The 576,716-nt window shown below is 41.3% G+C and overlaps 8 protein-coding genes and 3 long non-coding RNA genes across 24 annotated transcripts; 7 read left to right on the top strand and 4 right to left on the bottom strand.

Moving 5' to 3' along the window:
• Nucleotides 1-119,705: 119,705 nt before the first annotated feature.
• On the bottom strand, nt 119,706-183,499 carry CD109 (CD109 molecule). Of its 2 annotated transcripts, none has more exons than XM_053381276.1 (33): nt 183,172-183,499; nt 182,092-182,252; nt 167,995-168,023; nt 165,943-166,173; nt 165,416-165,541; nt 163,728-163,767; nt 162,818-162,902; nt 162,006-162,096; nt 161,142-161,271; nt 160,719-160,828; nt 160,192-160,419; nt 158,535-158,636; nt 158,363-158,425; nt 157,624-157,800; nt 156,486-156,638; nt 155,272-155,346; nt 154,882-154,942; nt 154,226-154,355; nt 153,364-153,478; nt 149,580-149,693; nt 148,415-148,633; nt 146,941-147,082; nt 145,677-145,853; nt 142,160-142,241; nt 140,279-140,507; nt 139,230-139,395; nt 138,131-138,321; nt 136,586-136,741; nt 136,428-136,493; nt 128,713-128,855; nt 125,008-125,164; nt 123,646-123,748; nt 119,706-122,784 (listed from the first exon to the last, which is right to left on the bottom strand). In XM_053381276.1, exons 1-33 carry the CDS (start codon nt 183,282-183,284, stop codon nt 122,612-122,614), a joined length of 4,338 nt encoding a protein of 1,445 aa, XP_053237251.1. In that variant the 5' UTR covers nt 183,285-183,499; the 3' UTR covers nt 119,706-122,611. The 2 variants fall into 2 exon arrangements, with proteins under 2 accessions (XP_053237251.1, XP_053237252.1); XM_053381277.1 differs by having other exon boundaries at nt 138,131-138,318.
• Nucleotides 171,235-179,240, top strand: LOC128410261 (uncharacterized). 2 transcript variants are annotated; one of them, XR_008329436.1, is made up of 3 exons: nt 171,235-171,344; nt 173,579-173,671; nt 179,051-179,240. It is a non-coding gene; the product is annotated as an uncharacterized LOC128410261 (long non-coding RNA). The 2 variants fall into 2 exon arrangements; XR_008329437.1 differs by lacking the exon at nt 171,235-171,344 and adding an exon at nt 171,734-171,822.
• Nucleotides 183,500-191,596: 8,097 nt separating the features above from the next.
• On the top strand, nt 191,597-217,824 carry SLC17A5 (solute carrier family 17 member 5). 8 transcript variants are annotated; one of them, XM_053381269.1, is made up of 12 exons: nt 191,597-191,855; nt 199,252-199,448; nt 201,163-201,396; nt 203,006-203,093; nt 203,463-203,549; nt 205,133-205,251; nt 205,905-206,063; nt 208,425-208,557; nt 208,752-208,883; nt 211,819-211,966; nt 213,669-213,759; nt 215,681-217,824. In XM_053381269.1, exons 1-12 carry the CDS (start codon nt 191,612-191,614, stop codon nt 215,816-215,818), a joined length of 1,770 nt encoding a protein of 589 aa, XP_053237244.1. In that variant the 5' UTR covers nt 191,597-191,611; the 3' UTR covers nt 215,819-217,824. The 8 variants fall into 8 exon arrangements, with proteins under 8 accessions (XP_053237244.1, XP_053237243.1, XP_053237247.1 ...); XM_053381268.1 differs by having other exon boundaries at nt 191,597-191,906; XM_053381274.1 differs by lacking the exon at nt 191,597-191,855 and adding an exon at nt 196,814-197,402.
• Nucleotides 217,825-231,123: 13,299 nt separating this feature from the next.
• Nucleotides 231,124-235,631, top strand: EEF1A1 (eukaryotic translation elongation factor 1 alpha 1). The gene is made up of 8 exons (XM_053381267.1): nt 231,124-231,246; nt 232,469-232,657; nt 233,165-233,344; nt 233,442-233,738; nt 234,067-234,217; nt 234,476-234,732; nt 234,844-235,078; nt 235,228-235,631. The coding sequence occupies exons 2-8, from the start codon at nt 232,514-232,516 to the stop codon at nt 235,350-235,352; spliced, it is 1,389 nt and encodes a 462-aa protein (XP_053237242.1). The 5' UTR covers nt 231,124-231,246; nt 232,469-232,513; the 3' UTR covers nt 235,353-235,631.
• A 3,422-nt stretch (nt 235,632-239,053) lies between these two features.
• MTO1 (mitochondrial tRNA translation optimization 1) lies at nt 239,054-254,767 on the bottom strand. 2 transcript variants are annotated; one of them, XM_053381264.1, is made up of 12 exons: nt 254,350-254,767; nt 251,527-251,726; nt 249,798-249,915; nt 247,501-247,790; nt 245,607-245,719; nt 245,028-245,218; nt 244,589-244,719; nt 243,850-244,054; nt 243,591-243,762; nt 241,459-241,577; nt 240,698-240,855; nt 239,054-239,343 (listed from the first exon to the last, which is right to left on the bottom strand). In XM_053381264.1, the coding sequence occupies exons 1-12, from the start codon at nt 254,750-254,752 to the stop codon at nt 239,167-239,169; spliced, it is 2,277 nt and encodes a 758-aa protein (XP_053237239.1). In that variant the 5' UTR covers nt 254,753-254,767; the 3' UTR covers nt 239,054-239,166. The 2 variants fall into 2 exon arrangements, with proteins under 2 accessions (XP_053237239.1, XP_053237240.1); XM_053381265.1 differs by lacking the exon at nt 254,350-254,767 and adding an exon at nt 252,770-252,943.
• A 4,622-nt stretch (nt 254,768-259,389) lies between these two features.
• Nucleotides 259,390-268,390, top strand: CGAS (cyclic GMP-AMP synthase). The gene is made up of 5 exons (XM_053381263.1): nt 259,390-260,571; nt 261,206-261,437; nt 262,421-262,675; nt 263,290-263,392; nt 268,019-268,390. Exons 1-5 carry the CDS (start codon nt 259,477-259,479, stop codon nt 268,359-268,361), a joined length of 2,028 nt encoding a protein of 675 aa, XP_053237238.1. The 5' UTR covers nt 259,390-259,476; the 3' UTR covers nt 268,362-268,390.
• A 2,434-nt stretch (nt 268,391-270,824) lies between these two features.
• DDX43 (DEAD-box helicase 43) lies at nt 270,825-295,537 on the bottom strand. The gene is made up of 17 exons (XM_053381262.1): nt 295,099-295,537; nt 293,381-293,436; nt 291,318-291,450; nt 290,824-290,973; nt 289,638-289,719; nt 288,727-288,883; nt 288,520-288,638; nt 287,064-287,174; nt 285,743-285,884; nt 283,694-283,794; nt 282,680-282,767; nt 277,797-277,924; nt 275,349-275,458; nt 274,566-274,704; nt 273,989-274,076; nt 272,325-272,454; nt 270,825-271,620 (listed from the first exon to the last, which is right to left on the bottom strand). The coding sequence occupies exons 1-16, from the start codon at nt 295,409-295,411 to the stop codon at nt 272,341-272,343; spliced, it is 2,031 nt and encodes a 676-aa protein (XP_053237237.1). The 5' UTR covers nt 295,412-295,537; the 3' UTR covers nt 270,825-271,620; nt 272,325-272,340.
• A 105-nt stretch (nt 295,538-295,642) lies between these two features.
• LOC128410251 (uncharacterized) lies at nt 295,643-336,749 on the top strand. 2 transcript variants are annotated; one of them, XR_008329434.1, is made up of 8 exons: nt 295,643-295,831; nt 305,005-305,150; nt 305,564-305,662; nt 307,982-308,120; nt 310,273-310,352; nt 323,184-323,414; nt 333,733-333,859; nt 336,221-336,749. It is a non-coding gene; the product is annotated as an uncharacterized LOC128410251 (long non-coding RNA). The 2 variants fall into 2 exon arrangements; XR_008329433.1 differs by lacking the exon at nt 336,221-336,749 and having other exon boundaries at nt 295,643-295,864; nt 305,053-305,150; nt 333,733-333,995.
• On the bottom strand, nt 308,560-568,694 carry KCNQ5 (potassium voltage-gated channel subfamily Q member 5). 3 transcript variants are annotated; one of them, XM_053381260.1, is made up of 15 exons: nt 423,251-423,313; nt 407,137-407,192; nt 390,741-390,831; nt 365,348-365,474; nt 345,532-345,707; nt 343,335-343,460; nt 337,290-337,400; nt 334,309-334,404; nt 330,874-330,968; nt 328,270-328,296; nt 316,931-317,151; nt 312,979-313,087; nt 311,075-311,206; nt 310,181-310,307; nt 308,560-309,628 (listed from the first exon to the last, which is right to left on the bottom strand). In XM_053381260.1, exons 4-15 carry the CDS (start codon nt 365,463-365,465, stop codon nt 308,678-308,680), a joined length of 2,289 nt encoding a protein of 762 aa, XP_053237235.1. In that variant the 5' UTR covers nt 365,466-365,474; nt 390,741-390,831; nt 407,137-407,192; nt 423,251-423,313; the 3' UTR covers nt 308,560-308,677. The 3 variants fall into 3 exon arrangements, with proteins under 3 accessions (XP_053237235.1, XP_053237233.1, XP_053237234.1); XM_053381258.1 differs by lacking the exons at nt 407,137-407,192; nt 423,251-423,313 and adding an exon at nt 567,948-568,694; XM_053381259.1 differs by lacking the exon at nt 407,137-407,192 and having other exon boundaries at nt 423,251-423,339.
• LOC128410252 (uncharacterized) lies at nt 343,439-347,817 on the top strand. Its single transcript, XR_008329435.1, has 2 exons — nt 343,439-343,974; nt 345,572-347,817. It is a non-coding gene; the product is annotated as an uncharacterized LOC128410252 (long non-coding RNA).
• On the top strand, nt 355,134-356,031 carry LOC128410250 (mpv17-like protein 2). The gene has a single exon (XM_053381261.1). It carries the CDS (start codon nt 355,359-355,361, stop codon nt 355,923-355,925), a length of 567 nt encoding a protein of 188 aa, XP_053237236.1. The 5' UTR covers nt 355,134-355,358; the 3' UTR covers nt 355,926-356,031.
• Nucleotides 568,695-576,716: the final 8,022 nt, after the last annotated feature.

Genomic DNA, 576,716 nt, shown 5'->3' with positions numbered 1-576,716 from the left:
ACTCCCCAACAGCGTTACAGCAGCTACTTTTTAATAAGTTCATTTCATGGTGCTGCTGCAAAGATTAAAGGCCTGGCATCACATAGATCAAGTAAGCTGCACAGGTTCCTTTCAGCCAGTCAGGATCAAAGGTTAGGTTCAAATTGTGAGGGTTTGCATGATAGCATCATTGTCCTCGGCCTTTAACATCACAGCTGCCATGGGATGAACCCACAGCTTTATGCTGCTAGTGCTGCAACTTCTAAAGAGCCCCTCTGTTACTCAGAAGTGTAACACAGTAATTTTTATGGCATCTTGGTACTTTACTGCCAAAGGGACAATTCACTTTTAAAATGTACCACTGGCTTTTCTCTTCAGGAGTGCCAATTGCTGTACTACAAACAAGTACTGTAATGCAGTTCTGTCTGCATATAGTGGTAACTAGGGGTTACAGACGCTTCAGGTTACAGACACTTCAGGTTACAGACTCTGCTAACCCAGAAATAATACCTCGGGTTAAGAACTTTGCTTCAGGAGGAGAACAGAAATTGCGTGGCAGTGGGAGGCCCCATTAGCTAAAGTGGTGCTTCAGGTTAAGAACAGTTTCAGGTTAAGAATGGACCTCCAGAACGAATTAAGTTCTTAACCCGAGGTGCCACTGTATTTGGTTCTCCACAACACGGGCTTATCATTCCTTTGGATCCATCCCACAGGAAGAAATGACTGTCGGGTCAAGTAAATGTGTTTCAACTTGCTACTTCATAAATTTTTTTGTAACGATTACAACACCCAATGTGTTAAAAGTTCCAAATGCAAATTATAATCTGTGTGGTTTTCCTCCAATGTCCTATCACAGAATGCTTATAAAGGCATTACAATACGGTGAAAGCATATAACTATATTATTTTGATGCTGCTAACAAGAGGGATTTCTTAAGAAGAATAGCATGACAGAAATATAATACAACTAAAATGAACTTGGAAAGGAGCATTACTGTTGCCTAACGAGAGAAAGGGGTTTTCCATTGTTGGTGCCATAGCTATGGAATGTACTGATCGCTGAAGTTTGTCTGGTGTCCACATATGTTGTCCTTCATGCACCAGGTAAAAACATTTCTAGTCTTTCAGGCATTTTAAATGAAAATTCTTTTTAGATCAAATGGACAATGTAATTGAGCCATCCATTCTGCTCACCAAATTGGTTTTGTGGTGAAGTTGTGGTAACTTTGGAAAGTACTTGTGTGTTATCTGCAGGGGTGGGGCAATATTTTTAAGGAAGGCATCCCCCGATCCTCTGAAGCAGATTTTTGGGTTACATTTTGGGTTGCAGGGAAAGGAGGTAGCCATTCTTCCCAGCATTGTCTGTTTCCAAATAAACTGTCTGCTTCGAAACCTTCTGGTAATGAGGTATGAATTTTCATGTGTGTGCGATTGTATTAAACAAAACAATAAATGAAAATATTTTGATTGATATTTAACTTATGAGTTCAATACTATGCTGATCAGAAGGGTTCAAATAAGCATATTGTTGAGTAAGGACAAAGAGAGCTTTTGAAGTGGACAGAAATCTTCCCAAGAATGGCTATGTACAAAAAATACCCCAGGCAAACTCAATATGAGCCCAAACTATAGAAGGCAGCCATCTATTTGTTCTAGAGGATTGCAAAATTATTCTCTTGATTCTGAAATGATATATATTCACCTTGGGCTGAGTGCCCACATGCTACTGAAGCTGCATTCAAAGCTTTTCCCCATTCATTCGCAGACCAAATTATCAGCTGGTGTGAATGGCCATCACTCCACTGACAACTACTCCAAAGCCTGAACTGGAGAACATTTTCTGAGAAATTACATCTCACCTCTATATAACACTTTTCTCTGAGAAGCAGGTTGTGTACCGCCTACACCAGGCATAGGCAAACTCAGCCCTCCAGATGTTTTGGAACTACAACTCCCTTCATCCCTAGCTAACAGGACCAGTGGTCAGAGATGATGGGAATTGTAGTCCCAAAATATCTGGAGGGCCGAGTTTGCGTATTCCTGGCTTGGACAGACATTGATCTTTTACTTTTGTGTAAGGTGTGTAATGAAGGTGCTAAGTTTGAGAAAAATGACTTGGGATACAGGGAGAAATAGATTTTTATTTTTAAATAATAGTTTTATGAAGCATCGGGGGGGGTTAAATAATTTTTTTAAAAAGTATCATGATCCATTCCCTGAAGCCTAGACATAGGATTCCATGGGGTGGGGGGCGATGGACCTGCAGAATGAGAAGACCCTGCATAATACATGGAGAAGCAGATGGTTTGTAAAGAGTGGAGGAAAGGGTGTCTCCTGCTGAGTTGAACACTTTGCCATTGATTATAGCACGTGTACTTGCATTATGTTGACATTTCCTAAAATGTTCTGAACATATTTCAAAAAAACAATAAAGGTAAGTGTGGAGTTAAATGTCTATTTGGGTCACTTGGTGGAACCAGTAAAGATGTTTATTTGTGTTGGGTGTTCTCTTGAAAATGTGAAAAATGAGCAGTCAATTTAAGAGCTCCTAACTGATTAATGGGCTCCAGCTGTGCCACTCTGAGTGCTCTACCAAAGGGAGAAATAGTTTTTTACATTTTCTGCTCATCAGACTTGGGCAAGTCCAAACGTCAGTGAGCCAAAGTAGCCAACAGAACGCATAACCTTAGGAAATTTCCTAAGCGTATGTGGGGATAGGAGCTAAGATGTACTGATTTAGCACATACTGTCCACAAAGCCGTCTCTTCTGGTCTCTGGTCCACATGGCAAGGAGGACAGGAGAGCTAGGATGGGTGTCACAGCTAATATGAGGCACAAACACCACAAAATTTTGCATTCTATTTTGTATAGTCTTCCATGTCCCACAAAGTGAAACAGTGAAACCAGTATTCGTTGGGACCAAAGTACTCTAGTCTGTATTTGTTAGCCATTCAAAGTCTGCCACTCTGGTGGTAAACTCAGACAGAAGGTCCCTAAAACCCCTCTTAAGATAATTTATTGCGGTTTGGGTTATTGATTCCTTCTTTTGATTCTAGCATCCTATGGTCCTGGAGGTTCAGAAAGAGGTTGCACATCTCCAAGTCTTCCATTTTACAGTTTAACGTTCAACATAAGTTCAGCAAAGACACCCATGGCTAGCTCGTTCTAGTGTCATCCTGCATTGATGACATCACCAGCACTGTTACCCCTGTACTCTTAACGATTCTTAAATGCTGGAATATTATCTCTCAGGATCAAATAAGTATGATATTATAGCAAACATAGTTACAACAACAGGAACAAAAGAAAAAATAGCTACCACATATTTTGTTTCCTCCCTCCTTCCTCAGAGCATCTAGTAGATCATATTTCATCTTGTGACATCATCATGTTTCCATATATCTCTGCCTACTGCCCACCCATTGCAACATCAGCAGCCAATGACATGGAGTGAGATAGGAAACAGGATGTTGCGACATCACAACATAAGGCACGTTCAAGTAGATATTATAGAGAAGTAGCGGGAAATTAGATGCAGCTGTTTTCAACAACAGCAGCTGCATAATTACTTTAGCTTCCAATCTAGGCCTAAGGCTTCTTACATTATTTAGATAAAGTAAGTTTCCTCAGAATTGCAAAACCAATCCTTACTCAAAGCATACTTTCTGATTAAGAGGTCCTCTTCCTAGAAAATAAATACATTATACTGTACTGAAAGTATCTGACACTTGACTGCAAGTTTGTATAAACAAGCTAGATGTTTTTGCTTTTTACTTGGAATTCATGTGTTAAAAATGAACTTATTTTCCACTTGCATAAACTAAATGGATTTTGCATTCCTGTGGGCATAATAAACTGTTCTGGAATCAACTATGGTTGGAGTTTCCTTTTACATTTAACCATGTCAGTCTAGCAACTGCTCTCAATATTCAGGAAAAGAGAATATTTTTTTCTGGGTTTGCTTTGGGGAGTGTGTGCATGGGAGCATGGGCAGAACTGGCAAGTGCATGAATATATATTAACTAGCTGCTGTAGCTGGATCTTGAACAGCTGCTTGACGTATAGAGAGATATACAGGAAATGCTTATTAGCAGGTGAAAATGGCCACTTACCAGGTCCCAGGGTGGCCTGTGGTTTGGTCTTTCATGGCTAGCCCCTCTCACCCCCTGAGGAGCGAAAAGGCTGCTTGTGGCGGTCAACCATTGGGACATCCCCTGGCCAGCTGCTATGGGTGGTGGGATAACCTGCCATTCACAAATTTGATTTCCCTATCAGGAGCAAGATGGGGTGTGGACTGGAGTGGAGAAGTATTCACTCTGGCCTGCCACCTGGAAATGTTTATTAGCAGGTGAAAATATGCTGATTTTTCAACATCAAACTACTGTTACGGACACAAGAACAGGCCATGTCATGTTTCCTTACCAATCAGCTGGCAATGCTACATATAAAAAAGTAATGTGTAAGTGAATGTAAGATCAGAATGATATCAGATATCCTACAGTCACATGACCAGAAGGACCCTCATTTTTCTTTCTTTTGTTAAGAAAGTGATGAATATGCTACTAGAAAGAATCAGGTTAAGAACAGACCTCTGGAACGAATTAATTACTTAATCCGAGGTACCACTGTATTTGCAATGTATAAATTCACTGCATCTGACAAGTAAGTTTACGGGTTGCAACTGCAAATTGGGAAAGTAATTTCTACTACACATGAGGAGGACAGGTGGGGGAGAATTGCAGGAGTGTAAGCCCAGCATCTCAGATGTGTTGCTTGCCTGGATGCCCTCTCCCATTACTAGCTAGGCCTATCTGTGTCAGCACAGCCTGAGGCATGAGCACAGCAGATTGCAAGGAAGACTGCAGCTCTTTGAGACTGCCTATGACCTATAAATTGAGTTGGCACAGTTAAGGGTCCTCAACTTTCTCTTCCGTCCCTTACTTTTTGTTATTCTCATTAAATATATTGGCATTACTGTATCTAAAGTCCATTTCCATCTTTTGCTTGAGTCCCACAAGACCCCAGGGCTAGAGTAGTCAGCATGGTGTCCTCCAGATGTTGCTGGACTTTCTCCCTCCACCTCCTGCCATCATCCCTGACCTAAGCCTCCAACCTAGACCAGCTGTCTGGTCCTGATGCAAGTTGTAGCCCAACATCTGGTAGGCACTACATTAGCTACCTCGCCCTAGGCCAAATCCCAGTTCTCTTTAGATACACAAACAACACCAGACAATGTCATTGTAATGACATTAAAATGTTTTTAAATGAATCTTAAAAATTAATTTTGATTTGAATAAGAGATCACTGTTGTTGCTTTTGGAGTCTGGAGGCCTTTCAAATTCTTCTAAAGAAGAAGTGGATTGAAGGGAGTACTGTGCGTGTGTTCATCTGTCCACTTGATTGAGTTACCACCAACCTCCATGGAAAATGTTACCTCCTCAAATTCCAGAGTCTAGCTTTAATCTGATGGAACTAAGAAAGACACACTGAACTAAAGCAAGCATGATTTACAGCTAGTTTGTGTGTTTTTTTGCCTGGAAAATAGACATGCAGACTATTTAAAACAGTAGCTGTTTTCCTCGTTCATCTGTTTTGGATCAAGCTAATCCTATATTTGGATGAAAGGTAACACAAAATTAATGTTTATGATGTTCCCAAAGTATTTACTAGTTATTTCACAATGACATTGGCTTTCGGCTCTTCCTTTTTTTTTCTGTGGTGTCACAGGAGCACAAAAAACCCCTCGCTCACTTAGATGAGCGATAATGAGCACATTCATTCTACAGCAGTAAATCACTAACATATATCCCTAGTCCCTTGATGCATCAAGTACTTGTCTCGTGAAATTCAGAAAAATCAGAGAAAATTGAAAGCATTTTCAAAACACTGGACACCACCACGATACAAAAAGGATTTGCATAGCTCAGTTGGTTAGAGTGTGATGCTGATAATGCCAAGCTTGCAGGTTCGATCCCCTTTTGGGACAATACATATCCCTTCATTGCAGGGGCTTGGAGAAGTTGATCCTCGGGGTCCCTTCCAACTCTACAATTCTAAGAATCTATGGTGTCTGCAGTATTATCTTAGAATCTACCAGGAATGGGAAGCAGATAAAGAACTTTTGGAAAGTTGCACTTTCCCCAGAATCAGGGGCACAAAGAATATCTGCAAGGGAGTGTGGAAAACTACTATTGAAGGACCAAACTCTGCATTGCACAGGAAAGAAGATGCTAGCACTATACTGGCCTTCTACCTGCTCATCTTGATAGTCCACAGTACAGAGAATACATACAACCAGCTTTATTGTTTCAAAGCAGGGGGGCAGGAATATCTTCTTGCTTCAGTTGTCCTTTCCCATGCTTTTTGTGTAGTTTCCTATTGCTAAACAGATAGGCCTGGAAAGCTACATTGCAAGAGGAAAAAATGAGACTGCACAATACATATTGGTTTGACTGTAAGATTATTGGACTTGGCCTCCCATTTCATATTTGCTTCATAATTAATTGTTACCATCATCATATAATTGCATGTTCTCCTTTAAACCTGCATTACCATGGAAGTGGGCTTTTGTTGTACTTTGTTTTTATTTGCTTTTTGCAGTATCTAACAATCTTGAATAGAAACAAATGACCTGATTTTCATTATTTTTCCTATTTTGTTTTACTGAACCATACTGGTTTTATTCTGTTGTTGGTTTTATATTTTCTTTTTATGCTGCATCTTTGTTTAATTTTCTTTTTCCACCTGTAAGCTGCCCAGACAACTTTTGTTATGGGGTTGGTATATAAATACTGAAAGAATTAGTGATGTATGTAATATATGAATAATATGTAAAATATTCCAGTTTGGTTCGTTTACTTATTTCTTTTTATAGATGTAAAAATAATCATTACTACTCACTATTAGTCAAAAACAAAAAGCTTAAAATGGGAATTCTCATAAATGAAATTATGCACCCAAATAACAATATCACTCCACTGCAAGCAGGAAATTCATTTGTCTGAATGCGCTCATTCTAGATCTTGTGAAAGGTGTTGCTTCGGTGATCAGCTACTCTGATCAAGAACAAAAGTGGTAGAATAACCAAACAGAATAACCAAATTTCTGATTAAAATCATCTAAAGAGCTCTCCAAGAGTCAAGGCCAAGCTAGCAACGTGGCAGCACTAGAGGCAGCCGTCCTCTTCGGATGAGGAAGAAATGGCTTTGGAGGACCTAGGGAGATTGTCCCCCTTTCCATCTGCCTTTATGCAGTGCTTTTTTCTGGGGGGACGCATACAGCTAAACATTTTGTGAATCTAAGTTTGGCCTCATTGAGGGGCAGTAGTTCAATATGAGTAGGAAAATGAGAGTACCTCTAAACATTTTTTCTTAGAAAAAAGCACTGCCTTTATGGGATGCTTGCCCTTTCCTTGGTGCCAGACAGAGACTCTCTTCTTCCCCTTTATTTTTATTTGCTATTTCTTTTTAAAATTTACATTTTGTAGTATGATGGACATCCCTCAACTCAACTCGGCAGACCCAGTCCTTTGCTGTCATGCTGCTTCATTATCTCCATACCTTCGCCTTATGTGGGACTGGGCCCCACCTTGGAAAGGAAAGCACACATGCATGGGGGGTGATTTTTGTGACAGCTGCTAGAGCTGCACTGCTGGTAATGGTGTACAATTGGGAGCTATACACTGCAGCTAAGCTCCAACAATGATGTAATTGCTTTATAGCACAAACAGGGCTGTTTAGACTGGCGAGCCTTGAGCATACAGTGGTACCTCAGGTTAAGTACTTAATTCGTTCTGGAGGTTTGTACTTAACCTGAAACTGTTCTTAACCTGAAGCACCACTTTAGCTAATGGGGCCTCCTGCTGCCGCCGCGCCACCAGAGCACGATTTCTGTTCTCATCCTGAAGCAAAGTTCTTCACCTGAAGCACTATTTCTGGGTTAGAGGAGTCTGTAACCTGAAGCGCATGTAACCCGAGGTACCACTGTACTACCTCAAACACATTGACTCTGCGAGACCAGTGGCCCTCAACCTCATTCCTGGGCTGCCTTCATCTCCCGACCTGATCCGCCTTCTGTTTTGGCCTGTAAATAGCCCATTTAAGATCCACTACCCCCAGGCAGCATCAGATGCAGCATGCATCTGTCCATTGATGTCCCATCTCCAACTGATGCTGGATGCAACCTTGAACCCAAGGAGCAGATTTCCCACACCGCTGGGTTAAGTCATACTCAAACCAATTGAAATTGATAGACTTGAGTTAGTTATGTTCATTAATTTCAGTTTATCTGCTCTGAGTATGACTCAGTTGAATAAATCCATTGTATGTTTGCATGAGAGAGAGTAGAAGTGCTAATCATAATCACTGAAAATGTATTAACATGCAATGATCTAAAACTGTCCTTTGAAAATCGTCTTCCATATGTACAATCACCATATCTAATGTATCTTGATCTCTATTTTCTGGAATTAACTATACTCTTGGGGTCTCCATATCCCTGAATGACATCAGCTATAATCTGCCCCAAATGCAATTCCTTGATGCCTGTCTGAAAAAAGATCTATTTTTGCCTTGACTGAGCTACTTCAGTTTTGTTCATGCTCATGAAATGCATCACTTATAACCTAAGGTGGAATGACAAGAGGGATATTAACTGCTAAGCTGGACATCCACAAGTAGTAAATCTAGTCCATAAAAGCCAGAGATGGAAATAATGAGGTTATTTAGTTGGTTACCCTGCCAATATGAGAGGACTCCATTTTGTACATGTGATTGCATCTGATCCTTGTAAGCTTATATGTGCCAAAATGACAATGTTTCCTCTGCTTTCTGTGAGAGATTAATCTTACAGGCTAAGAATAAATCTTATACTATGTAAGGTTATACTAAGTTGTTCGTTTAAAATTTCAATTTTGCTGTTCCCAGTTATTCCCCTTTGATTCCACCGTATTAATTTTACCTCTTCTTGATTCTTGGCATACTTATCCTATTTATGTATCTATAATATTGTTATGTACTGAGTTGAATAGGATCCAAACTGCAGCAGTCTGATTGGTCCTAGAACAATAGGATCCAAAATGCAGCAGTCTGATTGGTCCTAGAACAATAGGATTCAGAATGCAGCAGTCTGATTGGTCCTAGAACAATGCAGCAGTATGATTGGTTGGCAGGAACCACCCAATCATGCTCCAGATAGAAGTGAATCCACAACCTGATTGGCTTACAGTAGTATTCCAGAATTAGCCAATCATGTGCAGCCCATTGTGTAAATAATGTATATAAAGCAGATACTTTGAGGGGACTTTCATTCATTCCTCCTCACCACTATGAGCTGAATAAAGAGCATGAAATCACTTTGCGACTCTGAGTATATTTCAAATATATATGTTTGCACAACAATTTTTGCATTTGCGGTGAGATATGTACCACTTATTAGCAGCAGAACCCATGTTTTACCTGTGTGGAAACAGAAGTTAAGAAAAGGGAGGAGGAGGAGGAGGAGGAGGAGGAGACAAAAGGGATGAAGGTGAAAACAGTGGTTCAAAGTTGGTTGCAAAAAAGGAAGAGGAGGAGGCATGGGAATGGGTGGGGTGTATGATGAAATGGGGGTACAAAACGGGCTGCAGAATAGGAAAGGATGGTGGCTTCATAATTGGGTGAAAGCTAAAAAGAGTGCTTAGTAGTTTCAATTGTGGGGGAGAAGATACAAGAGGTTAACATGGAGCTGGTCTGTGTGCAAGGGAGGAGGGTTACATAAAAGGAAAATGCAGGGGAGGCATGGACATGGGGGTGAAAGTAAAAATGGATGCCAACTGGGCCTGCAGAATAGGAAAAATAGGGTTGGGAAGGTGAAATCAGGGCTTAAATGTTTGCATGATATGGGAAGGGGAAGCTCCGGCAGGTTAATTGTGGGGGGAGGGGTTGCAGAGTAGGGGGCAGTGTCCCTCTAGTAAACAAAAAAAAATTCACCTAGGCAAACTTAAATTGAATTAGTTCATTTTGTACAAATTTGAACTAGTTCCTTTTAAAAATGCACTGTTTCCGTGCAGTCTAATTCCAGCTCCAATGAAAGCATGCTGCTTTCTGCTGCCCTTGTCAATTGGCACATGCACAGTCTTCGGTCCCTCCAGTTTGGAAGATACTGGGTATATGGCTTAAGAAAAATAGAACTTCTGAAGTCTCATGTGTATTTTGGGATGGGGGGGTCTCATCCATCGGTCATCCCTTTCCTATCACTTCTGTCTATTCATCACTGAGTATGTATGCATACAAGACACCCAATTTTAAAATAAAGAAGTGGTTTTATTAGTAGCGATAAATCATACTAGCAGTATTTATTAGAACATTCTTATGACCATTTAGTCACAGCTAGCCTTTGCAACCCCTTACATTCTTGTACCTTTCGGTTCTCGATTTATCCCACAATTGCTTGTTTATATTGGCTTGGAAAGCACAAATATGTCACGAACTCCAAACAAGTATGCTGAACACTGAAACTGTCTACTGGCAGCAACAAAAATGAAGGAACAACTTCAAGGTCATTATTTTCCTCTGCTAATCATTCCTTCCAACCTCTGATGCGATAGTATGAAAAGTGGTAGCAGGTTAATTATTAGTATTATTTATTTCCCTTCCTTCCTTCCAAAGAATCCAGACAAGTAACAAGCAACAAAACAACAAATACTTAATTAAAACATCTTACAAAACATATTTCATATGCACTACAAATCTTCCAAATTGGGGGGAGGGTGTCTGTGCAATAACAGCCATACAGTTTTATGGATATAGGAAGAAAAATAAAATTGGATTCAAGCACCAATGCGTTTTCCCATCCAGGCACTGACCAGACCCAGAGTTGGTTCTCTCTCTTTCTCATTTTTCCAATCTTAAATGCAATTCTCCCCATACACACACACACACACACACTTGCTACCCTGCCATGTAATTTTATGAAGATTTGCTCCACTCGCTTTAAATACCTAAGGAGTGCAATGAAGAATTTAAGCTGATAACCAAAGACAAGTCCAATGTTTTGTACCATACCTAGTACAAGATAGGATTTCTCCCCCCCCCCAACAGTGCCTACCAGCATCCATCCCAGTTACATAGCCACACACATTTGAAATGTCACTCAAAAATAGCTTGGGAGATTCTTATAGGAGTCCAGAGCTTTTTCAGGACTACAGTACATTGAATCCTGGTCTTCGATCCCAGATCTAATTTCCCTTCAAGTCAATTGGACTTAGTACCCTCTGCCTGGCTAGCCATCTGGTTAGACATCCCTAAATCTATTCTTGCTCTCCATCTGTTTTGCACTAAAATCCAGCTGATATGTGCTAATCTTTAAGAATGTTTACATATAAATAGAGACTCTATAGCTAGTCTCTTTGCATGCAAACATTCATAATACAGTCTTGTAAAAAAATCCATAGATTGCATTCTTTTTATGGATGACTGGTCGCCTACAAACAATTTTGAAAAATAAATGTCATTTTCTAAAATAAAGTTTTCTTGCTCCATAAAGATACCAAGTGCCAGACTCATTCTGATTGCCATTGGTGGCACACATGGTGGAGGAGAGCAAGCTATTGACTCTGCTGTTTAACCTGGATGGGGCACCAGGGAGGTTAAGGCCACACAGACTCACCAACAGAAGCACCAAATTGCACCAGCCTCAAGTCTGCCCCACCCATCTAAGCAAGCAGCAGCAATGCCGGTGTCAAGAGGGCAGTTCTGTGGCTCTTCTCCACCATACAGGCCACTACTGGCACTTGTGAGCACAGAAGGGCATAGAAGACATTAAATCTGAAATGGGTGATTGCTTGAGGATCCATGATGGAAGAAAGGCAGGGTAGAAGAAAACGAAAATGAATTAAACAAATAAGCAATCTTATACACTCTAATCATGGAGTAAGTCTCACTGGACTCAAAATGATTTACTTCATTTTGTTCTGGGTAGATTAGGTATATGATTTTGCTGAAAGCCTCACTTCACCTTATCTAAATATTGTACTACGCTGAATGCCAAAGGGGTACTAATTCATTTTTTCTTTGTTTTTAAGCAGGGAAAGCTGATCATAACAGCATCCCTTCTGTTGGCGTTATACTGGTTGTTTTATTCGCCTAGTTATTTTCTTTGTCATTTTTTCTGTATTCCTTTTTTTTTTTTTTAATGATCCATGAATGAAAAATAAAGCAGTGAGTGAGGAGGAAGAACTTTTTAAACTCATAAAATGTAAGTTTAAAAAAGCACTGCAGTTCTGGAGTTATTTTTAAATCAGAATAGCATACTGAGTTAAACAAAGTTATTGTATGCAGATGCCCCCAAAATTATGCTTATATTTTAAAGACTTTAACAAGAACATAAGAAAGAACATTTTATTGCAAGGGACAGTGCAATTCTTTTTAATAGTTTATTTGTCTGACATCTGCTTAATAAGTGGGTGTGTAGCTTCCAAAACTGAAGTAATGTTGCTGCCAAACCAAGATCTGAAATTCCTCCCCATTTTCAACAGCTAATTTAAACCATTTTTGATGCATTTTTCTCCACTCTTTCAGCAGCAGCCCAAGAAGATCTGAAGACTTTAAAAGTGATACACTGGCAGAATAAGACAAGTTAGAAAATCAGATCCTTGTGCTGTAGTCTGCCAAGTTCTCTGCTTGAAGTAATAAGGGCAGCCCTAATTTATACCATCAGGATATCTTGGTTTCTAGTGTATAAATTCTTGGGCAAATGTGAATTGAGTGCTACTGGAGCACTTGTGCCAAGTGGTCGCATGCCATTTGGTACATCCCTATAACCCTAATCCCTTTTACCATCAACAAATGCTATTGAATTTACTTCAAGATACATTGGAAGGAGCAGCAGCAAGGGGCCTCTAATCTGCAGTGTTCAATGTTTAAAGCTAATTTTTGTTATCTTGGGTCTCCTAGGTAAATAAATGTGTCTAATTTTTAGAAAGCCTATTGTAAATCTAAACAGATCAGGGAGAATCATACAGCAACTTTCTCACGAAGAAAATAAATATCAGAAATATTCCACAAAACAACATCAGATTAAAATGCAGTGAACTAGCACTCTTCACCCAACAACCAACAGTGGATTCTGGAAATGCTTTGCCAAAGGATGCTGTGATTGCTATGAGTATAGCTGACTTCATCTTCATCCAGGCAAGCAAGAGACATTAGCATCTCTCGAGGGCAAATTCTAGCCAGAGAAAAGCAGTCAAGGAGCGTGTGGAATAGGGCTGGCGATGGATTTGGCTTGGAAAGATAGTGTGTGATCTGGGGAGGAGACATGGCCTGTGGAGAGTCTTGGTGGCTGGACAGAGAGTCTTGGAGGGCTGCATTGGGCCCCTTTGCCTGAAGCTCCCCATCCCTAGTTTAAACCATAATGTGCATGAGCTGTGAGCTGGTGCATGCAGCTCAAGAGTTCCTGTTTCACTCCCGACTCTGTCCATCCAGGAGCAACAAACCACAGTGCTCCTGTTTCTCTCCTGCTCCCAAACAAACTGTGGTGAGGAAGCCAAGAGCAAACCTTTGGGTTCCCAATTGTGGTTTGCTTGGAGAGAAACAAACTACAAGCACTGGCTCAGACTATAAGCATCTTGCTTAATCAGGTTGGTCAATCCTAGCTAGATAAAGAGAGGAATTAAATGTGGAGTGCTCGATTTCCATACGCTAGCAAACAGCTTGTGCATATTATGGTTTAAGCAAGTCACACGCCTTGGCTTAGTGTTATGTCTGAACAAACAACAGCTTCTCATTTCCATCCTACCCGAATTTTCATTTGCTGGAGGCATCAGGCAGGCAGCAGCTAGGTTAGATGGACTTTTCTTGTGACCAATCTTATGTTCTTATATTGAGGAATATACAACACATTCCTCAATATCAGCAATGCAGGACAAGATTCCTAATACATGTAAAAAGCATCAGGCAGCATTTGACATGGCTGGCATACACCAGCTAATACAAATACATACATTTATATCTATATCATCTATATCTAATCTATATCTATATCTGACTACTGAATCAACTAATTTCTCCTAAATTCCAAAAATGCAAGTCATTCTCCTCACTGTTAAACCTAATAATCAAACAACTATTTTCTGCCATTTATTGGAGAACACTAGAACTGGATCTCTGCACAGCACACATGCAAATCAAGTGTATCTGAGATACACTTTGTCCGTTTCCTGAGGCTTTACACAACCTCTCCTTTAAAATCTATATGACCTAAAAATGCAGCCAACTCTGTACAGCAGCCAAAAGAAAGGAAATGTACCAATATAGTTTCATTTGGGGAACACTATGTCTCTCTCCAGCAAGAAAAGAATGTTGGTTCAGCTATACTAATGTTGGAAATGTGGTCTGGTAGTTAATAGGTGTGAAAGCCCTTATGTATCTTATTAGCAAGAGTAATCAGCATAAAAAGAAATGTAGTATTTGTGGCTCATTTTCAATGCTTACGAAAGTGTACATTTCAGGCAAAATTTTTGATCATGAGATGAAACCCTCTGGTGCTGAAAATATCAGTATGGCTAGAGAGTGTGAAAACAACCATAATCTGCAATAATGTAAATGTTTCAAACTTTTCCACAACTCCCTCACCCAATTCAAAATTTAAAAAAGTGTTGTTGTTGTTTTTTCTGGGGGTACTCAAGGGTACACAGTACCAGCACCATTTTTTCTAGAAAAAAATAGCACTGGTATGTGATACAGAGATAGATACATTCTGCTTTTGTCACTGCTTTGTATACTATTTGATGCAAATCACATTGGAGATATTTCTTTGATTAAGTAGTATATAAATCTTGCTAAATAAAAACATATCAATAACTTATGTATATGTATGTAAACAATATGCAGATGTGACTGTGAAAACATCACTCTCATTGATTCAATAGATTCTGCTCCCCGCCGTAAAAAATTAGGTCTTTGTACCCTAGTTTTTCATCCTTGTTCTGTTCATAGTATCCTCTTTTGTTCCCAGTTTTCCCCTTAATTTTAACTACTCTTGAATATCTAACAGCTGGCAATAATTTTTTCACATTTCATAAGATCTGTTCCTTAATTTCTATTAGGTATAGGGTGAAGCTGATCTTTTCTTTCCTCATTTCACTGTTTCTGTGAATATGGAAAGGCAAACCTTGGCAAAAATCACATCTTGTGCTGGCACAGAATTCTGGTACTTCTGCAGATCTGCTTCGAATCTGGGGAAGGAGAGTTCCATTTCCGTTGAACCTTTCATGGCCAAAGTACACATTGGGCTTAATGTGTAGCTCAGAGGGTAGCAAATATGGTGCTCTCCAGATGTTGCAGGCCACACTTCCTATCATTCCTGGCCATTGACTATACTGACTGCATCTGATGGGAGCGGTAGTCTAAAACATCTGGAGGGAACCACCTAGGCTACCTCTGATGTAGCATCTCAGGTACCTCTCCTTTTTTTCTTTTTATTAATTAAAAGTTGGGGTGCGTTCCTTAGAAGAAATGCAGTGCATGGGGAGGGCAAGCTACCCCTTCCTTCCACTGTGCAATCAGACCTAAAGCTGTCTCCTCCCAACTTGGGAGGAATACTTAGGAAAAATATTCCCATTGATGACAACAGTTCCCTACCACAAGTGTCTAGCCATGCCCAGTGATAGGGGGTGGGAGTCTTAGTTTTGATCATACTGCAGAGAAAAGAGATAAGACTCCCCTTCTTGCATGTTGCATCCCCAGTAAGAACTCCCCCCTCCATGAACCTGTAATTTATAAAAGTAAAAAGGTATGGCTTGCTGTGTGATATGCATTAAGCATAAAATGTGGTTTGGTCCTTATCTGCCTCCTAGCAGTTTGCCAGTGTCAGCTGCAAAAAAAAGGAAGCAAAATACATTCTTGCAGGACCTGGGATGGCATGTCCCATAGGAGCCCATTTTAATAATAATAAAAGAGGGTGATGCGCAAATCAGTTTGAAATGTAAGGGGCATCAACATCATTATTTGCATCTAAGGGTCATTTCCAAGTGTTTCCCCCACCATGAGATGAATCACCCTATATCTACTATTTCAAATAATGTGAAGTCTAAAATCTATGTGCAGGAGAGAATAAATACGATACCTCTTTGTTATTGGCGAGGAACCCTATTCCTTTTAAAAGAATCCTAGCAACATCTGTATCCACTAAAGTCAGGTTTAGAAAATAATAAACTCAACGGCTACAATATCAGAAACACAATCCTCCCAGATCATAAAACTACGCAGTTACTGCTTTCTTACTCTGATTTCCAAAGGAGGCCTAAATCCAGCGTAGCTGTGGTGCTTTGATTTTTCTCTTTTTAGTAAAGACGAAATCTGAAGCGTGGCAATGTACTTCCTGTGTATAAACACACTCTGAAAGAAACCCAAATCCAGTTGAATTTGGATTTGCTCTGCCCATGCGGTGTGTCTATTAAGCTACTAATGTATGCTCCTGAAATAGTCCCACACGCAATGGATTTTGATCTCCGCCAGACTCATCACTTAAAGTAGTTCAATCAATCAAATGATGCTGGCAGGCCAATATAGTTAGCCACTAGAAAACCAAACATTTCAGGGATTAAAATGTATTCTTCGCTTTAAAACAATATAACAGCTGCCAATAATGCTTAGAAAAAATGGAGTCCTGCTGACAGAATTATGAGGAGATTCATACAGAACTGACGAACAAGGAAACTCTATTCATAGGACTATTCCTTCCCCTCCTTAAAAAACCTTGAATCTTAGAACAGTATTGTAAATTTCACGCTTCTAAGACTAGGCTGATTCTTCCCTACCACACCCTGCCATCATTTCCTGTTTGAGTAGTAAACTAGTTTTATACAAGTGATCAATAGATCTTAAACCAGGATCCAAATTATAGTTTGATCATGATTTAGGATCCTTAAGAGAAAACAATGGTTTGTTCAAACCACAGTTTGTCACAACCACATTTAGTCAAAATGGCAAATTATCACATTGAGAGCAGAAGCTCGTCTTCTCTCCCACATGCAAGGGTAAAAGAGAGAAGGATGAACTTGAGCCCAAGGATTGCCAATGCCATTATCTGAAAGATGGTTAGAATAGAAATTGTGAGCCTTTTGCCTTCCAGAAGTTGCAAGCTACAGCTCCCATCATCCTTAACCATTGGCTATGTTGGCAGTGGCAGAATTTCATGCTCTGGCACCGGGGGGCGAGAGCAGGCGGGGGCGGGGCTGGGGTGCGTCCTGGGGGCGGGGCTCGCTACCCGCAGGGGTGGGGCGCGCCACCTGCAGGGGCATGCCGCCCAGCGCGGGGGGGGCAGCCACAATGGCACCCTGCCAGGATTGTGCTGCCGGGGGCGGTGTGCTCCCCCCACACTCCTCTTCCTCCACCAGTGTATGTTGGCAGGGGCTGATGGGTGATGGCAGCCCAAGAGCAGCTGAAGGGCATCCCCATCCCTGGGCAATAACAATATGGCAATTGTTGCCTTGTGACGAACCATTCATGGGTGGCAAATCAGGCAATTTTCTCCATGACACCACAAACCAAAGTGCATATAACCATTTAAAGCAACCACTACGTTGTAAGCATGCTGTTTATAATTTTGGTTTACATTTTAGTCATTGGTCTTCTTTTATTTTACAACATCTGCTCGTTTTATTGATTAAGTAGTGCTTTAATTTTGGACCATAACCAACCCCAAGTGCTGAGTAACTGAGAGAAGGGGTACCAAACGTTTTAAATTAAGTAAGTAATATCCATAACGTACAAGCCACTCCTGAGAAGATTCCTTAACATTCCCCTTCATGCTCTGGGAAACGTTCTCAATCTTAGCCTGCTGGTATTACATAAAGATTCTTCCCTCTCTCTTTCCCTCAAATATTCCGTGAAAACAGGGCAATTTTTTATTTTAAAAAAAGTTCTTAATTTCCTTTTTTAAAAAACCATTCTAGTTTCTAGTCTTCTACACAGGATTGGTTCTCTCACACATTCTGTGGCTTCCAGAAGGTCACAGAATATTTATATATTATTTGAAAATCATGCTTCAAGGCTTTAAATTAAAAACACTGATCTCTGGCTTCTATGAACTAATACAGTCAGAAGTGTTAACTCTACAGCCACTCTTTAAGGATGCAAACAAAATTGACTCCCAACATTGTAATGCTCTAAGATACTTGCTCAAAACATTTAATGAACATGAATTATATTTACAAGCTGTTCTCATTTCCATAGTCCTCTCTGAGTTTTCATTCCTGACCACTTCCTTCTCTTTGGTTTATTCAGTTAGGTTTTCTGCTGATTTTGCATCCCAGTGGATTTGTTCTTTTCCATTCTTACTTTATCCAGAGCTTGCAAAATACATATATCTAAAGGCAGCATCTACATTTCTCTCTCTGAATGCTCTTTTGTTAGGCAAAGGCTACATCCGTTTGGCTTAACCAATTATCTCAAATGAGGAAAAAGCCAAGAATGTCTGCATTTCATATGATAGATTTTAATCGTCCAAGCAGATGTTAGCAAGTTTTTTTTTTGTTTTGTTTTATGGTTTGCAAGCAAAACCTTGTGATTACAATTTTTCCTTTCACCCTTAAATAATGTGCACTTTTAACCAGTTTGGTAATTCTGTTCAGGTAAATGAGGTAAATAAGGTTGATGAAATAGCACTGTTTGTATCAGTTGCCTCTGCCAAATATCTATTTTAGGGAATATATTTGGTCTTTAGTGTAGAATAAAGTTGTAGGAAATGGCCTTAGCCCACCCTGATTCCTGATTAGATGTGAGTAGGCGTGTCTAAATTTGTACTGCTAAGATTCTTGCTTCAGTTGATTTGTAAACTCAATGCTGTATATACACTGGCAAGAATGTTGATTCCTTCTACTTATTTTTCTCATTGACTAGGAAAAATTACAAAGGGAAGCGGGACATGTAGAATAAAAAGAAATTTAAGTTTCACATATCAAAACAAATTAAACAGCCTCTATCTAGGGACACCAGGAGAATATCACAAATACAGTGGTACCTCAGGTTACATACGCTTCAGGTTACATACGCTTCAGGTCACAGACTCTGCTAACCCAGAAATAGTACCTCAGGTTAAGAACTTTGCTTCAGGATGAGAACAGAAATTGTGCAGCAGCGGCGTGGAAGCAGCAGGAGGCCCCATTAGCTAAAGTAGTGCTTCAGGTTAAGAACAGTTTCGGGTTAAGAATGGACCTCCGGAACGAATTAAGTATGTAACCAGAGGTACCACTGTACTATATACGTGAAGCCTGTGTTCCACCACTGAGCTGTGGTTTCAGCCCCCCGGATTATTGCAACTGCAATTCCCAGTCTTTGTCTGAAATATCTGACTCACAGCCTTATTATAAATGAAAATCTTCCAGAGGAATGATGCAGAAACAGATAAAACGGAGGAACAATGCACAGAATAAAATCTTCAAGGGTAACCAAGTTGGTTACACTAGGTAAAATGACAAGTGGAAAATATTTCTTCAGGATGGGAAATCTATATTGATTCAAAAGAAAGATCCATGAGCAGGAACCACTAATGCTCTGCAAACTCCCTGTGGATCTCCCATTCTGACTGCACACTTTTCATGCATATATCATTTATGGGAAACATTGCAAAGCACTTCTGTGAAACAAACATGAGTCAGAGAATCGTAGAGCTGGAAGGACCATTAGTCCAGCCCCCTGCAATGCAGGAATCTGTTGCCCAACATGGAGCTCAAACTCACAACCCTGAGATTAAGAGCCTCAAGCTCTACTGACTGAGCTACTACTTGGAGGATCAGGCGACACATCTTTCAGCAGGCTTCTGAGAAGCAAGTGAACCTCCTCTACACATTATAATCAAATCAAATCAATACATCCGTACTCCTGCCAAGGTCATAGGGCTTCCTTGCCGTGCCTCCTGACACCCATGCATTTAATACAGATGTCTGCAGTGGGAAAACTATGGTGTAAACTTCTACATGCATATACTTTAATGGAAGCTGGAACCTTATATGATCAGCTTTTCCCCTAGAGATGTATAAAAGTGGGGTGCATTTATATTCACAACAATTCACATAAATGTAGATTTTTTTATGAAAATGGATATGCCCTTAGTTACTTTATCCAGCCTATGTTGGGCTTTTGCATAGGGAAACCATTTAAAGGAATAGTCCTTTTCTTATTTATTCCTATTCAGCATGATCGATAGGAGTGCAGCACTCATATTTGGTGTGCAATGGGTGCAGCACTTATGTGCAAAGACATCTCCATAAAAGACAACAGGACACTGCTTTCCATCCTCCCCCTTTTGGGCACATGCACAAGCACTCAGTATGCCAGGTCATCATACTCTTCACAACCACATGATGTGATGGCCACTTGAGACGAGGATTTGATGTTTTTTAGACATTTAGTCATGTCTGACTCTTCGTGACCCCATGGACCAGAGCACGCCAGGCACTCCTGTCTCCCACTACCTCCCGCAATCTGGTCAAACTCATGTTAGTAGCTTCGAGAACTCTGTCCAACCATCTCGTCCTCTGTCGTCCCTTTCTCCTTGTGCCCTCAATCTTTCCCAACATCAGGGACTTTTCCGGGGAGGGTCTTCTCATGAGGTGGCTAATCCTCTCATGAGGATTAGATTAATTCAATTAATGGGGGAGAAGGCCATCAAGCCTAGGAGCAGATCAAGCATGCCTCTGAATACCACTCACTGGAAAACAACAGTGCTCTGGTTGCTAACCACAAAATGGGATGGTTAGCTAGATTGGCTTTGGTCTGATCCAGCAAGGCCCTTCTTGGATATGTGGTTCTGTTCTCCCTCTACATGTAGGCACTGTATTGTGTGTGCAGAATTCTATTTCTTAATATCCAAGAGAAAAAGTAAATACACATGCATGTACAAGACCCATGAGCTATTCATATCATCAAAACATTGATTCCTACACCAATCCCTGCAAATCCAGGTAGATCGTCTTTCTGACTAAACATGCTGAGAAAGGCATGTAATTCAAGACTAATCTGGGTTAATTTTGTAAAACGTTCTGTAGTAACTGTCAGTATCAGTGTTTTTGCTTCCTTCTTCGACATCTTCCTTATCATAATTTCATTGGCTAAAGTAGTTGCAGTAGCTATGTGCAATCTGCTACGACTGTGACCTCCTGTTGCTTCATTTGAACTCAGATCTCAGCACTCTTTGTATTACCCCAGAAATGAAGTCCAATTTTGCTTCTGCAAATAAAACAGCAAGATTTACATTTGTCATCCATTATGAGACAAAGTATCTAGACATAATGCAGTGTTCTGGGCTTCTGTTGGTGGCATGTTAAGAAACAATGAACAAGATATCCTTGGCTGTTCCTCCATCTCCTGCAGAAAAACCCGGCTTGATTTAAGAGCTAAGCCAGAAAGGAATGGAACATCTTCTGATACATTCTGAAGGTGTTCGGATCCATTCCTATCAGTGCTACGAAGAATCAAATTCATTTGGGAATTCAAAGAGAATGGGGAGGATGTTTTAAATTCTGTACAGTAAATAGACTAGAATAAGTAACTCTGTTGTAGAAGAAAGATGGAAGTCCAAGCTCTTCTCTGGTGCTCTTCATATGATTATGTTATGTCCCCCCCCCCAATTGTCACAATCATACGCCTGTGGTTTAACATTGCACAAAGTGAATGACTGTAGAATCATTCTCCGCATAAGTTGGCCAAATGCACTTATAATAAATTGCATTCCTCCACACTGGCCTGCTCGCTCTTCCAAAGAATCTGTAAGACTTCAGCTTAACCAAAAAATGTGCCTTAAAATAAATGGATAGACCAGGGTAATTCTGCAAAAGCAATTCAGACCGAGTTGAAAATATGTACCACAAGCATGTGACAAAATGTTTCTACCCCAAGTCTTTGGGCCACAAATTTTCCTTCCTGACACAGCACAGCCTTGTTTCCTCTGTCTCATTCTTTACTCTTCTTTGGCTCCATTAAAGTGTGTGTGTTTCTGGAGGATGAGAGGACATTTGAGTTCCATAAACTTGTGTTCAAACCACAAATGTAATTCTGTCAGGGACTGGTTCCTCAGGGTCTCAGGGCAGAATTGGTTTTTATTTTGTCTTTTCTGTTCTGGCTATATATATTTTTTTCCATGAAGAGTATCTGGGCTCCTAAAGTGGGAAGCGCTTTAGTTCTGGCGCTGTAACTTTATAGCTGTAGTAATAGTAGCACTAGTAGTAGGAGTATCATCTATAGAAATGGCCTCTAACTATTTTAAAGGCTTAACATGTTTTATATTACACCTTCATGTGAACATTTCTGAGAATCAGAAGGATTGCTACCTCTGGGTGCAGAGCTATAGTCATTTATTCATCAAAAGCAAATACATTGAAGAGTTAAGTGGAAAATAATCTTCTGCTATTTTATTTTTTTCTTTATCCAAAAATGGATAATTAGCATCCTCAAGCTGTTCAGCAGTGTCAGCCCTACCATTAGATAGAGTGAGGTGACTGCCTCAGGAAGAAGAAGCTGAGGAGCAGAGGACAGAAGGGTACTGCTGGAAGACAAAACAAGCTGGCTACCTTCAGCTTTGGTAGAAGATGTTGACTTGTTTCAAATTTCAGATTGTGGGGCAGCAACATCTTGTCCATCACTTCAGGCAGCAAAATGTCTTCAGTGGGTCCTGCTCCATCATGATAAGCCAGATATCCTTCTTCTATGGAAAAGGCCATAGTTCCACAGAATAAGAATACCCAAAGTGACAAATCTCTCCAGTATAAGGGAATTCAAAAAAAGAGATCAATGGAGGAAATGGGAATACATGGCTAAGACTATTTCATACATAAGAAGTGAGATGCTATAGATCAGAACCAATACCATGCTGTATGTTGTGCCTGGAGACAACACTATTGTTGTCATTTTAAATAACTAGTTATTCTTATAGTCTTCTGAATATTCTTATAGTATTATCTTAAAAGTTGGACAGTTGTAGCCATAACTACAAAGGCATCAGGTAAGGCAAAAAATCATATGATTGCCTCTGAAAGGTTGTTAATCTAGATGAAGTGGCCAAGTCCTATGAATTAATTAATTTCTAAATTTTCTATTTCACCCTTCTATGATGAAATCAATCTCAAGGCCTCTTACAAAAGAAAATAAATATCACGAGAGATACTATAAAAGCACACATTTCCTTAAATATCTTTGAACTTCTAATGCTGTTGATTTCTTGGGTTGGGGCAGGCTTTCAAATAGAAAATGTCCCCCTTTCAACAAAAATAATGGCAAGAATAACATTTTAAACATCCAGTCATCCTGACAACCACCAGCACCATGAAAAAGGCTTCTGGAAATAATTGCATATTAAGTATAGGGCATATTTTTAAAACTTTTAGAAGTAAGCATTTCTCCCTCTCACTAACTTCTCTTTTTTTTATCAGCCGAATAAATCTCTTCCATCCTCATTCAGTGCTATACAGTTGTCCCTTTTGCTTGAGACTTTTCTAAAGAGAAGACCTGTAAGCTATGAGGTTCCTCTGAGAATTCAGTATCTTCATGCATTTTCTCAGACTTTTTAGCTCCCTGTTAATCTCTTATGTGATGCCTATAGCCTGTTAACCCATAGCTCTACCACCAGAAGTTTTACAAATATGCCTTACCTTTGATAATGCTGCCCCATGCTGGTCTAAGAAAAGAACTGCTTTGGTACCCTCTTAGATATTATATATACTATAGTTAGCCTACCAGATTCCAAATTTTATTCTTTTGACGAGGTCTGACTTTCTCTCCAGACCTGCAGGAATGATAGAGCTCAGACAGAAGTTCTAGCTACCTCAGAATCAACAAAAGCAACAAAATGCTAAACATCAAAGAACTAAACACATTCTAGAGGAGTAGCCCTGTTAGTCTCTTGGAGCAGAAACATCAGTTTTTCTGCACATTAAATTATGGCAGGAGATTTTGTGGATTACAGTCCATTTCATCAGGCTATTGAAGTGTTAACCTGAACTGCAGGTACATATGATTCTGGAGTGGGATTGAAAACAGTGAGGCCAGAAGAAAGTGAAATGCAGAAGAGACTCATTTTTTTACAGACATTCAGTGAACATGTAGACTGGGGAGGGTTTGGGAATCAGGATTGAGAATTCTGTTTCTGCTCCTAGTGTCTGTACAGAACCTCTGCCTACACAATTTGTAAGCATACAGATTCTGTAGAGACAATAGAATCAACAGTTAGAGCTTTGGATGCAAGGACAGAGACCCTTCACTGAACAGCTGAAAAGTTCTCTACTGTTGGAGCATTTGAGTATCTAAAAGCTCTATGGAGATTAGCAAGATTTTTATGTTTGAAGAAATACCAAACAATATAGATTTAGTAACCACAAAACATTTTTATGTAAGGTTTGTCAGGCAGTTTTATGGATTTATGTGAGAAAACTCTCCCTGCTTCACAAAACCCATTGGAAGGGGCTGGGAAGGCTCCAACAGAGCGACTGCTGTAGACCACGTACTGGCAGCACATCTGCATTTTCAAGGATTTCCATTTGCTGCTCTTGTTTTTATAGTTTTACAAACATAGGCAACACATACTATTTGGGCAGTATAAGTACACAGCCAAGTACAAATGACGTAGGTTACAATCCATATCTATTGTGTAGTTTCTTGAGAAATACTGCTGTATGGTATGTTTTCCCTCAAACCAACTGCCATTAAAATTGAAAACTGAAGCCACATTCCACTTGCAGTTAAGCTGAGGTGTGTACATTTGAGACAGCCATTGCACACTCACAGATGATCGTGCACGTGCACATGAATAGGAGGGGAGGTTGCGGGCACAGAGGAACCAAGCAGGCCATGCACACAGGGTGAAGACATCCCCTCGCCATCTCTGATGTGTTTGTGTACAGCAACGTGCCCTTGAAATGCAGCGGAGCAAAAATGAACTTGCTGAGTTCTGAGCCACTAATGTGAACCTAGCCTTAGTATGTGTACATGAAAGTACCATATTTTTCGCTCTATAACACGCACCTGACCATAACACGCACATAGTTTTTAGAGGAGGAAAATCCGTAGGCATGCCATCCGTAGGCATTTCCTCCATAACACGCACAGACATTTCCCCTTACTTTCTAGGAGGAAAAAAGTGAGTGTTATGGTGCAAAAAATACGGTACATGCTGTTTTGTATTTGTGTAACATACATTGGGTTGGGTTCTAAAATCCTAGGAGCAGAGATCCACTTGTGGAATGAGTACCCCTGGCACTGGTGGACAAACAGGGGTGCGGAGGGAGTGGACCACCCCCAGCACCACTATTCCGGTAGGGTGCTATCGCAGCAGGGAGACGCGCCACGCCCCCAGAACACACACCACGCCCCCAGGATGCACGCCGCCATCACCCCGTGGGTGGTGTGCCACACACCCCGGAGTACGTGTCACGCCCCCTGGGGGCGCCAGCCACACCCCCGCCTGCTTTCCGCCCCCGGTAGCGGAGCATGAAGCTTCACCACTAACCCCTGGTATCCAACTGAGAGAAGAAGGGAGATAATTCAAGGTGCTGGTTTTAATGTTTAAAACTTAAATTGGCCTGGTTCCAGGTTTCCTTAGGAATGCCTCCCCAGTTCATATGCCCCTTCCAAAAGTAGACCTTTCTGCCAGTGCAGCCCAAGCCTTGTCACTGCCCCTCTTCCTTTTTCTTCCCTTCCTGGTTCATGCCCACAACATCTCTCCAGGCAGGCTATGGCTGAGGTTCTGCTCCACCTGCAAGCCACTCCTGGTTTACAGCTGTATTGTGGAATTCTCTCCCAAGAGAGATCTGCCAATTGGCCCGTGAATAACTTTTAAGCACCTAATGAAAACCTTCCCTTTCCACCCATTTCTCCACACTCTTGTAATATGATGGGGTGTTTTTTAGAATGCTGCCGCTATCTTTTATGAACTGCACTTTGTAGATTTTCATCTGAATTTTATTATTCTGTTTTACTTTTGTTGTTGTAAGCTGCTTTGGGGGCTTTTTTGGCAGAAAATCAGAGCATACATTGAAAAATGGAGAGAATATATATAGAGAGAGAGAATATAGAGAGAGAAAGAGAGCGATACAAGTATGCTCCTATTTACTTTTCTTTGCATTCAGATTCACTACTTGGTTTCAACGTATTGGGCACGGCTGGAAGTGAATAAAAAGGCAAGAGCCCTGGGAGTTGGGAACCAGACAAAGCACACAATATAGTTCTTTTGTAGGCCTTGTAGACAAAAGAAATCTTGGCTCATGGTCAGACGACAACTTATCCCAGAGCTAATTGGAAGCAAGGGGTCCGTCTGATGTTCTAAACATATCTCTATTAAAGGTCTGCTTCCCTAATGGGGCCCAGCTGTCAAACCTTCCAAACCAGGACTCACAGCTCCTATAAGGCAACCCTGAGGAACAGGCCAGGTGTTTCTTTCCCACCATGGACTGCCTCACCACAATTCCCCAAGGTATGCAAAACAAAATGAAAAAGCCTACACTTCTACTTCCTTCATTTCAATTCTGATAATATAATATGACATACTCTTTGTTCTGGCATGCAGTCAAAAATTAGTAGCAGAGAAGAGAAAAGTCCAAAATAGTTCTTCCATGTGTGCTTTATCCCCCATAAAAAAACAACAACTTTATAGCGTTATCTGATTTCATGACGTCTCCCTCACTTCACCTGCTGATGTTTTTTATGATAAAGGCTGGTCGATAAATACTTTCGAAGGCAGAAGCTGAGAGATGAAAGATGCTGAAACAGTTGACGTTTTCCTGGCTGTAGGCATCCTTTTTCCACATCTCAAATAAATGCTGAAATAAGCTTTCTCCAACTATGTTAGTAATTGACTATACTTGCAATGCAGTCTAAAAATCCTATTAAAATTCTAATTTTAATCACTTCTGGTTACAACTGTATGCATACTATGCAGAGTAAGCCACACTGAACCACAGCAAGGCTTACTCGAGAATAAACTTTCATAATGTTGAACTGCCAGTTCATTATAAAGTCCAACATCTGGATTGTTTATAATGGATAGAGTAGAAATTCATATGCCACAGTCTTTTTGTGGCCATAATTCGTCGTCATCATAATTTGTACCACACCTATTACTAAACTAGACGCCATACAAAAAATTAAAAAGACATGGCTCTGCCCACAATCTTACAATCTGATAAGACATAACACAAGTGGAAGGGAAATTGGAGGAAATGCAAGAGCAGTTGTGAAGGAAAGATAAGAGGGGTGGATAAGAGAGGTCTTTTGAAGAGAGAAAAGAAGACAGTTGTACTGGTGATGGAAGGTCATTGCAAGCACACCAGAAGGGAAAGCACATGGAACATTCAGTGAACAAAGAGGTTGTAAAAAGCAAGGAAGAGAGATGGCAATGGCTGAGCGAAATGGTAATACTATGTGGAAAGTGGAAGTAGAGGTTCCAACACTTCAGCACATGAGAACATTCGGTCTAAATCAAAACGATCACGAAAAGCTCTCTTAGAGATAAGGAGCTGGTGCAGCTCTGTATTTCTTTCTCCTCTTTGTAATGGTAATATCTATCTAGTATAGCACAATGTGTCCTGTGACATCATTGCATGGTGCATTTGCCTACCCGCACTGAAAACTGATGAGTTGGAAACACAAACCATGTGTAAGCAACTGGAACGCCTGGAATCTCGCACGGCTCAGAGATTGGTGTGGCGCACAACATTACTATGAGGTTTGTTTCCCTTCATTAAGGCTTGCCAACACTCCTATAAAAGAAATGCCATCTCCAACTTCCCAAAACTCACTTGGGACCTTTTGTAACGGATGGTAGCATTCCTAAATGTGATGCTTGTTTGCCATGCTCTTGTTAATGATTTGTAATAACTGCAAACTTGAAACTTAGGCTTACATTGAATGTTTTATCTACTATTTTGACAAGTTGTTTGTGTTCCCAGTATGCATTTTTTACAATACTGTAGCCAAATTTTGTATTATACAGTTGTACCTCAGAAGTTGAACACCTTGCGAGTCGAACATTTTGGCTCCTGAACTCCGCAAACCCAGAAGTGAGTGTTTGTGGACGTTCTTTGGAACCCAAATGTCCAACGTGGTTTCTGTGGCTTCCGATTGGCTGCAGGAGTTTCCTGCAGCCAATCAGAAGCAGCATCTTGGTTTCTAAATGTTTTGGAAGTCAAACAGACTTCCGGAACGGATTCCGTTCAACTTCCAAGGTATGATATGACTGTAGTTCCTGAGATCAAGGAATACCCTTTTTTTTACTATGGTTTTGTTTATGTAAAATTGAATGCCATTTTGAATCAAGATGGTAGACTGAACCTTTCAAAGCTGCACTGATTTTAGCCAGTTCTTGCCACCAACCACATCTAATGTATGGATGTCAATGAGTTCATGTCTGGTTTGAGGATTGTAAGCCACAGAAATGTAGCCGCAGTAGATAGTTATCATTGATGAATAACCACAGTAGGGTAGATGCACAAAAACCTCTGTGTACATTGATGTCAATGAGTTAAGATGTCTGGTTTGTGGATTGTAGTCACAGAAATGCAGCAGCAGTAGGGTTTTTTATCACTGATGAATAACCATAGTTGGGCAAAATCACAAAATCCTCTGCATACTTGATGTCCACACAAAGAAAATAACATATGTACAAGGATTGTTGATGCATGTAGACCCTACACCTTTAGATTCAAATCACATTATTGGTGCATTCCTTTTCATGTAGTTGTTGGTCACATGGTTCTCATCTACATATGTAGGTCCTGGTGGATACTTGCTATACATGGATATTAGGCGCACTGATGTGGTAGGGTCAACAGGCATGATCATGACCCACCCACCCATGCATGCATCCATCAGATGTCGTATACTGCAGGAATTCAGATGTTGCTGGACTCCATCAGCTTCCATCAGCTCCTGATAGCATGGTCAACAGACAGGGATAGTGTCTCTATTAAAGGTCTGCTTCCCTAATGAGACCCAACTGTCTGAAAAGGCCACAGGGGAAAAGCAGGAGTCCATTGAGACTTGGAAGTACATAATTCCACTTGCAGTCTGTTAGGACCAAGCCTGGAGGCAGATAGAACAACCTCAGAAGAGCATCAACACATAATTAAACTGTATGAGCCTCTCCAAGATTTTTACATGTTTTTCTTAACTCATTTCTTACATTTAGTCATCTTGATAGATGTCTATTTTGTTCATAGCTTTGCCCTTAAGTTCATATATTTCTCTCTGTGTGTGTTTTTCTAAAAAATTAATACAGGCACTTACTGCATTGCATCTCTTTCTTTTTAATTGAACAATTAGCCAATTGAATGGAACATAGTTATTTTAGAACGTTTCCTGTAATTATGCTGATATATATGAAATTCAAAGAAGGGAATAAGATTTAACAGGAAAGTGTTTAGCTAGTCATTAATTAAAAAAAAAAATCCTGAGCCTGCCAACACTCAAATTGTCGGATTGAATTAAATCAAACACGGCTGCTCTGCCTCAGTGGAGCAAATCTGTCAGCTCTGCTAGTTTTTATACTAAACCACTGATTATTAACGCTCATCTACCACTTTCTCTCTTTTCTCATTTTTCTAGCCTTCTCTTCTTTCAGTTATTTTACTGTAGGATTGCTCTAAAATGCTGCAACACCCATTTAAACAGCAATTTGTATCTCATTAATGGCAAGACTTAAAAGTACGAGAATGAGGGATAAGCAAATAATATCCCACACAAAATCAATATCCTCTTTTATTATGGGTCCCTTCTGTTTACAGCCCATGAAATGAGATGAGTTCCTTTTGCAAGAGATAGGCAGATTTGATTTATTTCTGTTTCGACTTTTTAAAAATCAGCACCTCTGCACAACTGACATTAGCTCTGTGTGTCAAGAGACACAAATTTTACACCCGTCAAAAAATGTAAAGCGACTTCACATTTAGATGAGCTTTGCAGTTAGTTCACAAAGTCCCTTGTTTTCACACATTCTTGTGGACAAAAAAGGCATGTGACCTCAGCAGTGGCCTCCTCCCTGTGGAACGCCCTCCCATCAGATGTCAAGGAGATAAAAAACTACACAACTTTTAGAAGACATCTGAAGGGAGCCTTGTATGAGGAATGTGTAATGTTTGTTTATGTTTTTATATGTGCTACAAGATGCCCAGAGTGGCTGGGGCAACACAACGAGATGGGCGGGCTATAATTGAAATTATTATTATTATTATTATTATTATTATTATTATTATTATCTTCATCAATGTGGCTGACAGCAACTCCCTTGATTACAGCAGCTGGAAGAATTGCCATTCAGATCAAGAGAACTGATGCCAGCCATACTCATGATCTTTGTTTCATGTAAATCTTTGTCTACACCAATATGTACCTGAAGAAGATCCCAACAGGTTGTGAGTGTTGCAACTGAAATTTTGCCAAAAAGTAAAATTCAAAGCAAATTTGGGGGATTTGTGGGGGAGCTAAAGGGGTTTTGATAAGACAAGCTAAATTTATCAACCCAGGCAGGTTCCTAACATTTATAAGCTGTTGACATATTTCACAGAAAAATAAATCAGCACAAATGGGGCATCCATGTTCACAAGAACTTTCTGCAAGTGTACCCCACCCTCAAAAATGAACTTATGCCACCACCTATGGCCCCATAGCTGGTCAATGGATTTCTGCCTTAGTAGACTTTTTCAGAACCCTGTGGCTTTGTGTTTTGAGCCAACTCTAAGAAACATACAGTACAAAACAGAGCATGTCACCTAATGGTGCCTTTATGCTTCAGTGTAGTCAAAGATGTTACTGACATGAATTATTGGCCAGAGCAATTGTCTATCTTCACCATTTCTGCAATATAAAACTACAATTTAAGCTCCAAGCTTGCTGCTTTTGACTGAGCAGCAAAAATGATTTCCTTTCTTAGAAGATTGTTATCCACAATGCCATGGGCATCCAAATCCATCTATAGAATCAAAACGAAGATAGCTTGTAAATATAAGCCAACATATTTTCCTCACTGCATAACTTGATCCTCATTGTAATTCAGACACATTTCTGCTTTAGTGGAAAATGCTTTGAACTAAGAAGAGTGAATAATTCTGTCCAAAGACTTTAAGATAATTTATCATCCAGTTTTTGGCAACCATGAAACGTTAATAATAGAAATATGTTAGATACTTGATTGGGGATGAATATAGCTTAATGATGATGCAAATATGGTTTCCAACAGTTATAAGAAATGAAAAACATTGTCTCACTATGGGGCAAATTTATTAAAGCATTTCTGTACCATTTCTTGGCTCTAAGATAGGTGATTTACAGTACAATGGCAGTACCACTGACAGCGCTTACCTGACCTCCCATTACCAGTGGCATATGAGGAGGTGCAAGACACTTGGTTTGGACACACTGGGGAAACCAATCTGACACCAACTTGCCCATCTCCTTCCTGGTAGGATGCACCAATATTAGTGACATGAGGTCCGGTAAGTGCCAGAACCCCACCTGGCACCCATATAAGGAACAGCTTTTGCCTGAGAGACATTGCTGCAGGGAGAAAGTGTGCTGGACCATCTAAGGGCAATGGTTTTGTGTGTTTTTACCTGTCCTGCTCCGCCTGCCCTGCCCTGCCCTGCCCCCAGGACCTTATTACCCATTAAACTCTTTATGCTGATCACCACAACACTGATTTTAGGAAATAATGCACTCTGCCTTCTCTCCAGAAAGCAAGCAGAGGGCTTTATCTCTCAATTTCAGCACTGAGCACCATAGGTTTATGCGAGGACTTGCATAATATCCCGTATTGTTTTGTGGGCAATCTGAACAAAATATAGAATGCTTCATATAGGTGCCCCTGGGTAAGTAATCAGCCAGATTTCATTAAGTACAAGCAGGTGTGTACTAGGCACTTTCAAAGCTTGGGGGGAGTGTGGAATAACTAAAAGGGATTTGCTTCCCTCACTGTGTTTTTAGGGAAATAATTTTTGTTTGAAAGTAATTTACATAGCAGAGGCAAAAGTTCAGAGGGATGGGTGCAGAGGCTAAGAAACTATTATGAAAGAGGGGTGGGGCAGCTTCAGGCCTGCCTTCTGCCCAGTTGGCACCAAATGTTGCAGAAACTAAGTGCAAAGGTGATTTGACAGTGAGGATTGTGTGGGCATCTGGCAGAGGGAGGATGACTTGAATATTCAGCATTTTCTCCATCTGGCAGAGGGAGGATGACTTGAATATCCAGCATTTTCCAAGCAAGCACCACTAGTAGAACTAGGAAAAGACATAAAACAAACAAGAGCAAGGTTATATGTTGTTTCTGCATCCCTCCTCCAAGGCACTGCAGTTAGACAGCCCAGGTAAAATCATTGTCTCTGTTTAGTAGCTAGACCTATCAGTCACAAAAGAGTTCTCTCCTCTCCTCTCCCCACCCTAGCATGTCCCCTGTGTTATATACTGAAGTTCTCACCCTAGGCCAGCAGGGGGATACTGTAGATAGTTTTCACTCAGGTCCACATATGCAAATAAGGGATTGAAAGTGACATTCAGTGATTGGATAGTTACAGAAAGTTGTTACAGTTGTGTTGTAGTGGAGCTCTATATAAGCAGGCTGGCTGAACCCTTCAGTTCAGTTCTGTTCTGGTCTGTGAATAAACAAAAGCTGTTTGAAGAATCGCTGTGTCGTCTGATATGTTTACCCACAACTTAACACCTTGCATGGGAAGCTTGGGGAGAAATGTTTCACTGTTGGCAAACATGCTGTCTGCACTGCCCCAAATTGCTTCAGAGGTGCCTGCTTCAATCCAGGGTGCATTGGAAAGATGTCACTTCATTTCAGATGAACTCTGAATCTTTCCCATGTTTCCTGCATCGGCTCAGGATTCAGGATTTGTTCAAATCAAATGTCCCTAATTTCTGCCCAGAAGTAACTGCCATTTACTATACCCAGGTATAGGGCTGCTACCTTTGGTCTCCAACACATTGGAGACAACCTACACATACACGAGTCACATGCACTAAAGCTGAAAATCCTGGTCCTAAAAGAAACACTGTGCTGACTTTCATAAACTGCATGCAGTCCTAAATGTTTTCATTTTCCAAGATGTTCTAAAACTTTGTGCCCATGCAAAGGACACAACAGCAGTCCAATGCAACACATTCTCCCTGCAAAACCCAAAAACCTTATAAGGTACTAAACTGTTCCTATTCTGACATCTGGCTGATACCATTGCAAATAAATGATGGATTTGGATAGGCCTCTGCAAGCTGGCATAGTCAAGCCTCTATTTTTCTCAAGCAGGAATAAATGTTTTGCATCAGATATACGACGTGTATTGACATCACCAGCCTACATGCATTTAAACAATACTTAATTTATATACAGGAGTTTCAGGTCCAGCAATTTACAAGCTGCATTTTTGCCACCCGAGTCACTGTTGGTTTTGGCACAACTTTCAAGTTCTGCGGAACCCGTGGCTTCTTGTAACTTGTCCACGCAAGTACTAGCAGTTACCTTTCTTGGAATGGCAATGTTAGACTTTTCCCAAGTTTCCATACTCTCAAGGTTTTTCTCTTAGCTATAAGTGCACTGGTGGTATGAAGGCAAACATAAAATTCTGCACACAAAGAAAACTCTTCATTCCTGTTTAATGCAGTAAAGATGAGAGGTTTGGAGGGAGTAAAAAGCAAAAGCACAGAAGGGGTTAAAGGTTAGGTGGGGAGGGAGCTTTGGGGGTGAAACACAAAGTGGGCAAAAGTTTTCAGAACTTCCTATAGAGAGTTTGGTGCTTTGAGACTATTTAAATATGCAATGATATTTAGACTTTACCTAGGAGAGTGAGCTAAGCAGATGTTTTGGCTTTGGAACTAAGAGGCCTTGCATTATTTTCAGCTGAATGCTACCTTTCAGAAAGATCCTGGGCAATGTTCCTAGGGGGTCATAATTTCTTTATTTGTCTTAAGACAGGATGGGGAATCTGAAGCCTTCCAGATGTTGTTGTACTCCAGCTCCCATCAGCCCCAGCCAGAATGGGCAATGGTTAAGGATGGTGGGTGTTGTAGTCCAATTGGATCTGGAGAGCCACCAGTTTCCAACTTCTGCTCTAACTTAAGAACCTGAGCTGGAAAGGACATGAGCTACCTGGCTATCTAGGGCTAAAGCAAACATAGTATTTTGGCTCCTGGCAGTTCTGAACTTGCTTTTTGTTTCAAGAGAAACATTTTCCCCATTTTATTGTGCACAATGCCAACTTGGACATTTGCAGGTTGCATCATATGAAACTCTAGAACCTGACACAATTCACCATAACCCAACAACATACATGGGCTGACATTTAAAGCAGTACAGTCTTTTCTTTTATAATTCTTTCTTCAAGTTATAGAAGGAGATGGCCACAGTCCAGGAAAATAGTGTATAATGCTTCAGTCTGAAACTCATAATAATTTTATAGATGCTTGTGCCAATTGATCCTGTGTAATTCTAATGAACTCATTTAGAGGATGTAAATTCATTACAGCAACTGTTAAGAGGGGAGAAGGGGCTTTCAGTGTGCTTAACGCAATCTCCCTGTAGTATTAAATGTTCCTCATTTAGCCTTTTAAACTCCATTATGTTCTTTCAATACTCCATGACCAGGGTTTTTCAGGCACCATAAATTCAGTTGCTGAGCCTTCAAAAGGACCAGGCTTGCAGTTTTTCCAGTGCTTCTGGACCAAACTCCAAGCGACAGCTCTGGCCCAGAGTGCTGTTTTTGCCAGCTGAAGCTGCCACAGAGACTACAGATCTGCTTCTGTGTTCTGCTCACTACTGCATTGACTACTTTGATATGGTGTGAGCAGGGCTACCCTTGAAAGTAGTCCAGAAACTGCAACTACTCCAGAAGAAGAGGGCAGCCTAGCTTTTATCTGAAGCTAGTCATAGGGACTATATAAAACAGGCATAGACAAACTCGGCCCTCCAGATGTTTTGGGACTACAGCTCCCATCATCCTTGACCTGTTAGCTAGGGATGATATAGAACCTATTAATTTTTTGTGAACTTCACTGCCCACCATTTTGTTCCAACTCAAGATGCTGGTTTTGATCTTTAATCATCTAAACAGCTTAGTTCCAAGAAATTGTATGGAGAGTTTTCTCCCATAGTCCTGTCTCTATGAGTTAAGGTCAGCTGCTGAGATGTTGCTTCAGGTGGCACCACCACCCGAGTTGTCTTTCATTGGAAACAGGAGAAATCCACAAGGTTTATGCTACTGCAATTTTCAGGTGGTTAATTAAGAGTATAGCTGTTCTTAGTTATGTCCATTGACTTCAGTAGGTTCACTCTGCATATGGCTTAGTTGGGTTCATTGTTGGTATCCGTCTGTCTTGGGGGACAATGGAGGAATGCATTTTTGAGGGTGGGGTTAAGTTGTTGGATGGTTGCAGCTCCTGCTGTGACTGTAGAGACCAAGGCAGGAGAGGCCCTATCATTGTTTTTCCTATTAACAGCCAATTGGAAGAGTATATAGTTGGAAAGTGGTCTACACATTTAAATGTAAATAAATAAACTCTGCACAAGACTTGCCCTATTGGATTAAACCTTCTCAACTGGAGAAGAGCATGTCAAAGAAGTTTCCTTCTCAAAGGTCTGAGCCTGAACTAGCTTTCGGTGGTTGTGGCAAACTAGTACTGGAAGTCAGGAGTGATTACAGAACTCTATTCTTATTTTCAAGACTGCCTTTGATTTGTTTTTCTTTTCTTTTCTTTTCTTTTAACTGCTGCCTACCCAAAGTTTCAGGAAAGGGTGAGACTAAAATCTAATAAATCGTCTAATTCCAACACTCTGGCAATCTGTCTGAATGATCTTATCTTTACCTTTTCCTCTTGCCAAATGCAGATGCATTTTGGTAAGTGGCTGGAGATTTCTTGTGAAGTAATTATGTCACATATGCAGTAATTATAGCAATCACCAGCAGCTCAACAGTTTGCCTTTGCTGTCTTCCCAGAGTTAACTTTTTTTGAAAAGAGGCTCATAGGCAAGAACATATAAACTGAGCGACTGGAAACTCTGCAAGGGAGCCAAGATGTAAATCCTAAGGCAAATAAGTCATGCATGGAACTTCTTGGTTTTTAAATCTTTTTACTGTTTCTCTGCTGAACTTTCAATCTAATTAATAACATGCTGCAAGTATTTCCTAATGAAGCTTGGCCATTTTCTCCTTCTAGCATAGGGAACAGAGACACTGTCTGAAGGAACAATGGCCACAAGCCGCCACAAGCCACATAGAACTGGGCAGGGCTTGTCCTTCAGGACTTCCTGATTGGGTGTATTCAAAGTTATTTCATAATTGTTTTATCATACTACCCAGCTTCAGCAACTTAGCATTAGTTTTAGCCAAAAGACTTGGTGTCTACGTCTCACATGTGCTATTGGGGTGGGGGGAGAGATTAGCATCACTATGGGGGCAGGGAGAGAACCTCGTATTCTGTAATATTTTAGCGGCAGTGGAATTTTTATTTCAAATAGAGTTGAGTCCAGAAGAGCTGAAGGAGAAAGGCCAGTTTCCTGCATTCATGTACTATACCTGAGCAGTCGTGTGGTTGGGCACAACCATCCTCCTGGGATGCAATGCTTGAGCACAGCAACCTATGTTCTTCTTTCTCCTTGGTCACCCTCCCTTCCCCCATCTCCCTTAATTCACACTTTACTGTCATAAACAGAAGCCTCTTCTCAGAATGAGAACTAGAGTTGATCTGAAGATTCTCAGAAAAGAATATCCTGAGCAATTTTCTCTCTTGGGTTCCCTCTGATCAGCTGGAATATTTCAGGAGCAGCGTGGAGAACATTTGGCAAAACGGTGCCACCAATTTCACCACCCACAAGTGGAGTAAAGAATCTCAAACACAGCAGTGTATCAGTTCCAAAATTATTTTAATATTATAGACGGGAGCAATGACTTTCGCCTCTGCTCCTTCCAACTCTCCTCTCAAAGCTCATTGTTTCCCTCATTCATCAGTATAAACTAACGTTGTTTCATTTAGTTTCAACTGAGCAGAATTATTATTTTTTTTCAGAAAAGAAGAGAAATGTATTATTAGCTTCTCTTCCAGCCTCCTCAACTGCTGGCGAATTCTGCCTTCATCCCACAAACACATTTGGTGAAATCCATCATTTTCCAATTTCACAGCCTGCAAATACGGCAAAGGCTTTTCAATGATCCCTTTTAAAAGTGGCAACCTCCATTTATCAGGTGGGCCATTGATATGATCCTAACCACCACCACATCCCAATTTCAGTTATTCTAAAGCAGAACATTATTACCCTTCAATCCATATTTATGAATGAACAATGAAGTCCCCCCCGTCTCCATGTGTAAAAATCCCAGGACCTTTTGTTCCAAGAAACACATCCTTTTTAAATACATTCTGTGCCTGCAAATCATAGTGGCATATTGAATCCTAGCGGCATGTCTGTGCTCATGCAAGCTGCACAACATTTAGAACTGTTCATTGCTTATATATCACCTGCGTGTATTGATACTGGAACACAGCGGCTTCCGTTGCAAGCCTTTTCTAGCAGGCATTCATGGGATACATTCCAAAGGAATGTGTGTTTAATAAGGAAATATTTGTCTGGGGGGCAAAAAAGGAGGTTCTAAAAAAGAAATTGCAGAAGTCTGGGATCTGAATTAGTATCATCATAGGCAGTATGTTTTAATAGGTAGCATTGAGAGTGTGTTGTTAGTTCCATAACCCAACAGGCAGGGCATTTCCCCCCCAAAGGTGTTAACTTAACAACTTCAGAAAAATTTCCTGTCGAGATTACGTTACATTGACTTCCAGTTTCCACATTTCTCAGATGCTCATAAGACTTGGGCAACTGAAAATAATAAATTCCGTATTATTTTTGGACTCAGTGGGGTGAGCAGGTCAAGCTACCCAATGGTTTTCATATGATTAAACTTGGGAAATGCCTTTTAATAACTAGGTGCCCTTTTGAAAAGTTGCATGCCAGTGCTTCCCTTGGATTTGAACCAGCTATTGCTTGACTCAGAGTTGCCCATTGATAGCCATGCCAGAGGAAACCAAAATGTCACATCTGACACAGACTGTAGCTTGGTTGGCCCCCAAGAAGAACACGGAAGACAAAATGTGAATATGTTGTCTGTGCTACTTACAGAACTACAGCCACTGCTGTTTTATCATTTATTTTGCATTGGGGAACATGCCAGGTTACAAACATGTAACCATGATGGGTCAGTATACAACATATTGTCTCACATATATATTTGCATCAGTGTGAATAAAATCTGTATTATTTTTCCATCACCAAAAATATGGGGTGGGGAGAATAAGAAGGATCACCTTGACTAATTTAGGTCCTTTACTTTAAATTGGTCTATTCTCAGTATTGTTTGGCTGAATACAACCCTACCTATGCACAAATCTATTTTTTAAATTCAGTGCTATTGCCTCTACTTTATTCTGTTATGACTGTAAACTTACATTTCCACAACATTTTTACGTGCATTCCACATACCCTGGTCAACTGTGTAGCTCCAGCTTTCTCCAGCTGTATGATACTATTTAATTTTATCTTGGCACCAGAAAGCCCTTCTTTTAAAAAAGAATACAAGCACACATAGACACAAAAACACCTCTATGCTTTTCATTCACACAAGCTTCTTCCGTAGTCAACCGCTTACCACTTTTCTCCAAACCATTTCCTTTTCATAGTGTACCAGTGCCTTTCTGCTTCTCTGAGCAGCCACTTTGACGTGTATGTTACAATTCTCGCACACGCGTCCTACATATCTTGGCACCCTACCCATGGATGTGGTGATATTTAATCATTCCTACCAAACATGAACAAAACATTAAAAGCAACTTCAGACACAACCTTGTCTGTGTGAGAGCCTTCAATACGTCTCTCATAAACCTAGGCCATGAGCTGTTCAATTTCACCTTAACTAGCCCTGTATCTGGAGGTGGGAAGCAGTGAAGGAACATATGTCAGGGATTATAACAAAACTAGGGCTGCCATATTCCAAAGAGCAAAAAAAGGAGGACACTCGACCCCTCTTTCCCTCCCTTCTCTTACCTTTGCTGTCTCCGGCTTCCTGCAGACGAGAGGCAACCAGCGCAGCCATATGGCATTCCCCTGCCCAATGCAGCTGCTTCATTTTACCTCTGAAGCGGAGCTATCCAAAATTTCAGGGGAGGGCCATTTAGTTGTTGGAAGCCAAGCGCACAGACCATTGTGTGTGCAACTAAAAGTTTAATTCCGTTAATGTGATAGCCAACTGGCGAAAGGGGAGACGGGTGGCGGTGTTGCTCAGCGACTAGACAGAACGGCCTGGTGTTTGCTGAGGCAGCATGTGCCCTGATTGGTAGCACAGTTCTGAGGGAGTTTTCCTCTGCCGTTTGCTTAAATATCTCCTTGCTATATACAAGGCCTGAATTAGAAAATGCAAAATCTCTCTGTTTATTGTACAGTGGTACCTCGAGTTACATACGCTTCAGGTTACAGACTCCACTAACCCAGAAATAGTACCTCGGGTTAAGAACTTTGCTTCAGGATGCGAACAGAAATCGTGCGGTGGCGTGGCAGCAGCGGAAGGCCCCATTAGCTAAAGTGGTGCTTCAGGTTAAGAACAGTTTCAGGTTAAGAACAGACCTCCAGAACGAATTAAGGACATAACCAGAGGTATCACTGTACACTGTTTCGGCTCAGCTTCCTCAGTAAGTGTTATCAGGCTTTATTTTCTCTCCAGGGGATTTAAATGATTTTGCTAATGTTGTTTCCAGTGCCCGACATGGGAGATTTGAGAGGAGAAAGGGAAGAAGGAGACAGTGTCACTGCCTCTTCTTCAGGATGAGGGAGCCATGTTTATTTTGGAAATAGTTAGGTCTGAAAAAGAAGGCCAGGCCCATCTCACCATATGCGGGAGAGAAATAGGAAAGTTGCACTGGAGAAAAGACTGCAACTCTCATCCCTCCTTCTATCCCATCTCCTGACTTCCTGAACCTTCAGATTGTTGTTGATATCTGGAAATAACTGGCTGAACTATAAAAATACAATGCATTCCATAGATGGCAAATTATTTTGTGTGTCTGGTTGCTTGCTTGCTTTCCACCCCAGCTTTCTATTAAAATAACTAAGTCCTTGCAAACAAAAGAAACAACAGTTAAACAATAATAAAACAGCTGCTAAATGATGTAAATAAAACAATGTAAAGTTGAAAGGAGCAGAAGTCTGCTGTAAAAAGTTAAGGGCAGCTGCGGCCTTTGATGAAGCTTGAAATGACTGACTCATTCCCCATTTATTAAGCCTGTTTTATTTTCTCTGTCATCCAAAGCTCTAGGATTTGCATTGCTGAAATTTTAGCTTTGGACCTTTGTGAGATTTTTATTTTTTTTACTGTGGCCTTATACTGAATCTTAAATTATCTGATGTTTTGACATAAGCCATTATCGGGTTGAATCAATCTCGCTCCAAAGCACGCATACATGAAACTAGGATCTGAACAACCATCACGATCCTCGTGTTATGGGCCAATGCTGTATGAAATTGGCCAGCCTGGCCCACGGAAATATGTCATTTTTATCATAGTTAAGTCAATAGATAGGACAGCAACGGGGGAAATAATTTTGCATGTTTCACCTCACAGTTTATGACACTGATGTTGCAATAATGTACACCAAGGATGGCCAACCTGTGGCCCTCCAAATGTTGCTGAACCACAATTATCATAATCCCTGGTCAATGGCTATTCTGACTGAGGCTGATAGGCAGTGGCGTCGCAACGGGGGGGGCAGTGCACCCCGGGTTCCATGTCTGCGGGGGTAACAAGAAGTCACCCCACGGGGGCTCACGGCAGCACGAACAGCCATCGCGGCGACGCAGCCACATGTGGAGTATCCTCCATTCGCGGCTGCAGCCGTGAGCAGAGGATCCCGGTGCCGGCGGCAAACCGCTAAGTACAGTGCATGTGCGGCGTCGCACACATGCGCTGTACATAGTGACGCCACACATGCGCTGTATAGCGGTTTGCAGCCAGCACTGCTCCAGCGTCGTGCGGACGGTGCCGGGATCCTCTGCTTGTGGCTGCAGCCATGAATGGAGGATCCTCCGTTCGCAGCTGTAGGGGTGACTTATGCACTTATGTGGGAAGAAGCCTCACCAAACTCAAATTCATTGTACTTCTGAAAACTCAATTTTTCTTGGCTTTCAGCAAAGCGCTGTACCAAATAAGATCATACTGGCTAAATAAACACTATAATTGTAAATGCCCACATTAATTTTTATTTTTTTAAAAATTGGAGCTTTAATATATATATATTTAATTGCAGCTTTCTGCCCCTCTACAAACAAGACCAACAGAAGAAAACAGAACAGCATTTGGGCTGACAGTGCATTATATCCGGATGACTGTGTCTAGAATACAAATTATTTTATTCCAGTCTACATAAAGGCTTTCCGCATCGAAAGAAAGAAAGAAAGAAAGAAAGAAAGAAAGAAAGAAAGAAAGAAATTAGTGCTGGCAAGTTGAATTAGAGTGTGATAATAAAACAGCCTTATAATTTAAATATTTGCATGCCTGTCATTTCCCAAGTGACTGTTTATATTCTTCACCCACTGTATATATTGATTTCCCTTTTCCCATTGCACCACTACACATTTGGCAAGTCGGATTGTGCGCATGGCAAAGAAATCATAGCAAGTCGCATCCTACCTTACAGGATCAGAGGGCAATGAGTCTCTGTACTTCATAGTATTCTGGGACCCCCACTCTTGTCTGGCATATCTGCACAATAGATGTAAAATACAGTCAGTCAATAAAATTGTGGGGGCCTACAGCATAGACTCCGCGGTATAACGTTGCCCACTTAGCACACTGAGTGGCATTGGTACGTCTAACATCAGTAAATAAATCTGACTCTGATGTGAGCTAACCTGATTCTGATTTCTGATGTTCAATCAAAGCACAAGTACATAGCACTCAGCTTATCTCGTTTGTGGTACAGTAGCTAGTAGCAGCTGGCAGAGCAGTGCAGCTGGGTGGCATTGCCCACTGGCTTCCCAACACTGCCAGTTACCAAAAAAGGGAGGGCCAAGACAGTGGGGCAATTGCTGCAGTGTGCCTACAGTGTCTGGAGAACCCTATTGGTTCTGTTGCTGCTTCTATGTCAAGCTGAGGTGTCTGCTGCCTTGCCCTTCCCCCTCTTGGTGACCTGCAGTGACATGCTGTGTTGGGAAGACAGGTGAGCAACACTACCTCACCTCTATCACCCCTCTGGTCACTATTGAGAGTCTACACAGTAAATCAGATACTGCATGGCAAATAGATTAAGCGTGCAACAATTCAAAGCAAAGGGAGGAATTCATTGTAGAGTTATATCAATCGTTCCACCAGCACAAGGTTTTCAGCTTGCCTAAGGGAATGATTCCCCCTCTCCTCCCAACTTGTCTCTGTTCTAGGGGGTTATGCAGAACCACCACTACCCCAAATCAAGTTGGGAACACATGGGAACACATGGTGGGGTGGAGAGGGGGAAATGTCCTCTTTCACTACTCGAAGTCCTTGTGCAGGCTTCTGCTAGCAAGACTAGATAGTTGGATCCTGCCCCACGTGCTGGGTGAAAAATGTGAAGAGTTCTGAAAACCAACAGGGGAGAAAAGAAGATTCTTTCTCATGGAAATAAAAAACAAAATTGACTTGATATATGTAATTTCAGTTCAGCCCGTTTCTCAACAGGAAAACAACGTTAGTAAGGAATGATATGAATTACCATGACGCAGAGCAGAACTTTCCAGTTATTGGCTTAGGAAGTGTAGATAAAAATAATGGTAACCCTAGTGCACACATGGGACTCAATAGGAAAGCCATCTCCCTTACTTAATTTTAAGGCTTACTTTTTTAACTTTATAAATAAGCCACACACTGCTCACAGCGACACAAAATTTCCTCCTCAGCACCCCACTGGCTACACTTCCTGGAATGCCTTGGAAGTTATGCCACATCTCAAGGTCTTCTGGGAAGTGTGGGGGCAGAAGGGGGCAGCATGAGGCTCTCTTCACTCCAGCCACACTTCCTGTCAAGACCCAGTAAAGTAAGTGACAACTCCCTTCTGGAAATGTTAGAGTAATCTCTCTCTCTCTCTCTCATTGCAATCAAGGGGGGGATTCAGTTCAGTTCACAATCAAAAGGTGAGTCTACCTAATTCACACTTCCTGTGAACCAAAACACAGACATCCTTCAAAATTTGCACTTGCCCAAATTTTGCAATGCAGTTCTCCAACCAAGGTGGAATCCACACACATGTGGAAAACGTTGTGAAAATGCTTTTTTAAAAAAATCGTGTTGAAAAACGCATTGAATTTGCTATAGCTCACAGTCATCATCTAGTGTCACAATTGTATACTGTACATTACAACACATTCAAAATGTTTTATTTGCAGTTGTATAGCTGAGTCCCAAATAATGCATTCTAAAATACATCCACTAAGTAATGTATGCGTAAAGATGCATATATTAGTGCAAATAGCATTCAAAAGTGCATTATATGAGGGGAAATTGCTTGCAAAAATGTATATATTAAGGAAAATCCACACTAAAATGCTGGCAGATTTCCATTAAAAAAAATAGTGATTTGCAAACTGATGTAGAAATGATAACTAAAATTAAGCTTGGAAAAATGAGGAACTGAGAGGATCCAAAACTGACAGATCTGCCCACCTTTTATTTCCAGTGCAGAACAACAAATGGACAAAATTAACGTATGAGACCCATCAAGTAAGATAACAGCATTCTTGGGAAAACTTTATATTGTTGAATTTAACTGATATCATTTTTCTTTTAAGGAGTGTACATAATGTGTCTGGCACAAATGGTTGCTGTAAAATCATTCCTGAAATTACCACTTAATGAAAGCTTCAGAAGAAGAGGTTGTTGCTTATGCGCCAATACAAACATTAGCAGTTATTTACCTATTAGCAATCATTTTAATACCTTTGCATGTGGAGGCACAATGAAACAGATGGTATGCATTATGATGGGTTATATTAGGTTATATGTCCTCAGTTGAGTAAGAGAACTTGTATGTGATTGCAGAAAGAGAGAGAAAGCTCTGCTAATCCCATTTGCATCAAATGTCTGGTATTTGTCATCTGTGACATATAAGAGAATTGGGTCCAGATGGAAGTTGAAACACTTGCTTCTCTTGTTCAGAAAATGCCACAGAAGAGAGATTGGTGCATGAAGGATGCCTCACACAACCTGAGGTTGAGAAACAGCTACCTAAGTAGTCTTCATTCTTCATCTGAAGGAAAAAAAACACCCCTTATTGCAAAACATCTCATTCTCCACATTCCCCTCTGGCTGAATTTTCCTGAATTGACTTGCCTCTCAGCACAGAAGTTGTCTGGAAATGTAACATCTAATATTGAAGTCTGAACAGCCTATGGTTTACGTGGCGATAGTCAAAGTTACTTTTATGATACATATAACCAAACAGAAGTAAAATTGTCACATATTTGGTCACAAGTAGAGATGTGTGGCACATTGACAAGGGGATATCAGTAATTCTCTTAATTCTGAAGAGGAATGTGTAAAACCAACTGTACCTGTGCATTTTCATGTTCAGGTGGGGAAAGTATAAATATCCCAAATGCTTAAATATTTCATTTGAAAAGCTCAAGAGTGCAAAGTCCATACCAAGAGCTGGAACACAACTTGGACAAGAACAAATATTCTCGCAATAAAATCTGTCTCCTTTCCCCTTTGGCAGATGTTCAAGAATACTAATTCTAACTCAGCAAAGATGGAATGTTACCCCAATGACAGGAAATAAAAGAGATTTACCAATGTGGGTGAGTCCACTGTTTCTGAATCTCAATATGTCTCCTATCTCTGCAATCCTTCGTCAAAGATGACTATAGCTAACTCCTCTGGTGGTCCTCTTAATTTAGCCCTCCTTCCAGTGAAACGCTTGCTTTCCATGAACTATACAAATGCCTTGTTTTGTTGGTTCTGGGTTAAGAATGGTCTGATTTCTAGAGAGTAAATGTAAGGGAGCATGCATGGCTCATCCCCTCCCACATCACATTTTATCATCACAACAGTCCAATATCATGGTCATCATCATCATCATCATCATTTTATTGTATGCCATCTTTCCATAGCTGGAACTATGCTCAAGGCGGCTTACAACATGACAAGATTTACATAATTACAAAATTACAAAATTACAAACATAAGTCATAAACAATAAATAAAACACATAAAAATGTACACAACCAAATGGAAACAATTTCCATGTAAATCATAAGATCTAAAACTAAGGATACAACAATAATATCAGTAACAGCAACAAGCTCTCTCAACCCCCCATAAACAATACTCCAGCCCAAGAATCTGTACAACAGCCTCAGTTTTTGTAGCTGGAGTCAGTCAGCACTCCATTCTCCCAGGCCAGATGGGAGAAGGCCAGCAAGACAGGGTGCAGGTCTTCCAGGGCTCATAGCCAAGATGGTCTCATTTAAAACAACACAGATAAAAATTAAAAACAGGTAGGGGGTGGTACCCATAGTCCCATGCCTCCTACATGCTTCATATCCCCTTTGTGTTCTTTGAAAATCTGAATAGGGCTACAATTCCTTTTTTAACTGCAGTCCACACACACACACACACATGAGAACCATGCAGACCATACAACTGCATGTTGATCCAGTTATGGGATGCACCATATACAATGGAAAACCACATATTGTCAATGGACTCTAACCATCTTTCCCCACTACTGTGGCAGCTGTTGGGGCTCATTTGCAACATATTTATTATTTTTTATGATCAAGTTCTCTCAGATCTTTTGCTTTTAAAATCTTTTCAGATCGTTTCCCCCCATTTATTCTGTAGATGGTTATTGGCCTTAAGACATACTTGAAACAAAATAAATTGCCAGCAATTTTTGGTTTTCATTATAAGTGAGTTTTATCCAACAGCTAAATGTTGACTGTCCTAGACTATACAAAAGAAAGAATTGTTTCCCAGATCAAGGAAAACTTGATTGCTTTCCAGCACTTATATGAAATTGTTGTGTGTTTTTAATAATAGAGATAAATTTATTTCAAGATGAAACCAAGAGGGACAAATAACTAAGGCATAAATACAACAAGTAATGGACTACTTTATGTTAGGTACTTTCTAAATGAGATGTTATACACACACACACACACACACACACACACACACACATATGAGATATATCATTAAATTGCTCAACATTTATTATAATGGTGCCCAGTCTGAAATGATCCTATTTAATGTGACAAAGTTAAAACACTGCCAACTGCATTTATTTTCTCAGCATAACATTTATATGGGACTTATATGGATGGCTGAGAAAAGATTAGAAACATCCCATTTGTGTAGGTCATTCCTTCACAGCACCACATGTTATAGGCAGAGAAATGAGATTGAGATTACTTGCCTGGGATCACTATTTACCTCAGAGGTAGTCAATATGGTGCTCTCCTGATGTTGCTGATTGACAGTTCTCATCAGCTTCATCCAGCATGGCCAATAGTTAGGCATGATAGGAGTTGTAGTCCAAAATACTGGGAGGGCACTATGTTGGCTAACCCTGCATCAGCTGGATCTGAACCCTGGCCTCTCAGGACCATGTCCAAAGAAACATTTAACAAGATATGAATGCAATGGATTTTTGCTTTCCATCCATTTTTCACAAGCATACTTGAATAATAATCAATTTGTTGGTTCATAACCAATGACAGGCTGTCTGGGTGTTGCTGGACTAAAGCTTCCATCAGCCCCAGTCAGCATGGCCAATGGACAAGGATGCTGGCATCAACAACTATAGGGCATCATATTACCTACTGCGACTTATGAGAAACTAGTTTCATTTCATGGGCTTCTCTCACACCAACTGAAACCTTGACATCATCACAATGTGTGTTTCACATTATATGCCAGGTTTAGCTCATTGCAGACTGATGGAAATAAGAATGTGTTCTCAGCTACTTGGATTAAGCTGTGTGGTATAAGCAGTTGCACAGCCGTACTAAGAGCAGAGATTGTCATTATTATTGGCTTGGGTGCAAAGGTTTTCTTGCACAAGCCGAAATTCACTTCCACTCACACAAGGCTACTTCCCCTAATCCATCTGATTTTTCCATCCCACTTCAGCGCCCTTCCCCAATGCCCCATTCGATACTGCTTCAGAGGGTCCCTTGAAACTCACGAATGGATTTTGATGAGTGCAGGAGCTACAACATGGAGGAGAAGCCAGAAAAGTCTAGAATGCCCAAGATGTTGCCTAGTTCCTGGGCATTCTCTAATAAAACAGTGGACACCAGCCAGGGCCTTCATTTTTGGTAGTGGCTGTCATTACCTTCCCACCCCCCAAAAGTCCCAGAATGGTACAATATCCAGGTGCACAATATATAACCGATTCAGGAGCAGACAAAAGATGTGACTCAGACGCCAGCTGGTTTATTGTGGTATGAACCTGCATACATAGTAGCTGACAAGTTCTAGTAGATCAAAACATATTTTAGTTACCATATTTGACAACTTGCTAAATTTGGAAATTGGATTACAGCACGGAATACTCATAAAGGACCTGCTATATGCAATAGTGATTAAGAGCCTTGTCGAAATTCAGTGAAATGTGAGAACAGCTGGGGTGTAGGCAGCATGCATTACGTGACTGACCGACATGATGTGATAACATTTGAGAGGAATCACCTTTGCAATACCGAATCAGGAAATTGAATGACATGCAAGATATGTACCAAGTCATCAGATAAGGCAGTGCAGTCTAAAGAGAAGTCAACAGCTGTGGTACCCTGTCTACATTAATTTACCTCCATCACACACACAAAAACCAGATGTGGCAAAATTCTGAAACCAGGTTATGCCATTTTCTTATGTGGCAGCTCATTGTATAAAGAGGGCTAATTAATGTAGCAGTTTTCATTTTGTTAAAATGCCAGGAAAAGTCAATTAAAATTAATAATAAATGACTTTAAACAACTTCTATTGTGGTATCGATCTTTAATTCCTCCATCTTTCCTTTTTTAAAAGAAAAAACAAAAAACTGAGCCTCTGTTTTCTTAAAAATCTGGATTTCTAAAAGGTGAGTTCCCCAAATTGGTTTGCCAGAAATTGGCCTGCAATCCTATGCACAGGAAGGCTGCTTTAATCCAATAAATGCAATGCATATTAGCTTAATCAAACTGCATGTAGCATTCCAGCCTTTGTTTTAAAATTGTTCATTGACTGAGCTGCATTGTTGCTTGATTGTATGACACGCTGACTTGATTAATTTTGTCACTTACTACTGTTTGTTCTCAGTTGGATGACTGCATGTTGTTGTTTTTCCTTTTTTCCCATTCTATGTGGTTAACAACAGCTGGCCACATGGAGCAGCCTCTATATGGTTGCATTCCAAGCAACCACTGAAAATAGATCATAGAATGTTTATACTGGGGCAAAGGTCCACCCATATAGTTCTATTTTTCAAAATTCCCTGTGTTATTTAGACTTGTTCAGGTATATACACTTCCCTGGGAATAAGTTCCGCTTAACAGGGTTTGCTTCTGAGTATGGCTGCATTCTTAAGGAACCAGTTGTTCCACACTATAGTTTCTTCTTTACAGTGCAATCCAAGCCATGTCTACTCAGAAGTCCTACTGAAGTCAGTAGGTCTTACTCTCAGATAAGCAGGACTAGGATTGCAGGATTGCAGCCTTACCTACCAAAAAAACTAAGGAGTCAGCCAAACCCTTAGATATAAAATACCAAACCCTTGTATGTATATATATAAAATACAGTATTAGATCATAATTCCTTAAACATAATTCACACTGAGAGGCACATAAGAAAAATAAAAATGGGTGTTAACAGGCGAAATCATAACCACTGTCAGGAATGAGAAAAGGAGAATTCCTATTTATGCCAGTCAGTGCATTAGGCCTGGGTGGCATGTGAAAGCAATGACTTCAAAATTAAAGGGCAGTGAAGATAGCCCAAGCCTTTCATTTGCCATCATATGTGATTGGCCACCATTCCAACTGGTTGCTGTGGCAAAACAGAAAAGCAGCAAAAAGCATAACAACAAAAGTGTAGGTGACTGGCTGCACCCATATCACAGCTGTGTTGCTTTGCCAAGGAGACAGGGAGCCTGGACCCAAAGAACAATCTTTCAAGCGGGAGAAAGAGTTTAATACAGTTCTTCCACTAATAAGCCAATGGCTTTCAACTGTCTCTAACTTTTGGAAACGTGTACGCTTGCCACTTCTGCATCCACAGCTGGCATCCACTCTGCATGTGTGTCTCTTTCCATCAGACACAAAAGGAAGTTCAAGTTGTGGTTTCTGTTGTGCATTCTACTGCAAAGAAAGAAAATCTGGCTATTTGCATTGGATCCCCTCCATTCCAGCAGCATGCATCAATGTCTGTGCTGTGCAATCGAACTCTGGGAGTGATAGCAGGAAGAACAGAAGCAGAACCCCTCACCGCCCCCCATCTCAGAGCTTTATTAGGTGCTGTAACATTTTAGCCCTTTAGAATAAAGAAAGGGGGTGAGCTGGGAATACAAGATGTGATGAACTCCAGTGGAATAAACCAGTTGGGTTATACTGATGTTTACAAGAGCTTAATTTGATTTTTGCATCCAGCTCCAAAAAAGCCTTTGTGGATGGCTCCAGATGGATGTTTGTGGGATTGGAGTTACACTTGTGTACAAGGTTTTCACAGTATCCAGACAATGTTGGCATCAAAATGCCAGCCAGTAGTTTTCTACCCATTTAACCCCAGACTTACACTTTCCAGAGAAAGCCCAATATGTTGTGTGTGTGTTTTTAATGTTGTCAATTACCTGTTTGCCTTATCCGAATGACTGTGATCTTAACAAAGCAATCCAACCCCTTGATTAGCAGGGCTGGAGGAGGCTTGCATCCCTCCACCTAGTTCTGCTGGCTCTGCCAGCAGCAGAGCCCCGCCCTTGGTGGGGAAGCCTCAATGCTGAGGAATGCCCCAATACGACCACCTAAAAGGCTGGTGAATAGAAAGACTCTCCTCCTGCAAAGAGAGGGGAGTGGTTGCGCTTGGGAGCCGGACTCCGCCTCAAGCAGGGGGCGTTAGCCCCCTGCCTCCCACTCACCTGGCTGGCGCCCACGCCGACGGGCAGGCACCCAACCAGGTGCCTGCAAGGGGGCGTGTATAGCAGCTTAAATCACTATGGCGCCAGCCTCCCGGCCTCAGTCTTCGTCGTCCCGTGCCTCCCGGCCTCAGTCTTCATCGTCCCATCGCGAGTCGCCCACCCTCCACTCCCTTAGAGCTCAGGGTCTCAGTTTTCTTTTGGCCTTGCTATGGACCTTAGGTTAGTCGCCCTGGTTGTGCGGGGGGCTTGGTAGGAATTTTTCCATTTGGCATTAGGCTTTTTGGTTTTTTCGCCTACCTCATAGCAATCGTCACAACTTTCGTGGTATTGGTGGGTAGGTTAGGCATTGGAATAATGTGTTGTGGTGTGTCAAAGGGCTAGGTGTGGCCATCGCCTACGCCTTCAATTTTTGGGTATTCCGTTAAAGGAATCCGGCAGTCGTGTATTCTGTCCGATGCCTGCGTGGCGGGAAGCCATGGCACGACCCTTGGTGACATCAGGGGAGAGCTTATAGTTGGATTAGCATCAACAGGCTCCACCTACTGGTGAATAAACCCCCCTGTTTTAGACTCACCCCCCCTCTGAGGGGGTGGAGTCAGCTGACGTAATCCAATGCCTAAGCCAATACCCTTTCACTTGCTGTAATCAATAAAGTTGTGGCCTTTTCTTGCCCATTAACCTTATATCACGTGTCCTTGTGTTTTCATTCCACTATGCGGGGATCGGGTCCTCGAACCGCAAGCTAGAGATGCCGGTATCCCCAGGGTGTTTCTTGGGTGGGATGACACATGATTCACAGGATCCGGTGCAGACCCTGTTGCCTTCATATTATGGTTCTGGGCTCTTTACTGCACCAGCCTGGGAGCTTGCACACCAAAGGGACATTTTTTTTCTGTCCATTTTCTGCTCTGCCTAGCACAGAGCAAGCCAGCAGCTGGCTGTGCAACTCCATCAAGCCCCATCACTACTGGCTAGGGATGAGGATTGCACTCTAAATCCCCATGTGGAAGCACCCTTTATCTCCTCCTTTTATTATCCTCATAGGATGGCCCCTTATGCAACACACATATCAGCTTTTTTCCACCCATTCCTTTCCCACCCTTTTTATTCCTCTTTCAGGATGGGCAGGGTGTGTGTTAGACAAGAGAACTGGGGAGAGAATGGAGAGAAAAAGGCCTGGCACTCAAATTAGCAGTTTTAAAGGTATGAAACCTCTGGGCTGCAACCTAAGCCACTCAAAGCAAACAGCAAACAGCTCGAACAGTCTGTCTTTACTTACAAAGCTGGCAACAATGGCCTGTGTGGCCAGCATTGCAGTAACATTCTGTTGTTGTTGTTGTTCTCGTTTGCAGAAAAATTTACAACATCAGTCCCCACTCAACAAATTAATGTGCTGGTGATCAGATCCATTGTATACAAGTTTATCATCTTATTTGACAGGGATAAACAAGACACACATGGATAAACAGCGCAAGTCATAAAATAGGCTACAAACATGATAAATAATAGATTGGGTGGATCCAAGTTTATTCCTCTGTTTATAGAAGGCCCCCCTCCCCGAGGAATGGTAGGTCAACATTTATCGCAGCACATTAAAAAGTTTAAGAATTTGTGCCTCACCTGGAGCATCATTCCACCTAGCGTCTGCCATATTTACAGAAAAACCATTTCAAATGTTTTGTTGATCAGCTATGCTCTGCTAAGCTAAATTTCAACCACAGGGCAGAAGGTTTGACTTTTATGGAGAGAGAAGCCTAGGATTCTCTTGTGAAAAGTGACTGTTTACTTCAGTTGTAGAAAAGACTTAGTCAAGAGCAATACACATGTTTGCAGTTTTGAACTGATATTTTCTTACCTCTGTATTAACAAAAGCAAATCAAAGAAAAAGGCGGGTTCAGAGGATTAAGTGTGGAGTCCATTTCTGCTTTTGATAATTATTTGAACTGTTGCGGGAGGGAGCTGGATGTAGTTCATTCTTAATAACCATCTGTTTCCACTTGCATCCAAGATTACCTGTATTTACTTCCAAACTGAGAGTCAAGATTTTGGTCTTTCTCCAGTTGTTCAAGCCAATGAAACAACTGCCTAGAGAGTGTTAATTTTAGGCCTCCAGGATATACTCACACATACACACTGATATATATGAATGCCTAAAAGAGGGTCAACTAAGCTGTAACCATCCAGATGTTGTTGGGAAGGCCCCAGCCCATAGGGCCAATGGTCAGTGATGATAGCAGTTGCTGTCCAACAACATCTGGACTCTGGCCTATAATAATCAGCATCAAGAGACATTTCTTTTCAACCAACAACCATTATTTGCTCTGACTCAGAGTTCCAACAGAGTTCCATGGCTACAACCAATGTAAGCATGCCATCAGAATATCGGAAGAATATAAACACAGGGCAGAAAGCATCTATAAGTACCAGTGATAGAAGTGGGTAAGTTAAGCACATGTTTAACAGCACAACATTATACATGTCTATTTAGAAATAAATCAGTGTGGCTTACTCCCAACTAAATTACTATAGAATTACAGCCTAAATCTCACATTTCAATCAATAAGGCATAAAAGTGCTTAACGTTGACTGGACGGTGGTTAAGGTTAGTTTAGCATTTCACTAAGTACTGTCGTCTTTTTGTTATGAACACATGGTATGGTTCCAAATTGTTCAGCGGAGGCACCTGAATATCTCTGAATAAATTTGTGGCACATCCGCCAGTACTGGAAGTTATTTGGTGTGTTGCTATTTACTGTTGACAAGGAGGTGGCCTACAGCACCATATAGTGCCTCAAGGAAAGGCTTCCAGCTCAGTTCAGGTGGGAGTATGCATGAGATTCTCCAGTTGCTGCTGGTAGTGGCCTAAAACACACAAGGAAGGAAAGAGTGATGCCACTAGTCTACCTTAGAATTGTCTGTCCTCACCGGCTGAGGTCCTTCTCATCCCTGCTACCTGACATTCTTCCAACTGGAAACACCAGGGATCGAACCTCGGATCTTGTACAAATGAATCATGTAGTATACTGCATTAGTCAGAGTTAAGTGTTAAAAGCACATGCCAGAGGATTTATATGCTGTGGAATTTAGAATGGGAAAGGCTGTTTTGGTGTGTTTAATCAGAACACGTTCTAGCATTGCATCCACAAATCCAGGGGGCAGGTACACATCAAAAGTGCAATGGCACATCCAACTGGCATTGTGGGTCAACTGCCTATCCATTGCACAATTGATTCAAGGATTCTGAATTGCAGAAGTCTGCAGTCACTCACAGTTTCTACCGAGTCCTCCTGGGGTTGAGTTGTCTCACAACTTAATTCCTTTTAAAGGAGCACATCTTGGGATAATGGGACGACGGGGATTGTTAAATTTTAGGATTCGGGGAACATGTTCATTTGCCCAAAACTATGCATATTTTCTCAGAAGTAAGTTTCACTGAGCTCAGCGGCACTTGCTCCCATGTAAATATGTATAGGGTTACTAGAGAGTAAGCCCCATCGATTCCAATGGAACTTGATTCTTACTAAACATGTATAGGCTTGTGCTATTTAAACTTTGCCAGCTATCTCTCTTATCTACTAAAGCAGGTCAAAAAAAAAATTAGCAGGACACTGGAGCTCAATGAACACTGCTAAAAAGCAAAATATTTCTTACAGTGCTGTGCTACTTAAAAAAATTATACGGGATTTGGTAGGAGGAGTTGTGTCACTTGTCACAAGTAATGGTTAACTGCCAGACAGTGATGCACAACTCAATTCCAACACTCCTTTTTCACAGTATATGGTCACATGCATGCTAAGGGAAATGATCCAGCCAAAGTTAAACGTATTTCACAACAGTTAATTTCAATGAGAGAGTTAAGCTCATTGTGCTCTACCTTCTCTCCCATTGAAAGTGGTGGGATTTATAGCTATCCAAAATAAGAAGGGGTAAACAATGAGCAATTTCTTGAGTCCATGGATGATACAGATTAGATATTCAAGCATATAATAATAATTTTATATATAAAAAAATGTTGGTTCCCAAACTTCTGCATTTTTAAATGATATCTACATTTGAAAATAGCACTAACTTTTATAAAGTGCTTAACTTCAGTGGGTGATGCCCTAAATATTTTACATAAAAACTTGCTTCAGCATCATCAACGCTTATTATTTTAAATGGAGGTCTGCTTGCATTAGCAAGGTTGTGACAAGAGCTTCCCAGTAGCTCAATATAGGTGCTAATAAATTGCAAGCTGGCCACCAAGCCATACTGTGAAATGATACAGGGAATAGCATCAGCTTTGGCTGTTTCTTTGTCAGCAAAGCCTTAAGTGCACATACATCTCCCTGAAATGTACCCCAAACAGAACATTGAAATACTGCTCTGCATAAATGTTCTAATAACTTTATTGTCCATTCTTTTATCACACCTGTGTGTTTGTTCAACAATCACAATAAGCCCTTTGTGTACTGCTCCAACTTTGAACTATTGCTCAACAATATTGACTTATAATGATAAAGCAACAGCTCTATTTCTAATTCATTAGTATGGAAAATATTCTGAATATTGTAGGCTAGAGTATAAGTCCTTTGTCAATCATACACTTTTCAAGAAAAAATGCAGAAACCATTGCACAATGCCAGAATTTCAATATTTTTCTAATAAAGAAACGAAGAAGAATTGGTAGAAATAGATTTTTCCATTTATTGTCTTCCTATCCTTACGATGACTACCCAGTGCAAGAATTGTACATAATGAATGGAACATCAACAACAATACTGAGCAGTCATGCGGTTTATTGCAATATTTAAAGTCTAGATCCAAGAGCTATGAAGGCAAAAGGAAGACATTGTCCAGACTCCCAGTGTATCAAAACCACATTTGAAATATTAACTTGATTACCGCACCCTAATATTTTATGCGACAACTATATTTATGGTCTATTGTTGTAGCCATATAAGTCTCAGGATACAAGAGGGACCCCAAACCAAACAGTGCATCAGGTAATCTTTTTTATTGCATCCCTTATTGGTGATGAAAGTAAATACAATGTTTTGCCAGTTTTGATTGCAAAATCCACAGTCGCCTGAATCATGCAAACTTTAATAACGTAATTCCCCAGAGAAAAGACCATTTATCTTAAATGCCTTACAGATCACATCTTTGCTTGTCTGGATTTTTAAAATGTGGGAACTTCAAGAGGCAACTATGCTGCTCACTGGGAAACAGACCCTGCTGAACCCAGTGGTGCTTACTCCTGAGTAGGCATGAATAGAATTGCAGCCAAATCACAACACCTCTGGGAGCACTGGGGGAGTAAACAATGGCTTGCACCACTTTAATTGAGGCTAAGACTAATTATTTCAGAAGTGTGACTAAAGTTTCTTGCCTGAAGTTACAGGATTGGCTGGAAGGTGAAAGAAAAGAAGCTTATAGTATGGGAGCACCTGGAGTACTGCCCATTATCCGATTCTGAACTTCACTCATTTCAAGTTTCTCCACAGTTTTTGTCAATAATTTCAATCCTCTCACATTTTATGAAGTAATCGCCAAGAGTTCCTTTGGGGGCGGAGTGTTTTTCATGCACCTGTCAGACCATAGCCAGATTACAGATAACCAACTCTCTTTTAATAGTATGGAGGAGTCTTCTGTAACTGATACTGTGAAGTTTCCTTAGCCCTGACTTATAAGGAAGACATTGTCCACTTATCATAATCCATCCTTGCCAATCCCATCCTTCCTGGAATTGCCAAGGAAGGAAAGAGCACGCCAGGGTAAGAAAATGACCTGGAATGTAAGCAATGTTTCTGTGGTGGGCCCAAGAGGACAGTCACCAATTCCACAGCTGCCAATCATGAATAAACATGTGAGGTTATGTCAAGCCCACCTCTCCTCATGGCTGCTGATAGACAAGAGTTTCAGATGCTGTAAAAGCGTAGGAGTTAAATGCTATAGCTTCTTAAGGAGATTTTCTGACTTTCGAGAAATCACAACAAGCAATTGTTGCTCTTTGGTTTTAGAGCGGTTGGATTTGCCTCAGCCCAGTAACCTCCCCAAGTTTTTAGCAAGTGTGCCGGAAGTCAAATCCAAGTTATAAGACACTGCTGCTCCAGTGAATAATACTGTGGATGTGTAGCTCTCCTCTCATTCTTGGGGTGATTTTGCCTCTCATTTACTAAACGACACGGCAAGTAACAGTAACATTTTCACACATGTTTGGTTTCCATGCACTTTGAATGAATATATGCATTGAGGGGCCAGTTTCTACCACCTGCTATATGTTCATTAATGTCATGTACAGAGGAGAACCCAAACATACAAAGTGGGCTAATGTTGCATTTCTTCCCCAGAAGATTCAGCTGGTAGTTGGCAAACTGAAGCCATCCCTTGGTGTTCCTGCTTGTGTTGTATTCAGGTCCTCTTAAGCACACCTCACCTTCCCACCTCCCTCTCTGCCCTTGGCCATTGAGAAACACTGCTGCAGTTTTGCTTGAAGAGCCCTCACACAGGGAGCTGTATAAAGCCCTGTTTAACAAGCCAGTTAAATTATCAACACGTGTGTGGATCCTGAATTCTATGTACACCACATGTTTGTATTGTTTGTTTGCTTGTGAAAGGTATTTCTCTAATGCCATTTCATAAAGTATCTGGGTGGTATACAACAATGTGTATACAATAAAGCACTCTCTTTTTTTAAAAAAAAGTACAAAAGAATTGTTAAAATGACTGGCCACTTAAGAAAATGTTAAACAACTACATAAGCCTTTTGGCATATAACAAAACAAAAGAAAAGAAAAAGAGTCTTCAAGAGATGCCTGGAAGTCAGAAGCAACGATTCCTGCCAAATCTCTGCTGGAAGAGTGCTCCACAGCATGGGATCAGTGAAACTAAATGCTCGACTTCCAGCCAAGGCTGATTGGGCCACTGTAAGATAGGGAACAATGAACAGCACTCTTCCAGTTGATCTCAGTGATCCGGCTGGGATATAGGGGTTCAGGCAAGCCTTAAGGTCTCCTGGACCAAGTTTTTCAGGGCTTTTTAAATGCAAGAAATGTTCATAGTTAGGCCAACTATGGTTTGCTACTTGAAAATAAAGCATTTTCTCAGCAGCAAAGCCTATATTTTAATATAAACAAACGTCCAGCAAAAGGAGGGATCATAATTCATTGCTAAGCAACTAACCGCACTCTGTTTGTCCAGTTCTTACTACTACCACCATCACCACCAAAAGAGATTCATCATCCTAGAACAGGCTTTGAAACTGATATAAGTGACAATAACAGAAGGAGACAATGATATTGTAACCTGGGTGGCTGCCCTGGAAAGCTTGTTGAAGATAAGGACCCAGTCTTACCCCGTCTAAGACCCCAACAAATCCAGAGCATGGCTTGAATGCAAGGGACAACATTAAACAGTATTTTAAATGTTAAATTCTATCACTAGCAGGATTGTTCCAGAACTAAAAGATTTATTCTATCCCAAGAAATCGAGCGCATTTGGAATAGCATCTTCTTGAAGCTCCTTCAATGCTAGGGTTCCTTCCATAGCAATAAAATAAATATTACATGGCACACTGCTCGGTTAATGAGTTGTTTCTCTATTGTGACAAAGTGTTTGGTAAACTCAGCATGCCTCCATTAATCAAGATCACATATGTGGCCACTTCCTTTTAAATGGAAACTATTAACATCTAAATTAAACATGTTGGTGCTATCAGTGAACAGAGAAGTGTAAGGTTAGTATACACAGAGAGATTGTTTCTCTGTCTTGAGAAATATTAACAATAACTTGGTCCCAGTTCTAAATTGTCACTGGACCAAATGGCAGTAGGTCGAACCACTAAGCATTTTGCAAAAAACCATTTGCTTCAAATTACCACATCCACATCCCAAAGAATGAAAGGAATGTTATTGGATCTGTCTGCAAAGTAATGTCATTCAAATTCATGAATCAGAACATTATGCATCATTAGAAGATTTGTCTGGTTTCTTGTGGTGTTGTAGGTTGTTGTGTTTTTTTAAATGAATTTCTTGAGAGCCACTTTGAAGATGCATAAATAATCCGCATAATGAAACTTGGGCTTTTCCAATTATATGGAGATCTAAAATTCAGTGGTTTCCGCTTATTGATGCAACTAATTATATGACCTGAAATGGCTACAAGTAAAAATTAGAAGTAGAAAAATCTATTTACCTCAATCTAACTATGTCTCAGGAAGAACTCTTTCTCACCCTTTTACTCTTTCTCACCCTTTCTCACCCTTTCTTACCCTTTTAGCAGGAAATTTCAGGGAATGATCCCAGGATTGACTGCATCATCAGCCACTGACCTATGGCTTTTCCCATTTGAGATTTGATTTTCATCAATGCCAAATGATTTCTAGCACATGGGGAAAGGAGAAGTAAGCCTTGACCCTTTTATGAATTATCCCGCAGGATTTTATTCCCAATGGTTTACAAAAGCCCTGTAACTACTTTACACTGATTTCATAGCCTTATATGCTGGAGCCCATGTTAAGTACTAGGATTACAGAAATGAATTAATTAGTTAAAAGTAGGGTAATTAAAAATTCCATGTATGTATGTAACAGGAGCATTTCAGGACAAGCTCCATTGCAGGCTGCAGTTGCCCAGATGTTTTCAGTCTAATCGTACCCACTAGGGATGAAGGAGACATTTGAGTCAGTGTGCATTTAAAGCAGACTCTATTAAAAAAGCAGAATCAATCAAAGTCACACTTTCTGAAATGATATGGAAACTGAAATACGGCTGTCCTTTGAAATTCACCCCTATCCAAACTTTAAGATTAAGTTCTCCAGGCAACCATGCTTATACAACATAGGTAAGTGTTAAGTTACAGTGCAAATTCAAATTAATGAAAAGGATAGAAATGTTATCTTCAACAATATATTTGTTTTATGCATACTTTCTTCTAATAACATCTCTGAATTTTTCACTAATTTGAATTTGCACTGTTACTATTACTCTTCCAAGTGCAGAACCCTAAATTTTTATTCCCCCATTGTTACAGATATCCCACTGGCACCACCATCACCCCCTCCAAAAAAGAAAAGAAAAGATAGGGAACCACCATGTATAATAGTATATATATAGTGAGATGAAACATAGTTCTGAAATAGTAAAAAAAAAAAATGAAGTAGAAGAATTTTTACAGTTCAGATCAAACATGGGGAGAAGGACTGCTGCTGCCCATTCCTTAAGCTCCACAGATGCTTTTGGCAAAGGAGGAGACCTAACAATGACCTCTTGCACAGGGACTCAATTAGACTGGAAAAGAAAAAGTGATTTATATGCGTTGTATATGCAATACAACGTTGTGCCGCCAGACAGTGATGTGGAGTCCCTGGTTTTTCTCTACCTGTTTTCCCTGTTTAAATTTACAACATTTTGAACTGAAATGCTTCTTTGATGCGTCTTGATCCAGCCCAGAAGCCCATAAATAGCCTTTAACTGGGATTTTAGAGAGACTCTGGGCTCATCCGCACACATACACCTTTTGCCCATGCCTTCTAGACTCAGGTCTGCACTTTCCCAATCTGTGCCAAGCCTTCCCTGCCCCACTTTCCCCAGGAAACAGTGGCGTAGCGTGGGGGGTGCAGGGGGGGCCGGCCGCACCGGGCGCAACATCTGGGGGGGCGCGCTCGCCGCCTCCGGAGTCGCCGAAGAGCCTCGGGCGCAGGCTGTAGCAGAGCCCCATGCCTCGTGGAACCGACGAGCTGGCAGCGGCTCTCAGCGGTCCCCGCGCGTCAGGGCCGTGGAGGGCGCGCCAGGCAGCCCCTCCTCACCGACGGGCAGTGTTCGCCTGCGGGGCTCAGCCAGCGCGCTGGCCTGGCCGCGTGGAGTCGCCAAGGAGCCGCCGCCTGCCATGCCGCCCTGGCTGCTTCAGCCGCGTCGAACAGCCGGCTCGAGGCTCCTTCCGGCCGGGTCTCCCGACGGGGCGCTGCAGGCGGAGGCTCCGGCACCAAGCGCCATGCCGCCCAGGCTCAGGTCGCTGTCTGGACGCGCGCAGCCCGCCAAACGCGCCACCGGCGGCGAATGAAGCGCCCAGCCGGAGCCACCTGTGCTCTAGTGCCTGCGCGCCAAGATCGTCCACCTGCCCCGACGGGGCCCACCCACCCGCGCCGGAGGCCGGCCGACGCACTGGCCCCAGAGCCGCCCCCTCCCCGCGCCAGAAAGAAGCTGTGTCGGGGCTAGCCGGGCCGGGGAGGGAGACCGAGAAGGCTGCGCCGCGACGCCCAAAGACGCGCGTCTTGGCGCAAAGGGGCCGCGGCACCCAGACACGGAAGGGACCCTCTCCCCCTGACCCGCCACTGAACTGCAATTCCCAGCTCCCTTGGCAAATCCCAGTCCCCAAGATGCTTTATTTGAGGCAGGGGTCCTTTAATTGCAAAAACAACACCACGGAGGGCAGTAGTCTCCACGAAGTTTGCCCCAGAGTAGAGCCGTCAGTATTAATGACCATGGTTAGGGGGCGCAAATTACTTGCCCCGGGTTAGGGGGCGCAAATTACTTGCCTTGCCCCGGGTGCTGACAACCCACGCTACGCCGCTGCCAGGAAAACCCACTTTTTAACCCTGGATCAGAAAAAAACCAGCAATTCAGGGTTTCCCACAGAATTTGCTTTCAGCAGTAAAGAGCAGGGTTTTATGGGTAAAGTGCCAGGGCCAAAAAGAAGAAGAAGTAGTGTTCAGACAACATAGCTTAAAGAATGGACCTGTGCCCAGAAACACAGCGCTAAAGGAAGTCTGCATGGGATCTTAGTGTTACAACCTTTCATTTTCTTCAGAATCACCCAAAATTGGCCTGGGGGCAGTGGGGATAGGATGTTAGGCTAGAAGGGCTATCTTTTCGACCCAATAAATGTGTCTTTTTTGTGGATACAAACAAGAAATGCACTTTTCAAAATGCTTAAACCTTTTCCAAAAGTTGATTATCCACCCCCACCCCACCCAAAAAAACACATCCAGAGTCCAGAATATATTAATCTCCCCCAAAATGATTTGGTCACTATATTTATTACCAAAGTGATATTACAAAAGCCTCCTTTTAAGAATCCTTTATAGCTTAGATTAAAGCTCTAAGTACAAAGAAGAAACAGACTGGGCTCATCAGTGGAGGGTCTTAGCATAAGCGTTTAAGTCAATTTACAGTCATGATCTCAGGCAGAAATCAAGTTCTTGGGAAGAATGTGCAAGTTTTCTGAGATGTATCATTTGGATTTAGAGTGCAAAGCCTCAAAAAATGTTTTAGCAACATTCACCCAAGGCCAATTTATGTTACCATTTTCAAACACTGGGAGAGATCCATGGGACTAGATATATGTTCCAACAAGCCTGCCTTATATCTCTGTTATCATAAACTCACTGTGGAACTGACTGAGTGTGCAACTCATGAGTCAGGCTACAACCTCATTCTGCTTAATGGTTGGGATGGGCCTGACGGCAGGAGTTCCACTAGGTAGGAAAATGAAAGAAATAAGATGCAGATCAGAATACCTGGCTGAGAAGGAAGGGAGAAGGAAGGAGAGATTTCGTAATTCTTCATCTTCACTTTATGATAACACTCTTTGAACAACAAAGATTACAGTGGTACCTCTGGTTACGAACTTAATTCTTCTGGAGGTCCGTTCTTAACCTGAAACCGTTCTTAACCTGAGGTACCACTTTAGCTAACGGGGCCTCCCGCTCCCGCTACCGCTGCGCCGCCACCATGCGATTTCTGTTCTCATCCTGGGGCAAAGTTTTTAACCTGAGGTACTACTTCTGGATTAGCAGAGTCTATAACCCAAAGTGTTTGTAACCTGAGGTGTTTGTAACCCGAGGTACCACTGTGTTCCTATCTAGTTAACAACCTGTTGACCTCTTCTCATTTATGCCAGTGTTCTTTGAAGGGTCACCTGAGGTTTCAACTTTCACCTCACCATCATCCTGAACCAGGACCAGCCCATGCAGTAGGTTCACTTTCCAGACTGTCATGCAGCAACACAACATAATGGACACATAAGCACCACCATATTTCAGAAACCTAGTAACTGCTGCACATACTAATATGTTTCCCACGCAACACACAACATAAAATCTGTTGTCTACAGCCAAGCCCTGAGATCCAACCACATCTGCTCTGAGTCATCAGACAGCAATTCACAACTTAGGGATTTACCACAGACATTTCTTAGACCACAGTACTCACCCAATGACATTGAAAAGCAGAACAACAAGGCCAGACTGCTTCCCAAAACTCATCTAATCTGCTACAGGATGGGTCTGGAAGAGTAAGTGACATAACACAATTTCTTGTCACTGACTCCCAACTAAAACCACTCAATTATCTACAATCCATCCTGGACGGTAGCACTTCCTTCTGACTGACCTTAGGTGGTAGGCCTCTGCAAGCTTACAGGCAGTCTGCCAGCCCAAAACAGATGGTCACCAACAGGTCACAGACACAGAAATACAGACACAAGACCCTGAAACAGCTCTGCCAGTGTGGTGTAGTGGTTAGGAGCGGTAGACTCGTAATCTGGTGAACTGGGTTCGCGTCCCCGCTCCTCCACATACAGCTGCTGGGTGACCTTGGGCTAGTCACACTTCTCTGAAGTCTCTCAGCCCCACTCACTTCACAGAGTGTTTGTTGTGGGGGAGGAAGGGAAAGGAGAATGTTAGCCGCTTTGAGACTCCTTATGGTAGTGATAAAGCAGGACATCAAATCCAAACTCTTCTTCTTCTTCTTCTTCTTCCAGCTCAAACTCTACTTGATTGACACTATTACAGAGGCTTAATGCTGTCGGCTGCATCAAGGCTGCATTCACCTCTTCATTTTCCAGTGTGGTATAAAACAGGCCTCCAGTTAGCATGTTCCTGTGCTTACCAGAAGGGGAAGGGATGAGGTGGTGGAAGAGTCAGTGCAGTGCAGGCACAGCCCAAGGAGCACTGAATTGGCACTGCAACTGCATTCAGGATATACAAGACTCTTTGCTGCTTGGGTTGCAACAAAGCAGCACAGCTACCCTTCATAGGCACCGGTTCCTAGGGGCCAACGCACTTTCTTCCCACCCCCCAATGTATTTTTTTTGAGGGGGCCAGGCCCCCTCAATGTTCAGAGGGTGTTTGGCTCCACCTCCTGGCTCCTCATGATGTCATGTGTGTGAGGTCAGAATGCCATGGGATGTCAGAACATTGCGTCGGGTCACCGCAATCTTCGTTGGAAGGTGGTGCCTCTGGTACCCATTCAAACATAGTAAGTCAGAAAGTGAAGAGATTGCTCAAAGGACAGGGCTGAATAAGTCACAAATTCAGTAGGTGAAAAATTATAAGTATCAGTTGGAGCAGACAAAAAATATGTATCTGCATTTAACTTATATTTTCCCTCATTATCTATGACAACTGCTATGCAGTAAAACATTGCAATGTGTACATGCAGACAAGCACACATATATTAGCTGAGGTAGGTCTTGTCTCCATGGAGCAAAGAAAAATAAACAAGACACGAAGTAAATAACTAATACTTAGCAAATTTGCCATAACTGTCTTATAAACTGTGGAACCTATCCTCTTTAGGATATGGGGGGGCGGGTTTAGGTTCCTGGGATTGTTTATCATAAATTGCACTTTCAAGGACATTTGGATGGCCTCAAAACGTTTCCTTGTACAATAAAATCACAGCACAATTGATCTTATCAGGCTGTGTTTTAAAACAGAGAAACAAACCAAATGTTTGTTCTCAGTGACACTAGTGCAAAGCAAGAGTAAGTGGGCTAACCAAGGACCTCAGCGTGGTGTCACTCTTTCCTGGTAACAACTCTCTTCACAGGAAGGCAAATGTATAATCCTTAGCAGATACCACACACACACACGCTTTTATATCTGGAAATAGTCTGCAGACATCACTTTAGAGCTCCAAAACCAAGTCAAAAAGTACAGTCAAACCAATGTTCAATTTAGGCTGCATACGCACTATATCTTTAAAGCACATTTGAAGCACATTTCACTCTTTCAAGTAATTCTGGGTACTATAGTTCATTGATGATTACTGGGAATTATAACTGTGAGTGGTAAACTGCAGGGCCCGGAATTCTTGGAGGGAAAGAATGTGCTTCAAATATGCTTTAAAGGTATAGCAGGCCTGCAGCAAAATCAGGAGGTGCAAAGCTTCTCCACACCTGACATATACTGTTGCCAGCCATTTTGAAACGATTATTCTTAAGTTTATTATTACTCATGATTTCAAAATAATAGAGAAAGAGAAAGAAGAGTGGGAGAGGCAAGGTTAAGAAGAGATGAACTTAAATAAAATCAGTTGCAGGTACTTAGACTTCAGTTTGATTGGATTAAATTGGTATATGGCTAAAATCTGAGAGTATCAACACTTGGTGACATTTTAAATGACCACATCCTGGAGGTCCATCAAAAGCTCAAGTTTTCTTGACTGGAGAAAATCTTAGGTCTCAACACATCTGGATGGAGAGGCTAGCTTGAATTCACATTGTCTCGCTCAGATTGATTTGTAGAAAGATGGTTCACTTTTCAACTATATGCAGAAAGCAATTTTCTGTCAGAAAAGCTGCTAGCTCACCTGTTTTGGTCAAAGGCACTTGTCACAAAATGCCTGCAATTTCTTTTCAACAAGTAATCGGTTGTGACTCTCTTGTTCACTCACCTTTCCAAATGCTGTGCAAATAGTCATTTGAAACCATCTAGGTTCTTTTATTATTCTTCTGTATGGAAATTTTAAAAATTAGCAATAGACAAAATAAAGTATGGAGATCAAGCCTAAGGTTGGGCTGAAACTAGAATGCTTCATTTAAAGGGAAAGGAAGAGAAATGGTCATAAATATGACAAGTGGTATTTCTGCCTTCTATGGGCTTCCCCAAAGCCATCCCTAATCTGAATAATGATTCCCATGTGGGATTTAAACTATTTCCTCACAAATAAAGGACTTCTGGAGAGTTTAACTTATTGAACTAGAATGGGGGTGGGTGACCTTTTCCTCATCGTGGACCACATTCCCTCAGAGGTCACCAGGGAATGAGTGTCAGCATTGAAGAGCAAGTTAGAGCCAGCACTGAATTGAGCTGGAGTCACCACACAAATAGACACACTTTATCTCTTAAAATAACTCCTATTCCCCTCACAGAGCTACATATCCCATAGTGGTTTAACAGTCAATCCTTCTTCCTAGGGAACTAGGGAGCTCTGTGGAGGGAATAGAGGATTCCTAACCTAGCAATTCAAAAGCACATCAAAGTGCAAGTAGATAAATAGGTACCGCTCCGGCGGGAAGGTAAACAGCGTTTCCGTGCGCTGCTCTGGTTCGCCAGAAGCGGCTTAGTCATGCTGGCCACATGACCTGGAAGCTGTACAGCGGCTCCCTCAGCCAGTAGAGCAAGATGAGCGTTGCAACCTCAGAGTCATCCGCGACTGGAGCTAACAGTCAGGGGACCCTTTACCTTTACCTTTTTAACAGATCTAAGCACTGTTAACAAACTTCAGCCCCTATAATTATTTGGGGGAATGTCGAAGTGTTGATAGTGCTTTAAATGTATGGCATGGATGTGGCCAGAGAGAACACTGATGGGTCTCCTTGCTTCCCCCAGCCACTCTTGCCACCTGCATGAAATTGGGGCAAGGACCACATGCAGCTCAGAGGCCACAGGCTCTCCCCCCCCCTAACTTGTCTGGCGTTCAATATACTTCCCTATTTAGTTCTCAGAGAGCTCCGTTGAGCTACTTTTATGAATGGGTTTACTGACCACAAACATCCCAAACAACTAGCCCAGCTGCTTAATGTCACTGGTGACCTATTGGTCGTGTTGTATACATTCTGGAACCCAAAATGTTGTAGGCCATGGAATGTCCTTTTCTCAAAAGTTTAGGAAACTTCAGCTGTGTGCATGACATTCCGATCTATTTGAGCTACATGACTAAGCACATGAACAGCAGCCCATCAAGTGACTCTTAAAGTCTTCCACTATCCACTTAAAAAAACATTTTGGTTTTATGAGGGGAACCAAAAAGAGAATAATTGCCAAGCATGCTCCAAGATCTCTCCCAGCTGTAAGGCTCCAACATACTGCCAGATAACAAATCATTTAAAATCAGAGATTATGGACTAAAGCTCACTCCTCATGATTTAATCATTGGACAGACATTCTGAATAATGCTCTTCATTAAGGGGAATCTGAGTCAAAAGAGCTACTGTTGAAAAACATGGCTTCACAATTCCTGCAAAGCTGGCATAGGGAACCTCCAGGCCAAATGGAGAAGAAGAAGAAGAAGAAGAAGAAGAAGAAGAAGAAGAAGAAGAAGAAGAAGAGGAGGAGGAGGAGGAGGAGGAGGAGGAGGAGGAGGGGGAGGAGTTTGGATTTGATATCCCGCCTTTCACTCCCCTTCAGGAGTCTCAAAGTGGCTAACAATCTCCTTTCCCTTCCTCCCCCACAACAAACACTCTGTGAGATGAGTGGGGCTGAGAGACTTCAAAGAAGTGTGACTGGCCTAAGGTCACCCAGCAGCTGCATGTGGATGAGCGGAGACGCGAACCCGGTTCCCCAGATTACGTGACTCTTAACCACTACACCACACTGGCTCTCACACTGGGTAACTCCCCAGAGGTCCTAATTTGGCATGTGAAGCCATCTTTTCCCTAGCCACTCCCAACAGCCCCATATCTGCCATCATAGGACATCAGGTATAGGGCAGATAAAGGCACAGTTGCAAAGGATCAGCTAAGAGATTTAGATATTTTTCCTTTGCAAGCAGGGTTGCATTTGGCAGCAGCTCCTAAATTTGGTACTAAATACAAGCCCTGCTGCTCCCAATCGGCACTCCTTAGCGGAGCAAATCCCTGCCAAAAGTATTTTAATATACAGTTACTGATTTACGAGTGCATGCATGAATAGATTAACCTGAGATCAAGTTACCAGTGTGGGTGTGGCTTAGCAGGCTCTCAGCAGCCTTTTTTCTCTTTGTGCTTCCTGGAAAAAGCAAGGAGCCATGTGGCCAAGCTGCAAGTAAAAACCAAGTTAACATCTTTCCAATATTTTATAGCCTACATCTTTGCTAACCCAAAGACTGAATGATCCTTTAGTAAGGAAACAAAGTACTTTTCTTTTTAAGTAATTTGGAAATTTTTTTCATCTTCATTTTACTTCCAACAGATGGAGACTTGTTTACTGTAACTTCTGAAAACTGTGAGTGAAATATCCACTTATTTGGAAAGCTATACATCTGTGATTTATTCTAGCCTAAGTATTTTTGTAGGGAATGTTTGTTTAAAGGTGGATGAGGGCAGATGTAAATCTAACCAAGTTTTTAAGTGCTCGGAGAAATCACCATTGTGCTTATCTCTCTCTTCCAAACCTCTCTCTCCAACAGAAAGCCCCACTGAGATCAGAGCTCCCATGTGGAGTTGATCCCTGCCAACAATTTGGCCTGCCTTTGGCACTTGAATGTAAGTTCTGCTTTCAGCAGGAATCTTTGCAGCTGAAGCCTTCATTTAAGCCAATGCTGAAAAGAAAAGAGGAAATAATTCACAGCACACTTGTGATGACATCAAGTGACTGATAGGTAAGTGGCCCCAGACACCTATCAAAAGTGATCCATGGAGGATAGGCCAGTTCCAACATCCCACCACTGCCATGGGGGGGGGAGTGAAGCTAACCTACCAAATTGTTGCAGCAATGTAAAGGAAAGCCTGTACTGCTATTGATGTTTATGGGTTGTATTCAGTACTAGTCTTACTAGAGTAGACCCAATGAAGTTAATGGACCTAACTTAGAGTCATTCAATTCAATTCTTCCACTCTGAATAGGACTAGCATTGGATGCAACCCTAAATCCCATTTTGATCTACATATATAACCAAGCATAATCTCTCCAATCCTCTTTGATCCTGATCTAATTCCATCGGCCCAACTTGCCACACACAACTGGCCCCAAATGGAGACAAACATATCCTTATTTAATCAACATATGCATCCATCTAGTTTAGTGAGTTCATGTTTTGTTTTTTCTTTTGTATAAAGTAAAAAAAAAATCCCAATACAACACAATATAAAAGCACAGACAAAAGGGGTGTTCAGTAAAATAACGAGTGCAAATATACAAGGCAAATCACAACCTTCTAAACCAGGTGAGGGTAGCCAATGGATCTCAAAATCTCGATGAGTTAGGGACATGTTTATCCCCTGCATGTGAATACAGGCTCCAGCAGATTGAGACAAATCGTGGGTCCAGTGGTCAGTAAGGTGGTTTCTGCATGTACTCTTGAGGAAATGAAGGGCAGATCGGGCTCACTAACCTGGGAAGGTTTATCATACATCTTCGAGAGAAGAAAAGACCAAAGATTGTCGGGTTTACAGAGTCCTTTAAAGGTCAAGGAAAGGATATGACAACTTTATGTAATGCTATTCAAGCATTGCTATATTACATTAATAAACAACAGCTGTTTAATTAGCTTTGCATTATGCGTGTTTGCTCCCCATACAGGTTACACACTAGCTTTTCAGAGATGTGAGTTTAGCTGCAAATTCCTCATTTTCCCTTCTTAACATCACCATCTGTTTGTTTCTATGTTCCCTAAAGTGTGTATACATGGCCCTGTGTGCAGTACCTGTACACAGTGGACCCGTCACTCACTGTTCAATTCCACTGAAGTTTCGCCAGGCAAACTAGGTTGCAAGGGTAGCTTAACTGAGGGTGATTTAGTTGATGAGGCCCTTGGAGATTTAGACTGGAACTTGGCCTTTCCATAGTAATCAGAATATTAAAATCAGTTTTGGCCTTCAAATCATCCCCACTGCTATCTTGTTCTGATTTTACCCATTCATAAGCCTGTTTTCAATTGCAGTAAAATATTTTGCTCCTTTGAAGCTTTCAATAAACTTTAAAAAATAAAAGCTGGTGTTTCCTTTCAAAAACAAAATCCGTGCGCAGCATCTGAGTTCCCAACTGTTTATCAAATGCAGACCCAGCGGAAAGGCAAAAATATTAGGGCTTCCTTGTGCAATATATTGATAACTTCTATGGCACGAGAGGACTTCAACAACAAATTCTATTGACTGCACAGTAATTATAACATAGCAGTATTATAAACTGTGGCAAACCTTAATTCCTGCATCATCATATGATTATCTTAATATTTGCTTATTGTCCTGCTTACCTCCATGCTGTTTAACATATGGGATCATCTTAATAGATGGTCCTGGTTGCAGGCAGGCTCTCAACCTGGTTCCCCCCACCCTGGAGTGGGTGGAGCTATCACACTCATGCCAGGGTGGCACCACAATTACCCAGGGCTATTGCCCAATCATGTCAAAGGGTGATAGTGGGGGAAAGTATAAAAGCAACAGCGCAGCGTGTGCCAGGCTCCTGCTTCGCGCTGCTGAACATCGCCTGCCCCTCCAGGTTCAAGGGTATTCCGTTAAAGGAAGCCGGGGCCTAGTTCCTGTCTGAAGTCTGCTTGAAGGGTGAGGGCCATGCCAGGCCTCCGGGAACACCAGGGGAGATGCAGGCGGGTTCCCCCGAAGCAATTTCCCTTTGGGTGGTTTACCCTTACAGACATCCCGCAAAGGGGACAAGAGTCGGATATAATCTTGCCAGTGCCTAAGCCAATACTGCTCTCATTCCTGTAATCAATAAAGTTGTGGCCAATTTTTTCCCCAAAAACCTTAAACAAAACATCCGTGTCCGTGAGAATTTATCCTAATGAGGGGTCGGCTTGAGGGTCTTGCCACGCAACTACATGAAACTGCTGAGTGTGTTCATCAGGAGTTTTGGGATGCACTGTCAGCAATATGCTGATGATGTATAGCTCTATTTCTCCTTTGCATTTGCAGTAATGGCACTGGATATACTTGACTAACGTCCAGCCTCAGTTGTGGACTGAATGAGAGCCAATGAACTGAAGCTGACTTCAGAAAAGACTGAGGTACCGATAGGGGGTAGTTCCCTAGATTGCATAAGTGGGACATGGGACTTGGCTACATTAGTAAAGAAAAAGTGTTTTCTATGTGTTATAACATTGTGACACCAGATGGCACTGTGGAGTCCCGTCTTTCACCAACGTGATTTCCCACTGTGAAGTTTACAACACATTTTCCTGAAACACTTTTTTACGTGTCTAGATCCAGCCATGGTCTGTTTTGGATGGGCTTACACTCATTCTGAAAGAGCAGGTATGTAGCTTGAGGTTCCTTCTGAAGGTATTACTGTCACTTAAGGTGCAAGTAAAATAATGTCAAAAAGTTAATACACGATCACAGTATCAAGCTATAAAGCAACCATCTAAAACAGTATACATAAACTGATCTAATCCAGCATCTTTTAACTATATACGTTACTCAGTTTTTAGGAGATTCAACAACGCTCTTCAACACTTTCATGTTATAACACATTCATACTTCATGAATACTATTTCTCCAAAATTCCTAGTTCTTGTTACAGCATGTCAAATGAAAACCTTCTATCACTTGAACATCCCACATCTTAAGACATAGGAAGGCCAAACAGACCCCCCCCCATTCCATGTTAAAAGGTAAAGGTAAAGGGACCCCTGACTGTTAGGTCCAGTCGTGGACGACTCTGGGGTTGCAGCGCTCATCTCGCTTTATTGGCCGAGGGAGCCGGCATACAGCTTCTGGGTCATGTGGCCAGCATGACTAAGCCGCTTCTGGCAAACCAGAGCAGCGCATGGAAACGCCGTTTACCTTCCCGCTGGAGCAGTACCTATTTATCTACTTTCACTATTCTCTTCCACATGATTATAGTTATGGGGGGAGTGGGGCTGCACCCACTTACCCCACACCTGCATTTCCTCCCCCACTGCCCATTTGTTGGAAGGAGCAGCTATAAAGAAAGCCTGCTGTACATACAGAGAAAGGGTTGATGTACAACATGATTGCTGGACCTTTCCTCCAAGTTGCTAAAGGTGATAAACATGGTTCTCTCCCTCCCCATTTATCCTCACAACAACCCTGTGAAGTAAGTTAGGCTGAGAGACAGTGACTGGCCCAAGATCACTCAGTGAGCCTCAACAACTAAGTGGGGTTTTGAACCCTGGTCTCTCAGGGCCTAGTCCAGGGGCAGTGGCAGAGCTTCATGCTCCAGTCCCTAGGGGGCAGAGAGCAGGCGGGGGTGGGGTGCGCCACCTGCAGGGGCGTGGCACCCAGCGCAGGCAGGGGGCAGCCATACTGGCACCCTGCCGGGATCACGCTGCCAGGGGCGGTGCATCCCCCCCGCACTCCTCTTCCTCCGCCAGTGTCCAGCGGTTGCCAGCCTGGTATCTGCAGGTGGTGTGGTGCCCATGAAGGCCTTCTTTGACACCCCAGAATGAACCATAATTCACAGATTGAGGGCCACATTTGGCTCCTGGCATCTTCATCCCTGTTTCAGTTTCCTTCATTGTCCAAGATGTCCCAACAGTCTCTTGTATAGAAGAAATAGTCCTTCAAAATCTCGCAACCCACCTACCAACCTTTGTGCTGTTCCTACACAAATGACAACATTCTGTTTGTTTGTCCAAACAACTCTGGTTGTAAGGATTTGAAGCCAGACTGTATCATATATGTACAACTGCTGAGAAAAGAGGGTGCTGTCTGTGTTCCTCCTGGCACTGGATATAAGTTAGGTTTGCTCCCTTTCATTTTTGAAAGCTGACCAGGACAGTTGACATAATGCCAATTACTTAGAGGAACAGCTAAACATTCCAAAACTGCTCTGTGCTAAGACAGGGGAAATTGTTTACAAAAGGCCAGAAGAGCTACTATATTACACAGTTCAGCCTGTATCCAGTCACATAGTGCAAAGGAAACATTGGTAGGCGTCATGGGGGCAAATTTTGTGCTGTAACGAGCATGGGAGGAAATGTGCCTTCCTCTCGCAGTAAAGAATTGTGTTTGGCAACGCTGCAGAAAACCGAACCCACTCGTTGCAGTTCAAGCACACCTGCCACCACACAGTACAGAATGTGTGCATGTTTCTTGAGAGACAAGTTCTAATTATCAGCATCACACATTGCAGATGCTGCTGGACTGTACCACTCCAGATTGGGGGTGGAGGATTGTGTGTGTGTGTGTGTGTGTGTGTGTGTGTGTTTCCTGCAGTATAACATATAATATTAAAATAGTTCTTCCAAAGAAGGGGGAAAGTCGTCTCAAACAGCACAAAATATCCACTCCCTCCTCACAGGATGAATACCAACATTCACCAAAAGTCTAGCTATCAATGCTGTCCAAATGCCCAAGGGAATAAAAAAGGCTTTGCATGGTGCCAGAAAAATGACAACCTCAGCACTTGCTAAGTCTCCCTGGGAGACTATCAAGAGCTGCCAGATCTCAAACTCAGAAACCTTCTGTCTGTGCAGCTACGATACATAGTGAGCCATTGAACTTCTCATTACATCATCTACCTAGGCAGCTTAGTATCCTCAGATTCTGGACTGACCTGGCCAAACTAGGATCCTCCTTGCCACAAAAGGAACAGTTGAATGAGCTGTACATTTAAATAAATAAAAAGAGGACTTGCCTGTCCCAGTTAAGCATTGCACAAGCAATAAAGGTTGTTTCTGTACCCTTTGGTCCTGACTCCACTATAAGAACATGAGAAAAGCCCTACTTGGGTCAGGCCAAGGGCCCATCTAGTCCAGTATCCTGTTCTCACAGTGGCCAAACAGATGCCTATGGGAAGATTGCAAGCAGGACCTCAGTGCAAAAAATTACTTTCCCCATTTGTGGTACCCAGCAACTGGCATTCAGAGGCATGCTGCCTCCAACATGGGAGGCAGAACACAGATGTTGTGTTTGGTAGCCATTGATAACCTTATCCTCCATGAATTTCTTTTGAGGATTGGTGGCGATTGCTACATCTTGCTCTTCAGTTTTGACTTCTGCCTCCAGCTTTGTCCTTCCGTTCCTATTTGCTCTTTGGTCCTCACTATTGGCTTCTCAGGTTATCTCAAACTGCTGCACACAGCCCAGCCCCAACATAAACACACCACAGGGCTGCAAAACAGTCAGTGCTCTTTTGCATCACAGCTTTCTCTTTCAGGAGGGGGTTCAGATATATGTCAGTCTTTTCTTATGTTATTTTTTCCTTGACACTCCAATGTCGACACTGCAATAACTATAATGTCCATTGCACATAATTTCATATCTTGATAATCTTAAAACTTTGCCTAGCTTAGAAAAGCTACCAATACCACTTTGGAAAATCATTTAACTTGCTCCAGTCAAACCACATTTTATGACATCATCCATAAACCTATTTCTAGACAGTAAGCAATTCCAAGACAAGGTAGTACAACTAATCTGTTCAGCACACGAGGCCCGCACACTTGCTTGAATCCACAGCTCTAGATAGCTTTCATGTGTCTGAAGATATGTGTGGAAATTTCTACAGTACTTGCCAGAGAGAGAGAGAGAGAGAGAGAGAGAGAGAGAGAGAGAGAGAAGAGGAATACAGCATCAGGACAATTTTTTTACAACCTGAATATATTTGTTGGTTTCACATCCAGCATTCTTTTTAGCCAAAAAGCAGTTTATTATTTTTCTCTTACTCACCTTCAGAATAACTGTATTGTGTATCACCAGTATTTCCAAACCTGGAAAAAAGGAGACTGCATTTTGCCTTGTCCAAAGCCACTCCATGATTCATGAATTCAACGACACAACCACATCAGGTCCACACAAATACACAGTCGTCAACCGAGTCATTTTTTTCTTCTTCTGTCACATTCCCCAAACGTCTCAAGTTCCACAGACATGTCACTATTCTAAAGAAAACCTAATGGCAGTAGTAGGGTGACAAAAGTACCATGCCACAATGGCCATCATATTTAGAAACTACCAGTCCTATTTGTGTGTTAATGCTTCCACGTTCATCCAGATCACAGTGGGACTGTGCCATGAAGCCACATCCCTCGTCTTTGTCCAAAGAGCACAACAGCCTGGAGCCTTCCCACTTTTAACTGTATGCACGTAGGTAGGCATGCATGCAGCCCAGAATTTGTGTCCTTAGTTGTGAGAAAGCCTGAGCATATAAACTGTATGCATCCCGGCTCTTTCACTTCATGTGAAGACTAGGAGACAGGACTGCATGGCATGTCCCTGCTCCTTGCTCCTGAGTTGGTGGACATGAGAGCATTGATGCCCAAATGGTGCTATTGAGTTCCTCATACATAGGTTTCCTCTAAGAGTTATTTTAAGGTAAAGGTAGGGATGCGAGTGACCCTGTGGTCTAAATCACTGAGCCTCTTGGGCTTGCTAAATGGAAGGTTGGCAGTTTGAAACCCCGTGACGGGGATGAGCTCCCGCCAACCTAGCAGTTCGAAAGCATACCAGTGGAAATAGATAAATAGGTACAGCTGTGGCGGGAAGGTAAATGGCATTTCCATGCGCTCTGGCTTCCATCACAGTGTTCTGTTGCACCAGAATCATTTTAGTCTTGCTGGCCACATGACCCAGAAAGCTGTCTGTGGACAATCACTGACTCCCTCGGTCTGAAAAGTGAGATGAGCACCGCACCCCATAGTCACCTTTGACTGGACTTAACCATCCAGGGGTCCTTTACCTTTACCTTTACCTTTACCTTAAGAGTCATTTTCAAGATCCTGAAATTGAGTAGTGCTTTAAAAAAAAAAGACATGAAACAAAAGAGGATTCTGGAATTGTAAAACAAAGCACATCTGTGCACTTAGGAATGACAGAGAATCCAGAGATAGCGATGCCACAACTCTGCTGAAGAATACTCTATTGACTGTGCACATCATTTGGTTAAAGTTCACAGGTGCCAAGCTACAACTAGAGGCACTATTGCCTACTCTCTTCAGTTACAAGCACTGTCCATTTCCTCTATGTGGTATGAGGAGCACACCTTGAACTGTGCCACCTAGGTAGCTGCCTGCTCCATCAAGCTGGTCAAGTCAACATTGCTTCAACTAATAGGACAGTTAGCAAACCATAACATTATTAAAGAGTGGGAACTGAGATGGTTCATATAAAACATGTTGGGGAAACCTGTGGCACTCCAGTTGCTGAACTAAGAGTCCCATCTTCCATGTCCATTGGCCATGTTTCCTAAGGCTGATGGGAATTGTAGTTCAGCAATGTATGGAAGGCCAAAGGTTCCTCAGGCCTGATATATATAAAACATCTAGCTGCATAAACAGTTCAGTCTGTAAGAAATCATTTTTATAAAAAAAAATACCTTAAACCCATTAATCATGCTTTGCATCTCCTTTTACACAAAACTATTCTTCAAGCATATTCTTTCCTGTCAGACTGAAACAGCTCAACAAAGAATTCAATTAAAAGGCAATTCAAAAACATTTCTGTCACGGGCTACGTTAATTCTAGACAACAATTAAATATTTGAGCAGATACCACAGGAGACAGCTGTATTTCTTTTAATGTAAGAACAAATGATAAAAAGAAACACCACATGCAGTTTTAAAAGCCCTCCACATCTGTCAGACTCTTCAGCCCAGATGTCTCACACTATATATATCAGACTCTTTGTGGTGTATTTTGCCCAGTGAGTGAGGGGAAAGTCACTGAATCAGCAGTTTTACTCCTTTTTCCATAGCAGGAATGAGAACATATATAGAGACAGGGTATTGTACTCATTTGGTTTTTTATGGACCACAGACCTCTTATGTTTCACCACATCCCCCTTTTCCTCCGTGTGTTACATAATTTGTCACAGTCCTTACATAATATAAGGGAGAGCATGACTTGAAATGAATATACAGCTAATTACAGCTAAATGGCAAGGATCTTTAACTGCTGACGGTTCAGAAGTGTAGCACAATGAGCTTAACTGTTGCACAGTTACCCATGGAGAAACCTATGGCCACAATTTGGGGCTAGACTAAATGTTACAGCTACCATATATGGCCCATTAAGAAAACAACTCTTGCATGACTAGTGCTAATTATGATCACTAAACGTTTTAGAGCAGGGGCAGTCCACAAGGAGCCCTCCAGATGTTGTGGACTCAGATCCCATCAGCTTCAGTCATTGTGGCCAAGGGTCCTGAGAGTTGAAGTCCAACAACATATGGTATATGACAGGCATAGGCAAACTCGGCCCTCCAGATGTTTTGGGACTACAATTCCCATCATCCCTGACCACTGGTCCCATTAGCTAGGGAGGATGGGAGTTGTAGTCCCAAAACATCTGGAGGGCCGAGTTTGCCTATGCCTGGTATATGATATATTCCTAATTTAGAGCAACTTTCCTCATGAATTTCTAATTTCATTTATATTCAGATTGGCATATATGATTCTCCCTCTCCTCTATTTCAGCCTCACAGTAGCCTTGTGAGGTAGGATTAGGTTGAGGGCCCAAACTCAATTAGGATGTGTCAAAGCTAGGTGGGGAGTTCAACCTGGGGGTTTTTTGTTTGGCGGCTTTGTTTTGTTTTGCTTTTTGGTCCCTAGTCAACACTTCAGCCACTGCATCATGCTTGCTCTTTGTGTTCGTTCCCAGGAATGGCAGTCATTCCTGGAAGTAGCTCCGAGAGATATGAAGGCTTTCTATTATCATGGGGCAGTTTGTAGACATAAGTTGTTTCAGGAGATTCAAATTTCAATTGGAGCATATGTAGACCACACTAACAATTGTCCAGTTCAGACATAGTAACAAACCATTATTTATTTAACTTGTATAGCACTTTATACCGTATTTCAACAAACCGTGGCTTGTAGTTGTGGGAATGAGCAGGAGAGAGTGCTCAGATTCCGTTTTGGTATCATGGTTTGTGAACAAAATATGGTTTCTGAAAACCACTGCATTCCAGTTAAAGGGAATGGCAGCTTCTTGTCTCCTTCCCTCCTGCATGGAGCAGCAAGGAAGGGGATGACCAGGTGAACCCAAGACTTTCACCTTCTCTTTCTTCTAATGACATACTATGGTTTGGTTTTTATGCCTGAAAGCATTGTTGTGAAACACTGTTCTCTGTGTTGCTAGAATTTAGCTGTCTCTCTCTGTTTCTTTCCAACAAAGAGCTTGCTATAGGTATAGATCAAAGGTTTGCGGTGCCCTCCCACCAAGAGCCAGCTTACAGCACCTATTTGGCATATTGCATGGCAAGTTGCACTGTACAGTGGTACCTCGGGTTAAGTACTTAATTCGTTCTGGAGGTCCGTTCCTAACCTGAAACTGTTCTTAACCTGAAGCACCACTTTAGCTAATGGGGCCTCCTGCTGCCGCCGCGCCGCTGGAGCACGATTTCTGTTCTCATCCTGAAGCAAAGTTCTTAACCTGAAGCACTATTTCTGGATTAGCAGAGTCTGTAACCGGAAGCGTACGTAACCTGAAGCGTATGTAACCAGAGGTACCACTGTATTGATAAATAGATTCATATTGATTCGCACACATGATGTTAGTATTCCTGTAATGGTTACTGGCTATTTACTTAGTCATTTTTGAATGAGTGGGGACAAGGTTACATGTAAGAGACTGGATGCTAATGGATGGCACTTGCTGAGCAGCATCTGTACAAAAGACGCTTATATACCGAAGGCCTTCCTGGAGGCATCTGGCTAGCAACTGTTGCAAACAGGAAACTGGAATGAATGGACCTTTGGTCTGATCAAGCAAAAAAAAAAATTCTGTGTCCTTCTTAAGGCATGATAAGCAAGCTTCCCAGTCAGTCTTCCTCCCCCCCCCCCAATATGTCCCCAGTGCCCTAGATCCATATACATTAACTCCTGGATGTCAAAAACCCCTTTCCTCCACAATTTCGTTCATCTAGTCTACTCATTCCCATTCTGCAAAGATGGTGACAAGGATTTCTTACCATAAGGTCCCAGGGTGGGTTGAAGCAGGTGGCAAATGCAATGCTACAGCATAATCTTACTTACCCATCCCTCGTCATGGATTGAGACATGTGGGCAAGAGAGTATGTGCTTAGTAGAAAAGAAGAGCCTACAGAGTTCTAGCGTTTCTGCCAGCACACTCACACTGTGACCCAATGCCCAACTTCTCCTTTACATTTGGAACAAGTGTTGGTTTTTAATCACCAGGACAGCAACCAAGTAAAAAAAGGGGGGAGGAAAATCAGGGAGGGGATGTTGCTTGTGACTTTGATTGCTGTATTTCCAATTCTGGATGTCCTTGCTATGCAGTGCAAGAAAGCCAACTTTGTTGGGGGCAACAACCTCAGAAGGATTCCCTTAAGAATCCATACCAGCAGCCTCTTGGACCATCACCAGTTGTGGCTGATCACCTGATAAGCCACATAAATGGTCAGGGTCTTGCCTGGAAGTTTACTATATTTGACAGCAATTCTTAGGTAGCTTACAAGGTGGGTAACAAAAGATGGAATGTTTATCACTGCAGCATTCAATTTGGGACTAAACCCAGGAATACCATATTTACAGCAGTCAGTCAGTCTGTCTGTCTGTCTGTCTCCCTCTCTCTCTCTCTCTCTCTCTCTCTCTCTCTCTCTCTCTCTCGTGTGTGTGTGTGTGTGTGTGTGTGTGTGTGTGTTGGTTAGTTAACATCAGAAGACACTTCTCCATATGTTTTGGCACAGTAGAACTTGGAGTGCTGTAGTTTTGCTATTGTTTAACTTAGTGCTCTTGGGAAAGAGCAGGCTCTGTTCATTTGACTAAAACTGGAGTAATTTTGTAAACCCAGCATTCTGCCAAACTTCATATGGAAAGACTGATAGTATGTACATATGTCTAAGTCAGACAAAAATGAACCTTGAAGGAGAAATATATTCTCTGCTGCCAGAGAACATCTGCTTTGGCTGTTGAAAATTGAGTCAACAGTGGCACCTACTGGCTGCGTAATGAAGAGTTTTGTAGAGGAGATCTGGACCATTTTTTCATTAAAAGATGTATTTGCTCCCTCCACAGTCCATGCCCTTGCTGTGATTTGCCACAAGGAACCATTTCTTTTTCAAAGGTGACCTTCCACAGTTGTTGTACCACACACACCCAAGAAACCAGAAGCATTTCCTAGTCCATGGAAGAACTTTGCTCTTGATATTATGATCTATTTTGCAAACTTCAACAAACATGTGGCTTTTTAACCTGTAAATGTGAAACTAAAGGAAAAAAACGCTCCATACACTGATCCAGTGATTCCTTGTGGGAGTTCCACACATGCAACCCTATCCATTGAGAAAATAGTTATATTTGTATCACGTGGTGATGGGAACTTAAATCTCTCAGCCCAGACAATGCTTGGGGAAGGGTATTCACAGCTGGGATCCCTCTTCTCGGTGAAAAGCAGCACAGGAAAAAATGTGCTAAGTACTTTTTTACTTCTGATGTTAGGAACATTTTTCATTTTATTTTGGTTCTTTGCAATATAGCAAGTAGTGCACATACATTATTTCACAGAGTGCCTTAATTCTTATGTTATGCATCCAACTTTGTAGATAGGTTTTATAAATTATGCTTGTTGAACAGTGCCATAAAAAGTAATGTTATGTACAGCTAAAGAAACATTACACATCATAGCTAGCATTGCAGTGCTTTCCAACAGACTGGAGAGGCCTGGGGTCCTTATTATGAGTAACAGAATGGCTAAAATTCCCTGTGATGTGGGAAAGCCAAAGCCAACAATAACATGATTGATTCCTCATGTAGTGTTCACATGTTAAATTCCCAGCACCACAGGACACACATGACTGCATGGAGAAAGTATGTGTTGCTTGTTTGTGTGAATCAGACCTAAGCCAAAGCACCCTTGGCACAAAACAGCTTAATTGTGCAAATGACGTCCAGCAAAAAGGTAGCTCATTGACAATGCATCTACATTTTCCCCTTCTCTGCGTGTCTTTTTGCCTGCCCTAGAATTGGAATTATCTCCAGACTTCTCGGGTTGTAATCCACCAAGCTAAACAAAAGCCACCAGCCAGGTGCTTGAGCTGAGTTGAGTTACGGGTTTTGGTGCCTGCTTCCATCTGCAAAACCAGGAATGTACCTTACGTGGCTCATGGGCTTTATTTGGCTTACCTTCTTCTGTGAGACAGCAGGAAAAGATGGGTGACAAAAGGCAGCCAGTGGGTGCTACTGCACAAAGACTAATACTGCAGCCAAAGGTGTCTCTTGCCTGTTGCAAACAATCTGCCAGCAGCATCCATGCTAGGAAGACATCAGCAAGGGCATATTTTGCTGGGAACTGCTCAGCCTGGTCACTGAGACGCAGGGGAGAAGGAGAATAACAGCAGGTGGCTGCTTAACTCTTTCCCTTCCATCTATTGTTCTGCTCAAAATCACACCCTCAGCTGCTCGTTCCTTCAGATCTGGACACCTTAATCTCTCCCTGCCATGTATACAAAAGCAGTATGAGGGAGATTCTGTGGGGGAAATGGTTGAGCAGTCTCTCCCCCCAGATGACCTGTTTGATGAGATGAGAGGATGTCAGCTATATAGTGAGCATTCATCCTGATTTGTTTGTGGGGAGATTAGATGATTATCACTATCCCACACTGTCCAGTGGATTTCCCCCAACCGCTTTTGTTATTGCAAGACGGCTGAAATTTTGGGAAAGCAGGTTTGTTTCACAGCAGCAATAAATCAGCTTTTGCTGCTCTGCCTGAATTCGCTGATATGTGATTGAATCCCAGCTGAGCATAGTGAGAGTTTGGAAGCACCCAGCACATCTTTAAAGAAAAGGGGGGTGGAGAGATTTCAATATATTGTTATATGTGCCTGCTGTGGAAAGTCCTGTTTCTCCCTTACGATTTTATTAACATTTCCTTTTTTGTGTGATGGGGAAAATATAGGATTTTTTTCCCCCAAGTAAAGCTGTGACTTCCAGCTGGAATTACAAGCTAATTGCCCACACAGCACACACATGGAGGGCCCAGAGAAATTCCCAGCTAGTGACAAGCCCACTTAAGGGAGTAACAATCTACTTTTGACATGACTGGTCACTTTGAATTGCAGTATGTGAATGGGACCTCAAGTAACAAGAGCCTTGAAAGTCCTCCTCAGTCTGCAAGCTTCAAGAGTGGGAGAGTAAAAGCTTAATGAGGTTACTCTTTTAAATCATGCCTGCTAAGCAATTCTACACAGGAAATACATTCTTTCCGCGCACCATTTTGACAAACATATTCAAGCACAATTGTAAAAGCTTTTTTAGACTAGGCTATGACTCTCCCCACCCCCCACCCCATTCTCCACTGAAGAGCCAAGCCCGTTAAAAATGATTTAGATGGTAGCAATGTATTTTTGGCTGGAGGAGACAGCCCCTGCACTTATGTCAAGGAAGTCGTATCCCAGCGGACTGCGCTTTCAAGGCCTAACCTGGCTGGCTAAAAGGAAACTTGCCTTCCAGATGTCATAGAAACTTCTCGGGCCAAATTTCCTAGGCCAAAAAAAGTCTTCACTTTATTGAAGACCGATCCCCTAGGTAAAAACGGCAAAAGCATACTGTTTCTCCTTTGGGCAAGTGATCAGGCAACAGCAGATAGCTCCAAATATACCTTCGGGTTGCGTTCCCTGCGCTCAGAAGAACACACTGCAAGCCTCCTGATCATTCCACTGGGGGTGCAGCAGACAGATGAACATTCCTGGGACTATTAACTAACAACACTGAATCCCTGCATGTGGCTTTCTTACAATCCATGTGTTGAGAGGCATGTGGGGAAGGGAATGAGCAGGTGGGGGGGAGGGATGACTGGAGATGGATATTTCTGTTTTGTGTGTTTTGGTTTAAACATTAGTTTTATTAGAATAAATTGAAAGAAAACTAATTTACAGTCATTGCTCTTTCTCTCTGCTTTTCCAGCCTGCAGCTTTAGGTAAAATCACAGCAAATTCTTGCCTCAAACTCAGGCTTTGTCCTTCTAACTATCTAAGAATTGGAAGAGGAACCCCCCACCTGTTCATCACCTGGCACAGAACCCCCTTTCCTTTGTGATCTTCATGGCCCTTCACCCAGGCGATTACCTCCTCAGGAAGCTAGCCTGGCTTGATTAGCTTTTAACACTAGCTTTTAACACTTGCTAGGATTGTGGTGCCCACAAACTCAAAGCAATATCTTCCACCGGCTTCTCAAGTGTTTGGCCTCTAGTTGCTTTTGGTTCTCCACATACCTATGAGGCAGAAACACAAAAAAGCAAAGACGAAATGTGTCTGGAATTGGCGTTCGTGCCTACAAGACATATGCTTGGCTCAGCTTTTTCCACCAAGCCATTTCTGCACCTTCTTTTGCGATTCCTTTTCAAAAACATCCCGAGTTTTTATTGCGAAAAAAGCTTCGTGGCAATCACTTGCAGCTTTACACAGGAAAGTTCTCTTTTAGGGACTGGCTTGGTGGCGGGGAATCATAGGGCCTGCCTCTTTAACACCCTTTCTCCTGTGCCAATGGAGCAGCATGAAGACTGCACCAAGAACTCAAAGCTGTTTGTTTGTTGGTCCGTGAGGCCTTTTGATAATTCTAACCCACCTATATTCCTGGATGACTGGACAAAAACTGTTCCCTGTAGCCTGCACACTCCTTTTCCCAGAATCATTGCTACAGTGAATAGCGTCTCAATGCCTGGTGATTGAAGGACCAGACACTCGCTCCCCTTCCAGACCTGGATAGATGTTTTAAACATTAGGCCATGCCTTGGGGATTTCACAAGCCTTTGTGCTGGTTAAAACCATTCAGCCCAGTTCTCCAGTGCTGCAGCGATTCCAGATAGCACTCTATTCCTTCAGATGCAACAGAGTTCCATTTATTTATTTGAAATATTTATATAACACCATTATTTTTTTAAAAAAATAGATTCCATGACTTCAGAATAATAGGGGGGAAATAAAAATCTGAAATTAACATGCAGCCACTGAAGTTCTTTTAAAAAACTAGTTTCAAATGAGCAGTACCAGTTCAAATTCTGGCACTGGTATTCTGCACTGGTATTCTAACTGAAGATTTCAAACTGTTTACAAGGCAGCCACACATGTGACACACTTCAGTAGCCCAAGGCAGGAAGTTATTAGGATGTGGATAACTTTGGTCTATGGATAATCCCTGTCTAGGAAGGGGTCACAGGTGGCAGTGCTAGAGAACAGCAGGTTCCTTGCCTCGCCATGACTCCCTCACACTTCCTCTTTAAGCACATCTTCTCACATACAGAAGGCCCCACACAACCAGTGCTATTTTTCTAGAAAAAGAGGTGCCGGAACCAGTGGCGTAGCGTGGGGGGTGCAGGAGGAGCCGGCCGCACTGGGCGCAACATCTGGGGGTTAAGGTTAGGGGGCGCAAATCCACGGGTTAGGGGGCACAAATCCACGGGTTAGGGGTGCAAATTACTTGCCTTGCCCCGGGTTCTGACAACCCACGCTACACCACTGGCCGGAACTCACCATGAACGCCTCCCTCATTCTCTGAGAATGGCAATGGCCCACCTGAGAGGTTCCGGAAAGTTCCGGCTGAAAAAAAGCCCTGCACACAACCAGTATGGTTAAAAAGCAGGGAAATATGCCTTTCCCCGCCTATTCAAAGAAGCCAAAGGTAAAGGGAGCCTTGACCATTAGGTCCAGTCTTGACCGACTCTGGGGTTGCAGCGCTCATCTCGCTTTATTGGCCGAGGGAGCCGGCGTACAGCTTCCGGGTCATGTGGCCAGCATGACTAAGCCACTTCTGGAAAACCAGAACAGTGCACGGAAACACCGTTTACCTTCCCGCCAGAGTGGTACCTATTTATCTACTTGCACTTCGTGTTTTCGAACTGCTAGGTTGGCAGGATTAGGGACCGAGCAACGGGAGCTCACCCCGTCGTGGGGATTCGAACTGCCGACCTTCTGATCAGCAAGTCCTAGGCTCTGTGGTTTAACCCACAGCGCCACCCGCGTCCCATCAAAGAAGCCAAACATAGGCCCAAATGAGGTTTAGCACATCTTTGTGTTTTCTTTCTTAATGTTTTGTTCCATAAATTAGAATTTGCAGTCCTTCAACCCTTTTCTGTACATCAGGGCACTTTTAACTGATTTGCAAAAGAAAGAAAGAAAGAAAGAAAGAAAGAAAGAAAGAAAGACCCCAGTAGATCACTTATGCATTGTTCAATTTTTCGTGAGAATGAAGGTCAGTCTAAGGTTATGTGTAGTAGTGGAAAAATATCTGGCTGGCACATTCCATGGAATGTATTTGCAATGTCTTTGAAAATTTCTTGAAACCTAAAGCCTAAGGATTTTATAGAAATTAAGGAGCTACTGCCAGCATCTGGAACTGAAGACAGCTCAGTGGAAATATCTCCATTCTCAAAAACTTGTGAAAGTTTTGTTGTTGATTTGGATTCTGTGGCAATATACTGACATCTAGTGGACAAGGAAAAGGAAAGAAGAAAGCAATAAAATCTTGGTGTTTTGTGCTCTCCCTTCCAAGAAATGTGAAATGTGTCCAGAACTTGTACGCATTTATTTTCCTTTTGGAAGAGATTGAGCACCGGAAACTGTGGGTGCCTTAATGCTAACATGTATATTCACATTTATACAGAAAAGGCAGACATTCTAATGATGCAGAGTCAGCAAAAGGCAATGTCAAATTCACAACATCAGCACTCCGCAAAACCTCCCAGTTTCTCTCCAGAAATCTCTTAGCAATTCATTCTAGCTACCTGCCAAAGTGCTTCCTGCAAATTTATGCTTTGTACAGAGAGAGAGAGAGAGAGAGAGAGAGTAAGAACAAATCAGCATTCTAGCTTCTCACTTCAGGTAGATATGAAGAAACCAAGCAAATGGATGCAATGATCTGCCAAAATGACCAAGGGGGTGGAACAACTCCCCCTGTTTCGGTACGGTTGCAACACTTGGGACCTTTTATTTTAGAAAAACAGTAAGCGGGGACATAACAGAGGCATATAAAATTGGGCATGGCGTAGAGAAAGTGGATAGAGGTTTTCCTCTATCAAAGTGCTAGAACCTGAGTACTTTTATACATTGTTAAAATATGAAATTTGTTACCTTGGATGACCATTAACTTGAATGGCTCTAAAGGGAGATTAGACAAATTCATGGAGGCTAAGCCTTTCAATGGCTTCTAGTCATGGTGGCTAGGTGCTGTCTCTGAATTCCCTAAGTTGGAAGAGTGCTGTTGTACTCAGGTCCCGCTTGCCAGCTTCCCACAGGCATCTGGCTGGCAAGAACATGATGCTGAACTAGATGGGCCTTTGATCTCATCCAGCAGAGCTGTTCTTATGACTTTATATCAACAAACCTCATCTTCTCTGTTCCGTGCCAGAAGTAACTGTTAAAGTGAAAAATGGACACCTGAATGACAAAGGACTGAAGTCTGGGGTCACACTGTCCAGAATCCAGTGCAAGCCTACCCGTTACAAAACTGGGAGGTTTCTTAATTCAACGTGCCTTCTTTTTACATTCAGTGTATTGGTATTCCATGCCGAGGTACGAATGCTACAAGTGGTGCTTACAGCAGTATGGAACAGGAATAGGGTTTCTATCATCCTGTTACAACTGTACACTTTGTCGACCAGGAACAGAAGGGTTTCAGCATCCTCATCTGGCACATCTTCTCCAAAGAGGTCTTCATGCAGCCACTAGAGTCACGTTTTTTATAGGGGCGTTTCTCTTTCAGGAAAGTGTAAGCCTGTCCAAGATAAAGAAGCACTCTAATGGCCCTGGAGAGCAGAAGGGAGGATTCTAGCAGCTGTGGCTTATCACACAAGTTACACCCATGGATATCTCTTCTTCTGCACAAGTATTAGAGGTGTGGGAGCCCAGTCCTCTTTTGCATTAGAAGGGCATCCCTGTCTGGGACACGTCAGCTGGTGTGATGCCCTACAGAGCTACAAAGGGAAAGGGAAAGGTGAGTTGAGCAGGAAGAAAGCTGAACCAAAGGCTCGCCTAGAAAATGTCAGCCCATCACAAGCAACAGGACACTAACATCCTATCATGCAACCCTTGAGCTTGAGATGTATATTTTTAGGACCTACCTAACTTTAATATTTTGTGATACTGTGTTTTAGTACTGGTGTTGTGCTTTAATTGTTGAACCCACCATGGGACCTTAGGGTGAAAGGCAGATAATAAATTACAACAACAACAACAACAACAACAACAACAACAACAACAACAACAACAACAACAATGAGATTGTTCCTGGTGTAATAGCTTCCTTTTATAGGCATTCCCAGATGAACATTAAAAAGTCTAGCAGGGTTCCAAGCTGCAATGTTTATTTCATTTTGCTAGTGCTAGCTTGGATTTGACTTGTTTAATGCTTCGTGCAGATCTCCTCCAAAACATTTCCTCCTGTGGCTGCTGCTATAAACTATGCCGATAAAGGGTCCTTGCCCATCCCTACCCATAAGTGGAAAGATATTTGCAAGGATGAGCATTTCATGCATTTAGCAGAGTCTGAAAATAGACCTAGAGCTTTCAGATCTTATCAACATTGCTTGGAACAGCTCATATAGTGGCCTTTACTCCTTAGGCCCAACCACCTCTTGCTCCCTTCATTGAATCTGTCAAGATACAAATGTAGTGCTAACAACTTTCTTTCTTTCTTTCTTTCTTTCTTTCTTTCTTTCTTTCTTTCTTTCTTTCCTTCCTTCCTTCCTTCCTTCCTTCCTTCTCCAAAATGCAGCCCTTCTGTGTTGTCCTTGGCTCATCCCTTTAGAGCCAAACTAAATGTAATGGGGAAGATTCAGCATCAGTTCTCCTCACATCTTTTTTCAAGCAAACACGGAAGGAAGCAAATTGGATCAGGCAAATTGGATTGGAGAACTAGTGTGGTGTAGTGGTTAGAGTGTTGGACTATGACCCAGGAGATCAAAGTTCAAATCTCTACTCAGCCATGAAGCTCACTGGGTGACCTTGGGCCAGTCGCTCTCAGCCTAACCGACCTGTACCTCAGAGTGTTGCTGTGAAGATACCATGGGGAGGAGGGGCACATGAACTCCTTGGAAGAAAAAGTGGTATAGAAACATAATAAATAAACAATGATCCCAGAACAGAAACTCCTAGAAGTTGCTTCGCCTAATGTCATTTTGGCTAATGGAGGGAACCACTGTGACGAGAGTGGTCTTTGTGGGATCTGTTCCAAAGCACAGGGATAAATGGAAACAAGTCTGGGATGGGGATCAGAAACATATAGCAGGTGATGCGAGATGCTGTGTGAGGTATCTGTGGAGGGACAATTTGATTGTGGCTTGTTCTTCTGACACAGAAATATAATGTCTTCCCAGTTAAAGTTCAACATAGACACAAGCAATCTATAGTACTTAGTACTATGGAGCCACAGCAGATTATCCTATGTGGCCCATGGTTTCATTATGGCTACTAGAGAGCTCTGTAGCAAAAATGAGGGACATATGGCCCTCCAGATGTTGCTGGACTACAACTCCCATCCTCCCTTGACTATTGAGGATGAGGCTGGGGCTAAGGGAGGTAGAATCCGGCAATATCTGGATGGCTACAGGTTTCCAATCCCTGCTCAGCAGCAATTGCCTTTAGGACTGTTCCATTATTACTATCAGCCTGGTTGACTGCACTCTTGAACTTGCTCTCGAGTCACTACACCTCAGCGCTGGAGGAGAAGGCAAAAACACATTGGAAAACATCCGTTAACAGGACAACTGACTAATAGTTTGATCTTTCGTACCAGAAATTCAGTTCTAGGTCAGAAAAACATTGCAATGTCTGGATACACCCATTAGTAATTCTTTGGCTGCCTTTGGTGCTGGGCTTTTAAAATTGCAGTTGTTTACTTCCCCTGTTATCTTCTGCACTTGCATTCTTCCATATCTTTATTGGTCAGTCAAAGGTTGTCACAATGCCTTTAGACAAATAAAATTTCAGTTTCCAAGGTCAAATTTCTACAAAGCTGACATTATAGTCAATATAGAAACTTGTTGGTCACAGCAAATGGCACCCCGTAACATTCCTCAGTGACTATCCATCTCAGTTTTGGGGCTCTTGCGGAATTATTTGTATTTATTCTCTTGGTGGTTCAAAGGAAAAATATCTCAGTTTCATCAGGTCATTCATTACTCAGCAGTTCAGAGAAATATTTCCCCTTGGCAGTTCATAGATGGGATTATAAACACAAAACTTTTCAATTATTTTTATTATTCCATATAATTCATGGTGCTATTTGAAATTCAGATTGCCAGTATTTCAACTAGCTCTGCTGCTAGGAAGCGGCCTTATAATGAATGAGACCATTGGTCTGCCTGGCTTAATAGTGTCTATACTGAACAGCAGCTGCTCTCCAGCATTGCAGGCAAGCGGCATTCCCAGTCCTACCTGGACTTGCCAGGGATTGAACCTGGGAGTGCCTACATGCAGATTAGATGCTCTGCTACTGAGCTATGGCTCTTCTCTCCAGGCCAGCATTAAGAAGTGCCAGGCATAGTGGCACTGACTGATAGGGGCTCCCTTCATCACATACCCTGTCTGGGCTGCCATCACTATAACCAAGCATTCTCACCAGAACCAGCAGCATTTCTGAGATTGCAAACATGAAATACCCCTTCACCTAGATAGGGCCATTGCCAGTAGATGGGAGTCAAGTGTCATTAGGCAGCAGGCATGTTATATCTCCCAGAATGCAGTGCTCAGATGTATAGATGTCAGGCACCAGACACTGTGCCATAAGAAAAAGAATATGGCAGGCAACTAGTGTCAGCTGCAGTCAAGCAGTCACTGGGCTGCCACTCGGCAAGCCTGTCAAGGAGTAGGGGAATGACTGGTGGCTGAAGAAGCACCAGCATCAATGCCAGGATCAGGCAGGGTACAAATCATGATGGCAACAATGCCCAAAGAACCCAAACTGGGTAGGCATCAACCCAAGGGAGTCCCAGCAGTTCCCCGGGTATGATGGATGCTGACCCTGGGCTTGTGTGTACTGTGAATTTTGGCCAAACTACAGGTTACATATTTCAAATTTTATTTTAAAGTGGCTGCTTCTAGTTTTTGTTTGTTTGTTTGTTTGTTTGTTTGTTTTTTAAAGGCAGCTGCGGGACCCCAATCCAGACCAGAGGCCCACACTAGTTCCCTGCTGCTACTTGCAGAAAATAACATCTGTGAGAACAAATAATACCCAGAAGGATATTTTCAGCAGGAAACTGGTGAGGGGCCTTGATCCAGTTTTAAGCATGCTTTCTTTACAAGTGTGACTAAAATAACATGTAGTTTGCCCCTTTAAGTATAATTTGACAGAAGCAGGTAGCAAGTGATAGCACCTCCCTATGGTGAAAAGCTTCACCTCCTAATTTCTCCATGTAGAATTACTGTTGAAAGAATAACTGCAAATGCTGATGGAAAAACTCACAATTCAGCTTCACTGGGGATTAAATGCTGGCTCTTCTTCACTTTTCTCCTATGATCAGAAGGCCTGGCTCTCCCATATTCCCTTCCCACTCAAGATGCTGCTTTTGAAAAGGACACTCCAAACTATTCCTTTCTACTCATTGCAACATCCAATTTAAAAAGTGTTCAAGATGTCCAGTCTGGCAGCCATAAGACCTCTCATATCCATTTACTGCCCCCATGCCACTTCAGTCATTCTTTTAATCCCTCTTTTTAAAAAAGTGAACCAAACATTCCCATCTCCCCTTCCTTCTTCCTACACAGCTGCACAGTTCCTTCCCAAGCATTTTCTTTCCCCTTTGAGCAATGATTTAATATATCCATTCATAATTAAAGGCATCTTTTTCTCTTTGCTCTGCCCTATGAAAGCTACAGATTCCCATCACTGGGTGTGATTTAATACATCTGCTCAACAAAGCACTGGTCCCAGCTGCAACTTCCCTATTCAGGCAATTGGAAACAAAATCCAGCGATTCACTCCATCGCTTTAATGCCAGACCACAACCAAACTCCCAAGAATGATGTCAGCAAGGTCTTGCTACTCCAGCTTACAGCTAATGGCCGCATGTAGGTGACTCCATATATTTGAAATTCAAGTGTCTCAGGTTCCCTAGCACAAGGGTAGGTATGGTTTAGTTCTAATGATCACAGAGCTGAGCAAAGAGGTTTGAACCTCTCCCTGGAGCCCAGTGTCACTATAGGGAGGAATCTTGCACCCTATCCACTCTTCAGATCCATCATCTGAAGACAGGAGAGGACATAATTTGCCTCCTCATCACAGCATTGGGCTGACTGAAGAAGTTTAAACTTACCGGTATTTGCCCAACCTGGCGTCATGATGGGGAGGAAAATGCCCTCCTTCTTCTCTGCTGATCCACAGAGGTAATGCCACTCTTGGGCCAAAAAAGGGCTTCTCACTAGCCCAGTTGATCATGAGAACTAAGCAGACACAAAATACTCTCTGTCAGGCTATTACTGTAAAACGAGGCCCATGGGTTATTAGTGTAACTTGTAGCCTGACCCTCTGTATAGTGGAAATCAGTCCCAAGTCAGTTCACATGGGATTGGCGTGTTATTTTAATTGAGTAATTAACTAAAAGTTTGCAATCGGACAGTGTTTGTGTGGCATGTGTTTATGCACAAGAGATTTTTTTTCCCCTAACATTTTTCTTCAAAAAGTCCCCAAAATACCAGTTGTTATTGCTGCTTAGAGCTGCCTGCATTTGCCAACTGACAAATCCAGTGTTGTGAAGGGGGTGGGAGAGGATGTCCTTTCCTTGCTATACCTCCCACCTTTTCTCTTGCATAAACATCTTGTGTGCCTGAAACTGATCATTCCAAACTGGAAAAGTCCTCTGGGCCTCCAGGCCACCCGCAGCCTTAGGCATTGGATTAGCACTTGAATTGTCAGCTAAGGAATGTCACTGAGGCCTGCAGAGTGGGGAGACTGATGCATTGAAAGACATTTTGTCTGCAATGCTTGGCTGAAGCACCTACAAAAGCAGAACTTCCTAATTATTCCTGCAGATACCTTTTTCTGCAGCCAACAGCCTGATTAGAAACCGACGGAGAAGACGGGCGGTTGCGCAGGTTGCGTTGAGATGCTCTCTTGGCTCCATTGTATTTTCTGTTGCAGTGGAAGCTTGGCATTCTTTTTGTTTTGTTTCGTTTTAGGTCTGCTGTCCAAAGGCGTTTTTGCTCCAAGAGCGAACTGTGTTATAGTGTTGTCTTAAAAGATTTACAGATCAGGAGCCTAAGATGGTTGTCGCAACAGACCATGTAAAACAGATTAACTACTTGTCAAAACAGCTTTCAATTAGCCTTTTAACACACATGATTAAAGTGGTTTGAGGTAAAATAAAAAAGAAAGAACAGGTGCTTCCTGTTACTCCTCTAAAGATGCTGCAATCCTAAACATGCTTGCTAGGAAATATATCCCACTGAACTCAACCAGAATGTCAATGAGCAGTAAGGATCAGTAGCAAGGAAGCATACTTAAAATAATGCAACTTTTGTTTTTTGCGACATCTTAACTTTTTTGGAACCGATTGGCGATAATCTATTGGCTGCTTCAAATGCATGCTTAGCTGCTACCATTGTCACGACAGACAACAAAGAGCTAGTCTGGATTTATATTTGCACCAGGCAAGTATCCGGGTGCCAGAATGTCAAACTTGGGTGCACATACAGATATCATGTACTTGGCATACATTGTTGATGGGCAGGATTTAAGAGCTAGTGGTTAGAATGTTAGACTAAGCTAAGGCAATGAGTCTCTAAATCCCTGCTCAACTATGAAGCTCACCAGGAGACCTTGGACCAGCAATATCACTCCCCTTAAATCTTTCCACACAGGAAACCTTTAGTTACTTGAAAGAAGAGTGGGATGAAAAGGTCAGGAAACAAAACATATAAATGATGAGTAGGTATAAGATTTATATAACAAGTTCTGATAGTACAAGCCTATGCATCCTTATTTAGAAATAAGACTCCGACTGTACCTCTTGGCTATAACTGCTAATATTCAATTTCAAAGGTAATATATTACTGGAGGGTAGCAGCAGTGAGTGGCTAGATTTTGCTCTAGTTGTGACCTTCACAAGGTAGGGGGCATCTTGGAGGAAGAGCACTGGATTAAATAATCCCTTGATGTGATCCAGCATAGGCTGTTTTGTGACTAAAAAATACTTTAATAATAATAATAATAATAAATTTTATTTATATCCCGCCCTCCCCAGCCGAAGCCGGGCTCAGGGCGGCTAACAACAATAAAACAGTACAAAAGTACAACACAAACAACACTCTAAAATCATTCATTATAAAATTAATTAAATTCAAGCCACTGGCCACCATTGGGCCAGAGCTCCGCGAAGATTGCCGAGGGAGGGAGTCAGGCTGTGCCCTGGCCAAAGGCCTGGCGGAACAGCTCTGTCTTGCAGGCCCTGCGGAAAGATGTCAAGTCCCGCAGGGCCCTAGTCTCTTGTGACAGAATGTTCCACCAGGTCGGAGCCACAGCCAAAAAAGCCCTGGCTCTAGTTTAAAAGGACTTAGAAGCAGCAACCAGTGCATAATGTAGCAGATTGACATATGACATATGATAGAAAGAACTCATATTACAGCAGTTCTGAGAGAATTGCACTTTTTGATTCTGCGCTCAGTTCAAGGTCTTGTCTTGGACATATAAAGCCATTAGTAACTTGAGTCCCGTATACCTGAAAAATTGTACCACCGCCCCACATTTGTAAACCAGCCTGGGATTTAGATTTGATTTTGTTGGTGATTCTCAGACCCTCAGAGGTCTCTGATACAGCAGCATGTGATGAGAGCGCCTTCTCAGTGGTGGCTCTGAGACTATGGAATTTCCTGCCACTGGATGTGCACCCAGCTTCAACTTTGGGTTATTCAGAAGACATGGAAAGGTGGCCATTTTTGCCCTTTTGGAAACATTTAATTACTCTTCACCTTTTGATAATTTTTTGACTTATTTTTTTAGCGATTCATTATTCTTCTGTTGTGCTTTACTGTTTTATTATGATGTAATGCACCCTGGGACTTTTGTTGAAGGGTGGTTAACAAATGTATCTAACAAAATAATATATATATACACATAAGAATAATGAAGAATAAGTTTTGGTTCGTTCTTAATGTGTGCTTGAGAACATACAGCTGTGTTATTTCACTCTGAGTGCAATCTTTTTAATATCTTCATATTCATGAACTTATTAAATAGAGAAGGCAAAATATGTTATCCCACAGAGTCATCCCAAAGTAAATTTCATGGCTTTCGTCCACATTAGTGATGCTGGAAATATTACAGGGGAAAATCTGAAATTACCAGCAGTAATTGTCTTTCTTCTCAATACATTTCAGTCTCTGGATTTTTCAGGGGCAGGGAGAAAGAATCTCGACTGCAATAAGGCAGTTGGAACAGCTCACTCACTTGAGAGTAATTGTCCATCTTCTATTTCTAGATTCTTACCAAGTCAGGGCAGCACAACCACTCAGAGAGGTCACAGAGCCATTCTCTAACTTAACGCTCTGTGATCCTAGAGCTGGGGGAACGTCAACTATTGAATTATCTCCTGGGATGTCATTGTTAGGGATCCAGCCCATGACAAGTAACAAGTACACAACAATGCTCCTTTGGGGAAGGCTGTATCTTAGAGGTGCAGCTTCTACCTTGCATGCAGAAAATCCCAGGTTGAATCCCCAGCATCTCCAAGCAGGGCTGGAAATGTGCTTGAAACCCTGGAGAGACACCACCAATCAGTGTTGACTATACTGTGCTAAATGAACCAACGGCCTGACTTGATATAAAGCAGTTGCCTATATTCCTCACATAAATGAAAGCAGGCTGTGCCTTTGGCCAGGGCACAGCCTGACTCCCTCCCTCGGCAATCTTCACGGAGCTCTGGCCCAATGGTTGCCAGTGGCTTGATTCAAATTAATTTTATAATGAATGATTTTAGAGTGTTGTTTGTGCTGTACTTTTGTACTGTTTTATTGTTGTTAGCCGCCCTGAGCCCGGCTTCGGCTGGGGAGGGCGGGATATAAATAAAATTTATCATTAAATTTATTATTATTTATTATTTTAAAAAATACATTTTATCTACCATATCCCAATCAGGGAGTGTAAACAAAAAGGTTGGTGCACATTAACTGGAGCCCAGGAACTAACATTCCTGGAAGAAGCAAGGCTTCAGCTTTTAAACTCAAGTCTAGGAACATCATTCACAACCATTCATGCCCTCCCAACTGCCCCAAAGACACCAGGATCGTCACAAAAACCCTTAAGCTATCGCAGCTTCTCACATTTTCAGGCAGAATCCCGAATTCCCAAGGGGGTCTTCACTTCAGTACAGCATTTCAACATGGAAGCTCAGATCCGTGCATCCCTCTAACACATGTCTTAGATCCATAGCTGTCAACCTTTCCCTTTTTTAAAGGGAAATTCCCTTATTTCGAATAGGATTCCTCACAAGCAAAGGGAAAAGTTGACAGCTATGCTTAGATTTATTCCTCCTGCTCACCTCCCGCCACTCAATAGGACGCCCCTTCCTGTTTTTATGAAAACAAGATCCAAGTCACTTGAATGCCCCTAGGAAAGTTTTTTGCTGTTTCCCTGCACCTTAGTTGGTTGGTCTCTCATAAAGAAAGAGGTGAGTGGAGGAGTGAAGGGGGTGGGTCCTGCCTGCAAGGCCGCTGCCATGGCTGAACCTTTCCCTATTTTCATCTGAGGAATGTTGGAGGCTATGCCCGTTATTATAGGCCAGAAACAGTAAATTAATATGGTGAGGTCCGTTTGCAAACATTGCAGCTGGATCAATGTGGAACTTGAGGTACTGGATGAGTGTCAACCAAAGGAAAGGGGGAAATAAGCAGAAATTGTGCCCTGAAAATCCAAAACAAAGAAGAAATGCTTTTTTTATTATTTTCCACGGAATTAAACGCAGCTGCATAGCCAAAACAGCACAAACAGGATCATATTTGTGGATGAATTTTGAGACCCAAAAATGTCTTTAAAAAACTATTTGTTCTTTATTTTGCTCAGGGCAAATCATCACAGTGTGGTTTTTCTGTTTTATACAACTGTTGGGCATCTTTCTGTATATTATGAAATCTTGTACCGCAATATAAATTATTTTTATGATGTATTTTTAATATAATGCTATTAGTGTTCAGGGCACTTTAGAGAGCATAAGAGGACAGGTTCCTATGCAGAAGGCTTTGGAAAAACCTCCTCCTGGAGAAATTCTTCCAGATTTTCAGAACTGATGTTTTTGAACTGCTCTTCGGCTTGCACAGTCTCCCCGTATTTAAAACCTGCCTGGTCAATGAAGTTCTGCAAATGAAAACTTTCTCCATCACTGCACCTACGTTAAGGCAGAGCCAAATGTTCTCCTCACTTACTGGAAGTAGTCTTGTCAGAAGGCACAGGAGCCGTGACAGAAAGAAAAACATGGCAACACTATCCACAAGTGACACCTTTGGTCTAAGTATGTTTAAAGAAGGGGGATTCGGGTTTTAATTATTGTGTTGTGCAATTTGCAATGCATAGATCAGGAAATGGTACCTACAAGAACCTCATTTTCTACAGAAATAGAGTCCCGAACACTCTGCCATGCATAATTTGTATGGCAGGTGCTCACATGTAGAAGGAAGAGTGGGGACCACACTGCTGGCCCTTCTCCTGACATCATGCAACCAAGCTAACCACACCACCATAAGTCCATAGGAGCCAACTCCTAGGGGCCGTGGGGTCTTTGTCGTCAATTCCTCCCCCCCCCAGTAAAATATTTGAGGTGGCCAGGGGCCCTAAATGTTGATGGGCATGGCCACTCAAATGGTGTGAGTGCACAGCATCATGCGATTGATTATGCAGGGTGGGGCTTGTGTGGGCCCCCCAATATTTTATTCAAGCTGGCACCCCCTGCTGATGTCCTCATGTTGAGTGCAAACATCCGAAGAGGAGCTTGTGCAAGTGAGTTCATGGAGCGGTTGCTACTCTGTAGCTGCTCCAAAGGAACAGGAGGACACCCATGCAGTTGTGATCCTGAGGCCTTCTGATGTATATCTGGGGGAGGCTAGCTCCTCCACATGATGTTGGAGGTGAGGCCAGTGGTGTGGTCTTGCTTGTGGTTCTACACATGGGCACACTTCACACAAGTAGCACATGCAGAGGGTTCTGTTCTCCGTTACATCTTGTCATCCTAGAAGTGAGTTTGGTGAAAATTATTGACTGCAACCTGAGCCCATTCCAGAGAACTTAAATATAAAAACAGTGAGTTGGGTGGGCTGTAGCCACTCTCAAGAAATGTCTTATGGTCTCAATTTGTGGCTTATATTTCTTAATAATCATGTTTATGTAAAACATATTTTTAAAATACAAAGCACTGTTTTAACTGGGAAAAGAGTTCACTTGGTTTATTTTTAGCCTCGCATTGCAAAAGGGCTCTTGCGTTGACTGAGAAAACCCAATGGACTGGTGACCACAAAAAACAATGACAAATAAAGCAATTCATCTGCAGGCACCCCCAGTTGCTTGCTGTGAATTCCCATTGTTTGCAAATATTCTTGTTTTGGAAAAGAGAAAGTGCATTTATAGAGACCCCTGAGCCCAAGATACTCTAATGCATCAAGTTGTTTACATTACTCATGTTTCAAAAGGAAGCCTTGATATGTTCCCTGCATGTAGGTCAATTCAGGCAGTGGTCACAGGATGCCTCCTTCAAAGCTTTACTATGCAGCACTTGTAATGATTCTGCATAATGCTGCATGCACATAGAATCATAGAACTGTACAGTTGAAAGGGACCACAAGGGTCATCAAGTCCAACCCCCTGCAATGCAGGAATCTTTTGCCCAATGTGGGACTTGAACCCACGACCCTGAGATTGAGCTATAGGGACGCGGGTGGCACTGTGGTCTAAACCACTGAGCCTCTTGGGCTTGCCAATCAGAAGATCGGCGGTTCGAATCCCCGCGATGGGGTGAGCTCCTGTTGCTCGGTCCCAGCTCCTGCCAACCTAGCAGTTCAAAAGCACGCCAACAGTGCAAGTAGATAGATAGATACCGCTCCAGTGGGAAGGTAAACAGCATTTCCGTGTGCTGCTCTGGTTTTGGTGTGCCATTGTGCCAGAAGCAGCTTGGTCATGCTGGCCACATGACCCGGAAAAACTGTCTGCGGACAAACGCCTGCTCCTTCAGCCTGTAAAGTGAGATGAGTGCCACAACCCCAGAGTTGTCTGTGACTAGACTTAACCATCAGGGGTCCTTTACCTTTTTATGCTCTCTATATGATCACAGTTGGTACAATAAGACTGTACCAGCTTTTTGTACTGACCAGTACAGTGTAGTGGTTAGAGTGTCAGACTAGGACAGAGTTCAAATCTCTGCAAACAGACCACAATGCCAATTATATCATTCCAAGAATCTACAAGATTATTGCTCAACCATAACTGTGCTCTCTATGTCTGATGCTGATTCACCATTCAGCATAATAACCGTGAATGTGCAGCAGTTCCTCGTATTCAAGCTGTGAGTATGCCTGATTGCAAAAAGTTCAAGAAGTGCACTCACCCGCGTGCTACAAAAGAAAGAATGGTTGATAAAAAGCTCTTCTGGAAAGTAGGGGGACCAAAAAAGCCATTGCAACTTCCATCAGATGCCTTCAAACTGAAAACATGGTTGGTTGAAAGAGTCCAGGAAATTCATTTACGAAAGCATTCCCAAGTAAGCAAGTGTGGAACATCTGAATCAAATTCCATTATGGTTTCCAAATGTCTGTCTCATAAGCGAGAAATATCAAGGTTTCAAGACCCCCCTCTTTCATGGAAATGACTATTTCCCCTAATTTAACAACATTTAGCCATATTTTCGGAATGAAATCATTCTCATTAAAAACATTCTATGGTGACCCAAACAAAGCAATTTCACATGTTCACAACGAATCATTCCAGTTCTATGTATGGAATAAACTCTGTAATACTTAATAAAATTATACATTGTATGACTGTCAAAGCAGGTGATGTGGGAAATCAGTGACCAGATCTGCAATCAGTGAAGCCCTAGTTCAGGGCTCTTGGGTTTAGTAGATCTCAAGTTGCTAGGCTCAGGCTCAGTGGTGGCAGGGTCTAGATCCAGCCCTTCTACAAGTCATGCTGTTGTGTTTTCCCTGTTGCCCTCCTTCAAAAATACCAACAATAAAACAAGCAGGTCCACAGTAATATAGGTAAAGGGACCCCTGACCATTAGGTCCAGTCGTGACCGACTCTGGGATTGCGGCGCTCATCTCGCTTTATTGGCCAAGGGAGCAGGCATACAGCTTCTGGGTCATGTGGCCAGCATGACTAAGCTGCTTCTGGCGAACTAGAGCAGCGCACGGAAACGCCGTTTACCTTCCCGCTGGAGCGGTACCTATTTATCTACTTGCACTTTGACGTGCTTTCAAACTGCTAGGTTGGCAGGAGCAGGGACCAAACAACAGGAGCTCACCCCGTCGTGGGGATTCGAACCACCAACCTTCTGATTGGCAAGTCCTAGGCGCTGTGGTTTAACCCACAGTGCCACCCATGTCCCATCCACAGTAATATACAACTGGTCAAAAAGTGCAAAATTAAAACAGTTAAAAACAAGCTCATTGGTACGAAATAATCAACACCAATGTTAAACCACTGAAAAACCAATGAATTACATTAATAAATGGAAAAATGCAGTTAAAAAGTTGACTTTGATAAGGCAAATGATACTTGGTAGCACAATGGTAGCTGTGACCACCAGTTTTCAGAATCTTTTGCTCTACGTATGTTCTCACAGAATAAAAGAGAGTGACTTTATCCCTGCACATCTTCACCCAACCCAAAGCTGAACATGGCCATTCAATGTTCACAAGCCTGTTTTCTCCAAAAATGCGTAGCAATAAAATATTATGAATTCATCTAATGGTCTGAACCCCTAGAACATACTTTTAAAATTTTATGTGCACATTCTCTTCTGAGAGCTTGGGAAGAAGTGTAGATACAACCTCTGATGCTTTCTCCCACGTGGAAAAATGTATTTAGTGGCTAAAAATTACATCAGAACTGGGCCTTTTTGGAGATATAACACAGCTGGCGGGAGAGCATTACTGTTGCCACACAGGTGCTAAGAAGAAGCAGCAGCAAAACCCTGAGAACTGACCACCATCCATCTGCAAGCTGCAAAGCAAACTATCGGTCCCCAGTGAGCTTCTGTAATTCCTGTATTCCCAGGTTTGAGGGTGGAAAAATAGACGCTCTAATTAAGTCCAGCTTTGCTTCAAATGCTGTAGTGTAATTAAGCCAGGAATCCTCTCTTCTTTGCCCCAAATAGCTGTCTTCTGGCTCCTGTCTGTTTCTGAATGGCAGGCCAGGGCCAAATCTAAAAGTGAGCCCATTATATTTCTGAACAGCACACACAGCGTTTGTTGAAAAACGAAAAGCAAGCCAACAATTGTGTTAGGTTGTTTTTAGTTTAGTTTAATTTGTGTCTCTTCCACTTGCTGCTCTCCCAGCAGAAGGTGGAGTAGCCAGACAAGGAGCGGAGTGGAAAGAAATGGCTTTGTATTTTTTAAAAAAAATCATAATATTTAAAGACACTGCAGATGCAGAGGCAACTCGTTACCAGCTGATTTGATTAAAGCTTGTTATTTTTCGTAATAAAGACCGAATAGGACAATGAAACAACCTCTGTGCCACATTCCTTTGCAAACTTATTTCCATAATCACAGTTCAGTTACATAGACAAGCAATAAAACGGAGGAAAACTATAATTTTGAAATATTTAAGCTGCAAGACAACACCAAACACTCGCCATCCCGCAAACAGCTTAAAAACAGCTTCTAATCAAAAACAGATCAATAACTGATTAAAACATAATGTTTAAGGCAGATTCTAGCATCCTTAAAGAGTCTCAACTTGGAAGGTTCTTTTATAGGCAGAGCAGATGAAGGCTGGGTTCACACATGCCTATGCTCAGTACCCAATGACTGCACCATCACATTAAGACTTGTGTTTTCTGAAGCACCTTTCTGGGTTTCTGTGGAGTCAGATTGCACATTTGGCCACAAACCAACAAGAGATGAGTAACTGTGATAACGAGGCGAAATGAGTGAATGAGAAGCTGTTGTCTCTTTCAGCTTCTTTTCCCTTGATGCTCCCTCTGTGGCATACTGTCAGTTTTCTGAACCTATACAGTGGTACCTCTGGTTACATATGCTTCAGGTTACATACGCGTCAGGTTACAGACTCTGCTAACCCAGAAATAGTGCTTCAGGTTAAGAACTTTGCTTCAGGATGAAAACAGAAATTGTGCTCCGGCGGCACGGCAGCAGCAGGAGGCCCCATTAGCTAAAGTGGTGCTTCAGGTTAAGAACAGTTTCAGGTTAAGAACGGACCTCCGGAACGGATTAAGTACTTAACCTGAGGTACCACTATACATTTCTTCCTCTCGTAACGGGTAGGGTTTCTTCAGGGGTTTTGGAGTTTGTTTTGTTAGCTTCTTGCAAAATAGGCTAGTGTAGGCCAACTAGTATAGACATTTTTTTAAGGGCCTGATCTACTGTGCCTCAAAAATTTTCAAACTTGTGTCTGATAAGCAAACCCTTAGGATTTCCCTTGGAGCTCTTGGGGATTGCAAAAGACAGTGGGGCATGTTCAACAGCGCAGAATCACTGCTCCCATAACTGAAAATCTTGTCTGCTGTTACCGAAGAGTCCGTGATAAGCTTCCAAGGAACCCTGGAGTTTTAGGCCAGGGTGATAGATTATGTCCGCTGTACCAACTAAACATAAAATTCTCCCCACTTAGCATAATGTCACAGATAATCATTTACTGCCACATGCACCCTATGGTAAACTACCATAATGTTAGTTGTCATATGTGCCATCCTAAAACTGCTATATGAATTACTGGCAGGAATGTTGCTGCCGGTGTTTTGAGCTGCATATTGTAAACTTTTCTGAAAGGCATGCATTTATATTTTAACTTTTGTTTATACACGTGTTTCTAAACTGCCAACTCATTAAAAATTTCATGGTAGTGTAAAATAAAATCATTAGAACATCATAAATCTACAAAATCAGACAATAAGCTATATCATGAAATTAAGAAAAAACATTGATAGGCTTTTTGAGATGGGAAAGATGTGAGCTATTAATATTACTATGTTTCCCCAAGTACTATTTTTCTTTCAATATATACCTTTATGAATTAAACATGAAATTATAACTAAGTGGCAAAGGTTAGCGTTAGTTTTCCTATGGGAAGAAAGGCAGGATTGCTGCTAAAATATTATACAAACCACTTGAAAGAGACATTGCTTTCCCATGCTTTAATTGGTACTACCACACAACCATGTTATCTCATTTAAAATCAGATAAAGACAGAACAAATGGAATTGACAATGGAGTTTTTAAAAATGCATTGTGGCATTGGACCAAAGGGATCTGAGAGCTATTCAAAGCAAAAGACTTTTTGAAGTCTGGCATAGATGCAGACATAAGCTGAGCTCACCAGTTCCTGTAATTTGTTATAATGAAGAATTGAAAGAGAAAAGCTGGCTGGCAAATACCGTGAATAGGAGAAGTTTGTGGTGTAATAGAACGTGTAAGATTAATGGGCAGTGACCTAAAAAAAACCACCTATAATGAAATTATGAGGAAGATGGGCAACTGGAGTGTTGCAGTTCCTCAGCACCTGCAAGTTATAATTCTAACGTTTGCAGTTAAATACATCTTCTTAAGAGAATGTACCAGATGTGAAAGTTGATGTCTAAAAATCCAGTCAACCATAGTAAGATCTAAAGAATATTGGCATATCTGGAATCCTCCGATAATTTAGATCAAATGGGAAACTAATTTTAGAAAAATAATCTCGCATAATCCATGGGCTGGATTGTGGGGGTATATTTTGCAATCAACTCTTTATTATAAGAATAAAGAAGACTGATCTTTTGATGGTATTTTGACTCTGCAAAGGCTGAGTCAAATAATTCTCACCTGGTAAAGAAATGCTGGAGGTATACCTCCATTAGAGATAACATATAACACATATTGCTCCAAAATTAAGCAATTTTGGGTCTCAGCTGCAAATAAAACATTTTAAATGTGTTGTAAAGCGCAATATACAAATGTGACACTAGATGGCGAAATTCAATGTATTTTTCAAAACGTTTCTTAAAAAAAGCATTTTCACAGCGTTTTTTATATGTGTGTAGATTCCACCTAGGTCTGCTGGTGGTCTTATTGGGGTTTATGTAGGGCAAGATTTTACTTGAGGATGTGACTATGGTGACTCATATTTAATAGCAGCTTGATTGATTGATTGATTGATTGATTGTTAGTTATAAATGGAAGATTTTTAAAAAATGTTTTCAGAGCAGCATAGGAAGGACTGCAGTGGCTCCCAAGCCACTAAGACCCAGACTAGATGCAAAATCAAAGGTCCATGATCAGATATCCTGACCTTCTTTCTTCTGTTTAAACAGCCCACTGGGGATTGGATTGGGGCTGCAGTGCTGGAGGAATAGGGGTTGGTTCCTCATGCTATCTGTCAGAAAGTGTTTAGCCAGAATCTCCTTTCTTGTAATGTGAAGCCACTGGTTCAAGTCCTACCCTCCAGAGCAGGAGAAAACAAGGTGGTTCCCACTTCCATTTGACAGCCCTTGAGATATTTGAAAATGGCTACCATATCTCCTTGCAGTCTCCTCTTTTCCAGGCTAACTCATAGTTGCTATTAATCCCTGGGCTGGAGGGAGATAGGTACACCTATTGTTCCTATTTTTTCCTCTTTCACAGCTAACCTTATGTGGCACAGGCAATTTATGTAAGTTAAGGAAATGGCAAGGATAGGGATAACCTCCTCTTCTTCAGTACTGTGGCCCAAATCCAGGCAATCCAATCATGCTCTCCCGTGTCACCTCTAATTAATTGCATAATCTAATTAGCATAACCTCCAACTCTAGCATGACATTGAAATAGGTCCTGCCTCAAAATAAGCCATGATTAAATTGAAAGCTTTTGCAGATGATTTGGTTTTAACTTTACAGGAGCCGGAATCTAGTATGAAAAGAGCTTTGGAATTGATTAAAGAATTTGGTCATGTGGCGGGATTTAGATTAAACAAGTTAAAAACTAAAGTATTAGAGAAGAACTTAACTCCATTGGAAAAGGACAGGTTTCAGAATGAAACAGGTTTAACTGTGGTTAAGAAAGTGAAATACCTAGGGATTAATATGACTGCGAAAAACTTGAATTTATTTAAAGAGAACTATGAGAAATGTTGGTTAGAAGTTAAAAAAGATTTAGAAATTTGGTCTAACTTGAAGCTTTCCTTGCTGGGCCGAATTGCAGCTATAAAGATGAATGTATTGCCAAAAATGTTATTTTTGTTTCAATCTTTGCAAATTCTGGATAAGATGGACTGTTTCAAGAAGTGGCAGAGAGATATCTCTAGATTTGTCTGGCAGGGCAAGAAACCCAGAATAAAGTTTAAAATTTTAACTGATGTAAAAGAAAGAGGTGGATTTGCCCTGCCAGACCTTAAATTGTATTATGAATCAGCAGCATTCTGCTGGTTAAAAGACTGGCTGCTTCTTGAGAACACGGACATTTTGGATTTAGAAGGTTTTAACAATGTTTTTGGGTGGCATGCATATCTGTGGTATGACAAGGTTAAAGCTCATAAGGCATTTAAAAACCATATTGTTAGGAAATCTCTATTTAACGTCTGGATAAGATATAAAGATTTGCTGGAAAGCAAAACCCCAAGGTGGTTGTCACCTATGGAAGCTAAGGCTCAGAAAAAGCTCAATATGGAGGCCAAATGGCTGAAATATTGGGAAATTTTGGAACAAGAAGGTGACAGATTGAAACTGCAGAGTTTTGAAAAATTAAAAGACAAAGTGCGAGATTGGCTTCATTACTATCAAATAAGAGAGGCCTATAATTTGGACAAAAAAATTGGCTTCCAGGTGGAGAAATCAAAATTGGAAACAGAACTGTTAGAACCAAAAACTAAGATTCTGTCAAAGATGTATAATTTGCTGTTGAAATGGAACACCCAGGATGAAACGGTCAAATCAGCAATGATTAAATGGGCGCAGGATTTAGGTCATAACATTATGTTTGCTGACTGGGAGCAGTTGTGGACCACCGGCATGAAGTTTACGGCATGTATTGCCTTAAAGGAGAATATTATGAAAATGATTTATAGGTGGTACATGACCCCAGTCAAGCTTGCAAAAATTTATCACCTGCCTGACAATAAGTGTTGGAAATGTAAAGAAGCTGAGGGAACTTTCTTTCACCTTTGGTGGACATGCCCAAGGGTCAAGGCTTACTGGGAAATGATATATAATGAACTCAAGAAGGTATTTAAAAGTACCTTTCCTAAGAAACCAGAGGCCTTTCTTTTGGGCATAGTTAGCCAATGGGTGCCAAAGAAAGATAGAACATTTTTTATGTATGCAACAACAGCAGCAAGAATACTGCTTGCTAAGTATTGGAAGACACAAGATCTACCCACCGTGGAGGACTGGCAGACGCAAGTAATCGACTACATGGAGATGGCTAAAATGACTGGCAGAATCCGCGACCAGGGAGAAGATTTGATTGAACAGGACTGGAAAAAGTTTAAGGACTACCTAAAAAAATATTGTAAAATCTCTGAATGTTAATATGATGTGGGAAGTGAAGGTAACAGGGTTGGTGTGACTTGGTTAAATGTGAATTAAAAGAAGAATGTTTACAAGGACAGGGGGTTATGAACAGAACATTATTATGTCATAGTATATAAGATGAGGTATGGATCATAAAAAATGGAAAATTGGGACATAATAATTAGAAGAATATAAAATTAAGTATGACTTAAATAAGGTATTGAATTTGCTGAATTGGATTGGAATAAAGAGGAACACAAAAAAGGGGGACGTGAGGAGGTCAAGACAGAGGGGTATGGAACCTTACAAACTCAAGAAAAAGGGTTTTTTATTTTTTCTCTTTCTTTTTATCTTTCTTCTTTTTTGCTATATACTTTTGTTCTTCTGTTGTATTATCTTTTATATGAACTTTTTGTTTGGAAATGATACGTTTTGAAATGATGAATCTTTTGTTTTGTTTTGTAAAATCTCAATAAATATCTTTTTTAAAAAAAACAAAATAAGCCATGATTGTAGCTGAAAATTGAGCCTCTGTGGATATGTTTGTAGCAAGCTCATGGGAAAGCTACTGCAAGACATGGAAGAGACATTTGCTTTTGTTACGTTGTCCACAAAACATTCCAGCATTCCAGCTTCATTTACTCAGCTGTAAGCCATAACAGAGAAACAGAGCCCATGAGCTGACTTGCCTCGTTTCTCGTCAGTGCTAATGTTTCCATATGTCCCAGCTTATGTAAGAATTTAACCCTGATATCCATGCTAGATAGAACCAGGAATACAGCTTTTACAGCTCAAAGCTAGAGCTGCTTCATCTGCTGGACTGGGCTCAAGGGAGTGTTGATAAAGACTTTGGAACTCAGAAGAATGCCAGGTTCTTAAGAGGGTCAACTGACATTAGACAATTTAGGTTATGTCATAGGATACTAAAATTGTGATAGGCTTTCAAGGGTCATCACAACCCCCTGAGTCAGGAAAGATGTAGTGAAGCTCAAGATTAAATAACTGCTAAGTGGCAGATGTTTATCCAACCTATTCTGTAAAATCCCAGAGGTGATGCACTCCACATCAATGTGTTTTTATGATTTCCTCCATCTCTTAGGACTAGTTCTCCCAGATAGCTGGTGCAACAGCCTCTCTTCTACAAACAGTTCATGTATAAGGAAGACTAATCTCTTCTGCATGCAGGAGTCTACTTTGCATTGTTAATTTCATACATACTTTATGGAATGGTATGCACATCAAAATATAGGCATTCACAAGCAGTATTTTTTTTTAATCTGCCACTTGCAACTGTCCTATGCTATTGTTGTTGTTTTCCCTTTCCTAAATATCCTCACCTTTAGCCTAGCAACAAACTTGAAAAAATTATAATGGGTCACAGTATAATTTTAGCATCAGTACCTTTAGAGCAGTAGCTCAGCAGTGGAATGTCCTGGGATACTGCAATGTTCTCCCTCCTTGTTTCTCAGCATTGCCATTTCTGTGTTCAGCTTTGTATCCATTCATTATTTTCCATAGAATTCACCTGCTTGTCCTATGAAGGAAGCAGAAGGGAATCACTTGCAGGTGGTATAGTTCCCATTTGTAGGTGAGCAGGTGAATGAGTCTCTGAAGTTAAAGGTGGTGTTATTCTTTTCAGGACCAGCTTTTTAAAAATAGGAGGGCCTATCCAGACATCTGGAAGTTTCGTGTGTTTTATTTATTTTTAGCTGCTGTTGATTTTGATGAGCTTTGGAATGTTTTTAAATACCTACTTTTATGTGTGTTTTTTAATTGAGAATTTTAATGTTTTGTTGTATGTTTTCGTAAACCACTTGGGAAGTTTTCTTACGATCAAGAGATAAATACATTTTGTTAAATATGAATAAACAAATCCTGCAACAGCTTTGCCTGGGTAGATGTAGCTACAGACATCTGGATTTGTTGCAGAGCCTGGTCCCTGTGTTGTGTTATGTTATGTCTCTGTTGTATGGCCAGTTGTTGCTGCTAGTGCACTGCTGTTTTACATTAGGGGCGGTCTGTAAGCAGGGACAGAACTACCACTCAAGACCAGAAAGGAAATATGGTTCAGGATCAGCTATGGATCGTAGATAATACATTGGAATTGTATTCACTGAAAGTTATAGGTGACGCATCCATAGGAGATTATTCCTACATACTTGTTGATTGTTGCCTTTTTACTTCATTGAGTAAAGGAATGCCTGATGAAAATCTTGCATGTGAGGCCCTGTCCAAGAAACTAGAATAAACAGTTGTATCTTAGGGTTTGGCCATAGGCAACGGCTCTTGTTATACTTTCTAGAATGCTAGAGGCATCTCAGTGTGTATATGGTGCTGATTCTATATTCATTGTGCATAAGTTGCTGCTTATCAGTCCAATGTGCAGATGCACATTGATGTCCAAAAAGTGAATTGTTGCATGGACTGGTCCAGGCTGAAGTTGGTGGTGAAGTGGTAGTTGTTGACGTCCTTCTGGAATTTCTCAAATACTTCCTAATCCTATGTTCCATGTTACTAAGATGTCATCTATAAATTTCAGGCAGAGGAAAGGGTTTGGGCAGCAGCAGAGGAAGCATTAGTCTATCCTAACCTAACAAGAAGGTGCACAGAACTGAAGTGTCTAGCAGCATAAATATGTGGAGTCTAGTGAATCACAGACTGATCATGAGTCAGTAAAGCTTCCCCCTACCCTATCCTCTTTTTAATGCATCACATTTGTGACTCCTGGGTTTTATTCATGGTGCTTAGACACAGTCCTCATAACTCAGTAAAAGCATTCTGCCTTCCAAGCCTGTCCTCACAGCTGTTTCCATGTCCTTCCTGTTTGGTTGCACACATGTCAAAACACCCATTTCGCATTGGGGAATAATATGATTCAAACCGATACAAGTAAACTAGAGCAATGCTCCCATACTTCAACAAGAAACAGACATTTGTTTTCTGTTGAATGAGTATAAATTGACCCAAGAGTGACAACAATGTTGTTTTGCAAGGACATGAGTTTTCTATAATAATGCTCCGAGTACCTGGAAGTTTCCTCTGGACGGGGCAGGAGAGATGCCGCTGGAAAGCTAAGAGGGAATTAAGGCAATTGGCTTTGTTTGAAGAATTTGCAACTTTTCACTTGCAAGAAAGGCCCCCCAAATGCCTCTTCTCTGTAGGAACTGCTTAGGGCACAGACTGGGAACCTGTGGCTCTCTAGATGTTGTTGGGAGTCCAGTTCCCATCAGCTCCAGTCAGCACAGCCAATGATCAGAGATGATGGGAGGTGATGTTTGAGTACATTTTGGGTGGAGGTCATGCATTCGCCATCCCTCATACAGAAGACTATCACTGCTTTAGGGCAGCCAATTTAAACACGTTTAAGCCCCATTCATTTCAAAAGGTGAAAGCTGAGCATATGCTTACCTATCCCATTGAACTCAACATGTTTTAAAAAATAGATTTAGCTGAATCTTCTTGGTTGAAAAATCCAACAAGGGCAAAGCTCAGAACCATGTTTGAGACAGAGGGAGACGTTGAGGCATGTCTGCATCCACTGTTTCTTTTCACACACAACTGAAAACCCCTTGTATAATCACAACCTGAAATAGCGTAGCCAAAAACTGGCATCACTGATGCACTGGTGACTTGGTCAAGCAACAAGATGTTTTAATGATGTCGGACACATACCTGTGTTGAAGAACTCCATTATAAATGAAAGTAATGTGGTATTTCTTTCTTTTTATGCACATTCCGAAATTGTAGCTAAGAACACATTGTACAATCAAACCTATGAATTTAATTGACATCCTACAAAGCTGGCCACTTTTGCTGTATGTGAAAACTGCAGAACATTAATTCCACATGTGTACATAATACTATTTCCTTCCCACTTGGATCAGAATTTTTAAAAGCATTCTTCTAAGAGATAAATGCCCATTTTTCTTGCATGGTGACTGATGGTCCCTCTCACGTCTGGCAAGTCACAAGGGCCTCCTTTGAACACTAAAGTATGAAACCAGTTGTGTACGAGCCAGATTTTGGGGGTTGTTCCCCTTACATCTTATTTCTAAGCTACCTGCTCTACACTCCTCCACACCACTTAATGGCCTGTCTTGGATATGGCTCCCATGTGCCAATATGACTGCCATTGTATCAGTTTCTATGTGCATATTATCTTCACAAATGTCCTGCAATGGTGTGTTTGAAGAAGACAAACCATGAGTTGACATCTGGCATAACACTAAACCATACCATACCATACCCCTCCTACTAATTTTATTATTTGCACCCTGCCTCTGCAGCAGGAATAAGGTAGGGATGTGATTTCAGCTCCTTGTATCACCAAGATGCTCATTCACATTTAACCATGATTAATTTTAACTATGGTTTAAAGTGATATGCAACCCAGACCTATCATAACAGACTAAAATAGTATTATGAGTTGTGGAGGTTAAGCTGAAAGCCTAGTGGCCCTTCTAATTCTTGGAATAGCCCAGCTAGCTTCCTGTTGAGATAATGGGTCATTAAGGGAACAAAGGAAGGTGCTCTGTGCAAGATACCAAATGGGTGGGAACCCGTCCCTCAACTTGAGGTAGTTGGAAGGACAAATGCAGAGTTAGCACCCTGTTTATTTTGCTCGTGTCCTGAATTGCATGAATCAATGTAGTGCCACTTAAACGCATGTGACTCCTTATTTATTGCAATGTTTTATTTTATAAGTACATATTTTACTCACCAGTGATTTCTTTAGTTTCCCCACAATTAGGAACTTTGTGCATCATTTGTACAGCTTACAATGTTTACTAGAAGCTTTCCTTTTTGCCCAGGTCTTCCTTGACAAAGATTTGGCTGTATTTTGTTCACACACTGTGTTTACTCAGTTATGTATTTGTGCTCTTACTTTGTTTTTTTTTTTATAATATTTTTTTATTAAACAATTTTTATATTAACACAAACAAAACATACAAAAGCAAACAACAAACAATAACAGAACAAAAAAAAACAAGTACCATTTCATATCCTAATTTCTTAAACCTTACTTCCTCGACTTCCTCTTGCTTCCTGTTTCTGTATTCCAAGTTCTTACAATTATTCAGCGAATCTTCCCTTATTTTACTATAAATTTATGTTAATCATCCTTATTCTCTTTGTCTTAACCAATACTAATAGTAACCATTTATTTTAATCCAACATCATTTTAACTGTCATTAATTTTATAATATTTCTTTAAATAGTCCTTGAACTTTTTCCATTCTTCTTCCGCCGCTTCTCTTCCCTGGTTTCGGATTCTGCTCGTCATTTCTGCCAAGCCCATGTAGTCCATCACCTTCATCTGCCATTCTTCCAGTGTGGGTAGATCCTGTGTCTTCCAGTACTTTGCAATAAGTATTCTAGCTGCTGTTGTAGCATACATAAAAAAAGTTGTATCTGTCTTTAACACCCCCTGGCCGACAATACCCAAGAGAAAGGCCTCTGGTTTCTTGGGGAAAGTATATTTAAATACCTTTTTCAGTTCATTATAAATCATTTCCCAGAATGCCTTAATCTTCGGGCACGTCCACCAGAGGTGAAAGAATGTACCTTCCTTTTCTTTACATTTCCAACATTTATTGTCAGGCACATGGTAGATCTTTGCAAGCTTGACTGGGGTTATGTACCACCTATAAATCATTTTCATTATATTTTCTCTTAAGGCATTACACGCCGTAAACTTCAACCCGGTGGTCCACAACTTTTCCCAATCAGCAAACATGATGTTATGACCAATGTCCTGAGCCCATTTAATCATACTTGATTTTACCATTTCATCTTGTGTATTCCATTTCAGCAGCAGATCATACATTTTTGACAAATTCTTAGTACTGGATTCTAACAGTTCAGTCTCTAATTTTGATTTTTCCACCTGGAAGCCTATTTTACTGTCTAATTTAAACACTTCGTTTATTTGATGATAATGTAACCAGTCTCTCACCTTCCCTTTTAGTTTTTCAAAACTCTGCAATTTCAATTTGTCCCCTTCTTTTTCCAAGATTTCCCAATATCTTGGCCATTTCGACTCCATATTTAGCTTTTTAACTGCCTTAGCTTCCATTGGTGATAGCCATCTTGGAGTCTTATTTTCCAGCAAGTCCTTATATCTGACCCAGACATTTAATAGTGCTTTTCTGACAATATGATTTTTGAAACTTTTATGCGCTTTAACCTTGTCATACCACAAATATGCATGCCACCCAAAAATATTGTTAAATCCTTCCAAATCCAAAATGTCTGTGTTTTCAAGAAGCAGCCATTCTTTTAGCCAGCAGAAAGCTGCCGCTTCATAGTACAATTTAAAGTCTGGCAGGGCAAACCCCCCTCTTTCCTTTGAATCCGTTAATATCTTGAATTTTATTCTGGGCTTCTTGCCCTGCCAGACAAATTTAGATATATCTTTCTGCCACTTCTTGAAACAATCCATTTTGTCCATAATTTGTAATGCTTGAAACAAAAACAACATTCTTGGCAATACATTCATTTTTATAACTGCAATTCGACCTAACAAGGAAAGCTTCAGATTTGACCAAATCTCCAAATCTTTTTTCACTTCTGTCCAAGTTTTTTCATAATTATCTTTGAATAAATTCACATTTTTAGCTGTCATGTTCACACCCAGATATTTCACTTTTTTAACCACAGTCAACCCCGTCTCATTCTGAAACCTTTCTTTTTCAATCTGTGTTAAATTTTTCTCCAATACCTTAGTCTTTAACTTATTCAATTTAAATCCTGCCAATTGACCAAACTCTTGGATTATTTCCAAAACTCTTTTCGTGCTAGCTTCTGGCTCTTGCAATGTAAGTACTAGGTCATCTGCAAATGCTCTCAGTTTGTATTGTTTAGCTCCGACCTGAATCCCTTTAACCAACTGATCCCTCCTGATCATATTAAGCAAAACCTCCAGGACCGATATAAAAAGTAATGGGGAGATAGGGCACCCCTGTCGTGTCCCTTTTTCAATCTTAAACTCTTCTGTTACCACATTATTTACAATTAATTTTGCTTTCTGTTCAGAATATATTGCACCTATACCATTTTCAAACCCTTGGCCTACCCCCATCCCCCGGAGGTTCTTCAACATGAAACTCCAAGAAATATTGTCAAAGGCTTTCTCGGCGTCCACAAATATCAAAACAGCCTTAGTGTTTATGTTCACTTCCAACTTCTCCAAAATGTCAATTATATTCCTTACATTGTCCGACAAATGCCTTTTCGGGAGAAAGCCCGCCTGATCTCCATGAATCTCCTCTTCCATGAATCTCCTCCTTACTTTGTACCGTATTTTGGCACACCGGACCATAGGGCGCACCTAGTTTTGGGAGGCGGAAAACAAGAAAAAATTATTCTGAACCCCAGAAGCCAGAACAGCAAGAGGGATCTGGCTTCTGGGATACCGTGTGGCTGTTCTGGCTTCTGGGGTAACCGCACCAAGCCTCTTCAGGGCAGCGGGATGAAGGCTCCCCCTGCCCAAAGAGGCTGCGCAGGGCTAAAGCAGAAGCCAGGACAGACGCATCGCTGAAGGGGCACTGCGCCTTCTCTCTCTCTGTGCAGCGCCCCTCCTTGGGCTTCGCTGGACAGGCGCGTCGCTGCGAAGCGGGAGGAGGAACAGGAGACCCTTCTGTTCCTCCTCCGGCTTCCAGGACAGGCGCGTTGCTCAAGGGGCGCTGCGCCTTCTCTCTCTCTCTGCGCAGCGCCTCTCCTTCACAGGAGAAGCGCTGCGCAGAGAGGGAGAAGGTGCAGCGCCCTTCAGCGAAGCTGGAGAAGGAACAGAAGGAGACCCTTCTGTTCCTCCTCCGGCTTCCAGGACAGGCGCGTCGCCACGAAGCCAAGGAGCCTGCATTTGCTCCATAGGACGCACACACACTTCCCCTTCATTTTTGGAGGGGAAAAAGTGCGTCCTATAGAGCGAAAAATATGGTAATTGAATTGCTATATGTTATTGTTTTCCATAAACTGCTTAGATACTTTGAAGTGATATACAAAGGGAGAATATTTTTTACTTCCTAAAGAACTATATCATTTTGTTTCATCCTCATGGAACAGTTGATTGTACTTCTAAACAGCTGTAAATCACCACACCATACCATTGGTGACAGAAGCATATCTAGGCTATTTGTTTACTTTATTATTTATACTTGTTGTTAAACAAAATAAACAACTGCCCAGATACACGTCCGGAACTTTGGAATAAAGGAGGTCTGAAACTTTATATGCACTTTCTCCTGCCATGAAGTTATGTAGCATCTCTACAATGTCTGTCTTAGAAACATCTGGGATAAATTTATTTAGTGCATTTAATTAGAATTATTTCTAACTTCTGGATCATCTTACACAAGATTTAGTAACTCAGTTTGACAGGGCTTATCCCACTATGTTGCGTGAACTTAAGAGGAAATGAGAAACAATCTTAAAACTATTAGATTCTGGATTTCTGCAACTGCAGAATATTTACTCCTTGTACAGCTGCATAACACTTCTTAGGTCCAAGGAAGGAACCAACTTCACACCTGCACTTAATTGAAAATTTGGGGATTATTTATTTAAGCATTTATGCATAACTTATTCTACTACTAAAAGTATGTGCTGGGCTCAAGCAGCCGACCACTTGAATCGTCTCTTTCTGGTATCATCTGGTATACTTAGGACCAACGTGCAAGTGTATGGAAGAAAGCCTTAGCGGCTTGCTCATTCTCTGCAAAGCATTCTAAGCAGAAGGCAATTTGAAGTGGGGGGAAGTGATGGGGTCAAGGGGATGATTAACCTTTCTCTGTTTGCTGCTTCCCCCCTAACACTAACCCTCTTCCCCAGCTGATCTTCCCCTACCTTCTGACCCCTTTCAACTCTTGGCTTCCATATAATATTTACACAATGTAATACTGATATAGCATTTATTTGCTCGTGGAGAGACAACCACAGGAAGAGCTAATTTCATGCTATATAACCATTTACCTCCATGAATTCTGTTGTATGTTCTGTCACACTCTATTACACATTTGGTGCCAGGAAAAACATATCTGGTACTAGGAAAAATATTTGTGGTCAATACTTCTGCAGCCCACACAGATAGAAGATTACCCTTCTTGAAATCCGCACGTGCCGAGCCCTTAACCAATATATCCCACATCTGGCTGGGCTGGGGCTGGTGATCAGCTTGCTTGTAAGCTAGGTCTCCACATTATTTGATGTTAATACGGGATCACAGAATCCCCCGAAGGAGTTGCAATAGAGGCGATAGAAGAGAACTTTGCCAAGCTATGTCTGCGCAAGCAGGATTAAGGGGACGAGGTGCCCTCCAGCTGTGTTGGACCAGAACTCCCATCAGGCCCAGCTGGCATGTGCTGGAGAACCTCAGGTTGGGAAAAGCTTTTCCATACTAATTTTGAGGGGGTTTCAGCAATACCATTGACATGACATACGGCATACAAGCAACAGGTGAAGATTGCAGGTAGCAAACAAAGGCGTTTTTATTTTTATTTTTAAGAGACATATTGCACTAGTTTGTGACTTTAACCAAGGTTATGTGATTGCCAGTCCAAAGATAGCATTGTACAGGTTTCTTCTGCTCTATGACTTTCCCAAGAGTCACTGTTAGGAACTTCTAAGATCTACCACCCCAAAAAACATCTGTTGATACAGTGCTGTGAATTCCCATTTGTGGAAAACGTCACATTTTCATTAAGTTGTGCGGTGCCCTGGGCTACTGCAGGAGGAAAGATAATATATTACTATATTAATGGTGACAGTAGGATTTCAGGATGGTGTGACCTTTTCATCACAGTACAAATACAATAATAAAAAATAGATACAACCCTTAAAACAACTTAGAATCTCAAGTTGAAATTTCTGAGTAAAGAAGAGTACGTGCCAGGCAAGTGTCTTTAGAGGTAAAGGTAAAGGGACCCCTGAACATTAGGTCCAGTCGCAGACGACTCTGGGGTTGAGGCGCTCATCTTGCTTTATTGGCCAAGGGAGCCCGCATACAGCTTCCGGGTCATGTGGCCAGCATGACTAAGCTGCTTCTGGAGAACCAGAGCAGCGCACGGAAACGCCGTTTACCTTCCCGCTGAAGTGGTACCTATTTCTCTACTTGCACTTTGACATGCTTTCGAACTGCTAGGTTGGCAGGAGCAGTGACCGAGCAACGGGAGCTCACCCCATCGCAGGGATTCAAACCGACGACCTTCTGATCGGCAAGTCCTAAGCTCTGTGGTTTAACCCACCCACGTCTTTAGAGAGGGCATTCCAAAACCCACACTGCCACTTTTCTTTTATTATTGAGTAACCTAGCTAAGATAAAGAGAACCTGAAAGGGCCTTGGCAGTGTTTCTTGAAGACAGCCTGATTTGCGTTCTGGTGAACAATGTTCTTCTACTGTTCCAATTAATTTTGGTGGGGATTTCATTAAACTTTCCAGGGTACTTTTCCCAAACACTCATTTAATCAAATGAGGAGACTGGGTTAGCGTGATTTGTTCCTTGTACTCACACTGAAACATTTGAGTTAGGCAACGTGTACAAAATAAAATGGTTCATGACTTGGTTTAATTAGTTCTTTGATAGAGGAGTTAAACTGATTCATAAATCAGGACTCCTCTTTTTTTATAAATCAATAAAGCTATTAGCTCATAACTGGCCTTCTTTGAAGCACACCACTTTTGCATAAGTCATTGGCTATAATTTCTTTGAAATATACTCAACAGACTTCATTCAGGATTCCTTGATAAATGTCATCCAGCCCATTATTCCATCAGCCCCATTATTTACTTTACTGCTGACTGAAACATGAGGTTAAAAAAAAATAATCACAGGAGCACACGTGTCTTGGCAATGAACTAAACTCACACCCAACCAGTCGTACATGGCATTTCTAACTGCTGCCTCTTAAAGCACACATCTTAGATGTGCATCTGTCAAATCCAGAGTTTCCAAAAAGAGAATAAATAAAATAATTGGCAGTCCAAAATGCCTGCCTCCAACACCATTATCGCATTGCATTTTGCTTTTTGTAGAGTGGAGCTGTTGTGAGTAAACCCCAGCCTACGCACACATTTGCCCATAAAAAACTTGTTTGCATTTTCAAAATGTTCAGTGAGCACAATAGCTGACATGAATCAATGCTCTGGTGTTTTATTCTTAAATCTGAATTCTGTCAGCAGATATAAAATCCAGCAATCATGGTGTCTGCAAAGCCGGATAGAGGTTTAGTTGAGGGCACACTAAACCTACATACATAAAACTGGGTAAACAGTCATAACCTATTCTTGGGAGACCCTGGGGTGCATAGTTCTTTGGAGAAGGGTGTCTAACAGAAAACATAGCATCTCACCAAGCTAGTTCTCTGAATCCCTTGGTGAAAACCATGGCAGTTAATGCTTCCAAGTTTGTAGATGTGACAATTTAGAAGTGACTTGGAAGATAGCATAGCCTACTCAGGACATGAAAAATGAAAAATGAAACACAGGGGCCAAAATTGAGCAGATCTCATGTGGATGCAGAATTTTGCCCATGCAGAAGCTTTCTGAATGTGTGTTTTATGAAAACAATGGGTAGTGCTCGTTTCAGAGAAGCACTTCCTCTCATAGGAGTGCATCCATTCAACTTTGGCTAATATTCCAAAAAAGCTGAGTCCTACTGCTATAGTGTAGTGTAGCCATTGCTCTCAATAGAAATACTCACTCTTCTTCAGTATAGAGTGTGTGTGAGAGTGTGAGTGTGTGTTTGTACACACACAGGTTTTTTAAAAATTTTAAAAACTTAGCAAAATATTAATGGGCTATTTTAATTTGATGTAAACTATCCACAATTTTCACTTGAAACAAATCAATGATAACCAAAATATACAGCAATGGTGTGCACCCCCCCATCAATAATATGCATCCATATTATTTTAAACATATTATTTTATACATCCACACGATACAGCTTTTCTGCAATAGCCCAAATGGTTGCTCATTATATTCTGTGCTTAGATGCAAATTGGGCCTGTAGTCTCTTGTTCAGTTCAAAGAATTCACTTGCATATATCTCTCATTACCTACTCAGTTTTGAGCAACTAATATGAGTAGCAGGTGAAGCAGCAGGTAGGATTTAAGACCCTAATCCACCTAGGATCGGGATATCTAAAGGATTGTCTTCTCCCATGTGAACCTGCTCACTCAATTCAATTCAATTCAAAATCCTTTATTAGGCATATCACACCTCACATTAACAAACAAACATCATATACAGACTGTATAAAATACGGGCTCAGCGAACACAATTTATCCCAGTCCTATTCTTAACTCCAAAAAATAAATCAATGTACATAAATAATATAATACAACACAGCAACATCACCTACCATTAAAACCACTAAGTCTCTTTATCATGGCCCATTCTTTCTTCATGGACAGCACTTAAAAATTCAGCCGCTATTAAAGTAATTTTATCATCGCTGTCCGCCAGCAGGTCCTGAACAGTTGGTTGTGTAAAAAACTGTCCATTAAATTTTAGGGCCTCAAATAATTGTCTTCTGGCATAACTGCCAAAATCACAGGAAAAGAATATATGTTCTAGAGTATCGGGTTCCTGTTTTCTGCATTTACAGAGACGCTCTGATTCTGGGATAGCTAAGTATCTTCCTCTCACTACCGCCGAGGGAAACATGTTAAATCTGGCCAACATAAACAGCCTACACGATTCATGTTTCTTCAGATTTGTCATGTATCCCTTTTGGAAATCTCTACACAAAGGGAGATTTAGGTGAATAGGAGAGCAGGTGCTGCGCTTTGCAACCTCAAGCATGGCGAGAACACTTTTTTCTGTGAGGGTCTTCCTGATAATTTCCCATATATCTTTGGGATCAGAGATTTCAAAATCAGTTAAAGTGAGCCCTATCGAATCCAGTTTTCTCCTACAAATCACTGATAGATTGTAGATTGCCCTATCACTTAAAAGATCGTAAAGTATAGTATTAGGGGATAGGGCTCTATAATGCAGGAGGATCCAATATTTCAAGGTCCTCAGCCATGCCCTTACTGATAAAGGCAGTATTCCCAGCTCACAACATATTGTTTCATATTTTACAGAGTTTGCAAGTCCTAATAATGACCTCAAAAGGGATGCGTGAAATTTATCCAACCTCTTGAGGTCACCTGAAATCCACACTGGTGTGCCGTATAGAAGTTGGGCACAGAGTTTCATGTCAATCACTTGCAATACAGCTGGAATAAATCTGTTTCCTACTGGAGAAAAAAAATAGGATTTAATATGGTGGGCTGTTACTTTGGCCTTAGCTATTGCAGCACATATATGTGTATTCCAATTCATATTATTTTTGAATGTGATTCCCAGATAATTGAAGTGCTTAACTTCCTGTATTAGATGTCCATTAATTATACAGCCTTTTGGGTTCCCTCTCTTTCTGAATTGCATAATCTTTGTCTTATCATAATTAATTTTGAGATTATTGAGAGAGCAGTAGTTTGAGAAACTCTTAAATAATTTTTTTAAACCCAAAACAGAGAGTGAAATAATTACAGCATCATCTGCATAAAGTAATAAAAAGAGTGGGCTATTGTTTAAATAAGGAGTATGAGTGGTTGCATTTTGAAGAAATAATGGTAGGTCAGATAGAAATAAATTAAATAGGGTAGGGGCCAAGATACAGCCTTGCCTAACTCCTCGATTATTCAGAATAGGACCTGCAAGTCTACCATCTTTTGATACTTTAACATATATTTGGTTATTAGAATGTAAACTTTGAATCAGTGTAAGTAGATATGGGTCGATACCAAGGTGTTCTAGTTTAGTCCATAGTTTATTGCGGTCGACCGAATCAAAGGCACTTTTTAAATCCACAAATGCCACAAAGAGTTTTCGTTTATTTCTCATGACATATTTATCCACAAGATGACTTAACACTAGACACTGGTCAAGAGTTGACGAGCCTGCCTTAAAACCAGCCTGCTCTTTACCAGGTAGACCTTTTGTCAGCATCCATTCTTCCAATTTAATAAGCAGAGATTTGGCATAGATTTTACTTATGCATGGTAACAAACTTATAGGCCTGTAGTTCTCTTGGCAATTCCTATCACCTTTTTTAAAGATTGGTACCACTATTGAGTTGTTCCACGACTTAGGTACAAGAGCTGAGTGATAGATAGAATTAAAAAGCGGTACAAGTTTATTGGCCCACCATTCTAGATCTAATCTCAACAGGTCTATTGGAATGCCATCCATACCAGGTGATTTCCCTTGCTTAAACGAAAAGATTATCCTTTTCATCTCCTCAACAGTAATTTGAAATTGTGTGGTTTTTGCCAGAGAAAATTTAAAATTTTCCTTTTTACAAACTTGGTGATCATAAAAAACGGCAGTAAAATGTGAAATCCAAGCCTCATCGCTTATATTAGGGAAATCAATGATATCTTTTATTGAGAGAAGTGACCAAAAAGTTTTGGTATCTTTAATTTCTAATGCAGTAACAATTTTAGACCATTTGGCTAGTGCGAACTCAGATTTTTTTTCCAGGAGCATGTTCTTAAACCTGCTCACTCATTAAGATCTACTGGAGAGACTCTGCTTTCTTTCCATCTGAAGAGTGCTTAGCTGGGATGCAGAAGGGAGTTGTCCTGTAGCCACACTGAGGGCTGTGGAACTCGGTTCTGAAGGAGACCTGCACAATGGCCTTGCGCCACCTCACAAAAATGTTTGCCATTTTGCAAGAACTGGCCTGCCAAACTGCTGTTATTTTAAACTTCTTGGTTTCCATCTACTGTCTTATGATCTCTTGCCAGTATTTTATCTTGCAATTTTATTCTGAGTATTTCCTATTTTAATCTGTGTTATAAACTGTCTTGAAAATTGCATTGGAAAGGTGATGCTGGACTGTTCCTCAAGAGCATAACTTTTTTCTTAAGTGGTTTGCTTGAAACAATAGTTTTCCATGAATGTTTGCATCAGGCTTTTATGACAAAGTGGGCTTATAACCTTAAGAGTGACCTAAAGCTATGGGCAGTTTGCTAAAGCTTCTGTGACCAAGGAGAGTGATTCTCAGTTCAGGTACTTAAAATCTAGCTTCCATGTACAGTGTGCTATTCCGTGATTTTTACTACAGACAAAGATTTTCCCGTAATCAACAAATATAGTAGCCTTGTATTTGAAAACTTTATATAATTTTTCTTTTCAGCACAGTGATAGTACTGCCTGGTTATTTGGCAGAACCAAATTCTGAATTCAAAATCCGCACACACAGTTCTGAATGCTGGGTTCAAAGTAGCAAAAGATGAAACACAGAAGCTTGTTCCCATGCATACATTGCCTTTGCCAGATTGACAAATTGTCCCCAAATCTGTGACCTTGCTTCAATACAAACATTGCTTTTGCTGGATTATTGAAACCTCACCTGCTACTTTCCATTAGTAAATCGAGAACCATCTAATCCAAAACAGAAAAATGTTGCCATTTAATGAAGTAATTGCAATGACTTCTAGATTCAGTGGAAAGGGCAGGTAAGCTATATAAGATGGCCCAGCCAGAAATTTAACACCATATGGTTGTTTTGCATTTTCACTTGAAAAGTCAGTAAAATATTTTAGAAATCCCAGCAAAGAAAACTGCAGCGATACCGCAAACTAAGAATCTTAAAATGTATACATCATTGCATAGTAGAAAAATATATAATCAAGACATTGCAAAGTTTGGACAAAACATACGTGCGCAGGGAATAAGAATTAGTTATCTAAATGAAAGAGAAACGGCAGCATTAACAATTAGCAATCAGCCAAAGTTAAGCATCTGTTTAAAGCTCTCCCTTTCAAATGAACAAAGACTTAAACACTTCATAAAACATGCGCTTACCTGTCTCGCTCAAATAGAAAGGTTTTTAAGGCTGCAACCCTATGCATTTACCTGGAAACATGCCCCAATGAACTCAATGACACTTGCTTCCATGTAAATATGCATAGGATTATTTGTCACAAAATATAATTTGAATGCTAGTTATTTTGTTGGCAAATGCTATCTAACAATTTTTGATAGTTGGTGTACAACATATTTGACATTTTATAAATGACATGCAATGGTATTGAGTATTATATAGTTTACAACTTATCAGATTTCATAGTTGATGGCTGCCAAAGTCAAAACAACCAGTATATGCCAACAAGACTAGAGCACTTAAGTGTTGAGGTAAGATTTAACATTCAAAATGTAAATGTAAATTCAAATTTCAAACTCAATTTCACTCTGGAAACTGGGCAAAAATTTGAATTTTTGCAAAATTGTGAATATTGGTGATATTCATCTAGGACTATGTACTAGTTGTAGTTTGTCCTATACCTTTTTGCAAATTGCAATGATTGCAATTTAGATAAGAGCCAGATTATGAAGAACACTGCTACTTTTAACCTCTCATCTGGCTTTTCTTGTCCACCCTGACCTTGAGTGAAAAAAGGCCTACTCTAGGCTCCATCTTAGCCTATACCATGTTTCCTTCCTTTCTGAGGATCTTCTCTTGCTTTGCAAGGCGTTTTTCTCTGACCAGCCACTGCAGGGGGGTTCTGTTACTGTTGCTTTAAAAACTATGGTAGCATTCTTACCACTGAGGTATTCAAATTCCTATGGGCCAGAAGAGCCCACCATGCAATTCAACAGTTCCTAATGCCTCTTCCCCATGGCACTGTGTGGGTAAGCTGATGCTTCATGCTGTCTTAAGTTGGGAGGCAGCCAATTCAGCTCCTGTTTTACTGCCCAGCAAGAAACAGGGCAAGTAATTTATTTTCTACTGTAAACTCAACATCACATTTCAGACTGAGGTGCATGAGAAAAACAGATGCCTTCAACTTTAAGATGCCTGCTTTTCACACACTTGCATTTAATAATAATAATAGCAATAACCAGATACCTTTTTTCTGGTACAAGTTGTCTTGAATAAAATTTAGCATTTTTCATTTTGTGACTGCGTGAGTGTAGCTGTTTAGAAACCACCTCAGTTTGCTTTGTTTGTGCCATTATTCAGTATTGTGTAGAAGAGGGGATTTCGGCAAGCCTAGCTTGTTGTGCCCCCTATCTGCTGGAAATTCTCCCTTCTACGCAACTGTTTAAAAGGTGCTAAAGAGAATAGGGCTCTTGCATCTGTAGCTAGGACTTGACCCTGTGCCATTAAAGTCAGCAATACTTGCAAATTAAATGTTAGAATAAAATGTGTCATAATCTAAACTGGTTTTTGTCAATCCAGTGCTTTCCAGATGTTTTGGACCACAACTCCTACTAGTCCTAGCCAGCATGCCTGTGCCGTCTGGATCTGATGGGAATTGTAATCCACAACATCTGGAGGGTACCAGGTTGGCAAAAGCTGAACTAAAAGGAATGTAAGGCTTTAGATAATGATATATTTTCTAAAACTTTTTTTTAAAAAAAACACATCTTATTTTTAATGTACAAATAAAGAACTATATACTCCTAATTTTTTTCCTCCAAATAAATCTGATCTCATTTAAATATTTATTTAGAAAATGAACATTAACGTTTACATGTTTTAAGTTCTTAATGTTACTGAACCACATCCAGAAATTTAGCACTTATATTTGATCCTTTTGTCTCTGGATACAGAAGTCTGGACTGCAAACTTACAAACTTACCTAGAAGTAACCCCCATTGAACTCAATGGGAATTATTTCTAAGTTTATATTGATAGGAATGTGCAGTTAATCCCTGAACTTTAATGGGTGCAGGAGAACATTTGGCTCTGACCTGGAATAATCATTTCAGACAGACTCTCTGGGGAGAAGTCTGGCTCTTCCTGATAATCATTTGGAGATGGCAAGTTCCTGCAAGAGTTCTAGACCTATCAGTGTGTTTTTAAAAATAAAATAAAATAAACTGATAGCTGTCACAGGGCCCAATCTCAGTTCTCCAAATTAGAACTCATCCCCTTTTCCTATCAGGTCTTTGCCTCCAATGAGTGGAAGTGAGGAACTTCCCCATCCTGATTTCCCTTGTGTAGGATGGCGAGATCAATAATACTCTTAGAAGTGCAACATGGGTAAGATGCCCACATTAGAGCAACCAACTATACAACAGGCTTACATGTACTATTAACAGTTCACAAGAGAGGTAAATTAATGAAGAGCCATCCGCTGAACAAAGATCACATTCATCCTTCTCACAGAAGGTGCATGGTGACAAACTCTGCATCACTTCGGAGTTGTAGCTTCTCACTGCTCTTCTCCCTGTTGTGCGAGATTGGAGGAGTACCATTCACTACAAATCATACTTAAGACATTTTGGTGAGATATATTTGCATAAAGCTGAAGAGAATGTCTGAAAGGCTACACAGCTTTCATGGAAATCAGACCACTAAAATCCACAATGTGAAGTGAATCCATTTGACTTTGTCTTGAGAAAGCCAAGGGGCCCTAAATGATGTGTGTTCTGCAATGAAGTTCAAAATATTTTGCTATGGCACTAATTCAGGCTACAGAACTAAGCAGAAGCAAAACACTGGCGTGCATCCTAAGATACGTTAACTTAAAGAAGTTCACAGAAGGAGGGTTTCCTATCCCATCCCAACTATGTGTGTCTCTCCAAATGTCCAAAGTGTTTCTCTGTGGGGTTAGGACTTTCCAAACAACAGCAGTCCTGGGGGAATTGCTCAAAATTAGGCCTTGATCCAAATGTAAGTTAACTTAAGGAGGTTCATGGAAATGAAGTTTATCATCCTTTTCTCAGCAGCTCCCCATGCCCCACTGTTTTGGAGGGCCCTCCCAATAAGATTTTCAGCAGGTGCTGGGGGAGGAGGGGACAGGAAACTTTCTTCCCTTAAATTCCTAAAAGATAATTTAACTAAGGATCCAAGAGCAATTGTTCCTGCCCACCTCACCTCACGGTGTTTATCCTGTAAGAAATTCACCAAACTACATTCTGGAAGAATTTGTTTGTTCATATTTTTTTTCCCCTGTGGTATTTGATACTAGGGTATTTTCCATTTAATATGGTTCTTTTCAAGCTTAAAGGAGTCAATTCTTCACTTTAACTACAACTGCTTATTTCAGCACTGAATATGAGATATGTCAAAAACAATCGGCACTTACTGGGTTCATAATAATCCACCACAGTCACAGAGGCATCCTGGGTATTTGCCACTTTGAAGTCTCTCACAGCTGGAATGTCTACACAAACCTGTGTTTCATTTAACTAAAAAGTAAAAAGAAAGAAAACTTTCAAAGACTTTTTATATACTCCTAGGGTAAAGGCATGTAGCTGACCAGATGAATTAATGTCCTAACTTCTTGTTACTAAAATATAGCAACATTAACTGGTTCTGCTGGATCAGAATGAAGACTCCTCTAGTGCAGCATCCTGTTCTCTCAGTGGCTACAGATGTGGTATGCATAGAAGCACTTCCTGCTTGCCTGTCCTAAACCTTCCAACATTCAGCTTCATTGGAAGAGCCCAGTATTATGAGAAGTGGGTGAAGGATTTCTCTCTATTCGCTTTATCCAAAACACACATAATTGTATATACAACTATCATGTCCCATCTTACATATCTGAACTCAAAAGCCTTTCCTCATAGCAGAATTGTTCCCGCTTCATTATCATTTTGGTTACACTTTTATGACCCCCCCACAACCCTACAATACTCTTTTTAAGATGTAGCAACCAGAACTGAACTCAGAATTCCAAGAGTAAAAATATATAGTTTTATTTTCAGCCCCTTTCCTAATGATCCGTCTAACATGAAATTCACTTTTTTTCAAAGCAGCCACACACTAGGTCAACATTTTTATCAAACTATCCACCATGATGCCTACATCTCTTTCCTGACCAGTCACCTCCAGATCAAACCACATAAACGTAAATGTGAAAGTATGGGTTCTTTTGCCCCAATGTGCAATGCATTCCTCTTTGTACACAGAACACTTTGCATTAACCAACACATATAGCTGAACACATCCCGGCAGTGTGGATCTTTCATCCGCCAGCAGGAGTGGGCAGATTAGACTGCTGGAGCAGACTCATATATGAACTCATATATAAACATTAGTGCTAGTCCAGGAAAAAAATGTTCCATATTTGGGGGCAGAGACACACAACCCCATTAATTGCTGCTCCTTCCACACCTTGTGCAAAGAGTGCACACTAGGAACACCATATGAATCCATATTTCATGTGCTTAATACTGGTGTTTCACTGAACACTAAAAGGTCATATACAACAAACATGTCTTTAAAACAAAATAGTATTCCAAGTATACAGCTTTAACCAAAACCCTACTTTGGAGAAAGTAGTGCATGCCCTATGAGAATATTCTCCTGTTTTATCAGTTCCAGAAAGATAAATTTATTTTTTTGTTTAAACTTCGTAAAAATGTGATATCTGAATTTAAAGGGCAGGGGGTAGTAATTTTTTTAAAAAAAATTAATTAAACTCTCATCCAGTATTTTGACTTACGGAGTCCAAATATAAATGGACTTTGCCTTCCGCCTTCTCCACTTTCTTAACTGGATCATCTAATGACACGAAACTGGGTGACAGAGAGAAGCCGCTCAGTAATCCAACCTCTATGAGGGCCATGCCACTCCTTGAAGATGAGCCAACACCCAAATACCTAACAAACAAAAAAGGGAACAGAATAGTTTACACAGATATAAACTTACTCAAACATTCTATTGTAAATACTCCATGTAAAAGTATGGGTCACTTCATATGCTTAACTGAATAGGCAGCTCCATTTGCATGGATGGTGTATGAACCCATGGAGGAATGTTACTTTTCATCCACCCCAACAATGTCTACAAGTATAATCTATCTACAATGGGACAGAACCTGCATGTGATTTGAATGTCTTTCCACCCTTTTAAAGGGAAGGATTATGTTGATGACATGTGTTGTTTGTTTAGTCGTTTGGTCGTGTCCGACTCTTCGTGACCCCATGGACCAGAGCACGCCAGGCACTCCTGTCTTCTGATGACATGTACACACACTTTATTCTGAATGGGGTTATACTCTCTCTGAAGAAGCAACGTGGGGATATTTCTGGAACCATTACTGTGGCTTGGGGCACCGGGATAGCCTAACCTCTGTTGACAAAGCTCTGGATCAAATTATTACAATGTGTTATATATGAGGCTGCCTTTAAACTGCAGCTAATGCAAAATTCAGCAGCAAGATTGCTGATCTGAGCCTATGAAACCAATTCTGGCACAATTGCATTAGCTATCAATTAGTTTTCAGGCTTGAGTCAAAGTGCTTATTTTGACTTCAGGGCACCAATACCTCAAGCACCACCTCTCCCCAACCTACTCAGACACTGCTTGTCGGAAGAGGCCCTTCTGTGTGCTTCCTCAAAGGAAGATGCAGAAGGTGGCGACGAGCCTTCTCAGTGGTGGCTCCCTACTTATGGAATGCTTTCCCCAGGAAAGTCTCCCTGGTACCATCATTGTTGGCTTTTAGGCACCAAGCTAAAACACTCCTGTTTATCCATGCCTGTGACTCTTAATTGGGAGGGCAGTGAGTTCTACTTTTAGCCTGCCTTCTTCTTTTAAGGAGGTGGGTAGGATTTGTTCTTTTATAAACATTCTTAGATGGATATGTATAGGTATTGTGTTTTATTGTTATTTTATATGGGGTTTTAATTTCTTTTATGCTCTAAGTGGCTTTGGGACATTATTTTGTGTTTGAATAGCAACCATTACATAGAATGAATGGATGAATACACACTCACAAAATAAATGTAGCAACAGTGTATAGCAAACATTTGCACATCTCCACCATCTAAATAGAGGAATTCAGTTCATACAAGTGTGTGAACTAGCCCCCAATTATCTGGTAGGTGAACCAACAAAATTATGACCAAGAATTGGGCATTAAATCCCCAATGTAATCTAACTGGAAAGTTTTAAAAATGCATTTCACTTTTGGTTGTTCTAATTATCCTAACCCTTAATTAAAATCCAGTGGTGCCGATTAGGAAACACAGCATGGCAATAATTTACAAAGAAAATTGCTAAGCACTTGTATGTAAAATTCATCTTTCTCTATTTGGAAAATATTATTAAGGACATACATTCATCAGTTAATTAATTTGATCCAGATAGCTCCCCAGCCACAACTTGGAAATAACTATTTCCTTTGCTGTCTGCTGCTTCTTGGAATCACCCTAAGAAGCGGGGATGTAACTGAGGAGAGGTGGAAATGGCAAGAAGATGGTTTTAAGAAGCACATAGGCCAGTAAAAGATATGATGTGGAGACAAGAACACCCTGGGAGTGAACAAGAAGGGAATCAGTTTTTTCCAGCAAGAACTGACAGCAGTGCAGCAAAATACAACAAACTCCCACTAAAATAACACATGGCAAAGTTAGTAAGTCCCATTCCTTTGCATTCAATGGGCCTAGTCACAACCTTTTGATGGATTGTGTCCACTTGGCAGTTAGAATCAAGCAGAATAAAGTTATTGGAAAACTGACTGCTGCAAAACCAAACTAATCTAGCTCATCTAAGCAAGCAGTAGCTGCAGAGTCTACTGACCGATGGACCCCTTCTGTCACCTGAGTTCCACTTCATTCACCACAAATGTGATGGGAAAATAAAGAGCTTGCTGATTGTCTGGATGCTTTCCAACATTTTGTAGTATTAAGTTTCTAGTTGATTAACCTGCTATTCAAGCATAGGTAAATCTGCAGAACACTTAACTAGTTGATGGTCTGTAGCACCTAAAATAATGCATGGAATTATAAATAACAGCACCATTCACTACATGTCATAAGTAATCTGACTGAGTTCAATGGAGCTTATTCCCAGGTATGTAGATATAGGATTGCAGCCTATATAACTAATTTATGTAATGGGGCCTCTGGGATAATACCCCCCCTTTCTCTTTTTGCCTCCCAGAAGTGCTCATGAAAGTACCTTCATCCAGATAATCACACAATATAGTAGATGCCTGCAAGTCACATAATAATGCTAACTCTCAGCTAGGCTATGAAAACATGTTTGTGGCTTTTTATTTTATATGAGGTAACACTTAAGTACCTTTTCATGAGGGGAGTTCTTCAAATAGGTGGCAGAAGGATTTTGCTTGGCAGAGACAGTAAACCACCACTGTTCTCTTGGAAAAAGAGTGTGTCTCCAATCTGTATTTTGAATGCCTGACAGTAGTTAAAAGTAATTTAATAAAACTGTATTTCTTTTTATATGGGGACAATTTGCAAGAGAGGAAGACTCACTTTTCAAAGCAATGCTCTCAGGCCTGGCAGCAGGGATGATTAAATACAGATATGGCTTTGAAAGAAATTCAGTACAACTGTTGGCTGAGGCTGGCTCGTGAGATTAAAAGGAAACAAAACCATCTGTGGGATGAGTCGCCAGGCCAAAGTAGCTGCTATTGAAAACAAATAACTGAATTGGAACTGGATGTAATTATGTCTGTGTTGTAACTGCAAATAGGAAGAGAGCTCTGGTCATTGCCATCAAGGTATAATTGTTTTCTACAGAACTATTGTAGAAAAATAAAGTCCAAGAGGAATGCATCAGAATGCTAGCAGGAACCCCAAGGTTTAAATAAGTACAATATTTTTTTAAATTAAAAAAAAACTAAAGGGGGGCAAAGAATAAAACCACAAAGAGTTCGATGAAATCTGAATAGGATCAGTAACCACAGGATGTTGAAGATCATTTGAAAAAGAAAAGCAGAAAACTTGGGGGAGTGGAGGGTGGAATGGAGTATCCTGAAAAATGACTTGGCATGCTGGCTAGCAACCTAAGTAGGGAGACTCCATGAAGATCGCTGGGGATGCCCTTGTGGAACCAAAGCAAAAGGGGTGAGCAACCATTTAAAATCAGCTAGTTTCAATGCACACACCTCAATGGAAGGAAAGCAAGCTAATGAATTGCTATGTAAAAAAGGAAACAATTTTTACTGGCATTGTGAAGACTTGAGACCTGATACAAAGCATGTTTACTCAGAACTGTTCTGTAAAAATGATCATCTGTTCAAATCTGCTATTCCTGATATTTTTGCTTTATATACATGCAATCTTTGCTCCCTTGAGCTATTCATGTATGTGTAAAAAAATAATAATAATTGCCCTGTCCAAATATTACTAGAATTCTGTAAATAAAAGGGGAGGAGTGATAGTTTCACATATATACTTACCTGGTGCAAACGTTCAGCGTTAAGTGATTTATATCTTTTTTGTCATCCTTTACGACAACATCCAAGTCAAAGGCTTCCTGACTTTGTGCAGATCTCCGTCGCCTACTGGTATGTGAATTTTTCACGTTGTACATAATATTGAGCTACAAGAGTGGAAACATCAAACATGAAATTACTGGTGTGTGTATAAGTGATATAATGCAAACATCTGAGATCAAACTGCAGGACTATGAAAGAGCTCTTGAAGAGAGGTAAGAATAGAGCAGTCTAGATTCTAGATCATGAAAACTTTATAGTTGTGATACAGTTTCAGCATCAACATTCACCATAGAATAATTTGAGTCAATCCAGAACGTAATAGAAGCAAAACTGCCAGGCTAATGCAAGCAAATTATGAAATCCCATGAGCATGCTGCCATTAACATTATGCTGCCATTAAGGACAGATAGGGATGTAACTTGTATGAATCCGAAGGCATTGCAAGATGCCGTTTCAACCATTGAAAGTGGATTAACAAAGAAAAGGTACTTCTGTACTTGGAAATATGCTAGTGATGCAAATATCATTTTATTTAATAATTAGACAGAACACTTTCTCAGAAAAACACTTCTGCATGCAAAAACATAGGATCTTGACTCTTTATTTTAATTTTATTACTAAATTTCCTATCAGCTCACCCAGACATTGAGCAAGGGTGACAGTTAGGGCAGGCAGAGGCTTATCTCCCATCTTACAACTGTGGTGCTTGATGCCATATCAGAGATCCTTTATTGCTAATCATAACACTTAGATCATAGATAGCAAATCTCTACACCTCATGACATACAGCTTCCGGTAACTGACAGGTATGTGTGGTTTGCCCAAAATGGCTTCACGTGCCAAATTTAGAGAGTTTATTGGGCCCAATTAGGCCCACAGGCTGGCTTTCCACCACTGTATTAAAGAAAAGTTGGAACTGATTTCCCAGGAATGAAACTCAGAAGAAATTCATTAAAATAATAAGTTTATAATATAGCATAGGTCATATGACTACCTGCCCCCCCAAAAAAAACTCCTTATCTCTCTCTTATATTGCAAAACAGAGTAAACATGAAACCATCCAGAAATAAAGGTTGCTTCCAAAACACGAACCCTTCCACAGTAAAATCTTAAGTGTTATTTACTAATGTAAATACTAGTCACCTTAGGAATCAAGTGTTATTGAAGGCTTACTATATGTTACTATACATATACACAGTACATATGCTGCAAATAAAAGTATTCCATTCCATTAACCCTCTTCAAGGGAAAATATCAATTACATCCATAGCAAGAGACTACAACATATATTTACTCTCCATTAGTTTCTTTTCCAAGATCATTTTCTCTACTCCCTGCTTTATATAAAAGCAACTCGGTCTTCCTTTGTTTCACCCAATGTAGAGAGATCATGTGGGTACGAGGCAAGCAAGAGAAGCAACCAGAGAATGTGGGGTGCTTGACCAAGGGCTTAGCCACACTTCCTCTTGTCCCACTGCTTCCCCCCCAGGCAAAATCACTCTTTAGCATTCAATCAGAGCAAACAGCAATTTGGGTTTTCCGCAGATTGACATTTGTTCGGATCTATTGCTAAACAGCTGGATTTCCCTTGGAAAGGAGATGGGCAAGGTGAAAACCCCTCGAACCCATGCTTTCTAAGCATGGCACAAGCCAAAGTGTGGAACAGCCCCTGGTTAATCTATGTCTATCAGTGTCCTCTACTCATGAGGTTCAAAATGCAGGTTTGTAAAAGCATTTAGAAACCTACAGAGATAAAATTGGAGGGGAAGGGTGCTATGGAACAATGCATAGTTCCCTCTTCAAAAAACAAAATTGTTACTTGTGGCAATGCTGCACACATTAGCATATAATATGTAGGTAGTCCCTTAGTTTATGTCCTCTCAGAGTTAAGGAAACTAAATACAGAACTGCTGTAATATAAAAAGACCCGCCCCCTCAAAAAAGCAAGGAAGGTAAAACACATCACTGTTTCTGACTGAAAACATCCACTCCTAAGGCCTCAAAAGAAGCCCATCAGGATCCCAAAATAATAAAAAATGTTGAACATGCTTTCTCCTTATTGGAGGCACGTTGTGAATTTGGTCAAATCAAGCTGGAAGCAAATCAGCAATTTGTCAACACCCAAAAGCTGTTGTTTTAGTATTTGCCAAGAGAAGCAAATGGGTAAGAATTTACCAGCAGCACAGGAACATCTGAAACAATATACTGAATGACCCCTTAAGGACACATTTAATTGAAAGAAGCTTCATGTTTAATCTTCCATTCCTTCTTGGTACTGGACAAAGAAAAGCGCACAGAGAAAGAAAGGCTCACAGAGGAGTGACTGAATATGATTTACCTGACTACAGTATCCACTCAGGAATGGAAAAACTGCTTCCTTCTCCGCTGCATACGGTGCAAAGCAAGATTTCATACCACACGCAAAGAGCATTTACTGACTCATTTTGTAGGGCACATCTGTATAGTGGTTTAGAAGACAGAGATGCATCCAGTGTATAGCCAGCCCTTCACAATTCACACACACAAGTACCCACAGCTGCCAACACTGGGGTTTGTGAGGACCGCAAAACTAATTAAGGTCTTGCAGACCTTTTCTACAATATGCGAACATTTGCTACACATTTTCTGGGAACAAACCATCTTCCCTTAAGATTGCACTTCTGTTCTAGGGCAAATGTATTTTACAAGCACTTAAATATACAATGTTTTGTATCTGGGAAAATGTGATAGTTTCTCCAGATTGTGCAGGCATTGTTTTTTGTAACTGGATGTAAGTGAGAGTGTCTGGGCATTTACTGGATAACGCTCACGTCTCAATAAGTGAATTCATGTCTGTACTATTTTGTGATCTTCCTAGTTAAGGTTTTTATTTGTTTGAAATTATTGGACTGTTGAGTGTTTCCAGCTGCCTAACCTGAACACTGGCGTGCTCATCCTTACACTTTGCTTTAAGTGGCAAAACCCAAATTGGCCCTCCTCCCCCATTATGTAAACTTGAGGTTTTGGGTTATTTTTAATATTTAAGGTGCAGCATAGTCTGAAGCAAAGTTCCTCGTATCTTTATATACAGATGGGGACATTGCAAACTGTAGCTGGATCAGGATGGCTGGGGACACTCTTTTGTTTAATTGTGTGGAAAGGCCAGCAGTCTTGCTTGGCAAAAGTCATGTTCTGGCTGTGGGGCAAAATGCATTCTAGACTCCTGGATCATCTCTAGATCCACACTACTGGTTTAGCTAAAATAAAATAAAAATTGCCAAAATAAATAGGAAGCTGCTGTGGCAAAACAGCACACTGAAAGGGACTATCCAGGAACACTGACGGATAGCTGGAATTCAGTGTTTGTAACACTTAGTGTAACTAAGCTTACCAACTTCTGACCCCAAAGAGGCTCCTGTTCCTTCCACGAAGCACAGCAGCTCCTAGCACACTAATAAAATAGCAGGACAAACTGCACTCCAGCAACTACTGACAGCAACACAGCAATCTTCAACGCCAGTCACTGGCAGCCTTATGAAGTTTTTTTTAAAAAAAAATCTGGCGGCAGTCCTTGCAATATTCCATCTGAAATGTGTCAAGTATTTGGAAAAATCTCCTACCAGTCCAGGAATCCTTTGCTTTCCTATGTTTATTCTTAAGCCTCTGATCATAGCAAACAGATGTCTGGATGGAGGTATATGCTAAAGGGTTATCTTCAGCAGGAGTTTCTTCTCCAAAGTATTTTATTTGGCTGTTAAATTGAGTGTTGAGGAAGGAAATGGAATGTTAACTAACAGCACAATCCAGCACGTGTCTACTCAAAAGTAAGACTAATGGGGCTAAGTCTCAGGTAACTGTGCATGCAGCCTAACTTGCATATAAAAACAACAAATGCAAGCACCTGTAAAAATGGGTCATAAACAACCTCATAAAACCTGATGGGTATTATCTCAAGGGAGCCCTGTCAATGTCCAGTGTGTTAAGAAGTCCAAAATATATTTAATTTGGTTAAGCAGAGTTAAAACCCTAATTTCAGGGAGTTGCATCCAACAAGGCTGTTCTGTTAACACAAGGACTTCTGCTTGTGAAAGCACAAGTCAGCTGCAGAAGGTCGGGGGAATCCCCAGAACCGATTTGGGGGGCACATGGAGGAAAGGAGAGAAAAGGGAGAAGTTTTGCTGCACAAGCAGATGTTCTTGCGTGAACTGGACAGCTTTGTTGGATACAACCCCAAATAAGCATGTCCATCTTGACTAAAACAACAAGGCCCATTAATTAAAACCAATTTGGATTCCTCACTTTGCTGCAGGTATATGCATGGAACAGATGTTAGTATCCAAAACAAAAGAAAGGGCTTCTGGAAGTCAGGCATGACATTGCCAGGGGTTTCAGCTAGATCAGCCCATTTCACAGTGAAGAGTTTAATTAAGGATGCTTTCTTCCAGCCAACAGGAAAGCTTGCTGCGTAAGTTTATCAACAGTAGACACAAAGAGCATAACAACTATGCCTTTGATTTTGATATTTTTTTTAATCCAAGATAAATAAAGTTTCAAACAGGCTGACCAGAAGGCAATAAAGATGCTGGGACACCTGGTAAGGAAAAAAATAATAATACTCAGATGGATATAAGATACTTAGGAATAGACAGATCTCCTAAAAATCAGGCCTGTGTTATTAGAATTGCAAAGAGAGAGGCAATAATCAATCACCAGAAGGTCTCCACAGAACTGAATGGAGGGGGGAAACTTGTAATGGAGCCTCCCAGGTACCTCCCAACCCAGTCCCACTGTTTCTGCAGTTCCAAACAGGCACAACATCAGGAAAAAAATTACTGATCCCTTTAACAAGTTGGCTACACATGGTTGGCAATCTGCATTTTGTTGGTGAGCAGCATCTTGCGAAGACCTGCCAACAGAGGACCTGCACCAGTTACCAAATGTGGCTGGCCACTATCGTGCTTCCTCAACAAACTCTTATTTGCTATCAGACGACTCCTTTGGTTAGCTGCTGCACAGCTGCGCAGCCTTAAGTACAAAAAAGAGTTTTTACAACCCAGAGCCTTTTAACAGGATAGAAATGTTTCCTGCATGTGGTGAGTAGGACGAAGATGTCCTCCTATTACTCATTTTGCTGTTATTTAAAGAAGAAAAACTAGGCTGTGTCACGTTTAAGGGCTCTGGAAGTGAGGAGCAATCTGCAGGATGCCTCTGGAGGAGTATCATCAAGCCCTCTGCCAAGCCCCACCCAACCTTCCACAAGCTCCTTGTGCAGAATAGCTGTGCCATGCAAGGGCACCGGCACAGAAGTGCCATTGGGAACAGCTGTGGTAGCCCTTGGCCTGAGCTTCAACAGGAGGGGACAAATTGTTCTGCCACACCAGGGTTGGGATGCGTATGCCAGAACATATGAGCTGCTGCTTTGCAGCAATGGCTCACAGGATAAGGGAATTAATATAGCAAAAAGAAAGAAAGATGGTAATAATCACATGCGATTTCATATCGCAGATGAAAAGCAGATCTAGCTTGTGGGCTGAAGTGGCGGGGGGAAATAACCCTTTGAAGGGTATCACAGTTCTTTTTCGTTCGGCAGGATTCCTGCCAAGTAAAAGGAAAGACAGGAGGTGGTTCCAGCAAACCCAAACTGTATTGGATGAAATTATTCCAGAAGTCTTTATTTCTTTTGCTCTGCCAAACTACAGACGAGAAATTGCAGGGTCTTGGAACTGTATCACGGAAGACCCGTGCTTTAAATCTGTTTTTGCTATAGTCGTGGAAATAATGGCTTTCCAGCCATCTGCCTTGCTCTGCCCCCCAGCTACAGGAATCTCCTACTTCGTCAAAGAAAAGTTAGTGCCAAGCTGTACCAGATTTCCTGAGTCTCTAATGACCTAGTGGTAAGGATAAGCCATGTAAGCCTGGAAGGGTCAAGCCCCACTAATAGCATAAGGCTACCACTTCTGATGGTAGCCAATGCTACTTAAAAAGTAACAAGACAATCCTATCCACACTTAATTATGTGTAAACTCCATTCATTCAAGTGGAAAAATCTTAAGGGGAAATATGCATAGGATCAATGTTACTGTCAGGAAACAAGTACATATGCACTTAGTAAAGGGTAAAGGGACCCCTGACCATTAGGTCCAGTCGTGGCAGACTCTGGGGTTGCGGCGCTCATCTTGTTTTATTGGTCGAGGGAGCCGGCGTACAGCTTCCAGGTCATGTGGCCAGCATGACTAAGCCACTTCTGGCGAACCAGAGCAGTGCACGGAAACACTGTTTACCTTCCCACCAGAGCAGTACCTATTTATCTACTTGCACTTTCGAACAGCTAGTGCTTTCGAACTGCTAGGTTGGCAGGAGCAGAGACCGAGCAACAGGAGCTCATCCCATTGCGGGGATTCGAACCACCGACCTTCTGATCAGCAAGCCCTAGGCTCTGTGGTTTAACCCACAGCGCCACCCGCGTACCTTATGTACTTAGTGCTTGAAGTCAATTTATTGTTGCAATAAATTTAAACCCATAACAGAATGCTTATGTTTGATTAATTCTAGATTTAAAATTAGTCTGATAGGTTCATTATTTAAAAAGAAGCTTGTGATATTTTGCATTTGTTGTTAACTTTTAGCAGTCTGACTGTTGTTGGAAACAATTCCTGCTAACTCCACTACCTTCAAATATGATGGATGAGCAAGCAATTGCCTTCTGTGATACTGACAGAATTCTTGGCCTCCACTGCTGGAACTGAAATTATTCTCAAACACATTTGAACTTTATGGTAATCAGAAACAGCATTTATGAAAATGCACACACCAGAATAATTCCAATTTACAATGCTCTGGTCTCTTACTGAGATTTTACAGGAATAACATATAGTTTACTCTTCGACTTCCGCCAGTGTTGAATTACAGCTGATGAATGGCTGATTACTGTTTATCTGCTGCAGATTAGTTTGTTTGTTGCACAGAATTCAAGTCATCATGGAAAGTGATTCATGTAATTTATGCACTCAGTTTAATACCTTCTATGGGAATTAAAGACAAAAGTATGTGATAAAGGTATTGGATTTCTACGCTAACCTATATTCTGCACTCTTGCCACCTTCAAACTACAAACAACATTATCTCTTCTGGCAACATCTACAAATGGTGGCAGATACCAAACATAAATGTAGCCAAACACAAATACTCTCATAAGAGGGAAGGGATGGAAAAATTCCATTGGGTGAAGGTCATCTGCCCACAGGAATTAAAAACCAAGCCATAGATTCTTTATGTTATGGACAGCCTTACTAGTTATCATATGATTGTTATAATTGAATGATAGAGCGCTTTAAGAGAGTCCAGTACAAGGGGCAGATAAAACACACTGGAAAAATCCAAGTTAATTAAGTCACAGGGACTCTAGTAAGTGGCCTAGTTCACATAATGTTGAGTCCACTTTTGAAAATGAAAATGTAATCCAACTTAAAAGTAGCCATGGTGGACTTAGGGCTTTCAAATTTCAGTGGCATCCTGTGCAATGCCAAAATCTGGCACCCCCCACCCGCCTTCTGTTCTAAATCACTGTTGTGGCGCCCTGTTAGCTCAGCGACCAGTGCGGGTGAGCCAATCGCACACCCCTAAATCCACCTCTGAACGTAGTTTCTAGTTCAAATAGCCTTCTGAAAAGAAAGTTCCACAAAAGCAACATCACATACCTGGAAGAGTCCCAAGCCACGGCCGCTTGCAAAAACTGTAACTCCCACTGGCTGTGTAGCTGCAACCTAAAAACAATGGTGAGTATTAGCATGTTCAAAAAAGCACAATGAACTGAATGCACTGCACTGAAAACAGAAGGGCTTCTTTACTACAGTACCTCTTTGGTCTTGAGAAGTAAGCGGTTTTCATTATTAATTCTGAACACAACTGGATCGTTTTCGCTAGATGGACTGACTGTTACATCCATTTCTGTTTCAATGCCAGTAGTAAGCATTGCACAGGCACTCAAAGCCTGCAGGGCCACTATAGTGTCCTGTATAGAGAAGCAAGAACAAATTGTTTAATACGGATGCCTCTAAAGTAAGTAGGTTCCAGCCTGCCTTAACAGTTGGATTGTTTTGCTCTTTGAGCTGAGACACACAGGAGTCTCTGAACCGCTGCTCCAAACATGTAGTTTGGACCAATGCTATAGCCAGCCAGAGTTCTGTTCTAGCCTATTCATAGCTGAATGTAAGTACATAGGACCCATGGACACAAGGAATGGGAGATGAGGCTGGCAGATGCAATCTTCCTTCTCCCTTCTTCACATATGCATTGGCACCCAGACTGAATACTTGAACAGGGTGGTGGACTTCCTTGTTCCTTCTGCTTGCTGCCCAAAGAAGCTAGGCAGAGCACCAGACAGTATTTGCCCTGATCTTTAAAAACTAATGGTTGCATGACAAATGCTTGACAAGTCACCTTTATACAAAAGTTTAAAGTTCTAATAAGGAAAAGGGACAGGGAGGGCAACGGCCAGCATGAGAAACGAAACTGCTGCATAAAGATAATTGCAGGAATTGGAATGCTAACACTGAACAATCATGGAACATGGAATGGGCTGTGCCAGTTTGTTGCAAATATTGATGGTTCAGTTGGTAGAGCATGAGACTCTTAATCTCAGGGTTGTAGGTTCAAGCCCCAGTTGAGTACAAGAGGACTGGACTAGATGACCCTCATGGTCTCTTCCAACTCTACAATTCTATGATCCTAGATAAAGTAATTGGTCAAACATCATTATGGAGTACACTCAGACCTAACCTCAGTTTTGAATTCAATCCAAATTCAGTTTTCTATCTACTATGCCACACTTGTTCACACTCATTTTTATGGAAGCCTCCCAAGAGATCTGGAAGAGACCAATTGGAAAGCCTTCTAATTATCAAAGAGCAATCTGTTAAGTGTTTTCTTAGGTTTTAATGATTTGATAAATGGTTTTTCCAAGTAGCAAATACCCATCAGTAATGAATTCATTTCACTTCACTTCTATCCCACCTTTCTTTCGTCACAGAACTCAAGGTGGGATTCTCCATTCATGTCTTGGTCACATCAAACCCTACTTTGCTGCAACATTTGTCCACAGACAATGCTCTGGGCCTGTTAGCAATCAGGCTGTGGCTTTGGCATGCATTTTGTAGAAGGTACTGACAGGCTCCCTTGAAGAATCAAGCATTTCTTCCTTTCATCCTCAAAAACAAATGAACTCCTTGCAATTTAGAAACCAATTACCAAGCAGTTAATTTATCACAAGTTCAAAACAGTGCTTTTCGAAGTTTCCTGTCTAAGGTTTAAAAGAGAAACTCCATGGCTGGAGCCACAAAAAAGACTAATATTAATTATGAAAAGACAACAACAGTAAATTTTGTAAAGATGACTCTCTAACCTGTGTAGAAGAATAGCCTCCCAGGTGGTTTCTTTGCTGGCTTAACCACTTCATAATAGGGATCCCCTCTAATAATCTCTGTTGTTTAGCATGAGACAAAACAGCATAGCCTGCAACCTCAATATCTACAGACTGAGGCTGCCAGGAATCAGACAGTTGAGAAGCTTGTGATATCCAGAATCTGAGTTCTTCTGGAAAAAGAAGAATAAACTTTTCACATAGCAGCAACAAAATAATAATAATAATAATAATAATAATAATAATAATAATAATAATAAGAAGCCTTTCACAACTAAGAAACTATAATAGTCTGAAGTCCACATACAGTCAACCATTTCAAATATCAATTATTTTGAAAAGAGCATGGCTGCCTAGCTAGAATCCTGAACAGGAACACTCCACACGGCAACATTTTGTTGCAGGTGCCACTTGAAAATGAGTATGATGCATGCATGGGCAAATTAATAAAAACTTATGGACTTGTCAAATAAAAGAAAGGCGGTAATCTACTTTTTGTTTATTCAATGAGAAGCCTACAAAGCTCAAATTAAGTTCCAGAAGCATTCCTAATATTCTCAAAATTAAAAACAGTGACCACCTTTATAACTAGGGTTTTGTTGGGGAGCGTTATAAATAATGCTGTATCTCAGGTTCTATAGGTTTGATTGACACTTTCTTTATACTAACACAGCGTTTCTCAGACAGTGGGTTGGGATCCACCAGTGGACCACAAGCCACTTTCAGGTGGGCCTCAGCCTGGCCAGTGCCTCCTCACTTGCCTGCCTCACCCCACAATAAGTGCCATGGCTGGAAGATAGACACGTTTGGGGTAAGGGAAGGGAAGGGAGATCTCTCTCCTCTGATGGGAAAGAGGGAGAGAATGTGTTGAAGGAAATTAAAAAGTGAGAGGGAAAAACCCATGCCAAATTCTGCTTCCATCTGCCACCATTTTGTGACTGGTTTGGCCCCTGCACCACCATTTTATGACTGGTGGACCTCAGTTATGTCATATGGATCCTGGGGCTAGAAAGTATGAGAACCCTGTACTACCATAGTGGTTGTACCATCTGCAATTGTAAATTCAGTTGTCTTACACTACCTTGATGTTCTGATCTCTCATTCAGCAGGTCCAGAGCTCGCTTTGCTTCCGCACTCTTTGCCAGCGATAAAGCGTAAGTCACAAGGGCAAGCGTATGATTATCTGATATGCCTTCACTTAATTTGAATTCCAGAAAGTCCAGTGCTTTTCTTATAGCATAATCATACTGCAGAAAGAAAGATATGAAATAAGCTATGAACTCCCTTTAACCAAGCAAATGTTAAATTGCAATCTTCATACATTAATGTCAGGGTTGTGTATATGCTGTAATTCTACAAAAAACCAGAGAATGTTGGCTTGATCACATAAATCCAGCGGTCTGAGAATCTTAGCTTTCTTTTTAAAAACAGCAAGTTTCTAGCCTTTATGGCTGAAAAAATGCTTGAAAGGGTTTGGGCAAGACCTGCTGAAATCTCAGGTGATGCTTAGTGGAGATGGGGAGATTTCAGTGCCTTGTATAGCTCCTTGCCCACCTCCAGCACAGATCATGCAAACCACACAACAGAAAATATGCAATGAAAGGGGAAATGCAAATTGCATTTTGAAGATAAATGAAAATAAAAATGAAGATAACCCATTCCTGGTCTAACAGAAATATAATAGATCCTTCTTAACATGCAAGCCCAAGTTGGACAGAGTTTGGGCTTATCCACACTTACCTTTTGCCTCCAGGTGGGGTTTCTCAACAAAAGCCTCCTCTTTAAAGCTTAATTAGAGCAACATCAATTCAGGTTTTCCGCAGATTAACACTTGCTCCAATTCAGCTTCAAAGAGCAGGTTTCTCAGGGAAAGCTCCAGAACAAAAAAAGGAGGTGCTCAATCTCAGAGCTATTACGAACCGTTGCCTGGAAAAAGCAAAGGAAAAGTAAGTGTGGATAAGCCCTTTGTCTAGCTGTTCCTTTAATCAGGACTGACCAACCTTGTTTGGTCTGATGGACACATTCACCAACACCCGTCAACTTTGGGGAGGCTTGGCCCCTTCAAATATTTTATTAGGGGCGCCAAAGGAACCTCAGCTCCTAGGAGTTGGCTTCTATGGTTATAACTACCTTATCTGTTTGGTACTCTAATAGTGCAGTCATAATATAAGCAGTAAGAGAGACAGAGCTGTTAGTTCCTCCTTGCAGTTCAGTATGCAGCACTCTCCCAGGCTCCTGGAATTCCCCATTGTGCTTCTGGTGTCTAACAATCCAAGCAGCTGTTGTCTCCAGGATAGATGAATCAATATCTATGAATGGCTGAGCTTGAATAAAACTCCTTAACACAAAAGCCGATAGCCTAGGGAGAAGTGAAGAATAAATATGTAGGAATTAAACACTTCCACAGATCCCATTCTTTAATTTAACTTGCACAATGTGTTTAAGAAAATATCACAAATATATGCACTGGAAGGCTTAAAACAAGCCTTGCATGTGCTAATTGCATACAATTGGTACAATTTGTTTATTACATATTTTCATGAACATGTCTGGCCTTGTAAACTGTCTGAATAGGAGACCATATGGGAACCATATGTAAGCTCCTCTGTGCTCTTCAGTGGAAATGCAAACTCTGAGTGCAGATAAATAAATAAAAGTATTTAGGGCATATTCTACAACATTATGAAAAAATTCTCAAGTGTGAAACATGCAAAGCAGCTCTTAAAAAGAAATACTTGGAAATAGCCAGGAGCTTTTTCTATTGAGAGAGCACGGATATGCCAAATTACAATGCAAGAACTACAGTGTGAAGTCAGAACAAATGCTTCATCCTCCAATAGTTCGTAGCAGATGGCAACCAAGCATTCCAACCTTTAAAGCCAGATCATTCACTTTCCACCCCTCTCCTGAAATTATTTAGTGACCCACGACACTCACCCAGACCCACACATTTGAGGGATAACCAGCCTCATATAACTCTAATTAATGCATGAAGGAGTTGATGCCACAGAGTAAGCTGTCCTGCCAGGCTTAGCTAGGTCACTTCCCTTCACCTCAGGAGGAAGGTAATCAAGCCTATTTTTGTCCCACTGTCTACCTTAGAAGCTTAACGTGTGATGTCTGAACTGGCTGCTGCAGCTAACATTGCATGGCTCTAACAAGCCTTTCTTGTGTTCCTATCTCTATAATTTAGGAACTTTCACCACTGTAGCTAAGGCAATTACTGCTTGTGTTTTCTAACTAAGGAAAAGCACATGAATCTGACTTTTGGAGAGTTTGTAAGTAAAGTATTTCTATCTTACCAAACATGTGGTCTTTTTCTATGCTAGGGGAACAGGGGGACTTTGGAAGGAACTCAACAGAGCATACTTTAAAGGTCTAACAGCCTATATTCCTATGCTTTACTTTGCTGCATAATTTTAAATCTCTGGTGGGCTTCTCTCACCCAAGATTACTTGACCCAAAACAAGAACTTGGCATCCAGAAATTCTCTATTTTTTCCCCTTGCCACCAACAACAATCAGATTGTCAAAGGAGCAGCAGTATTGCATGCAAACACCTGCAAATGCCCCTAGGTGAAAGATGGGAAGGCAGATGAATGATCTAGCTGCAAATACAGCAGCAGAAAACTTAGCATCAACATGGCCTGGTGTTGGGAGAAGAAAAGCTTTACTAGCCTGTAGGTGCAACCATTCCCATTTGCCTTAGTGACTTTGTATGTGCATTTTATGCCTAGTACTTGCTGTGCAGCTATTAAAACTTGTAATATTCATCCTTGGGGAATCTGCAGACATCAACTACATTTTATACATTTTCTGGGTAATATGCAAGAACTGCATACGAGGACCTAGGATGTGAGTCATGGGTGTACACATCCAGCTCTAAGAATTATAATAACTTGACTAGTACATGACTCTGGTTTTGGCAGGTGGTTGCTGTACCAAAACATAATTGATGCATCTTGCTAACTTCAAGACTATTAAAGATGCACGTTGTTTACTGAACACTTACCACGTGCTGCCAGAGTTGTCTTTGTTTCCAAAAGCACTGAAAGAACCATCATCTCTTTGATACAGAAGCTCTCTTTGGTATCCTGGAGAAATGAAAGATGAGAACAGCATCGTATGACAGTTGGGCTAAGTTTATTTAATAGGTTTATCACCTCCCAGCTAGGCATCCACTACAGACTAATTGCTAAACCTTATAGGAACCAAACAGCTACTCATGCTTGGTTGAATAATGCATCTCAACTACAAAGTAGTGTCTTATAAAAAGCAAGATCTATGAGAAATTCCTTATTACAGCGGGTTTACAGTCTCAGATAATCAAAAAGCTGATGCACTAATTGATGTACGTAATGTAAAGGGAGGCTGAATTGGAATATTATACAGAAAGAATTCAAATACTGATTTATGTTTTTTATTACATTTATATCCCACTCCACCTGCCATTTTATCCTCACAACACTCCTGTGGGGTAGGCCAGGCTGAGAGAAGACAACTGGCCGAAGGTCAGCTAGCAAGCTTCAGGGGCAAAGTACTTAACTCCTTCATCATGAAGCCCAATTATTATTCCCACTGCTAACAAACTGATTCTGAGAAGCGCTTACCCAGGGACCTTATGTGATAAAGTGAAATGTGAAATATACTTTTCTAGTTTAAAACTGTATTCAGGGAATCGCACTCACATTTTACTCTTCAGCGTGCATGGGAGCAAATAAAGTGAATGACTTGTGTAATCTTACTAACAGAACCCATGTTATCTGAACCATGATAGTCCCATATATCTATCTCTCCTGAGTATTCTTTAAGTCTTGGATTTTGTTTTGTTTTTTAATCCCATATATATTATGCTAGCTCTGCTCCCAATCTGAAAGTGAAAAATCAGCAGAAGAAAGAAGTGGGCAGAAGCTTGCCAAGTAGAACAGAGCAGCTGCACTATCTAATTGGCGGGTGGGGATCACTGTCGTGTACCAGGAGAGAGGGGGTGAGGGGGCAGGGAGATTGGTCTGGCGTAAAACACACCTGCTGAGCCAACCCAGTGCATTTTTGGAAGTGAGACAGAGGTGGAAACATTTAGGAAAATTAAAATCAATCAACCCAGATAAAGGGTGCAATTCACTTAGCACCCCTTTAACAAACAGCAGGAAAATAATAAAATCAGAGGGCTGGGCTTGGAAGCATAATCTCTCCTAGTTTGCACTTTAAACTACATCATCCATACTACATATTACCACCATTATACTTCCCCAACACACACACAGATGTAAAACAAACTGGCCAAAAGAGAACCATGTTTGTGCACTAAAGCTAAAATGTTTGTAATGCCTTTTGCTTAGAGTCAATCCCTACAGTTTACAGACTGAAACCACCAACCCATATAAACACCACCTGGCAGGAACTCATATCTCAAAATGTGTTTTAAAAAAATACTTGTATGAAGTGATCAAATGACCAAATGAATTAGCCTTTAGGAATAACTCGGCTGTTAGAATAAAACCACAAGGTGGTATTCAACTGTGTTTTATTCAAAGCAGACCCACTGAAATTAATGGACCCAACTTAGTTGTGTTCATTAATTTTAAGTGGTGGGTCTGCTCTAGAGTAAAACTTAGTTGAATACAACACATAATCTCAATGTGTGTAAATCAGTAATTTAGAGTCACTTCATATTTTACAATCAACTTGGCTAGAGATAATCTCCTATGTAGGAAAAACACAAATTTACCTTAATGGGACTACTTTTGTGTCATGAGCACATGTTACATGCTATGACCCTACCAAAAGAAAAGTGAGAACCAATGGATCCACTGGACAGTCAGGAAGCAATTATTATAAACTACAGAGGACACACCAGAGACATTTCACAGTTTAGACAGAAAGAAGCAAACCTGGGTTAGTCAACGAACATACACCCAAAAAAATTATAATCTACTGCCAATCACTATTTCCTGATGAGTGTCCCTATACAATACCTGTCTCTGTTGCATTGACATTTCACCTTTTTACAGCAGTTATTTCCATAAATAAAAAGCACACCTTACAAATGTAATGCATGAAATGGCCACTGAGTCATTTACGAGTATGGGTGAGAAACTGTAGTATGAACTGCAATCCCAAACACACTCATTAGGGTGCAAACACCTTCCAATACAGTGGGAGTTACTTCAGTGCAAAAGTGTGTAGGATTGAACTTTTAGGCGAGCTTTAGAAAGGAACATTGTATACTGTTTTCAAAGACGTTCCAACTTAGAAATGTTAAAAAGGTGGTGTACTGGATGATTTTTATTGACAGTGTAGCATAACAAAAAGCTATTCATAATCATCAAGCAAAGTATAGAAAAACATTTGTAAAGGTTGTTTTGGAACCTGTACTTTTTAGGAATTCAGACATATGATATAAAGTTTATTTTATGCTACACTGGGTAGACTATGATCACGATGTATAAAAGAATATGTATAAATATAAGCCTTTCCAAAGGGACCATAAGAAGCAACTGTACAAAACAAAAGAAAACAAGATGGAGAGAAGTATTTTTCTATTTTAAAATCAAAGCTATTCCATGATAGCTTTTATTCTGGCTGCAAAAGACTGCAAAGAAACATTGTAAATCCCAAAGCCAAGCATGATTTAAGTTAAACAGTGTATCACTGAATGACAAATTTAACAATACAGTTATGACTCATTTAAAAATAGCTTTAATGAAACTAATGTTTGGAGAAGTTAAAAACATTATGATAGTATAAATCAATCTACAGGGAGTGACAGATTGCTTGCAAACTTCAAAGAAGTTGCTTAAAAAACAGATGTTCATTATTTTTGAAACTAACTGTGTAACTTTAGGGTGGCCAAAGTCAGTTGTCAGGCCAAATACAACCCATGGAGTTCAGCAAAGCAAGTTGTCGGTGGCCTTTGTTCCTTCTTTGTGGGAGACTGATCTGGGATGGAAGTCCAAATTTAGTTGTAACATGACAGTACCAAAGTCAACAGTCCTACACTGGAGATTAAATCTGCCCAATTGTGTTCAAAAAGGAAGCAACCTGTGTGGTGCAAGAGCAGTTTGGAAGTCAGGACTGTGTATGTCGCAACTCTACTTAAGTAAAGAAGAAACAGATAATATGGTTTTGGGTGAGAAAACTAGCTTCTTCAGATTTTTTATCTTTTATGTTTCCAGTTGTATTAGGATTCCAAAGGTACAGTTAAACTGAGTTTATTGCAGAACTATGCTTAAACCATGTGTGTGAGCAATGTAGAATTTGAATTACCTTGTTACACACATTACAGGAGGTGTTACAGTCCTGGTCATTTCTTATTGTGACAGCTGCCACTGGCAAGCTTTCAGGGCTCACAAAATTGTCTCAGTGTTTGCAATTTTCTGCCCATTCTCCCCTCTATCTATCCATCACACATCTGAGGCGTGTAAAGGGAAAAAGGAAAGCAATCCATGCAGGAGGAATGATTTCTCCCATCAAACCTTAATAGAAACCCACAATAAATGGCAGGCTCTTCTCCAAAAACAGATTCTTACCTTCTCTCATATATGACATGGCTTTTGATTTAAGTCTGGGCTTCAGGTCTCCTGCTTTGGCCAGATAGTCCAGAACATAAATATTGGGTGCAAAATTTATCATATTCTGTTCCCCACAGCCATAAGGCATCTTGATCAGTGACTCCAAACCGCTGATAGAGGGGCCGAGGATGTCTCCTGAAAGATACAGTTCACAAGACAACGTAACGGAAACGCCAGTAGAAAAATGTGGAAGGTTGAGTTAATCACTTTGTGAGTTTTCTTTGCATCACTTCTAAAGGATACCCTAATATACTCATGCACTTCAACGAAGCAGACAAACAATAACTGAAATTATCATACATATGCAGTACACTTTATCACTTCTGCTGATAATGTGAGTCTAGGGAATGGGCCAAGAGTATTTGAGCTGCAGCATTGCTGAAATTCACCAAGTGCAGACCTGATTAATCTCCTGGATATGAGACCACTAGGAGCTCAACATAAAACAAAATATAATAAATCAATGTCTTTTTAAAATTTGATGGTAATAACATATAAAACTGAAGACCAACAACAACAAAAAAACCCAGAAATGTCCAGCAGGTATACAATACTCTACAGAGCTATGCTAGTATGTTAGCAGTGTTTGAAACTTCCATTGTTCTAGGCACATTTTGCAACAGGGAATTTCATTAGCCCAAGCAGTTTCTGAGCTGCAGTGTGGAAGGAAAGGAGGACTTTTTTCTGGCTCCCCACTTCCAGATACTCTCTGAAGACTGGACAAGAGACCCTGTTAAGAATATTAGGGTGATGGGCAGGGAAAGGATTAGACCATGTGAAAAATGAAAATAATATTTTAGCTGCAGTTCATTCATTTTCAGCTTTGTATTATTGTTATAAAAAAGCGTGCCTAGACATTCCGTTGTTGTGCCCATAACCTAGCTTTAAGGTGCCATTTAGCTCCTAGCTTTCATATCTCAGTTTTCAACACTGTATGTTAGCAATAAAAAAGGAGGATGAAATTAATGGGTTATATGAGAAATAGCCTGCACAGCATTTCCTTTTCACTGACGTGGAACACTTCCACCTATTCTCACAGGCAAGGGATAATTTATCTATTCAAAACCAGTCATGATACCATACCAGTAACAAAATAACTTGCATGCTGAATAATTCAGCAATCAATTAGAGCACACTCTTGCTGATATTTCAGTTTCATATTTACTTTTTATTTGCCAGCAGGCATCAAAATGAAACAATGTAAGAGGAGTGAAATGCTTACCAATAACTGTGACTTGCACTCTTTCGCTGCCAGGTACTACATCAGAGGGAAAAGTGAAGTTCAGTCTTTTTGTTTCAAATCCTATTCTTTTGGACAGGTCCAAAAGAATTGTCTCTGAGTGAGACTGTTCTAATCCCTCAGCCTGTGAAAAAATAAACAAAGACTAGATGCATGTCCAAAAGTTATTAGGTACGGTAGTTCTTTGTGCACTTCTCCCAATATCAGGGACCTCTACAGATCTCAGAGTGCAATCCTGTATCGACTTAGCTGGGATTAAGCACCGCTGAATTCAATGGAAATAATGTCTGAGTAGACATTTGTATAGGATTGCATTGGCAGTGCTGATATTGGGAAATGAAGCAAAAATGTAACAATGCATATCCCCAAGGATTTTTGCTTCACAAGAGCTGATGTGCAGTATTAATTTTGAATAACAAGTTATCAAAATTGCATCTTATGACAATATATAAACTCTTTTCAAGACTAATAAATTTCTGCCATGAAGTTTTCTGCAACAGAGTTGGGTCTTCCTAATAATAGCTTAATGCGAAGGTTTTCAAGGAGCACAATTTAAGCCTATTTTTGTGCAGAAAGCAACCATAAAGCTTCTTCACATTTTTATTTCAACAATTTGCAATTACATACTGCTTAACACTGTAGTTTATAAGTGGTGCACAACTTCCATGTTAGTCTTGGTTCATGTGGAACCCAAATATACCTTAAGGGCCAGTTCAGATACTGTATAAACATGCCTGACTTCATAAACAATGATCTACTAAATTAATGCGCCACGTACTTTGCAAAACAGTTCTAGTATTTGTGTATTATACCTTTATGTGCAGAAATAAGTGCTTTAAGTCTCATGGTCTGGAAGTGAACAGCAGACCTGAAGCTGTGGTGTGAGTGGCCTGGTTCAGACATATTGGTTAACCATGCTGAGAAGGGAACTTAATATTGGAAAAATGAGGAACAGAGAGAATCTAAAATTGACAGATTCTTCTATCTCAAGCTATGCTCAAATGCAAACACTGACTATCACCGGTTTTAGATATATCAGTACTAAGCAGTGCTCCATTAATGTAATTTCCTCAGAAACCAAGGAAACTTATTTCACAGCAAATGTGTTATGGCTGAGATATTAATTATGTAACCTTCAACATGAGATTTGTTAGAATCATTATTTTCCTGTAGTAATAAGTTTATCCTTCTCAATATTGCTAATCCTTTCATCAGATTCTGTCTTCCCACTTCAGTTTTGTCCTGTCCGCATAGAGACCATGTTTCTTCCGTGTTCTATGCAGAACCTAGACACAGCTCCAGAGTTAAGCACAAATTGGGTTCTTACAACACTCAGATCATCACTCCCTTTAGAAACTTCCCGTAAATACTTAAAACTAATTATCAACTGTGTGCAACTTTTAAAAGTGGTTCATCCATCCGACAAACAGCTTGTGTAAATAATGATTTTAATTACCTTCACTAATACTTTCTGTAAAAGAGCATCAGAAGCAATGGGAGATATCGCCGTCACTCTGATGGGAATCTCTCCAATTTGCTTTGGCTTGATCGGAAAAATAACAGTCTTTGCAGCTTCACTTGGTACCCATACTGATCGCTGGTTTCCCATGGCATTTATATCATTAGAAACAATAAGGATTTCAAAGGTGTCACTTGTATCAAGGGTCACCGTAACCTATAAAAAAGTGGTTAATTAACATATATTTTGTGCTACTAGCAAAGACATTTAATGTGACATTTACCAGGAGGCACAGAAAGGATTTCACATAGATGTGACTACTACAAATTATAACGTGGGTGGGCCCGCCAGGATACATCAACCTTAGAGTACCCAGCAACACTCAAGAAAACACAAACAAGAAAGAAGGGGGTGGGCAACTGGGAACTAGGAGAATGGAAAGTGAGACAAATATGACACCAGGAGATAGGACAGAGAAAAGAAGTGCAGAGTAAATGTCAAAAGCAAAATAACATGTGAAACTTGTGCAAATGGAGGCATTTTCTGCTAAGGCAAAGCCACACTTAGCTATAACGTTCTGTATTGTACCAAAAACAGTCCAATTGGCATCAAAATTCAATCTGCGCTTCTGTCCAAGCCCATCCATACAGCATGATTCTATGCATGTTTACTCAGCTGCAATTCTTACTGTGTTCAAGGTAGCTTACTCCTTAGAACATCTGCGTAGGATGACAGCCTAAGCCAAATCAAAAAAACCAACAAAATCCGATTGCAAAATGACTCCCCACCCCACCCCCTAGGGTCAGTAACCGATAGACTTAAACAGTCTATCTCTGAATCCATGCTCCAGCAAGACCATGAACTACCCCAGCAAAGGTTAACTAAGAGCTGGCAACAGCAAAGATAAGGCAACTACAAGACATCATGGGCAAAATCCAAAATTGTGTGCATGGACTTCCTCTCACGCAACAGGACTTCCTCTTGCTCTCCTCACCTTACACTCCCTACACACACACAAGTTTGCTCCAGAGGGTTGGGTGCATGCAGGCAAGGGTGCAGAGAACAAATGTGAATTGTTGTGTGAGAAGGCCATTCTGCTCACGTACAGACACCATTGGATTCCTCCTAATATTAGAAAATGAACAAATGAATGAATGTTTACCTCAGTGCCTTCTTTCAAATAATTAAAGAGGTTTACTTCCAAAACAATCTCTTCTCCTCTTGTAACACTAGGAGGAAGGTTTAAGGAAACAAAAAAGGGCTGGAAGACTTCTAACTGAAAAATATAAAAAGTTATACAACAGTGAACCCTTGTGGTGTGTAGGTTAGTTGTTCAGCAGAATACAATTTAAATGCAGATGGTTTTTGATTAGAACTTTTCACAACAGACCTTGACCATTGGCCAGTTAGAATTTAATTGACTAAAAACAAACATCAGTATGCTAAGAAATGGGGGGGTGCAACTTTCACATAGCAAATTTTGCAGGTCGTGCACTTCTTGAAGTACCTCAGCCGGCATGCTAGAAGCTGACATATAGCTGCACAGATTGAATATGGGGCTCCAAAACACAGCTGCCCCATCTCTCAACTCGCACACATACAAAGATGTGTCTCTTTCACAACTATGGCACTCTTATATGCCCAGGACAGCATTTAGCCCCTGAACCTTGCATAGCTACGGTATGAGATAGTTCTTGGGGCGTGTCTCCTACACTTAAAAAGGAATTTACAGTTGCCTGTATTAGAATAATTTTAGGCACTAGTTCAAGAGCAAAATCTAATTTACTGAGCATATTCTGATTAAAGTAAGTTAAAGACTGTAGCTGTTGTGATACAAGTAGGGTTGCCAACCAGATATTATTTGATTGGCCTGACCAGAAGAGCTATGTTATATCAGGCAATAAGTACTAGCATCCAAAAGGCACTGAGCTCCAAATCCTGCCAAAGTCCACCCCACCCAGATTATTCCAGGCTCCAAAGCTGATATACCATTTCTGCCCAACTTCAATCCATCTCTACCCCCATATCATTAATATTTTGAAAATAAAAGTTGGCCACCCTGTAATCCACTGGGGCTCTTTGCACATGTGTAAGGGATAGCATGAATAAAGAATGGCTTTCCCCCATATTTTCAGGCAGCAGTCCCACCGGTCAATATATTCCAAAATAGACTGTGATATGGTCAGTAGAGTGAGACAGAGGGTGGGTGAAACTGATGCTCAGAAAAAGAAGAAAAACTCACTGTATACAAAGTTCTCAATTCACACTTGTGAATTTAGTTGTGCTTCCAAGGAGCACCCACTAGGAAATTATACTCATCACAGATTTTTAATTAATACCAGATAAGGCTCATTCCTAAGCCCTGTAAGCTTATTAACACTGTATCTATAAAGCCTGTACTCAGTTATATGTTTTTGTAAAAATATTATTTGCATGTGTCAATGTATAACATGTTTTCACCATATGGAACTTTAAATAGAAACCGAGCAATCCAACAATGTACAGGAGGGAAATTAAGTCATTGTGAGAAGTGAAGTGGAATCTTGGCTATGGATTCATTAAAGACTACTCAACTGTTGGCACGTTCAGCCAAGCGTGCACTTTCATAGAAATCACCAGGATTGATCAGTCTCTGCCAAACAACATTCACGGAAAAAAGAAATATTGACCTTAATCTCAAATGAGCTTGAAATAAAAGTTAATATCCAGATTCAAATCCATGAATGAGGTATTCTCATAATCAACTGTTTTGTTTTCATATATAACTGCCAGATGGAAAGCCTGGACCCCAAACCTCAACCACTCTTCCTGTTTGATTATAATATCAGATTTGATACTGAATATTGTTCAAGAGCTTCACTAGTAAGTACATTTTTATGTAATTTATTTAAGAAGAAAAAATAAACTTATATACAGTGGTACCTCGGTTTTCAAACGTCTCCGTTGATGAACGTTTTGGAACGCGAACGCTGTAAGCTCGAACGTGCCTCTGAAGTCAAACCGGAAACGTGGCTTCCGTATTGAGTTTTCCATATTGAGATTTCTGTTTTGAGGCTTCCGTTTTGAGTTTTCAGTTTTCGAAAGTTTCGGAACTTGAATGGTCTTCCAGAATGGATTACATTCAAAAACCGAGGTGCCACTGTACTATCTTATCCTAAAACAGGGCGAGGGAACCTTTGGTCCTCCAGATGTCGATGAGACTACACCTCCCATCCTCCCTGACCACTGGCCATGCTGTCTGGGGCTGAGAGGGATTAGATTCCAACAACAGCTGGAAAACTGACAGAACTTGTTGGCAGATATGGCATGGGGTTGGATCCTTAGTCTTGGTGGGAGGCAGGGCTTGGGAGTCAGTCCCCTTCTATAAAAAAACAGGGTACCCTGTTAAAGGGATCCAAGAGGGGTTGCTTCTGTCCAGATGCCGAGATAGCAGTCCTGGTATGACTGCCTGCAACTGATGTATATCATACGGCAACCCTTAACCCAGGGCCAACTGAACCATTATTCTACCTGCAGTCGAGCTGACTGATTTAGGGTACATACCCACTGCCTACACCAAAGCCTACATACATCTGTAATCAATAAAGTTGTGGTCTGTTTGAACCCAATACTTTGTCCTGTATCTTTATTTGTCATCATTCACTGGGCCCTGGCCAGGCACAGGCTCCCTGCACCTGGGCATGCAATACATTTGTGGGCTCTCTCTCTCCCAAAGCAGCACTTGCCAAGTCAGAAGCATAATCACCACTTCTGCACAGGGAAGATCTTCAAAAAGATAACAGTAGGCCTGGGATGCCTCTGCAATGCTTTCTTATTGAGTCTCTTTTTTTTGGGGGGGGGTCATCAAGCTGGTAGGAAGGCCAAGAGCAACACTAGTAAGAAAAAATGGCAGCATTGTTCTCTGATTTCCCTCCAAGTTGACTGGCATACCCCTTATCATTGAAGCTTCCTGGATTTCCCCTAATTTTGCCCTAGTGTGCCTGGTGGATTCTTTTGCCAGGGACCTGAGGGGGGTGGCAGTAGTAATGTGAGGGTTTGCAAAAGGTTCAGCCTGTAGCCTGATTAAGGAAGATCAATACACCCAGGTTGAAGAAACTGGCCATTTCTGCTCATTCATCTTTATGGTGCAATCCTACAAAGCCTTACACAAAAGCAAGTTCAATGGGACTTTTTCTCAGAGTAGATATAGGAGCGCAGTCCTAATAATGCTTCCCAACTCCTTATCTAGTAAATACTTTAAGCAGAACTGCTTTTGGGCCAAACTACATGCCAATGTTTGAGTGCCATTCCACTGCTTCTGCTGCCCTGAGAGCACAAGCCAACAGCTGTCTTCTGTCACTATTACGGAGTTAGGGTTCTGAGGTATCCGTCACTATTACGGAGTTAGGGTTCTGAGATATCCCATATTATTTAGGGAATAGGACACATCACTAAAGTAGCAAAAGGTTGTATTTATTTTGAAGTCTGTTTTTATAGTGATGCTTTCAACTCACCCTAACCCTATTATTCTTTTTCTTAGATTAGAGTGCCCTCTAGTGCCTAACTATTTCCTGCAGTCTTTTCCTTCGCCGGATCTTTCCTATTTCTTGAGAAAGCTTTTCTTGGGAGGCAAGGATAGGCTACAAACCCAACTTGCCACTGGGCTTATTCTCTCTAGAACAATAAGGCTCTTCTAGCCTTTTTCCTGGTGCTAATTCTCTTCTCTTGCTCTGTTCTCCTCCACAGCTTTCCTCATCCCTGTGGTTTAAATGGCAGCTGAGGCAATGTTAAAGTTTAAGGCACCAAATATCTGAAAAAGATGCCCTTCGCCTCTGGAATGCCCTCAGTTTCTGAGCTGCATCTTCTCGCCACCACATGGACATAGTATTGTTGGCAGATGAAATCACACCTCTATACTCAGCGTTCTACAGAGGGGTGAGGTGTATTTGCATTTGAATTTCTGTTACCTCAATAGGCGTTTTCATCACACCCAGTCCAAGGTTTTCAGATATTATAAACGCACTAGCTACCCAGGTAGTAATGGTATCAGGAACAGTGACATTCAGTGTTGTTTCAGTCGATCTAAAAATGAAAAGAAAGCAGAAATATAATTTCAGAAGGATAAACATCAACAATGGTCAGTAAATCTAGGCAGATTTTCCTGGTGGAGTAATGAATGATTTGCTAAATCAAGTTAACCGTTTGAGGAAAGATTTGCAAAGGTACAAATGAAGGCTATGCATTCAGTTTCTACATAAGGGCCATGGTTCTATTTATATTTATGAGACAAGGGTGCCTGCCACATACATATTGGTGTTTTGGAGTGGAAGACACTTTGAAGCGGTAAGCAAAAATATATGTTCATAAGCATGGAGCAGAAAGGACACATGCTAAAGGATCCAAGATTGGCAGCATACCCCTGACATATGCCCACTGCTTGCTACAAATATGCACTTCTGCTTTACACTGTCCTTGATGTTTTAATTTATTGGAAGCTGCCCAAAGTGGCTGGGGAAACCCAGTCAGATGGGTGGCATATAAATAAATGCTTGTTGCTGTTAAACTTTATGGTGTTTGTCACTCAAGTATGAACCAGCTTCTAAGAGTATTTTGCCCTTTTCCTTATTTGTAACTCTAGAAAACATTGTTTATAACATTCTTCAAGAATGGGCTGTCCTGCATATTGGTGCTCGGCAAAGATGCCCATTTGATGGGAAACTCTTCAACAGAAGTATTAAAAGCTACAGAGAAGTTCCTTCCGCTGGTAATACATTACATTAATTGTTCTCAAATAAGAATGGATATGTAAAGAAAACGCTTTCTGTTTACCTTGTTGTGATTTCACGCCAAATCCATGTCTCTGGAAAATTTGTCCTTATATGGGGATTTTCAAAACCAACAGACTCTCTTGCGGGCTCCAGATGATGCTGAAAGTCTAAAGCTGAGCTATAATCCATAACTGGGGGGGAAGAGAGAATACTGTAACATTCTCTTCATATAATTTCAGTGTTTAGAATCTACACTGCATCCTAAATTGTGTCACTCTTTTTCAACACGTTGTGTGTGTGTGTGTGTGTGTGTGTGTGTGTGTGTGTGTAAAGGTAAAGGGACCCCTGACCATTAGGTCCAGTCGTGGCCGACTGGGGTTGCTGCGCTCATCTCGCTTTATTGGCCGAGGGAGCCGGCGTACAGCTTCTGGGTCATGTGGCCAGCATGACTAAGCCGCTTCTGGTGAATGAGAGCAGCGCACGGAAACGCCGTTTACCTTCCCGCTGGAGCAGTACCTATTTATCTACTTGCACTTGACGTGCTTTTGAACTGCTGATCAGCAAGTCCTAGGCTCTGTGGTTTAACCCACAGCGCCACCCACATCCCATATATATATATTTATTTATTTGCTTAATTGAAATAAACAAAAGAAAGGAACACTTGTTTTATGTTCTACATACATTGCATGAATTATACTTGATGTGACTTTTACTTACAGCCTTCATAGTTTTCATCTTCTGGAAGGCTGGCATCAGTCGATACCCAGAGTTTGCAATTCTAAACACAATATATAAAAATAACTTTAAATTTAAATTTAAAAAATATGCAACATATGAACCATTTTTGTCAACCTATATTTTATTTCTTTTAAGCATATTTTAAAGCATGCATAAATAAACAACATTTTTAGTTTAGAAAATAAAAGCTAGCTTTGTGTTGAAGAAAGTCAGTATCTACAGAGGACTGAGTTTTCTTCTCCCCAATTGCATCTGAAAACACAAGCATACTAATGAATGGACTTGCCTACTCAGTAACCCTTACTAAACTTTTATTTTCTTTAATACATCAAAACAATGGAAAAGTACATATGCATTTTAAAACTGTACCTGAAAGACACCATATGAACTTCTGGCTGCACCATAATCAAGTCCTCTATTATATAAACTTAGCTCATGATGAACCTAAAATAATAGTAATAGTACTTAGTTTTCATAGGAGAAACCAAAATAAATTCAATTAATCATGATCACATAGATCTTGTTTTAACAAAGAATATTCTACTTAGCAAGAGCCTTATCTGTAAGAATAACAAAGCAAATGTTGTAAGACACAAAAATAATAAAAGTCAACAAAAACAGTTATCTGCCACTTAGTTGTTATGATACTTTAAAATTGAGTATATACAGAATTGTTAACAAAATCCTTGCAAAAATACTATGGGAATCAATAAAAATGTTTTCTCACTTCCCCTGTATCTCTACCACTTACCACAGGTTTGTCAATAGTTTCTCACTTTTTCTACACCATGCATAATTTTATACATCTCTATCATATCCCACTTTATTCACTGTATTTCCAAACTAAAAAGCCTAAAATGTTGCAACCTTTCTCAGTGGCGTAGTGTGGGTTGTCAGCACCCGGGGCAAGGCAAGTAATTTGCGCCCCCTAACCCATGGATTTGCGCCCCCTAACCCGTGGATTTGCGCCCCCTAACCCTAACCCCCAGATGTTGCGCCCGGTGTGGCCGGCCCCCCCCTGCACCCCCCACGCTACGCCACTGACCTTTCTTCATGGGGAAGTTGCTCTAGACCCTTGATCATTTCAGGTGCCCCTTCCAGCACCTTTCCCACTTTTTGAGGTGCAGGAACCAGAACGGTACAAACTTTTATTCTCTAATGCTTTTTGCCATCCCATACTATAAAAAGGCCACTCCTGGAACTTCCGACAGCTTCAGGAAGGTAGGGAAGTAACACTCTTGTAATAATATGTTACTTATATGCTCAGCTTCCCTGAAAACCTCCCCTACATACTAAAGGATAAAGTTGGCAAGTTTGCAAGAACTGTAGATAGGGGTCAGGAGGAAGAAGGAAGCACCTGTTGTGTGTCTCTCATTCTACTTCCCACAAAAGGATTATATAATTCTCCCCAATTCTTGCTCTCAAGCTGTGAAAACGGATTCTTCCCATTCTTTGCTTCTTAGGCCCACTTCATGGAGGCTTACTTTAACAGTATAATGGCAAAGCTCACAATCAAATCTAATAGCTGCTCCTACACAGTTCTAAAATACACTTCAAACATTTCTTTTCTTTCAGAAACTTACAGCATCCTCTGTGATATCACTTCTTTTCCCCAGGAGCTTTGTGCTTTTGTCAACAACCAGAAGACCAATGGTTGTTTTGGGTTCCGTCACATTAATCTTGAGAGTGACTTCCTCAGAAGGCCCAGCTCTATTTTTATTCCAATACATATTGATCTGGGGGTGGGGGGAAGCATATTAGTTTACATTATGCAGTAGATAAAGGAGAATGAACAATTATTTTACTTCAGGTGCTGACTCCTATATATATATATTTTTAAGAAATGTACCCATGGGAGGGAAGTTCAGGTTACAGCCACAGTGCTGGAGAGAGAGTGTGAATCCCCTCATTAAAAAACAAAAAACATGGTGTTATCTCCAGTCATGGATCTCTTGATAACCTATCTATTTTGGCCCAAAGATGCAGGAGCCATCCTTAGAAGACAGAGAAAGAAGAATGAAGCAAGGTTAAAAGTGGGGAAAGGCCAGAAGAAAAAATAAGTCAAAGTAGCAGACAGAGGAAACACAACGCAGGATTGAAGAGATGAACAGCACATGACCTAAAAGGGACTGGAGGTAGAAAGCTGGGGAGGGGGGGCAGATAAGCAAATTGGGCCAAACATATTCCATTTTTATATCAAACAACTGTAGCAAAGTAAAAATAATCTGTATTTATTTAAATTATTTTAATGTAACTGTGATTTTTAATGCTACTGTTTAACCATATATGCCACCCAGAGAGCATATAGGATGGCTTTTAAATTAAATGCAGATATGTAAATAAACGTATGCAGTGTATAGAATGCATACTCTTTTGCACAACATGGACATAAGGCCATGCACTGTGAAGCTGTTTGAACCAGCAGCCAATACATTTAACCCTAAGCATCCTTTGCTGGTAGGTACAGCAAGGTCTATAAATGGGCTCTAATGCAGGAAACCCAGTTTAAAATCTGAAAGATGTTAATGAGCAATTAAAAAGACCAACTAGTGAAATAGTTTGTAAACCATAACTCTATGCTAATGCCTATCAGTATGTGGGCTTCAGTTACATACTATGTTTATTTGACTTGTATTTATTTATGCTTCCCTTTTTGTGTATAGTCTCAAAACAAAACAGAACACCATTTGTGTGAGAGGAAGTCTATGCAAACAAACTTACCTGATTTTTAAAGACGAGTTGAACAGGAATGCAGAGATCATCACTAATTACTTCACCATCGTCACTCACATAGTAGGCAATTATGCATGCTGTAGGAGCCCAAGAATGCTCTGGTGTTAAAAAGAATTCTGCAACGTTTACTTTACCCGCAGCCACAATTTGTTCTTTAGATACCACCTATATGAGGAGGGGGGAAAGTTAACTGATTTTCCTGTCAGCTGAGTTCCAGCTGAAATTGTCACACATCTCACAATTCAACATCTGTTATTTATAAAAGCACCTAAAGTATTGTTGCACGCCAGCCTAATCTCCAAGCGGTGCAAGATTCCAAGGGTTCCAGGAGCGCTTATCCAAGGTCTGTGTTTCCTTTTGGAAATGAGGCACAGTGGAGACTGTTGTTTCTTTATGGCATATAGTTTATTTACACATATATACAACCTGAGTCTATGACAGAGGAGTTCGCAAAAAAATCAATTTTTGTATGCCACACATTGCAGCAAACACAGGTGTACCAGTACATTTACATTCAGTAGGAAAGCTACAACCAGTCTCACCTCTCCAATTAGCATACCCAAATGATACATGGACGTACAATTGGTATTTTTAAACGTTTGCTTATAGTCCTATCTGGAAATTATAGTTATTTTTGAGTAGCAAAATCCTCCTTATTGCCTATGCTGTCTTTCCCGTGTTTGTGGTAAAATTCAACACAATACATATAAAATAATTTTTAAAATACCATATAACTGATCTCTTTCATCGGCTTGTTGCTTTGAAGATTCAGCTCAAATGGAGTCCCAACCTAGGGGGGGAAATAACACAACTTGAATGAACATGCTAATTCCCTATCATGATGCAGTGTATTATTAGTGAATTTTGAAGCTCATCAATTATTGGAAAGCAGAAGTTACCTTTACATCCTGACTTGCTTTTTTAATCTGGAGAAAAGTCATGGTGGTAGAGTAGAATGTACCATATATGATTATAGAAGTTTCGCTCTCCAGAAATTTGGCCTGTAAAAAAAAAAGGAACGGGTGGGGGGATATTCAACACATTGTGAGGAAAATGATAAAGTTCAATTAATGTTTCACAAATTGTATAATTAGTGCCTCTCCTAATTGAAGAAACATACGTAAATAAATGAAGATATCAATCTGCCTTTAATGGTTAGAATGAAAAAAAAGAAAAAGCTGCACTCCATCAGAATGCAAAAAGAAGGTAGAGATGGACAATCCAATAGTTCCTGAAGCAATTTTCTTAAATTATCATCTAAAATTAGTCTCAAGATAGCATCATAGAACTTTTGATTTTCTTTTTCCACTCAGAAGACGTTTCTGTGCCCAGAGATGAAACATAGCAAACACCCATGATGGAATAGACAAGCTCTCTCTTTCTCCATTGCCAGCTAAATTGGACTGATGCAGTAGAACATCCTGCGTCTGCTTAGTCAGTCTATCTACTGTCCTAGCCATGGATAGACTGAAGAGTGGCTCCATATTGTCAAAGGAAGAATCTTCTATCTATATCCAGTAAGGAAGCCAATCAGGCTGGCAAAGAAGAACAGAGCATCTACTTTGTCAGCTCAATGTTTTGCAAAATGGGTCAGGCTATTTGAGGAGAAACAAAAAGATGAAGGGACATAGCTAGGAAAAGTACTAGGAGAGAATTCAGAGGCCTGACAGGCCAAATTAGGCCCCTCCCTAGGTTAGATGATTGCTAACAAGTTGTGGTTTTCACTAAACCACCGTTTCTCATCCCATATGAATTTGAGGAACTGTTGTTTATCTTAACTCTAGGTAGTTAACAACCCAGGATATCAAGCCACGGTTTCATCCTGGTTTGCTTTAACTAACTAGAGGCAGAATAATTCGCAGAATTTTGTGATGAGAAATAATAGTTTAGCAAAAAATGAAAATGAAAAATTTCACTCTCTTCCTCTTGTTCACATATGAGTGGAGAGGAAGTTTAACTATGGTTCATAATAGCTGCCTGAACCTACTATGAAATCTAAAAGGATAAATTAATACACTTGAAATGAATGTCCTCCTGCATCCTGCAGGGTTTGGCAGTCCAACCAAAAGGTGAAGCCTTTGGACCAGAAGTGACATTGTGGGGAGAGCACACTGAGGATGCAGCACTGCTCATCCCAACAGATGATAAAGGCAAGGTAAGAGATGCATCAGGGATTGGTCCTGGCATATCAAAATAAATAGCTAAAATAGAAAATAGTAATAAATATGCTCAGTTTTCACCAAAAGCCTAGCAGAATAGGTATGTTTTAACTGACTCCCTAAAAATCTCAACAGGGTAAGCCTAAGCCTGGAAGAACTCCCCTGGCATGGAGTTTCATAGTACTGATATCACATCTATCTGTCAGACTCGCCACCTTTAATAGGAGAATAATAACATAGGCCTACTAGGCAGGGCTGTTGTAAGGGATATTGAGATGCATCTGAAGCACTTTGAATACTCAGGTAGGCATAAGAACAAGTTTCCATACTAAGATTCTTTTCATCTTCTGATTAAGTATTTACATATTTTGACGGGGGAAACACAGAAAAAGCATACCTTAACATGCAGCGTTGTTGTATTAACTTGAACCGGAAACTCAATCTCAATAATCCCATTTTCTGGCACATGGTAGATTAGGTTCTGAGATGCCTCATTTGCCTGTGATTCACCTCCATCACCATATGGGTAGTAAGCAGGATTCCCTATGGATGTGGCAGTGATCACAATGTCATTCCTTCGCTCATCAGACGACAGCAGACTGTTGTCAATTTTTGTTACTTTCAGCTGAAAATAGTAAAAGGCATGTCCATAAATCAAACCAAAACTTTCAAAACCATGATTTACAACAACTAAGATTTATACTCAAATCATAAATATGGAATACCAACAGTGCATTTAGTGCTGACAGCTTGCAACCACCAATAACTAATACACCAAGAGACTCAAAAGAAATTGTAATTAATTTATTTAAAAGACAATATCTATATATACAGTATTTTTTTAAAACCCAACTCTTGTCTCCATAATACTGCTTTTTTTTCTAGAATGATACTGATAATATAAAGAGTAATAGAATAACTCACCGTAGCTATGAAGTTCAGACTAGGCTTGAGAACTGCTGGATACTCAGAAAATTCTAGTATGTAGTCATGATGCTTTGGAAATACAGTAGCACTTGCATTTTGGGAGATTCCTGTTAGAATATTTGGAGGGTTTAAAAAAAAAAAGTCACATGCATAATCATTCATTCCTAATAACACTTGCAGAGTCTGTATTTCTCATGATTCCAAATACCAACAGTTTATACTGCTGTGAAAGGCAGCTCCTTTCTCAGCATGTAGCAAGGATTTGCAGGGAGCTGGATATGCAGGGGAAAGTCTCCTCCTACAAGGCAAAAAAGGGGGAGGAGGCAGGCCCTAGGGAGTGACAACGGCTTGATTATGAGCCTCAAAGGCCAAAGGTACCCCATACCTGCCTTAAAGAAAACCCCATATAAAGCTGCATACCTGTAAGTGCTTCTGTAACCACAGCTGTAATTTCCACCGGCATCTGGTGATGCGCAGAATAGCCCCAATTGTTGTAAGTTATATTTTCCACCTCTAGAATGTCGAATGTAAAGTTCACAGATCCATTAATCTGAAAACAACAACAAGAAGAAAAACTAATCAATTTGTTTTATCTTCTGAAAGGAATAAGCAGGCATGGGGGAGAGAGAACCCGACCATATTTGTATCACTGCATTTCCCTTAAGGGTTAAGGTAGCATTAGCAGAGCACAATTTGGAAATGGAAATGAGAAATAAAACAAAATATTGGCAAAACATGAACCTGCAGTGGATCTTGGAAACATCAGAAGTTGGGCTGATAGTGAGCCTAAGCAGCACCAACCACCTGGCAAAGGAGGGAACTGCAGGCAGATCAACCATACCAGTCGCTACTGCCTTCTTACTCCAACAAGCAAGAGTAGGTCATGTGTCATGCCCTGACCCCATGAATGTTTCTGGCTCAGGAGATCTGCTATTACTGCTTACAGATTACCTGCACATTAACTTTGTCTTTAGCTGAAAACTCTAGGGGAGGTGGAACTGGGACATCTCTACATTACACACTGCTTTCTTCAGTGGGGGACTACTACGTAATGGCCACCGCACAGATCATTAGAAAACTGCTTAATCATTTGGATGACAGAGTGATAAGCATAAGCTACAGGGTAGCATAGGTAGGCGGCTGGGTAAAAAAAAGCTAAGGCACTGGATTGCAATTTAAAAGATTTATTATTTCCACAAAGAAATCCTTGAAGTGGCTGAAGAAGTGTTATACCCCCCCCCCCCGCCCAACATAAACACATGTCAGGTGCTAACTGCAGCTCACCTCAAATGTCTTAGTGATATTTTTCTTCCTTCCATAGAACCGGGAACAATCAACAGTTACTTTTCCTTGCACAGGTTTTCCATATGTGTACCTGAAACAGTCAACAAAAAAACCATCATTTCAAAACAAGTTTCTGAAGACAGGTTGATTCAATCTCACAAGCCTACAAGTATCCACTTGAATCTGATCCTACATACCATGCATGTAACTTTAAATCTGGGGATCATACCCTTTCTGGATCTGGGCATACTGCAAATTACACCGAATCAGTGAAATTATTGCCCATCACTAATAAAATGTATCTTTTACTTTATTAACAACAATAACTACAAGTATCCCTACTATACATACAGAGACAGAGTGGACATAAGCAATACCTCAGGTTATCTGGAAATTTATTGGAATTTTAACTCATATGAAATTCACCAGCCATAACGGTGCCACACAATTGTTCCTGCAGTTAACACCTTCTTTCTTACAGCTTCTGCCCTAACAACTTTCTTCAAGTTCACTTGTGGGGTCAATGACATTCTTTAATTGTCCTGTTCTGGGAGAAGGGCTTAAATTACCAGTTTTCTCTTTATAGCCACAGTAATTTCTCATTTTAAAATTATTATTATTAGTTTTGTATATTAAAATTGTACTCAGAAAAATATACTTTTAAAAAATAATGATCAACTGTTACGTCTGCAAAGGAGAAATCAATAATTGAATTAAATTCCACCTTTGCATGGTTAGGAACTAGCTAAGGACTAACACAGGTGTACAATGCATATAGATCTCAAATGATGTAAGATTCACTTTTTACCTACTTTGCTGTGACAGTACCAGTGAAATTCATGTCTTTCTGAGAATAAAACAGAGGTGTTGCTAGAAAGACTTCAAACTTTGGTAGCACTAAAAAAGAAGAAACTGTAATTAATTTGATGGCCATAGCTATGTTTTTCAATACATGTTTCATTAATGTGGTTTTCTCAGTATAATGCAAACAATGTATTTATGTATCCCATCTAGGGCTTTTAATTTGCTGAGGGTGCTGAATGTACAATCCTCTAAACCAGGGGTGGAAAATCTAAGAAACATGGGAAATACTGAGCCACAAAATATGCCCACCCCCACAAAAAAGTCTGGTCTTAAATCAGCTGAAGTTATTGGTTCACACATGAGTCATCAGATAGAAGCAGATGGTAGAGGTCTTTAAAACAAGTGGACTGAACCTCTTCCTCTCCTGCATATTACTTCATCTCAATCCATTGCTCCATGCTCTTTATTCTCAGCTCACTTCTAGTAATAGAGGCGTAAGGGAGAAACTGCTTGGAGCAAAAGACTGCAGGATCTTAAGGTACAGGATAGGAAAGTGTTCAGCACTTCTTTCCTGCACACTGCTTTTACTGTTAGACACACACATCCTCAGCTACATATGTGAATGGGGCAGACATGTGAAATACATCCCCATGACATCTAAACAATATAAAGCATCTTTAGAATAACAAATGAAGTTGAATACTCTGTTCTGTGTGGGCAAATATAGGAGGTAAAAGGCTCTCATAATCTGAGTCTCCTGGTCTTCGGTGATTTGAAGGCTTTTCATTATTATGACTTTTTTATGTAACGTTCATGCTTCTACTGTTGCAGGAGGACCTTTAACTTTTTGAACCCCTTCTGTCTTCCAAAAAAAAGAAAATCTGCATCCAAGTTTACATGCAAGCAGAAATCACTTACCATATTCCATCACCGTGAATGTCTGATAATGTGTCTGATCCTATAGAAAAACAAAATAAATTCTATGAAAGCTATGCTTAACTTGTATGGTGTATTATATCTAAGACAGGACTTTTCCCAAACTAATTCTAGCAAGCAAGCAAATGAATAAATAAGGTACATGCTGAACTGCCGTTTTCCCAAAGACGACTTTACAATACTTAAATGTACTGTGGCACCTTAAATACTGTTACACACCACCCCAATCTCCACAGTAGTTCCCTATATTTTCACAGCTATTTAATCATTGTTTAAAGAGCATCACACACAATAATGCACACTGCATAATCACACATTTCCACAAACACATCAGGAAGTAGGGCAGTGATCAAAAGGGTTGTTCTATATAGTTTCTCAGCTCGGCTTCCCTGAGAGTGTCTGTGGAAAAGCTGAGTTGTTTCCATAGAAACTAACAAGGCTAAACAGTAACAGGGAGCCAGGCAGGACAGTTTTAAATTCATTCTTCTAGCAAGCACGAACTCAAGAGTTGCAAATAATAATATCAAATCAACACATTTTTCTACCCTACTGCGTTCTGAGGGGGGGGGGTGAGTGGGGATCACAGCAGAGAGTCAAGATGCTCTCAAACAACTTGATTTCTCCTTCCAACTTACACCACCACCACCAAGGCCAAGTCAGGAAATGAATAATTAAATAATAAAGAAATCTTTAAATAGATTCATTGTTCTTTGGGACCAAGAGCGCCGGTGAAAAGGCAGCAACTAGCCAACGCTAGCCAGCACACCATCTCAAAGTGAAAACTTGCTCTCTCACAAACTGAACTCTCTTACACAACTCAAAAGTTACAACTTCCTCATATAACAACTCTAAGAGAGCCCTCATAAGAGAGCCCAATGGTCCATCTAGTCCAGAATCGTGTTCTCAAAGAAGCCAACCAGATGCCTATGGGAAGCCTGCAAGTAGGACCTGAACCATAACACTGTTTACAGTGGATAACAGAACATCCCTGTGCTTGTCAATTTGTCCCAAAGTCTACACAAATTCTTTCAAGGCCAACTTCTAATGTACAACATTTCTGTGCTTCCCTTTTCTTCTGATTTCCACTTCCTCAATCTGCATAGCCCTCCAAAGCAGTTAATATTGAATGCTTCATTCTCATTTGCTTCTTGGCTCATTCCCAGTCACAATTAATGGTGTCCCAATTTGCTCTCTGTGACTGCATGTGATTGCACTTTCGCCTTTTATGTTGCTCAAGTATCTAAACCAACTCAAGAACTACTAAAAACTGTCTTTGAACTTCTTTTTTAGAATTTCAGCTTTTAAGAAAATATACTGTACAAATGATTTGGTAATGAGTTATTAAAAGCTGTATCACATGATTTCTATATATCTTTTGAACTGAATGCTGAAGTAATGAAGCACCATAGAATGCCTTCGCCACATCATACTTTTTGCACAGTAATCAGTATCTGAAGACTCAGATCTTTCTCAGTTGCTGATCTCATCCAATTTAGACAGTATACATTTCAATTAAACTGCACAACTGTAGACAGATTTAATCTCTAGCAACGATGAACTAACTCCAGTATGCAACCTAGCCCCATGAAAATCAATGGGAATTTAATTATTGATTTCACTCAGAGATACATTACATCCCTGTTAAAACAATTCATTATGTTAATACTTACTTTTACTTGAACTTTTATGGACCAGTCACCCAGGACAGGATATTTGGATATTTTAAACTGCTTGGCAATCTTGCCTAGTTTTCCATTCTGAGACAACCACTGTTGAATCAAATTGTGTCGAGGATCCTATTTTTAAAAAAATGTCAAAAGCATGTGTTTAGTAACACTCAGAACAGCATGTGGGGAAGGAGAGGGGAAATACCACCATTAATTCTGACAAGCTAAAGTACTTGCCCCGATAGCGCAGTGTTGAATTCCACCCAATAAAAATTAAAAATCATACAGCTTCTAGCACAGCACATTACAATTGCTACTACAGGCAGAAAAATCATTAACTTGTTTGCCAAGACTGTTAGCAATTTCCAGGTGACCCATGGGGGAGAAGTTTGGGAACCACTGATTTATTCAAAATTAAATCCCTTGCCATTATGTATAAGAATAGTCTTAGTGAAAATACACTGCAAATTGCATAACCATACCCTGAAAGAAAACCCTGCTTCACCAAATAATGTCAAGTTTATACTTACATGAATATATATATTCATAGGAGTATTGTACGGCTTGAGGTCAGGATACAGAGTAACAACCCGTATTTTCACATCTTGGCCTGGTTTATACATAGTCTTGTCAGTTTGGATGAATACCGATAAGCTCTTGTGCTCAAATTCAAGGGCAGTGTGGTTAGAAAATAGCAGACGACCTTCTGAATATCCTTTGACTAGTAAATCATAATCACCAGGAGTACTGCCCAAGGGGAGCTGGGGGTAAAAACCATGATTGCTTTATTTATTTCTAAAACAAATACTGGACACACAGAACAGTAAAACAACGAATAATTAGAACTCACAAAACTAAAAAAATTGAAGCTGCAATCCTATACACACTTACCTAAGAGAAAACCCTACTAAAGATATCCAAGTAAATACGAGTAAGATTCTGACATAAAATCTACAAATAAGTTACAATGACACTCCCTAAAAGTGTTCTGTCACCTAAATTTTCATTTATTCTTTCATACTATGATCCCATTTATATATTCACCCACAGCTCCAAAAACCATGGTTTATGAAACTATGAATGAATACAGTGGAAGTTCCCATCCCTTTGTTTGCTTGTTGCATGCCAACTTCAGTGTAAAGATTGTGACTTGCATTAAGCCAAAGTTCCCCATTACATCTTAACAGGACCAGCCCTACCATTAAGCAGATTGTGGCAGCTGCCTCAGGCAGCAGATGTTGGAGGCTGTGAGGTGTGGGAGGACAGAGCTATGCACCCTGTACCCCCTAAATTAGCCTACTGTAGCAACTATCCCCTCACTAGTGCTGAAGGAAGATTCCGCTGCCATAGATTCGGCCGGCTTCTCTATGTGGAATGGGAAGGTGCCATCTTGTTCTTTGCTTCAAGCAGTGAAATGTATTGGGCTGGCTAAATGGGACCAGGTTTACTGTCAATCAGTGTTTGAAACTCCCATTGTTCTTGGAGCCTTTTGCAACAGGGAATTTCATTAGCGTGCGCAGTTTCTGAGCTCTGGGTGCAGTACTGCACCAAAGATTTCAGATTAAAACTGCAGAGTGGAAGGAAAGGACGACCTTTTTCTGCCTCCCTATTCCAGCTCCTCTCTGAAGACTGGAGAAGAGACCCTCTTAAGAATATTGGGGGGTGGGCAAGGGAAGGACTAGACCATGTGAAAAATGAACATAATATTTTAGCTGCAGTCCATCCATTTTCAGCTTTGTATTCTAGTTATTAAAAAAGTGTGCCTAGACATTCAGTTGTTGTGCCCATAACCTAGGTTTAAGGTGCCATTTAGATCCCAGTTTTCATATCTCAGCATCTAACACTGCTGTCAATATGAGATCCTGGATCATTATCCTGGTTTCTGAGCCTGCACTACCAGGCAGACAACAATCTGTCTTCTGGCAGAACAGAATCAGGCTGCAGAAGAAAATGGTTCCCCTAGGACATTTGATCTAAATTCCCAACCATGATTTGTGTTCTGGAAAGTCTTATTCTCTGAGTTAGTCTGCAAGCACGTTTCAGAGATACCTGGCACAGGCAAGCACAGACATGCTTACAATTTACAAGAAAAGGGATTGTGCAGAAGAAGAATCATGATTCATCTGCTCCTGTTCATTGGCTCTTAATTATTTTGAGGCAAGTGCTTCATGACAATGTGGTTTGCACCTAAAAATGCATGTTGATATAAATCTGTTTTAAACTCTTATCTAATATTTATGAATTTTAATACTTTTACACCCTCTTTGTTAGGAAACAAAACCTAGAAGGAATGCTATCCCGCATTCTGGTTTGTTTCAATTACATCTAGACATGCCAGGAACACTAGTTTGAATGTCTGTTTTAACATCACTGTCAGATGTTGTGTCCTAAAACAAGATATGAAACGCCTGCATTTCAGTGTATATGATTCACTTGTCAGAAGGAAGCTCTTTGCTCACTAATAGTGAACTTACACTATATACAAGATTAAAATGAAATAAAGGTAAGTAAATGAAAGAGGCAGCATCCATTCAGGAAATATTTCACATGGAACTCTAGTACTTGGGGAAAATAATACTTACAGCTGGAAGGACAAGTGTACCAACCGAATCTGCATTTAAAAAAGAAAAGGGGGGATTAATCCACCTCTTGCTTCCTACATGCCATGTACTGTACCATGTACAGCAAATCCATCCTTACAATGCTTTTGTTGGAATGCAGCATTGCAGCACCAGTCTCTTACATAATGTGAACCTTCTTCTTGTATTTCAGCAGTGGGACTCCAGTGGTACCTGCAAACACACTTCCTGAGGATGGAGGTTATTTCTGGAGACCTAGGAAGAGGTGTCAACTCCATGTTCTCCCAGGATCTCTCTAAGTCAACCATCACAAAGCAATGAGGTGGAAGCCACATTCTACCTGCATGAGAAGCCCCACCTCCTAAAGCTTTCTTTAGGCATGACATGTGTGAGCAGGGTCCATGCAATGACAAGGGAATAAGTGTCCTGGCCATGCTACCCCATGCCGACTACCACACGAGTACACAATGAGTACAGATATCTGAAAAAGAACAACTACACATGACACTGGGGGCTTGTTTTCAGATAGCTGTGCTCAATGCACAGGGTGGGACTAGCCCATCTGTGCAACATGGGAGCAAGGCAAACTTCAGGGGTCTACTTCCCGATCATCGGATGGAACCCCATCAAGAGTGTAACATGTGATGTGGGCTCTAGTGATCATTATAGTAATTGCCACCTGGAAGCACACTTCCTGGAGTGGTTTGCTGCAGACCTCAGTCAGGACAGCAACAGGAACACCAGGAAGCTGGGGAGGTGTTTTTAATTCATGCTGACCCCACAGCATCTCTCTTGTCTGTCCCCCCACCAAAAGGTGAGTAAATAGTTTGTATTGCATTGTTACAATATTCCAAGAGCTGCCTCAGGGATCATTTTATTGAAAGACATGGCATAAATATTTATACTAACCATCAGTGTATCAGAATTCAAAGATGTGTTTCTCAGGGCAGAAGCATTGTTACTTTTGTACACTTTAGTCATGAAGTATGATTCAAATATAAAGTCAAAAAGTGATATACTTCATTTCTGAGACCAGGATATACAGAAAAGCTGTACCCATTTCTTATTTCTACTTATGGCAACTCAAGGCCCTGCTACTCAGGGGAGAGGTGGCAGAATGAATAAATATTCTTCTAGACTTCTAATATAAATCTAGAGGCTGGGGTGCAAGGATTTAGAAAGAATTTATTCCTAATTCCCAGTGGCCTCATTCCCATGCACTAATTGAATTCTAATTCCTACAGACCTGTAACAACAGGCTTTTAATGCTTAACTTGTATTGACTTTGAAATGCTACTCTTAAATTGCCTTCTGTGTATTGTGCAAAGTATCTTCAGCAAATCTGTCAGTGTCGGCAAGAAGAAGTAAGGTCAAAACCAGAGTGCTCTCATTAGAGATCTCAATTATTTAATGGAATGGGAGGCCTGATTGCTATCATGATTTACATCATCATGATTGATATAGTTCCATTCTTTCTGTCCTCTCAATAAACCTACCCCATATTTACCGTGAGGCCATCACCCACAAACCACTCATGGACTGACATTCTTTATCTATTTATTTTAATTGTTTTGTTTATATATTTATAAAGTGCACTTTCATTAAAAGTATATGTAACAAGGTGGTGTACAATATAAACACATATTACTTCAATAATAGCAGGAAAAACATCAATAACGTATCAGTGAAAACAGGCTGGTAAAAAAAAAAATCACATTCCAAAGCCCTGTCTGAAAAACACACATTTTAAAATGAATGCCCTACTTATCCCTTTTCTATCCTTAGCAATATAAAAGAAAATGCAAAAGAAAAAGTCTGAAAACTGAAAAATGTTTATATGTGGATAGTGAGCCACATCAGCAGAACTGAACTTTTATAATTGCTGCACAATTTCCTCGGTTGTCAATGGCCTATCACAGTCATTTGGAGAGAGCATTCAGCCATTTCCTTCTCTGTTGGCTGTTCTCTTCTCTCTAGGAATCAATTCTATTACTTTAACCCTACCCTTTTCAAGTAGTGTTACCTTTATATCCATTTCCTCCTCCGGCTCCCGCCCTAAGTTGCAGAAGGGAGTGGTAATCTCGATTTGGCAGTGAGGAAGGAAACCTTTTATTCCAACAATCCCAATGAAAATTGCTTCTTTACAACATGTGGATGGAGAAACAGGGAATGCCAACTTTCTTATTGCATGTTAGACTTCTGGAAGCAGTGTTGCCTTCGATTTCCAGTTTAAAGTAGAACATCAATGATTGGCTGCTGCTAAACTGCCCATATCTGGAAGCACCCACCATCACTGTATTTGTATTTGAAGCCTCCATTTGATATTTGCAATTAATATTGCAAAAAAGATTGCAAACATCAAAAAGGTTTGTGGATTATCAGTGGAGTGCACATAATTAAACTAATCAGTGATTAAAAGCCGGGTGGGATTTTCCTTTCCTGTGTCAGATAAGATTAGATCATATCTTTGGCAGTATCAATCTTTAATTATTACATCTGCCTGTAATTTCAAATAAATCAGAAGGGCTGAAATATTGCACAGTTAAATTATGACCCACAAACTGTTCTAAATGTTGTTTATGTTGGTTTTGTTCTACTGAATTGCGGCTTACTGTTGCCAAGGGAATCAAAATGTTTGGTTCAGCCCCTAAATTAAAACATACGGCTCCACAAAGAGTTCTTCATATCCAGAGGCAATACTGAGGGCTCTTGTTGCTGTTTTGGGACCTGCCTGCAACAGCAGTTTGCCTTTAAGCTCCCACCAGTGACGGAAAGCCTTTCCCCCCAGGTACACACTCTGGGAAGTGAGTTGGGAAACCTGGAAAATCCACCTTTGTTAAAACATTTATTACAAATGAGGAAAGGAATGCCTTTTTTCCAGCACAGAATACAAGGCGGTATCCTTTCTGGCAAAATGAACAAACACTACAGTCCTAACCACCGTTGAGTCTCTTATGGTGCCACTGGGTTGCCTGGGTGTCCCTGCGAGTAGACAATCTCAAGCTGCTCCTTGGCTCTGTGGGCTGCTGAATCCTCTTGCACCATTCTGCTCCCACATCACTGTTTCCTTTCGCCTCTATCCACCACAGAACGTGATTACAGTCTCCCCTCATCAGGCGAATTTTGCAAAGACTAAAAATTTCCTGATACAGATGTCTTCTAAAAGTCAGATAGTTGTTTATTTCCTTACTAGCCCATCTCCTTCTTTCTCTCAACTAACTGCCCCAACTGACACTTTCCCAATGTTCTAATTCCTGTGGTGACAGTTGCCAAAACGGCCCAGAGTTACGATTTTACTTTTAAAATATGTTAAAACCAAAACAGAAACACTAAACAAACATCTCGTTACAAAGGTACACGAATGTACACCTGTCCTCTGCAAATCTATCAATTTCTGTTCTCATTTTTCCAGTCTTAAACTCAGTTCTCCAAATTTCCACAACCTGCCATTTTTTATTTTAAAAAATCCTAATGAAAAATCATCAGTATTTCAGTGAAAAGTCTCATCCTCATCCTCATCTTTTTATTATTTCTACCCCGTCCATCTGGCTGGGTTTCCCCAGCCACTCTGGGCAGCTTACAGCACATAAAAATTGTAAAACATTAGACACTAAAAATTTCCCGATACAGATGTCTTCTAAAAGTCAGATAGTTGTTTATTTCCTTGACATCTGATGGGAGGGTGTTCCACAGGGTGGATGCCACTACTGAGAAGGCCCACTGCCTGCTTCCCTGTGACCTCATTTCTCACAGTGAGGGAACCACCAGAAAGCTCTCAGAACTGGCCCTCAGTGTCTGGGCTGAATGGTGCAGGTGGAGACGCTCCTTCAGGTATACTGGGCCGAGGCCGTTTAGGGCTGGTAAAGGTCAGCACCAACACTTTGAATTGTGCTTGAAAACACACTGGGAGTCAATGTAGGTATTTCAGGACTGTTGTCATATGATCTTGGTGGCCACTCCCAGTCACCAATTTAGCTGCCGCATTCCGGATTAGTTGTAGTTTCTGAGTCACCTTCAAAGGTAGCATATTGCAGTAGTCCAAGTGGGAGATAACCAGAGCATGCACCACTTTGGCGAGACAGTCTGTGGGCAGGTAGGGTCTCAGCCTACGTACCAGATGGGAGTTGGCAGACAGCTGCCCTGGACACAGAACTGACCTGCAACTCCATGGACAGCTGTGAGTTCAAAATGACTCCCAGGCTGTGCACCTGGTCCTTCAGGGGCACAATTGCCCCATTCAGGACTAGGAAGTCCCCCACACCTGCCCACCCCCTGTGCCCCCAAAACAGTACTTCTGTCTTGTCAGGATTCAATCTCAATCCGTTAGCCGCCATCCATCCTCCAACTGCATCCAGACACTCACACAGGATCTTCACCACCTTCACTGGTTCCAATTTAAAGGAGAGGTAAAGCTGGGTATCATCCGCATACCCAGCCCAAACCCTGATGATCTCTCCCAGCAGCTTCATATAGATGTTAAAAAGCATGGGGGAGAGGACGGAACCCTGAGGCACCCTATAAGTGAGAGCCATGGGGTCTGAACACACATCCCCCAGCACCTCTTTCTGGACACGGCACAAGAGCAACCACTGTATAACAGGGGCCCCAGGTTTTACCTCTAGACGGTCCAGATGGTCACGCTGGTCAATGATCTCCAGCAGGCTAGGGACAAAGCTGAAAGCTATTTCCTAGTTCTACTGGATCTCTCAATGGCCTTTGATACCATCCACCTCTCCTCATCAATGCCCCCCCTTCCTCTGACTACCTGGTGATGGGGTCCTCCCTCATGGCCAAGAGAGCAAAGCATTCAAGGGATAGTGCAGGGGTGGGCAGGGTTTACCTTGCCTGGGCCAGTTCACTCCAGCAGAGATCCCTCCATAGGCTGGATCACACAAACGCATGCACACACAATTTTCGGTGTCTGTGCATGCACAGATGCGATTTCCGGCACCGCGGAAGCGAGTCGCCGCGCCACGCTGGTTTAGCACAGCGCGTGGGGACTTGCCGAGTGGGTGGCTCAGTTCGGGGGTGGCTCATGAGCCAGTTAAACGACCCTCGTGGGCCACTTGTGGCCCATGGGCCTTAGGTTGCTGACCCCTGGGCTAGTGCCTGAAGTGGTTCCACCAGGAGATTCTTTCTAAGATCTGTTAAAAGTCATTTCCAATGCTAACTAAAAGCTTCCTGTTCAGCCCATTTTAGTGCTTCCCTTAAATTTCCTTATTAGTCAGCTTTTGTTCTCAGTGATGGTAGGCAATTGCTTTTTTCTTCCCCTACCATAGAGAAATAATGCAATAACAGAAAGAAAAGAGAAGCAAAAATATGGGAAACTATCAGTGCACTAGCCCCTCTCCCTAAAGGGGATAAAACCTAACTAAAGAAAAGCCAATTCTGTATTGACCACGCTCACTAGGAAAGCCATAAAACATGTTGGACCTGCCAACAAAAACCTGTGTTCTTAAAGTTGAATGGCAACTCCCACATACACCATCAATGCATTTTAATGTCAACTTTTTATATTTCAAAAGTGGTTTGTTATATTTATTCTGTCCAATGTTGTGCTTATCTCTAGTTATTTTCTGTCATTCAGGTTCTACAAGGGGGAAAATAAGCCTTCTCTATCTGTCTCACACATGCAAAAGGCTGCTGCATAGGAGCAAAACAGTATCTCAGACCCAAACAGGTGAGTGGCAATAAGAACAATTTGCTGTTCTACATGCAAGAACAGGGATACAGGCTCCTGCTAAACAAAAAAATGATCCCCAGATCAGTATCAATATCCATGCCAAAATGTTCTTAATCTTCACACATAGTTAAACACGAGTCTGGAATAAGAGTCTCCAGTTTTGTTTAGTCCCAGGCCTTCACATAAATCTGTCCTCAACTTGATTCTTTAAACACTGTAGAACAAACTGCACCATAATCTATCAAAATTAAAATTCAAGTAAAAAATTCTAACATCATCATGCAAAAAGATAAGCAGTTACCGGTAGGTCTTAGATTTTTTTTTAAAGCAACATCGTAAGAAGCTAAGAGCTTAAGAACTTGTCAAGCAGGCCAATTTTGAGGCTTTGTTTTTTAAGCTTTAATGGGTAATCTTGATCATCAAGTGAAAAATAATATTGTTCCCAAGTGAGTTTTCCCATGTCCTCATTTTTCTACTTAATAACAATGAAATCTTACCGAACATAATCAAAATTTCATCCAAAATGACCCGAAGACATGCTTAATTAAGAAAATGTTTATTTTCCCCAGAAACTTTGCTAATAGTTGGCTGCTGAAATACACACACACACACACACACACACACACACACACACTTTATTTAAACAATCTTTTTCAACTTCCATGTCTGGCCTTTGACACCAGAATTGTGTGTTTCAGGACCCACCCTATTCATGTGATTGCAATTTGTTTTAACTGTTTTAAAACTGAATTTTAAATTGAAACCTGCCCTATGAACTGCTGGTGAAGGGCAGGAATAATAATAGTAATAATGCATATGGAGGCATTAGCACAACCCTTTTTTGTTATTTATTTGTTTAAAAAATATTTATATGCTGCTTTTTCAAGCAAAGCCCATCCAAAGCAGCTTGCAACCATTAAAACTACAAGTATATAGAACAAAAAAAACCCCAGATCCACATGAATAATAACAGACTTTTAAAATGTATTTTATTCTAAGTTTATTAAAACTAGAATTTTTTACAATCAAAGCCTTTTCACTGCTCTGGGAAAAGTGGAATAAAATTGTTCCCCCATTCCAGACTGTTAGCAAAATGGTACATTGTGCAAACAAAGTACAGAGAGTCATGACAGTGGGTCAAGGTAGGGTGTTACTGAATTCGTAAGCAGTATTTGGGCTGCCACACAAAAATATCACTCCTATATTTCTTCATGAGAAATGGTGCTTACATTATCAGGAAACTAAGCATATTCAGTAACACTATTAGATTTTATCCTATTCTATCTTAAGTGTCGGGAAGATTAATCCTCTGCTATTGTTTTGTACTATTGGTTTTTCTTTTGATCAACAAGGAAAACGGAATGCAAAGATTTACATTCATCCACTGCATGAAAGTATTTCTGGAGATGTGTTAGCTCAGAATTATGCTTCAACTTTTCCAGGACTAACCCTGGAAACTAGCAATATCTGATGAGTCACTTGGCAAAACAGAGCTTTAAGTGAAACTTAATGGCATGTTTATGTTATAATATAAGATTCATAGACTATCAAACCCTGTCCTTGCTGTGCTGCTATTTAACAACTTAGCATTCATTAGTGTTTTCTAGCTTGGCATATAAAATTGGCTCCTTTATATTGTTAAGCAAGCAGGACTCAGTTGCTGGCATGGACATTTTCCCAGTGTTTATATATGATCACAGCTTGTTTGAGCTTGAAAGCTATTTGCATAGTCTCTATCTGTTTAGTAACTTTTGGCTGGGATTTCTTTTTCCCCCAACTCCCTTACTCTCAGAATCAAGATTTCTCCCTACACTCAATTAAGCAGCAATTATATCACTTCTGAGTCTTTGAAGATGGATGCAAGTCAGCACCTTAACACTTTACTATCACTTTAGAAAAACTTTTAAAATTTAGAGAATCTCGCCCATAACTTTTTTTATGCCAATATATTTGCAACAGCAACTCTTCATGGCTGCTAAACAAAACTGCCTTGCCCTTTTTAAGATCACAAATTATAAGTTTCTCCTACCTCTGGGTACTATTGTATAATTATATTCTTGTTATTTGGCAATGAATGTACAACGTTGAGATTTAAGAGGCAAGAGGTGAAAATGTTCCAAAATAAAAACGAATTGAGCCATCAACAATATATATAGCCAAGTGCCAGTTTCACCCCTTAGGACTGAATTAAAGAGGATACATCTAGACTATTTCATACATTACACAGCAACAGCCCCAGGGTTGCCGGTGAGTGTACAGTACTCAACACATAGCTGGGATTGTCTTTGGCTCCAAGCATACTTGCAGGATTTCTAAGTGCTTCTTTGTTGCAATACAGTGGTACCTCAGGTTAAGTACTTAATTCGTTCCGGAGGTCCGTACTTAACCTGAAACTGTTCTTAACCTGAAGCACCACTTTAGCTAATGGGGCCTCCTGCTGCTGCCGCACCACCGGAGAACGATTTCTGTTCTCATCCTGAAGCAAAGTTCTTAACCTGAAGCACTATTTCTGGGTTAGCAGAGTCTGTAACCTGAAGTGTATGTAACCTGAAGCATATGTAACCCAAGGTACCACTGTAATACTTTACATTTCTTGGTGCACACCTAAAATGCATCTTATATGAATGAGATTTTTGTTAAATCCTACTTTCTTATTCATCAGATGAAAAAGATATGAACCGTTGCAAGGTTTTTTAAACTTCTGCCAAGTATAATCTTGCCAACCTGTAGCATCCTTGGCTTTTTCATTTTGAATCTCTATTACAAAGCAGCCACCAATAATGTAAGGCTGCCAACCTCTGTCATGAGAACTGTTCTCATAAACTGCACAAGCAGGCCACACCAGCATAGGCTTGCATTCTGTTGGCCTCACTATGAGAGTAACACTACCAAAGTCTTTCCTTTATGATCCTTGAGACCTAGTAATTGATTCAGTTAAATAGAAACCCCAAACATGTATTCCTTATCATTAATAAGCCTGGAGCTTTTACAAAGCATAAACCAAACACTGTCTTGAATTTCAAAGCAAAATATGTCAACCTTTTTATAAAAATAAAAGAAAAACACTGAAAATAAAGAAGCAAGGTAGCTCCAAATGCCCAGCAGCTGTTACTGTTACATGTCAATTTAGACTTTACATTATTAGTATAAACTACAGATTCTGGTAAAACAACATCTGATGCACACACAGGAAGCGCTCATCATTTCACATACCGTAGTATGTATTCTGTAATGGTAAGATCTTTTATGTCAGCATTTCAGATGTAATATTAGATTTGAAAGCATGATGAGCAATTCATGTATCTGCAAAAACTTTCATTACCCATGTAAAGTCTGAATGTTCAAAATTAAGTCTTAAGGTGTTCATTACTGGTAATAGCTCTTGACTTCTGCATATATTTAAAATCAGGTATACATATTAATGTGATTTATTTAAGGATGAGGCATGCACATAGCATTGTGTTTGCAATGCATTTAAAAGATGATGGTGGTGGTTTTTCAGATTAACACACTAATGTCAGAATTAGCTACCAAGAAAAGATGTCATCAAAGAGTCAAAAATCTTAGATACGTGCTGCTGAGAAGATTGCTAAAACAGAACCAGAGTGGTACATGCTAGCAAAAGTATTCCATGTGAGCCAGAGACACCTGAGTCCAAATATCCACTATGTCATGAAACTCAGTAGGTAACTTTGGGCCTGTAATCATGTTGTTTCTGTGGTAAAGTTTATGATAAGAATGCTATATCATTTCAAACAAGGTAAGGGTTAACCGTAAACAAAGCGACTACCAAAGACAGACTAGCAGGCAGCAGACTGTCATTGTAGTCTATTATCAACAAGAAGATGGCTATGTTTGAGGAGGCTGCTGACTTTATATTCAGAATCAAATGCATCAAAAGGGTGGTCAGTTGTAATTGGTCAGTTAATGGGCATTCTACCTCATCTTATTGGCTCATAATTATAGACCAATAAGGGGATCAAAAATCACCCAAATGATTATTAATAAAAAGCCTGGTGTAAATAAAAAGCCTGGTTTGATACTGGTCAAGGAGAGAACCTGTTGTCAGCTCGAGTAGAATGATTAAGTTCTTAGGAAGAGGCTTCATAAGTCTGAAGAGTGCTAGGAATCGCAGCAGAGGTTGCATCTTAAGGGGAGCTGAAGATCTAGCCTAGGAGCTGATAGCATGGGGGCATATTACTAAAGGAGTTCTGCTAAGAAGGGAATAAGGCTCTGTGCCAATGTTGAACAACAAAGCTGACTGGTAAGTATCGTGCATACTTTTGGTTTGTCTATGATGAGGTTAGTTGCTTTTTAGATGAGCTAAAATCAAAAGTTTAGCTGAAGATCCAAACGCTTGTTGGAGAGATACCACAGAGTCTAATATGGAGGAAGAACACAATTCAGTCTCTTTTCTAGAGAAGAAATGCTTAGTAGTAATGGTTTCTGTCCTTGTGGTTTTCTCACCCTACACCTACAAGCCAAACCATATTCTACCAGAAGGTGATTTTAAAAGAACCAGGGAAATTGAAGCTGTTTGAGGGAGGTGACCAGGAAAACTAAAGAAAAAATCATTGTAAGAAAACCTCTCAGAGGTTTACAAAAAAATAAAAACTTGACTTGCCATTCAGGATGAGAAGGCCTCAGTTCAAAATTATTTAAATAGTTCACTTCTAAAGTGAACATGTCATAATTTATTTACTTGTTTATTGCACTTATATCCCACCTACTTCTCTAAGGAGTTCGATGTGGTATGCATGGTTCTCTCCCTCATTTAATCCCCACAACAACCCTGTGAGGTAGGTTAGGTTGAGAGACAGTGTCTGGCCCAAAGTCACCCAGTGAGAGTCATGGTCAAGCGGGGACTTGAACCCTGGTCTCCCAGGTGCTATCTACAAGTTATTTTCAGTGTCTTAGGGTGTCTTCTCTTGGCAATCTGTATTTGAGCAATATTGCTTCAGCTTTCCAAATGAGGGATAACAGCAATGAAACAATATAGCTCCCTTGTTGCTGAAAACAAAGAAGCTAATAAAAACAGCTGAAATCTAGTCAGTATGTCTTTACTAGTTCTGAGATCATATTGAATATATGGGTGGATTCATCCACTGACCTGTTTAATTATCTTTTTTTCATAGAAGAGCAAGTGACTCAGTGCCACATTTCCACATTCACCTAAGGGAAAGTGTGAGCATGGTGCTCCACCAAGACCCAATGACATGACTCTACCCACTCAAGAAAGGGTGGGAAGAGAGAATATCGCACAATAGGATTTATACATGGCCTCTGAAACATCTGTCTCACATGTTAAATGCAGGTGTCTACTAGGCAAAGAGGGTCACAAGTAAACATGTGAATTAATCCTTATTTTTTTTACAGTACAGAGGAAGCTGACTTATACAGTCAGGCCACTGGTCCATCTACCGGTAGGTCAGTTTTTTCTAAACTGACTGGCAGTGGCTCTCCTTGGAGGTACTGGGGATTGAATGTAAGAACTTCTGCCTGCAAAACAGATCACTGAGCTACAGCTCTTCCCTGCCCAATAAAGCTAGGAAATTAGCATGCACAAGATCTGCTTTATATCTACTTTAAAAACACAGCTCTGCTATAAAGCCAACTTGATATCCAAATATATAGGATATTTCCCAGGAGAAAGTCCCAAATGGTATGCAGTTGCCTCCTGTGGCCAAATGTGGCTGTGTAGAGAATGCTGCTACTAATACTAATAAGGGCCTTTCTGCATGGTTGGTATTGGTTTATTAGGAATGCACAAAATAGTTATTCATTTGTTGTCCACAGCCCCCATGCCTTTCCTCAAGAGTTGTTCTTTCATCACATTTCACCACACCAAGATGACAACACTGTGTATCTGCAAAATGTGATACCTTCCCCAGCAAAACACATAATTGCAGAATGCTAAGTGACAGTATGAGTGGCACAGACATTGATTTTACATTGCAACTAGCAATACATTCACACATTCACACACACACACACACACACACACACACACACACACACACACATTTTTCAGTGCTTTTGAGGCTTAGTGCTCTTCTGCTATGCCATTATCTAGTCTTAAACAACACAAAAGTGAACATCCACTTTCCCTTTCAGAAATGCCCACCACTTTGTTAGCTTTATGCTGCTTCTTGCATTTACACTCTCCAGCATCGGCTTATGTCTCTAACCATGGGTAGTAATGCCCACTGGACATAACCTAGTGTCCTTCTCAGTAAGCATGCATAGAATTGCACTGTAAGTGCAATTTTGTTCAGGATTTATTGAGGAAAAAATAGCCTGTAACACTCACCCTTTCTTGCTTACAAGACATCCTTTCATGCTCTACAACACACCTATGTGCACTTTTTAAGGGAAACAGCAGCACAGCTATTCCACTCCAGTCTATATACAGTGGTACCTTGGTTTACGAACTTAATCCATTCTGGAAGTCCATTCTTAAACCAAGGCTTGCTTTCCCATAGCAGCGGGGGACTCAATTTAAAAATGGAACACACTCAATAGGAAGCGAAACATGTTCTTATTCCAAGGCAAAATTCACAAACCAAAACACCTATGGTACGTCTGGGTTTGCAGCATTCTTAATCCAAATTGTTCATAAACTAAGCTGTTCTTAAACCAAGGTACCATTGTATGTGTTTTTATATATTTCATGTGTTTTTATTTTGTAAACCACTGTGTGATCTTCAGATGAAAGGTGGTTTGGAAATGAAATGAAATAAATAAAAATATGTGGAAGACAGACACTGAAGTGTTGTTGACACAGCGCCAGACTTTGACTTGAGAGACCTGAGGAAAAGGTTCTCCCAACACTACCCCCATGAGCCAATTGGAGGAGCAGAGGACACATGTGGTGGGAGAGGGGAGAAAGTCCTGTTACACTAATGAAAGTCTTTGCATGAGCTTCCACTGGTAATGCTCAATAACTGAATCCTGCCTATGGGATTGAAGTCCTTGCTTAGTTCACTAGTTCGCTTTGGGCAGTCACTATCCCTCAAGATTGTTATAAGGATAGTAATTTTCTTTCAGAACTGGCTTTTTTCAGGGAGAGAGCCTTTTCTACAATGGCCCAGCATCTCTGGGGCACATTGCTACATTCACTCGTAACAAGTTCCATCACTTCAGATGCTCATGAAAGCCTTAAAGGTTCATTAGCTTTCAAATGAGTTTTCCAGAGCTACTTTATTCTATTAACTGATTTGGTTGTAGTCAGGTACTTTATTTTAGCATTTTAGGGGCTGATACGTTATTGCATTATTACTTTTTATTCTTACTGATTTTATTTACATAGCTGTATCATGTTGCACTTTTTTGTAAGTTGTTTTGAGAGAGGGGTTTTTTTAAACCTTAAATGTGTCCTTTAAAGATTGTGAATATAAAAATGGGATAACCTGAGCTTTCTGAAGCAATGACAAAACAAAATGTGATAAATATACATCATGCTACTGAAAGAAACTTAGAAAAGAACAGTGCAATAGGCATGCTATGGCAGCATTTCAGATGTTTTGTGATGTTAACCCAGTGACCTGCAGGGCTCTTAAAAATGCTCCTGAAAAACACAGCAACCATTCCTGGGCTCCTACCTCAGAATAAACACAGAGCATGTCTGTGCAGACTGCGAACTCAGTTCAGTTCTGGTACTAAAAACTATTTTTGAGGCTCAGAATATGCTCAGAGGCATCTTGCTCTTCCATTATAATCATGTATTTTGCAGCTGGCTCTGACTGATAGTCTATATAATCCTGAGATTCTAGGGGGGGGGACCAAAGTAGATCCAACAGAAGTGAAGTCTCCGTACCACATCAAAAAGATGAATTCTGAATCATTTATGACCAAGCTCCTCAACTCTATTTTCCGCTTCCTTGACAGAATTGGAAGAGCTCCTACCTGCTCTTTCTCTTAACAGTAAAACAGTACAAACTAAAACAAAACTCTTTTCATGAGTACATAGGTCTCTCCAAAGCAGAAAGTGTAAAAATGATCTCACTCAGGATTACATTTTAAAAATGAGGTGGCAGAGGGGCAGATTCAGGGGAGAAATGGCAACCACAGTCAAAGGTGAAGTAAACATACAGTAGCACATGAATGGTTATACAGTACATTTAAACCACAGTTCAGCAAATAATCTCACATTTAAATCTATGTAGCTCATCATACTTATTTCCCCCCTGCGGAACTTCTGCATAAAGCAGATAATATATCTGTTCCGAATTCAGCTCACCAATGATAGTCTTAAATTCCCTTATTAAGGCTAAAATTCTAAACCCACTTGCTGGGAAGCAAACCCCATTTAACAGAGTGCTTACTTCTGTATAGCCACCCTTGGGGCTTTCTTGCAATCAAAAAGTACAACAGACAGAATATGCATCATTATTTTTAGGCCAATAAAGTTATCTCACCTCTTTTAAAGACAGCTTCCCCACGTAGTACAGTGTTATTTGCATAGACCACTTCAGCTTTTACTGTAACCTTTTGTGGGCTCTTTTTCAGCATAGCTACTCCAATAGTCAAATTTGCTCCAGGCCTGATGCTCTTAAGAGCTGCCAACAGGTATGTGGGCCTAAAAGAAGGGACAAAACAGATTACACTCATGGCCTGATACTCCTTTCACTACTCCAACATCAAGGCTGCAACTCAGTGGCAAAGCTTCTCCTTTGCATGTAGATGGTTCCTGATTCAATCTTTGACTTCTCCAGGTAGTGTGTCCCATCTGAAACTCTGTAGATCCTCTGCCAGTCAGTATGGACTATACTGCACTAGGTGGTCCAATGGTTTGACTCCGTATGTGCCAGCTTCCTAAATAATCTCTGGCCTGATTCATATGTGGATTCAGCCAAGTTGGAAGTGGGGGGGGGGGAGAATACAAGTCCTAACTGGTGGAAAATTACTGCTAAATAAAGCTCCGGAAGCCTCACAAGTATAGGAGGAGAAAAAAATACTGTGCTCAAAAAGTATGGTAATATAAGAAAGGGAAAGTATGGTAATATAAGAAACTTTGCCCGCCCACCGGTAAAATAGTGTAATAACCCCCTAATCATCATCTTTCTCAGACCTCTGACTCCACATGCATCCTTTCAGTTTTCATAGAAAGTGCATTCAGGCAAAGTGATCTTCTGCTCTTGTAGTGACAGGCTAGAATCCTATACTAGCTTACCTGGGAGTAAGCCCCAATGGACCCCATAAGAATTGCCCCCGCAATTATGAACTGAGGAGCTGCGGGCAAAGTAGGTGGTTTCACCCCCCAAAAAAAAACACTACTGAGTGTGCAACTGGGCTGTGGGTGATCTGCAGTCTGACACTCGGCACTCTTGCAAGATTTGCCTCGGCTCCCGATTCTGAAATCCCCATGAGTGCAAAATCTGGCCTTCTGTGCAGGACAGGGCAGGAGGAGGCGAGCGGGCACTAACCGTTTCCCTTATTTCTGCAAGCCTTTCCCACCCACCCCGTCCATCTTCTCCCCACCCACTTCCAGTTCCTACCCAGCAGCTTCGGCCCACGAAGTTGCCCAGAGGAGGCACAAAGTGAGCCCAACGGCGGCGGGCAGCCGAGCGCCCTTGCGAGCCGCGGGAGCGGCGTCCGGCAACCGCAGCATCCTGCGGCGGGAATGGGCCGCTTTGCCTGAAGATGCCGCTTCGCGCCTCTTTCGCCTTCTCCCTCGTCTTCTCCTCCTTCCTCGCGCAGCGTTTGCCTATCCTTTCAGCGGCGGCGGCGGCAGCAGGGAGGAGGGCGCCTTGCTCGGGCAGTGAAAGGCGCTCCTTGTGGAAAAGCGGGGGCGGCAGCTTCTCTCCCCCGAGCGTCTGGCTCCACCCCGCCCGCCCTTCACGCCCACAGGGCATCCCCACCCTCGGCCGCCGCGGGGCAGGAGCAAGGCCGCGTGCGGGCATCGCCGCACCGCAGCCGCCGCCACCCCCGCGGCAGCTTGTGAGGCGTGGGTCGGTGGGTGGGTAGGGTCTTTTTGTCCGCGAGCTCCCTTGGGCAACGTTTGTGGGGGGCTATGAGAGCGACCGTTTCAGACAGGCCCACACCCTTGTGAAGCAGGCACTAGAGGGAAGGAGTTGGGCGAAGCTGTGGGTGGGTTGCTCAGTGGAAAGAAATCCGAGGACGGCCTCAGCTGAGTCACAGGTTGGATAGGCGAGAGAAGGGTGTTTCCCTCGCAGAGGGTGATGTCTGTGGGTACAGAATGTGCCAGGGAAGGCAGAAAGAGAGAAGCGCTGTTCTAAATCTTACCTCAGGCTCTGGATTACATGCCCTGTTAACGGACCCCCTCCATTTTGCCAACCCCCCCCGGCCAAATTTACACAGTACCCCCCCCTTTTTTGCAATGTACCATCATGGCAGCCTAGCCATCAAAACAAACAACAGTTAGGTTCCATAGCCCATGTCGTATTGGGCACACAATGTGCACATGCATCAGTCACAGGTGGGTTGCCCAAATCATCTGCTTACTTTACGCATCATAAAAGTGCCAGCTCATCGCTTTTAATAAGTTATTAATGCCCTCTCCACAGGGGCTTGCCTAGCCACTGACTTTGGTGTTGTTTAACTGTCAGATGAATACCTTTACTGTATGTATATATATTCCCACATCTTTTAACTTTAGGTTGTACCCTTCGAGGCTTGTGTTTTTTTTATGCTGTATTGTACATTAATTTGTTTTCATTCTGGTTTGCTTTATTTCTAGTTACCTTTGGGAATTATGTTATAAGGTGCCCTATAAATACTGTTAATAAATAATGTGGAGGCTTACCCACTGTGACTGAAGAGAGAGAATATTTTCAAAATAATGTCTGGATTACTTTTCTAGTTGCATGATTTCAGTAGAACTTGTATACCAAAACTGAAACATGTTTCACCTCTCTGGGTATATTTTGTGAGTAACAAATGTTTTGGGGTTTTTAATGCGTATCAGTTAAAATTATTCTGCAGACTGGGAACAACTTCTAGCAGCTTACCTGCTACTTCCAGCTCCTACCAGATGGATAATGGATGCCACAGTTCCTTCCACAATCTTGTATGAGGCATTTATCTAGTGTGAGCCTTGCAACAACCTCTTCTTCGGGCTTTTAAATACATAGATCAGACACTTTTTAAAGAGGGAGTAGCTGGGGCAACTGACCCAGGGCTCACACATGTAGAGGGGCCGCGTGAAAATTAGCACCGGTGTATTCTTGCCATTTTTACTTCAATTTTTCAGAATACTAGTAACATGAACTCCATAAACTTAATCTGGAGGGAAGGGTGTCACAAAACAAACTCCACAGTGGGGTGGCATACTGTCCTAGGGCTATAACAGCATGAGTAACTGATTGTTATTGCAGGCAGTATGAATAGCAGCTCAGCCCAATCACGATGCCCTCAGGCTCTCTGCTTCCCTCATACACAGATTCTGATTGCTAGCAGACTCAGAAAAGAAGAAAGACAAACAGTTCAAATTGGGCACACTAAGATAAAGCAGAGGATGATGCATTACAAAGTTATCTCAGTCTGTTCCCTTTGCTCACAGCATCCAATTGCACAACATAGCCTTTCCAAACTCCCTTCTCACGTTACTGAAACCTTGTTTTAAACTTCCAGTTTTCTCCACTCAGGTCAATCCCTACGCTCTACTCAAACTTCCATCATTGTTTTAAACCAGTACTTTCCCCCTCACATTGTTATTCCATCCCTGCTTTATTCAAACCACTGCTGCTGTTTAAAATGGTCACTTCTTTCCACTCAATATCTTTCTGTCTCTGATTTACTCAAGGCCTCTGGGCACATGCAAATGTACTCATGCAGAACCTGTTATCAGCTTCTGCTAAAGACATGCAAGTTATGGGTGAAGCTAGCATGAAAACAGGGCTCTTGATTAGTGCATCAATGTTAATTGCATTTTGCAAATGTGTTTTCAACTTCTGTTCTTCAATGAGGGAGCAGATCGCAAAGCAGCTTCCTATATGCATTACAAAATAGTTGAAAATGTGCATCCCACACCACACGCTCAGTATCAGTAAGCACTACATTGGAAACCTTATGTCTCGATGTGCATCTACACCCAACCCAATTTATGCATATAATTTCCAAAAGCACAAAGACATTGCATGCAAGAGTCTCCTCCGATGCTCAAGGTATGCTTTCTGAGTCGGGATGTAGGAATGTGGATATACTCCATGTGTAAACCATATACTCCACTGTATTCCCACTGACTTGCCCCACAATTCTAAATACATTTACTAGGCAATGAGTTTTATGGATTTCAGTGGAACTTTGTTCCATGTAAATCTGCGTAAGTTGAGAGCCTGGAGCTCAAATCATAAACACATTTCCTGTAAATTTCAGAAACATTTCAAAATTGAGGTATGAGGTATTACTATTACTGTATTTGTTAAATTTGTATAGTGCCCTCATTTGTAGATCTCAGGGTAGTTCACAACAAAATATTACAATATAAAAACCACAAAGTACATAATAAAAACAAACACAAACCAATAATCCACCCTCGCACAACACATTTAAAAGGGCAGCTAATGTTAATCAGCCGAAGGACTGGAAGAGGAAAGTTTTTGGCTGATGCCCAGAGGTATATAATGAAGGCGTCAGCTGAACCTCCCTCGGGCGAGCATTCCACAAACGGGAAGCCACTGCAGAAAAGGCCTGTTTTTGTGTTTCCGACCTCTTGTGGAAGAGGCACACAAAGAACTACCGGTACCTCAGAGGATGATCTCAGGGTCTCTGAATGATTGCAGTTCTGAGCCATTGAACCTCAGTCTTTTAAGCAAATTTGTCTGGAAGGAAAGGTTGTTGAAATTAGGACTTATATTCAGGTGATGTCTTTAGGACTTGAATGTTGGATTGCTAATAGTTCAGAAGTTTGTATTTCAAATATTTTCTCTTGGCGCAGGAGATTATTATTATTGTTTATCAAATAGTGCAGACTAAGTACTGTAATTTAATTTTAACTCCTTTACTTACCGGTACTTGGCTCCTTTTGTTCTCTTCCGAGAAACTACAGCCCTCTGCTGGAAAGAATCAGACGTGCACTAGGCTCAAGTATCTAGCTGTGGCGATGCATAAATGAAAGTTTGCCACTCAGAGCCACACACAGAACAGTGGAGAGAGATCTGAAATCAGGTCTTCCACAGTCCCCGCACCCATGGTAAAAGTGGCTGGGGATGGGGCCTGAATTAGAATAGCACCATGGCTTTACAGGTCAACAATTTCCTCCTGGTAAATTTTCTCAGACTCAATTCTCCTACAGATAGAAAACTACTTCAGGTGCTCATATGGTGGCAATTCAGATCAGGAAACCAGCACAAGAGAGAGAGTTGGAGGCATCTCCCACAGAATCATAGCCATGATTTGATCCCAGCAAGGGAATCTGTGAAAGATGTGATCATAGATTTTCCAATGTCACATCTAGTTGAGACAAGAAGCCATTATTACCCCATATTTAAATCAAAACATGCAACATGTAATAAATGAAATTTATACCACCACCAGTCAGAAATACATAAGGCAGGGTGAAGCAGCTGCCTGAGGCAGCTGGTTTGGGGTGTTATGAAAGGGCAACAAATTGAGTAACAACAACAACAACAACAATTGTATTTGTACTACCAGGGAAGGGTGGTTGGTGGACCATGGAGATGCCACTAAAAAAAGAAAGAAAGCGTAGATCAAATAAGACTAAAGGTAGCCCTCCCTTGATCTAGAACAGGTACTATAACTTCAAGGCATCCATTCTATGCGAAGTTTTGATTTGGCAACCTCTATCTGAATACAATGTCCTAAAGAAATGCAAAAGAGATGTGGAAATGGATGAGGTTATGTTATGTTATGTCTCCTTTTTCATTTGAGATCTAGGGGCTAGCAGAACAAAAACTGTGATGATGACAAACCCTGAGGCATCTGGCATGGATATAATAACTCCAGACAACTGGAAACAACATTGTAAGCACATTTTGACTTAGTCAGATTTATCATATGCTTCATTTATTCATTTAATTATTCATTTTGTGGTGGATTCACTCTCAATGACTTTTATGACTTTTGTCTCTTCCTTGATTGGCTAATCAGATTACAGATGTACCTTGGTTTTTGAACAGCTTGGCTCCCAAACAAATCGACTCCTGAACATCGCAAACCTGGCAGCAAGTGTTCCGGTTTGTTAAAGTTTTTTGGAAGCTGAACATCCGACATGGCTTCTGCTTGATTGCAGGAAGTTCCTGCAGCCAATCAAAGCCGTGTCTTGGTTTTCAGTTTCAGGAGTCGAACAGACTCTCAGAAAGGATTAAGTTCGAGAACCAAGGGACCACTGTAAATCCTTCATGGCCAAACCACCAAACAAGATTGTGATTTCTGGACATATATTTACTAACCATAGCGAGGAAATCACTATCCTCTGTGTGATCCCCTTCTTTTAAATTCCACATCCCTTAGATATTTTCCTAATCCTCTATCCTGCTGTTGTGTATAGTTGTCTGTAGCAATTTATACCAATCTTTGGTGCTGTCAGCCCAGAATGCTGTACAAAACAATTTCCAGGGAAGGAGGTATGTTTGTCTCTGTAGCAAAAACAACAAAGAGTCTTGTGACACCTTAAAGACTAACAAATTTATTATGGCATAAGCTTTCGTGAACTACAATCTACTTCATCAGATGTATGAAGTTGCAAGTATGTATATATGTGATTATTGTGGGCAGGGGCAGTATTGTAAAAAGTGAGCTCAGAAGGAACTGAAAAGCAGAATTGGTGATAATTACATATTTAGCAGTGGCCACCCACAAAAGTACAGTTGGGTTGATAATAGAGTACAGATATTCTGTCACTGGTGAGTCAATCAGCACATGCAATGATTTTAGTGGGTTGTTCTGATTACCAATGTATAATACCTAAAATATGTTTTGTATTTCATGATAAGTATATTTGTGCAGGAGCAGCTTGCCTGGTGAGGTAAAGCCGTAGCAATAGGTTACTGGAAGGGGTGACATAGTGGCAAGAGTTAGGGGCTACGCAAGACCTAGGTCAGTCACCTGATATCACAGTGACATCAGGTGACCTAAAGTAAAAAAAAAAATCCATTTGCATTATCAGCTTGAATTCAAGTAAGTCATGTAAAAGATAACTGCATTTACAGCAAGCCTTGCTATAAGTGGGACTTGCTGGAAGTGTTGATCCTATCAGCACTTACAGAAAGTTCTCTTTGGACTGGGATCATCAGTACTATGGAGTTCCTGATTTTGTCCTCATAATAAACCAAACCTGTGAGATAGGTTAATTTGAGAGACAGGGAGTGTCCTAAGGTCAGCTCCATCAGCTTCATGGCTGAGCAGGGCTAGTAGTAGTAGTAATATTTATTTATCACATTTATATCCCACCTTTCCTCCAAGGAGCTCAAGGTGGCATACATGGTTTTCTTCCTTATTCCTTATTATTTCATATGATTCTCACACCAACACTGTGCGTGAGTTAGTCTGAGCAACAGTGACCGGCCCAAGGCCACACAGTAAATACTAGTATTATTAAAAGATTTTTTTTAAAAAATACCGTTTTTATTTTTATACTGTCTGTCATTTAAAGAAGAAATATCAAGGTGGTTCACAAACAAATAAAAGCCAACGGCAAAATTAAAAGAATTAAACCAATTATAGAAACACAGCTATCTCCAACACACCAGCTCTTACACTATGCTAGCTTTTACTAACAATTTCAAATGTTGCACACATTGTTCTTTCTGTGATGATAATAAGGCCTTTGTGCATTCCAGCAGAACGGGACATTCTAAACGAATTACCAACAGCCATTAACTGGACTGGGCTACACTCCAGTTCTGCAGAGAACAATGGAGGAAGATATGAAGAGTCTCTCTCTCTCTCTTTCTTTTCCAATCCAAAGCTTCCTCTCAAGCCATGGTTGCTGGTGCTGTGGGTGTTCCTTTATAGAGGGGAAGGTAGTGAGGGTTTGTGATGCTTTCCATCCTTTGTGGGAAATACCCTATCTGATCTTCCTGAAAACTGTATTGGCTCCACCAGTGCTATTATGACAAAGAGTTTTGTGGCATCTTAAGGACTAACACATGTAAGGACTAAGCCTTCAGGGACTACAGTCCACTGCATCAGATGCATGAAGTGTAATTCTAGATTGAAAGGGATCAACACACATGGTTGAAGTGGGGAATGGAGAGGTCAGATAATAAAAATGCAAAAAGGACAGGGAGAATTACATAATACAGAGCTGTAGGGGGGGCAGCCAGCTGGGTTTTTTACCCTGGTTGAAGCCTCCAGAGGGGTGCCGTTGAGGCTGTGTGTGCGTGCATACCAAACTGGGTCTTTGACCGGGGTGAAATAAAGCCTAGTTTTGCCCCTGGATAATAGCAAAATGGTTGCAGTGGCAATTGACAAGGCAGTGTGGGTGACAACACAAACACCTTAAAATTGGTAAGTTAATTATCTCTGTGTGCACACTATACTATACATTTTTCCCCTCAAAGAATTCTGTAGTGGGCTAAGGGTGCTGGGAATTGTAACTCTATGTGAGGGATACACTTCAGGTTGCCATATTTCAAAATTCCTAACACCCGCAAAGTTGATGAACTTTTTTTAGGAAACCATATAAAATTGTTCAGCTTTTGGGGGGAACCTCCCCCCAAAATAGTGATTTTAAAGGTTTTGTGCTACTTTTTCCATCATACATCCAGATTTTCCATGACATTTTGTCGATTTTTACACCCAAAAACCAGGACATGTCAGGAATTTCCTAACGTATGGCAAACTGAGATGTGCCAGGAGGTGCCCATGAAGGTGCTGCCTCGGGAGCTTCTGCTGCCTGAGGTAGCTACTTCACACCACTTCATGGGTGGGCTGGCCTTGACTGAGGCCATTATGGGTAAGCACACTGGTATCTGTTTAACTGTAAGCACACACAATTATTATTTTTTAATAAGTTTATCAGTCTAGCAGATTTGCACAAAACATCAGCTGTGTCTGTGTGTGTGTGTGTGTGTGTGTGTGTGCTGCTCCAAGCCAGGAAAGCAGAGATTCATGGGTATTTGTTTACATGTGCACATACAACTTCTGTGATCTACCACACTTAAACAAAAGAGCAGTCCAAAAATTAAAACAAGTGATGTCTCACTCCAACCTAGGCAAAGATTTAGAGTTGTTCAAATGAAAGTGCAGGCCTGGCCAGTGATAAGGCTGAGCTGTGGGTCCTTGCCTGCCTTCCCTCAGAACTGACAGTTGTTAGTTCAGGAATCCTCAGATCTGGAAATCAGCAGCTTAACAGCCTTAACGTGTAGCATGATAAAAAAATATGGAATTACGTTTTTGTGTACTTATCACATTTAGCATAAGTTGCATTTTACTTCCCTCTGACCTCAGTCCTTTCCTTTCGACAAACCAAGGTATAGCGGCAAGGAGGGGAGCAGAACTTAGGCTTGAGGGGTCTACATTGCTTTTTGGTAGGACCCGGAGATCCACCAATCAGACCCAGCTACTAACGATATACATACTGTACACTCAAATTCTTAACGCAGGCATTTGCATCTGAGCTCACCGTCCTTCCACACTCCCAGTCACCTTTACCGCCCGCCCGCTTTCTTCATTTCAATAGGAAAAATTAGGGGAAAGGTATTTTACTGCTGCCATTATTAAATGATTGGGGAGTCATAAAACCTCGCTTATCTGCGGCAAGCTACCCAGAGATAAAGTCCTGATCTTCCGCCTGCACATCACGAGTCAACGCCTGGAGGAATCCAGCGGTGATTTGGCCGACGCCGGAGGGGCTTCCTTCCATTGGCTGCCTTAGGCAGCGGCATCCTCAGCCGCCGCCTTTTACCCCAGCAACCAATCAGCAGAAAGGCTTCTGCCCGCAGCAAAGATGGCCGAGGAGGAGGGCGGGGGAAGGAAAACAAACCCGTTCCATAGGCGCCGAGCCGCCGAATCATGGTAGCGGCGGCACTTCCGCCCGGCTCGAAGTCACGTGCCTGCTGCTTGCCTAGGCTTTTCTGGCAGCTGACTTTGGTGGGAAGCCGCCGACAGACGGGCTGGGTTCGTCTTGGGAGCCCTGGTTTCGTGTTTGCTTTTGCCCTGAAGGGGAGCATGCAGACCCCGGAACCCGAAGAGGCGGAGGAAGAAGAGGACCGTACCCCGCTCCTGCAGCGAGAAGCCCAGCCCACTGGCAAGGCGGGTGAGAGCAGCGGCTGGAGGGACCGCTTGCCCCCCAGCGCACACCTCAGTCGTGATCCTCCCGCCCTCTTTTTGTCTCCAGCAGCCAGTTCCCCTCGCTTTGAGGAGCTGTGGGGTGTAGGCGGGCTGGCGGGAGAGGGACATTTCTGTGGGGGCGCCTCCACCGTCTCCAGTATCCTGTGGAGAGGTGTCTTAACAGTCCCGGTCCTGTGCAGGTTTGCCAGTAGCTAGCGAACGCAGCATTGTCCCCCTTTATTCAGAAGGAAGTTTCATTTCGGTGCTGACTTCCCAGGACAGCCGTCTGTCGCCATGAGTATCACCGAGTATCACGGCGACCAGTTTCAGAGGGGTGGTCGGCGACAGCAAATGCGGGGAGAGGTCTTGTGGCACCGTGAAAGCTAACGGGTTTATTATACTTTCCTGGGCTACGTTGCATTTGTGTGAACAGTTAGTTGCCTTCACTTGCCAGCTACACACATGCATACGCAGATGTCGAGGGAGAAACCTCAAAGTGTGGGTTCAAAGAGTTTATGAAGTGTTAAGGCAATTTACAACCACACAGTAGTAGTAATAATGCATACATCTGACTGAGTTGCCCTAGACACTGTGGGCAGCTTCCACAAAATATAAAAACATAATGAAACATAAAGTTGTTTAACTTTTTTTTTTTTTAACTACAGATAGTAGCCCAGAGCAGAGATCTTGAAATTGCAGACTGATTGTTGTGAATGATTGGGCAGGCTTATAATGTAAAGTGGTACCTCGGGTTAAGAACTTAATTCGTTCCGGAGGTCCATTCTTAACATGAAACTGTTCTTAACCTGAAGCACCACTTTAGCTAATGGGACCTCCTGCTGCTGCCACGCCACCGGAGCACGATTTCTGTTCTCATCCTGAAGCAAAGTTCTTAACCCGAGGTACTATTTCTGGATTAGCGGAGTCTGTAACCTGAAGCATATGTAACCCGAGGTGCCACTGTAGTTGTCATGACCTTTTGAGTCCACTGTTTACAATTTGCCCCTTATTCCTTTGTGTGCGTACCAAATAAGGATAATGCTTAATGCATCTGATGCGAACATAAGAAGCTGCATTATATCATATTGCCCAGTATTGTCTCCAAGGTTGTAGGTCTTCTCTTATCTGCTACTTGAGTTTTTAAGCTGGAGATGCCAGAGATTGAACTCAAGTGCTTCTGCAAGAATAGCTATTGACCCTCCCCTAAATGGGATCTAATCTACAAAATTTATGCTCCATTAAATCTGTTACAATGCTGTAATAATTTCTCTCGGTTAAGCACATAACTGCTGCCTGGGGCATGTATGTAAAGTACACTGCCTAGGAAGTAGTGCAGTTGAAGTCAGTGGGTCTTCATTCTTAAGAAACATGTTTTAAATACAAGCACTTGCATGTTATAGATTTCCCATATAGAAGACACGTGTCTGCACACGTGAGAAACTTTTCTCTAGGTGCTGATGAACAGCATAGTCACACACAAGCATGTCATGATCCTACACATGTGTTTGGTTGTTGCTTCGTTATGCTTAAACCGTGCAGCAAAGCTCCACTCGTGGTGAAAAAATATTTTTAATAAATAAATGGATTGAGCACCATCCACACATGTGCAATTGTTGCGTGTGATGTCTTTCAGCATTGTTGGTTTGTAAATACTGGTGTGGTCCCTGTTTAGATAGTGTGCATGCTATCAATGCAGGAATTTTGTTCTGATTGACACTAGAGAAAGACTTGCAAGACAAAAGGCAGTAAGTCTTGTTTTGTTTTACTAAGTTGTTGCTCTTATCAGAGCATCCTAGAGATCGCTAGAAATAGAATGGTTTGGCCAGAAAACAAAATATCTTGGTATATTAGTTAAGTGTTGTGTAGGGACTGGTTTGGGACATGGGTGGCGCGGTCAGGGGTCCCTTTACCTTAGGGACTAGTTGCTATGGAGGATTGTTTACCTCTTATGCTGTATGACAAAACTGAGGGGAGTTTCAACTGTCAATTGTAATAAGGAATTAAAAGGAATTTTTTTAAAAAAATCAAGGCTAACACAAGCACCTTGCATGAGCCTAAGATACACTTTAAACTCCAGTGTGTATGTTTATATCGCTATGTGCATCATTTCCAGGTTTAACCATAGTAAATAAGGAAAAGAGAAGGGTTTGACTATTTGCAGAGCACTTAATTTACTGCAAATTGGAAAGCCAAAATTCTGTAACCCCAAAATGCCAAAATATACAATTTACTGTGAGTAGGGGGGAAATGCGGCCATGTAAACCATGCAAATACTTGGTCTGATCTATCATATTTTATTTAATTGATGCAAGTTATTCATTATCAGCAGAAGAAACTAAAATGCTACCATACTAGGTTGAATACTGTGACCCAATTACAAGACAGTGCAATAGCTGAGGTGACAAAGTGGTGTCTCAATGAATATGAGCAAATATTTGGTAAGTGAAGAGGAAGAATGCTGCAAGTTGTTTTAGACTGAGCATAGTCCTATACATATCTCCTCAGAAGTAAGCCCCAGTGAACTCAATAGAACTTACTTCTGAGTAGACGTGTATCAGATTGTGTTGTTACCCTGGGCACTAAAAGTCCATACTAAGCTCTCTTAATGAATTGGGGGGGGGGGCTTTTTCAATGATGTAAGCAACCCCTGAAAAGCTAGGACTGGTTTCTGATCCAAAGAAAAGGGGGAGGTAAAGGCTTTGCAAAAAAGTTGTATAAACATTTTAACAGGCACTTCGGGGGGGGGGGTGAGAAAGAGAGACCATAAGCTATGCAGATGCAAAGTATTGGGCAAGTCCTTATCTACATGGTTGCATTTCACTACAGGGCCAGTGTGTTATATCAGAGCAGGGGTCGGCAACTTAAGGGCCTTGGGCCACAAGCGGCCCACGGGAGTCGTTTAACCGGCCCCCGAGCCGCCCACTTGGCGAGTCCCCACACGCTGCGCTAAACCGGCACAGCACGGCATGGGGACTTGCTTTCGCGGCACTGAAAATAACATCTGCACAGTAGTAAAGCAGCAAAATAGTTTGCAAAAATAATTAAATAATAAAACATCAGATTGTAATAAATGTTCTGTCTTCTATAATCTCTTTTGCATTTTGCTTGAAAAATATAATTAGTGGAGCTCATTCCCACCTCCTCCAGTGGTGTATTTAGCAAACTGTGTCTGCTTGGTTCCTTCCTACCAGCCCATGGCAGGAACAAAGCACAAACCTTGGTTTATCGTTGCATACAAACTGGGGACCTTGGTTTGTTTTGCTCAAACCACTAAGCCAGGAACAAACTACCAAAACATGCAAATACTGCTGTTGTGTCTCTCCTGCTGGCCCAACTGAGCTCATGACTTATCCAAACTCACCCAGTCCATTCTTTGAGGAGCCAGGATTGGCCCTGGAACCAAGCCGGAAGCTCTGTCCCATAGATTAAACTTCCTCTTGGTGTTTATTCATTTCTGACCAGCAGTATTTATCCTGAAAAATCACCCAGTCCATTCTTTGAGGAGCCAAGATTGGCCCTGGAACCAAGCCGAAAGCTCTGTCCCATAGATTAAACTTCCTCTTGATGTTTATTCATTTCTGACCAGCAGTATTTATCCTGAAAAATCACCTGGAACCTTAGCGCAAGTGCTGTTTGTATAGATCTATTTACATTGATTTGAAGAGAAGGACATGTTCCTAATGATTAAACTTAGAAAACAGTACATGCAGGTACATGAACTAGCATCTTGAGAGACAGTATACATCCAGTTACTAGATGCAAGAGAATGACCATATCTAGGGCTGCTTTGTTTAATTTATTGATCTGTTTAAAATGTTTAATAAACTGAAAATTAATTGGGCAGCAAAATTTAAATATATATTCTTTTCAATACAAATGCATATAAAATCTTGTTAAAAGAGGTATTCTTCCTTTTCTCACACAAGGGGGCTGGATGCTTCTTACAAGTTGATGCCTACTAGGAAATACATGTGCATTCTTTTTTTAAAAAAAGCGAAGCAAACAATGTTGCTTCAGAAATTCTGCAAAATTGAGTTGATTGATCATTTAACTAAAACTCGCATGATTTATTGATCAGGTTGCAACGTAGTTCCTAACCTGGCTTCCTGCCTTATTTCTGCGCTCCCAGAGACATCTGGATGGAAACAGAATGCTGGACTTTGATCCAATCAAACAAGATAGCTCTTAATCCCTTTCAGTCAGCTGCCTTTGTCCATTTCTACTTGCCGCTAAATGTTCACATTGGAAATCTTAAAATTGGTTTCCTTTTGCAATTGCGTGCACTTGTGGGGTAAGTTTTGTACAATTGCATAAAATATCCTTTAAAAAAACAAACACCTAAACAGGACGGTCTGTTATTAGACAAGGAAACAGCACAGAAAAAAAAATGTAGCAAAGTGATAAGGAAGCTATCCTTATAAATAAATAATTAAAAACCATTATTGTAAGGATCTGTGATCCCACCATATGTAGCTCAGTCACAGTGGTGTTCGTTTATCCTTCCATAAAACATCGGTTAAAAAAGGCAATTAAAAGCAAGATTACAGTCCTGTCCTTTCTGGCAATGGCTGATCATGTTGAAATTTGGGGTTGTGTGTTGCTCCCTGCCCAGCACAGCATTGTTAAGTTTTACTTCTCCATGTTTGGTCGGAAGTTGTCAGAGATCATGTTGAAGACCCAAGTACCTGTACTTGCCACAGTGTACATCCAGACCTGTTTTTTTTAATGGTGAGAGATTAAAGCAGCATACCTATTCCCACTCCCTCCAAAAACCAAGCTGGTTTTCTCAGCAGCAAGGGATTTCCTATTCATCTCCCCTACTCTGCATCTTGTAGAGACTTTGTATAGCCCTGTTTTCATTTGCTTGGGGGACATGGAACAAGTAAAAGTTGGTTGAAAGTGGTGTTTCCTAAGTAGTAAACTTGCACTAACAGCTCAGAAAGGTAAATAAATGAATTTGATGCTAAACATTCAATTCAAAAATACTGTGTGTATAGTTAAGTAAGAAATCGAATGGCAATGCCTGAAATACAGAATTTGGCATTTAGTGTTTACATGGCAGTGGGGTTAGAGAGAGGCTATTGACTGAGAGCAGTGTGATGTGACGTGAATGGCAAAAGGTGGGTTGCTGAGGGAAGCAGAGCTGCAGAACAGGATATTCCACATCTACCAGGCAGAGGTGGATCTGGAAGAAAGCCAGAAGTGGTTTGTGAAAGCAACAATAGCTTAAGGTGGTCTTGCAGAAAGGTAGAAGAATAAGGATGTTATTAACACCAGTGAAGGCTCCTTTGCTGTTTAACGTTGGATACTAGAACAGCAAGATAATAAACTTGCCATGCCACGTCTACTGTGCCTCATTTGCAGTAATAAATATTCAGAGCAACTTCCTCAAACTAAAAATGTTGGAGGAGCTTTCCGTTCAGATCATGGGAGCATTTCGATGACCCAGCACAACAGTAACTAGGAAATTAGAGGGAAATGTCTTCGAAAACAAGATTGGTTGTGAAAGAAGTAGCTCCCGGGGATGTTAATGGTAAGAATTTAATATTGTGCCTTGTGGACCTGAAGTTGTGTTGTGGCGTGTTATATTTTTTTTAAAGGATGTGGGGGGGAGGAGAGAGAGAGAGAATCACTTAATCTTTTCCATAGTATAATAATCATGCAGCGAAGCAAATATGAGTAATATTTTTTGTATATTTAAAGTGAGATTTTGGTGAACATGTGGTTTATTTGCATTTCATGACTGAAAAGTATATGTTAAGACATGTGGACATAATATTGGGGTGTGAGTTTTGTTTCCCCTTTAGGGTTGGATTTGAGGGAGTGGGCACTCGTGAGTAGCTGCCAGAATGCACACTTTGCTTTGTTTGTATGTATGTTGTATCCATGAGTGAGCATGTATTGAGCGCACTTCTCCTCTTGTCATTTGCTAGAGCATTTTACCCCACTACTGTATTTTTATTCCTTTGTACTATGATATGGAAACTGTGGCCCTTTAGATGTTGTTGGCCATGTTGGCTGGGACTAATGGGAGTTGGAATCTAACAACAGCTGAGAATGGGGCACTGGTAGTCAGTCCTGCTCCATATATGGTTTGCTCACCACAATTTATCAAAAAAATATAGCATAATTTATTATGAAACGCCTTCAGGCCATACCTGCAAGCTTTTGGGGGTTGGTCATTTGAGATTCCTTAGCAGAGCTAAGAAACTATTGTGGGTAATGCACCACTAAGTCATACTCAGAGTAGAGCCATAACTTTAGTAATTTAAGTTCATTGATTTCAGTGGGTCTACTCTGAGTATGACTTAAAGGGATATCGTCTTCTGTTTCTTAGGCGCATTTTGTCATACCAGATGTGTCCAATAGCTTAGAGTTTCTTGGTAAAGGCTTGAAGTGCCTAATAAGGCTACATAAATAAATCAACCCTGTGATCTTATGAAGGATTACGTCCCTTTAGCAAACTGTTAAAGTTCATGTTTATTCTAACTGAAATAATTGAACAATACATAAACATATACTCTCCTGCTTGTGAATAGATAAGCAATGATTATTGTAAATCAGCCTTTACCAAATTTGTGCCCTCCAGTTTTGGGGGGTTGATGGGAATTAAAATCTAAAATGGGTGGAGACCCTCGTGACGTGCAGGCCAGCCTTGGTCCACAAGGCCATTTCCCTGCCAGTTGTCAGTGGGTGACATCTCCTGATGGATGGTGTTCAAATCCGCTGGGGGCTGCTTCATCAGCACATCCCCTGCAGAGAACACACTGGTGAAGCAGACCCCTGCATAGAGCAGATTGGCCCATCAACTGGTGAGCGGAGTGTTTGATCTTGCTTGGTGCTGCTTCACCAACACTTACCTGGGGGAAATGCGCTGACCAAACTGCCGTCCACTCAGGCCAAAATGTTTTCCCATCCCTGGGCTACAGTTTCAGGAGAGCACATCCACACCATGGAGTCAATGGATCAATCCTGCTTCTCAGTGAACTCTTGAGAATTGTAGTTCTGTGAGAGGGGATAGGAGTCTCGTAACAATTCCCAGCACCTTTAACAAATTAGAGTTCCCAGGATTCTTTGGGCCAAACCATAATTGTTACAGTGGCATAAAACAACATACTGTAAAATGTATAGTGTAGGTGTGACCTGACAACTCAACATTTTGTGGCTACTGAATATTCTCAGTCCACGCTGGATGGTTTTGGTGGTGTGTCCCCCAATTAGTCCATTGTCTGCATTTTAGCTTATGTGAGAATGAGTCTGGGCGAAAAGCCAAGACTTCTGGCCCTTCTGCCTTTGTTTCAGTTAAAGATAGTTGCTAGCCAGAGTTGTGGGGATTTTTTTTTACATTAACGCTTTTTAATGCGCATCACTTTTTCTTTTAGCGCCAATATGCTGCTCTGCTCGCCTCAGCTTAGCGGTCTGGGCCTTCTTGGGATTCTTTCTCTTATATGCACTTCGTGTCAATTTAAGTGTTGCCCTGGTGGACATGGTAGAATCAAATGCAAGCTTGACCAAAAATACTTCTTCAAATGTGTGCAAAGAACATTCTTCTACCCCAGTTGTTCCTCGTAACACTACGGTAAGTTTTACCAGATCTACTTTTGAGAATGTGAACTGTCTTAAAGGGTATGTGTATTAAATTATTATCTCTTCAAGAGCTGGTGGAATGCCAGTATTGATGGGGGTGAATAAAGGGTTGTATCCAACTAAGTTCTACTTAGAGTAAACCAAATAGACGGTGTCCACAATGAGCCCACTCTACTAATTTCAAAGAGTATGACGTAACAGTGGGCACAACCTAAATACTCTTGCAGTGTAATCTGAGGCATTTACTCAGAAGTAAATCCAGGTGATTTTTAATAGGTCTTACTCCCAGTTAGGTAGGTATAGGATTTCAGCCTTACCTTGGACTAAGCCTCATTTGGTAAGACCCATTGAAATCATACTCCTACGTTCTGAATAAACATGCAAAGGATTATGCAGAACTTTAAATCAGCACCCACTTGTGAAATTATCCAAGGGATCTTTAAAAGCAGTTATGCTCAGAGGACTATATCTTATCTCTCAGCATTCTTTTGCATGATCTGTGCCTTCAAATAGCCTTTGAAGTTCTTCCTATCACAGAGATTCTGCTCAGATGATGCCACTATTTTATCTGCATCAATCAATCTGAACTCTGACTCCTTACACAGGGTTGCTATACATCTGGAATTTCCCGGAAATTGCTGGGATTTGGCCACTGGAATCGGTGTGCATCTGGGTGGAAATTGCTATAATGTCCGGGAAAATCCAGACATGTGGCAACCCTTGTCAGAAGTGTAGGTTTTGGTGAATTTTCTTGAAAATAGCTTAAAAACATCTTTGCCCCCCCCCCAAGGGCTCAACTTTTGTGTCCAGAATTTCACTTTTCAAAATACGGCTACCCTACCTTACAGTAATTCTTGTAGGAGTGTGTTTGTTTAAGGCAAGTAACATTCAGTCCTCATCAAATCCCTTTATAGATTTTTGCTGTCTCCATTCTGCCTCCAGAATCACACATACACAGCAGAATCACTCCCTTCCTGTGCGATGTGATGGATGCTACTGTTCTGAAAATAAAAAGATAACACCCTGGAACCTAGGATAATGCCCTGACAACCCTAGAGAACTTCTGTCAGCCAGTATAGACGATAATGACCTAGATAGACCAATGGTTTGACTTGTCATAGGGCAGCTTCCAATGTTGTACATAGTACAGGCCAACCTGGACTCTACCACAATAATGTAAATGAGGTAAATTTGGGTGGTGTTTTTTTAAAAAAATACTTATTGTACAGCCTGTAGTTGTTTAAAGTTTGTAAGTCTGTCAAGTGTGGTGGTTCATCCATTAAATAAAGAAAAGAAGAGGAGAAGGCTTTGAAATCAGTTGATATGTGATTATTTTTTATGACACTGTGACTGGGCTTTGCTTGCTTTAGGGGCCTGGTTGACAGAATGAAAACAATTAGCCGGATATTAACCAGCTATGTATATTTTAATGTCATTGATCTAAAAAAAACCCAACAATGTGGTCACTCTTTGGATGTACATAGGGAGTTCTTTCCATGCGTCCCATGAAAAATGAGCACGTAGTTCCCCATGTCCATAATGGGCATGTGGAAAATATAGTTTGTAAGCCACTCCGCAGTTAGCAATGTATGTCACTGATAGGTGTGCAGTGTTGCTGGATGGGGAGCATGCAGTCCTTTGTTGTATCTTCCTGTGATGCAAGTGGCGGGGTGGAAACCAGACCTTCATGTCTTTTTCTCTTTCAGGGGAAAAAGTATCCATGGGATGCAAATACTCAAGGCTGGATCCTTGGTTCCTTCTTCTATGGCTACATCATTACACAGGTTCCTGGTGGATATCTTGCCCGCCAGTTTGGCGGAAAGAAGCTGTTGGGGTTTGGCATCCTGGGCACTGCCATTTTCACCTTGTTCACACCTTTGGCAGCAGATTTGGGAGTCGGGTACCTCATAGCTGTCAGGGCTTTGGAAGGCCTGGGTGAGGTAATCTCTCCTTCTCCGCCCCCTTTAATTGTTGTTGTTGTTAAGAGTTTCAAAACAATTACTTTGTAAGTACATTAACAATCCCCTGTAATGCTGATAAATTACATTAGGTCAGCCTTTTCCAGCTTGGCATCTTCCAGATGCTGCATGTCTCCAACTCCAGTCAATCCCAGCTCTAGCCAGGCAGTGCCCAGATGTGAATGGAGTCCAAAACACCTGGAAGTCACCAAGTTGGGATCAACCACTCCATAGGGATCTGGTTGGGCACTTTGCAAATAGGGTGCTGGACTAGATGGGACCTTCGTCTGATCTAGCTGGGCTCTGCTTGTGTTCTTAATAGTACTTTTCTCACTTGGGTTTTCCATTGCTGCCGCTTCAGTTATAGTTCCATTGGCTTCTTGCGTGCTCTTATATTTTTTCCCAGCAGATAGACAGATGGGCATGAATCTGAGAACTGAGGGTTCCTTTTCTCATTCCCAGTTTTCCTTACACCCACCTTAAAATGAACATGTCTTCTATGACTTCATTGTGAGGACGAGCATACTGTTAAGATCAAAGAGCACCCCACTAATGAGAAATGGTATATTAAGGGCTACGTGAGGAGCTGATATGAAGGGTATGCCGTTCTTCTGTGGTGTGCAACTGATCAAATGGCATCTGCAGAGCTTGAATAGAGGGGAAGGAAGTAGGAAGTTGTGCCAGGGTGGGTGGACCTGGCACTTAACTGAAATTTTGTTATGTAAAATGTCTGCTGCATGTTCCCTTAAACAGTTGTGTATAGGCTGGGTTAAAAAATAAAATCTTTGTGTGGGCATTCCAAATTTTGCACCAAAAACCTGAATCCTGCAACTGTATAAATTATGCAAGTTGAGCAGTTTTCCCTAATTTCTCTGACTCTACATAATTTACTCTGCGATTTTTGTTGTTTTTATTTCTGCCCCATCATTGTGAGAGGCAAAGAACTTCCTAGGACAGCTTCGTTAAAAAGGGAGGAAATGCGGAAAAGAATATTTTCAGGAAGCTGAATTCTCCACCCATTGCCACATTCTGTGCTCTTGCAGAATTGCAACATAAATCCAGCCCTTCCCTTAGCTCCCTGGGTTTAATATGATGCTTTAATATGCTTTTGACCTCTTTGAAACTTAATTGTTCATGAACATTTTTATTCAAAGTTCACATAGTTTTTATTAGATTTCTGGTTTAATTTAGGGGAATCTGGTTGTTGTTTTTTAACCTGGTCAGTCCGCAGAATGAGGTTTCTTCCCTGCCATGCTGTCCGGCCTCCTTTGCATGTTGGCGTTTTATAATACAAACTGAGGGAAAACCACCACTTCAAAATATTTGTGCTGCTGTTTCTATGCAGAAACCAAAAGTTCAGCATAATTGTTATGTCCACAAAGCATATTCAGCTGAAGAATTGAGGCAGGCAAGGAATTAGTTCTGCTTAATTGCCCAGGAGCTATGTGCGTTTTGTTCAGAAAATAGCTTCGTACTAATGCAACTGGTACTTTCTACAGGCTACGTTGGAGATGTTTTATTGAAGTGAATCTTGGCCAGATTATTTTACTCTTGAAAGATATGCTGTACTATAAACAAATGTGTTTTCCAGGGTGTCACCTTTCCTGCCATGCATGCCATGTGGTCCTGTTGGGCTCCTCCACTGGAACGCAGTAAACTTCTTAGTATTTCATATGCAGGTGAGATGCTTTTAAAAATGCTCAAGTCTAGCCAATGAAGATGCAGCACTAATCTCTTTTAACTGTGGTATAACGGTTGGGAACAGGCCACAGGATTATGCATTCCGTTTCTGCTCCCCACCCCCATACTCCTGCCATTAAGCATGGTTCATTGCTGTGCATGCCTTGCCACTAAACCGTGTTTATCCCTAACCTAGGTGTATTCAAAGCCTAGCATTTTCAATCCTTGAGCAGTCTATGTACTGCTAGGAGATATATATATATATATATGGGGGGGGGACGGACAGGGTGGCTGGGACAACCCAGCCAGATGGGCGGGGTAAAAATAATAAAGTGATTATTATTTTAAAATAAAACTTTAATTTCTAGGTGCGCAGCTAGGAACTGTTGTGTCTCTTCCATTGTCTGGCTTGATCTGTTATTATATGAATTGGATTTATGTGTTCTACATATTTGGTAAGTGTTTTCACTGTAAATGCCATTCAGTTGAGTAAAGATTGTATTTTTTTTAATTATTCATTTTAAAATATACAAAACAAAATAGCAGTGATCAAACTTTCTCAACCCCCCCCCTCCTCATACAACTAATCACTAGTATTAAGGTGTGAATTAGGTTACTCTCTTTTCTCTCTCTTCCACCTCCCCTCCATCTTTTTAATAATTATATATAACTTTTAAATATGGTTCAGGAGAATCCAGTGGTACTCCACTTTGTCATAGGTACAATTAAGATACCCCAAATCCGAAGGACAATTAAAAAAAAAAAACAGCTGGAAGATTGTTTTTCAGTCCTCCTGTGTCATTGTAAAGTTTTTCGTGTGTATTTCTAGAACACTTTGTGCCTGATCATTGTAAATAAATGCCTAAAATACTTCCCCAGCTATTTTGCCTGTCACACCCTGGGGAATGTCATGATCTGATGATATTTTTCTGTTAAGCTTATATATGCATGTGTGTCAAGAAATGTGATCTACAGACTGCCCACTAAGAGAATTTCTGTCTATGGGAGAGTTCGTTCGTTTTCAGCAACCCAATTCTCTCGCTTAAATAGTCCCATTGTGCAAAACATCTCTGATTAATTTTGTTTCGTATCACACCCACGGCCACCTCATCTATGCCTTCTTTAGCTACAGGAAGCTGACAAATCTAGAAGTGTTTATGCATTTGATGTATCCTTAGTGGCACTGTGGGTTAAACCACAGAGCCTAAGACTTGCTGATCAGAAGGTCGGCGGTTTGAATCCCCGTGACGGGGTGAGCTCCCGTTGCTCGGTCCCTGCTCCTGCCAACCTAGCAGTTCGAAAGCACGTCAAAATGCAAGTAGATAAATGGGTACCGCTCCGGCGGGAAGGTAAATGGCTTTTCCGTGTGCTGCTCTGGTGTGCCAGAAGCGGCTTAGTCATGCTGGCCACATGACCCGGAAGCTGTACGCCGGCTCCCTCGGCCAATAAAGCGAGATGAGCGCCGCAACCCCAGAGTTGGTCACGACTGGACCTAATGGTCAGGGATCCCTTTACCTTTACCTAGCAGACAACGGCAATTGGTACACACGGCTTCACATTTAAGTGATCCTCTGGATATGCGCACACACAATTGTTATGTTGGAACGATCTCTTTCATTTTCCTTTGGAGGTGGGAGTGGCTGGTTATGCCTGTGGGATCCACAAGTAGCTCTGGCTTGAGAGACATTTCATGGTGATCTTCGGATGCTCTGTAATAGCAGCTGGCGAGGCACTGTGGGTGGGGCAGCCCTGTTCTCCCAAGTTTCCCAGCACCAAACATCACTATAACTTGCCAAGAGGAGAGAGAGGGGTAAAGGAGTGTCAGATTGGCTCTGCCGCCATGCCCACGTTGTGCTGAGCTGCCCACTGTCTTGTCCCCTGCCCCTCTCCCTCCTGGTAAGGGGCAGTAATGTGAGATATTGGGAAGCCAAGCGAGAGCAACACAGCACCACCCTGGTGGGTTGTAGCAGTGCTTGCAAATTTAATGTCTCATGGCTGCCATTTCCTTGACCATAAGCGTTGTTGTTTTCACTTTAAGGTGCCCTAGGTGTGCTGTGGTTCATCTTCTGGATGTTGATAGTTAGCGACACACCAGAAACACACAAGAGAATTTCTCATGCAGAAAAGGAATACATCCTCTCCTCCCTTACAGATCAGGTGTGTACTTTTTGGTCAAGCCTTTGGTCATTTCTGTTGACGTACTGGGGTAATATACATCCACTATTGTATTTAAAGGACAAAGAGGTCCTTGAAAAATGCTTTTAAAGCTCAGTAACATTTTGTTGTTTTATAAGATTTATTATCCGTCCTTCGCCGTAAGGTCCCAAGGCGGGATACATCAATAAAACATGCAATTATAATTAGAACCGTTGCAATTATAAATGCATAAAACAGATGGAACAGAACTGTATAAAAGAGGTGGTTCCAGCAGACGAAAAAGCCAGCTAAAAAGAACATTTGGGTGAGAAAGGGAACAAGAATGCCCAGCAGCAGAACCCCTGAAAAGTCACCACTCAGACAAATGTTTTGTCCTCCTAATGTTAAACAGAAGTTCACCCATGCTGTGCACCAACCGTGGTTAAGTGTGGGTATACCTGCATGCAGAAGGTAAGGGACTGAAGGAGGAACATGAATCCCATAGCTTGTTCCTGATCTCCTTAAGCGTCTGCATTAAGGGATCTACCATTATGCTTAAGAGTGCAGACTGGCAGGAACAAGCTCTTTAGAAAAAATCCTCTTTGAAGTTTTAAGAAGTGTGATTCAATATTTTTTTAAAGAACATCTATGTGAATTTAATTCCTTCTCTTTAGCTTTCTACTCAGAAATCCATCCCTTGGGGAGCCATACTGACGTCACTTCCACTCTGGGCTATCGTCGTAGCACACTTTTCTTATAACTGGACTTTCTACACACTCCTTACCCTATTGCCTACTTACATGAAGGAAATTCTGAGGTTTGATGTGCAGGAGGTAAGATACCCTGTGTTATCCAGTTACAAAACTTACCCTGAAGTGACTTAGGCTAGATTGTAAACTTGGCTTTCAGTAGGAATTACAGTCAGAACCTAAGGACCCAGTGGGGCGAAGCTACAGAAATAGCCTCCTGACCGTGAGGTCAGGGCTGCACGGGGTCATTCAATTACAGCACAACCCTACTCGCATGCAAGTTATAATAATAATAATAATAATTTATTATTTATACCCCACCCATCTAGCTGGGTTTCCCCAGCCACTCTGGGTGGCTTCCAACAGAATATTAAAATACAATAGTCCCATGGAGTCTAATGTGACTTGCTTCTGAGTAGACATGCATAGGCTTTCTCTGTTAGCCTCTTGGCTGAGTGGGAATGCGATCCCAAATTGCTGGTTCATGGCTCATACCACACACTGGTATTCAGTATGCGGCCTTGAAGTCAGCTCTGTATGTGGAGTATCTGGCAGTGCTGAGAGATTTTAGGAAGAAGAATATCAAATGGCATCTTTGTCACCTGTCACAGGAACACAAGGCCACGTGTTTGTGTTTTTCCTGGGAAATCCATTCTAGTGAGAGAAGGGGAGGCTTTGGGTATCCAACACTTCCCCACCCTCCTGCAGTCCATAAATAATTCTGTTAATTTAACCAGCAATATTACTTCTGGAAGTGCAGCTCTTAAAACTCTAGCCACTTTTTAGTGAGTATAATGAAATTTGAACGTGCAACTTAAAAATCAATTTACTATCAGAGGAGAGAGAATTATCCTTTTTTCTGTCTCTCTCTCTCTCACACATTACGGTGCCATCGCTGTTCCCTGTTTTGCATTTTAAGGTTAACGGCTTAATTAAAAATGTGCTGCTCATTCAAGAGCATTTGCTAAAATTAGGTTGAAGCAGCTGTGAAGAGCAGCCTATCCAACTCCTTTACCTTGTACTTCAATTCTAAAGGTTGCTATGTAAATTCCTTCAGAGCAATTGCATTTTTTTGTTCTGCTGGCTGCACATTTAACAGGCTCTCTGAGAATGAACACCTGTGACAAACGAATGGGCACCAGAGGGTTCTTTTTCCCAGGAGGAAGGAATTGAAGCTGTTTCTCTGGCTCCTTGTTCCTTTTCCTCCTGGAACATTCTGCTGCTGTTCTTGGGAGAACCTTCGGATAAGTCGCCCAGTCTGCTGGGTGCAGCATCAAGCTGGGTTCCTTAACCTTGAGCAGAGTTGCTGACTGGGAGGGCTTCACTCCAAGTCAGAGTCTGAATCCCCTTTGGTGGGTCTGCTGATTTATAAACATGCCCCCTCAGTGAGTGAGTGAGTGAGTGAGTGAGTGAGTGAGTGACACAGATGCTATGCGGAGCATCAGTTCTTCTGATTGCCATGGGCATTCCTACAGTGGATCTTCAACAGTAATCACACCCTTATGGTAATATTTTCCAGAAATTTCAGTTACAGAGTTGGCTGTTAACTCTTCATGAACTGCCTAAAGCACGCTAGCCCTTGTCTGCAAGGTGCATAATTAAATGGAGAAATCCCTGTAGTGTGAACCAGCCCTTTAAGCATCTCCTTTTAAATCAGATTCATCTGATACCAGTGCTTTGCAGTTTACCTCAGTGGAAATAGAATTGGTCTTGATATATATAACAAAGAGAGCCAACTTGGTTCCCCTCCAAATATTGGATGACAGCTCCCATCATCCTGGACCATTGGCCACACTAGCTGGGGCTGATGGGAGTTGGAGTCTACAGACATCTGGAGGCATAACACTGGCTCTATCCTTTTGCTTACCTGAAGGGTTTCTCAGACTCTTTTTTCCACAATGAGCCACCTTGCCTGAACGTGGCTGTTGCAGTTCCCGCTCACTGTAAAAAGAATCTAAGCCAAGACAGGTGGACTGACAAGCAGTTCTAGCTGCCACTCCAGCCTCAAACCAGGCAGATGTCTTCTCCTTTAACTTGGCCGTTAACCTCTGGTGTTTCTCTGAAAATAGGTGGAAAGCTGCTATTGTTAAACCAGATACTCGTGTCTCATAACTCAGGATGTGTTTCCACTGTAGCTTGCAAGAATTTATCACTTTGCCATATCCTTAGAAAGGAAGTCAGTTTCCTTTATCATAAAATGTGTGACTTGTCAATTATGCTCACTGGTTATCTTACAGTACAGTATCCATTAAACACTACAACAAAACAGCTGTTTCAGACAGTACAAAACAGCCTTTAAATAGCTGTCCCCAACCCCATTTGTACTGCTGAAGACATTTTTTATTATTATTCTGTACTTAGATATTCATCTTGAAAATAAATAAATACGTGCACAAAAAAGGTGTTCCCATCCCATCCTAAATCTGGTTTTCTTTTTCTGTACAGAATGGATTTTTATCTGCACTGCCTTATTTTGGCTGCTGGATTTGTATCATTCTATCTGGTCAATTTGCTGATTATTTGCGGGAAAAGCAAAACATGCCCACCGTATGTGTTCGCAAAACATTTACCCTGATAGGTAAGGAAAGAATGTGCTTGTTTTCAATTTGGCTTGTAGTTTAAATGGGGTTTTGTCGAGCTTGTACAATGTTTTTACCTGCTTTAATAAGCCCCCTCCCTCAGTTTTGAATTATTTCCTGTTGTAAAGAAAGCTGCAATTCTTCTGCCGGATTCTTTCTGGCAGGTGCATTTTATATACGCTTATATTCCCAGTAGTAACAAGAGCATTCCTGTGCAACTTGTGTTCCATAATACCAAATGCAGCTCCTCAACTCAGCCTTGTATGGTGGCCCACCAAGGACTTTATAAACACTTCACTTTTGCTGCTTTTGCTCTCAGTAAATGGTAAGCATCCCTGGCTGGGTATGCATAGTGGCTATGAAAGGGTCAGGCCCTTTCTGGCTGCTGCTCCCAGGATTTTGTGGCTAGGAAAGCCAAAGAATAACTTTGATGAGATGCTCTTCATGTGCCCTTGGGCTTTTGGAGAAAACCGGTGCCTGGACACACTTGGGCAATGCTTCTAACAGCTGAGAGATGAAACCAGCATTGGACCAGATGTTAATAGCTTTGGACAGGGCCCTTGTTCCTTATCCCTTACTGGTTGGTTATAGGTTCATAGGAAGGAGCCTTAACTGAGTGTAATGGAGAGTTAACTGTTATACTGCTGTTCCCGCTATAGGTGGCCCTGTGTCCAAATGAGGCAGTGAGTCATGCTGCTTTTCTTGTTTGCAATGAAGCTGCTAAGCATCCATTCTGGCTTGGTCTCTTCTCTGAAATCAACCGGCACTGAGTCAGCCCCTTGTTACATCATCTAGCTCAGTATTGTCTACACTGATTGGCAGTGTCTTACCATGTGCTTCTCAGCGCCACTCACTCCTCCCCCCCCCCCCCCAGATAGCAGGGATCTGAACCTGGGAGAGTTGCTTTTGAAGTAGGCGTTCCACTACTGAGCTGTGCCATCTCAGTCCATCCTCCATGTTCTCTCCATGTTCTCACTTGCCCTTTCCATGTGCAATTATATAAACTGAAGCTGAGGTAACTTCACAAAAAATGATGATTTAAAATGCAGATATTTTAATCAACTGTTCTTCTGCTCTGTTCTTTCTCCATCCTGTCCTGTGCAAAAATGTCCTTCGCTATTTCATTGTATTATAAAATGATAAGTCTTGATCAGAACGGGATGTGTTTGATATTTCCCTAGTGATGTTTTTATTACCCAGTTGGGTTATTAAATAAGCAACTACAACAGGTTTGTTGGTTTTAATGAACATCTAAAGTACCAATAGCTTCAATTTTGTCATGGATAAAATAGCTCAGGCAAAAGCATGCATCTCCAAATTGAATACAGTCTTACCTCAGGTTAAAGTCACTTCGGGTTAAATCTTTTCAGGTTGCATCCTGCGGCAACCCAGAGGTAATGGAACGGGTTACTTCTGGGTTTCGCCGCTCATGCATGTTCAGACGCTCAGAATGACGTCACGTGCATGCGCAGACACAGCAAATCGCGACCCGCACAGACGCAGGTTGCGTTCTGCTCGTGATGTGAACGGGGCTCCGGAACGGATCCCGTTCGCATCCAGAGGTACCACTGTAGTGATATAGTTTGTTCACTAGGTGGCAGCACAATTAGAATAATTGCTGGGCCTTTCCTCTCTTTATTTTCAGTTTTTTATCAAAAAGTAATGATGGTCAGTCCATAAGACAGCAGCACAAAAGACACAGAGATTAAAACATTTCTTAGCTAGCTTGAAACTAGATTCTGCTTTAAAAGTTCCATGCAAAAATAGTTGCTTATTTCTCACTTAGGCTGCTTACTTTCCACCCATCTTGTAGCATTACAGTAGGCCAGACAAAATACTTTCATAATGTTACCCTGGGACATTTTGCAGTAATGTGGATCTCGGGACAGATTCTAGGCTCTGAGTGCCACTGCAATGATCTCTTTCCCGGGGATTGAATACATTAATTCAGCATGTGCAAAATGCTTGAGAGCAATGCTGCATGTCTTGAACCGATTTTGTATTAATCCCTAGGAATACATGAAGCTGCCTTGTACGTTAGTCCATCGAGCCCAGCGTTGTCTGCTCCAGAAGAGTTATCCTAGTTCTGCTTCCCGAATTCCTTCTAACTGGAGATGTCAGGCTCTAAACATTCACATGCAGAGCATTTGCTCTTGTTACTGATCAATGGCACTTCTTGTGTCAGTAGGAACTCCTATACCCTTACAAATGTGTTTTTCCACCATTGTGTGCCTTCAACGTTGCACTCTACCAGGGCCACTACCTCTTTTTTCATCTATTCCTTACAGCTTCTGAGTTTCCAGGTGCTCCTGCATCTCTTACCTGTTTGCTTTCCTGTGCCTTGGTGCGACAGGCTCTTTAGACGTGGTTAGGATACAGCATGGGACGTGGGTTAAACCACAGAGCCTAGGACTTGCTGATCAGAAGGTCGGCGGTTCGAATCCCCGCAACGGGGTGAGCTCCCGTTACTCGGTCCATGCTCCAGCCAACCTAGCAGTTCGAAAGCACATCAAAGTGCAAGTAGATAAATAGGTACCGCTCTGGCGGGAAGGTAAACGGCGTTTCCGTGCGCTGCTCTGGTTCTCCAGAAGCGGCTTAGTCATGCTGGCCACATGACCCGGAAGCTGTACGCCGGCTCCCTCGGCCAATAAAGCGAGATGAGCGCCGCAACCCCAAAGTCGGCCATGACTAGACCTAATGGTCAGGGGTCCCTTTACCTTTACCTAGGATACAGCATGGGTAGACAAACTAAGGCCCAGGGGCCGGATCCGGCCCAATCGCCTTCTAAATCCAGCCCGCGGGTGGTCCGGGCATCAGCGTGTTTTTACATGAGTATATTGTGCCCTTTTATTTAAAATCCATCTCTGGGTTATTTGTGGGGCATAGGAATTCATTCATTTCCCCCCAAAAATATAGTCCGGCCCCGCACAAGGTCTGAGGGACAGTGGACCGGCCCCCTGCTGAAAAAGTTTGCTGACCCCTGGGATACAGGGCAAATTCCTGCTCCATCTTGTGAATTCCAAGGAACATGTGCTCACCTTCTCATTCCCTTGCAATCATATTATGGCAGGGACCCCACCCACTGGTTGCTTTAGGCAGTCTTGCCCAGGGATCAGCAAAGGACTGTTGTTTTGTTTATAGATCAAGAGCTGAGAACCACCAGTATTTTTTTTTAATAAAAAGTCACTGCAATATTGCACAAAGAATAAACAAAATTTGAGTTCCCATGAAGGTAAGGTTTCTGATATGTTTTTATTAAGGAATGATTGGACCTGCGGTTTTCCTTGTAGCAGCTGGATTCATAGGCTGCGATTATGAAATGGCTGTTGCATTTGTAACCATATCCACAACACTAGGGGGTTTTTCAACATCTGGATACAGCATCAATCACCTCGATATTGCACCATCGTAAGTATTCATGATTGAGTGTGCGTTTTTGCAAACAAGATTCCCTGAAACAGTGAATTAAATAACTACAGTACTTGTCTGTGTTTTTCTTCAGTCACTGATTTGGGTTAATTCAACTCCTTTGTGTGGCAGCCTTAAGTTGCAATCCTACCAATGCACGCTTAACTCTGGGAGCAAATCCTATAGAATCCTAATCTTCCAGGCTTCTAAAATGTGCAGGGAGCCTCCAGGTATACAGCATGTTCCCTGCTTCAGAAGATTGCCTGTCTCTTGTGGAGGGTAATTGGAACAGCAATGGGGGGATGGAAAGGAAGAGCAGAACTAAAATGCTCCCACTTGTGTGTTTAATTAAAATGACTAGAGAATGCCTGAAGAGGGCTTCAGTGGGGCTGACCTCTGCGCAGAAATGCAAAGGGTTGCAGCGTGTAATTTGTTGTTGATATTTTCTGCCTGCTTCCCCTCATCCACCCACCAGCGTTTTTGTAGCACATGATATTTGCTTGTTGAAGGTATAGTTAGAGGTACTTGCATAGGTTGACACTTAGGTAATGGGGAAGAGCTCCTGTGGGACACAGATGTATTATAGACATTATTTTCAAAGTGCATATCAATGCCATTGCAATGCTTAGATATATATTTTTTGGGGGGGGGAGCTATACCACTAAGGGATTTATGGATCTTTATAAGATACTCATCTATCCTGTGAGGCTTTTCCTCTTTGGCATTCATCTTCATAAAGTCATTAATGTTTAAGCAGTTCCAAGTTAGCAAAGGTCATATAAATGCCAGCTTCTTTATTCAACAAGTATGTAATTAATATACTGAAGCTGTGCAATGGTTCTTTGGGGTTTCAGTTGGGGGGGTCTTCCCCACGCTACCTGGGGATGTCCTGAACTGAACTTGGAACTTGCAAGGTGTGTGTTCCACCAGTGAGCTTTGGCCTTGCCCCAGGCATCCTTTCTCAGAGTATCATTTTGCCTTTCCTTCACATTACCAGACAGGGAAGTGCACGAGGCACATTTTGTCGTGGCATTTCTAACATGCCAGCTAGAATGAGCTCCGGTTTTTCTGCCTTCCAGTTTTTTGAACTTCACACCTTTTCCAGCCTGGTTGGTGGTTTGTTAAGAATTGTGTTGTTTTACAGATTATTATTTTTTAAATGCTTCCAGTTTGTGAATTGCTTTTTGAAATTTAAGAAGCAAAAGGCAAAATAGATACAGTATGTGTTTAAATAAAATTAGAGGAAAGCAAGTCGCAAAGTTACAGTTCCTCCCAGATTGCACTGCCCTTATGCAAAGTGTATCCACACAAGGGCTTAGAGAGCGGCCACTTGCCTGCCCACTGTGAATCCCTGTGCGAAAGCCAAGTATGAGGGTGACTTAGCACTTGGGTTTTGTTTCCCTCATAAATACTTCATTGAGAAGTTTGTGCATGTCTCCTAATCCACTCTGGACAAGTGGATGAATCATGTGTGAAATTCTTTCTGGGGTGTCTTGTTTCAGTATGTTAGGAGTGCCAAAACATTTGAGCTTGTGCTGAGAATCTCTCCCCACCCCATACATGTCTAGTTTTATATCATATACGTGTGTGTGTGTGAATTGCAAGGGAATGAAAATCCTACCATCGTTCCTGAGTACCAGAAAGAAGTTCAAGGCACTATGGCATTGGGAACCAGCTGATTTTTTTCTTCTTATTTTCTTAGATATGCTGGCATTCTCCTTGGAATTACAAATTCATTTGGCACTATCCCAGGAATGGTGGGACCACTTGTTGCTAAAAGCCTGACTCATAGTGTAAGTTATTATTGGTCCCCCCCCCCCCATTTTCTTCTTTTAAAGGTTAAAGATTTGATTGTCTCATGTGTCATTATTGGCTGTGGGTTTTCTTCTTGTTATTTTTAAACAAGACCAAAGAAGATTGTTCTATACTTTCTCTCTCATACCATGTTTATTGATATAAAACTGCAGCCATATGTCATGCGGCAGAGAAAATTAATCTCTTTTCTGAGACTCTCTGTACTAATATCAATTTTTATTTTAATAACCCATATGTTCTCGTCCGTTGCTTTGTGAGCTGTGCCATAGTAACCCTCCCATTCAGCAAAACAAGTTCTTTAAGCTTCTTCAAGCATATATAAAACAAAATGAGGACAACCTGGAAAGAAGGAAGGGGGGGAGAGCAAAGCTTCATGGGTCCACTGTGTGAATTTAACTGGGACCTCTGAAGAAAAACATCCTAGCACAGAACAGCTGCCTTTTTAGCCCCATCAGTTTTATTAAGTGATAGGCACCCTTGAGTCTGACAAACTGGTGTTGGGTTGACACTGATTCCTCAGGATTTAAAATTTGGGGGAGGGGGTGTCAGCATGCAGCTCAAATCTCCTCTGGCTATAGACTGGTAAGTTGAGGTTCTCAAGTTTCATGTATTCACAAGACAGGTTGTTATACTGAAATGTTATTTAATAGCAAGAGTTGAAAACTTTGAGCAACTTCTCAAAGTTCTTTATACACTTTATTCCACTGCTGGTGGAAACTTCAGTTTAGAACTCTCACTAAACTCTTGAGTGGAGTTTATACAGATTAAGAGTTACACCCCTAATTGAATCCCGTTTAGTATAAGTCATACTGAGCTGAACAAAATATGCCATGTTTTGAATAAATAATTGTATTGGCTACATAGATCCAGTCTCTAAACAGTGCTCAGGTGGACCAGGAAAGAGCAGAGAGCTCAAGTGTTCTCTTTATTTCAAGCCTTAACAGAAGTCTTCTGGTTTCCTCAACCCATAGTTGGCCATGCCATCTACACCAATAAACATTGGCTTGAGCAGTCCTTCCAAACCCAATCCTCCAAACCAGGGATGGGGAACCTGAAGTTCTCCATATGTTGTTGGGCTACAGCTTCCACCACCACTGACTTTTGGCCATGCTAGTTGAGGTCCAGCAATATCAGCAAGTCCATGGGTTCCACAACCGTAGGCAAACAATGGGTTTAAAGGATCAGGAATGCAAACAACCTGACCATCTTAAAGAAACTGTGCCCATGGTATACCTACTTTCCCCCTTCTCATTTTGATTCTCCAGCTTCATACTTGTCTAAACTAACCATCCCGAAATACAGACGTGCCTTTACATTGGCTAGATGGGATGTTCTTCCCTCTGCTGTACTCGAAGGTCGTTACCAAAAGACTCCATTTGAAAAACGACTCTGCCCATGTGGAGATGGTAACACGGAAACAGTGTCTCACGTGCTTCTTTCTTGCCCCCTCTACAAAGACCTAAGGAATGAGATTATTACTCCACTCATTCTCTCCAACCCCGGCCGTTCATCAGACATTACACTGTATTTTCTATTATCTGATACGGAAAGTCAGATAACAGAGAAGGTCGCGAGGTACATCGAGAGAGCTGCGAAATTGAGGGCCACCATCTGAGTGACAGACTTGTTCATCCGACGGACCATCTTTTGCCTGTTCTTTTCCTCCTTTTATCTCTATTTTTACTTTTAACTCTTGTACAGCTGTGGCCTGTTGGCTTTGCTAATAAAGTTTTGTTGTTTTGTTGTTGATCAGGAATGCAACATCTGAATGCAGCCATCTTTTTAATATAAATTATCTGCTCCACACATTCTTCTTTTCCTGCCATTCAGTTTATTCCTGATCATGGTTCTGTTACAGTAACGCACTGATATATCTCCTTATTTCTGCCCCTTTGCCAGAATACTGTGGGAGAATGGCAGACTGTCTTCTATATCGCCGCTGCCATTAACTTATTTGGAGCCATCTTCTTTGCATTATTCAGCAGTGGAGAAGTTCAAGACTGGGCACTCAATGGCTACCACTTGCATAGGAACTGAAGGAACCCTGGGGTTAATCACCGCCACACCTTGCAATCATGTGACCTGGAACGCCTTTCACATGATGTCTGCAAAGCCTATTGTGACCCTTTCTTGTTGCAGCTGGAAATTATTTCACATTTCAATATGCTCATTCTGTAAGAAGAATGTGGGATCCAGTCTTACACAATTGATTGGTGTCAGATACCTGTGACACATTCTAATCAGTGCATCAACTTTTAAAAAAACGTGCCTGAATTAAATATTAGTTGGAGGGGGTGTGACACAGAAAAATATGAGATTTTGTTGGTTAAGGTAATTTTAGGTAAGGGTTGTTAGAATTATTGCTGGTTTTAGCTGTATTTATTTATCTTGTATGATTAATCCAAAAAGTAATGGAAATTAAAAACAGGGAATTAATCCTTGTGCCCTCTTAAAGTATGTATTTGTGAGCATGTGTCCACTGTGACAGAAATGGACAATCTCTAGCTTTCCAGATGTAGCTGGACTACAACTCCCATCCTCCTCCACCATTGGCTAGGGCTGATGGGAGCTGGAGTCCAGCAACATTGGAGGGCGTACCTTTCTGCTCAGGCCTTGCTTTTGAACTTCCAATAGTCATCAGGTTGGGCACTATGAGAACAGGATGCTGGGCCTAGATGGGAAGTAGGCCGAATCCAGCAGGCTCTTCCTATGTTCTCTGTGCTGTGTGGTTTCACCAGACCTGTGAAGCACAAATGCTGCTACATCATGGAGGAAAATAAGCCCAAAGTCTCTTACTATATGGAGAAATTCAGCAATGATGTTGATTTGAAGGAGCGGTTTCTCTTTCCCCTCCTTTTTTCCTCTCACTGTCCTAATACTCATTTTGAGCAACAAACCACAATTACCCAGGCAGAATAAGACCAAGTGGCAGCAGGATCATACTAAAAGTTGGTGGCAAAATATGTACCAACGCAATCCTGTGTATATATACTTGGAAGTCCCCCTGGGGCTTCAGTGGGACTTATTCCCAGGTAAGTGAGTACAAGATTGCAGCCGAATTGACTATTAGGTTTCTGAATGAATAAACCTGAAGGTTAAACTAACAGTGTATCTGCATAGGCTCTCTTCAGGGATTGGGTGTGCCCATGTAACTGATTGAGAATCCTACAGCCCTCAGCCAGTCATTGACGTCTGTCAGTTCACATTGCAGATAAGGCCTGTGTCAGCTTATTTTGTCACAATGAGATCCAGAATACTAGTAAGGGGTTGGCCCACATTGCAGTGCACCTTCTTTTTCAGAGGATCTCTCCCTAACTTCATATTTGATGCTAGCATGCCAAACTGGAAATGGAGGGAATATCCATGCACAGAACCACCTAAGAGATACAAGGAAGAAGAAGAAGAAGAAACTTTTTAGAATAGGTTTTGAGATTCTTCCCGTACCCGTGCTGATTTTTTTATTTTTTAAAAACCCAAAAATTATTGAAGAGCAGCATTGGGGTTTCTCCACTACTGCTGTGGTTTGAAAAGCCATGCCACACCCTGGTCAGAAGACAGCCTCCAGAAGTAGAGCTGAGGTTTCATGTCTACACACTAAGCGTAAGTGCCATTGAATCCACACTGGGACATAATTCTGAAGAGCTCTGCCTCGTACGATGGAAATGTGAACTTCCGTAGCACTGAATGTGCAGTTGTGAGTGGGAATGACATGGTGGGCTAGGCAGCTGAGGCTTTGGCCTCGATATAGAGTACTAGGACACAACAGGCTAAATGGTCCTCTTTTGGATCATTCCAGGTGTAAAGCAATCCAAAGGGGGGGGACACACTTTGGTGTTCCTTCCACCAACCCAAAGGGAAACCTGATACACCTCCCACACGCTGCTCCAGTGGAGCCCAGCTGACTTCATTTCTGAGAAATGACAGGTTACTTTTGTTAGCCAGCTTTACATACATTTTAATTTGCATTGAAATGTGATAATGACATCTTGTCAGCTGTGTTGTATTTTGCAACTTTCAGTGTAATAAACAGTGCGGGCATTTTGGTTGGTGTGTTTTGTGTGCTACCATGCAACTACAGACCCTAACATGAAGGCTGCCATTAGTAATAACAGTAGGTTTTGCTTTTTTGGAAGGGACACCCGTGTTGTAGCACACACTTGACTGGTGACTCTTCGTGTCTATAATCATTATATGCTCAGCCTTGTTCAGCTTCTGTATTCAAGACGGCCGATGGTGATTCTTTGGGTGCTAGAATGGATATCTAAAGTGAATGTGTGGCTGACACAACAGACTGGGCATTGCATGCCACAATTGGCTTTACTGAGCATCTTTCACAATGAACCGAAAGACCAACACAAAGAACTTGCTGCATTCTTGTTTGTGGCAGATCAACAGCTCATTGTGCAGAATTTGAAATATCTGGATCATCTTCAACTCTCTCTGTGGAGACAGAAGATGTGGGCAGTAGCACTAATGGAGAAACTTAGCATGTTAAGCATTAAATGGTGTTCACAATTCATTTTTCTGTATAGAAATGTGGTATCCACTCAGAACCTTTTATAATGACAGCAAGGATATCTGACACTTAACATTACACCACAGGTGAACCTGTGTATTGAGTATTGTGCTGACATTGTTGCTTGCTTCATTATGCGGGGGGGGGGGGGATGGGTTCTTTCTAACTATATTTGAAGATTTATGTACAATTTCCATTTATTTATTTTTTCTACTTCTTTTTTTTAAGTGGATAGGTGCCAACCTCTAGACTAGGAGTGGAAATGATGCTGGGAAGGGGATTTTTAGCACCACCTTTTAAATAGCTGCTCAGTAGCAAAAAGATACTTGCCATGCATAGAAAAATAAGGGATTTCATATACAGCCTTTACTCTGACATGCATTTTTAATAGTGCTTTTCTATGGCGGACCATTCAAATATACAGTTTTTCATCCCGCAACCTAAATGCTATCTGCAATCTGAAGTGCTGTTATCCAGTAAACACCTCCCTACTCAATTCTGACAGCATTTACACATTGGCCCAAGGTGATTCTTGCAACCCAGTCCCAGTGATTTCAAGATCAGGTTATAATCTTAACCGTGCTTGCTTGAAAGTACCTGTACTATGGAATGAATAAACATTACCTCCACCTCAAAGTGACTAGGCTTTAAAATGTAAGGATAAATCCAGATTCTAGGCTGTATCCAACTAAGTCATACAGAGAGGAGACCCATTGAAATCAGTGAATATCATTAACTTAAATTCATCCCAATGACTTGTGACATGGCTACAACCCTAGGTTTCTATGCTTTCAAGTTGCAAGCTAAAGTTGGAAATGGAGGAGGTGGGATGACCATTTTGTTTTACTTGCTAAATTTTTATACCGCCCTTCATCCAAGGATGACAGGGTGGTTTGCAGTATAAAAACAGAAAAATGTGTAATGTAAATAACAAATGCATGGAATTCTCAGTTGAGCTCAGACAGGTCCCTTCCCTACTGAACTTCCAGTGGCTGCTGAAGACTTTTATTATCAGACGTTGTAATGGAAGTTTGATTATATGGTTTGATTATATGGGTCTGGTACAAACTCTAGTCTGTGGTGCAAGGTTGGTTAGTTATGGTGCCCATCTACAGCTTGGATGATCAGGGTAAAGTCCCTGGACATTGCTGTGTGTGTACGTGCAGCCCCTTTGAAACAACACACTCATGCCCAGGTTAGCTTTGCACCCCCAATATATATGAGCAGATGCTTCCCCCCCCCAAAGCTTTTACAGTTTTCGGGTTACATACACTTCAGGTTACATATGCTTCAGGTTACAGACTCCGCTAACCCAGTAGTAGTAGTACCTCGGGTCAAGAACTTTGCTTAAGGATGAGAACAGAAATCGTGCGGCAGCGGCGGGAGGCCCCATTATCTAAAGTGTTGCTTCAGGTTAAGAACAGTTTCAGGTTAAGAATGGACCTCCAGAACGAATTAAGTATGTAACCAGAGGTACCCCTGTACAGAGTTGAATGACGGCTGCTAACTTGCTTTTTCCAACTTTTGAATTTTGCTATCGTAACTTCTGTGATATGAATAGCAATGGTCGTAAAAGTACAGGAAATGCCTTGCTTTCCTTTCCCTGCTGGCATATTCTCCCCACCTCTACCCTTTCTTTAAAATAAAGGGTGTTACCTACTGCGCCCAACAGCTTAGGATCTTTCCGTGGCACCTGCCAACCAATTTCTCTACTATTGGTCCTAAGTCCAGACCATTCTTAAACAAGCTAAGAAGCTTTGTGATGCTTTGCACTGTGCTGGGGAATCTGTCAAATGCAAGTAAATATCTGATTCTGAGAGACAGATGGTAGCAGCTGGGTGTACTGGCATTTAAAACTTCGGCTTCCCCACCCTTTCGTGAATCATATTGGAGCTGTATTCCTTCAGGAGATTCAGCACAGACTTCGATGACTAAGCTACATTCCTGTACCCAGTTTCCTGGGGATAAACCCCACTGAATTCAAATGGGACTTACTAATAAACAGTCAAGCACTGGATTGCACTGTGCCGATGAGCTTTCCATAAAGAGAGAGAGAGAGAGAGTTTTAATGTGCAAGCCCTCAAATGAGTGAGCGACTGACGATCTTTTTGCTGAGTCATGAAACACAGCTATGTAGCTGTCAATTGCTTTGTCTCAATATGCACCAAGCAAGAAAGTTACTCTTCTAAGCGGTTCTGTTCCTGGCAGAGGAGACAAAAGAGGGGGATTTAAAATGACTAAGCGCACTCTGCTGAGCTCTCGTTCATACCTCTGGAACAATCGAGAGAGAGCAATATCCGGGCTGCAGACTAAAGGAAACTTTTTAGTATATCGCCACTGCCCTTCCCTCAATGCAGAATGGGTTTTCTATCTTACGGGGTTATAAATGGAATTCTAAACAATTTCAAAGCATTCAGGACATGTAAAACAACCAAGGTGAAAAATACCAACAGAACTACTGAGAATCTGACTAAAAATCAAGCATAACGTTTTCTTTATAAAGTAATTATTAAAGCAATTTCTAGCAATTATTATTATCCCCCACAGTATCCTTAACTATGATCACTGTTGATATATTTCCCTTTCCAAAGTCGTATAATCATACACACACACACACACACACACACACACACATACGGACGTTTTAATATAAAGCCACATAATAATTTTTTGCCTATACATTAAATATCCTTTTTCAGCCAAGAACAATTAGACTTTAATTATTTGTAATATTATATTTTACCCAAAAAGCATGTAGGGATTTACTGTGTCATCTGCCTTTTCATTCCAATATGCCATTAAAGGTAAAGGTAAAGGGACCCCTGACTATTAGGTCCAGTCGTGACCGACTCTGGGGTTGCGGCGCTCATCTCGCTTTATTGGCCAAGGGAGCCGGCGTACAGCTTCCGGGTCATGTGGCCAGCATGACTAAGCCGCTTCTGGCGAACCAGAGCAGCGCACGGAGACGCCATTTACCTTCCCACCGGAGCAGTACCTATTTATCTACTTGCACTTTGACATGCTTTCAAACTGCTAGGTTGGCAGGAGCAGGGACCGAGCAATGGGAGCTCACCCCATCACGGGGATTCGAACTGCCGACCTTCTGATCGGCAAGTCCTAGGCTCTGTGGTTTAACCCACAGTGCCACCCATGTCCCTTCCAATATGCCATAAACAGCTCCAATTTTCAATAAAACTGTTGTCCCTCTGTCTAGTCTGCCTTGCTGAGTTAAATTTCTTCAACACCTCAAATTCTAATCACCAAATTTCCAGTCTAGAGGATTCTTGCACTTTTCATGCTCGTGCCAAAAAAAAATCTAATTCATCTCCATTAGTAAGCAGAGTCCATAACTTTCTTTCTAACACTGGCTCAGAAAAGCTCCCAATGTAGTACCCAATGTAACATAATAAAACCACCATAAAATACATATTAGTGCAGCCATGGGCAAATTAGAATTGAGTCCCTGTGCCTTTAGCAGCTGGGTAGACAGGGGAACGTTGTCGAACACATTTTGTGATGCAGGAGCGAGAAAAAGCTCTCTGTGTGCACTGACAATTCTCTCCTCTTCTTCACAATCAGAGGAAACAGATATTCTCTATATCAGGGGTCAGCAACCTTTTCCACCATCTCTCAGACCATGTAGTGGGCCAGACTATATTTGGGGGGCGGGAATGAAGGAATTCCTATGCCCCACAAATAACCCAGAGATGCATTTTAAATAAAAGCACACATTGTACTCATGTAAAAACACCAGGCAGGCACCACAAATAACCTAGAGATGCATTTTAAATAAAAGGACACATTCTACTCATATAAAAACACGCTGATTCCCGAACGGTCCGCGGGCCAGATTGAGAAGGTGATTGGGCTGCGTCTGGCCCACGGACCTTAGGTTGCCTACCCCTGCTCTATATCATGTTTGTTGCAAGCTAGCCCATCTGCCTAGCTCTGTTTCGGAGGAAGATGCCTAAAGAGGGGATTCTTGTTTGTTTGTTTGTTTCAGGACCTAGCGCAGTGACTTGCTAAAGGGCACAGACTGAGGCTTGTTGGTGACAAAGAGCTTTCCTTTCCTTAACTTGAACTATTTTTATGTCCCCTTCAGGGGCGGGGGCTGGTAAGGACCCCGTCCTCATACACAACATTCGCCATTACAGTGGTACCTCGGGTTAAGTACTTAATTCGTTCTGGAGGTCGGTTCTTAACCTGAAACTGTTCTTAACCTGAAGCACCACTTTAGCTAATGGGGCCTCCTGCTGCTGCCGCACCGCCGGAGAACGATTTCTGTTCTCATCCTGAAGCAAAGTTCTTAACCTGAAGCACTATTTCTGGGTTAGCGGAGTCTGTAACCTGAAGTGTATGTAACCTGATGCGTATGTAACCTGAGGTACCACTGTACAACATTCGCCGTTCCTAGGCCTACAACAGCAAGCCAAATCTCAGAAGTCACTGGCATGTTGAAAACCTTTGCTTCAGATGTTGTTCCAGAGGTTTATCCTCGGCTTTGTTTGAGATAAGGAAACCCACCAGAGCTTGGTTCTTCCTTTTCAAAGCTCTGACTAAACCATGGAACAGGTGAGGAACCTGCGGCCTTCCACATATTGTTGGACTCCAACTCTCATTAAGCGCAGCCAACAACAGGGCAAACCATCAGGTATGATAGGACCACAGGTTAGTTACCCCTGCCCTGGAACTGAGATGCAAATAATGAGGTGCAAATAAGAAAATATCTCTTCTTCACCACAAGAAGTGCACACCCTCTCCTCACACTGTTTTCAAAAACAAATTTGGATGTCCTCATTATAATCTGAATGCCAATTTTAGATGCAGCGGTGTTTTACCTATCAAATCTGCAACTGAGCCTGTAGTTGCTATTTGAAGTCAAGCATTCACAAGCATCATAAAAAAATATTTGCAAAAATATTTGTGTATTTTTAGGACCTGTATGTAGGCTGTTTCCTTTAACAACACATGTGATGTATTGCTCATCTTCTGTGACTCTGAAGTGATCACTGAATATGGCTGGATCAACATGAAATTATGAAGAGAGAAATTAGGGGGAAGCCAAAGCATAAGGGGCAGTTGGATAATGGAAGTTCAGATAATGGGAATTTTACTATCTCTCTTGACGATACACACTTCAGATGTTATTTATGGTCCTTACAACAGAGGTAGACAGATTTCAAGTGTGTTGGATCTACTTTGTTTTTTTAGCCGGATCCCAAAACCTCCTACGCAGAAGCAGGTGCAAAAGAGCCAGTGTAGTGTAGTGGTTAAGAGCAGTGGACTTGTAATCTGGTGAACCAGATTCGCTTCCCCGCTCCTCCACATGCAGCTGCTGGGTGACCTTGGGCTAGTCACACTTCTTTGAAGTCTCTCAGCCTCACTCACCTCAAAGAGTGTTTGTTGTGGGGGAGGAAGGGAAAGGAGAATGTTAGCCACTTTGAGACTCCTTAGGGTAGTGATAAAGCGGGATATCAAATCCAAACTTCTCTTCTTCTTCTTCTTCTTCGAAAGACATACAGGTAGTATTAAAGGACAAGGTGCCTCTGAGCACATTCTGAATTCAAGGATTTGATTTCATGCCAGAACTGGATTGAGATCACCATCTTTTCACACAAAAATCCTCTCCTGTTTAGCTTTTTTCACCTCAGCAGCCTAATTAGGGAGGATAAGTCATTTTGTGTTGTGATTTTTGAACAACTGGGAGTCAGAAACCCTTGCCATTCTACTGTAAACCAGACAGAGATCGGTATATCCTGATTTGCCTTCTGTCCTCACCTGCTTTACAAAATCAATTTATGTAAATACTGGCAGATTGATCCAGGAGCTCTGGTTTTGCTCCCATACAGAGCTTCAGATTAAAGAGGAAAATCCTAATATCACAAAGATAGATTCCAAACTCCTTGCGGACTTCTATGTAATTAAGCCAGCTTTCCCTACCTGGTGCCCTCCAGATATCTTGGACTACTCTCATCTGCTTCAACTGGAGGGCACCAAGTTGGGGAAAGCTGAATTAAGCCACCATACTAAAGTTACCAGTGCAGTCCCATGTACATTTCCATCATGGATCCACATTCTACAACTTATCTGTGCAGCATTTCCTATTTATATTACATTTTTAGTGGGCACTGCACAATGAGGAGTTAATCCTATGAGATTTCTCCAGCGTAGGCTGTCTGATGAGCTGCCAACAAGTCTTGATTGTGTAAGGCTCGCTGATTGCACCGGGGGGGGGGGCTGTGGTGGAAACGTGGAAGGATATAAATTCACCAGAAGTTTATGCACAGATTGAGCAGGTAGCATTATTGCCAATATATAAACTGATAGTATAAAACAAGAGGATATATTTCTGAGCACTCACTTGAAAACAAGCAAAAGAAATCATGGCAAATTCAGATATTTAATTGTTCATAAGGGTTACATAAAACAAACAAAACGAGGCTTCGTAAAATGTCAAACTGCTCTGGTCAACCCAAGGCAGATTCAGTCTTGGTTAACCTCAGACAGATGCAATGCAAGAACCCTTCGTCATGTGTGCAACTCTTAACTTTTTAGTGATGGTACCAGATAAAAAGGGAAATTCTTATTACATTAGCAGGGTGTGGTAGGACAGAGGTTCCACTATCCTTTGGACATGTTTCACTTAGTGTTGTGATGAAAAATTATTGCCAAATCTTACTGAACACTTCACAGAGCCCATGTGTAGGCCTACGAGGTGGCACGTATGGTGGCAAAGAACTTTTCTCACTACCATCATTTATATAATTTTTTTTATTTAAATGATTTTTATTCCCCTTCTCAGGATCATAGCTACCCAAAGTGGCTTACACTAAAAGAATCACAATAAAGCAATAACATTACTGCACAACTGAAGTCAATATATCAGTTAGTTACAAATTGGGGGGGGGGGAGTTTGCTGCACTTTCTGCTTTGTAATTTTTTTGTTTGATTAAAGGATTTTATTATAGATTGAATTTTGCTTCTTACTGTCTATTTAAACTGCGCGGAGAACTTGATGGGATGGGTGGCAACTGTGCAAAGCTTAGGAAAACTTCCAGGCACTGAGAGGTTTGCTTTCAATTTTCATTATGAGCAACAACGTTTTAAGTCACTGCAATGTGTTGGCTTTAGCTTTTGTTTTGCTCTAAAATTTGGATCATCTACCACCTTGAGCACACAGAAACTATTTAAAGAGTCAACATAGTTATTCCCTAGCATATAAGTATGTTTTACTGAAGGTTTAAATTCTTATAATATTCCTTTCTTTCCTCCTTTCTCATTATCTGGACTTTCTACTTTTTGTTCTTCCAACAGAGATTCTGTGCCTCTTTAACAGTTGAGAGCCAGTGTGGTGTAGTGGTTAAGAGCGGTAGTCTCGTAATCTGGGGAACGGGTTTCTCGTCTCCGCTCCTCCACATGCAGCTGCTGGGTGACCTTGGGCCAGTCACACTTCTCTGAAGTCTCTCAGCCCCACTCACCTCACAGAGTGTGTGTTGTGGGGGAGGAAGGGAAAGGAGAATGTTAGCCGCTTTGAGACTCCTTAAAGGGAGTGAAAGGCGGGATATCAAATCCAAATCCAGTTGCACAACAAGCATAAATTCAGCTGGTGCAGCTTTTCTCAGCATGGAGATGTGGAAAGCTACACGTTAACTTTCTGCATGTCAAGTAGCTGCTAAAGGCGCAATACCCCTACAGGCAGCAAGGGAGGGACGATTACATTATATGATATTCTGGAATGTTCACAGCTGACGTGACAACTTGGCAGAGTATGACAGTTCTGCATGCCATACTGAGTGCCAATGCCCTGAACGATGACTCACAAGAGAAAATGAGGCAACAAGGCTAAAGTCTACATAGAAACCTTTGAGAGGAAAGTTTTTAACCTTTGACAGAGCTGACAAAATCACCTTCCTCTACAATGAATGATATCGGTTCACAAAGGCACTATGGTCTTTTCAAAGGCTTTTTGCAGCACAATCCTATGCATGCCCAGCCAGAAGCAAGTCCTATTGCATTAAATGCCAGTCCAGTATGTACTGGATTGCAGCCTTTGTTCTTACAAGGAGCAGGTGAGATAATAAACCTGTGTCTAGAATGGATCATATCAAATTGCAGTGACGGGGACTGTCACAGGATTCAGCATTCATCAACACAAAACTATTCCCTTTCCACAGAAGAAAAAACTGATGCCGATGAAGATATTTTCGTTCAGCTGTCTCCCTAACGTACTAATTTGCTACATACAGGATAGGAATATGGTGGTGCTGATTTCATATAGGATGGCCAGAAGAAAGAAATGGCAAGGCTCCTGTACCTTTAACAATGGTCATGCAAACAACACCTGCTGGAATGTGCCCTCCTGCATGACTATTAAAGCCGCAGGAGCTCTGTCCTCTTTTGGGATTTGCCACCTTAATTCCACTGACTTAGGCATCATACAACCTAATCCCCTTCCCCAATTCACAACAGTACCAAGGATACCATCATAACGGTCTTCCAGCTTGTAAATACAGTTACCAACTGTTCAGATAAAGGTTCCGACCTTGCTCCTGTGGCTTTTATAGGTTCATTGCTGAAACTGATAGGCGCAGATTAGTCACAGTGTGGAGGCAATTTATAAGCAATATCACCTGCAAATGTTTGTATTTCCGCTATGTTAAAAGCACAGAGAGGCAGAAGGAAGTTCAAAACAAAGCATGGCAACATTACAAGTACTCCATGTCAATGCTGTCGCCATCTTGAGATTCACACTTGCAGAGTCAAAGATTGTGCCCTCCATATCCTGCTGTCCTCTATTCTTAGATATATGTGGAGATTACTCCCACCTTTTGTCTGTGAGCGAAGTCTGAACTTTCATATTGCCCCATCTGAATCAATCTCCATAGTGACCTTTATTACATTTTCTTAATGAGATTCTTAACTGGTCACTTAAGTTTCTAGCTCTCCTCAGTGTTTGAGCTGCATATCAATTGGATAGTTAGACTGCAATTTAAATTCCTTTCCCCCCCCCCCACTGAGATAGTTCTATTCTCTGTAAGATCAAGTGATCTGGAAGATCACTTGAATAATCCATACTTTGATAAGAGGGGCATTTTACTGAACTTTGCTTGTCAAGTCTCTACCATCACCATAACAGACCGATTTTCATTAACATGTCTTGGCAGTTGATGGTGATCTCCATTAAAAAACCCCTCTCCCCAAGCCACAGTGAGGCATATTTGAAGGAAGAGGCATCTTAGTGTGACCAGGTAGAGAAGAGGACAAGGCTAGGATGACAAATTACACTTGCTGAAACCCTCTCTTCTGTACCACTGTTAAATATCCAGGAGCACTGACCTCTTTTGCGTCTGGCCTTCTACTATAAAGGGGTTCCTCTGTAATTAATGAAGAGTAACCTGCAGTTGGTAACCATTTCTCCCGATCCGTCCCAAAGCAAATCTGTTTGGGATTCATATACCTCCCACAATTTGTACTTGAGAGAAACTAGTAGTTCCGACAGTCCAAACTAGTCTTTTCAGTTCTAATCAGTATTTCTGCAGTCTTTTGAGGGAACTTTATATAGGTAATTAATGCAAATTGCCTTTATAAGGAACAGCAGATATTCCAAGCCCTGCAGTTTTCCAAATTCTCATTCATCAAGTTAGGGTGCCTTTCTGCACGACTTAGGTGTACTTCTTAATTGGGATCAAAAGTAAACAACTTGCTACTTTTAAACCATGCTGCTATTTGACAACTGGGGCAGGGGGAATGAGGATCTGGAATTATCACATTAATTTTTATGGGTATATGGAACCTACGGATTCATTTTCCCAAGGCTAAAGGAACTGGCTTGGCGAAAGCAACCAATACTAATGTCAGACATTAACACACTTCCTTATTATCACCATCCATAAAATCACCTAGCTTCCAGACCACCTTTTGAAGTTTAAACTGGTTTGACTGCACTGGTGGATCATCTACACAGGGAAGAAGACAGGGAGGTGTAATCCTGTTGACTCTCCTGGATCTCATAGCGGTTTTCAATATAATTGACAATGGTATGCTTCTGGGTCACCATCTAGAATAGAAATTGGGGGCATCACGCTCTAGTGGTTTTGCTTCCTACCTGACTGGCAGGTTCTAGAAAAGGGATTATTTGCTGGTCTGAATACCAAGTGGCATATGCAGTTTGTGTAATTTTATGTTCTTTTCTTTTAACTGCCTTTGGCTAGTGAATGTACTGTGTTCACCTGAGGTGTTGCTAGGCTTGAGGGGGTACTTTGGGGGAGGGGGATTTCAAAATTGAAGGCCAGCGCAGGCTGACTAAAAAAATGTTGAACAGAATCTACTCCCAGGTAAATGGGGTTAGGATTTCAGCCTTCAGTATTCACTAAGATTATGCCTAGATTTTACCTGAGCTGTTATTGCCAAATACAAAAATCCTTGTGAGCAAGTTCCTTGTATTTGTTTAAGCAGCTGCTTTCCTTCATGCCATTGCGGATCCCTATCTAGCCTAGTTAACTTTCCTGCTGCAATCAGAAGGCCTACAAGTCCAAAAGGAATCTTCAGCACCCCCATTCCAGGTATGCAATGTGGGAAAGATTTCGTGAGAATCTGGGGAACTGTGAATTTTATCTACTGTGGGTCTGTAATTAGTGCGTGCCTCTTTTACTCAGTAATGATTAGTTGTCCTCTGAGAAACTTAAAGAAGGTCACCTCTAAAGTAAACAAAATAGTGAAGTCTCCAAGTACTTGAGCCCAATGTGACTTGCAGCCTTATTCTCAATAGGTTCACCAAGAAATAAATTCCATACATAGCATAATCCGTAATGCATGCATTGGAAGCCCATTTTTTTTTAATAGGACTGTTTTAAATGGGGCTAAAGTAGGTGTGTTTAGGTAGGATTGTAGCCTGAGATCAGTGGGAGGAAAATAAAGTTCAACACACATTCCATAGAGTGGAACTTACTTCTGAGTAAACATGCTCAGGATTGAAGGAGCATTTTAATGCTTTGGAGAACATTAAACAATTTATGGATTATGGTTTCCTTAAGGGGGAATTAGCAAACTGACTGACCACTTTGTTTATACTTACATCAGTGAAGCAGCTCACAGTGAATGAGCCCCGATACCACGATGATTCTGTCTGTGAATGCAAAACTTTTGGATTTCTCCCACCACCACCCCAGTGTGCCTAGAGCTATTTCAAATCACTATCTGAAAAGTAGTTTGTCTGTGATTTATTTGTCACATGTCAAAAACAAGTGGCTAGTGAAAGGACAAAAGTTTTTTCAGTTTATACTTTTTGCCATTTAATAGGTTCTCAGAAGTATCTTTAAGAAAGGAATAGCGACTACCTCTGTTGCACATGCTGCCAATGGCATAGAATTAAAACTAAGACAGCAAAAGACCCTGCTGAATTCTTCTTTGCAGTTTGCACAAGTCCATGCTTAGCTTACTTCCAAGTTATGCTCAGACTAGAGAAGTCCTGTGTGTATTTTACTGGGAAGTAAATTCCACTGAATTCACCAGGGCTTGTTCCCAAATAAGAGCAGATAGGATTATAACCATTGTACACTGAAGTGCAACTAAACTTAACGGGGCACATAAATCACATGTAACTTCAGCCTACAGCTACTAGTCATGAAGGTTGTGCTCTGCTTGCACGGTTGGAGGCAGTAATGCTTCTATACAGTTGCTGGAAACCATGGGAAGTGCTCTTGGGCTCGAATCCTGCTTGTGGGTTTCCTACAGGCATGTGGTTGGCCACTGTGATGACAGGATGCTGCACTAGATGGGCCACTGGCTTGATCCCACAGCCTCTTATTATGCTCTTAAACATTTGAGATTTAAGCATAACTAACTTTAGCTGGATTGGTGACAATCGGTGTTTATGGCAGGGCTGTATCATTTCTTCAAATTTAGGGTTGGCATACAAAGCTCAACAACTGTCCGGATTTTCATTGTTTGAAATATGGCAATATGTTTCTGTCGTTTATGAAATAAATGTAAAAGGCAGTTATAAACAATGAAAAGGCAGGGAATGCTCTTGTGTTTCCAAGCCTCGCTGATGCTCTTTGTATTCAAATTTTACAATGTGCATGAATAACATTCCTAAAAATAAATTGAAGCTCTTAGGTGTTGTGGTTAACAGTAGCTTTAAACGCAAATGAAACTTCAGAAGAAATCGAGGAGAAATATTGCTTATTTCGCAGGTAAGGCACTGCGGAGGGGAAGGGGCAAAATCTACTGCGGCTAGATAAGAGAGCGTGGGGTTTTTTTGCGTGGCGTGGTACGGAGAGATGTATGAAGGAGCATAACGTAAAGAGCGGGCGAAGGATGCATGCATGCTTCGGGTGCATAGCTACGGTGACTTACGGTGTGAGGAACAGGAAGGGAAGGACTGAAGTGAAACAAAAATGTGCTTTTCGGTGAGACATGCTCCCAAGAGTGAATTAAAGGGAAGCGCCGAGGTGGGAAGATGGGTGTGAAGTGTGGGGACAGAAACTAGGGAGGACTCGGCGGCGTGCATGTGCGAAAGGAGGATACGGCCGGGGGATGGGCGCTCCCTCCAGCCAGGCACTATGGGGGGGGGGATGGGCTGGGACTGCTGAAAGCTGGACTGACCCGCTCAACCCAACTCTGGCATTGCAGGAGGGAAGAGGGCGTGTCTCCAAACTCTCAACGCCCTCCGCACACGAAATGCGACTTCGAGAGGGGAGAGGGACGATTCAATAGAAATTTACGTTTCCGTGAAAGAGAGGGTGTTTTGCCCCTCTCCCTAGACGCAGCTCTCGAGGGGAGGCGTGCGGGGCGGGAGGGCGAAGGGCGGGGGAGCCGAGGAGCAGCGAATGGAACGCTGGGAGCCGTGACGTGTCCCTCAGGCCGCCGCCCTCCCGGCTCAAACTATATAAAGGGCGCCGCTCTCGGCTTCTGCCTTTTTCGCTACGGGTTTGCCGCTGCTTCAGAGGTAAGCTGGCTTTCGGGCGGGCCGCGTTCATAGGCCCAGGCCTGGGAGGGGGGCGGGGACTGAGGGAAGCCCACGTGGTCCTCGCACGGCCGAGAGCCGTTCCTGGCGACTGGTAGGGGGGCCGAGGGAGAGAGGGACAGCGGCGGTTTGAAGCCGGGGGGCGGGCGATGGTGGGGAAGTGTGCATGCGCATGCCCAGTTGCCTTGGCCGCGACCCAAATGGGTTCCTCCACCCCTGAGTCCGCCCCCCTCAACAAATAACAATGCCCCGGTGTGTGCGGAATGGGGGGGGATTGTGTGTCTCGTGTGGGGTGGGGGAGGGGAGTCCGAGAGGAGCATCCGTTCTCCTCAGTGTGCCAATGAAGGAAGGAGGGAGGGTTCCGAAGACACGTGTCGTGTTCCCTTCGGGGAGAAACGCGGCATCCTCGGTGGGGCGGGATGGGGGCGCCGGCTGCGGTCGTGGCAGGTGTGCCCCCATGATTGTCTTTAAAAAACAGCCCCGCTTTCCCATAGCGGCCTCTTCGACTGTACTCTTGCTTTAGTTCTGGCCCCGTGACACACGACGGCCCATCCTCGTATCTTGTTACCTACAAGAGGCCCCATTTCTCGGCCCTTTCCCCCGCTTTCCGCTTAGAAGGAAGAGGGGGAAAAAATGGCCGCCGCCGCTGCTGCCGTCACAAAATGGAGGGCGGGCGGGGCGCGCGTGCCAGCCAACGAGTGGCTCAACTACCGCTCCTCACCGGACACCCCCCTCCCGCCGCCCCCCCAATACGCGAACCTTCGGCACGCTTCGCTCTTCCTTACTCATCCCCCTCCCCGACCCAACCCGGGCTCGTGCTCGCTTGGCTTACGACACAAAGGAGCGGGAGCCGCCCTTCTCTCCCCCGCCTAAAAAAACCTCCCTCTTTTAATGGCCACGACGCAGTAGGGTCTTGAGAACAGTTTATGAGGGGAATTCTAGCCCAAGTTAGCCTCGTCGTGGTCGCCGTCCCCCTCTCACGCGCCCTCCCGCGGTGGGTGGAGCTGGCTTGGGCCTAGTTTCGGCCTCGATCCCTTCAATCAAAGGGAGCAGATAACCGGCCTTGGACGGCCAGCCCGCATGGCGTCTTCTACTCGTGTTGTTAACGCTCCTCTCCACTAGGGGGTTCTGCTTTAACTGCAATTTCTTTTTATAAAAACTGGTGGTGGTTTTTTACATTCCTCTTTCCCTCCACACCTCCAAGGTGCTTTATCTGAAGAGCAAGAGAACCATCTACTAACATTCCAAAATGGGAAAGGAAAAGACCCACATCAACATCGTTGTCATCGGACACGTCGACTCTGGCAAGTCCACCACCACCGGTCACCTGATTTACAAATGTGGTGGAATTGATAAGAGGACCATTGAGAAGTTTGAGAAGGAAGCTGCTGAGGTGCGTTTGTCCCTGGAAACAATTTTCAGTTTTCAATTTTAAGGGGGTGCAGAAATACAGCTTTACAAGATACATTTTTTTCCGCTGTAAAGCTGACATTAACTTTTGAATTTATGTAGTGTTTGCTACATTGGAAGGATCCTGTGAAGTTGATTCCTTTGAGGTGTGGGCAGCTTGTGTCTTATTCCTAGTTTGTGTTGAAACAACTGTTTCCATAGAACTAAATTCTATGAAATTCATGCAGAAGAAACTAGGTGATAAAAGTTTGAACAGTTCATATTGCGTATGTTAGGTAATGGCGGATTAGCGTGTCAGTGGGTTAAGTAAGCAAAGTAGGTGTGGAATCTTTCACCGCTTCTGCCAAGTGCAATTTGCTAAACATAGCTTGTATATTATATTTCAGAGCGTTGAAGTGTGCTATTTTTAGAAACAGATTCAGTTAATGTGTTCATTACTGTATGTCTGGTGCAAGAGACATTCATGTCATTTTTCTCCCCCTTTAAATAGATGGGTAAGGGCTCCTTCAAGTATGCCTGGGTGTTGGACAAGCTGAAGGCAGAACGTGAACGTGGTATCACCATTGATATTTCTCTTTGGAAGTTTGAAACAAGCAAATACTACGTCACTATCATTGATGCCCCTGGACACAGAGACTTCATCAAAAACATGATTACTGGTACCTCCCAGGTGAGCAAACAGTTTTAACATTTTGACTATAGTAAAAACTAAGTACTGTATGATGATTGAAACAGTATAAATAAATTATTACATATTTTTCCCAAAGGCCGACTGTGCTGTCCTGATTGTTGCGGCTGGTGTTGGTGAATTTGAAGCAGGTATCTCCAAGAACGGGCAGACCCGTGAGCATGCCCTTCTGGCATATACACTGGGTGTAAAACAGCTCATCGTTGGTGTTAACAAAATGGATTCCACCGAGCCACCTTACAGCCAGAAGAGATACGAGGAAATTGTCAAAGAAGTCAGCACATACATCAAGAAAATTGGTTACAATCCTGATACAGTGGCTTTTGTGCCAATTTCTGGCTGGAATGGAGACAACATGTTGGAGCCCAGCTCTAATGTAAGTAATAATGCTCATCAAGAATTGTGAGACTGCAATTCAAATAATTTTGGAATTTGAAAAGAGCAATAAATGTAAGGTTTTAATAGTTGCTCAATTGATTTCTGCAGCAATGAGGAAATGATGGTGATAACAATAATAAAAAATTATTTATACCTGGCCCATCTGGCTGGCAACACGTTTAACAAAATCTACATGCTAAAGATCAAAACTTGTGCAATATTCTTGTCAGAAAACTTTATATTCAGTTATCACTAGAAAGTAACTAAAAATTGCTTATAGAGCTTTCGCAGAAAAGTAACATGCTGCATTTCCTCCCTTTCTGCAGATGCCCTGGTTTAAGGGATGGAAAGTGACCCGTAAGGATGGCAATGCTAGCGGAACTACACTGCTGGAAGCTCTGGATTCTATCTTGCCACCAACTCGTCCAACTGACAAGCCACTGCGTCTGCCACTTCAGGATGTCTACAAAATTGGTGGTATGTACTATAAAAATTTTATATTGTGTTATCAGAGGGACTAGTGCCTACAAAGTAAAACTTTCATATTAGATAATTTAATTGAACTTGCATTTCAAAAATGTAAATGGCACTAGAAGTTTTTTCATTTCTGTACATAGCTGTGCCATCTCATCCATTTGACCTCACCCACACATGGCACTGCTCCATTCCTGTTTCTCTGTAGGTCAAGTATGCGTGTAATGCCATGATTGTAAACTTTATATTTCTTTCCTTAAGGGATTGGTACCGTTCCAGTTGGTCGTGTGGAAACTGGTATCCTGAAACCAGGCATGGTTGTAACATTTGCCCCAGTTAATGTTACAACTGAAGTAAAATCTGTGGAGATGCACCATGAAGCTCTGAGTGAAGCTCTGCCTGGTGACAATGTTGGCTTCAACGTAAAGAACGTGTCTGTTAAAGATGTCCGTCGTGGTAATGTTGCTGGCGACAGCAAAAATGATCCACCAATGGAAGCTGCTGGGTTCACAGCACAGGTATTTAGCAATTCTTAATTTGGTCAATTTCAGCTTACATACAGCTAGATGGGAGTTAAACTTACTGTATGCAGCTACATGTAGATTTCTCTTCTTTGAACTATTCCATAGGTTATCATTTTGAATCATCCTGGCCAAATTAGTGCTGGCTATGCCCCTGTGCTGGATTGCCACACTGCTCATATTGCCTGCAAGTTTGCTGAGCTGAAGGAGAAGATTGATCGTCGTTCTGGTAAGAAGCTGGAAGATGGTCCCAAATTCCTGAAATCTGGAGATGCTGCCATCGTTGACATGATTCCAGGGAAGCCCATGTGTGTGGAGAGCTTCTCTGACTATCCTCCTCTGGGTAAGTAGGCATTTTAGTCCTAACTTGTTTATCAGGGCAGGGTTAGTTTTGGAGTAGCTGTTACTGTGTTTTCATTTTATAATTGCCCATAGGATGTAGTGCCTTTCTTTGAAGGTTTCTTGGTTGTTAACTCTCTTCTTCACACCTAGGTCGCTTTGCTGTGCGTGATATGAGACAGACCGTTGCTGTTGGTGTCATCAAGGCTGTCGACAAGAAAGCAGCTGGTGCTGGCAAGGTCACAAAGTCTGCCCAGAAAGCTCAGAAGGCTAAATGAAAATTCTGTACATCTGCCACCCCAGTCTTAATCAGTGGTGGAAGCATGGTCTCAGAACTGTTTGTCTCAATTGGCCATTTAAGTTTAATAGTAAAAGACTGGTTAATGATTACAATGCATCGTAAAAGCTTCAGAAGGAAAGGAATGTTTGTGGACCATTTGTTTCGTGGCAGTTCTTAAGTTATTAGTTTTTAAAATCAGTAACCTTTTTTAAATGGAAACAACTTGACCAAAATCTGTCACAAATTTTGAGACCATTAAAACAAAGTTTAATGCAAAGTCTCTGTGTTCTTTGGGGCTAATAGTTACACTTTGGATACTTGGTAATAGACTTGGGCCTATTGCAAAGTTCAAAGGTAAAAAGGAATTACTTTATCCTTGATACTGGTATGTTAATATTTTAAAACACTGCAACACACAAAAGGCTAGGGTGGAAAAAGCCTTCTGAACTTCTTACCTTTGCCAATATTCACCCAGAATTGAGCTGGGATCAAGGAGTTGAGTAGCTAAATTTTCTGCAGTGTTTTGGCATGCTTAATCCTACTAAATTTTTAGGATTACATGTTTAAAATCTGTCATTTTCTTATTTAAGCAAAGCACACATAGTTGGTAGCTGGTTTCTTCTGTTCCAAGATGTTAGTGTTAAGCTTTGAAGTTTCAGTGACTACTTTTAACTGTTTCTGGTTTGATTAAAGCTTTGCGTTCTTACCTTACCACACAAGTTGGAAGCTTTGCTTCTGGTAGAATATTTGCAATGTAAATTGGAATGTTATGGATTAACATGACTGAAGTCACTAAGGTTTTCTCAATAGTATTTTGCTGCTAACTTAAGAATTGTAGAGGCTAGATTTTTACTTGATCCTCAGGCTAGTCATTTAAGATCATGAAATTGGTAAACCTTTTCCAAAAATAGATCATGAATTAATAATTCGTGTGAAAACAGCATGCTCTCCACCCCTTTGTGATTCCTTGTGTAAAACCAGCTTCCAGTACACAGCGTAGATCAACACCAACAACCAGGTTCTAAGTGCTGTGCCAAACGAGTATGATTGAGAGCCTTGCTACAAAGGGGCCAAAATTGGACATTAAAAAAAGTGTTCAACTAGCAGTTCTAGCTTCAGATAGCTTTAGTTTGAGTTGTCCTGTTTTCCGAGAAACACTGAACCCAGTGGTAAATATTACACTATACTATAGCTTATGTTGGTTGACTTGACAGCATCGAAGGTGATCAAATTCTATTATTAAAAGTAGTCCTTGTTATACAAATAACTTGTTCTTAGTTTTTCCACCTCCAGTAAATTTGAGGCATGGGGTGTGGCATCCAAATTAAATGGCCTTGCTTTTCTGTAGTTAAACTTCATAATCTCTTAGCTTCAGCTCTGATGGATTGGAGTAATGGATATTTGGGTCCTGCTTTTGGTAGTTATCACAAATACTCTAGATTTAAAATTCTACCAGCAATTTTAGGGTGCATTCTAACAAAAGTTAAGACATTTATAAAACTGAATTCAAGGTGTAGAAGTTGTGCCATGTGCTTTATGCCTATTGAAATCAACTGGACCTTTAAGTTGAACTAACTGGATCATTGCCCTTATTCATTTCATCTAGAGTCTGACCAAATGATATTTTACCAAGTGTAACTTTAAAAGATTTTAATGAGTTGTGGGTATTGAAAATAATAATGGCAAAATGTCATTAAGGCTTTCGGCTCTTGTAGTTACAAACTCTGGCCTGCAGGAAAATTCCCTGGATGTTCATGCAAAGTGGTCTATTGGGTTTTTCCCTTTCCAGCCTCAAAACCCCTTTGCCCTAGCAGCTGAAAATTTAAGCTTGAAAAAGCAGCGTGGTACCTTGTTAATGGGCACTGGAGTTGGCATTTTTAAGGACTGATGCACATGAATTTTGCCTTAAATAAGCAGATAAGAGTTAATGGGTGCTATCTCTCCAGTTGCCTTTCTCTGCAATTTATAGTTTTGCCTAAAATGCGTCTTATAAGAAATAGGAACACTTGAGAAATAAGGATCCTAAATTGCACATTGTAGTCAGGCAGCTACTATGTGTGCTAAAGCAATATGCTCCTATAGGACAACTGGATAAAGATAGTAAAGGCATTCGGACAGGGGTTGCAAGAGACTCAAGGCTGAGAGTAAATTTGATTCTAAAGTGCTCAAACTGGCCATCATTACACTTTGATGTAGAGGGCTAGTTTTGCCATTGCAAAATGACCATGGGTGTTCTGTGTATTCTGTGTCTTAGAGCTAATAGCTGCCAATGCTAAACACTGCCTTTATTATTAAACCCAACGCATAGCAGCGTGGACATTTTGATACATGTCTGACAATTCACTTCCAATAGGTTAGTTTGCTTTCCAATGCATATGTGATAGTTTACTTATGTTGGGTTAATGAAAAAACTAAATTTTGTAAGCAAACACTTGGACTTTTAGTTTTTATCTTCAATAAATTTGAGTCTAGAATTACTTTACCTCTACGGCTCTTTTTTCTAGGTAGGATAGCTTTTCTGTGTAGTACGGCTCTTTTTTCTAGGTAGGATAGCTTTTCTGTGTAGTACAGACGTGTTTGTGTTAGTTGTATCGAAGTATATAGCATAGTTAACGTCTTAAGGTAAAGGGACCCCTGACTATTAGGTCCAGTTGCAGACGACTCTGGGGTTGCGGCGCTCATCTCGCTTTACTGGCCGAGGGAGCCGGCATACAGCTTCCGGGTCATGTGGCCAGCATGACAGCCGCTTCTGGTGAACCAGAGCAGCGCACGGAAACACTGTTCACCTTCCCTCTGGAGCGTAACCTATTTATCTACTTGCACTTTTTTGGCGTGCTTTCGAACTGCAAGGTTGGCAGGAACTGGTACCGACCTGCTGATCTGCAAGCCCTAGGCTCTAGTTTAACCCACGTCATCACCTGTGTCCCAATGTGGTCTGCTAATATCCAGTAGCTGTCTTTCATAACTCTTGGGTGTCCCAGAGCCCTCTCACCACCTTCCCAAGGCTGGGTAAACAGCCCTCTACCTTGTCAGGGGCCTGGTTCCAGGCATCATGTGCTTTTTGAACTTGTAGACTCCCAAGCATCAAACCCCTATACTTGTACTGTGCACTGCCTAAATCTTGAGAGCGCAAGCCTCTAGTTGGGTTGACTCAGAAATAATTCCCAGCTGTATTGACTGGATTTATAAACCATAGACCTCAGTTCAGTGCTCCCATCTATTCTGGGTGTAAGTGTGTTTTTCCACTCCACGAACAGCAGGCAAAGACTATATTCCCACCATAGCAACACCTAACAGCCTTATTGAGAACAAGGTCCTGATTCTAACCTGATACATTTTATGTCTGAAAACAAATTTGGATTTGAGCATAAGCTTAAATAAAAACATACCTGCAAGTGTTTCAACTATTTTCAAATAAAGGAAGCCTGTTAACATCTTTCCCTTGCTTAAGTGGAATATTTATGCACTAAGATGAGATTTTTTTCAGTACTATAGGCAGCAGAAAAGGAAGTGACTTGAGAAATTGCAAGCAGGAAACAGATTTCTCTAGTCTTTTGTTAAAAGTTTTCTTCAACACCTGATCTGACATTGCCACTTTTTCTGGCTAGTGGTGCCTTTGCGGTGTTCTGGAAGTTTTTCAGCTTTTTGGACTAATTATTCACTGGATCATCCTTTGTGTGTAAGATAACATCACTCTGGTAGCTCTTGTCTATTTATTGGATAGCAATTACATACATGGTATGTGAATGACCGGATAACCACAGGCTGCAGGAACACAGACAGTTCAGTGGGCTTTGCTCAGTAAGCACTGTTCACATATCAGTAGCTTGGAGCTTTCTTTGTCCCAGCAGGTTGACATCAGGGATGGGGGTAGCAATCCTACATCTCTCACTTGTTTGCTCTGCTCTTTTGTGATGGTTCTTCACAAACCTCAGTAGATTTAGAACAGCAGCAGGTGTAACTCCAGGAATGCGGCTGACAGCGCCAATCTAGAAACAGTAACAGGAAGGTGAGATTGCCTACTGTAAGAATTGTAACACCACAGTTCCCGCCTCCCCTTCATGTGTGTTTCATTGAAGTGATTAAAATACACACAAAGTAAACTCTTCCCTGCATATCTTACCACTCGGGATCAACAAGACATCACTGAAGACTGTTGATCATTCTATAAACAGAGTCATGTTAATGAGCAAACTCCAACTGCCATTGGTCCTACTGCCAATGCAATTATTTCCATTTGTGCAACATAACTCCCTCTCTTATACCCTTTCCGTTCTGGGTGTGGGAGTTTTAACTTTCTAGTCACCATTAAAAATGAGCACTGCTAGTTTGTTTTTTAATGGCGGTGGAAGCTCTTGATAGATTATATTCCATTGTCATCAGCATTATAACAACATACAGTTCACAGCTATGGTTCAGCATTTGTGCACATGTCTAAAAGAACATTTTGTTTGCATTTATTTGACTGCTTAAATTACTTAAATGATTACAAAGCCTGTCAGTATTACTATCCCCATAGTGTTGGTGCAGAAAGGTTTGCAGAAGTTCTGGCCACATTTGACTCAAGAATGTGTCTTACCCATTATGCCACACCCCCTCCTATGCATACAATGGTAGCCATTTTTTGTTGGTGTGCACAAAGGAATACAGTTTATGACTTTTTTGGTGTGTGTGTGGGGGGGAGACTGCCTTACATGTTCAAACTGGAAAAAGACACATAAGCTAGTCTGAAGCATTCTGATAAGAGAACAACAAAACAGGTGAAATCAAAATGGCAGGCAAACTTTACCATATTATCAACATGTCTATGCTAATTATACATAATATTTATAGATTATAAATTATTATACATAATCTATATATTTGCACAGAAATGGGCTTTAAGAATAAAGAATAAAAAGGCCCACCACGTTAAGTGTTTTTTCTAAATCTCCCTTGATGTTTTAATTTTCAAATTTTTAATAAGGCCAGGAACACAGTGGTGAAATCTTGTGAAATGCCACCCCACTCCCCCCCCCATTTTATTTCCCAACTTAGAACTGGAATTCTCTTAGCACTTTCCATGTAGTCTCTTAATAGCTAACAAAGTTGAAGATTCACTCTAAAGGCAGAGCGAAGCCCCTAGCGAAGCCCCTGCTTACTCAATTTTCTGCCTTTGGAAATGACTAATGCTTTCAAGGTACATTTTAATAGCTAACCCCCTACACGTTAATGCTGGGTTGCTTGACTACAATTCCGGGTCACAATGGCTAGTGCTGGTAGGAGTTGGGAGCCTGGCAACATCTGGAAAGCCACAAGACCCCTACTCCTGCATTCAGCAAACTCCCTCTACCAGCACTTTACCGTCTGGGGACGGTGGGAGTCCAGCTTCTCTCGCACTTCCTGAGAGAGTGATGCATCAATGGCAAAGTAATCCAGATCTTCTGGCAGCTGAAGAGCCTCATCCTGACGCACTTCCTCTATTTCCAACCTCTGAACGGACACATGCCATTCATAAACAGCTTGTGAGAAGAACAAAGAGTGAACAGAACAATATATTATATATTTTGGTTCCTGAAATTGATTCTGATTATACAGATAAAATATAACGGCTAGAATTGTACAGGATGTGTTCCTAGTGTGTGAAAAAAATCCAAGGGTCCCCAGGCATGCACCTCCAGATGGTAGAGACATCAGGTGCTATCCTGGCACCCGGGCATATTCACTTGGTCACAAGTGGCTGATAGCCATGAGCAAAATGCACCTGGCAAATTTCGAATGCTGGTTCCACTGTGTTGAATGGGACTTACTCCCTAGTAAATATGCTTAGGTTTGCAACCTAAACAGAGCAGATTATATCAGATTTACTCCTGCACCATTGGAGAGAAGGAAAACAGGGCCACAAGCTATCTGAATAAGAACATAAAGCCTAATTGTGTTCTTGGACTCGAGGGAATTTATGTTCTGAGTTAGTTCCCAAAGAAGCAAGATCTACTGAGCACAAATGTGTCAAGTTAGGACAGGAATGGGGTCCCTCCATCTGTTGCTGGACTACAACTCCCATCACTGTCCATGCTGGCTGGTACTGATGAGAGTTTTATTGAGGGCTTGCTAGTCTTCCATACCTTCTATTTTCAGCCTTTCTGCCAGTTGTCTCCATTCAGCAAACTTTTTCAGAGGCCCTGGGACAGCTCGTGACAAAATCTCCATATTGGCCCCCTGATACTGAAGGATGTCCAGGGCACTAAGCAAAAAAACCAAAACAAAGCAAAAACAATTCCTGTGAAATTATGTGCAAGATGCGTTGAGTGCTCTCGTTATAGAAAGGTGGGATCTAAAACAAATAAGTCTAAGCTAGTACCCATTCCCATGGAACTTCAAGGAAGTTTATAAGACCTCAGGTTTGCTCAAAATATGGTATCACTATCCAGGAAGCCTTAAACACATTGTATTAGGGATCATTAATGCACACACACAAAAATGGCTGATTCAACTTAAGAAACCTAAAAGCCAACAATGAAGATCACAAAAACTTGGAAAGAAACTATACACAATAATATGGGGACAGCATTAAAAAAATGGCACTGTATAATACATTGAAATAAATGATAAGGTAGATTATGTAATGGAAGAAACAGCATTTCAGCTCAAGGGCACCTAGAATTTCTTCTCAATCAGTTTTTTTTAAGGCCCAATGCTTTTGCAACTGCAACAAAATTAGCTGGTTCAGGGCCTAATTAAGACTGCAGTCCTATACCTATTTACTTGTGCAATATTGTTTTCTGAAGCTGCTAAAACAAACTTTTCTGAGTCCACAGGTTTGCCAGTGTGTTTGTTTTATGTGGGCAACAAATCCCAGGCCATTTTAGCCAGACCCTTGTTCCCTATCACTAATCATGCTGTGAAACCTGAACTCTGCTTATGTGAGGTACCAATTAGAATATGGTTAAGGGGCTTACTTAATTCAAAGATAAAAGCAAAAAGCCTCAGATTTTCTAGGACTGCTTTCCTTTTTTTCACAGAAATAAATTTTGAATTCCCCCTTGATTTTATGTGGTAATAGTGGTGGGGTACCAGGTTAACAGTTTTACATTAGGATTTGAAACTGAAAATACGGCCTAGCTCTAGGAGTTTGTTTCTACAGGCCATTATGATGTTGTTGTTGTTGTTTAATCAAGTCTGACTCTTCGTGACCCCATGGACCAGAGCACGCCAGGCACTCCTGTCTTCCACTGCCTCCCGCAGTTTGGTCAAACTCATGCTGGTAGCTTCGAGAACACTGTCCAACCATCTCGCCCTCTGTCGTCCCCATCTCCTTGTGCCCTCCATCTTTCCCTACATCAGGGTCTTTTCCAGGGAGTCTTCCCTTCTCGTGAAGTGGCCAAAGTATTGGAGCCACAGCTTCACGATCTGTCCTTCCAGTGAGCACTCAGTGTGATTTCCTTAAGAATGGATACGTTTGATCTTCTTGCAGTCCATGGGACTCTCAAGAGTCTCCTCCAGCACCATAATTCAAAAGCATCAATTCTTTGGCGATCAGCCTTCTTTATGGTCCAGCTCTCGCTTCCATACATCACTACTGGGAAAACCATGGCTTTAACTATACGGACTTTTGCCGGTAAGGTGATGTCTCTGCTTTTTAAGATGTTGTCTAGGTTTGTCATTGCTCTTCTCCCAAGAAGCAGACGTCTTTTAATTTTGTGGCTGCTGTCACCATCATGGAGCCCAAGAAAGTAAAATCTCTCACTGCCTCCATTTCTTCCCCTTCTATTTGCCAGGAGGTGATGGGACCAGTGGCCATGATCTTTGTTTTTTTGATGTTGAGCTTCAGACCATATTTTGCATTCTCCTCTTTCACCCTCATTAAGAGGTTCTTTAATTCCTCCTCACTTTCTGCCATCAAAGTTGTGTCACCTGCATATCTGAGGTTGCTGATATTTCTTCCGGCAATCTTAATTCTGGTTTGGGATTCATCCAGTCCATCCTTTTGCATTATAAAATCCCACAAATCTCACTGAGTCACCGGTGAGGCAAGACAAAAGAAAGCAATGAAATCGCTTCACCTTTCCACAGAAACACTCTTGACAGCTTTGTACATTCTCCCCCACACAAACACCATCACAAGAAACTCTATGAGTACAGACAATTAAAAAGGATAGAGAGAGCGGGTAGATGTGAGGTATATGAAGTTTCTGTATGAATCTGTGCTTCTCTAAAACAAAAACATTGGGGGAGGGAATAAGAGAGAGACTCATACCTGCAAGGAGAGCTACGACTGGCACTTATTGCAATCTCTGGTATGAGCTTGGCCCATTTTGCATTGCTGAACTGAATAGATTTCAGCATTTCAAGTCCTTCATCCAACACTGCTTTCATCTGAGATGCTTGCTCATACCGCTTTTGAGAAACACAGCCAGCTTCATGATAGCCTTAAAGAGACCAAAAAAGTGCTCAGGAATTAGGAAAATTGTGTGCACGTGTGTTAAAAAAAAATTGCCTCTGGAGGAATAGACTACCTCGGAAGGTGAGTCTGCTGTCAGCGTTATCTGGCCTCAGAGACATCCGAAACTCCACTCGGCTGGTGAACATGCGGTACGGCTCACTGGTGCCCAGAGTAGTGAGATCGTCAATCAGAACCCCAATGTACCCCTCCGTGCGGCTGACAATAAATGGAGGTTTCCCAGTGACCCGCAGACTGGCATTGATTCCAGCAACCACACCCTGCCAGAGAGCAAAGAGATTATAGATCACAGAGGAAGCCACTATATATACTAGACACCAGAAGCTTGGTCTGCTTGATCTGTTCAGTAGCTCTGTGTCTACGATAAGGAGACTGCTTAAGCCGTAGATACCACATGTGACTTTCCCACCATGTATCCCAGTTATCCAATGGCATGCTAAAAGGTGTCTTTGCAGAATAAAATCGGCAGAAGCCAATTATGACAAGGGCTCATTCCCTGGACATAAAAAAGTAAGTTTCAGACATGTGTACACACACACGTTCTGAACAAATGCTCTTGAAATCGGCATTCCACAACCTGGTGCCTTCCAATGTTTTGGATCAGAATTCCCACCAGCTCCTTCCTGTAGGGTCATGCAGGCTGAAGCTGATGTGAGTTGTAGTCCAGAACGTCTGAGTTGGAAGAAGGCAGAGTCAAAAGACCTGTGACTGCAAGTTGCTAGTTAAATGACCATGTTTGATACTGCAGAAAGCATTTCACAGCCACGACCCACTTCCCTGCAGGTTCTCCTCACCTGAGCTGCAGCCTCTTCGTAGCCTGTTGTGCCATTTATCTGCCCTGCAAAGAAGAGCCGCTGGACGAGGCGAGACTCAAGGGAGGCGGTCAGCTGACGTGGGTCTAGAAAGTCATATTGCACTCCATAGCCTATTAGGACAGATATAGGTGATAAAAGGTTTATTGATTCCAGCAACCACACCCTACAACAGAGCAACATGGTTACAGGTAGCAGGGGGAAAGGATGCATGCTGCATTGATTCAAACCTTTCTGTAAGATAAAGGCTTGCAAAACCACACGTCTGGTGATCAGAAGACATGCACAGCCATGTGCTGGTGGGCAATCAAGTAACATCCCACTTGAGATGAGGCAGACAAACCTCGGCATCCACACACACTCCCACATGATATGCTGCCTATATAGCTCCATCCAATTGGACTTCCTTCCCACCTCTCACCTGGCTGTACCATTTTTGCTTTTTCCAAGCCCTTAATATGGGTGATGAGCTCCTCCTGGATCTCAGATGGCAACGTCAGAGATATTCCCTGTGGGTAGATGACGTTGGAATCCAGACCCTCAGGCTCAAGCCAGACCTGATGTGCGCGATTTGGAAAACGCAGAACTTTCGACTCTAGTGAGGGACAGTACCTAGAAACAGGAGCAACAGCAGGCCATGTTAGCATGCTGACACGGAGAAGAGCCCAAACATGAAATTTCAAGAGACTGGATAGGTTTCCTTATTCCTGTACTCCTCACCCACAAAAGCAGGTGTGGGGAACCTTTGGCCTTCCAGATGTTGCTGAACTACATGTAGTTGAGCAACATCTGGAAGGCAAAATGTCTCCCACCCCTGAATTAAACAAACTCTAAGCCTAAACATGTGCAACTGCATTTGCAATATTCTTGCCTATCGGTCCTGCAGCTATCATCCCCATCCCTTTTCTTCCCATCAGGGTTCAGACTTTCCCCCCTTCTTTCTTTTCACGCTATGTACACCGACAGCACTGTACATAAAATAATATAAACAGGGATTTACCGGGGTCCTCTTGTTGTCTCTCTGACGTGGTTGTTCAGGTGAAGGTTCTCATGGATGATTTTCTCCACTTTGGGGTTTGTGTGTGTCAGGTAACATGACAGCTGATCTTCTGGCTGAAACAGAACCACTTGCATTCAGTGAGCAAATCAGGGTAGCTTTGAAGCATGCCAAGCTGTTTTCACAGTCATCTTGAGAGAGATCACTTCAGCCCGCACTCAGCCATTATCGTCATACCACCTGAGCATACCCAAGCACTGCAGCCTTAACCTTTCCCAGGAAACTATACCAATCATTGGGTTACACTCAATGAAGCACTAAGAAGATCATTCCATTAGGCAAGCAGATATTCCGGTGGTGATGGAACCATTTCCTGCCCTCCATGCTGTTTTTGGGGTTCTTCTGACTCTCTGGAGCAGATTTGGTGAGGGTGTAGTGGGAAGAGGAGTGGGGAGGGGAATCTTGTTGTATTAGCAGGTATCCTTATGCTGGCTTCTGCTAGTGCAACGAGTTAGTTGAATATGGCCCCTAATTTCTCCATAATACTATTGGAGAAATGGAAGCACGAGTAGGCCCCAATCTAGAATGTATCTCCTGGGAAGAAATCAAAGCAATTTTACTTCCAAGCAAGCAAGCTTGAGATCAGAAGGCTTAATGATTTATCAAAGGTCACACAGAAAGCCTTTTGTGAAGTCCAGTGACTGAGATCTCCACACCAACCTAGAGCTATCCTATTAGATAGCGACTTATCCTTTGGACCTTTGAGCCCTCAAGTAAGCAGTACCACTGCTCTCAATTTATGAATGGACTCCTTTAAAAGGGCAGTGATGATTCTAAAATGGTTCACACTGTATTTCAGTAATACAGTGGTACCTCGGGTTACAGACGCTTCAGGTTACAGACTCTGCTAACCCAGAAATAGTACCTCAGGTTAAGAACTTTGCTTCAGAATGAGAACAGAAATTGTGCGGCGGCCCCATTAGCTAAAGTGGTACCTCAGGTTAAGAACAGTTTCAGGTTAAGAACGGACCCCCAGAATGAATTAAGTTCTTAGCCCGAGGTACCACTGTAATTTCCTGAATAATTTCCTGACTGCTGTCACTTGTTCTTTTTTTGGCTGTAGCAGCTCAAACTGTAAGTCCGTGAGGATGTGCTAACTGTTTCTGATGGTTTTCTGCATATTGCAAACTGCTTTGAGATTTATAAATCTAAAAATGAAAAGCAGTATATACCGTATTTTTCGCTCTATAACACACACCCGACCATAACACGCACGTAGTTTTTAGAGGAGGAAAATCCGTAGGCATGCCACCTGTAGGCATTCCCTCCATAACACGCACAGACATTTCCCCATACTTTCTAGGAGGAAAAAAGTGAGTGTTATGGTGCAAAAAATACGGTAACTAAAAAAATTTATTTTGAAACTTTTTGACCAATATAAGAAGTCCACTGAAGAAGAAAATAGTGACCTGCAAAAATGACAGGGCAGATATTTCAGGGACAAAGATCGCTGGTGAAGCAGTGTGTGTGATGGTTAAAAATTACCCTCAGTTCTTCTACGTATGTATGAGGGCTGATATTTCAGGAATAAAACTTGTCAACTCTGACGGTACATTGTCACCGGAATGTGCCAGTATTTAGGGGAGGACTTCCATCAACTCCTTGCATTACTCTCAACAGCTTTTAACAGGAATAGACAAATATGTTGATGATTTAGGAGCGCACCCCCATCTGTGTAGCCGGGGATAATTTCTGACACAGCCATTTCAAAGAAATCCTCCTGCATGCTGAAAACCACAGCACTGCCAGAGTAATACATATCACTTTAAGGAAGAGAAACAGAGGCTCCCGGTCATAAACTTCAACAGCTGATTACTTCCTCAGGACTCCTTCGCACCTTAATCCACACAGATTCACTAAGGAAGCTGAACGGCACAGGAGAGCTGTCAGCGGGATGCCTCTCGAGGACACTGAAGTCAATGGAGTCTTTCACCAGTCGGGGTGGAGTTCCAGTCTTTAACCTTCCTATGGTAAATCCAAGTTTCTCCAGAGTCTGAGCAAGGCCAATGGAGGGCTGGTCTCCCATCCGCCCGGCAGGATGCATTTCCAGTCCAATTAGGATCATGCCCCTCAGAAATGTTCCCGTGGTTAGAACAACACTCCCAGCATGCACTCTCCTTCCGTCTTCTGAGGGGAAAACATGGAGTGAAACAGAGCAGAGTTTAGAATACCTGCTGCTGCCCTAATTAGAAGTAGCTTCTTCCCCAAGGAGGTTTTATCTTAAACAATAGTAAATTCAGTAAATAAAAGAGCTCACTTGTAATGCATCAGTAGTTCAGTGCTCATTTCTTCTCTTTCCAAAATAGATATTATCTTGAACAATTGCAAACGCAGTAATAAACAGTCCACTTGTGATATACTAGTGGTTCAGTGCTTGGACGCCGTTCTGGTAATCTGACGTTTCATCGCTAAAGAGCTTAGTCATCAAGCTTTGTAGTAAATAATATACAAGAGAAGACAGTTTGTAAACAACTTAAAGCAGGGGTATCTATGTCCCCTTCTGCATATTTCCATAAGGAGGAGCATAGAAAAGTTGTTAAAGCTTCTTTCGTTAAACAAACTGAAGGACGTCATCCTCTTTCTATACTCCTCCCGATGGAAACATGCATTTGTTTAAGATAAAATCTATTTTGGAAAGAGTATCTTTTTCCACCAGGACACAAGGAAGTTTGAAGTTCAGTACAGTCTTATTCAACGACAGAAAACATTTATTTATTTTTTGCAGTTTGATATTACATAAAACCCTAAGTTTATGTTGCTGCCACTTAAAGACAGCTGCTTATCCTTCAGTTTCACACATGTTATTACAGAGAATGAGAGAGATATGTGCTTATACTCTGTATAAAATCAAGTCTCTCGTGATCTTCCTACTTATTCTATCTGTTGTTTTCTGAATTGTAAATATCTAAGTGCCTCATGCTAACTAAACTACATAGTCCAGAACAGCATAACTTTCTGCAGTGGAATGACAGTGACCTAGAAAAGGCTAGATAACCTACTGAGTCAGAGGTTTTCGTTACAGGATTCCCAGTAGCCCAGTCTGCCTATCTGTAACCTAGGAAATCCTTCCAGTAGCACCTTAGAGACCAACTAAGTTTGTTATTGGTATGAGCTTTCATGTGCATGCACACTTCTTCAGATACATGCACACGAAAACTCATACCAATAACAAACTTAGTTGGTCTCTAAGGTGCTACTGGAAGGATTTTTTTATTTTGTTTCAACTACGGCAGACCTACACGGTTCTTTATTTACTGTAACTAGAACTAGGAAATCCTATTTTTTGTGTCAGGGTAGTTTCATACAGCTATTCTGAGATGGTGAAGCTACAATCAAACACCCTAAGTATCCAGCCAGCTTTTAACACCAAGCCCTGATGTTTTTACAAGTTCAAAAATGGCCATTCAATATGCATTGCAAGTGACAGTTGCAAATGTGGCTATTAGTTCATTAAGGACTAGATTAAGATCAGTTATAAATCAACTCTTTGGAAATAATGATGGGTTAGATTCCCTGGCTCACATTGCATGGGCTTAAAAAATGAGGTAAATAACTTAGCTAATTTCCCAACCGATCTGCTTTTCAAGGCAGCATCTAGAAAAAACTACTGGGTTCTTGTGCCACTTGAGTTCTCTGCAGAGGTGAGGTCTCCCTCCTCCTTTTACCTGGAAGTAGTTTTTGCAATGGACGCGGGTGGCACTGTGGGTAAAACCTCAGCGCCTAGGACTTGCTGATCGCATGGTCGGCGGTTCGAATCCCCGCGGCGGGGTGCGCTCCCGTCGTTCGGTCCCAGTGCCTGCCAACCTAGCAGTTCGAAAGCACCCCCGGGTGCAAGTAGATAAATAGGGACCGCTTACCAGCGGGAAGGTAAACGGCGTTCCGTGTGCTGCGCTGGCTCGCCAGATGCAGCTTGTCACGCTGACCACGTGACCCGGAAGTGTCTGCGGACAGCGCTGGCTCCCGGCCTATAGAGTGAGATGAGCGCACAACCCTAGAGTCTGTCAAGACTGGCCCGTACGGGCAGGGGTACCTTTACCTTTACCTTAGTTTTTGCAAGCTGCTGTCATGGAAAGCAGACCCTACACAAATGGATGAAGACTGCTGCTTCAGGATGCAGCTTGCCGGAATACTGACCCAACACGACTCCACTGACGCAACATTTGCCTGGATGATCCGATTCTGGGTCTGTCAGTAGAAAATCTTCCACAGAAGCTTCACAAACTGTCAGAAGTGGGGTTTGGAGAATTTCTTTCTACTAGGGGAAAAAAAACCCTGTTAAAGGAATTTACACACACACATGATCTTTTAAGGACTCATAAGCAAAGGAGAGAACCTCCAGTAACATGGCTGTGCTACTGAGTTCCTAGGTTCCCCCAGTTTACTGCAAGCCTTGCTTGCTAAGGAACAGCTGGGAGTGTACTTAAAGGTTTCCGATTGCTCCTTCGCAGCTCTGTCATTCCCTGCCCCACCTATGATATCAGCTGTGGGGCAGGTGGGAACTGTTTGGAGGGAAAATAGGGTTGTGGGTCAAATAAAGACCCCAGACCCACAGCTTTGACAGACCAACCCTATTCAAGAGTGAGGCCCTTTCCTGCCTGAAGTAAAAGAAGGCATAGCCAATGTCTTCCATAGTTGCAGTAAATATTTTGGTTTATTAAATTAGTTTTTAGCATTATTAAGTTTAAGTTTTTGAAAACAATAAATGCATTAAATAGCCACAGTCAGCTTGAGAATTATATCTAATAACACAAATAATGAAGACTAAAAAGGCTAAAAGCCATATATAGTCCACCACTGCCAAATCAAGGATGGAAGTCTGATCTGGGCACCTCCTTTTCCTCCCTCACGAGATTTTACCAAAAAGAGAAGAACTGAAACTGCACAAGCATTTATGTTCTCATACAGCACTTTTCAACGTTGTTCCACCCAAGTGCTTGTTATGTGAGTACAGAATGTCTTATTCAGAGAATGCTGAATTAACATGGTGTTTTACATTTTAAAAACAGACATTGGCTTGGTTGTAGAGAAAAGCCAGCAGAAAGGGGAAGGCAGAAGGAAGCTTTCTCCCTTTCCTCTCCTCCCACAGTAGCCCTCTGAAAAGCCTTTCCTAAGAGTCAGGAGACCCTTATTTGAAGGCACCTGCTGGGAATCCGTACCTGCCCTTCCCACCCAAATCATTCACCCCACTTCAGGGTGGTTGGTGCAGTTTCTGGAAGAAGGTGGGGCAGGAAATTCACCTCCTGTCAATGTTTTTCTTTTCTGGATCCACTCCATAATTTTACAGTCATGTTTTTTTAAATACAACTCTGGTGTAAAATGCAATTGTAGATTATGTTTTGCAGGGATTTTCTTCTAAGTTTCCCAATATTACGTTTGAGTCTCCATTGCTGTATATCCAATGACACTTGTTTGTTGGAATAAGGAGCCATTCCCCCCCCGCCCAGTTAAGTTTACATTCCAGGTTATTTAAGCATGACAGAAATAAGTTGCCTTTTCCAATCAGACTTTCGGATTTAAATGTTTTGTAAATCATTTTGGGAATTTGTTGAGTGAGAGGTAACTTGTGCATTTTAAAAACAAACCAAATTACTGGATAACGCCCTCACCACCACCACCAAATGTCAATCAAGAGTCCATGCTCTGATTAGGAAACATTTTGGTCATTTCCCCAATATTAATGGTAAATGAAATGTACATTTTACTATATCTGACACACACACCCATTCACATGTTTACCTTCATCAAACTGACAGTGCACTCATAAACATGTATCCTTGAATAAACCCCACTGAGTTCCATAGGTAAGCATGCATAGGGTTGCCTCAGAAGCCTTCCTCTCCTCTCTTCCTATCCACATTCTCACCTGCATGTTCTCTTTATAGAGCTCTCTGTCAATCTGGGCTCGGAGACCCCAGACGGCCGGTCCCTTGCATTTATTTAGCACTTTGTAATGCACTCCCGACTGATCGCAGATTCGTGCGCAGAGCCCGTCCAGTGCGTCCACTTCCCTGACCAGATGTCCTTTTCCAATTCCACCAAAGGAAGGGTTACATGACATTTGCCCTGGACAGCATAACAAATGAAAGGCATCTAACTACAAGCAAACAACAGCTTTTAGCCCGACCCCATTTCCTATGCTCCAAATTGACATGAATGGCAAGCTACTTGTCAGGGTGCATTTTTTGGTGAAGAAAATACTGATTTGATGTGTAAAGATCTTTCCCATTCTAATTGACCCATGAGGTTTCTGGAAGCTTCTCTGTGTAATACAAGCTGATGCAAGCTGGAAGTTTCTAGCTGACATGCAAGTTTCTATTCTGCCTAGCAAGAGGAGGAGGTTCCTCTTTCACTCAAGGTCATGCTGACTATAACAATAGGCCAGAAGGAGCCTAAGTTTCACTTTCTGTCTCTCTTTCCTTCTGGTGTGGTGTTCTGTATACAGTGCTACCTCTGGATGCGAATGGGATCCATTCCGGAGCCCCTTTCGCATCCTGAAGTGAACGCAACCTGTGCCTCGGGACTTCCGCGCATGCGCATGACGTCATTTTGAGTGTCTGTGCATGCGGCGAAACCCGGAAGTAACGTGCTCCGTTACTTCCGGGTCACCGTGGAGCACAACCTGAAAATGCTCAACCCGAAACTACTTCATCCTGAGGTATGACTGTATAGTATGCTTAGTCTTATTAGAAATTATTGGAGGTTAAATTAAGTGTTGCAACTGGATTTTCTATGGACAGTGCCATTTCTGAATGTAATGGATTTGTGACCATTATGCTCATTTGCCTTCAGTAGCAGTAAAGCTCTGCTAGATAAAATATTAATTGCCTCTGGACTATTTTGGGAGAATCCTGCAATATGTTTAAGTTTTTACTCTACTAACTATACATTGGAATCTGCTCTGGATCAATATGAGTAGAATTCATGGCAGTACTGTACCCCTCTAGACCCAAAATCAGGGGTCAGCAAACCTTTTCCGCAGGGGGTTAGTCCACTGTCCCTCAGACCTTGTGGGGGGCCGGACTATATTTTTTTTGGGGGGGGGTCTATCCCCCACGACTCTCCCCTCCCTTCTCCACAGCACTGGACGAGCCCCAGTGACTGCTTACCTGTGCCCTGCGAGCGGCAGGGGCTGGCGGTGGCGGCGGAACGGTGAGCAGCACAAAAGGGCTGTCTCCACAGAGAGACTGCTTAAAATGGCGCTCAGCCAACCACGGCTCAACAAAGCCCGGCCCCCTTCCTCCTCTAGGCAGGGCGGGGAGAAGCCAGGAGGAGGGAGGGGGGAGGCGGCGCCACGGTGTGTGTGTGGAGGGGGGAAATGGCGCAGCCCAAATGATCAGGATCCCACACTGATCCACATGGCGATTCCCAGACCATCTGACCCATGCCCAAAATTGTAAGAGAAAACCAAGATGCCTTACTTCTGCTTATTTCTAATTCTCTAATTCTAGCAATCCTAGATGCAATATACATCAAAATGTCAGGGTTTTGTATTTGTTTTAAAAATGCATTTGTTTTTATTAATCTGTTCTACAGATCCAATCACATATGGATGTCCAAAAACGGGAGGCAACTTCATTTTGCAAAAAATGAAATAAGTATACTGTCATTTATGATGATCTTATCAACCAACAACACTGCTGCTGTTATGTTTCTCTGGTAGCTCCATTCATAAAATAAACATTTAGCAAATGGATTAAAGGTGATGTTGCCATGTCAGGTGTTTGGAAAAGTTCATGTCTCCTGATAAACAAACCCTTTGTTGTTGTTTAGTCGTTTAGTCGTGTCCGACTCTTCGTGACCCCATGGACCAGAGCATGCCAGGCACTCCTGTCTTCCACTGCCTCCCGCACTTTGGTCAAACTCATGCTGGTAGCTTCGAGAACACTGTCCAACCATCTCGTCCTCTGTCGTCCCCTTCTCCTTGTGCCCTCCATCTTTCCCTACATCAGGGTCTTTTCCAGGGAGTCTTCCCTTCTCATGAAGTGGCCAAAGTATTGGAGCCACAGCTTCACGATCTGTCCTTCCAGTGAGCACTCAGTGTGATTTCCTTAAGAATGGATACATTTGATCTTCTTGCAGTCCATGGGACTCTCAAGAGTCTCCTCCAGCACCATAATTCAAAAGCATCAATTCTTTGGCGATCAGCCTTCTTTATGGTCCAGCTCTCACTTCCATACATCGCTACTGGGAAAACCATAGCTTTAACTATATGGACCTTTGTCAGCAAGGTGATGTCTCTGCTTTTGAAGATGCTGTCAAGATTTGTCGTTGCTCTAGCGTTTTCCTCCCCATGTAAGCAGTGGCGTAGCGTGGGGGGTGCAGGGGGGGGCGGCCACACCGGGCGCAACACCTGGGGGTTAGGGTTAGGGGGCGCAAATCCACGGGTTAGGGGGCGCAAATTACTTGCCTTGCCCCGGGTGCTGACAACCCACGCTATGCCACTGCATGTAAGTAACCTATTATGGAGAGATAATGAGGACGTACTTGCTAGCCCTGCCCTGCTGCTGTTGAATTTCCTGCGAGCTCCACCATCATGCTTTCCAAGTGTTAGGGGAAGGAACCCTGCTGAGGTCCACTGTGCTACCTGCCCTGTCAGAAACTTTGGCAACCTGCATCCCTCGGCGGGCGAACTGTGTACCCACACCTGCCGGCTCCCACTGAGCAATCCAACCAGCTCCCTGCTTACCTATGGTGTCCACCTTGTGCGTGACGAGGAGGGTGCGGGCTCCCACCCTCGCCGCCGCCGCAGCCGCTTCAGTGCCGGCGTGGCCACCGCCGATCACGACGACGTCGTACTTGGAAACGCTGGAGGGGCCGGCGGCCGCCGAGGTCACCTCGCCCCTCGCGCTCCGCAGCCACGTCCCGGGGTCCCGGGGAGCGGCGAGGCGGCGCCAGACGCGCCTGAGCGGCAACATCCCGAGGCCGGACAGAAAGACCCGCCGAAGCTCCTTCAGGTCGGCGCGGCGGCGGGAAGGAGCGCGGGACGCGCACCGGCTACTCCGCGCCACGCAAGGGCGCCGCCATCTTGCCCCGTGACGTCGAGGCGGCCGGCTCCACCCACTGCGCAAGGGTCGGGGCGCTTCCCGCATGCGCGACTGCAACTGGACTGGAAGGATCGACCGGCAGGAGTCGCGGTGGGAGGCTCTTTCGAAGGGAGCGCGCCGTTCGCCGCCGGCCTTTTATTCAAAATACGACGCTGAAAGTGCGCTCGTGAAGAGGTCTTCTTCGCTCACCGAGCGGCAGGCTGTTGCTGGCAGAGAGGGCGGCATGCATCTGTTCATGGTTTTGTTTTTTACAGCAGGGTTTCCCGGGGGGCAAGAACACAGCAACTTTTCTTTTCTTTTCAGGATTGCAGCGCTTTCTGTTGCTCTTTGAACTCATGCAGCTTTCGGCATCTTTGGATGCTCCTTGATGGTGTGCCACAGTGGAGGCGGGTACATGCAGCTGTTTTTCTCCTGTCACCGTGACACCCTGATGCAAAAGCTTTTACTGTATTGGGGACTCTCAGTCCAACATGCAGCTACGAGTCATAGGAACTTTGCCAGAAGTCGAAACCGCATTTAAACGCATGCATATCCCATCCCTGTAAAATCAGACGCCAAAACATTGAATTGTAGGAAAACTTTATCCAACGGGTGAGCTGCTGCAAGTAGCCAGCAAAAACTGTCAGCGTGGGTCACGTTCTCATCTAAAGCAGATGGCTTCCTCCGAAGAATTATGGGAAGTGTAGTTTGCCTTCCACAGAGCCACAATTCTCAGCACTGTTAATTAATTCCTGGGATTTTTTTGCAGGAAGCCATGCAACTTAAATCTATGATGTGGGTGTGACCATGGTCATCTCTGCAAGGGAAACTGCTGCACATGCTCCTTCCCCACTATGGAACAAACTACTTTAGGTCTCATTAAGTGTTTCTGTTTCATCATAGGAAAAGTTCCTGATAGGCTAAAATCTAGGTGCAGAGGAAGGGGGAAAGGGTTACTTAGCTCTTTCTCTGCCATCTGCCTATCCACTAAAAACTGCCTCTACCCACTTTCCAACTTGTAGGGATAAGATATGGGTGAAGGACCAAGTATATATAGACATTAAAGGTAAAGGGACCCCTGACCATTAAGTCCAGTCGTGGCCGACCACGGGGTTGCGTCGCTCATCCATGCAATAGTGATGTGCTCTTATTTCCTGTACTGTACTAGAAAAAAACAACACAATTGTCCTCTGTTTCCTGCACACATACATCAGAAACAGGAAGAAAATGTGCTGTCATCTTTTTTCCTATCCAGTACCTGTGTGATAGGCAGGAATTCCCCATGTGCAGATTTTTCTCTATGCAGCAATATAAAAATGGGAAACTTCTTGTTGAAGTTGTTCATTGTTTCTGTTCAAAGCAAATTGAAAAGTACAGAAATGCTTTTATGCACCTGGTTCAACATTCAGTAATCAGAGCGTTTCCCAGCAAGCGGATTCATTTATGAGAAAAGTGCCACCTGCATGCCATGACTAGACAAGTAAGAGTGGTAATACCAGTGTTGTTGCTTTTAGTACAAAAAAAAAAAATTACATGAGCAGGTTTTCTGTTGAGTAAAAGGATGAGATAAATTGTGCAAACCAAATTATTTTTAACCCAGCCCCATGCTGTCATTGGAGAAGAATCCGTGTCAGGGAAAATAAACTTGATTTCTTTTCTTTTGAAATCTAAGTTTGACAGTGGGCAAATTCAAGCATGAACTATTGCTGCGAGTCTAGATTACCTCACTGTTGCTGGCACAGCAAGCTAAAGTTGATTACTAGTTCCCAGATCCTTATTTGCACAAAAGCTAGAAACACACCTAAGTCAGAAATCTTAAAAAGAACCCCACATGCCCCTAAACCCGAAATGGCCTCATCTCATATGTCTCCATGATCTGGGTGGAGATTCTTCAAGAGCAGCAGTTTAAACAATCAAAACCTTTTGTTTTTGTGGGCCATTCATGAATGTACATTATCTCCAGAGGACAATTACAGAAAAAGGAACTGGGTGTGTGCAACCCACAGTACAATTTGGGTCACCCCAAATGATAATACCCACACCTCTGGGAAAGTGCCCTCTATGAGATGGGCCTGAATTGCATTTGGTCCAGCTCTCTGAATGCAAGACACCATCAAGGGTATGTACCTAGGTCAATAGCCAAAAATTCAGAGTGTTTCCCCCAGCCAGAACTTGTTGGAACTCAGTTCCGGCACACCTCTGGTGGATACCATTGCCAATCTAAGAGAATAAGGGAGGTGTTCATGTTGGATTCCAGCACCTTTTTCTAGAAAAGTAAGACTGGCCAAAATGCATAGAGAAAAAGAGGATCTGGCCTTAGCTTGCTTTGGACACAAGACACTTGGCTTTCTGCCTCACCAGTTCTAATGGGGAGCAGCTGCCACTGCTTCCTACATATTTTGGCTATTAGCATCTTGGTTAAATATTCTGCAACAAGCGTTAGGCCAGATCAGTTCAATTATCTCATCTCAAAGCTTGTTGTGGGCTGCAGGTCAAAGTTCTCTATCTGTAATTGTGCAAAACAGTTTTGATCAGAGATTTATTTTGGATCCTGAGGGGAACAGTTCCCCAGTCAGGGAGATATGGGTAGACCTAAGCTAATACTGTAAGGTAAAGGTAAAGGGGACCCCTGATGATTAGGTCCAGTCGTGACCGACTCTGGGGTTGCGGCGCTCATCTCGCTTTATTGGCTGAGGGAGCCGGCGTACAGTTTCCGGGTCATGTGGCCAGCATGACTAAGCCGCTTCTGGCGAACCAGAGTAGTGCACGTAAACGCCATTTACCTTCCCGCCGGAGCGGTACCTATTTATCTACTTGCACTTTGACATGCTTTCGAACTGCTAGGTTGGCAGGAGCAGGGACCGAGCAACGGTAGCTCACCCCGTTGTGGGGATTCGAACCGCTGACCTTCTGATTGGCAAGTGGTTTAACCCACAGTGCCACCCGATATATATATATATAAATAGTTCCTGTGCTCTCTCCCATCCTTTTGTTCCCAGCCTCTGGTATTCAGAAGCATCAAGTCTGATAGTGGCTAGTAGCCATCAGTAGCCTGCTATTCCATGAATTTCTGCCCATCCATGGGCATAGCCCAGGCAGGTAGCTATCCCCCCTAGATCAATACAAACATGAGGTTCTGCCCCCTCCAACAAAAGCCTGCCTCCCCTAACAAAAACCCTGGCTGCGCCCATCCACACTTTCCTTTGTGCCATGATTTCTGGCCACAGGATCAAGGGGCTTATTTTTTGTCCCACAGCTTTCACCAAGAAAACCTGCTGTTTACTGCAAATGAAAATGTGGATGGGCCCTTTGCCTATTCCTCTTTTAAAGCTACTTAGGTTGGTGGCCTTCACTGGTTCCTGGGGGAAGGAATTCCATAGTTTAGCTGTGCCTTGCATGGAGATGTACTTTGTTTTGCCTGCTTTGTATGTCCCCACCTTCAGCTTCATTGAATGCCTTCCAGCTTGACCGAATGCCTTGACCGAACCCAAAGGGTGCTCATCAATGGTTCCTCTTCATCCTGGAGAAGAGTGACTAGTGGGGTGCCACAGGGTTCTGTCTTGGGCCCGGTCTTATTCAACATCTTTATCAACGACGGATGATGGACTCAAGGGCATCCTGATCAAATTTGCAGATGACACCAAACTGGGAGGGGTGGCTAACACCCCAGAGGACAGGATCACACTTCAGAACGACCTTGACAGATTAGAGAACTGGGCCAAACAAACAAGATGAACTTTAACAGGGAGAAATGTAAAGTATTGCACTTGGGCAAAAAAAATGAGAGGCACAAATACAAGATGGGTGACACCCGGCTTGAGAGCAGTACATGTGAAAAGGATCTAGGAGTCTTGGTTGACCACAAACTTGACATGAGCCAACAGTGTGACGCGGCAGCTAAAAAAGCCAATGCAATTCTGGGCTGCATCAAGAGGAGTATAGCATCTAGATCAAGGGAAGTAATAGTGCCACTGTATTCTGCTCTGATCAGACCTCACCTGGAGTACTGTGTCCAGTTCTGGGCACCACAGTTCAAGAAGGACACTGACAAACTGGAACGTGTCCAGAGGAGGGCAACCAAAATGGTCAAAGGCCTGGAAACAATGCCTTATGAGGAACGGCTAAGGGAGCTGGGCATGTTTAGCCTGGAGAAGAGGAGGTTAAGGGGTGATATGATAGCCATGTTCAAATATATAAAAGGATGTCACATAGAGGAGGGAGAAAGGTTGTTTTCTGCTGCTCCAGAGAAGCGGACACGGAGCAATGGATCCAAACTGCAGGAAAGAAGATTCCACCTAAACATTAGGAAGAACTTCCTGACAGTAAGAGCTGTTCGACAGTGGAATTTGCTGTCAAGGAGTGTGGTGGAGTCTCCTTCTTTGGAGGTCTTTAAGCAGAGGCTTGACAACCATATGCCAGGAGTGCTCTGATGGTGTTTCCTGCTTGGCAGGGGGTTGGACTCGATGGCCCTTGTGGTCTATTCCAACTCTATGATTCTAATGCTATGAGGGAGGCTGCAGCGGGGACTTTCCTCTAGCCACTGTCTCCATGCCTCGCATACTTCTACTGTATAAACTTCTCTCATGCCGCGTCTCGCTCGCCTTTTCTCTAACTGCCCTCGTACTTCCTCAAAGGGGACTTGCTCCATCCCTGACTTGACTGGGCAACCCAAAATAAGGAAGACGGGGAGGGAGGGAGCAAGCTGGTTCAGACACGCTCCCCGCAGCCCGGAGCAGATAAGTTTCGTTTCTCCTTCAGGATGCAGCCGTTCACGTGGCTAGCGGGTTCATATGTGGCTGGGCGGGCGCGGGGCGCCGACACAGGAGACGCTGAGCTCCGCAGCGAGGACATCTTTTTCTGACGCCATGGGGCGCGGTGGAGCCGGGAGAGGCGCGAGGAAGGGCGAGGCGGCCCCGGCAGCGAAAGGGGACGGAGGCACTGCGGGATCCAAAGGGCGAGGGGAGGGCAGACGGGGCGACGAGGGAGACCGGGCATCGCAGCGGGCGGGGAAAGGAGTTGCTGCCTCAAGTGGGAGGAAAACGTCCCAGAAGAAGAAGGAGCCAGACCAAGCTAAGAGCAAACTTGCTCCCGAGGAGCCTGGCTTGTGGCAGGCGCTGGGAAAGCTCACGCTCGATGCAGGGGAGCGCGCCGACGCCGAGGAACCCCTGCAGGCAGCGAACGGCGCTGCTGCCCAAAGTGGGAAGAAAAGCTCCCAGAAGGAGCCGCCGGATCAGAGGAAAGCCGTAGGGGGGGCCCGGAGGAAACTGAAGAGCACATTTGCTCCCGAGGAGCCTGGCGCGAACGGCATCCCAAGCCTGATACAGGCGCTGGGAATGTGCACCATCTCGGCAGAGGAACGGCCCAAAGCCGAGGCAGCAAACGGCGCTGCTGCCCCGAGTGGGAAGAAAGCTTCCCGGAAGGAAAAAGGCGCGCAAAAGGCGCAGGAAGCCGAGCAGGCTATGTGTGCTCTGGTAAAACTAGAGCCCGCCCCGCGAGGAAGCGCAGTAGTAGCCCCCAACAAGCGGGTCGCTTCCCAGAAGGCGAAGCCTCTCCCCAAAGAGGAGGAAGAAGTCGGCCAGCCAGGCAAAGAAAGCGCCTCCACAGAGAGGAGAGCGTCCCGAAAGAGAGAGCAGGAGAAGGCATATGAGCTGGCGGGGAAGGAGGCCGGCGCCCGAGGGAAGCTGCTTCCCAAAGAGCCTGGCCCGAGGGGCAACCGCAGCTTGAGGCAGGTGCTGGAGAAGCTCAGGCTAGCTAAAGAGGAGCGCTCCAAGGCCGCGCAGCTGGTTAACAAGGTCAGGGTCATCCTGGTAAAAGCAATAAAGAGTGAAGCGTGCTTCTCCTGCGTCGAAGTGCTGGGCACCGGCAGTTACTACGAGCGCCTGAAGGTAATGGAAGATGCAGTGCTGGAGACTGCTCGGGGCATCTTTCCTTGCACCGGTCCAAAAGCTGCCGGATCCCAAACCTTAAAAACACTAGTCGTGGATGCTGAGATTTGGGGATGATGTCAGCATTATTGCCCTCCTGTTGAGGCTTCTGGAAAGTACGACTATGTGGCGGTCCTCCATGCAGCTGGGGAGTTTGAAAGCACTTTATCCCATCGCTTTTCTCGGGAAAACCCGTTTACCACTGAATCAGAACAGATGTCAGTTTTCTGAAGATTGACGTTTGTTCCCATTCAGCACTAAACAGCGGGTTTTCCCAGGGAAAGCATGGGGCAAAAGAATGACCTCTCATTGTAGCTATGGGGTGGGGGAAAGCATTTTTGCCCCAGATGAAGCCTCCAGAGGGGTGCCATTGAGGCTGCCAGCCTGTGGGTGTAAGCAAATGTGTGTGGGTTTTGATCACTATTATGCACCTAGCAAGGGTATTTCAAATGACATGACTGCGCAGAAGCACTTTTCAGTGGTTGTCTCCAGAGGGCTGTAAGGATGACCTTTAGTCTGGAGTCATGAGAACACAAGTTATTAACACATTCTGGGACATAGTAAATTGTGAGAAATGTTTTTGTCTGTCTTGCAGATTTCTAACCCAAATGAATTTGATATTATGCTCAAAGTACCAGATATGAGAGTTGAACTAGAACCCTGCAATGTTGCTGCTTCTGGTGCTTTCTTCTATGTAAAATTGAAAAGGAACCCTGGAGAAAAGGCACATCTAGCTAAATTTTTAGATGACAAAATGCATCTTTCATCTTCTGATATGCTGTCAGCACTGAGGAACATTATTGTAGAAGAAGTAAAAAAAAAAAAGGGTAAGTATTCATTACATTATTTTTTTCCCTTCCTCTTCAGAGATAAGCAACCCTCCTCAAATACTGTGTGCAAACAGATGAATGCTCTCTAGTCCCACTGAAATTTATAGGTCCAATTAGAAATAGTAATGTAGGATTTCTGCAATGGAATTGGAAAACTCAGCTGCTTGAAATGGAAGATAAGATTAGTTTGATAAGCAGAAAGTTAGTTAAACATCTAGTTTAATAGAAACATTAGAAACATTAGTTTGATAAGCAGAAAGTCATGTTAATTTTAAATGCTGAACACCTGCCATTTTTGCCATAACAAAAAGTTAGTTGAACTGAAATATTTGGTTAGAAGAATGTCAATATAAAATTGACTTTGTATTGTAAACATTTACTATACAAATTGGATATTATTTTTATTGGGAAACATTAAATATTGTATATTTTAAGAGATAACCCAAAATATACTGCAAAGAATTCAACATCACCCTTTCCCAAATGTTCTAGGAGCACAAGCATATCAGCTTGCCCAATGGAGTTATATCCCCTCTCCTCCCTGTTCTGGAAGTTCTTCCACCCACCTCTGAGCCTATTTGGAGGGGGGTACTTGGGGAGCAGAAAGCAGACAAGACCTGTTGCACTGGCAGAAATCCTTGTGCAGGCTTCCACTAGCCTGTTTGTTGAATCCAGCCTACAGCTTCCTTAATAATTGTGTTATATTCTTGTTCACCACATAATGTTTAAATTGGAATTTAGTTTTTTGTTGCAGAGTAACAATAGCAGAACTGTAGTGCCACTACCACATTCCCCCCCCCCCAAGGTCTGTGTTAGCTGCTGGCATTAAGTGCCATAACTGAAGTTGATGCTGCTTACTTGGCTATATTGTTTTAAGTACATATTCTTAACTTCCTGTTCAAGTCATTGTGAGGTGGGGAAATCTTAATGAAACACAATGAAATTGGTTTGGATTAGATTGTTGCTGTTGCTATCAACAGATCTGGATGTGGAAGTGCATGTAGAGAGAAAGAAGCCTGGATGCCCAGCAGTAACCCTTCTCATTGGAAAGCCTCCCTCCGTTATATCGGTAGATATCATTCTTGCTTTGGAATTTCGGCACCGGACCTGGTGTGAAAGTACAAGGAATGGCCTGGATATTACAGGATGGCTAGGAAGTAAAGTAAAGAATGCCTTTTTAAACGAACCACTCTACCTCGTGCCCAAGATTGCCAAAGATGGAAAGTGCTTAATAGGTACTAAAGCTTATATTTGGCTAAATACATAACGCACAAAGTCATGTCACTGTATCAGGTACTTTAGCTGTTGTGTGGTGTTAGACTATTTTCAAGAGACTGCAGTAATTGGTTATTCTTTCTATGTGCTGTAAATAACAACAAATGTTTTGAAGTACCAGGGTCCCTGTTCTGTTATTTCTTAAGAAAAGAGACTCCTTCTTTAAAAGAATATTAAAGCTGGGCAACGGTCATCAGACCAATCCTAAAGGCACAACTGAACAACAGTGGGATAAGCTCTCTGCTTCATGGTAGCTAAACTTCCTATACAAGCAGAAAAGTGAAGAACTGGGTTGTATTCCTTTTTCCAAGGCTAAGATACCACTTGACTTGGATTTTGCTCAGCATATGTATGCACAGTGGCAGCATTTAGGCCAGAACCAGAACAAGGGCAAAAGTAGTGCCTTTCCACAGCTGCAAGTTTTTGCTTATGAGTTTCAGTGTTCACATAGTAGCTTAAAGGGTCACATAATCTGTCACTAATAAACAGTTAAAAAATAGCTCAATCAACATGTTCTTTAAAGAGAGATTTCCAATATTTTACATTGTTTCTTTTTTTAAAAAAAAAACCTTAGAAAACACTTGGCGACTCTCTTTTTCACATATTGAGAAGGCTATAATGACTAATCATGGCAACTCAAAGACCTGTTGTGAAAAAAATGGACAAAGATGCTGCAGGTTAGTATCTTTAACTACTGTTCTCCTATTTGCTTTGTCAGTTTTAGCCACTATATAAGTCTAGAAAATGCTTAGGAAACTTGGAAATTGTAAGGATTTACTGGCTACAACTCTCAACTAAATGTACTGCCAAACTATCGTTTAGAGGTATAAAATGGATGTAGTGCCAAAATTCTGAATCTCCATAGGCTCAAATCAAGAATGATTGAATATGGTAAAACTCCCTGTGACAACTGTCTAACACATGGGTCGGCAAACTACGGCCCCAGGGCCATTCCTTCTGGATCTGGCCACAGACGGCCCGGGAATTGCCGCTGACCGTTCAGCCTGTGCCACCCCCCCCCCACGTGGTGGTGCCTCCTCCCGGCTTCTCCCCGCCCTGCCTAGAGCTGGGAGGAAGGGGAAGGGCTTCATTGGTGCCAGGAGCAGCTGTGTGAGCGCTTGAGCAGCCATCATTTAAAGCAGCCCCTCTCCAGAGCCCTTTCGCGTGCCACTCATCTTCCCTCCGCCGCCAGCCCCTGCCACTTGCAAGACACAGGTAAGCAGTCACTGGGGCTCATCCAGTGCTGTGGAGAAGGGAGGAGAGAGTCGTGGGGGGTTGGTGGCTTACCTGAGTAGAATGTCAAAACAAAAATTTTTTTTTCCTTCCAGTAGCACCTTAAAGACCAACTATGTTAGTTCTTGGTATGAGCTTTCGTGTGCATGCACACTTCTTCTTATCTGAAGAAGTGTGCATGCACACGAAAGCTCATACCAAGAACTAACTTAGTTGGTCTTTAAGGTGCTACTGGAAGGAAAAAAATTTTTTTGTTTTGACTATGGCAGACCAACACGGCTACCTTTCTGTAACTGAGTAGAATGTGTCCTTTTATTTAAAATGCATCTCTGGGTTACTTGTGGGGCCTGCCTGGTGCTCTTGCATGCTGTGTTCTTTTATTTAAAATGCAGTGTGCATAGGAATTCGTTCATCCCCCCCCCATATAGTCCGGCCCGCCACAAGGTCTGAGGGACAGTGGACCGGCCCCCTGCTGAAAAAGTTTGCCAACCTCTGGTCTAGTGATTGACTAACTGCCATGTTCTTAAGAGGAAAAATAATAAAACAGATGTGGAAAATCCCAATTTGGGGCTTGCAACCAGTGGCAATTCCAACCACATATGCAGAAGGGAGATCTTGGTGCCAACAGAGTGACAGTGTGTCACTCCACAAGTGGAGGTTGCCAAGAAGCTATTGAGGTTGTTAGGATGGGCAGAGAGACACCTACACCTCATTTCTATTCCTTCAGCACAAAGGGAGTTTGGATTGCTCTGTTAATCTCCCAGCTATTGTTGGTGACTAGCAAGAGCCTATATTAAAGAATGTGCACTTAAATCAGCTGGCATTCACTGACTCTGAGGTAATTATGTTAGACTAATAAACTATGATTTATTGTACAGAGAGTGAGCATTGTGCCTGTGCAAAACTTTTGAGTTTGGGAAATAACACTTTTCTGTTGCATCTAAGCCAGGAAACCATGGTTTAAACCTATATATAGCAAGTATCTTCAATCAGGACCCACTTTTCCCCCTTTCCCTTTTTTAATTGTGCTTTATTGATTTTAAAAATACGGCACAAAGCAATCAACAGAAAGAAAGGAAATAAAACATTCATTCCATGCTTAATTCTTATTGTAGGTGACATTTTGTGATCATGACCTCCAGTCTCCCCATTGTGATTCCCAAGTTACATTCTTCAACTAGGATAGACTCTATATACGTCCTATTAAATTTTTGGTCAGTGACATCTCGGAATTTTGCTGATAATCTATTTAGTTCTGCACATTCTCGCATTTTGTTCTGCCAATCTAGTTTTGATGGGATAGCATCTCTTTTCCAGCCCTTTGCAATTAAAATTCTAGCTGCTGTTGCTGCATACATGAAAATTCTCTTAATTTTTTTTGGGATTTCATTGCTTATTCCTAGCGAAGGCTTAAGGCTTCTTGAGGAGGGAACATTTAAACATTTTCTTAAGTTTGTTGTGTATTATCTCCCAGAATTCTCTGATTTTTTTTGCAGTTCCACCACATGTGGATCATTGTGCCTTCCGCCTACCTGCATTTCCAACATGTGTTTGACCTAGATTTAACCAGTGTTAAATACCACCTGTTGAGCATTTTCACGCAGTTCTCTTTTAGATTATAACACGCAGTGAATTTTATATCTTCCCTCCATAGCTTCTTCCATGATTCCGTTTAGATGTTATAACCAAAATCCCTAGCTCACTGTACCATTACTGATTTTACTTCCTCCTCCTTGACCTCCCAGTCAAGGAGGAACCTATACATTTTAGAGAGTGGTTTGTATTTAGTTTGGATCAGATCTTTTTGGAGTCTCAAAGGATCTGTGGAAACACCCAATTTTTTGTCCTTTTGGAAAGTGTCATTCAGTTGAAAATATTGCATCCAGTCTGTTAGGTGGTTTCGGATTCTTAGAATTTTTTGAGTTTTAACTTACTTTCTTTTTCTTCCAGCAATTCTTTATAGGTTGCCCAATTACCTCTCATATTTTTCTTTTTAACCAAGAATGCCTCTGTTGGGGACAGCCACCAAGGCATTTTGGGTTCTAGTAAGGCCTTATATTTGGCCCACACTGTATATAGAGATTTCCTAACCACATGGTTTAAGAAGCTTTTATGTACTTTGACCTTCTCATAACCCAAATAAGCATGCCAGCTGTATCTATTGTCAAATCCCTCTAGATCCAGCAAATCCGTGGTTTGTAGTGTCAACCACTCCCGGATCCAGGAAAGGCAAGCTACTTCATGTTAGTTTCAGATACGGTAGTGCAAAACCTCCCCTCTCCTTTATGTTGATTAATAATTGGTGCTTAATCCTGGGGTTTTTGACATTCCAAGTAAATCCTTCTGCCAGTCTTTGAAGCAGCTCACTGTTCCTATCACCTGGATAGTTTGAAACAAAAAGATAATTTTTGGAAGCACACTCATTTTTATCATAGAAATTCTTCTCTAAAAGCAAATATTTAGCCTACTCCAAATTTCCAAATTGTTTTTTATCTCCTTCTAGGTGCTGACATAATTATCTTGAAATAAATTGATGTTCTTTGGTGTGAGCCATATACCCAGATATTTAACTTTTTTACTGATTTCCAAGCCACAGATCTCGCTTTTTTCCTGAACCTCCATATTTTTAACTAGTAATTTATTTATTTTTGCTTGAAGCCTGCCACCTGTCCAAATTCATTTATCAATTCTAATGTTCTTAAGAAGTTTTCTTTTGGGTTCTCTGTAGTTAAAGCTTTTAGTTTGTAAGATTTCCCTCCTATTACTACACCTCTTATCTTCTCATCTTCTCTTATCTTCTTGTTCAGGATTTCCAGTACTAAAATAGCAATGGGGGCAGGGGGCATCCTTGCCTTGTCCCCTTTCTTATGTTACAGCTATCTGTGATGTTGCTATTTATAATGAATCTTGCTCTCTCCTCCGTATAGATTGCCTCTGTTCCTCTGCAGAAGATATCTCCAAATCCCATTAGGTTAATTTGTGTTTTCATAAAGCTCCATGAGATATTATCAAACGCCTTCTTTGTGTCTACTAGCATGAGAGCTGCTGGTTTGTCATTTCTGATTTCTAGGTACTCCAGTATATTAATAATATTTCTTATATTACTATTCGTTGTCCAGGGAGAAAGCCCGCCTGGTCTTCATGGATTATTTCTCCCAGAGTCTTTTTTAATCTCTCTGACAGGATGTGTGCAAGAAGTTTATAGTCATTGTTGAGTAATGAGATTGGTCTGTAGCTTGAAATAAGTGTTAGGTCTGTCCCGTTTGGGAATTAATGTAACAAATGCTTCCTTCCATTTCTCTGGTGTTACTCCTTTGGCTAGTATATAGTTCATTACCTCTTGTAAAGGTCGTGATAGGGCTTCTTTCGGCTTCTTATAATAGCAGGCTGACAGTCCATCTGGACCCAGTGACTTCCCTGGTTTCACATTCTTGATTGCTTGTTGAATTTCCATGGCTGTAATTGGTGCATTAAGATGTTTAATTATTTCACTTGGAATTGCTGGAAGATTGTTATAGTTTAAAAATTCTCCGATCTCCTCGCAATCAGGAACCACTTTTAACCCATTCCTTCATCTTCTGTCATGTATTTCCATGATGGTAGTGCTCATGTTGCAGCCTACTATTGGGTCCTATCCTACCTTTTAAAGATTCAGTGCTATATAGTAATTGGAAATTATTTTCTGAATGTTGATCCTTACATAGCCAAAATAACTATCTCCTTTTCTTCTTTTTCATCTCTCACCACTGCCATCCCCTCTAGCTCAGAGACAGCACTTAACTAGAGGGCATGGCACTGGTGAGAAATGAAATGTATATATTTAAAACTTGATGATGTGAGGAAGGCAATTTCTAGAAGCATTTATGGAACTGAAGATGAAAGCACATCCAAGTTACTTGTGGCAAAGGTTAAGCTATGCTATCTAAAAGTCCAACACAGTCCATCTAATAGCACAACCTGTCCCAAGCAGGTCTGTGAATAGCAAATATCCCTGTTAAATCAATTGTTCCTAGTAGGATGTGTGTTTCAGAATAACATATTTCACAGTGTTTTTTATTATTTCCCAACAGGAAAGATTGTCTTAAGCTTCTGAAGTATTTGCTGGAGCAGCTTAAAACAAAACATGAAAACAGAAATCAGTTTGAAAAATTCCACTCTTACTTTGCCAAAACTGCCTTTCTTCATGCATGTACCAAGTGGTCCCGTGATGATGAATGGCTTGCAGCAAATCTTCACGAATGTTTCAACAGACTACTGGATTATTTCGTGGGTTGTCTCAGAGCGGCCGAGTTAAAACACTTTTTTATACCTGAGTTCAACTTGCTTCAGACAGTTGAAAAGACCAAATGTAATGCACTTGCAAAAGTAATTGAAAGTGAGCAAAACAATATGTTTCCTATATTTTTCCTGTAACTTTAAAATAAAGAGCTATGGTACTTGAATTCATGCAAAGAATTATGAATGAAATTGAAAGACACTATGGGTACTCACCTGAAAGGATTACAAGGACATCACAAAGTGGGATATCATTATGCTTCTACTTGCTTGAAAGGCAGAAAACACTTGATAATTGTGAGTTGCCTCTCCCGCAAAGTGACCACCTTCTTGCCAAAGCATAAATCAGACTTAGTAACTCAAATACACCAAAACCAAATCAGATTAATACATCAACAGTTTGATCACCCTTCCAGTAATTATTTGTTGAAGATGTGAGTTTTACACTTGTGCCTTAGTACTATAGCAGGGGTGGCCAACTCCCAAAAGACTGTGATCTACTCACAGAGTTAAAAACTGGCAGTGATCTACCCCCTTACCTTTTTGGGGGTTCAGGTCAGTTGTTGAGCTTTCTTTAAGAAGGAGGAAAGCCCATTTTTTGGGGGTGCAGGGCAAAAATGTGATCTACCAGTGATCTACCACAGACGATCAGTGATCTACCTGTTGGACGTGCCTGCACTATAGGTATCTACCTGATAAACATTGGAAGTACAATCCAGAGAACCATTGCCGCCACACCAAAACTCCTGGTTTTAGTGGACGTAAGACGAAGTGACCGGCAACAAGTATGTAAGGTAAAGAATTTCTCCAAGAATTGACCAGACAGGGCAAAGACTTTTGCAAGGTTATCATGGTCCTGGGTTGTTCAAGGCCTTGTATACCAATAGCAAAACCTTAAACCTGTCTTGGTAGTATTTAAGCAGCCAGTGCAATTCAGCACAGGTGTTTCACACTGTCAGTTGGGCACCACCTGCGGCAGCCTTGCTAAAGTATTCTGCACTAATTGCAGCAGATACAGTGTACTGGGTTACCGCAATCTGGAAGTTGACATTGCCTGAAATATTGTAGCTTTCACACCATCCTTAATTGACAGGTGTCCTAGCTAGTGAAGTCACTTTGGCCTCTGGTGGCAAAGTTAATGTACTCCGAAGCAATGTACCTGCTCTTTTAGAGTGAGTGCAATCACGTTCAGAAGAGGGCAACTGACCTATTTCCCTGATCTGGAAAGCCACTCACCCACAGCCTCAGTCCTACCAGGATTCAAGTTGGCCTTCTTCCAGCCCACCATTGTGCACACACACCAGTCCAGCTACTGCAGGGCCACATCTGACTGATATGGAGAAAGAGGGTTGGGTGTCAGCATACTGATGACATAATGCTCCAATTCCCCTTATGGCTGCTCCCCCAATGGCTTAATATAACTGTTGAATGGTATGGGGGATAAAACTGCCCTGAGGAATTCTCAGCATAACTACAATGAGGCTGAAGCCCATTCTCTCAGTGTTACTTTCTGGAGCCAAGTGGAGATAGGCATGGGACAACTTACTGCACCCCATGCATAGCTTAGGCTATCGCTGGTAGCTGGCAGGCAAGAAAAAGGTTGGACAGTGTTTGCTGTCCTCTCACAAGCAAGCTCACATGCACATACCCTTTTAAGAAGGCCCAGTAGGTGCTGTGAACATAACCCCATGGAGAGTAGGAAACTTGAGACTTATGTGGGTTTTAAAGTTAGTGGCCAGCAGCTATGATGTTACCTCATGGGGGTACAATAGCCACTGGTAGTGAGATATTGTCATATGCCATAAATTCCTGGCTCCAGTTGTGAACTTGGTTTCTAAGAAAACTGCTATGCTCTCTCACTGCTTTTAAGGGCCAGAGTCTCATGATAAAGTCAATTGCTGGTAGCAGCAATACATAGGCTCTTGCATAGTTAGGAAGTGGGCTGAGGAAAAAGAAAGTTCTGTGATCTAGTACCTCACTTTCAACTTTCTTTGAGTAAGTAGAGATAGTGTGTATAGTTTATAACACCACAATATAAAGACCGCTTTTCATTATGTGTTTTGCACTCAGTACTTTGATGCAAGTACAAATCAACAATTTACAATGCCAGTTATGGCTTGCTCTTTCAAAACATTTCCAGGCAGGCGTCAAATCACTTCCCTGCCACTGTTAAACATTTGGAAAGGAAAGCTTTGTATTTTATTTGCATGTTTCCTTTATATTGTAGGAACATTTGAGAAAGTGCACATGCATAGAGAACTCATTTGGCAAGGACAATGGGACATTTCCCCAGTTGGGTGCATATCTTCCTGTGGGAGCAAGTTACATGCAATTATGAGGAAGAGAATGTTTAATTAGGGGTACTTTTGGAGTGTGTGTGTTTGCCCTCCTGCAAATGACCAGCTTTTTTGTGTGCATAGGTATACAACAGTATTGCTAAATGTAGACCATATTTTGTTGCACAGAATTCCCCAGGATCTATTTGATATATAAATAGGAAATGGCTAATCCCAATCTCTGCTTCTAATTCTTGTTCATACTAGAAAATTATATTCAAGCGCAACAAAACTAGAAACTGAATAATCCTTCTCACACAGCACATGAAGGTGAAGTGCTTTAGTCATTGAAACAAATTATGATACAATGTTTGACTCACAATCTTATAGCAAGGCAGATTAATACCGTTTGGCAAATTCTGGAACATGCTATATTAAAATGATACATGTTTAAAAAGCCTTTATTTAGCAAGAATAAACATAACAACTATAGATCCATGAAAACACTAATCCTTTATTCTCTTAAAACTAGTCTTTTGTGCAAGTAAAGAGAAGATTCTGGAAGCCAAATGTTAATGCATAAAGTTCTCATAAAATTACAGTATTCTACCATTGCCATTTATAGACCCACTATTAATCTACAGGTGGGACTCGCTAGGCATGCAAATATGTCAATACACTACATCTTACCAATAAAAAAGATGCAGTACACAGAACCCACAGAATCGGGCTAATTTTAAATTTAAGATGGAGAGGGGAAGATCTGTTTGCTTCATTGTTACTTTTCCTTGTAAATAAGAACTTTTATCAACATTATTCTATGAAGTGCAGTTCTTCCATCTAACAAAACTACTATAAGCTACAAAACAAGAATGAACTTAAGTATTAAGTTATTACTCTCAACCAAAATGTATCAAAACTGAAACTTAACAAAATAATCCACCAGCTTTACTACAGCACTGCATTAGAATACATTACAGTGAACAGATAGAATTTGAAAATAATTACAAGTCAGCATAATTTCCAGTATTTCTGAACTCCATTGATCAAGATGTTGGTACTCATAAGCAGACAAAAACTTCAGTGTTGACAATTACTGCTTTATGTACAAGGTTTCCTCCCTGAAGATGAGAAGATGTAATCAATGTACCATAAGCCAATAAAACCCCATTAGATCTTAGATTAAGGCCATTATTCTCAAACTACTTCAAATAAGTTCTATTATTATTAGTATCCATAGAGCTGCATGATTTAAAATCCCTAGGCACTAGCCAGACCCAGACTAGACCAACCAACTTCAGTATGATTACTGTTATGTATACAGTGGTGCCCCGCAAGGCGAATGCCTCGCAAGACAAAAAACTCGCTAGACGAAAGGGTTTTCCGTTTTTTGAGTCGTTCCGCAAGACGAATTTCCCTATGGGCTTGCTTCGCAAGACGAAACGTCTTGCGAGTTTGTTTCCTTTTTCTTAAAGCCGCTAAGCCGTTAATAGCCGCTAAGCCGCTAATAGCCGTGCTTCGCAAGACGAAAAAACCGCAAGACGAAGAGACTCGCGGAACGGATTAATTTCGTCTTGCGAGGCACCACTGTATTTAGAGCAGGCTTTGCTCAGAAGACTGCTATATATCTCATGACAGCTATATAAAAAAGTATTGTTTCAATTTTCTAATAAGCATATTTTTCAAATCTGGAAATGCACATTCCTGTAAATGGTGCAATTTCAAGACAACCAGATTTTAAAAAGTTATGTTTTAAGTGTGCATAAAGCTTGAGCAATACTACATTCTACTTAAAATTATTGCTAACATTTCAGTAGGCACTCACTGTGTTCAAGTATGGATTAAAAACCTCTTCGAGATCTCCCACGAGACCTCCCTGTATCTTTCTCCATTTCTTTTTTCAACTGAAACTGCTTGTATCTTTCAGCCATTGAAATAAGTTCTTCGGGAATTACCTGATAATTAGAAAATCATGGCAACAATACTTTCATACCGCTGACATCAATATTTATTGTTCCATGAATTAAATATTTTATCTAAGTACACTGAAAAAGGCTAATATTCCTTCTTTGTATCGTATCAAATTAGATTTCCCCCTTCTGTAAGTTTTTTGATAACTGTTAAATACACAGTACAATGGTACCTTGGTTTAAGAACAGTCTGGTTAAAGAATGATTCGGTTTACAAACTCCGCAAAATTGGAAATAGTGTCCTGATTTGAGAACTTTTTTAAAAAGGTAAAGGACCCCTGACAGTTCAGTCGCGAACGACTCTGAGGTTGTGGCGCTCATCTAGCTTTACTGGCTGAGGGAGCCAGCATTTGTCCACAGACAGTTTTTCTGGGTCATGTGGCCAGCATAACTGAGCCGCTTCTGGCGAAACCAGAGCAGCACACGGAAACGCCGTTTACCTTCCCACCGGAGTGGTACCTATTTATCTACTTGCACTTTATTGGCGTGCTTTCGAACTGCTAGGTTGGCAGGAGCCGGGACCGAACAACGGGAGCTCACCCCGTCGCGGAGATTCGAACCGCCTACCTTCCGATCGGCAAGCTCTAGGCTCAGTGGTTTAGACCACAGTGCCACCCGACCGACTTTACCTCGGTCTAAAAATGGAATCTGAATGGTGAAAGGGCACTGGCGGCAGGAGGCCTCATTAGGGAAAGCGCACCTCGGTATAATAATGGTTTTGGTTTAAAAATGGACTTCCAGAACAGATTAAGTTCGTAAACCAAGATCCCACTGTACTGGGATATTATTACAGCAAGATAGTTATAAGTGTAATGCTTAATAGGTCTTTTAGAGTAGCTTCCCGTTTAGTTTGCACTTCATTAAACTCTGGTATGTTGGCAGGTAATGTCTGTTTTTCATAAAGTCTACCCATCACTGCAAATTGCTTGGAATGCATCACATTTCCCCCATTCAAGCTCTTACTGATGAGAAAGGTACAAAGCACAAACTTTTGCTATGCAAAGTGCTTTAGAAAGTTAGTTTAAATTACCAGAGACCAAAGTGGTGGATGTCATCTTATAAGAGCCATTCCTTTCACATTCACAATACAAAGACATGCACCCAGACATTAAGTATGCATTAATTTTTTTTTATAAGATACAACCATTACCTCCAGAAATAAATATATTCAAATTCACAATCTGTATTATTAGAACTTAAACTACCATTATTTATTATCTCTTGATTCCAGCTGAAGTCAGTTGTTTTTCCATACCTGTTTTTTTATGTTTGAATGGTTTCCATAAACCAGCTTGTTAACAGTGACTTTTCTAGTGCTTTTTTTTTTTTGCATTGTAAACCACTTGAGGCTATATGCATGAAGACTTGGTACAAATCTTAAACAGCAAATAAATATTAAGAATAAAGTTTCAATACCTTAAAAACATGTTCTTATTAAAGAGCTTTTGAGACACACCTCAAGTCTGGGGGGAAAGTCAGGGAGAGGGCTAATTGCTAGTGTGGGTATGATAAACACTACCTGGTTTCCTCTTTCCAAAATGTCAATCAATTCAGATGCATTCCGCCAGTCATTCCTAGTCACAAGGGTTACAGCTTCCCCTGTGCGGCTAAAAAAAAAAAAAAAAAAAAGCAAGCACAAAACTGTCAAATCAGCCAACTCAAATAAAATCAGTTTGTGTTTTATTTTATTGAGTTGTGCTGAGGAATAATAGTCGAAATACCCTGTTGCAACTCCTAGGCTGAAGTACTAGTGAGCAGCTTAAACCTCATTTCTTCTTCTTCTTTGAAGTAGAATGTCAACTTGCATCTCAGCAAGATAGCTGGTTTCTAATTGTTTTTGGATGTCCCCAAATGAGAAACAACAACAACAACTTATTATTTATACCCCACCCATCTGGCTGGGTTTCCCCAGCCACTCTGGGAGGCTTCCAACAAAATATTAAAATACAATAGTTTGTTAAACATTAAAAGCTCCCCTAAACAGGGCTGCCTGTCTATGTAAAATGTGCTGGAGAAAACACTGGTGTTCCTCTAAGAAGTAACAATGGCGCATTCCAGAGTTCCAATTCACTATATATATAGAATATTCCACATACCCTGCACGTCCAGTACGGCCTACTCTATGAACATACTCTTCAATGTTGCGAGGGAAGTCAAAATTAAAGACATGAGTGATATCATGCACATCAAGTCCACGGGAGGCCAAGTCAGTTGCTATCAGTATGCGAACTCTGCCTAGAACAAGCACAGTGAGACATATATTGATACCTCACAAAAGGCATATTGGGATCTGACAAGAGTTTTTAACTAGGTAGAGAAATCAACAACTTTTTATTTTATATTTGAACTCACACTGCACATACATAAGGCTGGACATTTATTTTGGAAATGCCATTTTTTCCTCTTTGTATTAGTTTACAATATTATACAAAACAAAAACACAATATGTAAACATCCCAAGTTTCCCAAAGTTTAGTGCAATATTCACAACCTTATAGTAAATGCACCTTAATAATAAAGATAGCCTTGTTTTTCAAAAAAAATTTTTAAGATAGTCAGAAAGTCAGAAAACATTTCACTGGCTGTTTCTCTGCTATCCTTATAGAAGGATGGTTGGATTGCAGCAATGGTAAACCTTTTCAATGGCCACATTTGCATGTAGCAGTAAGTCACACAACAACTTGCCATAGTTTTATGCTGCTTTAGTGATGTATTTGTTGTAACCTGCCCTGAGACTTAATGTGTAAACACAGCCAGCAAGGCTTTAGGTTTTTTAAAAATAATAATTGCTGAGTGGTATTGCATCTTCTTCCGCATATATGTTATGACTGGTTGCTTAGTGTTATACTACAACTGATTATAATCAATTATAAGTTTACCTTTCTTGAAGTCGTCTAAAGCCTGTTCACGATCACATTGTTCTCTGTTGCCATGTAAGGACTGGACAGGAATTCCCTGAAGACCAAAATCACTTGATAGGTCATCGGCACTAAACAGAAAAGTTAAAAACTAAAAAAACACATAGGATTGCTTGGTTCATACATTTGGAGATACAGTTGCATGTACTTAAAATAAGTAGTCTACACCCTATGTCAGGTACTCTGTTCCTTCCACATGTTCAAGGAAACTCAGTTAATGTCCTATTGCTAAAGGATTCATGATCAGCGAGTAAACATTGTATGCATTTACCAGACTTCCTTATAGAAAAAAAGAGAAAGAAATCACCAGCGTAGAGATGTGGTTTCCCAAAAATGCACTTATGAGGTAGATGCAAATATTCTCATTTCACAGACAGGTAACTAATGCAGAGATGAAGGGTTGAAAAATCACTTAAGAACTCTATGGCTGAAGTGGAGTAGAATTCTGATTTCAGCAGCTAAAGAAAATGTTGTGTCTAAATTAAATCCACTGTAATAGAATATATGCAAAAATTATGGAATTCTTTCCGTTGCAAATGTTAAATTTCAGCAATAGCGTACGAAATATAACAGAATACCTAACACACCCTTTACATCTTATATCACTAGTTATCATGTTGTAAACAGTTTTCTTTGACTGATAGCACCATCCTATGTGTGTTTATTCCCAAGAATTGTACTGCTAGCCCCATTATGAAACATGAGTCAATCAAAAAGAGTTTGAAGAAAAAGTGTCCTATTGAGATTATATGCTGAAACTATTCTTTTTTATATTTGAAAATAGATGAGAACCAGCATTTCCTGACATTTCTTTGCTATCGGGAGAATTTGAATTCTCAGAAGTCAAGCTGCTCTATTTAGACTAGGTAAGGAATTACAGTACAGTACAAAGAAAAGTCATGGGTTGGATCCAGACTAACCCATGTTAAGAGTAGAACCCTTGAAATTAATGGAACTTTAGAAAGCACGTCAAAGTGCAAGTAGATAAATAGGTACTGCTCTGGCGGGAAGGTAAACGGCATTTCTGTGCGCTGCTCTGGTTCGCCAGAAGCGGCTTAGTCATGCTGGCCACATGACCCGGAAGCCACATGACCATGCTGGCCACATGACTCCCTCGGCCAATAAAGCGAGATGAGCGCCGCAACCCCAGAGTTATCCGCGACTGAACTTAATGGTCAGGGGTACCTTTACCTAAGGTTAGTCATAACTTAGTCATACTTGAAATCTGGATCCAACCAAGAAGCGTGAAGCAATATAAGAGAAGTAAATTATTGAGGAGGTGGAGCAACTTGTATATTAGGGAAGACTAAATTTGGAGCTTTGGTTTAGAATAAAGGCGATTAAAGGAGGACATGATTGAGGTGTATAAAATGATGTATGGTGTAGAAGAAATGGCTATAGTTTCTTCTCCCTTTTCATATATTACAAGACCCCAGGCCATCCAATGAAACTGAACAGTGGGAGATTTGGGGGACAAAAAGTAGTACTTCTTCTCACATTGCATCTGGAATTTGCTACCAGAAGTGACTGGACAAATTCATGTCACTTCAAGCACATCTTAGGGGCCAAGACCTTTTGCAAGAAACCCATACTTTTTAGCTGTTTTGACGTGCTGCACTTAGCTTTGAAAACATTTGGCTCTACTTCTGGTTTTCTGGTCTGGGAGAGGAGACTATTTGTTTATCCAACCACTTTTTTGACATAGAGCGCACTGTTAAGTGGCATATAGCAGAGTCATATAAACGATATGACATTTTACATAACTTCTCTTATGGGTAACTCTTGCACATCCTGGTAAACAAAAGTAACATACACTTTGGTTAAATGCTGCTAAGTGCAGCACCGTATCTTGATCATATAAGTGGGGGGAAAGCGAGGAGCTTGGGATTACCCTGCTTATTGATTCAAGAAACTGAGACAGTCTGTGGGTTCTTCCTCCCCCAGACATGGCTTAAGATGGAACCAGCCTCCAAGAGGTCAAACAATGCCCTGCTGCTACTTCTTGAAAAGGGAATTAATTAGAGCACATCACCAAATATTAAGAGCTGAAAATAAATGTAGCTTAAATTTTGTATCTAAAATTCTAAAGAATCTAAGTTTAAAACCACATTTTGGCTGAAGAAAGGCCATAACTGACTGGAAGAGCACATGCTTTTTATGCAAACGCCCAAACTTTAATCCCTAGTATTTCCGTTTCAACAGACAGACAAAAGGTGATGGGAGAAGACCTTTACTGTAGGCCCTAGAGCTCAACTAACATAATACAGTAAGGTAATATTGGGCTAGCCGCTAGATAGACCAATGGCCTGACTCAATAATAAGGCACCTGTAAATCATATTTAATGGTTAATAGTGAATGACAAATGTAGGCAGTAAGCCAAATATTCATGTTAGATTTCTTCTACATACGTAAGCTTCTTTCCCACAAAAATGATGACTTTATCTTCGGACTTCATAGTGTCAATGAAGTAACGTGTAAAAGCTCTTTTTTCTTCTTCTGGAATAATAACAATTTTCTGTTCCACTGTATTTACTGCCTAGAAAACCAAATTTAATCAAAGGAAACCTGAATGTAATTTGAACCTTGTCAAAGTATCAATTAAGAATTGTACATACTTTGTTATAGCTAGGGATACTGAAAGAGTTTGAGATGGAAATGCACAGTTGGAAGGGACCCTGTAGGTCATGTAGTCCAACCCCTTGCAATGCAGGAATCTCAACATAGAATCAAAGAATTTTCTTTTTTTTTTATAATATTTTTTATTAAACAATTTTTATGTTAACACAAACAAAACATACAAAAACCAACAACAAACAATAACAAAACAAAAAACAAGTACCATTTCATATCCTAATTTCTTAAACCTTACTTCCTCGACTTCCTCTTGCTTCCCGTTTCTGTATTCCAAATTCTTACAATTATTCAGCGAATCTTCCCTTATTTTACTATAAATTTATGTTAATCATCCTTATTCTCTTTGTCTTAACCAATACTAATAGTAACCATTTATTTTAATCCAACATCATTTTAACTGTCATTAATTTTGTAGTATTTCTTTAAGTAGTCCTTGAACTTTTTCCATTCTTCTTCCGCCGCTTCTCTTCCCTGGTTTCGGATTCTGCTCGTCATTTCTGCCAAGCCCATGTAGTCCATCACCTTCATCTGCCATTCTTCCAGTGTGGGTAGATCCTGTGTCTTCCAGTACTTTGCAATAAGTATTCTAGCTGCTGTTGTAGCATACATAAAAAAAGTTGTATCTGTCTTTAACACCCCCTGGCCGACAATACCCAAGAGAAAGGCCTCTGGTTTCTTGGGGAAAGTATATTTAAATACCTTTTTCAGTTCATTATAAATCATTTCCCAGAATGCCTTAATCTTCGGGCATGTCCACCAGAGGTGAAAAAATGTACCTTCCTTTTCTTTACATTTCCAACATTTATTGTCAGGCACATGGTAGATCTTTGCAAGCTTGACTGGGGTTATGTACCACCTATAAATCATTTTCATTACATTTTCTCTTAAGGCATTACACGCCGTAAACTTCAACCCGGTGGTCCACAACTTTTCCCAATCAGCAAACATGATGTTATGACCAATGTCCTGAGCCCATTTAATCATACTTGATTTTACCATTTCATCTTGTGTATTCCATTTCAGCAGCAGATCATACATTTTTGACAAATTCTTAGTACTGGATTCTAACAGTTCAGTCTCTAATTTTGATTTTTCCACCTGGAAGCCTATTTTACTGTCTAATTTAAACACTTCGTTTATTTGATGATAATGTAACCAATCTCTCACCTTCCCTTTTAGTTTTTCAAAACTCTGCAATCTCAATTTGTCCCCTTCCTTTTCCAAGATTTCCCAATATCTTGGCCATTTCGACTCCATATTTAGCTTTTTAACTGCCTTAGCTTCCATTGGTGATAGCCATCTTGGAGTCTTATTTTCCAGCAAGTCCTTATATCTGACCCAGACATTTAGTAGTGCTTTTCTGACAATATGATTTTTGAAACTTTTATGCGCTTTAACCTTGTCATACCACAAATATGCATGCCACCCAAAAATATTGTTAAATCCTTCCAAATCCAAAATGTCTGTGTTTTCAAGAAGCAGCCATTCTTTTAGCCAGCAGAAAGCTGCCGCTTCATAGTACAATTTAAAGTCTGGCAGGGCAAACCCCCCTCTTTCCTCAAAGAATTTTCACGTTGGAAGACTATTCAGGTACTATGCATGTAGACTTTGAACGTGAGCTTTGACTAGAACTGGCTGTTGTGGCATGTTTATTTGAAAATAAATCCCACCTAAATCATTGGGTGCTGCTATACAGTTCTTAACACCCACAACTAAGAATCAAGTAATTCACTTTTAAAAAATCAGAGCACTACTTTAGATTTCAAACCACAAACCAGAGAATCCAGATCCAATGCCTTCTGTGGGTCTGATTAGTCTCCGATTCAAATACTCTCCCTTTAAATGACTGGGCGAGAGTTAGGCACACAACCCTCTTGCTAAGGCTGTTTTTTCCCCTAGGAAGAATCCTGAATTCCATGGTGAAGCCTTGGAGAGATGTTGGACTTCCCAAGGTAAAGTAGCATCTCTACAAAGCTGCATGAGTCACACAGAGCAGGGAACCCTGAAGCATTTTGTGTAACCTCAGTGATCCAGATATAGAAAAAACACTATGAGGGTGGAGGAAGCACTTCACTGTGACTAACAGGTCTGGCTTGTAATCAGGAGCAATGATTCTACCAGAGCTCTCCAATTCCAGTGTTTTGTGGAAGGCAGATCAGTTAATTTTGCAGGGGTCATGGTAAATTAGCCATCTTATTTGGAATTATGCACATTGCATTTTGGGTATAAATGGATATGCCTAAAACCCAACATGCACAATCCCAAATAACATGGATGATTTGACCATGACTCCTGCCTCAAAACTGAGAAATTGACCAGTTTCAGCTCACAAGCATTGTTCACACTTTGTTGAAATGTTGTATCCATACATAGATGTCTGAAGGTCTCAAAGTCTTACCCAGGTCTACCCAATGGGCAGGAATGGACAATACTGCTCTTATTCTGTGCACGAGAAAGAGGAAGCTTAAATAATCTCTCTTCAGGAGAGAACAGAGATGGGGCCACAGAGCCTTTCAGCTCACCGGAACTTTTGGCTCCTCCTCTCCTTGAAATCTTTCCATTCCAACTGCTTATTAAAAGAATTATGAAGGTTTTAACAATGTATTTGGATGGCATGCATATTTGTGGTATGACAAGGTTAAAGTGCATAAAGTATTTAAAAACCATATTGTCAGGAAAGCATTGTTTAATGTTTGGATAAGATATAAGGATTTATTGGAAAATAAAACCCCAAGGTGGCTGTCACCAATGGAAGCAAAAGCACAGAAAAAGCTCAATATGGATGCCAAATGGCCGAAATATTGGGAAATTTTGGAACAAGAGGGAGATAGACTGAAACTGCAGAGTTTTGAGAAACTAAAAAACAAAGTGCGAGATTGGCTTCATTATCAGATAATGGAGGCATATAATTTGGACAAGAAAATTGGCTTCCAGGTGGAAAAATCAAAATTAGAAACAGAACTGTTAGAACCCAAAACTAAGATTTTGTCAAAGATGTATAACTTGCTGTTGAAATGGAATACTCAGGATGAAACGGTGAAATCTGCTATGATTAAATGGGCACAAGATGTTGGACATAACATTATGTTTGCTGACTGGGAACAGTTATGGACCACAGGTATGAAGTTTACGGCATGCAATGCCTTAAGAGAGAATATTATGAAGATGATATACAGGTGGTACATGACCCCAGTCAAGCTTGCAAAAATATATCATTTGCCCGATAATAAATGTTGGAAATGTAAAGAAACTGAAGGTACATTCTTTCACCTTCGGTGGACGTGCCCAAGGATTAAGGCTTTCTGGGAAATGATCTATAATGAAATGAAAAAGGTATTTAAATATACCTTTCTGAAGAAACCAGAGGCCTTCCTTCTGGGCATTGTCGGCCAATTGGTGCCAAAAAAGGACAGAACTTTTTTTATGTACGCTACAACAGCAGCAAGAATACTCATGGCAAAGTATTGGAAGACACAAGATCTACCAACTTTGGAAGAATGGCAGACGAAGGTGATGGACTATATGGGATTGGCAGAAATGACTGGCAGAATCCGAGACCAGGGAGAAGAGTCGGTGGAAGAAGATTGGAAGAAATTCAAAGACTATCTACAGAAATATTGTAAAATTAATGAATGTTAGAATGATGTTGGATAGAAATTAAGTGGTTTCCAGCTGTAATGCTTTAAGAGAATATGAAAAAAGGGTTATAAATAGGTAAAAATCTAATGGTAAGGATTTGCTGAACCAACAATTTGAAGTGGAATACAAAAAAGGGAGGTATGAGGAGGTCCGGGAAACAAGCTAAAGGAAAATAAGCAATGGAAAATCTGTGTGTTTTTAACTATTTTTATTTTGTATTTTTGTTATTTTTTTCATTTTTATTGTAATACTTTAAAAAATCTTAATATCTTATAAAAAAAGAAAAAAAGAATTATGAACTAAAACAGTGTTTTTCCTCTTTCCTCCCATCCCCTTTTCCATCATGTTTTTAGACTGCAAAGAATAAGGGCTGGGACATTTGCAAGCCATTCTGGCAGTCTTTTAGGCTGAAGAATGTGATAAAATTGTTTTAAAGAAAAAAATGTTGCAATCTGTAACTTCTTGCATTATTAAGATTTCCATTTTATAATTTTCATTTTAGCCTGGGATATTATTAGATTTTGAGTTGCTATATCTTTTATAAATACAGCCTAGTTCACACACAAGACTAGACATTGTCCAGTTTATACTGTCTCATTAAAAACAACACAGGAGTATGCAAAATTAATGAATGTTAGAATGATGTTGGATTGAAGTTAAGTGGTTTTTAGCAGTAATGTCATAAAGGAATATGTAAAAATGGATTGTTAACAGGTGATAATTTAAAGCTATAATATATTAAGATTAAAGATCAGGATAAAAACAAAGAGGGAAAGGATTTGCTGAACCAATAAATTGAACTGGAATACAAAAAAGGGAGGTGTGAGGAGGTCTGGGAAACAAGCAAATGAAAGATAAGATACGGAAAGATTGAATTGTTTTTAACTGTTTTTATTTTGTATTTTTTCTTTTTCTTTTTTCTTTTTGTAATACTTTGAAAACTTTAATAAATATCTTTTTTAAAAACAACAACAACAACAACACAGGAGTAATAAGCCCAAAACAGAAAACAACTCACCGCTAGATCAAGAGTACCAACATACACAATCATAGGATCTTTCAAATATGATTTTGCAAGACGACGGACACCATCTGGCCATGTAGCACTGGTAGGAATGAAAAGGAAAGTCATTTTGTATTTCAACCCTATTACTGTCCTGCATTCTCATGTTTCCATCCTAAATACAAACAAGGCAGTTGCAAATAGTTTGCTACTATGAACAACAACAAAATAAATAAAGAATTCAGTTGCCCAAGAATAAAGTTTCTCTATAGAAAGGTGTTGATTTAATTCCAGAATGGGGAACCTTTTTGCTTTCATGGGCTAGATCCTTATCAGAACTGGCCTTGTGGGGCAAATTTGACAGGTGGGTTGGGCCACTCAACTGTCAATCACATTATACCTTTATGATTCCACACAACTGACAGGTGAATGATCCTGTCCACCCATCAAAATCCCTTGCATGCGAGACTGATGGGGGCTTGACAACTGCTATACAGTATAAGTGGTGTTGCTAGTCCTACACTTGGCCCTTTGGAAAGTGCTGAGCACAGACAGGGCTGGCAAAGTGCTTCTTTCCTCCTAGGGCAGAGGAGAGTGTCCAGATGGAGAAAGAACCCTGTGTTTTATAGGCTCCCCTTAGTTGTGGGTGCCTGAATTCTACCAGTCCGCTGGATTGATGAAAGTTTCCATGTGGTGTAATGGTTAGAGTGCTGGAAGATGACATGGGTTTGAATCCCCACTCAGTCATGAAGCTTACTGGGTGACCTTGCAGTCACACACTCGCCACCTATCCTACCTCACAGGCTTGCTGCGAGGATTATATGTGGAGGAGAAACATGTACACAACCTTGAGCTACATGGAGGAAAAGGTGGTATGCAAATGTAATAAAACAATATTTCACACTTACCTTTCTCCCCAAGGTCATTATAATAAATTGCATAAAACAACTTTGGGATGTAGCATCCAGATATTTTCCATTAAAACACATCTTCAGATGAAGCCATGAACCACTAAAGAGGCACACATACCTGGTCATAACCGTTTGCCTATCAGGGCGTATGTCTAATAAAATCTTCATTATTTGAGGCTCAAAACCCATATCTAGCATTCTATCAGCTTCATCCAACACCTGTGAAACACAATAGTTATAAACTGTTGGCTTTCTGAAACTCCATGCCAAAACCACTAAATTTCTAAACTATTATCTGCAGAGCATGTACAAGTTTATTTTACATGTATACTCTCATCGCTATGTCCTTTGGATTTCCCAACACAATACATAGAGAAAATATGTATCCCTAACGAAGTTTCCAGTTGCACTGTGAATAATGCAGAATTAGACATAGTAACGCTATATATGAACTAAAAGAAGTGCTTCGGAGACATACAGTGGTGCCTCGCAAGAAGAAATTAATCCGTTCCGCGAGTCTCTTCGTCTTGCGGTTTTTTCGTCTTGCGAAGCACGGCTATTAGCGGCTATTAACGGCTTAGTGGCTATTAACAGCTTAGCGGCTTAAAGAAAAAGGAAACAAACTCGCAAGAACTCGCAAGATGTTTCGTCTTGCGAAGCAAGCCCATAGGGAAATTCGTCTTGCGGAACGACTCAAAAAACGGAAAACCCTTTCATCTAGTGAGTTTTTCGTCTTGCGAGGCATTCGTCTTGCGGGGCACCACTGTACTTGTTTTAGAAGATAATGTTGCATGCTTACCATGTAACCAAGGCTGTGAGCCAAAACTGTGCCCTTGGGCACCCATTTACACAACCGTTTTCCAACTTCCTCTCCCCTCTCACCCCCCCATATATGCAATAACTTTCTGCTCATGCACAAATGGATGGTTGTGGTAGATCCTGTTGAAGGACACCTAAAGGAACAATTATGTGATTACTTAATAAAGCTTGATGTTCAAAGACATCTTCCAATTGAAAATCACCTGATCTGAAAAACATATTCATTTGTATTAAATAAAAGGACCTTTATACCATCTGTTCATATTGTGACTAAAATATTACCAGACATTCTGAATTTTTCTTTAGCATTACTACTAGCCCTGTCCTTCTATTTTTTTTAACACCCCTCTTCATTATATCCATAGCAAAAGGTAAAGGGGAGAGGACCCCTGGACAGTTACCGTATTTTTCGCTCTATAAGACGCACCAGACCACAAGACGCACCTAGTTTTTGGAGGAGGAAAACAAGAAAAAAAATATTCTGAATCTCAGAAGCCAGAACAGCAAGAGAGATCGCTGCGCAGTGAAAGCAGCAATCCCTCTTGCTGTTCTGGCTTCTGGGATAGCTGCGCAGCCTACATTCGCTCCGTAAGACGCACACACATTTCCCCTTACTTTTTAGGAGGGAAAAAGTGAGTCTTATAGAGCAAAAAATACGGTAAGTCCAGTCAAAGGCGACTATGGGGTTGTGGCGCTCATCTTGCTTTTCACACCGATGGAGCTGGCGTTTCTCTGCAGACAGCTTTCCAGGTCAAGTGGCCAACATGACTAAACTGCTTCTGGCACAACGGAACATCATAATGAGTGCCAGAGTGCATGGAAACACTGCTTACCTTCCCTCTGCAACTGTACCTATTTTTCTACTTGCACTGCTATGCTTTCAAACTGCTAGGTTGGCAGAAGCTGAGATAGAGCAATGGGAGCTCACCCTGTCACGCAGATTTGAATCACCGACCTTCCGATCGGGAAGCACAAGAGGCTCAGTGGTTTAGACCACAGCACTACCTGCGTCCCTAGTGGAATGGTCTCCCTCATGAGGTTGTGAACTCTCATTCCTTGGTTTTCAAGCAAAAGTTGGATGGCCATCTCCCATGGGTGCTTTAGTTGAAACTCCTGCATTGCAGGAGATTGGACTAGATGACCCTTGGAGTCCCTCTTTCAACTCTACAATTCTATGATCTTGGCCACTTGCCATGCAATGTTAACTGTTGGAGGTATGATGACAGTGATTAGCAGGAACAGAATGGAGTATTCTGGAAGAAAACATGAAAGTTCCCTATTGCAATATTTTCTTGCAGGTTATACTTGCACATTACTCCCAATTTAATATAACATTTTGACTACTTGCCAGGTATGTAATGCTCCTCAGATTTATGAAGTTGTTCATTTGGAGGTCATTCAATCTACCTGGCGTAGCTATAACAATGTCCACACCTTTGGTAACCACGCTGATCTGCCCTTTCCGGTCTCCGCCACCATATATGCAAATGCTAGAGAGAATTTATCCAATATTTAGCTGTTTTAAATTAAAACTATATGGTCATGCTACTGTCCATTTAAAATGTTTACATTGAACACGGGTTACATTAAATACCCTGCATGATTTATATTTTCATGTAAATTTGGCTGCAGTCCAAATCCGCTTTGTGCTGGACTGCAGAGTTGGCTTAGGCAGAGGAACACCCTGTGCAGTCTGATGCCATCATTCTGCTGGTGCAGAGTTCCCTGATGTGCCTGCTGAATGTGAGGCTGGACAAAGTACTGCCAGGGAGATTCTCATCTGCCAAGTTTGTACAACAGAAGAAGAGTGTTCCAGGGGAGGGGCTGGTCTTCTGGATCCCAACCTAGTCCCCTGTGCTCTCATTTCACAACACTGAGCCTCACTACTGCACCAGGTCCAGGCTGGCACAGTGATTTGCCTGCCCTCCCACTTTCCACCTCAACTACGGAGAGGAACAGGACTGGAGATGCAGCAGTGGCTCCACTGCAGCATTATTTCTTGCCATGGCCTGGCCAGGGTTTTGACTGTCTCACCAGCAGGTTGTGGGGTAGGGCAGGAAGGGCAGAGTTGCCTGTCTGTCTTTCTGATGCTGAGCGTCACTTCTGCTTACTGAGAGGGAAAGGTGCAGGGAACCCAGTGCAGATGGGTGAAGCAGCAGGAGTACTGGATTGGCTCCACTGCTGCACATGCACCAGGCCTTTTGACCCTCTTGGTAAGTGGCAGCTGTCCTCTTGATTACTGTGGGATTGTCCTGTTTTAGTAGCAGGAATAGAATTTGAACAACTCTTTAGAAATGCTGAGAAAGTTGTTTAAATATATGTTGTTATTGAACTAGAATGTTGATGTTTCTCCTAAACATCTGGAGGGACTTAGGAATGCTTATTTTAGTCAGATGTAGGAATGAAAAGTTTTAAACATGATCATAAGAAAGCTAGAAGGTGGCAGTTGAAGACTGTAAAATTTCTATAAGGAAATTATAATCTGTACTGCAGTCCATACAGTATTTGGCATACTATCGGGAAATTGTAGATGTTAAATACTAATAAATCCATCAAAAGACTATAAACATAAAAATACTACTTGAAGTGTTTCACAGTGGCGTCTTTCAGAGATATTGTGACATATTGCAGTACCACTGCCAAAGTAATGAAGATGATGTAAATATTACCTTTTAATTCCTTTATAGGAATATTTTGAGCACTCTGCCTCAACTTGAAGAGCCAGTTCTCGAGTGGGAGTGAGAACCAACATACCTGGTCCACCACGTTTTTCTCTAGGTCTGTAAGAAAATCCAACCTTGTTTAGATAGCAGTTATACATAAAAAATACAAAAGGCAATATTTTAAGAAGAGAACAGAGGAAAACCTAGCAGACAGGCTAACTATGCTGTTTGGCTTGCATCCAAGTATCATTTAACTTTGGTTAGAATGAATTAAGGCCACATTTCAAAGTATAATTACCTGGAAGTAAGTTCAAAAGCACACATCACTTACAAAAGCACTTTATGGCATTAGCAGCCTACATACTATGGCAATGCAAACCAAGTAACTTGGTTTCATGGGAGTAGGAAGAATGGATGTTTGTGCATCATGATGCCCAGATGCTTGGGAAAGAATAAAGAGAAAAGGCAGGGCTGCTGGGTTAAGCTGTAACTTAAAAGGCAAAGGGACCCCTGACCATTAGGTCCAGTTGTAACCAACTCTGGGGTTGCGGCGCTCATCTCGCTTTATTGACCAAGGGAGCTGGCGTACAGCTTCCGGGTCATGTGGCCAGCATGACTAAGCCGCTTCTGGCGAACCAGAGCAGCACACAGAAACACCATTTACCTTCCCGCTGGAGTGGTACCTATTTATCTACTTGCACTTTGACGTGCTTTCGAACTGCTAGATTGGCAGGAGCTGGGACCGAGCAACGGGAGCTCACCCCGTCACGGGGATTCGAATCCTCGACCTTCTGATTGGCAAGTCCTAGGCTCTGTGGTTTAACCCACAGCGCCACCCGCGTCCCTTAAGCTGTAACTTAGGGAGGTATGAAATAACCTAGACTGGTTAGCACCTGCTAACTTGGCATCCCTGAGCAAGAGAAATGTACACATCACTGGGACTCCATAGCCATAGCATCATGGTGGCTATCATGTAAATATAGATAGTAATTCATAGCTGGGATTATGAGGTTGGAGAGTTTGCTTTTTAAATCCCATCTGAAATGTTACATCTCTAAAGGAAATCACAGAGCTGCAGTCTGCCTCCCAATGTTGACAGAAGCCTTCCTTGAGAATTAAGAGGTAAAGCAGGGGTGGGATGTCTTCCTGTGTAGAGCACAACAATGTTTATATTGTTTATGATAGCATTGATTTTAAAAAATAACAACCTTAACTGTTGCAAACTCTATAACCATTAAAAAGAATACATTGCTGAATCTCTTTCCAGTTTATGGACTACTGTATGTATGCAAGAGAAAAGAATGGCAACTGACAGTACAACAGGGCTGGATGACAAAAAGCATGACAGTAGTTTCACACACAGCTCTTGTGACCAAGATTGTGTTAAATCTTATTAACTTGATTAACAAAAACAACCCACCAGGCACAGAATAAATCAAATCTTATTCCAGTTACTTCTTACATTGGCTGCAAATCCAAGTGAATGAACCCAGGCATTAGATAAGCCAAAGTCTTTCCAGTACCAGTCTGCGCTATTCCAATGAGATCAAATCCTTGAAGTATTATTGGCCAAGCCTGTGACTAAAATAAACAGTATATTATTACATAGGGCCTACTATTTAAACAGCACAGTTTCTACACTATTCAGAAATAAAGAAAACTAAAATACCTGAATTGGAGTAGGCTTCTGAAAGCCAACTTTCTTTATATTTGCCATAATGTCAGGATAATGCATAAAAGCATCTTCAAAAATACAAATAGGATTGGGAATGTGACGCTTTTCATTATCTTTCAGGTCATCACATGTGATATTATTATTTTCTTTTCTTTAAAAGACAACATAAAGAGATAATATTATACTGATAGCAGACAAAATGGTTTATTTCTCAATTCCAGACAAAGTACTAAATATCTAGAGCAAAAAATCATGTAGTTTCCACTTTGTTATCATTTCCATAATTAGCTTATGCCAACAACTAGATAAAAGTTGCTTAACATTATTATGCACTAAACATAATCAAAGCCAGTGGTAGAGGCTGCTATTAAAAACAAAACGTGACCTTTGCCAACAGAAGCTATGATGACAACTAAGTCCCACTGCATGCAAGGAATTTTATGATTTAGTGCAAATCATAAACATGATTAAAGAATAATTAAGGTTCTTTCAAACTACTACATAATAGAAAGCCATGGTTTGTAGTGAATGTGCACTTGTCCAAGAGCTGCAATCCACCCAGGCTCTCTGATTATAGATGCATTTTCAAATGTATATGTTTCATTCACGTAAGATGTTTTAAAGTGCATACCTCTGGAAATGTTCCATGGCTGATGGCATCAGCTTTCAAACCTTACAAGCTATACAATGAGCTTATGCACTTCAATCCTACCCCCAAATAAAAATGGCACGTAAGACCTATCCTGTGTCAAATATACACACAGCCTAGTCTTATGGTGTGCATCTAAACTCAGTATTACCTACTACTTTGCAGACATTGCCTTCACCTTCTTAAAACTATAATCCATTTAAAAATCAACCCAACTTTCCAATAGGCCATACAACTTTCCAATTTAAATTTTTACCTCCACCTATCAGCTTCTTCTTGTGACATTGAAGCAACCTTTAGAGATTCTTTGTAAAAACATTTTTCAATTGGAGGCAAATCTAATAAAATTAAAGGGAAAATGGGTTATTTTAAAAAGTAACTTCTCAAACTACTAAGAATAGAAAAGAACACCATCTTCATTAAAAACAACAACCCTGAACTCTATTCCCATGCCAGCCTATTCCTCATTTTTACAGGTAGTTCTATTGAGCAGACACACAATTCAACATGGCTTGCAAAGAAATGCCGATAAGAAACTACACCAAATATATTTATCACCCAAAGAAGGGCTATCAATAAGCCCTTGAACACTTTTCGTTTACTAGAAACCACAGCATGAGTATGGAAATTCATTTTTCCATATTCACAAAGTTTCACTAGATTAAAAAAGAAAAGAAAAACACCCAACCACAAAAACAATTTTTGAGCTTTCTTTTTAAACTTTGTACCACAGTCAGTACTTATCTGTAAACTGAGATGTGGGCAATGGGCAGTCTTGTATATAAAGATACTACTTCTTCCCAGCTTTGTATTCAAGGATTAATTTTTAAATCTCTACAGGCACAGCAAGATATTTTGAATTCAGTACCCTGGTTTCACTGTTACTTCTGACTCACAGATTCCTCTGCAGTGATTCTTATAACATGAGAACAGTACATCTGTCCAGGGTCTGCCTGAGTGACCAATCACATTAGTGTGAATGACTGCTATGCCCTATAGTGCTGTAGACTTGTCCATGTATTATACACCTAACTCTGTGGGTAAGTATGCCTATGGACCCTGGCACCCATGTTTTGTAGTGGCATTAAATTAGTGCATTAAATTAGTGTGGTCAATATAGTATATTGTGTTAGCACAACCTTTTATATCTAATTGAAAGCCTTTTTTTATACCAAGGTGCTACCTCAGTGTGATATGACACTTAAAATACTGCACTAACACTATGGCCTTTACACCAGATCTTATCTGATTTTTGCGTTCAACCGTGACCACATACCAGGCAGTTTTTAATAAATATAACAAAATCAATAGATGATCAAATGTTCTCAGAATTTCTTAGAACTTTTTACATATCAAAGTAGATGATTTTCACAGCTCATAAAGCATTTTTATATTGGAGGATGACCACCTACAATTCCTTTAAAAAAATATGTTACACTAACCAGCCCACTTCATAGCTTCATATTTAGCTTTATTTTCTCGAAGGGAGGCCCAGTTAATGGATTGCTTTGGATTACTGTTTCCCGACTTCATAGCACCGGAATGACTTTCTTCATAACGAGTGGTTCCAAAATCTTGGTGTTTAAAGCAATCTGTTAAAACAAAGTTAGGTTCTGATTTGGTTAAACATTTTATATCAGATTATGCACCTTAGTTCTTGGGAATTCAGATTAAAAGTTTAATTATGAACCACAGACTGTTTCATTTCACTGCAATCTAAAGACCAACTATGTGAACCAATACCATGTTTTATTTTTGGATGCATCACAAGGGCAGCTTTATGAACTCCTCTGGATATTCCTACACTCCCTACTAGCTTTCAGTTTATAAATGTCTCTTCAACAGAGTGGCTAACACTAATCTGGGTTTTATACAAGCAGATCAGTCTGCAGAGAAAGCTTAAATATAAAACACATATCAAGTTTTAAATTCTTACCTTTAACATACCTTTCTCCTGCGTTGTTTTGGCTGCACCTCTCAATAAGATCATCAATCATCATTTTGGCTTTTGTTTGCTTATCATTACCACCAAATATCTTTATTTCAGCTTCATAATTGCCCTTTACAACCTAAATGTAAGGTTTTTTTACTTAGTAGAAGAATCAGATATTAGATTGCTGTAATATACTGCCCTAAAATTGTCTTTCTGGGCACTAAAAAAATATTTGATAAGTACAAGTAAGATTTCCTAAACCACTTGGGTATCTTTCAGTCAGAAGCAATATATCAGGTTGAAAGTTTTCCATTTCTAAATATGCCTTGCTTCATTACAATGAGAAAAAGTAACATAATAGATAGGAGTCTAGTACCTTAGTTTCAAAGTTACATTAACTTTTATCAGAAAATTAAAGCAGTCTTTTCATATTTCGTCCATACATTCTATCAAGGTGTGGGGACAGCAAGATTGTCATTACTGTCCCCACCCTTTGTGCACCAGCTGGCACTAACCTCTGTGCAGTCAGAAAAAAGTGAGAACACTCTGCGGCCAGTTTACATATAGTACTAAATTATAGTGTCATATGAATGAATACACACACCCTACCACATGACTGGGATGACTTTGGTGGCATTAAGTTTCAGTTTCTTCTCAGATCATCTTTGCTTGTGAACCAGAGATTGCAGTTTATAACCAAGTCTGGTTTAGTTTAACAACCAACCTACAGAAACTATCACTTCTTCTGAAGCTGCAATAACAATGAAAGATTAGGAGAAAGCAAAACTAAATGATGCCAAAGTCCAGTTCCGGCCACACAGGAAAGGAAGCAAGTTGGGGCTCACTCCAGCTTGTGCATATAGCACTAAACCACAGTTTAGTGTTATGTGTGAGCAATCTATATGTGGATAGGTAGTATGTGATTAGGAACCCTGGCACAACCAGAATTTGTAATTACAAACATGTGCACCCACCCACCCACACCTGGATTCATGAAGAATCCACTCACTTCTTCCACAGAAGACAGGGCCAGAAGATATGACCATGCTCTCATTGGAGTGTGCATAAGATATGAAAAAGGGTATATAAGCATAAAATATTTTATAACTCATATTCAGCCCTTTCTTTAAAATCCAAACAATATAAGGTGAGTGTGCTAACAATTTGTCATCTCCTAAAATATTTTCAAATACTCTAGTAAAAAATGTTGTGAGCTGCATCCAAGTTCTACTGAAACTAGATCCACTGAAATTTATCTAAGTTAGCTATGCCCATTAATTTCAGTGGGTCTACTCCAAACATGACTAATATAATTTTTGAACTGATATGAATAATGTATCCATCTACATTATGTTTGCTTTATTAATTTTTTCCTTACTAAATAATTTCAGTTGAAAAATCTTTAGCTGTAGGAAAAACGTCTAAGCTATTTATAGAGTATGTTAAATTAACAATTTTAATAATGTTTATTAATATATGTCTAACAAGCTGCCTGTGTAATTTGATTCAGAAGCAAGTCTCATTAAGTTTAGTGGGGCTTGCTCCCAGGGAAGCTGGTATAGAACTGTGGCCTAAATAAAAACAAAATAGATTTAGGACTCTGGTAAATTTTCCAGAAAATCTGCATCATTGGCCAATAGTCCCAGTAGTTTTCAACAGGACCTTTGTTCTTCATTGGAAGTCACTCCTTACCCATCTGCTGGCACAATCCATGTGTTTTTGATGATGCTTACCAAATGTTACACTAACATAATGTACAATCATAAATAGTACTGAGGTTTTACTTGTTTGGGGGAAATGCTTGGGGTTTAAAAACAGTATAGCAGCATCTCCCCCCCACCCTAAGTTCAGTTAAGCACCACTAAACTGACTCAAGTACATAAAGTACTACACACTAGACATTTTCTCCCCAATTCCTTTGTTAATTGCTTTGTGATCACAAATATACACATGACCCCACTCTTCGCAAAGAAAAGCAGTTATTTTGCAATGCAACAACCAGTCTTTTGAGTAAAGACTGTTTTTTTTAAACAAACACATTTTTTTTAAAAAAATTAGTGCCTCACCTGTATTTTACAACCTGATGATTCCTGGAGCTCTTTTATTTTACTTCCACTTCGACCTGTTGCAAAATTAAAATACATATGCAAAATTTGGCCACATTCTAATTTTAGCTAAATGTTTTCAAAAATAGAACAATGCATACTGCTACTGGCAAAATGCAAACATTATTTCTATCACAAGTAAAGGAACCAAGGGCAAGAGTCTGGAGGCATCTAAAGAGGGTGCAAATTTTTAAATAAAAACACTCAGAAGTGAAGCTGAGCAATTCTTAGGTTTTCCCCAGATGAACAATTCCTATCCCTATGTTAACTAATATTTTGTTGCAAAATGACCCAATGAACTTATGACATAAGAACACTAGTATAATAGTGATAACTTTCACATATTTCAGTGAACACGCTTTTCCCTATGTACAAAGCTAAACTAAACCATTTAAAGAACACCAAAGTTTGTAAACATGATCATATAGTATTAGAGATTTGGGTGCAACTCAATTACAGAAAGGGATTTTTGCATGGGGCTAAAACAGAAAGTCTTAAGAATCTGGAGGCCCCTTAAACTCTCTCTGTACCTTTGACCGCCTCCCTCTGTCAATCGTCTTTTGGGCTTTGATACATATGCATTTCCTAGGCTTACTGTTCCATGCCCACAATGAACAGAATTCTGCTGCTGTTTTTTCTTTTTATTGGCCACCCAATTCACGAAAAGGAAAATATTAGGGCTACACCATTTTGCACAGGGAATTGCAGGCTTGAGTTTCCTTTCCATTTCTCTATCTCCAGTGACAGTTCACTCAGATTTGACATCACTTATGTTGCAAAAGTGCTAATGACTATAAAGTCAGCTCTCTTTCTCTTTTAAAGAGAAACTAAGTACACCATAGTAAAGGTAAAAGACCCCTGACAGTTCTTTTCAACACTATAAAGTTGTTATTTCTGGGCATCCTTAGCAGTGCAATTCTGTTCATGTCTACTCAGACTCAAGATCCACAGAGTTCAATTACTTATTCCCAGGTATGTATGTATACATTTGCAGCCTTACAGTGCAAATCCAACAGTGGGTCTACTCAGAACTAAGTCCTACTGAATTTATGGGGCCTTTCTCCCAGGTAAGTGGGGTTAGGACTGTGGTCTTAATCACTTTTTAGCTAATAAATCTATCTTCCCTCCCTGGCCCTTTCCCCTGTCATAGCGCACAAACAACATATACCTCCACCTCTGCACTAGCAGAAAAACACTGTACAAATGTAGCATGCAAAAGGCATACACTCATGAATCCACAGGGTGCTCTATTGAGATGACCTTAAAAACAGCCCTGCAAGGTTAGAGAGTGCTATTTATTTTATGGGAGAGGAGCCTATTTGCTTACCCAGCCACTTTTTCTACATACAGTGTGCACTGTTAAGTGGCATATAACCGAGTCTCATAAACAATGTGGTATTATACAATTTACTATCCAGGAGACCGTCCAAATTCAACACAGTCTACTGCAATCAGCAAGGGAGTCAAGTCCAACACTGAACGACACGGGAGTCAGAAGCCACGCTTTGGGTTGTTCACAGCAATAACCTGCTTTGCCAGGGAGGCAAGGGCGCCCCCTCCCCGTTTGCGCTTTCGTGTGTGTGTGTATAAATAAAGTTTGGGGGAAGAGGGGACTTCTCTCCACCCGCCCCCCAAAAAGAGAGAACTCCAAGTTCCCCCTCACAGACAGCCACCGCTACCTATGAGGGTGCCCACGAGGGAGTTATCCAGGTGGAAGCACAGCGGCGGCGACCCGGCACGCTCCCTGCCCGCCCCTCGGAAGGGGCCTCGGGCCCGGTACTCCAAGGGCCCCGACTGCCACGGCTCGCGGGAAGGCGCCGGCCGCGAACCCCATTTCCTCCCGCCACCGCCTCTTTCCTCCTCGTCGTCTTTGCCCGCGGAGCCACGTTTCCCACTAGCCCTCGCCATCACCGGGCGCCACTCGGCCGGAGAGGGTTTGGCGGGAGCTTGGCAGGCCTCGTCCTCCTCACTTTCCGCCTCCCAGTCGGACATGGCGGGAGAGGGGAGCCAACAGGGACGGTACTGCCGTGAAAGGAAGGGATGGAGCCACCCGAGCAGCGGTTATCAACGCCGCCCTCGCGCCACCAAACCGCCGCCTCGCCCCGCCTCTCCGCGTGCCCCAATAAACCGCCGGATTCAGGCGGCCGCTGGGATTGGCTGGAGCACTTCTAAGTTCCTTGCGTGTGATTGGCGGCGCGGGCAGGCGCCCTCGTGGCTCGTGTGCGAAAGGGAGGGGCGTCGCTTAAGGCGGAGGCTTATTAATAGGTTGCAGAGCCCGGTTCCCTCCAAAATGTCGCTGGGAGGACAGTTCCCCTCAGCTTGCCAAATGGTCCAGGAGGAGGGGAATTGTTGGAGAAACCTCTTCTTAAGTGCCTCGAAGAGAGAGTGGTCCGGCTTTTTCGTCGCGCGCGAGTTTTGCGCACACTCTTTGTAAGCAATGCTGAGGTAATTTATTTCTCCACAGGGTAAATACTGTGGTGCTGCGTGGGTGCTGGTCAGAAATCCCGCCAACGGGATCATGTTGAGTGGAAAGTAAATCTCGAGTAGGTGTGCTTCATAAGTTTTAAGTATTACCTAATCCTGGTGTCAGGCTATTTTGCTCTGCAGGGAAGGCTAGCTACTTGCCCCACCCCACCCCAGCCCATTGCTAATTCCAATTTTCAAAAAGAGATGTCTTGGGGGGGGGGAATGAAAAACGTGAAACTGCTAAATTTATTTTAAATTTGCAAGGATAAGTAATGCAACAATCTTTATTTTTTCAAATGCAAAAGAAAATGCTTTAGCACACAAATGATTGTGAATAATCGTGTGAACTGTGATGTTAAAAGTTAAGTCTGGTAAAAGTTTCAATTTCAGGCACATCAACACCTCACATCTGCCACCAATTCCTTTAGCTCAAGTACTTGAAGATGTTCAGTTGGTGTAGTTGCCAAGCCCCCTTTGCAACACTGTTCAGCACATGCAAGTTTTTATAAGGTTGATCTTTAAGAAACCGCATTCACCATTTGCTACTGACACTGGCAGTGTGAGAAGATGAGTTTTTGTTGTACTATGAAGAGAAGTAATCCTTATGGCAGCATAGACTTTGGAAGTCTTCAAGTTATTCCTGTAAGTTCACAGCTCAGATCTTCAGCATCAATATCTTTGTGTCCATTTGTGCATCAATGGTTTTTCTAAATTATTGTAGGCCTTAAGTACATCTTCAGACTGTATATATATCATATGGGAAGCCAACTAGAGAATTAAATTGTCTCAGCTGTTGGGGCCTCTTCTTCAACAGATTGTATGGCCATGTTTAAGACAGCATAGTAGAAACCTACTTTGAATTTCTGCTTTTGATCTTGTGGTGTCTCTGGGCCTCATACTCCAGGTGGTCTTTCTTTATCCTTTTTCTAACTTGTTTTGTCTCAAAGTCTGGCAGTATTCCTAGCTCTTTTGCAATCTCACTGGCATTACACCTGCAGCCCACAGGGTAATTATTATTTTTTTAAAATAAATTTTTATTAATTTTCCAACATAAATTGAGACACATCACAACACACAATACATAAACAAACAAACATATAAACACGTATAACTTCATAACCTCTTTTTCTTGAGCCAAATTTCAACGACTTCCCCATGCCTCCCTTTTCTGCATCCCTATTTCAAACTTTTTCAGCAATCCCTGATCTCAGTTACTTATGATTCACTTTCTTTAATCGTTTTTCTCTTACCCAATCATTTACCGCTGCAAATCTATTTTACCCACAGGGTAATTATTGGTCATTTGCAACTGGCTTGTAGATGAATTTAAATTGGCTTACTTATTGTGTAGTAGCTTGCTTGTAATATTGACTTGAAAAAGGTTGTTGTATCATGTAACTTTCAAATTGCAACAGCAAGGGCCTTAGCTGCAATTCTAGAAGTATTGCCAGATAAACCTTTTAGGTTTGTGTCATCAAGGATCTCTCTCAAAGCGTTATACAGTGGTACCTTGGGTTACAAACGCTTCAGGTTACAGACTCCGCTAACCCAGAAATAGTACCTCGGGTTAAGAACTTTGCTTCAGGATGAGAACAGAAATTGTGCGGCGGTGGCAGCGAGAGGCCCCATTAGCTAAAGTGGTACCTCAGGTTAAGAACAGACCTCCAGAACAAATTAAGTTCCTAACCCGAGGTACCACTGTATATATTACCAAGATGATATTTCATTTGTTTCAAAGCATCAGCCCGACTCTCCCACCTTGTTTCCCTCAATGGCTTAGCAGTCATGCCCGAGTCTTATACACGGCCAGCTAGAATTTGCCAGCTCTGAGTTGATGCAGCGAAATAATTATAGACCTGTTGAACCAAACTGAAGAAAATAGTTGCTTCCAGACAACAGTGAGCAGTAATTTTAATCTTAACTTTTATATGTTTTAAGGTATGATTGTGATTTTTTTCTTTATTGTCTTTTTTTTGTTTGTTTACTGCTTTGAGGTTTTTTTAAAAAAATACAATCAAGCTGTGTATAAATTTTATGAAATCAATCCATCAGTCATTGACTACCAAGTTTAAAGAGTGCCTTGCAGGGAACAAAAAAGACATATGAGTTTGCCTAGGACTCTATTTTGTATGCTATTTTCTTTGCCTTTCATGTTACTCCCATTGTCACAACCTTGGCCATGCAGATTCTCAAATGGTAATCCCACTTGCTAAGCTGTCCAAGAAGAGTTTCTGTCATAAAGGGGCCTGTAGCCTCTTTAGTGGAAGAAATCCCAAGAAATGCTCTCTTATAACCTCAGGCTCAGACATGTCATCTGATGGTTTCATTACATCAACATAATGCACAATATTGCAATTTCTTCAGTATGACTGACATCAGTTGTGCAGTCCAGAATTATTGAGTAGTATTTGAATCTGTTTACATGTGCTAAAATTCTCTATAGCACCTGCTAGAAGCGGTATAAGTTCATTCTGGATATCTTTTTCTAGGTAGTGAACCATTGTTTTTTAGTCTTTGACGCTACACAAATGTTCATTCTCGATAGGATCAAAATGGGCTAGATATTCTACAAATTTCAAAATTAATCCATTGCTAGCACTGTACAACTTTTCAGTTGTACCAGTTTTGCATGCTAAGAACTCTGATCAAAGCAATCAAGTGTTTTAAGATTTGTTGCCAGTATTCTACTTGTTAATGTCGTCAATTGTTTTTTCTTTAGATTGGCACAATTCCAATTTTCTCCTGGTCTGATAGTTTTCTAAATGGTCAGTATTCCTCTCATGCAAAGACAAAAATTGTTCCAATGTTCTTCCAGTCTTTTGAACCTGTGTCTTGTAGAATTGAAGCACCATTTTTTGCTGAACAATTTACAGCAAAAACAAAAGACCATATCATTAGAGGATGAATATATCAACCATTGAGGGCAGATTCCTTCACCATTTGCTAGTCTCCTCTTGCAGTGTACAGGAAAAAAATCTTCTGGGCTTTTTGAGTCTTTGTGAAAAACATGTGATATAACTTGCCGTGGTCCGTATTGTATTATAAATGATCACTGCAACAGTATTCTGCAGTACTCTCTCTTTTCTTGACATCCTCTTTTTCCTCTGTGTGTTATCCATAAAGATCTCATTTGTGAAACTTCTGTTTTGGATATGATATCATTTGTAACAACAACAACAACAACAACAACAACAACAACAACAACAACAATAAAATTTTATTTATAGTAGTTGGAGTACCACATTCAACTCCATCACTGCTAGTTTCAACAAGAGTACAGTTATATTATTCTTCAATTGCTTTCTGTGTACAAAGGTATTTCAGGAACAACCACTCTTGCTTTGCTTGCTCCTTAGCTTTTTGTCTTTCAATTGTGGTACTGACCTCCATATGCTTGCTTTTAATCAGCCATAGCTCACTAGAAAAATGACTACATTTCTAAATAAGATTAAGGTGTGACTGTAAGGTTGAAAATTCAGTGCATTTTAAGTCTCTCTCTGTGTGTGTACACACATACACAACATAACCTTGGTCACCCTAATGGATGACATTTGCAGAGAGCGGGACAGGGGAGGGCAGCCTAACTTCTACTTTTTGATCTGTCATTGGCATTTGATAACATCAACAATGGTATCCTCCTGGACTGGCTGTGGGGAATGGGAATTGGGAACACTGTATTACAGTGATTCCAATCCTACCTTCAGGACCGAGTGCAGAAAGTAGCATTGGGAGGGTGCCTTTTGGCACCCTAGCAACTACATTTTGGGGTGCAGCAGGGGACATCTCCAGTGCTATACATGGAGCTGTTGGGAATGATCATTAGGAGTTTTGGGGTGAGCTGCCATCATTATGCTGATTACACTCAGTTCTATTTCTATATAACATCTGAATCAGAGATGTGCAGCCCTTGGGACACTGCCAGGACACCATGGATAAAGAAAAACAAGCTGAGTTTGATTCCTGGCAAGACAGAGGCACTGTGGGTTAGTGGTTCCTGTGTCTGAGAAATTGGTCTGTTGCCAACCTTGAATGGGACACGGGTTGCGCTGTGGTGTAAACCACTGAGCCTTGAGCTTGCCGATCGGAAGGTCTGTGGTTTGAATCCTTGCGATGGGGTGAACTCCCGTTGTTGTTCAGTCCCAGCTCCTGCCAAACTAGCAGTTTGAAAACAAGGTTCTGCTCCGGCAGGAAGGTAAATGGCGTTTCTGTGCGCTGCTCTGGTTTCGCCAGAAGCGGCTTAGTCATGCTGGCCACGTGACCTGGAAAATCTGTCTGCGGACAAACGTCTCCCTCAGCCAGTAAAGCGAGATGAGCGCCGCAACCCCAGAGTCGTTCGCGACTGGACTTAACTGTCAGGGGTCCTTTACCTTTACCTTTTACAACCTTGAATGGGGTTGCACTCTCCCTGAAGGAGCAGGTTTGCAGTTTGGGTTGCTTCTGGATCCAGCTCTGTTACTGGATGCTCAGGTAGCCTCAGTGACAAGAAGTGCCTTTTACAAGTGCAGAAGATAATGGATGAGGTTGCGGTAGCACCTCAAGCAATACAAATGGAGAAATCTGAGGCCCTGCAGGAGCATAAGCCGCTGTTTTTGAAGATTGCATTTGGAGTGGGCCAGGGGAAGTCTGGAGCTGAGGAGGCTCTTAATTTCGGAGGGACTCTGAAACATGCTGTTGAATATTTTTTGGATTATGTTGATGACCACGGGGAGTGGGACTCTGGGGAATGGGTTGGTCTGATGAGGGGAGGCAATTTTGGGCTGGAAACACCCAGAGACCCACTCTTCAATGAGAAAGGAAAGAAATTAAGAAAGAGACCAACAAAAGACAAGGAAAAGTGCAAGTATAAACAACAAGAAGAAGATCTGCAGAAGGGGCATGGAAGAGACTTAAGAGCCTCGGACATAAGACTACCAGGTTGATGGACTAGATGGAATGGACATTAAGGACTGACATAACCCGAGACCAGGAAGAAGGGACGTTGGATGGAGATTGGAAGAAAGTCTATAAAGAAAAATTGTTATATTGGGAATTAGTGTAAATTAATGAATATTGGGGAAAATGTTGGAATGAAACTATCGGGCTTTAGTAGAAATGATATAAGGAGTTATGTATAATAAGTATTAAGTTTTAAGTTCTAAGGCATTTTACGGCAAGATAAGGTTAAACAAATTAAGGCAAATTGAATAACAGAATATGGTGAAAGATGGAAAGGATCTGTTGAGTTAAGCAATAGGTTAGACTGTTAAGATAAACTATTAAATAAAAATTGAGAAAGATGGAAAGAATTTGCTGAAACAACTAATTAAGCTAGAATACAAAAAGGGAGGTGTGAGGAGGTCAATGAAACAAGCAAATGAAAGGTAAAGATATACAAAAAGGGATCTGCAATTTTTTTTCTTGTGTTGTTGTATTGATTTTTTATGTATTTTTTCCGTTTTTCTTTTTTATATATTGTGTTGTTGTTTTTTCTTGTTTTTTCTTCTTTCTGTAATTTTGAAACTCTTAATAAATATTATTTAAAAAAAAGAAGTGCCTTTTACCAGCTGTGGCTGGTTCGACAGCTGTGGCTATTTTGGACTGGGAAAAGCTTGCCACAGTAGTTCATACATTGGCTACTTCAAGACTGCATTACTGCAATGCACTGTATGTGGGGCTTCCCTTGCAGAAGCTGCAGCTAATGCAGAATGCTGCAGCATGATTGCTGACAGGATTGAGTCCTAGTCAGCATATAACACCTGTGCTCAGAGATCTGCACTGGTTGCTGGTTTGCTGCTGGGCCAAATTCAAGGTGTTACTGTTAGCATATTAAGCCCTTAACAATTTTGGACCAGTTTACCTGTGATCAAGCAGGTGGCTCTGCTCTTGGGGGGTTTATGATTGTATCATTATTTAGCTGGGAATTGTGCTGTATACATGGGGCAGTTTATTTCATGCATTCCATGTGTGCGTGCTTTTGCGTTGTCCATAGGGCATCCTCATCCAAGGCTCCATCTGTCCTATACATTAAAAGTTGTATCATACCACTTGAAACACGGCTTCCCCCAAAGAATCTTGGGACCTATAGTTTAAGGGTGCTGAGAGTTGTTTGGAGGCCCCTAGTCTCTTCACTGATGGGACCCAAGTGGCAGCCCATAATTCTCCCCATTTAATTTATTATGAGGAATTATAAGGTGAGGAAGTCATATAACTGTGGACATAAGTGCCTTAGTGCACTTATTGGTGGCCTTTTTAAAAAAATGTGTGACAATATTTTGCTGGGTGCACTGTCTATCACCCTCTACTGTTGTTAGTGAGGCACTTCTCAGTGCTGAGGCTGAGAATGGCAAAAAATCATTTTTGTTTTTAAATTAACCTGTTTTGTGCAAGTCTGGTATGTTGGAAAACTTGTATCTCAAAAATTATTTTTAATAATTGGTCAGGCACATATGTAAACCAGTATCTGCATGCATGCCCATAATAGACCTCAGGTTTCCAGAACTTGGAGAGGATGGGCTACGGCAGGTGGGACTGGGCACGTGTGCGCGTACGCACACACATTTTATCCCAGTTTTGTTTAAGTCTGGCAGATTGTAAAATTTGTAACTCAGAAATGGAAAAAAGGCCATAGGCAGGTAAACAAATGCTTGCACTTGTGCCTGCAATGGACCTTGGGTTCAGAAAGTACTAATTGTGGGGTGGGAAAAACAACACAGAGTTCAAACATATCCCATCAAGCACCACCTGCTACTGTGGGTGACAAACACTAGGACAGAGTTTAGTTGAAAGTGCATTTGTAAGAAATATTTAGTTGAAACAGGTGCATAAAGACAGTAATATGTTAGCATTTCTAATATGGGTAGGTAATCTGTTACACAGCGCGGGTGGCGCTGTGGGTTAAAGCCTCAGCGCCTAGGACTTGCCGATTGAAAGGTCGGCGGTTGGAATCCCCGCGGTGGGGTGCGCTCCCGTTGCTCGGTCCCAGCGCCTGCCAACCTAGCAGTTGGAAAGCACCCCCGGGTGCAAGTAGATAAATAGGGACCGCTTACTAGCGGGAAGGTAAACGGCGTTTCCGTGTGCTGTGCTGGCTCGCCAGGTGCAGCTTGTCACGCTGGCCACGTGACCCGGAAGTGTCTGCGGACAGCGCTGGCCCCCGGCCTATAGAGTGAGATGGGCGCACAACCCTAGAGTCTGTCAAGACTGGCCCGTACAGGCAGGGGTACTTTTACCTTTACCTTAATCTGTTACTGTGTGGGAGTATACATCTGGTGGTTTAACCGTAGCACCTGTGTTGATCTTTAGACTCATCTGATGACTAAAATATTTACATTCAATGTGCATAGTGCAATGAGGTTGCTGAGCAGCACAGAATGACTTGGGAGTCTATTGAGTTCACAGGACCTCAGGGAATTAGGAGGCAATACTGAGATGATGTCAGGAGAGAGGGTATAGAACATGGAATAGGAGGAATATAAAAGGAAGCAATGTAATAGGAGGCTTCTAAGGCCAAGGAGAACACCCCAGTACTGATTAACGGAGAATCAAATGGGATATAATACCTGCTATGCTGATTCCTTAGCTTTGACTGCATCATGGCTAACCAGAGGTTGAAGACTCAGACATAACGAACTTATGTGATGTGTTCCACTAGCATTTATTTAAGTTAAAGAAAAAAGCATATACATGATAGTTATTTTAACCTGTTTTATTAACAACAATATGGATTCAGTTTATCATGAAATTACAATTAACATTGTATTCTAATATAATGGCTTAAGCCATTTTAGCATCAGTGGAAATGTCCCTTATATTTTTCCATTACTGTCATACAACCAACCTTAAAGCACTTTCCCCTCATATTGTAGCCAGTTTTAGTTTCTCATAACACACCCAATGGCCAAAGGTTTTGTTTGTGGAAGTATTCCATATCTGTTTGAATTACTGGAAATTTTATGAAAACCTAGGAAACAATTTAAATATTCATAGCAATTTTTGGTGTTGCAGTCAATTTGAACAATATTAAAACAATTTTGTGGTAAAGAAGGGAGCTGAAGCTCAGAAAGGCAAATCTAATTATTCTGCAAATAAAGCCAATGAAGTTAACAGAATCACACCAGGTCAAAATTGGTCTTCTTATGGTTATTTATTAAGGCCCCAATTCTAAAAACAAAAACAAAACATTCTTGTGTGTGAATCTATTGATCACTGAAATGTTCATATATTTAGGATGGACTAAGGCTGTGATTCTAAGCACATTCACAACAAAATCTTATGCATTGCAACCTTATGCATTCAGAAGCAAGTAAGTCCCCACTGGCCCAGTTCGAACATAAAACTAAGCCAAACCATGGCCAAGCTTGAAAGAGTGAGTGTGTAGGTATTCACAGTAAAAATCAGTTATTTCACTCCTCGGTGCTTTTGCTGCTGCTAAGGAACTAAGCCATGTCCAAATATGGGCTGTTGGTTTGTCTTACAAACCTCAGAAGAGAAGCCAAGAACAAACCTTAGCTACAGCTCATGGTCTGCACAGGGTGAGACAAACCATGCGCCTGGGTTTTGGCATAATGCCAAGTCAACATGGCTTTGCTCTGGGTCGCACAACAGCAGGGCAATTGTGGGATGGGGGAAGCAAAATTGTTACGGTCTTTACTGTATCAGGATGCCCACACATTCATGTTTAAGCATGCTTTGGCGAAAGAGTTCAACAGGGCTTATTCCAATGTAAGTATATAAAAGATTGTAACTTTAGGGCCAAACTACACATTACATATACATTAGCCCAGTATCTCTTTTTTCGTTTCCCTCTTTAATAAGCCACCTCATGAGGGAATTATTGAGAATGTCGAAATACCGGGCAGAAAGAGTTAAGCACTGCCTCCCCGCATCACATTCATTTTTCTGCTCAATTATACATTCCAGTACATCTTGTAGAGAACAAGGGCAGCAGGCTATCATATACACCTTTGTGTGATGTAATTTGGCCCTTAATAGAAATAAGTCCCATTGAATACAGCACTTATACACCATGCTTCAGCTTGCTTTTGCTTATATATTTCATTTTTCTTTTTGCTAAATTTTACTGTGCTTTAGCATAACGCTTTTCTTTATCTGCTTTCTGTTACTATTTGTGCATTAATTTTTAGAGTCAACATGACATCTGGATTAATTTAGGGAAGTATTATTTTCCTCAGGAAATATTTGGAACAATGTCATTCACACTTTAAACAGATGCTTAGGAAAACTTGGAGCTCAAACCTGCATTTTCTTAACCTTGACAACACTTGTTGAGGTAAGCTAACAGAATTTTTGAATAGTTCAGTACATATATAAACTCATGGGCAATACAATTTTATAAAGTGTATTGGATTGATTTGTCTGGTCAGATGGACAGAAGCAACTGCCATTGTGTTTAATGACAGCAGTCTGTTTAGGTATGAATATCTCATACACATTTACTGTGGTTAGTGTGATATACTGAATTCTAAGTTTGAACACTGTTATCTTTATTTAAATAAAACTATATCATATGAGCAAGAAGAAAATATATATTTTAGATACTATCATCAGAATTATTATGTTGAGTTCTTTCTTCAACTTGGAACATGTGACATACCTATCAAAATAAAATTAATCGTTTACCTTGTAATCCTCAAATCGTTCGGAAGGATCAAATTATTCCCTCCTGTTTTGTTGTTTTTACAGCTTTCATATGCTCTAATACACAGGGAGATTGACAGCTCTCAATGAATAACAATGGAGACGTTCATTCTGTCCCTGCTCCTATACTTCATTATCATTGTGGTGAGTTCAGTAGTATTCAACATGAAAATTTGGTAATTATTTCAGCAGGAGGAAAGATGACCCACATGCTATGTTGTGCATCTAGGAACTCCCATTGATGATATATGAAATCCACACTTGAACATTCATATTAAAAATCAAAACCTTCACATAATTGTTTTTTAAAATGTACCAGTGTCATCAGTGTAACAGTAGAAAAAAGACCATGTACATTTAGAATAGCATTTGTAAATCCTGCCAGTGCAAAGGGGTGTATGTGTGTGCTGGGGATGGAGTGAGAATACGAATTGTTAGCTGTAACTTTGCAAAGGTATTCCTGATTTGTATGTATTTTGAAAGTAGCCAACTTTCAAATTATGTGCATAATTAAAACAAGGAGGACTCAAGAATGTCCTCTGATTAAGGCAAAAATAGCAATTTCTGGTAGGTGAATCATCTAAGCCAAGACAACCATAGTTGCCTTGTAGCAGCAACCCTCTCTAACCCATAGCTGAAATGGAGCTCCATTTAGATGCTGTTGTCTCCATAGACGTGATGGAATGATATTGCATGTTCATCTATTTAAAATGGAAAGCAGGTCTAATTATTTGTACACGTGTTGCTTGCCTTGTGCCTTTGCTCTAGCTCCTTTGTTAAGCTAGATTTCACATGAAGCACAAAAAGGCACTATTAAACATTCAATACATAAAATAAAGGTCTATTGTCTGTATTCTATTTTTTTAATAGGGAAAAATAGCTTTGGCCGGATAAACTGCAGATATCTAAATAAGGAAGTATTTAAACTCTTGTCTCGGAACTTGTTTTGACAGAAGTATATTTTATATAACAGAGGAAGGAGTGACAGGCATAAACTATATGCTCCTCTCCCTTCCCCCCATAGTTTGCAACAGATGCAACTCATCAACACACCTCTTTTTGCTCTGCTTTTGACAAGTAGATGGGCAGAAATGATCTGTTGGGAGGACAAATTTTGTTTAGGCACCTCCAGTTGCCTCCTTGTAAATATATTTTGCTTAGGTGCCTCCTTGTAAATATTCTGGAAAATCTGTTTTTGTTCACATAAACATTTTACAGCCATCAACTTTCAGCAAAAATTATACAGCAAATTGTAATGGTAAACTGTAGAAAATTATGTGGGAAGTGAAAGACAGCCATGTGCTTCAGTGTGCCTTCTCTTTGTATTTACCATGAGCTTTGACCAAGCAAACGCTGCAGAACAGCATTAATCATCTGCAGGTATCATATGAATGACACAGTATAAACAATTTACAATTTGTTTGTACTTTCACATAAGATTAAGAGGAAACATCAAGAAATTTATTTTGTATAAAAGAACAATGGAGGCAGAAACTACAACAGATGTAAACAGTTCAAATTGTTTGCAGTACAATCTGCAGTATTTAACCATGATTAAGACTCTTGTGACATTTTTATGTATAACATCATTCTCAGCAGGGCTGGCTTGTAAACGATCACATGCTCTGAGTGAGCTAGTAGTGGCATCCTTCAGTTTGTGGAATGCCTTTGGAATCACTAGAGAAGGTTGAGCACAGGACATCCTGCTCATGAGCATACACAGAATGTATATTTCGGGAGGAGGGGATATAATAAATAGAAACATTTGTTACCAATGGGAAGTGAGATTGGAATGTGCTTATAGGCTTTTAAAAGATTTCTGTGGCAAAGCTTAGGTATGACATTGTAAATATTTACTAGTATTGTTGCTTTATATTAGTCTTAATAAAATTTGGGAAGTAAAATACATTTTTTTTGGGGGGGAATAAACTTCGATTTCCTGGAAGCTGTGAATCACAAACCTCTGTGGATAGAGTTTGGGGACAAAGACTGTTCTGAAACATCTATTCGAAAGTCACACCCGTTTCTAGGTTCCCATTGTTAAAACCTCTACAGGCAGTTCTGTAAACCTTTCTTTCTTCCCAGCACACCTTCCAAGAACAAATACTTGGAGGATCTGACAGGTAGTCTTCACTGTCAGATGAGTTGTATTTCCTTAGTCTTTGTGGGGAGGACAAATGATTAACCCTTCATTCCTTCTTTCTATCTACATATTTTTTTTACCTGTGCTTGTGCATACTCTTTTATTTTTATTTTTTTCTTAACTCCTGAAAAATAATTATTCTATTTTCTCCCTGTTCTACTTTCCACTGTTTTTTTTATCTCTCCAACCTCATACAGTACTTTTTCTATTCTCCCCAATCTTTGCTTGTGCTATCATTCAGCCTCAGAACTTGAGGACTGACTACATCATAAAAGGAGAAGATATTACATCTGAAGCAAGCTTCTGTTTCTCCCTTGTAGAGATTTCTGCCAAAATTCTTCAGATTCACAAGAGGACCATCAATATGTTCAGAAAGTTTGAGACAAGAGAAAAATTCACATTGAAGGTCATCCCTGATAACTTGGAATTGTGTACATTTCATAGCAAAAGGGAAAAAAGGTCAGTCCTAACCTAAAAAAAGTGCTGTGCAAAATGCTTTGTCTCAGTATTATATCTCCAAAGAGATACAGACACTAAGGAAGCTTGCAACTAGCAGCCATTTCTAATCTTTTATTATGGGTGTTCCTTCATTAGCAGCTGCATATAGTAGTTTTTGTTGCAAACATAACTGGTCTAATTCAGGGCAAATATTTATTTTAACCAAAAGCAAAGTGCTTTATTATCTTGAGAATTTTACTTGCGTACTTTAGAAACATGGTTTCTACATGTTCAGATCTGTTGTTGTTTAATAAACCTCTAGCATTAGTTTTGTAGATTACTCATTTATACCTACTGTACTAAATGAAAGAACCAATGTACTGCAGATATAAATTGAATTTTTCCATCTCCTAAACATGCATTTTCATGCAGCTAAAAGATATGGACTCATACAACTGCCTTTCTTTCTGATTAATTTAATTTTTTAAAAAATCATTAAAAGGGCTTTCAAAATAGTCCATGCTCTGATATGTATGACTGAAAGGATTACTCAGCATGTGAACAAAATCCACAAAATGCTATTTAAGTTTGACATGAGGCAGGCTGAGAGCATCTGCACCATCCCCTGGCTTGCAAATGCTTTGAGATGATCTTGACATTCCAGTCCTTAGAGAGTCTGTAGAGAGAGTCGTTTCCACTAATGGGTGGGAAATGCCTTCGAAAGTCTCATTTTCTCTCTCTGCTTCCAATTCTTCATCAGTTATAAATAATTTTGATTCCCTCCATCTGCTGTATAATTCTTGACTACCTCTTGAGCTACTGGTGTCACTACCAGAAATCTGTACATTCAGTTCTTCGGCTGTTGACTGTATAAGGTTTTGAACAGATAGCGATTTCCCTATATCCATTTGTACTATTGGTTTCACTGAGACCAAGGGTTCCCCTTCTGTATCAAGGCTTTTTCTCCATGAGAGATCCTTTGTCACACTGGACTGTGCAATTTGTCCATTATCATTTGAAGCAACAAGGCAAGCGGTGACATCAGAAGTATTTTCCTGTGTGCTCACGGGAATAACATGTATAGGCTCCAGCCTATTGTTATGCTTTACTGATGAAAAAGGTGGTATCTGTAACGTTGTAGGTGTTGTTGGCTTAGATGTCTGGTGTATTTGGTTTAGTGCATTATTAGCTGATAGAGTTGCAGGTTCATCATTTGGCACCTGTGTGGCTTGACTATGCATAGTTGGACTAAACGCATAGTAAGCTTGAGGGTTAAATTCATTTGGTGTCAGTATAAGCTGTAGGCCACATGGCATGTTGACACTGGCTGATCTGGATACACATCCACTGGTCTGGGCAGAGCTAGACAAATCTTTACTATCTACAGGGCTTTGATAATCAGAAGTTTGATCACATTCAAAAGTTGGCATTTGAAATGAAGCCAAAGTCAGTGCAGATACAGATCCTTTCTTCAAGACCTGTTGGTAGATATCTAGTAGTGAGTCTAATTTTGACTCTATGGATTGAACCTGGCGGTGGAAGAAGAAAATTGTCTATGAGTACCAAATATTATAAACCAAGCATACATATATAAATAATCATAGAATATTAGAGTTGGAAGGGACCCAAGGGTCATCTACTCCAACCCCCTGCAATACAGGAAGCTCCGCTAAAAACATCCATGACAGATTGCCAACCACAATATCTGCAAAGAAAGGCTAGTTAAATTTTGGTGAAAAATGAATCCATTCAAGTAGCTCCAGTGAAATTTTACCCAAATGTATGGAACTTGTGGAGATATTTCTGTACAGCTATGCTATGTACAGTTATGCTATGACTACAGTTTTCTAGGCCAGTTCTATTCACTTAAAACTGGCTCAGTCCCACTGACACAACAAAGAAGAATAAAAGTACAAAATGCCACTGACACCTTAGAAGAATAATTTTGCACACAAAATGACTTCGGTGTAGATACCAGAGGAAATTATTTTACTTTCCATATATTAAAAACATGTTTTAAATTACTGAAATAGTGATCAATAAAATAAAATGGGACTCGTGATGTTTGAGAGTCATGTTACCTGTTTTTCCACCTTGACTACGCGCCCTAGCATGCTAAGGTCATCAGCTGCCTCATTCTCTGCAGTATTTTTCTCTCGACTTCTTTTATCAGACGCAATTTGTCCCCTTCCAAGAATCTGGTCAACCCTGCAAGGTAATTAAATATACAAGTGTGCAAGATCACTTCAACAGGTAAGAGTACTTTCATTTGGACCCTACAAACATAATTTTCATTTTGGAATGCAGGTGCATTCTAAAAAAATGGGTATAGATTCTGGCCATGATGAAGGGCTTTTTTTGTTTCTACTGCACACAGTGATTTCTCCTTTCAAACAAATGACTGTCAATTTTATCTTTTGAGTTGGCCAATTAACTGTGGGGAAAAAGGAAAGTACAGTGGTACCTCAGGTTACAGACCCTTCAGGTTACAGACTCTGCTAACCCAGAAATAGTACCTCAGGTTAAGAACTTGGCTTCAGGATGAGAACAGAAATCGTGCTCTGGCGGCAGCAGGAGGCCTCATTTAGCTAAAGTGGTGCTTCAGGTTAAGAACAGTTTCAGGTTAAGAACAGACCTCCAGAACAAATTAAGTACTTAACCTGAGGTACCACTGTAGTTGCCTAGAATCAGTTTGCTACCCGTCAGAACACTGATCAGAGTTGTCAAGAGTGACAACTATCTGTTTAGTGGTTAATGCACAAATATCTGTAGACAGTTGTCCACTGTTGCTTTTAAATCTGATTTTTTATTTCAGACACAAATGAACTTGTGGGCACAATCTGCAAAAGCTCAAAGAAAATTAGTATCAAGGAGACACAGTAGTGTTAAAACACAAAGCTTGGTTTTTGCCACGCTAAAGATAAAAGGCAGTTTATATGAAGGAACCTATTTGTAAAAGGATTTCCATCCCTTACCTTGATTGAAGACTTTTAATTCTGCACAACATATCCAGGTGGCCTGCCGAATACTGTTCTATGACATCTTTAACATCATAGGGACGCAAAGTTTCTTTAAATTTCCTTTTGGCAACATGAAATTTCATGATTCTATACAAGAAATATGATCTAGATTAATTATCCATATGCACTTTATACATCAAAACAAGGCCATGAAAGTGGCCAATCAATAAGCTCACACAAAATAATCAGCAATTCTAGATAGGCTAAGGATGATAATATTTTTACTGAGAACTATTTAGGAAATTAAATGTGCTTAAGAGGCTCCATTCCATGGGGTAGTATTCAACTAAATATTTGTGCTAGCACAAGGATTAATGCTAGTGCAATGGAACTCACCCCCCTTTGCTTTGTACATGACCTGCACTATTTCTAAATATATTCTGAAGTGTTGGGGAAAACCTCAGAACACATTTAGGGGGCACAAGGAGGAAGGAGATGGAGAAAAATTCTTGTGCTGATGTAACACTTCCCTTAGCACTACAACCCATTATTTCTACTGTACCATGATAAATGAAAATATAAACAAGTGGGGAACCTCCAGTCAGTGGGTCAAACATGGCCTTCTATCTGGCTCTCGTAACTCCCCCCCTTCCCAATGCCATAACCCCTTTCTTGCTACACTCCTCACTGGCCTACTTCACACCTTTAACTGCCTTTGCCTGGAACTGGGACAATGCCTCTTGCTTGCCAATATAGAGGATGCTGCATGGTATGTGGGTGTGTGCAGAAACCCCTGGCTTCTGCACGACTGTAATGTGGTCAACTATTGCAAACTACTGTAAGAGTTATAGCCACTGTCTCACCCTGTTTTGACCTTGAGCCCACAAACTACAGGCATGCAGTTGCCGGAAGGTTGGCCCCAAGAAAATGTGGTTCTTGGGTTGGAGAAGATGTTCCACTCTTGATATCAACTGTCCCAATATCATGCTTATACTGAAGGATAAGCACTTTCCATAGACTGAGAGAAACTTGTGCAGGTTTAGGTGAATGTAAAAGAGAGATTGTTTTCACTAATGCCAAGAAATAACTCCATCCCAAATAACTTCATTAGATTCTGCAAATGAAGTTTTATCCTTAACACCCAAGCTATGTGACAGCAACAGACCTGTGTTTTCAGTGTACCTCTGTCACAGTTATGGTCCCAGCTGTACTGTACATTTACTATATTACACTATCACATGGAAATTGTTCCAAACATTGTGTTATATAAGGTGCTTAAATTTTCATTTTGCAAAAGGAAACTTTGTGTATTCATTTTGCTTCTCATTAATTATTAAATTGTTACTGTTTATTTGAGTTAGACCAGCAGCTTATTCATTTAATTGCTTTGGTTGTTTCTGTTTTGAAACCCAATCCTAGAACACATTCGCTGAGAGTCTACCTCCTCCACTAGAACCTTTCTTTCATAACTCCAATTCATCATTCCAATAAAAGTTGTCAAGCTTCAGCAACTTTGGGAGGCTAGATAGTTTTGATTATGATGAAATGAGGCAAGAAATAGAAATCAATTATAAAATATATGTTTTTCTCTTAGTAATCAGGGAAGAAGTACTTTGCTGCTGGCTTATTTCTAATGCTATTTTATTCTGACATATTTTCCTTTTTCATATATACTGTACATTAAGTATAGTTATGTTACAGGCACCTGCTGCCCTGAAAACCCAATAGGCAAGGTAGAAAGAAGTGGCCTAAACTTCCCTCTTCCATCTCAGTTAACAGATGACTGCGTAATCTGAAGTGCAGCTGGACTTTGATTCAATCCAAGTACAGTGTCCCTACAATTTGTTGTGATAGTATTTCTTCTAGGTACATCTGTGAAGTTTGATGTGTTTTCTCTTGTTAATGTATTTGCCACCTACCTGATAGCTCTGATTACTGTTTTAAGTGCAGGGGTGAGATCTTCTACTGAGACATCACACTGGCATCCTCTTTCATCATATACATCATCTGTAGCGATACTGGCTTCAGCTGCAAGAGAAATTCCACATAAATGATATGCATACCTATAGAGAATGCAAGGGTCAATTAAAGTATGAAAAGGTCAAATATTCTAAAAGCTGTCGAACTCAAAATAATCTTGCTGGAGGGAATAATTGGTCTTTACAGAAAATTTAACCTGTAACTGTTTACAAAAGCTTACTGGAATTCTGTAAAGTAGGCATGTAGAAGCTTAGAAAATAATAGAATAGAGTGTGCTATACAGCTCAAATAACTGAAAATTCTGTTAGAATCTATATGGACTTAGACTTAATTTATTCAGCAAAAAATGATGTTCTGGGTATATTGGGCTTCCCAGTGTCTTTATAGGAAGTCACTAATACAGATGGATGCTGGAAGTGGAATTGGAGAAATCCCTGATAGTTGCAGATGTCCATTTAAATTCCACTCCTATGATATAAAGACTAACAGCAGGACAAAAAAAGTGTATTTTGTGAGCCTTTATGTTTGCCAGATTTATCCTTCAAAACTGGAAGGACAAATAGCAGTGGTCCAATGGCCTTACTGCCCTTGCTACATCTGAATGCATTGCTTATAAATGTCAGTTTTATTTGAATTATCTGCCAGGACATTTGGATAGCATATGTCTACTTGAATCATTGAATTGTAGAGTTGGAAGGGACCCTGAAGGTCATATTGTCCAACCTCCTGCAATGCAGGAATTTCAATGAAAGCATCCATTACAGATGACCATCCAACTTCTGCTGAAAAACCTCCAGTGAAGGAGAGTACACCACCTCCTGAGGAAGACTGCCCCACTGTCAAACAGCTTTTATTGTCAGAAAATTATTCCTGATGTTTAGTTGGAATCTCCTTTTTTGTAATTTGAATCCATTGGTTTGGGTCCTAGCTTCCAGAGCAGGAGAAAACAGCAGAGCCCATCAAATGGCAAAGGATGGGGTAGCTGGACAGGGCTGGGCAGAGGGACAACTCCACTCCATCTGACCTCTCACCAGGGCTGATTACGGCTTTGGATAGTTCTGTAAGATAGTGTAAATTTCAGCAATATTTTTTGTGGTTTACCTTGGCAAGAGTGGAACTATAAATGCAGCTTTCATTTTTTCCTTAGAGTGCTGTTCTTAGAGTGAGCAACAGCCAAGGTATATCTGCCTACTCAACAAAATAGAAACACTTTTATCATCCTATTTGCTTGTTTTGTGAGAACTGTCAAATGCTGGCAGTAATCAAGCATTGATCAAGGTCTAAAGTCCTCTCTTCTAAGTTCTGCTGATGTACTGAAAGAATGACCCAAGTCAAGTCCCATTTCAGCAGCTTAACTCTTTGAGGCCAAAAACAGAAGTATATTCTAAAATAGGTTTTTTTGGGAGTCCTGTTTTCAGGGGCAATTTTATTAATTAGGGGGCTCAGAATTATTACAGGCAGATACATTTGCCTATTGACAGATTATTGGGTACTGGCACTTCCACTCCATCACACTGTTAGCCTTATCCTTCATGAATTTGTCTTTTAAAGCTGTCTATCAATGACTGCTAGTCATGATGGCTAAATACTACCTCTTAGGTCAGAGGCACTATGTTTCTGAATATAACTCAACTGCAGCAGGGTAAGCTAGGGCTGCCAAATTTTGGCCCCATACTCAGCACCCCACATTGGATTTCTTACTAATATTTATCTGAGAATTAAATACTAATTTCTGATAGCCTTTGGCACATAAAGCTTTTTTATTTAATTAGAACAAAATCCTTCTGTTTCGAATAATTATGCAGAATTGCAAGATGTCTTAAAAGCCGTAAGAGCAATAGTTCTATGGTTAAAATGATAATCACATTTTAACTGTGACTTAATGATTCCATCATGAAACAGTAGGCTATAGTCACTATACTGTGGCTTTCTTTGCTTTTTCTTTCTTAACTCTGGGTAGTTTCTCATACAATGCTTTGAACTCAGGCACTCCGGTTGGTTCGCCGGAGGGTACCAATCATACTTATTCCAATGTCCTGTGTACTTCACAGATCTGACTATGATGGGGAAGGGATGGTGATTGGGAGGGCCACAGGATTGTTACCCCTTTTTTGCTTTTTAACTCAGAAAAGCAAAAACTTCAGCTGCTGAAACACTATGTGTTATGGAGATGCAATGATGCATCAGCTGCAAAAAAGCTGGCAAGCCTAGGTAGGCAACACTCATTAAACAGACACCTGTCATTCTTAATATATGTCTTGTAAACCATGCAGATCTATCAGGAAAGTGTATTATATATGAAAATTATTCATTGTAAACCACTAAGGAACTGAATAGAGACTGACCAGAGACCAAGACAGTTCAACTGAGAAGAAAGTGTTTTTGTACAAATGAAAATAGTCATTAAAAAGACATAAATAATATAAAAGGACAAGGGAAGAAGTAAATTGAGGATGCCATAACAGTGTTTCCATTTTTAAAAATAAGTTTCTAACCCTGACGACTGCAAAATCACACTGAAGGCAATGAAAGGGCAGAATTCATGTGAGCTTACAAAAATAGGAATGGAAATCAAATGCATCCTTGTAGAGTTCTTTTTAATTAATAACGTGAAATGTCTGTGCACTTTCTCATGATGGAACACTTTGATGGGTTAGTAAGTTGCACCATCCCTTCAAGATATATTGAATACTAATTATCTCATATAACAGGCTGGAAAGATTGAATGGTTTGGATACAGATTAAATAGATTCCTTTAGGAAAAAAACCACAAATTCAAACTGAATAGTTTTAGAACATGGCCTACTACCAGCATGTAACAAAAGTAGCTTTAAATGTAGGTACTGTTCACAGTAATAAAAAAGAACTAAAAGTAGGCAAAACTTTTTTGGGGGGGGGGCGGTGACAACTTTCGATTTCCAGATGAGTTTGTCAAGCAGACCAAGGAGGTTTGTTTATTTTGAATTCATCCAAAAGGCCTAGAAAGTTCTATTTGGCTCAGTTTGTCAGATCTCCCTCCTAAAATATTAGTAATCTTCTGTAGTGCAAAAAGCCACACAGAATTCATCCAGCTTTTCTGCAATCTCTTTTAAGAAATACCATAACCAGCTCTGTAGTAGGCTTCCTGGTTCTGATTATTATTATTATTATTATTTAGGCAGAAAGGGTCTTTTTTAAAGCAATATGCTCTTTACATTTTTTTCACATTCCTTATTGTCTACTTTCATTTCTTTTGTCAAAGTTCTCTCTCTGCGTGTGTATGTATGTGTCTCATTTGGGTAAGACTTCCATTTTCTGAAAGAAACTTCCTTGACTCTGCTTGTAAACTACTTTGGTGTCCTCTTGGACTTAGTGGCACCCTTTCCAGTTTGTAAAAGGTAAAGGACTCCTGGACAGTTAAGTCCAACCAAAGGTGACTATGGAGTGTGGCGCTCATCTCGCTTTTCAGGCCAAGGGAGCTGGCGTTTGTCCACAGACAGCTTTTTTTTGAGTCATGTGGCCAGCATGACTAAACCGCCTCTGTCGCAATGAGACACTGTGATGAGTGCCAGAGTGTACTGTATCCCATGTAGTATGAGAAACTATCACCAGATTTCATCCCTCTGTTGTACACAGGTACGATAGGGTTTGTAGCCTGCCTGTTAATGACCAGATACAGTCCATATAATCTCTGGACTGCCCTGTATATGTGAAGGTACAGACACATAAAGTACCTTTAAATTAAGCAGCAGTAGGAGAAGCATGGCTTCAGCAAGATTAGGATCAAAGCACAGAACCTCCTAAATGTCTGTGTAGCTTTACTATGATGAAAGTCAAATTTGTGGTTGTAAGCTGGATGATAACTACAATGAGTAAAACACTTGATATTTTAAAAAAACAAATAAACCTTACTATCTGGCACTGGCTTGGGCTGTGAACTCTTCAAACGTAGGGAAGGTCGGAAGCGTGTTCGGTCATTGAAGCTCCAGCTCTTTTGGACTTTTGTTGGGCTGCCCTCTGCCGTAATATCAGTACTTGGTGATCTCCTGTCACCAACTGAAGCTTGCCTGTTCTTGATACTCTGTCCACGTGGGCTAGCCATCCGTACCCGTTCCTTAAAGCTCAGTTTTTGACTGAAAGCAGAAAATTTATTTTACTTCATACTTCATTCCAACTCACTGTAATTGTTGTACAGTGCTGAATAGATGTACATATATGTCCCAATCTACTGAACAGGGTGCACTCAGATGGTTCTATGAATCTATTATATGTGTGGAGGGGGGGTCACCTTTCATTTCAAAGGAATGGCTTTGTAAAACAGCTCCCTTCACTGAAATGAATGGGAAAGCTGTTCTGGAAAGAGAGATAATTTCATGCCAGTGCATGAACCCTCCCACCTGGATCATATTGCTGGATTGGGGTAATAAGGCCAAGATCCTCAGGTGCATACTCCAGTCTTGTGGAGGGATCTCAGGAGGAGGAAGAATTGTGGCCTTCCTCCCCTTTGCAGTGGCTCTCATAAGTTTTGGGGTGGCTAGCCTTTCACTCTAAAATGTTTCTGCTAGGGAACTGTATATATATATATATATATATATATATTCCCCTCACATAAGGGACAATGGGTGCATGTACAATTCCTATTTTCTGTATTTTATTTTTAGATAAATTTTGAGATAGCTGCATTCATTTTCAATATCCTAGGGATTATAATCATTTTGTGTTATCTACTGAATAAAAAATACATTGTTTACGTCCTATATTATAAAAAATGAAATAAAGTAAAATAAATATAAAAGCTTATCAAATGTCATAGCAAAACTTCAGTTTTAAACCTTTAGACAGTTGTAACTATGTCTTAAAGTAGCATAGCATAAGTCAGTGCATTTCTAATAATCTAGGAATAATATTGTCAAGTGCTTTTTTTGCATGCCATTTGTTAAGAGTTACAGCAAGCAAGATTATTTTTGTTATACATGCATTTCCCCCCAAAACAAGACTTTAATACTCCACAAACATTATTAGCAAACATTACATTTCAAATTCCGTATTACAACACTCATTTGGACAAGACAAAAACAAACATTAAGAAAATTAACAAAATATCTAATAAGTATTATCAATGAAATGAGTATTTCACAAGAGTGTGACATACACTGGTGAATTTCTTGCAGCTGATAGCCCCAAAGCACACTAATGAACTGGGGTTGGAAAATCAGTCAACTGTTAGCGGATCAAAGATGATCTATAGCTTCAGATTTCACATCTAAACAAAAACATCAAAGATGCAGGCTGCTTATTTTTGAATGATTCTCTTGTTTACTTGCAAAAAAAGGGCATTTAGAAATTAAAAGTTGCAGAGTAATCTTCGTTCACATTTTCATGTGAAATATATACGTTACTCTCAGCTGAACACTAGTAATGTTTGCATGGTGCAATCCTTAAAAAAAATTACTCAGAGGTATGTCTAAATTAAATAGGACACTCTCTAGTACGTGTGTCTAGGGTTGTAGCCAGTCACTATACATCAGTAAGACACAAATGGAGATTCCATGTTGGAAGAGATGTGGAATGGTGCTGGGGTTCATAGATTTAGCTCTGCCATTGCTCTTTGCTTCTTGAATGGGCAGGGAGTTAGACAGAAATATGATGTTTGTATTGCAAGTGGAAAAATCTCTAGAACTGGACCAGATTTTACTGGTTTCTGCAGTAAGAACATAAAGTTCTTGTAGAAGCAAATCCATCAAGATACATGTGGCAAAGATTATCTGCCTGTTGCTATAGCTGCTAATCAAGTTGAGTTCCTGTCTGTTCCACTTGTCATGGTCCTTGCATCTTACTGCAGCATGACAATACACAAAACATTGTAAATGGAAGTGTGTTCTAGAATTACCGAGAAACTTTACAACGTACTGTTCCCTATGCCTAGCTCCAATCTAAAAAGGAATGTTCTGTATGAGAATATAAAATGAAATTATGAGGCACCATTGTTATGATGTTTATAGATAATAATAAAAATTGCACATGCAACTTAGTACATCTTATCCGCAGTGCAAGCAGAGATCAGGCAGGAGATCATATGCAACAAATCAAGCACATGCTGGACAAATGGAGGGAGTACTAAAATCATATTACCACAATTTAATATTAGAAACATTGTATTAAAAAGTTCTTAGTTGCTGAGAGAGTACCTGTTTCCAGAACTGTCTTAATCTAATCTCCCTGCTTAACCATAAAAGTGTGCATTTTAAAATTCCTTTGCTTCTTATAGCATGCCATTCCCCTTAACTATTGGGCAAGATTCAACTAAAGAATCCCATCAGCAGAAACTCTACACAAGGATATTCATTTGTTCAATGAAGCTTTCCTCCTCTCCCTCCTCCCCCATATTGGCTCTGAGGCTGCCAGGAGAACCCCCAGAATTGGACATGGGGGGAGGAATGTTCAGTGATGGAAACCAAAATGTTTGTCTTGATGGAACAATAATAGAATTGTACAGTTGGAAGGGATCCTGCAGGTCATTAGCCTATTGCATTTTTTGTATTTATACTCTGTTTCTTCTTTTTTTCCAACACTGCTGCCTACATATAGCTCAGATTATATACTTTGTTTTATTCTCTCCCCCCCCCCCAGGATATACTTGATAGGTATAATTATAATAAATATTGCTTGAAAGCTGGAGACTGAACTATGACTGTGGTAGAGAGTTACGCAAACAGAAATGGCAATCAGAAACACATAAATATAAGTGTTCATATGATTTAGTGTATGGAATTGTGGAGATGTGCTATGAAGGCCCACCTCCAAATCCCCCTGCCCCATTGCAATGAATGCAAGGCCAGAGTACAACTTATACTCACTATAGGAATGCCAATAGAAACAGGCAGGATAAAGCAATATTTTCACCCTCGAAATGAGAGGTGGTAAAACTACATACAGCTCCAGATGTGGAACAACCGTCTAGGCTATCTGCAAGCTATCTTCCAGGAAATTCAGATGGTAAACATAAAAAAGAGCAGTGTGCAAGAAAGAAAAGTTCCATCACGTAAGCAATTGTCTCTCATACAGAAGTATTACTTAGGACCTAGTATGGTCCTCTACCTAATAGAAATAAAGATGAGGAAACTTCTGTAGATAATTTAATACTTGCCTTCATTTGGATTACATTCCTAAATGGCTGCTAAAAGTAAAAGTTACCCTTGTATTTTTTAAGGTTGAAGAGTAAACTGAAGAATTATTCTGTTTTGTTCTTACTGAGTAAAATAATAATCTAGGGAATCTGCTTATAGCTAGCTTGCAAATGACATTATTTGAAGTTCATTAAGGTTCGTAGCTGGTTTTATGAGCTCAAGTCTAAGCTATAACTACAAACCAACATAACTGGATATTTCCTACAAAAAAAGTAGGACAGTTGATAGGTCTGGATATTACTCTGAATATTGTTTCAAGTCACTAGATGTAGCTCTTTTTCCCTTCCAAATGCCTTGATTGCTTTTTTCTTTTGTTATATTTCACTCCTGTATCTACACACTGCCATGTTTTTGTGAGTTCTGTATTTTTCTGCTTTTTCCTATATCTGTTGGCAACACTAGAGGTCACTGTGGTATCATAGCAGAGCTACACAGGAAAACTGCCGAGATTTATTTTTTTTGTATGTGATTGTAAGCTGTTTTTAACTGTTTTAGACATATTTTAGTTGCTGTAATCCACCCTGGGACCCTAGGGTGAAGGGTGGGTAATAAATTAAAATACAACTAGTACTACTAATAATAACAATAATTTTGCTGAATTATCATCAACATTTGTGGGATAGAAGATGTAAGTAGGCTCAGACCTGATTCACACACTGAAAATGCAGCTATGTAGAAGTTGCTGTGTTGTTCCACCAACTTTTAAACACATAATTGGAAACCACAAAAACGAGGGGCTGCAATGGTGTGATGAAAACCTCCTAGAACTACATAGGGTTTTATTTACATAAATGGTTTGCTGTGCAGTATCCACAATAATGTTTTAAAGCACCTGCTCTGCCACTCATTCAGTGTATGAATTAGGCCTTAGGACCAAATCCATAAAGCAGTTATCATACACAAAGTGCATTTCCAAGTTCTACAGAAGAATGACATTGATCAAATTTTGTTCCCAGTCATTGCCTTCTCATAGATTTATAACTGCTATAAGCAATTTGCATGTGCAAAACCAGGTGCCTTCTTCTGCCCCACTGGCAATAAAACATGTCTCTCCTGTTATCATTCTCAACAGCCACAGCAGGCGCTAGAACTCTCCAACAGTTTGACTTTACCCCCGAAGGCACTCTTCCATTATCTCCCAAGACAGACACATGCCAACAATGAATTCTTACTTTATTGATTTTTTTAAAAATCAAGAATCTTTTTGATTTGATATTACTTCTTGGAAACTTGGTGTACTCCCCCCCCCCTTTGGCAGGGAACAGGGGATTTCCCCCTTGAGATCCAAATATAGTAATTACTATTTTTGGTTAAATGGCAAAGAGGTCAAGAGATTCCAGTTGGAGTAAACAACTGTTTGAACATGCAGTTCTGCACACTGTACACTGCACTTCACCTAGCACAGTCCCCACAAGCTAGGCCACAATGACTCTTCAGAAGTGCAAAACATCTACTACTGTAATTGCTTTGCAAGTGGTCTGTGATTATAGCTGCCTAACTTTACAACCAAACAATGTGGAAACACCAAACACCACTATTGCAAAAATCATATTGGACTCAGGAAAACTTAGTTATTAGAATCATTCATAGTTATTTCTTAGCTCAAGCATATCAGACGGAAGAGCACAAATAGTCTTAAACTAAGGCACTGCAACATCGCACTTGTCCCACTGTGTGGAGTATTTAGATTATTGCTACACAAATCATAAGAGGCAATTTCTTTGTGCGTGGCTATTTTGGTATATAATTGCAGGCAGCAAGCAACAAGGAAAATTACAAGCAATTGTAGTGGGCGACCCAGCCAAATAATGAAGAACCCTTTGAAGAGTAAAAACTGTAAAGCATTAAGAAGGGGAAATAAACTCTTCATGCACCTGATGTTAGTTGGCATTCCCAAATATCATGTGAATAGACAGGATGCTGGATACCTATGTTTCCGAGAGGTGTACATCCTGAAGAGCTTCTGTTTATTACTATAAAGCTTACTAGGAGTGAGGGGAAATAGAGGATCATATTACTAAGCATTCCATGTGAGGAAAGGGGTTAGGTTTTCCGTGTAAGGCAAGTCAGACCGCTACCGTTTTTGTTTCTTAAAATTTACAAGCCAATTGTAAAATGTAAGATTGCTGTGTCAAACAGAAGTCAGAATTGTGATTATAACGAAATGTATCCAGAAATGACAGTCAAAAGTCCTGAACATTCATCTAAGACAAAACTGCTGCAATGTATATCCAAAGACAGGTTCAGGATCAGAATATATTACTACAATATAACAGAATAGTAAAAGCCCATCTTCCTAATGGAGTAAAATTCATTCTCTGTTGACAGCCCTCAGTAATTGATAACCTATTTAAGCTTTCAGCAATCTTATGTAGGTTATATGTCAAGCTATCTTTTAAGCAAAGCTTCTTGTGAACAACAAATTTTAACTGGAATGTGTAGAAATTGTGGTTTACTCATGGTCAGTACAAAATATATTGTCCTTCACCTCAATTTCCAAAAAAAGTAAACTGAAGTGCAACTGACAATGTATGTTATGCTCAATAGTTTGTGCAGTTTTTCCATTAAAAGGGAAACCTATTTGATAGTCACAGTTATAAATATGCAACACCTAGCAAAACAGAGAAAATCTAAAATATTGTTTATTTAAAAATAGAATTGAAAACACATCAGTTAAGGGTTAACATTACTAAGGTTGTATCCATTGGTGTTGCTTGATGATAAAGCTTTTGTCAGCAGAACAGGAAGGAAGCCATTTTCAGCTGTTTCCCCTCCCCGCTGCATCACTCCCAAATCTGCTCTGGAGAGGCCCTCAATTCCCTAAAGCAGATTTAGGGGGGCTGCACGGGAATCCATTGGATACAGCTCATAATATCAATATTACTGCCTTGTTACTTATTTAATATTATTATTATTATTTTGCCTGTGAATATTAATGCTGATTTGTTTATTAAAAGACTAAACTCTGTACATCATAGGTAAGGAACCAGAGGCATAGAAGCTGAATGTGGCCCTGCAGGTCCCCCTGTCTGGCTCTCAGGACTCTTCTCAGGGCACATCCCATTGCTAGACCATACCTGCTCTCCCCAAGCCACACCTCATCTGCCCTGCTTCATGTCTCCCTTTGAGTGTTTTTGCCTGCCTGGAATGTGTCCTTGAACTGAGGTAATGCCTCTGAATTTTGTGTGGCTGGAATGTATCCTACAAAGGTAAGAAGAGACACATACATTACTCCACTTACTTTTTTCTTGTCCCAAACACCACTGGCAGAAGGTTGTCCATGAGCAAACATGGCCCTTCGGTTAAAAATGGTACCTTGTCCTTGGGCATAGATATTCCTGCACACTGGCTGAGAACAGCATCTCAAGACATGGCTACTCAAGTGACACTGGCACCATTAAGTACCACAGAGCAAGTCACTTATGCTTACCATAAGAATATCCCCACTACATGATTTGCTTCTACACTCTAAATCAGGAATATTCAGCAGCTGCTCAACCCATATGAGAGTTGCCAAACAGAGCAGCTGCCATGAAGAAAATTTGAACTGGGATTTTAACTTTCAGTAGCTGAAAATGCACCACAGTATGTTGCAATTATACTATCAGTTAATGCAAAGTATTAGATTATAAGTGATGTAGGCTGATACGTGTAGGCCACACTTTAAGAACTACTAGGAACTATGGGCTACTGATTAACCACAAGAAGGCATAGCTAGCCCCCACCCTCTGTGGATCACTGGCTTGGGAGCTTAAGTCCCATTATGCTTACTTTGTGGCTTTGGGTGACCAACAATTCCTGAGCCTTTAACCTGGGTATGTTGTCAGTTAAATGAGAAATTGTATATTGTATACTGAAATATGCAATACAGAAAATAAATAATACTCAGCCTAGGATGCCAACTGAAGAGTGTGTTGTTTTTAAAATGCTGAAGTCATATTTACAGTAGATATATGGTTGTTACATTGGTCTTAAAGCAGACGTGGGCCACCTCTGTGTCTCCTGGCCTAATTTCATGCAGGTGGCAAGAAGGGAGGAAATGGGGGTAAAATGGGTGACAGGAAAGGAAAGGGTGGAGCCTCACTTAACCAACACTGGCCTTACCCATGGCTTGTGGTATGCAGTTCCTTACCCCTGAGGGACTGCAGTCTTCAACAGCAAAAAGGTTATCTACCCCTGTACCCAAAGTATGATAGCTAATACAAACTAAGAACAGTGATGCCTTTTATTAAACCTTATTTTCTTATGAATGTCTCTTATCTCTACAATAGTCTTGTATTTCTTATTTTTCAAGTGTATATGTTTATATGAATGTTAATGAAGAAAATTAAGTTTATATGATTTGTTGAGCTGGGTCTAGTCATAGCAAAGATCAGGCTTCCTCAACCCCAGCCTTCCAGGTGTTTTCAGACTACAATTCCCATCATCCCTGACCACTGGTCCTGCTAGCTAGGGATCATGGGAGTTGTAGGCCAAAAAAGTCTGGAGGGACGAGGTTGAGGAAGCCTGGCAAAGATGGTTCAAGATCTTGAAATATCTTAAATATTAACTCCATGAAAGTTAGTGGGAGGTTTGTGAGTAAATTCCACAGGCCTTTTGGAATATCTTAAAACACTGTTTTAGTTTTTAATAGTTATGGTAGTAACTTGAGTGTGGCAACAGTGCTGACCAAGTTTTGTTTATATATCAGTTTTACTTACTTCTAGACAATGGATTAAATGTGCATTAGCAGTCAGGCTAATTATATACATAGAATTATGGAATTGTACATTTGGAAGTGACCCCAAGGATCAACTAAATCCATCTGCTTGCAATGCAGGAATCTCAACAAGTGTTCCCCTATCCAACTTGAAACCATACTAAACCCTGCTAAACTTTGCAAATGTGCTAGCAGTTTTATTGCTGCACCACTAGGAGGACATGTGAAAGAGAACAATATGAAATTGGTTCTGGCAGCTGTTAGGAGAAGTGGCTCTCACCTCATCCAGAGTATAACAGGATTCCTGTTGCTGGTGATGGAACAACCAACCCCTACACAAAAGGAGAACATTTCCTTTCTCTAATCAGCAGTGGGATAGCTCTGACTGCATATGCAGTTTCCCTTTGATGGTCCATAGCCTCCTTTTTAAGTAATGCATTTCACATTTGGAGTAATGTATCCAAGGCAACTTTGATCTTGTATTTGCAGTATACCTTACTAGTACATTAAGAGCCGTAGATGACTAAAATTGCTTTAAGAAATAGAGGAGGGGTGCAGACCCTATGGCCCTCAAGATGTTGTTGTGACTACAATTCCCATTATCCCAATCATTGGCCATGTTGAAAAAAGAGGGAAAGTGCAAGCCCAAAAGTAAAACAAAGAGGTTCTAACTTGTCTCTTATGTCTTGGGATAGAGACCTTGGGATCTCAAGGTGGATGAGGTCCATGTGAGAAGGGCCATTCACCTTGCTTATGTATTTCTGACATACAAACGTTACTAGACCAGTGTGGAATTGAATCACAGTGAAAGAGATTCCATTGTGCTTTATGAATTGCCTTACATGCTTTAAAAAAATCATACAAATTTATGTATAAAAATAGGTACATCTCTGGCTATTAAGCATGATAGTTAAATGGAACCATGTTCAGAGGCAACATACCGTATTTTTCCCTCTATTACACGCAGATTTTTTCTCCTAAAAAGTAAGGGGAAATGTCTGTGCGTGTTATTGAGCGAATGTGTGGTCCCTGGAGCTGACAAGCGCGAGTGAAGGCAAAAATCAGGCAAATATCAAATCGTCCGGAGAAGGGAGGAAAGCTGCTGCTTTCCTGCATTCTGCCTCAGGGTCTTACTGCCCACCCGCTTCTGTTTCCTTACTGTGTTTGCTCAAACGGAACAAAGAGCAGAGAAAACCCCTCCCCTCCAGGCAAGCAGAGCGTCCTTCCAATTCCTCTCCGTGCGTCTGGGACTCGAAGGCAACATGCAGGTTGGGGGGGGGGGAGAGAGAGAGAGAGCTGGCTGGCTTGTGGGGGGGGGGACTTTTGCCTTCCTTTCCTCCCTCCGGTAAAACCCCTCTCCTGCATTCTTAGCCAGCTGCTTCTCTGCACACCCCTCTCCTTGTCGCTTCTATGTTTTTCCTTCCCTCCCTACTTAAAACGTGGTTCCAATCACGGATCCACATGGATCCTCAGGATCTTTGCATTGAGTCACCCCAAATTCACCATCAGATCACATAGCAATGATCTGATGCAAAAACAGGGCTGCAATGGTGCAAAAACATGGTTACAAAGCACGGATCCACATGGATCCTCAGGATCTTTGCATTGGGTCACCCCAAATTCACCATCAGATCACATAGCATGTCCATGGCTACAGCCTGCACCAAAAAAATCACGCACCCACTGTTGCCTGGGGCTGCAATGGTGCAAAAACGTGGTTACAAAGCACGGATCCACATGGATCCTCAGGATCTTTGCATTGGGTCACCCCAAATTCACCATCAGATCACATAGCATGTCCATGGCTACAGCCTGCACCAAAAAAATCACGCACCCACTGTTGCCTGGGGCTGCAATGGTACAAAAACGTGGTTACAAAGCATGGATCCACATGGATCCTCAGGATCTTTGCATTGGGTCACCCCAAATTCACCATCAGATCACATAGCATGTCCATGGCTACAGCCTGCACCAAAAAAATCACGCACCCACTGTTGCCTGGGGCTGCAATGGTGCAAAAACGTGGTTACAAAGCATGGATCCACATGGATCCTCAGGATCTTTGCATTGGGCTACCCCAAACTCACCGTCAAATCACATGTCTGTGGCCGCAGCATGAAGCACAAAAATGATACATCCACTGTTTCATTCAGAATTTTTTTCCCTTGTTTTCCTCCTCTAAAAACTATGTGCGTGTTATGGTCAGGTGCGTGTTATAGAGCGAAAAATACGGTACTTTTGATTACCACATGTAAGGAGCAAAAGGAATACCTTCATGCTGTGATTGTGATCTTCCAGAGATACTTGTCCAGTTACTGTTGAAAATAGGATACTGGACTAGATGGACCTTGGCCTTCGATTTTTATTATGTGGACCCTACTTACATCAGAAATCCTGCCAGTGCATAAACGCCTGACTGTGTTTATCCTGCTTCATATAATGGGATCCTTCAAAATTCCCTTTTCATCCTCAAAACCAGATGAGTATTGTCTTATAATATAATAATGTTCACCTGCAGGGAAATTTGAAATGACAGCAGCCTACCCAGCATGGTCCCACTCTCTCTAGGCAGTCAGATTGTGTGGTTGTTAGGATTGTCAAATGATGTTTGCTTCTGTGAGTTTAGACAGCAATAGGAGTGAATATGCATAAGGTATGGATCTGGGGGTTATGACAATGAGATAACTCAAAGTGTGTGAAAATATTCATCCACCATTCAGGTTTTAGTCATATATGTAGTATTTTCAATCGATCACAACCACACTATTTAGTTAAAAGTTATGTCAGTTGGTGATTTAAATTATTAAGTAATTAAATTAGTTTTGAATTTATATACAGACGTGTCAATTTAAAAAGTTGTACTGGGGAAAACCATCATATTCAAGACATCACCCTCCTTCTTCAGACTGTTTGCTTGTTTGCTTAGGTATTTCAGTTATTTATAAACCACTTAATTACTGACGTTTCTAAGAGGTGTTTTCATGTGTCACAAGGGATGATTCATCTAGCCCTAATTCATTATCCTGGATAGTAAGAGACAAATGTCTTTCAAGTCTTGATCAATCATTCTGCTATCCATTGAAGTATAGTGCTAGGTTCATACTCCTGCAGAATCCATTATTAAACATGCAAATGTTGCTAGGCATCTGTGGATGATACTGAGCAGTATTCTGTTCTCACAATATTATTATGTCTAGAAAAATTAGAATCCTGTACTTAAATCCTTCCCATTGCTGGATCTGAGCATGAGCTTTTTTAGTCAATACTGTGCCAATATATTTGGAGCCTGCATTCACAGAGATCTGCACCCATTCTCAAACAACGTTTTTCATTTTTAAAACTATATGCATAGAAACACCACAAACCTGCTAGATGCTTCCCCTTGTTCTTTCCTTCAGGTGTCAAAGAACGGAAGAGAGAAAGTTTGGGGGAGAAAGAAATTTGTTATGCTGGCAGTACCGATTATGATGTGGTTACAAACATTATTAGATAAACACTATATCACGGCTGGCTGCATTAATCAAATTAATACATTTAATAATAACATTTTATAAAGCAAACACAAAACATTCAAGCAGGTACTAATATAACTATCGTGACATCAGAAAAAATATTTGAACAGCACCTCAAGGCATGCTAAATGCGCTTAATACATACCATTATTGAATGAGTTGGCAAAGCACTTATTTAGGCAAAATGCAGGTGCTGATATACAGATAACAGAAAGCTGTAGGCTTATTATTAGATGCAGATATCTTTTAATGGAGCACATTTGACTTAGTAATTGGGACCTGAGATTTCACACAGAGGACTGATGTCAGATAATATTTTTCCTTGGCCAGAAGTGTACTGTAATATATTTAGTCAGACTATGACTTAACTGTTTACATAACTTAGGTAACTCTTTAAGTCTAAACAGTGATTGTCTAAAACACAATTAAAACCAACATTTCTGGCCTCTGAGAACAAAATATTTTTATTTTGAAGCTTTTAGGAGTTCCAGTGGAGCAATCATGAGCTTTGTGCCTGCCAATTAGATGAAATTTACAAATCAGCTTTCTGTGCCCATCCAAGTGGGGAAAATGGAAGAGAAGACAAACTAGACTGAAACATAATCTCTCTCTGCCACCCTTTGTCTTTTTAAACAGTTGTATGTCTGCCCCATTTTTTATTGTTGTTAGGCAAAATAGCAGTAACAATTATAGTTTAGCCACAACAAATGGGTCTTGAGAACTCCACACTACTTTCAGTTCCCTTCTATAAGACAGGTAAAGGTACCCCTGACCATTAGGTCCAGTTGTGACCGACTCTGGGGTTGCGGCGCTCATCTCGCTTTATTGGCCGAGGAAGCCTGCGTACAGCTTCCGGGTCATGTGGCCAGCATGACGAAGCCGCTTCTGGCGAACCAGAGCAGCGCACGGAAACGACGTTTACCTTCCCGCAGGAGCGGTACCTATTTATCTACTTGCACTTTGATGTGCTTTCGAACTGCTAGGTTGGCAGGAGCAGGGACTGAGCAACGGGAGCTCACCCCGTCGCAGGGATTCGAACCGCCGATCTTCTGATCGACAAGCCCTAGGCTCTGTGGTTTAACCCACAGCGCCACCCACACCAAAGTCTCAGCTCTAGAGGAGAGAGTAAGGAGTTTAGGAGTGTATAGGATTCTTGTTCAGAATCTATTTGTTTTCCATCTTCACTTATTCTTACAGCTCAAAATGGTTAGGTGACAGTTTTTAAAGCAAAAGAAATAACAAGAATTGCTGTTTCATATGAAAACATGCTAGAATCCATCCTAAACTTCTAGAACTTTATTCTGGAAAACACTTTCTAAGGTAGATAATACAATCATTATTTTGTTGTCATAATTCCTAGAAGGATGCCCAATTTATATTGTTGTGTGTGTGTTTGTAATTAAAAAGCATTATTTTGATTAATCTTTTAATATAGAATTTCTGCTTCAATAGGCATGTTTCTCCCAACCAAATTCTGCCTTCAAATGAATAGGGGCTGTCTCTGTGTCAACTATGATTATCTAACAAGGAACATATATGACGAAATGATATTGTTATCTGCATTTCCATTACACATAGAAGTAGAAAGCTACGCATTTCTCTCCCACTGAAAATAGATGTTTCCCAGGATTCATATCAGTATGACCCATCTAATGGGAATGAAGAACAGCCGTATCAGTTTTATTACTAACACCCTCCTACACAGGTTTCTCACAGGAAGAGGAAACATGTGGAATGTAATTGACAGTAAGGATAACATGGTGACATTTAAGCTTCTGTTTATTACAAAGAAAAAGAAAAACACAGCAGCTTTATGCAAAAAGCACAGTACTGCAAACTGAAAGAAGCAGCAAATTGTTTGTGGTGAATTAACCAGTTGGTTGGGTTTCATTCAATCTTTTCCTAATCTGAATCGTAACAAGACAAAACCTCTGCTGGTATAAATTAGTGTGGCCCTTTGACCTACATGCTGTTTTTACGCCTGCTTTTTCTTCTAACTCTAAGCACAATTAGATTGAGAGAAACCAATGGAAGTCAGCGGGCTAAGCTGCTAGAAATCGGCAATAAATAATGCAGGGGTAGCCAGTGTGGTGCCCTAGAGATTGGAATAATATATCACCAACCATGTGAAGTAGGATGAATTAGCATTAACTGAGTCCAACGCAGGTAATATTTTGCCTAGATGCTATTAGAAGATTAACTTCCAGCAGGGTTTTGAGGACTTGGTGGCGGAAAAAATCTTCTATTGCTTTGTTGTAATAATGGCTCAGAAACAAAAGAAAATGGGAATCCGATTTGTCATTATGTTTGGAGGATGTGTAATTGTCCCAGTTTGCTGCCTAAGTTCCTTAATGAATGGTATTAAGGGGGGGGGACAACAAGACAAAACCACACACTGATTTTTATAAGCTCAAAACAGACATCAAGTACAGCACCAACTGCCAAATTTTTACCTACTTTGTTGGGCTGCAGGTATGCAAGGCCTTCAAATGAGGCTTCCAGGTAGCAATGGAAACGGATTTCTCATCAGCCGCATAACTACGCCATACACACTACATGCAGGATATAGGATAAAGAAAGGGAAAGAAAGGCAAGAGGGAGCAGGGGATGAAACAAAAAAGAAAAGAAAAGCATATTAGTATACCAATACAAGTCATGACTTTTTGGTGTCATTTGTAGCACTGATACATGCCTAAGGGATGGAAGAATACTTTCATAATATCGCCAAGTGGCTGTCAGGTTTGTTCGTCTGCAATCAGTAGCATAAAACCGCCAAGCAGCCTTGTGAAAAGGAAACAATAGAAAGCACAAAGGAGCCAACAATATATGAAATGAAAGCATCGTTATTGCTATGGAAAATCTGCATTTTGTTCAAGCTGGAACCAATACCTGTTACTTTGGCTTAAATAATTAGTTCAGTATGGTTATGCTTGCAGAGTGCAATGAAGATTTGGTTAAGTATTAAAATTCACAAGAAAACTGTACACAAGAAAGTCACAATTTCAATGGAAGGGCTCCTTTCATTTGTGGAGAAACTGGAATCCAGCAAAGGTTTCCTGCTGAAGGAGGGGAAGGGTGGGAGCAGTTTTCACTTGATTTCCCTCCCTTCCCTTGCAGCCCCCAGCCCACCTCCCCTGATGTTACAGAGGGTCTCCCAAACTTTTGGAAGGTCGTGCTAGGGGCTGCCAAGCAGAGTTCTGTATCCAATCCTACAGTAGCTTGGGCTGCTCAATAAAATAGAAGGACTTATCTACCACAACTTTAAGAAACTGTTTTGCTGCACTGTGCGCGTGCGCATTTGACATTTATCTCAAATGATTTTAACAGTGCATTATAGTCAATATCAAGTTGCATTCTCATAAACATGGAAGTATTTAGCAACAACTGTTAGTTGTTTATCCTGGTAATCAGCATTTGAAAATATTACAATAAATAAGATTAATATCAAATACAATTATATTGGAGAACACAGCTTTTAGTGTGATGTTAAACTTTATATGGTATTTTGCATACATTATTCTCACTAGTACCGAGGCCATGTTGTAAATTCATGGCTGAGGTAAGATTTTGAACTAGGAAGCTTCCTGCTCACACTTTCAACCATGACACTATGTCTGTACACTACTAAGCATATCATAAAGCTAATAATAAATCGTATGAACAGGCTATATTTCTAGGATAGTAGTTTCTAGTCCCAATTTTTCAAATTTCACATTCTTACTACTTTTCATTTTAGTACAAATCAATAATAGCCTTCATCATTGGATGTCTTATGCAATTCTAAGACAAAGTTGAGCCCCAATCAATATGGCCAGGTCTTCCAGTACCATGAGGCAGAATGAGGCTGTGTCTGGCAGTCCCTCTTCACCCCTCTGCTGCTCCTATCCTTAGGACCTGGTGCATTGGCAGAACAATCCTTGCTTTTTGGTTGGCCTGGCTCTTTCATTTAGCTGCCCTCTCCTAATGTATGAGCCGGCAGCCCAGGCTACGCACTCCAGCCGGCATCACATATATGCCATGTGTTGCTCTGCTCATGGGATGCAAGATAGTGCTACTGCATTGCAGCATTTGTTTGACTGGGTAGCACCAAGTTCCCAGGCAAGAGTAGTATGATGGTGAAGTGTTGAAGGGCAGAACTCTATACGCCCTGCTCTCCCTACGTTGCCTGTTCCCCTCAGGCGTGGTGGAGTTAGACACTGTCCTGTCGACAGTGTTGGTTTAAGATTCAGCTGCCAGTCCGGTAAGTTTCTGTATGTGGGATGGGGGTCCATATTCATTCAGGCTCTTAATTGACAGTTGCTGGGTCATAACAGTATATAGCTGCAATTCAGCAAATATAGAAAGTGAATTCCTATCTCTTCCCTCCTTCCAATATGAAAACACACACATACATTTTTAAATTAACCCTGTTGAGGTTTTGACAGAGATATGCATCCCTCCCATGTTGTTACAAACCATGTATAAAGCAGGCTCCCATGCTTGCCAGGAACTGTGCACAGCCTGGAACTTGTCCAGTGGTCATGTCAGCATAACAGTTTTGATAGGTTCCCTTTCCTCCCAGCTATCATTCTGTTTTGGGAGTGGGAATGCTCTGTGATTGCTCAGACCTCAACTTCCAAGGCAAGCATAAATGACAGGCTGAGGAAATGACTGACTGAGACATTTGGCAGTTGTACTCTGTGGGCATGATCCAGCATAATTCAGGAATCAGTTCTGCCCAAGTCTTTCAGAGGAGATTAAATTTGGTTTTCAAAGGAATAATGTGTGTGCGCGCGCACACACACAAAGAATGGAGAATTGATTCTGGGCTCTTAAATAATAGCTCAGGCAGCATACTAGACAATCACTTTGGATATAAACCTCGATTTAACTGGGTGTGAAAAAAGCCAAGCAACACAACGTGCAGTATTCAAAACAACAAAGAAGTGAAATCTATTGCACTAAAAGGAAATGTAATTAAATGAAGCAGCTGTTTAAAACATCAAATATGCTAACATTTCGATTTACTTTGTTTGATTCCTTCTACACATCAATGCCACCACTGGGAAGGTGCCCATAATTTTAGGCCAACAGCTATTGTGATCAATCATTCAAACTGTTGTAGTGAATTGTTTGGACAGAGGTCTCTTCCTTCAAACTGAATGTATTTACCCCCTGGCACAGTGTCAGAGACCCACTACTAATAATTAATTGAATGTGGGTGATGGTGCTGTGCCATAATTTAATCTGACATTTATTTATCAGTTCTGGGTTTTTATAAAAAACTATATTGTAAACTGTGTCATGCAAAATATCACACAGTTTGTATCTTTCTAGGTCTTCAGGAGTGATTACTTCTTGAAAACACTACATACAGTGTGTTATCCAAGCACTGAACATGAGACATGTCAAGCACAAACAGCATCTATTGACATCAACAGGAATTGTTGTTATGAATTCAGCAGTAAGTGGTGAATTGTAGCCAAGAATTCAGTTTAACAGAGAACATACTAGTTGTGTGCATGTAGCCCTCTTTTTAAAAAATCTGAAATAGTGCCAATCAGCCATTTAGTAGGAAGGCAGGCACATGAGGAACAGAATCTAGCCTCTACCCCTGAGCAGCAGATTGGCTTGATTTCAGGTTTTTAAAAGTACATGTGAAGCATCCCAGCAACTTGATGAACCACAGTTTTTGTGCATGATTTCCCATCCAGTTTGGATTGTGTGTGCATAAGTCCAGTTCCATATGTGCATGGTCCCTAGCTAGATGGGAGGAAGATATTTACTGCAACATGCTGCACCATGGCAGAAAATCTGGATAATGTTTGCATTTCTTTTACAACTTTGCATGATATTGATTGTAATATCCCTGAACGAAAACTTTTCAAAAAATCTGATTCATTTGGCACTTACTTGAATTAAACTGGCAGCGGGATTCCTTCTTTTTTCAAAATGTTTCTGACGATGCTGTTCCTGTACTTTTAATGCAAATCCTGACCCAAGAATGCCCTGGAGTGCAGTACAGTATGACAAATATTCATGGTCAGGATAGTCGTTTTGGTAAGGGGTTAAGAGCATACAATCTTTAAAATCATCTAGAAGTGTTACACATACAAGTAGCACCTGCCATAGTAAGCATAGCTCCTCCACTCTTTGGATACTTGAAATAACACATTGGACACAATCTGGAGCAAATCAAGTGTGTTTAGTGGCCAGACAATACAGGGTTGTGCCCATTCTCTACAATATAGGGAGCAGAGCAATTTAAAGCACAGTAGTGGTTGGTGGAAGGAAAGCTGTTGAAGCTTTCCCTTGCTCATACATTTCCCCTGAACAACGTTTCTTCAGGTTTTTCTATCTCAAAAGGGACTTCAGTCAAAAGTCTTGGTGCCCAGCCAGGAGCAAAATGAGGACAGGCAGTTTTTTGGGGAAAGTGCAGGCAGAAGAGGTGTTCACTAACCCTCTCCTGTCTGCAGCCTATGTTTTGAATTGTCCCAGTCCAGTTTTAAAGCAATTCAGAAAGAATTTACCATCACCATGTTTACCATTTACACCTCACTGTTCAGTTTGGCTCTATGCCCAGAAGTGCATGCTATGTTGCCAACTTGTGTTTTCACAAGTTTTCCATTGTAAAGAAGGGATGATTTGCCAGGAAAAAAGGACAGGTGAGAGGAGAGTGATTAACCTTTTTTTTTGCCTACTTCTTTTCTCCTACATCCCCCACCCCAATATGTAGACACCCCCACACGTATTCCAGACATTTTCCAACATGTGTATGGAACAATGTAGAAAAGGTAATGGCAAATGGAAATTGCAAGGTGCAAATGACAGGGGGAAGGGTTAAGGACCCTCCTCTCATCTGTGAGCTCTTACCTGCAAATCACTCAGCTCCAGTGCCCCTTTGTAGAAAACCAGGAGTTAGTTTAAAAATGTGAAATAGCTGAGTAAACATGTAGTCTACCCCCTGTGCACTTAATAGCAGCTTGAGTGGGCAATCTGTGCTGGGGTCATAGTGCAGGAGGAAAGGAGGAGACAACCTCTGCCCCATGCTGCAGCCCCAAAACAAATGCATGGAATGCTGTGACTGTTTTTACAAGTGAAAACCATATTGGGAGCTTCAACACAACGTATGGTTTAGCTCTAAATATCAGTGAAATAACTGAAAGAGCTCAACTGGGATTCCTTTAAACTGGACTTAAGTGTGAAGACAGGAAACCTGCAAATTCAGCAGCACGTTCGTTTACTTCCACCAAACATATGTCTTAAGGAAGCATCACAATTATACCACGTAATGTAGTAGTAGTTTTCTCACATTCCATTTGAAAGGTTGAGACTGAAAAATAGTGGCTTGCCTAAACCTAAGTGAGCATAGGGTGATTTAATAGTTAAACCAGGGACCTGTTTTTAACCACTGTGCTATATCACCTTACTCAGTGCATATCACCCTATACTTCTGAATAAAAGACTTGTATTGTGGCCCCAGGGGTGTTCGGGATATTTATTTATAGAAGCAAACTTTTTAGAAGTACTGTATAGTTCTAGGGAACATGGAAAATATTCCAATACATGTTACTAAAACTCACAGCTAGGTGTCAGTGTCAACAGGCAGGCAAGCTTATCTAGGTTCACAAGAATTTCAGCACAGATTATACAGTTTCCTTCCTTCAAGACCAGTAGTTAGCAGCTGGATCAGAAATAATATTTCTGACTTATAAACTCTAAGGTAAATGCTTTACTTTAATTATTAATATAACACAGCATGCCTGCAAGGCATGGAAACAATTTGGTTAATTATATCACCATTGTTATTATTTTTGCATCTCAGCTGAAATAGGTTGAGAATATTCATAATTATACTAAGAAGCTCAAGAGGATAGAACTGTGTGTTCCCTAACTTCCTGCAAGATGAGTAAAATTTCTTCTGGATGCTTTTTGACAATCCAAAAAACATTACAAGGATAATCTCATTACATTTGCCAAAAAAGAAGCCCTGACTGGATCTGCATGAAAATCACAGTGATATATTAACTACTAGATCTTCACGGCAGATCCCATAACCACACAATGATGTGTGTTTTTGGACGAGGCAGATATATTTTCCACTGGGGATATCTGTATTGATGGCAGGAAGCAGGTTCTTTAGCCACTTCAGATCCTGCCCACATCAACCATGTGGATAGATGGGGAACTAGGGTGCACTGAATCTTGTCATTTATGGATAGTGGGGGCTGAATGTCTCATTCCCAATAAGCCTCACTAACATGCCTCACATAAAAAGCTGCCTACTGCTTACGGAACGATATATGGGTACAATATTACCAAAATAAATTCTGGGACTTATCAGATAGATTTTACAGTTAAAAGGTAAAGGTACCCCTGCCCGTATGGGCCAGCCATGTCTGACTCTGGGGTTGCGTGCTCATCTCATTTAAGAGGCCGGGAGCCAGCGCTGTCCGAAGACACTTCCGGGTCACGTGGCCAGCGTGACGAAGCTGCTCTGGCGAGCCAGCACCAGTGCAGCACACGGAAACGCCGCTACCTTCCCACTATAAAGCGGTACCTATTTATCTACTTGCACTTAGGGGTGCTTTTGAACTGCTAGGTGGGCAGGAGCTGGGACCGAACGACGGGAGCTCACCCCGCTGTGGGGATTCGAACCGCTGACCATACGATCGGCAAGTCCTAGGCACTGAGGTTTTACCCACAGCGCCACCCGCGTCCCTGATTTTACCGTTATCACGGGACAATAAATGAGCTTTTAAAGCAGCTTCCAATTTTCCGCATTGTAGATTGCAGAAGTTGCAGTGCCATACAAATAACTGTCCCAGTGTTGTTTCCCATGTATGCCAGCTTAAAGAGTTTGAAGTTTTGCAAACAGTTGTAAAGATACTCACAGCAGGCAAGGCAAAGAAAGAAATGCCAAGCAGTGCAAACCCTGCAGAAAGCAGCCTTCCTAGCCAGGTGAGAGGGGTTTTATCTCCATAGCCAATTGTTGTCAATGTGATCTGAAAAGAAACAAATATAATTCACTGTGAGAAAAAAAATTGGATGGCACAGATGTCGATAATTTTAACATTAACTGGGCAATATTCACAATGGCAAAATGATAAAAGAGTAACCAAAATATGAAACTTTCCTGGTCCGTAAGTAGTGATTTGAATGGGGCTTGCTCACTAAAAACCCCCGCCTTGTTCCTCAAATTAGTGGTGCCTGATGTCCACTGGGACTGGTAGGATTGGGAAGGCAGGGAGACTAATAGCAAGGGAGGCCAGAGCCAACCAATTCCCATTTTGTCTTCCTCCTCATCCCTGTTGAGTTCTGCAAAAGCAATACTGAACCTAAGGAGGAAGCTGACAGGCAGTATCATCCCATGGACTGCTTGTAAATAAGAAGGCAGGCAGGCTAAGGGCAGAATGAGACTGCTGGAGCTGCCTCCATTGCTTTAATCATAGACCAGCTTCAAATGCTTCAAGCTGTTTTTGATATTTTCCCCCCTTCTCAGAAACTGGATGTAAGCCTGCCTGCAGGTGGGAAGTGGCCTGGGGTATTGTTGGGGTGAATGAGTGGACATAGAAAGGGTTAACTCCCCTCCTGGTGACTGATTTTTGCTTGCAAAGGCCTCCCACACTTCAGCAACTAGATCTAAGAATCCACACTTGCACATGCAGCATGCCAATTTGTTAAATAGCAGAATCGGACTCCCTTGAAGCAACTGCATATGAACCCTGAGATAACAGAGAGATTTAGTTTAGAATTAATCTGGATGTCTAAACAAGTAGATTAGTTGAAATATATTCTCAAATGAGAGACACCAGAGAAGTTAAAAAGACCAGGAAAACCCTCAATTAGGTTTTAAGAAAACACCATAAATTGTGACCATTCAATGAAGTTCATTTTGGAAGGTATTTTAACCGTTAAACCATGCCCATCACTGTAGCTTTTAAGAATGACAACAAATTCAGAAATACATGCTACTGGAGAACCTATTATAGAGGCAGTCTAGCATAATAATTTTTTAAGAATCTTCTTTTAGAGGAGAAACAATGACTTGACTTTTTCATTGAGGGGAACTTACGTCATCAACCCTTTTATTTGCAGAACCCCTTGGGGAGGGAACTCCTCTCTCAAGCTGCAATTTGTTTTTACTCTTTAAATAACAGTAGAGCTTTCCCTGCTGTCAATACTGCTGTGTGAAACTCAACTGTATACCGTAACTATCATGGGCACATATTGTGCAGATCCTGTGCCACCATCACTGTTGACAAGACAGAATGGTATCTTACACACCCCTTCCTCTATGCCTCTGATATGGATACAGCGCCCTGATTTCATTTACCATTAACTACATCTGCACAGAGCTTGAATGGCCACACCTAGGCAACTAGATTGCGTGCTGTTGCACATGCAAATTTGCAAAAAAAATGCTGCATTGTTTGGTAAAAAAGGTCCAAGCCAGAGGGTGAACTCTATCTTGTTTCATCAGTGCAAGGACTTATGCTTGTGCAATAGAACTTTACCCCTCCTCTGCCATTGTGCATCCAGTGCCCCTCCCCAATTTATTTCACAGGATAAAATCTGGTCTGGAGGGTTAGGGGAACCCCCTGAACAGACTTAGCGGGTGAAAAGGGCAGGAAGAGGGGACTTCTATTTTGAAAGCACAAATCCTTGCACTTGCAGAAGAACTTAGTTGGATATCACCCATAGCTGTGTCCCTGAGAAAGGGCTGTCATTTTACTGTTTTGTAAACTATAATTACTATTAATAAAGTTTTATCTTTCAGTCCTATCTGAGACCTCTTCTTTTGCTCCTGCATGCAGAATCTTTCATTGACTGCTGCTTTGCATAGGTCAATCCTTTGCAAGGGGTCAATCCATAGCTTTGAATTAACCCCCCCCCAAAAAAAAATTACAACCAAGTCCCATGAATTTATCTCTTGATTGGCTTAATAAAAATAAATTATATTTCCAAAATAAATGTAGGGATAGCAAAGACCTGAAATGTTAACAGAGGACTAACAAATATCTTTCCATTCCTTGATGGCCTTGCCAGTTCCACAAAGTTCTTTCCTCAGCAAATCAGCATCAACCTGTTTTATCAGGAATGGACCTGAATAATCTGGCCTTCATCCAGGTTGCTATCACTGCCAGACACTGGAGAATAGAGAGATGTTTCCAAGCTACATTTGAAGAAAAGAAGAGGAGCTTATGAAAAGGATAGAGCCAGCTGTCATCTATCTTTAATGACACTGCTGGCTCACAGTCTCCGCAGCAGAGAGATATACCATGGGTCCTGTAGATCTTTATATAATTGCAAGCCCTTAGAAAGAAAGAACAGCAGCACTTCTCTCTCTCTCTCTCTGAACAGCATCCAGCCTGTTCTTTCACACGCTCAACAGGTTCTGAAGCCCCCTGACAAGTACATTACACCTTTAAAGTGTATCAGAGACTCCTTGCCTCCTTTGAGCCCTGCTGCAGGGTGGTTCTTGAGTGATAAAGAGATGTCACAGCTTCACAAGTCTGCTTCTCAACAGCGGACTTGTTTTTGCCTCCACACTGCAATAGTGTGATTCAGAAGACATTCAGATTGTGAACTAATGTAGGTTCTAACATCCTTAGGGCAGAGCCTTTGCTTATATTTCTCTGTGAAGCACAAAGTACGCCGATGGTGCAATATAAATAAAAAACAATAGTAACAATGAAAACATATATATATTTCCCTCAACTCTGAAACAATCTAACTAACTGGTTTTCCACAACAGCAATCTTAACTTTATATTTTAAACAGGTGTGTTTGTTGGCAGCGCATATAAACCTGGGACTGATGACAAATTGGGAGGGGGGAAATGGGCAAGAGTGATAAAACAATTGTATCCTTGGGTGCTATGGAGAAGGGTGCAGCAGGACAGAAGGCCTGGCCCCAGGGCCTCACCTACACTGAGCAGCAGCACCAACTTGCCCTGGCTAATTGGGAAGGAGAGAATTTGCAGGCCCAAGCACAGCAGGCTGGAGGCTGCCGTAGGAAGAGACAAAACAGCAAAGAATGAAGACACCGACTTGGGATTGAAATGGCCACAGCATCATTGATTACAGGTGTAAGTAGGCTTTGGCATAGGCACAGGTATGTATCCTGACCCAGTCAACCTGGCTGATGGCTGATATTCCATCAGGATTGATCCTGGGGTTCAGGATCCCACCATCATGCAGATCTATGGGGAGATCCCGCCAGGATGCCACCTGGGGTGTTCTACGGCCCATTGGCCTCCCATCTGGGCTTTCAGGCAGAACCCAACTCCTGGACCCTTTTACCAGGCTATCCTGAATTTGATCCAGGAGCAGCGGAAGGGGCACCCATTCCTCGCACTAGCTTAGGCAAAGGATCCATACCCAATGCGTTTTCCCTGTCAAAAGTTGTGCCAGTTGCTATGAGGAAGGCAAACCCTCAGACAGGTCAATTTGTTCGCAGGCAAAGTTCTCGCTGGCCACAAATATGGTGACGGATTAATTCCACAGCAAGGCCATAGGCATGCACTGCCCGCGTACCTCCAGGCGGGGCCAATAAATGGGTGGGTGGGACATCTGGTTTTGACGGCACTGCCCATTTGCAGCGCATTCAGCTTTTAAACCTGGCAGCAGACCTGACAGAAGCCTGGCTCTGACAGGTCCGCTGGCCGAGCGAGAGCCCTGATTGGCCTGCAATCGCCACTGTCGGCTGAGAATGGTAGGTGGTCTTTATAAAAGTCAATTGAGCAAAGCTGGGCAGATGGTCTCACTTGCTTCAAAGAGGATGCCACTGGAGCTCTTGCTGTGAAAGCAGACACTTGTGCTGGAACTGCTGCAGCAACTGCAGGAGGGATCAGATCTGGCTGCCCATGTTTCACACCTTCATTTCTTTTCAAATGCCTAAAGACTGAATGAATGATCTCTCATGCATAGCCTGTATTACTCCTGGTTGCAAATGTAAAGGCATCCGTGAATGAAATGGTTATAAATAATGAATTATTATTATTATGGTTCCCAGGAAAACATTGCAGTATATGTCACAGACAATTTGAGTAACATATGGCTAGAATCTAAGTAACTGTAATTAAGGTTGCATACATGCAACAGTGCCAGGAAACTTTTATGTTTTTGATTGTAAGCTGTTTTAAGCTGTTTTTAACATTTTGTTTTAGTTGTTCGAACCCGGCCTGGGACCTTAGGGTGAAGGGTGGGTAACAAATTAAACTACTACTACTACATTTTATCCTAGAATCAATGTAGATTGAATTCTTGGTTTTTCCCCCCCATGTAGCCCACATTCTATACCTATTGCATATTTTTTGCCCCTGAAAAGCACTTCTTGAAGAACTGGTTTCATTCTGGGGGAAAAATTCATTACAGATCGATTGTGTATAACCTCTCAGTGTGTCTATTTGAAAACAGATGTATGCAGTCACAGCAATGAGGTGTGAGTGGGGGGTGTATCCACACCTGCTCAACGAGCTTGTAAGTTGGCATATATCAAGATCAGGACTTCCTTCTGCATTCACCTGGGGCATGCACAGGGAGGAGAAGGCTAGGATAATCTAATCAAAGGGAGGATTTTCAAATGCACATAGTCACTCTACCCCTGTGGATGACAGAAACTAGAATCAATCAAGACTGAAAGCAACATTTTGAAGTTAAGTATGTACAATTCCATGTTGGTTTGTGTGCAGGTTAGTGTGTACACAGCCTTATGTTATTGAGAACTTTGTCATTTACCTTGCTGTGTGAACAAGAGCTCATGCTTATCTTTATTTATTTATCTATTTCATAAAATTTATATACTGCTTGATTGTAAAAAAACCAACCAACCTGCAAAGCAGTTTACAAAATGTACCTTAATTTTGCATAAATGCTTTCGGCAGCTATGACAAAACAATTAAAGGGCTATGATCTGGAATAAGCAAAAAATCTCTCTCTCTCTCTAGCCTTAAGTTTCTATTCTAGAGAATTTAAAATTCCTTTTGTTATGATCTTCAGTAACAGACACATCTTTGAAAAGGTCTGGAACCTGGTATATCCAAATTATGATAATATCAAAAGGCTCTTAATAGCCTAGGTATGTTATTTAATGCAGCAAAATTTATTTCAGTACACTACAGTTAACTGTTAATTAAGCAAACAATCCAAAAATTAATCAAATGTGGTTAAGTGATGAGTGTCTTTTTATTATAATACAGCTACTCTAATTAGTGAAATCTGAAATCTTAATTAACCATACCAAAGGGACACTTATCATTTCTATCCACAGATCATTCTGTCATGTGGGACTAATATGCTTCAAAGCTTCAAATACCAACACAATTCAGCTGCTGCCAATATGACTTAAGGCCTTCTTCTCTGATTATGAACTGGTTTGCATATCACGCTAAGCCAAACCATGGCTTAGGCTGCAGGCATAGGCAAGCTCCAGCCCTCCAGATCTTTGGGACTATAATTCCCATCATCCCAAGCTAACAGGACCAGTGGTCAGGGATGATGGGACCTGTAGTCCCACACATCTGGAGGGCCGGAGTTTGCCTATGCTTGACTTAGAGAGAAATCATAGGCTCCAGGAAAGGAACTCCCTGCCCCTTTGCTCTTTCCTGGTCATTCTGCTTCTGTGCTGCACTGAACTAAGTCACAGCTGGCCTAAGCATGCTATCTGAACCTGACTTACAAAGTAATACTGAGCGGTAATCAAGATTTGTCCTATGGTTTACAGCTCATGTTTGTTTGGGGGAGTTAAATCACAAGCCCTGGACTGGATGATACACCAAGCCAAACCATGACTGCATAGCCGCAGAATGACTGGGCAAGAGCACAGTGGCCACAATCTCCTTTCCATGAGCCTGCATGGGAGCACTTTCATGCTAGGCCATGGTTTTTATATACTGCGTAGTGTAAATCATGTAGTTCAGTTGATTCTGTACTTACTGTGCCCCACCACAGAGCATCTGCATATGTAGAAAATTGAGCATTTGTATCTTTTTCAACCAGGTAGACGAGGAAAGATGAAAAAATCAATACTAAAAATCCTATGTACCAGGCGGTGATTAATTCCTATAGGATAAAAAAAAGAGTATTAAAAACAAGTATTTTGACAACCTACCTGTACCAATACCATTTATTGGAATATTTGTACTTGCATATTTTGTAGTTACTTTATTAGTTACATACAAAAAAAATCCTTGTACGCAAATTCTCCTTATACATTACAATGTATAATACTGTTTCAGGGCCAAGATGCAATTTGCTTCTTGAGATAAGCCTAAGAGGTTGGATGTGCTTGGCAGACCTCCATGTCATCACAAACTTTTTAAAAGTTCTCCTCCATCTCAAGATGCTTGCTATGCAACTTGGCTTTGTTGTTCAAGAAACAAGGGACCAGGGACCAAAGCCCCTTTGGAGAAGCAGAATGGGTTGCATGGTTCTTTGGATTATGACTATGTTAAAGTGATTAACAGAGCAGAGATACTGAAGTCTTAAAAGTAAAATGTTTCAGCTTTCTCTGCTCCAGTGTCAAAGGGGGCTGTAGCCAAGATGGCAACATTCAGAGGTGTGGCATCTGCTGTAGGTAAGTGATGTGAAGTATTATCTTCTAGGACGAGGGCATGGGGTGTTGTTTATATATCCATATGTTTTCTCTAATGTTTTTGGATCAGAGGGTATCTCTAATTGCAACAGCGGACAAGTCAATGCTGCCATGATTTTTTTCAGTAGTTTTTAATTACTTGGAGACTCATGTGGAAAGTGATTCATAAATTAAGAAAATGATAATAAATGAGAAAAGCTTATGTCATAAGTTTGTTAGGTGCCATAAAACTATGTAGTTTTTGCTGCAACATACTGACACCACGATTACTGTGGAAATTGATAAATCAGAGAGGCAGTGATAAGCTGAACTGTTTGTTTTTTCTCACTGATTGGGAACACTTTGCATAGGTCAGCTATTCACACATACCAGGGTGGTGAATGTTTTCTGGTCGGGAAGTCAGATAAATATCTCTCCAACCCTTATTGCTTACTTATATTTGACTTGTATCTTGGAGTGTTAGTTGTGCATCTATCTTGTTAGCCATACTGATGTATCACAGTTTTATATTTGCAATCACAATCAAAATGTTGCCAGGCCAAATTTGAAAGGTAGGCAGGTCCTCTCACCTGTCAGTTACCTGTTGTCAATATGAATACTGGGACCTCAAAGTGTAACATGGACTGTTAGAAAGCCCTTTTGCAAGCAGACCCATGTTGCTCTTTAACCTGTCAAAAACTGAAAGTCAAAGAGCACCCCAGGGTTGCTTGCAAAACCTGACTGTTCTGATTTTCAGCTGGGCTGTCTGAAAGACCTCTTGCAAGTATTCCTGTACTGTTCTTTAAACCCCACCCCCCAGTATAGTTTAAAGAGCCATGGATTGCTTAGTTAGCCAAAGGCCTGGGGGAAGAGGATTGTTTTTGCCTGGTGCCTAAAGATATGTAATGAAGGCACCAGGTGTGCATCCTTGGGGATAGCATTCCACAAGAGGGTGGCTACCACAGAAAAGGCTTGCTCTCATGTTGTTACCCTCCGGACCTCTTGTGGAGGAGGCACATAAAGAAGGGCCTCAGATTATGATTGCAGGGTCTGGGTCAGTTTATATGGGGAGAGGAGGTCAGAACCAGCACTTTGTATTGCGCCCAGAAATTAGCTGGCAGCCAGTGCAGTCGGGCCAGGATTGGTGTAATATGCTCAGTCCTCCTTGCCCTGGTGAGCAACATGTTCCAGCATGGGAATGGAAGCACACAGCCAAACTGAGCAGGGCTACTTTGGCTGTGTGGGCCAATTCCCAGCAGGTCAACTTGGCGCAGCCATTGTATAATGGAACCCCCACCCATCAGCTGACATCAGCCTCCATCAGAGTGGCACCAGTTCATTAGCAGGTGGTTTTTGAGAAATGGCCTCACAGCTTATATCTGACACCATACGGAGGTGAAGGGTCCCTACCCGAAATATACACACAAATGTGAATGGTCAATGTAGAACAAAAACCACTGCTACAGGATTATGTATTTCCTTTTTCTTTTTTTAGCATGAAATACATGCATGAATGACTGACGAAATTCAGAGAAGTGAAGGATATGAACAGGCCCTTACCTTGCTATGTGCATAAACCACTGAACCTAACAATTTCCAGGTTCCTCCTCTTCGGTCCATGCGCACCATGCGAAGGATCTGTAGGAAACGAAGACTTCTCAGTGCTGATGTTGCAAAAATGTTACCCTGAGTTTTTGCAGAAACAACTGCTATTGAAGCGATGAGAACAATGATGTCTGAAAGAAATACATTACAAAATACATTAATGTGCGCATATGGACCAGTAATAGCTTGATAGCATATTGTCATATGCTGGGTGAACTGGATGGCTTTGTATGTTAAGAATATTCTTTAAGAGTCTTTATGCTGAAAGAAAGTGAATTGTAACAACAACATCCGTATAAATGCAAAAAATACAATACTATAAAATGTTGCATTGACCAGTGCTAAGTTCTATCAAAAGAAATGCCCCTTTACTCAATTTACAAGAATACACAATTTACAAGAATACATAATACACAGTCATCTTACCCAAGTTCTTAGACAGCCTCCAGTTATTTCAGGCATGTGCTCTACAGTCCTCATCTAATTTGTGTGTGCCAATTTCATGGGACCAAACTTTTAACTGAAAAGGATCTAATATAAGTCTCTCTCACTAAAAGTTCTAGCTCACATACCTAGTATTGGGAACATTAAGGGAGTTTTCAACAATGCTTAATTTTTTTGTTCTGATCTATGGGTTGGTTTGTTTTTAACTTGCAAACATGTATGTATGTATTTTTTATTTATTTATAAGTTGCCCTTCACCCAAAGGTGCCAGGACAGAAGATTCATTTACCTTAAAAACCATAATTAGCAATATATGAAATTAGAGTAAATAATAGATTGCCCAGTAGACACCACCATCATCAGGAATAAAGTAAAGCACACTCTCCATCCACAATGTACTTTACCCCACTCCAATGTTTGAAACAGGTACATCTTCACTAATAGGCAAAATAATGTTGAAGCTGGGCACACCTCGAAGGGGACATAATTCCCTAAGTGTGGTGCCAGAGCAGAGAAGGCCCTCCCATGTGCCCCCATGCTTTGAACCCCACTCAGCAATGGGATCACAAATGGGGCCTCCCCTGCAGATCTCAATACCCAGCCAGGTTGGTATTGGTGGAAGCATCCTTGAATCGCAAAATAATTGGCAACCAGTCAAATTGTAATAATTTGAAGAGTAGCTATTTAATTGGAAGAGCGCACTCTTTTCTGTTCCTGTTAATAGATGAAATTGTTAGCAATACATTTGCCCCCTTTGGCTACCCCTTCACTGAGAATAATCGGGAGCAGTGATAATAACTGAAAATGCACCACAGGGATGGAATCATCATGCTGATGCAATAAATTTATAGCAGCAATTCGTGTATTAGATTAGCATTCTGCTGACATACTAGCTTTTCATTGGCAAAGCTTTTATGTAGGAAGGTACAATTCCTTCATCTGAAATTTGAAAGTCCAGGAAAGGGTGTATAGCATGCTTTGCTTATATATTTGAATCATTTTACTTTCCATTAGATTAGCATCTATTCCAGTCTCAATCTAAACCCACTGACATGGGAGTGACAGCTTAATCTTATGTTTATCTACTTAGAAATAAGTCCCACAATGCACAATAGGGTTTACTGGTACTTCCTAGTAAGTGTTTTAAGATTTGCCAGTGTCATATTGGGAAGCAAAATACTGTATTTATTAGGACAAACTAATGTTTACAATACAGCATGTGAGCTTTTGAGTTCACAGTACAGTGGTACCTTGGGTTACATACGCTTCAGCTTACAGACACTTCAGGTTACAGACTCTGCTAAACCAGAAATAGTACCTCAGGTTAAGAACTTTGCTTCAGGATGAGAACAGAAATCGCGCAGCGGTGGCGTGGTGGCAGCGGGAGGCCCCATTAGCTAAAGTGGTGCTTCAGGTTAAGAACAGTTTCAGGTTAAGAACGGACCTCTTGAACGAATTAAGTTCTTAACCCGAGGTACCACTGTATTCTATTTCAGACTAGATGAACTGCCACATGACTATTTGTTGATACTAATAAATTTAATATTTTACTGATGTTATAAATTTGTTATAATGGACCAGTGGAGCTATCTGATTTAATATATGTCCATGGAGCTTACTTCCCTGTATGCACACCAGTTCTAGCCACATTTCAAATCATTTGCACCTTTCCCCAAGCAAAGTGTTGATAATGAAAAAGCTACCTGTTTTGTTATCTTATAGGCAGGGCAATGGACCTGTTATTGCCATGTCCTGAGTTTCAGATGCTTTATTGTAGCTGCTTCCCTACCCTCCACCCCCCAAAAAATCTATGGGACTATTTAATCATGTTCTTAATGAAGCCCTGAAATGGGAATGTTTTCTGTGGTAAGCTACCTTTCCCTGTGCCGATTCTGGAATTTCACACAAGATCCACTTATCCCAAGTGATTCCATAATTCAGAGGTTACCAAAGCAGCAGAGTCACATTGCTCTAATAACCTTCTCACTGTCATGGGAGATGGCAGCCCACTCTTGAAATACAACCCTCAAAGGTCTGAGATGGATGAGTGTTGAAAGCATTTTGCACCTTTCAGAAACTGGCATTTAGATTAAATTTAGAGCTTTCGCATGTCCTGAAAAACTAAAAGTGGCTGGGTTTTTTTGGGGGGCGGGGCAAATTCTATGCTATTTCTAGATAAAGATCAAATTCAATGGGAGCAGAGGTAGTAAAAATTGTTCCAAAGAACCTTTCAATGCAGACAGTCGTACACTGGTGTGCTTGTAGATGAGGTTATTGTGGTCACAGAACAAATTCCACACGTGGAATAGAACCTCCCCTCCCTCTCCTCTCCCAGCAACCCCCCCCCCCAAAAAGCTCCGAATGCCTGGGGGAACCACTAGGGCAGATATGGAAAGGTAATATAAAAAAAAGTTAAACAAGATTTTAAACCAGCATTAAACAGGCTTTTCATCCTTCTGGAATCTGAATTTACCCCACAGTTTTAACTATTATTTTACACACAACCTACTGGAAAAGTCACAGCTAGTTTGAATGTTGTGTGTTGGCCTTTTCATAGCTTGAATTATAGAGCTATCTCATTGTGTAGTGGGCTTGACTACTCTGAACAGACCTAGGGATTGTAAACCAATAGGCTTTTAAGCCTTGTTCTAAGGGCAACTTGTGTGTGGGGTGACTTTGCCCAGCAGCATGAGGCCCAGAAAGCAGTGTGTGTGTGTGTGTGTGTGTGTGTGTGTGTGTGTGTGTGTAATGCTGCATCTCTTTGCAACTCTTGTGAGGTCTCGCAGAATGCTGGGCATCCTGCATGATTTTGGGAGATGCAAGAGGAGCCAAGAGCTTAAAAGGCCTCAGCCATGAGGATTTGTGGCCATTTTGCCCTACAAGCTTCCCACTCACCTGCTCTTGGTGCAAGAACCTCACTGAACTAACTACCCGGGTCACTGCTTTACAAGGCCAGAAAGAAGTTTTTTCCTTCCCAACTTGAGTTGGCCCTCAGTTGGAGTTTTTTCTGCCTTTTCCTCAGTGACATAAAGCTTTGCTTACATTAGGTGCTGAGATAATTCTGTACTTTTGTGGGGCAAAAATTGCATAGGTCAAGATCAGCATAGTAAAGGGGCTCCCATAAGGGGCCTGAGGAAAGGGCTGACTAAGGCATGCTACCTGGCTGGAATTTTTCACCTTGGCCGCCCAGTGAGAACCTGGATGCCTGGCTTGCACCACATCGGGGTTCAACGCTGGGTGACCACCACGGATGGGCTGACTGGAATGAGTCAATAATCTTTGCCTTACTGCCATGCCAACCCTGCTTACCTGCTATAATCATTAAAGTTTCAACCTGATTTCACCCATCACTGCTGCCCTGTTTCAGTTATTACACTGCTCTCATGGGTCACAGAATGCATTGTCTTTCTATACATATGTGTAAGAGAAGAAGGTTCATCATTTTATAAAACTGCTGTTAGTAGTCCTTCCAAAAGGATTCCATATGCCATCTTCATGTTATTGTTAAAGGTATTTATGGATTGCATGTTACTAATTTTCACACTAGTTATTTATTTTGTACACAGATGGTACGCTTATGTTATTCCGGGTTTTTATAGATTGTTGCTTTCATAGTGATTTTATTTATTGTCTACTGATATTTGCTTGCCTGATAATAGACATGTGTTGAAATGTGTTGGGAATTTCAGCCATAAGTTCTTTGTGGTTTCTGACTTAGAAGTGGCTATTTTTATTGCGGCTGCCCGCTCCTTATTTGCTTTTGACATGATTTCTCAAATGTGCACTAAGGCCTGTAGTTGCTTTCCTAACATACTTCATGTGGCATCCAGGGAATTTGCATTCTACAAACACTACACTGCTGGCTTTGCAGGTGATATTCTTTTTATTGTACTGAGGCTGGTTAGTCATTCTGTTTCTTAAGGAGATGGTTGCCCTAGTATTACTTCAATCCTTAGTTTGTGTAGGTCTGGAGCCACCTTCCCCAACCTGGTTTTGTCCAGGTGTTTTGAACCACAACTCCCAAATGCCCAAGCCAGCATGGTCAGGGACGATGGGAGTTGTAGTCCAACAACACCTACAAGCCTCTGTATCTTAACCAATTTTCTCAGGAAGGGAGTCTGAGGAACTGAGGCAGATAGTAGCAAAGAGAGACAAAATTCTAGGCTCTCCAAAAAGATAAGCCCTGCCTAACCTTTTGGAGTTCTTTGAGAGTGTCAACAAGGATATGGACAGGAGTATATGTTGTGTTCTTAAATTTTCAAAAAGCTTTCAAAAGCTAAAAGCAGTCGTGAGATGAAGGAGCAGGTCCTCTTATTGATTGGTCACAGGTTAAAAACCAAAAAGCACATTTATCACAATGGAAGGATTTGCCACAAGAGCTCAGTATTGGGATCTCTGCTTCCTTAATTGCAGTTAAATGACCTGATTGGCAGAGGGGAGCAGTAATGAGGTGGTAATGAGTTTGCTTATTGTTCAGGATGGTGAAAACAAAAGAAGATTGTGAGGGGCTCCAAAAGGAGCTTTCCTGAATAGGTGAATGGCAAATGTGATTCAATGTAAGCAAGTGTAAAGTTATGCACACTGGAGCAAGACACCCTAACTTCATCTATATGCTTATGGGGTCTGAACTGGGTGTTCCTTCAATTGCTTAAATCACCCACTTCAGACCTGAGGTAGTTTTCATTGAAGTTGCAAAAACATTTCAATCTGCAGATGATGTTTTTGTGTGTGTCCTGGAGGAATTCCATTTTAAATGAATGTGAGCATCAGTGGGTTGATTGTAAAGATCTGTGACTATCTTGTTTTTTATGTGACAAGGAGAACATCCCATATGATTTGTAATGACTCTATTAAGTGCACATTTGATGGTGGGATGGATGGTTGGTATCATTCTTAAATTGTTCCAAACTTTTGTTGCTCGTGGTCCAGATGACAAAGGATGTCATAAATGCATCGCCAACAAATGAGCAGCTTGTTGGTGGGCTCCTTAACTATGACTTGTTCAGGCTTCTCAAAAATAAATTGGCATAAAATGGAGCCATGCAGATGCCCAGGAGCAAACTTAAATAAATCATCCTTAAAGAGCCCACCAACAAGCTGCTAATATGGTGGTGATACATTGGTGACATCTTTGTATTGGTGAACAGAATCAGTGGCAAACGAATGCTAGAACTTAAGGAGTTATATTCAACTAAGTTACACTCAGAGTGGGCCCAATGAAAACAATGGACTTGTTAGTCATGTCCATGAATTTTAATGGGCCTCCTCTAAATCTACTGCACAGAACCAAAGAAAAATATTAACTCTGTCCCGCCATCAAAGTTACATGCAACAACACCACTGAAAATTAATATAACCCTTTCCTGGATGATAGTCTTGTCATGAAGCAAAACAAAGTAATCACAAACAATTCATGCAAACTACTGTCTTCCATTTGCACAAACAAAGTATGTCAAAACAGTGTTCAGATTCCTATATCCTGCCCAACGTTTACTTTTAGATGTTTTACATGTAGCATTTTTCTGGTTTTTTTTAAACATTTTTTATTAAAGATTCCTTGGTTTACAAAAGTATGTGCAATGTCTCTTCTTTCTACAGATCAGTTTCATTTGTTGAGACATTAGTGTTGCATTAGGAAGAATAGGGGGGAAGAGGTGGAGGGAGCCATGGTGAGTGGGGTGGAGTCGGATGGTGATGTTTCTATTTTACTTAATGTATGTGTGGGGTTTTGTGTCAGCGTGGTTTGTGCAGGTTCTCTTTGCTATTGGCTTGTTTTCCTTTGGTGGTGAGGCAGGTTGGGGTTGGCCTAGGGTGTGGTTGTTCGTTTGTGATTGGCTGTGGTGAACTTTGTTTTCATGTGTGAGTGGGGTGGGTGGGTGTTTTTGGATCAGGTTAGCCATATTGATTTGTATGCTGTTGGTGGATTCTTGTTGTTGTCTTGTTGGGCTGTGTATGTAATAAAGGGGAGCCATTTTTCTCTGCTAAAGAAACTGGATTTATCTGCTTAAAGCCAGTCAAGTTATGATTAATCATCACCTACTAGTAAAAAGTAATTGGCAAGATATCTTCAGGAAATTCTCTGAATAAATGGCTCTGTCTTGATTTTTGCAGATGTCATTTTAGCCAAAAAGTCTCTTGAGTTCTCAAGAACATACACAATACTGTCTGGATGGAAATCCTGTTAATTATCAACATGGGAAATAATAATTACCCAGCCTCTCCAGTTTTACAATTTTGTTTCAAGTTGCAAGACAACTTAGTGTTTTATGATATAAGAAACTAAAGTGGCTTAGATTTCATAATAATCCTGAGTAACAACTTGGACTGGGATGTGAAAATTGATTTGAGCTATTGCTGTGCAATACGATAATAGTGTTCTCTGGTAGCAAAAATTCAGGGGGGGGGGAAGGGTGCTATATTTGAATTACCTACTCAATGGGAATTTTTGGAATGCATCTCTTAGGACTCAATGCACTTCAAACTACCTTTAATCATGTGGAAGAAAGCAATTTCAAGAGGCCATTACCCCAAATATTATTGCTTTTTGGTCTGTCCCCCCCAAATGGGGACAGCTATTCACCTTGGTTTGTAAGTAATCATAGTCCTACTCAGAGTAAATCCATGCCCATTAATTCCAATGCCTCTACCCCTGAGTATGATTCACAACCCTTTGTGTTAAACTGAATTGGCTAAAATAAATAATCCAGGATAGAAAGAAGCCTGTAGGAGTCCACAAAATTGCCATGTATGCTGGTAAGCAGATGGTCTTTTCCCTCCCGACAGCAGCCTCACACAACTCATGGGATCCTATTACAGAGCCCTCAAATTTTTGTAACCAAACTTGCTTTAAAATAGGGGTGGAGAACATTTTTCACTCAAGGGCCTCATTTCGCTCTGGGCAACCTTCTTGAGACCACATGCCAGTGGTGGGCAGGGCCAGAGGCAAAAGTATAATATAGTTTTGTGTAGTACAATTCCACACACACGCATTGCCCTGCCCACTATCTAGACAAGCAAGAGGCATGTTCAGAGTTCAAGGACACATTCCAGCCGGACAAAAACACTTGAGATGTGAAGCAGGGCTAATGAGGGATGTGGCCTGGGGCCAGATAGAGAGGTCTGGGGGCCACATTCAGCATCCAGGCCTGAGGTTTCCCACCTCTGTTTTAACATATAGCAAGTCCCCATCCTGCCAGATGGAATCCAAAGGCTTGCAAGGGGACATATTTATGGGAAGGCAAACTGGAGTAGCTCAGCAAATCTGAGGCAGTGGCAATGAGCATGCCCAGACACTTTGGGAACGTTTTGGAAGCTGAGCTCCAGCCAGGTCCCTCTTTCACTTTCAGTTGCTGAGTTCAACTGCTACCCCTTTCGCTCATGCATACAGGCAAATCCAGGAAAATCTAGCCTGTGGTACTTACTGACAACAAGCTTAGACACTTCTACTCAGAAGTAAATCCCACTGAGTGCAAAACAACAACAACAACAACTTTTCCCAGGTAGATGGATCTACTGGGTGTTCAGGAGAAGATGGGTGAGTTCTCCACGAATAGGTCATTTCCCAGCTGCATTGCTGCAGCATGTTACATAGAACTGGGTGGGAAACCATTTTCTGCCTGAAGGATGCATGCCTTTGTGGCCACATCTCAATGCAGGGCACAGCCAGAAGCAAACATAGGCGTGGCAGGAGACAAAAAGTAGTTAGAATAATGGATGTTATTCTTACCTGTGTATAATAGACTAAATCCCAGATTTGTCTGCCAGGCCCCACCCTTGCTCTTGAATTCTTGAAAGCTCTAGCTAGCAAAGGAATTCTGTAGCCCATCTATCAACGTTGGCTCTTCTATTTTCCAAACGCCTTCCAAGCCCAATTCACTTTGCTGCATGTGGCAGGACAGAATTTCAAACAAATACATGCCCTCCCAAGCCCACATGTTCACACTCCTGTCTCAGCTATGTCTATGCTGGCTTGGTCATGCCCACAGAATGGAAGATGGCTGGGTTCCCAAGAACATGCTTCACAGTGAGCTGGCTTCAGGTACCAGGCCTGTTGGCAGACCAACTCTGTGCTATAAAGAGGTCTGCAAATGTGACATGAAGGCTGGCAACACCAACCTTGCCACGCGGGAATCCCTTGTGGACAACTGCGGTGCCTGGAGACAGACAGGTTGCGTATCCATAGCAGGGACCAGAGGCAAAATGACTGCTGGGAGGAGCACAGAGAGAGGAAACGCCATGGTGCCTCTGCAGAAGCACAATTGCACGCCTTCATCTGCCCCAGCTGCAACAAAACTTGTCTCTTCCGCATCGGTCTCTGCAGCCACAGCAGACGCTGCAACCTTCCAACAGCTTGACCTCACTCCCAAAGGTGCACTCTTCCATTGCCGCCCCCCCCCCGATGCCAAATGTTATTTTCTTTAAAACTGTAAATGGCTCTGCTTATTTTGCATTTGAAGGAATGCATTTTACTGTATGTACGTTCCAATCCTCCTCCAGAACTGAAAGTGAGAACCACTCCTTTATGAGGGTAAGATCACCTAAGGCCCACTGGGCTACTTCTCTTCTTTTTGGGGTGTGGAGGTGGGTAGAGAGGGGTTACACAACCACAAATGATTGTACAAATAAGCAGCAGCAGCCCAGTGGTCAGGGAAAAGAGTGAAAACATTTTTTTCACCTGAAATACCCAGGAAGTTCTGAAAACCTTTCCTAGCTATTTTCCAAGTTAGTGCAGTTGTTTTTAATGGTATGCTATTATATCGAATTTGAATCTCTAAAAACTTTGCTATAATTTGTTTTGTATAGGTCTTCATAATGAAAGCTGAAGGTTATTTGGTTTGTTTGTGATCGTAAGTTGTTTTGTATGCTTTCTTTAGTGGAAAAGCAACTACTTTATAGGTATCCTGTTCAAGGTCATCAATCAAGGGCCCAATTAAGATAAAGTGCATTTACGTTCTGTTGAAATAAAAAGGATGTAAGCAAAGTAAAAGTTTCCTTTCTCTGGATTGCTCATCTTAAGTGATGTATAAGAAACAGCTATATTTTTCTGCTACGTGTGTGCAAGATGCTGAAGATCAGCCATGACATCATAATAAAGCACAAAAGTAAAATTCTTCACTAGAATACTATGATGTATTTCCTGTGACTCATCATACATGCCTGCTGTAACATCATTCTTCCTCGGGTCCTCACAATGAAATAATCCTCCTAAAAGCACAATGCAACCATCCCTGAAAAAGAATACCTTCAGTCTGGGAAAGGAAGGCTGAAAGTTCAGAAAAATGCTCTCAACATAGTTACCGGATCTGCATGCATTTGTTTCAGAGGAGAAAGAGGGGAAGATGCGGGCTCGTATTATACAACAGCTAGCCGCAATGGCCCGCTTCTATGCACCATTGTTTGGAGGGCGGAACCTTATCATTACCAATACAGTGAGTAGTGGTTTATTGCTGGGAATTGCAGATCTAGTCCAGCAGTCTTTGGAACGAAGGCAAAATCCCAAACGGAAGTGGGATGTTGAACGTGCATCTCACATGTTTATAACGGGATGCACCATGGGACCGCCCCTACATTACTGGTACACCTTGGTAGACAAACTAACCCCGAGAAAAGGACTTGGACACATCAAAGTTGTCATCATCAAGGTAACAATAGATCAGCTTTTTGCTCCATTTTTCGGGTGCTGGTATTTCATGACAATGGGACTACTGCAAGGTCACACTGTGGCAGCCAGCTGGAAGGAATTCAAGGAGAAATTCCCGGAGTATTTCTTAGCAGAACTCACTGTGTGGCCAGCAGCTCAGATGGTCAATTTCCTATTTCTTGCCCCTCGCTATCGAGTGCTATTTGTGAATGTAGTGACCTTGGGGTGGAACATATATCTTTCATATCTCAAACACAGAAGTTGAGGACTGCAAGGAACTGGAAGCAGAAAAGTGAAGCACAAGTATACTTCTCTGGACTGAATGTGTTGGCTCAAAATACAAACAGATTTGATGCTGCCCCCCCCTGGAATTTTATTGTTACAGTCTGTGCTTTTTTCTTTTCTTAGATAAAAAGGTGTCGGTACTCACCATGAAATTGTTACAGTAAATGCCACACTTTTAACATGTGGGGGGAAAGGCACTGCATAACCTGGAGTACCCCCAGAAAAAAAAGCACTGGTTGCAGTCCTTTTCACAAAAAGCAAGGTAGAATAATGTTTCCCTATCCTAGTTTCCCCATGTATATTTTTTAAAAATTAAAAATAATTCATTTATTTCATAAAAATTATATACTGATTGATTGTAAAAAGAAAACCCTTAAAGATGGTTTACAAACAGAATAAAATGATAAAATCATCAGTAAAACCCATTAGAAACAACTATTCAAAATACTGTACACAAGACTAGGTTAAGAATCCAGTCTTAAACTGAGCAAGGGGCTCCCTTGTATTCTTTCATCTCAAAAAATTATATGCCTTTTTCCAGCTATTAGCAACCGTTCAAAGACATTTACCTTAATTGATCATTCTTAAAATGTACAAGCACAGGAGAGGTTAAAAACCGAGAATGCAAGTGGTTGTATTGAAAGTAGCCCTCAGGAGAACGTTCCATCAGCCCAAGGATTTCTCCTTGTGAGGAAATGTTCTTCCCCTCTCCTCTCCCATCACCCCCTAAATCTCTTCCAGAGGTTCTCCCAACCTTCCAGAGCAGATTTGGAGATGGCTTGTGGCGCATGCGAGAGAGGGAAGTCCCCTTGAGCTGGCGCTAATCCTTGCGCTAGTGCAACAATTTAGTTGGAACACCACCCAGTTATTATTTCTGAGTAAACATAGAGTGTAAAGGACTTAAATAATTGGGGGGGGGGGTTGCCCCAGGAAATGTATACAGTTCAGAATTTTTCAGCCTAGACTGAGTCATAGGGCAAACATTTCAGATGCAAATGTCTCAGGAAACTGAAGCAAAGTGCAATAGAGCTTTGTTCGAGGAAACAGAGGGCTTATCCACCCACACTTTCCAGGCATAGGTCCTGCTTTAAAACTCTGTGTTTGAGCTGTTTTGTCGGCCACCCCCCCAGTTTTCCCCACAAAAACTCATGCTTTATTGCTCAATTGCAGCAATCGTCAATTTGGCTTTCCCATGGATTAACAATTGCTCTGCTCTGATTGGGCGCCAAAGAGCAGGTTTTTGCAGGGAAAGTTCCAGAGCCAAAAAGAAAAAGGCGCCAGGACATATAGCTTTAAAATGCAGTCCTTGCATGGAAAGAGCAGAGTAAATGTGGATAACCCTAATTCAGGGATCAGCAAGGTTTATCTTGCCTGGGCTGGATTGGTCCCACGGAGATCCTTCCATGGGCCGGACCATGTGCGTGCATGAGCACACCTGCTCGCGATTTTCGGCACCTGTGCAGACCCGGTTTTCGGCGCCGCAGAAGCGAGTCCCCATGCCGCGCAGCACGTGAGTGGGCAGCTCGGTTTGGGGGCAGCTTGTGGGCCGGTCAAACGACCTCCATGGGCCGCATCGCCGACCATGGGCCTAATTCATGTTTGCTCAGTTTATGCAGCTCAGTCTCCTCCTCTGGCTTGGGGACATACTACAAATTATTCTTTCCAGATTTGAACTACTAACACTGCAGTCCAAACCCCCTTTTTGTGGGACTGCACAGGGTTGGGTTGGGCAGAAATGTCCCTCTGATCACCCATGCTGACTCCCACCCAGAGAGAGATGCCAGCATCACTCAGCTAGTGTGGAGCTCCCCATTTTGCCTGCCGCATGTGCGGGTGAAAGTACCATTGGCAGGGTCCCCACTATCAACAGCCCTATCACTGAAATGGGTATTCAAGGGTCAGAGAGGGGCTGAGCCAGGCCAGTATCCACTGAATGCTGAGCTGGCCCTGCTGCCATCACATGACGGCATTGAGCCCAATTGCCAAAGCAAATCCACAACAATTTGGCTGCCCACTACATTCTGTCCTGGTGGGAGCAGCTTGGCAGTCCCATTATGCCTGGCCAGAGCCTGGATTGCACCCTTACTCTTGATTTAGGAATTCTTGGCTGGAAAAATAACAACAGAGTCTGAAACATTTGCACCCCTTTCACCCGTAAGCACAGGGGCAGGGCTGGTCCATACCCCTAGGCAGTGTGAGGAAGCAGATTTTGGGGTATAAATGGGGTAATTAAAATGGCCAATGATGTAGTTTATTGTTCTGTGCTTGCCACTGGGGAACAGAATTTTGAGTTTCTGACTCAAGCACCAAAACATCTTGGACCATCTCTGCTTCCAGCTGCTTATTTCTTCATGAACAGCCCCGTGTTGGTGAGAGCATCAGAGCTGCTTACATTCTTCTCTTGCCCACTTCCAATCTGTTTCAATTGTGCAACTGCACAGGAGATAGTCCTGGTGGATTGTTCTCACAAGCTGAAGTTGCTGTTGTTGCTTTAATTTAATTTGGGAAGCATTAAAGGAATGGAATAAAGAATAATCGCTTGTCACAATTCAGGAAAGATAACGCATTTCTTTCAAAAACAAGAAACCCACAACATGACTCAACAGTCAGTAAGAAGGAAGGAACAGAAGGCAGGGAATGAACAGCCTCAAGAACCTCACAGCTGGATCCTCCCACAGCAGGATGATTTCCCCAGCTTCATACTGACATGATTGGTACGCTGGCTGGTTCTCAAATGCCCTCTTGTCCTGAAGGTATGGCCCAGAACTGAATTAGTTCTGGTGAGGGCTTGCAGGTCTCCACAGATCAGAGGTAAAACACACACCTGAAGGATTAAAGAATAGCTTGCTAATAGCTTACAAAACAGATTAATGTGCAGTGATGCATGCCTTTAGCATAGGAGCAAGCAGAACTGCCATGCAGACTCATTTGCTAAACAGAAGTACTGGCTTGGGTTGAAATTACTATACTCTGGTGGACTCATAAGGAATGCAGAAGAGAGAGTGTGGGAAAAAAGACCCTCTGAATGTACCCTCTGCAAGAAATTTGCAGACAGCAACAGCTTCTTTAGTAGTTTGCTGGTGGGCTGCTTGAGTCCACTATAAGGCACTGGTACATAGGGTTGGGGGGACCTGGAACCTGAGACGCTTACTAAAGAGCTTTATTACATAGCAGACTAAAGTGTGTTGATATACTAAAGTATGGTGTGTGTGTTGATGTGCACTAGCTGCGAAGATAGCATCACTCAGTGTGGGGCACTAGCATCATGACTGGTGCTGCTACCACTTAACAGTTGAAAACTCAGCCCCAGGAACAAACCCGTTGCGCCTCAACCTCCCAAGGACATCCAGTGCCCCCCCCCCTTCAGTGGTGCTTTGTTGTCGTACTATCATATAAGCCACCTGTGTCCACACTGACCTCCCAACCTGGTTACTATAGCAGCTGACCTAGGAAATTTGCGCTTGAACACAAATGCAACCAATTGAAAGGCATAATAATATCAGCAGCCGACGTGCCAGCTGTTTTAATATCAGGTGGTGCAAGCAGGGGATGATAGCAAGAAGTTGGGAATGTGGTTAAAGCGCCCATGTTAAAATAAAGCACCCAGCATCATAATCATAAGCTTTTAAGAAGAGTTCTCTCGTGCCATTCTGCTATTATAAATGCATGAATGCTGCTGCTCAAACTTATAAGTTCATCTATTGTGATCCGAAAAGGTAACAATTATCTAGTGAGGTATAAAGGGGGGGGCAGGGGGCGGAGAACCACCTTTCCCATATACACATAACCTCTAATGGAATTTTCTAATTAGCTACAACAATTCTGTCAGTAGAGAGGACTTTAAATGCACACAATTGTTTAAAAAAGGGGGGGGGGATGCTACACTTGCTTAAACAAAGCCTGATACTTAAAACTGAATGTATCATGCTTTTAATTAGAAATTAATATTTCCATTAATTTAGCATCGGCATGAGCAAGGTAAGAGAAAGGCTCATTTGTAGCCTTGTCTGTGTCAGGCATGTTCATATTTAATCTATTTTGTTTATTACATCTGCATTCCCGCAGCTGCCTCCAAGAACAGCTAGGAACGGTTGTCCCTCATTTTGTCTGTTGAGGAAGGTTAGGCTGAGAGATACTGACCCCAAGAGCTTGCCAGGCAATATCAGTAGCAACTCAGCCAGCCAGCCCTTCTCATCCTGCACCTCTTTTTCCACAGCAGGCACCCAGGAAGTAGAAAGATCGAATAGCAGTACCCCTTGCAAATTCTCAGGCACCTCCATTTTCTCATCCTCTTCGCCATCCTCCACAGCTGGTTTCCAAGGGTCAATCAGGAGTAGCTTCTTGGGGCGCTTTCTTCTTCCACCACTTGCACCCCAAGAGTAAGAGAGATATCAATCAGCAGCCCCTCCTCAGCTTCAGCCAGCTTGGTATCTTTTTCTTCCACCGCTGGCTCTTGGCATGAAGTCACACTTTGTTCTCCCTGGAGACTTCTCCCCTACACTTTCAGCTGTTGCATCTGCTGCTCATGGTCATCTTGCATCTGCTCCCATTGTTGCCTTTGGTGCTCATGCATCAGCTTCAACTGCAAGGACTGCTGTTATTCCTTCCTCCATTTTTGACTTCTAGGCCTTCTCTCCAGGAAACACAGATCCCACTTCTAACACCATTGTTACAAAAGCCCGGCGCTTGTTCCTCTCTCTGCCAAGCCGTGGCAAGGGTGCATGGGATCTCAGGCACGCACACGGAGTCTTGAGTCCCTTTTGATAGTAGAAGACACGATGGAGACTTTTGTGCTTTAAGAAATAGGGTTTATTCACCTATTTACACCCTCCGTCTGCTTGGAGGGGATTCAGATCTTACAGCATGGCCCAGAGCTTTGCAGGCAGTCCTTCCTCCACCCTGACCAAGATGGATCTTCCTTTTCTTCTTCTCAGAAGCCAGAGCTCTCCCCCTAGAGAAATTACTCTGGCAACCTTCCAAATCTCCAGTCTCTGGTCACACCTGGGACAAGGAGTTGTTGAAGACCCTCAATGGCTATTGTAATGCTAACAGCTCTGCTTTTTCCTCCGCCAGCCCAGGAATCCCCTTGCAGCTTATATTCTCCCAGCGTATCACAAAGAACCCCAAATCCTGGCGTTTATTCATTTCTAGGGTTTACCCCAAATCTCTAGCAATATGAATTAAGCCCATGACTCCCCAATCTTAGCATTCCACTTTGGATCAGCCCTTGCACAGATATAAGAAGTCCTTCTGTTCATGGAAAGCCGCCTTATGAAAGGGGCTATCTGTGATCTAGTGCAGTGTTTCCCAACCTTGAGTCTCCAGCTGTTTTCAAACTACACTTCCCATCATCCCTGACCACTGGTCTTGCTAGCTAGGGATTATGGGAGTTGTAGTTCAAAAACAGCTGGAGCATCAAGCTTGGGAAACACCGATCTAGTGGATAATTCTGCTCAGGAATTTCAGGAATTTCTGGACTGAACCCTCTAAACGATTGCACACCAGCTACTAAGTGAGAGAGATATAACGTGGAAAACTATAAATCGCCAAGGAAGGGATTTAGGCAGAAATTCAGAACGAGTGAAATTGATGCATATGCTGCTCTTAGCTGGATTGTGGCCTAAGTGTGCAAATCAAGAAAACATTTACTCCAGAATAATTTTGCTAAATTTAGTGGGACTACCCAGAAATGGAATGGTTATGGCTCTGCCTTCTTACAGTAACTAATAACAGTTCAGAACACTAGCCAAAAAATTCAGACTTGAGCAAAAAGTGGAATAAAAAAAGGCTCATAAGTACACATGGTCTTTCAAAATCACGGTTCCTTACCAATAAATTATAATGTGGGGTACAATCAAAGGTGCAGTCTTAACTATCTCTTTCATCAGAATCTCTCTCCCTGTTCTCAAATCCAGAAAACACGTTGATAGCAGCATTTTGCATCAGAAAATATGGCAAAGGAAAGAAACACTCTGAGGTTGATTGTAAAGGCAGATTATCGTTTTATTTTCCAAAGTGATATAATGGAGGCATCATTGCCCATAGTGTGCCTGCTCACCCCACTGTTCTCTCTGTTCACAGGTTTTACAGAGACTTTTACAGGAAATGTTTCAAAAGCCTGTTCGATCAGACACCCCATTTCTCACTCCCCCCCCAACAACTGACCATACTCGATCCCCCCATTTTTGCACACTCATCCCACAAAGCATTTCCACCACGACTACACTAATGAGATATAGTATACACACTCTCCACCATACTGAGAAAACCTCTTAATCCCTATTTTATTTTGTTCTTTGGTAGATTTACTGTGGGAGGGGATCATGGAAAATTGCTTCCCTTCCCATTCTACTAGCAGAGCGATTCATGGGGCAAGGTCCTCGGCTCAACGATAGAACACATGCTTCAGATGCAAAAGATGCCAGGTTCAATGCCTGGTGCCTCTAGGTAGGGCTGAGAAGACCTCCTGTCTGAAACCCTGGAGAGCTGCTGCCAATCATTGCCAACAGTACTGAGCTAGATAGATAATGAAGACTGAGGCATATGGATAATGAATACCACACTGGATAGTTTGAATTGGTATAAGGCAGCTCCCTATGTTCTATGAAGATTAAAGCCAAGTGATAACCAATGCAACTAAGAGTGCTGATGGAGAGAGAGAGATTCCATTGTCCTGGTAAAATCTGGAATTTAAAGCCAATGAACCTAGAAGTCACAAATACTTGGGGTATTCACAGGCTGCTTGTGGAAATGAAATTATATACCATCTTATGTGCGATCTATGACATCAGTAATGACAACTATTTTATTTGTTTGTATGTTTGATAAAAATTAAAATTCCTCCCAATGAAGCCCTGGGCAGTAAACAATGAAACAATACGAGAAAAAAGCCCAGTTGAAGGCAAACTAAGTATCCCCACAACTTATAACCTAAAAATTGTCAGAAACAATATCCTTCAATCACCAAATGCCTGGGTGAACAGGATTTTTTTTTAAAAAAATAATAATAGTGTTTTATTTCAAAAATGTAGAAACAACAACAAAATAAAGTTACATCTTGTAATTACTAGCAGAAGCTAATGCATTTAACATACCTTTCTTCTTTATGTGTAGGTAAGCATTTATGGAAGATCCACTGCAACTTGGGGATTTTCTGTATAGTTCATCATAATATTACAGTACTTAGTCTCTTTTCCATAATCTGAGGAAAGGCTTTAATAAATGTTGATGTATACGTCCCTAATGTGTATATGATAAAAAAATCATATCACACTATATAAAAAAATCAAACGTTTTTGCTTTAGCTTTTTATTTTGCCAACATTTCAATGTCAGAAGTTCTGAAATTGTCCAAATGTTGGTTACTACCCTAAGAGCAGAAGGGACGCGGGTGGCGCTGTGGGTAAAACCTCAGTGCCTAGGACTTGCCGATCGCATGGTCGGCGGTTCGAATCCCCGCGGCGGGGTGCGCTCCCGTCGTTCGGTCCCAGCGCCTGCCAACCTAGCAGTTCGAAAGCACCCTCGGGTGCAAGTAGATAAATAGGGACCGCTTACCAGCGGGAAGGTAAACGGCGCTCTGTGTGCTGCGCTGGCTCGCCAGATGCAGCTTGTCACACTGGCCACGTGACCCAGAAGTGTCTGTGGACAGCGCTGGCTCCCGGCCTATAGAGTGAGATGGGCGCACAACCCTAGAGTTTGCCAAGACTGGCCCGTACGGGCAGGGGTACCTTTACCTTTACCTTTTACCCTAAGAGCAGGCATCAACAGAGATACTATTAATTTCTTAGATGCCACTTTCTCATTTTGTTCCTTCCATACCTAATGCTGGTGTGACATATATAGTCTGAAGGGGAGTATTTTGCCCCTGAAAAGTCCCCAAGCCAGAGGAGGTAACGGATCTGCATAAACTGAACAAACATGAATTAATCTCCTTGAATGAATCTCTCTTGCATGACATTCATGTTTCCTGGGACATTTGATTCTGAAATATTTGCTCTATGGCTAGGCGAGGCTAAAAACAAAGTTGTGTGCATTGCTTTGGTGCACTGCTTCAAAGCACTGAGTAGGGAGGGCTCTTTGCAAGGGACAAAGGGCTTTACAAGAGCTCTACTTGGCCCTTTGCAAGCTCCTTCAAGGGTCAGCTGGCTTCGGAGTTGCCTAGGGGGAACTTTGTAGCACGGCCAATCCCAGAGTGTTGAACTCCGTGCCTATCAGCTAAAAGGTGCTGACTTCAAGCTCCACTTTCTGCTGGAATTGGCTGCACAATGGAGATCCCCATGGAAACACTGATCCCAGGTGGTTTGTTCTTAGTGCCAGTTCAGCAAGCCTTTCTTGCCAATGCACAACCAGGAGCACACTTTGAAGCAGGACCTACTTTTACATTTGGGAGCCCATTTCTTTTATCATATCTTGTTCCTGCTGTGACCCACCTTGGATCAGGCTGTGGGTCCCAACTCATAAGCTGAAGACCAATGTGATGTCAGACGCAGGGCAGGTGGGTGCTGTTTGGGGGGGAACGACCTCCTAGGCCAAATATTTCTTGTAAACAGCTTAGACGCTCTATTCCAATCAAGTGGCATATAAATGTTGTTGAATAAAACAAATGCTGGGTTAAGTTAGGCCTGCAGGATGAAGGTTCCCCCCACCATCACCAAGAGATCATGGAGAACCAATAGAGTTGCATTCCCGTGTCTCTGATCAACGTCATTGATCAGGGTGACCAAGACTGTTTTGGTGCTAAAATTGTGACTGAAACCAGGCTGAAACATGACTAGATAACCTGCTTCTTCCAGGTATACCTGCAGGGGTGTCTGCAGGCCAGCATAATCTATCTGACTAGATGCATATATTAATTCCAGAGCAAGATTCTTTTCTTTTCTATTAGTGATTATGGACAATCCATGTACCCATCAAAGGCATAGCCAAATGTAATCTAGGATCTGAATTAAAAATAATAGCCAGTGGAGTCCTATCCTTCTGTGACAATGCTGTAATTCATAACAAGGTTAAAGGTAAAGGTAAAGGTACCCCTGCCCGTACGGGCCAGTCTTGACAGACTCTAGGGTTGTGCGCCCATCTCACTCAAGAGGCCAGGGGCCAGCGCTGTCCGGAGACACTTCCGGGTCATGTGGCCAGCGTGACATCGCTGCTCTGGCGAGCCAGAGCCGCACACGGAAACGCCGTTTACCTTCCTGCTAGTAAGCGGTCCCTATTTATCTACTTGCACCCGAGGGTGCTTTCGAACTGCTAGGTTGGCAGACGCTGGGACCGAACAACGGGAGTGCACCCCGCCGCGGGGATTTGAACTGCCGACCTTTCGATCGGCAAGCCCTAGGCGCTGAGGCTTTTACCCACAGCGCCACCCGCGTCCCATAACAAGGTTAGCCATGGTTAAAAAACTTACCTATTACACAGAATGGTTTCCTTGCAAATCTCAGCCTTCCCTGCCATCCACGGTACCGACAACAGCAGCCAGCAGACCAAATGCGCATGATAAACTCCAAACCAAAGACAACAATCATGACAGACTCCTAAAAGGGGGGGGGGACAAATAAGAAATACAGCCAGTGAAGTCAGCAGTACAGAAAACAGAAGCAAATACTTGTCAGTATTGGCTTAATTCAATTTCAAGAAGCTGAAATATAATTGGGTTTTTGTAAAATCTAAAGGATTGCATTGCATGTGACATCAAAAGCTTTAAAAAAGATTGAATTTTCATATAACACAAGGGAGAAGGGAGAAGATTGCAAAAAAACAAAAACAAAAACCAACCACCACCCCAACTCCCTACACATAGAAAAGTAGCTCCTCTGGGAGATGGCACACCTGGAAAATTTCTCTCTTATATGCTTTTGTTTTCTACGGACAGGTAGCACTTGCATGGGATTGTGCAGATTGTACTGTGTTGAACCGTCTTTTTCACCTCTACAACTAACAGCAGCTTGGGGAGGAGCAATATAAGGTGGGGAAATGACATGGGGTGCATGTTTTAGGATGAACCTTTTTCCCAACCACCATATGGCCATTTTAAAATTCTGCCTTCCCCCTACTTCTGCTTTTCATCAAATAAAAAGATGCCAGATTATCCAAACATAAATCTCCAATGTCAAGTTGAAGTCAATTTTTCTTTCTTTCTCTCCAGAGAATTGAATATGGGATGCTGCTGCAGAAGTCACTGCTTGCATGAACATCGCCCACCTCCAATTGTACAGTGGTCTCTGATCAAACAGGTTGTGCAGGCTGCAATTCCCATCATCCCTGACCATAGGTCCTGCTAGCTAGGGATCATGGGAGTTGTAGGCCAAAAACATCTGGAGGGCAGAGTTTGAGGAAGCCTGCTGTAGTGCGTGTGAAGGGAGGAGGGAGTGCACATGCCACATTCCTAGTCCTCCCCTCCATGGGAAACAGTTACGCTATCGTGCCACCTTTAAATCACTTTAAAATTGTTGACTCCGGACTCAGGATCTATGCAGCTGCCATTTGATGGAGACTTACTCCAAACAAGCATGTTTCTGAAGCATTCTAAAACCATTTTCATTTGACCATGCTTTTGATGATCTGTGTAGGTAGGATTTTAATACGTGTGTGTGTTTGTGGGTGTGCGCACACACACACACGCGCACACACACACACACACACACACACAGAGAGAGAGAGAGTTACTTGCCCCAAGGCCTGACAATAGTCAGGGTCAGAACAAGTATATTCAAAACAGATGTACAGTGACACAACTTCCAACAGAAATCAGCTTCCAGGTTATCAGCATCACACTTGTGTTGGTTTGAAATGATTGAGGGTTCGTGAGCTAGCTTCAGCGGACAAAAGTACTTGAAAAAGCTTATTAAGCAGTTTGTCAAAGAAACAGAGGATAAGATTTATGTTTTATTTGGCAGATGAAAACATTTCCATGTCCAGGATAAAGCTGTTCTGTATCAGATGGCTAATTTGTTATCCTTACAGGATGGGGACTGCTGTAGGGCCACATTAGTAAGCAAGCATGAAAAATATATTGAGCACAGGAATTATCGGCAAAGAAAGTGGTGATCCACCTTTTAACACCCCCCCTCCCCTCAATACATCACTCATGTTTTTACTCTGTAAGAAACCACACTTCCTTAATCAGTCAACTGAAGGCAGCCATCTACTGCTAAACAGGCTACCTTTTGCAAGCACTGCTTATTTGTTGATTAGAGAATAATGACGGCCAGCTAATTTATTAAAACATAGCTATTAGCTGCATAGCATTTTCCCACTGAAGTGCTTTAAAGCCTACTTGTTTAGTGCTTCTACCTTCTGAAGCTTCTGACCAGGCATAGGCAAACTCCGGCCCTCCAGACGTTTGGGACTACAATTCCCATCATCCCTGACCACTGGTTCTGTTAGCTAGGGATGATGGGAATTGTAGTCCCAAACATCTGGAGGGCTGGAGTTTGCCTATGCCTGCTTCTGACATTGGTTGGCTAAGCTCAGGGATGGAGACCATCCCTTTCTGTAAACTACATTGAGGTTTTTCTGTACAATCAAGCAGTACATAAATTTTACGAAATAAAATAAAAATCAAGCTGGGGACTGAATGCTGCCCAATAGACCTCTCTATCTGACTCTCATAAATCTCCCCAGGCCACATCTCCTCTCCCCAAACCGCACTCCTTTCTGGCTCTTCCAGTACTTTTGCCTGGTTGGAAAGTTTCCATGAGTAGTGACAATGCCTCTTGTCTGCATAGATGGAGAGATGTGGGGGGCTGTAGAAATGTCTCACATTTGCCTGGCTGGAATGTAGCCTACTCTACAGAGAAGACTCACATATGCTGTCCCACCCATTTCGTTCGTCTGGTCCCACCCACATTCGGCAGCCCCACAAGGGAATGCAGTCTGCAGGTTGAAAAAGGTTCCCCCCTTGCTGGCTAAGCTGGAGCAAATAAGAGTCCAACTCACATTAAAAACTGTCCAGAATTGACGACATTACACTGCATCGGAGACAGGAAACTGGAGCAAGGACAGGTGCAAAGAAATCTCCTAACAAAGCACAGGAGGGACTGGATGTTATTGGAAAGGAAGAAAAAAGATTGCTGGAGGAAATTGGGCAAGGCAGGCAATTGGCTAAAAATAGGTGCCTAAGGAAACTATGGCTCGTGGTGAGATAGAACTGAAGAAAGGAGATGTCAAGGAGAAAGTGGAACCAAAGCAGAACCTCTCATGGGGCCCAGGAACAGACTGGGATGTGCACTATTGGCAGGGAAGGAAGTGGGCAAGCAAGGGAGGATTGGAGAATTGGGATCAGGGAGTCCATGAGCTTCAGCGGGACTCAAAAATCACTGAGGCTTTTTGCTGCCTTTAAGCAACTCTGAAGCTCAGTGTGTTCTCAGAGACAAGGCACTGCCTTTGTCTGTTTAGTTAGAAGAGAAGTCTTGTCTTTGATGTTGTGCTCTGGGGCCCACAATTTAGGCAGGCTACCAAGTTCATTGGACTTTACTACAGTGGTACCTCGGGTTAAGAACTTAATTTGTTCCAGAGATCTGTTCTTAACCTGAAACGGTTCTTAACCTGAGGTGTGTTTTCGCTAATGGGGCCTCCTGCTGCCGCTGTGCTGCTGGCACACGATTTCCGCTCTTATCCTGGGGCAAAGTTCTTAACCTGGAGCAACCACTTCCTGGTTAGCGTAGTTTGTAACCAGAAGCATCTGTAACCCGAGGTACCACTGTACCTTGCAATTGCTGTCATTTTAGTGATGAGGCTCATATACTTTACTAAACTGTTTTTAGAAACTCTATAGGTTCCCGTTCACGATAGATACAAAATAAGGAAAAGTCATTATCAAGTTCCCAGAAATGCTTTTTAAGAAGCCAAAGTGAACAATGCACATGATCGCTGAGAAGTTTCTTTTTAAAACTTGCACCCATTAGGCCAGCCTAAGCTATTTATATGGCAGCAGTAACATCACATCTAGATGATTTATTAGATTAAGCAAATATATGGAAAAGCACTAGAAATGGAATCTATCTAGCAGTAAATATTCTCAACAATATCTGACATGTCAAATGATCTTGTCATCTTCAATTGTAGGATTGGAATGAAACAAATATGACTTAAATGGGTAAGTGACACATTCACAGTGCCTACATTGAAGCAAATGGAATATATTCCAGCACACTGGAATCCCAGTAAAATACCCTTTGCTGAGTCACTTCACAGAAGCACAGAATCCTAGAATTAATCCTATAAAGCAAGTTTACATGCTCAATGTGTACTTTCTGATTCGGAGTTTCATAGGTTCTCTGATATATGAAGTTCTCATGTGAGCAAATTTCACCATTCATATAAGTGGAAGAGGCACCTTTTGAAAAGGTAGAATTTTTGCTCTGTCAAAATGAACAGGGACCTCCTTGTAGAAAAGGAAAATGCTTTGGAGCTCCTGTGCTTGCAAGAAAGAGCTAGATTAAGGAGACCGTGCAAACAGCCACATGGGGAGGAATCCTTTTCCATAGAAAAGTATGAGTCAGTTTTAAATTCTAGTAATAACACAGCATATATTTTAGAATCCATGTCATAAACTACTAGGACATCTCAACCAGGAATGCTAAAAGTGAAATTAATCCCTAAATGCTTCGTACTGTTTGTTTTTTCTTAGACTAATACCCAAGATATTTGTAAAGAGTAAGAAACAGTGTACTCATATTTCTTTAGTATACTGTTAACATCCAGCCTTTCAGTTTAGGATGTATAATCTGTACTAATATTAGGACGCATCATTTGCAGAGCTTGCCACTAAGCAAATGTGTACTGAGCAAATGTATTGAGGAAATTCTCCCTCAAGTCTGATACTGGTTTGTTTTAAGGCAGCCTGGAACTAGAGTTCCCATTTCAGCTTCTCTACTACATTACTGGAGTCAAGATTCTTATTTTGCATAAACATACATGTTAATTTTTAAAAGTGAAACACACACACCTTTAGCTTCACACTAACCTAGAAAAATAGCAAACACCAAAGCCCCTTACTTAATTGCATCAAAGTAAATTCAACTTAAAAGAAAGATTTTATCAAATAACTAAAAGAAATGAAGGAAGAAAATTGGCAGGTGCATGGGAGTTATCTAATGTTTTGCACAGTGTGACATGGCCAGAAATTGTGGTTGAGTTTCTTTTAGCACAGTGAGTTCCTGGGTCTTAGAGACAATTCCATTTCCATGTGGCTAAGGTGGCTGGCCGAACAAAGCTAGAGGAAACAGAAATGTATGTAGACATTGTGGGATAACTCACCTCATATAACAAACATGCTTAGGTCTAATTAATACATGAAGAGGTTAATACCACAGAGTAAGCTGTCATGCCAGGCTTAGCTATATACTTCCCACACCTTGGGAGGAACTAGTTGATCAATCTTTCTTCTCTTCCAGTCTGCCTGATAAGCTCAGCATATGAAGAGGTTTGAGCTGGTTGCTCCAGCTCAACTGCAGGCTCTCATCAGCAACTCTTGAGACCTACAGCAAACCTTTATGGAACTAAAATATCCACCTGATGAAGTTAAACAATGGATCAACAAAGCCAGACTGATACCCAGAGAGAACTTGCTGAAAGGCAGATCCAAAAAAGAAAACAACAGAACACCACTAGTAATTACATACAGCCCTCAAGTTAAAAAACTTCAACGCATCATCAGAGATTTACAGCATCTCCTAAACAATGACAGTTTTCTCTCTCAAGCTCTGGGAGGAAGACCTTTCATCGCCTACAGACAGCCACCCAATCTTAAACAACTCCTCACCCACAATAATACAACAACCAAACTTAACAAGGAAACTGGTACCAGAGCCTGCAATAAACCCAGATGCCAACTTTGCTGCCACATACACCCAGACAACACCATCACTGGACCCAATAGTTTTTAAGAAGAGTCTTTTTAACTATCTTTTTAAAGAATTGTTTTAATTTATTTTTACTACGACAGACCAACACGCCAGCTACTTGAATCTTGAGTTCCTATACAAGTAATCTAGGAACTTTTACCACTTTGCAACTAAGCTAAGTTTTACTGCCTGTGCAACTTTCTGAAGCACATGTATCTGACTTTTGGAGAGTTTGTACGTAAAGAATTTTTTTATTTACCAAATGTCTGGTCTTTTTAATTTACCAAATGCCCGGTCTTTTCCTATGCTGGAGGAATGGGGGAACACGGGATATAAACCTTTTGAGGGGGCATTTTGGAACTCACTTGGAGGGGCATATTTTAAAGGTTGAGCAGCCTATATTTTCACACTTTACTGCATATTTTGTGACTTCAAATCTGAGCAAAAAGTCCTTGCTCCAAAGTTGGATCTTATGACCATTCCTCATAAGGCTTGGTTTCCAGATCCTTGATAATCTTGGTTGCCCTCCTCTGCACATGTTCCAGCTTGTCAATATTGTTATTAAATTGTGGCACTCAGAACTGGACACAGTACTCCAGGTGTGGTCTGACCAAGACAGAGTAGAGTGGGACTATTACTTCCCTTGGATACCATATTTCTGTTGATGCAGTCTACAATAGCATTAGCTTTTCTGCAGCTGAATCACACTGTTGATTCATGTTAAATTTGCAGTCTACTAACCTCTCTTGCAAGCCTGAACTCATTCTGAGGTATAGCTTGCCTGATCTTCTCCCTGAAATGGTTAGCAACTCATGTATACTCTTCCTTTGCGATTTCTGCAATCTCCCCTTTCTTTCATTTGTTATATACACCAATTTTTTTTAGATGCCTTTCATTTTTTATTTCTTTTTGGAATTGTCTGTGTTGTCTAGCATTTGTGCCTTCAATATTTCACCTTTAAGAATCTCCCATCCATCTCTGACTTACTTATCTTTCTGACTATGGGATCTCATCCAGTTGTCCCTTAAGCTTTTTGAAATCAAGTGCAGAGTGCATGTCTGACTACATTCAGCTTTCTCTTGCATATGAATAACTTCTTCCCAAGGTTCCCGATTACTTCCACCTTGTCGATCACTTCTTTCCTCTTGGTGAGGATTAGATCCAAAATAGATGATCCATTTGTTGTGTCTTCTGCCTTCTGGGAAATGAAGTTTGTCAGCAAGGCAATTGAAGAATTTGTTGGACCTTACATTCCTGGCAGAGTGTGAGTTCCAACAGATATCCGAACTAGGTTTTGAACTAAGCTAATTTGCATAAGATAATTTGTATTGGGAAAAGTTCTGTTTCTACTGGAATATTTTCTGATGCCCTTGAGAGTGATCTAATTTAGCAAGTTTATTTCCTTTTGTATTTAGTAAACAAAGCAAAAAACTTTGAAATCACCAAGCTTGCCATTATTATAGCTGTGTTTGGCACCCACTCATTGTTACTAATGAACATATGAAATTGATATTTTCCCCACCAAAAGTAAAGCACTGCAAAATCTCCCATTTTGGATTTTTTTTCTCCTGTGGAAAATTTTCCACCACACATCACTGAAACAGGGATCCCTTCATGGAAATGGATGGGACTCCCATGTAAGCATCAAGCATAAATGGAACCTTGGCTCTAAGTGATTGTGTTATCTTAAACTTGTGGGGCAAATCTAGCACTATTGTTTCTAATCAGACCATCCTAATTAAAGTAATCATGGAACTCTAGAACTGACATTAACTTATTTTAATCAGTGCTTGAGTAAGAATAAGAAATGTCAGACCAGCTACTTCTCGATTATTATATAATTAGGTGTTTTATTTGCTAATTGAGCTTATTCTCATTTTATTATACTTATGCATTTCAGTAACTGCAGCTAGGTAATATGAGGGCTGCAAACTCTAATTGCTTTAATTGGAGGATTTGCACACAGGAGGTTTAAAACTGTGAATGGTAATTTTAATCAGTATGGGGAAAATTTAATTGGTAGGGTTAAGTGCAGTCCAGATACCATATTATGTCTGGAATACTAGAACCGTGGTTCCCAACTTTTTTGGTATGGTAACCCACAACTCCAAATTTACTTGGTAGAGTGAGTCATTTATTTATTTATTTATTTATTTATTTATTTATTTATTGTCACATGAATTTTTAGATCTTCAGTAGCCATCAGCTTGACTCATTTTAACTGTCTTGCTGGGATTTTTTGTTTTTGTTTTGCCTATTTTGTAACCATTATGTGAGGCATCCAAGCTAAAACCTATTTAACAGATTAATGTTAAGTAGTTAACATATTAATTAATTGTTGAAATATTTCTAGTACTCACCAGGTTATTCACAGGTTTCTTTTTACGGGAATGCAAGAACACTAATAACCTTATTGCAGGGTATTGCTTCATAAACTATAAAAATTATTCTTAAAACTTAAAGCAGTGTTAAATACAAAAATTATGAATAATGTCAATAGTTTATTCATCATAAAGTCTATGTTGGAAAGTATCAGTGGGATGACTAAGCTTGCCTTTTGTCAATGTAGTTTGATGGCTGTTAGACATAGATCCTTAGTAATAGTGTGCCACTTAATTTTGTTCTCATGCCTGTCATTGCTGAAAAACCTGTCTCTCGTAGACATGTACTACTAAACAGCAGCAGCATGGGTATTGCTTCATCAGCAAGCTCTGAAGGTTCTAACACATTGCAGTTCAATGCATTGTTGTTCTTTTTGCACAAATGCAGCTTTGTGACATCAGTTGTAAATGGGTTTCACACCCAAACTTCTGTTTCTTCAGCACAAAAGTAGTAGACAAACCACGACTAAGCAAACTTCAAATCAGCCTGGGCTAAACTATTAACTAACCCTGGCAGCAGATCTGGTGATGGTTTGCCACAAGATACTCCCTGTATGAGTACCTTGTGGTGAAGTGTCATTGGACCCCCAAGTTTTAAAATGTAAGACTTTGTTCTGCCAAGTGTCAGCACAGCATTCTAATATGCCAACCAAACAAAAAGTTGGAAGAGGTATTATTATACCAGTTAAGGATTAGAAGCAATATGGTAATTGTTTTGGATTTGCTTATAAAACCCATGACTCACATGCCCAGGCTTCACAACCTACTTGCAGGTCACGACCAACAGGTCAGGCAGGCAACACTGTACTAGGTGTGTTTCGAGCTAAGGTCAACTGTGAATGTAACATCACCCTCCAATTAATTAATTAATGGAATTAACATCTTGTATTAAGGCCACAACATTTACTCAGATAATAACCTCCCAATTAATTTAGAGGGTGTTCCTGATTAACTTGACAACAGATTTGATTTGTTTTTAAAGTTCAATATTTTAATTTTTCAAAGCAGCCCATATGGCAGGCTCTATATTGGAAGATGTAATATTCTTAGGTGGGTCCCTTGTGCATCTACCCAAAGGGTTGCACAGCTTCCTGTTCACTGTGCACAACAACAGATGCCAAAGGAACAACTGAACAGTGGCTTCATTAAACAGAGAATGAACAGGACCAGCTCTGAGGCCAGTTTACCCAGAACTGAAATGCTGGGGGGCTGAAACACGAACACAACACAAATCCTACCCACCGAGCCACAGGAGAAGCAATGGTCACAGTTTCTTTACACACCATATACCACAGAAGGACACCATATACCACAGAAGGACACATTCCTCCTTTTCTCACAAACAAGTGAGATGGTGCTTGCTTTGAAACCTGTGTGCACCATGTAAAACGAGGGTTTGTTTTGTTTTGTTAGAACTGTGGCTCATTTGCAAATATATTACTTTATCTTTTAAGCTTCATACACTTGAGAGATTTATTTGGGTGACAGCCCTAAAACGCTTTCCACACTCCTACATCTCTTTATATTGTTTTGAGTTGGCTCTGGATATCTACGCACAACAATCTAGTGCAGAGCTTTCCAAATTGTGTGTCGCGACATGTTAGTGTGTTGGCTGCAGTGTGTGTGTGTTGCGCAAACACTCCCCGCGCTCCTCCCGGGGATGGAAATTGGTTCAACCTCCGATTTGCTAGTAAAACTGAATGTTGCAAAATGATGCATGTCTAAAAAGTCACTAACATGAAAAGTTTGGAAAGCCCTGATCTAGTATCTAGGCAGCTGTTGCCAGGTCTATGCTCTATGGAGCAGTTGTAACAACCGGGGACCACTCCCCTTCCACTAGTTTTTGTGCCATCGCTCAACGGAGACTGCACTTACATGGCAACTTCCTTTGCTAATCCCATTTCAATCCCCTCCTGGTTCTAGAAGAATGATGCAGGAATGGTTGGGGAATCATCTGGACCTTCACTTGCCTGATCTACCTCTTCTTCCGACCCATCTTGTGCTCCACCCTTCAGCACTTAAGTTTCCCCTGCTTCCAACTCTTGTCCCCTGGCCGGAACAGTTCCCCACAAATCACTGACCCCCCTCTCCTGAATCAGACTCCAGCCCCCCTTCCAGTCCCTGGCACTGAAGAATATCTGGAAAAGCTGATGGACATAAAAGTGGCTGCCACATACACATCTCTTGAAAAGGGACTTTCATGGGTGGGAAGTGGTAGTTGAGTCCAATTTCCTGATGTTTGCGACAAAATGTACAGATTATATTCTCCTTTGTTATGGGCAATGGATGATACAGTACCTGTATATTTATTTGTGCCATCATGCATGGCATGAGTTGATGGGCTGCATACAGCTAAGCTCTACTTAGGGAAGAACTGAAGTTAGACTAATTTCAGTGGGACTGCATGATGGCTTTAGAGATCAATTAAACATATCAATTAGAGATCAATTAGACACTCAGCTACCACAGATTCTGGAAAGGAAATTTATGAACTTGACTGTATGATCATATTCATCAACTCATTTGTGTCTTTCTATTCAGCACTTCTGTTGATCTGAGCCGAAATAGTGCTTACAGACGTTAATAATCAAACTGTATGCATATGAAAGAATTGACACCTACTGATTTCAGGAAACAATAAGGGCATTTCTAAAGCTCCCAGAGCTCTTTTACATATGAATATGTCATTGCTGCTTTGCTAAAGAAAGCTGTGGGATTTCACAAAGTAACATCATGGGAGGGGAAGTTCTCTTTAATTGTGGTGCTAAGTAATATGCTAATAGAAATCAAAGAGGTGGTCCAAGATCAGATGCATTTAAGAATGTACTCAACTCTGCCACTGAAATCAATGGGACTTCTAAAGTACTAACTCTGGCTGGATTGTGTCCTTTGTGATTACTGTTATATTTCACATAGGCTATTGAAATGGCTTAAATTCCCTTGCTTCTCTGTTGGCTGAAACAATAAGTGCTTTCCTTTGGAAAGACATTAAAACTGCTAAAACTGTTGTTATTGTAGTTTCCTCATTAATTAACACCACTAATCATTAAAACTCTAAATAACCTTTGGTTAATTTGCAGAGTACATGCTGTGACCATCAAATTCCCATAGTTCCAGTCTGCTAGAGAATCAGAAGGCATATGGATAAAAAGTAGGGGGAGGGGGGAACCCATTGACATAAATTCCCTAATCTCAGAAGAATCATGGTTGATTAGCTATGCAAAAATAAACCTAGCAGTGGAATGTAAAAAAAGATTAAAACAATCCATTTTCTGTTATGTTATCCACACTCTCACTTTTAATATGCACAGTTTTTGAGGCTGCCAACCAGTTTAAATATTTTTAGCTGACTAACCATTTAGGTTTAAATGTATTAATTATTATAATAGAATTTGCATTTTACTTAGATGCTGAATGTGAAATAACCTAATTATAAAATTAGTGAAACCAAAAGGGACTATTAGTCACAAAGTTTAGTTCTATTACATTTATCTGGGATTCTGAGTATTTCTTAGAGTGGCAGAAGGTGAAATTCAAAGTGTTGAAATGGGTGGTGCCCACATGATCCCAAGGCAGGATGGATGCGCAATGCAGATAGTTGGTGGTAACTGTTTTGACACCACTGATGCATCTTTGGAAGGAACAGGGACTTGTGCTCACCAACCACCATCTCTTGGTGCTCTTGGATTGAGCCTCTGTCGTTGACCATCTGTTAGCTTCCTAAATGACGTACAAGTGCGCAGATAGCCCACTTCTGCACTGGGTCATAATCAGCACTGCCATCTCTTATTCTGCTGATCATCTATGATGGAAGGGATGGAAGTGCCTGGATTAGTTTCTCCTGCCCTGTCAGTGACGGCAGCACCAATAAATATGTTCAATGTTTTACAATGGCTGAAGAATCACTGTATCTAGATGCTGGGCGCATTTGATCCGTAAGTACAGTGATGACTATCTTCAGTATGGATTTACTGAAGGATCTGACTTATAACCAAAGTCCCTGTGTGTTTCATGTTGTGAAATTCTAGCTAATGAATCTATGAAGCCTGCTAATCTTCAACGTCATTTGGAGACAAAACACGCACGCTCCAAAAATAAATCAATGGTTTTTTGTGGAGTTGAAGAAGGGGCAAAAAAACCATAGGAAAAAACCTTCAAGTTTGAGTTCTCAGGAGAATGCAACCTTAGCTTCTTATGTGGCACAAATCATTGGCAAAGCAGGAAAGGATCATATTCTAGGCAAGGAAGTGATTCTCCCTGCTTGTGTAGCTAAATGCAAATGAGTACTTGGTGAGTCGGGAGGCTAGGGAAATCAACACATCACCTCCTTCGAGCAACATTGTGAAATGAAGAATATGTCTAATGATGTCTAATGTCTAATGATATAAAACAGACTCTCACTTTAAGGGTCCAGACTTGCAACTTCTTTCCATTGCAAACTGATGAAACCACTGGTATTACAAACAAAGCTATCATGCCTTTGTACACTATGTATGGGAAGAAAAATATATGGAGGATTTTTTTACTTTCATGTGAACTTGCACACACTACAGCAGAGTGCATGTTTAAATCCCTAAGTGGGTTTTGTTGTTGTTGTTTGTTTTTTGTTGTTGCAAAGAACCACATTTAATGGGAGAAATATGTGTGTCTGACAACAGATGGTGCTTGTGCTATGTCAGGGAAAATCAGTGGACTTGTTCATCCGTGGTGAAGTATGACTTTTCCTGACAGATTCAAACTTTTCATGTGGTCAGTTGAACAACTTTGAGTGGTTGTGTTTGGTAGCCTACTAAGCAATGTTTTCACCTACTTGAACACTCTCAACACAAGCCTTCAAGGTAGTGATGTGTATATTTTTTACACTGAAGATAAGATTGAGGCAGTGATTTAAAAAATATGGTTAAGGGAAAGCCAGGTAGAAGATGGTAGCCTTACTAACATCCAAATATTGGAGACATTTCTGGAGTCCACTGAGAAAGAATTGATACCAGAAGTAAAAAATAACATCAATGAGCACCTGCGTGATTTAGTATGACTAGCTTCAGATATTACTTTCCTGCACCAAAGCCTGAATACTCGTGGATAAGGAATCCTTTTTAATGTGGTGACGTACAACTAACAACTCTATCTGCGGAAGATACACTTGTTGATGTGACTTGTGACGGTTCATCGAAATAATTTTTCTAAGAATGTAGACTAGCTCATCCTGGGTGAAGGTTTTTCCTGATTATAAGTAGGTGAAAAAACTTTGAAACATCTAGTTTCATTCTGTTCCACATATCTTTGTGAACAAACATTTTGGACATTTTGTTATACAAAGAATAAGCAAAGAAATTGGCTCAATGTTAATCTAGATTTGAGATTAAAAGTAGGAAATACTGAACTGGAAGTAGAAGGGATTGTTTGGGACTAAAAAAGGCATGATTTCTCCCAACACATATAGGTTTAGTAGCTGCTAGATATATCCTAATTTGTTAACTCATAATGCATGTTAGTAAAATTAAATTCATCCCCCCCCGCACTAAATCATTGTCATTTGTGTGAGTAATATACTAAAAAACACTGCCCATAAAATTTGTGATAACTAAAATCCTTTGCTTTTTAGGGACTACCCCACACTTGTTCCAAAAATTTGCTTCGCACAAAGATTTCAAAAGTAGAGGGTCCATGCCTTGGCTTTTGAAAAACAAGGGGTCTGTAGTACTTAGCTAATTGGGAAACATGGATTTTGATAACTCTTACCTACTCAATAGTGTGGAAAAGCTCGAATCTGTTTTATGAATTATCTGTAGGAAAGATATCAAAAACTGGAAAGTGTTTCACTCTCCTCATACCACATACTAACCCCTACATCAGTAATTTCTCTTTACCTTCTCACTGATTTTACATGGCATGCTGTTTACTGAAGGCTGCTCTGACATTGTCCTCCCCCTGAAAAAAGCTTGTCACTTGATTTTTAAAGTTTTAAAATGTTAAAATTTAACTGCTAAGTTTTACCTGCTTCTAATTCATATTAAGTAGGTGATTAATATGTTGTATTATATATACTTCAAGAGAACAATGCCTTGGATAAATAAGGATGACTCACATTTCAACTATAAGAGGAAAGAACTCAGAGACAATGATTTTAAAACAGAGGGAACACAGAGTTAATGTTGAATTCTATCCAGCTGGATTTCTAACAGTAGGAAAAGTGGGGTCATAAATTTTAAAAACACAAAAATTTGGAAGAGATTTCTAAATGGAACATAAATCACTACCAATAAATTCCCAAGAGTTCCTAGTAGAATATCTCATAAACATCCAAGCAATCCATTCCTATGTTTACTCAGAAGTAAGACTATCCGAGGCTTTCAGGGCTACTTAATTCCAGATAAATATGCTTAGATTCCAGTCTTGGAAAGTGAGGGTGTAATTCTCAAATCCCCTGCACTAGAGCTATCCTCCCATCAAGGCCGTCAGAAGAGGCATATGAGGCAAACCAGACCAGGGAAGAAGGGGTGAGTGAAGATCTACATCAAGAACAAGGGGTGGGAGAGAGAGAGAGAGAAAGATCTACATTAGGAACAAGGCTGAGAAGACACCAGCAGTGCTTCCTATTTGCCAAGAGGACTTCTGCAGTGGTGGCATGGTGAGGGCTGCCAAGGAGATCTGGCCTCCAAGGAGCATGCTGCAGCTGTTGCTGCCACCAGATCTACTGCCGCTATGGATTCTGCCACCTGAAGATGGTCACCTCACCTTGCCCCATGGGTGGGCCAGCCCTACCTCCCATTCTCAATAGCAGCATAGGCAGCCAAACTTCACCAAACACCAGGGGTACCTGGTATCTGGGATTATTGCATGGTAGCCATGCAGCCACCTCCAAAGGGTCTGCAACTGGTCAGTGTAGTCACAAGTGTTTTCAGACTGGAGCTATAAACCTCTGTATCCTGCTGCCTCTAAATGCAACTGCAAGCCTGGTAAGGAGCTGCTATGCTGTTCCAACAAGATGCAGCCTCCAGATCCTTTATAGATATTACTGCACAGCTGCTCTGCTGAGCCATATTAGGTGGGGGAGTTGCAGCAAGGTGTATCACTTACAAGTTAGTTAATTGTGCCTTAAGGATTTTCTAGTATTTATCAGCCACACAATCAACCTTCACAACAATTTGATGATGTTAATAAATAGTGTTAATAAATAGTCTTAATACATGGATTAGATATAAATGATTTTGCACCATTTGCACTAGAAAACAGGTCTTACCACAAGTGCTAGTTATTCCATATCAAAATTAAGTACAAATAATTTTGCTAAAGATAAAGTAGCATTTATTTGCCAATAGTTTTTTAAAAATATTTTTTTATACATATCTGGGTGTATCAAAGTCAGCCTACTCAAAATGGACCCACTGAAATCAATGGGCAAGGCACTTAAATCCATTGATTTCAATGGTCTACCCTGAGTGTAACTTAGTTGCATATTATTCGCTTGTCATGAGCACGATATCTGCTCAAAGGTTCAGTCAGTCAGTGATGGGAAAGGAGCTCCTCAAGAGCTCAACTTTCGCCAATTTTGAAGTTCTTATGCCTAGCAGCTGTTGGAAGATCCAGCAGTGACACTGGGTATAAGATGAAGTACTCAAAGGGCTGGTTGCTCATGCCAATCTTATTCATTTTTAATCAGCCTGCTGATTTACAGCATGCTGGCTCTGTTTCTTCAATTATGTAGTTTGTTGCAATCAAGGAGACATGTTTTCCCCTAAACCATTTTACCTTTGCCTCACAAAATCAGTAAGCGATTCATGACTGCAGGCTTACCCACAAGCAGTGGGGATGAGGATTCATATACTTTTATCAATGCTTGAGGTTTGCGACCAACGTGGGTGGAGGGGGGGAGCTCATGCTGTAAGCCTAGCATCATAAGTTCAAAAAGGGCACTGAAGCTAACCTGTAAATCAGAGTGAGGAACCCCCTAGCCTAGCCCACAAGCCAATCTTGTCCTTCCAGGGGGGTCCAATCAGACCTACAATGCTGTTTCTCCATAACCATGCCCACCGGTCAATCATCTGATACCATTTTGATGGGCAGATGTTGCCAGCTGATTGGTGGGGTTATGTAGCTCAATTCTGCACTGGTGGGAAACCCACTAGTTTCCCACCGAGAACTAGCACGCACAGCCAAAGCATCAGTATTCAATCGCCTGCTTATCAGTTTAATTCTGCTCAGTCCCTTGTCTCCGCTCATCAGCAGATAATGACGAGCAGCCTTGTCCACAGTCTGAGGTGGAGATATAAATATCTGGCCTACTGGAGAAAGACGTTTCTCCATCCCGCTGTGGATCACATTTGAGGATTATTCCTTGGGATGTTCAGATCTGGTGAAATTTGCCGGAACCAGTCAAAAGTTAATGCAGAGGAGAAGAAACAACATTGCTCCTCACCCAGGCCCTGCGTGAGAGACTGCTTGTACATGAAGCTGTAGGAGCTGAAGCTAGAGAGGAAGGTTGTGTACCACTTGCTACAAAGGAAGGACCTAAACAGTGAGATGCATGTACTTGTTAAGTATAATGGTTTAATTGACACTGAAATGAGAATGCCTGAATGTGTGTTTGTGAAAAGGGTTAACATGGGGATTTTCCATGAGGTTATATTGAAAGCAAGAAGAGCTCTCTCTGAGCTGTAACTTGTTAATGACCTGTTGACTGTTTTTCTACTCTGTGCTGAGAGTGAACCTTTGATCATGTGATGAAGGTATTGAGTAGCAAATTCGCCATCTTGAGAGGTTGGTGGCTGTTAGTATTTCTGAACTCTACAGGGAGAACAATGCATGTAAATGGCTCTGCAAGACATGCATAGCCTAAGGCCAATGAAGGCTGGAATGCAGGCTGGAATGGGGGAGAGACACAGTTTGGATTTTTGGAATCTCTTGTTTCTAAGAAGATGTTGAGCCTGTGCTGGACAGCACAAGACACTGCATAGATATTTTGGTTGTATCTTTGATGCTTATGATGTTTTTGAAGAGTTCTGCCAGTAAAACTATGAATAATATTTTCTTGGGCCTGGACACTGTTTTCTTCCAAAGGAGTCAATTCCTATGCTTTCAGTCACTTCAAACTGTACAATATTAATATCAGCAACAGTGTTGGCAACTGTTGGCAACTGGGGTGTCTTTGAAGGCAGCCAGGGAAGTGGAGCTATTTCACTGGGCAGCAGTTTGTTTAGCCACCGACATTAGCTCCAATTTGTTTCCAGGCAAAATTCAAGATGTTGGTGCTTACTTTTAAAGCCCTTTACAGTCTGGGCCCACTACACCTGAAGCACACTGGGGAGATTATAATTCTACCAGCCAGGAGGTTTTTCCTTCTTGCCTTTGCTTCCAAATATAACCCTTCCTCATGCTGGAGAAAAGGAGGTTTGGAGAACTTCTGGGAGCTGTTTCTTCCAAGTGTGTAACTGAAAAACGGCACGAAGAAACCAACTGCAATATATTTAAAGAACGAACCTCTCATCTGCCAAAATCCTGCTGATGCATATGGTCTGAGGAAAGATTTTTCAATCCTGCCATCTCGGCTAACATCTCGCATCTCAGAGATGAGTGGAAGTGTATACTTTTAATATTTTTTGCTCGGTTCCCTGGGGGTCAGTGGAAAATGTGATTCTCTCCCTTTCCTTTCTACCACAACTTGAGAGTATACCCAATCTGTTGACACTTCTGTTCTGCGAATGATGCCATCTGCCGCAATGCTTTGCAGTTATCCCTCTGGTATCTTCTTCCAAGTTTTAAGCCTTTGCAGAAAACACTTTCTTCCAAAGTTAATTGACACAGTGCTGTCCCATGAAAATTATCTGCATGCAGAGTATTCCACTTACTGATTCACTCTTGATGTTTAAAATTGATTCAACCTGGTTACAACAGTGTACTTTACTCAAGACTTTGAGATGGTTCACATAACAAATTACTGCTTATTAAACTTATTAAGCATGCTCTTGGAGAGTAGCTTGCAAATGCTTTGCTCCTCTGTAGTCTTTTTTTGGGGGGGGGTCCTGCTAAACTGGGGTTCGGTTTAGCATGACATCTGAACTGGGACTCCCTACAGCTCATGCTTAAGTAGGAGCAAGTTAGCCATGAGGCCCAGTTCCGATGACAAGCTGTGCTAACCTTTATTTACCTTCGTTTAGTGTGATACAGTAGTAAAAGGAACGAAGTGGCTGGGGAGCAAAGTAACTGTGAGCTCCTTTCAAAGAGCTCCCATATTTGTGTGGTCTTGCTAAGCCATAATTTGCCTTAATGGGTCTTGTGAACCAGGACTGTCTGTGTAGAGAGAGACCTGCTTGGTTTCCACCGTGTATTAGCAGCAGTTTTATTATTTGCTGTACTGCGCTTCCACTTGAAAATTATCTGTAACTTCCCATTACTGGATTTTATTTTTGACCACAGGGCTTTAAATTACCTACCATATTTTTGAACATTATAATTTATTTCAACTATGCTTCTGCAGCTGCTTTTGTTCCTATCTATTTGACTTGCCAAGTATCCCATCTAGATAGAATGCCAAATGTTTTTATAATCTTTTGAATTTGTCAGACGTTTATCCGCACATGCACTTACAAACACGGTGCTACAATTGTACAAGTGTCTCTTGGATTTATTTATTTATAAGATCAAAATGTGAGAAGCAGTTCGTTTAGGAACATTAAAAACTTATTTACAGTTTAATACAAAATTAACCTTGCCTTATAAACAATCTGTAGCTCACAGAAGTAAATAAATAGTAGGTAGCAAGTCTGGCATATTGCAAGCATGTGCTCCTGCTTGTGATGCCAAGAAAAAAAGCTACAAAAACTGGACTGGAGCCCAAGGTAAATTCATGGAAGAAAAGCTTCTCCCTCTACTGTCCACCTCCTGAAAAACCATTCTGGAAGTTGGTGGGGCATCCTGAACAATGTAGGACAGGAGGCACTTGGGAATTTGGTGAATCCCAAAAGTGGTTTGTAAGATGATAGTTTTACAGGTTGTTAAAGACACCATTGATTTCTGAAGTTTTTCCAGGATTCTGTCATCTGGACGATGAAAAGGGGTGACCTTTGGTATGCCCCCAGTTCTTGGGGGAACTCATGCTCCATGATTAGAAAGGCAAAGTGTTCAGAGGGCTCAACTGCTACAGAATTATCAGACGTTTAGCTAGATTTTACTCGGTCCACTGGGAACCAAAGTAGGGCAACTTGCTGGAATCCGGACGGCTCATTTATTACAATAGTCTTGCATAGCAGAGTCTAGGCACTACAGTTGTCTAATGCTGGGACGTGGTGCCCTACAAAAGTTGCAGACTTCAACTCCTACCAACCTAGCGCTGATGGGAGCTGTAGTCCACAACATCTCATTGGCTACTCCTAGTTTAATGAAATCAGCTGTGCCTGTTGCTCTCAGAGACCCATAAGCCGCTACCTCCTTGCTGTTTACAGGGTTGTCAAGCTGGCTTCTGCCATGTGAACATGAGCGTCTGATGCTACCAAAGTGTTAAGAAGAAAAGCACATTCAAGAGTGGCTCCCATGCTATTATAATAATGTCAGAAGCAGGGGCTTACTTTAGTCCCCTAAAAGCCATGGGATTAAGAATACCCTTTGCACTGGATTGTTGATTTAACTGTTAGTGGTCTAGACAGTGTAGAATGCTCTGGAAATGATTGTGCTTTCAGAATGAATGTGTGTGTGTGGTGTGTGTTATGAAAGTGACTGAAGGGCTTATAGATGTATATCAATAAGCACTTAAGAGGTATAACATGAGAAGCAAAGTAAGAGAGCTTTTAGTACCAACTCTATTTTAAAAATGCAGTTTAGTGATGTATATTTTCCAAAATACATCATTTTCTCTATATCTTTCTATTCCTACACACATCCACTGTGTAATCATTTCCAGGAAACGGTTTTATTCTGTCTCTGAACTTTTCCAGTCCCCTTTTCTTTTCCCCAGTAAACATGACCCTTTGTTCAGTTGTCTAAATATAAATAAAGGAAACATCACTGCAGTTTGTACATTTGAAAAGATGAGTTTTATCAACTTCTTTCCATGGTGACATATCAAAAATCCAAGCTTATGTGGGAGGGGAAGGAAAGGATTTTATTTCATTTGAAACATACCAAGCAACATTATTTTTTATATATAGCTGGAGTCTTGTATTACAGTACTTTATATCTTTATGTTGGGGGGGGGGTAAGAGCAGTGGCCAGCTCTATTTTGTTATCTGCCTCTCTGATATCAGCATGAAATACATTGTTTCATTTATCTATGCACATAATAAGACTAAAGGCTAATGGCATAAGGAAAAGTCAGATGCTTTCCTTCTATTTAGCTCGCTGCTTTAAAATTACCTAAAGAAGGATTTTTTTTAGATATTTGAAGATTTCAAAATACAGACCTCAAAAATATTTTAAATTAAAAAATGAGGGATTCAGGTCTAAACTGATTACACAGAAGTATCAACTTCACCATATACTGGCAGATCAGTCACTTAAAGCCCAAGCTCCTAGGGGCAAATCTACACTGGTTAGTTATAATGTTAAAAATGTGTTATAAAAATGTGACACCAGTGGGTCACTGAAGAGCAGCAACCTGTCGTCAATGCAAAATTGCATTGAGAGCTATATTACTTTTTTAAACAGTGTTTTTAGAACCAGTGTAGATCCAGCCCTGATCTCTGACTAATTATGAAACCATTATTATTATCCATTAAATTACTCTACTGCCCTTCATCCAAGGATGACAGGGTGGTTTAGAATATAAAAATACATACCACAATAAGAAACAAAAACAACAGCCCGTTTAAAAGGCCATAGAATGTTTAATTAGCCAAAGGCCTGGGAAAAGAGGAATGTTTTTCCTGGCACTTTAAGATATGTAATGAAGGCTCCAGGGACACAGAAGCAAAGGACTGGTCTCTATTATTTGTTGTTGTTTAGTCTTTTAATCTATTATTTTGTTTAGTTGTTTAATTTATACACAGAGCTTTTAGAGCTTACTGCTGGTCCCTTGGTGGGCCTTATATTTTCTTGGGGAAAGTATCTAAACATTGAAATAGAGGAATCTGAATGGAAATCATGGTGGTCAGCTAGGCCTCATAAGTCTGTTTCATCATATGTGAGGGAATGTTCCCTCAAAGTTGTGCACAAATGGCATTGTCTACCTGTGCAGATGTCTCCTATCATGTCACAGTCAACACAGGATTGTTGGTGAGCTTCAAGGGACATTCTTCCATCTTTGGTGGGAATGCCCTCAGGTCTCATTATTCTTGTCTCAAATAGATCATGAAATACCTAAAGCAATTAAATCACCTGTTCAGGTCTCCCCACAACTGTCATTATTGAACGTATTGACTGATAACATGAAGGCTAGTTGCTCAAAAGGAACTGTTGACATGGATGCTAGCTGTAGCTAGGATTTCAATATCTCAGCAATGGAAAACCTTGAAAAATCAACATTTGTCTTTATGGTATAAGAACTTATGGACTTTGGCCATTTGGGAAAAAAACACACACAAATTGCATGTCACAAGAGGGCAGAGGACCCAGAATACTTTTGCGTCATCTGGTAGGATCTTATTTCTAATGCTTCAGACTTAGATGCCTGACATTCACTATCCATGCCAGCTCAGGAAATTGATTTATATTGGTGTTACCACTTCTTCCTATTATTATTATTATTATTATTATTATTATTATTATTATTATTTGCTTGCTTTGCATATGGTATGATGTAATACTCTGCTACTGCACTTTTGGGCTGCTAGTTAACGGGCATTATATTACAAATTTAAAAATATGCTAAGATATTGTACAATGCACAGATTGTGATAAATCACCAATGGGTAAGGTAAAAGGCTAAAAAATAACATCAGCATTTTTAAAGCTCTTCATGCAAAACTCTGGACAAATTTCAGTGCTCTTGACAATAGAACTTAAAATATGGTATTACGGTGATCCAAGCAAAGCTAAGAGAAATTAACATATTGATGCCCCAATCCAGTAAGAGTGATCATTATACAAAAGCAGGCTTAGAATAAAATAATCATATAGAGTTGGAAGAGACCATGGGGGTCATCTAGTCCAACCACCTGCAATGCAGGAAAGTCAACTAAAGCATACATGAGAGGTGAACATCCCACCTTTGCTTAAAAACCTCCAAAGGAGGAGAGTCCATAAACTACTAAGGGAGTCAAAGCAAAATTTCTTTTTTCTTTCTTTTTTTAAAAAGCACAGTTATGAGGTAAAGCATAAGGTAAAGGTAAAGGTACCCCTGCCCGTACAGGCCAGTCTTGACAGACTCTAGGGTTGTGCGCCCATCTCACCTAATAGGCCAGGGGCCAGCGCTGTCCGGAGACACTTCCGGGTCACGTGGTCAGCGTGACAAAGCTGCATCTGGCGAGCCAGCGCAGCACACGGAAACGCCGTTTACCTTCCCGCCAGTAAGCGGTCCTTATTTATCTACTTGCACCCGGGGGTGCTTTCGAACTGCTAGGTTGGCAGGTGCTGGGACCGAGCAACGGCAGCGCGGGGATTCGAACCGCCGACCTTTCGATCGGCAAGCCCTAGGTGCTGAGGCTTTTACCCACAGCGCCACCTGCGTCCCATGAGGTAAAGCATAGATAGGAGATAAATTATAAGGCTCATGGACACTTTATATAAACGTTGAAATATTTTTTAAAAAATCAACACAAAAGGGCAGGATCCAAATAAGTGTGTGTGTGTGTGCGCGCGCGCTTGCTTGCTCTAATTTAATAATTAGGACCTATTATTTTGACCACTACCCCCTTCCAGTAATTAGCAGTTACTTTTTGAACGGCAGAACTCAGTCCAAGTTACAAAAGGATGGAAGAATACAGAACAACACAGTCATTAGGCACTCCACTTAAGTGGGGAAAGCAATAAAGGTTTAATATTTTGGATTGCATAAAATCTAGAATTACTCATTCTTTACACAGTCACTTTCCTCTCCCATTTAGTTGTTTGTTCCATTTGTTGATACCGTCACTGACTGCAATGTTTCTCTCCCCACCCCGCCCCCCAGTACACAAGCATTAGCTGCAGAGGTGGTCCTCCTCTGCCTGTACAAGTAAACGTAGATGTTTATGCCAAAATAAATCTGTTCATCTGTAAAGTGTTTGTTGTTTTGCTCTGAAAGACTAAAGAGGCTACCCTTCTGCAATTTTGTCTCTATTGCTAACACCATCCATTTTATCTCCAAATGAAAACTTCTTTGCCACTTGCCCCATGTATCGCAATCTTCTTTATATTTTTGTACGCTAATTCCAAATAAAGCAGTTCTGCTGTATGGAGATAGCACCACTGGGCTTCCCATAAGGGGAGAACCTTTCGAGAGAAACTTAAAACTCCCCCAAAGACAAGAGCGAAGAACAAAAGTGGAGCTAACAATAGTAAATATGGCCAGACCTTCATAATTTGTAGCTAACAACCACTGCAAGATGATTAACAATAATACGGATTTGCGTATTTCTCATATTTTCTTCCTCTGTACTTCAGTAAGCAGTGATCCAGCAGGACAGGAAGAATTGCACACAAGAATCATAACCCGCATTGCCTCTTCTAGGGAATCAATTATCTCATGTCCAGTTGGGTTTCTTGGATACTTTTAAATTTCATCAGAATAAACAGCTTTCCATGGTGGTAGAAAGAAAAGGGTAGCATATCATGAAAGCCCCACCCCCCAGAAAGAGAGAATATATTGTTTGTAATACTGTGCCATTTTGTCATAATTGTACAAAGCTCTGTAAATAAGAATTTTGCTTACTGGCAGAGACCTGCTATGCTAGTTTACTGGCAGGAGGGTTATTGTTGCTTATCAGGAGGAGAAAGGGGCAGCAGGGAGTTTGGCAAGCTGCAAATGCTCTGGAAGGAGCACCAGAGTAGCTCTGGCTGGTGTGTTTGCACCATGCTGACCTCCCTGCTGCCTTGCCCCTCTCACTATGCTACAACAACCTGCCTATTGAGAAGCTAGCATAGCAGCTCCACCCTATCTTGGTGAGCCACTTCTGCCTAAATAGTATATTTAATAGTACCTTGGAAGCCGGACAGAATCTGTTCCAGAAGTCGATTCGACTTCTGAAACGTTCGAAAATCGAAGTGTGGCTTCTGATTGGCTGCAGGAAGCTCCTGCAGCCAACTGGAAGCTGTGGAAGCCCTGCTGGTGTTTGGTTTCCAAAAGAACGTTTGAAAACCGGAACACTCACTTCTGGTTTCCGATTGTTTGGGAGCCGGAACGTTCGACTCTCAAGGAGTATGGGAACCGAGGTACAATTGTGTTTCTCTAGAGATATTTAGAATTCCTCCCCCTCCCACCCCGGTCCACCCCCAGTATACATCTAGATATACCTGATGCTAACTTTTTATTAGCAGGATGATATCAGAGGCTTATAATCTGTCATTAATATATCTTCTGGGTGCTATGGAGAAGAGGACTATGGTGACCATGTTTCAATAGGATTAAAGCTTCTATCTACAACAGTTTCTACAGATTTACTTTTCCCCAGCAGTTTGTTGTAGTTATGGGAAAGTCTACAGTTGGGGAATGCTGCCCTTCTTCGTAACTTCTAAACGGGCAGAATCCTAATCTTGGAACATGGTCACCTCCAAAGAGACCCCAATAATAATGTGTCTGTTTCTGGAGGGTAGGAGCAGAGAGGGCCTCATAGACAAGTTCCTCTCCTAGCACAAAGACTTCAGAGTTTCAAAAACCATATACAGTGGTACCTCGGGTTACAGACGCTTCAGGTTACAGACTCCGCTAACCCAGAAACAGTGCTTCAAGTTAAGAACTTTGCTTCAGGATGAGAACAGAAATTGTGCTCCGGTGGCGCGGCAGCAGCAGGAGGCCCCATTAGCTAAAGTGGTGCTTCAAGTTAAGAACAGTTTCAGGTTGAGAACGGACCTCCGGAACGAATTAAGTACTTAACCCAAGGTACCACGTTATATCTTACATCAGGGTTGGGTATCCTTTTTTTTGCGCAAGGACCACGCTCACCCTTGGTCAACCTTCCAGGGCCCACATACCAGAGATGGGTTTGACCACTTCATGTACAAGTAGCCACACAGACACATAGCCTTCTCCCACTGATCTGTCATTTGGAAGGGGTGATGTGCATCCTTATCAGGGCTGAATAGAGAAGTTTAAACCTCTCTGTCCACCAGAACACTATGACTATTATTTTATTTTATTTTTTCCTGCCACCAAAATTGGTAGTCTTTGGGGGGACAAGGTAAATTTGCTTGTGGGGAGGCACACCAGCCAACCAGGTTGTAGGTTTGCCACCTCTGAATAAATCTCAAATGAAATATGACTTACCAAACACCCTCCTAGGAAGTAAGAGTTCCACTTAACAGGATGGGCCTTACTTCAGAGAAAACTTGCATAATAGTGTGCTGCTATCATTTTTTAATTTCTTTTCCTGCTGCTATCATTTTTTTATTTCCTAACATACTGATAAAATGCATCCTAATTTACTATGGATATGTATAAAAGATATATAATGCATTTTCCAATCTCTGAATTATTATTATTATTTGCTTCATAAAGTTCACTTACCAGAATGAAGAGGCAACTAGTGGCAAGCCAGGTATGTTCAGGGATAGTAGAAAACACTGATAAAATCAAGCAACCGAAGACAAGGAGAAAACTGAAAAACAAAAGAATGTAAAAATTAGCAATGACCATTGGAGTGAAAATAAACTATAAAAATATTTTTTCCTAAATTTTTGAAGTTTAAAATAAGGGGTTGTCTTATACACGGATAGTGCATAGTACATTTTCTTAATTTTGAGGCCCCAAAAATAGTGGGTGTCTTATACACGGAAAAATACAGTAATTACGTCTCCATTAGAGCAGGGTGCTGGTGCCAGCATGGGCAGCTTTAAATCCCCCAGGAGCAGACCTGTTCCCAGCCCTTCACGCCAGACTGTCATTGCAGGCTGGGGCAGAGGTGAATTCCAAGCTGGAAAAGTGAGCAGAAGCTCGCACTCTGGCCGGGGATAGCCCCAGCACCCAGCTCTCGAGAGTCAGCAAGGACCATTTGCCAGACCTGTTCTCTCTGCTGTCCCCTGAGTCCAAGAAAGGAAAAACAGACACTTGGAAAACTGACAATACAAAAAGGGGCAAAAAGACACAGATACAATGCCCCTTTTCAACCTGACGGCCCATTTCCTCTATCTATGCAGGCATAGTTGCCACAAAATACCCAGATAGGGGCCGGTACCTTTTCAATTATTTGAGGGTCATTCTGAGAATACAAACCATGGCTGCAGATACAGCTGCCATGGAATAAGGTGTTAGGTTCTCTAATAACCCTCACACTAGGTAGGATCCAAAGAACAAGGGTATGTGGCTGGAATTGGTGGGGCCCAACATCAGAAACAGGCCTGAGCCAGCAAAACCAGGAAAACCCATCCCTGGAAGTAATTATTTCTATAGGGTGCGCTGGGAATTCAGTCAGGGTGCATGCCACAGGTGAGTTCTCGTTTGAGTGTAAGTGGTGCCTAGGGTTCTACGCCTACACATCGTGCAACAGGAGCCACACACCCTTTCATGGCTTCAGGGACTTTGGCCCCGGAGCCCCACAAAAAGATGCTTGTTCCTACAGCCCCAATGCTAGTCATTTCTATGAATATAACAACATGACCTTAGGAGCTGAGATCTCATGAAAGCAAGGAGCATTCACGTAAATAAGGGTCAGTAAGATGGGTGTGTCTAAACATCTTAAGAACAGATTAAATGTATTTTTTTATAATAACACACACAACAACAACACAATTGTGGCAACTGTGTCTTTTCCCTTTAACTGAGCTTTACAGGAAGGGCTGAACTCCCGAGAACATTAAACTGTTTGAAAATCAGGTACTTTGCTACTGCTACAATTCAACATTTATGAGTATTTTGCTTTCACTTTGTTAGCCTTTATTGTATGATTTAATGTGCTTTGCATTTTCCAGCTCATTAATATTGTCCTTGATCCAAAAAACTGTACTACTTGTTAGGTATACCCAAGGGAGCTTTCGATTTATATTTTCAAACAGCAGAGGCAACTCCCAGACATATTTCTATGTGGCAACTGCAGTTTTGAACAGCGGGGTCTGCTGTTAAAGGGGGGAAGTATAAAACCCTACTTTGTATGTCTAAATCCTCTTTGGCTCTCAGCCATGAAGGGTGAGTATCAGAATTGAAATGGGAAATAGCATAAACAGCTACCAACAGAGATATAGGCACAAGGACCCAAACTGTACAACAAACATCTGCCTTTATTATCTACTCAGGTAACAATATTACAGGGCCAACTAACATGAATAAAAACATCAAGGGGTCATTCACCAGCTTATCTTCTGCTGTGAAGCATGCCACCATCTTCCAGCAATGGCACACTGCATTTTACATAGGGCAAATAGAGGAATAAATGGGGTTTGCAGTTCCTAGGATGCCATTGCAGAACACTGTTTAACCTCCAAGGAAGCCATTTCTCAAGGTTTGTGGATCCTCAAGGAGATGAAAGGCCCTCATAGTCAGGATGGGGGTGAGGCAAGCATTATGATGGGAGGGGCAGAACTGAGTTAGCTGTGATGCAAATGGTCAGTTAGTTAAGTATTTCTATTTATTTACTTGATTTAGTAAATAAATCAAACCCCTGCACCCCCTGGCTATGCCCATGAACGCCCTCAGAAGAGTTTCAACAGAATCTGAGACTTAACACCACTGTCCAGTCTAAAGATGTTTGGATTATCATCCATGCTCTTATTTTAGGCATCTACTTTCTGGACAGCGTGCTAAAGTTATGACATACTTTGAACCAATGAAGGCCTTGATTGGATTTAAAACTGGAGTTAAAATATTTCTTTGAATAACTAGATACTTTCACTAAAGGGTAAAAAGGAAAAAGTGAAAGAACAAACAAAAGATTGGAGGACAATAGCCTATTAAGGCAACCTAAACCGTGTGTGTGCTGGTGTGTTTTAAATAGCTGACTCTAGACCCAAATCCTGGCCAAATTTCCATGATGCTAGTGACTTAACTGCCTTTGGATACATGAGCCAAGAGTCTTTGCATATCTGGATACTGAAAACAAAACCAGTTCTTTTTCATGAATTGAACACAAATCCTATGTTAACAAGATCCAGATTATTATTATTTTTTTAAAAAAGTTGACTGCTAATAAGATTGAATAAAAAGAATCAAGAACCCACACTGCACTGACCGGGCTCAAGGCTTTCATTTGCTGACCTGGGGCTCATGTGAGAGGAATGGGATAAATATTTAATAAAACATTATTATTATTATTATTATTATTATTATTATTATTATTATTATTAATTTACTATTTGTCCCCCACCCATGTTAATTTGCAGACATGTCCAGCACTTTCAAGCTCCTTTTCTGAAACAGTTTTATTTCACTAGTAGAGCCAGCAGCCACCAAACCTTCTTAATTTTGGTATTTCCTTTTGGTAGACAGTTTAAAGCAGTAATTTGTAATAATGTCACATTTTATCATGCCAGGTATAATTTTGGACTGGAACCATAAAAAACAAAAACAAACCTCTCAGTAATCCATTACAGCCAAATGCAATCACAATAACAGTTGGTTGGAAAAGCTAGTGTAATTTTAAAATAAATGACTGGATATGAAGAAAAAGGGATGAACATCCGTAAATCATGAAAGCTCTTGTCATATTACTGAAAGGAGCATGGTGACATCTCATGTGCTGCTAACAATAATATGAATTTTTTTTATTTCACTAAAATCGCTGTTTGACGTTAGCTTTGGCTGCTGTTTCCTGTTCAGCAGAACCTTGTTGAGAGCATGCACTGTGAAAGAGAAAATCTGAAAAGGACACAGGAAACAGGGTGGAAAAAAAACACTTTCCACTGTTAATAAAATGGTGTTCTCAGAAGTTACAAATTATTGCTGCCCATAGTTAAAGCTATTTTCCAGTCAATCATATTTAAGTCTTGTGCAGAACAAAAGGGGATGTGTTTCTTCTAATATCCCAGGGATGGATTCTACAAGATGCTTTTATTGGACATGAAGAAAGTTGGAGAGTCCTTCCTAACCCAAACTCTTCTCTAGGGCCCAATGATCCTGCAACATTCCTTTATAAACAGATTCTGAACTATGGCCTCATTTTATGAACTTTCATTTCTGAAATATAATGTAATGTATTACATTATTGCATTGTAGGGACTGGTTTAGCTGTGATCTCTGCACGCCAGGGGAAAGCCTAGATTACTCTTCCAACTCTTTATGAGGATATGGTTTGGGTCAAACCATACTTTCCTGCATTTCAGTTAATTCATCATAATATGGAATTGAATATTGATGCTGTAAGTGCTTTGTCCAGACCCTGGACATACAGTGATACCTCGGGTTAAGAACTTAATTCATTCTGGAGGTCCGTTCTTAACCTGAAACTCTTCTTAACCTTAGCTAATGGGGCTTCCCGCTGCTGCTGAGCGGTTTCTGTTCTCATCCTGAAGCAAAGTTCTTAACCCGAGGTACCATTTCTGGGTTAGCGGAGTCTGTAACCTGAAGCATCTGTAACCTGAAGCGTCTGTAACCTGAGGTACCACTGCAATGGGCTTTTTTGACCCCTCCTTTAGATAGCCATGTGTCAAGCGCACCACATTTCCCCTGCCATTGAGGGGACTGGAGCTGTGCAACGTCAGCACACCCACACACCCACACCCTGCAGTGTGTGCACAGTCCCCCATTCACTCCCAAAATCTGCTTCAGAAGGGTCCCTCCAGATCAGATTTGGTGAGCACATGGAAGGCTGCAGGAGGGAGAAAAAGTAAGGCACCATTGGATATCACCCATCATACTGTTACATTACGTCCCAAACAAAACACCAAAAATATGTTTTGTTACCTATTATGTATTCCAGTGATTTATGTTGAGATATAATAAATACTGGATTAACATATTAAATAATATTAGTATATTTTTAAAAATAGATATTGCAATTATCCCTGCCAAATGCATTTCTTTTATAATGCAGTATGCTTATGAAGAGAAGCAGTATCAGTGTTTTCTTTTTTAATGATAAAGATTCTAAACAAAAAGCGAATTACAATATGAAAGTAGAGTTACAGGGTCTATTAAAAGTATGTACAATAGTACAGCACAGAGCAGGTCAACACAGACAACTGTTTTGAAAGTATCCGGCATGTAAGCCAGTGTTTTGTAAGTATAGCTTTTTAGGAATGAATACTGGAAAAATAAGTATATTACAAGCTGAAGCATTAATATTCATGTTTTGACACTGTGTTTGACAATTATAGTGGAGATTAATGTTTGGATTTAGAAACAGGGTGGAGATGTTTGCCCTTGTCCTATTCTTCCTCATTTTAAAGTTCTAGGAAAACAATAGATAAGCAGGTTTAAACTCTATAAAAGGAAAGAAATGCAACTACCAAAGCAAGCTGCCCAGACAAGGAAGGGTTTTTGAAGACCATTCAGAACATCAAAAACCCAAGACATAAAGCATTGGGTGAATTAATGGCGTCTGCAGTACTGAACCTTAGCTATACACAAGGCTGTCCATGTTTGGGGTCCCTTGTGGTAGAAACTTGAACTTACTCTTTTATTTATTTAGTTTAGTGAGCCACCCAGCCCACAAATTCACTTTTTGTTTTTAAATGTTTTGCTGATTTTACCTTATGTATACTTGTTTTTTTAAAAAGTCTGGTGGATTTTAGCAGTGTTTTATTATGCATACGAAAGTCTTCTGATTAAGTAGTCCGTAAATCTTTCTAAACAATAAACAAACAACACCCGTCTCAATAGGAGGATTAAAATATACTTAATTTTCTCTGGAATGTGTCCATTATGGAAAAATGGGTGGAATCCAGACTGAATGTGAAGCATTGTGGTTCTGCTTATTTTACAAAAATGTACCTGCTGCCTATGAGGCATGCTGTATGGAATACAATACTGTATCTCTTCATTTATAATGCTATTCCATGTTAAATGTCGCTGAGAGGCAAAGTAAAAAGCGGTAGGATCTTAAGTCACACTGGAAGTGGCTGTTGACTGCAAGATAATGCTAAGCAGGATGTGGGGCTCCTCTGAGGTGAAGCAAGGTCTCTTCTAAGTGTCCTGAAGTGGGGACATCTAATTCTCTTCTCTTTAAAAAATGCTGGAAGCAGAATGTCTGCAAAACTTAAAACACTTCTTCCCAAGCTTGCCACATAAAGGAAATACAGTGGTACCTCGGGTTACATACGCTTCAGGTTACAGACTCCGCTAACCCAGAAATAGTACCTCGGGTTAAGAACTTTGCTTCAGGATGAGAACAGAAATCATGCTCCGGTGGAATGGCAGCAGCAGGAGGCCCCATTAGCTAAAGTGGTGCTTCAGGTTAAGAACAGTTTCAGGTTAAGAACGGACCTCTGGAACGAATTAAGCACGTAACCAGAGGTACCACTGTATCGTATAGGGTGGGAGAGAGAGACCGATTTTTTGATAGATCCTCCTTCTAACCATAGGCAAACATTTTACCAGGGCTTTCCAATCCCAGTGCTTTGAGGAAAGAATACTGTAGTTATGTAAAGTGGTACCTCGGGTTAAGTACTTAATTCGTTCTGGAGGTCTGTTCTTAACCTGAAACTGTTCTTAACCTGAAGCACCACTTTAGCTAATGGGGCCTCCCGCTGCTGCCACACCACCAGAGCACGATTTCTGTTCTCATCCTGAAGCACTATTTGTGGGTTAGCGGAGTCTGTAACCTGAAGCGTATGTAACCTGAAACGTATGTAACCTGAGGTACCACTGTATTGCTTTGTTGCTAGTTCTGCTAGTGATGGTTGCTTGGGAAATGCTTGACATTCATATCCCTTTAACCTTTCTGCCACATGCCCACACATACACTCCTGTCAAATTAGCTTTGCAATTTGTTTCACAAGACTGAATCTGTTTTTTCATTCATCATATCTCCTTGGTACTTTCTGAAATTTTACAGGCTACTTTCCTAGGAGCACCACAGGGGGGGGGGGGAATCCACATCAGGATCTTTAGCCATAAACACACAGTTATCAAGTGGCTTAATTGTTATGGATTGCTTTTGCTTTAACCAACCCAGATTAAATTTGATTAAATTTGGCAGGTTTTCTCCACTCAGGAGGGGCAAATATGCCTGAAAATCTCATCCAATTCTGCTGAATTGGGGGGGGGGGTATAAACATGTTTTGATTTTCCATAGTAGTGAATGAGTGAAGTATGAAGATTTGTTTTTCCTAATCAGGATTCCTATTCAGTTCCCAAACGGAAACAGACAGCCTCTGAAGCAATTTGGACTAAATTTTGCTCTTATCCAAAGCAAGACCTGAAGGAAATCTTGGAGTTGGTGGCTCTCATAACTGCTGCACATGCAATAAAACTGCAGCATTATCAATTTTATTTACAGCATTCATATAATATACATAATAATAAATATATTCTTCCTTTGTCACTTCCTTACAAAGTAATGTTTACAAGCTTGACACAAAGCTTACTTTACAGCCCCCCAAAGCTATTATTTATTACAACTTCACTCATTACTTTTTGTACTTGGTCTCCAGCCTTTCTCTAGAAAAATAAGAAAACTTAGAATAGCCTTCTTTGTACCTTCTGTATTAATCACTCTACAGTACAGTGGTACCTCGGGTTACATACGCTTCAGCTTACATACGCTTCAGGTTACAGACTCCGCTAACCCAGAAACAGTACCTCGGGTTAAGAACTTTGTTTCAGGATGAGAACAGAAATTGTGCTCCGGCGGCATGCTTACAAGATTCTGCCCACTGCTTTTTTTGGTCAGGGTGGTGACTTAGCCATTTTCATCTAAAAAAACCCCCCCAACAACTACTACTGCAATTTGCCATATAAACAACAGATTTAGGGGAAGCAAGCAAGAAATGTAATAAGCATATATCTCTGTCGAGAAAATATATCACAAAGGAGACATGAAATGACTGCTGTCTTTGATGAAGAATTGCAGCATTTTTTCATTTAAAATATTTATACCCCATCTTCCCTTATAAAATTCAAGGTGGCTCACATGAAGAATAAAATAAAATGCAGCAAACTCATATCATTATCTAAGACTGCAACCAAGACTTGGTTGCAAGCTCCGTTCAATGCTGTGGGACACAGGAAGCTGCCTTATACTGAACTGATCCATCTAACACAATATTGTTTATACCAGGCATGGGATACCTTTGGCCTGCAGGTCAAATTAGGCCCAACAGGGACAGTGTTAAGTTGTGGGTGAACATATCAGACGACACAGCGATTCTTCAAACAGCTCTTGTTTATTTACAGGCCAGGACAGAACTGAACTGAAGGGTTCAGTCAGCCTGCTTATATAGAGCTCCAGTACAATGTAACTGTAACAATTTTCTAAAACTATCCAATCACTGAACGTCACTTTAGATCCCTTATTTGCATAGCTATCTACAGTATCCCCCTGCTGGCCCAGGGTGAGAACTTCAGTACATAACAGACAGTGCTTTCCTATACCAACATTGCGGAATCCAATGTACCCAAGGATATCCCATGCCCTTTTAAAATATGGGGTGGTGTTTTTTTTTGGGGGGGGGGGAGGTTCTTGGGTTGTTGTTTTTGTGGTTTTATATTTTGATTTTATTCTGTGAAAAATCCTGAGGTCTCCGGGTATAAGATGGTATATAAATTCAACAAACAAACAAACACAATTTTAAGGCAATTTTCCATTGTTTAGGCCAGTGGTTGCCAAACTACCCCCCGCAATGAACTGCTTGAAAATTGCTGAGGGTCTGTTGGGAATTATGCATAATAGCTGGGAAATGTGTACAAGTCACTGTTCGTGGAAGGAAAATGTGCACATTCACATCCTAGTGAATGCAAACAATGGCTGGTTATTATGCGCATTAACTGCTCCACTTACCCCATCTTCCCTTCGTTCCCATTGAACGGAGCTTGCAACCAAGCCTTTAACATACATACTGTGTTCTGTTCTCCTTTAAACAGTGGAATGGAATTCTTTTTTTTTTTTAAAGCCAAAATCTTACTCAGTCTCTTACCACTTTCCCAATACCTCTGGTACACACACGCCAATGAAAATTCAGCTCTAGCAGAAAATACATTATTCAATTCATACTTAGCATGCTGACAAGCTTTGATGCAGATCTTGAGAAGGGGATCCTGCAATCTGACTTAAAAGAGGCTTCACTGTTTTCTCTAAATTGTCTTCTTGCAAAATTCTAGTTAATTTCTTAGGGGAAGCATATACTACAATCCTACCTTGAATATGGGCTTCTCGTGCTTCCTATTCAATAGCGTATGGAGAAGTTGTACCCTATTTTCAAAATATTCCTGAATTTCAGGCCCCTTTGTCTCTAAAGACTTCAACATTAAAAATTTAAACATTTTAACGCCAAAATCCAGACTTTTTGTCACATCAATTAGCTGGAGCATAATCTCAAATAGAAATTGTATTGAAATAGCATACCACATAGTGAAGTAGGAGAGGAAAGACCAAAAAAATTGTGTTAAATTTGATCACCAACCGTTTTAGAATGTGATGTCAAGAAGTAAGATCCACTAGCGTATGAAATTGCTTAAGCTAGTGGCCTCTGTCATGTTCACTGCATTGAATACACAGAGGCAGTTCTGTTTGTTTATTGAATCCTGCATGTAATTAATCCTCCTATAAATTTTTAAACGGAAAAGGAAATATTTATGTCAAGGTTATCTTGGCTAATTTATCTCTAGAGATAAGCTGTTCTTGTTTCAATGCCCCTTGAATGTACTCTGGCTATCTTTAATGCAAAGATATGGACTTTTAGATAAATGGACAACTGTAAATGTGTATGATAAGCCAAGATAAATGCTCTCATCGGTGGTTTAAAAGCATTTATCAAGAGCAAAACTGTTGGGATACTGCCAGGGAGATAAAGTCCATCTGAGCCCCCAAGCCGGCTGCCGGATGATCCATCGATCTCCCGTAGACACGCAGTATCAGCAATTAGCGACACGAAGCCTCAGAAATAGATTGCCACATTCTTAGGCTGGTGCACACTCTATCCGCAGAATTACACAGCGAGAGATGCACAGCAGGAGAGCATATTTACAGTTTATTCAGCGTTGGTCAGAACAAAGAAAAACATGACCGCCTGCTTCAGCGTTCGGGCACGAAGAGCGAAACGAAAGCAACTAAAAACATAAACATCCTGTGAACAGGAAATACGCAGACTCTGTGACTCACAAAGCCTGCTCCCTTTTAAGGTGGAACGGAAATATCCTAACAAAAACTACTGTGTCACTTTGAATGTGATTATATAGCTGTGCAGTGTTAATTTTAGCTGCTTTTAAAGGAACAGAAACAACAACTTCTGTATTTTAAAATTAAAACTGCTGAAGACTGTAGAAGAAAGCAGCCAAGTAAACACTTTTATTTGAAAAATATATTTATGGGTATGTGACTGCTTCACATACCCTAGATTATCCCCAGGAACATCTTTGAGGTTCTGATTTCAATAAGAATATAATGCACAGTGGGAATACCTGTGTTACATTGATGTTTAATACCCACAGGGGTCACATGATGTGCAAGGATCACACACGAGTGCTACATACAACTTTAATGCCAGTGCAGATGTCTGGGAAAACAGATTCTGATACATCCATGCATCATGTATTTTACCTATTTTACCAATGTTTTTAATAGGAACTACCCTGGGGGATGCGGGTGGCACTGTGGGTTAAACCACAGAGCCTAGGACTTGCCGATCAGAAGGTCAGCGGTTCGAATCCCTGCAACGGGATGAGCTCCCGTTGCTCGGTCCCTGCTCCTGCCAACCTAGCAGTTCAAAAGCATGTCAAAGTGCAACTAGATAGATACCGCTCTGGTGGGAAGGTAAACGACATTTCCGTGCGCTGCTCTGGTTTGCCAGAGTCATGCTGGCCACATGACCTGGAAGCTGTATGCCGGCTCCCTCGGCCAATAAAGTGAGATGAGTGCCGCAACCCCAGAGTCGGTCACGACTGGACCTAATGGTCAGGGGTCTCTTTACCTTTACCCTGGGTTCAACTGCCCTGAATGTCACAGTCAACTTTAATTCAATGCCGAAGAGGTAGATGCATGTCCTAAAAAACTCCATGGTACTGCCTCATCATCACAAGTCCATGGTTTTCAAACTTTCTAGCTTCTTGGAAACCATTTTCATCTCCCAAAGGCCCCCTGCATACCTGCCATCCGCAAAGCTGTAGATCAGGGGTGTCAAACTCAAATTCATCGGGGGCTGCATCAGCAGTTTGGTCACCCTCAAAGGGCCGGTTGTATCTGTAGGACTATGTGTCCACTCTTTATTATCATAAATTATTGTCACTGCATTCAATTATTACTTTTTTTGTAATAATGTAAGTAATAACTAGCTCTGAAAGCAGAAACATAGTCAGAATAATGGCAAGTAGATATTCAAATGTACAATTATTGTACAATTTATTGAAAAATGATTTTTGGTAACAGACAGTGGGCCAGCAGTCCTGAACTCTAACAAGAGACTATAAAACACATGGCAAAGTCACAAGAGATTCTTCTCCAGCCTCTTCCGAACCATGCAGATGCAGAATTTGCCCCGTTGGGTTCAGTCCTCCTGGGAATGCTCTCAGAAGTTAAGCTTGCTCGGAAATGTCTGACGGAAGGGGACTTCCAGTCTTCTTCAGCTTCCAGGCCTGAGAAATCACGCTGCTACCACCACGCCAGGCCTCTGGTCAGCAATGGTGGTGTTGCTTTGCTTCCCCATCCATAATTCTCCACCAGCAAACAAAAGACCATGAGTGTGGGGTTGTGGGTGGGAGCTTGGTCCTGGCTTCAAAGCGAAGAGGAGAAAAGCATTCAGCGAGGCATGAAGCTGGAAGCGTTTTGTCTGGGGGTGGATCTTGAGAAATGAGATCAGAAATTAAATCTTCTTCCTTGGGAGGACTGGAGTTGCTGATTGCTCCCTGATTGCTCTCCCTCTCCTTTGGCAGGCGGAGAGAAGCTCCTTCTCCACACGCACTCACCCAGAAGCTAAAAATGTCCCTTCAGATGCTGGAGAGAGAGAGAGAGAGAAATTGGCTGCAGCTCGGGGTGAACTCGGTTTCCTCCTCGCTCTTTGGGGTGCTGCTCCACTTCGAAAGTCTCTGCATGAGTGGTGGCGGCGGCAGCGAGGACGACAGGTGGTGGCGGTGGGGCTACCTACCTGCAAAGTTGGGGGCTTCTGCTGCTGCTGCTGCGGCCGCCCCTTCTCCTTGGCGTCTCCCTGCAGAGCTCGCCTCAGGCGTCGTCCACCTTCTTGTGCAGGTTGAGGACGCAGAGGAGGCAGGTGAGGAGCGCCTCGCGGGACTGCCAGGAAGTCAGGCGGGCCCCCAGGCACCAGAGCAGTGGCAGGAGGCGCTGGCGAGCCACCAGCAGCAGGCGAGTCAGCAGGGTACGCAGAAGCAGGAGGGCGAGCAGCGGGGCGGGCATGCTGCGCTCCAGGCGCTCGGCGGGGATCTGCGAGGGGAGGCACAGAGCAGCAGCGGCACGGAAAGGCGCGCATCCTGCTTGGTGGCCGAAAGCAAGAGGGGAAAGGAGGGAGGGAAGGAAGGAAGGAAAGGAAGGAGCGCGCGCCCACCACCACCCACCCACCCACCCACCCAGGGTTCAAGCGGGCCTGTTTCCTTTTCTCCCTTTCCCTCCTGGCCCCGTCTTCACTTCTCTCCCACTCCCGGTCCCGGTTCCAGTCCCGATATTTAGCCCAGCCCTTCAGGCAGGGAGTTCTTTAGCATGAGGTAATGCGGCTTGGGGAAAGGGGAAAAGACGGCTTCCAAAAAAAAGCGCAGCCTTTCTCCTCCTGGGGGTGGAGGTCGGCTGCTTCCCGGAGGAGGTTCGGGGTGCAGTTGGGGGAAAGGAGCGCGGATTGAGGAGGGGAGAAGAGGGGCGCCTCCGAGACAAGGCAATGAAAGGGTGCACCCATCCCGTCGCGCGCCATGCGGGAAGGGACTCCGGCAGCAGCTGGAACGAACCGCACCTCTCCGGCGCCTTTGAACGGCCGCGCGACAGAAATCCAACAGGTGAAGCTTTTCCCACCGCGAGGCAGCCTTACTGAGGAACGTAACACTTGCTGGATTTCTGCCCGTGGGGAGGTTGTTAAAGACAACAGGAGCCGCCTCAGCGCCTCACTCAAACGCTGGCGGCCGGGGGCGACTACACGGGCCACATGATGAGGTCTGGCGGGCTGGATTCGGCCCGCGGGCCTTGTGTTTGACACCCATGCTGTAGATCATGCCAGGTCATAGTTGATACAGAAGTTCTATACTTAGATCAGCAGGGGTTCTCTGGGTATACCGTGATTGCTCCATATCAGAGTACATGACCTAGAACTCCATGTAGAAGTATATGTTTTGGTCTGTCTCTCTCACACGCCATGTAGGAGCAGATGCTTCCGGTCATGCAAGTCACTTCAGAGATCATCGGCATTCCTCATTTCCCTGTTAAATCACAAAGGCTAGCCTCCCTTACTGGACATTTGCTTAACTGCAAGAGGGCAGAGTTTCAACGAGTCTCTAACAGTTATCTGATCTGGAAAGACTGAGCATACTTGGAGTCTGGAACAGCCCCACAGGGGTAGGTTCCACACCTGATCTAGGTGAATTCATCAGAACGCCAAAAAAAATGCAAGGATGAAAGCAGTGGACGGTGGCAGAGAAGGGGAAGTTGGCCAAAAAGCTAGTGTGATGCAAATACTCCTGGTGCTCCACCTGGTTTGTTTCCACTGTGCTGTCCACTCCTTGCACCTTCTGATAAGCAACAGTGCCCCAACTGTTGGGAAGCTAGAGTGGCAACTTCGCAAAATCCGGCGAGTCACTTCTGCTCAAAATGCTGGTAAGATCATAAGGGAGGTGTTGCTTGAGCCCAGACTATTTGAGAAGGTCAAAATTGCCACCCTGGACTTCAGAATATACTGGTAACAGAATGTTTCCAGATAGCTGTCATGCATTCTGGTCCACTCACACCTGCCACTAGATGGGTGGCTGCATTCTACATGAGTTGAAGTTTCCAAGCAGTGTTCAAGGTAGCCCAAATTAAAGTGAATAACAGTTGTTTAAGCCGAGAGTCACTGGAGTGAGCATCAGTGATAGTAACTAGGTTCCTAGCTGCCGCTAATACATATTTCCTTTACAGTTTTTTTTTGCACTGAACTCCACCTTCCATCACAACTGCCATAAGCAGCAAGAATACAGATGTAGCAAAGTCCTGCAAGGGGGGGGGTAGCATTAGGGTTACACCCTTAGCATGTATGACCACTTTTTATTATGTTTATCATATGTAATAAAAAAAAACATTTTACTTCTCTGCCACCTTGAGAGCTGTGTGGTATATGGCAACTCGTAAATAAAAATATTGGCAGATTTAAAACAATTGATTCCAAATAAACAAACAACAATAGCTTACTTAAAACCAGCAGCTTAACACTGAATTCGGAAATATTTCATAGAATCGTAGAATTGTAGAGTTGGAAGGAAACCCAAGGGTCATTTACTCCAAAACAAGGGTGGACAAACAACAAGGATGCCTGTTTCAGAGTTCAGCTATAGCCAAAGTTATGTGAATGAGCCATTTGCTACAAACTTTCCCAAACTCATTTGTCAAAGAAAGAAAAAAAACCCCATGAAAATCTCAGCGGGATTCCAGCCAGATATTTCTGAAACATTACAGCAGCAAGGAACTTTTATTCTAAAGTTGTTGAGCATTTTCCCAAAGTAGAGACTAGGAGCTCTGCTGCATACTGAGGCAGCTGTAAAACTCTCTCCCACAAGGCTAGTGTCCCAGGGCACAGCAGCAGCAGCAGCTTCCAGAGTTTTCAATTTCTATGCTAGTGACTTTTTCTTTTTTTAAAAAAAACCCCATTAACTCTACATCCTTTGAAACAAAAACATTTTATCAGTGGAAAAATGTGAATAAATCTCCTCCCCGATGATAAATCAGTAAAATAGATATGGAAACTTCTAGATTGCAAAGTGCTCACATAGCTTATCTAAGTGCCAAACATTTTCTCCACAGAGCCTTTCAAAAATATTCGAACATGCGAAAGGGTTTCAACGTCATATATTTACACATTCTCTCACCATTGGAGAAAGCACTTCCCCATAGTATCTGAGGTTATCAACATTAATCAGTGACACTTGCTTGACACATGATTGACCCATTTTAATGTAATTTTAAATATGCTAGCTTTATAGTGTCACTCACATAAAAAGATTTCCCCAAGATTTGATGCAAAAAGAGAGAGCACAAGGCATTATCTTAGCATGCACACAGGGTGCGAGCAATGCTTTCTCAGAAACATTTTAAAACATACATTGCATGTCTGGTGCTGGTCAGGTTTTCATAAACTGATTTTCTCCTCTCTTGGTGTAATAAAATAAACTCTTACGCTGCAAAATAGTGGAATTATGTACCTGTAATGGTTCTAGGGGTTGCTCGTGCGTAAATCGGCGCCACACCTGGCTGGGTTACCTGGGTGAACTCTTTCTGTCCAGACAGTCACTCACCCGTGGCTGTCTCAATCGCTGGCAGAATCCGTCAGTGGGCGTTTCTTGAACTTCTTCCAGCAAAGAAGCTCTTTGACGCCTAGTCACCACCTACTCTCCCTGCGCGGAAGCCTTCTGCGCAGGGAGGGTGTGGGCAGCGGAGGACCCGTGCTCTCCCCGCTGGTCTCCGGTGAGGAGTCATGGAGCCACCTCGCCGATTCCCCCATCTGCCCCCCTTCTCCACTGGTGCTACGCTGAATTCCTTCCCCAGAAGATGGGCTGCTTCTCTCCCTCCCGGGACACTCTCCGGAATCCCTCTGGAGCCCTCCCTCTCCCTCTGGCTCCGATAGCAGTTCCCTGACAGTACCCAAAGGAAAAAAAGATCTTATCTGCTCTTACGAATAGTACAATGGAATCTGAGGGTCATAAAAACATAATTTAAATACTTTGCCTGGTGCAGTGGTTCAGCCCTACTTGTGTAACTACAGCAGCCACTACTGGGTTTGTGGGAGAGGGAACTGTAAACAGTGGTTATATAGACCTGCAACTCAGTGTAACAGTTCACAGCTACCCCACAGCCTATGACAGCTTATGCTATAATACACTTTTTCGTCTTTAAGGTGCTACATGACTCTTTGTAGTTGTTTTCCGCATCAGATTAGCAAGGCTATGGCTCTGAATCTTTTCAGAAACCCTTTGGCTCATGAGGAGAAACTCTGTTTTGCTCCTGTCCCCTGCCAAAACATTCTCCTTAACTAAGCATTTGGGAATTTTACCCTCCCACCACCTCACAGGTTCTACAGGGAATTTCTTAACGTTATGATTCTAGGGTTGCTTCCAGATGACATATTCACTGATTTGTTTGCTTGGAGGTTAGATGACGCTGGTTGTTTATTGAACATGCACTGCAATATTTCCGTGGGGAGGTTATATTAGTTTTAATTGCATAATCTGAATTTGCCATTATGTGGCTGAATCCTGCCTGAAAACAGCTACAGTCTGGAAGCACCCTAGAAGCAAAACACAAGGACACTATAAAGTTACCTTCTTAAGAAAAAGGGTCTTCCTAAACGTCTGAATTTCCATTTAAAATTACAGGAGAGTAGCTGAATATTTGAAATGTCACCATGTATAAAGAGAAGGGAAATGGACTCTAAAATGTTGGTGATATGCCTTGATTGAACTAAACCTTACCCAAGACATAGTCACTTTATTTTATAAAAAGCTATATGCAAGACTGACTTATGGTTCTGCAGCTAGTAGATTCTTCCATCTTGAGTCTACTTATTTTTGAACCAATTCAGGCAATAATATAATTAAAATGTTGGGCAATACACTCACTTTCTAATAATAAAAGCTATTGGAGATAATTTAAATGCTTCTATAAATGTCAGCCTTGTTATATCATTAATTTTATATAACTTACCATATCTTTGGGTTTCCCCCCAATTAGGTGATTAGAGTGCTTACATATTTTGTTTGCTGCAATGAAGAATAAAAGTAAAATTGACTAGGTACAGCCAAAAAAAAAAATCTGTAGGAAAAATTGCTTCAGCAATTAAAACACAGAAGCCAGCAGTAAAACTGCCAGAGAAGTAATGTAATCTTAATGCTGAAAGAGTGAAAAACCATCAAGGAAAACAAGCAGAAATTAAAAGCTGAAAGAAATTAAAATGCAACTGTTAGCTGATCTTCCTCTTCTTTTTACTTCGTTTTACTGCAGCAACCCAGTCAGATGGGCGGTGTACAAATTATTGTTGTTGTTGTTGTTGTTATTATTATCACATAGCAGGTTGTCATGTATCTAAATATCCAACCTCTGCTGAAAAACCTTCATGGAAGAAGAGCTTACTACTTCTTGTGGGAGTCTGTTCCACTGCTGAACAGCTCTTACTGTCAAAAAGTTCTTCCTGATGTTTAGTTAGAATCTCTTTTCTTGTATCTTGAATCCATTGGTTTAGGTCCTAGGTGCATCAAGTACCACCTCTAATGACCTGTGGCCCTCAGACATCTCTTCAGATCTTTGTATAATTAGTGTGAAGGTCTGAAAATAGTTTTCAAGCACATTCAACTGAAAGTTTGTAGAAACACTTCCCACGATTCAAACCCTGAGAACCCAGGGTTCCAGCTTGCAGGAAGGGTTCTAAATATGTTCAATGGAACACATTTAAAACCCTCTTTAGACCTTCACACCAATTGCATGAAGGTGTGAAGAGCAGCCTAGGGACATTGACAGCAGAGATTGTATGTGTATGAGTTCCACCCCATTTAACCTTCTGCATGTTCAGGATGTGGGTGGCGCTGTGGGTAAAACCTCAGGGCCTAGGACTTGCCGATCGCATGGTCGGCGGTTCGAATCCCCGCGGGGGTGTGTGCTCCCGTCGTTTGGTCCCAGCGCCTGCCAACCTAGCAGTTCGAAAGCACCCCCGGGTGCAAGTATATGAATAGGGACCGCTTACCAGTGGGAAGGTAAACGGCGTTCCGTGTGCTGCGCTGGCTCGCCAGATGCAGCTTGTCACGCTTGCCACATGACCCGGAAGTGTCCGCGGACAGCGCTGAATCCCGGCCTATAGAGTAAGATGAGCGCACAACCCTAGAGTCTGGCAAGACTGGCCCGTACAGGCAGGGGTACCTTTACCTTTATGTTCAGGAAACACAGTTATTATATCAACAGTAGCAGCACTGCTCTTAATTCTTTGGTGTTCACAATTCCCCAAAAGGTTGAACTGTGTCGAACAACTGACAGGGATTATTATTATTATTATTATTATTATTATTATTAGATTTAGGTACCTTTATGAGTTAAGAAACTTTGATCGGGCTAGTAATACTGATATGCACCACCCAATCAGATGATAATGAAGAGAAGGCAGCTGAGCTGTGATCAAAGAAGTGATCAAAGAAACAGCATGACAATACTACAAAATATCACATACTAGGACTTTTCTTTTGGGATCATTTGACTTCAGTTTATCTGAGAGACAGAGCTATTTGTACAGTGTAAGATGAAGGGATAGACTTAACCACATCAAATAGGGATTACATAACTATGAGCTCTGTATCAACCTAATGTACTAAAGCTTTGTGGCTAGATATACATGATATATATAGTATTCTCACATTCCACTCCTTTGAACAGATGTTCTTTGGGGAATTATAGTTGGGTAGCCAGATGTTTCCCAACCCCCCTCCCCAAATCCATGAAGTACCCCTCCACAAACCTTCTGACTTTTCCTTTCAGAAAATCCAGTTCACTTTGCAGCTTCCTTTGTTTACCGCATGCACAAAACTAGGCATTGGGTAGTATTCAACCAAGTCTTATTCAGAGTAGATCCACTAAAATGACTATGACTAAGTTAGGTACGCTAATTTCAATGAGTCTACTCTGAGTAAAACAAGTTACACTACAGGTACATTTAGCAGCCTCACAGGAGGTTGAGGAGAGGCTGAATGGAGACCAAGGTTCTATCGCTGTCATCTCCAGTTAAATTAAAAGGATCTTGTAACAAGGGAAAGACCCAGATGCAGGAGATCTACTGCCAGTCAGAGTAGATAATATTAAACTAGACAGCCAATTGGTCTGATCTACTCTAAGGCAGCTTCTTACGCTCCTGTGCAAGCAAAGTAGGCTACATGAAGTTCCCAAACCAACCATCGGACGCTTTACCCAAAAACTACATGTAACTTGCACACAGTTGCATTGGGAATGTGATTTGGATTGAAGCCACTAATTAAACCCTTTTCACAATTGGTAGGGAAAATAAGATGACTAATTAAGGAGCAGTTCATCACTATTATCCCAGTCAGTCTGAACAGAAAGCAAACAAAGTTTCTAATTAAAGGTACAATAGACCTGAAAAGCCTCAAAAACATTTTGCTGGCCCACAATGCATTTTTAAGTGTAAAGTTTCACTGCAACCAGGTTGGAAAATAGATAGTAGGACAACTTAAAAACCAAACATTAGGATGCAGTGAGTTGGCAACAAGCCTTCTAAAATCTCTGTCCCAATTGGTATCTGTCCTGGATTTGAATTGATTTTACATATATGCTCTAGCTTTAAGCTGTTCCCATACCATATTTAAAACTGTTTTATATACAAATGTTTTTAACTGTTTTTTATATTTGCAACTGTTTATATGTCACTATATTGTAAATTGTTTGAGATGCCTCATGGGAAGTGATTCATAAATGAAATAAATAATAGTCTAGATTCCCTGTAAAAAGTGAGTAAATGAGGAATAGAAATTGCGAGCTAAATGGTTTGTGTGAGACTAAGCTTTTATCCTGTGTTATCTTATAGGCTGAATTTGAGGGTTTTCCAGTACTACCTTTCAGTGACAATATAATAGGAACTACAGTGATAATCTAACTGTGTATGACAATGCCACCCTCCACATACTTCCTGTGATGCCAAATCCTGGATTTCTGCCATGCTGCAGTTTGAAAAAATGTGCCGCTTGGTATATATCTCTCCACATAAACTGCAACTCCATCTCTGAGAGTGAACCAAAGTTGGCAGAAGATCATGTTCTGCACTTAAGCAAAATATATTCTTTACTATCCATTTTCCATTGTTCCAGCCAAGAATGTTAGGAAGCCCTCTTTTCCCCTCCAGTTCCCTTGCTCCTTACATACAACTTTAATTCTTTCCTTCCTTTCTGTTTTACTCGAGAAGATCATATCTCATCTTACTCCTGTGATGGCTGCTCCCCAAATGCTGTTTTCCCTTATCCCCCTATCAATTTTCCTCCAATAGTTACTCTTAAGCCCCATAATCTTTTAATTTATGTCTTCTCTACTGGTTAGGCTGATTTACAGTTAAATGCTCTTTACTGTTTGCAGTCACTGCAGTCCTTGAGTTTCATAGTCAACTTGTATTATAACTTACATCAAAAACAGCGATAAAAGACACAAATTGCTTCCTTATATCTAGTTTGTTTTGATCAGATTCCCCAGCACCAACACACACACACACACACACACACACACACACACACACACACAATCCGTGACACATGAAGTATATTCTTGGGTTAGGTTTTCTTCAAGCTTTTTTCCACTGGGCTGTAAGACATATGGCTCCAATGAACACCAACAGATTTAATTTAAAGTACATGGTAGATACATGAACACAGAGAATTTTAACCATGTCTGTCCTTAACATATATCATAGACTCTTGTCTATGAAAGCTCATGCCATAGTAAGGTCTTTGGGTGCCGTAAGATTCTTTGTTTTGTTGCTGCTGCAACAACAGACTAACTTTGCCACCCTTCTGGAAAGTCTAACTTATCTAAATAAAAGGTAAGAATGCTTTGTCCTGTCAGCTGGAGGACTAGTATGAACAAAAATGACAAAATGTATTTTCACACCCACCATCAGGGCTTTGGTTTGGATCCTAAGTTAATTTAATAAATTTCTGCTTTCCCCCTCTGTAGTCATCTTTCCTCCCTGAAAATACTATTTGAAGAGTTTGGAGCCATCCTGAAAAGAGAAGGCACCAGGTTTGAGGAGGCCCAGGGAAAATTGGCTTTGTGCAGCTGCAAAAAAATACCATTCTGGTGAGGGGTCAGGGAAATTTAGATTGTGGCAGTGTCTGCAGCCACTTTGCTTGCCCCTCTTGTAGCTTGTCCCCTTGTCTCCACCTTCAACTGCCCCCCTCCCCAAAAACCCCACCTACCAGACCACGTGGAGATAGTCACTCCCAGCACTCAGCAGAGAAGTATTGAATAAAACAACTAAAGCAGCTGACACCATCTTTCAATAAATGGGAATGCCTCTGATCCCCAGCAAGGGGCCTACAGGTAGTGTAGCAATGCTGGTGGTGGTTGCAGGTGCTTCAGCCAGTGCTTCTCTTCAGCATGACTAGGCAATTCTTTCAAAGTGTGTGACATCAACAACTCCAGTGCACTTCAAGCAAACCCCCAGCAATTTGCCGCATGGTGGATGCTGATGCCATGCCTGCTCTTGAATGGGGTGTAGGGGCCGCTCCACTTAATTTTGGGCAGTCTTCCCCTCCCTGAGTAGATCCCTGTATGCCATCCCATGGAGGGGTGCATTTGGCTACTAGGGTGGAGAAAAGGGAATTGGACACCTTCACTTGCATGAACTCCCTTGAGTTATTTTGTAATGTCACAGTATTTGAGATCCCACTAGGTCAGGCATAGGCAAACTCGGCCCTCCGGATGTTTTGGGACTACAATTCCCATCATCCCTAGCTAACAGGACCAGTGGTCAGGGATGATAGGAATTGTACTATCAAAACATCTGGAGGGCCGAGTTTGCCTATGCCTGCACTAGGTAAATAACTTTAATAATGATTAAGCATATTTTAAATGAATGGTCATTTAAGGTTAATCTGGCTGCGAAATCTAGCAGATAATTGACAAACATGGGCTTTCAGTAACTTTATACAACCCTGTGAGCTTCTTCTGAGGAGCTGAGATTTATATCATTTTTATGAAGAAGTTGGCTCTGTGTTCCTGACTGGTCAACTTAATTTCTAATACAGATAAAGGCTCACATCAGTGTCCAAATTGATGACAGTCTGAAAACTGTAAGGCAATGCTGCAAGTAAAATCATGGCATAAAACTGCTGAGTCAGTGCCAGCGTTCCACCGGCTTCAAAACTGCTATAAAAATGAAACTCCTGAGGCCAAAAACTGTCATGATGTGTTGCTTTAAATAGATCAAAATGGAAGCTGTTAAGAATACCAATCCAAAAATAATACTATAGCAGGCTCATGGAGACCTTAGTACTAAGAACCACTATTTATTTATCTATGCATACTACCCACCCTGTAAACTGCTTGAAAAGAAACAAAGGCAGTATCCAATTTAATAAGCACACAAATGAAAAAAATACAGATTTGTAACAGTTGGGCATTATGTTGTCAAGAATAAAATAAAAATTGGGATCAATCATTGATTATTTATCCCAGTATCGTAGGTGTAGCCTGATACCTTAAACAGCTAGCAGAGACCAATTCAGTCTGCAGTTTCCATATTCAATTCATTGATTAGGGATCAATGAATCTGTCACTTTCAGTTTCTCAGTTTTCCCATCTTAAGGTCAGTTCTCCACATTTCATATCAGTTTTCTACTTGTTTTTTTTTTTAGTCTTCATAACAAACCACCAGCATTTTATTGTATTTCTCATAATATATACATGCTTGGCTGGAATACTATTATCTAAATATTTGCAAAGCAATCTTCCCTAATATATGATGTTTTACCCTAGTTTATGCATTTTTGTACACTGGAGAGTTGCATTGCAAAATTCAAAGAAGTGTGAATTTCAAAGAATTGTTGTGTTTTGGTTTGTGTATTATTTTGGAAACTGCAAATTAGGCAGAATTGCCTTTAAATGTGAACGTAATTTATCCTGCATCCCTATTGGCATTGCTTCCAAACAACCTCTTTATTGAGCATTCATCCTCAATGATATAGAGTGATAGACGGTTTCAGAAGAGTTGTGCTTAAGGAAGCAGAGAGGTTCAGCAAGCAGGGAGCTGAAACTCCAAAGCCAGCATAGTGGTCCTGATACAAGTGAAAGTGTCTTTTCAGAAAGAAGATCTTATTGTGGCTGAGCATTTGTCACTAAGTGCTGAACATGAGAAAAGACTTCATTAGAGAAACCAACCCTGCTCTGTGATTGCCGGCTTGCATAGATAGAAGAGGAATTAATGCCGTTATTTTAAACAGAGGGTTAACTAGATGATGACGACTTACATATTCCTTAGTAGCTATGCAAAGTTTAAATAAGGCATAACTTGCAACTGATGCTGGAAACGATTTCTTCCATACATTGTGGAGCTGTGAAAAGGTAAAGTAATACTGTGCAAAGCTTATTAAAAATATTGAAACTGTGATTGGTTATTCATTGCCTTTGAAATCTATAGTAATACTTCTGGGTAGTATGAAATATTAGAACAATGCATTTTAGTTGGGAATTTATTAATAGCTGCAAGAATGTTACTAGCTGCAAAATGACATATACCCACTATTCCTACAATAAAACATTGTATATTACAATGAAGTCTAAATTAACATAAATGATAGGATTGAGGGAAGGGAAACAGAACAAAGAACACTTTCAAAAATCTTGTTCCCCTTTTACAACATTTATGAAATAAAATATTCAACTGACACCCTCTCTGGATTCCCCTCTGGCTGCCCCCCTCTCCCCAGGAAGGAAGAGGGGAAGTGGGAGACCTGCTTCCCCATCTGGAGCAGCCATATCCTGAGAAAGGGGGGTATCTGTTTCCTCCAGCCCCTGTTTCCCAGTCTAACTTCCCAACAACAACAACAAAAGTAAGTAAGATATAACAAGGGATGGCGGGTGGCGCTGTGGGTTAAACCACAGGGTCTAGGACTTGCCGATCAGAAGGTCAGCGGTTCGAATCCCCGCAACGGGGTGAGCTCCTGTTGCTCGGTCCCAGCTCCTGCCAACCTAGCAGTTCGAAAGCACATCTAAGTGCAAGTAGATAAATAAGTACCGCTCCGGCGGGAAGGTAAACGGTGTTTTCATGCGCTGCTCTGGTTTACCAGAAGCGGCTTAGTCATGCTGGCCACATGACTGTACGCCGGCTCCCTTGGCCAATAAAGCGAGATGAGCGCCGCAACTCCAGAGTCGGCCACGACTGGACCTAATGGGATTACCTTAAAGATATAACATCTAAAGTTTTAAAATTTAAGTCTGTAGCAACATCTTACAATTATATATTTTCATGTGATCTTTAAAGTAATCACATATTTATTAATCTTTATTGTTTTGATATTTTGTTTAAGCTCTGACTAGATCTAGACACATGAAAGAAGCGATTCAGTTAAACGTGCTGTAAAGTTCATACAGGGAAATCCCGTTGGTGAAAAACGGGACTACACAGCTCCATCTGGTGTCACAGCGTTATAACGCATATAAAGCGCTTTAACTTAATGAATGTAGCTGAGTCTTAGGTCTCAGTTATGGGTCTCTCACACCAACACTATAGTAACCACGCTACTACAGAAAGAGGAGTAATTAAGGAATTGTTTATTTTTAAGGTATTTGGTGGCAGCAGGAGTTTACTGGGAGGGTTAACTTAAAGATATATAAACTCCCTTCCCACCCAGCAGTTCATCTGCACTGTATAGTCAAGGCACAATTTTAATGAGGTTCATAGAATCACAGAAGCTACTTTTAAGAGTGATGGCAGATATATGAATGGCTACTGGATTGTGGGTAAATGTTTTCCATAATTACTAAAGCACAGCATCTATTCCTGTATTTTTCACCAGCAGAGTTAGGAGGTGAGATTTAGATTAGGGAAAGGACTCCCTTGCCCAGTACCAATGAGGTGATCAAAACTGTTCCAATGTGTGCCTGTTTTAAAGTAAATAAAATAAAATGGATTTCCTGCATCATGTCTGGTTTCAGTACTCTAAAGGAGGAGGAATCGCTATTATAGTTTAAGTCTCAGGATGTACGCTCGTTAGGCCATTCACTTACATGCTCAGTGATACAAAAATAGCTTTAATTAGTAGAGGTATAATTGTTCAAGCCAATCCCCTCTGTTGGAATGGTTAAGTCTTATCATTACTAAGGAGGATGACCTGAATTTTTCAGGTTCATTTAAAATGTAATATGTTAACAATGCTACTCCTATTATGGACATTGGAAAGGTAATTAAACACTAAAATGGCTACTAACGCGATTAAGCAGAAAATGCAGTTAGGCTATTACTAAACCTATTAGAGCTGCTGCAAACACAGCCGTGCTCAGTAATAAATCGCATCTGATTTTGGAAGGGAGAAGTACTGTGTAAGCAGCTGGCTTCTCACAGAAAAGAAATATATATATAGTTATGGAGACCATCTCAGTAATGACTGCTGCAAAGGACCAAGTGAATGGATGAAAGTCCCAGTCCACCAAGATTGTGGTGACCAATTATAAGCACACTGTTATACATAAAAGCACATCATTAGAAATAAAGCAGTAAAAAGCAGCAGATAAAAAAACAACACAAAAGAAGCCAAAAAGAGAGAACACTCAGTGGGACACAGTCATTTTCATTGCCCATGAAAAAGGCCAAGCACACCTTTCTAGGCAAACACTTCAAAAATTTGAGCACCAGAATTGTGAGCACCGACTGTACCCCAGGTGATATGGAAGAGGGCCTCTGGAACAGAGCTGAGTTATTGGGCAAGTCCATAGATCATAGAATTGCAGAGTTAGAAGCAACCTTGAGGATCATCTAGTCCAACTTCCATATGGAGCCATCAGGGATTGAAGCTGCAACCTTGGTGTTGTTAGCACTACACTCTAACCAACTGAACCACATGGGACAAGGTGATTCCAAAGGTACTCTGGCCCCAGGCTGTTCAGGGCCTTATAATTCTAAACAGGCACCTTGAAGTGAGCCCAGAATATATATTTTTGCAGTGGAGTTGGTAAAATACTGGAGTATTGTGTCCCATTCTCCCACTTCCCTGCCGGAACATTATGGACCTATTAAAGTTTCCAGACTGTCTTCAAGAGCAAACCCACAAAGCTGGACATCTCCCTTCCCACCCAGTAAGAAAAATAGTATATTAATTTTGATGTTGCAAAGTAATGGGAAGGAATTCAACATCACACAAAGGCATTTCTTCCATCAAAGCAAGCATTTTGGCTTGCCAGATGGAAGAGTCTTCCTGCTGTGTGTTCCAGGGGGTCTTCCCTGCACAGTCAATTGTGGGGGGCATGGGGAAAGAAAGGGGGGAAAGCCCAGTTGCACAAGCAGAAGTCCTTGCACAGCGTTTCAGCTGACGGGACTCATAGGTTGAATCCCACCCATGGTGCACTTCTTAAAAATGGCAATGAGAATGACAGAGGATACATTTCTTGTCAAAAGCAGCAGCTACTATAGTTTAAAAACATAATTTCAGAGATTCAAAACAATGTGCTTATTTAGTTTTTAAAACTGCATTTTTTAAAAACAACCCAATGATCTTTTTGTTACATTTCCCCTGTTGAAACTTCACACACACACAATTTCCACTATAATTTTGTGTCTTAATTAAGCTATATTTCTTACTGAAATGCCCCAATCAAAACTTAAATCCATAATCAACCTTTATTTTATGTGTGAAGACCTAATGTACAATTTTCAAACTGCTTCTTATAAAATTATCCTTACATCTTCAGAAAGGTAACTCTTGAGCAAATGTCTTGAGATTCTATTGCAGGTAACAGGAGAACTGCACTCTTTGCCCACTGAACCTAACAGGTGCAATTTGTTTTTGAGTATAGTGGAAATGACCCCAAATCATTTTCAGCACCTAGTGGCATTACAAACCACAGCATCTCCCTTAGCTTTTCATATACCATATGTGCTGGGAACTTGTTGCAGCAAACCTCACTCTTTGAGAACATGTGCAGCTGGATTTATATAATACATAATTTGGGCTCCATATTCCAAGCCCAACATGTGCAAGCCTCAGGAATATGAGTTTCCCAGACTGTATGCTTAAATTAAAACTATGTTCACATTTGCACCTTGAAACGCAGTGAGGTCATTTCCCCCCACTGCATTTCCAAGCCACAGAAAAGCCACAATCATATCACACCACAATGGAACCGTGGCTTCCATTTCTGAATCAGATGGAAGCTGGTTTGAGGAAAAGCACCTCTAAGAGGAGTATTTCTCTAAAAGCTACAAGTACACAGATGGATTGTTGCTAATGTCATGTGAAGTAAAAGGTAAAGGGACCCCTGACCATTAGGTCCAGTAGTGGCCGACTCTGGGGTTGCGGTGCTCATCTCGCTTTATTGGCAAAGGAAGCCAGCGTACAGCTTCTGGGTCATGTGGCCAGCATGACTAAGCCGCTTCTGGCGAACCAGAGCAGCACACAGAAACGCCGTTTACCTTCCTGCTGGAGTGGTACCTATTTATCTACTTGCACTTTGACGTGCTTTTGAACTGCTAGGTTGGCAGGAGCAGGGACCAAGCAATGGGAGCTCACCCCGTCGCGGGGATTCAAACCGCTGACCTGATCGGCAAGTCCTAGGCTCTGTGGTTTAACCCACAGCGCCACCCGTGTCCCAATGTCATGTGAACCTGGCTTTTAAAAAGCCTGTGGTGGGAGCACGCTGGCACTGTAGTAAACAGCAATGTGAATGCTAGCACCAGAGGCCTCAGGTGGGAAGGGCCATAGCTTAGTCATAGTTGTAAAACATCATTTCAACCTATAAGATCTCAGGCTCAGTGTTTGGTATTTCCAGTTAAAGGATTTCAGACAGAAGGGTGCTGTGAAAAGTCTTCTTCCTGGCACTTCTGGCATTGCTAGTCAAGGCAGATAGTGCTAGGGCTAGATGCTCCAAATAGAATGAGCTGGCATAAGGCAGATACAAGTGTGCTCATTCGGATAGTATTCTGCACTTGTGGTATGGCGGAAGTAATCATATCACCTGAAAGAGCCACATAGCTGCAGCTTGTATTGTATGACTGCTGTAAATTAGGGCCTTGGTATTTGGCAGCATCCACAGCCTGAATCTTTCCAAATAATTGAAACAGTTAAGGAGTCAAGGCCAGCCCACATTTGACAGTGCTGTGTCTCTTGGTCACTCCCCAGTATAATCAAGAGATGGGGTGAAAGAGATGTTTGTGCAAGGTTATTAAAACATTTTGAATTAGGAGAAAATACTATTTGTAGGTTCTGTAAACAGAATGAATCTCATAAATTACAGAGTTATGCAAAAGCAGTTTCACAGTAAGTAGCATTAGAGGTTCTAAAATTAAATGCAAATACAACATATTTTGGGCTGGGGAGAGAATGCAAAGTTAGAGGAGTTATTCTTCTTTTTTAAAAAAATAAATGGGGCAGAACATGTTTAGAGCCTGCTTTAATGATCTCCTGATTTTTCTAAGACAGCTAAGTCTTGGCCTCTGTGGTGTGCCAGCTAATTTCATTACTGGAAATGGTAATTACTACATGCTGTTAGTATGAGTGCAGGAACATTAAATGTCTTTTCTTCAGTTATCTATAAATATAAGGTGTTTATTTCCCCCTATAAATAATTATCATTACTCCTTCTCCGCTAGTCCAATAATGCCTATTGTTGCAATATCTAAATCTGCTTTGAGAGCCCATTTGGCTAAAGGTATGAATGCCTTATTTAAGGAATAAATGTCTTAAATAAATGAAAATAAATAGTTTATTTGAAACTGAAATCTGACACACAAGGCAGACTCGATAAACACTATTTGTTTTGTGTTTTGTTTGTTTAGAGAGTGGGAACAAAGCCAGCGGAATTGTACTTACAACACTGAATGGTGTTTTACTCTACAGACATATCATTTATTATCTGATGTACTTAGAAATTCCTCCTATATGTTCTTTCCCCTACAGTCCTTTAGAGCCACTGAAGATTATCAGTTAAATCCTCACTTGTAAGATGATCTTATCTTGCACATCCTGACAGAGGACTACAAAGACTGATTCTATCAGCCCCCTCTCTTTAAAAATACCAGACCGTGAAGAGCTTAGATGGTTTCCCTACCCCCACCCCAATATAAGGTAAAAGAATTATTTTGAAGGTTGCATTGGAATCAGCAGCAGAAAAAAAAATTTGAATTTAAATTGTATTGAGCATAATTTGTATGCAGTACAATTCATGCCCAAATCAAATTACCAACAGAAAAGGGCTAATAATTCCATACGCAACCTATATCCATTCATGGATAGTTTGTCACTTATTTCAATATATTTGGCAACTTATAATTCATTCTATTACATAACCGTAATATTCCGTACTTGTTTGCTTCCTCCTTAAATCTGACGACTAACTGTGACTAAAGGGCTGGTGATTATTACTAGAATATGAACTGAATGAAGGACAGCATACAAATGTTTTAAATAAAATACACATGTATCAACTGACACAGAAGGTATATCCAACCCCTCCTTCCTGTGCAACTGACAGAATGCTGCCTAAGGACTCAGCTACACAGCTAAAATTAAAACGTTTTAAATGTGTTGTAAAGTGCAATATACAGTGGCACCTCTGGTTATGAACTTAATTTGTTCCAGAGGTCCGTTCTTAAGCTGAAACCATTCTTATCCTGAGGCGCACTTTCACTAATGGGGCGTCCTGTTCGCATCCTGGGGCAAAGTTCACAACCAGGAGCAGCTACTTCCGGGTTAGCGCAGCTCGTAACCAGAAGCGTTCATAGAATCATAGAATCATAGAGTTGGAAGAGACCACAAGGGCCATCGAGTCCAACCCCCTGCCAAGCAGGAAACACCATCAGAGCACTCCTGACATATGGTTGTCAAGCCTCTGCTTAAAGACCTCCAAAGAAGGAGACTCCACCACACTCGGCAGCAAATTCCACTGTCGAACAGCTCTCACTGTCAGGAAGTTCCTCCTAATGTTTAGGTGGAATCCTCCTTCCTGCAGTTTGGCTCCATTGCTCCGTGTCCGCTTCTCTGGAGCAACAGAAAACAACCTTTCTCCCTCCTCTATGTGACATCCTTTTATATATTTGAACATGGCTATCATATCACCCCTTAACCTCCTTTTCTCCAGGCTAAACATGCCCAGCTCCCTCAGCCGCTCCTCATAAGGCATCATTTCCAGGCCTTTGACCATTTTGGTTGCCCTCCTCTGGACACGTTCCAGTTTGTCAGTGTCCTTCTTGAACTGTGGCGCCCAGAACTGGACACAGTACTCCAGGTGAGGTCTGACCAGAGCAGAATACAGTGGCACTATTACTTCCCTTGATCTAGATGCTATACTCCTATTGATGCAGCCCAGAATTGCATTGGCTTTTTTAGCTGCCGCGTCACACTGTTGGCTCATGTCAAGTTTGTGGTCAACCAAGACTCCTAGATCCTTTTCACATGTACTGCTCTCAAGCCAGGTGTCACCCATCTTGTATTTGTGCCTCTCATTTTTTTTGCCCAAGTGCAATACTTTACATTTCTCCCTGTTAAAATTCATCTTGTTTGTTTTGGCCCAGTTCTCCGATCTGTCAAGGTCGTTTTGAAGTGTGATCCTGTCCTCTGGGGTGTTAGCCACCCCTCCCAGTTTGGTGTCATCTGCAAATTTGATCAGGATGCCCTTGAGTCCATCATCCAAGTCGTTGATAAAGATGTTGAATAAGACCGGGCCCAAGACAGAACCCTGTGGCACCCCACTAGTCACTCTTCTCCAGAGGTACCACTGTACAAATATGACACTAGATGGCTATGCAAAATTCAATGTATTTTTTTTAAAAAAATATTAAAAAAGCATTTTCACAGCTTTTTTTATATGTGTGTAGATTCCACCTAACTACATCAGGGATGGAAAAACATTGGCCCTCCAGATATTGTTTTACTACTACTACTACTACTACTACTACTACTACTACTACTTCTATTTATTTATTAAATTTGTATACCACCCTATACCCATAGAACTCAGGGGGGACTACAACTCCCATCATCCCAACTATTGCTGGCTGGGACTGATGGGGACTGGAGTAAACAACATGTGGAGAGAGTCACAGGTTCAAACTAGGAATGGTGCGAGGGATCTATGATAAGGATATCTTGTTATATTTCATTTCATTTTAGTAAGTACTGCTTTGAAGACTGAGGAAATGGTGTCAGGGGAGGTGTCTGCACCTCTACGATGGGGGTGGGAGTAAACGCAGGTATACTATCTGCAAGTTTTCCACATGAAGATAAAAGCAGCACAGGGATGATTTACGCTGGGGAAGCAGCACATGGGAAATGGTAAGGGTTAAATTGCCCCAGAGGGTCTTCTAATTATCTATAGAAAGGAAAATGCATGAGATTTTCACTAGCAGTTGGTGCCTATGCCGGCAGCGCTTCTCCACCAGAAGTGGAGGTGGCGGGGCACCCATTGGGGTGGCACCTCAGGGCCTTCTGCCTGAGGCAACTGCTTTACTTTGCTTTACGGATGGCCCAGTGCTTACAGTAGCCATGAGCAAAGAAGCAGAAATGAAACCTATAAAATCAAGAAACCATATGCAAGCAAATGTAAACATGAGCTGTCTAAGTGCAATTGAGCTAACACAATATGTAATTAATAATCCTGAAAACTGAGTATTAGCAGTGGGATACTGAGAAATTGAAAATAGCCCTTCCGTGAAGGGAGAGAATAGCTCTTCTATTAAGTCCCCCCCCCCCAGCATCTTTCTGAGCCCCTACAAAATCTTTTTCATTTCATTGTCTAAATGAAGGCCATGCCTTTTATGATTAGTAGTTTAATACAGGAAGAGATGTTAATCTTCGGCTGATTCCATTAATGTAATTTATGTAGCGGTTTTCTAATAATGTGATGTTAAGCAGAGCACACCAAACGTATTTATGTCTTTTCTAAGGATTTCCTTTGTGGTGAAAATGCAGAAGTATCTTGCATCCACAATCCATATTCATTTTCTTTTTCTGTGTGTACATATGTATGTGACACACTGTTCTTTTTGTCTTCTGTTATAAGTAATTTAAAATTTGCCAGATTGCCTACAGTTGGATGTCCAAAACTCCCACTAATTTCAGTGGGAGTTGAAATAACATTTCTTAGGGCTAGAATTTGACCTCATTATGGACAGAGATTTGGACGATTACAGCACAATTCAAGCCAAGTCCATCACTTAAATTTCTATCAACTCAACTTTTTGAAAATACAGATAAGAAGTGGGGTTGCAAACTTTAATGCATTAATCAGTGTAATTAATCAACTACAAGCTTTAATTTTAGTTCAAAATTGCTACTCCCACATCATGTTTGAGCTCCGTTCCCTGTACATCAAACTCAGTCAAACAGAAGACATATTTTTTCCCCTTTTAGTTTTATCCAAAGCTAGGAGACATTTTCCCCTACCTAATGTGAAAACTACAGTGGGTCAACAAATCAATAGGAAGCACTGTATGTATATGATAATACAAAAACATTTTGAATATTCAGTCTCCAATCATATAAACACTTACTTTTAAGTTCCACTGAACCATGAGGCATGTCTGAATTCAGTTCTTCAGATGTCCAGTTGAAAAAGAATCTTAGGTACGACAGTTAGGAAAGGCTCCTATAACACCCTTGACAGCTACGGTCATCAGTCATAGTAGACTGGGCTACTTGAGGCAATGATCCAACTCAGTATAAGACAGTTACATATATAATCAGCACTCATTTAAGAACTAACATCATGAGACAACAAGCTCTGAATCTTGATTATACAATCAACTCCATTGTTTACATACATGAACTAAGGACTGATTTCACACGGTATTATAATTGCACATGGTAATATGTTTGCATATTAGGTGATATAGGCCCGATCAGTTCATTTTTGGACAATTCATTAAATTACTCATGCAAATCTGCCCAAATTAAACTTAGAAAAATCCCCTCCTTCACTGGCTCTTAGCAAAGGAATAATTCGCAAAGCAAGCAAGCAGAGCATTTCATTCACAGCGAGAATAAAAATGCCTCTTGAATCAGTATTAACCTTGTCTCTAAAGCGCTTCCCTACAGGGTGATTTTAAATAATGTCAACAGAAGCCTCTTACCTAATGCCATCTGAGTTCATAAGGGAATTGTTAAAGACAAGAAGTGAATACTGTAGATGAAAAGTTTTTCTTCCTCACTCTACTATTTCTCCATTCCACAGTTGCCATGACAATCACAAGAGAAAGGGAATTCTGTGTTTACATTCCATTGTAACGAAACTTTTTCCAGAGCAGGAGCAGCTTTCAGTCCTTCATAATAATAAACTTTGCCTTTTATTTTCAAAATTGTACTCCGGCCCTATTATTAGGTTCTTTCTTGCTTGAACTGCAAATAAATTCCACATCTACTATATAGGAATATTGCCCTGGGGAACTTGTCTCACCTGTTTTAAATTGGAAAACTATATTTCAGCATTCCAAATACATGTATTTACTCCCTTGACTTTTGGGGTGCATTTCCCAAATTTTGCAAAGTAGTAGGTATGGTACAGAATCCAACTTGTTTCAAAACATAGAGACGAGGCAAGTACAAATGATTCTTGATGCTGAAAACCCTGGAGCGTCAGTATTAGAGTGTTACCAAAAGCAATTACATTGTTGCTAGGTTGAAAAGATAATTGATAGCATGACTAATAGAGAAACAGGTGATCCAATGCTAAAAACCAAAAAAGGCAAAACCAAAATTATCTCTTCCTCTAGATCTAGCAGAAACAATCTGTAATAATGTCCCAAATTACTGTCATGTATTATTCACACATACACTTTCATTCTGGTCTTTTCTCTTTAACTATTAAACAAAGAAACCAATTTCCCAGTATCCCGATTGAATCTATTTTCAGCAATGAACCATCACCATAAAAATTAGAAAATGAAACTCTACTAAAGCATATAAAATGGGAAGTAGTCTGTCCCTTCTAGTTTTTTAAAATGCTGATTTGATGACCATCTTCAGGTTCAACTCAAAGCCACAACAAAGAGTCTTAAAGGCAAACAAATTTATGATGGCATAAATTTTTTTGTAGATCAGACTACACTTTATCAGATATATCTAACGAAGTGGACTCTGTCCATGCAACTTATCCCATAATAAATTTGTTCATCGTTCTCAATATGAACAGGAGTCTAGTGGCCCCTTAATGACCAACATGGTTACCTCTCTTGAAACTCAAAGCCAGTGCACATATTTGCTGAGGCTGCTATTGGGGAGTGTGGAAGCTGTAGCCCTGTTTGTATATTGCATAAGATCTTTACAAACTGCTCAAAAGGCTTCTGGCTTAGTCCTACCAGACAAGAGTTTTACATGCCATGCAAGCTTTTCCCGTATAGCTATACTCCAGATGTTATGCCACCATTTTCCAGTGCCAGTTTCCTCTAATGTTTTCCACTTCTGAACCATGGTAGTACGTGCTGCCACTAATAAAAGAATTAATGATGTCTTCAATTTCATTTCCTCATTTCTACTATCAAATATTGATAATAGCACCAGTTGAGGTGTAGCTTGAACAGCTTCTCCAAGAATATTCCTCATTTCAATAAAAAAAATGGGACCATAATGCCTGTGCCTAAGGGTACTCCCACCACATATGAAAATACATTCCTCTATTTTCATATCCTCTTTCACAACTGGAAGATTGATTGGAGGTGATGCAGGGAAGTTGAACCAGTGTATAATGCCACCTGTAATTTATTTTTAATGCAAGCTCCCTTGTTTTGGCTGCTATTGATATGTTTAACTATTTCCCCTCCAGACCCTTTCCCATTTATCCTCCACAATTTTCTCCTGCAAGTCTGTTTCCCATATACGCTTCAAGCTATTTAGATTTCCAAATTCCATGTTTACTAAGCTCCTGACACAAATCTTTTGCTGTTGGGCCCAGCTTAAAAAACAACAACAACGTTTTCCATTTGTGTAAATTCACACGTTGCTTGGGTCTTAATCACAGGATCATGCAAAACTTTCCAAATACAGTATGGTATACCTGAAACCACTCTATATTCAAATCTTGGATTGCCAATTGTAACTGTTAACACATGATTGGTCTGTCATTAGGATAGAAGTCCAGTATGCGATAATAACCCTTGGGACGTAACTTAAGGAGGGCTCTCTGTATTGATGAGTCAATAGCAGAGTAATTGGAGAGTAGACAGGGATATATTTTTCTGCCATTTTCCCCAAATTGCCAACAAACATATGGTGAAGGGGTTATCATTTTTTTTTGGTAATGTCGCCACTGACATTAGACCATAAATAAGTGGGACCTCAGTGTGGTTAGAATAAGTTTCCATCACATATACCGAATGCATACGAAACACCTCAAAATAAGATAATGAGTTGGGAAGCCCTCATTCCCACACATTACCCACGTTCTGAAATAAGCTGTATCTACACAATAAAATATCTATTTTATTTTTTTCTGAAGTTGTAAAAAATAGCCTACACACACACACACACACACACACACACACACACACAGAGACACCTAAGGTACAGTATTTTTTAATTATTATTTTTTGCCGAGTGCACAAAGCAGAATGTGCACAAGTTAAAAGTGCACAAATTTTAGGCTTACTGTACTTTTAAATCTTATCTTCCTATCTCTCCTCAAAGTGCTCTGAAGATTCGTTCCCTTCTATTTCAGTTCTGTCAACTAAAAGATGCTTAAAACAATTAGCAAAATAATTCAAAGTTTATTCACAACCAGCTGTACCGCTAGTAAGCGTAGCTTGTTCACAAAACCTTACTTTAATCTGAAGATGCACTATAATTTAAAAGCATCCATATCACACAAAATCTGAATCACATTATTTCTTTCTGTCCAGAAAGTTGTATGCCATAGCACTAAAGTGAACTCCAAACATAGGCAGACAAAATTGTCCAGCTAACTTAATGACTAACATTAAGGCTGGGCTTTAAAAAAATTCTGTATGGTATATGCTATAAAAATTCAGGTTAGTTGTATGTACAAGTGATGATTTTGTGCTAAAACAGAACTGTAAATGCAAATGTTCTAGCAAAGCGTATTATTTTATGTGTTGTTTTTCTTGGGTTACTACTGTATCTTTAGTTATTCACTTAATATTGTTGAGAAAATGAGGAATAAATCTGAATCATACCACTTTACATATTAAATGAACTCTTTTGGAGAAGTGCCCATGCTTAATCTGAATGCTTAGAATAGTAGTGTAAGACCTAAATAAAAAAAATAGTTGGGCCACTTACCGTTCTGCCATCTTTTATTCTCTGACAACCACAAAGGGCAATTGCCTCCAAGTCCTTGTGGGAAATCTTCAGGTCTGCCTAATTAAGTCTAATGCCACAATTACCAATGATCACAACCTTTGTGCTCAAGCATTCATCACAGCTAAACGGCATTGTCACAAATGGCTCTCCCCAGGTTCTCTGTATTAAGTTTGCATTCAGGGGCATACACAACTGCTTATCAAAGCATATTGGAAATGAGAGAAATAAAAGATGAAGTCCCATAAGTAATGAGCGCATGTTGTTTCGCTGGATCAGAATGAAGTTTCAACTAGACTAGCATTGTGTTTCCAACAATGCAGAGAGGATTGGTCAAACATAATAGCTAAGAATGTTTTGGATAAGCTGTAACAGCCTGGCTTTATCCCAGTCTGCCACTGCTGGAGACTGAACACTGCCATCTTTGAACATTTCTCTTAAGATTAAATGACTCCCTTTAAAAAAATAAGCTACATGGTGGCTTTGCACTATTGGACAACATTTCTGATCACACAAGGCAGGGCACTCAAACTTTCCTTATCCCCCCTCCCACATATTACGGTTCCCCATGCCCCTGAAAAGTTGCTCCTGAGGGTTAGGGGGCTCCAGAATAGAATGAGCAATGGCACAGATGGCTGCAGCAGGCAGGAGCAAAAGCTTAGTGTCCCGCCTTATGAGAGCAGAAGGACTTTCCGCTAGTGCAGTTGGCTCCCAAACCCCGCTTGCCATGAAGCACTTGAAAATTTCTCAAGGTCTTTGCAAACCATTTAATATTTTTTCTGTTTGTTGTAGCAAGTGTTGTGGGCTGTGCTAGATACAGTGTAATTTTTAACCGCATTTTTACAGACATACCGCAGATCACAGGGTGAGAAAGCCTGAGCTAGGTCATTGCCACCACTGGATACATGCCAATGAGCATCATCTTTAAAGGTCATTATGCTGGTTGACTATAATAATACCCTGCACTGATGAAGCATGTGGTGTGGGAAGAACTTTTCTCTCTCTCTTGGATCAACTGACACTCCAGACTCTAGCCACCTTGGATTAACCTAGCACCTCAGACTATTTCTACAACACAATGTAAAAACATCCAAAAATATAATTTCATTCACATCTCAAATTTAATTTAGAAGATGCAAGAGAAAAGCATATCAAATAAGATAATAATGTGCATAGTCAGTAAAATTTTGACTTAACACAACTCTTTAAACTCCTTCAAAGGTGAACTTCACAACTGGTATATATATATATATGGAAAATGTCCTTTTCTGTATCTTCCAACTCTATGGCATCCTTTGTCCTTTTTTAAAAAAAGGAGTTTGTTGGAACTTCACACAATATTCCAAATGTGAATATACTACAGATTTATATCATGGGTTGAATCCCAAGGTGCATTCTGTGTATGGAAGTCTTCTTTTATTCACAGTAGATTTCATGTTAGAGTGCTGTGTGAGAAAAGTAAAATCTAAAGATGTTATTGAGCTTGTGTAAGAGCTTGTGCTTGTAGAACAAGGCTAATGGATCCCCCGCCCCCATTTGTGTTGTTTTTTTGGATCCAATTACTGGATTTATCTGGTATAGCTGACATGCAGGGCAAAAGATGGGTAACCTGGTTGTCACATGATAATTGCAATATTCAGCTCAATGATCATGAACCAGCTAGAAAGGGCTAGAAAGGCAGATTAAACTCCATGATCAAAGGCAGAGTATTGTACACATCAGTCCACTTAAGGCATACTAGTCTAGCCTGAATCTCTTGACATTTTCTGTAAAATTATTTCAGTGGTTACAGTTAGAAAAGGTCTTCCACATTTTGTGTATGCAAGTGAACAAATGGTAAAAAACAACTGAGAGTCTTGTCACATCTTAAAAGCTAAGTAATTTATTATCAGATAAGTTTTTGTGGACTTCATCAGATGCATGAAAGCTAATGCCATAATAAAGCTGTTAGCCTTTAAGGTGCCACAATACTCTGTTATTTTTGGTACAGCAGACTAAGACAGCTATACTACTGAAATATGTTTAAAAAGCCATTGTTTGCTTAAAGGATACCTTCATATTGAACCATCTTTTAAAATCAGGATCCCTATTATTCTTATTCTTTGCAAAATGTCAAAAGCTAATTCCTTACTTCAGTTTTGTACCATTCTGTGACATTTCACTCTCGTTGGATAAACTATAGTGTCAAAATTTAACAACGTTGTGTCAAAATAAATCTTGCATGTCAAGCAACAATCAGAAAACAGGGTATAAGGAAGCTGATACTCAGGTGCAACTTCTACTGGTAGAATTTATTCAAATAATAACAGTGAAAAAGAATTATAGGGCAGTATATCTGCAGCACATTATCCAATAATTACTGTGTTTGTTTAAAATTCATTCACATGCAAACTCATACTTTGATTGCCAAAATAAAGAAATAAAATATAATCACTTGATCCAGAATCTAAATAACTTCGACCCTGGGTTTTTTAAATAAATGAAACTGCTTATTTCCATGTATGCATTAGATCAATTGATGAAAAGCCCTTGGGGAAAATTTCAGTGTCCAAATGGACATCTGAGCTGATTACCATACTCAAACTGTTTTCTAGATGTGTATTTTACACTTAGTCTGGAATTCCCACCAGCGGTGATAACACCAGTAAAAGTGGCAGATTATTGTGTACACATCATTAAGAGAGCTGCTAATGAACTGTTGTATCCTGGCATTTGGATAATTCATGCAACAGTTTTGATACTGGTGAAAATTAACAGCTTTGTGCTGCTTGAAGTTGCTAATTGGTGTAATACTGTACAGTAGAGTCACATGGCTGATTCAGATGCACCACTTGCTAAATCACAGCATAGCATTATGGGAATGAGCCTGGCCTTGCTCCCCTTGCCAGCTAGTGCACTTCCACCTTGTCCAGTGTAGCCGCAAAATGTTCAGAAGCGTTTGCTTCCATTTTGAACCATAATTGATGTAGCTGGCTTAGTTTCACTAACCATAGTTAAGGTTATCCAGTTTGTCTGAGGTTTGGACGATACAACAAACTGCATTTATTATAGTAAAGGGGATTTGAACCACCGACCTTATGATCGGCAAGCCCTAGGCTCTGTGGTTTAACCCACAGTGCCACCTGCGTCCCGCATTTATTATACTGGGAAGTAAAAAATTTCAACTCCTCCTCCTTGTGGCTGCTCCAGGTGAGCAGTGCACTAGCCTGGAGAGATTCTAGGCTTGTTTTTGTAATGCAGAATCAGCTATTGTGAAATACCAGACATAAATACCTGCAAAACTTATCATGGCAATCTCTGTGTTGGTATGATGGACCTGTTCAGACTCACTCTGCAATGGATTTACCTTACTTTTAATTACAAACTTTGCGGAAGCTCAAGTGCCCCACGATTCTAATTTCCACAATTCAAATAATGTTTGAGTACTCCCACTATTAGGGACACGGGTGTGGGTTAAACCGCAGAGCCTAGGACTTGCTGATCAGAAGGTCAGCGGTTCGAATCCCTGTGATGGGGTGAGCTCCCGTTTCTCGGTCCCAGCTCCTGCCAACCTAGCAGTTTGAAAGCACCTCAAAGTGCAAGTAGATAAATAGGTACCGTTCTGGTGGGAAGGTAAACGGCATTTCCATGCGCTGCTCTGGTTCGCCGGAAGCGGCTTCTTCATGCTGGCCACATGACCTGGAAGCTGAATGCCGGCTCCCTCGGCCAATAAAGCGAGATGAGCTCCGCAACCCCAGAGTTGGTCACGACTGGACCTAATGGTCAGGGGTCCCTTTACCTTTACCTTACTCCCACTATTTATTAAAAAAAACACAACACCCTTCCCCTCTTAATAATAAACAATTAAGAAAATGTCTGTGGGGGCAGGATGTGGGAGGTCAGAATGACATGAGCCCCATTCAAACACACATGCAAGGAGAAGTGGGGACACATTGCCGAGCTCCACCTATCATAGCATGTCATTTCTATCAAGTTTGAGGGCGAAGGCCGAGGCAGGGCCCTCCTCTGCTCAATGAGGCTCCCCCATTGTGCAGGGTCTTAAATCACACACAGAGCCTCCATGGGTGGAGGAGACTTCCCCCCTCAAAACCATTCAGTGGGGCTTATCTTAAGGAAAGCATGTATAGGATTGCAGCCTAAGGCTATATTCTCCTCCCATTACCCAATCTTTTCTTTACACAATGGTTATGAGTTAAACAAGAAAAATTTGGAAAGAGGAATGATAACAATATATAGTTTAGTATTCTCTTTATCACCAGTCTCTGCCTTAACTACAGAATGTGCACAAGTGTGTGTTATGTCTGTGGAACATGAATTTACCAAGGGATCAAAAAAACCAGTTATCTAAATTCTGAAATGTTGTGGGCAACATAAATGCACAGACGTCAGTGCTGACAGCCGTCTAATGCCTTATTTTAATTACACACCCTGCAGAAGCTCAGGTGCCTCACGCTTCTTTCTGATTCCCACAATTAATGTTTGAAGAGCGACTCATGGATCTCACCAATCAGAAGGTCACCTGGAGTCTCACTTCAAATATTACTTTAATTGCAGGCAATTAAATTGTGAGGAGTGCAAATTGAGTTGCGAGGCACTCAAAGCTTCTGAAAGTCATGCTGTTAAAGTAATGTATGAATTGGCTTGCATAGCTCACTCGTGCTGCCATTTGCTGCTGTGTATTCTTTCATTTTTGGTCAACCGACGCCTTCTGATGTTGTCCATTATCTGCTGGTTTTCTTGGCACACGACTGCAGCTTTTTAGAAAAGTTGCCACTGAGTGCAGAAAGCCAATCCAACTTCAGATTAGGGGTTTATTTATTTATTTTAAACATTTCTCTATAGTGCCTTACTGATCAAATATTCAAGGCAGCTATTGAAATAAATTAAATGAATTTTAAATAAGACACTTCTTTGGGGGAAAAATAGCCCTTTTCAGGCACTCAGGAGACTCACATGGTTAGAATTATGTAAGGGGAGAAGAAGGACATGCTAGCTAATGCCATCCTTGCCATCGTGGTAGCCACTGAATACACTCATGAGTAAACCCTACTGGAAATGTTGGTCGTTACTTCTGAGCTAAACCTGTATCTATATCTATATCTATATCTCATCTTCTTCTAGACTGGGCTGCAGATCTTATAACTGGTTCAATCAAGAACTTTTGAGAGGAGGCACTAGAAGGATTACAGGAATATAATAAATTATTAGGGGGTATGATAAGGACAGTAAGAGGCCAAACAGAAAAAAGAGGAAGCAAAATAAACGATGGGGCTATGAGTGTTGCAAAGGTGCAGGAGAGGTCATAAAGCAGAAGATACAAATGGAAAGCAGATCTGTGCTCTGGAAGCACAGAGACAGTGGTAAACGTCTATCTGAGCAAAGTGAAGGATACATTGGGCATAACTCAAGGAGGTGGTGGAGATTTGTGATCAGAACTCTCATCTCTTTCCATTTTATCAAATAGCAGCAACTGAAACTCTGTCTGTCTGTGTGTTTTAAGCTTTCCCTCTAGGCCATCTTCCGAATGAAAATCACCCCCTCTAAAGCTGCTATTTGTCCTGTGTAGGTTTGTAGGGGTGTGTGTGTGTGTGTGTGTGTGTGTGTGTGTGTAAAGTATACAAATAAAGTTTCCCCTAATGGTGCATACAACCATTCTGGTATGCATGAGAAAGTGAGGGAGAGAAAGATTATTAAAAAAACCCACCACTGAGGAAAGAACACCCCCTCCAGAGCAAAACAGTCCCAATCTGCCCTCCTCCAACAGCTATTTACTAAAATTTAATGATATCGCAGATGTAATCACAGCTCTTTGTTTACTTGTCTAATTAGGCCTGTATATAATTTTACTTACACCGAGTGATAATGAACTATGTCACACTCGGAGCTAATCCGTTGAAATAAACGGTTACTTAATTCCATTGATTTCAGCGGCTCTACTCTGAGTGTGACTAGCACTGAATATCACCCATTGTATTTAATAATGCATTTATAGAACACGAGTTACAATACTGCTCATGACCTGCGGTGTTTTCAAATAACACCTAAACTGTGGAACAAACTTCCAACTCTCGAGGTTTTGAAGTGGTATTTTGTAAATAAATGTATTATACAGTCAAATCATTGCCGTTTTTATTTGGTTTATATATTAGATATATCTTATACAAAACGTTCTACCTCAGAGCACCAGGAGTGGCTTTCCTGGTAGAGTGGAGCCACAGCAATAGCCTCCTGGCAGCAGCGAGGCTGCCACTTAAGAGGAGGGAGAAGGGTGAGGTAGCAGTGAAGCTGGGACCATACAGGTACACTGGTTTGAGGGCTGGATTGGCTTTGCTAGTGTCCCTGTGCAGCCATTACCTTGCTTTTCCCGCTCCCGGTAAGGGGCAGTGATGCTTACTGCTGCTACAGCTGCAGCTCAACTCCAATGAACAAGCTGCTCCTACTGCACAGGACTACAGCTGATAAAAACAAATGTCCTAAGTCAGGTAGGAAAATGCATGGCACCTGATTTCCCACTGTGCAAACCACAGGGTCACACTTGCACTTCTACTTTCAGTTTTAAATAAACCACAGCTCCATGTAATATCTCGGGATAAACTCGGGAGACGGTGATTTGTTTTAAATTTGAAAATCAGACAAGATCTAAAACCCTGGTATATCCTGATCTGTTGTAGCTATTTTGGGACACTAAGATTGCTGTCATAATGATAGCTCCCGATTTCCCCCCTCTCCTGTGAATACTGCATCAGTTATGTTATATTATGTGTGTGTAATCCTTCAAAGAACTATAGTGTAGGTGTCATGGTAGTATCGTCTTTTGCAGAAAAACAAATCAAATCAAATATGTTTTCTGGAAAAATAGGACGTATTGTTTCTGAAGCATTTACGAAAAGAACAACCTTTTGCAATCTGTTTTGGCAAACAGCTGAGCTTTCCTTTCAAGCCCTCTTATAAGTGAGCAAAGAATAAATGTTGCTGAATGTCACTCTTGTCATCTGTTAAAAACCATCAAGAGGGAACTTACTTACATTGCTTAATGAGTCTAGTGTAGTAAACAGCTATTAGACTGAGACTAAGTTTGGATGCTGCATTGAACTATGGTTTAGTGCTATGTGAAGAAGCCTTGGATTTAGTATGCTCCCCCCCACCCCTTTCCTCCAGTGCAGCCATCAGGAGGACTTTGGAAGCATTTCCTTCCATTTTCAATGAATGCAGCTTGTCAATAACGTTTGAATTGGGAGGAACTGCTACTAGGTTTAATTATGCTTTGTCCAAACAAACTTCATAACGTAGTTTACAATCCTTGCTTGTTCAGATTAACTATTGTTCATGGTTTGCACATAAAGTCAAACCAAGTGAAAATGGAAACAAACACTTCCAAAGTTTTCCTCACAGCTGGTGCTGTACGGTGGCACCAAGATTTAAGATTCAAGCCCCACATTCATACAATGATATCAGGATTTTAAAGCATCATTATTACAATCCCATATTCTCCTCATAAATGCCACATGTGTGGGGTAGCGGTCATATGTGTATCGTAGAACTTAAATTTCACTATGGAACCTAAATTACTGGCACCAAACTTTGTGTGATACTCCCCCTCAAAAAAACCACCCCATTTCCCCCCACACCACTACTCATGGTCATATCTCAAAGGGATCCTTTTAGATGGCCTATCCATGTTCCAGAAATGGATGCTAAATCAATTTCCAACTTGCAACATATAAGCAGCCACTGAGACCGTGTCACCTCTGAATGGGCATATTTAACACTATCCTCAAAGTGACTGTGTTATATACTTCCACTTTCCAGCTTTTATTTCCATATTAAGTTTATATAGTTGGCAGGGAAGTGAGTAGATGTAAAATATCAGAGTGTTGCTGTTTCTTAATTCTCATTGAAGTCAGACTAAGCCAGAAGCTATAGTACAAAACTGCAACATAATAATGGCTGTCAAAATATTTTAAAAATATATCTGTATTACACTGATCTTTTACCCAGAGGGGCTTCATAGATATCACTCACAAAACTTGTAGCAATTATGCTATGCAACAATATCTTTCCATTTTTATTTTAGGAAGCTCAGAAGATATGTGATCCTTTAAACTGGTTGAATTGTGCTCCCTTGATTTATTTATGAGCTGATTCACATATTGGTGAATCAAATAGTTTCCTGGATATGGAAGTAAAGTGGAATTGGGCAGTGTAGGTGTACGTTGATTATGCAACGTCCCCAGTTCCTGGAATTATTCCATCCAGTTTTGAGGAATATCACTTGAATATACATGCATCCAGTGTGACTCAGAGAAGACAGCACGTTCTGTGTGACATTCATCTGCTTGCTCCTCTACTTCAGATAAAGAATTCACCAATATGCAAGCCATCTTTTAGAATAGGGTTACAGTCTCCTTTATAGCAACATATACTCTCACATGAATGAAAAACTGCAGATATTTAGCACAGTTTCTCCTTTGGGACTATTTACTTCTCTTCGGTTTGTTCATTTTGTATATGACTTATAATAACTTCATCAATTTCACCGTCTCCCTCTCCCCAGGGAGATATCACTTCAATGGTATTAACCTTCCCACAGCATCTTTTATACATAATCTGTATACAGAGAGGATGAACAACTCAGTGTATTTTTCAAAGTTCCTTCTTAAGGCAGTATTATTGAACCATAAACTAATTTGTCTGCATTACAGAAGAACATAGGGCGATGGAGATTTCAAATGATGTTTTTCAGATGTTTCCCCTCTCTATTGTTCTTATCCAAAAAATGCTATAAAGAAAGAATTTACTCAAAATTCCAAGTTTGAATGATACCAAAATAGCTCATTGATGCAGACCAATGAAAACCCTGTTTGGATTGGGTTGTCATGTATTTCTCAGGCATAACTGGCTCACTATGTAAACTGGATATCCCTGCAGTTTCATGGAGTTATGCAAAGATTTATGGGGAGATTTAAGTCCCCACCCATATAAGTAGCTGTTTTACATTAAGAGGAAGAGTTGTCACATATAGCAATTTAAAGCAGCGTCCAGAGGATGCTTCCATACATACTAGCCATAAGAACAAATGACCAAGGAAATTCACTAATAAGGATTTGAAGCCCTTCAAACATCTGCATCAGGTGTATCCAATCTGGTGTCCCCTCCAGATACTGTTGGACCCATCCCTGATCATCAGCCATGTTGACAGGGGCTGATGGGAGAGCACCACATTTGTCAATCCCTCTGAAGATATTGTTGGACACTATCTCTCATCAGTCACAGACAGCTTGGCCGATACCAGGTATGATGGGAACTGTAGTCCAACTTTCTCACCATTGTCTAGGACTGGTGAGGAAGCACTCTGTACCATGAACCAAACCCTACAACTCGAGTGACTAAAAGAAGCAGGAAGAAGGGTATTAGGCAGGATACAAGTCCAGCTGATTCAGGAAGGGCATGGGCAGTGAGCATTGATATTAGTTCAGGTGGACTTTTAAAAAAGCACGAACGGTTCTTAAGAATGGGGAATGCAATCCATGCCATTCAGTTAAAGCTGTGGGTGCTACATAAGGGTTGGATTATGAAATCATTAATATTAGTAAAGGGAAAAAATACCTACTGGAAATGATAATAACATGTTACTATTATCTTTCATATACATGTCCAGTGTAACTGAAAAAAAAGCTGCTACCGCTATAGAATATCTTTATGTTTTTCTAGCATACACATTTGTATGAATGATGCTAGATAATATAACAAATTTAGTTGATCTCTAAGGTGCTACTGGAAGGATTTTTATTTTATTTTGTTTCAGCTAGATAATATGACATCCTTGCAAATGAGGGGTGGGTGGGACTTGGGATACTGAGGTATATGATAGACTGTAATAACATCCCCCTTATGTAGATTCACAGCATTACTGCCAAAGACCTTTTTTAACTGTACTTCCAGTCAGTCCAAAAGAAATAACCACTTTTCTTCACACACCCTTCCTTTTCCTAACTTATTTGAAAGAATCGCTCTAATCAAGCATAAGTGTCTACTATTTGTTAGTTCCAGAAGAAACATGCCATCTATGTAATTCCATAGGGTCAGCACTATGCTAATATTACCAACAACACATCCATTGAATACCTATTCATAGCTGTCAACTTTTCCCTTTTCTTGCGAGGAATCCTATTCGGAATAAGGGAATTTCCCTTTAAAAAATGGAAACGTTGACAGCTATGTACATATTCTTGTGAAGCAGACAAACCCATCAAATGTATGGCCACCACATGAAAGGCAGCCCAGGTTCAGCATTATGTCCAAACTGGGCCACTGAATAGTGGCATGGAAAAGTCAATCAGGCAGGGCCCTGATTGACTCCAACTGCAGAAGCTGAGGCTGCTGAAGAGGCCAGAGACCATCTTGATTGTTTTTTTAGTGCCATCCCAGGTCATCAAACTTGAGCTTCCGCAGCCGTTGTCCACCATGAAACACCATTGGCAGGATTGGCAGCGACAGCAGCAGGTCTGTCCTGTGCTTAAGATACTATTTTATTCTCTTGCTAATTATGCTGTTTTAAATGTGAATTTTGCCTTCTTTTAGTAATGTTTACTTTTGAAATGTTTAAGATAATATTTTAATTGCCTATTAATTATGTTGCTTTGAACGTGTACTATATATTTGACTTTCCTGATTCTGGATATCTTTATTCTAGATTGTTTTATTTGATGTTTCAATGTGTTTATAAACTGCTATGACTTTTTTTCTTAAAAACATAAAGTGGTATAGAAATGAAATAATAATAATATCAATAGATAAATAAATAAATGCAAAACCATGTTGGTTTTCAATAGAGAGAGAAGGATGGGAGAAAGGGAGGGAGCATGCATTCTCAAGGCTGGTTCCTAAATGGCAAGGCATGGTCTGTACTGGGTCTATGTTGGGTGGGTGTCAAACTACTATTACCCCGCTTCTTAAGCCTAACCAGCAAAAGAATATCACCACAGGCTGACTGCAAAATCCTCCATAGTTGAGGAGGATGGTTTCATGGCAACTCAAGAGGGGTTTAATTCCTTTTTGAATTAAGTGTTTGGTTTTTTTTTTAACCCAACACAACATGATTTCTTTGGATTTCTCCTCCTAGGCCCTTTGAGGAACAAATGCATTTTCCCCAGCACACTGGGAAACCCTTATGTCCCTATGGGACTGCAGCATAGGTGGTCAATACCTCCAGTGGTACCGAAGAGCAAATGGCCAGATAATTTATTCCATCAGTTTCTAGCCTATCAGGAGAAAAGGACGAAACACCAGCCACTTCTAATTTGGTTAAAAAACAAAACAAAAAAGCACTGGTAGCTAAATTTAGAATTCCCTAATTACAAGCACACACACACCCCGCCACTCCAATGGTGTTTTAAAAGGCTAGTAATCTCAGGAGGTCTAATAACTATGCTGGAAACAGGGTTTTTTTTAATCAATAAGCTGCCTGCAGCAATAAGACAAGGACTAAACTGAATAGGATACTCTGGTTTCCCTTTTCAAGTCTTTCATTTAGGTGCAATAAGTGGAGAGTCAACACACTTTAAGAGTTAAACAAGATACGCCAAAAGCTTTCTCCAATGTTTTAAGCATTATAAATTGAAGAAATCCCCCCCTTTATATACCCCTCCTAACTTTCTGTACCAGCAAGAGGGCTGGTTCCTAAGCGACCACTAGCTGTTGAATGAAAAGGTCACATTCTATTGCACATTCCACCCTCAGCAGCCAGAAAGCCTGCAATCAAACGTTATGATTCATAATCTGCTCAGAGAGATAATTAATTAGGGTGCACATACCACAAAAAAATCAGGGAAATGGGTGTTAAGTGAGCAACAGCATTCTAAATTCCATCTTACGGATAATAGCAATCTTGTAAATTGGAGGACATGTAAAAAGCCAGTCCTTCTACGGGCCAATTAGCCACGCACAGAACTCCATGGAGTTCAACAGAGCCTTGCCCCTCTTCCCCCACTCCATCACCACCATTAGTGTGCATGCAGGCATTGTGCCAGGCCATTATTGGAAATGGGTGGCCTGTGGTTGCCTCCCATATTCCACTTCAGCATTTCTTCTGTGCACAATGAATACAGCTGGTTAGATTGCGTATTGTTATCACTTCCTGTAATATCATTCTGATGGTAGGTCCAGGTGGCAGAAGTCACACAGTAGCCACTCTAAAGTCTGCCGCATAGCACATGTTACTGCCGTGGAGTCCATCTCGAGTCTGAGTCCACTCTGAAGCTGCTACTTTAATTACACATATCTATTTCTTCTAATGCTTATGTGCTCTCTAGTTTGCCACACTGTCTAGAACAGACTTCCTCAACCTGGTGCCCTTCAGGTGTTTTAGACTACAGTTCCCACCCATCCCCATCAACACATGTGGTAGGCACAAGGTTGCAGAAGGTCAATCTAGAATGCCAGCTGTTCTAAAATGGGTACGCAATTGTTTGGTTGTTTGAACTATTTTCTTCCCCTTTCTGAAGCAGAGGAAGGGCAGACTTTTCTAACAGCTAGTATACTAATGGATTAATTAATATTATGCATTTTTTATTATAAATACAATGACAATAATAAACACAGCTTTCATTCTGCAGGACTTGAAATATATTTTTATCTACCACTGCACATATCCTTTACCTTAATTTGAACCTGGCTTAACTGTGTGAAGCTATTTTGTATGCTAATTCATGATTTCAGAGGTACTTTGGTTCCTACAGAAAAATTCCAAATTATTTAATAGTTTGATAACAGAAATCTCCAATGATTTAGAAAGATGGGCATTACTCAGGTTTTGTATTGGCGGTAAAGTTAATACACTTAAGATGAAAATCTTGCCATCGATAATATATGTGCTGCATGGTATTTCTTTATATACCCCCCAAGCATATTTAGCAAACATCAATGTGCTGTCTTGTTTGGGGGGCAATTATCCACTTCAACAACCCCTTAAAAGAATGCAGTTACCTATACTGGAATAAAGATTTCATTTGCCAGACATTCGTCTACAACACATATCTTTTAGCACATACAAATGATTGGCAAGTCTCTTTTCCTATGAATACGTCCACGGGGCAATTTTAGAAATGGCTTACTTAACATCCCTTTTTGGATGGAAGGTGTTGTGGCCTAGGTATGTAAAATGGAAATGTCCTGCACCACCTTCTACTGCCAGTGACAGAGAGGTGGTATGTATTGTCTCCTCAGTTACAATTTGACCTATATGCTAGGAGCCAGGACTGGTTCTACCCAAAGCACATGGATGGACACAGCTGGGTCAAATCAGCTCCCTCCAGCTCACCTACTCAGGTCTCAGTAATACATAAACATATTATGTATGTCGTTTTTTCAAAAAGAGTTTTGTTGGTTTTAGCCATGCTTTATTGATAATTATCATATGCATACTTGTTTTTTAAAAACAGTTTTGCTGATTTTTATTTGTGTTTAATTGATAGTTTTATCATGCATACCACTTGGGAGAGTTTTCTAATTAAGCAGTCTATACATTTTTCTAAATGAAAACAAATGCAAGCAAGAATTGCCAGAGCCTGCAGCTGATGGATGAAACAGGACCACTTCCAAGCATCAATGGCTTCTTTGGGGTAGGCAGGGAGGAGAAGAGCTATAAAACCCTGACCTGACTTCAGCCTTTTAAAACCTCCATTTGGCTCCAGATCATTCATGGAGCGACAGTATAGCTTTATGTTCCTGAAATGTCTGTATTCAGCTATTATTCTTTCCATCTCCCAGGGAGCTGTCTGTGGTACCACTCCCCTGCCTGAGTTCTTTCTCAAGCCCTCTCCTCCCTGCACTAGGAGCAAGATAGGGACCTAGAAGCTCTAATGAACTGGCTTGGAGGCCTAAACTAGATGTGAATATAGATGGAAGCAGCGAGGGGTGGGGGAAAGGAGGGAGTTAAAACCTTTCCACAATGCTGAAGCCCTAATCCAGCTGCTGCTAGGAAAACAGGGTGCCTTAATGTCTCCACCTTCACAGCTGGATCTGCTTGAAGCAACAGCAGCAGCAACGAAAGAAAATTAAGAAAACAGTGATGCACATCTAGTTTGGCAATGGATCAGAAACCCAGCATTTGGCAGTTTCTGAACTCTGCCATACTTCTTCCACTTTGTTGTCACCTAGCTGTTCAGTGCCCACTGATGCACATCTGTCCTGGTTAAAGGTTCAACCTGAACAACCACGAATATTAGCTTTGATACTAGACCAGCCACAGGCATACATATGAGAGTCTCAATAAGAAAGAAAAGGTGTTGCATGAGAAGAAAGGATAGGGGAGATCAAGACACTCACATTTCCAATTGTCTGTTTGTTTTGATACTGGTTTTTGGCTCACAACAATTCCTGACTGTTATTTTTTGAAATCTCTACTGGTATAGAGAGAAACAACACAATATCCATCCTTCCTAACAGAGTGGCACTTCACAGTTTCACATGAAGGCAGCAATCATGATCACACTCTGCACGGCAGAACATGTTATCTTCTCCTGAAATTCTGTTTGTTGCCGTATGCAATTACACCTCACTGCATGCTATGTTGTTGTGCAACTAGCAGCTGCAGTGTTGGGATTCCCTAGGCATGGAGAGGAATGTTGGTTCTCTCTCAACAAACTGGGAAAGATAATTATACGACTCAACCTGGAGGCCACTAGTTCACTGCAAGTTTGTGAATTTTATGCTTGGCAGCTTGGGATAGCACCAAGTACACTCCATGAAATACCTCTGCCAAAAATCAGAAAACTAAAAAGCTTCTTAATCAAATTGTTAGTCTGGCTCCATGCACCTAAGTGGGAAAGCTGCCATTCATTTGAAATAAAAGGTGGCATCCAAAAGGGCATGTACACACATTATTATTTTTCTAGAGTTACCTCTGCAGTCTTTCTCTCTCTCTCACCCCCCCCCCCAAAAAAAACTGCTGTTTGAACTGAGATCAACAAGTAGTTTGGTGATTAGGTGCAAGAACTTTTCAAAGAAAACACTGCCAAGTCAGTACAAACACACCAATTCCCTTCTTTGGGAGGGCATCTTCTGCACAGATAGTTCCCACAGCACAGCAGTTGCAGGCATTCATCATGCATTCATCACTCCAGATTGGAAAAAAATTAAGCCTATACTTTTGCACCTACAAACGATTTTTGAAAATGCAAGACTGTAGCATATAAAACCAGAGTACCTAACACATGTGCAAAAACATAGCTTTGAGCCATAAGAACAAACCTCATCATAAAAGCAATGGCTTTGTGCAGTCTACTTTAGTTTCCTAAAGGTTATGAGCCATTTCTCCTCCCGAGTTCAATCTGTCTCTCTCTAAGGTTATTGTACACAGGACATATCCATAAGTATTGTTCGGATCTTCTGCCTAGAACTAGGCGCTAATGAATGTTTTGCCCACTTGGCCATTAGTACAGCTGTTCCTATTTGCATAAAACATACACTTGAGGCTGCTCTCCTATGGCTGGACAGCTGCACATTAGCTGCTGTTCAAGTCCAAATCTATATTTAAATTTTTTTTACAGGCAGGAACCATACTATTAGGGGTGGTTGAGTTCCCCCTGGCTCACTTGGCAAATTGATTTGGTTTTTCTGAGCTTCCTCAGAAAATTATTTTTTAAAATCTCAGGTCTTTCTGTGGTTTCCCCATGAAATCTCAGGGAAACCAAGGGTAGGGTTCACCTTCAGCTTTCCATGTTAGCCATCCTCAGTAAACTTACCTTTGCAAATAGAATAGTGGTGGGAAGGATTTGCTGGAGATAGGAGGGGACTTACAGGACTCATCCTTAATGTCTAGATGCTCCTGAGTGTCAATTTCCAATGCCTGGGTGTGGCACCTGAAGCTCTCCAGATGTTGATGAATTGCAACTCCCATCAGCCATGGCAACCATGGCCAATGTCCAGGGGTGATGGGAGCTGTAGTTCAGCAACAAGTGAAAGGCCACCTGTTCCCCACCTGTTCCCTGTGCCATTCAGCTGAACGTATTGAACTACGGTAAGTGCCATAGGAAATGACAAGTCCCAGAGACTGGCTGGAAATCTCTAGGACAATCCTTTAGAATGAAAGGCACAATGCTTTATCTGTCTACAACAAGTGCTTTCCATTACTAGCTCCCTCCCCAAATATAGGCAACCCTATAATTTAAAAAATGGGCTGCTATCAAAACCATATTATTTGCTTACAGGTGAGAGAGCAGGTAGTTTAGGTCTATTCTCCTTGTTTTCATCCTTCCTCTTCCTTCTCTCTCCTAACTCTACAGCAGCTCCTTGAAACTGGTTGTGGCAAAAGTAGGGAGCAGGAATCACAGCTGCAAAATCATTCACCACTTAAGAGTCACCTCACTTGTCTCTTGCCATATGTGTAGTGCTCCACACGCAGATCTGGCAGGCTCAAGTGGAAGACTGGAAAGGGAGCGGCATACAAGTGCCTTAGTGGTACTCCTCCTCAGTGTCTCAATGCTCAAGTTTCAGCACAGGCAGAGTGTACACACTCCAGCTCAAGGCCACTTTCACCTTACGTTTATCTCATAGCCAAACTAAACGGGATGCAGAAATTGCATGCATACATTTCATTACATCTTCTTTTTTTCAAAAGCAGCTGCAGAGTTGGCGATTCAGATCAGGGACATAGTACTGGGGAAGAAGTCTGACCCCCACCCCATGACATGGCCCTGATCCAAATTCATACTGCCCCACTGAAGTTGATGTTATTTGTGGAGGGAACTATAAATATCCAAATTACCCTCTTCCTTTTAGCAAAGAAAAATCAATGCTAGGAGATGTATGAATGCATCTTCTGTAGCACATACTGTATCATTTAACCCAGTTCTTCGCATTCACAGTGCTGCAGCATTCCAGCTCCAGTGAGACTTAATACCAGAGAGTGATGGAAGAGGACAGCTCGTAATATTATGGCCATTTTCTGAGTGTCCAACTTTACCTAACCACTAGACCACAAGATTTCAGACTGTCATAGGTTTCCATTCTCTATACAGTCAAACCTTGGTTGTTGAATGTAAGCCATTCCGGAAGCCCGTTCGGCTTCCAAAATGATCAACAACCCAGGAGCGGCTTCTGATTGGTTCCAGGATTTTCCTGCACTCAAGCGGAAGCCACGTCAGATGTTCAACTTCCGAAAAACGTTCAAAAACCAGAGTATTTACTTCCGGGTTTTTGGCATTCGGGAGCCAAAACGTTCCAAAACAGAGGCGTTTGGGATCTGAGCTTTGATTGTATTAAGACATCAAGTAGACCATGAGGTTTCAGATTGCAACAGTAAGTCACCCCAAGTAAAACAGAACAAAACAAAACACCCTGAAAGCTGAGGGTATGGCTTGCAAAAATAACTCAAAGACAAGGGCACAGCTTCTGATATTTGCTCTTGATTTGGAACAAAAGAAAAGGAAGGGAACAGTATTAAGAACTCAAAATGCCCTATATGGTTGTTGAGATAGTTTTAATTTTTAAACAGTAAGTGCAAGGACTACCATCTTGTTATCTTAAAATCTTTCCATGTAGTCCCAGCTCTATGGGTGTGACTGAAGTTACTTTGCAGGGGGTGGGCAGGACCAAAGCCCAGTGTTTTTTTCTGGCGAGTGCTGAATTGCATAAGAAATGAAGGTGATTTTTGCATGAGAAAAAGTTCTGATTCCCTAGAAAGTGACCCAATTTAGCATGTTTATTTTACTTGGACTGAGTAAACAAAGCTACAAACTTTGAAGCTGTGTAATGTTTATTTGCAGTTGGCTTCCATCCATCCATTCATTGATAGTAATAAACTTACGAAATGGGGGGGGGGGGGAAATCACAGCAAAATAAACGCACTGTGAAATCTTCTGCCCATATTGCTGGATAGAACACATTCCTTACAAGCATCTAGTGTAGTGGGGCTAAGACCTATATTTGTCTGGGTTTCTGCAGAGTAAATGCCTGGAGCTAGACAGATTAATGGTCTGACTCAGTATAAGGCAGCTTTATGTGTGCTTTGTGGTGAGAACATTTAAAGACAGTTTTTAACATTTCACATGGCACAAGTTGAACTCTACCACTGAATATCAAATTTTTTTTGGGGGGGGGGAGGAACCTTGACGAGGCCTTGTTTAATTGAAGCCCTGTGGCTGACCCTCATTTATCCTGGAACTGAAATGTTGACAGAAAGGGCTGAAAAATGGTCTAATTAACCTGGACGAACCTTCACAAGGGGGCTGGTTTGCCAGCTCTTCCTGCCAACAGCTCCTTTTCAAGAGGCCCACCTTCTATGAAAAGCACTGCAGCAGATGCATTTCAAGTAATCAGTTTGGTCTACAGATGAGCATCATCCCTAAAGTGGCTGGCATTACCCTATATGCCACCACTGGTCTCTAACAGGAGCTCCAGCAATTAAAATGCAATGCATGCACAGCTGTAGAGTTTGTTCTAATATCACTTACTTCTAAAATAAGCTCAAAATTACATTAGATTGGACAGGTTTCCTAGGTACACAAGACAATCAGTGTAACCTAGATAAAGCTACACAGTTCACATAACAATTCTTCCGATCCATTTCCACAGAAGGGGCTTTGCTTCAAAAAGCTTCCCACTGTTTTATTAGTAAAAGAAAAACAGCTTGCTGTTTCTACTCTATAAATTCCATGAGAATTATAAACCCAATTGATGTAAACAAAACACGCCAATGCATATTTTTAAATGAAATATGCATATTGGGATGGTGTTCAGTGCAGGTAGCGCTTATTAAAAACCACCTCTCTCAGCAAGGACAACAACAGGTATCTAAAGAGAAAAGCAAACCTTTTGTTCTGGTGGGGCCACGCACAACAGGCACATCCGTTACACGTTTTACAAGATGCTAATAAAAAGAAGTGGTTCTTCATTCCTACTCAACATGTATTATTTACTTTCCTAGGTACAGATTAATTTTTTACACCGCACATTAATAATAAGTTTTCAGGGCATTGTACAGACAACTATAACATATAAAAATGTCACAGGAACACATTTTGAAAAAAAGTTAAAACAGCATCAGAATAAAAGCAGAACAAAACCAGGTACAGAGAGAACAATAATGGCCAAGTTCTAAAAAGCACTAAAACATTTTTCTAAGCCTATTAAAATGAAAGGTTTCTTCAGCTGGTACCAGGCAAGCCTCTCTGAAATTCCAAGCCCATGGTCTGGGGGGTTCTCCTATTCACTGTTTACTGCTGAATTGGAACAGATATCAACCCACAGAAAACATTTGTTCTGATTTAGCAGTAAACTGAAGGTTTTCCCAGGGAAGGTGGTGGGCAAAAGAAAAACCTCTTGGACATGTGACTGGAAGTGTGGGTGAGCCCTGAATTTTCCATCATATCTCTTACTGGCACAGATTTCAAACCACTTGGGAAACAACACAGAGAAATAACTTTCTTTGCCACTATCATTACCACAGGATACTGTAGATCTGGAGATTAATTCCAACCTGTGCTTGTTCAGACTCAGCACGAGTCTTCCTCTGTGTTCTAGCCATCACCCCTCCTGTTTCTTCGCCACCAACTCAGGTGTATACCAAGGAGCTGTCTAGGCTCTGCTCAGAGGGAAAACGCGGTTGGGAACAATAATGTCAACTGCCCAAGGCATCTCCACATTATACAGAGCGACCAGCCACACCAGCGGGAAAATTCTCTGGAGTTCTCCAGAATACACCAGAATCCATTAGCCTCCAGGGGTATGACCATTTTAATAGGTCCCCTGTTATGAAATTCAAATGCAGAAAGGAATCTCACTTGGCTTCCCATGGTTTTCGACTTTTTGCCCTTTTTGTTCTTTTCTTCTCCAATATCTACATCCCCTTACAAAAGTGATTTGCAAGGCAATTTAGGAAAACTAGCTCTCCCTCTCTCTCCTCTTCTTTCCCTGCATGAAGCAAACAGGGCTACCAATGCTTCTCACTCACTCACAAAGGCAGGCCTCGCACAGGTCCAATTACAAAACAAGATTTATATGTTCTTTTCTCGTCAGCATACTCTGCTGGATGTGAAATTAGGGAGGTGTTTCACAGAAGCAGCAGGATATTCTAAGGCTTGGCCTGTGAAACCATGCAATGTGTACGAACACACACACACACACACACACACACACACACACACACACACTCGGGCAATATTCAGAAAGTATGTTTGCTCATTTTCTGAGAACAGTTCTGTGTTTGTTAAAAGGCTTAGGATGAAATGACACTATTGAGATCTCCACCCCAGAAAGAAATTAACACATTCCAAAGCTCTTTCATAGTAGGCAGGATGCAATTGTTTTACTTTGCAAAGCCCAACATTTGTGCTCATCATTTTTATTCCAATGTCTCAGGGAAGTTAACGATGATACTGTGGTGGCTACTTTGAATGCATGTTAATGGGCAGCTCTTGCTCATGGCCTTGGTGCACCGAAAGAATGGTGTTCTCATTAGATTAGAAATTGCAGGTCAAGACAACTTTGCATAAGTAGGGTTAAAGCACTTTATGTATTTGTTGGCCCAAATCAATGTGTCCAACTGAGTTTGTAAGGATATCTGGATCCAGGCTAGAACATGAAATAATGTGATAGGAAAAGGGTGTGTGTTTTAAAGCTACACACTATGCAGGAGACCCACAGCTGGGTGCCTTAATATATTTATTTTCATTTAAAAGTAGTCACTGGGGGAAGGGAGGGTTTGGGCTGGAGCAGCAGCACTGGAGTGTTTATCCTGTACCATTTTCCCAGTCTCTCTCTCTCTCTCTCACTCTCTCTCACACACACTTCCTGTGGCCTCACTAGTATCATTCCATCGTAAGCCTTGCAATGATACATCTGGGTATAGGGAAAAACGAAAAAGTTTTACCTCTCATCCGCTCCGAAGCCACACCCCCCAGCTCACCTGCGATTGGCCAGATCCGCAGGCAAGCCCCAGAAGCCTGTGCAGTCATTAGAGGAGGAAATGGCACCCTCTCCCGATCATGCAGGAGCTGGCAGACTGCCCCCACATGGGCCACAACTGCTGCTTCCCGCTCAGAAGGTAAGTGGTCCTTATTCCTCCCCCTCGCCTTATTTACCCAGATGAATGGTTTTTTCTTTCATGCTGCTATCAATATTTCTGGTGCTTCTCATTATGGTGTGGTACAGTGTCAGTTTTCATCTATCAATAAATCATGGTTAATGTCTTTTTAAGGTGAAGGTGCATATTAGTACAAGCTGCCTGACCATTCTCCCTGATCGCACCTCCCTTGGTGCGAGCAGGAGCAGCAAGCCATGAAGGCCAAACTGAGCCTGTGGTTTGTTTCTCACTAAAAAAAACCCCAACTATGATCAACATGCCAACAGCAAATCATGGCTTCACAAGAGGTAGCAATGGTGGTCTGTTAGAGAGAAGAAAAACCACAGTCCTGGATTGGACATAACAAGTCAAGGCTTCATGGCTTGTGCCAAAGAAGGACTAAGGTAGGAGTTAGCATGCTGTTCAATCCTGATTAACCATAAGACATGGCTTAGTTGAAACTTAAACATACAGGGTAGTTTTTCTTATTTTCTGAGCATGTGTGAAACCAGCACCAAGAAACTGTAAGTGGTTAGTAACAACCAAGTTTCATCAGTCAAACAGATGTTTCACCTGGCATCCAATATTAAAGAAGGGGCAAATAGTAAGCTACCTATCTAGGCTAAGATAAACATATGCAGGCTAGTTATATGGTATCATTCCAAATATAGTTCTAATAAACATTTATAGCCTGCAGTATTATACATAATGAAGTTGCACTTGAAGACTTGTCTTTGAATACAGTTTCTCCAGCCACTCAAAATTCCATTAATAGCTGCAATTAAAGCCAGCAGCATCTGCAATGCATGTCTCTAAAAAGCACTTTTGAGCAGGTGTTCATGTGAAGCAATTACTACGTGAAATGTTTTAATTGCCTGGAACATGCAAGTTGTTAAATTTTGTTTGGTTCTTGTTTCTCATGTGCACATGAGGGCATAAAGGAGTTCCTATCATTCTAAAACACAGAACGATAGGAACTCCTTTCTCAAAAGTCTGCACTGTGAGACTCCCAGAACTTCAGAAGCATAACTGTTATTTCACAGGCACAGATTAGGCATTAGGATAACAAAGAGTCCTCTCACACCTTAAAGACTAACAAATTATTATGCCATTAAATATCAGTGGACTAGAGTAGATTTCATCTGCTATATTACACATAATTAAAGACATATTATAGGTGCATTAGTCTCACATATGCTAAGTGTCAGAATGTTGAATGAGCATGCTTCTTTTATGAACTTACATAAACATGCATTATATACTGTATTTTTCGCCCCATAGGATGCACCGGCCCATAAGACGCACCTAGTTTTTTTGGGGGGAAATAAAGAAAAAAAAATTTATTCCCCCCCCAGCCCGAGCTTCCCCTGACCCCAGCCCCCAGAACAGGCTGCTATCCGCAAGCCGCACAGCTCTCCCACGGCTAACGGAGAGCTGTGCGAAGCCCAAAGCCTGGGGCGTGCTGAGCTTAGCGCGCCCCAGGCTTCGGGGTGCAGGCAAGCTCTCCGCTAGCCATGGGAGAGCTGCACGACTTTGCGCAGCTCTCCCACAGCTAGCGTAGAGCTGCGCGAAGCCCGAAGCCTGAAGCCTGGGGCGTGCTGAGCTTAGCGCGCCCCAGGCTTCGGGGTACAGGATAGCTTCCTGAAGCCTGGAGAGCGAGAGAGGTTGGTGCGCACCGACCCCCCTCGCTCTCCAGGCTTCAGCGAAAGTCTGCATTCGCCCCATAGGACGCACACACATTTCCCCTTCATTTTTGGAGGGGAAAAATGCATCCTATAGGGTGAAAAATACGGTATATGTTAAGGGATTAGTATCCAATACTAAGTAAATCTCAAATCCTGGAAGATACACCTTTGGGTCTCTTCTCACAATGTCTTTGTGTGCACAAAGGTCAAATGGGAAGCTCTGGCCAGTGCTGCCACACCAGTATCAGGCTTAAGTGGGGCATAGATGCCTGAGTAGGAGCTGTCACATAGTTTCCTCTTGTCTCTCCTGGGAATGCTGGTAATAGCTTTGTGTGCATGGCAGTTGTATACATGTTATAAAGATAGTGTATGAAGGAGCCCACTCAAAGTATCGCCTTAATATAGCAGATAACCACAATATCACATTATTTAGGTTCTCTACCACACCCACACTCTAATAGGACAGGTACTGCAATGATAATATATGATGGGGCTCTGACAGATAATGGGGATCTAAGGTATCATTGTCATGAGATACGACTAAAGAGTAGTGCTGTGATTGTCCTTCTTTTCTGAAGTGGAAATATCAGCAATATTACTCACTTTTCCTGCTTCTATGCTCTGCCATTGTGCAAATATTCCATTTATGTGACACACACACACACACACCAGGTAGGAGGGAGAAATCCAGTTCAGTTTTCATATAAAGACAAACTTACTGAATTTTCACCTTCTGAAACAATACGTCAACAAAACACAGTCATCCTTCAAAACTCTCACTTCTCTGAATTTCCCCAGCCAAGAGATGTGTACAAAAAGGCATATGCAAGGGTAAAGTGCAATATAGATGCATATATTAGTGAAAATAACTTACAAGAATGCATCATATTAGGGGAAATTGATTTGCAAAAATGCACATATCAGGAGAAATTTGTAAGAATGTTGATGAATTTTCATGAATGCTTAAAAAAAAATCACATATAAACATAGTTTTTTGAAAGTTGTGGCTTCTCTTTCAACAGTGCTAGAGCAAAAAATAAAATAAAATAAATGCTCTACTGCTTTTCGAAGCCGCCAAAAAGAATATGGCTATCCTCTTCAGCGATATTAATCTCCATCCATTACGTCGTGCTAGGATGTCTTGCAAGTTGTGTTAGATTACAGTTAATGCACCCAATCACAACAAGGGGAAAAGGAATCTGTTTTTGTAATCTTCTGGAAACATCACTGTCCTGTTTAATTTATAATCATGGGTGGCAACACCTAGCTTTTACTCACTGTTCTTTAAGATCTTCCCTGAAGGTATTAAAATAAAGTGTAGTTATTTCCTTCCTTAGGTTTCTTGTTACTGTTCAGGTCCAAGGGCGGGGGGATCATAGTAAATTATATATGCAAAAAATGTGTCTCAATCATAAATGCCTAATGGGTTCCATTTAATTAGGTTGGACCCTAACAATTATTTGTCACTGGTTATTATTAACTTGTCCCACAAGTTAAGATTTTGGAATAATCTTTTAAAAGGACTTTTAAAAGCTATATAAAGTGAGTTAATGCAAGTACAGTACCAATAACTGCAATCCCATTTCCCTGGGATTAAGTCCCTTTAAACAATGTTTGGCTTACTTCTGAGTAGAGAGGCGTGCACTGAAACCCCGCCACCCAAAAGCTGCCTAGCTATTATGTGACTTACAGTGCAATTTGATACATATATTTAAGTCCCATAGAATTCAGTGGGGATTGCTTCCAGGGAATTGTATATAGATCGCAGCCTGAAGCTGCATCCCTTATTGAACAAGTAACAGGTACAGGATTCCTCTGTTAGTATAACTATGCCATACAGCTGAGATAAGCAAAAAGCTTCCTGCTTAATAATAATTATACTGGCTACAGGATCACTGTGAAATTGAATCACCAGTTACTTCTATCAGCAGCAAAAGTGACAAGAGCATTAATCAGACCATTTTATGGAAAAACCTCAGCTCTAAAAAACCAGCATTTTTCTTTTTATTACTGGGGCAGGCAGACAACGATTTCCTCCAGCTGGGGAATCAAAGTAGTGCGCTCAGACAACTGGAGTTCGTAAGGAAAGCATGTTCATTCATCATTATTCTGACCTTAGGGCGCTAAGCATATGCATGACTAATGACTAACTTGTAATTACTGTAGTAGAAGGCCCAAAATGATCAGAAGGCTGCAGCGAAAAAGGGAGTTGGGGTGTGTGTGTGTGAAGTTAGATGTTTATATGATTTGCTGCTGCCTTGAGTTCTTTTGCACAACTACTTGCATGGGTTTTAGCTAAGAAAAGAGAATTAGTTAAGTAGTTGTTGTTTATAAGAGCAAGTATTTTAGAATACTTGTGATACAACCCTGGAGATACAAACTCCATAGACTCCTGCTATTTTTAATGGACCATACTTCCCTGTAAGCATGTATAGGTTTGCACAGCAAGTAACCCAATAACCACATGAGGCTTGCCATTATAATTCACATTTTCATGTAGTGATCAGAGACTGTGATATGAGTTGGTTAATCTGATAAAGCACATCTACATTAGCTCCTAGCTGTGTTAGGGTATAAACCTATTGCTTCAGGCAGGCGATCCCAAACCAAACACCATTTCCCTGCAAACAACCTCCATCTCTGCGTAACATTTTTTTAAAAAGCGCTTGGAGGTGTCATTTGACATGCTTCCAGGGCAAATATGTCTGTAAGGCTTGTGCAGTACTTTAAGACATTATGAGTCAATAAATCAATGCAAGCGAGGACTGTGTTATTTAGTATTAACCAGGGAATGACGAGGATAATATTCTGGTGAAAAAGATACTGATAAATCCTCCCCAAAACCACTCAAGCTGTGATTAATTTTTCTATGAGAATATTGTTTTAACAATGTGTGTCATCTTGTGATAGATGTAAGACCAGGTGAGGTGAAGCTGAAAAAAGAGTAGTTTAACACTGCCCATTGAAATAAAAGGCTGAGATTGAATGGGTTTTTTCAATTGCCCGGATCATGTTCTTAATCACTAACTGTGCACTAAGGATGAGGCATCTCTGCACACACACACACACAATGTTGCTTGATTACATCAGCCTCAACCATTTGCCATGTTGACTAGGACTAATGGGAATTGTTGGGCCACGGGTGCCCCATCCCTATACTACACCTTATAAATTCTTTCTCTGCCAGCTGTTGAAATTCCACCTTATACCTTGTTAATTCTGTTCTTGCCCTGCTTTTTAGTCTCATTGGGCTCTTATCTTCATGAGTTGTATCAACCCATGTATATATAAGAAGACTTGGGGACAAATATATTCCCAGAGTATGAAAGGTCTGGATATAGAAGCTTAAGTAAAATTGTACAAAACCAGTGACATGCCCTAGATGAACAAAAAGGTCTTCACCTGATGCTGTGAATACCACAGTGGAGGCCCAGATAATAATAACTGACTTGGCTTGTGGTTCAAGAAGAATGCTCTCACATATATTTCTAGAGCAACCTCCATCTTCAGGTTAAAGTTGTTCCAAGTCTCACTGATTTCAGTATTTTTTTTTATTTGAAATCAGTGGGACTCTAACATGCTCAAGTTTGTTTAGATGCATTTTTATAGTTTATTCATTTATTATGTTTCCTTCAAGGAACTCAGGTGGCATACATGGGTTTCTCTTCTCTGCACTGTATCCCCACAACAACCCTACCAGTGGGTTAGACTGGGACTTTTTAAGGTTTAAAGTTTTATCATGTTTTTATATATGTTGGAACCCAGAGTGACTGCAGCAACCCAGTCAGATGGGTGGGGTACAAATAATTTATTATTATTATTATTATTATTATTATTATTATTATTATTATTATTTATTATTACTAGTATAAGTGGACTTGATGACTGAATGGGGATTTGTCTCTCGCCAGTCCTAATCCAACACTTTAACACTGGCTCTCCAACAATCCAATCTGAAGATCATTAAGCGGCAATAAGAACTGTATTTTAAGAAATTTTCATTACTGAACTATAGATTGGTGCGGCCATTCTTCCTCTTATGATAGATCTATGGAAATGCAGATTTCAAACAAAATTGGGTTGAATGTCTCCAATCTCTGGTGTTTTTCAAAACAATTGTCTGACCTGTTCTCATTTTCTCATTACAGATGTCCTATTCAGAGCATCATTTCTCCTATTCCCTTGTGTTATCTAGGTTTTCTGTAATGTCACCATCTAGGTTTAAGGAGGAATTCAACAGGTGAGATAACGCAGATACTTCAGTTTTGGATTCCTTTCAACTACTTAGTACTGAAAGACATGTTAACCAAATAACGCTGTAGAATCCTTCTGGCATTGTTTTACCACCTAAAATTGCAGGCAGAGTATCTCATCCTTTCTTCATGCTGCTCTGTACAAAGTACTAATTAACAAAAATACCCCTGGCACTAGGAAAATGAACATTTTTGAGAGAGAGCTAAGCAAGAACCATTCTTCTCTCTGATGGGTAAGGAAGCATGAAAAATATGATCCCTCATCTGCAATCTGAAGTGGTAAAATAGCGCAAGGGTTATACCATGATGAATGAGCAGGCTGAGATCAGGGCTGTTGAGGGATGTAGCCTGGGGACTAGGGGGCATGGCCTAGGAAAGGATGGAGTCAGAAGAATACAAGGCCAAATAGGGAAACCTGTTTTCCCCATCCCTGCCTTAGATGAATGGGATACAGAGACACGTGTACATTAATGGAACCTGGCCAACTGTTTTCAGCGTCCAGCCTCATAACCCAAGAGTGAGCAAACACTGAAGAGTGCATACATCAAAAAGCTCCTGCTGAATCTCAAATATTTCTGAAATGCTGATTTGTCATTCTCTATCATACCTCTGCTCCCTCTTGGGTGGTTTCTACGCCTAATATGTGGTTGTTTCTTTAAGGACAGTGTAATGTATTCCTATTACATGGAGACTACATACCATTGGAAGATGTATTATTTCAGAAAATATTTTGAATACTTTCCAATAAAGATAAACAACTTGTGACTGGTCCCCATATTGCTGAAGTGAAACATATTTTCATTTTAAAAACACAGGAATCTACGATTGCCAGGAACATGCAGCTTTTCTGAATATTAAAAATACAGGACTTGTGAGCTAACAAGCTAGGACTTAGGAATTTGTCTTGAACAGAGCAGAGTCAGTAGAAATGTTAGATTTTTTCCCCCAGGAAAAGAATGTTTGAGCTATGAGATACAGCTAAAACAAGTACCATACTGTCATTTCAGTAACCTTTAGCTTACTCAGGCACATATCAATGATCTCTTTATGCCAGACTTTCTCAGACAGCATTCATCTGAAGATATTTCTATACTGGGCACAGTCATGTCATGCTCCTCTCTTTTCCTCTCTTTATTATTATTATTATTTTAAAAAACCTCAGATTACCAATAATCACAACATAGGATGGCACCGGAGAAGTTGCATCTAGACATGTTTGATCACAACCTAGTTGAGTTGAGCAAAATTTAATTTCTAGATCCAGGCTGCTGCTCAAGAATAACTAAGTATTTGTATAATACATTGGTTTTTTTTAATAGCTCACTCATATATGGTCTAGAAATGCCTCTGATTGTAGGTTGGACGGCTTTATAGTTATTGCGTGATGCTCAATACATGGTTTGATTTACACAAATAAGAGAATCTGCAAAGAATTGGAAAGGAGATGACATACACACAGAAGAGGATTGGCTACACAAATTATCTGAATTTATAGATTTCATGAAATTAACGACAGCAATAAGATATCAAACAAACCAGAAATTAAGAGCACAATGGAAATGGTTTGACAATTACGTGAGTAAACACTGTTCTAAAGATAACATGCTGATATGTTTAGATTAAGTTTGTAAAGTTGATTCATAATATAAAGTTCTGGTAAAATAACAATATTAGGGATATTGTTAGATATAAGCTGCAATGTAAACAAGGATATTAAGGAATCAAGAAATGACGTACGCTGGTGGAGGGAAGTCACATAGGTATAGTGATTATTATTGTTAATGTTTGTATCTCTGTTTTTGTTTGTTTTTTTGCTTTGGTTTTTTTTCTAATGTGGGTGAGGATATGTCTGTCTGAATGTGAAAACTAATTAAAAATATTAAATAAAAAAACAACAAATAAGAGAATCTGTTTGTGTACAGTTATTCCCCTTATTAATGTCTTTATGAATAAATGAATCTTGGGTAACACAGAGATCATTAGACAGTGATGCCGATACTGTTTACATGAAAATGAAATGTAGTATAGAGATGCTTGAAGAATACATTATCTACAAAATCTGATGCAAACAGACCTGAGCTGCATCTCCCTGACAAATGTTGGTATTGAAACACATTCGTTTCAGAATTTGTCTTTTGTGAGAAAATTCATTCAGAATACGTATTTAGGTGTGTATTTAAATATGGCTTTTCATACATTTTTAATTTTTTTAAACTGAAATTTAATGTGGAAATGGAACGGAACAGGTTTATGAATGAATGCTTGTGAAGCTCACACAGGCTATAGATAGCCATCTCTGATTTGGAGTGAAAGAGGTATAAGTTATCATCCCCTGCTGACTCATTGCTCATTTCAACCTCAAAATTACCCCTTGAAAGCCTTTTTAGAAAATTAATAATAATAATGATAATAATAATGATAATAATAATGCTTCTCTTTCTCTGTGTTGTTGTCAGTTCAGGGGCTGTTATTCTGGATGACAAATAGCATAAAAAACCTTTTAAAGAACTATGATTTTCTCCATTTAAAAAGTTATGTTTTAATAAAGATATTTTAATCAAACTGTGAAAGTCTTCTACAAGTGTTCAATATTCCATACACTAATATGAACTAGTAATGTTTAGAAACTCTTTCATCATACATACATATATCTCCATTATCCATACTGCTATGCTACAAAGAATGTATTTTTAGAAAGCTACTTAATTGACAAGACAAGAGTTAACAGTCCAAATCATGGTTTGTTACACTAAGGCAAGGTGTGCAATTCTACCCTGGCCAACCCTGATGTGAAAACGTCTGCGATTTCTGCTGTATTGGGGATTCAAATGCTCCATACAAGACCGGATCCATGTATATATTACTCAATGGCCACAATCACAAGTTGCAAATTCTATGAGCACAGGCGTTCTGTTTGTGAAAAAGAGCTCTCTCCATAGTTTTCCCAAACAGCAGTCTTTAGAGAACAGCTGAAAGGGATCTACATTAGTATTGTTAATTATTATTGTATTTATTATTAATGTATTAATCACCCATCCTCAGAAAGACCCCAGAGCAATGTACAAACTTATGACCAAAATACAACAAATAGCACTAAAAACATATACAAACAATGAAGCTTTAGTTTGAGTTGACTCATTGAAACTAATGGACCTAACTTAGTCAAAGTCATGAATTTCATAAATCTGTAGTAGATAAATTACAACAGAAATACATATGTTGCTGATAAGAACTTTACTTTTTTATTTATCAAATTACAAACGCCCCTAGCCTAAGGAGACACACACACACACATATCAATTGTCTGAAAACTAGTGGAAGACAGACATATCTCTAAGGAAAGATTATCCCAAAGTTGGGGCTCTACCACAGAGAGGGTCCTTTTGAATGTTCCCTCACTCCAAATCCTTGTGGGGATCACAAACAGAGTCCTCCCCTGCCCATCTGATCTGAAGGATCAGATTGGCTGCTACCAGAGGTGTTGCTCCTGTACATAAATGGGCTCCAAGTCATTTAGGGTTTTGTAAGCCATCACTGTTAAAAAGCAGAGACATCACCTTGCCAACAAAGGTCCGTATAGTAAAAGCTGTGGTTTTCCCAGTAGTGATGTATGGAAGTGAGAGCTGGACCATAAAGAAGGCTAATCGCCAAAGAATTGATGCTTTTGAATTATGGTGCTGGAGGAGACTCTTGAGAGTCCCATGGACTGCAAGAAGATCAAACCTCTCCATTCTTAAGGAAATCAGCCCTGAGTGCTCACTGGAAGGACAGATCCTGAAGCTGAGACTCCAATACTTTGGCCACCTCATGAGAAGAGAAGACTCCCTGGAAAAGACCCTGATGTTGGGAAAGATGGAGGGCACAAAGAGAAGGGGACGACAGAGGACGAGATGGTTGGATAGTGTTCTCGAAGCTACCAGCATGAGTTTGACCAAACTGTGGGAGGCAGTGGAAGACAGAAGTGCCTGGCGTGCTCTGGTCCATGGGGTCACGAAGAGTCGGACACGACTAAACGACTAAACAACAACAAGCCATCACTGACAAATCTACTCCCAAATCTACCCCAGCAGCATATGGACAGCCATTGCAGAGCTCATAGGGAAGGTGATCCCTTCTTGTTGTCCTAGTTAATCACCTGGCAGATGCATTCTACACTTAAGTGCAGCTTCCAAATTGTTTTCAAGGGCAGCCCTGTGTAAATAATCTGAACACAAGGTCATTAGAAAATGATGAGCTTCTGCCAGTAAATCCATGAAGAAAATGTAGGTATACACATCTCCCAGGATTTCAGGCATTGCCTCCAGTATGTATGCCACTATGAACACGATTCATGTAAAAATAGCCCCTGCAAGGAAGATAAAATACATTATGTAGTGCTTTCTGTGTAAATTGTTCCGTTATTATCTAGAGGATATAATCTTTTATAACAGAAATAAAATTGTTCTTAAACTGATTGCCTCCAAGCCCTATTAGCAATTTTCATAGACACATTTGTGTTTCGCAACAGATTCAGTTGCATTGCAAATGTGTTAATTTGTTTTTTCATTTTGTTTCTGTAACACAGCCTGCTATTTCTCTGGCTAATGATTTGGACGACACTCCTCATATTCTTTAAAACACATTTGCAGACAGAAAAACAAAACCATTTTTTCCTCTTGAGATACCAATGATACCATTTTTCTCTTTGCTGCCCACTAAAGTACCAGCATTCAGCATGATCACATGAGCTCTGTGAATCCACAACATCTAGGCTGTGTAGTCAATATTATAAACAACAGGTGCTGAAAGTCCAATGAACATATTACTGGGAGGTAGAAAGGACTGTTTTCTTTGTGTGTAAAGTGTAAGTAATGTATCCCTCATAAGGCTTCCTTTGAAGATTAATGTTTGCAATACTATCAGTACAGAAAGTGAGAGGCACAATTCATCCAATTTGCAGCAGTGCTGTGCATCTTCTATCCATTTCTGCAGGACTTGCACAATTATTCTTTGCAAAGACAATTGAAATGAATGGAGGATGCAGATCAGCATTGCTTAGAATGAAAGATAAGATATTGAAATTGTTTGGTGTGTTTTAAATTGTCTTTATTTTGTTTTGTTAGTTTAATGTGTTAGTGTTATGTAGTGTTTTTATGTTATATTATGTAGTGTTTTTGTATTGTATTGTATTGTTTATTTTGTTTTGTTTAAATTGTTGGAAAAGTAATAAATATTATTTAAAAAAAAACAGATCAGCATTGCTTAGCGGGTTGCATGTATATCTTTTGAACCAGAACACCATACTTTAGTAGCAATTTGGCTCATTTGAAAACTAGATGGCAAATGAACCAGATTACTATTATTCTCTTTCCATGTGACAGCTAGATAACGTATTTCAATTCGGAATAGTATTAACTCCCTCTTTACACAGACATTCACTGACAGAAACAAGTGAGATGATGGAGCAGTGAAGTGTAAGATACTGGGATAGCTCATTGGGATTTAACTTTCTTAACATCATCTAGACTAGAATCAGTCAGCGGAGTCTGGTCCATAAGGTCAAATGGAGCACTATCCGGCCAAACTCAGTCTGCCCTCAGCCAGCCCCCACCTGCCTGGCACTTTACTTAAAATCAGTCCAGGAGGTGGCACTCGCTGTCACCATTGTCAAATCCACACCATATACAGTGGTACCTCGTGTTAAGTACTTAATTCATTCTGGAGGTCCGTACTTAACCTGAAACTGTTCTTAACCTGAAGCACCACTTTAGCTAATGGGGCCTCCTGCTGCTGTCGTGCCGCCAGAGCACAATTTCTGTTCTCATCCTGAAGCAAAGTTCTTAACCTGAAGCACTATTTCTGGGTTAGCAGACTCTGTAACCTGAAGCGTAACCCGAGTTACCACTGTATTTAAAGCATGTTGCTTTCCCAATAAAATGCCAGGAGCCGTTGTTTCTGCTGTGAGGAGTAAACTATAGTTCCTAGGATTCTTTGAGGGAAGCCATGTGCTTTACCTGTTGGGTGTGGATGTGAGTCTCAGTGTTGCTTTTTTAGAATTCATCAATGAGACAAAACCAGAATTATTTGTTTCCAACTATTACTATCTCTGGCGTCAACTCCTGTCAGCCTCCCTTACTTCTGCCCTACCAGTCCCAATGGGCAGCGCCTCTCCTGCAGCCTGCAATGTATGGACAGAGATTTGTACCACTTTGAATAAGGTAATAAGATAATTAATTTAGTATAGAATATCCTAAAACACAACCCAATATAAAACTAATAGTCAACACACATTAAAAATATAAACAGATTTTGAAATGGCATCAACTTAGCATATGATGCCATCCATTCTGAACAACAGCAATACTTTGCGCACTCGTCTTAGACCACTGAACACAGTGGGGCTTTACTTCTGAGCAAACAGACATTGGATTGTGCTGTAAGAGACCTAATCCTCTAAAAACAAAGACTTGAGATATATTTACTGTAACTAACAAAACAACAGGGAATGGGAAAACAACACACATTTTTTAGATACATAGTCACTGCATACATAGATTTGGAAAAGTAAATGGTATATAATAATCTTCCAGTTATGTTAATACCAAAAGTGTCCTCATTTATGCTTGAGAACAGACACAAAACAGAGAAAATTGCTTTCTGTAATTCATGCAGAAATGTCATGAAATCAATCTCATTTCCCCCCCCTGTTTCAACAAGTCCTTAAATAACGCTTCCTATTTTACTTCAAAGCTTTGCTTCATGAAAAACAGAATGTTAAGTGCCCAAAAATCTGCTGTAGAGCTAATTATACTGTATCAATTCACTCAGAGGTGCTCTGTGACACTATATGGAGGACACAAGGAAACTGTAAGTATTTTATTGTGATTTTCAAGTACATCAACAAACTGCCTTCAGCAAATAGGTATCATGAGCTAATGATTCACTGTGAGCTCCATGGGCTCACAAGAGCTTCCTCATTCACTTTAATGGAGGGGAAGCTTTTTTGCATGTAGGTCTGTTCTAAAATGCCAACAGTCAATCAGCAGGCAGTAGGCAAAACAAGGAGGGATGATGAAAAAGCTCTAAGACAGTGTATGGATGCTTCTGTTTATGTCACCCTTACACCTGCAACGCAAGTGACCAAGTGATTTAAACTCCTGCCATTGCTATCAGTTGATCCCATTGTGGGGGAAAATAAAAGGAAAAAGTAAAAGGTAAAGGTAAAGGGACCCATGACCATTAGGTCCAGTCGTGACCGATTCTGGGGTTGCGGCGCTCATCTCGCTTAAAAGTAGGCTTCCATTAATGTAAGGATATCTTAATACCATGGAATAGCTGATACTATTTGAGGATGGTCAAATAACAATGCTCAACTGACAATATTTGTTTGCTCAACTGATCAGTTTCAGAATCCCATTTGGACACAAAAATGTAAGCAGAAAGAAGATTTAGTGTCCCCAGATCGTAAGGGCACATAAAATACGGTACTACCATTTTTGCAGGGATAGGTTTGACTTGTATTCTGATTACAAACTGCAAATCTTCTCTGAATATATAAAATGCGCCTTTTAAAGATGCCAGGCAAATGCGTAGATTTTTGCACCATATGAAAAAGAATGCCAAACCTACTCAAATGTTAACTGGCAGAAATATCTGGCATCAGTTCCAGTCTTTTAATCAGTGCAATCATGACTTCCTCTTCTCTTTTACTCATTTAGGATATTAATATCTGCAGCAATACTTTTCCGTATAAAGATATTATTACCCAGAAATTGATGCTTTTTGCATTTAAATTAGACTATATTTGGTTGGGCCCACATCAAAGACTAAATTTAGTTCTTGAGACAATTGATGTTATAAGACATGATCGCTTTTTAACCTGTGCTTATTAAAACACACTTTCCAGAATATTTTAGTTCAGCTTATGCACATTAAAAAAATTAAAAATAAAAATTAGTTGCTCAGAACTGGATCAGTGCCAGGGTTGCCTGATTAAGAATGCTGAAATATGCAAATATTATCTAAATGTATTTGCATACCAGCAATATAGCTTTTGGAACTGACATATTGGACCTTATTTAATCATGTTCTTTATTCACAGTTAGCTGACATGTAAAAATAGCTGTGAAGTAAAAACTTGTATCTTCTTATCTTCTTTTTTTGAGTTTGGATTTGATATCCCGCTTTATCACTACCCTAAGGAGTCTCAAAGCAGCTAACACTCTCCTTTCCCTTCCTCCCCCACAACAAACATTCTGTGAGGTGAGTGGGGCTGAGAGACTTCAGAGAAGTGTGACTAGCCCAAGGTCACCCAGCAGCTGCATGTGGAGGAGTGGGGAATCAAACCCGGTTCACCAGATTATGAGTCCACCGCTCTTAACCACTACACCACACTGGCTCTCTCAAAACATGTATCTTCTTTTGCCTGGATATACTATCGCAAGAACAAGTGATGCTATGCTACATGAGGCAGTGTGCTACAGCATATAGAAACATAAGAAGCTGCCTTATACTGAGTCAGACTATTGGTAGTACATCCAGCTCAGCACTGTTTACACTGGCAGCAGCTCTCCAGACAGTGTTCTCTCCAAGCCCAAACTGTAGATGCCAAGAGTTGAACCTAAGACCTGCTCGCAGAGCAGATGATCAACCACAGAGCTACGGCCCTTTCCCCTTTAAAGTAGATAGTTAAGACTGCGGAGACCTGGATTCCAATCTGCACAGGCATGAGATTTGCTGGGTTACCTTGGAAAACTTGCCCTTTCTCAGCCTAACCTACATCATTAGAAGGCCAAAGTTGCTGGGGGGAATAATGTACACTGTCGTAATCTCATTGGACAAAGGGTTGGTGTTATGCACTGAAGTTCTCACCCTGGGCCAGCAGGGGGGTACTGTAGATAGTTTTCACTCAGGTCCACATATGCAAATAAGGGATTGAAAGTGACGTTCAGTGATTGGATAGTTACAGAAAGTGGTTACTGTTATGTTCTAGTGGAGCTCTATATAAGCAGGCTGGCTGAACCCTTCAGTTGAGTTCTGTTCTGGCCTCCGAATAAACAAGAGCTGTTTGAAGAATGGCTGTATCGTCTGATATGTTCACCCACAACTTAACAGCTGGCAACCTAAACCCCTGGCCAGCAGTGGCTGGGCTAAAAGGAATGGCATAGTTGCCACCACGCCGAGAGCTCTGCCACTTGCACGTGCCAGGGAGGAAGATGAGAGGGGAGATAATGTCTTCACTAAGCCAGCTCCCAGGCTGGCAAAGCAAAGAGGCCTGGTTTGGGCCCATAACCTTCACATGATGGCCGAAGAGCGAGGTTAGGATCCAGTTGGATCTTGTGCTGGTCCCTCCCTGCTCTGTTTGGGGGTTTACACTAGTTACCATTGGTGGAGACACTACCGGTGGTAGCTTCCATCCTCCCATCATTGAGCATTAGAAGCAAGTGGATCAGGCAAGGCTAGGTGGAGGGGCACAACAAGCTCATCCAGCATGGCAGGTCAGAGGTATGGGCTGCTTTGCCCATGTAATAAACCAAAAAAAGCTAAGCATGCCTCACTCGCCAAATGAACCCCTTTCCCACTAAAGTCAAATTGACTTTTCAAAACAGTTTTTTTAAAAACTTTGGTTGAATCATGAGATGTAGGTTCTTTGGCTGTGAAAAAGATGAAACGGGGTAAAAATAATTCACAGGCTACATGCAATTGGAGCCTCCATTCAACCCCCAAGGAACTTGCCTATAGTGTCTTCCTCAACTGTATTGTTTCACACACACACACTTACTCCATAGCACAGGGAAATGGTTAACACAGTGCACCATCATTTGAGGGACTGGCAATAACAGACCTTTCATTTAAAACTAATTAAAGTAGAAATAATAATTATTAAAATCTACAATAAGCGGGGTGGAGTGAGGAACAGATGAAAACACATGTCAACATTCTACATTTCTGGATGGGCTTGCCTAAACAAAAATGTTTTTAGCAGGCATCAAAAATCTACAGTGAATGCACCTGTAATGTGGGTGCTTCGTTCCTTTCCTTTCAAATGTTGCAAACCATTAGAAATTCTAATGATAAAGCAGCGTATAAATGTCTTAAATAAATAAATTGCAATAAAGAATAGCTGCACAGATCAGTTACACATCTTTTATTCCCTCTGTGTTGCAAGACAGAGAAAAGCAGCAGACTTTCGGTTTGAACAGAACTTGCTATGTTAGGAGTCCCAATCTCTTTTGCCAATGACCTCCCTTCCTGTAAGGGAGATCAGGCCCAGCTGTCTATTGACGACTTATGCTGATTATGTTCACACAAAACTTGTATGGGGCTTAAAGAATGTTACATCTTTGTTGAGTATTCGTCCTTATATGCTTGCACTGAAGTTATTGCCAGCAAGTAGTAGTTATAGAACACTTTTTAGTGCGATTTTCTTTCTCTTTTCTTATCACGTTTTTGCAGTTACAAAAAGGACAGGGCAATTGTACTAGAAAGTATGGGAGAACAACCAAATTTTATGCAAATCAACAGTCTATCTGGACGTACCCTAAGTCTTGTTCTATTCATGATGAAGACCTATGCGTGCATGTTTGCTTGTATGTAATGTCCACATGGTCCCAGCATTGGTGGGGTTAGTGATGTTAAATTCTTGAGAATAATCTTTTCTCGAGAATATTCTTGATTAATGAGAATATTGTATCATTGAATGGCACTGCAAAAACCAGTTACTGGCACTAAATAAAAATATAGAAACGTCAACTGTTTAAATTAAGGCCACCTCACATGCTGTTACACATAATTGTATTGGCCTAGGTACTTTAAGTGTATAAAGCATTAAAGCTACTTTCTGTAAAAAAAAATCACACTGTATGGCCAAGGGTATAGAATTGCTAAGAATAAGGTCACACCAAAATAGAAAAAAAGGCTATTACATATAGTTGAAATACATATGAATTCAAACGCTCATCGAATTAAATGAATAGCATTTTTAAAACTTTAAAAAAAAATGTTTTCTGTAGCTCACATTTCAGAACTGCCAATGGTGAATGACACAATGCCCAGTGTCATTACTGGATCAAAAAAAAAAAATCATTATTCATTACCTACAGTGGCAATATCACAGCTTGACTTTATTATTTACTAGATTTTTTAAATGTGGGTTGTAAAACTGGTTCTTACATTAGAATTTACAGTTTGTGGAGAATATTCTCTGGAGAATTTTCTAGCAGAGAATATTCTCAAGAATATGCTCACCTCACATCACTAGGGTGGGATAGATAAGATTGCCACTACCTTTGTGTGAACTATTCAGAAGACGCAGGTACAGATTAACATTTTAAAAATGTGAAATTTCCCAAGCAATCCCAACAGCTTCAGCGTTTAGAGAAAGATGGGGAAGCAGCTAACAGTATAAATAAGTTGATTTTTCCTCTTCATATGTAGACAGAGTCAGCAACACACATAAGAGGGTATACTGAGAAACATTATCAGGAAAGAATATGACAGGGCTTGTGTGGGAGAAGGAAGAAAATCGGTTCTTGAACCTGTAATTGTGACTCCCACACTGTTTCTTTCAACTGCCTAAGAGCAACAGTGTTTACAGTACCTCGTCCCTTTGAGGACAACACATTTTAACAATATTTAGCAACCTAACTTTTTTCATTGTCAGTATACTAAAGGATGCCTTATAGTCCTCAAAATACTCACAATCTCTTTCTTTCCATCTATCTACACATAATTATATGAATGCAAGTTACAATGGTATCAAACACTGAACACTTTAGCTGCAGTTCTCATTTTCAGGAGAAAGATGCACGAAATGTAACTGACCCGCTGTGTTGGTCCATCAGCTAAGCTTGATGTGTAGTCTGAGCAATACTGTCTCTAGCCTTAAAAATGTTCAGTGAGAAGACACTTAAAATAAACAGGAGGTGATGATAGGAGGAACCCAGATGGTATTTTGTTCCTACATAATTGCAAAGCATTTATTTTATGAAAATGTTATTAAGCCTTAATCAATCTGCTATAGAAAGTAATTACCATAACATTCATGAATTTGTTATGTCAATTAAAACATACTCAAAAGAAACTCTCTCTGTCTTTAATTTAAAAGGGAAAGAAAGGACTATCTTTGGGAACATGATGTGAGACAAACTGGGAATATTTTCAAAGTTGCTGGTATACAGGAAGAGTAACTTTGTGAAACCTTATTACCCTGCTGAATCAAAATATCTGGGAGTGATTTTGCACCCAACAGAAAAGCACAGAGGGATAACTTAAGCAAAACAATTTATGCTGGCAACTTTCTATAGCATTTCACCTGCATCAACAGTGCTTTGACTTTATTTGATTTTGTTATAAGGGAATTTATATCCCACCTTTCCAATTATAAAAGTGGCCAAGACTACTTCTTGGGGCTGTTGCTTCCCCCCCAAAAACACCTACCCATTTGAATTGTGGGAGGAATGTTTTGTTTTTATGTGCTCGTCACCACCATAAAATATTACAAATTAAAGTCTATGGCAATCAACATACATTAATCAACCAACCAAGGCTATGCCCAGGTAAATTGTAGTCAGCTGCTGTTTCTCCACTGCCTAAATAATAGACACGGAAGTTCACTGGCCACGGACCAATTCTTATTCTAAACCAGCTCTTCTACAGATGCCGCCATCTAATTGACAGAGGAAAATCATAGCTCTTGTATCCACTTGGCTGGAATACAACACATCTGTTTAATAGACTGATATATCTGGTATAAAATCAACAGAAGTGCCCTTTTATGACTGCATTTCAAAGAGAGGCTCAGATCAGGCCTCCTAATCTGACAGAAAGAGAATACACAATGTTAATCCAAAATCATTTAAAAATCTGTTAGAAACAGGCTCCTAGTCAAGAACCTTTTAAGTGTTAGATGTCTGATATTCATATTACGTGGTGATTTTTCGCTCCCAAGAACATATTTTCATGTAGAGCCTTGCTTGGCAGATCGTGAGTCACATCTTATCCCTTATGCTGTTTTGCTGTGATTAAGGCTGACTCAGTCACACTTCCCCAAGGGCCAACACAACATGAAGCCGGTCTTTTGTTATTACTATGCTATTATAACTAACTTGTTTCTATTTTTATGTCAGGCAAGCAAGTTTTACTCTACAAGGTTTGGAATCTCCATGGGGGAAAAGGGGTGTTAATTTGAAGTAGGAGGTTCTTCAAGCTACAATTAGGGCAACTATGTTAGTACATAATGCATGTTTCTTGCATTTTCCACCTAGCACTATGCTTTTGTCTCAGGGTTAATTCACACAACCAAAATAGTCGCTGTTGAAATCACAACAGTAGTTGATATATGCTGAAGACCTGCGTGAATACATAAGGCTCAACTTGCAACGTTTTGGAGCCTTTGCTGAACTGTTTCAGAGTGGATAACATTTGCCAAAAATGGCTTTCATCACATGACTTGGCCCTCATTGGACAAAGATCTTCTGATTTGCCAAGTGTACTTTATACTAAGTACTAACATTGCTGTCATTTAAAAACGGTAAATTACATACTCCACACTACCAAAGTTCAGTAATGTTGCCTTCTTTCAGCTTCCATATTTAATTTTAAAGAAGAATTTACAACTTTGTAAAGTAAGGTTCTTACAAAAAAAAGGATATATGGAAATATAAATGTGGTTGTGCTTTATAGTAATGGTTACTAATTTTATTACCGTATTTGCTGTAAAAATTTATACTGAAAGGGGTTATACTGAAAACAGTGTTCACCTTCCTTTGGCTTGCTTTTGAACTAAAATACGAACCTTCCTTCGTTTGCATAATGACTAACTGTGCTAATAGGACTTTTAAAGTGCAGTTCCCTTTTACAAGTCAGTCACTGCAATTAAGCCTTTGATAGATGCCCATTGTTAGTAAAACTTTCTTTAAAGTGACAGGTTTATGGGTTTCCCCCCCTTTTTTTGTTTTTTACAAAACTCACTAGAGGTTATAACTTCTTTCCACATTAAAATTGTTAGCACTTTGAGATAGGGAAGCTTTTGCTTGGGTTATGCCATATAAAAGGCTGGTGCTACGTAACTTATAAAATCCAGATGATTTATTCCACTGATACAAAAATAGGTTTAGCCAACCATAAATGCGCAGGTATACCTGGTGTGGCTTTTTTTTTTTTTTTTTTTGCATTCACTTTCTGCTGACAGCCTCTTCCCAGGCTTGTGTTTGTTCTCTTCATATGGGAAGAGGTAGGAAATCGGTAAAGGTAAAGGTAAAAGGACCCCTGACCATTAGGTCCAGTCATGACCGACTCTGGGGTTGTGGCGCTCATCTCGCTTTATGGGCCGAGGGAGCCGGCGTTTGTCCGCAGACAGGTCATGTGGACAGCATGACTAAGCTGCTTCTGGCGAACCAGAGCAGCGCACGGAAACGCCGTTTACCTTCCCGCCGGAGCGGTACCTATTTATCTACTTGCACTTTGATGTGCTTTCGAACTGCTAGGTTGGCAGGAGCAGGGACCGAGCAACAGGTGCTCACCCCATCACGGGGATTCGAACCGCCAACCTTCTGATCCTATGCTCTGTGGTTTAACCCACAGTGCTACCCACATAGATTCTTTATAACTCTTTACTGTTTGTCCATGGAATGCTACTTTGTTTTTTCCTTGACATGATCGAATTGGTTTTGTTTCTTGAATATACCTTACTTTTTATCATTAAAAAACCACTTCTTTATTTGACCCAATATAGTTCAAAATTCTTAGGCAACCAAGCAAAGTGTGTTAAAGCAAGATAAAAAGGAGATTAAGGTAGTTAACTGGAAGATCACCTGTGAGTAACAATGAAGGTTTGCATAGATGAGGTGTGGGGAACCATCAATCTCAACAAGCATGCCCTATGACCAGTGATGGTGGGAGATGTAGTTAGGGAACGGGGGGGGGGGGGAGCAAAGGCAGGCCTGGCCCAAGGCAGACCTTGAGAAGTGGTGAAGCAGCTGTCTCAGATGCCCTGCCTGCTCCACCACTGGTGGAGAATCAGTGCTGGAATCAGCAAAGATTTCCAACCAGATTTCACAAGATTTCAGCGTCATGTCATGAGATCTCACTGGAAATCTGCAGCTGCAGGGTGGCATGACACGTCTCATTATGCTTCAAGTGTTGAAACAGCACAGCTCGCCCCTGGCCAAAGGTTCCCCACACCATCAGGTATGTATTTTGCTTCTGAATTTCTAGAATCACATACCTGAATGGGTGCAAAGAAAGGGATGGTGCTATGAAAAATACCGGAGCTAGGCGGTATCCTACTATCACTAGTCAGTATCAAAAGTCACAGAATAACAAGTTTCTGGATTCTCAAGATGTGTGACGGGATGTTAATGGAAATGTGAGCCCTCCTTCTCTTTGGCTTGAAAATCAGTCTGTTAAGCCCTATCAGGATCCTTCACAGGAGAGGCACAAGCTGTGGGTGTAAAATATGTAAGTTCTGAAGAAAAGAACATGATGTGATAAAATAATTAAATCGTTCAATTTAGAACAATTAAAATAATTAAAATTGATCAATTGCTAGGACTTTAAGCAGAAGAATGAAGAGATATTATATCTCTCGCAGAGAGATAGGGAGACAAGTAGCATTTGGAAAATATATTGCTCTTTAAAACAGAAATAAGAGCTGTCTTACATACTTGATTCCTTGTGGGTAGTTTCTTAAATTTATTTTACCTTTACTATTACCTTATATGTTGGAGAGGTCTATACTATGAGCAGAAAAAAAACCAACAACCCATACTTAACTTGGATTCTGCACCCTGTAGACTTTTGTAGAATTTTTCTCCCTTGTTTTCATGTTTGTTCAACAATGTTAATTGTTTTAAGAAATTTACTCTGAGTTCTATATCCTTCCATATTTCATCAGTATCCTTTGTATGAGCTTTCTTTATGCCTTGTGCACATCTCTGGCCCTGCTCCAAAAACTGCACACCTTCTCAGTGACCACTCTCTGATGCCTATGTATTGAGTGTGAATGTCTGCACCACATATCTGCATAGATCTCCATGCATATAGACTTTCACACACTCCAGAACCCTGATCTTGCAGAGGTCCAGGTCCTTTACTGATTTCATTTTCTCTGAAGATAATGGAATAGGTGCATATTGAATCCAGCTGCAGATAAAGAACAATGAATGCCCAATAGTATCAAATCTGTATTTAAATTCTGGTCATTACGAATGTTGTATTGATGGTCCGAGGTGTAATGATATACAGAGACACAAAGAAAATCTATGAGCTGTTATATTCAGTATAAATTCAAAAGCTATTCACCTTTCCAAGCCATGGGAAGGGCTTTGCAAGTGATTTAAAAGTGCAACCTTTTAAAGTGATTTTTCAATGGTAATGGTAAAAAAATCCCCACTCTCTGTCTGCTGAAAATCTATATTTAGCGGGGTTGCCAACATGCTTTCAAGCATATCTTTGCATCCATAAGCACTAAAACGCCGTGGTTTGAATGTTCCATAGAAAGAGAACCCCGAATGACTCTTTTATTCTTTGTGATGCTTTCACAGTGTGCATTAGCATCCTTAAGCCAGATTCTGGCCACTGTAACTTGACACATGGTATGTTTGATTTAGCTCATCTGGTCTTTTCAATTGACACAGTTCATAAGTAAAAACAGAGAGAGGTGGAGTTTGGGCTATGGATGCTATCTTACAAGATATAAACTTTTAAAGTGATTTCTCAGTGGTTACAATAAAAAACGTTGATTTTTCTATCTTCTGTCTTCTGAATTTCTGTATATTGTGGCACAGCAATAAATGAAAGACTTCAAGATCAGCCTATACTGGATGCAAATTTAGCAGATTATCAAAGTGCAAGGAATATATTTAAATTCTGAAAAAGAGCATTCAGAATTCAATACAGTACAAGAAATGGCCAAACATGCAAAGGAGTGCAGATGGGGAAAAAATACCCTTGGAACCACAAGCATGGCTGTGTGCCATTTTACTCTCAGATAATGTGCACCTGTTTTTATAAATGCTCTCAGAAAGAAGATTGACATGGAGCTAGATTAAGCATGCTGTATCCTGAGATCAACACCTGTGCCCTATTTATAAGAACATTTTGCTCTATCAATTCACAGAGATCAAGCACATCAACAAAAATGACAAACAGATGGAGCTTTCCTTTATTTGGACACATACTTGGCTGAAAGATTGAAATAGATGCAAAGCTTGCTTGATACAGAAGTTCTGTAGAGAAAGTTAAGAGAATTCAAGGTAGGCATACAATTGCATCCTAAAAATGTTTACTCAGAAACAGGACCCACCAAGATCAGTTTAACTTACTTTCCATTATAACATGTTTAGTACTGCAGCCTGAATTTTGTCTTTTAATTGAGCGACATAAATCTGGAAGCAATGGAATGCTAGAATTAAAATGATCCATAGCCCTATTCAATCTCTAGTGAATGATGGATGAGGGAGATAAGAATGGGGACTAGACGGGGTGGGTGGGTAACTGCATGTGGGTGGGAACTGAGACTTCTGAAGAATGCAAGACTTCTCAGAACTTAATGCACTGTATTTTTTAAATACTTTAGATCTAGAAACTCGGAAATGTATGAATAACCAGAAAGGAGGATGTAGTTACAATTGTCCTTCTTTCATTAGCTTTCTTTCCAATGCATTGCTTCATAGTTTTTTTTTAATTAAAGTGTGCTCTGAGTTTCTCATTAGGTTAAAAAAAATAGCACAGATAGCAGCACAGTGTCTTCCTTTGACATATAAATGCTTTTGATGAGATCTTTGAAGGACTACCTGAAACAGTGGGAGTTAATGATTCATTTTTAAGCACTTCTACCCTTAATTAGGACTTAATCTGAAGACAGTGGGTTTGGTGCAGACTGAATCCAGCTGAAAATAAACAACCATGTCCAACAATCAACATCCATCTTTATTACTGTTTTGGCAACTAGGAATTCTTCATCTGGTTTGAGGAGGGATAATAAACACGAAAAATGCCATTTAGAATTCAATCCCATGGTTTTTGGGATGGTATCCCAAGGGCCATATGGTATTGTGGGTCTTCCTGTCACCAGGCAGAGGAGGCCCCCTCCAGAAGGTCTCTTCAATACAATTGCAGTAATCACAACAGCCATCTGCAAGGTCCAAAGGCCTCCCATTCTCCCAACACCCACTTGGCAAGGCAGGGGAAATATACAAACCCTGGACCTGGTGTAATTATTTCCTCTCAAGCTGCCCCCTCATATTCTGTTCTGGCCAGTGAACCTGTCGGGCTCTGAATTTGGTAATTCTATCACTAGAGAGTGTCTCTACCTGAACTAGATTAAACTATTCATCTTTTGTGCAGTTAAAACCTTGAATTCTCCAACTGAATGGGAAGACCTTCAACTATATATAGCGCAGAGATGAAGGAACTCAGGCCTGGGAGCTAAATGGAGCCTTCTAGGCCTCTCTGTGTGGGCCTTGAACTCTCCCTAGGCTATACCCTCCCCCACAGAACCTGAGTGTTTTGCCTCAACTGGATTTGTCCTTGGACTCCGCCAATGCCTCCTGCTTTTTTTTTGGGATGGAGAACAGAGGTGTGTGTGTGTGTGTGTGTGTGTGTGTGTGTGTGTAAGGTGGCCTACTGTACAAAAGCATGTTTTACATGTATGGTTCCACCCATTTTTGCCTCTGGCACCACCCACCATTGGCATTGGCCCTCTGAAGGTTGCCCTTCTGATGAAAATGGTTGCCCACCCTGCAATAAGTACTGCAATTTTTTACCTCAGCCAAGTAGGAGGACAGCATAGCAACTCACAGTAAAATCCTAACCTGCAGGACCACTGGTTGGAGGGTGTTTGGTCAGGGTGAACATGTGCCTCTGCCAGGGAGAAATCTGTGGCACAAATCTATCACTGTCTGTGTTTCCTGAAAGGTGGCATATTCTGCAGGTGAAGCACAGGCAACCTTGCATCTTTATCTTCTGGGTGGCCCCAGGTTGGGCCTATCAGGACAGAGCTGGCCTAGTTAATTTTTCCTTGAAAGGTTTCAAAAAGCAAATATTTGCTAGACCTGTTTTGTTTTTGGGGTGGGCAGGCATGGACTGCTTGCCCTAACTGCCCCAAGTAAGCAGAGATGTGGAAGCAGTGGATCACTCACCACTTCACTTCTCCCTCCCCACTTACAAATGCTCTGCCCATCAATTAACTCCATTTACAATGCAACCTATCTCTTGTTCCCAGGTAAATGTGCATAGAATTTCAGCCTCCCTCTTCTGTTCCCCCTAGTTTACCATAGTAAGAACTGCTATTTCTACATTCGTAGAATAGCATTTGGTATCAATAATAAGTTTGAAAAGATTAAAAACAATGCCATGACAATTTAGCACAAAAACTAAAGTTATCATCATGTTGACACACAATATTCTGTAAAACGGAGCAATGTTTTCCCAGATTACTTTCATTTTATGCAACATTACCTGGCACTTTCTCAAAACATTCATGATGAGCAAAATGAGGCACAACTAATATGTCACTAGAAATACCATTTTGTGTGATATTAAGTGTAAAAAGTACAAAACACACATATACACAATGTATGAATGTCCTGTCCCACCTCCTGCTGCGCATTTAGTTCAGAGGGTAGACAAATTAGAGTCAGATTCTGCTCATGAATTTATATCAATGGGACATAAAATAAGGCCTCATAAAGCATAAGGCGACTTTGTTCAGAAATAGTTTTTTCTGCTACAGTTCTCTAAATCAAATCAAATTAAGTTTAAGTAATTCAACTTCTAAACTATGCTTCATGCAAGAGTCCTTTAATCTATCCTTGCACATAATTATTTGCCATAAACCTTCTGTGAATGTTTTCCCATGTTGTCTTAAGTCTCCCATTTTCCATCTAGTCTGTTTGCCTTACTACTTGTTGTCTCTGCTGTAGACCTTGCTTCAACACTGCCTTTGCCATACACTCGTCTTCACCCTCTAAGAGAGGCCATAGTTTGGTGGCAGAGCACACATACTGCATGTAGAAGGAGCTAGGTTCAATTCTTGGCACCTCCACTTAAAAGGATCCCAACTAGCAAAGTTAGGGAAGAGCTTGGCTGGAGACTGCGCTCCATCAGTTTAGATAGCATACCAAATGAGCCAAACCAGATGAGTCAATGGTCCAACTCAGCATAAGACATCTTCGCATGTTCTGCTATTGCTCATCTATAATCATGAAGATACTAGCCAGATCCAACCTTGCACCAGACTCTAGATTCAATTGGTGCCCAAACATATCACACCTGAAACCCGACTCCCTGCCTGGCAGGTGGAAGCTCTGCCTCCATCCATTGTGAAAAATTGTGCTAGCTCTTGTACCCACCTCCCCAGATGATATAAACCAGAAAAGCCCATAAAATACTGAATACATTTGCCCTCTCACCCCTCCAGAGGTTCATGACTTTCCTTATGTGGTAGAGTTTTGCTGAATCTAGGATAGGCAGGAAACACTGATAAAGGGTGTGATAAAGCAGGGATCAAGCTAGTATTGTGTAAGAATGCCAGTTTTGCCCTTCAGTTGTTACTGAGACCACAGCACCCAACTGACTAAGCTGCAGAGCCCAGGAAGCATCTGACTGCAACATATATAATACAGTCAGCACAGGGGTCAGTGGGATTTGCCAGTTCTCTTTGTTTTCAGTAGCAGATGTTGTTTTCATGTTTTGGGCCTCACTCATTTGAAGAAGGAATGTTTTTTCTTAAGGTTATCCTTCAATAGCTGACACAGTGGCCGTAACTCTAAGCTCCGACATCACATGAAAATTGGCCCCAGACATTTGCAAAACCATCACGGTGAAAAATACAAAGGCAAAACTAATTAAGGGTAAGTCAACTAAACTATAATCCATACAATCAAAGATTTCAGAATGTTATCTTATTTGATCTTCCTGGGAGCCTTAAATGTGATTTCAAAGTAATTAACAGTTTGGTGTGTTTGGCTGTTTTACTGCTTTAGCTTGCCATGAAGACTATCGTGCTGAGGTTAGGAATTATCAAATTGTGTACTGCCTACTCTTTTGGTGTTAAAATCCTCCTACCTTAATCCTACATTATATGGAGACTTTTACCACTCCAACTGCAGAATTTTTGAAGTGTCTCATTAATAATTGAGCAGCACCCTATCCTCAAATGTTTCCAGATACCTTTTGTCTCCAGGAAAAGAAAGCTCTGGAAGAAACTGTTGTTTGATGCTCACACAACTTCCCACAGGACTACAATACAGGCTTTTTCTGTACCAGTACATTCAGTACTGTTTCATAACCATGTTGTTCATATGCCTACCTATACAAAATAATATTGCAAACTTTAATGTCTCATTCTAGGCATACATCTTGCACTAAATTATGTAGCTTCATGGAGCCTTCAGTTCCATTTTATCCCCCATACTGTTGAATATCTACATGAAGGTAAGCCTTAAGGATGTGGACAAGGTGCTTGAATCGGTCAGAACGACCACTTGCACTCTGGACCCCTGTTCCCTTAGCTGAAAAAACTAGTAGGAAGGGGACAGCTGGCTGGGCCAGGGAGGTGATTAATGCCTCCTTGCAAGAGGGGGTGGTCCCTGCCTGCTTGAAGGAGGCAGTGGTAAAACCACTCCTCAAGAAAATCTAAGTATAACTACCAGCCACTTGCCAATCTCCCCTTCTTGGGCAAAGTTCTTGAGCAGGTGGTCGCAGACCAGATCCAGGCAGTCACTAGGGGTTTAGGCCCAGATTTGGCACTGAAACTGCTTTGGTTGCCTTGTATGATGATCTGTGTTGGGAGAGGGACAGGGGAAATGTGTCCCCGTTAATTCTCAACCTCAGCAGCTTTCAATACCACCAACCATGGTATCCCTCCGGAGCAGCTGTCTGAGTTAGGGGTGGGTGGCACCGCTTTGAGGTGGTTCCGGTCCTACCTGAATGGATGTTTGCAGAGGGTGTTGCATGGGGAGTATTCTTCAGTCCTGTGGAGCCTTCAGTGTAGGTTTCCTCAGAGTTTGATTTTGTCCCCTATGCTGTTTAACATCTACATGAAACTACTGAGTGGGGATGTCTGGAAATTTGGAGTAAGTTGTCAGCAATATGTTGATGACACACAACACTACTTTCCCGTACATCTACAGGTGAGACAGTGCTGGACGTGCTGGACTGTTGTCTTTCTTCAGTAGTAAACTGAATAAGAGCCAAGGAAAATTGAAGATGTCATGGACTGGCTGGATGGGAGGCACCAGCTGGGGAACCCCCAAAGGAACTCCCAGGGTAAGAAGGCTCAGAGCCAAGGGATTGGTGGTGTGATAAGTGGTAAAAGGGAGAAGAGGGAGAAGGCTGGGAGGATGAGGTGTCAGGAGCTGAAGAGGCAACAGGGTTGACTGAGCAGGAAGAAGCTGGGGCAGAGGGCATTACAGAATCAGAGGCAAAATAGGAGTGGGGCCAAGAGGCAGAGAAGAGGCAGGGTGCTGAGGAATCCAGGGAGTCTCTCCCTCCTGCTGCAACCAGCTCCCCTCCTCCCTGGTTTCACAGAACTTGCATAGAAATGAAGAGGGTGGAGCAGAGAGGCAAGATGGAACCAAGGGAGGAGCCTTAAAGAGTGGTGGGAAGGCAGGGACCTTCAGTCCTCACAACTGCTTCACTGGGGCAAGCTCTACTGGGAAGGAGGTGCTGTGATCACTAAGCCTGCCCTGTTTTGGTTTCTTTGAATGAAGAGTTAATTTCACTGACACCGGTGGGGTTTTTTTAATTGCTGACCTACTCCCGACTCTGGCTCCTGAGAGAAACTCAATCCAGATAAGACTGAGGCACTGTTAGTAGGCGATTCCCTAGACCATATGAAAGCACTGCTTATTATTTATCCATTATATTTAATAGCACTTGTTTTGTAATGGTAAAACATTTGCATGCACTGGGAACTAGGAAAAGAAGTATTGTTTCAAAAGGGAGCTCAGAAGATTGCCAGAGTTTATAGAGTGATTTAGGGAGGAAAACTGTGTTGCTTGTGACTTTTGAGTCTCAAATGGCACCATGTTCCTAAATCCACGAAGATTTATTGTTCTGGGTCTTGATATCCTTTGCCCTTTACTAAATTTTCACTGCTTCTGTTTCAGGCCTATTAATTTGAACAATGTCCTGTGGGATATGAGCCTTGCTATGTAGCTCAATATGTGAATGGTGATCAGAGTTTATGAACAGATTTATATGTATACCAAGGATCTGTGTTGACCTTTTTCCATTACAGGATTGTGGCAGACTTGTCTTCCATATCTAGACATTTAAATCACTTTCCCTTGACTATGTGATATCAGGTTACCCGTGATAACACAGCAGGTTAAGCTGACCTGTGTTTTTCCATTTGAAAAGAATTTAGCTTCACTGAATTCAGTGGGATGCTTACTTAAAAGATGCACTGTCCACTGATTTAATCGCTGTCAGAACTATATCTTGTTAATAAACTTACAGTTTCTTTTGCAGTTTTTCTCCCCCCAAACCATACTTTCAGAAAATAGTCAAATTGGTGCAAAAAAGAAGCAGGAAAGATATGTAACCACCTTATTCCAGTTCAGTTTTTTATGTGACTGAACAAAATTTCTGAGGGCTGATTCATATCTTATAGCTCCCAAGTAGAGGCACCTGACTCCAGTTTGAAGACTTAGCCTAAATATGTATTAGTGGCTTAAAATGCAGTGAGGTCACCCACCCCTTTTCTCATCACATTTTTATGTTGCTATACACACCAGAGAGGGGGTAGAGATATCTTCACCAGAGGAACATTTCTGGATATGTTTCCCTGTGTCTGCAGTGCGCCAAACTCCTATGCTATGTAGTTGCTATCCACACATGCACAATGGGTGTCTCAGATGTACACACCTCAGCTTAACCGTGGCTTACATTTTGAAATTGGATGGAAGCTGCTTTGAGGGGAAACACATCAAACAGAAATATTTCTCCAGGATCTACAGGATAGATATGGATTGTTGCTAACACCATTAAACACTAGCAGTGGAACCACACTGGTAAATGGTAGTTTGTCCGCAGCCTTAGTATATGCATATATACTATATGAATATAGGATTTCACATAAATGTTCCAATTCTAGGTATATATACTAAGTCAGCAACACTGGTTTCAATAAGATTTACATCCATGCAAGCATATTTATGATTCCAGCTTTAATTGAAACTTGGGAATTTGTCTGCTTTTTAAAAAAGTTTTTACTAAAAAAGTTTCTCTAGTTTTTACTAATCTTTTTTTCTTAATAAAGAGAGTAGCATTGGGAAGCCTTCCCATTCTGACTTACAGAGTAGGTCTGGTGAAGATGGAAATGCTTGTCCGTAACAACAGCATGATAGAAATTCACCAGGACACCAATTCCGTACCATAATGATAAAGGGTTTGAAAACTTCACCTGTTGAACTCTTCTGTCCTGTTGCACACCTGCAGACACAGATCAGATCAACTAAGCCTACTGGGGGTGGGGGAGAAGAGGGGCCTTGCTAGAGGTGCTCAGAAGCCTGGAACTGGCCCCAGCTTCCATCAACACATATTCTGCATTTAAAAATAAACATTTGCCAGTTGTGTGTAGCTTAAATTTCAGTGCGAAAGTGCTGATGAATGTTTTGTCCATCTGATAATCTGGCTGGCCTTTTTAAAAAAGCACATTTATTATTGCATACCTCTCATGGAAGGCTTAGAAGCTGTAGCAGTTAAGAAGAGGAATGTGAATTTTATTGTCTCTCCTAAACGAGAAGCAACAGGAAACACACAACTCTAACCAGATACAATACAGCCCAATTCTACCTAGTGCCATTATCAAATGACACTATACATAACAACCAAGTCCTTTCCTCGTCTGCACTAGATTAAAACTTATTTCACCATAAATTTGTTTTGTTTTGTGTTTTGCCTCTAAATAATTAGGAAATGCTTTATAAGAATTCTGATTAAATATAGCCAGGATAGCAAGGCCCCAGTGACCACCAGTTGCTAAGAAACAACTGGTAGTCCCCCAGAGCCAGAGCTTGAATGGATGCTCTGTGGAAAGTTAAACACAAATGGAAAAGAATGCCTTCACAATGAATTGGGAAATTAAATTGTTACTTGATTTGTAAGTTGCCTCCTTGCTACATGCATCCATCAGATACTGGCCTATGTACCTAGCAGTATGCATGAGGAGAATTTAAAACAAACAGTTCCATTTCTGTATTTGGAAAAGCAGACAAACCAAATGTACTGTATCTCACAAGTATTTTGTTTTCTTCCTTTCATTCGGACACAAAATATACTGGGATAAACAGGATTACTCAGAGGAAGGGTAACCCAAAAGGTGAAGTGCACTTCAAAATCACATCCAAATATATAAGATTTGTTTGTGTGTGTGTCTACTTGTGCAAAACATCATGATGAACACAAATGTACCAAGTATCCGTGTTGAAATGTAGACTATTGAAAAGTGAAACTGATGGCTTATATTATATAATTGAGATTCTTGGATTGTTTCAAGTCTAGTCAGCCTGAAAGCTATGAACTTAAATACCCACAAGTGTTTTAGATTAATTATACTCCTACTTACGGTATATTGGTATCAAAGCAATAATCACAGTTCCATTAATTGATTTAGTAATATTAAAAATGACTGAAAAAGTTGCACTTTCATTTTGGTTTCCTGCAATGCATGCCAGAAGGGGCAGTCCAAGTGGAGAGGGGGGGAGGACGACACTATCTTGTTTCCTTTTTAATTTTCTCTGTACTAATACTATTAAACAACAGTACATTTTTATTATAGAAATCAATCTTTCCATCAACTTTTGCAATAAATTAATACAGTGTGCACCATTTAAAGCAAATGGATAATAAAAGTAACCTCTTCAAAAACAGAACAGGGAAGAAAAATTAAACCACACAAACATACAAGAGATAGAAGGAAAACATTTTATGGGGAGTCTCAGGACCAATTCTTGTCAACACATTTAGCAATGTCTCTCTTTAGGGCTCCACCTCTGGGCTTTCTGAAGAGAAGGTAAATGCTTTATTACAGTGGGTACTCACTTTCCCCAAAATATTCCTTGTGATGTCTGAACAGAAGTTGTATTGGAGCCACAAAGGTGTGTGGGAAATGTGGATGGTGGAAGCTAACTCACCTGGTTTCTTCCTCCTCTTGGAAATCTCCATTCTGAAGCCTCTCCTGAGAACTGGAGTAACCTGCTAAATAGGGGAGACAGTGGCACAGGGGCTGTGGGTGGGGAATCTTTTAAGTATTCCCCAGGCCCTACCCCCATTTAACAGAGCCCCCCAGTCCCCAGGAGAGGCTTTTCGGGGGGGGGAGCTGGAAAAGTGGTAGGTAACGATCGAACCCATTTCAAAGAACATCGCCCCTCTCTTTCTCAGCAAATCTACCACAGCAGGGGGGTATATATAAAGCTTGCTAGCCATTTTCACACAGCACATTGTAGTCCTTTCCTGGAAAGCAGATCTATCCAACATGAGTGAGTGGATAGCAAGTTGCACTTTTACTTCACAACTAAATTCACCTAAGGAAGGGCTACAGCCTGACCATTGTAGTCCATGAGGTGGTAACCTGGCTGGATTACCACAACATGCTTTACGTGGGGTGCCATTGGGCCCGGCTCAGAACCTCCAAAGGGTGTACTGGGGGGGGGCACATAGTTGCCGACATGTGACACCTTTGTTAAAACATCTGCACTGGTTGTCCATTCACTACCTAGCAGGTTCAAGATATTTGCATTAAATTACAAAATCCTCAGCGATTTAGGTCCGCGCTACTTTAGTGACTGCCTGAACTCTCATATCCCAGGGCGATAGCTGAGGCAATCTGCAGGAGCACCCCTGAGCTGGTGAGGCTCATTTGACAGAAACAAGAAACTGAGCCTTTAGTGTCATCAACCAAGTCCTGTGAATTGCTCAGCCAATAGATACTTAGCAGGCATTCTCTGATTTAATATTTAAATGCCTGCTGAAAACTTTTTAATGCTGCCAGACTTCTGCGGGTAATTAGGAAAACCTATTTCTGTAAGAATGATCTCTGGTTTTATGATTTTTATTGTATATATTGTTGCTGTAAACCACACTGATTTTTTTATGATACAGCAGCACATTTTTTTTTTTAAATAACTAAATTGAAGCAGAAAGTTTTAGCCCTCCTCTTTGCAAGTAGGTCTGCAGGGAGTGCAAGATGTGGCCCTCCCTATCAGCTGACGCCCTTGGAAAATTAGGCATGCAGGTTGTCATGTGAGGCAGCAGACTGGAGCCTTTCCTTGGCTCTCAGTGTAAGTTAAGTGTCCCAGTAGGGGCTTGCTTGAAAGTAATTCCCATTCTTTGATATTGAGACATACAGGACTTGATGGACTTACTGAAAGAAAGACTCTGTTCCCGTACTTAAGAGTGGGTGCCAGGCCCATACCAGCTAGCTCCTTTAGAAGAAAGAAGCCTCCGCCAAAGAAAATAAGAAGATTGGCAAAATAAACTATTGAACTATGCAGGACAAATCAGTTAACTTGAAACCCAAGAAAGAAAGAGGACTTTGAATTTTTTAAAAAGGGGCAAGTGTTTAAGGCATTTCTTTTAAGCTTCGTGCATAGATTTTTTACATTAGTATAACTTTTAAAAGTCACTTGTAATTAGATGAAGGAGGTTTAAAAATGGGATTATTAAGAATATAAGGCTTTAAGGACGTGCATGAACGAGTATTAAACAATGGAACCAAGAGGGGGAGTGCAGGGAAGTCAAGCAAAAATCATGGTTTAAAAATTTGTTTATGATGTTTTCTTTTTCTTTAAATATTGTTGTCGTAATTTTTATTTCTTTTGTTGTCATTTTTGGAAAATTAATAAAATGTTATATAAAAAAAGAAAGTAATTCCTATTCTGCAGTTTGTGTAGACTGCAAATCCACAAAAAGCAGCAAAGGAATTTACCAAGACACAGAGGCAGAAACTCAGCAAATCCTGATGTTCCTTCTTCCGTAAAGAAATCACTCAAAAATATATATTTTTGTTAGGACTGTTTCCTTGGAGGCAGGGATTGTTGGTTTGACTTACACATTTTAATGTATATAAAAACATTTTTTTAATATACATTAAAATGTTTTTTATATTATAATAATAATAATAATAATAATAATAAATTTTATTTATATCCCGCCCTCCCCAGCCGAAGCCGGGCTCAGGGCGGCTAACAACAATCAAATAATCAAACAATCAAATAAACCAACATTCTAAAAATATTTTATTATAAAAATTAATTAAAATCAAGTTAATGGCAACCATTAAGCAAAACTCTGTGCAGGTTGCCAGAGGAGGGAGTCAGGCTGCGCCCTGACCAAAGGCCTGGTGGAACAACTCTGTCTTGCAGGCCCTGCGGAAAGATGTCAAGTCCCGCAGGGCCCTAGTCTCTTGTGACAGAGCGTTCCACCAGATTGGAGCCGCAGCCGAGAAGGCCCTGGCTCTAGTTGAGGCCAGCCTAACCTCTCTGAGGCCTGGGACCTTCAGGATGTTTTTATTTGCAGACCGTAGGTTTCTTTGTGGGGCATACCAGGAGAGGCGGTCCCGTAGGTACGAGGGTCCTAGGCTGTATAGGGCTTTAAAGGTTAAAACCAGCACCTTAAACCTGATCCTGTACTCCACCGGGAGCCAGTGCAGCTGATATAGCACCGGATGAATGTGGTCTCGCAGCGAAGACCCCATAAGGAGTCTCGCCGCGGCATTCTGCACCCGCTGGAGTTTCTGGGTCAGTCTCAAGGGCAGCCCCACGTAGAGCGAGTTACAATAATCCAGTCTGGAGGTGACCGTCGCATGGATCACAGTGGCTAGGTCAGGGCGAGAGAGATAAGGGGCCAACTGCTTAGCTTGGCGGAGATGAAAAAATGCCGCCTTTGTTATAGCTGTAATCTGCGCCTCCATAGAGAGGGAGGTATCGAAGATTACACCCAAACTCTTAACGGACGGTGCTGGCACTAACTGCACCCCCGCAAGAGATGGGAGTTGCCCCCTCAATCCCATATCGTCCCGTCCCAGCCAGAGGACCTCTGTCTTCGAAGGATTTAACTTCAACCGGCTCCCACGTAACCATCCAGCCACAGCCTCCAGGCATCTGGTCAGTGTGTCTGGGGCCGAGTCAGGATGGCCATCCATCAACAGATAGAGTTGGGTGTCATCGGCATACTGATGGCAGCCCAGCCCAAAACTCCGAACAAGCTGGGCGAGGGGGCGCATAAAGATGTTAAAAAGCATCGGGGAGAGAATCGCACCCTGAGGCACTCCACACACCAAGGAGTGGCGCGATGACAATTTCCCCCCAAGTGCCACCCTCTGTCCCCGACCAGAGAGAAACGAGCGCAGCCATTGGATAGACTGGCTAGCATTCAACAATAACATTAATTCATACTATACCATAGTGGACCTTGCACTCCCTTGCTTAATGTAGTGCAGTCACAATTAAAGCTTTCAAAAGCATAGCTCTTGCAATCATAATTTAGTAATTCCAGAAGAGATGTCTGGAACAGCATCTTTGTAATATGGTAGTTTTCATTGGTGGGTGCTTACTACCAGCACAATGTCAATTCATTTCTCACACCATTTCCTTGTAACACTGAATATTCAAACTTTTCACCGAGAGAGCCTGAAAAGCAATTATCAGTGAAAAGATGAAAGAAAGTAGCAATATGGGTGAGGGAATTGAAACACCTTTGTATGACAAACTCTAACATTCTATGCCCATTATATTTTTATGATAACTTAATGGGGGAGGGGAAGGGGGCTGTGTGAAGAGCCAGCAGGTGCAGTGATTTTCCAATACTAAAAAAAGAAAAAATACTGCAATCTGCACCCCCACCCCCATGAAAGCCATGGCCCAGAAGGAAGGAGTCTAAGAGCTAAACTGTGTAAGCTATCCATATTGTTAGCCCTTGTATTAATAAATAGTAAATTTAGGGCAGCTAAAGGGAGATTGTGACCATTAGGGGGAGACTTTAAGCCTTTCCTCTGCCATTGTCGTAATCTGGTTCATGAAGGGCATGCCTGTTATTTATTTATTTTTAAATACCATACAAAGTGAATAGCATGAGGTCTTGTCTGGCCCTAAGAGTGGATATACACATTACTGGTAACACAGGAATTCTGTATCTCCACACATTAGATATAGCAGGAATAGCCACTCACCGCTTTCCTGGAGGGTGGGAGGTGGTTTCAGCCACTGTCCCCGGCTTTCTGAAAATTTCCCCTGCTGGCAGGGTCACAAAGCGGGACTTCCCACCAAAAAGTTAAGTTCAAACGGGCCCATCAGATCTCCCCCACCCCACAACCTGGCTGACTGGACACTGGCTGCAGCAAACCCTCCCTCCCTCCTTCATTGTTGATTACATTCTAGGTCAATTCTTTATTATGCATTTTAAACCTATTTTGTTTTTCAGGCTGCTGCTTTAACCTTGCTTTATTCCCTAGGTTTTATTCTGTTTAGTCATTTGTTAGGTTTCCTGGCCTTGCTATGGTTGCTAATGGTTGCTGTATTCGGAGCTAGGAAGGAATTTGCCTGTAGTCAAACAGAAATATACATTCTACTCTCTAGTGGCTCCTAATTCTGTTGTCTTAGCTATCAGTGTCTTAAAACAGGGGTAGCTATGTGGATCTCCTGATATTGTAGGACTACATTTCCTATCCCTTACTATTGGTCATTGCTGATGGGATTTGGAATTCAATGACTTCTGGAATTTCTGGGATTTTTTTTTGCTCTTATGTTATGTATCTTGTGTTTTTCATCTTGTGTTTTTACATTGCAAACCACCCTGTGATGTTTGAATGAATGGCAGTATAAAAATTTAGTAAATGAAAAATAAACAAACTACTCCTGGTTAAAGAATTAAGGTGCAGGCAAATGTTTATGCTTATTTGCAAGATGACACTAAAACCTTTGAGAATGGAATCACAAGCTTGCCTACCAGAACCATCTCTTGTTATCAATGTTAAGAGATGTATTGCAGGTTCCGAATGTTTATTTCTTTATTGTCAGCAGAATCCCTGTAAACTGTGAAGCAGTGAGGCACTGGTGATGAAAAATCGTTCCACTCCTATTTTAAAGTGTTACTGTTCATTCCCACTGTCAATTCTAAGGGTTTTTCACCTTGGGGGGGGGGACTATTTTTCACAGGAAGCAGAAGCTCTAGAAGTGTTATCAACCAACATATGAAACAAAAATCCTAAAAATAGATCCCACGAATTTGTCACCGTAGAACATATGTTATTGTTTATGTTCGGGAAGGCATTGCCCTCACAAGGTGATGTACACAGTAAAACAGATTAAGATATGCATTGGAGATATGAAATTGCAATGCAGCTCAAAAATTTGAAAAAAAAGAGCAACACAGAAACAATGTTTGGAGAAACAGAAGCTTGTAACAGTTAAGTTTTTAAAGTGCATCTGAATACCTGCAGTGCTGAGATAATGCGTAATTGTGTTGGGAGTTACATGAGTTTGAGACCACTACTGAGAAAACCCTGTCTCTCATGCCTGCCAGTATGGGGGGACATATGTGTTGGACTTTCCAAGCTTAACAGATGTCCAGGATCATGCGTGTGGAAGAAGTCCTTCACATACCTGGCTACAAAACCTTTTAGGCTTTAAATGCTAATATCAGCACATTAGACTGAGCTGGAAACAAACTAGTTTTAGATTACAGGTGTCCCCAGCAGTTTTTAACTAAGATTCATAGAACACTTGAATGTAAAACCACTGCATAATTACATGTCACTGTCCTCAAATACATCTTATTGAGATTATACTGTTTTTTGCTAGGATCATAAAATATGACTCCACCTTTGTAAAAATTTCATTTTAACAAATAAACCAATTTTCTGAATTTGGGTAATATATACCTGGAATGCCACCTGCATCTGCTTTCAAAGATGAGACCAGACAATATGAAGATTTATTTCCTACGAAATAACTAGCCAAAAGGTTGAGAGTAAATTAAATCTGTGGATATGTAATCAGATTTGCAGATTTCTTTCATTAGCTATTTTCTCAAGAGGACCCATTTTGTCAATTAGTTTTCTCAAGTGACAGGAGAAGATAAACAACATGTGACATTCTTTGATATGCTTTGTTGACAATCATCTATGGGAACCAGAAAAAAAAAGTGAATTTGGGATGGGGGAAAGAATGGACAGGTAAAAAGGAAAATATTCTGTATGGTCCTTTTTCAGGACATGTTAGCCAAATTATAGGAATTTCTTATCTCCATAGTATTGCTTTCTTAGATTAATAGGAAGCATTATTCACTTGAAAATATATACTAGGGTCTGACAAACGTTTCAAGGGTCATAGGTGAATTAAACAAGAAAATAAACCCTGACATTCTGTAAGCAAAAAAGGGAAAGTTCTCTTGAAATGTTTGAGCAACTTTTGTTGTTAGTGCTGGTATATCTTGGGTCTAAATGTGAGAACAAGAGAAGCTGATGTTGTGACCGAAATTAAGGAGAAATACTTTTTATATGCTTGAATGATTGGTACATTGGGGGTCTAAAGCTATAAGGAAATTATGCAGAACTGTCTCTTTCTGAAGTTCAGGTGAATCTAGCCTGATGATATAAAACAGGCATAGGCAAACTTGGCCCGCCAGATGTTTTTGGCCTACAATTCCCATCATCCCTAGCTAACAGGACCAGTGGTCAAAGATGATGGGAATTGTAGTTCCAAAACATCTGGAGGGTCGAGTTTGCCTATGCCTGATATAAAACGTCAAGGGATGGAAAAGGCATTTGGGAGCTTCCATGGAACACAGGGCACAGATACCAGTGTCTGGCAAATGTAAGTACCTTGTTCAGCTCAGACTGCGAGAGGAAAGAATAATATGAACTGCAGAGTCTGAGTGAGACAAAATCATCCTTTCTTTGGAAGAGGTCCTGATAGTTCATTCACAAGATGACCAATGTGCCATTCATACCACTTACCCTACTGTTGCTTCTAGTGTTGTGGGACTGCTGTTGCTGAGAAAGTGTGAGAATGATCTTTGCGCAATTCTAATCTGTCATTTCTGAATCAAATCTATCACTTGAATAACACTATCTCACTACTGTGTGGACCAACAGTTTCTTGTGCAAAACAAGTGCACCCTTCTCACCTGGTAGGTAGTAGCTAGAAGAAGCAAATACTAACAGCTAACTGATACCCTCATTCAGACACCAGGGAACCTTGGTAAGAGGTCAGATTCCAAATTCCATTAAAATAAAAATGTTTAGTCCTTCACAATGAAGAACATAAGAAGATCCCTGCTGGAGAAGCATCCTGTTACCCATAACGACCAACCATAACAACTTCAGGGAGCTAATGAAGGAAAGCATGAATGTTTCATCCCACTGTTTGTCACCAGCAAACAGTACTTGAGGCATAGGAAGTGCTTTGTAACATGAAGTCCAAAGAAATTAAATTTAGCAAATAATTGAAAACTTTGATTTCAATATGGCTTAACTATGACTAGCTTTTTCTGAATTATGGCCCATGTCCTTGTCATGCTCCTATACCTAGACTGATATAAGTCTGTTTGATTTAAATAGAAGTTTCTATGATACAGATTTGCTTAGGACCAATATTGAACATGAGTTTCAGTAGGCAAATAACGTGCACACACTATTTTTAAACCTTTCTCCAGGTGGCTCCCCTAGAAAAAGCTCAACAATCTTGGTTCGCCTTAGGAGCTGGCAGGGGTTGCTGTGAAGCTGCCATTCTGCCCTCCCCCTCTGCCCCCAAAGCTGAAAAGTACAGTTGCAGCTAGCCTCTGGTTTCAATAGTTTCATAAAGGATTCTTGGTTTTGTAACCTAGGTATGTTGCTCTCTGGCTCCAATGAATAAAATATACGACAGGATCATATCTGAAGCACAAATACCAAGAGAATAAATTGGAGCCATCAACTGTATCCTGTGTGAGATTTCAACTAGATGCTATAAACAATCCTATTTTATGAATTATACCTAAACAACAACTTGCTTGGTTAAGTTATAAATGGCTTGCATATGCCTTTACAGTTGCAATTCTAGTACTGATATCAAAGCTCTTAGTGTAGCTCTGGGGTTCTGATCTGTAATTATTAAACTACTTATGAGTAGACTCTGGGTTCTGAAGGAGTAGCAGGATGTCACCTGGGAACCTACAGGTCCCCAGGTAAACCCTGTGGGAAGCCTAAATTCCTAAACTGAAAGCTACACTATAGAAGTCTAATGGAAATCTCAATTGCTTCATCATCATCTTCTTAGGAGATGCTTAAGGTTTTTTTTTCACTTGAGAGCTAGGAGGAGAGGAGAAACACTGGTGGAACATAATAATAATTCAAACATGTAGCCTCTCAAAATAGTTACCATGGCTAGAAGCCACAGGTAGACTAATTATCCACGGACTAATTAATCTCCTAATTTAATCAGAGGAGTGAATAAAGAAGTTGCTATTTTACTTAGGCAATGTTCCTTATTATTTTATTTTAAATGATCTATTGCAGAACTTCACTCAGAAAACCTAGCTTAATATTGAGAGAACTGATTAACAGCCCAGTCTCTATACAGTCCAAGGAGAATATAGTGATGGCTTGTAGGGATGGGCAAATTTGGTCCACTGTAATTTTGCATTTGTTTGATTTCTCATTCCATTCTGATCTTTTTAATCTACAACTTTTAAAGGTTTTTCTGAGGTGTTCCAGTGGGTGCCACCTCCTACCCTTCTCTTTTGTCTTTTTCTTTTTTCTTTCTTTTTTTTTTTTAGGTCTAGACATTTGGAATGGCTAGAAAGCATGTAGCTGCTGTACATGTTACAAACGGGGCATCAAAAGTTGAGCTCAGGATATGATGCCATGCCATCTCTTCAGACAGAAATAAAGATGGCTGCTCCTTATACCCATGGTAGCAGTCTCCCCCCCCCCATACTAAATGTAAGGACATATATGCCATTCCATCATGTCCCGTCCTCTCAGAGGTTGTTGTGGCCCCATTTCTACCTGTTCCAAGTGGCTAAAACCTGGAGAAAGTGAGGAAGGGAAGCCCTTGGGCCATATCACAGAATTCAAGTAGAATGCAGAGACCAGACTAGATCACATCCAATCAGGAGCTGTGTACAGTGGCACCTCTGGTTACGAACTTAATTCGTTCCGGAGGTCCATTCTTAACCTGAAACCGTTCTTAACCTGAGGTACCACTTTAGCTAATGGGGCATCCTGCTGCCACTGCGCGATTTCTGTTCTCATCCTGAGATAAAGTTCTTAACCCAAGGTACTACTTCCGGGTTAGCAGAGTTTGTAACCCGAAGTGTTTGTAACTCGAGGTGTTTGTCACCCGAGGTACCACTGTATAAAGTGAATTCACTCTTGACTGCAGATCTCCCTCACCAATGCACCCAAAAATCCTCAAGCATCTCTAGTGCTCTTCTAAAGAAAAGGCAATTTGTATGGTGTTCTAATTCTCTGAGCAAGATTAAGATTTGGCTTTCACGTAAAATATTTACTTTGCACATGAAAACATATGATGATGTCACTGGATGTTATTTAGGGACATCCAGCAGTTCACTATAATAAACCCTAAATCAAATTAAAAGTTAAACTTGCTGAGCATGTTTGGAATTCTTTCAGAGCAAGAAACTGCTGTTCTGTTATTCAAAGTTGCCCTGAGTCTTTGTGAAGTGTATAAGGCAAAAAATAAGAGTGGTGTTTTTTTATACTGAAACTGAAAATAGGTGCTAAAACCTATTTTAGGAATAGGAATTAGGAATAGGATAGGAATTTAATGCTAAAACACAGAAAAAAATTATTCAGTCTCTGACATTTTAAAAAATACCAGCAAAAATAAATTTTATTTTGACAAGCAATAAACACATTTTCCCTACAGGTGCTTAAGTCTGTCATTCTAATACCTGGAATCAGATCACCTTTGACAGTGAAAACTCATGAGAGTCATTAAAAGATGCAAACAGAATGTAAGTATCAAAGAAGGGTCTCAGCACCCCTAGCAGTGAGAGCACACAGCTATTATCACAGAGGAGCAATTTTGGGGTATATCCAGAAAGTAGCAGCTTCCCAGGCCATAAAAATAGCGCAGTTTTCTCTGGATTTTTGGGATATCTCTTGCAGTTCTGTGATAGCTTTAAATGGGTTTCAACGTTTTCTTTAAATTAGAAAGTAAAACTGCAAAATGTTGGTCAAATCAAATTCCAGAAAATATTTTCATACTCTTTTATACGGATTTACATTTGTAATCAAAGGCAAACATTTTGAAACATTACTTTTCATGTTTGTGAATAAGCACTCTAGTGCTAATTAAGTGTTTTTTAAAAAACAAAAACAAAAAACCAACCAGCCAAATATTCTGAATCCCATCCACACTGGCAATACCATGCCTGGCAGTGTGCTGCAACACAGCAAGATGCATACATTTTTAAAATGCAATGCTCCCAGGAGTTTGGAAATTCAGTTGCAATTCAACTTGTAGGTTATAGCTGAAGAGCAATTATTAGGTAGTGCCAGGCAGGGGTGCCAACTTGAATAAAATATTGGGAGGGGGGCAGGTAAGCCCTGCCCTGCATAACTGGTGACGTGGGAATGCTCTTCAACTTGGGGAGCAGCTCCCTCAAATATTTTATTGGGGGGGGGGATGAAGGGACTTCGGCCCCTAGGTGTTGGCTCCCATGGTGCTAGGAATCACCCATTTGACAGTATGTTTTTAATTCATCCCAGAGACTTATATTTGCAGCTTTTAATTAATTTTTGGTACTCTTTTTAGTGCAGTGGTACCTCTGGATGCGAACGGGATCTGTTCCAGAGCGCCGTTCGCATCCTGAGTAAAAAGTAAGATGCGACAGCGTGTCTGCGGATTGCATTTTGCTGCTTCCGCGCATGCGCGTGACGTCATTTTGAGCACTTGCGCATGTGTCGAAACCCAGAAGTAACTTCCGGGTCGCCGCGGAGCGTAACTTGCAAACGCTCAACCCGAAGCACATCTAACCCGAGGTATACTTTTACTTTTATTAGTTTTAAGAGTAGCTCAGAGGGTTTACAGCCAACACTATTCTCCTAGCAACTGTGGTATGCAGGATTTTCTTTTATTTATAGTTCTGTATAATAGAGGAGTTGCTTGTTTGATGTTGTTTTATGAGATGTAATTATGTATTTTAAACTTTGTTATCCATGATTTTGTATGTTGTAATTCACCTAGAGTCTCTGCTGTAGGCAACACACAAACCTAATAAACAACAGAGGCGGCAGCTCAAATAAAGGCCAGTTTTTAAGTTGCAACCCCAAGTGTATCTGTCAGCAAGCAACTCCCATTGAAATCCATGAATATTATTTCAGAATTAATGGATTTAGGATCGGGATGTTAGTCAATGATTTGAGATATCCAAAAAGCTGGAGACAGCTCACAAGACAACAAGCAAGAAGGGGAGAGGATGACTGAGTGAATTAGGGGGGCAACCATCAGCTGTAGAGCGTGGCCTCCTATGTGAAATGCACCACAGTGAGCCCTGCATCCTCAGACAAGTTCTCCACCCACCTCTAGCATAGCCACAAGGAGGAGACTGAAAGCTTTTGCTGTCATTTTAGATTAACTGCAGTTTGAACCTAGACTGCTCTTAATTCAAATAATCAATAATTCAAATCTCATGATCTGGCTTGTTCCAATTAACCACTGTTAAGAATAAACCACAGTTTAGGGCCAATATGCTAAACTATGGTTTATCTAAAACAGAAGTGGAATGCAGCCAAATTCGGTTAACTTTCCAGGCATATTTCCAGAGGTGTCACCCCACTAAGTTGCATCAGCGGACAGGAAAACAGAAGACAGACTTGTGGAAAATGAACCTCTTGCAACCCAACAGATGAACCCATACAGGTGAAAGTATGAATGAATGTCAGAACAGATTCATATATTCTAACTTCAGTGTTGATCGGTCTCCACCCACAAGATCTCATAATCTGCTGTCCCACAGCTAATAGAATCTTTGGCCTCCCTTTCTTCTGCCTTGCAACTTTTATTTTTCTTCTAAGTATGCAATACAAATTATCAGCTTCACAACTATAATTTTGAATCTGCTGAAGAGTTATCCATAGGGCAATGTATCTGCATATGGCTTTATTCTGCTGTTTATTTTCTTCAGTAGGAGTACTGGTCTTGGGCACCTTTTTCCTTTCACCCCAGTCAACATAACACACTGAGCCAGCGCTGCCGGTTTATCCATTTGGAATCTTTATACTTAAGCCTTTTTATAGCCAGTCAATGTAATCCCTTTTTGTTCAATTAGCAATAGATTTGATTATGTGTAGCAGACACAAATCCAATAGCGAGTGACTAATACACTATTTAATCCAGGCCTCGAAGCCAAATACAGATTTCATTTCATTTTACTTTTGCACTGTAGAGTGAAAGGAGGTTACATTTCTCCGGCACCCAAACCAGTATTCCCATTTGAGAACATAGAACCAGTAAGAAAGAAAAATGAAAATTCTATTCTACAAACCGGGGGCAAAAAAAAATCATAGCAGATCTAAATAATTTGTTTGGATTTTTTATTTATTTTAAAGATTACCTTATCTTTAGATACTGGCCTTGTGGTGACCCTTGAGCAGTCTCTGCTAGTTAGGGGAACCCCTTTTACCACATCCTAGAGACAACGTATTGATCTCTCATAAACAGTGCTTTTTTTCTGGGGAGACACAGGGGTACGCAAACCTCTAAACATTTTGTGAATCTTTGTACTTTTCTCCACTTATTTATTTACCCCGATTTGAACTATAAAATGTTGATTTTCTTGAGTCGAAATGAGAGTAATCCTAAACGTTTTTAAAGAAAAAAGAAAGCATTGCCGATGAGAATGACCTCACCTAAGAATGATCACCTACAAGTTGAGGAACTTTGGCCAAGAGTCACGATGCTTGATAATGTGTACTACTGCCCATTCCCCCACTTTAAACTGCAGGCCCTCATGCAATATTACAAAATACTATTGAAACTCAGTTTCAACACAGGTGCTATCCAATACAGACAAGCCCAAGGTCCCCTTTGGATACGTGAAACTTGTCAGATGGTTCATTGGAATCTGGCATATGCATCCATGTCCCTCTTAATCCTATAGGAAAAGACTTCTAAGGACTCTCCACTGGGATGGCCCATTGTGCAGTGGATTCCTCAGAAGTCAATTCGTTACCGCTGTTGCTTCCTCTGTACAGTCCAGGGCAGACTTCAAATCATTCGAAATAGCAATTCCCTTGTAGCCACAGCATGAAGACAGGTGTTCATTTATTTATTTATTTTTAGAAGCTCTTTGGTGCAGGACCCCTTATTTACACATCCAACAAGCCAAAGATTGTATTCTATTGTTTTTACAGGGCTCCCGGCCTATAGAGTGAGATTAGCGCACAACCCTAGAGTCTGGCAAGACTGGCCCGTACGGGCAGGGGTACCTTTACCTTTTATGTTTGATTATACTTGCACATTTGGTTGGATACTGCCCTGATATTTTATATGAATGGCCTATAAGTATTTTTTATAAATAAAAAAATAAAACTGGTATGCCAAATATTCTCTGGGATTCTCAGCACATTCACTATGATGATGTGGCCATCTACCATATCCAGCTCAGGAATTATGACCACATAGAAGCATGAACAAGAAAAATAGGTGAGGAGGGACCAACTGAAATAAAAATTAAGGAAGGAGAACTCTAGATGCACATATTTTTTATTGATCCCTATGCATTTTGATCTGACTTCTTTCAAAGGGGCACTCTTGAACATTCAATTCAGACCTAGGCTCTTTTGCTAAATAATTCAGGATTAGAAATGTAAAAAATAACTGATTTCTGTTCTGAACTGTTCTCATTTTGCATGCAGCGCTGTCTCCATTCTGCTACAGTTTGGTTTCTGATAAAAAAAATACGCTTTCCATCTCGCTATCTGTTGGGACGGAATTTTACATAATTAATTATGTAATATATTTCCCCAAACCATTCATTTCAATGGAAAGGAAATGAAATGGAAACGTGGTGGTGATGGGAGCGAACATAAGCAGTTATGTATCATTTGGAGACTGAAAACAATAGCAACAGTAAATATCAATAGTTATTGGCAAGATGGCTTTTTGTTCTGGACACGGGACAAATAAGCAAACACCAGGAATTTGCACTTCTCTTTCTGGCTAAATTCTCAGACATCCCTATTCAGGATATGCCAACTCTGACACATGAGTTTCTATCACATTTGTGGAGGGGCATTTCAATATCAGAAGTAGCACAAAGAAATTACAAAAATAAGTGCTTCTTTATTATCTGCAGATGCTGCACACAAGGATTCATAAAAACCTCGTCACAGCGCCACTCAAAACAGAAAACATATAGCCACTCTGATATCATGGCTGCTATACATTCCTCATGTTTGTGTCTGAAAATGGTTTCTCTTTACCAATAGAAAAGCTCTTCCTTACATAGAAAAGCTCTTCCTTAACTGGTCAGCTGATTAGCAAATCGCCAGGTGATAATAGGAAGCAGACAAAACAAAGATTTCATTTCTGACGTAGCTCCCTGTCTAAGCTCTTAACTGCATGTCGGTCTCCAATGACTGGAAAGAATCATTGGCGTACTTCAGGATGAAGAAGTATTTCATCTCTACCTCTGCCTGCAACCCGAAATTGTACAAAGGTTAAATATGACTCACGACAATAATTCTACCAGAAAGCCTGAAGCGCAACATTAAAAAGTGATCTGATGCTGATGTTTGAAAAGACTTTCTGGGAAAGCACATAGCTGGGCAAAAATGTCTGAGTCTTTTATTAAAATTATAGTATTTCCTTTTTCAGTATTTGTAAATACAGTAGTCTTTTAGACATTAAACACAAAAAATGCCCCATAATCGCGAGATGCAGTGGAAATGTAACTTTCTCAATTTTTAAGAAAGTTAGAAATTAAAATTTCATAGCCTGAGTGTAAAATTGAGAGTATTCAGCATGTGTGTCTGTTTCAGACATAGCTAGGAACTGGGAATTTTTAAGGTATTGCAATTTCTCCTTAGGGCAGGGAAAGTCAGAGAGAGAGGAGGTATAATGCTGAAGAAATGTTTACGTACAATGTGAATACTTACTGATAAAAGTCTTTAAGAGACTAGGAGAAATACTCAGAAATCTATACAATGAGCATGCATTTTTGGTGATGTACTCATTGCTCTGAATAATCTGCAATGTCAGTCTTTCTGCTTTGTCAACTGATTTCACAGATGTGATACACCTTAAGGATATTCTATAAACCAGGGCAAATCGCAGTTAACAGGCAGGCATCTCTATAAATGTCGGCATTTCCAATCATTGTCAGCTTCATATTCTTAAAAAGTAATGACCTAAGAATAGACACAAGAGTAATTCTAGTAGGACAGAACTATTCAAATTTTCATTATGATGAAGAGACACTGAAAAGGCTACTGTACGGTGGAAAGAGCTTCCTTTCACTTTGCTAAGCTTAATCTGAATTGCTAAGACTACTTAATGACTATTCAAGGACTGTTCTTTCTTAATTATGGCAATTCTATGGATGACTGGTAGTCTCTTTAATATTTGAATATAATTTTTCTCTGACTATAATTGCAGGAGATTGGAGCAAGAGTGCATGTTTCCCACTAATCTCCAAGAGGAACATCACTATGAATCAGTTCTTAATAGACTTCTGTATATTAAATAGTTAATTTTGGCTGTATTATGACTCGCAGTTCCAAGTGGATACTACTGTGCAGAGATTGTTGTTGGTTTTGCAAAAGCACCATGTTGCAGAGGAAATGTTCGTCCATACCTCTTAATCTAAGTATGAATATTAAATAGGATGCTTCAATTAGGAGCCTATTTTTAAGAATATTAAGATTTCAGTGGTTTTAATATCATATATATGACTGTTTGTGATATTTTCGAATGATGCAACACACACAGTAAATGTGATGTATACGTTTTCTAAACTGACAGATGATTGGGGGGGATAAGAACCCATGCCAAGGATTTCCGAAAATCTGCAACGTTGTTTCTTCCATCTGCGTGAAATTCTGCTGTATAATACGAAACCTGCCTTATGTGCAGAAGCAGAACCTACATTAGTAAGCATTCAAGTCTTATTAAATTACCTGACAAGATGTAATTTGTCTGTCATTTAACATACACAGTCTGTCACTGACATAATGCTAGTAATATGTTAACAAATGGAATAAAGTCGATCGACTTTTTCCAGCAGCGTACTTTTCCTCTTACAGAGCTTTAGTTAGTTAGTTAGTTAGTTAGTTAGGTAGCATCTCACTTTTCAAGTCATCTGACTTCGTAGTTAGCCCTTGAGGGCAAGCATCCCACAGCCCTGGTTGTTAGGTTTTTTTCAGTATAGTGTGCCCAAACTCTACACTGGTATGGGGGGGGGGAGCTTTAACTCCCCCCTGCTCCCTGTGCAATTTACTCAGGAAAATAGCTTCCATTTCCTTCAATGGTAGCTTCCTCCCCCCTATGGAAATTGAAGAAATGGGTTCCTGGATCAGACCTTAGAGGGGGCAAATGGTAAGTTCCTCTGAGAAGCTAGGCTGCTCCCTCCCAATTTCACTAGCAGAATCCATTACGTCAGTCTGTAGCAGAGGGGAAGTGAAAAGAAGCAGGGGCACATCTTAGGAGACAAGCAATGGCTGGCTTCTCCTCTCCTTGAGTTTCCCGCACCCCAATTAGACACCAGAAGAACTTGTATCTGTTGTGCTTGTTTTCTCCTCCCTCCCAACCTGTTTTCCTTTTGCGTTGTGTCTTTTTAGATTGCAAGCTTACGGTCAAGGGCTGCATCGTCTGTATTTGTCTGTAGAATATGCAATGTCTACCCAGAGGTACCAGTGAGTTTGCAGCCTTAAAGTGTTGCCTTCCCTCCCACATCTACAGACTGAACATGGATGTCTGAATAGTAGTCCTTATGTATTAGCAGTTCTTCAGACATCCAGACATTGTGGGGTTGAACTAGCATGACTATGCATGTCAGAGGTGGGACCAACAATGCAGCCCCACTCCGTGTTCTACCTATGTACCTGCATAATGCAGGTAACGTGACAGCTGCTCAGGTGTTTGGGATATTCTGTGATTTTATTATGCCTTTTGTTTTTCAGAGGGCAGATGTTAAGACCAGCAACCTTCTTAGAAACAAATGATAAGACAGGCAAACTTCCCTACCCAATTTATATTAAAGCTACAAGAAATTCATCTACAAATAGCTCTCAACTCTGGCTTCCTCAAAACAGGAATGTAATTTAGTTCCTCAAACACAGAAACTCTCGCTTTCACTCCTAAATACATGGAACCACCATTGAAGGCTTTGACCTAAATCTACTGAGTGAATAGAAAGTTTCTTAATGCCACTGTCCTTGGATAGGTTCAATGCAGTGTTAGTAACTTTGACAAAGGGCTCAATTTCAAGCTGTGATTAAACTTTGTGCTCCAATTCTGCTGGCATTTCATAGAAGACGATGGAAGTTCTACCTGTTCATTTGACACTTCATGAGGGTAGTATCAATTGACAAAGCAATTGTGAGTTATGTTTACTAACTATGGGTTCAGACTCATAGCAGTTGTTCTACTGCAATGAAAAAGTGCCCTGGAACCTTTTTATATCCTGACTAAGCATGACAAGATACATTTTAAGGACTTGCGGTGATATTATTTCTATTTGGTGCAAAGGAAAACCTGAAATTTCACAATAATTTTTTTCCATTAGCTCTGAGTGCATTTGTCATCGTTAATTGTACTGCTAATAATGCAAACAGTTCTATACAAATTAAAATGCATCTTTAAAAAAAGAATAATCTAGAGTTATAATGAATGCCAATTTGTGTTGAAAATAATCCTATGATATATAAACAGAACGCTCAATGAGCGTGATAAAAAAAAGTATGATAAAAAGGCAAATAAAACATAATAGTAGATCTTCTAAACACACACACACACAAAAAAAAGCCCTGATTGCCTAGAGGTTACATAAACATATATTTATTTTTTTAAACTTTGGAGACCAGTAGTTAAAATAACCTTAACCTTTTGGAAGTAGTGAAACATATAATGAATTTCTGCAGATTAGATACAACTTGTTAAAAACTGTATACCTTTTTCTGGAGAAACAGTGATACACAGTACGATACAGTGGTACCTCAGGTTAAGTACTTAATTCGTTCTGGAGGTCCGTACTTAACCTGAAACTGTTCTTAACCTGAAGCACTATTTCTGGGTTAGCGGAGTCTGTAACCTGAAGCATATGTAACCTGAAGCGTATGGAACCTGAGGTACCACTGTATATAGATATGTAGCTATAATGACCCTGAAGGTTAGTAGCATCTTCATTTATGAATGATTATTAAGAGAGAGTAAGTACAGCCAACAATCAATTGATGCACGACTGCAGCCATGAGCATTCTGGAAGCGGCCAGAAAAGGGAGCAGAATGGGCTTACGAACACATTGCCAACGTGCACCCGGGGTGTGTGTGTCAGGAACGCAACCCCAGTGCAAAACGGCCAGCTCCGAGGGCCTTCTGGCAGTTCCCTCACTGCGAGAGGCCAAATTACAGGGAACCAGGCAGAGGGCCTTCTCGGTAGTGGCACCCGCCCTGTGGAACGCCCTCCCAGGCAGCCCTGTTCAGGGAAGTTTTTAATATGTGACATTTCATTGTATCTTTAATCTTTGTTGGAAGCCGCCCAGAGTGGTTGGGGAAACCCAGCCAGATGGGCGGGGTACAAATAATAATAATAAATAATAATAATAATAATAATAATAATAATGCCTGTACTGTAAGAAATACAGAAAAAGTATTTCTGATGCTGCAGCATGATTCTTCCCTCCAAATTAAGCAACTCTGGTGGAAAATCAAAATACTGATGGATTCCTCCCCCGCCCCAACCCAGCCGAGTATTCTGCAAGGAAGGTGATTTCCTACTTATAAATTAGGTGTTAATAGGTTGCTGGGCAAGCTCATCAGTAAAGGTAACACAAACATTTTCATGGGAGACCGTAACACACACTTCTGAGTGTAACCTCGCAGACACACATTTGCTTTTGGTCTCATATCCAGTCTCATGTTTGCTTCTTATGCCGGTGAACGTGCACTGACACATCATCATCTTCATCATCATTTATAAAATTTCAATACTGCCCTTCATCCAAAGATCACAGTTCAGTTTACAATACAAATATGTATCCCCAATATATACTAGCTGTGTTTCACGATGGAGCTGGAATATGAGCATTTCTATGTACTGCTAGGTGTGCAGAAGCGAGAATCACTGCTCCCCCAGAAGTTTGTAGTTGCTGGAGGCAACCATCCAGATCCTTAGCCAGTCTTTGGCATCTCTGCTGATTACTGGTTTGTGCGCAGGGTACTGACAGCTAGATCAAAGAGGATAAGTAACAGAAGAGGCAGAAGATTTCGCAGCTCTGAAAGAAATGTAGCCCCATCTGCATCTCTCCATCCCCCCCATGCAACTTCAGACATGCAGGTATTTAGGCAGTTTATAACTGAGAAGTATCAAGACCACTGGGTTCAGTCATGTGTGTGTGTGTGTGTGTGTGTACACAAACATACCATAGATAAGGTAGTGGATAGGATATTTCCCAATCTCTCTATGTGTAAGTCAAAACTACACAACATTAATGAAGACGTACTAATTTCAACTCTATGGATAAGTATCTTAAGGCAACCAATATGCCGTAACCTGCAAGAAATCTAGCAACTTTAACAAGTTTATAGCTTGTTGAATGGTCCATACAGGTTTCGGTTTTTGTTTTAAGTGAAATTTGCTCATGAAAAGAGGAAGAGAGAAAGCAAACCAGACACTTAATAGCATGTGTTAAAACTATCTATTTGATTAATTACAAAGACCTATTGTCTTCAGACCTAAGATTAGAATAAATTGTGGCCTCTACTCTTCCTCTAGAAAGTTTAGAAAAGTGTGTTGTTTGGCAAGACTTAACATCCAAAGTTATTCTCTGGTTTATTTTTTAAAATACTGTATGCATTTAAATAGAAAGCCTGTGTTGTCTTTGATATATGGCCTATTTAGATTAGAACAAGAATAGTCTAAATCACAGTTCATGGACAAGGAAGAACTTGTAACATAGTTATTAGGGACTATGTTCAAACAATCATATTAGCTTAATAAGCAAAAATATGAATAAGACTTTTGCCAACACATACAGTCCCTTCTGCAGTGTGTGCAATCAAACGAGGAAGCCTCTAATTAACCATAGTTTCCTAATTTGTCCAATCTGGGAAACTATAGTTGCCTGCTTTGGAAGAAGCCAGTGTATTAAATTAAACTGGCTTAACAGCCTAACTTGTTTGGATGAAATAGGAAACAATGTATAATTATAAATGGCGTAGACTTTTTTCTCTAAAAAAGCTAAGTGGAATTAATACAATACAATACAATACAATACAATACAATATAAATTTCTTGGTTTGATTGCTTGTACTGCCAAGAGTTGTGGCAGGGCAGTCTACACAGATAAAATGATGTATTCATATATCAACTTATTAAGTCAAGATACAATTTTCCAAACCAGGCTAATATGTGACTGTATCTGCAGAATTGTTTCAGATGTGGAATTGGTATTCTAAGATTTATAAGCCACAGATGTTGCAACTAGGGACTGCATTTTAACTTGCCGTTTATGATGAGTGCATGCACCATAGTAATTGCATCTCAGAAATGTTACTTACGCCATACTGGTGATTTCACAACAACTATGGAAGTCCACTGGAGCATGCAGTCAAGCCTATGCAGAGTCAGGAGAATTCAAGAAATGTTGGATTGGGAGTAAGGGGAGGGTTGTTTACTTTCATAACTTTTTAGTATATTGTGTCGTTTTGCAAAGTTCTATTTTTCTTTGGGTTAAAAGTCATGTTGGCCACTTTGTGAAACAGCACAATATACTAAAAACAGTACTCACCTGGACCTTTGTCCTCTGGCTCCAGGTTTCAGTGGATTTCCAGAGTTGATGTGATATTACCAGCCTAGATCATGATGCTTAGGCCGTTTACTTCAGACCACATATGTGGATGTTCCTAGTAGGACTGAAGAGGGCTGGACCTATGGAAAAAAATTGAAAACGTATATTTCAAATCAACAGTAAATTAACTGATTCTCAGTCGCCCTTTGGAACAGGTATTTGATATGCATCCTTGCAGCTAATTAATTTCTGTAAGCATCTACTTAGGGCCCAATGTCAAGACACAGCTAACTGAAAAGGACAGGAAGTTGTGATGCAGCCAGGAAGCAAGTCCAGTTATAGGGCTCACGCTAGACTCTTATCATGGCAGGTCTGTCTTCCTTTGAACAAACTTATTCTCAAACATCTCTCCCTTTAAAACCTGCCCAGCCTGCTCAGAGGGCTTTGAAGGAACACAGAGTTGTATTCAGTGCTGCATGAGCAGAGTTATAAACGTGCAACACGATTGCCCTTCCTCTCCTCCCTCTGGCAGCCCTCCCCATGCTCCCTATAATGTGCTCCAAATTGTCCCTCAACCCTCTAGGATGGATTCTGATTGTGTGCAGGGGGGTTGACAAGGAGAGAAAGTCCTACTGCACAAGCAGAAGTCTGTCCCAATTGAGCAACAGAAGCGCTGGATACAGCCCACAGATGGGAGATTCCTTTAGAACCCAAAACATGTCCAGCAAAGACTCTCCTCCCTGGAAGAGAGGGGAGTGGTTGTGGGCGGGAGCCCGAGCTCTGCCCCAGGCTGGGGGCCTTAGCCCCCGCCCCTCCTCACCTGGCTGGCACCCACGCCCACCGGAGGCAGCCAACCAGGTGTCTCCGGGGGGCCTGTTTAGCAGCTTAATGCTGCGGCTTCAGCTTCGCCTCCTCCTCAGTCGTCGTCGTCCTGCAGCGAGTCATCAGCTAGGAGAGTCATCACAGAGAAGAGCCATGAGGTTTGGAGTCGGGGGGGGGGTCTGGTTCCTTGCATGCCTTTTAACTTTAAGAGGCTTGCGTGCACTCATTGCTTTACTGCTTTTAAAAACCCAGGCATCCAGGTTTGCCTTGCTGTGTCCTCTTTTTCGTGTAAAAACCTACATTTAACCTTCTATTTCCCCCCACTCCTGGTGCTTGATTTGTTTGTGCCCAGCACGTGCCCCCAGCGAGGTCTGAGTGTGAGTGTGGCTCCATCTTTCTTTCTCCCTCGTCTCCTCGCTTTCCTTCCCCTGCCTCTGCCTTGGTGGCTGTGCGTTTTATTTTAATTTTTGGCCAGGATGCTTGTATGTTTTCCCCTCTATTGCCCTTGCCTGCCCAATTGCATGGCTGGTCTGGGTGACTGAGTGGGTTTGCCTTACATTTAATTTGTTGGCCAGGGTGCTTATGTGTTTTCCCCCTCCATTGTCCTTGAGAGCCTGTATGGGACAGCTAAATATTTCTGCATTGCTGGGGTTGGACTAGATGATCCTCAGGGCTCCTCTCCAATTTTAAGTCGTGTGTGTGTGTGTGTGTGTGCTTGCAGCGTGTGTTTGTGCCTGCCGTTTATTATTACTCTTCTAGCGTGGGTTTAATTTACCCTGCCATCCGTTCCATTGGTACCACTTAAATCGGGAGCCCACTGTAAAATTTAAAGGCTGCTGGGGCTTGGAATACATTGTGCACTTAAACCTCACCCCTCTTGGTTTCTCTAAGCCACCCCCCCCCCTTCGCTTGATGTTTGGGGGAAGAAATAAGGCAGGGCTTGGGGTGGACAATTCAGGGTTTATGATCAGGGAACCATTCCTCAGCACTGCACGTTTATACGTTTAGAACCTTTGAAGGTGTGCCTTTGCCTGGTTCTTGTCATTGGCTGCATTTGCCAGTACAGGCTCCCTAAAGAAAACTGTTTTTAAACAACAACAACAAAAAAGGTTTCGGCTTATAGTACCTTACTAAAAAGTCCAGGTTAACTCACGGTTTATATTTCCACTTCATTTTGGCTCACTGTAAAGGACAGCGATTTTCCTTTTCTTCAAACTTTTTCCTTGCCCCGCATCTTCATTTTACTCCCTCCACCCCTCCTCCCTCCAAACTCCCCCCCACGCTTTCCTTTTCCTCCCTCCACCCCTCCTCCCTCCCTACACCCCCCACCCTTTCAGGAAAGAGATACATCACATTAACCTTAAAAAAAAAAAGGCATCTTTGAATTTCCCTTTGCTTCTTGCCTGAGTCATCACAGTTACCAGACAGGTTTTTCAACTGCTGGGGCAGGCTTGATTGCTCTTTGAGTGACCGGCAGATTGTGAGGCATTGTCTTTAAGCACCTGGCAGTTCAGCAGCTCTAGTTGCGTTGTCAGTTTAACTAACCAGCAGTTTGACCAATTGCAGTCTTTTGTGTATTTAAGCACCTTTATTTCCATCAACTGGTCTTGAGTCGACCTTGTGGGCAAAAAGTTACTTTCTTTGTTTGGTGTAAGTTTCCCCAGATATTCACCTTAAGAGCAACCTCACCCCTCCTTTTCAGAGGGCCGCTGGTGTGGGCCTGGAATCTTATTGATTTCCTTTTCTCTTAATTTGGCTGCAGCTTCTGAGCATCTCCTTGTAAGCAGTTATTTTCAATTCTGTTTGATTACTTGGCAATGCTTTGCGCCTAGATTTGCCTATCATTTAAAAGGGGCAACTTTTTATTGTAGGCAATTATCTTCTAATTCTGTTTGACTGCAGTTGGGGTTGCTTTGTGTATGGGATTGTTCCTTGGAGCCAGGTGCTAATATGTAGCTGAGCGCTGCTGCTTGAACTCTTGCTGGGTTGTGATTTAATAAATATAAATAAATACAAGCGGTGCAGTTAAGTGACGTATAGCTTGTTCATTTTGTCAGCAGTTACGTGGAGCAATTGATAATAGTAATTTCTACTCATAGCTATAAATCCATTGGCTATTAGTTGAGATACTATCGATTAATAATTAATTCATCAACCGGGCTCTGAACTTTATTGATGCACAATAATTGTATACTGACATTTAATTACAGTCAAGTTATTAATTGATTGGTGATATTAATACTAATTAAAAATAACAACAACAATAATAAAATAAAATAATAAAATAAATTTGAAAAATAAATAATAAATAATAATAATAATAAATAATTATAATAAATAATTATAATTATAAAAAAATAAAAAATTATAATAATTAATATTAAAAATATAGATAAATAAATAAATGAAAATTAAATTTAAAATAAAATAAAATAAAATAATTAGTGACGAAATAAATAGTAGGCACATTTTACTAGTGCACAGAGCAGCTCAGACAGATACAATCCCTGTTAGGTCATTTCAATTTTGCTTGTAGAGTGGTTTCCCCCGCCTAGCCAGGCTTTCAGTGGGTCTCAAGCACCCACACCACAGGGTCCGTCTTCCAAAGACAGTTAAGGCCGACCTAGAGGTTTGGGTGACATTTTTGGAACACTACAATGGAGTATCCCTATGGCAGGATGTTCTTAACTTGTCCTCAGATTTTCAGGTCCATTCAGATGCGGCAGGGTCCCTGGGCTTTGGCTTGTATTTCAGGGGCCGATGATGCGCGCAACGTTGGCCAACGGGGTGGCAGGGCAAGGGTATCACGCGGGATCTCACTTTTCTCGAGTTTTTTCCAATAGTAGTGGCCGTGCATATCTGGACGGAGGAGTTTCGAAATCGCCGGGTGTGCTTCAGAACTGACAACCTGGCAGTGGTGAACATACTGGCGAGACAGTCATCCCGATCTGCGAGGGTCTCCTCCCTTCTGCGGTCGTTTGTTCTCCGGTGCCTTGAGTACAATATAGTTTTTTCAGCCAAATTCATACCGGGGGTCAATAATGATATAGCCGATGCCTTGTCTCGCTTTCAGATGTCTCGCTTCCGGTCGCTGGCACCTGGAGCACAGCTGTTGCCCAAACCCTTTCCGGAGCACCTGTGGAACGTTGGAGACGCAAAGTGATTAAGGGAGTATTAGCGTCTGTCGCACCCTCCACTCTCAGGTCTTACAAGAGGGCCTGGTGCGATTTCTTGGGCTTCAGGTCTTGGACATCTGGGCTTTCGCCTAACGTGCCGCCCACCACTGACTACGTTCTGCAATACCTTTCACACCTCGATGACTTAGGATGTGCGCCTAAAACCTTAAAATACATGCCATTAGCTGCCATTAGCTTCTTCGCTAGGGCCACGTTCTCCTCCGATCCATGCAGTGACTTCCTGATCCGCAGAGCTATTGAGGGCTGGGGCAGGTTACAACCCCCTAGGGCCGAGGGCCGTAAGCCAATTTCTTATGGGTTGCTCTCTCAGATACGCAAAAAGCTTAGGTCAACCTGTTGGTCCAAGTTTGAGGCCCGCCTCTTCTCCGCTGCATATGCTATCGCCTTTTTTGCCGCCCTGAGAGTGGGCAAGGTTGTAGTCGAAGGTGGCGCAAATGGCTTGATGCGTGGCCTCCTTATGGAAGACGTGCAGCTGTCCGAAACTAGTATGACGGTACGGATACGTCAATACAAAACTGATCAGGCCGGTAGGGGCGTTCTTCTTAAACTCACAGCGTCTGGGGAGCAGGGCCCATGCCCGGTCAAGGATACTAGGCTGTATCTTTGCCTCAGACTGCCCGGCCCAGGTCCGCTTCTGGTTCACAAAGATGGGTCACCCTTATTGAGACACCAATCCACAAGGGTACTCCGGAAAGCTATTGATGCTTGCGGTTTAGCTTCCCGGGATTATGCTGCACACTCTTTTAGGATTGGCGCTGCCTCAACAGCCGCGCGCTTGGGCCTGCCCGTGGATAAGATTAAGGAAATGGGCCGATGGAAATCCAATGCTTATAAAGGTTATATCCGTTAGTATACGCTCCGCTACGTTGCATCTACTTTCCCGGTTTTTCCTTTCCTTTCATTCTCAGCTGTTTTCAGGAGAAGTGTGTGGATTTGCGGCCACAGTATAGTCCATTGGGCCCGCGTCTGGGCGGCCAGCTGTGGCCTTACCCCTTATCTTGGATTGCCACCTGGGGTGCGAGTTTCCTGGTTTTCGAGACGCGGCATACGGTGGGAGGAGCTTATGCCATTGTTGATGGAGAGAGTAGCCACGTTTGGCCCTCCTGACATCCTTATCATTCACTTGGGAGAGAATGACCTTGCTAATAGGAGAAGCGTGGACTTGTTGTGGAACATAAAAAGAGACTTGGAGGCGATTGTGGCCTTGTGCCCCGGAACAATGGTGTTCTGGTCCTCCTTCTTGAAAAGAATTCTTTGGCACGGTGCGCAGAGCTGTATGGCCATTGAAAAAAACCAAGAAACGCTTAAACCGGGCGGTAGCCCGTTGGGTACGCTTTATGAATGGCCAAGTCATTTATCATGACTGTATCTGGATCGGCGACCAAGCCATGTACCGGAATGACGGAGTTCATCTAACAGACATTGGGAATGACATCTGGTTGGATAGCATCATTAGTAGCATTAGGGATTGGTTGCAGCTGTGAGGGTATTGGCGGCGAGCCCCTTTGCGGCTCGGGTGGCGGTTAGGCATTGGATTCATGTGTGTCAAGGGCTAGGTGTGGCCATTGCCTATGCTATCTACCGTGGGTTATTCTGTTAAAGGAATCTGGCGGTCGTGTATTCCGTCCGATGCCTGCTTGGCGGGAGGCCATGGCACGACCCTCGGTGACATCAGGGGTGAGCCTATAGTTGGATTAGCATCAACAGGCTCCACCTACTGTTGAATAAACCCACCTCCTATAGTCATCCAATGCCTAAGCCAATACCTTTTCACTGCTGTAATCAATAAAGTTGTGGCCTTTTCTTGCCCATTAACCTTATATCACGTGTCCTTGTGTGTTTATTTCACATAGCGGGGGTCGGGCCCTCGATCCACAATAGGTTTTATTTTTTTATAGAAATCTTTCCCAATTAACAGGGATCAGTATGAGCCCCTTCCGCCCATACCCATCAAAACTGTCTGCATGCCCTTTTGTGTATTTCAACTTTTATTCTAACACTGTGGTTCCATTACTCTATAGTATTACTCTGTAGATGGGAGTCTGCACAGCAGCAAATGCTAGCCACCTTGTTATCCTCTGACTGTCACTTGTTATTTCATTGGCTTATTGACAAATAGCAGATGGCTCCCTGAAAAAATTGTCACCTTGTTAATGGCAATGACAGACATGCTAGCTGCTGCATTTTGATATTTTTATGTTTGTGTTTCTAGATGCTTATATGATTACATCCGTTCTCTTCCTCTATTACAAACTATCAGTAAATGATCTGGAACGCTGTTTCAACAACGTTATTTTATGTAACAGGAACAAGCCTCATACTGCAGACATGCCCAACACTCAACAGAGAGAAAATATGTACAACTATTATACCAGCTTACTCACCAGGATTTACAAAAATGGACCTCCCTATTAAATGGGGACGGGGAGAGAGAATATTTATGGCAAGTAACCCACAAGTCCATCAATGTAGTTTGCAGAATTAGCTCAAATGACATCCTCACAGGTAAGCACCTTATTACTGCGAAATCCAAAAGCTTAATAAATCTTAAAGAAAAACCAAACCCCGCAAGAGTTGCTGTAATAAGCCAATTGCTGTAAATGTTACTGCAGCAGGCTCCCTGCTTTTACAGTGCAGAGTGGGGCTTACATTCTGCCTTTCTATTTCAACTGAGGGTTACATCTTCTCAGCTGTAGATCTGGAACTAAGCCTATTATACGGTTAGTGGAAAGCTCCAATTGATTTTGGCTCAAGTCTTTCTGTATCCCAGCTTAGTTGTCTCATCTTCAGAAGCGGCACTGCAGTCATGGAGATTTCTTTTAAAACCACCACTAAACAAAAATACAATACCTAAATAGTCAACGGATTTAATAATTGACGTGCCATCTTTAGATCCAACTACTGATTGAACCATACCCATTTCTATGCGTACTTCATAGTGACCATTAAAGTACAGTGGTACCTCTGGCTCCGTACTTAATTCATTCCGGAGGTCCATTCTTAACCTGAAACTGTTCTTAAACTGAAGCAACACTTTAGCTAATGGGGCCTGCTGCTGCGCCGCCGCCACGCGATTTCTGTTCTCATCCTGAAGTAAAGTTCTTAACCTGAGGTACTATTTCTGGGTTAGCAGAGTCTGTAACCTGAAGTGTATGTAACCTGAAGCGTATGTAACCCGAGGTACCACTGTATGGGATGGATCGAGCTTAATTAGCCTAGAAATCACATCCTACAATCTAAAAGCATTTTCCTCAGGATGTGTGTGACTTGGTCAGGATTACTAACCAAGAGAAAGGCAATCTGTGCATCTTATTCTAGAACTGACAAAGGGTTTGAGCAAGGCTCTGATTAATTCTGGCAGATGCCTATCCTAAATAGACTAGAGATCTGTGCTAGATAAGTCACATGTTTCTCTTCAACAGCCTACTGATCTATTTACCTGCAAGGTTTGTATGCCATTTTTCCATATTCATTTATAAAATGGTTTACAATCTAAAAGCATGATCCAAGGCAAAAAACATAATCACTTAAAAACACATGAAAAGCAGAACAACCGAGCAGTAAATAGCAGGACTACCGTCAACCCAAGGCAACATTTTTTAGTGCAAGAGAGCAATTTTACCATACAGTGGATTCAAGGCCTGGCGCAAGATTTTGTCCACTTCCAAAAGAAAGAAACAACAAGGTCAAACACATCTTCTGTGGAAGGGAAGTCTACATTATCCAAGCAACCTCAGAGGAGGCCCTGCTCCTAGCAGACCCTAACCTTCCAACCACAAACGATGACATCCCTAGCAGGGTGTCACTAGGAAATCTCAAAGAACTGTGCAGGGTGCTCATTTGGAATAAGACATTCCCTGAGATAGTCTGGACCCAGACCATTTCCAGGCCTACACCTGTCTCCTCTGCTCCAATCAGTGGGTTGCCATGTTGATTTGCCAGTCCTGAGGAAAACAACTCTATTTACAGCGGTTGGTTTGCTTTACAATTATTCTTTACCCAGTGCCCAAACACAACTGAGTAACAGGTACCATTTCCCCTCTTCTTGGGGATCTAACATCCTCTTGCTATTTCATTTTCTCAAGCAACAAACAACGGAGCAGTGTGGCATTGAGGGCAGAGGAAACACAGGGTTGGTAGTGGCAGGCACAAGTACATGTGTATCTATGCCTGCCACAACCAACCCGGCACTCCCATGCCCTCACAGCCATGATGTTCTACCCAACTGCTGTCCCACTGAGTAGTTCAGTGGTTGTGCCCCACCTTACATGCTGTTACTAAAAAATCTCATACCATGGCTTGAATTTCTGGAAACAGAAGAGACAAACAATTACTTACCATGGTTTATTCTGCTTTTGTTTGCTATCTGCCGAACCCCCATGTTATGTATGCAGGCATTGTAGGCCAAAGCCAGACTCTATGCATGCAATGCAGGCCTAGGCCTTCAGGCCTCCTGGAGGTCAGGAGCTTCATCTGCATAACAAAAGACAGAGAGGATTCTAAAACCCTCCAATGACATTGCTGGTAGCTAGCAGGCAGCCAATCCCTGCTGAGATAGGGCCAGCGTTGTGATTCACTAACTGCAGCATTAAGGCGACCTATCACGGGCAGTATGTGTATTTTGCCTGGGCTGACTTAAGGTATATATACAGTGGTACCTCTGGATGCGAACGGGATCCGTTTCAGAGCCCTGTTCACATCCTGAAGAGAACGCAACCTGCGTCTGCACATGCGGGGGTCGCGATTTGCCACTTCTGTGCATGTGTGTGACGTCATTTTGAGTGTCTGCGCATGCGGTGTGTTACTTCCGGGTCGCCATGGAGTGCAACCCGAAAACGCTCAACCTGAAGCAACTTTAACCCGAGGTATGACTGTACAAGGCCAAGTGCCCCTGTTTGTCATTCTTGTTCTTCTTGTTCCTGATGTTCTAATAAATCTTTCTTGAGCTGAATCTCAGTCTTGGGTCATGCCTGAACCCACCTACACTTCACCCTAGTTGAAGTAATCACTCAAAGATTAGTTCATCAATTCAGAATAACAACAAGCAGCAGCACAACTTTGGGTTTGCAAACTAGCTTCCAACCATGGGTTGCTACTCTGGTTTGTAAGCTGCTGTAAGTTTCAACATAGTATCAATCCATTGTTTGGCCTTATGTCTGAATGTAGCCACTGTCCGAAAGGCAGCACAAGAGTGCTTTTCCATCCAGGTACATAACCAGGAAACCACTCACAACAGTCTCAGACACAGACTATATAAAATTAGGAATAAAGAACATGAAACAGCTGTGACTGCCTGGAATGCTTCGAACATGTATTTGCAACCAACTGCCTCTTTAATTCATCACAAAGTAAGCACAAAACATGTGTTGTTTCCCTCCTACTACATTTCCTGACAGAAATAATTAATCCTGGTTTTCTTTCTTATCTGCAGTGAACATTGGAAAACGATTCCCTTGCTAAAGCAGGAGATCTTAGATGTAAAATATATATTCCAGAAACTGAACAATGAATTCCTGTTCTGTGTGACTGTGCTGATCCCTATGGTGTGGTCATCTGACTCTGCCCTGGCTTCAGTTAGGAGAACTAATTCAAGGGCCACCATATAGATCTGGGTCATCTTATAATACTTCTAAAATTATTTTAGGAACAATTAGGGTGCTTTAGAGAAATACACCCAGTGATAATTTGCAACTGCAATCAAATTTAGTGCCAATAGGGACCTGACAGTTCTCTAATCCAACCCATTATAATGAGGGATGGACCTTGAATAGCATGGCTAAAACAATTTCAGCCAGTTACAATCACTGCATTACAAGCCCTTTCTGAGTTTTGTGCCTTTAATGATTTTAGGTTTTGCTCCCTTGATATTTCACATTTAAGCAACTTCCTTCTCTGTAATTTAGCTCTTTATTTAGCTCACAAAGTAAGCATTATGCTCTAAGTAGGTAGAGTATTTATCTTTTGGAGTCAGTTCCAGTTGCCCTTAGCAACCAACGCTTGAAGGAAAACCTTATTTTCATTTGGCAGTTCTGAGCAGATCCAAAGGGTCAATTTCATGGCTATTGCAGGAGGTGGGTCTTCAGCTTGAAAAGGTACAAGACAAGTCCTGCTTTCATTTGAATTAAAAACCACTGCTTCTTTTTAAAAATACTTTCCATGTCTTGTGGCATTGCTGGCCAAAGGTTACAGATCATTTCCCAAACACATTATATGCATCTCAGCCTAAAAAAACATGGAGGTGAATTCCAGCTTGGTGTATAGCCAAGTCACAGCTCTGTCAAGTGTTGTGCAGAGCATTCTGATTCTGTTCTGACGCTTACAGCCCTTCAAGCAGCATGAATGAGTTGTTTTGTTTTTCAAAATCTATTACACAAACTGCAATGTGTACAAGTTTGTCAAAACAAGAGAAAGAAAATGGCTTGACCCGAGGAATCAATCTTCTCGGATGAGAAGCACTGTAATTATCGCTTGTCATGTGTAGCTCTGAATGCACCAATAAAATAATTAAACAGCTATTTCATAAAATTAATTGAACATCAAGGGCATGCAGTAATCCATTTTGCAAAGACAGGACTTTCATAGCCTTCTTCACCATAAAAACTTCCAAAGTTTCCATATGGAACACTGTATGCCTAAAGTCCAGAGCTGTATTATTTATTTATTTTAAAGAAATTTCACAGTCTTGGAAACCGGGATAACTTTCTTCCAGGATTTTTAGCTGCTTGTTTTTGTGGTGAGGGAACAGCAATGGACATTTTTTGGAGGAAACGAAATATATGCAAACTTAATACTGCTTTGCAATTTTGTCAGCATGAAATGAAATGCATTATGTATAATTTAGCACATAAAATTGTACTGTTTGCTGTATTTATGAAACGTAAACACATAAATGCCTTAGTTTTATTGAAGCAATCATTACTAATAGATACATAGATGCAAGCTGTTGCACTCTAAGATAGTTTTTGCCAGTTGGAAAAACAAGTAACAAAAACAAAAGTTGAAAATCTAAAACATTGTCATTATAAATTGTCACAAAAAATGAAGGTTTTATTATCTGAGTTTATAAACAGTATACAGGCCTCAAGATTGCCATGCATAAAACAGAAGTAATTCATATTTTAGAGAAAATGCTTATAAAATAAACATTCCCATAATGTAAAGAAGTGGTAATAAATCTGAATGTTTGGTTAAGCTTTATAATAATACCAAACCCTTCAATAGTATATCATCATGAGAAACACCAAGTGTCACAGTTACTGTATGCAAACTTAGCTATTCCAAGACTATCTATTTGATTGATTTATATCCTGCTCTGTTCCAATAAAGGGTAAATCCTTGAAAATAGCTGCATAATTCTCATTAGAGAAACACTATCTTAAATATCAGAATCTTGTATCCGATGGTGTTCTAGTGCTGATGGAAAATTGTCTGGTACAGTGGTACCTCTGGTTATGTACTTAATTAATTCCGGAGGTCCGTACTTAACCTGAAACTGTTCTTAACCTGAAGCACCACTTTAGCTAATGGGGCCTCCTGCTGCTGCCGCGCCGCCAGAGAACAATTTCTGTTATCATCCTGAAGCAAAGTTCTTAACCCGAGGTACTATTTCTGGGTTAGCAGAGTCTGTAACCTGAAGCGTATGTAACCAGAGGTACCACTGTACTTCTATCAGCAGGTGGGGAAGGAACGTGCTTTTTGCTAATCCCCTCTCCCTCCTACACTGTTCCAAGCCCCCATCCCCACTAAATCTTCTGGAGCAGATTGCAGGGATGCCGGGCGGGATGAGGGCGGGAAGGCTACAGCAGGAAGGGCGGCGAGCAAAAATTGTCTTCCAGTCTGCAGATAGAAACCTCTATGGAGGAACACAACAGGAAACAATCCTCAGACAGACTCTGAATTTTAAACCTTGAGCTTTAGAGACTTCAGAAAATAAAGGCTTGCATGAATTGCAGCTTCTCAGGTCTCCCATGTGCTAGTTTGTTCCTTGATTATGTTCGTGTCTTTTCAAACATTCATCAGTTTGTTTCACTTGATAGAGAAGGTGAAAGCAACAAAAATAAGAGGATGGAGTACCTAGGCCTTGTTGCTTTTGGGGAGAAATGGCAGATTCCCAAATAGCACCTGAAGATGTTTAGTATTTTGCAACAAAGTGAATAAAAAGCAATTTACTGTTCAGTAATTACAAGCCTTGACACATTTTGGACACTTCAGCTCTTTTCAGACATTCTGAGCGTGCACAACAGATGTATATAGGATGTTTCAGAATAAGCCCCTCCAATGGTTGGTTATGCATCAGTCAGGGGCCAAAGCTAACATACCAGATCTGTCCCCCACATATTTAATTCTATGCAAGTTGAGTGTCTGAAGGTGGTATTAGTCCTTGCAGTTGGAAAGCACGTCAAAGTACAAGTAGATAAATAGGTACCGCTCCGTCGGGAAGGTAAATGGCGTTTCCGTGCGCTGCTCTGGTTCGCCAGAAGCGGCTTAGTCATGCTGGCCACATGACCCAGAAGCTGTATGCCGGCTCCCTCGGCCAGTATAGCGAGATGAGCGCCACAACCCCAGAGTTGGCCACGACTGGACCTAATGGTCAGGGGTCCCTTTACCTTTACCTAAATTATTTAATATATTTATCACACATATACATATGGCCAAACAGATATCCTTAATTTCAGAATTGTTCCTCTAAACAAATGTTAATTCTGTTGCACAAAAGGCATAGGTACCACATGACTAGAGATTCTGCATTATGATGATGGATCCCTGTGGATATAATAAAAGTTTTATTCAGTCTCAAGTATAGGTTACAATTGCTATAGCAACCAATTAGTATACATACCTATTTATAAAATATATGAGTTAGAAAGCTGGAAACTTAATCCAAATCAATGATTCAAATCAGCCTTTTCCTTGGCTATTTAGATCAATTATTTTAATTGCCTTGATTTAAATGAATCTACACTGGCAGCACTTTAAAGTACTTCTCCAGTGTGTTTAGTAATCCAATCAAATGCTGTAGCAATGCTATCATCACTAACATCGCTACCTTAGAATCTTTAATCCAGAAGATTTATAGAAGCAAGAATGGATTATAAATATTATTTTAAAATATTGCTTTAAAAACTATTTCTCTCATCGTTCCAAAAGAGAAAGCATTTCTCCCAACATTTCCATTTCTTCTATTTCTGGGTTTGGGAGGAAACAATCTCCTGTCCTCTTTTCCAGTCCCTACCCCAGGCTTTCACATTCATTAATGTCAACAGGTATTTTATCTTGGGTTAAGAACAGGAGCATATCTGAAAAGCTATTTTTTTATATATACAAAGACGTAACCAAGGACACATGAAGTTTTATTTTAAGTGCCTGCTCTTTCCCCTTTTCATCTCTTTAAGAAGCCAATTAGTGAGCTGTATTTCTAGCAACTTGTGATTTGCAATAAGTAATTGTGGTCTAAGACTATTTTTTGACTGTTGCTATTTGCTGAACACCCACTTAGGGGGAAAAACCCGCACACCCCAGCAATTCAATACATTATGGCTTTTGCATGAAAGGAGCTGAAGAAAAGTTGCCTATAGTCTAAGGAAGCAAAGAAACATAGCTTTTACCTAGTTTTGCAAAATGCACTGTTTGGGATACTACTGTGCAATCCTAGTCTAAATTTACATAGGCTAGGGTCCTTAATGAGTTGGATAAAGCATGTGATAGGCAGCAGAGATGTGGCCTAAATTTGAATTCAACATACCCCAGACTTCATGCCTACAACCTATAAGCAGACGAGATGGTGCAAATTAAACATTCCTTTTGATTTCAGCAGAAAGTTAAAACATATTGTCCCATGCTGCTCACACCACTGCAACAGTCCTATTCTCCAACTGTGCAGTCACCATACCCAGAAAGCAGCATATAAACATCTGTCACAGTCCATACTTCAGACAATAGGGTGCACAGCATGGGCTATACTGCTCTGGACTTTTGCAAGCACAATATATTCACTTGATTCGGCTGCTGCACTCTGCTGTGCATAAGGCTCACACCAGCCAAATGGCTCTTGCAGAAGCGAGCTGCCACAGTTCACCCAATCTCTCCCATGTACACACTGTAAGAATGCACTGGGTACAAAGGATACCCATGAAACTACACATACAGTGGTACCTCGGGTTAAGTACTTAATTCATTCCAGAGGTCCGTTCTTAACCTGAAACTGTTCTTAACCTGAAGCACCACTTTAGCTAATGGGGCCTCCCGCTGCTGCTGCACCACCAGAGCACGATTTCTGTTCTCATCCTGAAGCAAAGTTCTTAACCTGAGGTACTATTTCTGGGTTAGCAGAATCTGTAACCTGAAGCGTATGTAACCTGAAGCGTATGTAACCCGCGGTACCACTGCATACCGATAAGAGTTTACTCTCTATCTAGTAAGTGAAGTTAGGATTATAGCCTTTGAAGTGTTTGCAAACGTAGGCCATAGGTATGCAAAAAGCTATGATTCAGCAGGCTTGCATGTCCTATCCACATTTCTATGGGAATCTTATTGAGTGTTTCATACTCAGCACACTTTGTTTCTCCTTCAACCCCCCAAAATGTAAGCAACTTTTCCTGGACCAATACAGTTTTGTGTTGTTTTTTTAGAAATGGTTATACTGAACAGTTCTGGTTACAGTAATCACAAAGGTTTATATCCAACACTGCTGTTCAGCTTGTGCAACATACTTCCTCTTGCACAAAAGAACTTCCCCCGAGTCTCTGACACTCCCTATGCTCCCTAAAAACCTGCTCCAAAGGTTTGGGAAAGATTCACAAATTATTATTATTCTGCATTTTATACCTAGAATCTTAATAGGATACTCCTCCTCCCCCCTTTCTGAGAGGGAAGCAGAGATGATTGACTAGAATTACTGCATTTAGATTCTAAAGAGCTCCTAGTATTTGTCCATATTATTTTATTCAAGGGATAAATTAGTTTACCTTGTTTGGTAAATCAGATTATCAGTTCATCATTCATATTGCTTAGATCTTAATACTCAGATTGATAGTAATGGGAAAACTTTACATTGCAGTAAAAAAATAATTTAAAAATACTTTTTTAACAACTGAAAGGCACTGTTTTGATAACCTGCCTGCTAACATAAAGCTATTCCAAAACATTATCTCACTGTAGGGTTGTTACAGCGTATTTTAAAAGAGAAGCACTGTTAATGCTTCCTCTGTGTAGTATCATGACAGCCTCCTGGCATTTATCTGCTAGGATGCTAACATATTGTTGTTTGTACTTTACACCCACAGTGGTCTTGATGGGCTCTCACGACTCACAGTTTCCATTCAGAAAAAAACCCATTCACTAATGAGTTCAAAGATACAATAAAACAAATTATGAAAAAACTCATTTTTAAGTGCATCACTTTTTTTTTAATTAGAAGGATTTTGGGGCTGAACTCTAGAAAGTTCATGTGAAGTAATGAGATTTGCAAAATAAGTCCATGTGTTTAGCTAATGTTGTTGACGGTGTGCCTTGTTCTGAACATGTTGGCTGCACCTGATTTAATATTTAGTAAAATAACCAGAATTTTCTTAATGAAGTACTCTAGATTGGTCCATTATATCACTAACTTGTGCAGTAGAAAGGCAAGAAAAAGGAGACTTGTCATATCTTAAAGGCTAGCAATTTTTTTACGGCACAAGAAAGTAGAGAGACTCTTGCAATTATGTAATTAATTTGTTTCATTTACAAAATATTTGTTGATAGTACAGACATCCTGGCATTGGTAAGCTAACTCCTCCGGAAACTGTGTAATGGAAACAATTCTACCAACATAATTCAAAATATAAAGTACTTAGTGAAATTATGTTTCACCACGATAAATGTACAGCTTTTGAAATATGCAATAATTGAGTATATTTTTATTCAAACTGAAACCAAATCCTCTTTATTTACTTTCCATTTCTCACTATAATTAAATGTGTCAGCAGTTCTTTTAAATTTTTTAACCTATTTTTTAAAAAAGTTTTTTGTCTTGTTTTGTCGAAATACAACAAAGAACCTAAAAAGTTGTTATTCTCTATGTGCATCTCCGAGAAAGAGAGAAGGAGAGAGAGAGAATGGGAGAGAGAAAAGCAGGATCAGGTCACAGCTCTCTTTTTAACTAATTAAGTAATGCAATACTGTATAGAAAAGTTCCTGTTTCTCAATATAGTAAATGTTCTCAAGGTATTTCTTGATAAAGGTGGTGATTAGGTGTAGTTAGGCTGCTTAGACTGCTGAAGGAGCACTTATGGGGAATATGGTCCATTGAGGACAGTAAGACCTGCTTCCGACTGAATATGTAGTGAATTACACTTCATGAACAATTTATAACACTTTTGTTTCTCTGAAAGCACAGAAATTGTGTATTGCTTGGAGCAGGGTGGCCCAACTTTTCATACTAAGTGAGCTGCAAAAGTACTTTGACATGGAACCCACAGGCAGCACACTGCCTTGTCACACAAGAGGGGAGAAGCAAGGCCCAAATTTCATGCCTCCCCCTCCACCAGCTGCCTTCTCAAAGCCGGTTAAGAGAGGCTCTGGCAGGTTCCTAGGGCATTCCATCTCCTTCCCAAAGCTGGGCAAGCACTAATTAGGCTTTGGGAAGGAGGGAGGACTCTAGGACTCTAAGGGCCACCAAAAAAAGCCTCGAGGGCCGCATGTGCCCTTGGGCTGCGTGTTGGACCACCGTAGTTTAGAGGGAGGAGAGATGTCAATATGATCACTTTAGAGTGGTTAAAAGGTAAAGGGACCCCTGACCATTAGGTCCAGTCGTGACTGACTCTGGGGTTGCGGTGCTCATCTCGCTTTACTGGCCGAGGGAGCCCGCGTACAGCTTCCGGGTCATGTGGCCAGCATGACTAAGCCGCTTCTGGCGAACCAGAGCAGCACACGGAAACGCCGTTTACCTTCCTGCTGGAGCGGTACCTATTTATCTACTTGCACTTTGACGTGCTTTTGAACTGCTAGGTTGGCAGGAGAAGGGACCGAACAACGGGAGCTCACCCCGTCGTGGAGATTCGAACTGCCGACCTTCTGATTGGCAAGTCCTAGGCTCTATGGTTTAACCCACAGCGCCACCTGCATTCCTTAGAGTGGTTACTCAATCACTAACAGAAAAGTGGAAATGCATTGTCGAACAAAAAGTGATTTGCAAGAAGCTTATTTATACGTACATGGTTGCATCCAATTTTGCGTCAGCAGAGTTCCACTCACACAACAAAACTTCCATTTCCTCTCCCCCACAATGCTAAATCTGCTCTGCAAGGTCCCTGAACCCTCTGCATCCTACAGTACGCCAGGTTAAAGTGCTAGCAACTGAAAACACATTTGGTTACTAGGGGTCCACACCTCCAGATATTTTTGCCTTCGTAAAGAATGCACATCCCACGCATATAACCTGTTTCTGAGCATGTATTATCCTTCTGGATTCCTCTCTGTGCATGCAGAACAGTAGCTCTGACATCTAGCACCAGAGAGGATGCACATTTCTGTCCCTGTGCTATGCACAGTGCACTGCCATGAAGTTAAGTCCTTTGAAGATTTTTTTGGGGGGAGAGAAAACTGATGAACTCCTGGCCCTCCAAGTCAATGCCTGCCAGAGCAGGGAGGGCCAATAATTTTATTATTATTCTATTTAGTACATTTATGCTCCACTTTTCTTCCATCATGAAACTTACAGCAGTATAACATGAGATTCCCAGGTAGTCCCTCACCCTGGCTCTAACCACACCCAGCTGAGCTTCAAAAGAGGCTCCAAGAATGTGCCCTGCTCAGACCTTGCCCACATTACATTTTGAGGAGCAAGGGAGATAGTTACACCCAATTCTTGTGCATGTAGCACCTCTTATATACAGAGATCTCTGGATCATAACATCTCCATCAATTTAATCACCTTCCATACAGTTGTCTCAATGTGATATACAATAAAAAACCAAACCAAAACAACAACGTTGAAGCACAAAACAGCAGTTGCATTAAAACAAAACAAATATCATATAAAATAAACACTCGTGGGAAAAAGCCATTTATTTATCTGGAAAAGCCTGTTGGGGGAGAACAAGATCTTCAGTTCTTTCTGGAAAGTGCAGATCATGGGCAACTGTCGGATTTGAACAGCAGTGCTATTGCAGAGAACAGCAGCAATCACACTAAAAGCCCTCCTCTGAAATACTGTGGAGTGGGCTTCTGAGATGTTTGGGACTTGCAGGAGAAGCCCCCGCCCCCACAACAACATATACTGGGTATAAAGGATAAGGTGGTCTCTTAAGTAAGCAGGTATAGCACCTTATATGTTCGCACCAACACAATGAACCTGGCACCATGGTGGATTGACAGTCAGTGCAAATCCCACAGGTCGTGTGTTATACACTGGTGGGTAGTTTGCCTCTACCGCAGAATTATTAAATGTACAAACGCATTACCAGCCTCCAAATGGTTAAACAGGACTACATTCTTTTAAAAGATATATTTAAAACCAAACTAAATTTTACCCAAAACTCTTATGACATGTTTCAAGTCTGTGTTAAAATGTCACTGCCAAGGGATAAAGTCGCCAAAATAGGCCTTTTAAAATAAAACTGCTGACAAGCCTTCAGCTCTAAGAGTGAAATAAAGTACCTTGGAGAACCAAATAAATGACGGAAACTGGCTTCAGTGCTGCAGGAAAATGAAATGTGCTGGGAAGCTACCAACATGCCCAAGTTAGTTTGGTTTATCAAACCATCAAACTCTGTCTTTATTTTGTGCTTATAAATATGCATTTTATGCCAGCCTACATTTAGTGAATTGGTTAGAAATCTCATCAGAATGAACTCAAGATTTTGCAGCCGTTTATGTGAGTTAGACTGTGCTCGTAAAGCACAGCTCTGAGTTAAGAGTAGAGACACCGAATAACAGAATCCCTTGAAGGAATTATCAATGCCTTAGCTAAATTCCACGATAGTGTGGGCTGCAGCAAAGTTTGTGCCATTATTTTGCTGAGTGTCAACAAAGCTTCTTTTGATGTCTGGACAGGTGAGTGGCAGACCTACTTTCACACCTACCTCCCTGAAATACTTCTGAACTTTCCTAGAAAGTAGGAGTATATGGAACATATCCCCTTATTTCCAGAGACTTTTCCACTCTGTTTCACCATAGTCACAAATATTTATGGAAAATATGCAGAGAGTCTCACGTATCCCTGCTTTTTGAACAACTGCATACAGGATTCTCACCCCACACTCACAAACAGGTGATCATTACATGCATTAGGCCAGTGTTTGCAAGTTGACATTTTATTTCACATGCTCGTGAAAGCTGTACTAGTTTTCATTTCATTTTGCTGCCTTGCCTTAACACATGAGCACATGCACAGTTGGAGAAAGAGAGAAGAACAAAGACAGATCTGCAAGCACATGTTTATAGACTGCCTGTGAAAGTGCCAACTACAAACAAAAAAATATTGCTTTGCTTATTTATGCTGCCCATTAGGCCTTTCCAACAGAATCTCTGCACTGCAGATTTAATCATGTCATATGTTGTGTGCAGTGTTAGAAACCAAGATATGAAAGCTAGGAGCTAAATGGCACCTTAAACCTAGGTTACGGGCGCAACAACAGACTGTCTAGACACACTTTTTTATAACAAGCATACAAAGCTGAAAATGAGTGAACTGCAGCTAAAGTCTTATGCTCATTTTTTGAGGCCGCTGAGAGAAAAACGCTGCCTTTCTGTAAGGCCAGTTGAGAGGTGGAACCTATCAGCTTTTCCTGACACTCTTGGAAGTTGAGCGGGGAGGAATTTCTCCTGCCACACCCTCAGCTGAAAAGATCTGAAATCTTACAAACCAACTCGATCCACTTTTTAAAACAAGTAGTACAGATTGAGTTGGATTGTAGACTTTTAACTAGCCTAGGAATGCTCTAAGGACTGAAAGCTCTGACAACCAACCCTCCAGATGTTTTGTAGATGAACCAGTGCCTGCTGGTGGCTCAAATTCTTGCCAAGAATGCAAGGTGGGCTTCAGTTTGAACCTGCAGAAAACACACTTTTAGTATCCTTAGACAAGAGTGTCTCTGTTAAGAATTAATTAACACAGTACTCTTAAACTTAAAACAGTACTGTGGTTCTATTTTGAAAAAATACATCAGCACCCATTGCTGCAATGTAATAAACAAGGATAAAATCTGAAGGATAAAAAAGCACATTTCTGTCAAATATAAACGGTTTCTCCTGCTGCTGCTCTCCATGGTAGTGAAAAGACAATGAGTTTGGCACATGTGCCTAGAGTGGAAAGATGTCAGCTGAGGAGAGGAGGCAGGAACAGATGTCTTTCTTGTTAGACAGTGGTGGAAAGATCCACTCTGAGAATACACTTTTTTAAAAAAAAAAGTAGGACAGCAGAGAGGCCACAATGAAGAAACATTGTTTCTTATTTCCCACGGCTACAAACAAAATTCACTCTAAATTATTCACCCATATGTTGTTATACCAAATTCAGTTGTGCACAATTTATTTTAAGAAAGCAGTTTTAATAATATTATTTTAAGAAACGAAAGGCTTTGCTGTGGTCAAATACAAAAACTAAGTGCAGTATAACTATAAATAAATACTGTGATTGTTCATTTGTCATTTCAAAAATCCTTGAGGAGCAGAAAGTGTTGTACGCCTGGCATAAAAATTAAAAGTTTTAATTTTGAAGTATCAGAAATGCCATACACAGAAAAACCCACCCCTACCCATGCAACAACAACATTATCTGATATAAAATGGTATTGCAGTCTCATTTGTTCCTCAATTACTAAGCTACGAATCAGTAAGTCCTTGGTTCAAATTTTGCATCTGCCACAAGGTAAAAAAACAAAATCACTACATCGCCTTAGGCAAGCCACTCTGTCTTAGCCTCAGTACCATCATCTGCAATATGGATAATTACGCCGACTTGCAGAAGTAATTTGCAGTTCTAGATTCTGCCTTGCTATGCATAGCTTACCTACTCTTATTACAAAAACCCTGATAATCCCAGGCACTTTTTAACAAGTTAATTTCTACTGCAGATAAAATGCAAATATACCTTTGAATATGCCGTGGCACACATTAAAGGTAAAGGTACCCCTGCCCGTACGGGCCAGTCTTGACAGACTCTAGGGTTGTGCGCCCATCTCACTTAAGAGGCCGGGGGCCAGCGCTGTCCAGAGACACTTTCCGGGTCACGTGGCTAGCGTGACAAAGCTGCTCTGGCGAGCTGGCACCAGCACAGTCCACGGAAACACCGTTTACCTTCCCGCCAGTAAGCGGTCCCTATTTATCTACTTGCACCTGGGCGTGCTTTAGAACTGCTAGGTTGGCAGGCGCTGGGACCGAGCAACGGGAGCGCACCCCGCCGCGGGGATTCGAACCGCCGGCCTTTCGATCGGCAAGCCCTAGGCGCTGAGGCTTTTACCCACAGCACCACCCGCGTCCCTGTGGCACACATTACTAATTGGTAAAGAAGTTACTGTACTTGCAGCTGACCACTGCCAACTCTTGAGATCCAGCATGACCTAGGCTGTCATTGTAATGTCCTGGATCAAGTAAACAGGAGGTTGTTTTGTTCTATGCATGCTACTTCCTCAAAGAGCAGATTGTAGCAACAGGATGACCAAAAGTGTTGTGATGTTTCAAGAGAAAACCTATGGTATGTCTTATCTATTTCACCAGAGAGGTAAAGCCAATTTGGTGGAAGGAAAAAGGAGGGAAGGTTTTCATGCTCCGGCTTTGATAGGTACAGTGCTTCAGCAATTGATATTCCTACGGCCTGCTCTTACCTTACTAACTTGTTTTATTATCATCCAGTGTACTTCATGGGTTGCAAAGTGGTATAGTGCAGCAGAGGTACACTAAGGAATCCTCTATTCAAGCCTCATCCATGAGGTAGCCTTTCCCCCCCTCATCTAAAACATGGCAATAGTACTTGCTTACCTTTTGCACAATGACTGAAAGGATTGCTGTAATAATGGACATGAAACACTTTGAACATTCAAAATGATTATGAGCAGTATTTGCTACATGGCAAGAGAAATGTCTGAGGTGTTTTTTCCTCACTGAGGGAACTGCATGTTGAAAAGTCTGAGGGCGGCAGGGAGCTCACACGTAAACAAAGTTTCAAACACCCAACGTAGCTGAAATTCATAGGCAAACAATATAGCTGCATGAATTTCCCATTAGTAGTGGGTCTTGTAACAGGTGCCTTTCATTTTGGTTTGGGGCATCTGTTTCTGCCAGTGATAGGCCTCATCCGGATCTTCTAGCTTAATCCAGCAGCCAGGCTGGTTGCTGGTTGCTAAGGCAACCTACCTGATCCCCAGGTGTCCTCATACAGCGTCTCCTCAGGAAAGCTACCTGTCATAACAATATCTATTTTGTTTATATCTGGAAGTAATGATTCATTAGATTAATTTTTTGCCCTTTGTTCACTTCTGTACAGAACATGAGGTACTTTACATGATACTAACAGTAGGATACACTTCAGGGAGCAAACTACAAAACAGCGGTTTCATAAAGATTAATGGATCCACTGCTAAAAATGGATCTCAGATAGATGCCAGAAAATAAAACCTGTTCAATATGAAGGAGCCACAATGACCTGAGAAATATACTGTTGAATTTGCATAGCCTGAAATAGGTTACTTCAAACCTTACATAGCTATCAATCTTGCGATCATGATCGATTGGATACAGGCAGAATACATGTGTCAACACTGTGGGCTTATACACAGTTCAGAACTTGCCTATCTGCTGTGTTATGAAGAGCTACACAATTTCTTTATAAAATACAGAAAGCAGAAAGAAACGGACAGAACTGTGAGAAGGAAAAATACTATAAGAAACTGTATATAATTTCAACAACAATGACAAAAATGCAGGATACATATTGTGTGGTCAAAGTCTGTGCACATACAGTTTGTACCCATGCGCACCCTTTCCCTGAGAATGAATCAAAGTGCAGAATTTAGGAGTGGGGTCAGCAAATGTGAGTCTCCATGCACGCTGATTGTACACATTTTTGTATGTGTGGACTGTCCTAAAGTGAAAAAAGCAGATATTGCTAACCTTTGACCTTCCATATGTTGTTAGTCTTCAACTCCCATAATCCCCGATTACTGGCTACGGCTGACAAACTCCAACACCATCTAGAATGCTACAGGTTAGCCGCCCCTGGCATACAGAACAGTTTTAAAGGTGAATGGCCTGATCCTATCCCACCATGTGGGTGTTGCAGGAAAAACAGAAAAAATTCTGTGGAATTCACGGGGAAGAATTAGATAGGGTAGCAGAGGACTCCCCTGCTCAGCGCCTGAGGGCCCCAGTCCTGCCACTCACCACCTGGCCTAGGGCAGGGCCTGGTGGGCTCTATAAATGACTGCTGCTGCTCCTCACAGAGGGCTTCATTTTGTTTTGTTTTTGTTTAAATTGCTGTTATTTCTTACGTATGTCATTTTAAACTGTGATATTAATGCTGTATTCTTAGTTTTAGATTTTGATTTATGTGGAAATTGTTTCCCATTTGGTTGTGTATTTTTTGATGTGGTTTATTTATTGTTTATGACTTTTGTAATTATGTAAATCTTGTTATGCTGTAAGCCGCCTTGAGCATACAAATAAAGCATACAAATAAGGCGGCATACAAATAAAAGATGATGATGATGATGATGGTCACCACAGGAATCTTGCACCCTATCCTAAACCTCATACTGCAAACTTCTATGGTTTTATTTTCTTTAGATTCTGCAGTAAGAAGATTTTCCCTTGCAACTTGGGTGAAACTCTCTCCCCCCCCCTTCTTCACGGCTTGTTTCGCACAGGAAGTCACTTGCTATAAATCCTTTCTGGAGCAAAATTTCCTTGGCTTTTACTTGTGACAGAAATGCCACTATAAACTATCTTTTAATAATACCCTCAGCAATGTGAGAACAAGTTTCCAAGTTCTGCTTAATAAGCATTTACCAAGTTTGCTCCCACTGCATCTGCTTCTCATATGCAAAGCATACTGACAAAGTGAAAACAACCCCCCTCCCCCCAATATCACACCAAGAGCACAACTTCTTTTTCATTAATTGGTTACCTAATGCATTTGTTTCTGCTTTTTCTGCAGCGGCTACACTACCTCTCCAGATGTAGACATGGCATTGGTGGACTCCAACTTTCATCAGCTCCAGTCAGCATGGCAAAACGTCATGGATTATGTGCACTGTAATTCAATATCACTTGCAAGACTACAGCTTTCAGTCCCTGAGCCACATGATGGGATAGGATCAACAACGTCCTTCACTATTATAATATTGCTCATTTTGCAGATCTTAATTTTCCCAGGCTCAGCAGCAGCAGCATCTCACGAATCTGATAAATGCCCCTTCACATGCCATTTTCCAATATAGATTCCTAGGTTATAATGCTAGTTTGCAATAACAACAATTTAAGCAGTTGAATTTTCTTATTTACCCCGTAATCACCATGAAAGTTTTAAAATTCTATGTTCTCGCAACCTCAGAGGGATAGAATACTAGACTTTTGTGTAAACATACAATTTAGCACATTATGAGCTGAAATGTATTTTATAGTCTCTTCTTTATTGTTCCTCTGTATTTATAAAATTCTGTTTTAAAATTGCAATGCAATCTTGCATATTACAAAGCTCTTCATAAGATGATGGGGCTAGAGACACAGCTGGAAGTGTGGGAATATCCCTAACTTTTCTTTTGGATCATCTCCATGTACAGTTCAGACCACACGAGTGGTCACAGTCAGGCATGTCAGTTATATGGGCCAATAAGTCTAATCATCCCACCCAACTAGATTGTGAAAATTCGAAGACAAACTCAGTATGTAAATTTAGTTTTATGAACTGGCCTTTACTCGAGAACCTCATGATAACACATGTAGATTCACTACCATATGCCAAAAATGAAGGCAATCAATCCCACTTTTAATAAGACAATTAAGTTTATCCATGATCACTCATGGGAAATAGTTATCAATAAAATCTGAATATAGTTTTAAAATGAGTTTGTGAGAACATCAAGATGACCTCAGAGACAGTTTACCTCAGGGGTAGGGAACTTTAGGCCCATGGGTCAAATGTGGCTCCACAGGACTCTGTTTGGCCCTTGGGACTTTCCTCAGGTTATATGCCTCGACAGTGCTGTTCCACATCACGCCTGAGTGCTTTTACCTGGCTGGAATGTGTCTTTGTGATGTATTAGGCTCTTGGCTCAAAACCAGACATATGGTGATGAGAAGATCTGAGGCCTCCAGGCTCAGCAAATTATGTCTTTCTCATGCCAAAGTTCAGATGCCTCAAAAGGTCCAACCTACTGTATTTACTCGATTCTAATTCTCACCTTTTTAGGCCAAATTACGTTGTGAAAATTAAGGTGCAGATTAGATTCAATGACACATTTACACTCGCCAGCAAATACTATATTTTGTTTTTGTTTCAAGGTTCTGTAAATTGAGGTGCACATTAGACTCAAGTAAATACGGTAGATGTCAGACTGCATTTGGACACAGACCAGACCTGATCTGAAATTGATTGGCTTATGGTAGACTCCTTAAATCCAGATAAAAATGGTAGATGGTAGATTTCCCCATCTAGCCCACGGAACAATTTCCTGTCTGATAACTTTAATTTAGCAACTGATTTTGATATGCAGCAGCATGCTCTTTGGCAGTGATCCTGCCCCTATTAATCATTGCTGATCATTAGGCATGCCATTTTAGTGAAAACTTGTTTTATTCCTCAATCCGAAGCACATGTAAATCCACTCTACTGAAATGAATGGACTTTGAAGTAAATTATTATTAAACTGAACTAAACCAAATAACAATGCAAAACATTAACACCTAACTATGTCATGATCCACAGTGTAAAACACCACTGATATGTCAAGGAGAGGCAACAGAGAGAGAGGCATACCCTTGCTCATCTCCAAATGAGCTACTAAACCCATCTCCAACATTCAGAGAAAGCTCTGAATGAGATTCAGCTGATAAAAATGTGGCCAAAAAGAAAGACGTCGTTGCTTTCATCACCACAACCTCATAGGTCTGCAAATAGTGACATCTGACTCAACATGCTTTTTGGCATTCGTGTTCAGCTATTTTATGGTCCTTATGACATTCTAATTCCTAATATAAGATTCTCAGGCTGTGGTCCATAAGAACATAAAAGCCCTTCCGGATCAGACTGCAATCCAATATCTGTAAGTCTTATTGAACTGAGCAGCACTGACTTGAAGTATACACGCATACATCCCTAGCTAACAGGACCAGTGGTTAGGGATGATGGGAGTTGTAGTCCCAAAACATCTGGAGGGCTGAGTTTGCCTATGCCTGGATTAGAATAAGGATCAAAGCCATTAGTTTCCTCAGAGAGTTGCTTCTTTCCCCCCCTCCCCCCCCTCTCATTCATTTGCAGTGCCTACATAATGAAATACAAATATAAATACTGGGTAATCCAGTATATGTATAACAATACCCAGGTTTTTAAAGAGCAACATTAATTTTTATTTGAGGATTAAAACAAAATGGGACCGTGTACCTCTTTTATGATTGGCAAAATTCATCCATACTGGATAGCTAAGAAAGTTTCTGTCAGCGCTGCCCAAGGTCCCAGCTCACACAAGACCAACGCTGCTTCTTGCTCAAGTTTAAAAGTCTTTATTGAAGTTCAGTCTCATTTCCAGACGTGCAGCGCGCAACGCTACATCTATCCGTCAGACCGTAGAAGTCCCATCTGAATCTCCGCCCCCCTGACACCAGCTTAAGATTCTAGCTTTACTCCACCTTTTCCTCTGTTCCTTCTTTCTCTGGGTCCTTCTGCTAGTCGGAGTCTCTGCCCTCCGAGATTCTTCTGACGCTGATTCTCCCGACTCCTCCCCCCCCCTCTTTCGGGCTTTAGGACCTGGCTCCCAATCCGGGTTTTCTGCTGTCCCGCGCTCCTCCACATTTGAACTTGGCGCGCGCGCGCAGCCTCCCACTTTCCTTCTGACCGTTACACTTGTGTCACTGCTCCCCCTTTCGGGGAGGCTAGCTGGACCTGGCCTTCCCTCCTTCTCCCCACTCCCCGATGGAGGAGAAGATGGTCCTGACTCACGTGACTCTTCCCCCCCACTGTGCTCTGGTGGGGAAACTGGCCCTACTCCTCCGCTACTCCTTTGGGACTCCCCTCTGGTTCCTTGTTTATGGATCGTCCCCTCTGGGATTCGCCTCGCCCTTACCATAGGCGCCCTCTCCTGGGAATCTTCTGATTCGCTGGAGAAGCTCATGGAATCTCTCGGTCCACTGTCATATTCCCCTACGCTCCCCTCTGATTCCTCTCCTCCGCTCTCTATCTGCTCTCTCCCCTGCTCTTCTGCTCCTGAGCCTCTGACATCCATCCCCCCCTCGAAGCCCCCCCTTCCCCCCTCCCCCTCTTCGGGTGCGGGTTCCAGGTGCTCCAGCGCTGGGGGTGTGAGTGCTGGCTTCTGTTCTCTCCCCCTGGTGTGCAACCGGCCCGCGGGATCAGGCCCCCCCACGATGGGTTCGTCGACGTCGACTTCCCCTGCTTCCATTTCTCTGCTGTCGTGCTCAAAACCAAGATCCTCCCCCCACACGTCCATGTCCTCCTCTCCACCCGGTCCCTCGGGTGAGGCTGTGTGCAAGGGCCCCCTCAGCAGTTCCCTGCTCCACCCCACTTCTGGTTGAGTGTCCCACCAATAGGAGCGGTCCGTGGCAAACCCCGAGAGCGACCCCTCCGGGGAGCTCATCCCCGGCGTCGGCTCCTCATCTGAGGAGAAACCTTGGAACGTGCTGGCTGACAGTGTGGGTGTGAAAAGCCAGTCGTCGAAATACTCCGCCGGCATGGGTCTGTGTGGGAAGATCGAATGGAACTCGTCTTTGAGATAGTGCTCCTCCACGGCGTAGCAAGGCACCCACTCGTTGGCGCTGGCCGGAGTACCCTCCCTGGCGAGGAGATATTCAACTCCCTCTTCCCCCCATCTGGAGTCCAAAATCTCTGTGACCTCGTTGAGTGGCGTCGCCCTCTGTGGTCCCTCCCCTGTTGGCGATGGGCTACGTGGAGCTGGTGCGTTCCCTGGCGCCAGAAACCTGTGGGGCGCCTTGTAAGGCGTGAGCACTGACCTGTGAAAGACTGGGTGCATTCTGGAGCCCTCCGGGAGTGTCAACCGGTAGGCCACTGGATTGATTTGTGCCGCGACCTGGTAAGGTCCCAGCTGCTTGTGTCCTAGCTTCCTCTTAGCTAGCGTTCTGGCCGGCACTGCCTGAGCTGCTAACCAGACCCAGTCCCCTACCTGTATGTCTTCCCCAACCCTCCTGTGCCTGTCTGCCTGCATCTTGTAGGCGTGTTTCGCGAGTTCCAAGTGCCTTCGGAGTTGCTCATGGACCTCCTGTAACTCTGCGGCTAAGTGCTCTGCCCCCCGTGGCTCCCCCTCTGCCTCGGTCTCCAACCCCGGGAAGGTTCTGGGGTGGCGCCCATTGTTGGCGAAGAACGGTGTCACCCCTGTAGACCCGTGCTTCGTGTTGTTGTAGGCAAACTCGGCTAGCGGTAGGTAGTCCACCCAGGTCGAGGGCTGTTGATTGGCGTAGCATCGCAGGTACTGCTGCATGATGGCGTTGACCCTCTCCGCTTGTCCGTTGGTCTGCGGGTGTCGTGCCGACGCTAAGTTGATCTTGACGTTCAGGATGCCCAGCAGCTTCTGCCAAAAGTTCGAGATGAATTGGCGACCCCGGTCGGACAGGATGGACCGCGGCAGGCCGTGAGCTTTGAAAACGTGGTCTATGAACAGCTTGGCGGTCTGTTCCGCTGTGGCCACCTTCGCGCACGGAATGAAATGCGCCATCTTGGTGAAGAGGTCTACGACCACGAGTACCGCTGTTTTGCCGCGCGAACTGGGCAGATCTGTAACAAAGTCCAGGGCCACTTTCTCCCATGGTTCGAGCGGCGTCTGCAGCGGTTCCAGCAGACCCGCCGGCTTCCTGTGTACTGGCTTGGCCCTTTGGCAGGTGTCACACCTGGAAACGTAATCCGCAACTTCTCCCCGCACCTTGGGCCACCAAAAGTCCCTGGTGACTAATTCCGCCGTCTTGTCCTTGCCGAAGTGCCCAGCGCTGGGCGCGTCGTGCAGCTGCTGCAAGACTCTCGCGCGAAGGTCGTCTCCCGGTACGTAGAGAGCCCCTTTGCGGAGGAGTAGTCCGTCGCGTATCTGGAACTCGTCGTCCCTCGCTGTGCCGTTTCGCACCTCCTCCATCTTGGATTGCGCAAACGAATCCGCCTGTAGCGCACGACGGACTGCGTCCAGGTCCACTGCGGCTGAAGCGCACGCCCACACCTCTGGTGCGAAAATGTGTTTGGCCGCTGCCGGTGCCGCTTCCTCGAGATACTGCGGCTTCCTGGATAGCGCATCCGCCATGACGTTGTTGTCTCCCGGGATGTATTCTATCCGGAAATCGAAATCTGCAAAGAACTCCGCCCAGCGGATGTGTCTCTGGTTCAGGAACTTCGCCGTGCGCCAGTACTCCAGGTTCTTGTGGTCCGTGCGAACCTGCACTGTGTGTCTGGCTCCGACGAGGAAGTGCCGCCACGCCTTGAAAGCAGCATGAATGGCCAGCAACTCCCTGTCCCAGATGGTGTAGTTCTGCTCCGACGTGCTGAGCTTCCTGGAGTAGAATGCGCACGGTCTCCAGTCCCCTTGCGGATCTTGCTGCAACAGGACCGCCCCCACCGCTCTGTCCGAGGCGTCCGTTTCAACCCTCATCGGTTTGCTGGGGTTTACGTGTAGCAGCTGTTCTTCGGACGCGAAGAGACGCTTGAGCCTCCGAAAGGACTGCTCCGCCTGGTCCGTCCAGGTGAACTTCTTCTTCTTGGAGCTGAGGGTGTCCGTGATGGCTGCTGTCTCCTTCGCGAACCCCTTGATGAACTTGCGATAAAAGTTGGCGAAACCGACGAACTTCTGGACCTCCTTCCGGTTGCGCGGGCTCTTCCAGTCCAACACTGAGCGGACCTTGGCGCTGTCCATGGCAAGTCCCTTGTCGGACAGCTTGTAGCCCAGGAAATCCACCTCTGTCGTGTCGAACTGGCACTTCTCCAGTTTGGCGTAAAGTCTGTGCTCCCGTAGTCTTTGCAGGACCTCCTTGACGTCCTCCTCGTGCGCCTCCTGCGAGTCCGAAAAGATCAGGATATCATCTAAGAAGCAGACGCACTTCTTGTAGAGGAGTCCCGCTAGCACGTGGTGCATGAAAGCTTGGAAACAATGGGAGCCATTTTGGAGACCAAACGGCATGACTCTGTATTCATAGGTTCCTAAAGGCGTAAACATGGCTGTCTTCCACTCGTCGCCCTCCCGCATGCGTATAAGGTTGTAGGCCCCTCGTAGATCCAACTTGGTGAAGATCCGCCCCTTCCTCACCGTCGCGAGCAGGTCGTCAATTTTGGGCATGGGGAATGCTGTGGGCTTTGTCCTGGAATTGATGATTCTATAATCCACTATGAGCCTCCGTTCGGGCGTGTCTCTCTTCTTCACGAAAAACACGGGACTGCCCCCCACTGCTTTGGATTCCCGGATGAATCCCCGCTTCAAATTGCGATCTATGAACTCCCTGAGTTCTTGCATTTCGTCTTCAGACATGGAGTACAGTTTCCCAGTCGGCAGCGTCGCCCCTGGCAGGAGGTCAATCTTGCAGTCGTAGGGTCTGTGGGGAGGCAGCTTGTCTGCTTCCTTCTCGCAGAAGACTTCCAAAAAGGCCTTGTACTTGTTGGGCACCGCTTGCACCATGCCTAGGTGTAGCTGCGGTGCATCCTCTTGCCCCTCCTCTTCCTGGCAGGTCTGGATGCAATGCGCTGCGCAGTAGGAAGAGCAGAAGGTCAATTGCCGCTGGTACCACGCTAATGCCGGGCTGTGCCTATCCAGCCAACTCATGCCCAACACTATGGGCGTGTCCGACAGGTGAGTGACGTTGAAACTGATGACTTCACGGTGGTTCCCAATTTGCATCACCAGAGGCGGTGTCTGCTGTACCACCTCTCCTCCCAGTATCTTCCTGCCATCTACTGTGACAACATTTAGGGGCGTCGTGGCTGGCAGGAGCGCTATGCGATGCTGCTTGACGAAGTCCAACCCTACAAAGTCTGCGTTGCTACCAGAGTCAATGGTAATAGGGACCTCCAGGGTGAGCCCATCGGGCAGCTGGAGCGATGCAGTGAGTTGCACCACTGGTTTGGGTGGGAGGGGGTCCGTGGGCTGCAAAATCTCTGGGGACTGCTTCACTGACTCGCCTGGTTGAGCCCCAGTGCCTCTGTCTCCAACCAGGCTCCTCCGTTTCCCTGGGGCTGCTCCTCCTGCTGAATTGCTCCTTTAACAGTTGCTGAGGCTGCAGTGTGCTTCTGGAGCCTCTGGGGACACTCTTTGGCCATGTGCAGTGCACTGTCGCAGATGTAACACTTCCTGCTCCCTCTAGGAGCCTTCGCCTTGACTGCTCCTGGTGTTTGGGCTCTGCTTGCTGTCTGAGCCCTTGCACCTCCAATTTCCATTGGCTCCTCCCCCCTCATCAGAGCAGGCGTGGACTGAGCGCGCTCTGTCTCTCTGGGTAGGAAGGGAGTCGTTCTAACTGACGTGTTTGCTCTTCCCCCCTGCTCCCTGCTCCACGGGCGTTCTTCCAGGCGCACCCCAATTGCGAGCGCCCTTTGGACAACTTCTGTTGTATTTTGGGGTCTCTCTCCCCTCGCCAGCTCATCTTTCACGGCTCCATTCAGCCCCTCCCAGAACAGATCCCTGACGGCAGCTGAGTCCTTCTGCCAGCCCAGCACATTTACTAACCCAAAAAAGCGGGAATGATACTGGCGCACTGTCGCTTTTCCTTGCCGCAATCCATGCATTTCCCTTCTAGCGACATCCACATCCACCATTGATTTAAAGCAAGCGTCCATGGCTCCAATAAAGGCGCTTGAATCTTTGAGGGCGGGGTCATTTTCGCGTAACAAGATTCGCAGCCACGACTTAGCTTCCCCATGCAGATGAGTGATTATGAAACCCACTTTCTCCTCCTCATCTCTAAAATCTTTCCGAAGCAAATTGAGCGCGAAAACTACTTCTGCTCTGAAGTTAGGGTACTGCTGCAGGTTCCCGTCAAAATGGGTCACCAGGCTTGCCCCCCTTTTCCCGAGGGCAACTCCCTCCGGCTTGGCTCCCAGCTGCCCCTCCTTTCCCCATTTGTCCCACCTGGCTTGCAGATCCTGGCAGAGCGCAGCTGTTTCTCCTTCTTTTTTCTTAGACGCAGCCAATTCTGCGTAGAGCGTTGACACCGCTTCCTGCAATTGCTTGATTTTTTCCTCTGTAGTCATCTTTGCCTATCTTCGTGAGCTTGCAGAGTTTTTAGGAGATGGGACTTACTGTCAGCGCTGCCCAAGGTCCCAGCTCACACAAGACCAACGCTGCTTCTTGCTCAAGTTTAAAAGTCTTTATTGAAGTTCAGTCTCATTTCCAGACGTGCAGCGCGCAACGCTACATCTATCCGTCAGACCGTAGAAGTCCCATCTGAATCTCCGCCCCCCTGACACCAGCTTAAGATTCTAGCTTTACTCCACCTTTTCCTCTGTTCCTTCTTTCTCTGGGTCCTTCTGCTAGTCGGAGTCTCTGCCCTCCGAGATTCTTCTGACGCTGATTCTCCCGACTCCTCCCCCCCCCTCTTTCGGGCTTTAGGACCTGGCTCCCAATCCGGGTTTTCTGCTGTCCCGCGCTCCTCCACATTTGAACTTGGCGCGCGCGCGCAGCCTCCCACTTTCCTTCTGACCGTTACACTTGTGTCACTGCTCCCCCTTTCGGGGAGGCTAGCTGGACCTGGCCTTCCCTCCTTCTCCCCACTCCCCGATGGAGGAGAAGATGGTCCTGACTCACGTGACTCTTCCCCCCCACTGTGCTCTGGTGGGGAAACTGGCCCTACTCCTCCGCTACTCCTTTGGGACTCCCCTCTGGTTCCTTGTTTATGGATCGTCCCCTCTGGGATTCGCCTCGCCCTTACCATAGGCGCCCTCTCCTGGGAATCTTCTGATTCGCTGGAGAAGCTCATGGAATCTCTCGGTCCACTGTCATATTCCCCTACGCTCCCCTCTGATTCCTCTCCTCCGCTCTCTATCTGCTCTCTCCCCTGCTCTTCTGCTCCTGAGCCTCTGACAGTTTCATATTTATATTCCTTGGCTGAATTGAACCTTTTGGCTAACAATGTTAAAGAAGTTATTTTGGAAACATCCACAGAATCCTAGATACTGGAATGGATTTAAAGCCTTAAGTCAATAATCTCTAAAAACAGCAAGTGATTTCAACTTAAGATCACAGGTCTGACTCTAAGCATGATTCCCATGTGCCAAATGAAGGTAATGCCAGTCCAAAGGCTGTTAAAAATCTCCCCCAGTTATGAGAGTTGCTGCCCAAGATGTCAACTGGGAAAAGTAAATACTTTTGGAATTCGTTTCCTCGTGCCTCAAAAGAGAGAGACAGCTTTTTAATTTAAAAACTTGATAAATGAAAGTGGTAAGAATAATTTCATCAACCTCTCTATCTCTGAACTTCTTTTGCTCTTGTGGGCCTCTTCCTGTAACTTCAACCAAGTATGCATATATAATTGTATCCAGATAGCAGTAAAGTCAGTTGCTGCTGCTAAACAAGTTTTTTAAAAAATAAAATAAAATATGAACCTCTCTTTTAAACACGCAATCTTGTTAAAGTCAAATTCCAAAAATCAAGGGAACTTACAAGCACGCCACTTGCTATGCACAAGGACATTCCTCTGCTAGCCCTGAAAGTAGCTGAGCCTTTGCAAGCTTTTCACATGGAAGTCTGGCAAAATCTTGGAGCTTTTTGTGAGTGAGTGGGTTTGACAGGAAAGCACCCTTCACTACCACCTGCTTAAGGGCCTTCTCGCTGGTAGAAATGGCATGCATGGTAACAGACTCTAGCTCCCGTTCCATCCATGTCAAGAAAAGACTCTCTGTTGTAGCCTTGAGAGCACCGATTGCTCCTCTCCTTGCTGATATTCAAGGCAAGCTATTGAGCTTTGGGGACAGGAGACTGGTGACAGTGACACTCAGAGGATTAAGGAAATCAAAGACTCTACTCACCTTGATCCTGCTCATGAGCCCTAAAGCAGATTGACATCGTTTCCACATGCCCTACTTAAATGGCCATGATACACAAGAGCCGCAAAACAAGTACTTTTCAAAAAGGTGGTACGCGCCGGTACGCCGTACCCCCAACTCCCCCCCGCCACCATCCTGTCGCCACCACTTGCCCACCACCCACCCTTTCCCTCCCGCCTCACACCTTTTCCACCTGCTTCAGCTTCCTCTGCCGCTTCCTGCTTTGGTGCGACCTATCAAAAACCTACAGTGGTACCTCGGGTTAAGAACTTAATTCGTTCTGGAGGTCCATTCTTAACCTGAAACTGTTCTTAACCTGAGGTACCACTTTAGCTAATGGGGCCTCCTGCTGCCGCCACGCCACCAGAGCACAATTTCTGTTCTCATCCTGAAGCAAAGTTCTTAAGCTGATGTACTATTTCTGAGTTAGCGGAGTCTGTAACCTGAAGCGTCTGTAACCAGAGGTACCACTGTATTTTGTTTTTTTGTGGGCAACCAGCAGTGGTGAAAATAGTGTGTGTGTGTGTGTGTGTGTGTGTGTGTGTGTGTGTGTTTTAAGAGAATGAAAGTTGTTTTGGTAGAGGCTGATGTACTGGTTTTCAACCAGTGTGCTGTGGCACCCTGGGGTGCCTTGAATGATGGTCAGGAGTGAGGGCCACTGGCCTCTGTCCCTCTTTCTTTCCCTCCCTCCTCTGATGCCCTCTCACATCTTTGCCTCCCAGAGGCTTACAGTTTTTTATTGCAGCAGCTCCGCAGGTGAATGGTGCCTCTGGGAGGCTCCTGTCTTTGGGGTGACGGGGGCAGCTCAGAGACCAGGGACGGCAGCAGCAGCTGCCCATAGGACTCTTAAGGAAAGGGGGGGGGAGAGGAGGTTGAGGGAACACTCCACAAGGGAAGGTGTTCAAAAAGCTGCCAGTTCTGCAGGCAAGGGTTGACATAACTGGGCTCCTGAGCCCTAAAGGGGTTTCACAGAAAGAATGTAGTTGGTTAAGGGAGCCATGGACTCAAAAAGGTTAAAAACCTCAGACCTACGCTCTCAATTCAATCTCCCTACAGGAGAGAACAGTCATAGTTCCTCTTGCCTGTTCCCTTACTGGTTCTGTTGTTCATCCTTGCCCATTCATTAAACACACATTTAAAGCATGTGGCATCCCACAAAAAACCATGGGAACTGTAGTTACCAGAGCTACAATTCACAGCACCCTTAATGAACAATAGTTCCCAGTATCCTTTGGTGGGGGGAATTGTCCAATGTGGATGTATCCTCACGAACATGTGTAAAAGACCCATGTAGGAGATGGATGGGAAGAGCTGCAGCTGCTTTCTATCCCACAGCACTGGAAAATTTAAGAGCACTATTACGTCCATGCAGTGAAACATTTTGGGACAATGTTCACACTCGGCTGCTTCCTTTGGAATAGGTCACTGGAGGCTTTCTGAACTTGGTTATTTTAGAATTTTTCGAACAAAGATGACAAGGAAATCATGATTCCCTACATATTGATCATATCGACCAGATGTTAAATGTTTACTTTCACTATGGAGTCTACAGTGAAGTAAGACATTTAACATCTGGTCAATTTGTTTATGTACACATCAAAAAGATGGTAAGTAATATAATCATACCCTGCAAGTATGGTAACAGTTTATTTAAGGATTCACTGCCTGAACTTTAAAATAGTGCATTAATAGTCCTTTTGAAGAAAATAGTTCTCCTGTGGCTCTGAAAACCAGGTTGTAAATTCATAAATACAGAGGATTTCAACAACATAAATATTAAAGGAAGCCCAACTTCTGTCACTAGGACAACTTAAACCTATCGGGAAAATCTGCATGTATATTTACTTAATTGCCTTCCTTTATTATGCAATTTAGGCACTTTCATTTTCAGCAGAGTCAGTGAGAATTGGATCCCCCCCCCCCACAAAGTACCTCCTTGGATGAACAGAAAAACTAGGTATGGAAGTACCAGGACACAGAGTCGGCTATGGAGAGAATCTGGATTGCCTGTATTAGTTGTTAACTGCAATCCTAATTTAGATGTTCATTCTGAAAGCAGGAAAATGTCAGAATTTTTTCCATGACTGTGTGCTACTCTCTTAAACCGCAAGCAAGACTCTTAAAAATACTCAATTATGAGGCACGTTTCGTGCTGCAAAACAACTACAAATCCACACATTCAACAACTACTCACCTTATAGTTGCTCATTAAAATAGCTCATTTGCAAAGCAGTTTTTTGTAAACAATGAGCACCCCAACCTCCTGAAATGTGTGCTACAAAATGAATGGGATTAGAATATGCATTTGTGTTTTTAATTGACTGTTAATTTCTAGTCAGTATTTCATTTGTTTTTTCAAGAACAAGGAAAAGTGAAATTTATGAGTCAAGAATTGTGGCTTCAGGAAGAATTTTGCAACTATTTGGACTCCTCCTGACACACAGTTTAAGTTTTGGGAACCTGGTGATTTGTGCTAAATTTAATATGCCTTTTAAAATGATTATTGCTTGGACTTTTGTTTGCACCTAGACTGCTCTATAACATGTAGAGAAATTGTTCCATTTCCACTTTGAATTTCAGGTGAAATTAACATCCAACCGAATGCTAGCCAAAGCAGAAATTACAGGACAGAAAGGTTTAATAGGAACTCTACAGCAATTTTGTTAATATTATATGTACTTGCATGCTGTGGCAGGGCTATGTTGACAACTTCAAAAATAATTTTAGAAATGAAAAAGCCTGCAGTGGTAAACTGCTTTTCCCAATTACAGTTGATACAAATTAGGTATTTGTTTGGTTTTTCAGATTTGTTTCCATCCTTCAAGCAACCATAAATATTTAATTGACTTCTACTTAATTAAAAATTGATGTTTTCCCCGTTATTTCATATTTCAAACCCCCAAAGCACTGCTAAAAAATACTCATGTTGCCCTGTTTTGTTTTGTTTGAAAGGTGTAGCCCCTGAAAGAATATAAGATGTGTGTTGTTGTTGTTGTTGTTGTTGTTGTTGTTGTTGTTCTTTTCTCATTCCACTTGGGATATTCTCCTTATACTCAGATTTGTCCCAAAACGTCTCAAAGGTAAAAGGAAGCATCTTTTTGGAACTACCAGTCTCCTTTGCTTAATAAATTTCCAGATACTGTGTGGCATCAGAGAACGAAAAAAGGAGGAATGGTGTGGTATAGTGCACAAACATCACTTCTATTCTTTGTTTACCATACCAACTGTACCACCATGCACAATCTCTTTCTCATTCATTCTGTCATATAAGTCACTTGAAGAAAGCCATAGACAAAAAGCCTCAACTTTATCTGTTAGTGTAAGGAACCCATAAATTATATACAGGACTCAACAAAGCACACTGCTAGACCCACATGAACATCAGGTATTTGTTTAAGGATGTGCCTATATACATATGCATGCTCAAATGCAATGCTTAGTGTCCCCAAATACGTATTTTAAAACACACACGAGATACATCTACAAAAAATGGGGCAAACATAAGAAGAGCCCAGTTGGATGAGACCAAAGGCCCATCTAGTCCAGCATCATATTCTCACAGTAGAGTAGCCAACCAAATGTCTATGGGAAGTGTGCAAGCAGGATCTAAATGGAACTAAATGCATCAGCATTATTCCCACTTTAATGCACAAATCTTCCTGCCTCTGATAGTAGAGGCAGAAGAACACAGCCATCAAGGCTAGTAGTCACTGACAGCCCATGAATTTGCCTAATTCTCTTTCAAAGCCACCCAGTATGGTGGCCATCACTACATTTTTGTGGAATCTGCTGATTCCATTCTTGTGCTGAATAAGTGCTTTCTGTTGTCTATCCTGAATCTTCCAATAATGGGTTCTTATTATTCACTAGCAAAAAGCCCAGAAAAGTTTGTGTTGAAGGAGAGGCATCTGGGTAATTCTGTAAAGCTACAGAATTTTGCCCATCCTTCCATTCTCCCCCTCACCAGTTTTCTCTTCCTATCCTGGAAATATTCCATGGTGTTCTCTCTCCCCCCCCCCCCACAAACACAAACCTTTGGCACTCTCTTCCCAAACCACACAACCCTTGTCTCTATGTTTGGCCCCACTCCAACACAACCCCCTTGGTCCTTCTGGAACCAATGCTATACTTTAATCATATCTAAGTGGAAGAGTCATAGCTCAGCCCTTTGCATGATAAAGTTATGAGTTTCTATCCCAATCACATCACCATGTAGGCCTGGGAAAGATTCCTGCCTGATATCTGGAAAACTGCTGCCCATTAGTTTATAAAACACTGAGCTAGCTGGACCAAGAGGACCTATATATCCGTAATAGATTAGGATGTAACGGTTCAGTGCAATACAATGTGAACGGGACTCTTGCACAGTCTTCTATGACAGCTAAAACCACCTTGCCTTTTCCAAATTCCTTTTGTTATATTCAGTATATTTCCTTCCTTCCATTCTATTTTATAACCAAGGTAAAACAGGCTCAGACCTATTTTCTGGTAATCATAAGCAGCAGTCCTAAAATCACCTTCCACTGTTTAAAGTGCAAAGGCATTTCCGGGGGGTGGGGTGGAGGGTGGGACTTACAAACATATCTAGAGAGCAAGAGAGAGATACAAAATGGATTTGAACTGACTAGAGTAGTTACGATTGAGTGATAGACCCATCTTAATGGTACCATTCTGGAAATACCAGGCATTACAATGGCAGACCTGTGTGTAAGACTTGGCTTTCAACCAAACTAATTTGAAGCAGTGCATGCTATGAGGCCACTCACAACAACAGTATAGTCAGGTGGGAGGACAGCCAAATCCATACCTGCCTGTGCTTTTCTCCCTGAAACCACTTCACTCTGTGATTTTTCAGGGAGAAAATAACATAATATCAATGCAATTTTAAAATATTCCCATAATTTTTTCTAGTCAGTCCCTCATTTGAGGAATATTACGTTACTTCTAAAAACTGGCATACACTACTGCTTCCTTAGAAGATAGTGATTTAATTTTGGAATTTTGTCGTCTGCATAATTAAGAAGAAACAACAATAGATCCAAGTAAATGGTAAGGATATCTTAATATTTTCTTCATTTTTGTCCATGTGTTAGATTGGGGTGGGGTGGGGAATGCAGAGAGAAAATTAGGATGACTGTCATTACAACAAAGCCATATAGCTAGGATTCATTCCTGAGAATAAAATCATTTGTAGGCAGTTCATGAAGTCAGAATAATTTCCAGAAATGCAGAGTCATGGGACCTGGAACGTTGCCATAGAGGATCATCATCATATCAGTTATACAGTTGTGAGAGACAGATCCTCATTTCTAATTTTCTGGTGCGAAAATGACTTTATTTAGTGCTGTCTGCTTTTGCTGTTGTTAACAGTTACGCCAGCTGGTGGCATCCACAATCCCACTAAACAATTCACCTTTAAAGCCAAGGATACCCCCCTCCCCCTCCAACATTTAGTAACTATAAAATGCTATGACTGCAAACAAAAACATACTTTTAGATTCAGCAAGTCTCCAGAATGTTATACACTGACGCAGAGTCTGAATGTACACTGAACCATTCTCACGATAGAAGTGCCCATAGGTGCTCTCAAGATGGTACCATTAGTTGTGTGAAACCATGCAAACATACAAGATCCAAAATGGAGTGGCATTTCTCACCTGACAATAAGGGAATCACGACTTGACTCATCACCGGACTTTGGATTGTCCTGAATACCACCATTTGTTAACCAAGCCCAAAACCAAAAGTCCTCTTGGGGTGCATTTTGGCTTGCCTGCTGGTGAAAGTGACCATGAGGTGATTGATGGTATCACCATTTATCCGTTTTAAACCCCTAGGTAGTAGCAGTTGCCAGGACATTGTCCTGTTCACCTCTATGCAGTTCCTTTCTTATTTCGGATATCGTGTTATATTGATAAATCAATATATTTAGCTGGTGATATATCATGATATTGAAAACCAGTTATCACCCAGACCTAGTGTGCATATGTAAGGCTGCATCTTTATATGGTAATTTGGTTCTAATTATACTATGAATGAGAGGGTTTAACACTGATGGGAGGTGTTATAGGTAATCAAAACTATACATAATTTATGAATTATTATTTGGGAGTCCAAATTTCACTCAGCTTGTAGCATATCCAGAGGGCATCACCCAGCTGCACAATTTGCATACAAAAATTAATATTTCCCATTTCCCAAAGAAACTGATTCCATTTCATTTCAAAAGAAAATGATTTTAAGCATTCTAAATAGAGGCTTATGCATAACATCAATTTTGCCACCAAAAATGCACCTGACACCTGTTAATTTCCAGGTAGGAGTATACAAACAATTAATGTGCAAGGCATAAAAGCCTCGTGTTTAGCATAGCCAACTCCCCCCCCCCCTTGGGCCTATTCCAAAAGTATCTTTAATAAGGAAACGACGAGTTGGTGCAGCATGAATTAGAAGTTAGTTGCACCAAGAACATAAAAGGTTTGTAAAATCCATGCTGTTCTACTTCTTGATTTTACATTTCCAAACAAATGAGATAGGAATGAAGCCCTTAGTAACACAAAGCTTCCCTTGGTAACAACAACAACAAAAACAAGCCTTTTCTGATTTGTACGCATTATAAAGGCTTCAGATTCAAAGCATGGGTGACTGCTTAGCTGAAAATGTTACTGGAAGACCATACACAATAACATTGGCCACAATCCAGACAGCTGTACAATTAGTTTTGTGCACTCAGCTGATCTTTGGGCTTATTCTTCTTAGGTATCAGTCCCTTCTGCCACAGATCCAACTACTTTTGAAAACTGGTGGAGAGCTAAAAGTACTTTGAGATATGGCAGGTAGTGTGTGTGTGTGTGTGTGTGTGTGTGTGTGTGTGTGTGTAAAATACAGATAGAAAGAGGAAGGGTGCATGTCTTGCTGCTCCAAGGGAAAAAGTCAAAGGACCACCCTATTTGGCAAGCAGAACCCCTTGGGCATACATAAACTATTTTAAAGGACCGTCTTCATTTTATCACGGAATTACACTGCCACAATGGCATTTCAAAGGTCCAACACAAAAAGCAAGACAGCAAGATCTATTCAACAGGCAGTATTTACATGACAATCACTGTGTATTATCAGCTATTAGTAGGATTCATGTGCAACTGCTGTCGCTGTTACAACTATTGAGTTTACTGCTGAGAACTCCAATTTCATTTTGGGTGGTATACTGTACATTGCAGGAGCTGGATGGTGTTATATGTAATAACTATAGGTTACAACTCAAATAACTTTGCATAAGAACAGTCGTTTGACTTTGGTTGTTCTCCTTGAGATGCAAGAGAAACAAATCTGAAAACAAGAAGAGATCACAATATTTGCCTGTTCAAAGAAAAACAGTTCATGTTCCCATTGCATGCATGCTCAAAAGAACTTTTCTATCACTAAATTGTGGCCAACTTTTAAGATAACTCTGTGTATGGGTAATTGTTACCATCTGAAATCAACTGTGGTGCATAATAGGTATATTTAGTTAACAAAAATGCTTTTGACTTAACACGTTGCTTTAAAGGTTTTCCATATTCACACACGCTCCAAATGGCAGGGAAATTACACGCATGAAGTCACACCCTTAATATATGGGTTATTTTGGGGTGCAATATGGATATGGTATGGTATCTTAAGTTGCGGTCAGTACAACCTTCACCACTACCTCAGAGCTGAATGACCGATTGACAAGGGGGGGTGGATGTAGCTCCCTGATTTGACTGCGATGGACACATGGACTCTATGCAATGGAAGCTATTGTGGAAATGAAGCTACCATTCCACAGCAAAAGTCACCCAGCTTGCAACCAATACCATCCACACAGAATGTACCCAGCTGAGATGTTGCTTCCTGAAGAGACAGTGCAGAACTGAGCCTCCCAGCAGTGTAGCTGCATGACACGATACTGCGCTGCCCCCCACCAACTTCTTGTTATCATGGTGGGATTCACAGAGTCACTCCCCCAAGGTTTAACTTGTTCAAAATAAGCATGGACTATCCTCCTATTGCCCTCTACAGTACCAAACTTCAAATCTGTCCATTTAACCATTTTCTAACTATACGCTATAAAACCTACTGCCCATGATTTCTTATTACCATAATGAAATGTGATTCAACTGACTCACTCACCCAAACATAATTTAGGTGTATTCAGAAGAACTGCTAAGAAGCTATTCAAACACCTCTATCGCTCTCCTAGTGTCAGGGTCCAAGACAATAATAGGAAATTTGTGTGTATTGCATATATTCTTGCACATGTTAATATATTTTAACCAGTCCCATTCCAAATCTGAAAGGTCTGTTCATCCTGAAAGATAGCAGAGCCAGCTGGGAAAGGAAGCTGGAATTGGCATTTGTCAACCCACTAAATTACAACCTATTTTTATACCCATGTTTGCACTATTTCTTGGGCATCTCACTAGAAATAAAATAGCAAAAATATGGCCATGATGAAAGGGAGGCCTGACTATCAAACGAAGCACACATTTCCCCCAAATGTTAAGAAATTAGCACTGTTTTTGTTGACAGCTTTTAAAAAGATCATTTCATCACAGAACTTAAAATAGTATACGTTTTATGATAATTGCTTTTGTTTCAGATATTTTGGATCTGTTTTATATTTGCTTTATGGTTCTCTTTTGCAGGCTATCTTGAAAATCTAGATTAATAAAATTATGTTTAAAAATTAAGCAAGAAGGTTGGGAGCAAAGCAGCTAGGAGAACAGGGACACTGGTAGCAGTGGGACAAATGTTCCATTTGTGCAATGAGTGAGCCGGGTCTAAATATGCCAACACAATTTCATGTAACCAAGTTTCCACTTAATCACAATGCATTTTGTGTTTTACGGAGGTGGTTTTATTGTTGGTTTTGGGTTGTATAGAAATATTTTGTAAATTGAATAAAGCAGGCCTATCTTTACAAAAAAAAAGGAACATGAATTTGGTAGTTTAAAGGTTTTTTTATATTATTCTAAAGTTGTTTTATACAAGGGCTGCAATCCTCAGTATACACACTTTACTGGGGGCAAGTCCCATTGAACACTGTTGGGCTTACAATGTGAGTAGATATGTATTGAGTTGTGCTGTGAAACATATTAGTGTTTCTCTTATTCCCACTCCTAACCATGTTCCTTGGACTTTAAAACACTCTTTAGAGTGTAATGCTACAAGGCTGTGCCTAATTATACTGGGTATCCATAAATAGGTATACATGACTCAGAATTTCTGTGTCCTCAGCCAGCCTATCAGACCACAAGAAATACACCAGCTCCGGTTAAATTAAGCAGTAAGATACAACAGGCTGCAGCTTCTGACATATATCAGCACACCTCGAGGTACAAAAGAGCTGCAGTATAGAGAGAAATCCTAGACTCACAATAGCAGCTTGATGCTGAATGTGATCTGAATGAGTATCAATACAAGTTGGACAACTTAGAACAAAACTCAAAACAAAGACACACACTTTCATTCCTTGTTTTACCTTATAGTCACCATAACAAAGGGCACATCTACTGCCTATATTTTCTGGCTGTAAGAAGGATGGCTATAATGTTGGATAGCTTCAAAGGCACATGTAAGTCCAGCATCTTATCACAGGGTGTGTACGCAATGTGTGATAATGTGCATTCAGTGCTAGATGCAGGTGCCTTTGGCTAGAAGCAAGTGCCTTTGTGCACATGGCGTCACCCCTGTCCCACACTATTTGTCAACCCAAAGTGCACTCTGCAGGAATGGTTATAACCATAACTTCCTGAATACATGTGTACACAGGAAGTGCTTTCTCAAGTCAGCACCTATTGGGGAAAACCTACTGACACTGCAAGGTTGTGCTGCTCTCCCTTCATTATGTTCAACAATAACCTGGTCCTGGTTTTTAACTCCCTAAAGCCTTACTTCATTACAATTTAAAAGGTAAGGTCCAAACATGACTGACTCTGGGGTTGCGGCGCTCTATACGGCGCTCATCTCGCTTTATTGGCCGAGGGAGCCGGCGTACAGGTCATGTGGCCAGCATGACTAAGCTGCTTCTGGCGAACCAGAGCAGTGCACTTAAACACCATTTACCTTCCCGCCAGAGCGGTACCTATTTATCTACTTGCACTTTGACGTGCTTTTGAACTGCTAGGTTGGCAGGAGCAGGGACTGAGCAACAGGAGCTTACCCCATCGTGGGGATTTGAACCGCCGACCTTCTGATCGGCAAGTCCTAGGCTCTGTGGTTTAACCCACAGCGCCACCTGCATCCCTCTAAAATTTAGAATGTATATAAATAAGGCAGTATCATTCTCAATCCATGACACAGGCTGCCACTTGCTCCCTTTTGTCAATAAAACTAGTTACTGTGTTTCCCGTGTTAGCGTGGTAATAAACACAATACATTGTCAGGTTTCAAACTGGAAAACATTAAAACATGTTCTTAAAAGCTCTGGTTTTGGAACAGGAACATATCCAGGTTTCCACTCCTTAGTGGGAATAATTGGTTCCATTTATAGATCAAGAAAAGGATTGCAAATCACTAGGAAGACTTCTCATGCAACAGTAATTTAGAAGCAGTTAACTATACTTTTAAAGACAAATTTTCTTTAGTATAATTTGACCCTGAGGACCAATTAAATTCATTAATATCCCAAACGAAATACAGGATAATAAAAGGGAAGCACCTAAAGTTATTATACAAGGAGAATTCATTTTTTCCCCAGAAGCACCAGGCATATGGAGCCAGGGGTGGATGGGTGAGTGAGGGTAGACTAGTTTTTAGTTAATAAGAGCTCCTTTTGTAGACACATACAACACCTAGTGTGTCTAAGCAAAAGGAATCTTACGCTTAGTTTGATATCTGTCCCACCATACATGACCTTGAAACATTTTATTTATTTTTCAACATCTTTATCCATCCTTTCCCCCTGGGCAACATACAAGGGCTTCCCTCATTTTATTCTCATAAGTCAGGTTTGGCTGAGAAAGTAACCCACCATGAAGTGAACTTCATGGCCATGCAGGGCTTTTAATTTGGACTTTCCTGGTCCTAGCCCAATATTCTATTACACAGTACCACTCTGGTTCTGACTATACCGCTGCCTTAATGCTAACGTTAATCAACCAATGTGATTAATTTCACAACGGATTTAAAGTATACCACAGCTTCTGTGCATGACCGGTGTACAACAGATTTTGATTTCAACAGGAATGAAGTTTGCCTCCCTAACTATGCACAACACTGTGTCTACAATGTTTATTATCTTTCAGTAATCATGTACCAGAAAAATTCAATGGTTTCTTAAGTGTGTTCTTATTCATTGTATGTGTGCGTTTATCATTTTCGCATCTTATGTTCTACATTTTCTTCAATACTTGTTTCCTAGTTATATGCCCTAGATTATATGTATTTCCGATCCTCAAGATTCTGGTAACAAGGTACAAGATAAAAATCATAAGAACTGCCAATGCTATTCCTTTCCAGCCACTCTAATCATTATATCTTTAGAGCAGCCTCATGTTTAATTTCTGTCCTCTTCAAAACAAATAGGGTTCAAAATAGTATGTCTGTATTTCTTATGTAACACGTTTTTTCCTATTTCTAAGTACTGGAAAGGGTAGTGCTGGCTATAAGCAAAGAATCCTTTCCAATCTAGGCCAAAATGGAGCAATGAACTAATATTCTGCAGTATAGCTAAGATTTCTGGTAAGTGTGACTATACACAGAATACACAGAATATCCAGCAAATCCGTTCCGTTCCGTTCACTATGGAGGTGTCACCCTGTTGTGTGGCAATTGGAAGCATCTGCAATCGGAAGTTGTTGTACACTTCCATTTGGCAGTAAAGTTCAAATGGACAAGCTGTCATTAGTTTTTTTGTTCCAAACCAAAGTTCACAAACCCACATCAAAGCATTGTTACCAACAACATTTATAATTAAGGCACATTCGGGCCACAAAGGGAGCAACCTGCACTGGGCATGAGCACTGGGCATAACTAGACACTCAGCAGGATGCAAGATCAGCAGAATTCTCAGCAGGATCAGGTCAAAGGCTCATTTGAACCATCAGCCTATTTCACAGTGGCCAACCAGATGCCTATGAGAAGCCCAAAATCAGTAAATGGGTGCAACAGCACTCGCCACTTCTCAAAGTGAACTTTACCTGTAGCCACAAAGCAAGCAGCTGTACCCAACGACAATCATATGGACAGGTGATGGGAAAAGTGGGTACCTTGGTGGTCAACATCAAAGTCCCGATTGGCCACATGTAGTCATCATGGCAGCACTTAAGGGCAAAATCACATGCATCTGCTCATCACTCAAAGACACCCCCATCAAGAGATTATTTACATGTATGAAACAGCTATTAATATCAAACACCACAGACAGAGCTTTCAAATAATCTGGTATCACTTCAAACATAACAGCTTCCATTGGGAGTCTCTTTGAGATTAAGCCACAAAACATTTAGTGTCAAGACATCAAGTGGAACACATGTATGTCTGAGTCAGTCCTAAGAAACCTTGCACTACCCGAGATCATATTTAAAAATTGGTTTGATATTATACAGGACATCAGAGGTACAGCAGGATACTGGATTCAAGTGAATCTGCAACAATGTTTTTGGGAGCAATAAAGGAAGTCAAGAAGGAACATCCAGTGCCAACTTCTGGTCAACAGAAAAATAATATTTGGAATATTGTGCTAGTGAATAAGATAACTGCTTATAAATGAGAAGCAATAAATAATTCAGAGATTCTTCAGAAAAACTTGACTATCCTCTTGCTTTTGGAATAGATATAGACCAAGTGATTTAGCACCTATGGACATTGTGACAATCTGGTGTAAGGAGCTGAGCATATTAATGTAATGTTTAGTTTTCTAATCATTATGTTTTCATAATGAAAACATTATGTTTTCTAATCTTTTCTGAAATTACTTTCAAGTCATTGTTCTTATACATTGGCTCAGTTCATATATAACAGTAAGCCATGGTCTAAAACAAATAAGTGTATTGCTAGTGCAGGCTGCTAAATGCACCAGCTGTTTTCTTCCCTATCGAAACTTCCCAAGCAGAAACTTGCAAACCAGTGCTTGTGGTTTGATTCTACCCAAACAAAGCGGAAAGCCAGGGACAAACCTTGAGTACTGTTTGTGGTTTGTTTGGGAAGAGAGAAACCATTGAGTGCTAGTTCACACATAACACTAAGGTTTGTCAGAGCTACAAAAGCTCTTCTGGAGACATAACTGAACAATGCTATAAAAGGAGTCTTCTCTTCCTAATATGACTTCCAAATAAACTTCTACCTATCTATATGTATATAAAATGGCAAAGCTTGATATATTCCATCCTGATTGGTTAAACCAGGAAAGTCTTAGCAGCACCGTACAGTCAGATCTTGCACAGCACAGATGTGAAGTAACTCTTTTAAATTGTCCTTTCCTATTAAATAGTGTTCTGGGAAATAATTAAGAGACTTAATTGTTAGTGAAATTTCCCTGAGATAATTCAGAAAACTGCCTACCTCTAATATTGGTTATACTTTTTGCTGTCAGCAGTTCACTGTGTAATCGTATCATTTCTATCTCACAAGGAAAACGTTGCTGTGGTTGGAAGATATAGCCACAATATCCTGTTTTGAGCTTTAAGTTTCTTGAAAAAAACACACAAAATCAAATGAAAATATTACACTTTAAGTACTCTTCTTGACTTTCCTAGCATAACTGATCAAGTATTTATTGAAACAGGTTTCTTCCAAACAATTTCACATTTGTAACTGCACAGAACCTGTTGTCAAATGCCCCTAGCATAGATGCAGATAAATAGTGATATGGAAATAAACTACCTGCCATATTCATGGGGCCATCCATATATTCTATATAGTTGTGTATTTATCTTTATTGTAAAACCACATGTGGAAAAGGTTGCAGTTTTCCAGATTGTACATATATGTGGAGAGAGAGAGAATTTTTAAATTGATTTTTCAACAAATCATAAACATAGCACACAAGTTTCCTTGTTTCATTAGTCTTTATTTCTGAATCTGTTGCAAAGGTACTTTTCTCTACCCTTTTCAAAGCACTCGAAAGTGAGTTTTCTTTTTGGAAATATCACATAGTAACATTGTTTTAATTACATTAACAAGTTTACTAATATGTAACCTTCCTTTCTTGGAGCGATATGTAAACATGCCCATTGTCCACAGGGATTTCAAAAAATTCAGGAGATAAGTTTCTGACACAAGGGAACTCTGCCTACAAATCATTCTCCACTTTATAACAGAACAGGCTTGTCTAACCCTTGTGTTCATTCAGCTCCATGGATACACCCAGATCAGGATAAGCTCAAAGGATGAGGCTTTTGGTACTGCAAGCCACTTTAGGAAACAATTTCTTTGCAACTCAAAACTATGGCATCCTGTTCTTTGCTAATGGCATGGTATTTGGAAGAGGGGATCTATGTTTGAAATTACATTATCGAGCGACTTCCAGGTTAGCGCCATCGGCTAATGGCGGATTCCCTCCGAGCTCCGGAGGGAATCGGCTCCGCAGGATTGGGTCTTGCCGCTGCGGCGACGCGGGGACCCTCAAAAATCACAGGCGGTGAAGCCTGTGAACCTGGTGACTCGGCGGGCACCATTTGCGCCCCCCCGACCTGCAAAGGAGCCTTTTTAAAGGCTTCGGAACGGGGGACGGGGTGAGCGGCGCGGTGCTGAGAGTTGACTGCTTCTCCTGCGGAGTGAAGCCGCATTGCCATGGTCGGAGAGCGCTGACTTCTTTTTGTGAGCAATTGGACTTTAAAGCAACAACCAGTGAGTAGTATGGAAATTGGAATTGTAAAGAATTTTTTTTTTTAATTAGGCACGATTGGGGAAGGCGCAAACAGGAAGTCCGTCTCTCCGTCTTGTATATAACCTAAAGCAAGGACCTGCTAACTAAGGTCGAGAGAACCCCTTCTTTTTTACTTGGTAAAAGACATTAATTTCACGATTTGGCAGTATAAGAAATCTTACTGGAGGATAAAGAGCTAATCTTAGGAGCTGAAGTGCCACCCCCCCCCGGACCCGGGAGTGCTCCACGAGAGAGCCTGTTGATGAGCCTGTTGATTGAAGAGTTTGACAGCTGTCAAATTAGCTGTCAAGACGGGAAAAGAGAACTTTGTTTCTGTTGCTTCTGCTGGTTATATTTGTTACAATTTGGTTACAATTTGTTGAAAACAAGGAAGAACTGATACAAACTAACTTGATTTTTGGATTTGAACTGGAAGGAATATTAAGTTACCAAAATCCCTCTAGAGGGGGATTTGGGACATTACAAGAATGGCTGGAGGAGGGAAAATTCAAGATGAATTGGACAGAGTTTTTGTTCTCTTGGGAAAGTTACAAGGCCAAATTGATGTTTTGGCTACAAATGTTGCAACTCTGGGCTTAACAGTAAACAACATCACTGAATTTGATAAGGATTTGATTCAGGAAGTCCATGCAGCTGGACAAAAAGAGAAACTTGAGAGCTTTGAGAGTGTGGAGAAGGAGATATATGTTGTTCCTGAGGAAAAGGAAGGAGGAGCTGTAATTTTGCAGATGACAAAGGAGAGCCAGAGGCCTGACATGATGGCTACAAAGGAAAATAAGAACTTGATGTCGAAAATCTGGTCTGAATTGGAGATTGAAGAATGGAGAGATCTCCTTATGTGGAGATCTGAAGACCCAAGGATTACAAATTTGCTTAAGGTGGAAGTTGGAGCTTTGGGGACATTTGGACTTGAAAGGAGTAAGAAACAAGATTTGGGCTCCACTTTTAAGTATGGAGGTCTGGCTGGAAGAAACATGGATCCCGTTGGGCCAGAGCTTCTCCGAGATCTGGTGTTTAATATTAAGGACTATCAAAAAAAGCGGCAGAGAGGAATTGAGAGAGAATTAAGAGCCTCGGACGTGAGATCTCCAGGCTGATAGTAGACTAAGACTGATGGACATTTGCTGGGGATTGAAACCGGGAAAGGGGGGGTGGAGTTTGGGAATCCAAAGGGTGCAGAATTACAATCTGTTTTGTTTTTACTTTGCTTTGTTATTTGTATGAAAATTGGGGAATTCGTGGAAGGGAATTTGGGTCGACTTTAGAAAAATGTTTTAAGAATGAGTACTGGTGTATAAATATTAATGTTTAAGTTTGGATAAGGCAAAATTGGTTTTTTAAAATGAACTAAATAGAAAAAGGTCAAAAATTTGGGATAAGAACTTGCTGAACTAACAATTTGAATTGGAATATAAGAAGGGGAGGTGTGGGGAAGTCAGGGAAATATGTTATAGAAAAATAAGGATTGTGAACTTTATGTGTTTTTAAACTTTTTTCTTTTTTCTTTTTTGATTCTTTTTAAATGTATTAAAGTTGAAAATTTCAATAAATATCTTTAAAAAAAATGAAATTACATTATCTTTTCCTAAATAAATGTTTGTTTCATTGACTAGTTCTTTATCTGGGTCATTTAAAGCTCTTGGCAAAACTGCGAGCCTTGTCTGATTGCTGAGAGCCAAGGTTTAACATAAAATAGGGGATATATCATGGATTAGAAAACCATCTAGAAGCTCCAAGGGAAGTTTGCAAAGAATCACATCAACTTCCACCTTACTGTCAAGGGATGATGAGGAACCCCTACTCACCTGGGTACAAGGTGGAGAGGTAGCAATCTGGCTCAGGCTGCAGTGCTAAACACACATCCAGCCCCATCCTAGACATATTAATTGAGAGCTAAGTCACAGAGTCCAAGAGAAGTACGACTAGGATTGCAACCCATGCTGAAATCCAGTTGAACCAAACACATCTTGGTTTGTGCAGCTAACTTCACTCTGGGTGTCAAAAACAGTTCTAAAAGTGACAAGCAATAGAATCTGCAGCAATATTTGGTAAGGTCATGGGCTTTTATTGTAAAACTGCAAGAAACAGATCTTGTTGCAAAATGACAAGTTCTTTCATAAAAAAATGACTCAGGGAGGAAATCTAGCTAATCTTGAGCTCAATCTGCATTTGGCAAATTCCCGCTTTCTTAAGTGATTGATTGATTGACAAGAAACGCTTAGACATGTTTCATAATGTTTGCCAAGAAGGATGCACAATCTAAAAATAATAATAGTAGGAATGCTATCAGCTAAGACAATAATTCAGCAGAATTGTTTAAAATACAGTTTTTAAAAATTAGTTGGAAACAGGAAACCAAGTAAGACTCTCTTTTTTTTTTGTAAAGTCAAAATAACAATTAAATATAATGAATGTACAGTTAGTTTCTCAAGTAACCTAACAGAAAAGTCAGTTTGGTGATATGCTCCCAATTAAAAACTTAATGCTACATACAAGACAGCTGTAGAAGTTCAGACTCGTATCTTTTTTTATTAAAAGTTACTGCACTATCAAAATTAATCAAGCACACTGGACACCCAATTACTTTTATTTATTTTATTTCAATTAGAGATATCTGTCAGATTCTTCTAATGGCTATGCTTGAGAACTCTGAAAATCCTATTTCTTTAGTTTTGCTATATTTTTCTCTGGGGGAAAAATACATATGGAATCCTTTAATGGTTGGACAGATATTTTCTTTCACAAACAGTTTTATCCGTGCCAATGAACTATTTGCTGATTACGTTCAGCAGCAAATAATTCACTAATAATGTTACATATAAAATAAATCCCACCACCATCATGGCTTTCACATAGAAGCAAACAGTTTCTACTAATACCACAAATTTACTGTGTTTCTGAAATCACTGTGTACTAAGTCTTGCAAACTGTTTGATATACACACTCTGTTCCATGGATTACACTCATTTGATTTAGCACTCATAGACATTTTTAATAGATAGAGCAAAGAACAGATTCACAAAAGGTGAGCTTGCTCCAATTAAACAAATACAATCACTAAATGGAGAGGCAATAATGTGCCTTGGCAATCTGCACATGGAATTCAGGCTTGCTATAATTTTACACATTGTATACAGAAAGATGGGACGCGGGTGGTGCTGTGGTCTAAACCACAGAGCCTAGGGCTTGCTGATCAGAAGGTCGGCGGTTTGAATCACCGTGACGGGGTGAGATCCCTTTGTTCGGTCCCAGCTCCTGCCCACCTAGCAGTTTGAAAGCACATCAAAGTGCAAGTAGATAAATAGGTACCGCTCTGGTGGGAAGGTAAACAGCGTTTCCGTACGCTGCTCTGGTTCGCCAGAAGCAGCTTAGTCATGCTGGCCACATGACCCGGAAAAACTGTCTGCAGACAAACACCGGCTCCCTCGGCCTACAGAGTGAGATGAGCGCACAACCCCAGAGTCAACCTTTACCTTTTTATACAGAAAGATACCTGTGTCAAAGACAGAATTTATTTTCATCTGGCATGATTTTTAAAAAATCAAATAAATGAAATCTGTTCACTGTGTTGAAAGGTCCCCAACCTTTTTTTGGGCCCGAGGCATATTTAGAAATCTAATGAATTGTTGTGGACACCACAAAACATCAATTGAGGACCCAATAACAGTGACCCACCCCCAGGGAAAGAAGGTCTAGTCTTTTATGGGTGTAAAAATTGTGCAGGACAACATTCTGGGATTGTAAAATTGGTCACAACTGTATTGATTCCAGGTGTAGGTAGGCTTTGGCTCAGGCACTGGGTGTATATCCATTCTCAGGCCCCTGTTTGGGTGGGGGGGAACGCCTGAGCAGGGTCAAACCTGGAGTAGAAGGACCACCTCAAGACAAGGGTCTACTTACGTGGCCCTCTGAGGCTGCCACTGGAAGTTCTGTGGCCCATCTGCCTCATTCTTGGCTTCTGGACAGAGACATCACTCTAGACCCCTGCAGTGGTGCACCCTTTGATCACCTGCAGCCAATTGTAATCCTGTACCCAATGACCGCCTGCTTAAATAAGGAGGCTTAGCAGCCTCCCAATTGGTTAACAATGACTTTGGTGGGCTACCTTGTCCTCCTTTGCAACCAGCCATGGGAAATCCCCAGAGGCTGGTCACAAATGGAAAGGCCCTTCTTCTGCATTGACAGGCTGCAACCACTGCCCACCCCAGTAACAGGTAAGCTGCCATTTCACAGAAGAAAAATGGGCCATGCTCAGAACTTCACCCTTAAACAGTCAAAACATCCACAACCCTCCCAAAACAAATACAATACATATGTTGGGGACCTAAGGAATGAACCTGGGACCTTTTGCTTGCAGAACATGTGCTCTACCACTGAGCAATGGCCGTTTTCTGGTCACCGACTCCCACAGGCCTCCTTGCAGACATTATATTCTTTCAAGGACCACATGCTATATGTGCCAGCGAAGCATCCCTGGGTGATGTGTATAATGTTTGATGTTTTATAATGTGCCTAGGGGCAGCGCTGCCCCCCAAAAGTCACCCACCTTGCCAAGCATCTCCAAGGATACTTTCCCTATGTCTGTTCACCAAAAGCTGTTCCTCCCTGCTCTAGGGCAGCTTTATCCATGTAAGCCCATTTTATCAGTCCAGTGGCTGCATAAGATGCACTATACCTCTGAATACTAGGCAGATGATTACCCTGATACATTTGGCTAATGACCCCACATCTGCTTTTGCCAGAACAATTTTACAGGAAGTAAACAAGTCAGTCTGAGAGAGAGAAGTGACTTGCCTGTAGCAGTAAGAACTGGGTATGAGTTGATGTGTGTTCGAACAACAAACCCTCGAAATCAAATCCCCATCAATTAAATTCTACTGAAATCAATTTCCATCTCAGATCCCTCTGGAAATTTTCTCCTTCAATTAATGCACCCTCCTCACAAGGCCCCCCCCCACTCTTTTACACCTAGATTATTCCCGCTATTCATTCCCCCTTAAACGAATATCCCCACATCATTCATTTGTTTCACAGTTCCTCTCCAAACCATTTCGCCTTCCAAAAATTGATACCCAACAAAAATATTAATCTGTCAAAATGTTATTTACATGCACCACAATTTCATAAAGAAATATCATCACTGCATACAATATATACATTCACAATATTCACACACAATAAAAAAAACCCCACATAATACCCAAAAGGACAAATCACTGGCTAACTGCAATATTACCGCTTTTCCTTTAAATGTCTGCGTAAGCCTGGCAGCATAGAAATGTTTTCAACAAAGGTTAAAAAATTAATACTGAAGACACCTGCCAAATCTCTATTGGAAGACTGCATTCCACAAGACTGGAGCAATAAAACTGAGAGCCTGGTGTCGTGTTGACGACAAACGAGCCTTATCAACCGGCTGTGCTTCTACAGATGATATCATTCATGATATCATTCACTGAGCTGTGATGGTAGGATTCAGGTACACCTTAAAGTACTCTGGAGCTAAGTTTGTAACCAGGGCTTTGTAAGGTTCTTTGTAAACAAGAACCTTGAATCTGGCTCAGTTGTATTAATTTCATTCTTCCTTCCCAAAAAACACGTTTGCATTTTCCTCTCTCTGACCACTCTTAAAGAGACAAGATTCCCAGTTTTCTCACAGAGGCGAAAACCCTGTCTTTGCAGTGAGATCCAAAATGTCTCTATTTCCTTGCCTTCTTCAGTTTCTAGAAGAAAGCAAGCAATACCATTTAAGGTAAAGGGGAGGCCCAAGTAGCTGCTGTGCAATTAGCAGACAAAGCCATACCTCATTGCCCAGATTAGCCAGGCTGCCTGTATCATTGAACCCTGTTCCATACTGCATAGGCACCCGTTTGTAGCTCAACAACCATCTTTAGGATTAGGGAAACTGGGCACCCATTTAGTGCACTGACAAAGCTGCATAAAAAAAAGGTTAAGATATTTCATAATTGATCCAGTCGTGTACATGTGCATTGATTCTTAATTATTGTTCAACCCTCTTTCATCATGGCAGATTTGGTACACTGTTTGCATTAAGAATATACAGTTGCCTATTAATCAAAGTAGCATTTGAACTCTGGCAATTGCTCTGGCTGCTCTCAGTCACAGTTAATATAAATGATGTCCATTCACGAATGGAGTCATGCAGACATCCAGAGAGTTAGAAATGGGTGTAGTGCATATATTTGGACTCTACGGATAGGAGCTTCAGGTCAAGAATGTGAAATGTACATTCCCCAACCTTCTTTTTTCCAACTAGGAGACAATCAGCCCATTCTCTATTCCCAAATTCATTGGGTTTATTTATATTTTAAACAACTCAGAAATGAAAGACGTGCTGTATCAAGCAAAGGATGGAAGCCAAGGTGAAAAGGTGCCCTGCATGAATTAAAAAAAAGGAAAAAAAGACAGGTAGAGGCTGGTCTTTTTATTCCTAATGGAATTAATACATGAATCATGACTTTAGTAAGTGCCATCTGTTTGTTAATTGTACTTTGCAAAGCACCAGGATGTTGTTTTCTTGTTTAATAACAAAACAAGTTAGCGGCTACAAAGGAAAGTGCAGATGTCCTCAAACAGCCAGGATCCTACAACTTGAGTGTTAGGAAAATCATGGTTAATGCTATGCACATATTAATTGTTTCTGTTTCCAGGATCTAGTACTTAACTCATGGCATCAAAACTGTACTAAGAGACAGCTAATATTAATTTTTTTATAGCAGTTGCACGATCCTTACATTAGAAAAATATTCATTTGCAAATGATCCATGTGGGCTGACACAGAGCATGGTCAAGGTGCCAAACAATGGTGCTGGCTTGCTGAAGCTCAGCATATTATCTGGCTCTGGTCAGTATATGGATGGGAGAATCAGTGGGACTCAATGCACATCTAAGTATGGTATATTTGTATGCAAACCTAAATATGGTGCCTTTGATAAACTATGTTGAGCATTTTGAGACATCATATTTTATCTATAGCAGTGTGACAACAAAGCATCTCACGTGAACCTATAAGGCCATTTGCACAATTCATCCAGACAGCAGTAAACATTTTAAATTCTGATTGGTATCAATGGGAGATTTCCATGCAATCAATCCTATGCATGCTTACGATGCCTACTCAAGAACACGGTGGGACGTACTTCTCAGTAAACACAGGAATACACTGTTAAACACATGCATAGCTACAGACCTTTACTGCATGCTGGATTGTGTCCACTCTTTATTCGTATTTCATCGTTTTTCAGACACTTCAAGAAGGTGATAATATTCCAGTAGTGTTTTGCCGTAGGCATAAATTCATACTAATATCTCAAGGTTGCCATGTATCTAAGGCTATGAAAAGTTGCAGGATATGACAAAAAATATAGCAAAATCTATCATTTCTCCCCAATTGCTCACAGGCATAATTAATGGTCAACATTTTCAAATCACTCCCTTATTTTGAAACAGGGTTTCATGGGTGCAATGGGAACCCAAACCAAGCAAGAAGAGGGCAAGCGGTAGTATTTCTTGTAATATGTTTAAAAACTCACACAACTGCCCATCACTCATCCAACAAGCTCCTTCCAAACCACTAGAGACAGTTAGTTTACTGGCCTAACAGACATCTATGCGTAGGTAACAGAACTTCCTCTTCTTCTCCTGTTCCCTTCCACTCCCTGCATCCCCTCAAAATCAGATCAGGAGGGTGTGAGAATGCTCTGGAGCATATTTGGAGAGTGCAGAGGAAGGAGAGGAGATAGAAGTCCCATTGTGCCAGTAGATCTATGCATTCAGAGCACTAGATAAGACCCCCAAAGTCTGCACACCTCTTATGCATTGTCCTTAACTGCCACTGAGCCATGGTAAAACTGAGCACCATGTGAAGATACAAACTCTTGGTTGTCAGACCTTGCCGTTATGCTAAGAGGAAGCTAGCAATCCATCAGTCTTCCATTCAACCTGAGTCTTACCATGAAGAACTGACTGACTTTGCAAGGGCAATGGGGGAACTTTCACACACAAATTTCCTTGCTCCATTGGAAGTTTTAAGGGAGGCTGTCCAGTGGAAGGTGAAACACAGGGAGGACATGTGGACCTGATTCTCCAGTAAAACTTCCTCCCCCGAAAAGACAGGGGTGAGTTCCTGCCCTGGCCAGCTGCTTTGGGAGTGAGGAGTGGAAACAAAATGGATGAGGGTTGAGTGAGAGTGAAAAGAGAAGAGGTGAAGAGGGGATAAAGGAAGAAGATAAGCAGTGGCAGTGCTGAGCAAATAAAGAAAGAACCCAATTTTTCCCACCCACAGGAGACTAGCCTGAGCCCCTCTGCAAGACTTAGGCACTTCTCAGACAACAGTGACTTTCTTCTGAGCTGGCTCCAGCTTAGATTCAAAGGGAAGGTAAAGAAAAAGGGGAAGGGATTCTTTCTTTCTTTTTTACAAACCACATGTTATTTTAATAGCTCTACATTTAAATGCCACTGTTTAAAACTTAGATTTAGCAATGCATTTCCCCTCACTCAACCATTTCCTCTGCAGTTTAGCCGTTTCAGATGGACAGAACAGGAAGGGTCCTGTTGCTATTACACAAAATGGCAAAACTCTCATTAACTGAGGTGGAAAGAGATAATTAGCCCCAAAGGATAATGTGGTAGGGAAAAATAAACTACTGTAATACGCAGTTGAAAAGCAATCAAGTAAGAAGTGTTCATTTCTGTCTCACACGACTTGAATATTATAAAAACACATGAAGATAGCAATTTTTGTCTTAAAACGATAAAAAATTCCTCTTGCCTTTTTATGTGCTAATGTTTATTAAGGTGAATTTTGGAGAAAATTCATACTAAATTACACTGAGAAAAACGTGAGTCATTGTTCCAGCTCATGATGGTCCTTAATTTAGCTTCAAAACAAGAGCAATGAAGTACTAAAGCAATGCATTTGTGAGAAAAAGATCTCTTGTGATGGTGTTAAACTTGGAGCTTATGTTTTAATGATTTGCAGGGCTTTTTTTCAATCAGAACTCACTGGAACCTCTCAGGTGGGCCCCATTGCTATTCTAAGAGAATGAAGAAGGTGTTCATGGTGAGTTCTAGCACCGTTTTTTCTAGAAAAATAGCACTGATGATTCATTAGGCTGTAATTAGCTGTTGCTTCTCAGATCTCTCTTATAATGTGAAGGGACAAAGTATGCAGTACACATGGAAAAAACACTTAAAATATTTTTTGGCAACTATACTTTCATTTCTCATGTAAAATATTGATTCCCTCTGCCTACCACCATATAGCCAACTGCTTTATACTTTGATACCCAAACTATTCAGCAGTATCCCAATCATGATGAACTACAAGTAGCTAGCATATTCATTATGACTAGTACCCAACCAAATCATACAAGTTGTTCTGAAAGGTCTGGATGAGGCATCCAATGTACCATCTGGTGTGATTTTGTGGACTCTTTTTGAGGGCTAAAGAAGAGACATAAATTGTCTCCTTTCATCTTGCTGCTTCCTCTATACTCAACTCTTTGATTCTAGAGAAATCAAACTATCTGAGTCTATGTCAGTAACTTCATGCAGGAGGACACAGCCTGCAAAATTTTCATGGAACAAAGCTTCAAATTAAAGTTAACCAGTTAGAAAAGACAACAACATTGAATGGCAACTATTTTCAAAGACTGAGAGAAGCTGATATGCATTGGAAGAACTGGTGCATCTGTACTACAATCATTTTTCAAGAATTTCCATATAAGTTTGCTCCAGGGGGAAAAACCATAGAATATTTTCAGTTGCCAAAACTGCCATTTGCAATTAAAAATTAAAGCTGCAGCACTCATCCCATGCAGGCAATTATCTAAAGGTAGCTGGCAGTCGTCATTGTTTACAGTGCCGCTGCTGTGTCAGGACTTCATTAATCTGGGAATTTATATTTTAATAGATTTAACATTCTCAGATTTATTTTCAGCTAGGCTCATATTTGAATCACACTCACAAATAACAGTAGCAAAAACCCTGCTTTCTTGGCAGTCCTCCAAGCTACCTCACCATCTCATTTTTGGAGCGTTATAGTCCAACAGAACAAAATCATTAAAGGTGAATTTTTATTGAAACTGCTAGAAACACTAATTAACATATAGATACCAACTTCCATAAGTTGCATCTTATTCTACATTCCCAGTAAATACAGCATCCCTAGAAGATGTTACTGGTCACTACAGTATAGCATGTACATCCCTGAAACTTGATATAAATCCATCCTTCACATGTATTCACTAAAAAGGCTATTTTTAAAACAACCATCCAAAGCAGTTGTATCTTTGCAGTAGTAACCCAATATTCCACAAAGGGAATACACATACATCTGCAAAATTCAATCACAACTACTCACAGAACAAACTGAACTTCAGGAGTAGTATCATGGGCTTCACTGTAAGGTTAGGAACTGAAGTATAAACTTCAACTCTGAAGGACCCTCCCCTTCAAGTCCTGTCCTACTTCAGCATAACTTTCATTTTATTGAAAGGTGCACCTGTTTGTCAAGCGATGGAGTGCAGTGTTGATTTTAAGACTGTTTTACTTTTGTTCCTGCCACCATCTCAATTCTGTTGACAATTCCGATGTTCAGTTGGTTGATGTTTCATTGTTTCAGATTTAAACACACTATTCATTATGACTTTTAGTGAATATATAATCCACTCTGGTACCCTTGGGTGCTCTAGATACCTGCAATGGGTAGGTAAGTTCCTACTTAAGCGTCTATTAAATTGTGCTCTGAGGCTGCTCAGTGGAACCTACTCCTGAATAAACATCCACAGGCTTGCAACTGAGTGTACAGAATAATGCAAATCTCCTTAGGTATCTTAAGACTGATTTGTTGAGTAATAAAAGTTTGATTAGTATATTACAGTAAAACTGTGTTTAGTACCGTAATTACTGCCATTATTGAGGAACTCATATGTTGAATTACAACTGTGTAATCCAGGCGGGTGCTATTCAAGCTCTTAATGATCAAAAACAATTTGTCACAACAGGTGATGTATTCATCATCAGGGGAGAATAAAGTATTTTGTTGAAAGTCCAGTGAAGGAAACATATGAGGAACAGACAGCAAAAACTAATTCTTCAGTTTGCAAATATCCAAAATTTGGATATTTGCTAAGACTTTTCCTTATCTTTTAAAGACATTTAAACAGTCCTCTCAATCTTTAATAAGAGTTTTGGAGCCTAGCATGTCTATACATTTATTTTTCCCTAAGTTCCTTTCAATCAATTCAAAAACTTAAAAAGCTACTTTCCAAGCAAAATCTAAGCAAGTAAGATTTATACAATAAACAAAAGCTACTGAAATTGATAATTTGGGGGGGGGGGCACACCTTGAAAACCCATGCAATCTGCTGACTGCCCCAACAAATGTTTATACTGTTTTTAATGTGCATTCATTCAGAAACCATGAATAAAGTATCTAAAAATAACCAAGGAGACAAAACAGTTACAGGAGACTGAGTGAACAAGCAAACATGAATCTAAGTGAATGAATGAATGCGCCAGAGATGCAATATACTCATTCAGAGATATTCAAAGCCCAAGGGAGAGGAAAACATTTGCTTCCGATCATTCTCTCAATTAGATCTTTTCTTCTCTTCCTGTTTTTTCCTTTTTGCCCTACGGATGATACCAAGCCAGACTCCATAAAATTGATCCCTAAATGAAGCTGTGAATTAGCTTTCAAAATACCTTGCAAAACTCCTCTTTCACGTGTTCCTGAGCTTTGTTCCGAAGGGCTAACAACTATATTGATACCCTATACATAATCAAGTTCTTAACTTCAGAATAGTTCAGATTGTCAGTGCTCTGTCTGACAGTTGAGCCAAATATATATAGACGGATCACACATTCGACAGTCGACATAAAGCACAAAAAAGATAGAACTACCATTTTTTAAATTTCAGGCTACCAGTCACTAGCACATGTAAAAGCTGTACTTGACTCTTAAAACGTTCAGTAAGTGTTGGGTAGAGTGGGGGAAAGCACAACTTAATTTCTCTTAATTTAATTTCAAGTGTTATATGGTGGTTAAGCATAGCTAAAGGGTTTAAAAGCGGTGAAGATTTTGCATATGCACCCCAAGGTAACTTATACTTTCCCTGTGCCAGCTATCATTCCTTTCCGTAGGAATTTCATAGAACATGTTATACCATTCCAGGCAGAAGGGACCTAGAAGAATAACGACCCATGCATCCAACCCAGAAGCCAAAGACTAACACTAGGATAATGGAATAAGTATAACCTATGGCTAATGTTGGGACGTGGGTGGCACTGTGGGTTAAACCAGAGCCTAGGACTTGCCGATCAGAAGGTCAGCGGTTCGAATCCCCATGACGGGGTGAGCTCCCGTTGTTTGGTCCCAGCTCCTGCCAACCTAGCAGTTCGAAAGCACGTCAAAGTGCAAGTAGATAAATAGATACCGCTCTGGCGTGAAGGTAAAACGGCGTTTCCGTGTGCTGCTCTGGTTCGCCAGAAGCGGCTTAGTCATGCTGGCCACATGACCCGGAAGCTGTACGCCGGCTCCCTCAGCCAATAAAGCGAGATGAGCGCCACAACCCCAGAGTCGGCCACGCCTGGACCTAATGGTCAGGGGTCCCTTTACCTTTACCTACGGCTAATGTTAGAAATTGTCAGATAAAATAATCACAATAAACCTTCAACAGAATTGAAGGAAGGAAATCTGCAACACTCCCAACCTATGGTTCTCTCACATAAAAAGTTCCTTTGGAGAAAGTGTTATAAATTGAGGTTTGCATATAATTCAGGAATATCACAAATCTCGAGGTAATGCAGAATGTCTCTGAGGTGTTTGGGGCTTGTCAGAGGCAAAGCCTTTCCCCTTCTCCTTCCTTTTTCCTTATGCATTGTGTCTGTTTAGATTGTAAGCCTGAGGGCAGGGAGCACGCTACTAATGATTTTTCCAAGTACATCTGAGATACTTTTTAGCTAAAGCTGAATGCCTTAAGTAAACAAAGCAGGATCCTACAAGCCAGGTACGAGTGAAATAGGGACTCTTTGTGGCATTTCAATGATCAAGGCAACAACAACAAAATGTATCTGCTGAAATCAAAAGCAAATCTCCAAACTTATCATTATGCTATATAGTGGTACCTCGGGTTAAGTACTTAATTCGTTCTGGAGGTCCGTTCTTAAGCTGAAACTGTTCTTAACCTGAAGCACCACTTTAGCTAATGGGTCCTCCTGCTGCTTCTGCGCCGCTGGAGCACGATTTCTGTTCTCATCCTGAAGCAAAGTTCTTAACCCGAGGTAATATTTCTGGGTTAGCAGTCTGTAACCTGAAGCGTATGTAACCCGAGGTACTGCTGTAGTGGCATGATAGGGGAAGGGTGAGCAAAACCTAGAGTGAAGAGAGGGTGTGGAGGAAGAGCTCCACTGTGATTGACAGGTCTAGCTTGTAAAAGGAAGGAATTATTTTATTGGTGCTCTCCAATTCCAGTACTTGTGGAGGCATATCAGCTTTCCAAGGTATATCTCTAAGCAATAGAGGAAGGAGCAGGGAGGGAACCACTGCTCTCCCAGCCTCCCAACACAGTGGGTCATTGCCGCTAACCGAGAGGGGAGGCGTGAGGGGCTTGCAATGGTGAGTAGCGGTGGAGCCAATCCAACACTGCTAGGTGCCACACCAAGCTCCCCTCTTGGAAAGTGACAGCCACCGATTGTACCTGGAAGACAGGAGAGCAATAGTGCAGCAGCCCACCAGCCACTTCTGCCTCTAAGCTAAAGGAAGAGGGAGAGGGAACTCTCTTTGGTAATTGAAAGGCCTACCATGCAATCAGAGGGAGCGATTTTACATGGAAAGTGAACCCTTTTTAGTTCTTTCCACTCCAAAATTAAAGGTTCCTCGCACAAAACTCCCTGGACCTATTTCTCTGCAATGTGGCAAATTCTTACCCAGAAGCTAATTTCTCATGTCTACAATTTTCAGGTCACTTGGCCACAAAATACAAAGGTAGACTGATTCCTTGTGTACACACCTTGAAAAAAAGTGATTGTTCTGAAACTTAGCAAGTATCATTATCCAGAGGGGGCAACTCCGTCTGCAAATTTCATCCAATTCTGGCCGAAAATAATAATAAACAACTTATGGGGGGGTGATGTTCCTGAGTTCTGCAAAAACAAACCCGGCTGCCCCCCACCCCGCCTTTAATCCTATGATGCTGTGTCACAAATGCTCACAACTGTTGTGGCTCACAGGAAATTGAATACCTGCCTCCCCAAAGGACAAAGACAAAATCTATGCCCCTTCCTCGCTTGCAACATTTTGCTTTAAGCCACAAACATTTTTTTTCTGGAGAGTGGTAGTGCTGGGTGCAACTGATGCCACTTTGTACAGAGAGGGAGGGGTGTGTGGCTAAAGGCATGTGGGGAGGGGGAGGGGAGGGTGCTGCTTGTGCGCACTGTCATCTGGTCAGCATCTCAAATGTACACAGCTGGACTTTACTATGAATTCAACTAGGCTACAGTCAGATCAATGATGGCTTGGAGGAAGACACACCAAACAGCAGTATTTCGTAAGAAACTACAGACTACCTTTGGATTGTGGCTAAAGTCATGTGCACATGGATTCAAAAACCAGCAATGGACAACAGTAGCAAGAGTCTTAATAGCACATGGATGGAAGAATGAGGAAATCCCGACGAAAAAACTGTGGCAAGAAAAACTGATGGACTATGCGGAATTGGCAAAACTGACACACAAACTACATGACAAGGATAACTGTGATTTTAAAGATGAATGGGAACCTTTTACGAAATACTCGAAGAAGCAACAAAATGAACTGGACTCTTTGGCAGGTTTTGAATAAACATTCACAAACTTTGTTGTAATATATAGATAGATAATTTGAGGATCGTTACAATTTTACTACATGCAGACAGAAAGATGTGTTGAGAAACCAGAGAAAGGCGCTGAGGGAAGTCCGGGGGTGGGGTGGGAGGTTGGGTTTTCTGTTTAGGGGGGGAGGGGAAAGAATGTGGATGATGTATTTTTGTTAACGTTCTTGTGTTGAAATATCTAATAAAAATTTAAAAACAACAACACAAAAACCAGCAATGGAAGTGTACTAGAGCCAAAAAGCAGGCACAGCCAGTCATTGGTGTGGACAGGAAAAACTGCACTTAGTCTCCCATATAAAGTTACAACTGACTGCAGGTGCAGATGCTCTGCTCCAAATTCACTTTTAAAAACACACACAAATCAAACAGCAACTACACTACTATGAAAAGTAAGTGTGGAAAGGCCCTCACTTCTGTCAAAAGAGAAAACGGAGCAGATTCCAAAACTGCAACAACTACCGAATTTTGGAAGGATTCATGCCCTCAGAAGGGGCAACCATTCTTGTAAACTTCACCTAATTCTGACAACAGATAAATTAAGTTATATACAGCCTCCATTTGGGTCAGAGCTAGATCAGGCTGTTTTATAAACACCAAATTGGGGTCCAAACTGAGTCTTGTAATCAGTGCATGCATCTAGTTATAAGGTGGTTAGTTTGCTGAACTGGGCTAGGGGATGCCTTCCTTTGTGCACACATATGCAAATTGAGATTAAAAAGACCTAAGAACTCCGTTATGTCCTGTTATCAGGGGATATAGGACTAAGTCTGTTCTTCCAAAGGGTTGTATGTTACCTAGCACACTCTTAGCTGTTTATCCTGACAAGAGTTTAAGAAAGAGCTGGAGATTAAAATACTTTAGGTGAATTCAAAGATCAGAAATAATGTTTATAACACCTGCTGATATTGTTGGCTGGTGCAATTCTTTGGTTTCTCAGTTGCTCTACAAAAGCCTGCAAGTTCACGGTCCAGGCCCAACACATTTCAAAAGCAAAAAGCAGCTATTCCGCCTAACTGCTTTCGGCCACTTTCTGAGGCAACTGTAAAACAATTGTCTTTCAGAGCAATACTGTCTCAGTGGAAGCAGAACATAAACATCATAGCTAGCAGCCATTGATAGCCTTATCCTCCATTAATTTGCCTAATCCTCTTTTGAAGCCACCCAAGTTGGTGGCCATCTCTACTTCTTGCAGGAGCAAATTCCATCGCTATGTGTTGTGTGACAGCGTGAAGAAGTATTTTATTTTGATTCTCCTGAATCTTCCAAGTTTCAGCTCAACTGGATGTCCCTGAGTTATAATGTTATGAGCAAGGGAGAAAAGCTTTTCTCTATTCACTTTCTCCACACCACACATAATTGCATACACCTCGATCATGTTCCCTCTTTACTTGCCCTTTCTCTAAACGAAAAAGTCCTTAATGTTGTAACTTGCCTCCTTGCCCTTTTCTGACTCCTTCCCAGTTCCACAATATCCTTTTCAAAATGTGATGACCAGAACTATAGTGCAGTATTGCATGTGCAACCACACAACAGATTTGTATAAAGACATTATAATATTGGCAGTTTTATTTCCAATTCCTTTCATAATGATCCGTAGCACACAATTTGCCTTTCTCCATGGCTGCCACACACTGGGTCAATATCTTTATCGAGCTATCCACTAGAATCCCAAGGTTTCATTCCTGGTCAATTACCTGCTGTTCAGTCCCCATGAGTGTATACGTGTATGGAGGGGGGCATGTTTTGCCTCGACACAAATCACTTTACACTTGTTTCTACTGAATCACATTTGCCATTTCACTGCTCGGTTTAGAAGGATCCTGTAGATATCATATGCAAATCCGGCTATCTCACTGCTCACCCCTAACCCTGTTGCACGGAATGGAAAACTGACTTCAATGGAGATGCAGAAATCATGTAATGCAATGTATAAGAAAGTGAACTGTTACGACCTGGGAAATCCATAATTCAAATCACATCTTGGCCATTAACCAGCTAGGTAGCTTTATGCAAGCACTGTTATGAGAACTGATGGGGCATAGTGGCTAGGAGACAGCACTGCTAATCTGCAAGTGTGTGGTCCATGAACTTGCAAGATGGCCTCAGGCAAACCTCAGTCACACCACCCTCACCTGCAATACAATAATAGTCACCTCACTGCTAAGGATTGTGTAAGGATTACAACCAGATAATGCATGTGAAGTGCTTTGAACACTTGAAAGTTCAAGTGCAATATAGAAGTATTCAGCACTATTCTTTTGGCCTCAGACCCCAGTCTGCAAAATGGGGAAATTAATAGTGGCCTACTTTACAGGGCTATTGAAACCTTGATGTACTTTGAATACTTGGATGTTCTATGTAAGTGCTATTATTGTAAATGAAAAGAAGTGTGCGCAATTAGAATGCTGCATAATGACAGTAAGAACATAGTTTTTAAATGTAGTATTTCTTTTTCCTCAAAACCTCCCTTAATAGCTTATATGGTTTCTTTTGTCATAGTTAGGGATTTTACAGCCATTCTATAACTCCGCAATTTCCAATGGAAAACTGCTTTCCTAGAGCCATTCCACAAACCAGTATGGATCATTCTTAAATCGCTTCAGATTTCTCCCCTTTGGGCTCATTTGCAGCATGTGTGCATTATTATTGGTTCCTCCCTCTGCATTATAGAGAACCAGTATGTCCTACCTTTCCATCCCAACATTCCAAAAAAGTTCTGTTTGTTCTGCCCTTGGGGAAAACTTAAGGCATTACACACCATATTTAGGATCTTGTCGCCTATTGCACCTTTCAGCACTTCTCAAAAGGGAAGAGCCTGTGCCCCTCAGAACATATCAATTCAGACCCTCATTTGCCCCCTGCCAGTGAACCTGGCAGTGCCAGAAAATATTGCCATATGCCCCATATTTTCAACTACGCAACATCTGGTATCATCACATATCAATTAACCTGAAAGAACTGGTCCCCACCTTAACTTTCACCTTCAGGCTTTTGCAAGTACAGTCATTTAAGTGAGGCTGTCCATCCTTCTACTATAAGCACAATTAGAAGGGATTAAAGCAGGCTCTCTAAGGGCACTTTCACACATGACGCATACAGCCTGGTCACATGTATGTCTTCCTTGGAAGTAAGCCACTCTGCATTCAACAGACTTGCTTCCAGGTAAATGTATAAAGTCTTACATCGTTTTGGATTTATTGCAGTTTTTGTGCCTTAATTCGGAAGCCGGCTAGGGTGTGCATTTGGCTTTCATGTTTCTCTGTCCAGTTTCCTACCTCAAATGAAAGGCATCCATAAGTGTGGACAGGGAGCTTTTAATAGCATGATGTGTGAGAAGAACCCAAAGAGTGAGCTAAGAAAACAAAACAAAACACTTTAAATAGACATTTAAAAACCCAAGTGAAGTCATCTGGAGTAGATGATGCCTCACTTTGAGACAGCACCACATCTGGGCAGCACGCAAAGGCTGCTCATTGCAGAGAACCGTCGCCAAGGTAGTCCAGCAACATCCCACCGCGTTAGAACCCACCACACTCCGCACCCCCCCCACGGGCGCGCGCACCGGCCAGGTGGGCGCCCCTCCCTCCCAGGTGGCCCTATCAACAGCCCCCTGAGCGCGCGTCCCGCGGCGCTACTACTCACACGAAGGCGTGGTAGATGAACGCCCAGCCGCGGGGTCTCTCGAGCACGTTGTAGAGATAGTTTTGCAGCCTCCTGTACTTGGCGTTCCGCCGGTAGGTCGGGTTGCTGCTGTAGGAGAGCGGCTTCCCCAGCAGGCTCATCCGGGCTCCTCGTTTCTTGCCTCGCCGGCTCTCCCGCAAGCCGCCGAGCCCGCCGCCGGTGCCCAAGAGGAGCAAGCCGTCCCCTCGCGAGGGCGCCGAGTTCAGGAGCACCCTGCTCCGGCCAGACTCCACATCCTTCATGCCGCTGCCCCCGCCGCCGCGACACCCCGCCGTGCTGCTCTTCAGCCAGAGCCCGCCGGCGAAGCCGCCCTCGTCGTCTCCTCGGCTGTGGCTGCGGGGCATGGCATCACGGCGGGGGCAAAAGCGGCAGCAGCGGCGGCGCCGGCAGCAGCAGCAGCGGGTCCCCGCTTGGCTGGAGGGCGGAGGCGAGCAGCTTCCTCCGGGCGCTGAGGAGGCGACGAGGAGAAGGCGGGGGAAAAGAGACTGGGGCGGCTGCAGGAGCCTCGCGCTCTCCCCACAGCTCCCGCCGAGCAGGAAGGGGGCAGGCAGAGCCGTGGGGGCCACCTTGCCGCACGCAGCACGCAGCAGGCAGCGCCGAGGCTTCTGAGGCGGGAGAAGAGAAAAAGCGACGGCTCCTCTCAGGCGCGTCCGCTCTCTTCCAGCGACGGCTCGCTCGCCTCCTTTCCCCCCGCGAACCGCTTCGCCTCCTCAGATGCCGCCTTTAAAACAAAAACAAAAAAACACCGTATGAAACTTTGGAGTTAAAAGCGAGCGCCTGCTCGGCTTTCCGAGCCAGAGGGGTTGCATCCACAAATAACACGAGGATAGCGAGTTGCTGCTTTGGAGGAGGAGGGAAGGAGGGAGGGAGAGGAACGACGGGGGGGGTGGCGAGCCCAGAGAAAGAGAGAAGTCTGCTGCTGTCTTGATTTATAGAAATTGGAAAAGGACGGCCAGAAGGGGGGGGGGAGCCGGGCTGCCTCGGAGAGAGGCAAACTCATGCCCAGGGCTCCTGCTGCCACCTTGGCTTGTCAGCGCACTTTGCAGAGCGAGCGCTTCTCCGGCGGGCGGGCGGGCGGGCAAGCAAGCTGTTGCTCTTCGTCCAAGAGAAAGTCGCAGCCACATAAAACGGACGAGAGCAGAAAGTCGGAGGAGGCACCCAGACGCGCCCTCGGCTTCCTGGGCCAAATGAGCAGCAGTGTCTGTGTGTGAGAGAGGCGCAGCTCACGGCAATTACGCCATAAGGAAATCTCCGCCGGAAAGTCATAAAGCGGCCTCAAGAGTCAAGCCCAGTAGCAGCAGCTCCTGGCGGCGGCGGCTCCGTCGAAAGGCACCAAACTCTGTACATGCATCTGTTAAATTTTAACGCCTCACTCTCCGGCGGGTTTTCATTGCTGCTCGCCCTTGTTACGAGCGCCGCGCAATAAGCGCCCCTTCAGCTTGGCATGCTTCGCTTAGCTCCGTCGAGACGACGAAGCAGCGCCGTCTTGGGAAGAGAGCGGAGCCGGCGTCGACCTGAGGGGAAAATAAATCCACCAGGGCGGGGAAGGCGGGAAAGGGACGCCCTCCTTCGGCCCTTGCGAACTCGCGCCAAGTTGCAGGAAGTTTGCCCGGCCTGACATGCAAAGCGAAGTTGCGGGTGGAAGAGGGGCCGCCCGACGTGAGCAGGAGGGAGGGAGGGAGGGGGGCGGGAAAGCTCCCGCTGCTAAGAAGGTAGCGGTTGCCTTTCTTTGGCTCCCTTCGCGGAGCAGCGCCCGCGAGAAGCGCCGCCGCTTCTTCCCTCGCTCATTGTGGCGCGCATTTAAGGAGCAGGTGGCGACTCCTCGGGGCTGGAGGAGGCATCCCGCCCCTTCCCCGAGATCCCCTCCGATGCCAGAAGAAACACCACGTCCCCAGGGCCGCCTTCTCTCTCTCGCTCTCAGGCGACGCGACGCGCGGTTGGCGGGAGACGCGCTCCCACGTGGCGCCCAGGAACTTAGGCGCGAGGCGGCTGTGGCCAAGTTGGGTCGCTCCCTCGCCTCAGTTCCTCAGAGCCGTGAGGAAGGGAAGGTGGCCTGGGAGGAAACTGCGTGGGTCGTTTAAATCCAGAGATGTACAGGTGTGGCACAAGTAAAATATCATGAAACCCCAGTTGCAATTCAAGGTTCTCGACGTTTACATCGTGTTTCTGCCCCTTCTTTTCCAGCACTTGCCATTCTCTAGCAAAAATGGGAATTCTTCCTGTAGCTTAGAGCTTCTTTTTCTTTTTTCTCTGTTCTTTTTTGCATACTGCTGCTGAAGCTCAGCGTGACATTCATTTCCAATGTCAACTGCACCCAGCCTTGCCATCTACACGCAGGCAAGCTTGCTTTGAAAAGAAAACAGGTCAGGAAATGATGCTGTGACAACAAGTGTAGCATGGAGGAAGAATGATGAGCCTCTCTGAACGTCTAACCTCCGTCATCGCTGCCACTCTTTCAGAGTAAGATCCTTCGCTCTTCAGTGTTCACCTTTGAGCGCTGTTTGCTTTATTGTAAACTGGAAAAGGGTTGGGACCCATTGAGAAAGCTCTTGATGTCCATTTTTAAATTTAACTTGTTGGAGTGCTTTGTTTTGTTTTGTTGGCTATGGCAAAGAATGCATTAATCCATAATAGCTGTCTCATCTGTATCTGTAACGCATTGGTTTGTACTGTTCGGTTCCATTCCTGTGTGGAAGGAAAAGTGTCATATTTTTAATGCACTTAGGGTATGTTCACATTACTGCTTACTCTGCATCCAGTGTTCTCCAGCTGCTTGTTTTGAAGTTGCATTCACACATCTTTGGCCACAATCTGTATCGCCCTTTTAGTCTATTTATAAATACTGCTGTTTGATGTGTTTTTCCTCAAATTGGCTTCAGTCTGACTAGAAAACTTAAGCTACATTCATTTTTTACTTCAGAATGGTGATGGACATTTGAGACAGCTGTGCATGTGTGAATGGCAGCTTCATTAATAGGAGTTGTGCGGTGGGGGATCCAGTATTTCCTCAGATTGCCATTTGTTCAGATCTATCGCTAAAAGCAGGTTTTCCTTTGGAAAGGAGTGGAGCAAGGGGGAAACCGCTCGGACCCATGATTTCTAGGCACGGCACAAGCTGATGCGTGGATGAACCATTAGGTGAGAGGCTGGCTGAGGTCAGACTGAGGTTGGTGGGGCAGTTGACAAGCAATGCCATCCACTGGACTGTTTGGGAGTAAGAAAGCAGGCAGGTGATGTCTGGCGAAAAGTGGACTGAGATCAGTGTGGAGTGCCCCACTTACCCTAACAGACCAGCCAGCCTCCATTGGATGCAGATGGAGGGGCAGGTGAAAGCTCTTGCTAAGTAATCGTTCATTCTTTACATGAACACCTACACACTCCATGCACACGAGTGCATAATATGACCTCATAATATCCAATGAACCAGATCTGAGTTTGCAGGGTGGGGAGAGGTCAAGGGAGACAAAGGGCACAGGAAGTTTAGAAGGGGTCCCAACCTTCAAAAGTTTGAGAAACACTTGTTTATGTTAGGTCACTTCCTAGAGCTCTGGTTCAGATTTGAGCTATGGTTCAAATGGAACAGCGCAATCTGTAATTAAGCAAGGGGGTGGGGTGAGAATATACAATTGGGGGGGAAACCTGATCCCAACCCCCCAAAAAAAATTCCTTTTAAGAGCAAGTATTTTTCAGAGCAATCATTTCCCCATTCTAATGAGGGAGTGAGAGTTCTAAAGCATGTCCATTTGAAGTGAAGCTGTACCAAAGAGTGAATTAGAATGCAGACAGAGTCTTTCCAGACAATTATTTCTGTCCAGTATCACATAGCTCTCAGCTGTCACAAGAGATGGAGACATCTTTCCTCAAGGTAGTACTGCTTCTATTGCAGGCAAATCACATATTTCTCAGCTGTCAAAAAACAATATTTTGACTGGGAAAATGCAATATTCCTCCGTGCCAGTTTACACTTACGTAACAGGCGGGGCAAATAATGCAATGTAATTGTGCAAGTTTTTGAAATGACAGTAGATAGTGACCTATGACATCTTTGGTGACAAGCGACACAACTCAGCCCTTTCCATCATAACTTTGTGAAATGTATTGAACATACACATATAAAATTTTTCAGAGGCTGAGTGCACTGCCTTCTGTTGCATTCCAGGAGCTTTCATGTAGTCCTTAAAACATTTTGTTGTTGTTTTATTTTTTTATTTTTAAAGATATTTATTGAAATTTTACAGACAAAAGCAAGTTACAGAATAAGAAAAGAAAAATAAAAATAAAAAGAAGAAAGATACAAAAATGCAAAGAAAAATACAAAATACATGAAAAAATAAAAAACAATTAAAAACAGATCAATCTTTTCGTATCTTATATTTCAATTACTTGTTTCCTGACCTCCTCACACCTCCCTTTTTTGTATTCCAGTTCACATAGTTAATTCAGCAAATCCTTTCCCTCTTTGTTTTTATCTTAATTCTATATCTTAACACATTATAACTTTATATTTTCATCTAATTATCAGTCCATTTTTACATATTCTTTTTAACCTTATTGCTAAAGCCACTTCATTTCAATCCAGCATCATTTTAGCATTCATTAATTTTACAATGTTTCTGCAAATAGTCTTTAAACTTCTTCCAATCTTCTTCCACCAACTCTTCTCCTTGGTCTCGGATTCTGCCAGTCATTTCCGCCAGTTCCATATAGTCTATCACTTTCATCTGCCATTCTTCCAAAGTGGGTAGATCTTGTGTCTTCCAATACTTTGCGATGAGAATTCTTGCTGCTGTTGTTGCATACATAAAGTTCTGTCCTTCTTTGGCACCAATTGGCCAACCATGCCCAGGAGAAAGGCCTCTGGTTTCTTCAGGAAGGTATATTTAAATACCTTTTTCATTTCATTATAGATCATCTCCCAGAAAGCCTTAATCCTTGGGCACGTCCACCAAAGGTGAAAGAATGTACCTTCATTTTCTTTACATTTCCAACACTTATTATCGGGCAAATGATATATTTTTGCAAGCTTGACTGGTGTCATGTACCACCTGTATATCATTTTCATAATATTCTCTCTTAAGGCATTACATGCCGTGAATTTCATACCTGTGGTCCACAACTGTCCCCAGTCAGCAAACATTATGTTATGTCCAACATCTTGTGCCCATTTTATCATAGCAGATTTAACCGTTTCATCCTGAGTGTTCCATTTCAACAGCAAGTTATACATTCTTGATAATATCTTAGTTTTGGAATCTAACAGTTCTGTTTCCAATTTTGATTTTTCCACCTGGAAACCATTTTTTTTGTCCAAGTTATAAACCTCCCTTATTTGATAATAATGAAGCCAATCTTGCACTTTATCTTTTAGTTTCTCAAAACTCTGCAATTTCAGTTTGTCACCCTCCTGTTCCAAAATCTCCCAATATTTAGGCCATTTGGCCTCCATATTGAGCTTTTTCTGAGCCTTCGCTTCCATCGGTGATAGCCACCTTGGGGTTTTATTTTCAAGTAAATCTTTATATCTGGTCCAGACATTAAACAATGCTCTTCTGACAATATGGTTTTTAAATGCTTTGTGTGCTTTAACCTTGTCATACCACAGATAGGCATGCCACCCAAAAACGTTATTGAAACCTTCTAAATCCAAAATGTCTGTGTTCTCAAGAAGCAGCCATTCTTTCAACCAGCAAAATGCTGCTGATTCATAATAAAGTTTAAGGTCTGGCAGGGCAAATCCACCTCTATCCTTTGCATCAGTTAATATTTTAAATTTTATTCTGGGCTTCTTGCCCTGCCAGACAAATCTAGAAATATCTCTCTGCCACTTCTTGAGACAGTCCATTTTGTCCAAGATTTGCAATGATTGAAATAAAAATAACATTCTTGGCAATACATTCATCTTTATAACGGCAATTCGACCAAACAAGGAAAGCTTCAAATTTGACCATATTTCAAGATCCTTTTTCACTTCTGACCAACATTTCTCGTAGTTGTCTTTAAATAAATTTAAGTTTTTAGCTGTCATGTTAACCCCCAGGTATTTTACTTTCTTAACCAATGTTAAACCCGTCTCCTTCTGAAACCTCTCTTTCTCAATCAGTGTTAAATTTTTCTCAAGAACCTTAGTCTTTAACTTGTTCAACTTAAATCCTGCCACTTGACCAAATTCCTGAATCAATTCTAATACTCTTTTAGTACTAGATTCTGGCTCCTGTAATGTCAATACTAAGTCATCTGCAAACGCTTTAAGTTTGTACTGTTTAGCTCCGACCTTTAATCAGATGGTCCCTTCTAATCATGTTTAGCAAAACCTCCAGGACCGAAATGAAAAGCAATGGGGAAATTGGGCAGCCTTGTCGTGTCCCTTTCTCCATCTTAAATTCTTCTGTCACCACGTTGTTAACTATCAATTTCGCCTTTTGTTCTGAATAAATTGCACCTATACCTTTTTCGAAACTTTGACCAACCCCCATCCCCTGAAGATTTTTCTTCATAAAACTCCAAGAAATATTATCAAAAGCTTTCTCCGCATCAACAAATATCAAAACTGCTTTAGTATTAATGTTCACTTGCAGCTTCTCTAAAATGTTAATTATGTTTCTCGTGTTATCAGACAAGTGTCTACCCGGGAGAAAGCCAGCTTGGTCTTTGTGTATCTCCTCAACTAGTACTTTTTTCAATCTTTTAGCCAAAATATCTTCAAAAATTTTGTAATCCAAGTTGAGTAGGGATATGGGGCGGTAGTTCTTAAGTTGTGTTTTTTCAGACTCAGTTTTCGGTATAAGTGTAATATAAGCTTCCTTCCATGACTCTGGCACTTTTTCCTCCTCCAAAATTTCATTACAAACCTCCTTTAGTGGTTGAATTAGCCAATCTTTCAGAGATTTATAATATTTTGAGGTTAAACCGTCCGGCCCTGGAGATTTGCCCAACTGCATATTCTGGATGGCACCTTCCACCTCCTGTTCTGTTATTTTATAATTAAGCATTAACTTATTTTCTTGAGAGATTTTTTGTAATCCATTTGTTCTTAAAAACTGATCTATGTCGGTCTCTTTCTGTGGCCCTTGTGTATATAGTTGTTTGAAATATCTCTGGAAGCACTTTCTAATCTCCACTGGATTCTGTATATTCTTTCCTTCCACTTCCAAGTTTGTAATAGTATTAAGTTTTTGTCTTTTTTTCATCTGCCAAGCTAGCAGTTTCCCACATTTATTAGCCGATTCAAATGTCTTTTGTCTCATCTGCTTGATTTTCCATTCTATTTCCTGATTTATCATTTTCATATATTGTACTTGATACAACTTTATTTCTCTCAGAATCTCTTGCGACTTTGGTTTCGCTCTTAATTTCTTCTCTCCTTCTTTTATTTTCTCCAAAATTTTATCTTTTTTCTCATTTTGAGTTCTCTTCTGTATTGCATTCTGTTGAATCAGAAACCCTCTCATAACCGCTTTACTTGCGTCTCAGATTACTCTTTTTTCAACCGTAGTATTCAAGTTTATCTAAAAGTAGTCTTTCAAAGTTTTTTGGGCTTTCTTAGTAACATCTACGTCTCTAAACAAGGTGTCATTCATCTTCCATCTAAAGGAACCAATTGGTGTTAATTTCATCTCCATTCTCACTGCATTATGGTCGGAGCAAGTTTTAGGGCAAATTTCCGCTTTTCGAATTTTGGGAGCCAATCCTCTAGTTATCCAAATTTGGTCAATTCTTGTCCATGTCATTTTGGCTTCAGAGAAGAAAGTTCCCTCTCTACCCAAGGGGTTCTTAGTTCTCCAAGTATCAATTAAGTCCATGTTGTCAGTCATGTCAAAAAAAGTTTTTGGTAGTCTGCCATCTTTGGTAATTACCTGTCTTTGTGACTTATCCATATTTGTGGACACCACTCCGTTCATATCTCCCATCATGATGATGTTATACTCCATGTAGTCCAACAATGTCTCATGCAACTTCTTAAAAAATTCAGATTTCCCCTCATTTGGTGCATAAACTCCTACTATCAAGAATTTCTCTCCTTGAATTTGTATTTCAATTGCCACAAATCTTCCTTGATCATCTTTAAAAATAAATTTCGGTGATAGGCTCTCTTTTGCATAGATTACAACTCCTCTCTTTTTAACTTTGTCTGACGAAATAAACTCTTGGCCCAGTCTTTTATTAATCAGTACTTTCCTATGGAGCCTTATCACATGAGTTTCCTGTAGGCAAATCAAGTCCAATTGTTCCTTTTTCAATAAGTGAAAAACCTTTTTCCTTTTCTCCGGGGAATTAAAACCGTGAATATTCCAACTTAATAGTTGCAGAGACATGGTGTGGTTATTTTGCTTTTCCTCCAACTGCTCCAAGTAATTGTTCTTCTTCTGTCGGTGGTGTCTCTTTCTCTGGTTTATCCAATCCCAAAGGTAGTGATACTAAGTCTAGTAATCCTGGTTTTAATGCTCTTGGCTCTTCTTCTTCTTCAGCTTCTTTTTGTAGGTCTTCTTCGTGGTCTCTCAAAAAAATTTCTGTGTCTTCCACTGATCTTATTTTGGTTTTTTTCCTTTTATAAGTAAAAGAAAGGCCTTGGGGAAACTCCCACCTGAAAACAATTCTGTTTCTTCTCAGCAGGGCCACCAGATCTCCGTAGTTAGCCCTAAGATCCAATAAATGTTTCGGAATATCCTTGAAGCTCTCTACTCTTGATTCTTGTATCTCCAAAGTCTGCTGGAAATGCAGATTCAGTATTTT

The sequence above is a fragment of the Podarcis raffonei genome, chromosome 3 (genome assembly GCF_027172205.1).
Source record: "Podarcis raffonei isolate rPodRaf1 chromosome 3, rPodRaf1.pri, whole genome shotgun sequence".
Lineage (NCBI taxonomy): Eukaryota > Metazoa > Chordata > Lepidosauria > Squamata > Lacertidae > Podarcis > Podarcis raffonei.
This window is presented reverse-complemented; position numbering and strand designations above follow the sequence as displayed.

Bases quoted from the DNA above. Each gene is read 5' to 3' on its own strand.
- MTO1 (XM_053381264.1), bottom strand. From the start codon at position 254,752: ATGCGGGAAGCGCCCCGACCCTTGCGCAGTGGGTGGAGCCGGCCGCCT. The intron at 251,727-254,349 runs GTAAGCAGGGAG...TATGCTGTCCAG, and splicing joins GCACAAGGTGGACACCATAG to GGCAAATGTCATGTAACCCT. The intron at 243,763-243,849 runs GTAGTCTATTCC...GGTCTCTTTAAG, and splicing joins CAGCAGACTCACCTTCCGAG to GCTATCATGAAGCTGGCTGT.
- CGAS (XM_053381263.1), top strand. From the start codon at position 259,477: ATGTGGCTGGGCGGGCGCGGGGCGCCGACACAGGAGACGCTGAGCTCC. The intron at 262,676-263,289 runs GTACTAAAGCTT...AAAAAACCTTAG, and splicing joins AGATGGAAAGTGCTTAATAG to AAAACACTTGGCGACTCTCT. The intron at 263,393-268,018 runs GTTAGTATCTTT...ATTTCCCAACAG, and splicing joins AATGGACAAAGATGCTGCAG to GAAAGATTGTCTTAAGCTTC.
- SLC17A5 (XM_053381268.1), top strand. From the start codon at position 191,612: ATGGTAGCGGCGGCACTTCCGCCCGGCTCGAAGTCACGTGCCTGCTGC. The intron at 201,397-203,005 runs GTAATCTCTCCT...TGTGTTTTCCAG, and splicing joins CTTTGGAAGGCCTGGGTGAG to GGTGTCACCTTTCCTGCCAT. The intron at 205,252-205,904 runs GTGTGTACTTTT...CCTTCTCTTTAG, and splicing joins TCTCCTCCCTTACAGATCAG to CTTTCTACTCAGAAATCCAT.
- EEF1A1 (XM_053381267.1), top strand. From the start codon at position 232,514: ATGGGAAAGGAAAAGACCCACATCAACATCGTTGTCATCGGACACGTC. The intron at 233,739-234,066 runs GTAAGTAATAAT...CCCTTTCTGCAG, and splicing joins TGTTGGAGCCCAGCTCTAAT to ATGCCCTGGTTTAAGGGATG. The intron at 234,733-234,843 runs GTATTTAGCAAT...ACTATTCCATAG, and splicing joins CTGCTGGGTTCACAGCACAG to GTTATCATTTTGAATCATCC.
- LOC128410250 (XM_053381261.1), top strand. From the start codon at position 355,359: ATGCGGGCTCGTATTATACAACAGCTAGCCGCAATGGCCCGCTTCTAT.
- CD109 (XM_053381276.1), bottom strand. From the start codon at position 183,284: ATGCTGCGGTTGCCGGACGCCGCTCCCGCGGCTCGCAAGGGCGCTCGG. The intron at 148,634-149,579 runs GTAAACATTCAT...ACTTTTTTATAG, and splicing joins ATTTGAAAGAAGGCACTGAG to GTTACGGTGACCCTTGATAC. The intron at 145,854-146,940 runs GTAAGCATTTCA...TGTATCTTTCAG, and splicing joins AGTGCAAGTCACAGTTATTG to GAGACATCCTCGGCCCCTCT.
- KCNQ5 (XM_053381258.1), bottom strand. From the start codon at position 568,330: ATGCCCCGCAGCCACAGCCGAGGAGACGACGAGGGCGGCTTCGCCGGC. The intron at 390,832-567,947 runs GTGAGTAGTAGC...TTTGTTTTTCAG, and splicing joins TTCATCTACCACGCCTTCGT to TTTTCTCCTTGTCTTCGGTT. The intron at 309,629-310,180 runs GTAACATGACTC...TTCCACCGCCAG, and splicing joins TAGTCAAGGTGGAAAAACAG to GTTCAATCCATAGAGTCAAA.
- DDX43 (XM_053381262.1), bottom strand. From the start codon at position 295,411: ATGTCCGACTGGGAGGCGGAAAGTGAGGAGGACGAGGCCTGCCAAGCT. The intron at 293,437-295,098 runs GTAGCGGTGGCT...ATTTTGCAACAG, and splicing joins CCTCGTGGGCACCCTCATAG to GTCGAAGTGGAAGTAAAATA. The intron at 274,077-274,565 runs GTATGTGGAATA...TTTTTTTTTTAG, and splicing joins GGCCGTACTGGACGTGCAGG to CCGCACAGGGGAAGCTGTAA.